At 43.1% G+C, this 576,716-nt stretch overlaps 7 protein-coding genes, 1 long non-coding RNA gene and 1 other non-coding gene across 35 annotated transcripts; 3 read left to right on the top strand and 6 right to left on the bottom strand.

Annotated features, from left to right (window-relative positions):
- Positions 1 to 47,804: 47,804 nt before the first annotated feature.
- GPATCH2L (G-patch domain containing 2 like) lies at positions 47,805 to 99,270 on the bottom strand. 7 transcript variants are annotated; one of them, XM_074327182.2, is made up of 11 exons: positions 99,139 to 99,270; positions 96,281 to 96,952; positions 84,870 to 84,934; positions 80,218 to 80,394; positions 78,425 to 78,504; positions 75,105 to 75,172; positions 73,854 to 73,893; positions 71,756 to 71,841; positions 60,625 to 60,656; positions 59,105 to 59,199; positions 47,805 to 52,442 (listed from the first exon to the last, which is right to left on the bottom strand). In XM_074327182.2, the coding sequence occupies exons 2-11, from the start codon at positions 96,940 to 96,942 to the stop codon at positions 52,194 to 52,196; spliced, it is 1,554 nt and encodes a 517-aa protein (XP_074183283.1). In that variant the 5' UTR covers positions 96,943 to 96,952; positions 99,139 to 99,270; the 3' UTR covers positions 47,805 to 52,193. The 7 variants fall into 7 exon arrangements, with proteins under 7 accessions (XP_074183283.1, XP_074183281.1, XP_074183282.1 ...); XM_074327180.2 differs by lacking the exon at positions 73,854 to 73,893 and adding an exon at positions 73,745 to 73,799; XM_074327181.2 differs by lacking the exons at positions 73,854 to 73,893; positions 99,139 to 99,270 and adding exons at positions 73,745 to 73,799; positions 98,827 to 99,086.
- Positions 99,271 to 153,307: 54,037 nt separating this feature from the next.
- On the bottom strand, positions 153,308 to 160,786 carry LOC148758703 (uncharacterized). Of its 2 annotated transcripts, none has more exons than XM_088797421.1 (4): positions 160,648 to 160,786; positions 158,485 to 158,565; positions 155,274 to 155,395; positions 153,308 to 154,810 (listed from the first exon to the last, which is right to left on the bottom strand). In XM_088797421.1, the coding sequence occupies exons 1-4, from the start codon at positions 160,710 to 160,712 to the stop codon at positions 154,743 to 154,745; spliced, it is 336 nt and encodes a 111-aa protein (XP_088653547.1). In that variant the 5' UTR covers positions 160,713 to 160,786; the 3' UTR covers positions 153,308 to 154,742. The 2 variants fall into 2 exon arrangements, with proteins under 2 accessions (XP_088653547.1, XP_088653548.1); XM_088797422.1 differs by having other exon boundaries at positions 158,485 to 158,562; positions 160,648 to 160,783.
- Positions 160,787 to 160,896: 110 nt separating this feature from the next.
- IFT43 (intraflagellar transport 43) lies at positions 160,897 to 234,288 on the bottom strand. 2 transcript variants are annotated; one of them, XM_019733705.3, is made up of 9 exons: positions 234,172 to 234,288; positions 231,415 to 231,504; positions 207,426 to 207,490; positions 184,209 to 184,241; positions 182,942 to 182,988; positions 162,241 to 162,313; positions 161,887 to 161,962; positions 161,338 to 161,400; positions 160,897 to 161,176 (listed from the first exon to the last, which is right to left on the bottom strand). In XM_019733705.3, the coding sequence occupies exons 1-9, from the start codon at positions 234,226 to 234,228 to the stop codon at positions 161,057 to 161,059; spliced, it is 624 nt and encodes a 207-aa protein (XP_019589264.1). In that variant the 5' UTR covers positions 234,229 to 234,288; the 3' UTR covers positions 160,897 to 161,056. The 2 variants fall into 2 exon arrangements, with proteins under 2 accessions (XP_019589264.1, XP_088653546.1); XM_088797420.1 differs by lacking the exons at positions 231,415 to 231,504; positions 234,172 to 234,288 and adding an exon at positions 211,225 to 211,370.
- Positions 234,289 to 237,593: 3,305 nt separating this feature from the next.
- TGFB3 (transforming growth factor beta 3) lies at positions 237,594 to 259,415 on the top strand. The gene is made up of 8 exons (XM_019733603.3): positions 237,594 to 238,187; positions 238,465 to 239,688; positions 247,099 to 247,262; positions 247,565 to 247,694; positions 253,098 to 253,205; positions 254,844 to 255,015; positions 257,186 to 257,339; positions 258,261 to 259,415. Exons 2-8 carry the CDS (start codon positions 239,349 to 239,351, stop codon positions 258,417 to 258,419), a joined length of 1,227 nt encoding a protein of 408 aa, XP_019589162.1. The 5' UTR covers positions 237,594 to 238,187; positions 238,465 to 239,348; the 3' UTR covers positions 258,420 to 259,415.
- On the bottom strand, positions 239,682 to 253,123 carry LOC141570525 (uncharacterized). Of its 2 annotated transcripts, none has more exons than XR_012494590.2 (3): positions 252,988 to 253,123; positions 245,043 to 245,116; positions 239,682 to 243,022 (listed from the first exon to the last, which is right to left on the bottom strand). It is a non-coding gene; the product is annotated as an uncharacterized LOC141570525 (long non-coding RNA). The 2 variants fall into 2 exon arrangements; XR_012494589.2 differs by lacking the exon at positions 252,988 to 253,123 and adding an exon at positions 246,073 to 247,105.
- A 2,700-nt stretch (positions 259,416 to 262,115) lies between the features above and the next one.
- TTLL5 (tubulin tyrosine ligase like 5) lies at positions 262,116 to 503,482 on the bottom strand. 17 transcript variants are annotated; one of them, XM_074327187.2, is made up of 35 exons: positions 503,285 to 503,482; positions 501,806 to 501,976; positions 495,637 to 495,743; positions 487,096 to 487,178; positions 485,643 to 485,749; positions 483,627 to 483,757; positions 477,232 to 477,314; positions 468,589 to 468,658; positions 468,058 to 468,142; positions 453,640 to 453,741; positions 451,175 to 451,266; positions 450,279 to 450,437; positions 440,020 to 440,101; positions 438,383 to 438,444; positions 437,108 to 437,202; positions 434,830 to 434,871; positions 425,353 to 425,466; positions 424,982 to 425,073; positions 422,505 to 422,567; positions 417,977 to 418,015; positions 411,455 to 411,612; positions 410,227 to 410,533; positions 405,471 to 405,591; positions 402,662 to 402,808; positions 401,463 to 401,566; positions 398,762 to 398,889; positions 396,381 to 396,464; positions 395,417 to 395,818; positions 390,391 to 390,575; positions 371,325 to 371,479; positions 336,696 to 336,891; positions 319,181 to 319,398; positions 297,860 to 297,942; positions 293,764 to 293,886; positions 262,116 to 262,761 (listed from the first exon to the last, which is right to left on the bottom strand). In XM_074327187.2, exons 2-34 carry the CDS (start codon positions 501,877 to 501,879, stop codon positions 293,765 to 293,767), a joined length of 4,092 nt encoding a protein of 1,363 aa, XP_074183288.2. In that variant the 5' UTR covers positions 501,880 to 501,976; positions 503,285 to 503,482; the 3' UTR covers positions 262,116 to 262,761; position 293,764. The 17 variants fall into 17 exon arrangements, 16 of the variants coding, with proteins under 16 accessions (XP_074183288.2, XP_074183290.2, XP_019589147.3 ...); XM_074327189.2 differs by having other exon boundaries at positions 390,391 to 390,572; XM_019733588.3 differs by having other exon boundaries at positions 450,279 to 450,386.
- Positions 498,665 to 498,738, top strand: TRNAV-CAC (transfer RNA valine (anticodon CAC)). Its single transcript has one exon. It is a non-coding gene; the product is annotated as a tRNA-Met (tRNA).
- A 159-nt stretch (positions 503,483 to 503,641) lies between the features above and the next one.
- On the top strand, positions 503,642 to 511,312 carry ERG28 (ergosterol biosynthesis 28 homolog). Of its 2 annotated transcripts, none has more exons than XM_019733605.3 (5): positions 503,642 to 503,782; positions 505,307 to 505,470; positions 507,828 to 507,918; positions 510,331 to 510,449; positions 510,566 to 511,312. In XM_019733605.3, the coding sequence occupies exons 2-5, from the start codon at positions 505,338 to 505,340 to the stop codon at positions 510,643 to 510,645; spliced, it is 423 nt and encodes a 140-aa protein (XP_019589164.1). In that variant the 5' UTR covers positions 503,642 to 503,782; positions 505,307 to 505,337; the 3' UTR covers positions 510,646 to 511,312. The 2 variants fall into 2 exon arrangements, with proteins under 2 accessions (XP_019589164.1, XP_019589163.1); XM_019733604.3 differs by having other exon boundaries at positions 503,752 to 503,891.
- Positions 511,313 to 513,794: 2,482 nt separating this feature from the next.
- Positions 513,795 to 567,166, bottom strand: FLVCR2 (FLVCR choline and putative heme transporter 2). Its single transcript, XM_019733702.3, has 10 exons — positions 566,128 to 567,166; positions 540,784 to 540,925; positions 537,397 to 537,537; positions 525,958 to 526,025; positions 524,381 to 524,484; positions 521,269 to 521,379; positions 520,112 to 520,217; positions 519,854 to 519,965; positions 519,216 to 519,271; positions 513,795 to 515,381 (listed from the first exon to the last, which is right to left on the bottom strand). Exons 1-10 carry the CDS (start codon positions 566,776 to 566,778, stop codon positions 515,307 to 515,309), a joined length of 1,566 nt encoding a protein of 521 aa, XP_019589261.2. The 5' UTR covers positions 566,779 to 567,166; the 3' UTR covers positions 513,795 to 515,306.
- Between the last annotated feature and the right edge of the window lie 9,550 nt (positions 567,167 to 576,716).

Here is a 576,716-nt window from a genome sequence, read left to right as displayed (position 1 = left end):
TATTCCCTCTGCCTCTGGTAAGGAGTGGATTTTCCTTGGAGGGACCTCTCCTCCTCTTTCTATCCAGGTGGGTTAGATGGGGCTGGCCTCACCCACCCATGAACATGTGACCCAAGTCTGGCCAATCAGCACGCTGTGTTCTCTAGGGCATAGTGATTGGTTCAGGATGAGCATGAGATCTAGGTATACAGGGAGTCAACCAGAGGATTTCGCTGAAACTATTGGGAAAGAAGTGTTGTTACACTGAATGAACATGAGCTTGGGGCTGCTGAAAACCCTGTTGTTTCCACGAGGGGATCAGTTTCCTGGGAATAAAACCAACCTAGAGAAAAGCAGAGACAAGAGATGGAGGGACCACAATCAACCTCATTCGAGCCCCTAGACTCCGACACACCTGTGGCCCATTTTTATCTCTAGATCTGGGGCTATATTTACTTTTTTGCCCTGGCCAGTCTGGCTTGTGTTTCTGCACTTGCAATGAGAAAGGTCTTGACTCGTAGAAAGATCGTTCAGCCCACCTGTGACTCATACTAAACGCCAAAGAAATTCCTGGATTCATAAACTAAAATGAAGATCTGGAGCAGGAAGGGGGGAACCAGGCTCACTAGACGGTGCTTGGACCCCAAAGATTGCCCGCCCTTTCCCTCAGCACAATTCATTCCCCTTGCTACCAGTAGCTACACAAGACCTGCACCCATGATGCTTCTGCCTGGTTTGAGTTGTTTTTTTCTTTTCCTTTTTTAACTGGAATCCTTGGCATTCAGAGAAACATTCAGGAATACATAGAGACTGACTGTGAAAAACAATCTCCCTGGTACAGGGAGAGGAAGAGACATCTCAAAAGCCCTCAAACCCCATCATTTCACTGCTACACATGATTCTGACATTTTTGTAAAAAAATCTAATCATTTCTATAAAAAAAAAAAGCAAACAGGAGTAGCAGTAACTGCTACCATTTATTGAGCACTCACTACAAACCAGGACCCCGAAGTTCTCATTAAGCCTGTGCAGTAGGGACCATTCTCCCCGTTTTATTGATGGGGATACTCAGTAGTCAGGTAACTTGCCCAAGGTCTGTTGGCTGGTCTGTGGCATCATTAGCAATTTAAAAACAGCCATATCAAAGCACAATTTACATACCATAAACGTTTCCCATTTTAAGCGTACATCAATCCAGTGATTTTGGGACAGAGTTGTGCAACCTGGTGTTACCACATTGCCATCCCCTTAAAAAGATCACCACTGTGCCCGGTTGCAGTCACTGCCTGTCCAACCCCCCTCTCCTGGCCCCAGCCCAGGCAACATCTCATCTACTTTCTGTATCTAGAAATTTGCCTTTTCTGGATTTTTGATACAAATGGAATCATACATCATGTGAGCTTTTGCATTGGGCTTCTCTCACTCAGCATCACGCTTTCAGGGTTCATGCATGTTGTAGCACGGGTCCACACTGCATTCCTGTTTATGGTTGAATCACAGGCCGCTGTATAGATAGATCAGATTTCATTTCTCCATTCATCAGTTGATGGACATGGGGTTGTTTCCACTTTTTGCCTAAAATGCTGCTGTGGACATTTGCATACATGTCTGTGTGTGGGGAGATGTTTTCATGGGTGGACACCTAGGAGAGGAATCGCTGGACCATAGTTTGGATTTTATTCCAGGTCTGTCTGACCCCAAAACTTGAACTCTCTACCCCACGCTCACTCTGTTCCTCTTCCCGTAAAACCAGTCTCCGACACCTCAAACCCTTAACCAGGAAATTCCCTCCACTTATCACCCTACCCCCAACTAAAAGAATACGGTCTCCACTGGGTAAGATACTAGAAGATGTACTCTGATGATGGGTCCCCGGGGGAAAGTCACCCTCTTCAGAGGCCCAGGCCTGTGTCACACTGCTGGGAGGTTTCAGTTGCATTTGTCCTCATCTGACCTCCATCCCTGGTCAACGGGCAGAGTGGTGACTGGTTCCTCTCTCCACCTCACCTCCTCCATGCCTTCCAAATGGAAGTGACACTCCAAGGCCGTGGTAGGGACGGGGGACGGTGGAGGGAGGAAAGGAGGGCTGACAGATACCTGCTGTCAAGGGCTGTCACAACAACACTGACAAGAAGCTGTGCTCCCTCGGGTCAGACTCAGGCCTCACCCTGCTGCTTCCCGCATGCGATGACCAGCTCTCAATGGAGGTTTTGATGAGCAGCCAAATGCTGCTCTGTCATCGTGGCGTCTGGTGTGCCGGGAGGACCAGGGGCTGGAAGCACTGGAGTCTGTGAGAGAGAACAGCATGGCTATTGGAGGGTGAAGGGGAAGCTACAGAGGAGGATGGGTTGTCTTCCCCGCCAGACTGGAAGCTTCCAGAGGACAGGAGCTGCTTGCCACACCCACGGGGCCACACAGTACCTGGCATATAGGGGGTGCTGAGTAAATGTTTGTGGGATGAAGGAAGGGGCGAGGGAATGATTACTTGGATAGCTTCAGCAGAGGCAAGTTCCAGGGAGTTTAACAGAGGAAGTGGTTACTAACCAAATAATTATGGCCACTCTCCAGTTAGTTGGGGATATCCTAGTTTCAGGTTAGGGTGTCTCTTCAGAACACACAAAACACAGGAAGCATGCTGTGGAAGGATCAGCCACTTCTGCTCACAGCCCCTAAGACAAAGATAGGAGTCAGCCTGGGGCACCCCTGAAATCCAGGTCTCTCTGCAGCTCTGCTGGGCTGTTGGCCTACAGAAAGGGGCCTCCGTGGTTTGAAGACCTATCAGCTCTCCCCTTTGCTCCCTCCTCCCTCATCTGTCTTTGCTTGACAAGCAGCGACTCCTGGACCACCGGTGTAGGAGCAGCCATCAGTGTGGTGGGAGGAGGCTGTGCCCTCTCCGACCACCAGGGAAGATCTGCCTGGAGAACCTAATGCTGAGAACCGCCAGGATGCTTAAGGACCAGGAAGTCATCAAAACACAGAGGTGATGAGGCTCTCTTTTGGCTGATATGGCAGTTAGGATAGCTTTCCTTCCTGCAGACCTAAAGTGTATGGCACTATTCTAAGACTTCCTTCAGAACTTCTAGCCATACACCACTCCATCTGAATAAGACCATACTGCAATTTCCATGGCCTCTCGGAGTCTCAGTTTCTTCATACATATAATGGGAATAAGAATGCCACAGCACCCAATTTGTGAGGGTTAAAATGAGTCGACATAGAATAAGTCCCAGGCACAACAATGCCCAACTAGTATTAGCACCGTCCCCTCCCCTGCTCCACGAGGCTGACCTTCCTTCTCTAGGAACGGAGAGCATGATGTGCACTCTACACTTATCTGCCCCCCAGCTCCCACCACATCGTCAGCCGCCAGAGAACATACAATGTGTTCTCTTTGGCATCTGTGCCCCTCCGAAAACTTAGCATCTTGCATCCTTCTGGAACGCCATCTCGTCCCCATGGGTATTATCAGGTGCCTGGTGGCTCACAACAGTGATGCCTGCGACTCCATGACACTCTGGCTATAAATCGAAACTTCAACTCTCCCCCAGAGCATCCTCCAATCAGCCTTGATCACCACCATGATTATTATTCTCACAGTTGCTCAGGCGCATTTCACTCTGCTATGCTAACAATCTCTAATGTGAAGGATAAATCTTCTGGAAGTCAGCAGGCAGCTCTGCCAGAACTCAAATAGTATCTTTCAGGTGATTCTGCATTTTTCGTAACAAAGAATGAGTATTTTTTCCAAATACCAAGGTGGAAAAGTCTGAGGCACGGTGCCCTGCTCTGTCTGAGGGTCTTTGTTCCTCCATCAACTCGAGAGAAGACTTGGCTTAACGGGCCCCTGCATTTTTATGGGCTTGGCTTACCAAGTGATGAGAACTCCTGGCAATACATGAGAACATCTTCCATTCCTCAAAACGGACCTAAGCAGTGGATTTGTCACTTTGTTGGCTGTCCAGCATGTCATCCCCCTTCTGTTACCATCCCAACACGGGAAATCCCCATTGGATGCCTTTGTGGGGGTAGGAAGTGCCTGACCATCATTATGGGAATCCTCCATGGGGTGACGTCTTCGGGGTGGGAGGGTCCTGCCCATCATTAAAGAATCTGGATTTCAATCCTGACTCTTCTGGCCCATACCCAACAGTGAGCAAGAACATGAGTCTGAACTGGCCAATCAGACACTCTCTCCCTGGGGCAAGTGAGACAAGGACGTGGGACGGTTGGAGGCCATATTTATCTCAGCCGCCGCTGCAGGGCATATACCCTCCAGTTCTTGCTGAAGATGCTTTGGCTGAGGTTCCTGTTGCTCAGTCCTCAAAACAGCCCCCTGCCCTTGGTTCCTGACAGACCCAGGTCTGGCTTTCCTGCCTCCTAACAAGGTTGTGAGCTCTCGCTATCTCATTAGCAAATTCCCTTTAATCCATAAGAGAGCCAGAGCTAATTTCTGTTGCTTGCAATCAAGAATCCTGCCTGATACAATTTTCATGATAGTAACTACCATATATTGAATACTTTCTGAATGTGGGATATTGTACATCTCATGGTATAACTATAGCTGCCTTAGTACAAATTATAAAAAGACAATCCTGGGTGAAAAAATTTGCAAAAGGTTCCCGCTCTGGCAGACAAATTACAAAAGATGCCCCTTCCTCCATGCTGACATAGCCCCACATGGAAACTCAGGGCTTGGCAGCAGAGCAACCTGCATGGTCTACCTGGCAACCTTGATGTAATTCTTATAACTACCCTTCAAGATAGTTGTTTTCAACAGTTCATAGGAATCCAAGGCTCAGATACATTAAGTAACTTGCTCGTTTCATTCAGCTGGTAAGTGGCAGAGCCAGGAGACAGATCACATCCTCCTGACTCCAAAGCTTGCCAATTATACTACCCAACACCGCCTTCCCACAGCAAGAAGAGGAGACACATGGAGATGGGCTTAACTGTTGGAGTGAGAGAACTAAGAACAGACAGGGAACGAAGCCAAGGGAAGATGATTTTAGGGTGAGAGCCAGCCCTTCTCATCACTGGCACCCTGCTGACCAATGCCCACAGGCATTTGTTCAGGGCTGTCTGATCAGCACCATAGTTTGGGGCTGGGCGGGAGGGTTGGATATAAGTACCGTATACTACTAAAGTTTATCATATAAGACAGCAAGCCATGAGCAAATGAGACCCCATCTCCCTGCTGCTTCTCCTTCCAATATAAGCTAGAGTAAAGGTAAATAAAATACAACCTCCCTATGACCCAGCAATTCCACTCCCAGATATTTACCCAAGAGAAATAAAAACACATGTCTATAAAAAGATTTTCACATAAATGTTTATAGCAGTGCTATTCATAATAGCCAAAAATCATAAATAACCCAATGTCCACCAAGTAGAACTGCATAAACAAATTGTGGTATATCCATTCAATGGAATTCTACTTGCAATGAAAAGGAACAGGCTACCAATACACACCACAAATTGGATAAATCTCATAAACATTAGGTGAGTGATAGCAGCCAGACACAAAAGGTTACATAGTGTATGATTCCAGTATATGAAATCCAAGACCTAACAAAAACTAACCTACGGGGATAGAAGTCAGAACACTGTTTATCTATGGTGGAGTCAGGGTGTGGGATCGTCTGGAAAGGGGAAAAAGAGAACTTTCTGGAACCATGGAAATGTTCTATATCTTGTCTGGGGAGTTTCATAGGTGTATACATTGTCATAATCCATGGAACCGAACTTAAATTAAGGTCTGTGCATTTTATTATATACCAATTAAACCTGAATTATTATTTTTTCAAATGTTAATGAAAAAGAAAAGAAGAATAAAGGCCAGAAGCTGCTCTTCCCTGGGGCTTAGAACGCCACCTGTTAGCCCTCCCCCACAGCTGTGCCCTCCTACAGGTGGCACCTGGCCCTCCCCAGACCTGCTCTCCAGCCTCACACGAGTCCATTTATCCTCAGCCTCCACTTTATCACCCCTTCCTTGGGCTGGTGATGGAGTGACCTACGCAGGCTTCTCCCTGGGGAGAAAGGGACTAAAGACACCTCTTCACATCCAAAGAACTCCTCGGCTTTGGTTACAATTGTTCTGTTTCAGCCTCCCATCAAGTGCTGACAGGACCAAGTGCCGACAGACAGACGGGCCTCAGAGGGAGAGGCCGGTAGCTGGGGTCTTTTGGTACATGGGGTTCCCCTGGGAAAGAGAAACACCCATTTGTCTTAACCTAAACTGAAGCAGGCAGCTGAAATTCCAACTGCCTACAGAGAAGCGCTTGATGAAGTATTCAGAATGTAAGGGGGAGAGGGAAGAAAGCTCCTCTTTCCTGAGAGGCCTTGTAGTGTGAGAGAAAGAACAGACACTGAGGCAGACACCTGGGTTCAAATCCCAGCTTTGCCATGTATTAGTTGTGTGTGGCTGGAAGCAGGTGACAGGCTATGTGAGCCGGGAACAATGCACACTCACCCTGAGCCAACCACAGGGTGTGCTAAGGAGCCTCGCAAACTTCCTGCTGTTTCCACAGACATGGAGTAATACACGTGTGCAGAGGAGACCCATAAAGGGATGAACAGAAAGGTCCTCACCTTTCTTTGTATCTCAGGCTGTGTCACTTCCTCAGAGAGACCTGCCCAGACCCCTCACAAACAATTAAATGCCTCCCTCCGTATTGGCTCTCAAGCACACTTATCCCAAATTATCATTATATATTTATTTGGGTCAGTTAGTGCATGTCTTCCTTGTCCCCGGGGCGATTTGTCCCTTGGAGGCAGAAACCATGTCTGCTCTCTTTCCCCACTATTTTCAGTAAACACATAACACAGTGCAGGGCACATAGTAAATGTTCAATAAGTATCTGTAAGTGAACAAATTCATATCCGTAGTAAAAATGGTTTGAAGCTTAACCTCCCCAGAAGCTGGAATGGGACGAAACCTGGTATTCAGCTCCGTATTGCCACAGATATGAAATGTTTCTGCACAAAGACAAGTGTTCATAGAGATTATCATTAAAGTGACACCCACAGAACTTCATTCCTGGTTGGGATGCAGCAATAAGCTAGCATCTGGCAAAAGCAGTATTTTTCATTCAAACAACTTCCATCTGTAAGCAACACGTACCCTTAGCAGAGCATATGCCTTTTTACCTTTAAAAGCTCAGCAAGTCATTTGTGATATCATTAATGGAGAAGAAATTATATTAATACTATCAGCTTTTATTTTTTATGCAATTCACATTTTCAACATTTATTTTATAGTTCAAGGTCTATAATATCCAGTGCTTTAAAGGGTGTGGGATTTCAGGGTTAATTTCCATTATTAATTTAAGCTATAAACATGATTAGGAAGTAAATCTACTGCCAAAAATATATATAAATACATTCTGAAACCAAAGGTGTATTTTGGGATTATCAGTGGATATACAGATGTCCATGGCAAAGGAGCCCTCAACTAATATTGGGGGATGGAAAATTGCTCGATATTTACTAAATTTCTATGGTGATCAGCTTTTGAAGTATCATGCCACCTTATTAACCAGCAACTTCCGTTTCATAAGAATTTTCCTGTGACTCCCTTCTTCTGAGAAGCCTATTCTTAACCCTCTTTAAGGAAAGCAAACTCAGATATAATCCTGACTGCCTCCCCCCAAAGGAGACTAACTCTGAGTTGAGAGTGCAGGAATGTTCTAAGCAAGGAGCCATCTCCGCTCTGCTCACCAGGGTCTTTGCTCTGGGCTGGGCAGCCCTATGCAGCCCAGCTTCTTAGCCTTGACTCAGCTGTGCCGGACGTTTGTAATTCTGAGGGTGAATGGGGCACTGTCCTGAGAATTTGGGGTAGATTATCTCAGCTCTCTAATCTATCCAGTTCTATATAATCTACATAGCCTATCGGCTCGATCATCTCTCCCCATCTTACACAGAAAGAAACTGCAGCCCACAGAGGTGACATAACTTGTCCAAGGTCACACAGCAACTAAGTGGCAGAGCCACCGCCTCCGGCTGCTCTTAGTCACTCCCCTCTACTGCACTGAGCTGAGCAATCTCTGAATTGAATGTTCGTGTTTGGAAGTCTGAAAAGGCGTTCACAAAGAAGGGGAACAAAGAGAAGCCTATGAAGGAGCCAGGCAGACCTGCTCTCACTTACACGGCAAAACTCAAGTCTTGGAGCAGAGAAATGGGAGACAGCAGGACAATCCCCGGAGAGAGGCACATGTGCCCAGGCCAAGCTGTAGGAGGTAACTGCACCTGCTCCATCCACCAACTTGTTCTCTGTACATCCTTCCCAGTTCTCTCGCCATTCCCATCATTGGGTCACCCCAGAATTCCTTGTTGACACACCCTCTGTTCCCAGCCCTCTGAGACTTACTGGCCCCTACCTGAGCACCTGAGGCATGTCCAACATGCAACCAACTACAATCAACCTCTGGCTTCTATCATCTATTGAGCGTCTACGATTTCTTACAGCTGTGCCAGTTGTGGAGGCAGCTGGAAGCTAAATCCTTGCCCAGAAGAAGTGGAGGGAAGTAGTATAGTGGAGGAAGGGATATAGGTCTTGGAGTCCGATTGCTCTAGCTCTCAGTTTACCAGTTACTTGACTTGACTTACCCTCCCTGGGCCTCCATTTCTTTATGGTGAAAACGAGAATCATAAAACCTACCTCTGGGGATTAATGTGTGGCTCAAAATAAGATGAATAGAAAAGCAGTTGGAATGGATATTTCTTGTTTCCCTTCCTGTGCATCCTGTCTCCCTCCTTCTACAATGCTTGGGTTTTCTATAAGGAACCGTGGCCCCCACTCTTAGCCTATGTGGTTTGATTGGGCTGACTCTACCTTTTGTTTGGAGTGGGGCGGGCCAAGGTCAGCCAAGTTAGAATCTCTGATTAGTGACTGGTTCAGTGATGGGCACGTGACTTGAGCCTGGGTCAATGAGAATTGGCCTGAGGACTTTTCCAGGTGTTATTGAGATAGAAGCTTTCTTTTTCCTGGAGTTACTGAGTTGGTAGAACATAAGCCAAGAGCTGTGGCAGCCATCTTGCCCCAGTGAAAGGGAAGCCTACTTGAGAGTGATTTCAACCGTGAAGAAAATGGAGATGAGGGAGAAAAAGCACAAGGTTCTAGATAACTTGGGGTGCTCGGATCCAGTTGTAACAATTTGACCAACCTCAACTTTTCAGATCCGGGAGGTAAAAAATTCTCTTTGGCTTTAGCCACTGTGAGTTGGCTACTGTTATGGGCTGAAATATGTCCCCACAACATTCATGTGTTGAAGCCCTAGCCCCCAATACCTCAGTATGTGACTGAATTTGGAGATAAGGACTTTTAAAGAGGTAAAAAAGTTAAAACGGGGCTTTGAGGATGGGCCCTAATCCAACTGGACCGGTGTTCTTATGAGAAGAAAAAAATTGGACAGAGAGCTACCATGTACATGCACGAGCAAAAGAAAGGCCTGTGGACACAGCGTGAAGGCGGCCATCTGCAAGCCAAAGAGAGAGGCCGCAGAGGAAACCAAACCTGCTGATACATACCTTGATCTTACACTGTTAGTCTCTAGAACTAAGAAAATAAATTTCTGTAGTTCAAGACACCACTCTGTCGTATTTTGTGTAATGGTTAATTTTTTGTGTCAGCTTGTAATGGTTAATTTTTTGTGTCAGCTTGACTGACCTAAGGGATGGCTAGGTAGCTGGTAAAACATTGTTTTGGGCTATTTCTATGAATGTGTTTCTGGAAGAGATTAACATTTGATTCAGCAGACTGAGTTAAGAGGTCTGTCCTCACCAGTGTAGGTGGGCAACGCCCACCTTTCGGGAACCCCTGAAGAGAACAAAAAGGCAGAGGAAGGGAAAATTCTCTCTTTTTGAGCTGGAACATCCACCTTCGCCTGCTCTCAGACATTGGAGTTCCTGGTTCTTGGGCCTTCAGAATCCGTACTTATACCAGAAGCCCCCTAGTTCTCACGTCTTTGACCTTGGGCTAGAAGTTACACCATCAGTTCTCCCGGGATCTCAAATCTTTGTACTTGAACTGAGTTATACCACTGGCACTCCTGGTTCTCCAGTTTGCAGATGGCAGACTGTGGGACTTCTTGGCCTCCTTTATAGCATGAGTCAATTCCTAAAATAAATGTCCTCTTATCTATATCTATAGCTCCTATTGGTTCTGTTTCTCTGGAAAATCATGACTACTACAGCAGCCCTAGCAAACTAATACAGCTACCCAAGGAATCTTGACTAATAATATAGCTTTCCTTTCTTACAATCTATGGGGAGAACCACAAATGACAACTTCTCAATACTGGATATGCATCTACCGAGAGTTTCAGAGATGGAAGAGAACAGGGTGCTGAAGTCGTCAGAAAAAGCTTGGGCAGTGGTGGGGGAGGGGAAATGAAACCTGGTTTCTTTGGACTTTAAAGAATCAGTAAACTAGGTTAGAGGAGAAGATGAAGGCATCTAAGTAGAAGGAACAACTCAGCTTGGAACAGCATGATATGTATAGGAGATAAGGTAATTAAGTACATTAACCAGAGAGTAGTTGGGGGAGAAAAGGAAGACTGTGTATTTAGAGGCCAGATTATGGAAGGTCTTAAAGTCCAAACTGAGGAGTTGGGAACATAATTATAAATGACAAGAGTTCAGCTTTGGTCTTGGGGTAGAGGTCTTGGTGACAGCTTGAAGGTGGTGTTTGAGGAAGCTTAGCTGCCTACAGGGACAGGGAGAGACCAGAGTGAGAGGCCATCTCTGAAATTCGGATCTCTGCCGGAATCCCACTGGGAAATGGAGAGAGGAGGCAGCAACCCACCAGTTTGCTTGAGACGAGGTCCAATTCCAGGCAAAAGAGCAGTCGCTGTGGGTGGCGAGGAGGCTGATGGAAGGCTTTGGGGTTAGATGTGGTGAGAGCTTCAGTTTGCTAATGCTCCCTATACTTCCTACATAAGCCTCTGCCTCCCCTGGGGGCACAGCTGGTTGTCATTTCCATTGCCAAGGGCATCCAGCTAACCTACCCCACCAGTGCTGCCCCACTCCTAATGCCAATCTCTGTCAGAGCTTCTGGGCTCCAACAACCCCCATGGCCTTTTTGAATATGCCTAATGCACACATCGAGGTCTTGTTACCCCAATAAAACACCCATAGGTCCAAAGCACCCTCCAAACCAAGACTCTATCCTGGGCAAGGAGTGAGCCGTCCTCCTTCCACAGCCTTTCACAGCCTTCCTCAATGGCAACTCCACAGAAACCAGCACCAGAGGCCCTTTCGTCCAACAAATATTTATTGAGCATCTATTAGGTCCCAAGCACGGTCATAGGCACTAGCAATACAAGATAAAATTCAGGGAAGATCTATGTGGGAGTGAACATAAGACATTATAAAGCTACAGTAATTAAAATGGTATGGTGTTAGCACAAGGACAGGTAAATGGGCCAATGGAACAAAACAGAGTCCAGAAATAGACCCTCATATATAGAGAGGGTCATCTAACTTACAACAAAAGTGACACTTCGGAGCAGAGGGGAAAGGATGGTCTTTTGAATGAATGGTGCTGGGTTGTAATTCAGTATCAATAAGAAAAACAAAAAGAAAGACGACCCCTACTTCATATCACACACAAAAATTAAGTCCAAGTAAACTATAGATCTATGAAGAAAACAGTAATAAAGCTTTTAGAGGATAAGAAGTAAGACTAAAAGCACTACCCATAAAGGAAGAGGTCGATAAATTTAACTTCATTAAAATTAAGAACTTCAATCTATCAAAAGACACGATCAAGAGAATAATAAACAAGCAACAGAGTAAGAGAAAATTATGCACCAAATAGACAACCAGTGTAGGACGTGTGTTCAGAATACATAACTCCCAACTATCAGTTGGGAAAGAAAAGCAAAGAAAAATGGGCAAGAGATGTAAGTAGGCAACTCAAAATGACGATTCCAAAGAGCCAATATTTGCCTCATTCCAACTCAGGGAGATGTAAGTTAAGGTCAGAATGAGTTAGCACTCTCTCCCTAAGGAACCTCCATTCCCTAGTGTTGGTGAGGTGTGATGCAGCAGGGACGCTCATACACTCCTGAGGGGAGGGAAATTTGTGAAGCCAAAGTGACCATAGGGATACACTTTGACCCGGAAAACCCACTCTTAGATCTACATCCAAGAGCAATATGTGTACCAGAACTCCAAGAGACATGGACAAAAATGTTTATAGTACATAGGACTTTTCATAATATCCAAAAGCTAGAAACTACCCTAATGTCCGTCAACAATAGATTAGATGAATAACTTTAGGTTATGTTCCTACCAGAGAGGACTACACTCCAGTGAAAATACATGAACTACAGCTACATGTAACAACATAAAGATGCGTAAAACAAGCCAGACACAAAAGAAAACTTACATTGCGACCCCACGTAGTTCTAGTTCAGAAACAGACAAAACTAACCAGTGCTAGAGGTCAGGGGAATTGTTACTTGGGCGGAAGAGGAGGGGTAAGCATTGAGAGGGGAGCTGGGGGAATTTTCTGGGGTGCTGCTAATGTCTGGCAGTGAATACACAGACGTTTGTTTTAGAGTAACTTATCGCACTTTATACTTAATGTTTTATGCAATTTCCTGTATATGTGCTCTACTTCACAATACAATTAAAAAAACACACACATTCATGTTCATATCACCAACGAACTCACAGTCAAGTTGGAGAAGCAGACATGTAAGCAGGTGTTTATGACACAGTGAGATCAATGGGGTGACAAGCCAGACTGCCCCTCCGGGCTCTGCCACAGCAGAGTCATGTGACGACAATGACTGCAACTCTCTCGGCCTTTCCTCTTGTAGAAAATGGGAATCATAACCACACCCGACTCATTGGGTGATTGAGAGAATTAAGTGAATAAACAGAGGTAATAAAGATAAAGCTAGATTATTCCTTGTATCTGGCATTGATCAGTATTTTTGTTAGCTATTATTATCATCACGACTAATACCGCCTCCACTATTACACCACCACCAGTACACAAGAGCTCAAGGAGGGACACAGACCATCCAGGAGGCAGTAGACTTTTCGGCATCTGTTTTGCCTACTCTTGACCACTCTCCAGCCAGCTCGTGTTCCCAAGAAGTGGAAGAAGAGGCATGAGGTTACGTTGCCTGCTTCTCCCCCAGCGTCCTGGAATTAGCCATAGCAATCAATTCTCGACTTCATTTTGCTCAGAATCAGGAAAGGGGATACTAGAGCCACTACTAATGCCCAAGTTATTAAGCCAGTGCCCTGCACACAGTAGGTGCTTAATGTTTATTTTTAAAAGGATGAGAATAAATGAGAAAGTGGGTGAGTGAGTAAGCAGAGCAAACTGAAAAGCAGGCAGGAAACCCATGTGCACCAATGACTGTGAATAGAAACTGAGGTCCCAGTTGTCCTTTGGCCATCTCCTTTTCTCTCCTCCTGGCCAGAATCTTTGTTCTTCCCTGTTCCTCATCCTGCTCACCCAGGCGAGAGGTCACATCGTGATCTGCTGAGCCACCTACTACTCAGATGGCCAAGCAAGGGAGTTGCTATTTATCTTTGTTACTGCTGCAAGTGTCCAAAAAAAAAAAAAAAAGAAGAAGAAGAAAGAAAAAAAAAACAGTTTCAAAGATCACGTCTGTTGGGATAACCTATTGATTTGTGTCACGTTTCTCCCAATCCCCATTTTATTGTTGTTCAAGACGGGGTCAGGATAGGTCAAAAATAACTCTTTCCAATGGAGGCAACAGACTGAGGAATTCTAACAGGAATTCTAAATTCTCTAAAAGGCATGGGCCCAGGGAAGTGATGAAGGACCGAGGTAGCCCAACACCAACTTGGAGACAGTGGGGAAGGGGAGTCAGAATGAGGTCTGCGACTTACAAGCTTAGGGAGAAAAGAAAAAATTAACTAGGAAGATAGAATGGATTACAACTTAGGATTGATACCCAGAACAAGCTTTGAGAAGATTTTTAAAAATTAGTTTTTCATACTTGCCAACCCCATTTGCTGAATATAATCTGAGTGTTAGTCAACTATTCTGTGATCAATGAAAGGGAAGGCACGTCCTATTTATGAATACCTCGTCATCTGCCAAATATGTCACCTATGGCAGGATCATCAAACTACTACTAAATCCAACCAATGACTTTTTTTGTAAATAAAGCTTTATTGGAACAGTCATGCCCACTCATGTTTGTATTGTCTATGGCTGTTTTGCAACAACGGTAGCGTTGAGTAGCGGCCTCAGTGACCATATGTCCTGCAAAGCCTTAACTATTTATTCACTATGTGGCCTGCTGCAGAAAAAGTCTATGGGGTCTTAGTTAACTGTCACATCTCCATTTTTATATAAGGAAAATTCAACTCATCAGGGTTAAATAACTTGCTCAGGGTCAGATTCAAGGATGGTGCTGGGATTTGAATACAGGTCTGCTTGATACAAAAATTTCCCCCTGGACATGTCCTACTTTCCAAAGGAGAAGATTTTATGTTCACTATTAATAATGCTTAGTATAAGTCAAATATCTATACAAATCATATCTATGCAAGTCAAATTTGGCCCAAGGACTATTCAAACCCCACTGTTTCACTAGAATGTCATTCAGCTGAGTGGTTATGAGGTTAATGAAGGTATCATCTTAGGTTTAGGAATCTTTTAGTTATACTGAGATTTCTGGGTAATGCCATTTGTCACTGAGGTAAGCTAAGATACATTTCATCTTGATAGTTCCAACTTCCTCCTTAGTCTTGACCAACATAGACAAGTTGGATGGGGGACAAATACGAACCCCCTCTTTTAGAAGGCTAAGTAGAGGCATGAAAAACCAATACCAAGGCACAATCAGTAGAGATTTAGGGATAAAACCCAAGTTTTCTATGTGTTTGCCTTTCATCTTCACTCCCTTCTCTGGCAGTAGAGTCGTTCCCTCAGACATTGGGCACAGATGAGACAATATTTAGGATGAGGAAGGTAGGAAATCATAGAAATACCCAGAATGTAGTGCTTTCCAAAGAGTCTCTGACTCTCTGCATAACTCAGAGAGAGAAAAAAAATACTCCTTGTGGTCAGAATGGAACAAGGAAATATGGTACCGTTTGATTTCAGGAGGAAATGGTCACTAAGAGGGAGTGGGGTAGGCAAATACAGAGGGATTCACAAAGGACATGACATTAGACCAGTGTCTTGAGAGACACCATTTCAGGAGAACTAGAGAAGGAACAATTCATAGAACGGGATTTTTGAATAGCTACTAGTTCCAAAGGACTTCATTGTAAGCCCCCGCTCCCAGGTGCTCTGTGGCTCTGTTATTTTGGAGCGATTTGCACAATCCTGTAAGTTGCCTGACAGCAAATGGCCAGGAACTTGCAAAGAATGGTGCCTGGGAATTACAGAAGGACCCAAAGGCAAGGAAAGAACAACCAAGGGGGTGTTTCATTGGATGATGTGGGATAAAATCCACCAATGAAAATGATGGCAGCTCCTCATCACCACCAACTTGAATTCTGAAGCAAAATAGCTTCAGGAATGTGACTTTGTTCAGAGTCAACCTGGGAGCCCCAAGAGACACCAACCTTACCTACGCTTGGAGTGAGGGTGCCCCAGGCTAAGCCAACCCTCCTTCAGCTCTCCCAGGCTTCCTGGCTCTCTTCTCACAATGTGATCCTTTCCTCGGATGATCCTGGCTTCTCTTCATCATCTCGCTACATTGAGGCCATGGACCATGTGACCTTGGGCATGCCCTGTTCTTGCCACATAGCTTCCCTACACAGGACTGCTTGCTGGACAGCAACCCTGGCACCCCCGCCCTATTGAAGCACTGGAGACAGTTTAGTTACAGTGATGGAAAAATGAGGAAGGCAAAGCCCACGAAACTGGCAAACATACAAGGAAAGACACACGGATAGGACAGTAAAACCACCACTGAAAAACTTAAGTTTACTTTGTTTCTTCAAACTTTCCACCTGAACACTAAAAGGGAAATGAGAAAAAAACAAATGAAATACATACTTAAAATGAAAAAATGATGTGTCTTTAACGTCCAACCTAACTCTGTTTCCCTCCCCCCCACCCCAGGACAAAGCTTTCCAACCGAAGAAATTAACCCCTGTTCATCTTTAAATGCTGCTAGATGTGCACACGCGGGTCAGAGGCAGCTCTGGTCCCCGGCAGAGGCACCGCAGGAGTTAACCAGGGGTATTTATTTACAGGTTAAAGAGGCCAGCTCCTGAGTGAACACTGTGCTGAGCGGACGCTGAGTGCGAGCTAACAAGACCCGCTCTCCAGCGGCCTTCTGGGCGATTACTCCCGAGCACCCAGCCATACCAAAATCAATAAACAATTTCAGCGCAGCCCAGGGAACTTTGCCATACTTAATAAAAGTCTCTAGCTGCAGTTACGGCTTCATTTCACCTTAACGTCTTCTTTAACTGTCCCTTCTTTTCAAGATCAATTAGAGGGACATGCAAAGAGAATAAAGAAATACACACATGCAGTTACACACACACTAACACATACACCGCAAGCAAACAAGGTCAAAACTAGTTATGGGTACAGGTGGGCTCTCCCCTCCCCACTCATAATTTACACCATAAAATGAACAGCAGTGAATAAGTCTGGGGATGGGGTTGGGGGAGGGGAATTGGGTTTAGGGGGAAAGGAGAGTGAGGGAGGTAAGGGATTGGCCCCATGTTTCCTAAGCACAAAAACAAATCCCAACAGAAAGGCATTCTGTTTATAGATTTCCAAGGATCTCTTCCTCTCTGAAAATCACCCATGGTATCTTGCTTTTGACTGTTTCCTTATTCCCCAGAATATCCATTTAAGAATAGAGAGAAAATGAAGACAAACTGTGTTAATGTTATTGTTAGTTCTTTGAATGAAAGAGTTGAGAGGCGTTGCCTGGGGTAGGGAGGTTGGAGGGAGAAGAGAAACGCTTCAATCTATTAGCTAAAATGGTGTGTGTTGTAGGATCGTTTGTGTATTTGTCTCCTATGCATGAGAATTCCACCACAACACTGGCTCTAGAACTGGGACTATTGCTTGCTTCCCTCACCAGTCTCATCAGCCATTTTCCAGGCCTGATGGGATATGTGACAAAACTAAATGAGGATCTGTTTAATTTTTTAAGAATGGTCCCAGTGTGTGTTACATTCTATATGTTTGAAAGTTCATTACATATGCACATCTCTATCTGCACAAACCCTTTCCTCTCACTTTAGAAAATTACTGGACTCTATGAGATGAACTGCTCACCCTTTTAGGAAGTCAATAACACTAATTAATTCATCATCTTTCTTGGATCCTTTGCCACTAAAGTGTAGTTAGAAACAAGTAGAAAGCTCTATCTGCAAAAAGCACGAGATAAAGACCTTCCGTGAAACAAACACTTTACAAAAACAAAAGGAGTCACTCAGATGACAGGAATAGTATTAGGAAATTTGGAATAAAGAATTAGTGACTCTCTTTCCTCTCCTTGCTCTTTCTCCAATGGTAACCAACTTCAAGCAGTGAGCTCCAAGCACAAATCCAGTGGGCCAGATTTTTGCACATAGCAAAGTCCTTTTGGAGCAGGAAACAGTGGCTCTTATTGCTTAACTGATGAGCTCTTCATTCCCTCGACTGCAAAGTGACTCTTGTCATTAGGTATGTGAAATGTGCACACACAAGAAAGGGGAAGGTTTTTACCAAAGTCTCTTAGTCCCAGAATCCTCTTTGCCTCAAGTTGTGTCAGTACATCAGTGCTGGTTCTCTGAGCTACAGTCTTTCTCCAGTTCTCTGAGGACTTGACTCCATCAAGACAACTCCAACCTTCACTCAATTCCCTGTCTTCCTTCTACAACTCCAAACATTCTCATTGCCGCCTGCCATTCCCTATAGGCTCTCACCCCTCACCAAGTGTATCAAGCTTTGGGAGACCCCAAATCTTTTGGAGGGTAGGAGACATTAGAGTAAAATAATTATCGTGAAGTTCACATTTCTTCCTTACAGTATAGAAAGGGGCTCTACTTAAAAGTTCCATTTGTATGGGGTAGAAAGAATAAGTGTGAGGTATTTGGCAACTTCTCAGGCTGTTACAACAGATTGGAATGCTGAAAATTGGAGCTTGATAGAACAATTCCTTAGGAGTTTAAAGAATAAAGATATGCTAACCACAGAAATAAAGCAGACTTTCTAAATTTGTCTATTTTTGTTCCAAGACCAAACTAGGTATGTCGACAACTCAATCACAGAGCCATCCGTGCACTGTTTCCTCAGGTTCCCGTGGCCTTCTGCTGCTTACAAGGTGTGACACGTTCATGACACCTAGTTAACACATTCATGACACCTAGTTAAACCTACTGGTAGCTGGCATAGGATAAACCACAGGTACACCTACCTTTCTAAAACTCAGTCAATAAACACATTTGTAAAAATATTCCACAGAATGAAGATAAAAACCACAGGTTCCGGTGGTAAAACACAACTACAAAGGTATGTGTTCCTGTGCCTTTCTCATGCCTCTATCCTATTTAATATTTTCATGGTGAGCACAGAGTGGGGAGCTTATGTCTAATGCTGTCTTTTGATGTCCTGCAGCAGCTCAGGATGTGTGCCTCTCTTTATAAGCCACCTTCACAAACACACTGGCTTAAAAAATAATCAACTGGGACTCTGGTTAGAGTAATGCTTAGCTACCGAGGACTAAGAGAGGCAAAGGAGAGATTAACATAAAATATACTAGGGAGCTAAAATGGAGAGGCAGTTGGACACCTGGGTATTTGAAGACCTTTGTTTTGAGAAATATGTATCACTTATAGGACAACAGACCTTCAAGTGGTGATTCAAATGGTATAATTCACCAAATTCACAAATGACAAGATCTAATCTTTATATGTTTTCTGATCTCTGTATGGTTCTGTGTATCATGCAGAGCTTGGAAATATATATTTGGAACCAAGCAACATATATAGAAACTGACTTCAGCTATAAATCAACTCCTGGCTTACTGATTGCTTTTGAAGGAAATTATCTGTCAATTAAGTGCACATATAAGCCATAAGAGGAAATTGAAAATCTTTCTGTAGTATAAGAGACTAGAAATAATCAGAAAATGTGCTAACCTGGCTTTTCCCAGCCTAAGCCAACTCCAACACCCATACTCACTGCTCACCATAAGATACATGGTAACTGATAGTCTCATACCCAAATCTCAACCAAATTCACTTGACTGCTAATCCCCAGGTTCTGCATAGCCAGGGCTCATGCTGCGTATGGCTGCTCCTTTGGGCGTGCCTTTTACTCATCCTGCATCACCCAAGTCCTGCAGGCAGATTTAAACATCTGCACAAAGAGGATCAGGGCCTCCATTCCTATTAACTCTAGTACGTAGGACTCTGATTCTCAGTCAGTGTCCCACTGTTGGCCTATGTGGGGACCCCTGTCAGGCCCAGAACTAGCGCGAGTTCTTGGTTTTCAGGGCAACTGATGAGCAACTAGAAAGACATTTTTTTATATGACTAAGGGGTTCTTACTAGTAACATCCTAAAAAGGTTATTAAAGATTATTGAGGGGCCGGCCTAGTGGTTCAGGTGGTTGGAGCGCCGTGCTCCTAACACCCAAGTCGCCAGTTTGATTCCCACATGGGCCAGTGAGCTGTGCCGGCTGCCGTGGGCTGCCATGGGCTACCATGTGCCACCATGAACAGCTGGCAGCCAGCATGAGTGGCCGGCAACCGGCGAGAGCTGCCGTGAGCTGCTGTGAGAGGCCGAGGTCCACCGACTGCCTCAGCCTGGGGGAGCGCAAAGCTCATAACACCAGCATGGGCCAGGGAGCTGTGTCCTACACAACTAGACTGAGAAACAACAGCTTGAACCGGAGTGTTGGGGGGGAGGCGGGAGAAGGGGGAAAACAAAATGTGAAAGATTATTGAAACTGCCTACTCATAAGCTTACATGAGCACATTCCCAGGGTTCACCAAGGACCTCAGTCCTGGCTCCACTGAGCCACTTGGCATCTGCGCAGTCCTTGACCAAACTGCAGGCAACTGGACATGCTCGCAGAGAGTCAGGATTCTCACAGCATCTGAGAAAGACCGTTTATTATCAGTGTGCCATCGGTCATCAGTGAGGTCTTGAGTCAGTCAGGGTTTCCAATACTTGTCATTCTTTCCTTGAAATTATTAATTACTGTTGGTTTGGTTCTAAAATATCAGCTTGATTTGTTGTGAATCCTGTAATATTACCTGATATACTGCATAAGTGCAGGTCTACTTATAGTCAGTAGTTTTTCCAATCAGTTGAATTAAAGACCTGTATTTTTGCCATTTAAATGTGAATCATCCATACCCCTTATGATAAAAGATATATTGATAACCCTCCCCTACCCCTTCACATACGTAATTTCGTTGTACAGAGAACCTGCGTTGCAAACATTTTTTTTCCATTAGAAACTGGGAACAGGTAGGTGGTTAGCCAAAGTCATGGATTCTGGCCCTTTCCATGAGCACACAGAGTTTCTGGATATTAACAGTTTAATATAGAGATTTAACGTCTGTGGGAAATTATATACTGCTTAGTGGCATTAAAATTTTTCATGAGACCACTCATTCTTGAAGCAAATTGTAATACATATTTTAGAATTCTCCTGTGATAAAAAACCAACCAACAAACAAAAAACACACAAAACGCTCCAATACTGCAATGTTTTCATTTATAGAAATTCTGAAAGTTGTTCCTAGTTTTAGGAGACAAGTTCACACAAAAGCTGTCTTAATATCACTTGCAAACCAAGTCCTTCCAACAAGTTGAATGAGAAAAAGCATCAGGAAAAGGTTGTTTGTTGAAAACTAAAATAATTCTAAGAAAATCAATACTGCATCTAAAAGCCTTGGCCTGGCAGCATTTTACTGAGCTGTTTTCACATCAAAGATCTTGTTTCTCTTCTCCAAGCATCCTTATATGGCTATTGTCCCCCCATTCCAGCACTCCTTTCTTCATTAAGGCCCCTTCCTTACAAAGGCCTGCTTCCATCTTGTCAATTACCCGTGAGAAAGAAGTTAAGTTGGTAAACTTCCAGCATTCAGACCAAGGGCAACTGAAATACACCTACCGATGAATCCATTGCTGACTGGAATTTCAGATGGGAATAGGGGCCCCAGCCACCTCTCGCTGACCAACACCCTTTGTGATCCCCACATAGAATGTTTACTGTTAACTTGCTGCGTTTGTTGCTACATTTAATTCTATTATACACAACTAGGAGACACACTCTTATATGTACACACACGTGTATCTATACACATATAATTATATAATGAATATTTGTTAAGTACTCATTATGTGCAAAGTGGGTTCCTTGAAAGGAGAAAGACAAAAGGGTAAAGAATGTGAGATGTGAGTGGCGATACAAAGATGAATAAAAAAAATAACACCTAAAACACCATTTGGAGACATATATATGTACGTATTATATACATATAACACATACCTATTCTATGACCCGTCTATCTAGCTCCTAGGTATGTGCACATATATTCACCAAAAGAAGGTACAAGAATGTTCATAACAACACTATTTGTAATAGCCCCAAACTATAAACAAAACCTAGATGTCCATTGGCAGTAGAATCAATACATAAATCGTGGCATATCTATGCTATGTCACAATGAGAATGAACAACTACTGATACATATCTATTGAGATGACCATGTGGTTTTTACCTTTCATTCTGTTATTGTGGTATCTCACATTGTTTGATTTGCATATGTTAAACCAACTTTATATGCGTATGTTTAATCCCACTTGGTCACGGTGTGTAATCTTTTTGATGTGCTGTTGAATTTAGTTTGCTAGTATTTTACTGAGGACTTTTGCATCTATGTTCACCAGAGATACTGGTCTGTAGTTTTCTTGTGGTGTTTTTGTCTGGCTTTGGTATCAGGGTGATGCTGGCCTCATGAAATGAGTTTGAAAGTATTATCTCTACTCCTATTTTTGGAAGCGCTTAAGAAGGATTGGTATGAATTCTTCTTTAAATGTGTGGTAGATTTCAGCAGTGAAGCCACCTGGTCCTGAGCTTTTCTTTGTTGGAAGGCTTTTGATTACTTACTACTTTAATTTTCTTATTTGTTATTGGTCTGTCAGGCTTTCTATTTCTTCTTGATTCAGTCTTGGTAGATTGTTTTTTTCCAGGAATTTATCTATTTCTTCTAGGTTATCCAATTTGTTGGCATATACTTGTTTATAATAGTCCTTTATGATCCTTTTTTTTATTTCTGAGGAATCCATTGTAAAGTCGCCTCTTCTATTTTTAATTTTATTTATTTGAGCATTCTCTCTTTTTTCTTAGTTAGTCTAGCTAAGGGTTTGCTCATTTTGTTAATTTTTTAAAAAAAAACACAAACAACCCTCAGTTTTGTTGACATTTGTCTATTTTCTATTTGATTTATTTCTGCTCTGATCCTTTATTATTTCCTTCCTTCTGCTTACTTTGGATTTAGTTTTGTTCTTTTTCTGGTTCCTTGAGGTGTAACTTGGTTATTTATTTGAACTCTTCTTTTTTTAATGTAGGTGTTTATCACTCTGAACTTCCTTCTTAGGGCTGCTTTTGCTACATCCATAAGATTTGTTAAGTCGTGTTTTTATTTTGTTTGTCTTGAGATATTTTTTAAATTCCCTTTTGATTGCCTCTTTAACCCAGTGGTTGTCTAAGAGTGTGTAATTTAGTTTCCATGTATTTGTGAATTTCCTATTTTCTTGCTCTTATTGATTTCTAGTTTCATCCCATTGTGGTCAGAAAAGATACTTGGTATAATTTCAATCTTCTTAAATTTGTTCAGACTTGTTTTGTGACATATGTGATCTATCCTGGAGACTGTTCCATGTGCATTTCAGAAGAATGTGTACTCTGCTGTTGTGTGAAAAGTTCTGTATATGTTGGTTAGGTCCATTTGGTCTATAATGTTGTTCAAGTCCATTGTTTCTTTTTTTGACTTTCTGTCTGGATATTCTATCCATTATTGAAAGTGGGGTATTAACGTGTCCTGCTATTACTGATTGCATTGCTGTCAATTTCTTCTTTCAGATCTGTCAATACTTAGGTGCTCTGATGTTGACATATATGTGTGTGTGTGTGTGTGTGTGTGTGTGTGTGTGTGTGTATGATCATCCTGTCAAATTGATCCTTTTATCATTATGTAATGACCTTCTTTGTCTCTAGAGACAGGTTTTTACATAAAGCCCACATTGTCTGATATAAGTATAGCCACTCCTGCTTTCTTTTGGTTACCATTTACATGGAATATCTTTTTCTACCCCTTCATTTTCAGCCTATGTGGGTCTTTGAATCTAAAGTGAGTTTCTTGTAGACAGCATAAAGTTGGATCTTGGTTTGTTTATTCATTCAGCCACTCTATCTTTTTATTGGAGAGTTGAGGCCATTTACACTTAAAGTAATTATAGATAGGGAAGGATTTACTATAGCCACTTTCAAAACAACTTTCTATTTGTCTTGTAATTCTTTTGTCCCTCTTTTTCTCTCTTGCTAGCTTCCTTTTAAAATACGAACATTTGTTTTGTGTGATAGGTTTTGATTCCTTTTTCTTTTGTGTAACTTTTATAGGTATTTTCTTTGTGGTTAGGGCTTTTCATGTATTTTTATGTATGTCTTACTTTGAGAAAAATATAATCCCTGCATTCCAGACTATAACAGAATACAAGAGGAAAATTAGTACAGGGATTTTAATATTAGTCTTAAAAAGTGTCACCAGGTTTTTGCGCTAATTAGGACATTTTCAACGGCAAGTAACAACAAAACCAACTTAACTGTCTTAATATAGAATAACTTAAAAAAAAAAAAAAGTATTTTGCATTTCATGAAGTCCAGAGGTTGGGCAATAACAAGATTGGCTAATTCACGATCTGACAAAAATCATAAAGGACCTTGGTTCTTCCCATCTTCTGCTCATCCATCCTTGGGCTACCTTCCCTTGCATTTATAAGATGGCTACTATGGTTGTAGAAATCATACCCACACAGATAATGTTCATCAAAACTGTTCCTTTTAAAAAGAAAAAAAAGCCTTTCCCAGAATGTAGACATTTCCTCATAATTCAATGGCTAAAACTATAGCACATGACCTCTCTTGAATCAATCACTACCAATGAGATCGGAAACACTATGGGTGACTTCAACTAATCAGAATTTGCCCGAGTCAAAATGAGGAATGACCACCCAAACCTAACCTGAGCTCTGCCAGCAGGAGCAAAGAGGAAAAGGCTACTGGTAGGCAACAAACAGTAACAAAAACCACAATGGGGGTTTGGATGAAGAAGGGAACAACTGGTTGAGAGATTCAAAACAGTTTCATGAAGAAGGTGACTTTGGGGATAGGACCTGAAGGATGCAAGACTTTTTAAAGGTAGAGATGAGCTGTGGAATAATTTCAGGCTGGTGGGCAAAGGTGTGAAAATTTGAGGGGTGTTTGGGGCACAGCAAATAGTTCAATTGGGTCTATTTAGAGAAATTGTGGGAGATGACGTAGGAGGGTCTTGATCACCTACCCGAGCAAAGAGCACTTAATTTGAGGTAATAAACAGTCACTGAAATTTTCATAGGAATGTGACAGAATCAGTCTCAGCAGTGGTGGTATAAAGGTGTGTCATTTTGTAATGTATTAGTTTTCTATTACTGTGTAACAAATTATCCTAAAACTTAGTGCTTTAAAAGAACAAACTTTAGTAATCTCACAGTTTCCGTGGGTTAAGAATTTTAGAGGCTTACCTGGGTGTGTTTGTTTCATGGTCTCTCACAAGGTTGCAGTCAAAATGTTTTCCAGGGTTGCAGTCATGTGAAGGTTTGAGGCTGGAGGACCCGCATCCAGGCTGGCTCACTCACAGGCTGTTGGCAGGAGGCCTCAGTTCCTTGCCACCTGGGCCTCTCCACAGAGCTGCTTGAGAATCATCACAACATGGCAGCTGGCTTCCCCTTGAATGAGTCATCTCAAAGAAGCAGGGACGGAGGAAGGAAGCTGCAATTCCTTCTATGACCTACCATCAGAAGTTATCAAGTTTCAGGTAAAATACGACTTCTGTCATATTCTAGTCATTACAAAAGAGTCATTAAGTAGAGGCTACACTCAAGGAATGGGAAACTAAGTTCCACCTCCTGAAGTGAAGAGTATCATAGAATTTTTGGACATTGTAAAATCATCACTTGTGATACTGATTCCACGCTCTCGACTTAACTGGCACCAGTGGCAGAACCACAGAAGATGTGCCAGCTAAGGTGGCCAACAAGTCCCAGAAATGCAAGCTGTTGTATGGCTAAGAAATCTTATCCCTATTTGCTCCTTGTCTTCCCCAAACCTTCTTTGGTTGGTAACAGTGGCCAGACTCTGGTCAAAATGGATTCTGACTAGAAAGTGCTTTTAGTTTCAAATGACAGTGTTGGGAAAGGAGTCTGAATCTTTACCCAGCAAATTAGATCTTTTAGCCTGTTGCCTGTATTGACATACTTATATTTGCACCACACAGGGATAATGCTTATTTCTCTAATATTCAGAACATTCCCAAACACCTGCGCAGCACCACATGGTATTTTGCCCAAATGAAAACTGTGGAAAAACCCAATAGTATAGTATAGAACAGTAGAGGCCCGTAGAGATTAGTAAGGTAGAGTATAGAATGTTCATGATTACAAAGTTTACTTTTTTGTTTCCTGTGACTCCAGCGTGAGCTGCTCTAAACCTTGCCCAGCCAGACTTCTAGTTTGGGTTCAGAATAAAGCCAAAAGAAAAAGGCTATTTTTGTCTAGCTCAGGATGAAAACAATGAGATGGGAACTCCCAGATGGACCACAACTGGTTGTCTAACTTAGGATGGTCTAGGGGAAAGGAAAGGAAATTTCTTTAGAACAGTGGTTCTCAAAATGTGATCCCTAGACAAAAAACAACACCACCACTTAGAAACCTGTTCATTATGCAAATTCTCATACCCACCCTCGACCTACTGAGTGAGAAACTCTGGAGGTGGGGCCCAGCAATCTGTATTTTAACAAGCCTTTTAGGAGATTCTGATACATGCTCAACTTTGAGAATCACTGCTTTAGAAAAATCCTACCCCAACTCACTGCATTTACTATAAGAATAGCTGGGCTGGATACTTTCATTTATTCTTGTTTGTGCACAAACATGCACAGAGAGATCAGATCACACGCAGTGCAGTGATACAGATAACGGCGCACAAAGTGGAAAATGTCTAGTGTTCTTTCAAGAAGAAGAGTAAGGAAGAGGTGTGAGAGAAGGCCGAGAAAAAATCATGTCTTTCCAAACTTGATTCCATAGGACACCAATTCTTCCTAAAGACAATCACAGAATTCAAACACCCGTGATCTTCCCAGCAGCCTTAATAAGACAGTGACACATTTTAAATAATTTTATACCTCATAAAACTCAGCATTTTTGTGGGCATTGTTCACATCTTAAAAGAACACACATCCTGCCAGACATGTGTCTGGTACCTCGGAACTTTCTCCCAAATAACTAGCTTGCTTTTCTCTCATAGACACTGTGAAGGAATCGTTGATTATGTTTCCTTCTTACAGAAAAGTCAGAACCAAATTAGTAAGTGAACATCTCTCGGCCTTTGGTATAAGAGCCTCATGGGGCTGCCTTATTTCTCCTGCCTTTATTTCCCCAGCTTGACGTTCCTCCCTTATCATCTACCTTGCCGCACTACTTGTATTTTTGTCAGACATTACAAATCCTTTTAGGAATGAAGCTGGCAATAAGAAAACAAATGTAAAGGCGGTGGGGCGGGGGTTCTTTCCCCAAACAAACTGAAAACCTGGGAGGAGAGGCAGAGCGCGACAGCCATTGATCCAATGGGACCTTCCCCGATTCTCCCCAGCGCCGTGTGGTGGCTGTGGGCGCTGCAATCAGGGTCAGCTTCTGAAATGCAGGAGCGAAGAGAGAGAACAGCTGTTAGTGGGAGAAAATTTTGCTCTTTGCACAAGTTGTTTCATGGCATTAGAAAAAGGGGGTCAGGAGAGGAAATTGAGGTCTAGCTTCTCTGTCTTGAGATGGACCCATTTCTGTCCTTAGTCTTTTCATTTGAAGACTAAATCAGCGTCCACACAGGATTGGTAAACGTGACACAGGCCCCCCAGACCCCAAGCCTTTGGGAATAACGCACCGGCTGCAGACGTACACCACCCTGGTTCCACTCTGCTCAGAGTGCCCGGGAAGACGGGTCAGCGGCTTCAGGACCGGGCAGTACAATTAGGGGCATCTGGTTCAGGCTTATTGCAAAACTGAGAGAATACTTGCTGTGTTGATTTCCTATCTATCTAGTTTGGAACAGGCCAAGGGTCTTTTCCTTGAGTAGCTACCTTGGAGGGACTTATTTCAGCTTCAAGGTAGGCGGACTGGAAAGGAATCGGGACTCAGCCGCAGAACAGGGGCTGTTTGGAGCTACCCACTCTAGCAGCCAGCAGTGCCTCCCAGGAAAATTTCCATAAACAGTTCCGTTAGGACTGCAGTGTCAACCTTGACCAGTTACTTCTGAGCCCAGTGACATCCATAATGACACTCCTCCACCTTTCCCTTCCCCTGGAGCATGACAGATGAGGGGCTTCATGGAACAAGTCCCCGAGCTGTGATGGGAATCCGTCTCGCTCCACTGCAGGAAAAATATATATCCCTGAACAGCTGGGAAGAATTCTTTCATTATTCATCTGCAATCTTACCGCTAGTCCTAGCTTCTCCTTTTATAATAAAAAATGAAAACAGATTAAATGGCATATTCCAACAATGATTTTAAACACCCGGGCTGGATGGAATATGGGAGGTGGGAGAGAGAACAATAAGAGAACTGAGGGTTTGTGAAGCCTGGGGCCATGGAGACAAAGAGGAGACCTGTCCCTGACAGGTGAAAGGGAGAGGACATTTCCTAAGGTGGCCTGTCTGCGCAGTGACCACAGAGGGTCAGCTCAAGGCTGCATGCTTACGTCTCACTGAAAAGCTTTTTGTTGGAAGCAATTTATAACCATCCAGAAATCAGATTGGGGGAGCGCTGTAGAGAGGAGAAGATAAATTATATCAAAGGCAGAAATATCCACAGGGTGAAGAAAGTATAGGCAGACACCCCAAGACCATATGCTCAGTGCGGTCCACATTAGAGAAGAAAGCACCAGGTGTACTGAGAAGGTACAAACCCTTTAGGAGGGTTCTTAGGAGGGTGCTTACCTCTCCAGAAATGCATTCTAAGGTCAGTGTAAGCCGGCAGAGAGGACATCACGGGAGAAGGGGTGCGTGAGGGGTGGAGGGGGGTGAGGCAAAGTTGCTGGAGTAGGCCATAGTCGGCCTGGCCAGAAGGAGGGTCTGACCAACTCAGCCAACACTGATATGGCTCACAAGACCACCTCAAAGCCAGTGGCAGTGGTGAGGGAGTTCGACCATCTGCTCATGCAGCTAAAAGCGGAGCTTCTGACCAGGTCTTCACTAGCATTCTTATGTATTCATTCAATCACTTCAACATAGATTGAGTGGGTACCCAATGTATTTGTTTTCTATGCCACTGAACTAATTATCATAAGCTCAGCAGCTTGAAACAACACAGTTTATGATCTGTAGTTTCTGGAGGTCAGACGTCTGCACATAGCGTAGCTCAGTTCTCTGCGTAACGGCCTCGCCACACTGCAACCCAAGTGTTGACTGGGGCTGTGGTCTCATCAGAGGCTCAACGGAGACAAAAATCTGCTTCCGAGCTTCCTCAGATTGTTGCCACAATTCATTTCCTTATAGGTGCCTGACTGAACATTTCAGTATTTTGCTGGACTCTACCCTCGGCTCCTGGAGACTACCCACATTTCCTAGCCCCACGAGCCATTTCATGGCAGCTTGCTTCTTCAAAGCTGGCAATTTTGAGAGTAAGAGTGAGGGGGTAGGGAGCTTGTAAATTAAAGAACATATGTTAGATTAAAAGATAGATCTACAAATCTCAATAGCTGTACTACATTTAGAACCTGATTTTTTTTTAATGTAAATGATAATTAGAAACAATCAGAAGTTTGAATATTAACTGGATATTTGATATTAAGAAATTACTAATTTCTAAAGTATGATAATTATATTTGTGGACTTCTAATAAAGAATCTTTAGCTTTTAGAACTTCATACTGAAATATTAAAGATAAAATGGTATGTCTAGATTTTCTTCAAAACACTATGAGAGTGAGAGAAGCAGGTGAAGCTATGAATGAAGCAGAATTCTCAGGGGTTGATGGCTGTGGGGCTAGTATGAGGGGCGCATGGGAGTTCATTAAGCTATTCTCTCAACGTTTGTGGGTACTCAAAATCCTGCATAATAAAAGCTTTAAAAATGAACATAAGGGTCTATACCCTTATTAGTAATCATAGAAACAGAAATGAAAACCAGGTGATTCTATTATGTGTCCTTCAAATTGCCAGCAGTCTTTTAAAATGGCAATACCCATTGAAAGTGAGGGTGTGATAAAACAGATACCCTGACACATTGCTGGGTAGGGGCTGGGGAGGGGTGGAGTATAAATTGGCACACTCTTTGATCCAGTCATTCCACTTCTGGGAAATTAACCTAAAGAAATAGCCCTCAAAACAGACAAAGCTTATGCATAATGACATTCATTACAAGACGTGTAGTAGAGAATTCACCTTACCCAACCAGCAGTCCCAGCCTTTGCCCTCAACTATTGGGAGGTGACTAGGCCTTCGGCATGCCCTGCCTGATAAGAGTGTCTTCGTTTATCTGGGGGCCTTGGTCACTGGGCAGTCTAACACTGTGATTTATGATGGGGGCTTTGACCCATGTGGCATCCACTCTATGTCTGGAGGGGCTGGAGACTAAAGATCAGTCACACAGAGAGTGAACCACGGAGCCCCAATAAAATCTCTGGACACCATGGCCCAGGTGAGCTTCCCTGGTTGGCAATACCTGGTATGTTGTCTCACATTGTTGCTGGAAAAGGAACATGCCCGATCGACTCCATGAGAAGAGGACAACTGGAAGCTCCATGTCTGGCATTTTCCTGAACTCCGCCCCATGTATCTCTTCCCTTGGCTGATTTTCATCTGTATCCTTTAGCTGTAATAAACCATAACCATGAGTACAATAGCGACCAGTGAATTCTGTGAGTCCTTCTAGTGAAGTATTGAAACTCAAAGTGGTCTTGGGAACCCCCAAACTTACAATCGATGCCACAAGTAAGAGTGGTCTTGTGAACTGTTCCCTAACTGCACAGTTGGTGTCAGAAATGACAGCCGTCTTGGGGGTTGTGACCCCTCACCTCACATGGGGTTATTTATGAAAGAAAAGAAATCCCTGGGAACAACTTCAGTGTTCAACTATGTGTTTCACGTATACAATATTCTACAGGCATTAAATATAGCACTTCTATAACGAGTTTATATTGATGGGGGAGGCTATGTAACATGTCCAATACAAAATGTTTGATGTATGGTATTTTTACACTATGCATGTAAGTTTCAAAACACTTGTAGAATAATGTCTAGATGAATTATACCAAAATGTCAATGAGTACCTCTTTGAGGGTGGTAGGATTATGTGATATTAAAAAACAACAACAACAACAAAAAAACTGTTTTCTACTTCTCTAAACTTTTTTAAAGGTCTACAGTATGTCAATATGTATAACTTATTTTTACAATCAGAAGTGTGCGTATGTGTGTTTAGTTTCTAAATTTCAGCCACATAAAAGATGATTAGCATACGGAAGGTGGTTCATGATTGGAAAATCTCAAAAGCTCAAATCTGACTATATAACTAAAAATGTCACCGAAAGAGAGCTGGAATGTAAAGAAATCTAGACAGCTACAGGAGAAACTCTGACAAGCACAAATATAAAGGGTGCAAAGAAGAAACACAAACCAAGGGCCTACATAGCAAGTAGCATGAAGCTCTGAGAACAGTGACAGGCTGTGCTACAGAAAAGAAGTCCATGATGACAGGGTGATGTGAGTCTGCAATGGGGTCTGCAGCCTGGTACACCCTTAGGATCTCTTCCGGGTTAATACTATCAGCAGGGGCTTTAGTCCTTGAGTGAGGCAAAGGGTCTTGAATTAATATAGTGCTCAAAACACTTTCCCACATAACAGTTCTATTCTCATGAGCTTCTATTCTTCAAGATCTTGGCAGAGTGGAATATGCATAAATACTTTAATACACGAGATGGGTTTTGGTTAAAGAGTATCAGAAGGCTAAAGCCAGCAGAGAGTTGAGACTTGCAAAAAGAGCCAAGGGCATGCATGAAAAAATGGCTTCTACTTTTTAATGTTAAGTTTAAGGCAAGTAAAAAAAAAAAAAAAAAAAAAAAAAAACAGACACAAGCCACTGTTTAGACACGATAGCGATTTTTATCACAAAGAAGGCAGAACTTCTACACCCCTAATTTGCTTCCATCTTTTCTGTCAAATAAAATCTTTTACCAAGAAATGAATAGCACAAATGTTGATAAGAGAATTAAAGCCCCGAGTGAAGAGATTATAAAAAGTGCACCTGTTGTCTACCTACTCTAATGAATTAAAGTCGCTTACCTCGATGAATTACTTTCCAGAATGCTGATAACCATTGCAAATGGGATTGCTAAATTATTGTCAGGAATCTTGGAGGCAACCAGGATAACAGAAGATTCTAGAAGGGAGCTTTTGTAACGAACTGCAGCCTAGATATAATGAATTACATTTCACTAAGCATTTTTATGCATATTCTTATTTGGGTTTTTTTTCCAACAAACAAGTATGGTTGGAGTCAATAAGAGAATAAGTACTAAATGGTAAAGCCTCATGCTTCAAACCAGAGCTTTTGATGAATAAACCAAATATAAGGGTTAAATCTAAAAAGATTTAGCAGGATTGTGAATGGGAAAGAACCAGGAGTTGGGAGTTGGGAACCAAGTGAGAACTGGATCTAAGGGAAAGGTGGGAGCATATGCAGGGGATACTCTTAAGTGAACAGATTTTGGTTAGTGTAAGAGTAATACTGGGAGGCAGCCGTGTCCAGGCAACCATTGGGTTTTCCAGGAAAATTGTAGCAAATTCACACATCAGGTGTGGAATAGGGTTGGACCACAGATTTAAGTCCCTTTCAATTCTGACTTTCTGTGATTCTATCATGAAACACTGGATCTATAGCCTTGTTTTGACTGCAAGCACAGCATCCATCATATTACGGAACATCAATCCATTATGTAACCCAGAAATTAAACTTCAGTAAAGCCCCTCTTAAGCTGCCATGTTTAATAGTTAGCCAAGCTCCGGACACAAGAGTTCAAAGAAATTGAAGTCTTGTTTTTCTTGCTGCCCATGGTGAGTTTGCAATCACCTGGCTGTGGGCTGCAGCCCTCGGGTGGAAAGCATGTCTGAGTGAGTGCCTGTGTCAGGAGACAGATGGAAGTTGGCCACGTGACCTCTGGTCCTACATCCATTCCACCAAATGGAGAGACATGACAAGCCTTTTATTTTCAGGACAGAGCACCATTGATTATTCCCTGTTAATGCCTCCCTGTCGATGGCTGGCAGGGACTAGAGGGAAATGGAAGGATGTGATATCCGGGCCCCCCAAAGGGAAAATCAATGTGATGTGGTTTGTATTTCATCCTAGGATAACCTCTTTCTCTGAGCCCCAACCCACAGGCCACTGGTTCTCTGTCCATCAACTCCTCCAGACACTGTCACGTCCTTTCACATTCACCAAAGGACAGGGAGGGAGGGGAGAGGAGAGAAGGAATAGGCACCAGGAATTAGTAAATCTGCTTTCATTTTCTTCTAGGAAGTTACAGACACTAAACAGGTTACAGGACGCACACAGACTTCCTCAGCAAGTTCAGATCAGAGGGGCAGAGCCTACTAAGTCAGCCAAAGAAACCCTCGTCTGACTTATTACAGATGCATCCAGCAGTCAGTCAGCTAATCTCAAAGGATGACCTTGGGAAACTGACAACCTAGAAACTGCATGCCCCCTGGCACAATGCTGAAAGTTACAAGTTCAAAGAAAGAGACAAAGACTTGTAACGCAGGGAGGTGAGAGGGAAGCAGCAACCCTTCTTTGTGTGTACACACACACACACACACACACACACACACACACACACACACATCAAATACCAAACGTGTTTATGTTCCTCCCTCCCCAAAAGGAACCCAACATTTGAACAAAATGCTTGAGACTCTTGGATCTAACAGAAAGGGGAGTTTTTGTTCCCTGTTGGATTTCAGGGTGAGGTGAAAGCAACACTACTTTATTGTGTTGTAAGTGGGGATGCAAACCAGTCACATCCTGATACCTCCAGCTATACTATCCTTTTGGTTCCAGACACAGCTTTTCGTTAGTACATAACCTCCCCAGTGTTAACAGCCACTTGGACCCATAAAGTAGTGTTGCTTCTGGAAAGCTCTAAGATTGTCTGTCATCTACTGCTATCTTTCCCCTTCTTACAGGTGTTGCCCAGGAGAAACGAGAAGATATTTTTCTATGCTTACCGTGCTCCCTGGGGCCAGGAATCGTGGACCAAACCCTCTGTCGGAGAGAAGCTGTACCAGATGACCGCCAATGGGCTTTCCAACTCTCAGACTCTTTGTAGGGTCCCTTGGTGCAGACTGGAGTGGCCAAGTACAGGGGTCTGTTTTCTGCTTGTAGGTGGAATTTAGCAACTCATGTTTTACATACCTACACAAAGTGGATATGAATTCCACGAGACTTATAAGCAGTACTTTTTCTAGATGTATAGGATTGTATCTGTTAAAACATGAGCTACTTTAATATCTTAGAAGAAAAAGATGTATCCTAGCAGGAACCTCATTTGTTTTGTTAATTCACGAATGACCTGCAGGGGATGCGACCAGTGAGGCTGTGGGACGTGAGCACCTGCGAATGGTCCTGAGGCTGCCTCTCCATAGCTCCCTGGATTCACCTCCCCACAGAGGATCAGCGTCATGCCTTGGGCTCTACCCGCATCAGCTGATCAGTCACATCTGCCCCTGAGTCCTTCTCCCCCCAAATTGTGGGGCTCTATCCGGCTCACTTCCCTGCCTCCTAGGCTCAGGCCAGACAGATGCTCAGGCCGTTTGAGGGTGGGGGGAGGGGTGCTAAAGGCATCCATGGGTCGGTCACCACTTAGTCTCACACCCGGGCATCCCTCAGGGAGAGCGATTCTCCTAATCAGAACAGGTGCTGCACAGAAAACCAAGGGGCAGAGTCCCAGCATGGCCTTTGCCCTGGAAGTTCCTTTTCACAATGTGGAGAATCATATCTGGCCCCATGGCCTATTCTGAAGGGAAATGCCAGGAGCCCTCAAGAATCCGCAAACCACAGGGTGAGAGGAACCTTCTGGCAGTCCAGGAGGGAGGGCCTCTGTGCAGTATTTCCTGCCCATGTCCTGAGCTTGAGGGAGAGGTGGGATCCACACACGCCCTTCCCCAGGCTTTCAGACCTCTCTACTCTGCCATTGGTCCATTGGTCTATCAGTGTATCAATACCACAACAGTATCAAAGCTTTATAAGAAGACTTGCTACCTGGCAGTGTAAGTCTTCCAGCTTTGTTGCAACACTCTCTTCTCTGTTCTTAGTCTTTATCATTTTCATATGTTAATAAATGTTAGAATTAGCTGATTTCCGAAAAAACATCTGCTGCGATTTTGAATGGGATTGCATTCCCTCAATGGACTAATTTGGAAAGAACTGACATTTGAGCCTTTCAATTCATGAATACAGCAAAACTTTCCATTTATTTTAGATCTTATTTTCTCTCAATAATGTCTTCTCTGTAAAGGTCTTGCACATTTTTCATTAGATTTATTCCCAGGTATATTATGTCTTTGATGCTACTGTAAATGGCATTTAAAACTTTAATTTTCTATTTATTGTAGCTATACAGAAATACCATATATATGTGTGTATGTGTGTGTGTGTGTGTATACACACACACACATATATATGTAGGTATGTATGTATATTTATATGTATATATGGGAGGTGCCAAAAAATGTATATATGAGTTGTATTAATCTTTTATTACCAGTATATATTATTACAATTTGAATACAGTTTTTTCCTTTCTTAAAATGTGTATACTTTTTTTGGCACCCTATGTATGTATATATATCCCACATAGTTACTATTTACATACTTGAATCCAGTAATCTTGCTTTATTTATTTCTAATAACTTCTAATAATTCTAACAAATGGCACATTTTTAAAGGTTTTCTACATAAAGCATCATATCATCTGTGAGTAAGGACAGTTTTTCTTTCTCTCCAGACGTTATAACTTTATTTTATTTCACCTTATTGCAATGGTTAAGATCTCTAGTACAATGTTGAATAGACATAGTATTAGGAGGCATTCCTAATATCAGGGGGAAAGCTTTCGATATTTTACTATTAACTATATAATATTTTCTGTGAGATTCTTATAGATGATAGAGTGGTACCTCAGTTTTTGAACACAATCTGTTCTGGAAGACCATTTGAGTTCTGAAACGTTCGTTCGAAAACTGAGGCACAGTTTCCCCATAGAAAGTAATGCAAAATGGATTAATCTGCTCCAGACCTTTAAAATCAACCCCTAAAACTGCAGATTTAGCAGTTTTTGAATTTTACTATTTTACTATTTAGCAGTTTTATGAATTTTACTATCTAATGATACCATAGATCATAACATTTACGGCATTCATAAACTGAAATGTTCGTCAACGGAGACGTTCGAAAACCGAGGTACTACTGTATTTGCTAGTATAAGGAAGTTTCCTTCTACTCTTTTATTTTTATGAAATGTCCTTCTGTATCTTTAGTAATACTTTTCAACTTATATTTTCTTTGACTGATATGTGTATAGCTACATCAGCCTCCTTTTGGTTAGTCTTTGCTTGGTGTATCTTTTTCCATCTTTTACTTTCAATCTTTCTTTGTCTACGCATGAAAAATGTGCCTCCTGAAAGCAATGTGTAGTTGGGTTTTTAAAATATTGTTCCATGTGGTAAGCAGCCTCTTTTAAGATGATTCCAAATGATCCCCACTTCCTGATACTCAAGGCCTTGTAGAATCTCTTCCCCGTGAGTGTGCCCTGAACCTGATTCTCTAGTGAATTCTAATGATCAGCTCTGATCATACTGTGTTTCCCCGAAAATAAGACCAAGCCGGACAGTCAACTCTAATGCGTCTTTTGGAGCAAAAATTAATATAAGACCCGGTCTTATTTTAATATAATGTAAGACCAGGTATAATATAATATAATATAATATAACATAACATAACATAACATAACATAACATAACATAACATAACATAACATAACATAACATAACATAACATTATAATATAATATAATATAATATAATATAATATAATATAATATAATATAATATAATATATATTGGGTCTTTATAATATAATATTAATATTAATATTAGTATAATACTGGGTCTTATAGTAAAATAAGACCCGGTATTATATTATATTATATTATATTATATTATATTATATTATATTATTATATAAGATCCGGTCTTATAGTAAAATAAGACCAGGTCTTATATTAATTTTTGCTCCAAAAGACACATTAGAGCTGACTGTCCGGCTAGGTCTTATTTTCAGGGAAACACGGTAGGCACTTCACACATATACACATGTATCTACAGGAAAAATTCCTATGATCGTTGGGCTAAAAGATGTAATTTACCTCTGTAATTTTGAGAGATATTGTCAACTTCCATAGTTCATACTAATTTATACACTGTGTGAAAGTGCCTATTTAACCACAAGCCATTTTATTATCAAACTTTATTATTTTTGATAGGCAAAAATTTTATCTTACTACATGTGAGGTTTACTATATTTTCAAACAATATGCTTGTCATTGTATTTTCTCTTCTGTGAAATATCTCTGCTAATTTCCCTTGCCCATATTTATATTGGGTTGCTGATCTATTTCTTTTTTATTTGAGGGGATCTTTCTATATTAGATAAATTAGCCCTCATCTTGGTGGAGTTACAAATATCTTACCAAGGTTCTCATTTGCATTTGCTTATGGTACTGTTGTCATGAAGAAAATTTGTATCTCTAAAAAGATTAATCTAGCAATCTTTTCTTTTATGGTTTCTGGGTTTTGTGACATACTTACAAAGGCCTTCTCCACTCTTAAGTTATAAAGGAATTTTCCTTTTTTAGTACATTTTTTTTAGTACATCTGGAGTTTCATTTTTTTAATTTATTTTTAATTATAGTTGACATACCAGAGTTTCATTTTTTATGTTAAATCTTTGAACTATCTGCAATTTGTCCTAAAGTAAGGAGTGAAATATGGATTCAACTTAATTTTTTTTCCAGAACACTATCCAGTGGTCCCCATTTCCTGAATAATCGTTTTCCCATTGATCGAAAAGCCACTTTTATCATATATTCAATTCTTATATTTAGATCTATTTCTAAACTGTTCTGTTATACTGACTATTCACAAATTATTACCACTGTTTTAATTGCTGTAGATATGTAAATTTTAAAATATTTATAGAGTTAATACGCCTCTATCTTTCCCTTTCTTCCCTGGATATTCTTATTTCTTTTTCCACATGAACTTCAGAATTAGTTTGTGCAAATCATTTTTAAAAATCCTATTGGTATTTTTATTGGATATCACATTAAATTTACAGATTAACTAAGGAAAGGTGACATCTTTATGATGCTGATTGTTCTGATGCAAGAACACAGTATGTCTTTCCATTTGTTCAGGTGTTGTTTTGTGTCTCTTATTAGCATTTGAAAGTTCTCTACAAATAATATTTCTTAAGTTCATGCCTAAGTATTTCATATTTTATGTTTTCTGCTGCTTTTATAAAATGGGTCTTTTCTTTCCTTATAGCATGTAATTGGACATTGTGTATACAAAGGCTATGGATTTCTGAAAATTAATTTGTAGCCATCTAATTTATTAAATTCTTGTTTCGTTTGTAAGTTTTTGGTTAGTCTTCTTTAGTTTCTAGGTGAACAATCCAATCATATCATTGGCAAATTATAATTTTATCATCTATTCCTTTTTATTTCTATACCTTTAATTCCTTTCCCTTGTCTAATTGTTTTTTCTAAGTCCTGCAGATCAATTTTAAATAATGGTGATGATTAGTGGATATCTTTGTCCCTGACTTTAACGAAATTGCTTCTCTAATTCTCAATTAAGTACAATGCTGGCTTTGGATTGAGATAAATATATTTTATCATCTTAAGGAAACACCCAGCTAGTCTTAGTATTAAATGATCCTTGTGTTCCTGAAATAAGCCTCACTTAGTCATGGTGACTTACTTGTATCTGGAGCCAGCATGACCAGGTTCAAATCCTAGCACCATTACTTATTAGTTCAGGCAGAGTACTTTAACCTCTTTTTGACTCAGTTTCCTTGTCTGCAAAATGGGGATGATAACAATATCTACCTTATTCAGTTGTTGTGAAGATCAAATAACTATGGAAAGGTGAGCATCTTTTCATATGTTGAAAGGACATTTGCATTTTTTCTGTAAACTTCATATCTCGTCCCTGTTTTTCTATTGGATCTTCTTTATTTTTAAAAGCTATTCACGAATTAGGGATATTAACCCTTAATCTGTGAAATAAATTGCAAATGTTTTCCCAGTTATCACTTGTATTTTACTTTGCTTATAGTATACAAGAAGGTTGGTTTGTTTGTTTTAGCATAGTCAAATATATCTCTATTGTATGTGGATTTTTAAGTCACATTTAGTCTGAAGGATTACATTATTGTCCCCAATTCTTCATTTTTCTCTGTATCCCCACCCTTTGCCATGTGAATTCACAATCCCTTCTACCAAACGGGTGGAGACTATTTCCCTACTCGTCCAAAGAGACTGAAAGACGTGGAGCAGAGCTGCCCTAGCTGAGCTCAGTGGCAATGTCATGCAGTAACTAACCAAATACTATTAGGTAAGCTTTCATCACTCCCAGGTTATAGAGCATGGGATGACAATCTTTTCTTTTTTTAATATTTAAAATATTTTAGGTTTTGCAACCAGATAACTTCATGTCCTTTTCCTCTTCATTATTGTTTATTGAACCCTTTACAAGTGAAAAAAACCATTCTTACTTAGTAGCTCCCAGCAGCCAAAAATAGGCCTCAGGCCAGGTTTGGCCCACAGACTCAGTTTGCTAAGGAATTCATCTTGTTTTTTCTAGTAATTTTATGGTTTAACAGTGTACAATGACACCGCTGATCAATATGAAAAGTATCCTGGTGTGTATTAACAGATCCTATTTTCTTTTTCCCTATGGCTATCGTTACCCTAACACCGTTCATTGTGTAGTCATCTTTCCCCTCACTGACTTAAGTCGCCGCTTTTACTGTATACTGAATTTTCACTTGCAATTGGGTTTATTTCCAAACTTTCTATTGTGTTCCATTAGTCATTCTGTTAATTCATGTGTCAGTGCCACACTTTCAGCTGTAGAGGCTTTATGTTTTAATACCCTCCTGCTTCCAAGAGCTCCTTTTGGGGGTTTCTTTGGGCTAGTCTTGCTCATCTGTTCTTCCCAATCAACTTTACAATCAGCATGTCTAACTCCAGAAAGAGCTAGACAGAAATATGTCCAGCATTTTGGGTGGATCACACAGATCTTTCTACAAACAATAGACAATCCTAGATTTTAAACTACTGACTAGATTTGTTTAATGCTATAGAAGTAATCAAGCTATTTTTCGTGATTGAGTTTTGGAAAATTACATCTTTCAAGAAATTTGTCCTTTTTGTCTAAGCTTTCAAATTTATTGGCTAAAATTGTTCAACATAGTATATTAACCTTTAAATCTCTGCTGTATCTATAATTATGTATCCCCTTTCATTCCTAATATTGTGCCTTCTCTTTTTCTTAATTAATGATGTTAGAGATTTGCCTATTTTGTCTTAATTTTTTATTTTGATCTCTCAAATTATGTTTATTTTGTATTTCATTGAATTCTAATCATACCACTATTATTACTTTTGCCTTCCCTGGGTTTATTCTGTTGTTCTTTTACTAATTGTATAAGTAGAATGTTTAGCTCATAAAATTTCAGTCCTTTCTGATTCTCTGACTTAAACATTTCAAACCATAAATTTTCCTCTAACTCTCCCTTTAGCTGCATTCCAAGAGTGTTAATGCATAGGATTTTGATATTTGGTTCTAAGTATTTTGTAATATCCCTTAAAATTTTTTCACCAATTCATCGCTTTAGACATGTTATTAAATTTCCAAATGCATTAGAAAAAATTTTTTTTAATTATTGACTTTTTAATTTCATTATGATCAGACAATGTAGTCTGTGTGACTATAATCTTTGGAATTTACTGAGGTTTGCTTTATGGCCTAAGTGTTAATTTTTATAAATGTTCCACCTGTGCTTGAAAATAATGTGTAATTCTTAAATTTGGGGATATGATATTCTATTCATGTCCATTACACCAAGCTTATCCATTGTGCTGTTTAAATAGTCTATATTCATAACAATTCTTGTCCACTTGTCATATCAATTACTGAAAAAGGATATTTCAAACTTAGTTCTGTCAATTTTTGCTTATGTATATATTGAGGCTATATTATTAAGCTTAGCTAAGAATTAGTATTTCTCTCTGGCAAAATGAACCATTTATCAGTAATTGAACCAATGTTTACTATTTTGTAGAGATTATCGTTACTTTCTCTAATATCTGCCTTTTATATTTTTTCCATCCTTTTACTTTTAATCTTTCTGTGACTTTGTGTTTTAGATGTCTCTTATAAATAGCAGATAGCTGGATTTTAAAAATCCAGTATTATAAGTTTTATCTTCCAACTGGTGAGTTTATTACACTTATTACTGATGTATTTTAATTATTTTATCTTATTGTATGCTTGCTATTTCGCTCACCTTTCTTATTTTCTATCATTCCTTTTTACCCATATTAAATGCTATATTCTTTATATTTATTCTGCTAGTGGTTACACGAAATATTTTAACATGTCTGCTTACCTAAAGTCCCAAATTAATAAGACTCTTTACCCGTTTCTTGAATAATTAATGGGCAGTTGGACACTTTAACTCTCATCATTCCCTTTCAAAATTTTTTGTTGTCTAGTGTTTTGAAGCCTCTCTTTCATTACTTGCAATATATTTAAAACATTTAGTTTATACTCTGTGCTAATAAGCATATCTCAAGTGTTTATGAATCTGCTACTCCTATGTTGTTTCTGATGACTCTCACTCATGGTGTCTTATTTCCTTCTTTGGTTTACGGTTTTTACCTGTGAACTACCCATATTCTTTATAAGTTTACCTGTGGGAGTTCTGTGATTTCTAGATTGAAATTTCATTCCTCCAGAGAGAATCTGTGTTCGCTTCTGCTAGTCACATGGGGTTACTACTGACCTGTGTCCACTGTAGGATAAACTTGAGCCATATCTTATTGAGATAAGGGATAAACTTGTTAAACATTTTTAGGGGGAAAAATCTTTTCCTCCACACAGGGCCAAAATCAAGGTAGGTTCATTTCCTTCCTGTTATTGCTGCTTTATTTTTTACTAATGTTTCCGCTGTGAGTGTAGCACTTTGAGGATCCTTGCTTTGTGGGAGATCTCAGATTAAACTCCCTGCCTTGAACAGGACCTGCTTTATATCCTGCACCCCTTACAGGCATCATGACATAGGCTCAAGGGGACCAGGTCTCAGCAGATACCTAGAGGGTGACAGATAACTTTCACTTACTTGCCTCCCAAGGTTTGAATTCTCATGTCACTTAGACCTTTGTAGATTCTTCCCTTTTTTTGCCACTGCTTTGTGTCTTTAGAAAGGTTTTTGTTTTGTTTTTTTTTGACCCTTGAGGCTCAATGATAAAACCATCTCCCAAAGTAAAAGAATTCAGTAAGGGAGCAGGACATAAAATGAGCATACAGAAATCAATAGCCTTCATATGTAAGAACAATGACCAAGTAGAAGACACAATGGCAGAGAAAACCCCATTTACTAGCAACAAAGAAGATTAAATACTTAGGGATAAACTTAACAAGAAATGTGAAAAATCTATACAAGGAAATATTTTAAAACAGTCCTGAAAAGGCACAAAAATAGACTTGAACACATGGAAATATATTCCCTTTTCTTGGATAGGATGACGCAACATTGTAAAGATGTCAGTTCTCCCTAAATTAATTAATAAATGAAAACAGTCTCAATAAAAATATCACTACACCTTTTTATGGAGTTAGACAACTTGATACTAAAGTCTATGTAGAAAAACAAACACAGACAAATAGCCAGGAAAACACTGAAAAAAAAAATTAGGAGAGGGTACTACCTCTACCAGACATTAAAACATACTGTAAAGTTTCTACAATTACAACAGCATGGTACTGTGCACAACCAGACAAATAGACCCGTGGAATAGAATAGAAAGCTCAGAAACAGTCCCAAGTACATACGGATCCTGGATTGAATCCTTATCTGGAAAAACGACATTTCTGGGGAAACTAGTGAAATTCAAATAAAGTATATAGTTTACTTACTAGAACTGTGTCAATGTTAATTTCCTGGTTTCAATAATTGTGCCATGGCTCATACGTTAACATCAGAAGCAGAAAAAGCTCTGTACAATTTTTGCAACTTTCCTAAAATTATTTCAAAGTAAAAGACTTTTGTAAAAAACAAGGTTTTGAATCAAGAGCTCTCAAAAACATGGAGAGTAGGCTCTGCGTCGTACTACAGTGCAGCACTAGAGAAAGAGTCATAAGTCACCACTTTGGCCCCAAACACTCATTTGGTTCAGTTTTACACAGTTTCAAAGAGCTTAGCTAACTTAACTTAGAGCATGGTATTCATGAGACCAAAATCATGGGATCAGAGCTTAGTGTGGGCCAGCTGTATTGTCCTATGGACACTTCCTGTAACCTTGAAATAGCAAAGATTGCAAAAGTCCCCAATCTGAAATGTGTGACTGGATCAACACACATTTACTGTCACTACTGAGAAACAAAGCCCAACATGCATAACTGGTCACTGACAAGAACTCTGTTCTGAGAAACAGTACTGGACATTCGGGCCACCACACTGTACATTCAATTCTACCAAGATAAGGTGGTTCAGGGGAAGTAACTTCAGACTGGCATCATGATAGAAGACATGAGGGAATCCGTCAGCCATGACAGTAGAATAAACTGATATTTCCAATTCAGTTTAATCTACTCTTAAGCATGTCAGTAGCTCCTACAAATAGGTGGACCTGGTAACATACACCCCAGGGTGGGGATGAAGGAGATGCAAAGCTGTTCCCATCTCAGTTCCAGCTCTGTCTGCACAACTGGCCTCCTGCAGTAGGGTTTCCATGGCTGTACCACAGAGGAACGGTAGGAGCACTCCAAACCCACAAGCAAGCCCGTGAACACAGGGTCCCTCACTTCCTGTCTCCTGCCTGCCTCTCCCTGCTCCTTTGCATCCTTTATATGCCAGCCTCACCAAAACACTTGCGGTGCCCTGAACAAACCGCGCTCTTTATGCTGAATGGCCTCAGCCTCTCTTAACTCCTGCTCATCCTTCCAGACCTGGCTCAGTATTTTTTTAACCTTCCCTCTGCGCAGTCTGAGTGCTTTCCTTCTTGCCAAAATACCCTGATATTCTTACCTCGAAACCTATCACTCTACACTGTAATATTTGCTTTCCTTGTCTCTTCCTCAGAAGACCATGAACTTCATGACTTCCTCTTGGTATAACTCAGCTGCCAGCGGAGAGCTTGTCTGAAAATGTGTTACACACATCTACAGAAAGAAGGGACATTTATAAAGGCCAACACTGGTAAGTCGGCTATTTTGCTAGCGGTTCTATGAGATACTTAGCAACAGTCTGAAAATGAGATGTTCGGGGCAGCCCATCACTACCATTACAACTCAAAGTACACGTCCTCTTGGCTTATGGATCAGATTTGCTTTGGCACACAAAGGACAATACCTTTTCGTTTCCAGAGGTTTGAAAGATTTGTTTGACTTTTGCTTTAGACACGTTCAAAAAGAACAGGTTGTTTTAAGAGGATGCCACAGAGGTTGCCTGTTTTCTTTCAGTGCTTTAGGCACTGAGATGAGCCCATTCACAGTTGCTTTGATAGAGAACAGCCCACCAGGAGCAACAGGCAAATGGAGTAAAATGGTGCCACCAGACACCAGCCCTGGGCCCAGGGCGCAGTTTATTTCAGATACACATGGCCACCAACAGTTCATTTCTACTGTGAAAAGGGGCAGCATAGGGTATTGGCTGAGAACGTAAACTCTAGCATCAAACAGACTCGGAGTTTGAATCCTGGCCGACAGTGATTAGCTATGTGACGTGGCCCAAGTTAAGCTGTAACTGTAAGCATATTTCACTGCTTTAAAACAGGTAAAAGTACCTACCTCAGAGTTGTTGAGGATTAAGTTAGATGCTACTGACAAATGGCATATAATCCATCAGTAAATAGTTATTATCTCTGGAAAGGGTTCTACTGGTTTCAAGAGTTTGCGGAGTGTATCTAAGGAACCTAAGAATACCCTGCTTGGGGCAGCCACCCGCTTCCTCAAGAGGTCTCTGAACATTTAAAAAATGTTTTTTGAATCAGTGAATAGGGCCGTGGCTCTAGTGGACCTGTGTCAGCTGGCCAGCATCTGAACTGCCCTCCTATATTTGAGGAATTCATCCATCCCAATAGAAACTCACCATTCCAGATAACCTCAATCTCACTTCCCACAGCTAGGGCATAGGCACATGACCACTATTTAGATCCACCTACCCCAGATTTTGAATTAGAAACCAGTGATTCAAAGTCAGGAACAGTCCCTTCTGGTAAGGGTGGAACCTCTACACAGTAGCAGAAGCAGCATGCAGTGATGGTGGTGAAGTAGGAAATCAAGTTCTACGTTTCGTTATTCGGGCTAGTGCCCGAAACTCCAATAAAAAGTTATCTGATAAAGTAAGATCCTACATGGTCCCCAAGGCCAAAAAGTGGTGAGGAACTGGGTCTGATTCACCCCTAAACTCAAACTAAAATCTTACCAGCAGCCGACAGTAAAAAACTGAAGGTAGCACTAGGTGGGGGTAGCCTCCTTGCGTGCAGAAGTGGGCCCAGGCCTCCTTACCAGTCCAAGACCCTGGAAAGGAGAAAGCAGAAGAGGGACCCCAGTTCAAGCCTGACTTTTCATGAACAATTCCATGAGCTAGTAAACAGGGGTGGATCCATCTTAGAATCTGACTAGTGTGATTTGCAATTCTTCCTACCTCCATGGGTTTGGAGGAGGAACAAATAGACGTGAGGGAAGGAGCAGAGATCTTGAGAACGCTTTCCTAGAAGTTTGCAGTCATTAGTAATAAATGTAAATGCTTCACTGAGTCTGTCCTTCAAGTCAGTGCATTAGGTGGTATGACAAAGGGACTCGTTAGCACATGGACGGGAACTGAAGTACTGGAAGTGAGGGCAGAGACAGACATTCAGTCTGCGCTGGACTGAACTACTGACCAAACTGCCCACCTGCGGACACGGAGAAAGGGCAAAGTGGGAGAAAAATCAGGGGAGAGCAGGGTCAGAATAGGAAGAATTCCACAAGGGATACGGCTATACAGCATCAAGTCATGAAGATCAATCTAGACTAAGTTTTGGCAACTAGAAGTCACTGGTGGACCCAGCAAGAACCATTTTAACGGTACCAAGGGTAGTGGCCACGTTCTCGGCCCCAGCTGTACATTTAAGGACTGGAGCCTGCCCCACCTCCCTATCCCCATGTAACTGGTCTGGTTTGACTGGGGGCATTAGGATTTTCAAATACGTCCCCAGGTGGTTGTAAATGTGCAGCCAGGGTTATAAACCACTGCTTGTGTGATTTACGAACTAAGGGGCAGAAAGAACAGGTGAGGGCAGCACCTTAGCAGTAGTCAAGGGGTTCAAAGGGTTGAGGAAGGGGATTGTTAGAAGACGGAGTCTTTGAGCATGTTTAAATGCAAAGCTGTACGTGCCAGGAGTGCAAAGTTGTAGCTGAATTGAGTGAGGCGTCTACATGATCAGGGGAGAGGCTGGGACATACAAGGGATTCGTCTTGGGCAGGGAAGGCCCTTGCAAGGAGGAAAAAAGGGGAGGAAGAGCGTAAGTGAAGGTGTGTAAGTGGGGGCCCATCTAATACTGTTATCTGCTAAGGGGAGGGGGAGATTAGCTGCTGAGGTTGAGAGGAAGGGTAGGATTTTAAATGGCCACAGTTTGCAATCGCTGCTGACAACAGGTGGGCAGTTGTAATAATATTGAGAGCGATTCAAAATGTCACCATGATTCTGGGGTGGCAGAAATCGGCAGATTCTTCACGGAGGAATCCATGGCCCACTGGAAGGAAAGAGGTACAGAATCTATACTAGTGAAATGGGTTGGTTTAAGTGAAATCCACTAAGGGCATTTCTAAGTTCTCTGACATTGTCTTTCCTTTTTCAATTAAAAACATGGGTCAGAACGCACTTCTAGAGAACGAAAACATTAATTTCCATAATTTAGATCTTAAAAATCTTTTTATATTCCCACGCCTGGATAATATCTAATAACACTAATGTTTTTGGCCAGAGGTACTTTTAACTGGTTTTCAAGATGGAAAAGAAAAATTGTGTGGTGCTTTAAGAGACTGCAAAAATTGAAGTGAGAGCTAAGCAGCCTACACATGTGTATTAACCATGTTTTTTATTTTCTGTATATTATGATGTTTTGATATCTTAAGAAACCTTTCCAGCTGGGGAGCGACTACCCCTCCGAGGGCTAGCCGATTCTTAGGAATATTGGACTCAGCCAGCAGCACGCTTCTGATCTGCAATGCGCAGGTATGATGGAGCCCTACCTCCTCCATCCGGCCTGTACACACCAGGAAGTAATCATCCCACAGCCAGGTACCAGGCAACTAGAGACCACACTCTAGTCCAAAGGCCCTGGGAGTATTCAAACCAGCCAAACTAGCCATTCCTAAGCTGTCTGCACTCCCTGCTTTGCCTTTCAGGAAACCCTGATAAAGGCTCTGGCCTAAACCTACCTCTTGCTCCCGTCTTCTGCCTCCTGACCCAAAGCTGGTGTTTGTCCTGTGGCCCTAGTAATTAATGGGCCGTGTATCTTGTTTCTAGGGGAACTATAAGTAACAGTCAAGTTTTCTTACAATGGCAGTGACCTCTCCATGTCGTCATTCAGTCACCTTTATAAATTAAGACCCAGTCACAAAACCACATGAGCACCTGAGAAAATGACACTCAACTCCCTAGCCACACGTATCGCCAGAAAGAACTTGAGTTCGCAGGCGTTGGTAGTAAGGTAGGGCCCTGCCCAATTCATACAAATTAAAATCTAAAGAAAAAAGTGGTCATGATTTCATTTCAAAACTTTGGAGTACCACGCTGGATCCATGAGTCAGACAACAAAAAAAATGTATATTGGGTTGCTATTGGTCCCCAACCCCTGCAGAAGCACTACCTGAAATGTAAAACAAAGACAACAGGGTATGATTAAGTAGGATAACTGAAAATTGATTTTTATATGCTCTGAAGTACTAAGATTAAGTCCTAGCAAGATTACCAATAACTCAACAGGTATTTATTACAAACACTATGTATGCGGGGTGGTTTTTCTTCCAATTATTTTTTTCATTTTTGTGAGCCATACTTTAAGGGCTTCATTCACCATTATGACGCCAGAAAATACATGACACTTTCCCATGAAATTACGATATAATGAACAAATGTCACAAAATCATGGATGGCAGTATCTTACACAAATGTTTTATGGCCAATTTGAAAAATGACTATCACTCACAAACTAAAAATTCATGATTATATTTTAATCCACTTTTAAAAGGTTGTTTCCATCCATTTAAATACAGCCTCGATGGCACTTTGCTCCACATCATCCTTTCTCGGTATTTCCAGGTGATCTTTCTGGAGCTTGAGGGGCAAAGTATGGGAAATAAAGACATTAACAGTTTCTGCAAAGAATCATCCACAAAACATCTCTATACATATGGAGGGAAATATAAGAGCACCTCAGAGCTCAGGGGGCTACCAGTATATTAAAACAGGTCTTTTTAACTCTGGCAAAGCCTGTGGTTTTCAAACGTCAGCGTGCCCCCGAGGCCTCTGCAGGAGGAGACGGCTGCACCCCACCGTTTCTGAGTCAGTAGGTCTGGGGCGGCAAGAATGTGCTGATGCTCGTCCAGGGACCCCACTGTAAGCATTTCCCCTTCTCTTCCTCTCACCTTCTTCTCACTTCTGGACCGCGCCAAGATTGCTTTCCTTGGTGAACACCTTCAGGACCCCCAGTGTTCAATACTGTGCTTGAAACTTTTTTATTCCCTAATTTTGGCAATTTTACCAAGTGCTATGTCTATTTGCAGTGGCAGGAAAATTTCTTCTTTTGGTCGCAAGTTTGTTTTCTGGGCTTGTTAAAAACCTTAACATCCACACACTTCAGCAACATCACTCATTTTCCTTGTTTCTTTCCGATGTTGCCGTTTCCAGGCATTTGACGTCCATCTCTTCTGTGATCTTCATGTAGGTGAAAGCATCTCCCGGCCACTTTGTGTTTAGCGCTAATAGCAGAACCTGCCAATTTCCTCACCTTTCCCCTCTGTACCAGTTTTCTGATGGGGCAGGAATCCCTCCTGATTGCTGCCACCATCAGTAACTCCACCAACTGTCATGACTGGAGTGGGCGATAAGGAAATACTGACAAGTAAAAAGGACAGCTCAAGCAGTAACAAAGGCAGCAGCTGACAGCAAGCGCAAACTGTTTCTATCATCCCTCCCACCATCCCATGAACCATGACACATCCTGGAAGCTATGCCCCTAACGAGCCGCATCCACAGCTGCAAGAGAAAACCACTCTGTTCTCATCCCAGCTCAGATAACATACAGAACACCGAATATGGCTTCTAATGCTGAGGATTTTACATAGGCGCCTCCCCAGGTAACACAGAGTGTGATAATGAAGCCAAAATAAAGCAAAGATCTGGAGCCTTCGCCGGGAGCCAAAGTGGAGAACCCCATCACATCAGCAATGACAAACCAGCCTAGCTCCTTTCTCGCAACACTCTGTCACTTATTCAACTCTAAGTGACTTCTGTGATAACTCTGCTCCTTTACTTTGCAGCATCGGAACTTCCAATGCTGTGGACTAGAGATTGTGTTTCTGATTCCAAGTTGCAAAGATGTATCAGATTAATCTATTTGGCATTCAAAAATAGTTTAATTACCTATTCTAGGTGGGGAGTTGTACTTAGTAAAGAATGCTGTCAGCATCACAAATTAGATCTATTTCAGCTTTTAGTCATTTTGCTGCCAAAACGGCCTTGTTTCATAGCCCAGCAAAACAATATCATCTGAAATTTTCAACTGCATTCAATTTCTAAAGAATTCAAGGTTAAAAGCATGCACCACTCAATATATTAAGATCATATTCTGTCCCTCCCAAATTTGGCACCATGTAAACAGCTACTAATTTCCTCCTCTGAATAGTTCTGAACCAAAAACAACACTTTCGATGCAAATGAAGTTGCTCCCTTTAAAATACTGCAGCTGAAAAATAATCTCAAATTCCCTTAAACTCATAAGCAAAACTAACTTTTACGAATGGCAGTAATATATAACGTCTTGACTTTGCCTATTCGGGAAAATACACAAAGATTAGGGTTCAGACAGGCAGACTGTGCAGCCAGCTGGGATAAACCAGAACCCTGAAAGAAGTAAGAACTGTGGAACTCAGATGCAGTTGTTACTTGTGAGCAGATCAAATACATGTGAGCTCAAGGATTATCCTCAAAGGAAGTCGTACTATCAGTTTTTTCAACAGAATAAAAAACCTCATTTTGAAATTATATCTTTTGTTGAAAGGTAACAGACTTTCTTAATTTATACATTATACATACACTTTGCCATATAAAAAGGAGATTTAAATTTTAAAATTCAAAATACACTCGATTCTAAGGTTAATCTTCTGGAATTGATTCATACAAAACAAGCAGAATGAATTGGTTACTAATTCTGTAAGCATGCTCATGCAGCAGCTTAAAATGAGGAACACAATTTACAAACCTGTGTTGCGAAGTACTTGTGTACTTAATTGCTATTTTCTTAGGTAATTATTTGTCTCCCCTACTTATTATAGGTAGATATGGCATTTTTGGGTGATCCCTGTTGAAAGTATTCAAAATATGTAAAAAGCATGCCCAAGAAAGACGTAACACATTCATGGCACACTGTTTCAAAACTATGGGTCTCAGAGTGACTCAGGTCTACCAATGAAAAACAAGGTTACAACCCAGGGCAGAGAAGGTATGAAAGTCTGGGATTTTAATCCTGGCTTGATTAAGTGATTCTGGGCAAGTCACTAAACTGTGACTGCTCTTCTCTCTGTAAAATGGCAGCAGCCACTTACCTTTATGTCACAGAGATGTTTAAAACATAAAATTGTATATATAAATTATTTTTAATTACAGGTAAAAAGGAGAATTGCCAGGCAACGTGCCATAAAAAAGATTCGACCTGAAATGTGGAGGTCTTAATAGGCCATGATCACAGGACCAATCTCTGTATGAGACACAGAGCATAGTACAAAGACAATAAAATTATGTCCATGGATTTCTCCCTTAAATCCAACAAATTATGTTAGAAATGTATGTCTCGGACACTGTGGGAACTAGTTAAGAATGCACATATGACCATAAAACCTACCCTCATCACTGAACAATTCAGTAGTGCCATTTTGTATTCAGCAGGCACTGCATCTTCTACACTGCTGTGGGTGCAGCCTGCAGGGAAGGGAAGTCCACTCACTACGACAGGAGAACCAGGGCGGCCGCCAGGGAGGCTCCTCCCCCCACGCCCTGCACCTGCGGCTCCCGCCACCGTAGCCTTGTTATGGACAAGTGACCTGTCCTCAGGCTTATGGAGAGTGCTACGCTAACTCAGCTTAAGTCTCCCTCTCCAACCATGTATGCCTACCACAGACAAGGAAATTCTGGAGCTACCATTGATGTTTAAAGGGAACACAACAGAGCAGCCTACCATTACATTCTGTGTGAGAAAGAGGGACATTTGCGCTTCAGGGAAAGGAGGCTCTGTCCCTCAACAACCTATTTAAGCACAGAAACTGCCCAGGCAGAGTGGGAGCTCCTCTAGAACATAACCAGAGCAGTGGGCACCCAGAGAGCAGTTTCGGTACATTTCAGAGTAAATGCACTCTATTTGTACCACAAGAGAGCCCTTCTTATCAACCAGGCCCCTGAACGACAGACACGTTTGCTAATACCTTTTTAGAAAGCGTGGCTTCTCTCCAGCAGCTGTAGGCAGTCACTTATTCCTCATTTTGACAAAGTAGCATCCAACTTCAGGCATCGCTATATACATAACTCTACATGCAGCTGAGCCGTGGTGATCAGGCCAAGGAAAAAAACCATGTCAAAAGACATTTTTCCTTCCCAAAGTATGGCCCCAAGAAGCCATTATTATAATAGAGTATGAATTTCTGCTGCAGGTGATTGACCTATAAACTAACAATAAAAGTCCCATTTAGTACATAAAGGCTTACACTGCAACATGAAGTATTAAGACACAATCCACTGACTACTTAAGTTTGCTGTACAGCTAAAACATCTTCATGACACCAATCTGTGTGTGTATGTATATAGGAGCAGCTGCTGGCAGTCCCACTAGGCCATCAAGAAGACTAGAAGAAGTTCCCAAGTCCCACGCTGCTGGTGTTGTCTTCTGAGGCTCCAAACTGAGACCTTAGTGGAGTTATCAGATTGGCACTCTGAGGGAATCGAGGCCAGGCTCAGAGGCAAGCCTTACCTCCTGCAAGCACAATTCCACACAAAGGTCTTGACTCATTAATATCATTTGGGACTTCCTCAAATGATATTAAAGCTCTACACAGGGAGTATGCAAAAGCGGTTACTAGTTTTTCAAGAAAAGACACACCTGCAAAAAAGCAACAGCTCTGTAAATGGAGCTGTAGGTAACTATTGAGACAGTAATAGCAATGTAACAAATATAGCATAAAATGACCCTTTTTTAAAAAAAAATTGCTGCCCCAATACATTACTTTTTTAAAAAACACCATTTTTCCACAACATGATTTTCTAAGAGAAAGAGTCCACTGCTTTGTTCAAAGAGGAAGGACCCAGTCCTGGTGGGGAATGGGCTGGGAATGTCAATTAAGATATGCAAGCCTATGCAATACAAAGTCTAATGTTTGTTTTGCAACACCTCGTTGGCTCCTTGGGGTGAAATATTGCTCTCTAGCTGCATCCAGGGTTCTTTTCTTGTGGCATTTTAAAAAACGTAGCTGCAGCTGAATCAGCAGCTTTCTCTGGGGCAGAAGTCCTGACCAACCACTCGGAGTTGGGAGATTTCTGGGCCTGTGATGCCGGTGCAGTTGACTCCATTGCATCCACGTGAACTGGTAAGAGTATTACAAAAGTAGAAAGGAAAGAAAATCAAGGAGAGACAAATTAGAATGAGATACTTCAACGTAAAACTTTTTAAATCTTTTTATCTTATGCCCTATTAACCCAAGTGCCCACATAAGGCTTTTCTTTTGGAACATTACCAGCCATAAAAAATCATGAAATCTTACCATCTGCAACAACATGGATAGACCTAGGGGGTATTGTGCTGAGTGGAGTAAGTCAGACAGAGAAAGACAAATGCCATATGATTTTACTCATATGTGGAATCTAAAGAACAAAACAAACAAGCAAGAAACTCACAGACACAGAGAACATTTTGATGATTGCCAGCTGGGAGGGGGGTTGCGGGGGTGAAAATGGAGAAGAGATTAAGAAATACAAACTAATAGTTACAAAATATTCAAGGGTATGTAAAGTATAGCTTGAGGAATATAGTCAATAATATTGTAATAACTACCGTGTTTCCCCAAAAATAAGACCTAGCCAGACCATCAGCTCTAATGCGTCTTTTGGAGCAAAAATTAATAAAAGACCCAGTCTTATTTTATTATAAAACCGGGTATAATATAATATAATATTAGTAATATAATAAATACTGGGTCTTACATTAATTTTTGTTCCAAAAGACGCATTAATTAGAGCTGATGGTCAAGCTAGGTCTTATTTTCGGAGAAACACGGTATGTAGGGTGTCAGATGGGTACTAACTAGATTTATCCAAGTGATCACCTCATTAAGTTATATAAATGTCTAATCACTATGTTGTACATCTGAAACTACTATAACATATTGAATGTCAACTAACTGAAAAAATAAAATTATTTTTTTAAAAGGTAAAATTTAAGTATTAAGTATTTCTCTACCTGAGAAAATGGATTTAATTAAACAAATGAATAAATTCAGCAGTACAAATACATAATGTACTGACCATCCCTCATTAAGCACTTATGTATTAGGTACTGTACTATGTAAAAACTACACACATAATCTTACTTCCTAATGCAGACTCTTACCATCTCCATTTTCTGGATCTGAAAACTGAGCCATAGAGAAGCAGTTAAATTCTTGGGGACACAACAGAGCTTGTTAAGTAGCAAGCTTCAAACTCAGGTACTGGACTCCAAGCTCTGTTCCTGCTGTTACACCCCATGCCTCCAACATGACAGTGTCACCAATTAATAGCAGACAATAAGGAAAATGGTAGAAAATCACACAATCAGGCCCCATTTTCCCACAAGGACACTAACCCTTCTGGACCCTACCACTGAATGCCAAAAGAATGCTGAATCATTGTTGACAACCAATGTCCTCACTTTTCCAAAGGTCCCCTGAGCAGAGTATACAAACCATCATCACACTACTCTGTTGAGAGCAAATATACACTAACATATAGCAAAATCTAGAAAAGTTTCATTTTCACCCATCACTCAATAATTCCACTCCAGGAATGTAACCTAGGAATTCACTCCAGGAATTCCACTCCAGGAATTTTCAAACTGTGGGACACAAAATCAGTTTAGTGGGTCATAACCAGTATTTTTCTTTCTTAATGAAAAAGAATAAAAAAATATCAGAATGCACCCAAGGATTTATTTCAGATTTACATGTATACCCACATACATATTCAAACATGAATTTCTTATAGTGAATTATTGTTAAAAAAAAAAAAATCTTGAAAGCTATTACTCTATGGCACATATCCAAGAGTTTCCTTAGGACAATGGCTTCCAAACATTTTGGGAACTCAACCCACAATAGCAAGAAATACATTTGATGTCACAACCCAAATTAATCAATCTCTCTTCTCTCTCTCTCTCTCTCTCTCTCTCTCACACACACACACACACACACACACACACACACTCATATTTAACTGAAAATAAATTTCACAAAACTGTATTTACCACTACTATATGGTCATTAACAACAGTGAAAAAGCCCTACCCTAGAAAACTCTTTTTTGCTATATATTTTTTATTACAGTAAAATATACATAACCTAAAATTTATCATTTTAATTTGTAAGTGTACAGCTCAGTGGCAGTAAGTACATTCACACTGCTGCACAACCATCACCACCATCCATCTCCAGAACTTTCTCATCGTCCCAAATGAAAACTCTGTAGCCATTAAACATTAACTTCTCATTCTCCTCCCCTCCCAAGCCCTGGCAACTACCATTCTACTTTCTGTTTCTATAAATTGGACTATTCCAGGTACCTCACATAGCTGAAATCATGTAATATTTGTTCTTTTGTGTCTGGCTTATTTCACTTAGCATTATGTTTTCACCAATGCTGAAGCATGTATCAGAATCTCATTCTGAATAATGAAGGCATTCAGGCTGAATAATATTCCATTGTGTGTGAGCGTGTGTGTGTGCGTGTGTGTGTGTGTGTGTAACATATATCACATTTTTCTTACCCATTCATCCAGCAATGAACATTTGAGATGTTTCTACCTTTTAGCTGTTGTGAATAATGCTGCTAAGAACATGGGTGTACAAATATCTGTTTGAATCTCTGCTTTCAATCCTTTTGGGTATATACCCAGAGCAGAATTACTGGATCATATACCGTTTTTCCAGAGCTGCGGCACTATTTTACATTTCCACCAACAATGCACAAAGGTTTCAATTTCTCCACATCCTTTTATCAATACTTGTTGGTTCCTGTTTTTTGACACAGCTCTCCTAAGGAGTGTGAAGTAGCCCAGAAAAAACTTTTGCACATGTTCTCCCACAGAATGATGCAGTATTTTTCACAATAGCATAAAATGGGATACAATCCAAATGTCCATCAAGAATGCTTAATTGTAGTATATTCCCCATATTCATACAATGGAATACCATACATATACGGCAGTAAAAAAATGAATGGATATTTGGCAGGATGAAACATGAATGAATCCCAAAAACATAACTGGGTGAAACTTGTAACATATAAAAATATGACATTCCATTTATACAAGGTTCAAAAACATGCAAAACTAGACAATACATTGCTAAGAGATACCTATGTCTGTTAAAACTATCTGAAAAAAACAAAGAATGGTAAGTGATTAAAAAACTGTATTAGGATAATGGATACCTCTGAGGAGAGTAGAAGAAAGATTTTAAAGGTGACGTTCTTTTTCTTAAAGTGGTTGGTGGGTACATGGATATTCATTGTACTGTTTTTCTTTACACCTTATATATCTTCTATAAATGCACTTTTATAGCCATTCAATATTTACTAAAAAAAATGTTTAACTTTAAAAACAATTTTCATTTTAAAAAGACATAGTGGGCAGTAAGAATCTGTCCTATGGCTCCCGAGACAAGGGCCAACCTAAAACGGAACTACTGAATCCGATCACAGGGTTAGAATAATGCTAAGGACAATCCTGTTTCTATTTTAAGATTCTATTCATGTGTTCATACAACAAATATCTAGTGTGATCGGTCCACGTGCCAAGTATTAGTTTAGCTGCTGGGAGTGTAGCAGTCAGCAAAACAGATAAAGATTTCTGCCCTTGCAAATGCATGTCTAGCACCGCTGGCCTGGTATTTGGAATCTGATGTAGCTAATTGACAGGTTAACTGTTGGGTACCCTTCCGGCTGATGCTTTAAGGAAACATATCCTATTCCAGAGAGCAGCAAGTCAGAAGAGGCTTTTGAAATGGCCAAAATAGTCAGGGCTCTGAATTCAACACCTTATCATCCCGAGTCTCCTTTACCTGAAGCCAAGTGTTTCCTTTTTGAAGGAATGGTATTGCACACCAAAGGCCCTGTTCTGCCATTCTGATGAAGAAAATTATCTCAAGGAATGCCATCTGGTTTTCATCTGAGTTCTTTATGTTTTTATAGCTACTTAACCTCAAATTTTGGAGAAAACAACACGTTTTCCTCTTCCAGTTACAGTCTTTAACGGCACGTACAGCCGATTCCCTTCAGCATGAGGTACTGGCTTGCGGGGCACTTCCTGCTCTGGTGCACTGGACATAGAAGCAGGTTTACAGGGTTACGCAGTCAGACGCATGGGTGGCTCTGTGCACCAGACACCTGCGTGTAGCAATGGGAAGGGGAGTGGACATAAAAAGAAGAAAATAAAGGTGCTCCACCTTCAGGAAGGCTCTACTTAGCAACCCTAAGCAAAGGTCCTTTTCCCGGGCTTTTTGTTAATATTAGTACAAAAAGACAAGGAAGACATGCTATTCTTTACTGTTCCTTCACCTCTCTAGCCTTATTAATATCTTTAAATTCAGCCAATTTCAACTCAAAACTTTCCACCAGTGGGGGAGGGGGAAGGGAAAAGATTTGTGGCTGCATGTTTAAGAAAGAAGCTGAATTCATCACAGTGACAGGGGAGAGTGTTGGCAGAGATCTGAGCTATTTATTCTTTTAGGAAAATCCTATAAAGAATGACACAAGGAAGCCTCTATCTGCAGTCTTGTTCATCACACTGGTGAAGAATCCGATAACAGATGTATGCAGTAGCGTGATTTAGTGCCAGGAGCTGGCCCCTGATGTGTATTAATACAGCGGCAAAGCGGAACGCACCTCTCTTCATCACTCATTTCTATAAAAGAGGTGGAATCCGAGATGGCCCGATGTTAGGCAGAGCAAGCCCATTTGTTCTACTGACTGATGGCGCGGGCTCGGGCTATGTCCTTCACCTCCATGGGGCACTCGGGTTGTGGGTAGAAAAAAGAAAAACGTTCAGTGAAGCGAACCTTAGTCAACAAGTGAGAGGAGGAGTTGGGCTCCGTAGGGGAAATGTTTAATGCTCAAGTCTTGTTTAATACCTCCCAGTCCAGTTCCCGATCTGAGTATGAAAAAAGGATTTTAAACTCTTCTCAACAGGTCAGCTCTTATAAGCAATTAAAAGCTAAAAACAGAAGCTGGATATTAAGGAGAGAAAAAAGAACAAAAAGAGAAGAGGGGAGATTGTGTTTTAACGTTTCCAATACCATAGACTGAAAGAGGATCTGGGATTTGCTGTGAAGTCTTAGTTTGGAACCAACCCTACCATATAAGACAGAACACCAGCAGTGTTTAAGAGGACAGCTCTAGAGTCAAGGGGAAACCTGTCTGACCTTGGCTTTGTAATTTATCGACCATGTGACCTCAGGGAAGTGATTAACCTCTCTAAGCCTCAAATATCTCGCGTATTGGGAATAAAAACAGCATCTACCTTTTAAAGTTGTTGCAAAGATTAAGTGAAATAATACATGCAAAGGGCATAGCCATGTGGAAATCACTAAAAAACTTTACTACAATCATCAGACCTGTGATTAAGATTGTCCATTATCATGACAATCTCAGTCTGAACCATTATCAAGCAGTTGTCCCAAACAGAAGCTTAAAGAGGTGAATTTCAGAGCATGTTGAAACTTACTAAGTGAAGGTAGGGGAAAGAGCTCCCTATTTGTCATAGGTCTACTCTCAACTACCAATTGCTCTGATCTATATATAACAAATATACAGTATTTTATTATAACATATTTTCTGAAGAAAATAAAAATATGATATACTCAATTCCCACAGAATGAATTCACTATCATAAAAAAAAACAACTTTGGGGATCGGTGGATACCAGTGGGTGGGGGTCGAGATGGGTGAAAGAGGAGAGGGCAGTCAGTTGTATGGTGATAGACAGTAACTAAACGTTTTTGGGGTGATCACTTTGTAATGTATGCAGATGTTGAATTATAATGTTGTACACCTGAAACTTATATAATAATAAAAAAGAAAAAAAAAAAACTAGGTATTTCTGATAGTACTACAAACCGATATGGTCTTTTTATCCAGGGGATTACAGCCTAAATTGTATTGAGATAATAAAAGGATTTCCTAGGATAACTAATTACATTTAACTATATTCTTTTTCATATTGGATGTAGACATCCAATATTCTTGCTGACATAAATATGTAACTATGCCCCTTTGCTTTCATTTAAAGATAACATACAATAAAGCGCATAAATCATAACTGTATATAGCTCAGTGAATTTTTACATATGTATATACTCATGTAATCCTCACCTAGCTCGGGATATAGAACATTGCCAGCAACCCAGAAGGCTTCTTTATGTCTTCTTGTGGTCACTACCCCCCTACCAGAGATAACCACAATTTTGGTTTCTATGAACTAGTTTTGCCCAGAAAACTAAAGGTTTTAACTTGAAAAATTGTTTTTAATTAGAAATTTCATAACTGGTAAAATATTAACACTCTACTATACATAAAACAATGAGCATGTACTGTACTGTGTACTAAATAAGAAAGTAAATAAGCATATGTGGTTTCTTGGCTACTGACTAAATACTGCCACCCTAGCAGGATTTTCCTGAACAGAGACCTAATTTCTTATCTGTGCCAGAACAAAAGCACAGATGACTAAAGATGGTTGACAGTGAAACACAGGGATTCAAACTCAAGAAAGCTGTGTGACACAGTGAAAACACATAGACTTCAGGGTCAGAGAGAACTAGGTTTGAATTCTTAAAATATGCGTGACCTTGGGCAAATTATTTCTCACATTTTCAGTTTGCCCATGTAAAATGGAAATAAAATGACCTATCTTACAAAGGTTACATGAAAGGTATATAAAACATAATTTAGCACCTGACACACAGTAGGGGCTCAATAAATGATAACTACATACAATTACCTGCATTTGGGCTAGACAGAGATGCTGTGGCCACAGGTTTCCGTTTCCTCTTGATGTCACGTGAACATGGGGGTCCCAAGTGTATGTTTGCCTGTCTGCAGATGTGAGGAAAGAAAATATTGTTTTAACTTTGTAATTCTTATTGTTTAAGACATTATGCTCAGTCTGGATGAAATCCTTGACCCATTACAGATATATGCTAACAAAGTAGGCACCATACTTTGCCTTGTCAGTACAAGATTATTCACAATTAATCATAACTCACTCTTTACTTACAATATATATGCGTTCTAAACTTTTTACCTGATTTCAGATTAGCAGACATTTGAGATTAATTTCTGTAAATATGTGTTTCATTACATGCTGATTTTTGTACAATTATTTTTCATAAAAACTACAACTGCAATTGTTCTAAACTCGCTAATGAAATACCTATTCCCAAGGGGTAATATATTGAAAAGTTTAATGCTGCATGAACAGAGTTATTTGTATAGAATTTTAATAGGAAGTTTAACCCTTCTATCACTATACATCTGGATTTTCAGTGGTGTCTTTGTCACAAGTTAAGTTTGGTTTCTGGGATTTTTAAACATATAAATTATGCGCTAATAATATGTCCCCTCATCTGACTGTTCAGCTTATTTTAAAAACAAAACAGTGAGAGCTTTAAAACTAGAAAAGCAAAAGACTCTCTGAAAGACAATGGGCTTCACACTGAAAGAGCTGGTATGCTATTTTAGCTCCCCTGTTCCTCTTTTCTCTCAGCTAGATAGATGCTACCCCTGATGAAGGAGCAAGCTGATTCTCACCTTTACACAAAGCTTTCCTTGCACATGCAAGGCCTTATCTATCATGAATCATTATTTAGCTGCTGTACATATATCTCTTTCCCTAATGAGGCTTAGTCTCCTTGAGAATAGGGACCATATTTATATTTCTTTCATAATTTTCCAATGATCTACCTACCTTAGCAGAAGGTACATAGCTAATCCCTATTAAATATTTGTTGACTGGAACTGTTATGAATAAAAGTTCTAAAAACCAAACAGCCAATTACACACTTACAATGGTAAAAAATGGTAACTTTTATGTTATGTATATTTTATCACAATTTTTAAAACATAGCTAGAGTACATAACATATAAAAAGGAATCTAGTAAAATTATACCAGCTGGGGATCAAGTTTCATGGCTTAAAACTGGAACCTCAGTCAAATCTAAAGGAACTTAGTTAGCGAGGCAACAAGACAACTGTTGAATGGACAAATTTTCCTATTCAGAGGGGCCCCAACCTTAAGAAATTTTTTAGAATCCCAAGAATACTAAAACAGGCAGAGATTTAAAATATAAGCCTGTGGTTTGGAAAAGTCCATCCAAATCAACTTTTACTGCTCACTTTCTTCTGTATGGAAAGAAGAGTTAACTTTAAGTATCCCATTAATAATTAATTCCAAATCCCCAAAGTGAAATGTAAATATAAATGTGTAAAGTAGGGAAAACAATTCATTTTTCATACCTTACCTAAGTCCCAGGAGTAAGTCCAAATTAGCATGCTGATGTAATAATAAGAAAGATAGATGACAGAACGTCAAAAGTAGACAGGTCTTTAGTCTAAATGCAGAGGTGGTAATTCCTTTTGAAGCCAGACACAGGCAGAAAAGAAAGTGACACTACAAAATTTTGTTTCTCCTCCAAACAGAGAAATGTACCAGACACAGTCCTTTTTTCCACAAACAAGGTACTGGACGTACACTCAGACCCCAACTCCAACTGTCCAAGCACTTGGGTCTAATTCAATCCTGCTTCTCCTGAAGTACTTCCGAAAGAGAAAGCAGTTAAAGGGTAACAGTTTATATCCATGCCCTTTCTTCTTTACCTCAAGCTCATTAAAGGACGCTCCAAAACTTTTTAGATTAAATGTTAACACCAGGGTGTGGAGGACGAGGGGCAGCGACTAGGAGCTTCCAGGGTTCTTTCTGATAATGCTCTGTTCCTGGATCTGGATGCTGGTTACTTGGATGGGACTTCATGAAAATTCATCAAGTATGTATTTCTTTGTAAACTTCTCTGTATGCATATTGTCCTTCAATTAATTAAAAAACTCTGCTTCTTCATTATCAAGGTTTACAAAATGCTGAGCTTTACGAAATGGATACAAAGTGAAATGCATAAGAAAAGTACTCAAAAGGGCTTTAAGATATTCCCGGAGTACTAACTTGGGCTGACCTAACCAAATACTGCCTTTTATTTACATGCCATCCAACATTTTCACAGCTTTGCGTGTTTAATATATGTCAGTTAAATGGTTACGGGCACATATTATCACTCCTCTATGGACCTACTCAGTATCTTACCTCACATTTTCAAGGAATGACAATTTTGGAGTAAAATGATGAAACCATTTATGCACCAAAATGTTTCAAGTTTTAACCATTTTAAATAAAACACAGTGGTTTTTTAATGCTTATTTACTTTAATAAAATGAAAATAAGTATGACTTACCCACTACTACACACATAGGTGCACTATCAGACTGCACTATATTCTGCAACGTCCTGTGGGGACACCTGTGGACTCAGAGGCCCAGGCGGTCCCTAGGATGCCCTGCCCCTCTGGGCCATGGTTCTTCGATCCCCGCTCTTCCCTGCTCAGTGATATGAAGGGCTTCAGGGCTAACTGTCCCTACATTAAATGACCCCAATCGCTAAGCCTCCAGTCTGTTACTCTTTCGGCAGTAAATGCTCTACTTCTACCACCCCATTCCCACTCCTAATGGTTACCTTAAACATCCTAAGTCCTTCAACTTTTGCAATTCCTCTGATTGTAACAGGAAAGAACTGAAGGCTTGCCAGGGAAACCAGGTAACAAAACTTATTAAGTCAATAACCTTATTTTGTTGTAAAAGTATGTATTTTTTGTGTGGACTATTTTCTTTCTACTCAGCAGTTTTGCTGCTTCTATTGTTCACCGACGTTTTACTGAGCACCGGGGTATGGTAGTGAATAAAACAGCTTCTTCCAGCTAAAAACATATAATGGAGGAAAGACAGCCTCTTCAATAAATGGTGCTGGGAGAATTGGATAGCCACGTGCAAAAGAATGAAACTGGACTGCTATCTGTCACCATGTACCAAAATTAATTCAAAATGGATCAAAGACTTAAGCATAAGACCTGACACAATAAACTGTATAGAAGAAAACATAGGTACTAAACTTATGGACCTTGGGTTCAAAGAGCATTTTACGAATTTGACTCCAAAGGCAATGGAAGTAAAAGCTAAAATAAACGAATGGGACTATATGAAACTTAAAAGCTTCTCTGCAAAGCAAAAGAAACCATCAACAAAATAAAGAGGCAACCAACTGAATGGGAGAAGATTTTTGCAAACAGTGCCTCCGATAAGGGGCTAATATCCAAAATATACAAGGAACTCATGAAACTCAACAACAAAAAAACAAACAACCCAATTGAAAAATGGGCAGACGACCTGAAGGGACATTTCTCCAAAGAGGACATACAAATGGCAAATAGACATATGAAAAAATGCTCAACATCACTAATCATCAGAGAAATGCAAATCAAAACCACAATGAGATCTTACCTCACCCCAGTCAGAATGGCTATCATCAACAAGACAAATAGTAACAAGTGTTGGAGAGGCTGTGGAGAAAAAGGAACCCTCGTACACTGTTGGTGGGAATGCAGACTGGTGCAGCCATTATGAAAGGCAGTGTGGAGGTTCCTCAAAAAATTACGAATAGAATTACCATATGACCCAGCAATCCCTCTCCTGGGTATCTACCCAAAAAATCTGAAAACATTTATCCATAAAGACACGTGTGCTCCAATGTTCATTGCAGCTTTGTTTACGGTGGCCAAGACACGGAAACAACCAAAATGTCCTTCGATAGATGAATGGATAAAGAAGTTGTGGTATATATACACAACGGAATACTATTTGGCGGTAAGAAAAGATGATATAGGAACATTTGTGACAACATGGATGGATCTTGAGTATGATGCTAAGTGAAATAAGTCAGACAGTAAAAGCAGAGAACCATATGATTTCACTGATATGTGGTATATAAACCAAAAATAGCAAAAGAACAAGACAAACAAATGAGAAACAGAAACTCATAGACACAGACAATAGTTTAGTGGTTACCAGAGGGTAAGGGGGGTGGGGGGGGTGGGAGATGAGGGTAAAGGGGATCAAATATATGGTGATGGAGGGAGAACTGACTCTGGGTGGTGAACACACAATGGGATTTATAGATGATGTAATACAGAATTGTACACCTGAAATCTATGTAATTTTACTAACAATTGTCACCCCAATAAATTAAAAAAAAAAAACTCACAGAGCAGTAGAGACAATGCCATCCTCAGAATAACTTCTAATGATGAAGCAAGAGCAGTCAGGAGGCATCTCTGATGTACATTTTATGGTAATTTTATTAAAGGACTCATCAAAACAAACAAACAAAAAAAACCAAACAAACAACAGCAACAAAAACCAGCTTCTTCCCTAATGGACCTTGTGGTCTAATACTATTTCCCGCTGCACAGCTTTTCTAGTTACAGAATCTGAATCACAGAAAAACTGAGGCAGAGATAAAGAGAAGTCATGTTCATTACTAAAACCCAGGTTAATGCTCCTTCCTTCTTAAAACGTTTCTCTTAAGACTGTTTTCAAGTCGGAGAGCTGTTGCATAAGGGGGAGAACAACATCACAGCTTAGGGCTCAGTACAGAAGGGATGTCTGTACTTCCCAGCAAAGACGTGGGAAGGGAGGAAGAGAAACAGTCGGTTGTTACAGAAGCACAGTAAGACATTCCCTTCTTTCTGGTTTCAAGCGAACACTGTTAATGGTAGAGTTACAGCTTGGGAAAATCTATTTTTCCCTGTGAGGGCTCTGTCTCCTTGGGAAGAACCTTAGAGGACAAAGGAGGAAGAGAACCCAGAACAAGGCTGGGGAGAGCAAAGAGGATGGGGGTGCTTGGGGCAAGAGGATTTAAAGAAGACAGGAAATGGAACCTGCCATGCTGCAGAGCACATTCAGAACATGAGGACAGCCCTGTTCAGGAATAAAGAGCAACCCGTGTTGGGTCAGAAGGGCCCCTTGAGCTATTCTGGGAACCCGAGTATGGGGGCAGGCAACTGCTGCAGCCCCAGCTTCCTATTCAAGAGGTACTTCCAATTTTTGTTAAACCCCAAATAACCCCCTGTCAGTCAACTATAGACATCAAAAACTAATGAAGGGAAGGGAAAATAAAGAGACTGACCTCCTTCCGCCCCCATTTTCATTTAGGAGCATTTAACCACCTCGGCTCCTTTTCTTTTTGATGTGTTCTTTTTTCAATTTGTGTTATTTTATTCGGACAGTATCACTGTCTACTCACAAGACAGAAACTGAAAAGGGACAATGCTCAAGTGAGTATCACGAAAGACAGGAAAGAAGAGTCTGACCTTCCTCTTCTCACCAACACACAGAGCCCCCTCCCTGTAGGTAGAAACAGTAGAAGATTTAACTAGATTTTTAAAAACTTTTCCAAGGGCAGCATACAGTTGTTTTGTGTTGCAAACTACGTACTATATGTGGGAAAGAGGACCTCTCAACTATGCAGCGGGCAAAAAAGGCGTAAGCGTAACTTAAGCTAAAAATCCCTACCAAGTTATGAAAACTTCCTTCTCAATTGGAATGACAAATGATTATCAGAATGACGTATGGAGTTTCGACAAAATACACATCTCCCACCACGCTGGGGTGGGAGAAGGACCAGTAATACGTTTATTTTGAAATACGCCAAATTCCCCAAACTAAGCTAGTCAATAAAAGATCTAAATGTTTAACTTAAAGAATAACAGAATGATTAAAACGGATACAAATTTAAATTAAAATACTGTTCCCTAGTATATAAGTAATTAACCCTGAGGAAAAAACAGGCTCACTGGCTCCGTTTCATCTGACTGGGGCCTCAGCGTCCTTCGGGCACTGCCTCTTTCACAGCATGAGGGCTAGGTCAGTACTTCCCCTAAAGCATCACATTCAGCAACATTTGCTGAAAAGAATTTATGGGGGATATGAGCATTAAAAGCAACAAACACCCTCTTTAAAGACATTCTTGCTTCAGGAGAAGCCACTACATTCATATCCTAAATGTGAAGGTGAATGCTGAAGATTAACAATTAATTGAAAGAGTATTCTGTATATCCACGGTAAACACAACATTTCTGTTTTATTTTTTACTTCAGGTAACTGAAAGATCAGGTGAGTTGTTAAAACTGCACTGTTACTTAGGAAACTGGGCAGATCACTATGTCCCTGGGGCAGGAATGTACTTTTAGGGGAAAAAAAATTACTTTGAGAAACACATGCATGTTTAATAGAACCAATGTTGGCAAAAAAATAACTGACGTGACTGCTTTAGATTTAGAACAAAGATGTTTAGAGTCACACCTAAGGAGAGAAAACAGTCTTTATCTGCTGATGGCAAGCTAATTTAAGGAACAGTTCACCTTCAAAAATCCCTTATTTCTAAAGCCCATTGAAAACTTCATGTTTTTGCATGAAGTAAAAATAAAATTCATTGTGAAAAGGTATTTATTTATTGTACTTTTTCTTAAACACAAACAAATAAGTAACATCAAGAAAAAATGACTGATAGTTCCAAGGACCAAAGGACATACATATCATATTCCAATTATTCTCCTTTATTACTAATCTATTCACCTCAGTTATTTTTAACAACACCGTCTGAAGGCCTACCCTGTGTAAAGCATTCCGCTGGATGTAGAGATGGGATACACAAGACGACTGAGCCTAGGGCCTTTCCACCGGGAGCTAACAACATAAGGGGGAAGGCTGATGCATAAAGAACTGAGCTGTAATTAAGGAACAAGCAAAGTGAGAGCCAGGATAAAATGAGGGAAAACAGAATTAAATCTAGGGAAGTAGAGACAGCCCTTCCTCACATGTGACTTTATCTGCAGGGTTACCTGACACTTACTGAATACCCAATAGGGGAAATATTTTCACTGACTTGCACACAGGAAAGGAACCTGGTTTGTGACACTAGAAGCAGCTAGGAAAAGAAAACCACTTCACAATTCCAGGGCACAGTGGAGGTTTGTCTAAGAGGAAGAGATCCAATGCCACTAGTGTTTTCACTCAAAACTAACCCTCAGCGGTCTGTAACAAACTGCTCACAAGCTCCTGAAAACTCGCCGCAATCTACTTCCCACAGCGGAGCCAAGGATGACAAATCAGGAAGCTGTTTCATGCCACCCACAGGAGCAGAAGAGTTTCACATCAGTTGGAAAGATGGGTATATTACAAGGGAAAACAGAGAAAGAATGCTTCCACTACACCACTTAGGCTGTGGGATGCCAGCTGGCTGAGAGCTGATGTAAACAAGACCGTCCAACAGAGGACAAAAGATTCAAGAACTGCGGGCTGTATAATGGGAAGTTCCGACAGGACGGGCAGCCCTGTGACAATATTACAGCAGAAACACTTCCTCACACACGGCTGAAGCTAAGGCACTGAAGAGGTGAGCAAGAGCTGCTGTACATCACAGTCTCCCCACCAGGTACTGGACTAACAAAAGGTTCTTTCCCCCAAGCCCTGAGGTAAAACCGGAGGCTGTTTACTGTGGCTCCAAAGGTCAAAATTAATGGAATGAATTGAGTCTTCTTCTTGCTCTTTGAAACTCCTTGTCAAGTGGCACAGCCAGCTGGGCACACAACTCTGATATGCAGATCACCACGTTTGTGAACAGATAAAATGAATTACAATGAGCACAGGCGATCATACTTCAAATCTCTAGTGGGCAGGAAGGTCTCTCTCTTTTACCCAAACCCGATCCAAATGCCTCCTCTTATGGTCCATTTGAGGCCATTTAAGCACCTCAAGAATCTGTACTACATCTCATTAGCAAACAGCTCTGGACGGCAACTCCAGTCCGTAAAACTCCAATTATCCTAAGGACAAGGTAGGGTAGTAACTATGCAACAAAAATAATAATATCAGCTACCAGTATGTGAAACATTCAAATATGTTACTTCATTTTTATCACCACTAGCCCAATAAATACATTTTAAAGATGAGGAAATTGAGGCACGGGGAGGTTAAGTCATTTGCCCAGGTAAAGCCAAGATTCTTACCTGGGTCTGCCTCACACCAATATCCACTAATATGAGATTAAGAACTTAAAGAAGGAATAAATGGAAATGGTGATACATTACCAAACCACCACCCCAAATAGAAGAAAGGTCAGGAAAGCTGGAGAAAACTCCTAACTGCCACAAGACATTCAAAAACTACAGCTGGTGACTTGCGCCTCATACAGAGATGGAGCAGCTGATAAGTTCTAGTTATGGTTTTCTGAGGCCATAGTGGTAAGAAACGCTATCCTGCACCATCGGCAAATCTCTCCTTTTAGGAAAGCTGCCCACAGCACTCGCTCATTACCATTCTCTGACTGTGTCCTTGACAGCAATACCACCGCCTCTATCAGAACACCAATCACACCATCTGCTGTTTGAGCGGCAGCAATTCTTGACACCCGTACCAAGTATTACCTCTTTAATGTAACAGCAACATCCCAGTACCAGCCATCAAAACCAGCACACACACCACAACCGCCAGCTGTCCAGCTACCCGTCCACCCAGCCAACGACTCCTCGTCATCACTGTGTGCCACTCTGTGCTAAACCCCAACACCCTCTGTCACCTGCAGCAGTGCTCCAAAGCTAAGAAAAGTCCACTGTCCCACCTCCCACAAGGAATCGTGCTCACAGTATCAAAGCACAGAGCTCGTGCCAATTATGAAATGGGATTTCCTGTTAAGCAAATCACAAAGAAGCAGTCATAAAACCATATTCATTTAGGGCAATAGTTCTTAACCCCCGCTGCATACTGGAAGTCACCTGGGAGCTTTAAAATAATGCCAAATGCCTGGGCCTCATCCCAGACCAATTAAATCACAATCTTAGGAAGTGGGGCCCAGCAAGGATTTATGTTTTAAAGCTTCTCAGGTGATTCCAAAATGCAGCCAGGGTTGAATACCACCAACCTTAGGTATTTCTAGAGTGGTTATTTCTGAAAACGCTTAACTCACATATCTATTAGGTGGCACAAACACCACAAAGACTCCCTCTCCCATCCACGCACCTGCCCTCTGGGCTGTATTAAAATGATACACCAATAAAATGATCTCTTAAGATCATAGAGTCCCATTATTTCTTTGTTTATAGCAGTGAAATACTAAACAAGCGAGAACGGTGCGGTCACTCGCAGCCCCCAGCGACCCCCAGGCCTCGCACTGAGAACCAGAGCTGTATAATGCCCTAGCAATGAGGAGGCAGGTAAGCGTCCTCACTCCAGGCAGGTGAGTGTGTGGTTCTGTGGAACTGGCCAGGCCCAGGCAGGAAGCAGCCTCAGCTCAATACCCTGACAGGAGGAAACCTTCACAGTTCAGGCATGATTATCAAACTCTTTGTGCTCTTAAAGGAGAGTAATTATAGGCATGTGAAAAAAGGAAAGCACTCCCCGAGGAACTCTTCCTCACATGCTTCCCAAGAGGCACTAGGGCCATTAAAAATTCCATGATGAAGAGGAAAAACAGCCTGGGAACAGCCAGGAGGCAATACAGCAAATTAATACACCAGCCCTCCTTGGGGAAAGCTGTGATAAAACAGGAAACACTTCTCTCTTTGCAAAATAAAATTATACCACTAATGATAACATAGTCACCACACACACACAAATCGTTCTAATGATGGGTGTGAAATTCCCAATGCTGCCCCGATGCTTTGAAGGAAATCTTTTCCTACCACAGATAAAATGGAACAAGAAAAAGTAAAATTTCCATTCGAAACAGTTTTTAATACAGCCATTCACCTGCCTCTTCCCTACCAGCACCACTCTACCATTCTCCTTCCCAGGTGCCAGACTTGGTTAAAATTGTCCACTCTTTATAAAGCTCACCATCTAGTTCTGAATCCACTCTCGTCAGCTGGCCACACCAAAGCTGACTGCTCCTTCTCTACTGACCCTTTGCTGAGCAGGGACCCCACTATTTCAAAGAAATGAGAGGCGCCCCAGGGGCTCAGGGTTTCATCACCCACATTTTCTAAAAACTGCACAGAGGTCACTTGTGCTGATCACTTCCCACAGGTGAGTGGTTACCAAACTACTGATTGTGCACCCTCATGAGTAAACAATTTGAGCAAACACTCCTTATATATGTAATACATGCACATAAAACCAAAATATGTGCTGCTAGACTAATATATGTACAATTGAAAACAAAAAAATAATTTAAGGATAAGAAAATATAAACAAGTGTAAGTTTAAAAATTTTCTCCCCCGACCGCACAGAACCTCGGTGTGGCAACCCACTTTGCATCTGCTCCCCTGGGAAGGACGTCTAGGAGGGCAAGGATCCACTATAATCTCCACATTCTCTCGCCTTGCTCTTGGCAATGGTCTAAAGCAATAAGTCGTATTTCCCCAGAGCTGAGGGCACCAGAAGCACAGCCTAGACTTCCCCATGTTTCCAAGTCTAGCCACAAGCACTGCCAGCAAGAGAATGAAGATAATGAGGTGGATAATGAGATACACAAAGAAACAAGAAGCTGACACCCACTCCAGCCAGGAGGAGGCTTTAAAGGCAACAGGAAACCTGATAAAAGCACGGATACCAATCTCAGCAGAGCACAGCTCGAGGTAGCAGAGGTAAAGGAAGGCAGACAAATAATCCACCTTCAGCATCGGGCGTGACACACTGCTATTTCCAGTCTTCCCGAAGGTGTACAGTGCCATTATTTTATTTGGTTTTAAGACAAAAAGCTGAAGGACTGCTTCAAAAGATGGATTGATATCTTGCATCTTCCAAGATGGCTGAACACCACCGCCTCTAAGAAGGCCTCCCTGAGCCTCCGAGTTAGGACCCCTCCTCTGTGCTTCCTATCATTCTGGGGCACACCTTTGTGCCCTTCTCACTCATATCGTAACTGTCGCTTTCTACACCTGACTTTCCCATGAGCATGTGAGCTCGTTAGGGGCAGGACCTAAACGAAGCCTGGCACATAGTAGGGAGTCGGCAAACACTGAATTCATGAATGACGAATAAATCACATGCTACTGAAGAAAAGGCCTTACAGTGGTTTATCATCATCTCACAATTTTCGATTTTCCTAGTGACATCATTTGTGATGGGCTCTCTTTTCAAAAGACTTTCTCCATTAACATACTACTCGAGTAGAAGGTTTGATAGCAGGTTATGGTGCAATTTATTATTATAGCCCATAGTGGAAGTTCTCATTGTATCCATGAAAGAGTAACTTCTTTGTGCAGTCTACACCCCAAATCTATGAACATATCCATTTAAGAACATAATAGAAAGAAAAAAATCAGAACCTCAGAAAGAAATTCTTTGTGCCACTAGAAATAATAAAGTTCTATGGTTCAGTCTATTAGCTGCTCTTTTGTACATAACAACCCTGCTAGGGGTGCTACAATTAAAACCATATTTACTTCATATGTCACCTAACATGAGAATTTACATTGAGAGGCACTAAATTCATTCTGCTATGTAGGCACAGGATTCATGCTGACAAATACAGAGAGTGCCAAAAAAATATATACACATTTTAAGAAAGGAAAACTGTATTAAAATTGTAACACTCAATATATACCAATAACAAAAGATGAATACAAGTCACGTTTAACTTCTGCAATTACAAGAGATGCTCCAAGTGGTTACCATCAGCGTCCAGACACTTCTGATTATGGCGAACTACTGCTTGAGCAACGTTGACCAAAGTGTCCACTTGTATACATTTGTTTGGCATTATTTTGGCACACCCAGTAAATACTAAATCCCTAGTAAGTGCCAGGCACTGTGGTAGGTGCTGGGGAGGTATCAGGGAACAAGACAATGTCCCTGCACTTTGAAGTCTATATTCTAGTAAGAGAGATGGTGGGGGAAAGTAGGGGAGGAAAAAGCCCCAATAAACAAAGTTACTACAGACTATGATAAAAGCTCTAAAAAAAAGAAATAGATAACACGCAGGGAGTGGCAGAGGTGGCCCCTTTAGATTAGGATGGTGTGAGAGGGCCTCCCTGCACAGGTGGCCCAAGCTGACATGAGAAGGAACTGCTCTAAGATGGCAGTCCAGGCAAAGGGAACACATGTGATGGTTCAGAGGCAGGAAAGGGCGGCTATTTTTGAAGAACAAAATGGAGTTCCCTAGTGCAGCTGGCTCTCTCCCCCAGTGAGGAAGTTTATGAAAGGAGTTTAGACTTGCAGGCAGAAGTCAGATTATGCAGGGTTTTGCAGGTCATGGCAAGGACCGTTAATAATGTGCTTTGAAGATAGGTTTGTAGCAGAAGAAATATGAAATATGAGGCAGAAGACTCAGGTCATAGTTGAAACTTAAATCACATACTAGACACATGACCACAGGAGAGAGACCTCGCCACTCTGCCTCAGCTTCTGCATCTGTAAAATGTCCAATGACCTATTGAGGTTGCTGTAAAGATTAAATTGGATGCTATACATAAACATACTTTATAATTTAAAAAGTGTGGTAAGAAAGGAAACTGGTATTGTCTGGGAGAAAACAGCCACCAGGAGACAATTACCTGGCAGAGCGGTGCGCAGGTGAGCATCTTCGGTGAGAAGCATCAGCAAGAACATCCAGGGAGTAAAGAGGAGAAAGGGGATTAAACTGCAAGAATAAAACACATTATTTTAGTAGGCTTATATATGAAGCAGACCTGATCGCAAAGGGCAACCTGCTATTTACTTTTCCCCTTGGTTTAACTCTTGCTATACCACAGACACCATTCAATAAAATGATGCACATCCAATAGTGTACCTATGAATGTAGCATTATCTCATCTACCACACCTCAAAAAGACTATTCTTTGGTAAACAACAATTTTCAAAAACTTCTAATACACAATAATTACTTCAATGGCAAACAATAGAATAGTTGACCCTTGAACAATGCAGGGGTTAGGGGTGCCAACCTCTGGCTCCGTCAAAAACCCACATATAACTTTTGACTCCCAAAAACTTAACTACTAATAGCCTACTGTTGACTGGAAGCCTTACTGGTAACATAAACAGTAGTTTAACACATATTTTGTATGTTATCTGTATTATGTACTGTATTTCTACAAGAAAGTAAGCTAGAAAAGAGAAAATGTTATCAAGAAAATCATAAATACATTTATAGTATTTTTTTTTCAATCTGTGCATACGTGGCCCCACACAGCTCAAACCCGTGTTGTTCAAGGGTCAGCTGGACTTTATAACTGACGTAATAGGAACTTATGCCTACTGATGATCAGTCCTTGTTCCCAAGAAGACGAGCATGAAATTACCTTTCCATTTCCTTATCCTGGCAAATGTTTCTAGTGGTTAGCACATACCAGCAGCATAGTGTGGTGGAAACAGAACTAGAGTCAGAATTAGAAAGCTAACGTTTAGGTCCAGTCTACCACTGAGTTGCCTGTATTAAAAACTACATAATCCCTTTGAGTTTTACTATCCTCACCTGTGAAATGGATGTCTCGCTGTCTTACCTATTTCACAGGATTATTATGAGGGCTAAATGAAACATCACTTTCAGTTTATGAAGTAATTTCAGTTTCTCTTCTATGAAACATTTGTTACCTCAAAGGTGGTTGTGAGTATCAAATGGGATACTATACATAAAAGTACCTCACTTTATGTTTGCTAGCTGTCTTTGGACTTTCTCCACAATAAATAAATCTCCCCCAAAATTACTCTGAATGGTAATTTCAAAAGAACTTTAAAGAATACAAACTACAGAAACTTTCTCTATGTCAGAAGTTCCAGTCCCAGTTCTAAGAGCTCTATGACTTTGGACAATTTGTTTAAATCTCATCTGTAAATAACAGACCTGGACAGGGTGAGTCCCAAAGGTCCCCTTCTGCCTTTAGATCCTCTGATGCAAATACGATTTAGCATCTAGCTTGGAGTTCCACAAACTGCAGTCTCTCAACTTTTTCCTTATCTGCCCACCACCTGCACTATTTACTTAATATTTTTATATTAATTATTATTACTCAGCCTTGTCCTTACCATATTTCTATGAAACAAGTTTGATATAATGATTACATCTATTTTATAACTAATCGCCAAGAAAAAGCAACCTCTCTCCCCCCAAAAATCAAAAGCTTCAAACATAAAGGAACATAGCCGTTGTAATTTTAAAACACCCAGCAAATAACAAGATGTACCAAGGGATCCCTCAGGGGGCAGCTGGGGACAAGACTAAGAGTGCAAGGCTCTAAGGCCTCGACCCCACTTTCACCCAAAGCAACTCTACCCTCTTCTGCTTCACACATTTAGGCTTCAACATTGAACTTCTCAGCACAGGATTCTGATGTTTAAACCATAGCAGGTGAAGTTCATTCGAATTTCTTACTGCAAAGTTCAAAACTAAAATAAAAACGGGATTCCTATGAAATAAGTGTTACAAGTAATAAACTAAAGATCACAGCTGATCCTAACAACAAGTTCTTATCAGTGAATATCGAATCTTCTTGGAAAACAGTCCTCCAAGAAAATCAGAATAACACAGGGAACAGAAACCTTACCTCATGTGCACAAGCAGAAATGTGAGGAAAATCAGAAGCCAACGCTTTATTCTTTCTAAAGAAAAGGAAACCAAATGATAAAATAAAGATGACAAAGAAAAGATCTTACCTGATTTCGTTCTCTTTTCCCAGCTGATGGTAACCAGAAACTAAAGAGAGGGAGAGAATAACAGGAAAGAAAATGGTAAAAGAAGTGATAGAAAAATCAGAGAGGAGAAGATAAAAACATTTCGGGATAATGAAGTGAAGAGAAAGAAAGAAACAGGAAAAAGATGGAATTGAGGGAGGAAAGGATAAAGATGTTAAATGTGTATGAACTTTATTGCAGAAAATAACTCTTCAAAGAAAAAAGCCTTGTAATGGAATGTAAAAGACTAGACACTAAAAATAAACCCAAGATTATGGTGTGACACCAATGCACTCTTAGCTGTGCAGTGACAACAGGATCCCCAATTCAACAAGGGCATAAACTACACATACATCTTGCCTATTTTGTAAATTAAAAATTTGACCAAGCTGGACAGGTATAGAATCATAACTGGGTACTGATGATGACGTGTACAGGCGACATCAAAGAGCCAACCATGCTAGGAGCTGGGGCTGTCACAAGAAAGTGTGGAATGATTTTCCAATAGCTACTTGCAGGCTTTTTAGTTGTATTCATAAGAGTAGTTAGGACAAAAAGATATTTCTCTATATAGAGGTCTAAAAATGGGAAGAGAATACAACAGAACATAGAGGCAATCACCCATTTTGAACAAAAAAAATTTTGAGAGACAGAAAAATTAGTTTAAGATATTTCCATCCTGGGCCGGCCTGGTGGCTCAGGGGGTTGGAGCGCGTGCTCCTAACACCAAGGTTGCTGATTTGATTCCCACATGGGCCAGTGAGCTGCACCCTCTACAGCTAAGATTGTGAACAACGGCTCTCCCTGGAGCTGGACTGCTGTGGGCTTCCGGCGACCGACTGCCTCAGCCGGGGGGAGCGCAAGGCTCATAATACCAGCCTGGGCCAGGGAGCTGTGTCCTACACAACTAGACTGAGAAACAACGGCTTGAACCGGGGGTTGGAAAAAGGGGAAAGAAAAAAAAAGATATGACATCTTTATTGGAGGCTACTTTTATAATGTACCACCTATAGGTATAAAAAGCAAAGAAATGAAAACTAGTCTAGAAAGGAATAAAAAAATCACTTTCACGGGTTTAGAGTATTAGCCATTTTAACTGCTATAAAGTACAAATCTTTAAGATCCCCTCTTTCAGCTCTAAAGTTGGATTTGTGGGTTCCTTCAAAAAACTTCCCTCCTACCTCCTTCTCCAAGGAACAGACTAGAAGAGCCAGTAAATCCAAAAGCACTTACTCTTTCTGCCGAGAGTCACTAATGATGTGGCCTATCCTCTCAGCACCCAAAGTACTGATATTGGTCTCCTGAAAAGACAAGGAAGAGAAGACAGGAGTGTCATCCAAGCACAGAAACAAACACACCAAGCACAATCTGTCATCAAGCTCACACTTTCCCATTACTGCGCCAGCAACCTCAAAGGCGCATGTCAAATGGCAATCTGCAAATCCAACAGCAATTATATTCCTTTTTATGAGACTATCTTAAAAGTATTTCTTGTTATCCTAGACCTGTTTTTCTCTAGTGTGCCAAAAAGGATTCATTATAAATACTGTTTACTATATATAGTATTTTAACATAGTAATATTTCCTAGAGTTATTAAAGTATATAGAAATAAAAACACTTTAAAAAAAAATCCGGCCGGCCCGGTGGCACAGGCGGTTGGAGCTCTGTGCTCCTAACTCCGAAGGCTGCCGGTTCGATTCCCACATGGGCCGGTGGGCTCTCAACCATATGGTTGCCAGTTGAATTCGTCAAGTCCCGCAAGGGATGGTGGGCAGCGCCCCCTGCAACTAAGATTGAACAGGGCACCTTGAGCTGAGCTGCCTCCCAGAGGGCTCAGCTGGTTGGAGCATGTCCTCTCAACCACAAGGTTGCCAGTTGGATTCCTCGAGTCCCACAAGGGATGGTGGGCAGCGCCCCCTGCAACTAGCAATGGCAACTGGACCTGGAGCTGAGCTGTGCCCTCCACAACTAAGACTGAAAGGACAACAACTTGACTTGGAAAAAAGTCCTGGAAGTGCACACTGTACCCCAATAAAGTCCTGTTCCCCTTCCCCAATAAAAATCTTAAAAAAAAAAAAAAAAAAAAATCCAACAGCAGCCACTTTTTAACAGACCAGCACATCAAGCTCCCTGGACTCATATGATTAGAGCCCCAACAGCCTTTATAACGGGACATTTACCAAGTGCTCACTGGTAATAAACACCTAAATATCTGTTGACTAACTGTATACACGTCAAAGGACCTTTGTAACTTGCAAAAATTGTCACCCTGTATTTTGTCTGTTAAACATCATCTCTGAAAATAAAAACAGAAGTCTGTATAAACTGGTTCTTAAATTGGGGGTTCTCAAGGTTGTAATACGAAATCTTACCCATAACACCACAAGCAATTCAGAAACTAGTCATCTCCAAAAAGCTGGAAAATGGCAGAAGGCATTCACCCTTCATTTAACTTGAGTACATTTATAATGAGTATCTACCGCAGTTCCTGGGGAAGCAGCCCCCCAGTACATGAGTAAGAGTTACGCATATACGAGTAAGTATTAAGATGAGCAAGCATAAGTTATGGGCATGAATGTCAGAACATCAAACCTGTTACTCAAACACATTTGTTTCTGAGCAAATATTAGTATCTGTATTCATCTACATGTATGATTAGCTTAAACCTTAAGATACACATTTTAGCAGAACTGGCTATCGAAAAATTAATTTGAGGTCAGATTCTGGGCAAGAGTGGAGCTAAATAAAAAGGTTTCACATATTCTATTGTTCATATTCTTCATCCCTCACGCCTATGCCTCCTGGTCACAGATGCAGCCATGGAAGTGGGGCCAAGGGAAAAGATGGGTGAAAAATGAGCTATTTGTTACAGCAGAAAAATTAAGTTAAAGTGCCGTAATGTTTAAATTTACAGTTTATTACTGTGTAAATTACAAGCAGTACTTTGCGTAATTAGCAGCTCGCTGGCAGGGAGCTGTGAATGAAACTCATTATTTATGATTACAATTTAGAAAAAGAGAAGAGAGATGGGGAGGGAGAAGAATGGGGGCAAAACAGTGACCTCTGCTAGAAATGACAAATATCCCCTTAAGGTGATGAAGATGAATTAAACAAGTAAATATTATTCTATTCATTTGAAATCCTTAGAGACGTCCAATAGGCCCCAGTTTCCTTCCTTAAAGGGAGCCTTCCAGATGAACTGATTTACTTCCCTGGAACAGGAAGGCTCTTATTTCACAGGAGCTGAAACAAAGTCAGGTAGGTGGTAGGGAGAACATTATCTGTCGAGCCTAACGAATAGAGAAAAACAATCATCTTTCTGCTTCCCATTCCCAACCTCCTGCTTCCTTCCACCCTATGGACTCCCTCCATCCCATGTACCCTGCTAGCTGTCAAGAATAAGCACCCAGAATAGCAAAAGCACCTTTTTATTGTCAGTAAAATGAGTGATCCAAAAGAAGTATCATTCTTCCAAAAATCAAATGTCTTTCTAATTAGAAATTGAATTTAAAGATACTAAAAAGAATCTGAGTTCATGTGGAAATAAACAGCCTCGTTTCTTTTGCATGGCTAAAATGTCAAAAAACTGTTCCTTGATGAAACTATAAAATAGTAGCTCTCTGAGGGCAGCCAGAACGGGGCTCTAATCACTCCACCCCTGGTGGGCACAGAGCCCGCCACAGAGTAGGCATTCTGAATGCATATGGAGTAGACAAACAAACTAATGCTCTAAAATGACTCTCCCTTCCTTACTCTTTGCCCACCACCATCTTCTCTGACTGAGTATAAGCCCCAATCTTAACCTATTTTCAATCTCAAAGCTAAAGTAAAAAGTAAATAAAGAAATTTTTAAAGTTTAAATAAAGAATAAAGAGAAGTCAAATTTGGGTTCAACTCTATACTCTGCCACTTCTGTCTGGATAACATCAGACATTACTGAACTTTTTTGAACCCATGTTATCCTCACCTGCTAAAGAGGAATATCACCTTTTTTACAAGGTTTTTGGGAGGGTTAAATGAACTGAGTGTGTAGCACAGGCCCTGGCAACGGCAGAACTGAATAAGTGGTAGATATTCCTCCCTCATGGCCAACGAGGAGTTTTAAAGTTTGATAACAGGGTTTTGTTTTGTTTTCCAGTTATTTCTTTTTAATGAATTCTAGAATAAAAGACCAAAGTTGGGATAGAGGAAGCATTCATGAATTCAGAAGGCGTCATAAAGAAGCCAAGAGTATTTAAACTTGCATAATATCAGATTAATCAAAAAAAAAAAAAAAAAGAGACAGAGATCACGCCTGTAGATTTACAGACAATAGATACTGACATGACAGTGTTTGCTTTGTCAGAACTTCTGTATGAATTAAGCTTCATCTTTTATATGGATGTCCATTCATATCCTACATAATGTTCACTCTTGTGAAGTCGCAAAATATTCCAATTGGCTTAATTAACTCCAGGGAGTTCTGCAGCACCTTCGAGTATCAAGAGGGTATGCAAATCCCACAGGAAGGACTATCCTCCCACCGAGACTAGTAAATAGTGAGAGCTATCACCTTCCCAACAAGCCTTCTTCGCCCCTTTCTGAGGCATCGAGCTGCAGCTCCAGGCAGACGATTCAAGCGAGCATGGTACCCTAAAAAAAAGAAGTTCAGTAACTGAACGCAGAAAACACATTAACACACCACAGGCCTCCCCACCCCCAAACCATCCCCAGGGTGTTACTAGACTGACCCTTAAACGAGTACCACTATGCTATTTGTCAAAGGTTTCAAATTCCCATGTCTCTGCCACCAGCAGTATGATCTTAGGCGTGTCGTTTATCTTTGACCTAGACATTTTTGACAAAAGAGAGCTACTACCACTTGCTCAGTCCTGGCTTAAGGGGGTGCTATGAAACCCAATGAAATAGCACATGGAAGGTACTTTATAAACTGAAGGAAAAACAATGATATAAATATAAGGTGCTATCAACAATTTCTAATTGTAAGTTAAATGCTAGTTATTATTACTCGAAAACATTCTAAGTCATGAAGTAATGGTAAAATAGCATATGTAATATAATCCCATTTTCCTAACTGCTAGGTGTGTTCTACACATAAAAAAGACAACTGGAAGAACCACACCGAAATGTTATCAATGACAGTGTCTCTGGATGTGGGATTACAGGCCATTTTAAGTTTCTTCTTCTTCCAATTCTTGCTTATTTGTGTGTTTCAGTATATTAAGGGGTCCATAAAGAACTTTTAGAAATGGTCATTGAAATGTTCGATGAATGTTATTATGGCAGCAAACAACGTGCCTCAGCCAGAGAGTAGTTATTACTAAGAACCAATTTCTTTGAGAAGGCCTTTCGATCCCCCAAATTCAACAAAATGCTATAGAAGAGGAGTTTAGAGCTCTTACTGCAATTGTGATCACAACAGATGCACAACAAATGCATGAAAACTAACTGGTTCATTATTGATTACTAGGAATCCGAGAATAAATTTATAGAGCTAAAAGAAACCTCTGAAACAGTTTTGTTTAATGCCACAGTATCTTAAATGACCCTGACATCCCAAAGAAATGAAAGGACTGTCACAGTCCCAGAGGTAGACAGTCCCAGAGCATTTACCACATGTCCTTCTCCCTGTCCCAGGCACTTTCCACCCCACCTTGCTACATCATAATTGAAGGAAAAGCAAAAGGAAGGGTTATGTATTTGTATGGAAGTCCATAAAGGAGAATGCTTAAACATTTCAGGGGTGATAGAAGGTAAATGGGGTCAAATATATGGTGATGGAAGAACTGACTCTGGGTGGTGAGCACACAATGTGATATATAGATGATGTATTACAGAATTGTACACTTGAAACCTATGTAATTTAACTAACTATTGTCACCCTAATAAATTTTAATTTAAAAAAATTTAAAGAACATTTTGACATCCATTCAAAAAATGACATTATAACTTGTACGTGAATGCAAATGTACTAAAATCTGTTCTCTTCCAAGATCCAATACTTCAGGCTTCCAGTGAGCACTCAACAGCCCACCAGTTTCACAGCTGGATAAACGGCTGTGAAATGCCGCTGGACTTCCTAAATCTGGCACAAGTGGCAATGGCAAGCTGAAGGAATGTCCTGCTAATATATATCCCAAGAGTGTCCAAGCATTGATTTAGGTAAGACTGGAGAGAACCTCATGCTTTGACACTCACCCTTGAGTCCTCTAGAAAAATCCCTGGACTATCCAAAATTCAGAGTGCCAATGTGTCCTTAGAGGGAGGAGTATGTACCCCACGTGACGATTCTCACCAGAGACATCCATAGAAGTGTGAATGCATTTTGGGCTCCTTAGAACTCACCTCGTTGAGCTGGCCGAGAAGGTAAAAGGAATGTGGAATCTGAAAGTTTATCCAGTCCAGAATCCATTCTTTCTACTTCAGAGCAACGATCAGGAGCCCACTTGGGCAGGAGATTTGGGACAGTGAATCCTGGAACACACTCTCCTTCATAGAACCAATCACTCTGCTCATCGTCCCCTAAAGTAAAGATATTGTTTCACAAGCTGGAATTTTAACATGCTGTATCAAAAACCAAATAGGAGGATGACTTCTCGTGCTATCAGTTTAGTTATGCTTTTCAAATAAAGTCAATGTACAAAAAATTATTTTGAACCTTCTTCTTGATCCGTATTATAATGAAAACTGGGATATCAAACTCGTTGCACGTAAATGTCATAATGTGTTATGCTGGACTATTTTTAACAGTAAAAACTAATATAGCTACCATTAACTAAGCGACTAAGCCTTTACCACCTCCCAGGATCCATGCTAAAAATCTGTAAATATGTTATCTCTTCCAAACCTTACAAACTCCAACTTACAAATGCAGCAACTAAAGCCCAAAGAAGTGCAGGTCAAGGTAGTAAATGATGAGCTAGGATCGGAACTCAAAGCCTAACTCATTCCAAATACTTTACCATGAAAATAAACTGCCTTCCATGTACCCTTCTCAACAGTATAAATGAACTTGGGGATTCAAAGCCCACAAATGTTTCTCAACTTAAAACTAGCTTTTTCTGAGGGATTTCTTGCTATATTTGCATTTCTCATAACAGGTGAATAAAGAATGTATACCCATAACCTCTTTTTTTTCTTGGTACCTCATTAATGGAACAGAAAATCATCTTGACATTAGCAATCCAAACTACAAGGCATAAAATAACCACAGAGACAAATAATATACTCCCCCAAGGCTTGTCAAGAAGTTATACCATTTGCCCAAGGCCATACTCTTCAGCAATGACAAAGACTAGACCCACATATCCATACTCTCGATTCAGACTCCTTTCTATTGGCTACAGTGGTAACATCTCAGTTTCCAAGAGGTTATTCCTGCCAACAAAGAGTAAGACAGATAACTTTAGGTCTGCCACCCACCCCCCCTTTCAAAATAGCAAGGATGCAGAAAATCATTTTAAGAATATCTAAAGAATTCACAATGCATTCCTTCTCTAGTGTATACTGGATCCCAGGGAAGCTGCTCAGGACATGCCACTACCACCAAGATTCACGGCCACTACACCCAGATTATAATACCCTTACTATTAATAATAACCGTGGAGATCACTAAGAGGAGAAATGAAAGCTGTCCACTGGTGAATAGCAGCAAATAGTGCCACTAACGAAGTTACTCAAAGTGTTCCTGTATGAAAACACAGCACTAACAGCTGTTTCTGTGAAACAGTGGCTCGCACCCTGTAGTGTGGCCCAGAAGGACAAGGAAGGCTTGGCAACAGCCTGCTGGGCTCTTCCCCAGGGTTTCTGATTCCGGTCTGGGCAGGACCAAAACTCTGCGTTTCTAACAAGTTCCCTAGTGATGCTAAACTGGTCTGGGGACAATTTGAGAACCCCTCCTCTAAAGCATCTCATCAAACCACGCACATAGATGAATTCAAGATAGGCATCAGAATTAAAAATGATTAGTTTCTCTGAGCTTCAATATATGAATTCCTTTCTTATTCACAAGCATCCCTTAGGCCATTTATTAAAACAATATATTTAGCTAGATCATGTATTCTGAGCACAAATGGCAAACTATAACGGAATATTTTTTGGTTCTCAAGCATTCACTCAAGATTTCTGAGAATATGAAAAGGGACTCACTGAACCGGAAGGAACCTTGTGAGGTCATCCGGACCAGTAGTCTTCAACCTGGGTTCATTCACTAGGATGCCTGAGGCAGGAGCTCCTCAAAAGAGTGATGCCAGAGAATAAGGAAGAGGCTGAGTGGATCAGGCTACTGACGTCCTGCTCCTTTGGGATCTTGCTCTAACCAAAATAGGTTTAGCTATTTCATGGTTTGAGGTTCTATATACAGTTCTGTTTGAGGGGGAAAAAGGAGAATTTCCCCCTTAACTGGGCTTCCCAATAATCATTTATTAATAGCTCACTATAGGCCAGCCAATGTGCTACTTATTGTGATTATAAAAAATATAAAATAAAATAAAATTCCTGCCTTTCATAGCTTCAACAGAAAAGACACACATCTACAAATAATGTAATATGGTTAAGTGGTAAGAAAGCAGTAAGTACAGGCAAAGAAAAGAGTAAGAGCTGTAGGAGACGATGCCCACACGGAGTTATCAGTCAGAATCCCTTCAGGAAACACGTGCACATTAACATGGAATAACTAAGACTTTAATGAGCAACTATTTACAAAACATAGACAGTATTAAGAAACCAATAAGGGATGGTGAAGCACCCTGGAGTCAGCACAATGGGGCTCTTCACCATTGCTAGATGTGACGTGGCAAGGGGAAAGAATGGTTACGAGAGCCCAGAGTAAGAACTGCAGTTATCGAAGGCTGCCCAACAGGAGTGGTGGCCCTCAGCAGAGGGACGCAGCCACAGCCAACCAGCAGTCCAACAGAGAGGGAGCCAGGGAGAGCTGGAATCCAGCATGGGGACTGCATTACTGTTTCCACCTCTTCGCTACCTCTATAACATGGGTGCAGCAGAAGGATACATCCACGCCGTGGCCGTGGGATTCCACAGAGCACAATTCCTTATCGCACTGAGCTTAGTCACACGACTTGCCTTAGGTAGGACATTAGCAGATGTGGTCCAAGTAGAGCTTTAAATATCCAAGCAGGGTCTGGTTTGGTCACTTGGAACTCATGCCCTCCGCCATGAGACATCTGTGCCACATAGAGCGACTGCTCCGTTAGCCTAGTACCCAGAACAGGATACACTGAGTAGATACAAACCTAGCTTGAAGGCTGGACACCAGCTGAGCCCAGATCAGCTGCATCACAGCTAAGCCCTAGCCCCATAGCAAGAAATAAATGTGGTAAACCACCGACAATTTGGGGTTGTTCAACAGTATTATCATAATTAAAACTGACTATTACACCCAATCTCACTCCCCGCCCTCCCTCTGTTCTTCTGCTGATGCCTACCATTGGCCAAACCCAACAAGAAATTGAGGGCAAGAAAACCCACTGATGTCATCCATAGATATGACCTGGATATGACCAGATGTTATCCATCGATATGCCCTGGCACTCCGGGAAAGAAGAGGATGGGATTTCAGGCAGAGGCCAGCATAAACAAAGAGACGTGGAAGCAGGAAATAACACAGCTTTGTGCTGAGACCTCTAAGCATCTAAAATATCACCGGAATATAAGAAGTGGAGAGAGACACAAAGAGGAAAGCTGGGGCTATAGAATATTCCACAATTTTCCAAGGAAACCAGGGATTCCTTATCAGTGGAAAGGTTTTCCAAAGGCCCAAAACTTAATCTGTTGTAACAGGTCCACACTTGCTTATACCTCTGTATAATTATGCCTCATAACCTTTAAGAGGTCCATTATGACACTTCATAGCTCTGTAGTAAAAGCAAAGAAAAAGCAAATATTATCATTCTGAACAGTATGTACCAGTTCATTCAAGGAAGACAACCAGACTTGCCTGGTATGAGGTAAGAGAGTCCAGACCCTGGCTAGAGCCTACCTGGGAGTATACACACACATAACCTCTAATGACCCCGAGCTCCCTCAGAATCAGAAAGGGATAGATATGTACTCCCAACCTCCATATAGCAGGAAGCTTAACAACTCCATCCAGGCCCACAACTCTGAGGCATGGCCGAGACACCCTCCCCATGGTCTCTCTCCAAAATCAGGCCTTGGATCCTGGGTCTCACCGTCCCAGGATCCTGAGTTACTAGGGAGCCTATTGAATCAACCTAGACATGTAGCCACCATAACTCTGTCCGTCAATCACTTACCCCTGGGAGAAAAATCATGGGAACAGGGACTTCTGAGCTCTACAAATCCCTTATTTAAAGTAAGAAAACTACAGTCCAAAGGAGCTACGTGAAATTCTTACTGGTGCATAATTGGTGTGGCCCTGAGCAAGTACACAGGACAAGAACAAAGTTTCAAATTTCTGTTTAGGTAGTAAAACTAAAGAATTGATAATTAACATACACCAGCCTTAGTCCCAGGGGTCTATGCTAACCTTCAGGAGTTTTAACTTTAGAAAGATGTTTTCTATAATATATATATACAGAATGCTGGGATCATTTATAAATAAGGTTACAAAAATAAATTCTCCCTATGCAAAAATAAGAATGTCTTAACCTCCAAAAAAGAGAATAATTAATACATCAGGATTTTTTTTTGGTGCTAATACAAAGCAACTTCCCAAAGTCCCATCCTTGACACCATAACCCCCTGGATCAGTGACTCTCCAAGTCTGAACTACCTGCACAAAAATCCCCACAGGTGCTTGTGAAACATGCAAATTCCAGGGGCCAGCTCGGGACCTAGTTGATGTGTGGGAGCTCAGAAATATGCAGTGGTAGCAGTTCCCAGCCGGCTGGTATACGCCCTGAAGTGTAGAACCACTGCCAGAGACAACCATCATATTCGCAGTGAGCCACTCCTATAATCATCACAACCACCCCGGAAACACTGAACCGACTTCCCGAAGCTCGGATCCACATTACCTTGCCGGCCTTCATCATTTGTGAAGAGCCCTGTGTCACTGCTGCTACACACACTGCTGGTTTCACTGAAAAAAAAAAAAAAAGAGTAAAACTTGAGAACACATCTGTTCCAGTTAAAAACAAAAACAAAGGACTGTCCATTCTTCTCTTGGTCTTCAAATGAGAAGTTTCCCTAATTTCACTAGCCAATCAGAAATGTAAATTTCATGGCTAAGTCATAGGGGAAAGTTTATTGTCCCCCCAAGATAAAAGAAATGTAAGAGGAGGGGAATTCAAAAACTTTCATTTATATTTCAAAGTACTCTTAAAACATCTAAAGTCACTGTGTTAGTTTTGCAGTAGAAAGTTATTTATTAAGGCTCATAGAAGTAATCTCAACCTGGCTTGGTATATTAAACAACATAAATTTACAAATTTACCAACGAATTTTATTTTTAAATATTGTCAACTATCAGTTTCAAATGAAGCTATCCAACTTTAAGACATCTAGCGTCTCTCAAATTTTTCCCCATTCATAAAGCAGCAAACAAAAATTCATAAACAGGAAAAAAAGTGTCAGTATGCAAGTTATATTTTCTAAATTTAATGTCTTCCTTGACACCAAGTGAATATAACAAAATTCATTTTTGAAAAGGAAACTAAGATTAAATATAAAACCATAAAAAACAAACTCCATTTGAACTCATTGAAATAAAACTTTTGGCCCCTAGAATTCTGTCCAATAAGCTTCATTTTCTGAGCTACTGCTAACAATGGATTCTGCCTCTTATGAGACTGCAGTTCTTTCACTTAATCTTCATCAACTTTGATTTATCTGGTTCAAAGAAAAATTTCTCTATTTTTCACATTATTAGCTGTTTCTTTCATTGGGAATGCCTCGTTCCAAGCTGGTCAATTTGTTTTCCACCTGCTCTAGATGATAGAAGCAACCAAAGCAAGAAACATTCTCACCATGCTGCATAAGGAAGAGGCTTAGCAAACACCTAGTCTACATTTCTGGATCAAAAATCTGAAAATATTTTACACTTTGCCACATTTTCAAATACCTTGCCAACATTAATTAAATCCTATAAATGCTGATTAAATTAGGTAGAAATGCTTTCCTCACTTAAGCTTGTCTCTGAATAGATCCAAGAGACTTGTTACAGCAAGAGCCAATAAAATATACCCAATTTCTTTAAAGGTTATTTCACTGTATTTTCTTCTGTACTTATAAATGGGAACATTCACAGGTGTCATTGTAGAAATGTACAAAACTATACCACTGGATTCTGTTGCATTTAGAATCTTCAAAGAGCTCTGCAGTTAAATCCAGAAGACAGGTCACCAAGTACTGCATTCTTCCCACTTCTGAGTTCAAAGAACCGTACCTCCTGAACTTAATGGTTTTGTTTTAGTATTTTTAGCAAATTTCTAAGACTATCAGTGGTCTAACTCCACTGAGTCACTACACATCCTCTCATAGTACCACTTTATCATTCTCATCTTGCCTTAACGATAAAGCAAATGTTATACTGCTTAACTCCTCCTGAGATGAAGAAGGGCTTAGAAAGCACATTAGGCCTTGGAACAGATATTCTACTGCACCACCGTGTGACAGTTTTTACTGGTTAGAAGTTAACACTAACTGATTTAGGTAGGGGTCAACAATCGCCAGTCACCTATTTTTGCATGGCCGGAGTTAAGAATGGTTTTTATTCCATTTTAAATCCATGGCGGGGGGGGGGGGGGGGGGGGATCAAAAGAATATTTTGTGACATGTGGATATTCAAATTTCAGTGTCAATAAATAAAGTTTTATTGGAAGACAGCTGCACTCTTTCAATTCCATCTTTATCTTCTTTCATACCACAACTGCAAAGTTGCGTGGTTGCAAGAGAGAACATATAGCCCACAAAGCCCTAAAACATTTACTATCTGGCTCTTTACAGAGGAAGTTTGCTGACCCCTGCTCTGGATGTACTACAAGTTCTACTCTGCAATATTTATGGTCCCCTCTGAGTATTTCCAATTAAAAAATTAAAACTGTTGCTTTATTACAAACTCTATCAATTCTTTTCCTCATTCATTTCCAGCCACTGGTAAGCACTACAAGTTCCGGTGCTTTCTTGATCCTGTTTTGTATGGATTACATTCTTTCCTCATATAAATAAAGGGGACAAGCTCAAAGAAATCTGCTGGATCAAAAAAGGTGTTGGTAACCTAAAACCTTCCTGTCACTGCACATATTCTATTTTTGTCAACAGTGTTTAAGGAGATTCACTGTTCCTGAAAGAGCTTGGACTAATCTCTTCCATAAATTTTCTATATACAAGGTGTGATCAACAAACACGGTGAATGCTTAAATTTTTTAAAAAAGTTATTACAGTCAAAGACAATTGCCATTAATACCCCTCAAAGTACTGCCCATCGCTTCAAAGACACGTATCCCATTGTTCTTGCCACTTTCTGAAGCAGTTCTGGAACTCCTCTTTCATGAGTGTCTTTAGTTGCATTGTCATGGCTGCCTCGATGTCCTGAATCAGTTCAAAATGTTTTCCTTTCGTGGTCATTTTGACTTTGGGAAAGAGCCAGAAGTCACACGGTGTCAGATCCAGTGAACAAGGTGGATGAGGACACACTGTACTGTTTTGACAGAAATTGCCATATACCAGAAGCCATGTGTGACACAGCACTGTCATGATGGAGGATGAAGTAAAGACACTCACGAAAGAGGACTTCCAGAAGTGCTTCAGAAAGTGGCAAGAACGATGGATAAGTGTGTTCAAAGCAAGGGGGGAGTATTTTGAGGGAGATTAACAGCAATGTGTCTTTTACTGCAATAAATTTTCTTTAATATTCACTGTATATTTTGATCACACCTCGTATAATTAATTAGAGTACAGCAATGATGCCATAGACCTATCACCAGGATTTTAAGATTATGACCGAGGAAGGTATGCATTTTCCTCACTGAGAAAATAATTTCTGTCTTATAAACACTTGTTACACAGAAGTATCATCATTCTACCAGTATCTGGAAATGACAATTTCATCTGATTACATCTGCTAATTCTATTCATTCCTTCAGAAGCACTTGCATTGTAGAAATCTAATCATATGTAAGAAATTGTTAGCATAATTTACCAGGGAGGAAAAAAACAGGAACTTCATGACATGGTTGCACATAAGCACTACGATAAAACATGCAAAAATGTAGTGCTAGCCATAAACACGAAGCAAACATTTCTCCTTCCAAGTTACAAGCCAAAGTTGTCCAGTCCTGCAGCCTTCACATCTGGCTCAGACATTATAATTTAAAAAGTAAATCAGATTAGCGGGATTTCAATAATGATTTAGTCAACTATAAAATGTTAATTTATCTAATTGAACAGAATATTTACTATTCTTTTAAAAATAAGCTCTTATCTTTCAATAAAGACAACTTTCTTTTAGCACGTTTGCAAATCATGGGGTCAAAAAGCTAAAAAGATGACAGGCTTCCACGAATTTTTCCTATTCCTTCAAATTTATTATTTTTTTGCCATGGGCCTTTTTACTAGGCAAGAAAAAAAATTTGTGTTCTTCATTTTTATAAGAAAAATATGTGATCCTACCTCTAGTGTCCACTCCACGTGTGGTCCTCTGGCGCTTAGTCAGGAAGACAAAAACCCAGCCTTTATTAATCTTCATAAAAAGATAGCAGGTAATGAAATCTTGTCTTGTGTTAAAATGGCAGCAACTCCTAGAGGTATCAATGCCTCCTGTCTTTGCCTGGGAGCTGTTCTGTACTCCCTGTTTTTATATGATTCTCATCCATAAATAGCTTGCATATAAAAATCTTCCTAGAATATTTCTAAAATATTTTTGAGCAGAAATGTATTACCTCTACAAATAATTCATACATCATTCAAAAAAAATTCAGTCCCAAATTGGGCCAATAAAGTCTCCAACAGGAAGAGGAAGGATTCCCAGCCCCCCTCCCTCATTTCTCCTAAACTTACACTCATTCACTTAGTAAGCACTTAGTAAGTATTTGCTATGTACCAGACACTACTATAACCAACACTAAAACTAAAAAAGAAACATGTAAACCACAATTTAAATGTATAAAATTTATTAAAACCTTAGTCTAGACTATGGGAGAAGGGTGTGAAAAGGTTGAGAGAAGAATGCTTCCCAATAAAGAACATAATGCAAAATAAGGCATGGTGCCTAGAATTTAACCTTATAATACTAAGGAAATCACCCCTTTTAGGAGCCAGAAAAGTGTCTCAAAAATAGTCATATGTGAGTAAAAGTAGTAAGAGTACATCACACTTCTCTATAATGGTTTTCACTAAAACATGTTCCCACACTTAATTCAGCAGCATAGCCACCATGTTAAAGAAGACAAATTAAAGCCTGGATTTTGGACCAATTGTATTAACTAATTACTGTAATACTGTTAGAAAAGCAACAGAACCACATCCAACTGAAACAACTAAGTGTAAAAAAGTCAACCTAACCAGCAGTTCCAGAGGCTTTCCTCTCCCAACATTTTATTGTGAAAACTTTCTCTAAATTCCCTAAATTCTCTAAATTCCCACAATTAGGAGGAAAACACAGCTTGTCCTCTGACCTGAGGTAGTTCTTTCATATCCCTAAACACAGAAGACTGTAAATGTGGAACTGAATGACAGTAGTTTACACCTGTCTCAATTAAAATATGGAGGTACAGAATTAGTTGATCCTCTATAATCAAAAGCTGGTATCAATAAGTTACCACCTGAGTTGCTTACTCATTTAAGATTAACCAAATAGCTCAAATAAGATATGTCTTTTACATCTGATTTTAAAATAAACAGGAGGATAAAAGTTAAAATATAAAACAGGATAGAATTTATGGCTTACGTCAGCATGCTAAAAAATAAGGGGTTTTCATTTTAATCTTTTATTAAATAATAAGGCATTTAATAAAAATTTTAAATTGTCTTAGAATTCAGACAAACAGAAAGAAAAAAATGTCACCCCTAGACACACAGCCCAAAGACATCACTGCTCCTTTTTCCCCCCGTCTTTTTCCTGGATCGAGGTGGTACATTTGTAACCACAGGTAATCAGACTGAGCGAGAGGTTTTTCAGAGAAGTATCTCACATCGATTGCAAAATTATTCCCATAATAAATTATGAGAAAGTACACTGAAGGAGTTTTTCAGTTTCATTCAGATGGTACCACGAAGGCAGCCACCTCTCCAGTTTCACAGGTTCATTAGCACGGCCACTGCAATCAGATACACTTTGCAGAGATAATGATTTTCCTCGGGACTCTGCTATTGAGCTGGGGGGCTGTGCCTTAGAGAAGTCCATCCATCCTTTTAAGACTTACCTTTTCTTAGAGCTAATAGTGATTCATCTTTGGTTACATGAAATGTCTTTTCAGAGTAAATTCTTAAAGGGCATACGTCCTGAGACCTGCAAATCTGAGAATGTCTTTGTGCTGCCTTTCCATATGAAATCTATCTTCATTGTACATAAAATTCAGGGGACAAGGGGTGAGGAGAGCAATATTCCCCCTCCCCACCCCCCAAAACCCTCTAGGAAAATGTAGCTCGTCACATTTAGTACGATAGGGATGAATGCCAGCCTTATTTTTTCATCCCTTTTAAGATTCTTCTTTGTATTTGTTCCACCCCAACCACCAAAGCAGAATGCGAAAATATTGCCAAGATAGGTAGAGGTCTCTTTTGATTAGGTTTCCCTTTTAATCTTTATACTTAATTTTTTCAACCCAGGAACACTTTTTCTCTTCAGTTATATTTTTAAATCATTCGTCCATTCCAACACTTTGGTTCCTTCCTTGGGAATATGTACATACTTGCAGACTGGGTCTCTTCTCTGTCCCCCACATCTATCAATCACCTTCTCTCTCATTTTTATCTCCTCTCTGCATTTTTGGGAGGGCTTCCGAAGTTTTTGCACATCATGAACTCAATGTTCTGCAGAATAAATTGTCCTTCATTTTAACACTGCAATTACATTTCAAATTTCCCTGCAATTTTTCCTCCCATACCACTGGGTTTTCAAATAGCCATCTTTCTGTCCTTGTAACTTACTGCTCCTACTCCAAAGTGATGATATCTTCTTGCATCTAATGAAGATTTTCTAACATGTTCCCCTGGTTTCCACTGGCAATCATTTTCAAAGATTAGTTCTTCCTCTGAACTTTTAGGATAGTGTTTCCTTTCCCTTACTCTGCAGAACTTGTTCAAAGGCTCTTATTAAAGGACTGGTTTACTAGAATCTGGTATTTGCCAACAGAAAGGGTGTGTAAATTACCCTCGGTCCTATTCTCCATTCCCGGGGCTATGGGTAACATGTTCTCACATCTACAACTGGCCAAGAGGATGTAGAGAGCCCCTAGACTAATCCCCAGTGCCGCTGGTAGGCTTTTATGTCATATAGCTATGCTGGACTGAGACAGGCTCTTCTAACCCTCACCGCCTGATTCTGACCCCATTCCAGGGGTCTATACTAAATGAAGGTATATAAAACACTACCGTTTCCAGAATGCTCTACTCTGAGTGCTCTTTCCTTCTCTGCCCATGCCAACTGTAAACTTCATTCTTGGAGACTCTATTTCCTAGGACTCAATATGCTGTGGCTGCCTCCTACGCCCAAACAAATACACCCACAGAAAACACTAAGATCTGCTGTCCAAGTGTATTCTGGGAGTTACAGCCTCCAAATAGAAACTGACTGGGAAGTAAGGGATGGAACAACACTCTGGCTCAAACTGCAGCTGCCCACTTTCCTGAATGAAATGGACCTCACATTTCGGCCCCACAGGCTGGGCTGAGGACCGAGGCAGGGCCTCGCTGTCCCCCGTCGGAGGGCTCAGCACTGCTGACCAGGCTTCCAACGGCACTCTCCAGCGCAGTTCTACCAGCCTTGTAGTTTGGGGAAACCTTGGCAATAGGTCGACTGCAAATCCTGGTTTCTGGTGATGTGCATTTGTAATGTTTTATGCCTTCATAAGTATTTTAGTGGGCAGTGGAGGCTGCTTATCAGATAGATGCTTTGTAAAGAACGAGGTTAAAGTGATGGGAAGGAGGTTGTGACTGAAAAGAATTACAGAATCTCAGCGTGGCACAGGCCCTTAGAGGTCATTCAGTTCAACCTCTCCAACTTGACGATAAATCAGGAAGTACTCACTATGCGCAGGCTTGAATGCCTCCAGGCATCTAGAACTCATGACCTGATGAAACAATTCACTTCATTTTTATGGAGTTCTGTATATAACATTTTTAGAATGTTATATTTTATACTGAGGCAGCACTTAGCTCTCTATACTCTCTATGAGTCTTAGTTCCTTCCTCTGGAGCCACACAAAATAATCCTAACATTTCTTTCAAGAGACAGATCCTCAAATACAATAGTATCAAATCCACCTCCCAAGCTGTCCTTTTCAGCTGTTCCTAAGGATGTACTAGCAAAGTTGGATGAAATCTGAATAAGCACACTATGCGAGCCAGTCAATATTCTCGAATGCCATGGTACCACCTGAAACAATGGCACAGATACTCTTGGTCAGCAGCCCTATTTGCAGAACAGAAAACAGAACCACTTCCACCTACCACAGATACTCTTTTCCACAGCTCCAGTAACTCCTGATTAATGACCTCCACTTGCAAAGGAGGCTACTTACCTTAACCATGAAATAATGAATGCTATTGATCCGACAAGCTACTGCTATAGAGTGTTATTGATCACCCAATCTTTGGTTAAAATGGTCCTCATTTAGCAATTTCACTGTCACAAACACCTGGAGCAAAGCACACTCATAATTAAAGAGTTTGGGGGAGTTAAAGTGAGAGCTGATGGACAGAGATCTCAGCTTTCTCCCATTTATTCTTGCTTCTGAGCTATTGTTTGTGTCAGAAGGGATATTGATTTTCTATAAAAATAAGAAAACAAGAGGCACCAAGGGGCCGCAGAAGGTCAGCTCGGGCTATAGAAGGAGGGGGAAGGTTTAGCACTCTATCTCTGTCACTTGCCTTCCAAGAGAAGGGAATATTTTCTTTCCTGTAAGGTCAGCCTCTAATACATCACCTTAGGAAAGGCTCCTGGCTACAACTTCAGGCCATCACCAAACCAATTCACTTAGGAAAGAAGAGAAGCTAAACTATATTCAAAGGCAACAAATGAATGATATGTTAGTGAAGAATTGAGCAAAATTAGCCCATAATCCCCCTCATTAATAGCTGTTACATGGGCAATTTGAATCAAGATCAGCAAAAAGTAAGTTTACAACACAGTTGTTCCATTTTAGAATGGAACACACAAGCACTGAAAAATATTAAAATAGTAACTGATCTTTTTGCAGGCATAAGAAAACCATTACATCATAACTACTTTTAGTTCCTTAGAACTCTTGAGGGACTGGTTGGTGTAGAAATGAAGGAAGAACAGAAAGAAAAGCAAAAAGAATTACTGGGTAAGCTTAAAACTAATCCGTATTTAGTTAGCAGAGTAAATTGAAGGAAATTAGAAATAAAGCTCTGATTGAGACATACATTTTCGAACCTGAAACACCTAATACATGCTTTTAAAAGCATTCTATCTAGCCATTGGCTAGGCTAAGCTAAGCTTAATGATCAGTTTCATCCTAATAATTCACAAGTTGGATCATATACAAGTATATTCTGACAACCCTCAATACCCCAGATAAAGTGCAACACTTTGACCTGTATGTGAATAAACTGGCACATCCAAGCAGATTTATGAGAGTAAGCAAGAGGATACTTGAAAGTATGTCTTTTAATGCAGAAAAAAAGTAGGAAAATTTTGACAGAATCAACAACTCACCAAGACAGTATAATATCCAAATCATAAACTATTATCTACTTTTACACACTCTAATACTACGCCTGTGTGTAAGGTGTGCTTAATATTTGAGCGCAGATTTTTAGTTCCACTTTACTGTTAAGAGGCTAAACATAATACGCAGTTAAAGAACAAAGAATCACCCCTATTTCCCCATAGAGTAGATTTAAGGGGAAAATATAAAGCACGTGTTTGTAACTACAGATGAATCAGCGTAAGTCAAGGAGAATTTAAGACTCCTAAATAATTAGATGCTGAAGAATAGTTTTTCTCATTCTATTTCTGCTATTAGCCCACCAACTCCCTCATAACTACAATGACTTTGGCACCCACATTTCTGAGAGAAAACTAAAGTCAGGGGCCAGAAGAGACAGCCCAAATGGGGAAACAAGGTCCCCTCGACTTGAAAAGAGTACGAATTTCATAATTATTGCTGCCTACTTTAATTTACGCAGGCTCTCAGATCCCTACAAAGGATAGTATCACAACCTGTCTATAGCGTGCAGCAAATGTGTCTGTGGTAAGAAGGAACCGGAAGGACTGAAGTGCCTCACTGCTAGATTATAGGCTCTGCGTCTGGACCCATACTTGGGCTGTTATCTTAGAGTAGACAGAGTTAACAGTCTCTCACATACACAATTACGTCATAGTTCAACAAGAAACTCTAGGGAAGAAATATATGTAAGCAACCATCCCAAAAAGCTATTTTTAAAATAGCTATTCTCAACTGGAAGAAGATGAGTATTTGCTATGTACGCTCAATACTGAAACACACTAACACCTCAGTTGAGAGCTTCAATACTGTAAAAGGCTCAAGTTGACTAAGCACTTATTATTTCATTAAAAATGGCATGATGAGGGGAAAAAACACAGTGCTACATAAATGCTAACTAATATTAACAATAATAGAATACAATGGTGCCCCACTGGGACTACTCAATCCACTTATGGGGCACACACGGAGGCATTCGTTTGATACCGCAAGGGGGGTATGAACAACGTAGATGCCAAATATCCCAAACTATACATATAAATTGGGTAAGCAGGCCTTAGAATATATTAGAGGAAAATTAGGAAAGCCAAATTATAAGCCGACCTACTCGTGCGGACTGGCACATACCGTATGAAGTCAGTAAGAAAAAATTTTAAAGGTAGATTAAAAACTACGCATGAAGGGTACAGACTAAACAGCTTTTCCTGTTACTGACACAGCCTCACCTCACAGTTCCCAAGATTTATGTCTTTGCTGTTCAGACAAACTTAAGAAGAAGCAAAGTCCTAAGGAAGGTCAGACAGTCTAAGGCTGTAAAAGTTAAGATAAGACAGAAAAAGAGCCCTAGAAAAGGCAAAGTCAAAGGGCAGGGAAAATGGTGGTGAAGTGTTAGCTTTGGAATCAGGTTTAATTCCCTGTTTTGGCCCTGGGTGACCTTGGGCAAAGTATCTGACCACTCTTAACCTCCATTTCCTCTTCCATAAAATACAAACAATGGTACCTACCATGCAGGAGGGTGGTGAACATTAAGAATATGTGTTACGCACAAGAGTACAGTGCCTGGCACACAGTTAGTGCCACATAAATGCTAACTAATATTCACAACAGAATACAATGGTGCCCCGTGGGACTACTCAATCCACCTACCGGGCACACATGGAGGCACTTCATTTGACACTGCAAGGGGGGTGGGAACAACGTAGATGCCAAATATCCCGCAAGGCATGGGACAGTCCCTCACCACAAAGAACTGTCCCATCCAAAACACCAACAGCAGCCCCACTGAGAAACAGATATCACACAATAATAATAATAATAATAATAATAATAATAATAATAATAAAGCATCCCGCTGGGGAGTTTCAATGTTCCCAGGACTATCTCTCTGAGATGTAAAAAATAAAAACTACACTGACATTTTAAATACGCACCCGTTAGAGAAAAATTTTTCTGGCTCGATGACATTTGGCATAAGACTAATGGGACTCAGTACTGTCACAATCAACGCCTACCATGTGTTCAAACAACTTGAACGTCAGCCATAAAAAACAAACTCAATACAGTCAAACTGTAAGTAGCAGAGAACAGAATAGTAAACCAGAAGTATCTGAAACCCCATGATTTTTAATGGGTAAAGGCAGTTTCCTAGGAATATTTAAAAGTCCCACGTACCTGGCACCAGCATACACACACACACACACACACACACACACACACACACACACACACCAGCCTCTGCTGAGATCCTGGTTCTAAAGAACAATACTATGTATGAACCACGTGGCATAAATAGCAGCAAACTGTTTTTAAAATAAAATTCTGGTTGTGCGTTTGAGGTACACATTTTAAACAATTTTTAGAAACAAATGTGTGTCTATTACATTATAGCCCTCTACAGAATCATGAATGTTCTTTAAAAAGCTAAAGACAAATATTGGCTGACTGGTTAAAGGAGGGCTATGAAGTCAGTATCATAGTGGCAGGTTTGAAAGCAAGCTGAACTCATCAAGACTGTGGATTTGTACTTTGGGTAAATTAACTAGGCAAATCTTTGACTTAGTTAAGGGAGATCTCACCATTCTGACATGTTCTCATCCGAGCCCTGTTTTTGTTCATCTGCTTCACATGCCATCCTTTCTTTCCTTCCTGTTTTGCTGAGGAAAGTCCTATTTTCTGCTGACTCACACAATCCGTGGCCAGACGAGGTCCAGGGAGTGTTCTCCTTCCAGCGTGACAGACGCTGCTTCTTAGCAGACTTGAACCTACACCCTCTCTCATAGCTCCAATCTGACACCTTGAGCTTCTGCTGAAGACTGGCAGCCACCTCTGATGTCACTCGCTTCACCTTCCGCCGGCGCCTGAGTGGTCGACAAGGTGCATTTTCCGTAAAGGAGTCGGACTCATGCCAAGAATGTTGCTTACTCTTAACAATGGCGTTGAGAGCTGGGTGCCGTTTGGTTACCATTGTGTCATCAGAGTCACTAAAATTGGTGACTGGGGCCATTTCTCGACAGTCCTTAATGGCCTCATCCAGACTGGACTCAGAGGCCTCACTGTAGCAGCAGGTATGCTCTGCCAGGTGAGTGAAGTCTGAACGGCGCTTCCGGCCTCTCCGTTTGCGAAGCTGCCGCCTCTGCTGCCGAGGGCTCAAGGCCATATCCTCCCACAGCTCGCCAAGCTTATTCTGTTCAGATGTCTGCTCCAAGGCTGAGGTTAAGTCATGTACCAGCTCATCCATGAGGCCACATCTGCCAAAAGGAAGTTCAAAAAGAAAAAAAGAGAGCCTGAACAGGACCTGTTGTTTTAGAGTAATTTTTAAAAATAGATCACGGCACTGCAGAGCCCGCCCTAGCTATAGGAAATAAACTCACCTTTTATCTGGCTACACTTAGAATCTGTTCCTACCATCCATGCTCATTTTGGCCACTGAAAATAGGTGTTTGGCCCTTGTTAAACGCCTGAAGTCAACATGTTTTAAGCACAAAAAAACAAACATTCACCAAACGACAACTGGGATATCAGCAAAAACAAGCAAACTCGGGGAAATAAATCTTTCCCCTTTTTCCCTAATTAAACTTGTCACTAAATTACCTGACGATGAGATCCAGAAAGACTAGAGAACGTCTCATCAGACAGAAGCAGAAAAACACACAACTTCAAAACCATGGATGAAGGACTGTTTTATGGCCGGGGGTTACTAATAAGAATGCTTGTGGAAGGGAACAGAGAGACAGCCTAATGACACACTTTAAGGAAGGCTGCTTGCAGTTTTAGTGATCCAAGAATTTGTAGTGACCCAGGTTTGTACTCTGAATGGAAAAAAGATACTAAGTTTACACCTATTCTGGTCCCAACTACCACCTGGAAGATACCAGGTAAAATCCTTATCGAGTATGGCATATATTTCTTAATAATTAGCAACTTTTAAACTCTTCTCCCCATCCTTCAGAAAATAAATTAAGTGATCATCCTAATTATGTGCTTTAGTGCTAGACAATCACACATAAACAGGATATAACTGAGATTGAAATTACAGGGATGTGTGGAGTCCCTAAAATTTCTAGCTAACTGCTTTCCAAAATTTCCTATTTTTCTATTCATCCTTGTCAGGGTCACTTCAGAGACAAACATTCCAAGGGATGAAAGTATAAGAGCAATTTTCAAAATGCCCTTTTATAGGGAAATGTCTAATATAATTTGTACAACACCTAATTAAATACATATTAAATTAGCACTTTTCCCTAGCCCTTGTTAAGCCCCTAGTATTTCTAGACCATAATTAAAACTTAAAACTGCATGGCGCCACTCTCAGACCACATTTCCGTTCATGCAGTTTAATTTTGCGAAAAACTTTCTAAAAGCTATTTTCATGCTGTCCCAATGCCAACGAACTCAAAGGCAGGAAAACAGCTGGCTTGGCTTATCTGCCACAATGGTGGGAGCAATGGGGACAGCTAGTTCCAAAACTACCAACCAAACAAAACTTCTCAAAGTGTCAAAAGCCACACATAAAATGATCACTTCCCTTTAAGCAATAAGTAGTTTAAAACGCCATGACTGGAGTTTGGGAGACAACTGTCCCTAAGGCCAAAGTAGATAAACAAGTGGGAACAGCATGTCGAAATCGACTTCCCTCATAAATAACTGCTTTAAAAACTCAGGCAGAACTGTACAAAGTTTAACGTGTAACTAAATTACCAAACAACTGGGAGTCGAATGCCCTTGCAGAATCTTTTCCTGTCTCTAAGACCGCAATTCGAAAAGTGACAGAAGAACCCTGGAGGTCCCCCACCACTAGTGTCGGATGCACAGTCCAAGAGGACCCCCGGGCACAGGCAAGCGCTCATGGAGAGGAAAGGCTGACTGAGTCGCGCCAAGAAAGGGGAAATCGGTAGAAATGAGAAGCAGGCGTCGGGTCGGAGCGGAAGACTGGGCTGGGGGCGGCGGAGGAAGGAAAGGCCGGAGACAACTTCTCATTCGCGATCACCGGGGGCGGGGCGGGGGGTCAGCTCTTCTAGGATAGAAACTGCGAAAAAGCAAGTCCTGGCGACGGAGCTCTCTCCGTGCAGGGGTTGCAACCTGGCCACAGACGTGAGAAAAAGGCGTGTTTCGAAGGACTCACCAACGCCCCGGCCCGCCCCCGAGGAGTAGGGCGATCACGGTTCCGGACACCAAGCCCTCAGGTTGTCCTCGGCCCAAAAAGAGCCGTAAAGAGAAAAGAAGAGGCGACTGTCGCCCCGGAAACGGCCCGACTCTCATCCCCTGGGACGGAGGAGATGGGCCCTGAAAAGCAAGGCCCCGCCATCGTCGCCCCTCCCGCCGGCCGCCGAGGTCCCAGGAAGCCTCTGGCCACTCAGCCGCGGCCAGGAGCCCGAGGCCCCACTGGCGCCGGCCCCTTGGACCCTGACCCTCTCAACCCACAGTTCCCCCTCACCAGCTGCCGCAGGTCCCTCCACCGGCCTCCGCTTTTTTGGCCGAGTCTCCCCGCCGGGTTTCCCCCTCTGACCTCATTTCCGGTATAGGCCGGAGGGGTGGGGCAGTGCGGAGTGGGAGGAGCTGCCTGCGCGAGAGAGCCCGCCCCCGTCCAGCGCTTCCGGTCCGCGGCCCGCCCAACTTCCGCCCTAGGGAGGGCGGGACTTTGGGGAAACCGGGAGACCAGACAATGCGCTAGAAGCGGTTGTGGGTATGGCCCCGGCAAGGCAGGGGGTGAGGAGCCCATCCCGGAAGAACCCCCCATTGCTGGCCTCATCTTCTTTGTGAAGGGGCATCAGGAAATTGGGCGCTAGGGAGGGGCGTAGGCCTCGCCCTTGTTTGCAGACCTACTTTTATAAAGGGTGTGAAATTGAGGGGTTATGGATCCGCATTTTGACCATCAGAGTTGGTATAACCTTTGGCGGGGTAGCTTTACTCAATGGGTTACTCAGAGTATTAAAAATACACATGCCTTGATCAACAAAACAGTACCACTGGTTTATAACTCCAAGTATAAGTGAAATATCCATGCGTTCATACTGCTATAAGTTAATGCTATGAATACTGATATGAATAAATTAATAAAGGAGAAGAAGAGATAACTCTGTAAAGCAGAATTCCAAGTAACTTATGTAGATACTCCACCCTGACGCTTAACACCCAACTTCTTAAATGTGGGCTGCGCATAGTGACTCCCTTTCACAGAATACAGTAAGAGGGGGGATGTGAGTAACTTTATAGTAGAGAAACTAGACACATACTACCTCTGCCAGGTGATCAAGGTTAACATCAACAGTGATAAATCATGTTGGCAGTATGTGGACCAGATATGATGAGAGTGGTATTTTATCTCTTGGCTTTCCAAACCCCATAACCCCAGTCTAATCATAAGAAGAAAATCAGGCAGACCTCAATGGAGGGACAGTCTACAGAATGCCTGGCCAGTATTCCTCAAAATTGTCAAGGTCATCAAAGACAAGGAAGGTCTGTCACAGCTAAGAGGAGCCTAAGGCAACATGACAACTAAATGTAAAGGTGTATCCTAAATGGGATACTGGAACAGCAAAAAGGACATTAGAGAAAGAGAGAGAGAAAAAGAAGGAGGGAAGGAAAGAAGGAAGGAAATCTGGATAAAGTATGAACTTTAGTTACTAATCATATCTCAATATTGGTTCCTTAATTGTGACAAATGTGCTATATTAACGTGAGATGTCAATGGAGAAACTAGGTGTGGATGGGGAAACTATATAGGAACTGTTTGAAGTGCCTTTGTAATTTTCTGTAAACCTAAAACAATTCTAAAATTGAAAGTTTTTTTTTTAATGCACATGCCTTTTGACCCAGAAATTCAGCCTCTAGGAATATTATTCTAAGGAAAAATTGGAAATGGGCACAAAAATGTTAAATACGGGTAAATCCATCTTTGCAGCATTGTGGAGGGAGAGGTGAGAAGACTAGAATAAAGCCAGAAATCTTGCAACAGTGGTTAGTCATCTAAGTTATGGTACAGCTATGGGATGGAATACCTTGTGGCCTTTTAAAAATTGATGTGGGAGAATATTTAAGGACATAAAGTGTCATCAATTTCTGATTGTGTACATTTCTGCATGACTGTTATACTTCAATAAAACTGTTACTCTAAAAGTGTAGAGTATGACTCTATTCATGTATAAAGGAAATTAAATCTATATTTGCATAGGAATATGACCAGAATGATACACTAAAAATCATCTAAAATAGATCCATTATAAACAACTACCTGTTGTTTTTATGGATTTTCAGAATTTTCTATAGAGGAAACCTACTGCATAAAGAATTAAGAGAGGAGACATAGATGATTGAGGTTTTGAGCCAGAATGAATATGAGATTGGTCAGTGTCATTTGCACAGCTAGAGAAGAAGAGAAATGGTTTGCTGGGAAGATGATTAATTCCACTCTGGACATGCTGATTTTGTGACTCCCACAGGACAGAAAGATGGAAATGTTCAGAAGGTGTCCACAGCCATCAGCCTGCTTTTCTGCTTACGTGACGTTCTCCTCCACTAATCATATCAGCTCCCGTGGTGTCAGTTGCTCCCATCAGTACTGAAAGCACCCACACTTCTTGAAATCCAACTTGTATTTTCAGCTTTATGCAAGATATCTCCACTTATTTACTCCACCAGCATCTCCAATTTAAGATGTCAAAACAAAGTTTAGTTTCTTCCATAGTCCCTATCCAATATGCCCCTTTTCCACTGTCCCGTTTGGAAAACGTCACCCCCATCATGAAGTTACCCACTTGAGAAGCTTCAAAACCATTTGTAGTTCCTGCTTCTTCCTTATACCTCTTCATCTAATACACATCTTTGTGGATTCTACTTGTACAGTATTCTTGCATCCACCCTCTCTCTTTTGCTTTCTCTCTGCCATTGGCCTCATCTGGGTAGGCAGCCACTCTTCTGGATGGTGCAGCTAGGCCAAGACTATTTAAGCTTCAACTTGTTGGGGGGCATGGGGAAATGTAATAGAAGGGCAGCTCAGCCTGACTTTGTAGAGGGGCCAGAAAGGGAAATTAGGATTTATGGTGCACCAATGCACCAGGAACTGCCCCAGAAATGCACAGAAGATTAAGTTAGATGGTAAAATAATACCGTCATGTCGTTTAACGATGGTGATACATTCTAGGAAATGCGTCGTTAGGCAATTTCATCATTGTGCAAATATTAATATCATAGCGTGTACTTACACAAACTTAGATGGTCTAGCCTACTACTCACCTAGACTCTATGGTAGAGCCTATTGCTCCTAGGTTAAAACCTGTACAGTGTGTTACTGTACTGAATACTGTAGGCAATTATAACACAATGGTATCTGTGTATCTACACATACCTAACTATAGAAAAGATACCGTAAAAATACAGGAGAAAAGATTTTTTAAATGGTCCACCTGTATAGGGCACTTACCATGAATGGAGCTTACAGGACTCGAAGTTGCTGTGGGTGAGTCAGTGAGTGAGTGCTGAGTGAACGTGAAGGCTAGAACATTACTGGACACTACTGTAGACTTTATAAACTGTCCCACAAGCCCTCCCCTGCTTCCTTCTGACAGGGTCAGAAATAGAACATCGAAGTTGTCAGTGCTGCTCCGTGAACGGGTGTGGGCTGGATTGATTAGAAATATCAAGGAGAAACTGGCTGGGTCAGGCATACATCACCGTAACAGTGACTGTCAGGAGGGAGTGAGAGGTGGCCTGAGGATCAGTAGGAATAAGAAATCAAGATGGAGAGATCGAGGAACATAGGAAATTATCATGGCAATGTGATTTGGGCTATTGCATGTTGGAGCAGTGGTCAGATTAAGGAACTTTGTGGTATTCATTATTTTTTAAGGTGTTTAATGTGGAGAAGATGAAGAACTGAGGACTCAGTATTTTGACTTTGGAAATTTGTTTTTGGTTCCATTGACCCCATGTGGCACGAAGGGCTCTCTCTGGCATTGAACTGATGGAAGAAATAAAACTTATCTGTGCTTTACATCATTATAACCTGAAAATATTTCCAAAGTACAGACACAGGCTGGCTCCACACCACCACAGAAAGCTTTTACTAAACTGACAGCGTGCCAGGAACTGGCCCTGAAATGCATAGATTAGTACCAGTTCCTGTGGACCTGTGTTTCTGTCCAGCATCTTAGGTCCTCAACAAAGAACTTAGAGCAATGCATCTGAAGACCATCAGGCTGCATCTTGGAGGGCTGTAGTGCCCTCTGAATATATAGTGCTGGGGGGACAGGTTTCTCGGTGCTGCAACAGATCAGTGGCTGACTGACCGGAGTATAATCTGTGCACTCAAAATTGAGGTGCCGTGAGTCAGAGGGATCTATTGCCAAGCCCCACAGATCTGATGCCATTAGGAAAAAAAAAAATCCTCCTGAACCACATTCCCATTTCCTACAGAAAATGCAGCTTTGTTATAGTCATACGGGTCCACGTATATATGCAGCGCGTGGTTGACGGAAACTTTGTTATGCATGACTGTAGTAGTTAACATCTACTTAGCACTCAGGAGGTGCCAGACACCATTCTAAACAGCAATGTGGGTTAACTCAATAATCCTCACAGAAATCCCATGAAGTAAGTACTCTTATCTCCATTTTACAGATGAGAAAACTGAGGCACAGAGCGGTTAAGTAGCTTGCTCAAGGATGCACAACTGGTAAGTATGTAACCAGGCAGAATGACTCTAAGAGCCATGCACTTAACCACTACATTATAAGGACTCTAATATGAATGTGAGTGTTTACCACATTGAATGCACGTAACGATACCTATACACATATAGGATATATATTAATTATTAGACATGTGAATTATACAAAAAGATTTGTACCTCCATTATTTAGTGACAAAATCATTCAATTAATCCTCAAAATTACCCTTTAATGTAAGTGCTATTGTCCTGACTTATAAAGACGAGGAAACTGAAGCTCAGAGAGGTTAAACAGGGTCGCACAGCTGGTGTGAAATAACTGACGGAACTAGGCATCTGCCTCCACAGGATACGCTCTTTTTCCTGTACTCTCTCCTCTGCTTTGGGGAGGTATTTGGCAGGTATGGCCTGCACTGACATTCAGTCAGTCCGTCAGGATATATTTAGGGAGTGTCTACCATGTCCTAAATATACGAAGGTGTATCCATGAACATCATGTACAAAAGTCCCTGCCCTCAGGATTCTTCCATTCCAGGGAAGGAAGACAAACAATTAGTGGATCATTATATGAACAGTCAGGTGGTGGAAATGCTTTGAAGAATAACAAAGCAGGATAAGGGGAAAGGAAATGCTGGCTGTGGGGACTTGCTGCTATTTGTGATCTCTCTGATAAGGGCTTATGTGAGCAAGTACCTCAAAGAAAGGAGGAAATGTGCCATCCAATCATCTCTGGGACGAACATTCCAGGCAAAGAGAACAAGTCAGGGGAGGGGCCATGAGGCACTGTGTGTTAGTTTCCTAGGTAGGGCTTTGTAACAAAGCAGCAAAAACCGGGTGGATTTAAACAGCAGAAATTTACTCTCATAGTTCTGGACGCCAGACATCCAAAAATCAAAGTGTTGGCAGGGTCGTGCTCCCTCCAAATGCTCTAGGGAAGGATCCTGTTCCCCTCCTAGCTTCTAGTGGTTCTCGGCATTCCTTGGCATCACTCCAATCTCTGTCTCCATCTTCACATGGCAGTCTTCCCTCTGTGTGTGGGGCCTAACCCAGTAATCTTCATCTTAACCTGATAACATCTGCAAAGACTGTATTTCCAAATAAGTTAACATTCACAGGTCCTGGAAGTTAGGACTTGAACATAACTTTTTGGAGGACACATTAATGGCATCATCTTACCTCAGTCCTCCCTCTGGTCATAATTATTCATGTCCCCACCACATGCAAAATATTCACACTCCGTCCCAGGACACCCCAAAGTCTCATTCAACCACTGCATCTGGCTGGGAGTCTAGGAGGTTGTGATCTACATCAGGAACAAATGTGACTCCTTAAATATGGCTCCTCCTGATCCAATTTTCTCACAGTTCTGGAGACTTGAAATCTAAGGTCAGGTGTTGGCAGGTTTGGTTTCTTCGGAGTTCTGTCTCCTTGGCTTGTAGATAGCTGTCTTCTCTCTTTCCCTCTGTGTGTGTCTGTGTCCCAAATTCCTCTTTTCATAAGGACACCAGTCTTATTGGATCAGGGTCCACACTAACAACCTTATTTTAACTTAATCACCTCTTTAAAAACCCTATCACTAAATATAGTCACATTTTGAGGTATTGGGAGTTAGGATATCAACATATAAACTTGGTGGGGGGAGGGGTTCAGCTCAACTTACAACAATTAGGTTTAAATCTACCATCAATCTATTTGCTTTCTATGTGTCCCATCTGTGTTCCCTTTTCCCACTTTGTCTTCCTTTTTTCAGATTTTTTAAAAAATTATTTTTGTTAGCTTATAAGCTATACTTCTGTATCATATTTTTAGTGGTAGCTTAGGGTTTATAAGCATACATCTTTAATTTATTTTAGTCTTCCTTCAAGTAATATCATGACACTTTATGCCTAGTATAAAAAACTTGCAGCAGTGGCCTTCAAGTTCTTCTCTCCCAGCCTTTGTGCCATTGTGGTCAGACATTTTCTTCTACATATGGCAGAAATCCCATAATATATTATTTATTTGCCTTAAACAATGATCATTTAAAGAGATTTTTAAGATAAGAAAAAAATGTTATAATTTCATAAATGCCATTTTTGGTGCTTTTCATTCCTTTGTATGGATTCAAATTCTTATGTGGTATAATTTTTCCTTCTGCCTGAATTATTTTCTTTAACATTTCTTGTAGTTCTGGTATGTTGATAATGATTCCTTAAGGTGTGTCTGAAAAAGTCTTTATAGTGCCTTCATTTTTGAAAGATATTTTGGTGCGTATAGAATCCTAGGTTGACGGTGTTTTTCTTTCGGTACTTTAAGGATGTTGCTGTCTTTTGACTCACATTATTTCTGAGATAAAGTCTACTGCCATTCTTAATCTTTTTTCCTCCATACATAGTATGTCTTCATACTATTGCTGCTGTTAAGCTTTTCTCTTTATCACTACTTTTAAGCAATTTGATTATAATATGTCTTGCATCATTTCATCATGTTTCTTGTCCTTGGGATTCACTGAGCTTCTTGGATTTGTAGATTTATAATTTTCATTGGATTCAGAAAATTTTCAGTCATTATTTCTTCAAATATTTTTCTCTTCTCACTTCCTCTCTACTTCTGGGACTCAAATTACAAATATTTTAGGTTGCTTTAAGTTGTTCTTTTTTTTTTCTTTGTCTTCTCCTGTTTTTGCTTTTGTTTTTTTTTTCCCTGTGTTTTATTTCGGATAGTTCATATTGCTATGTCTTCAAAGTCATAATTTTTTTTTTCTTCCGCAGTGTCTAATCTGCTGTTAATCCCACCCAATATATTTTTTTATCTGAGATGTATTTTCATACAAGTTAGATTTGGGACTTTTAAATATATATATTTAAATATATATGGCCGGCCCGGTGGCTCAGGCGGTTAGAGCTCCGTGCTCCTAACTCCGAAGGCTGCCGGTTCAATTCCCACATGGGCCAGTGGGCTCTCAACCACAAGGTTGCCAGTTCATTTCCTCAACTCCCGCAAGGGATGGTGGGCAGCGCCCCCTGCAACTAAAATTGAACACAGCACCTTGAGCTGAGCTGCTGCTGAGCTCCCAGATGGCTCAGTTGGTTGGAGTGTGTCCTCTCAACCCCAAGGTTGCCAGTTCATTTCCTCGACTCCCGCAAGGGATGGTGGGCTGTGCCCCCTGCAACTAGCAATGGCAACTGGACCTGGAGCTGAGCTGCGCCCTCCACAACTAAGACTGAAAGAACAACAAGTTGAAGCTGAACAGAACCCTCCACAACTAAGATTGAAAGGACAACAACTTGACCTGGAGAAAAGTCCTAGAAGTGCACACTGTTCCCCAATAAAGTCCTGTTTCCCTTCCCCAATAAAATCTTTAAAATATATATATAATATAAAATATATATAATACATACTATAATATAGAATATATATTATATATAATATACAGTATTATATATTATATATATACTTTCATTAGGTTGGTGCAAAAGTAAATGTGGTTTTTGCAGTTATTTTTAATCTTTTAAACCGCAATTACTTTTGCACCAACCTAATCAATAATTATATATATATATATACATATGTGTGTACCTTCCATGTTGCTCTTTAATATGCTCATAGTTTTCTCTACCTTGTTAAACACATGGAATAGTTATATAAATAACTGAAGTTGTTGTCCTTATCTAATAGTTCTGTCATCTGTATAATTCTGGGTCTATTTTTATTGATTGGTTTTTCTTTACATTATAGTTGTGTTTTCCTGCTTCTTTGTGCCTGGTAAATTTTTTAATTGTTTTCTCGACATTACTAATTTTACATCATTGGACACTGGAAATTTTTGTATTTCTTTAATTATTTAATGTGGGAAAGTAAAGTCAGTTCTTATTACTCCATTAATGCCAGAAGCAGAAATCCCAGGTCTTGTATTAATATTACATTGAGAATCTTTTACCGGCTAGGCAGACTGGAGATGAGGAACAATCTTATTTTCCAATCCACCAAGTCTGAACCCTTTATATTCCCTCTAAATTCTGTAGACAAACTAGTTGTTTCTCTTTTTTAGCTCATCTCTTTTTCACTGTACCTTATTATATTCAGTTAGTGAGAGCCAGTTGATCCTTCCAACATTCTACACGGAAATCTCATGATTCAAACCATAAGTTCATTAAGTATTTTTTCTGCTTTCCAGATTACTTCAGACAACAGTTTTACTGATTGCTTCACCATACGTAATACGGGTCACCTTTTTTCCAACCTGCTACAGCAGTGTCTCTATCATCTTTCCAGCCTCTACATGCTTTCCAATCCCAAAGCCATTACAATGTATGTTAGGGTTGGGTTATGCTGGGTCGGGGGGGTGGTGTTGGCAGCATCAAACTTCCAGACACCAATTGGTATATCAGTTATCTATTTCACAATAATACCAAGCCGTTCGAACATTTATTTGCTTAAAACAACATGCACTTGTTATTTCTCACACGTCCATAGGCTGGCAGGAAAGTTCTGCCCGTCTGGGCCTGGACTGCCAGTTCTTGGTTAGGCTGGCTCATATACCTGCAGTCAGCTGGGGACTGGCTGTTCTAGTATATCCCTGTCTGGGACAACTTGGCTCGCCTCTACATATCTCTCACATGCCTCCAGCAGGCATAGTGATGTTCTCATGACCAGAGGTTAGCCCTGGTATGTTCTCATGACTGGGGTAGTATTCTAAGAGAGGTACACACAGAGGAGCACATTCTAAGATAGAAACACACACCACTTTTTCATGCTTCTACTTGAATCAAGCTTGTAACTGACCAGTTGGCTAAAGCTAGTGACATGGCCAAACCCAGAGTCAGTGTGGAAAGGCACCAACAAAGGGTGTAGATACAGGGAGGCATGAAAAACCAGGGCTAGTAATGCAATCAGTCTATTCTACCCTATGAAGTAGGTACGAGTATTATTATCATCGCCCCTATTTTACAGATCGGAAGCTGAGGCACAGAGAAGTTAAGTAACTTGCCCAAGGTCTCAGCTAACGTGTGGTGGAGTTTGGGTTTGAATCCAGGTGAGTTGGCTATGGAGTTCCTGTGGACAAAGCTGTCCCTCTGGGAATAGGCCCAGGGCATGATGGGAGCCTCTAACCCATCTGGATAATGGGTCATCGGGCCTCCTCTTGGGGCCTTCCAGGACGGGCAAGCTCAGCGCTCCCCGGCTCAGACATTGCCCCCAGAGATCATCCAGCTGCCATAGACGTCCAAGGCCTATGGAGGGGAAGCGGTCACTGGGGGAGGCCCCTACCAGTTCTTATTTCCCGGGCTCTAGTGCTTAAGGCTGCACGGTGAAGCCTTTCAGGGGTTAAAGCAAGAAAGAGAGAAACAAAGGAAGGAATAAAGTCAAGAAATGTGCCATGAAGCTTCTTGCAGCGCAAAGCAGAGAAAGTCATTTCCAACTTCTTTCATCTCCTAGATGAAGCCACTAAATAAAGGGGCAAAGCGGCGAACACAAGGGCTTTTAATCTGTCTCATCTCCTTCATAATAACTGCAAATTTTCCCTGGGCCCCTGGGAGTGAGTCTCTTGCCTCTGCTCGGCCTTATCTCCCCCTCCACATTTCGCCGGCGCCGCGCAGCTCCCGGCGTGCGCTGCCCGGGCCGTCCCGGCGAGGCCTGGGGGAGCCGGCGCTCCCTGCCTCATTGTTCCAACCGGCCCGGGGCTCGGAGGAGGGATGACGGCCAGTCAAAGGGAAGCGGGCTTGCCGCGGCTTCATTAACAGCGGCCTTTCAGCGGCGCGCATATCAGGGCCAGGCTTTTCAGAGGCGCTAATTAGCAATTTGGAGCCTTCCCCCCTCTGGAGAGGCGCCTGCAATCTAACAAGTGGGAACAGCGCTGCGCCCCTTTTTTCTTGCACTTAATATTTATTGTTTTCCATTCTCCCTCTCCTTCTCTTCCCCCTCCCACCCCGCCTAATTGTCCAGCTCACCCACACCAGATAAGGCCTGTGGCGGGGGAGGGGAAAGGGGTACACCATGAATCACTCAATTCTCTGCCGATGATAACTTTCTCGCACTGAGAGAAGTTCATCTTTCTTAGACGTTGAGAGAAGAAGGAGGGTTGATACCGGTGGGGGTGGGGTGAACACGGAAGGGTGAAGAGGTCAGAAGGCACTGCTCTAACTTCCCCCTATCCCGCCAGGTTCCCCAACTTTCCCGCTGGACCTGTTAACAGTACAGTCTCATTCTTCGGGCCCCTCTGCCCAGCAGCAACCTTTCCCAACCTATAGAAATTCAACTTACTCTTCAGCTCAGATTCCACCTCTTCTGTGAAACCAACCCTTATTGTCCTCTCCTGCCTGAATTTCCCTCTCTCCTTCTGAAATCCCAGAGCACTTCTCTTGTGGTGAATTCTGCCCATGTCATGGTTGTTTACAACTCAAGTGTCGAGACCACCAAATCTGTACAATGACTAGATCCTCCATAGAACCAGTGTACAGTAAATGTTTGTGGAATGAATGGATCAACAAATTCCCGACTGCCACAGGAGTATACACTTTTTTTTCTTACTTTTTACTCAAACATATAAATAGCACTTGCTATCTACCAGGAACTATTCTAACCACTTACTAATATTCACCAATTTAGTTCTTATAACAATCCTATGAGGTAGGTGTGATCCCCATTTTGCAGATGAGGAAACTAAGTCACAATAGGTTAAGTAACTTGCCCATGATCACAGAGCTGTTAGGCAGCAGAGCTAGGATTCGAACCCAGGGTGTCTGGCTCCAGAGAATGTATTCTTAAAACGTCTTTGCTAAGATATGATCTTGGTTTCCACTGCCTCCATACCTGGATGGAAGAATGGGCTGGGAGGGAAGCCCCTGCCAGGCACAAAAGGGATGGTAAAGGTAGCCAGGCCCTCACCTGAAAAGCCCACACAACAGCCAGACCTGGTGTTTGGCGTTTGGCCACAAAGTGAACATTATCAGGAGTGGCCTAAGCCCTGGCTCCCTGGACCATGACATTGACCTTCTGGCTAATCTGATCTCCCTTCTCCCAGGCCCATTCCACTCTTCGAGGCAACAAGAGCAAATTTCCCAACAAACTCTGGGTTCTGTCACTCAGAAGTGAATAGAGTGGAGTGCCCTGCAAAGGGAGGGAGGGCAGGAGAACCCCCGAAAATCCCCTCCGAATTATAAACATATCCTCTTTAAGTACATTTCTAAGGATAACATTTGTATTACTCTGTCCTGTGCCTGCAGATAGGGCCGTGCATATCTCCTCCATCTCCCGTTCTTTCTCTCCACTCTGCTGGGAGCGGTCCCTATCTGAAGCAATGCTAGCAATCCCCTTCCCTGCAATTGTTTCGATGGAGGGGAAAAATTAATTTCTGCCTATCGTTAATTGAGAGAATTGTGTGGAGGGCGAGGGAAGGGGAGGGGGGAGGAGAGGAAGGAAGAAGGCGGAGGGGAGCAATCGTGTTATTAACCGTGTCCCTTTCATAAGCAAATATTCTGATTGCCATCAGTGAGATGAGAGGCTCATTAATGCAGGAAGCAGAGAGGTGATTAGAGAACTTTCAAGAGCTATTGAGCTAAGTAGGAGGGAGGGTTGCGGGGCCGAGGGAATTTGGGAAGGACTGGGCTGGGGGGAAAGCCACTGGCCTTCTAGATGGGCTTTCCTGCTCTTCTGCCTTCCTCAGCCCCTCTCCCCAGTACTCACTTCCAAACAGCCCCCAAAGTCATCAGCTAGAGTTGGGAAAATGCAAAAAAGTGAATGAAAACTTTGCAAAAGTCCCATCTTCTTTAAACATTCCATCCACTCTGATGCTAAGCTAGTAGTCCATAGGTCAAATTTTCTGGCCCCCACACAGGTTTGTCTACTAGCACGTGTTTTCAAAATTATGTCATTGTGTTTACAAGATTGTCTCTACTCTCGGATTCACCACTCCCCACACTTCCTGTTGCCCCACCCTGCCTCACCTGTGTATGTACCTGCCTCATCCACAATAATATCGTTTGTAGTACAGCCCTTAGTCAGGCTGGAGCTGCAGAGCTGAGAACTGCTGGAGGCCCCGGGGTTTGGGGATGATGAGGGAGGGGGTGGTGAGAAGAGGTGAGCATATGGGATGCAGGCAGGGGTAGATGTTATGATGCCACCTCACGTCCTCCCAGCCCACCTCTGAGTTCAGCCATAGCTGTGCTGCTCAGGTCCATGTGAAACCATCCCAACCAAACCCTCCTTGAGAGGAGCCTCACTTTGCTCTCCAGTTTTCTGCCCTTGGGACTTCTCCAAGAAAAGGTACTCAGCAGTACCCCACACGCACACACAAGCATGGTGGAGAAGTATGGGAGAGTTTCTATCCCCAGGGGCAACCCTTAGCCAATGGGGGACAGGAGCCTGTGGACTGTACCCCATGCTTTCCAGAAGGGTAATCCTGAGAGGCATCCTGTACCCAGCTCAGAGGGCCTGGTGGACGTGAGTCCCGTTGCCAGTAACAGCCCTCTTATTTATTTATTTATTTATTTATTTATTTATTTATTTATTTGTTTTTTATTAGTTTCAGGTGCACAAGACAAAGTAATACTTAGACGTTTATCATTTATATCCCTCACACTGAGTAACAGCCCTCTTGATAGCACACACTTTCATTGGCTTTTCTCCTTATTTGTCTCACTTTCTTCACTCCTCACTTCTGCTTCCTGGGATTATCTCTTAAATTAGCTGTACCCAGTTCTGCTCAAGTTCTGCTTTCAGGGGGACACAAACTAAGACAGTGGCCATATGTATCCCCAATACAAAGGGGAAGAGATAGTCACCAAGGAGAGGTGGCAAGCACTGCATCAGAGAATGGCTCCATGTAGCTCTGGGCAGCAGTGGTGTTAGACAAAGGACATGACATGCAAAGCCTGAAGAGCCAAATCCAGGAGCCAGGAAGGGCATGGAAGCTGTAGGCTGAACTCAGGTGCTGAGACAACGCCACATAAGAAGACAGAGATGAGAATACCTAGAAACTGACATTCTGCCTTGGTCAGAGAGGCCTACATGTGCTGCGGTGGCAGCACAGCCCAAGGACCAACTTCCCAGGCTGTGACCAGCCATTGCACCACGACTCAGGGTACTTCAGACACTGCCTGGCCATCTCTGGTGCTTCCAAACCCCTCCCCGTCTTCTCTCCCAAACGTGGACATGATAAAGTCCCAATGACAAATAGGAACCCTGTCCAGTCCCTCCTCACACCCAGGTCATTTAGCTCCCAGAAGGGACCCCAACGCCTGTTTTCAAACTAAGATGCTCCCAGCTGGAGGCACAAAGAGAGGCAGAGATTGCCTCTGGAAAAGGAATCTGAGGCAGAGACACTGATGCAGGGACTCAAGGGACAGGGAACTATGACGATTCTCAGCCCCAACCCCACATCCAAAGGGCATCTGGATTCTCTTCCAGGAGCCAAATACTTCCTCCCATCATATTCTGACTCTAAAAGTAGGAGGGCCACCGGCAAGGAGACCAAGACCAAAAAGAGGCCAAGGAAAGAATAGAAAAAAGGAAAAGAAGAAAAGGGAGAAAGAGAGAGGAAAGGCACTTGGAGATTTTCAGAACAAGCTCCATTCTCTACGGTACTTTCTGTTTTAAAAAAAATGAAAAAGGAATGATGGAGAAGGGGAGAGAGTCAGACAAGTTTAATGATGTGTGTTCAAAGCTCAGATTGGAAAAATGACAGAGAAAAGCAGCCTGTTTCGGCACTAATAAATTGTTCTCTGCCGTAAGAGGCGCCTGTCGCGGCATTAATACAGGCCCCTAATACACGGGTCAGGGTTAAGTAATTCTCTCCGGCAACTTAAGCGAATAATGAAGCTGGCAGCGGCTGGTGGTGCGGTGGGAGAGATGGTCTCTGCCGCCGGCAGTTTGTCTTCATTTATTATGCCAGCGGCGGCACGGACGGGAAGCCTCCGCTGAGAAGATATCGCTTCATTTCGGCAAGGTAATGAAAGCCGGGTTGGGGGGAGGATAAACCAATTTGCCGGCTGACACTGGAAGGAGTGATTTGCGGACTCAAGAAGGAGAGAAGAGGCCTCATGCACAAGAAGGTACCAGGCGAAACCAAAGTGTGCCAAGGCCCTTCCACTGTGCAAAGACCAGCTAGGGGGCCCTGTGTGGGGACATGTGGGGCAACCCGGGGGGAAGAAAGGGGCAAACAAAGCCCAGGAGCCAGGTGAGTGGGAAGGTGGGTGGCAAGGCCCACGAGGAGTGAGGGAAAGGAACAGAGAACAGACCAAGGGAAAGAAAGGTCACCAACATACTGGGCCAAGTCTTAGGGGAAGAAAGGAAACTGAGGCAGAAGTTGGGTACAAGTAAAGGTGAAGTCTAGCCCAGCGGAGAAAGTTGGACAAACATTGCCGGGGAAAAGTATATGTAGGCTGATAGCAAACTTGAAATACCTAGAGCTAAACTATCTTTCAATGGAGAGTCTGAAGTTTCCCTAGCACACCCCGATAGTCAGACAGTTTAGGGACTATTTCCTCTATGGACAGTGTGGGCCAGTTGGGCCATCAGAATCACCTTTGGCAGTTTTTATCCCCCGGTGGTATCCTCAAGCAGTAATCTGAATTTGAGGGCCGAGAGTCTGAGGTGGTTGTTGGTGGAGTAAGCTGGAGGTGTGATCCAAAACGTGGAGCATCTCTTCCCTCTGGAATGGTCCGAATCACAGTATGACCTTCCTATGCCTGGTCTGTCTTAAAAGCAAGGTGTGTGTGGGTGGGGGGTGGGGTGGGGGGACCCTCTCCTGGGTCAGGTGTTCGGATGAGCTGCCTTGAAGTTGAGTACTTCCCTCCAGCAGTCTGGACCAATTACAGCTTGCCATTCCTCTCTTCCACATGAGAGGTAAGCAAGAGAGCAGGGCAGAAGTGGTGAAGGAACCCACTTCTGCCAGTTCTCACAGAATGTTGGTAACTGTCTGGTATGTGCTTCAAGGTCACATATTAACCAGGTGGAACACCCATAGGGACAAACAGAACCCCAGGGATCTAGACAGGGTTATGGATCATATCCAGTTCCTTTCCAGAACACTGTTACCCTTCTTTCCTCCTTTCAGCACCAAGACCTTTGGACAGCTCCAAGCAGGCTTTCTTCCCCATTATCCTGCTTTCAAGTTCCCTAAAATTCATTCCTACCCCTTCCCCCAAGAGTAAGGCGAGCAGATCTTCAGCCATCAATAAACAGAGAAGACTCTCCACTTCCCCATCCTCCTCTTGCCAACATGCACTTCTCTCCCTCTTGTCCTCAATCCTTCTCACCCCCCCAGCCCCCACACACTCCCAAGTAATGCTGCCACTTTTCTCCCCTGATGTGGGTTAAGGATTTCCAATAAGGACCAAGTATTTGAAGCTTAACACTGCAGTCTCTGGAGGAGCCAGGCCAATTTCACACTAATCTAACCCATGAAGGGAGAGAGCATCGAAAGCAAAAATTACATCAAAGAGAAGTTAATGCCGAGAAGCAGGCGACATAAAAAGGAGCTGCTTTCAGTTTCAAATGACTACACCAATCTGGATTAAGAGATCAGCCTGCCAAACGCCTGTATCACCATTTCGGTGCCTGGGCACCAGGCAGAATGAAGCCTTGTCCTTAGAGGCCACTTCAAATGGGATCAGAGGAGAAAGTGAAGCTTCCACCCTAACTCCACATTCAGTGATATAGGACATACCCTGGGCTAACGGCTTTTGAGGAAAAAAACAAAAAAACAACTTAAAAGATATGAGAAAAAAGACTAGAAGGAAGCATACCAAAATGCTAACTTTGTCTTTAGGTGATTTTCCCCCTTTCTATTACTCCAAACTTTCTGTAACGAATTTATATTACTTTCATAGTGACAAAAATAAAGTAGATGTTTAAATAGCAGTGGAAACTCAATGTTTTTCTCTCCATCTGGAATTGATATCTCCAGGCATTTTCCTTGGCATGACACTTAGCGCAGTTATGTTTATATGTGAAAAAGCACTTTATAAATGACTGCTGAGGATTATGTTGGTATGGTCAGAGACGGAGGGGAGGGGGCTATAAATTAAATACTAATTCTAAGGCAACCTGAGAAGCCTTAACCCTTTAAGCCTCCCCTTTCTTGCAGGCTATGGGGGCTCTGTACTGTTGAATTCTCAGCCCTTCGCGTATGGCCTGATTGAATATCATTTAGTGAATGAGTCAAGGAATGAATGGAAGGAAAAACAAAGCTCTTTCCCATTTCACTTGACCACACATAGAATTTCTGTGAAGCAGTCAATTTAGATCTATCCCTCCTTCCCCACAAGGCCCCACTTCTCCCTCTCAAACACATGACCCGCTGCCCAGGACAGAATTCTTTTTGTCCACACGCACTCCCAGAGTGACAAGGGTTACTTGATCAGCCAATACCCCTGGTTCTGACACCGCCATCAATCCATCCCCAGCTACTCACTGCTGGGCTTGTAACTGCTCCTCGAGCCTCAAGTCCACTGATCCTGGGGAATGACCCACAGGATAAAGAAGTGGAAGAGCGAGGAGAACAAGTGAACCCAGCCAGCCATGCCCCCCAGGGAGAAGCCGCCAGTCATTCTGTTTTAAGTGGGGCTGAAGTGAGACCAGCCTCCTGCCCACCCGACTCCTGCCCATCCGCAGGCAACAGCCTGACAAGTGTAAATCCCAGAATGAATGAAGGCGCTGGGCCTCGCAGAGCGGGTGTCTCCGCGCACATCTCCGCGCTGATTGACTTGTCGCCTCTGCGAGGCTGACTCTATCAGCTCCTCGGCGCCTCCAATTCCAGGTGTGATTTAGTTTGGAGATGAGAGGTGACAGTTAACATTGGTACTCGTCACTGTAGATCAGACGCAGTCACGCTGCCTTTCCCCTCCCCTCCTCCGCAGCCCGCCCCGCCCTCCTCTGAGACTAGACTCCACTGTGGTCAGCATCCTGGCTCCCAACCGCCCACCCAACAACCTCCACTAGCTAGCGCTGCCTTCTTCGCCCCTTCCTAACTCCTTTGCCCCCTCCGCGTTCCCAGGGGCTTTCCCTCTACGCCTAACACCTTGACCTGACTCACAAACAGACCTGGTGGCCTCGTCTTCCCTGGGAAGACGGAGAGGCTTTGCCATTGGCCACCTCATCTTCTCTCTGTCCTGGTTAGCCCAGCCTCTGGGTACCTTCAGTCCCTGCTGGCCCCTGGTTCAGAATCCTCTGCGGGAGCCAGAGGGACACTCAGTGGTCTAGCGTTTCCCTCAACAGGAGCCCGGTTTTGGTTTTGTGTCTTTGACTTTTTCACTGAGGTGTAACTCACGCAAAATGCACAATTGTAAGTGTAAGGCGCAGTTACTTCTTACACATATAACCACCCCTGCGGCCATCACCCAGCTCAAGCTCAGAACATTTCAGCACCTTACCCGTCTCCCCCAAGGGTTGCCCCCTCTCCCAGTCAAGGAGATGTTTGGAATAAAAACCCTTGTTGAAAGGAGACCCGGATTCCATGTGAGCAAAATCCCTCAGGCCTGGAAGACCCAGAAGAGTCTAGAGATTGTGTGTGGTGAGGGGGTGTCTCTGTGCCAGACCCCAGGAAACACATCACTGGAGGCAGCCAGCGCGGACTCCACTTTGAATGGGGTGCGGGGGGCACAGGAGTAGAAAAGCTCTCAGAAGGCTACTTGGTCAGCCTCACCACCAAGCAGGGCCACATCCCAAACCACGCTGGCCTTTCCAGTTTCTGAAGAGTCACCTCTGCTTCAGCAACGTGTGACCTTGTCAGTGTGGCAGTTCATTTTTCCTCCAAACCTTGTCTTTCTTCTCTTGAATGCCATGACATTCATTCACTGGGCCTCTGTTAAGAGCCTGGTGGGTTTGCACCCCTAGTCCTTAAACAACCTCTCGCCTTGCAGGGGAAACAGACATGACCCCCAATCTCTATTCAACAGGGCTAAGTACATGCTCTGTAGAGAGACAAAGAGCCAGAGAGGAAACAGTAGTTAATCCTATCTGAGGAAGAGGGGCAGAAGACTGAAAAAAAGCAAATATAGCAAATATTTCCAATATGGCAGAGGATGGGGATAAGAAACGATGCTAGCCTTACAGTTCTAGGCTGCTTAGGTGCCAGTGGTGGGCACCCCCAGGCGTGCCCCAGCCCTCGGCAACATAAACCTAGGTAGGACATGGATAGACACACCCTTGGGATGGCCCATGCTGCGTTAGCATCGTGGAAATTCTTTTATTCATGCAACCACTGGTAATTATTGGGTGGTGAACAAGGCAGATGAGGTCCTTGCCCTCAAAGAACTTAGAGAAACAGACAGACGATCAGTAAGGTAATTTTAGGATGCAGTCATGGAAGGTATGGTCTGGAGACCCCAGATGTTTTCATTGAGGTATAATACACATGCAGTAAAGTGCACAAATTTTGGCGTACAGCTCAATGAATATTTATGTATACATACACCCAACAGTGTGCTGGTAAGTGTTTAACTGGCTCTTCAAGGGATAAAAGCCCTGATTGCAATTTTGCCTATTACTGTGGTGTAAATACTCACACCAAAGCTGATTTCAAGTCACCAACATGATGTCACTGAATGCAGAGTCGGGAAGAGATGCATATAATCCACTCTTACAAGCTGGTGTGAGCCAGTTTACGTCAGACCCAGCATCCCTCTGTGCACTGTATAATATACTCACATACTCAGACCAAGATACAGTATAGTTCCAGCACCCCAGATGTGTCTATCATGCCCCCTTACCATCAAGGGAAGATTTTTAAAAAAATTTTAATTTACAGATTTTAAAATTAAAAGTATATATATTTAAGGTATACAACATGAAGGTTTGGTATACATATACACAGGGAAATGATTACTACAGTCACGCTAATTAACGTATCATCTCCTCATATAGTTACCGTTTGTGTGTGATGAATGCACCTGAAATCTACTCTCGTAGCATGTTTCCAGTATTCAATACAGTATTATGAGGTGTAGTTCTCAAGCCTGTGCATTACATCTCTAGACTTACTCATCCTACATACCTGCAACTTTCTACACGTTGACCAACATTTTCCAAAGGGAAGTTTTTGAGAGTAAAAATCCTGGATGAGATTTGAGCCAAGTCCCTCAGGCCTTGGAGGACATGGAGAATCTAAGAGGTTGGTGAAAGGACAGTTCCTTGGATAAGTAAATACCCCTTTCTAGGTCTCTGGAAAGTGAAATGCTGAGTGAGATGAGGAATTTTTACCTTGCAAGCCTCAGAGTTCTGTGGGATCCCCAGCAATGCTTTACAGAACACTGATCAGGCAGCTGCAGGAGGGGGAGTGGACAGGCCTCCCGACACCCCACTCCTCTTGATTCAACATCAGTGGTTCCACTTATGTCTGTGGTATATACTGTATTTCTGTGCAGGATTTCACTTGAAGGAAAAGTTCTGCAGCTAAAACTAGTCTGTGCTCCTATGACTCCAAGTGGCCTCTGCAGCACTAACATGCACGGATTCTCTGACCACTGTCTGTCCCCACAGAACCTTCCTCACTCCCTTCCATCTTCACTGAGCCCTGCACTGGGCTGGAGATAGGGTTCCCACCTTCTCAACAGAACATTCTCTATCTCCCCACCCCCCAACACACACCCCCATCCTGGCGTCAGACAGCTGCTGAGAATGCAGATCCCTGACCCTTGGATACCCCATCATTTTGGGGACTGTTTGAAGGCAGGGATGTTTGAGGGGGCTATTGGAGTTCTCCCGGGCAAAGGTGGAGGCACAGGCAAGGGAGGAGAACGTGGCTAATGTCATCCTCTTCCTCCAACCCAAGTCACAATGATCAAGGACCCTACAACTACTTTGATTGACCTCAAAGTTGTTCACATATGAGAAAGAGAAAGGCAGCTTTTGACATCGGAGAACTGGCCTGGTACTCAAAGGCAGACTGTGGTGCATTCCTGGTGACTGTAAACAATTTCCCAGAACAGCAACATCAGACAAGGCCACTCCATAACTGTGATGAATCAAGGTGAAAATAAGACCGCTTCAAGATCATGTCTAAACACAGACAAAAACAAGAACATTATCCAAAGCTCAAAATGAGCAAGTGTCTCCCTATTCTGGCTAATGGGGTGATGGCTGCTTCTTCACCAATTGTAGCTTTAGCCTAGATTTATTTCAGTCTTCTTCTAGATAGGATTCATTATGATACCCAGTCATAGAATTGCCAACTTCCTGACAGCATCTAACCCGGAGCAAAGCCCTGCTTCTTTGAACCCTCCCCCCAAATCACCTATTACGAGTCCCAATCTTACAATAATTCATTTCTAACACTCTCTTGTTGAGACATCCCACAGTTCCCCAGGCCATGCATTTGCCTCATTGCAACAAGTCAATAAGCCCAAATTTGTTCAACTACCACTGCATTCCTGCTGACTTTGGCTGGAGGACATTGGCTCACTGGTGTCCCCCATTCACAAGCCTTCAGGCAGAGGCTTAAGGACAGGAAGTCGTGTGCATGAGGTGACAGAAGTTGGCAGGGAGACGAGGGTGGAAGGGTGTGGTGGTGTCCAGTCAGGGAGCAAGGTTCAAATCATGAGGAAAATGGGACTCACATTTATAGGTCAGGCATATGGGTCTTTAAAAACTCATCACAATCCAGTGAAGTGAGAGGTGGAAACCCCATTTTTACAGCTGAGTAAACAGAGTTTGAGAGAGAATAATAATTTGCCAAAAACACAGAGTACATGGCTAGGACTTGGACTCAGATGATATGGACTGAATGTTTGTGTCACCCCAAGTTCATAGGCTGATGCCCTCACCCCCAAAGTGATGGTATTTGGAGGTGGGGCCCTTGGGTGATAATTAGGTTTAGATGAGGTCATGAGGGTGGGGTCCTCATGGTTGTATTAGTAGCTTTATAAGAAGAAGAAGAGACACTGGAACTCTCTCTGTCTCCTCCCCCTGAGGAGACAGAGAGAAGGTGGCTCTCTGCAAGCCTGGAAGACGGTTTTCACCAGGGACCAAATTGGTCGGCACTTTGATCTGGGACTTCCCAGCCTCCAGAACTGTGAGAGATAAAGGTCTGTCATGTAAGCCACAGTCTATGGTATTTGAGCAGACTCAGACATCAGCGTTGTCTAATCTCAAGGGCTACACCATAGACAGCCACACTCCTTGATCAATTTTTTTTCCCATTTTAGTATTAAAATTTAATTATAAAAGTAATACAAAGTAGATTATCATTATGAAATAAATATATTATTGATAGTGTTTGATCAGCTTGAAGTCTTGGTCTGCTTTTGATATCCCAGATGTTACCACCATTAGTAATTTGGTGTATAAACTTTTAGTGCATTTTCTATGTACTTACATATATGAATACCCTTAGAAAACATATATCATTGTTCAGTGGTGTGGTTTTATTTTTACATAAATGGCTTTCTATGTGTTGTTTTGTACCTTGTTTTTTTTCAATCAGCAGTGACTGGAAGACCCACAGGGTCTGTCCTGTTCATAGCTGTGTCCCCAGGACATAGAAGAGTGCCTGGTACATAGGAGGTGCTCAGTAAATGTTTGTTGGTTGAATGAATGAATGAATGAATGAATGAACGAATGAACAGACACTAAATCTTAGAGACTTTTTCATGTAAGTTCCCCCAGAGCTACCACACCATATTCTTTTCACCACCTTATGGTGCCCCATAGTGGGTGGGGCAGGATGTGGCTCTGTGCTTTGTGTAGCCATCCCCTATTGATGGACACTTAGGTTATTCCTGGTTTATCACAGTCATAATGCAGCAGTACGCATCATGACCATGTCACCTTGTGCACATGTGCATGTGTTTCTCTAGGAAGGACACCTACATGTGGCATTGTTGGATAATAAGGAATGCATGGTTTTCATTTTACTCGTCTCTTTCAATTAATCCTTTCAAAGAAGATTTACAATGAACACTCTTACCAGCAATGTACGAAAGTATCCATTCCTTCATACTCTGGACAATACTTGATGCTACCACACTTTTTGATTTTTACCTATTTGATGGTGGAAGTGGTACCTGCTTTAACTTTTCCGCTGTTTCTTTTCATGTGATTACTTATACCAAAGTGTCTCCAGTATAATTTCTGAGGAAAATGGAGAGAAAGATGGAGGAGTCTCTGGAGTTTATTCAGGGGAAACTGGGTAAAATTATAATAGCTGCCATTTGCTGAGTACAGCCCTGTATGGATGTTAAATTGTATCTGGGAGGCAGATATATCTGCGTTTGAATCCTGGCCCAGACACTTGCTAGCAGTGTGGTCCCGAGTGAGTCACTTAGACTTTCTAAATCTTGAGTCTCCAATCTATTAAATGGGGACAATAATCCCAAAAGGATTATTGGGAGAATTAAATGAGTTAATATGTGTCAAGTTCCTAAAGTGCCCACCCATAATGGTATATTAGTGATTGTTAATTAAAAATATTATATACCGGAGTCTACATTCTTTATATATATTGAGTCATTTGAGTCTCACATGAGTTAGTCCCATTTTATGGAAAAAGTAGCTAGGACAAGGAGAGATGGAGAAATTTGTCCAAGGTCAAACACCTCTGCTCTTATGGGCAGAGCTAGGATCTGAACCCAGGTTGTCCAGCACCACTAACCCACTGCACTATTGTCAATGTTATAAAAGGGAAAGGGAGGAGCCAGTTTTTACTTTCTGGGATAGCTGTGAAAAGTGGGATAAAACTCTCAGAAAGGAATTTAGGAAGAGCCCACCATAGCCTCTGCCAGAGAGCACCCCAGCCTTGTCCAGGGTGCCCAGCTTTCGGGGCTGGGGCCTCCTCTTCCTTCTAGCCTCACTATTCTGCATTCCAGAGTCAAAAGGCCTTGTGTCCACACTGCAGCCCCACCACTTCCATCCTCTGTGACTCGGGCAAATCTCCCACTCTGCAGAGGCTCTTATCTGCTTCTGTCACATACAGGCATAGTCCCCATGAAGACTGAAAGTGATACGCCTGAAAAGCCCTGCATATAACAGAGGCCCAAGAAAACCTTACTGCCATTCCTTCCTGGGCCCTTTGGGTATTTCAAGATTCTACCGCTTCCCAATTCTCTCTTCTTGAAGCTCACATCATCATGAGAAAGACATAGAATCAGCGGTGTTCGAAGGGTGGGGCGATGAGCACAGTCTGCCCCAGCTGCAGGCAATAAGAGGTGCATTGTCTTAAAAAATTTAAAGACAATAATGAGACTGATTTTCAGTCAGTGCTTTTTATGATTACCTTGCACTAGCAATTCTAAGCCATGCCAGTGATAAAATACTCTTCCCTAAGGAAAAAAAAAACCTTGTTGTTCTAAGTGCCTGCACTCAGGGTGGGGCATTCCCTCACCCCACTCTTGGTACACCTCTGAGTAGGAATTCTACTTGGTACAGGTGCATGTGCTACAAGAAGTGGTCCTTGCTTGGGCCTCAAGGAAGGACCCTAGCAGGAAACAAGAAGCAAGAAGCAGAGGGGAGGTGGCCTCTAGGGAAAAAGAGTTATTCACCATCCTCAAACAACATGGTTTAAAACAACTGCCATTTTATTGTCATGATGCGGTGGGTTGGCTGGGACAGCTCATCTCTGCTCCATGTGCTTCGGCTGGGCTTGGTCTGTGGTTGTGATTTGGGCTGCAAGGTACAAAATGGCCTCCCTCTTATGCCTGGCCGCTCAGCCGGGATGGCTCAAACCTGGGATTTTTCTTTCCTCCTAGTCTTCTATACTCTAGGGTCTTTGTCTCCACATGACTTCTCTAACAAGATGACCCCGACTTCCTCACAGGGTAGCACAGAACTCCCAGAGAACTTAAGTGACAGCTATAAGGCCTCTTTGAACCTGGGCCTGGAACTTGCACAACCTCACTTTTGCCGCAAGTCATGGGTCAGTCCAGATTCAATAAGGGAGGGAACCACACAAGAATGTGAATTCAGAGAGGCAGATACTCCACCCAGCATGGCGCCATCTTGAAACTGTGACTCTTCTGCATTTAGGGAGTCGCCAACCCTGGTTTGCAACCAGGGATTCTCTCTGAAGCCTTCCACAGCCACGCCCCAGTACGCAGACTCTAGGCACGGCTTGGTCTCCCCAGGTCCCTCTCAAACCCACCCTCCAGGATAACTCTTTCTGACCTTTTCCAACTCCCACTATAACTCACCCTCAGGACTGACTAACATGCTGATCTGTGCTAACCTGTCATTCAGCGCTCTGATAAGTCCCAGCCGTCCTGGGCCTGGCCCTCCCACCTCCCAGGCAGCCAAAATGATCTTCTGGAGCAGCTCTCTTGTTGAAACTTCCAGACGTTGTGGCAAGTGGGTAAGAGAGAGGTTCCTGAGCAGGTGGGGACTTGGCATCTCCTGGGCACTCACATAGCCGGGTGCCTCTATCTGCCAGTGGGAAGTGCCAAGTGGTCCAGAAAATTAGCCCTCAGCCCAGGCCCCTTGGAGGAGTTTTCTTTTCAGTTGTCTTCTAAGCTTGCTCTATCTATGCCTTTCCTTAATAGTTTCCTATAGAGCCAATAACAATAACAGCGGCAAATAGTGTTTTCTTGGTTCCAGGCTTTGTGTTGTGGGCTCAGGGAACCATCTCATTGTACGGAGGGTGTTGCCATCTCAGGGGTCCGCCGATGGCCCTCTGTCCCATGGTGCGCTGAGCTCACCCATGCAGCCCGTTACACACAGCCCATTCCAGGAGGCCCTTCAGGCACCTCTCAGCATCACTACCCACCTTTTCCCCGACTGCACCTACCCAAGTGTGTATATCTATTATCAGAAGGGGGAGAACAGCCTAGCAGTATGTCACAGGAGTGATAATTACATCCCAAACTCCCATCATGCCGTCTGCTGCTGACCTCTCACCCTTCCTCTCTTTTAATCACCCCCCAGCATCACTCATTCTGACAGAGCAGCAGCACAGGCCCTGTGACCTGTCAGCCCGAGGACATGACTTATAGGGCCTCGCAGGTGGACAAAGGGAAGGGAGATAGGCCACATAAATCTCCCGAGTGAATAAAGGAGAGTAATGGAGTGCGCTCCCCAGGCCTGCGCTAGCAGATTCCTGTGGTCTTGTTATTTGGCGCAGAGTTACGGTGATGAGGAAGTGGCCCAGGCTGACATGTGGGTCCCAATCAACCTTGCCAAAGCCAGCAGCCTCCACATGAGTCCCATTGTCATGTCCACCCCAATGTCCCTGAGGAGGGTGAGATGGGCGAGGGCAGCTGGCTCCGAGGCTGGTTTATCGCAACCCCAAGGGGAGGGGAAGAAAGAGGAAGAAAAGCCAGCCTTAAGCCAAGCAACCCCTGGCCTGGCCCCTTATCAGGTGGGGCTCTCAGGAGCTCCTACCAGGCAGGGGACAGGGCAGAAGCATCACCAGGTCTGGAGTGCTCCCCAATTCTAGAGAGAGACTGGAGTGGTGCCACAGGCCTGGTGATAGGTCACCTGGACAGCAGGCATTGAGGGGACTCAGGGGCCATTCCAAGGTTCACTGATTAGCATGAGGGGACCTGTCCCCACTAAGGCATCTGAGAAGGAATGGGAATCTGATGGCCTAAAACCCTGACCTGGGCAGACATGTCCGCCTTCCATGGGTGGACCCTCAAGTCAGATGGGTTGATCATTCTGAAACGCACTCACTCATAAGACACCAGTCAGCCTCCAAGCCCTATTTTACCTCCTTGTCTAACCGACGGGCTACAAACTGGGGCCCATAAGCTAAACATGGCTCCACAGGTATCTTTTATTTGGTCTGCAGTCGTTTCATCAAATTAGAAGTTGCCATTCTTCAGACAGGGCAGGCTCACTCCAGCCCATGCTCCACAGACACCTGCCGTCTCCCTGTCCCAGTTCTGATCATTTACATCAGGTGCCTCTTCTCCACAGGGAGTACGACCCTCGCCCGAGGAAGCCCCTGCAGCCCAGGCTTCCTTCCTGGGTGGTCCAGTCAGACCCTCCGCCCTCCTTATGGCTCCCTCTCCACCTCACCACCTAATGGCTGCATCTTTCATCTATCTGGCTAGTGTACTAACTTCCTCAAACCCTTTTAGAGCTTTTACTGCTTCTGAGCCTCACAATAACTCCTGAGATAGCAGATAGCACCATCTCCACTTGGGCAGATGGAAAACATGAGTCAGAGTAGTTAACTGGCTTGCTTTGGACCAGTCGGCTTGTCAGGGAAGGAGATAAGAATCCAGAGATACTGATTACAGATGTCGCTTTCCACCAGACCGTAATTGTACTTATTGCCCCCATCATACCCAATCATAAATATATAGTTGAATCATTCAATCTCAGAATTCAAGTACTATTTGGTCCAATTCTCTACCTATGCACAAACAGGGGTTCATGGTAACCCCAACATAGATGGTCCCACAGCCCCTGCTGGCACCTTCTGGAGCCAAGGAGCTCACTACCTCACAGGGATGCTGTAGTTCATCCTCAGGCAGCACTTGCCCTTAGAAAACTCTTTCTCCTCTTCCTGGAACCCAAATCTATGAGGTCCTCGCACCACTACCATTGGCTTTTCTGCTGCTCACAGGATCCACATGGAAAGGTCTCACCTGCTTTAAGAATCTGAAGACCCTTTGAAGACTCAACCCAACGGGCTCAGTTGCTGTGTCAGTCAAAATCACAAGGGACCAAATCCTGACTCCAAAGGAAAGTTATTGGCTCATGAAACTGGCAAAGCCCAGGGTTAGGGACAGTGGGACCAAGGGTTCAAAAAATGGTTTCAGGAACCTGTCCCCATTTCCTGGCTCTGTCTTCCTCTGTACCAACCCTCTTTTCAGGCAGTTGCTCCCAATGAGGTAGCTCTTAGCAGACCAGCCTAAATCCCGCCAGCTTAGCAAATGCAGCAGAGAGAGAGTTCTTCTTTCCCAGTAATTCTAGAGAAGGCCATGAGTATGGCTCTCTTTTGCTGGGCTTGGGTCGTGTGTCCACCCTTGAACTAGTCTCTGTGTCCAGGGAAATGTAAATCTCTGAACGGTCAGGCCTGGATCATACATACACCCCTGGAACTGGCCCCACCTACAGGATGTGGACAGTGAAGTGGGTGGGTCCCCTAAGGAAAATCATGGAGATATTTCCAGAACAAGGGAGAATGGAGGGTGAACCCAAGTGACCACTTCCCACTGTAGTAGTCCATGATTTCGAGGCCCATTCCATCCTGGTCCCTCTCTCTCTCTCTGCACTCTCTGGTATATTGCTATTTCTCTGTGGGGTATACCCAATCTCCCATGTGTGGTGTCAACTGTGAAAAGGGGCCGCAGGTCTACCCTACCTCACTCCTGAACACCCCACTTTCATCACACACAAAGGGTCCCATTTGGTATTATGTAACCACACTGCAGTTCAACTAACACACCCAAGTCTCCCATCACATGTACTACCATTTAGTCACCCCTGTACCCCTCTATGTTAGTACAATAGGTTTTCTTTAACAAACGTACATGGTTTTATACGTAATCCTATTCAATATCAGCTTGATAGTTTCAGCCCCATCACTGCAGCCCACTGGAACCATCTAACCATGATGGCTTTGGCAGTCCTCACCAATGGCCGTGTGTTTCTTATCCAAGTCCTTGATTTTTAAAAAGCCTTAACAGAATAGGATTAAGTGCAGAGCCTTGTGGCCTGCCACTACATACCCCACCTAGGGTGACATCAGTCCAAAGATACGACCTCTTTAGTGCAAATAATATTAGCAGCTATCTCATAAGATTGTCGTGATGACTAAATGATTAATATTTATAAAGTTCTTAAAACAGAGCTTGACACATAATCAGAAATACGAAAGTGTTTCCTAAATAAACAAATATCTGGAACTCAATTGATCAAGAGAGGTGAACTAAAACTGCTGTTATTCGACCCACATTTCTGTATCCAGCCCCAAGTCTCTTGTGACAGGTTTTATCAAACCTTCACATACAAGAATGTGAAATTCTGGCTCTGCCCTCATCAATCTTACAAAACAGGGAAAGTGAGGTTTCGCTGGTATGAGCAATGCTGGCCCCTTATAACCCACATTCCTTTCTATGAGCTCCAAATCCATCTATTTCATAAGTACACTGTTCCGAAACTCTCCGGGGAATATCAATCTTCCTGATCAAGAATGTGTAGCATCACCTATTGGAAATTTAGGACAACACGGCATTAGTGTCTCTCTCCTTGGGGTCAAAGTTATGACTCAGTCAAGAAGAGTACATTCAATTTCCTTGAGGCCCAAAACAACACTCCCCAGAGTCAGGACCCTTTCCTTGATCCCTCACCAAGCTAAGCCATGGTCTCCGGCAACAGAGGAAGGCACTTGGCTCAGTTAACAATGCTGTGGCCTGCTGGTGACAGAACACAGCCACAGAAGCATAGCTGTAAGGATTTGTATAGCCTACATACCCAGAAGTCCAGAGGCTACAGGTCTTAGGGTGGGTTTGGCAACTTAACTATATATCAAGGACCCAGGCTCTTTTTGTTTCTGTTCCACCATCCTTATTTGTGGTTTGTGCCTCAGAGGCTGCTGCAGCTCCAGGCATGGCTTTCTTGGAGGCACAAAGAAAGGGGAAAGATTAGCATCGGTGAATTTTCTTCTCCAATCTTTTCCTCTGGGGAAGCAAAATATATTTTCTAGAAGTTCCCAATACACTTCCCCTTTACACATCATTAGCCAGAAAAAGTTCACCTGGCTACCTACCCCTAGCTACAAGTGAGACTTAGGACCAAGAGTATAGACACCGTGGAGTGAGAAGTGGTGAGGGGGAACTGGGTTAGGAGTGGCAGCGGGGGCTCAGCCATCCAGGACTACCACGTATCCTTGGCAGACTGTAGCCCTTCTTACCCACCCTCTCGCAGCCCAGATGTGAACACTAGAAGTAACCTTGAATTCATCTTGTCCACCTCCCTCATCTGGCTATGACAGAACAGATACCCAATGAGGAAAGTATCTGCCTAAAATCATACAGCTAGGTAGTAGGTGTTAGTAGCTGAACAGTATCTTTATCCATAAACGAAGATCACAATATTTTTAGTGAGGGCTGGGGTTCTCCAGAGGAATATATATAACTATATAAAGAGAAGGGAAGAGCTATTTAGAGAAAGTGATTTTAAGGAATTGTGCATGAAACTGAGGCAGCTGGCAAGTCTGAAATGTGTAGGGCAGGCCAGCAGGCTGGAAACTCGGGCAGGATTTCTATGTTACAGTCTTGAGAATTTCTTCTTCTTTGGGAAACCTTAGTCTTAAGGCCGTCAACTGATTGGGTGAGGCCCACCCACATTATGGAGGGTAATCTGCTTTACTCAAAGTCTACTGATTTAAATGTTAATCACATCTAAAATAATACCTTCATAGCAACATCTAGACTACTGCTTGACCAAACAACAGGGTGCCATAGCCTTGCCGAGTTGATGCATAAAATGAGCCATCACACTATAGCACATTATAAGATTGTTCTGATGATTAAATAATACTCGTAAAGCTTTTAGAACAGAGTCCGGCACAGAGTCAGGACTAGGGAAGTATTTGTCAAATAAATATGTAAACAAGCAAGCAAACAAGCTGGGACTCAAACCCAGATCTTCTACCACCATGGTTTCTAAACTGTGGGCCAAAGTACCCAGGCCACGTACAGGGCCCCCATAGGGTATTTACGTTTTCTAGGCAAACCCCGCAATGCTCGACGTCTGTCGCACACCGCGTGATCTACTAGCTTGAGGTAGTTCACAGCTTCAACATTAGATCACATGACATTCTTTGCAATGGTATCATATCTTTAAGAAGCTGGGTTTTCACAAAACAAATGAACAAACAAAACAGAAACAAACTCATAAATACAGAGAATAAATCGATGGTCGCCAGATGGGAGGGGGATTGGAGAGATGGGTGAAAAAGGGAAAGGGATTAAAAAGTACAAATTAAGGGCTGGCCCGGTGGCTCAGGCGGTTAGAGCTCCGTGCTCCTAACTCTGAAGGCTGCCGGTACGATTCCCATATGGGCCAGTGGGCTCTCAACCACAAGGTTGCCGGTTCAATTCCTCGAGTCCCGCAAGGGATGGTGGGCTCTGGCCCCTGCAACTAAGATTGAACAAGCTGCTGCTGAGCTCCCGGCTGGCTCAGTTGATTGGAGCATGTCCTCTCAACCACAAGGTTGCCGGTTCGACTCCCGCAAGGGATGGTGGGCTGTGCCCCCTGCAACTAGCATCGGCAATTGGACCTGAAGCTGAGCTGCGCCCTCCACAACTAAGACTGAAAGAACAACAACTTGAAGCTGAACAGAACCCTCCACAACTAAGATTGAAAGGACAACAACTTCACTTAGAGAAAAGTCCTGGAAGTGCACACTGTTCCCCAATAAAGTCCTGTTCCCCTTCCCCAATAAAATCTTTAAAAAAAAAAAAAAAAGAAGTACAAATTAACAGTTTTAAAAACAATCACAGGGATGTAAAGTACAGCATGGGGAATAGAGTCAGTAATATTGAAATATGGTGTCAAATGAGTACTAGACTTATAGGGGTGATCACTTATCACTTTGTAAGTTATATAAATGTCTAATCACTATGCTGTGCACCTGACACTAATATAATATTGTATGTCAACCACAATTTAAAAAATAATAATAAAATAAATTAGAAAAAAAAAAAAAAGAAGCTGGGTTTTCAGTGGTTGCCGTGATAAAAATCAATGTGGAACCAAAACAAGGGTAGCTGTGTTTGCTCTGATTCCAAAGTGTGAGAAAATGTGCAGTGCCCAGAAGGCACACACATCCCACTGGTATGTAACTGGGGTTAACAATAAAATAAAATCTTTTAAATTTAAGTGTGTTATTTTTTCAAATGGCTAATCAGTTATGAAGACATGATTACTTAAGTTGTGTCGATATAAGAAATGTCCGAACCTGTAGAGAATTTTGCTGGGAAGTAAAATCCCAATGGATTGAGAAAAGGCTCCTGAGAAAATACACTTTTGCAGCTCATTTTATACATTAGAATCAAAGGAGGAGACCAAAGGAGGGTAACATGAAATCCATTGGCGGTAGAGTAATGGAGCAGGAAAAAGCAAAGCAGGGAAATCTACGAGATTGGATGAAAAGTAAAAGGGAGAGACACATATTTCACTTACATTGGTGGGTACAGGATAGTTAATAATTAACATTTATAGCAGATAGGGCATTCTGGGAGCAAGCTGACAATGAGGGGTTCTGTGGTCTCCTGCTCTGGGAAGAGGTTGTACCCTCAGGGCGTGTGTGGTAAAAGGGGATTACTCTGACATTTCAAAGGTATGTTACCTTAGATGCAAAAAGACAATGGACAGGTTCACTTAAGGTCAAGATTGACCTTTGTCAAGGAAGCTACAGGCCTAGGATGGGACTACTGGTCACGACCGCTTTTAGTTAGGAATTTTTATGTTCAGACCATCCTGTGTGGTTACTTTCCGTATCTGAGTTTGGAGGGCCTGCCCTGCTGGCCTCCCCTGAGCTTGTCAGGTTTAGTATGTGGCCCTCCTTACGTCCATACTTGTTTAGGCCTAAACTACTTAATAAACAGAACTTTCAGGTGTTTCCTTTGACCAAGGGCTATCATGAAAAAGGAGACGCTAATTACTCCATGAACTGAGAGAGTGTGGGAACCGCTGGTCTTTCTTCTAGTCCCCCGCACTTCTCATTATGGGCCCGGTGCTTCTCCACACCCAATATCCTGAAACACGATGGGAAGGGTAAGGAGTTCGGCGAGGCTTTATTTATTCAACGACTGAATGTTTAGCTGTTGAATGCAGGCCCTGCTCTCTGTGCTGGGACAGAGCAGCCACCAGACTGAAGATGCTCTTTGTTATGGAGCATCCTCCCTGGGATGGACACACAAGAGGACTTTGAAGAGACACTGCAACCGCTGATGGGGTGGGAGTGACCAGTGGCCGGCGGGTGGTGTGGGCCCCTGTAGATTGAGCTGAAACTACAGGATCCGAAGAGCAATCAAGCAAAGCCCCGGCTGGGACATCCAGGTGAAACCAGGAGTCGGGCAGATGAACCAGTGGGTCGTCCTGCCTAGCCCTAGGGACAAGCCCAAACCTGGGGTCCCTCTCCCTCTCTGGGGCCAGCATCTGGATGCAGAGCAGAGTTCCCTCCATCACCCCACCACCAGCCAGGAGCCCACCCCCAGCAGGGTGAGGTTCAGCCCAACGGCTCCATTCTTGCTAGGAAAGGGGTTGCCACGCAGTCTTAGAGCAAGAGGGGGGAAAGAGAGACACTCCCTCCCCAGCCTCACCAGCTGGGCCGCTGCATCTGAAGAGCTGCAGTGCACGGCCCCCTACCCTCCCCCATCTGCCGTTTAACGATGATGGAAGCTGCTGTCAGTGCGTGGCGACAGTAATAAACACTCTTCTTAATAACACAGGGTGTACCTCTTATTAAAATGAATGGACTCCCATGGCGCAGCCTGGGGCCGCACGGCTGGCAGCCAGCCGGGGACTGCAGCCCTCAACTAGAGCAGTTTATCTGTTGTAATTACTGGGAGGACAATGCAGTGGGGGCTTCTAGGGCAGGCTGGGGACGGGTCCGGGTACAGGCCAAGCTCAGAGATACATCCGCACACTGGAGATATCCTCCACAGGAGATTCCAGGAACCCCCAGACCTCACGCCCGAGACTACACTCTCCCACACTCAAGGGGGAATGTGCCAACCTGTCCAGAGATACACACATACACACATCTGGAGCTGACACAGGAACTCTCTGATGGGACCCACACATGGCTGATGTGGCAAAAAGCAGCAAGAGGAATTGCCATGCCCTTAGGTACGGCCTGATGCCACCGCATAGGGGAAATAGGGCTATAGGCATAAACAGAGGCAGAGCTCAGACCTAGAGCTCAGAGAGCACATGTAGAGCTGCATGGTGCCAGGAGCCAGGTGCAAACCTACTGGGAGGTGTTGGAGATCGGGGGACACCCGACCTCAGGACACCACAAAATCATGGGTATATGCTCTCACGGCACCGTGGCCTTTCACTAATTATAATTCATTTTAAGATTCGTTATGAAGTTTGTTAAAGGAATATATGAATGGAGGAGTGAATTAATGAATTAATGAGAAGTTTTGCAGGGGAACATGATGAAGCATGAGGTCCTCTCTGAGAATTCACACACACATGCATAGATACACACATGAACACACACTCACGTATAGATACATACACACATATGCACACACAAACACACACATGTAGATGGATGGACGCACATGCACAGACACACACATTCACTCACTCACCTCAGACACAACCCTTGCTCTGACTGGCTCGGTCACAGGGCCAGAAACAAACATACTGTCTTCAGCTCATGCAGGTGATCCTGAGACCCATCATTAGAGATCTTATGTTTTCAGTTACGTTTCCTCTTGACAAGTGAGGGAAAGGTGTTTGTGAAGACCCGAGAGAAGGTGAGACAAAGGGACACTGCCGTGGACACTCCACCCCATTTCGTCCTTTCACCCAGTCTGCCTGTAGGTTATGGCCTCATCAAGTGGAGGCCATGCCCTGGGTTCCACGGAGCCCACTGAGTGTTTCCTTGTCACAGGGACCCGGAGACTCCCTAGGGACTCTCCGTGAAGAGGGGCCTTCCCACAGGGCAGTGGTTTCCAGCTCCATCCCGCGGAGTCCAGGGCTTTGTAGGGCTTCCGTTTGTGTGAGTGTGCACACGTGTGTATAGGTGGCGGTGCCTGTGCAGGGGTGCAGGGAGGGCTGCACGTCCTACCGCCCAGTCCGAGCAACTCTCCTTTTCCATCCCAATCCTGGGGCTCCATAAAAGAATTTGCCAAAAGGGTTCGACTATTTACAAATATACAAGAATAGAAAACCAACTGGGAACAACCTAAAGGTACACTTTTTGCATCTCAGTCCAAGCTGGGCAACATCAGAAGCTGTGGAGATGAGGTCTTCAACCCATGAAACGCTAATCAGATCAGTCATTTGAAGCTGTCGCTGAGCACTTCCTCTGTGCCCGGCCTGGCTATGCACTTTAGAGAGGTCAACTCTTCTAATCACCACATCAAGCCTATCGCCATCTCCACCTTCTAAAGGAACAAGGAGACAGGAAGCAACAGTACGAGGATTCACACCAGGCCACCTGAGCCCAGAGCCCAAGCTCCCCATCAGGGCACAACACTGTCCTTGGAGGTAGCACATGCAGGAACTTGCCCTCATGAGCCTGCACTGCAATCGGCTGATTTCCCCAGCCTGCTGTTCTTGGTCCCGAGTGGGAGCGATGCTCTGACATTAGCCTCCTACAGACGATGGGCGTCTGCAGCAGGGAAGCTGGCCACCCGCCTCCCACGGCCTGAGGGCTGCACTTCTGCTTCTGGCTTTGGATGACTAGCTTGTCTCTGGCCAACCAAGCCACCAACAACAACTAGTAAAGCCGGATTTAAAAACAGAAAATGTGCAACGTGGATGAACCTTGAGGACACTATGCTAAGTGAAATAAGCCAGTCACCAAAAAGACAAATATTGCATGATTCTACTCCTGTGAGGTACCTAGAGTAGAAATCTACAGTTTCCATTTGGGGACCGGAAAAGAGTTTTGGAGATTGGTTGCCCAACAACGTGAATGCACCTAACACTGCTTCATTTACACTTAAAAATGGTTAAGATGTTATGTCTATGTTACCACAAGTGCGAATGGAATGAAGCGGTTTGGAACCATCAGGCCTGTAGGAAGAGTCCCCAGAGAGAGTTGTGGGGGATCTAGGTGTGGAGGCCTCAGCCGCTCTCTCCAGTGTTCCTGTAGCCACCACACACAGGGACCCTCCCCAGGCTCCCCCCAAAGGCAGCCTTCAGTTGAGTGTGGCACTGCATCTGCCTCTCCAAAATTAACCTCCCTCCCCCATACCCCTTCTCTTTTCCCTTCATCCTCCCCTCCCCACAGTTTCTCAGAGGTGGCTTGCCCTCCTCACCTGAGCTGCAGCTATAACCAGGCGTCCTCTGGTTCCTCTGGCTTTGTGTTTCAATTACACTTAGCCTGGCTCCAAACCGTGGGAACCTCCTCAGTTCAAGTGAGAGCAGGGCTGGTTCAAACTCACAGTTGTCATCACAGCAAAGGTGGTTCCACGGCCAGCTTTTGGGGGTAGCTGATGAAGAGTCAGGTCCAGAATTATGGAGATGCTAATGATTATAAAATAATGTGCATTTGGTGCATATCGCATGAAAGGGTCCCACATCCATTTTCTCATTTCGTGTTACAACAATGCTATGTAGTAGTGTTAGCCCCATTTTGCAGATGAGGAAACTGAGGCTCTGAATGATTATACAAGTGGCCCAAGGCCCCAAGTTTTTAACTACTGAGCCATGCTGCTTCCACTGCTGCTGGAGGAGCTTGTCCCAAGCCCCCTGGGGATTCCTCCCAGGAGGAAAGAGGAGAGCAAGTGTCTTGTTTTGAGATGCTGGATAGGGATGGTAATGGCCTCTGCATAAAGTCAGGCAGCTGTGATGGCATGCGTGGGGAAGTAGCTGGGCAATGCCCACTGTTGTCCCAGCTTGCAGTTGCAGGCCCCAGTGACTGGGTCCATCGGACCCTGGGTCAGGAGTGGGTAGCAATGTCTGCTTCTAGAGATGCCTAATGGACAGGGTGGCCATTGGGCACCCATGGTGGGCCCAGGGCCCAGAGACAAGGCTTGCGATGAACTCCACGTTGGGCCCCGCCAACATTTGTGTCCAGGTGGCTTCCAGGGAAACCGCCAATGGAACAGGAAGTTGGGAAGGAGGATGCGGCTGGGGAGGGGAAGGGACAGTCGCACCTGTTTTGCTTTGGCAGTGATGGTGGTAACGACCAAGGTTTCACGTGTGAGTGCCCACTATGATCTTCTAAATCCTTGTTCCCACAAATGGGATCCGCTGGCATCGCCTGGAGCTCATTAGAGATGAAGGTTCTCAGGCCCCACCCTCGACCTCTGAATCAGAAGCTGCACTTGAACACGATCCATAGGCACTGCTTTACGGCCTGTCTCATTTATACAATATTCTCAGGAAGTGGGGTTTTTTCCCTTTAGGTTTTACAGATGAAGAAACTGAGGCCCAGAGAAATAGAGTTCATTGTCCAAGGTCACAGGTAGGAAACTGTAGTATTGGAATTCGAGCTCAGGGCAGTATGGCTTCAAACCCAAGAAAGAAGTGATGGGAAGTTTATGAGCTGCATCTCGGATTCTGAGCTTTTGAATTTTGTGACTGTCTCTTCCCTCAGGATGTCCATCAGAAGGATACCTGAATCTTCTGTGGGGCAGAGCAGGTTACTCAAGGGCTGCTCCAGGCCCCAGCCTTGCCCCACCGCCCACCCCAGCGGGGCTTGTCTGTATGTGAGCACTGCCGTCGTGCGTCCCTGTACTCAGGAGCCCCTTGGGGAGGCGCTGGGAGGGCACTGCTCCAGGTGCAACAAGATGAACCTCTTGCCGGCCCCCTCCTATAGCTCCAGCTGGTCCTCAGACAGTCACAGGCCATCGAAGGGGCAGCCGAGAGCCTGCTGGGTTAGCCCCGTTCCCACAGACCAGAGAGACCTTCTTTCACACGCCTGGGGGCTACGGCAGGAACGTGTCCCTGACTCCCTCCTTCAGGAAGCACGAAGCCATACCACTCTCTGCCAGTAGCATCTCTGCCCGTGGGGCTGTGGCCCAAGACGCATCTCATTCCAAACCCCTCAATTTTTCCCATTAGCTGAGATTGCAGGTTCAGAGCACAAACATCGCCGCCTGTCACTGCCGCCGCCTGTCAGCCATCAGCTCGGAATGGTCTCGTCTCCTTCAATCCATCACGCAGGGTTTCTATCGCTTTTGCTGCGAGATCACTCTGAGCCCTTCCCCCAGCACCTAGCCCAGGGGATGTGCTGGGCTGCCAGCTGGGAGCAGAGGCAGGAGAGAAAGGTGGAGCGCAGCAACCCCGAGCTAAGGACGCTAACCTCTCAGCACCGAGACCAGCGGCACCTGGAGAACCGGCCCAGACCGCGGAGCAGGCCCGAGGAAGCAGATGAGAAGGCGGAGGAAGCAGAGGCCTCCCCCCGACTCCCCAGGCCTGGGATCTGCCCTTGCTGCCTCTGAAGAAGCACTTACTGTGTTAGAACTTCAGATCCTGGCATCTCACCCCTGGGCATCCTGACTCAGGGCATCGGGGCAGGGCCTGGGAATCTGCATTTTAACAGGGCTGCTCCGTGGGATGCTGAGGCAGTAGGACCCTGAACCCCAAAGTGGAGACACTTTGCTGACAGAGCACCTTATCAGTTCGACTAGGCCAGGTTGCACTGTCGTCACAAACAGCCCCAAAACCTCAGTTTCTTAACAACTCATGTCTTGCTTAAGCTACATGCCCAATACAAGTTGGCAGGCGGCTCTGTTCACTGAGGTTACTCAGAGACCCAGGCTGACGGACGTCCATCTCCACCAGATTTCTGTGATCGCCATGCTGGTGAGGAGCAGAGCCGGGGGAGAAGGGGGGTTCTCACATCAGCAAGTAAATGTTCCAGCCTCAAAGCAACACATAGCACTCCTCCCCACCACCCGTTGGCCCGAGCTAAACACAGGACCTGCCTAACTTCTAGGGGGTGGAGAAAGATAAGCCTCCATATGCCAGGAAAGAGAGCAGAGTGGGACATGGGTGAACAGCTGGAATGCCTGCCACCAAGCACTAAGGCGGAAAGCCCACCCCTTGCCTGGCGAAACGTGATCCACTGGCTGCAGCAGGCACAGCAGAAGGAGATGGAGAACCCGAGGGGAAGGCCTGGGCCCACCCTCCACTTCCACAGCACTTTGCAATCTTCCAAGTTTATTCACGTGCATTATTGCATTGTTGATTCTTGCTGTATCAGAATGATTATAAATGTATATTAGTAAATCATATTATATAATATTATATGATGTCATTTAGCTTTCAGAGCAGCTGAGTGAGGACTCAGTTTAGTGTTCAGTCTCCTAGGCCAGGGCCCTTCCAATCGGGCGCCAGACAAGACAGGGCCAGGACAGGTTGGTTCCATGAACTTTGTGCTTCTGGCTTTGGGTTGGGCTCACCTCAGTGAGCTGCATCCCTGTGTCCCCTGGAAGTCTTACATTCGACCTGCATAGGCCCAACGCCACTCTCCAACCACTGTGATGCTGCTGGCAGCCCCAGAGATAACCATGTTTCTTTCTTCTCCATCTGCCAAAAGGGAGACCCCATCAGCCCCCAGCCACAGCTGTCTCTCCATCAGCACTTCAGCCCACCTTCCCAAGCCTGGCAGACAGAACGTGTGCCAGGATTCAGTTTCAAGGGCAGTGGGGAACACAAGTGAGGGAAATGAGTGGTGTGTCTGGGACTAAAGAGGATCCCTGTGGAATGTTAGGGCAGGTGCTGGGGGGAGGCAGGGGCTGGAGGTGGGGAGACTTGTCTAACCTTTGGGAAAAGAAGGGCATAAAAAATTAGTCTAAAAAAAAATTAGTCTAAGTTTGACTCTAACTTTTACTGCCTAGTGGTATAACCCAGCTAGAGGGGGCAGGTGAAAATAGGACAATCTGGTTACACCACCCACATTCTCAAGTGTTCCTTGGGCCTGAGGAAACTGTGGAGGCCAGAGGACCCCAGGGCCCATACTTACGCCGGCTGAGCTGATTCCCAGGTGTGGGTGGTGCTCTTTAGGCATGAACTAGGGTGCTCACAACTCAGCCAGTGCAGCAAAGCAATTGCCGTAAACACAAACATTGAAATGCAGTCACTTCTATACCTTTCGCCTTAAACGAGATTTGTCTCCCTCATATATGTTTTTAATTTTCTCTTGAAAAATGCAGCTTTGGGGTGGGTTCAGAGGTCCCCAAATCCGCTGAGAGAGGCATGTGCCGTCACTCAGCCACTCTATGCCCTCCAATACAAGCCCTCATTTCCCTCTTCTGTCTTCACTGGGCACCCTTCTCCCGCCCTAGGCAGTCAAGGATGGATGTGGGGACAGGGAGTGGGGAGGTGGGCCTGCTGACTCACCAGCAAGCTGCTCACAGGGTGCCTAAGGTCATGAAACTGCACAGAGACTAATGGGGGTGGGGTAGGGGGCAGATGTAAGTCCAAAGACCTGGGATGGAGTCCCTTGCTCAGTGATTTCCTACTTATGGTCTTGGTAAATCTCTTAGCCTCAGTAACTTCCTTTTCTATACTATAGGACAGTAACAACCATCCTAAGACTTTTCTGCTCATTCCTCCAACAAGTATTTATTGAGCACCTGCTATATGCCAGGCACTATTCTAGGAGCTGGGGCACAAGAGAGAGTAAGACAGAGAGTCCCTGTGCCCACAGGGCTTTAGTCAAGGGTGGGGGATGGGTGGGGGAGTAGGCAACAGCTAAGTAAACCCAGGAGGTAATTCCAGTTGTGGTAGTGCCATGAAGGAGAGAATCAGGATGATGAGATAAATGGTAACCGGTTGAAGCTGGGAGGTGGCTAATTTAGATGAGGAGGTTAGAGAACATCTCTTTGAGGAGGTGGCATTTGAGCTCAGACTAAAGTGTATATGAAGATCTAGGGTAGTATATTCAGGCCCAGGGATATGCAAAGGTCCTGTGGCAGGAAAGGGGCAGGGACAGGAGTAGTCAGTATAGTTTGAGAAGAGAAGAGTGCTGAGTGAGGCCACCCAGGAGAAAAGTTAGTTCCAAGTCTTAGGAACTGGGAGGTGGAAATTGGGGCTTCCTGCTATGCAATTCTTCCCCAGAACTGAACCCCACTGCAACTGGCTCAGGGGGAACCAGAAGAGTTAAGCAGAACCCCAGGCCAGCCAGGCTGCCCTGGGACCACATGAGCCCTCCTTCCAGCCCTCAGGCAAGCTCAGGCACTGGGGTAGGGGTGGGGGTGGGGCAGCGGTGTTAGAGCTGGATCGTACAGAGGGAAGAGTTCACTGCCTCTCAGGCCTTAGAGATGTTGGGAAGGGGTGGCACTCTCATTCCTGGCAAGGTAGGCCTGAGCAAACCCTCAGGGGAGAGATGCCTGGGGTCCTGGCACCCACTCACAGCCTCATTTCTGCCCTCCAGACTACATACACAGAGGAAGAGTGACCTCTAGTGATGGATGCCCTTCAGAGAACTTGGCTGCCCAGCTAGCTGCCACCAGTCTCCTGCTTCAGAAACCCAAAGCAGGCAAAGGTGGGCCTGGCTGCATAGGCAATGAGGAGCCAAAAGGCAACCTGTGGGCCCGAGCACAGGCATTCTGGGAGGTGTGGGAAACAGGCTGGAGCACTCACAGGGCGCTCAGCCGGGGTCGGGAGCCCTGACTGGAGCCAGGCTCTGCTTCTCATTGGCTGGGTGACCTGCGGAGCTGAAACCCTCCCAGCCTCAGTTTCCCTTTCTAGGTGCTCCAAGATTTCTCTGTGTCTCACATCAAAACTCTCATTTGGTCTCTTCATTTTTAGAAATGAAGATGTGGAGGGACATTCGGGGCTGAAAAGGGCCAGAGCCAAGATTCACGTCAAGATTGGTCAAATCCAAAGTCCACCCCCTCCCACTGTGCCTCAGCCTTCTCTGCCTGGACCTCATCAGAGGACCAGCACGTCTCAGGAAACTAGGGAGCTCTCGGGGTACGGCTGGCCCTCAGAGGTCCCATTTGGGGCGGCATGGTATAGGAGGCAGGGCCAGCTCAGTGCCCACGTACAGGAAGCCTAGATGTGCAGGGCCCACGGGTGTGCATGGTCTGTGTGTGCAGGGCCCATAGTTGTGCAGGGTCCACAGGTGTGCATGGTCTGTGTGTGCATGGTCTATAGGTGTGCAGGGTCCATGGGTGTGCACGGTCTGTGTGTGCATGGTCTATAGGTGTGCAGGGTCCACGGGTATGCATGGTCTGTGTGTGCAGGGCCCATAGGTGTGCAGGGCCCACAGGTGTGCATGGTCTGTGTGTGCAGGGCCCATAGGCATGCAGGGCCCACGGGTGTGTGCAGGGTCTGTGTGTGCAGGGTCTGCATGTGCAGGGTCCACGTGTGTGTGCAGGGTCTGTGTGTGCAGGGTCCCTGGCTGTGCAGGGTCTGTGTGTGCAGGGTCTGTGTGTGTGCAGGGTCCCTGGCTGTGCAGGGTCTGTGTGTGCAGGGTCCCTGGCTGTGCAGGGTCTGTGTGTGCAGGGTCTGTGTGTGTGCAGGGTCTGTGTGTGCAGGGTCCACGCATGTGTAGGAGTCGGCTTACCACATACACCATGGACCTTCCCAGCCCCACCTGTCCTCCTCCTTCTGTTCCTGCAGAGGACCTTGCAGGACCCCCGCCTTGGGTTGGGGGTGGTGTTGATGGACTTCTGCTGCTCCTCTAGATTTGGGCCTCCTGTTCATCTGCATTTCCATTTGCCCAGCGGAAGAATCTGACAGTGAGAAAGACCCTCAAAGGTCCTGTGCCCCCACTCTCTCTACAACATCCAGCTTCAGGGGGTAATGCCCCCCAGGGTGGTGACTCACTGCCTCCATCACCACTTTCCATCCCAATTTGGGGCATCCATTAGTCACAGGACGTTCCTCTATCCTAGGCTGTCATCTGACTCCACTGAACTTTGACCCGTTGATTATAACTTTCTTCCTAAAGTCACACAAGATAAATCCAAGGAGCCTTCTTCTGACACCTTCTATAGGACAAGTAGTCCCAGTTCCTCTGACCATGCCTCAGTAGTACCTTATGTACGTCCTCTCCCGTCCTGACCCCTGCTGTCACCTGCTTTCTCTGATCCAAGTCTCTCATCAAACACTTTGGAGAACTGTATGTGAAATGGACTCATATCATAAAGAAACTTGGGGGGGGGAATCTCTAAGCATAACACATTTATATCCTACATGTTCCTACAAAAATAGAAAAAAACAGACTGGAATCAATCACTTTAGAAAAGAGTTGAAATAGTATGATTTCTTATTTCTGTTGATTCAGTGATCCCAAGCTTTCAACAACAAAATTCTACTATATTATCTAGTCAATATGTAGTTGCTTAGTGAAAAGGCGGCGGGGAGGGGAAGTAGAAGGAGGAAGAGAGAGAGAGAGAGAGAGAGAGAGAGAGAGAGAGAGAGAGAGAGAGAGAGAGACAGACAGACAGACAGACAGACAGAGGGAGAGAGAGTTGCCTTGACTTCCCCACCCCATCCCCAAGAATTCCAGCCATCAACCAATTGGACACTAGCGGATACATTCAATTCAATAAATATTTATGGAGAATTTGGAGGCCTCAGAGTGTCTGGCTCACCTTTTTGTTGGGGAATAAATTCTTGAATTGTCCTTTTGTGAGTCAAGTGATCAGATTTTCAGAGTAGAAAAGAAGCAAACCTTTGACTAATACTTTTTAAAAAAAAAGACAATTTTACTTTCTTCCTATTTTGGTGTCTGTACTTTAACTCCCTTCTGGGAAACAGCCCTCCTCTACTCGCAGGCTGTGTGCATGGAGGGCCCAAACCCCGCTCACAGCAGATAATCCAGTCCCCAGCCAATCCCAGGTTCTGTCACCCTGCTCCCAACAACTGGTTCTTAAATGGGCACATGCCCCACTCAGAACCAAAGGACATGGTGAGTCTCCACGATTGGGGAGATAGAATGAACAAAAGAAACCAAATCCCTGTTGTTATGAGAACTGTGTTCTAGTGGGCGAGTCAAAGAAGAAAACATCCAATAACAATGGGTGGTATGCAGAACAGTTAAATGATTTGACAGTGACTGACTAGGGGACTATTTAGCTTGAGTGGTCTGGGGAATCTGAATTAAAAGGAGTTAGCATTAGGAAAATCAAAGAACATTTTAGATAGAGGGATAGGCTAGAGCAAAGGCCCTGGGGTGGGAAGATGCTTGGCATGTTGGAGGAACAGATGCTAAGTAACAATGTCTTGCATATACTGAGCACATATTATGTGCCAGGAAATGTTCTAAACCCTTTACAATTCATTTAATCCCACAACCACTCTATAGAGTAAGGGCATTTTCATTCCCATTTCACAGATGAGACACAAAAAGGTTGCTCAAGGTCATATAACCATTTTGCAAAGTTGAGACCCAAATCTAGGCAGTCTGACTCCAGAGTCAGTGCTCTTGACCACTGAGCAAGGCAGCCTGAGACTAGGGCAAAGGTGCAGAAATAGATCTGGGATTCTTGAGCACAGCTGGTATTTAAAGTACTAAGCCTGAACAAGGTGGCGCAGGTTGATGCACCGAGAGAAGAGAAACAGAAGAGTGCTGAGTTCTAAGCCTTGGGCACATCAACATTCAGAGGTGGAGCCAGGCCTGCAAAAGAGGAGCAGCCAAGGAGGTGGGAGAGAAACCGGAGCTGGTGTTGTCATGGCAACCAAGGGGGGCTGATTCAGGAAGCAGGGAGGGGTCAGTGGTCACCTGTGTTGAATGCTGCAGAGAGGCCAAGTAAGGTGCCCACAGAGAAGTGACACTGGATTTGGCATCAGGGCAGTGGGGAGTGTCTGGTGACCTACCAAAAACAGCTTCAATGGGATGAAGGGCTCAGGAGCCCCACTGGAATGGGTTGAGAGAAGAATGTGAAATGAGCAATTGGAGAGAGGAAATTTAGCTGACTCTGAGGTGCAGTGAAAAGATCAGTAGCCCAGGAGTCCAAAGACTCCCCTCCACACCATATCTGTGATTTTGAACAAGGGGTCTGGGGTCTAACTTGGCTGAGTCTCAGTTTCCTCATCTGTAAAATGGGGGTGATGTTAATACCTACTTTGGGGGGGACTCCAATGAGGACTCCAATGAAAGACATGAGAATGTTTGGAAAATCACAAAGCCCTGTGAAGAGATATTTTAGGGCACTCAAATGGCTTCCTTCATGGAGGAGTCGGGATTTGCTCCCCTCCCTCTTTTTCTGTTTTAACCATCTGTCTCTCCAATCCAAAATCTGTTCCGCCTGACCCCTAGCTGACCAGAGCCTTCCCTCTCCCTCTGTCCTGCCACAGTCGTCTCCTCACCATCCTGGCTTGGCTCTGGGGGGCTCAGTTGAATATGCAAATGTCCCCCCAGCCAGCTGGTGTCTGCCTCCCAGAAACACATGTTCTAAAGCCCCTCTGCCTCCCTGGGAACTCGGGCCAGAGCCTCTGCCGGCCCCACAGTCCAGAGAGGACACATGGCCCAGCAAGGAACGACACAGCCAGCAGATGGGGAAGGGCTGCTAGGAACAGGCGGAGAGGGCAGGAGAGGGGCTGGTGGTGTGTGTGGGCGAGGGCACCAGTGCGCACAGATGCAGGGAGCAGAGTGTCAGGTGCATGCCCGCACACGACAAGGGTACACTGTCCACGGGGATGCTGACCAGTCTAGGGGACTTCTTGGTAAAATTTTAAGGCCTCCAAAATTCTATTGGGTTTTACAAAATTAGGCTTGCCTATATGAAATAGGTATCATATATGATATCTATGTAAGAAAATAGTTAAGACCTATAAGAAGGTATCAAGAATGACATGAGGGACTCTCATACGTTTACTCTCCAGCTTAAGAAATCACACATGCTTTTTCCCCAATTCAAGTGAAGGCCCTCAGGCACCCACTCCATGTGCACTACCCGCCCCCAGGGGAAGCGCGCTCCTGAATTCTGTGTTTATCACCCCTGTACATTTCCTTAGACTTTTAGCACATATGAATATGTCCCTAAACATAATGCATTGTCATTTGCATGCTTTAAATTTCTATATAAACAATTACCACATCATTTACCTTCTTTTGCGACTTGCTTTTCTGGCTCCATATTATAACCATGGGATTCAAGCCTGTTGACAACCCACTCGTCTTCACTGCCATCTTGCCCATATGTTTCATAGCACCCCAGCCCCCAGCGCCGCCATCACCACCATCCCCACCATCACCATCATTCACCCAACACACACTTTGTGCCAGGGGCCACACCAAGCACCTCATTTAATCTTTACACACACCCATGGGGTAAATGTTATTATTTTTCCAGTTTGTCAAGTAAGGAAACTGAGGCACAGAAGGTTGAAGTCACCCGCCCAAGGTCACCAGTTACAGGACCAGGACTTAAACCTGTGTGAAGCACAATACCACTGCCTCGTGGTACATCCCAAGTTTCACCATGCGTGCACCTCCCTGTTGACCAGGGGACAGTCACCTCAGGGCCCTGGGGGTTGGTGTCTGCTCCAGGCTATAAACTCCTGAGTCTGAAGAAACGGCCAATCCGGCATCAGTGGAGCCTCCAAAAAGCCTAAGCACAGACAACAACAAAGCAAAGATGTGGGGCCTTCTTTCCAGCCCTGGTGTAAGCTGTGAGCCCAGCTTCCTGAGAACAGGGGCACTGGGAACAAAGGGCAGCTGTGAGATTGGCTGTTTAGATACAGTGGGCCTCATTCTGCTCATTTGGAAAATGGGTGGATAGAGTGAGAGGGAGTCAGAATTTTTGGACTAGACGGTTTTTAAGATCTCTTCCATCTCCAAGTTACATGACTCTAAAGCAGAAGTTGACAAACGTTGTTTGGAAAGGCCGAGAAAGTACATATTTGAGGCTTTGATTACCGTGAAAGCAGCCACATACAATATGTAAACAGATGGGTGTGGCGGTGTTCCGATAAAGCTATATTTATAGACACTAAAATTTGAATTTCATATAATTTTCACTTGTCAAAAAATATTACTTTTCTTTTGATTTTTCCCGCCAACCATTAAAAATGTAAAAACCTTTCTTAGCTCACAGGTCACGTGAAAATGGGTGGTGAGTGGCAGATTGTCAACTCCCGCTCTACAAGGAAGAGCTTAGAAGTCTAGACGTCCTGGGTTTGAGTTATAGCTCTGCCATTTTTTAGCTGTGCAATCATGAGCAAGTACATAACCTCTCTGAACCCCAGACCTCCCAGGCACAAGGGAGGTACCATCTACCCCCTGCCCTGGAGGGACTATAATGAGATGATTCCAGAGCATATAAGAAGGCCCTCAGGAATGTTAGTGGCCCATGATTCTTCCCACAAAGCCCTTCGAAGCTGAAAAGTCCAGGACACTGTTGAATCCTTTCCATTCTTTGCTGCTGCCTCCCTCCTTTGTCCCCCAGCCTTGGGTTACCTCTGCTCCCCAGCACCTGCTCCTGTGATTGTCCAAGCCAGGCACTGTGGAGAGCACAGGAACAACGTGTGCTCCACCAGCCACCCCAGGACCCTGTGGCCAAGGCCTTTCCCTGAGAGGGGGTGTGTAGTCACCACCACCACCACCTACTCCACCCCCGTGCCAGAGCCCTTGGGCAGAGAGGAAGTCACACCGCTCACACCAGACATTCAGACCTTGAAAAGCTTTTCATTCGTGCCTTCTCTTCTAGTATGTACCAGGACTCTGGCTTCTGCAATGTTCGAGAGTCCCCTTATGTCACCAACATAGTATGCTCCTTTTGACCAATAGCAAAAGGGGAATAGGCTTTAAAGCTGAAGAAAGAGACCAAAGTTGGGCATCACAGAGCTGCGAGCATCCCATCCCCAGGGCCGGAAGGTGGGTAGCACCAAACCTCAGAGAAAGAACCATGGGCAAAGACCAGCATGCAAATTCCCTTCTAGGCCCCATTGAAAAAGGGAAGCAGCTAGAATTCCTCTCTGGTACTTTCAGGCACACGTTACGCAGGTCTGGGTATGGGAGGACGGGGACCCAGGGCAAGGAATGTCCCAAGCAAGTGTCCCCCTGCAGCACACCCTCGCATTAGTTGGCTAGGGCCACCATACCAAAACACCACAGACTGGTGGCTTAAACAACAGGACATTATTTTCTCACAGGTCTAGAGGCTGGGAGTCCAAGATCAAGGTGTTGGCAGTTTGGGTTTCCCCTAAGGCCTCCCTCCCTGGCTTGCAGATGGCTTCCCTCTCTCTGTACCTTCACATGGTCTTTCCTTTGTGCATGAGCATCCCTGGCGTCTCTCCCTCTTCTTATAAGGACATCAGCCATATTGGATTAGGGTCCAGCCATGTGACCTCATTTTACCCGAACCGCCTCTTTCAAGGCTCCACCTTCAAATATAATCACATTCGGAGGTACTGGGGGTTAGGACTCCAACACATGAACTTTGGGGGACTCAGTTCAGCTCATAGCACCATCTCTCCACCTCTAAGCCTGAGCTCTTCACGGCCTCATGCACCCCACAATGATGTGGGCACTGGGGGAGCCCTTGCAATCCTGAGTGCGTAGTTTCTTGCAGACGGCAAAGGGCAGCCTCACAGGGAAAGGGGGAAATGTTTCCAGCAGTTGGGGGTGGGGGGTGACTATGTACGAGCAGTGCATGGGGTTGGTGGGAGAGGAGGTTGGATCAGTGTAAAAGCTGCCCACTCCCCAAGGCCCCATAAGTGATTGTGTGTGATTCTAGGGAACAGCGGGACGGAGAGCTCCCAGAGGACCCCTCTGAAAGCCCACAGACCCACAGCCTGGAAGTGGCATCTGCCCTCTGATGGGCGGCACTTTCTGTCCCAGCTCCATGTATGGCTGGCAGTATGGAATAGTGGCAGTGTCCCAAGCTTTTGATCCAAAGAGAGTCCCACTGTAGCCTGTTCGAAATCACTGCCTGGGTCTCCTGGGCTCCTGCTACCTCATTCCTCAGTCACCGTCCCCTCACAAGGGAGCCAGATGTGGGTGTAAGTGGAGGATGTGCAGAGGACAGGAGGTGAGGGCACCCAGCATGTCATCGCGGCCTTCATCTCCCCAAGCCACACCCCGAGTCACGCCCCGAGCCACGCCCACTCCTCTGTCCCTGCCCCGTGGAGAGAACTTTCTCCAACTTGTGTGCTTCCCTGCACTACCTCCCTCCTTGGCCCACCCCTCCCAGACAGACCCAAGGAGGGCCGCTGGCAGGCCGGGGGCTGGCTCACATGTCACCTCTCCCTTTGTGCGAACCTCCTGGTACGATTATTAAACGCAAATTACAAAAGACGTGACCCCAACGATCTTTATTTCTTCTTTCAACAAGTGCTGCCTGCAGGGCCCTGATTCCAAATTCCGTTTCAATTATCTTGGCCATTTTAGACACAAAGTGGCTGTGTTTGTGATTGCTAGCGAGGAAGGAGGCAGAGAGAGGAAGGTCCAGCGGCTCAAACTCAGGATTTCTGCCTCTCCAGACTGAATTTCCATTTGCCGCAGTTAAAGGCTCCCAAAGCCGAAGATTGCTCAAACCCCACGCATCTCCACCCTACCCGATGCCTCCAGGACAGGGTTAGGGATTCACAAACGCCGGTTTCTACACTCCCTGAAATGCAAGCCCCAGGAGCTCCCCTGGCAACAGAATGTGCTAAAGGAGCCCCCGGCCTCCCCCCTCTGCTTATACATGGTGGTGACAGCCTTACTACTGCAGGTTGGACAAGCGCAGGCACTTCTGATCACTTGTTCTGAGGACAGGGATTCACAAACCTCCCCCCACCTCCCAAACCGTGTGCTCGGTTTACCACAGCACAAAACCAGAAACACCAGAGAGTGAAGATTATACCTTGCTTCCCAGCAGGGCCAACCTGATGCCGTGCACAGAGGCTGTGGCGATGAAAAACCCCGATTTTAAAGTCTGGGAGGTGTGCCCGAATCCTGGTTTGCCATTTACCAGCCAGATGACCTTGGACGAGTTATGTGACCTTCCTAGGCCTCCATCAGGGTCTTCATCTGAGAAACAGGTACTGTCACGTTAATTACACCTCATAGAGTTGTTGTGAGGGTTAAAGAAAATTGAACGTAAAACCTTAGCACGGTGCCTGCCTGGCACGTGGTACACGTGCAGTCTAGGCTGTAGGAGAAACGTCTGGGATACACTGGGAAGTCGGAGCCACTCCCACCAAAGCACAGGTGTAACTATTTCAGTAGTCCCTCTACTTCCACCCTGCCACTCCCTCCCGGACACCTGTGACTCCGGGAAAGGCCTTGGGGGCTGGCCAAATGCTAGGTCTGCTGGCTGCCCGGTCCCCACCGAGGGACCGCTGAGAACAGGCCCAGGCCTGGGCAACGGAAGGGCGATTTATAGCTGCGCTTAGCAAGGGCTGGCGTGTCATTTGTCATGCCGGCCCGGGCACCTTGTTCTACCAGTGTTGAGTGTGTTTTATTGGTGTTGAGCTGAGTGAGGCCAGAGCAGAGTCGGGGATAGGAAACCCACTCAAGTGAAAAATGAGGAAAGCCAAATGGGATTGAGCGGAGTGAAAGGGAGAGAGCTGGCGGGGAAGGAGGTGAAGGGGTGGGTTGTAAAACACAAGACAAATGTGTGCAGCAGCTCTGGGGTTACCGGAGAGGGGCTCCTGGCTTCTGCACCTCCCCACTGTCTCGGGACCCAGTAGGACCCCGGGAGGCAGAGGCAGCTGCCATGGCAGGCAGGTCAAAAACATCCAGAAGGCTTAGGGGCTGTGGCAGGGGCCAGAGGAGCCCCCAGCCTACAGATCTCGGGGCCAAAAGAAAAAACGTTTTAAAAAGAAAAGCAGACCCATCTCGGGGCTCCTGCTCCCCAGGTGCTCCCCAGTTTCTCTCTCCAGTCTCCTCTGGAAAAAGGTGGCCGGCACTGATCTGCTTAGAATTTCATACTCTTCCCTTGGCTTCCCTCAGCACAGAAGCTTCAAGTCCAAAATCATGAAACAAGACTGTTGGTGAGGCAGATTTCGAGATCTCTCCGTTAGGAACAAGAAAGAAAAGAGAGACAGAGAGAGAGAGAGAGAGAGAGAGAGAGAGAGAGGCAGAGAAAGAGAGGAGGAGAGAGAGGGAGATGGAGAGATAGACACTGGGCTTTGTGCCTGCAACAAGCCACTAAAGGTGCATTTTTAATTAAATTTATACAAAATGTGTCAGTTTTATCTTAGGTTTCAAACCTGACTCCTTTCTATCAAAGAGGAGTATTGATCTCCATTGCCCTGGAGCTACCTGACTGAATTAAACAGAATAAATAGAAGGAGGAGGACAGAAACAACTGCAGAGAGGCAAAATCTAATGGCTCCACAGTCATTTGCTGCAATTAAAAAACAAAACCATTTAGAGAGCCTGTTAACACCTTGAAGTCAGAAAACTGCCTTCAAAAACAAAACAAAACAAAACAAAAAACAGCTCCCAGGCACAACATTTTAATTGCTCTAAATCCTTCCATCTTTGGGGGCACTTGGGTATCCACGCATTTTCCTGTAACACCCAGGCACACGCACGGCTCCATCCCCATGTCCCTACCACACAAACCCCCCAAGTCTCTGGTCGTTGACACTGAGTATCTCCTAGCCCCAGACGCACACTCGGTGAGCTGGCTCTCTCACTCACTAGGCAAAGTTCCTGTGCTTCTCTACCTCAGTTTCCCCACCTGTAAAAAGGGGGACAGTAACACACACTTCATATGCTTGTTGCAAGGACCAAGCCAAGTAATACATTAAAGGGCTTTGTGCAATGCCTCGAATAGGGTAACTGCACCATAAACGATAACTTAAAATACTAAAGGTCTATCCACAGATAACGTCAGAGTCTCCTGAAGGTAGGAGACTTCGCGTAAATACACTTCTGTGTGTCTGACCAGCAACTGCTGTGAGGATTTTCCCCATCATGTTTTCCTATCCGGGGCTCTTCCCTCATAAGACTCTGAACTGTGACTCTTGGGCCCCCTGACTTGCCATTTGGTCTCTTGTGGCATCAGAGGAGGACGTACCAATAAACTAAGAGACTGCAGAGTAATTGACAGGCCACCAAGGAGATGGCTGTCTGTCAGCTCTGGCTGTTGCCCAAAGCCTGAGCTTCAGAAAGTCCCCAGGCGTGGTCTAATGCTCTGTTGTCTGTCTTGAAATTCTCAGTAATTTTTGAACAAGGGTCCTAGCATTGTCATTTTTCACTGGGCCCTGCACAGGCGCAGCTTGTCTTAACCTCAGCATATCCCTACCCACCCCATGTGCTCCCTTTGTACTTATTTCTGTGAAGTACCACCATGCTGACACTTGCTCAAAACCACTCTTTCTTTCACTACCCCTCCTGTCACTGGGACCCCATGGTGCAGGAGACCAGATGCTGAATCCATATCCATCCCTTCCCTTTAAGCCTGAGAAGCCTTGGGCTCAGTCCCTTGACACTTCCCATCTGGGGATTGCAATAATCCCCACCCTTCCCCACCACACAAGTCTCTTCCTCTTCAATCCATTCCCAGCAAGGCACACTCAGGCCTGGCAGTGCCATCACTAAGGCGAGGCTCGCCCGCTAACGCAGGGCTCCTCAAAGTGTGATTCTTCTACCAGCAGCATCAACACCTCCTGGGAACTTAGTAGGAGCTCAGATTCACGGCCACGTACTGAGTCAGAAGCGCTGGGGTGAGGCCCAGTCACCTGCATTTCTGCAGGCCCTCGTGGCTCAGGCTCACTAAAGTTTGAGAAGCAAGGCTCGGTAGGTTCTGGTCATCAACCTCCCCTGCCTCGCCACCCCTCCAGAACCACTGTGGCCTTTCCTGGGATTCATGCCCTGCCCTCAGGCCCCTCTGGGGAAGTGAAATGTCCAGGCCACACAGTCCAACACGCCTTTGCCTATCAGGAGGACCGATCATTCCCAGCTCCACGTGGGCCGTAGTGGGCTGACCAGCGCTGCTTAATTAAATGGGGGAAAGATCAGGTTAATGCCAGATAAGCAGGCGGTATTGAAACAGACAGAAAGAATGGACAAGGGGAGCTGTCAGCACCCTGGCCTGTCTAGAGTGATTATTAAAAATGATAAGCAGGAGAATGGGAATAATAAAGGAATAATGAACTGGTTCTGAAAGTGACAGGAGATGGAGTCTGATAGAAGACCGAGCCCTGGGTGCCTGTTGCCTGGGGGGTGGGAGGAGGCCACAGGAGCAGCCTTTGTTTGTGATGGATGGAGGCTCAGGGCCCGGGAAAGAACTCTCTTCTTCAGGGAGGCCAAAGGCCCAGGAGGCTGACCTGACCTGGGGCCCAATTAAATCCGACCTCGGGTCCTAATGCCCCAAAGTGCATCAAAACCACCTAGGGCACCACATTTAAAATGCAGAGTCCCGGGCCCCACCCCAGAGATTCTGATTCCCCAGGGTGGAAGCCAGGCATGTGCATTCTAAGCCTCCCCAGGAGGGGCTGTGCAGGCAGTGAGTGAATTCTGCTTTGAGAAACGCTGATCTTACGTCAGGGAGGGCATTTGACTTGGAGCAGGGGCAGATTTCATGTCTGGATCACCTCCAAAGACACATCTGGCAGCAACTGCCGAAGGGCAAAGAGTGGAGGGGTGGAGAGCAGTGAACAGCCGCCTTCCACACAACCTCTGCGAAGCCGAAGCCGGGCACAGGACAGCAGCCAGCATGCGGGGAGGAAGTGTGCACCAGAAAGGGCCACCCGGCATCAGCGCTGGCAGACACGGAGCAGCTCCTTCAGCCGGTGGTCGCAAGCTCAAAATGTGCATGGGAGCTGCAGGGAAGAGGCTGGGACGCCGAGGGCCCAAGGCCTGTCCCATTCCTCCAGTGAATGCTCTGAGGGACAGCGGGCCGGGTCTTTCCAAAGACGCAGCAGTCTGTTTGTTTTTCCTGGGATACTCCTGACTTTTAAATACTGAAAAATATTGCACGGATGTAAACATGTCAAGAAAACTACTTTAGCCAGTACTGTGAGGGGAGACGTCAGCCTGTGAACCAGCAGTTCACAAGGTTCTCACGTAGGGTTGGGGGTATGGGACGGTGCTTGTTCATAATGCGCAGTCTCAGGACGTCCCTGCCTGGACTCTAATCCAGTGGGTCGAGGGCTCAGGAACCTGTATGTTTGATAAGCGCTGTAGATGCTTATGGTGTAGGTGCTCCATGCCACGTGGCCACCTCTGAGGACCCTGCCTTGCAGGTGTTGTCATTTTGTTTCCAGACTCTCGGTAAACACCTTCAACAGTCCCCTGAAAGGAGATCAGAGGAAAGCCTGATGTCAGGCAGGACTCCCTATGCCCAGTGCTCCTGTCATTGAGTTAATGGGCCCTCAGACCCCAGCAGACACCCCTCTGCTGGCAGGAAACACACCACCCCACACCGCTGAAACGCAGAGGCAGCTTTGCTACAGGGCTGGGTATGGTTGCCTAAACTCTGTCTCTTCCCCACCTTTATTGGTGATGCCCCCAGGTCCTGATGGGCACATCCTAGTCTCCTGGCAGGCCTGGCAGGTATATCATGACATCCCTGTCCTCTGTCCATAAAGCCACCAACAGAGACGCCTCATGCCCAAGCTCAGCAGAAAAAGGAGTTGTTTTCTGCTGCTGAGAGGACCCAAATTCTTTTCACCAAATGCCTGTTGTAGAGAGTTCAGTTCCTCCTTTTCAGGCCTACTCAGTTGGATTAGGTTCCAAGTTGGCACTTTCAGGAGTGAGAGAGGGATCTACCTCTGGCCAGCCTCCTTCCAGCCCTCTCCAGGAACCCTGCTCTAAATCTAACCCACAGCCCAGCGACGCACATGGCTTTGGAGAAGAAGCCACTACCAGCACCTCATACAGGCAGCCTCCTCCCAGCCCTGCCCAGGCCTCTGCCCACCCAGTCTAGCTGGACCACCCTAAGACCACCGTTTGGGTCCTCAGGGAAGCAGACACCACAATGATAAGGCCTACGAAAGGTAAAGGGGAGAGGAAGCAGGAGCAGCACCAAAGCCCGCAGGTGGTGGTACAGCTCTGACACCTGTGGAGATGCAGCTGGAAGGAAGCAGGACCAGGCAACAAGTCCCAGACTGCAGCACGGTTCTGAGCAAGTCCTGGCCAGCCCGAGGGGGACCTCTGGTGCACAGACTGCCGGTGAGGAGTCCTATTCTGACCGGGAATGGTGAGCCTGCACCACTGCCGGGCTTAGTGACCGGCCGGGTACTCCCTGGAGGCACATGGCCTGAGCGTCTCCTGAAGGCACTACAGCCGGAGGCTGTCAGCTAACCACACTCCAGGCTCAGGCTCTCTCTTGAAGGAAGAGCTGAGCGGTGCACCCCTGGGGCTGACCCTTGTAAGCCCAGCATGGAGACCCTGCTGGCAGACGAATAGGGCGTCCTCCTGCCCCTGAGGCCTGAAATCCAGAATGCGCCCTGCAGCCTCTGCTACCCCCATATTCACAATGGCTGGTGGCAGTGTGACTGAGGCACTGGTGGCTGCCACAGAAAGAAGGCAAACCCCCTACCTTTCTCATGACTGCCGAGCTGGGCACTCTTCCTGAGCAGAGGCCGTCAGCTCCGGGACAGAGTGTGAACAGTCCAGTGGAGGGCAATGGCTAACCAGTTATTGGCCCTGGAACTATCCCAGGACTCTGCTGAAACTCTCAGATCCACCCTGGACACAGACAGGGTTATGCTTCCTGATCAGAGGAGCATAACCCCATGATTGTAGGTTGTAACTGACGTGATTGTAGGTTGTACATCACACAAGGGCAGGGGGCGGTGTTACTGACAAAGGACTCTGGCCTGCAGGTCAGGGCTCGAGTTCCAGTCTCAGGAGCACAACCTTGGTAAGCGCCCTTGGGAAACAGAATCCTCATTGGCAACACGAGTAGGTGGGGCAGGGGTCTCAAAGTCAGTGCCTGCAGCGGCCGGGCAGAACCGTAAGTGAAGTGGAGTGGGGCGTGCCGAGCTGCCCCTGCTGACAGCCTGCTCAAGCCGGTCACTGCTGCAGGGGCTGTGGCCCCAGAGTGGACAGATCTCTCGATTTTCTAAGAGAAGCTGGAAATCTGGGTATAATGTGAAAAATGTCCATTTTCAATGCTGATAATTAACTGAACAATTAAAAACCGTGTGTCAGCCAAATCGAACCTGTCCTGTGGGTCAAAGTCAGTCTGTGGGCCTCTAGTTCATGACCTTGGGGTGGATGCCTGTGTGCGTCCTGTGCCTAACGCCTACGACTTACGTCAGGGACAAGCGATCGCGGCCTGTCCTCTCCTTGTGATCAGAACTAATCCTCACCAAGTGCTTGCTTTTTGCCGGACACTTGAAGTAGGTCATTTAATCATCACAATAGCCTCGTGAGACAGGAATTATTTTCCACTTCACTCTATAAATGAGAAAACTGAGGCACAAAGAGGTACGGGGACCTGTCCAAAGTCACGCAGGTATGACGTGGAAGAGCAGAGACGCGAAGCTGGCATCGCCTGCATTCCTAACCACTAAGCCTGCCTTGCTTCCTCTCTCTCAGTCGCTTGCTGACTCCCGAGGGACACTTTGCACCAAGAAGCCCACATAGAATCCAGGGGGATTCTGGGACTGGTACTTAGGAGGGTGTCCCAAGAGCCCTGCACGTTCTCTCCATCCAGGGCTGGGACTCTGCCTGCTCCTCCCAATGCAGCGCCCTGCATCACACCGCCAGTCTGCTGGCAGGACACGTGGCTGCTGGGTTGAATCTCCTGCAGCCTGAGAGCTGGAAGAGACAGGGTTTGCAGGACTCTTTCTGGTCTCCTCCCAGCCCCTTCGCAGCCAGGTGTTTTCTTGCCGAGAGAGAATGCAGAGGGGTCTCCTTCCTCTTCCCCGAGGCAGGGCTGCTTGCTGCAGCTGCAGCAGATGTTCCTGGGCGCGCTGGCCAGCCATCATTGCGTGGGAGCCAAGAGCCCTTGCAGCCCGGGAATTCTGGGCTAATGCTCAGCCTTGGCATGGTCCCCTCTCTCGCTGACCCCTCCGGTCCCGGTCACCACGACAGATGCTGGGAACATATGCCGGGAATTAATTCACTCCATCACAGCCACGAGAGGGACAAGTCACTTACTCCGTCTGCTCCCGCCTCCCTTGCTTTCTGATTTCCACCTCACCAGAAGAGAAATCCGATTTTCCCCCTCCCTTGCTCCTAACCCCTCCACTGGGCTTTCTCTTCTTTATTCCGAACCCACTGCCAACGGCACTTGACTCCTGGAGACTCCCCCGCCCGCATCCCAAATAGGATCAAAGGGCCAGAAAGGAGCCCAGCGTCCCTCTTCCCAGCTTTTTGTCTCCAGAGAGAGTATGTGCCAACTTTGCTGGAACTGCTCAGTGTTCTTTTTCCTTTTCTTACGGGAGGTTAGTCTCTCTCTCTCTCTCTCTCTCTCTCTCTCTCTCTCTCTCTCTCTCTCTCTCTCTCTCTCTCTCAGGAGCCGGAGTCACCCACCCTTCCTGTCTTTGCTGACACCTACTCAAATCACTCCTGCTGCAATTGACTTTCCGGGTAGCAATGAGCAGCTGGACTTGGGAGCGTGCAGGCGGCGATTCTTTCTCATCTTCCTTCTTTCCTCTAAGGAGAGGTCGCAAGCTTCTTCTGTGAAAGGCCAGACAGTGAATATTCCAGGCTTTGCAGGCCAGACAGTCCCTATCACAACAAAGTTCTGCCGCGGTAGCACAAAAGCAGCGCAGACAACAGGTAAAGGAAGGAGCACGGCTCTGTTCCCATCAAAGTTGACTAGAACAAGTGGCAGCTGGACTTGGCCCACGGGCTGCAGTTTGCTGAGCAGCCCCTGCTCTGAGCAAACCAACCCCACCTCTGTATTTCTTGGTGGATACACGAAGCGCCCCCCACCCGGCCTCTCCCATCATCTGCAGGGTGCAGGGGGTCATCTGGGCTCCTCCACTCACCCAAAATGCCTCTGTGGTTTTCCAAACCAACGCTTTGAAAACATACACGAACCTTGTCTGTTTCTCTCCTAGCTTGTGAGTTCCTTGGGGTGAGGACCATGTCTTATTTGACTTTGAACTGGAATATGCAAGGGGCTTGACAGAAACTCAAACTACACCCCACTTTATCTGGAAGAAGCTCTCACAGTCGGGTGGAGAAAAGGAGGTGAGCTCCGTGTTCTCAAAACAGAGATAAGCTCGACGCCAGGCAGAGGAAAGGAAGAGGGGAATCAGGAGAATGTGGCTCCTATAAATGATCTTTGAAAAACTTACCAAAAAGAGATAAGAAGAAATTAAGTACTTAATCCTATACCCTAAGGCACTGAAACATCAACAAAATAAACCAACAAACAAATAGAACTGATGCCCTGGAAAACAGTTTGGCAGTTTCTTAAACGTTAAACATAAACATAGCATATGACCCAGCAATTTCACTCCTAGGAATCTACATAAGAGACATGAAAACGTATGTTCACATAAAGACATGTAGTGCATGACCACAGGGGCGCCATTCATGGCCCCAACATGGAAACTCAGAAGTCCATCAACTAGTGAATAAACAAGATGCAGTACGTATCCATACAACGAAACATCATTTGGCAAAGGACAAACTACTGACACATGCTACAACATGGATGGACCTTGAAAACATGCGACGTGAAAGCCACCAGGCTCCAAAGACCACATATCATATGAATCCATTGATATGAATTTTCCAGAAACAACAAATTTACAGAGTCAGAAAGCAGGTCGGTAGTTGCCGAGGGCTGGGAGTGGGAGTGGGGAGTAACTGTAAATGGACACAGGGAACTTTGCAGGGCGATGAAAATGTTCCAAAACAGGATTATAGTGATGGTTACAGAACTCCATAAATGTACTCAGATCACTCACTGTGCACTTTCACTGAGTGGGTCCATTTTAAGGCATGCAAATTATACCTCAATCAAGTTGTTACAAAAACAAAACAAAAAATTCTTAGTGCCAAACCATTCTATCCAGAGCTGAGAAATGATGCATGAGGGGAAATGAAGGTGGTATCCCCTAGCAAAACACAGGTGTTGTGGCAATAAAATATCCAGTGTGACTTTTCCTCTGTTCATCATCCGATCCCATCCAGTTCTAAAATCTAACAGCAGTCAGCTTTTACTGGGTATCACGATCCTAAGAGGACAGTATGAATATTACCCCTGCTTTACTGATGAGAAAACAGGATCAGAAAGGGAAAGCAGCTCGCTCAAGAACACACAGCTACTAAGTGGCAGAGCTGGTACTAGAACCCAGGCCTGCCTGATTCCGGAATCTGTGTCCTTTGCCACTGCTTCCTACCCCTCCCTCTACCCTCTTCCCCGCTGACTCTCTGGCCTCTAGCAGAAGAGCAGAGCACTGCTTGGTCAAGTGGAGTGAGATGCTACGCTGCCATATGTTGCTGCAGCAAACGCCACCTTTCATTCAGGTCTCCAGTGCCGCTGCTCCCTGGGGCCTCCCCAACCACTAAGCGAGAAAAGCCTTGACGCAATGTGAGCAGCACATTTTGGTGAAGCAACACTCAACAGGCCCAGCAGCAGTTTCCGTCCAGAGTCCAGAGCACGTAGTTCCAAAAGCTTATCTGGAGTGTCACGGGGTTTAGCGAAGATGAGCTAACCATCAGCGGTAGAGACGACCTCACATTTAGCCACAGGCCTGCCCGATGAACTGCTTGCTTGAGCTTTTCATCGGAGCTGCAGGTTTCCAGGGAGCGTCCCCTGCTGGGGCCTTACAATGCCACCTTGTCTGCCCGGCACACTGGCGCACCCCAGCCTGGTGGGGAGCTGGGAGCAGCCTCCTTGCCCCCGGTGTCCGGCAGACAGAGCTCATTGTTCCCCTCTCCGTCCATGTAGCGTTAACATTCATTTCCTCCCAGCCCAGGCACGAATAGGCTGTGGAGCCGTTTGGGGAATGTTTTCCAAGGCTGCCTGGCAAGCACGAGGAGGCCTGCGAGTACATGTGTCCCTGGAGGGAGCGGAACCCACATGCCCAAGGTCTTTTCTGTGACAAGCCCAGACCTGAGACACAACCAGGCAGGGCATGTCCTCTCCCCTGTCCCCTCCATCCCGGGCACACTGGCCTCCTGCTGCTACTCAGACAAGCCAGGTGCACGGCCTCCTGCTGGCCTGGACAGATATCGTTCTCAGTCCTTGGAACACTGCTCCCCAGGTGCCCATCTTGCTTCTTCTTTCACCTCTTCCAGGTCTTTGCTCAAATGTCACCTTTTCAGGGAGGCCTCCACTGACCACTCCACTGAAAATTGCAAACCCCAACCCAGCACTCCCTTCCCTGTTCTGCTTCATTTTTCTCCATAGCACCTTTTCCCTTCTGACATATTAGTAGTTTCCTTATTTGTCCATTTCCACCCCCAGGTGTAAGTGCTCGGAAGAAAGGGAGTTTGGCTTGTCTAGCTCTCTCTCTGCCATGCCTAGAACACAGCCCGGCACATACTAAGTAGCAATCAGTATGTTATGAAGGAACAAACTGCCCCACCAGGCCCCGGCTTATGAATAGCAGCTCTGCAGCGACCACCCAGTGCAAAGACACCATGGGAGATTTTGTCAGAGACCAGCTGGGACTTCTCAAGCCTGCTCAGAGGTGATACGAGCCAGTCTAGGAGAAACTGGTCAACACACCACACGAAGGAGGCAACAGCATCAAGACCCATCCACGCCTCCCCCACGCGTCTGCACAAAACCACATTGTGGGTACCTGCAGATGCTCGTCCTGTGCTGCCATACCTCGTGGGTCATCTTCTTGGGAGGCCCGCTGAAGTCTAGGTGGGAGACACTGCTGGTTGGAACATAAGGAAGGTATCTCAGAAATCGGGTAAGAACTGGGTGGACATAGGTTCTGGAACAACCCATCACTGACCAGGAACTCTGAAGAGATGATGCTCAAATGCATAGTAAAGAATGGAGAGCCCAGATAGGGCATGACCCGGGCACAGACAGGTGACATGGCCACACGTGGTCTGAACCTGCCGCTTATCCAGGATTAGCTCACGTAACTTAGCACTGTCCCTCTCCTAGGTCCACTGGCTTCATCCCCACTTCCCTGGGGATAGGACTCTTGAGCTCAGCCACGTTGAGGGGCTTCTTCACATCCAGGCCTGACAGAAGCCCTCTGCCCTGTGGTCACTCCATAGAAAGAATGGATGCCTGGTCGGGGGTGGAGGGGTGGCAGGCCTCTTCTCCCAGCGCACTGCTAATTCTGCCCATTATAAACCACATTCCTTTCCCAAGCTGAAGGCAGCAGAGGGGGAACAAAACCATAGGGGTTAAAAGCACAGTGGCGTCAGTTAATTTGGTTTCGAAATCCAGCTTTGCCACGAAGCTGGATCATCTTAGGTAATCTCTTTACCTCTCTGAGCCTTGGTTTTCCAAGCAGTAAAATGGGATAATGACAGTATCTGCTTCATTGGGTGGTTGTGAGGCTTAAGCCGATGATTCATATGTGCAAGCCCAGTGCCTGGCACGTGGTGAGCGCTCAATGCACATTAGACACTTTTGCTGCTGCTGTTATAGAATAAAGGGAGGGAGCAAGTCAACCCCTACCCACGTGCTCCGGCTAGCTGAGACCTCCAAGGTTATCAGAGTCCTGAGGCAGGTGAATCGGCCAGTAATTAAGGTACTAGAAATAAGCCTCTCCTTTGGGTTTCAGAAAGACGCACGCTCAAGAAAAACCAGCTTGGATGGAAACTTCTCAGTGACCATGGGAATTATTCCAAAGAGGGGCTTTTTGGGCGAAAAGTGTGACTCTGGAAAAGGAGGAGAAGGGACCCCAAAGCCACTAAATCCCTGAGTTTATAATTAGCAGACAAGCATTTTCTGTGCCTGCTCTGGAGCCCGCTTGGCTCACTGGGGAAGGGCACTGTAGTCATACAAAAATAACCCCCCAGTGGGTTTTTGAAGTATTGAGGCTCTTTGTTTTTCTGAATTTTAATGAAGGGCTTTCCAGGCAGGATAAGAGTAGTACTTGCACGTGCCATGGCCCCATGGCCAGGACTGGGCTTAGTTGGCTGCTGCCAGCCTGCATGGGCCTGATCCAAAGAGGCACCCAGGAGAGGCGGGCAGGGGGACGACATCTCTGTCCTCAGATGAGATGTCTTGGGGAGAAAGAGAAAAATAAAAACAAAAGATGTCTCTGTTTAGAAAAAGGGCTGGGGGTCGGGGGGGTGGCAGCCAGTTAGCTCAGTTGGTTAGAGCGCGGTGCTTTTAACAACAAGGTTGCCGGTTCGATCCCCACATGGGCCACTGTGAGCTGCGCCCTCCACAACTAGATTGAAACAACTACTTGACTTGGAGCTGATGGGTCCTGGAAAATCACACTTAAAATAAAATAAAAAAATTTTTTTAAAGACAAAAAAAAAAAAAAGCAAAAAGGCTGGGCTCTGCTCCAGACCTTGGCGCACTTTGGAAACAGGCAGTGATGCTGCTTGGGGAGCAATGGAGACAAGCAGCTGGGTTTCTGAAGGTCATGGGGAGTCCCAGGCTCCCAAAGAGAGTGTTTCTGTGGGATTCTCAGGGCTGCCAAGCTGCCCCCTGCTAATGAGAACCAGAAACGAGGCTCTTGAAACCTGTGTCGGAAGGGAACCATGCTCAGAAGGGGGTCCCAGGCATGGGATGCAGGAAGGGGAGAGAGGGGAGCGCTCTCAGAAGGGCCACCAAACCCTGCCATGAGGGTTGGGTCACCTTATCACACCCACTTCTCGCTGTCTCCGCAGCTCAGCTGCCTGAAAGCACGAAGGAGACAGCGCAGTTTCACTAACGTAACTGAACGTCCACAGTAAGACAGGTGTCCCAACAGGCCCTCCCCTGGACCCCGGGCGGCAGCCGCTCGCAACCTCCCATATCCCTGCGTCTAGGTGCTTACAGGTAGATGCTCCAGGGAACCGCCGTGGCCTCTGTGGACGGAACAGCTTCCAGGAGGAGCGCCATTCTTTCTCTCTCTGAATCTAGCTTTCCCTCATGCTTTTCCGCAAAGGGGAAGAGTTCCCATCAGATTGTTTAAAAGCTGCTTCCTTAACTCTTGATGAATCTTTCCAAGAGGGCACTGGAAAGAAATGGAAGAGATGGCCACAGAAGAAAGCAATTTACTACAACTGAATGATCCAATGTGGTCTACTGAAAACAAATCTTTTTTATTAAAAAATATTCCATATAAAAATTCTAAGCTGCTTGCGAGCTTCTTTATTGTTAGGCTTATTGCATTTTGTGAAGTTCAAAGCGGAGGGGACTCTGTGCGGGGGGAGTGGTCTGTTGTTCCCCAGGTGTGCTGTTCCTCAGGTGTGTGCAGACTGTCCCACGGGGTCCTCCTTCTCTGTCTGCAACAGGTCCCACTCAGTGAGGAGCTCTGAGGACACCTCCGTGTACAGACGGTCCCAGTCCCAGCTGATGTCATCCTGGCAAGAGACGTACCACTGGGTAGGACAAAGGAAGCCTTTCCCTGCAATCACAGCCCACTTCCCGCACCCACTGGCCGGGGAGGCAGAGGTCAGCCTGGGGGCCCAACTGGTTATAGGAACGACACGACTGAGAGTAAGGAGCTGCTGCTGCTACGTACTTCTCGAACTTCGTGTTCTGGTGCGAGGACTTTGGTGAGCAGTTTAAGGTCGATCTCTCCATCCTGTGAATGCAAAAAAAAAATAAAAATGGCTGTGTACCTCCAGGGCCTTCGGACAACTACCTCCTGCAAAGTGAGGGGGACCAGGTTGTGTGTGGTAGAACTTCCCAAACCCAGACCTGCAGGAATGCCTTAGGAAAGAGTAACAATGTGAGTGGACCACATGGTCACTGAGAATTGAGGGCACGCTACGACATCCTGCACGCCGGGCATTCTTTGGGGGAAGGCCAACACCAGGAGGGCAGGGCATGACAGCAATGCGTCTCTCGGACAAGCATATCCAATGACACCAAGTGGACAGCCATGGAGCAGGGGGAGTCTGCACTGGGAAATACTGGAATATACTAAGTCCGGATACGCTGTAACGCCTCCAGCGAAGGGACCGCTGCCAGGCAGCCGCAGAGACGCATGGAGGAGCTGTTCATGGCTTTGGGGGAGCTGAGACACCCCCGGGGGCCTGCCCCTCTATGCAGAGGCCGTTCTACTCACCAAGGTCTGAAAGGCTGCGTACTTCATGAGGTCATTGTCCAGGTCGCGGTAGGTCATCACTCGGTTTACCTGGACGCTGTAGGAAAGAGAGACACTGTGAGGAGGAACCACAGGCAGGCCCAGTTCCAGGAGGGCCGCTGGGCCACCGTCTTCACTGCACCACTAGTAGCTGGGAAGGACCAAAATGGGTCCTTTATTAGAAAATGTCTAATACAATGGGAACCCTGGGATGGAGCCCGTCACCAGAAACATCTGGATTTGCACTGGGGGGCAGTACCACTAGAGATGGCACTTGGGGTGTATTAATTCATATGTTCCCTGCCTCCCGCTAACTTCATACCTCATTTAACGTACCTGGGAGGGGCTGCCACCTGCAAAACAAAGTCTTCTTCCTGTACTTCTTCCAGATCGGGAATAACGGGGATATCTGCAATGAGAGGCGGCAGCAGAACTGTCAGCCACACACACGGGGATCCTGCCTGCTTCTCCATTTATTACTTATCACCTTTAATGCGCCAGCAGGTTGGGGGTAGAATGGACACTCAGACACAGTCTCTGGCCTCCAGGGGCCCCCAGTCTAGGGCTAAGGTACTGAACCAGAGGTGCACGTTAGAATCAAAGGTAGAATTTCAACAATTCTTAAACCCCAGACTTTACCCCAGAACCTACTAGATTAGAACCTCCTGGGTAGGGCTCAGGCATCTGTATTTTTCCCTAAGATGTCTTCGGTGATCCTGACGTACACTCTGGGTTAGGAGCCACTGGAGTGGATCTCCAAGGCGAAATGTAAAGAAATGAGAAGATAGAGCCAGACAGTATTTGGGGAAATGTTTACATTACAGGAGAGAAAAGAAGAGGAACCGATGCAGGAGCCTGGCACCACCAGAGACAGAGGTACTGAGAAAGTGCAGTGTCATCTGGCGGGTGCCATATGGGCACACGTCCTCGTGACCAAGGTCCACCAGTGCATTAGCTCGTCGTAGTCTTTTCAATCGTCACAGTCGTCATGGCGCCGAGCCTGCATCAGAACGACATCTGACACCTAAGGATATGAGCTGGCTCCCCAGCAGTGCATGTGAGATCAGGCCCTCCATTTGCCACATCTAATATAAAAACAGGACTGATTCTAAAGACGACGCTTCTCTTGCTAGCGCTCAGAGATTTTTCTTCTCTGAACTCTCCATGTGAGACAGACATACAGACACATGAGGAGACCCGAGGCCATTTCTTTCATCAATTTAACAAAGTCATCCAAACAGAGAAACAGATAGCCCATCACTCAATTGTGGCAACTCGCTTAAGGTACAAAAACAGTCCACCTTCTCATGGGGACAACCTAACACCCTACAGAAGTATTTCCTTCTCCAAACGAGTATCACTGATTAGTAGAAGGGTTTTCTTTATTTTAACCAGTCTGCACAGAGTAAAAATAAAGATAAGGCAGGAAAAAAGTGGGCTGAGACAGTCCCAGAATTCCCAAACCAATTGCAAATATTAAAAGGAGGAAGAATCCCAGAGAGGAGAGAAAAGTGAAGAACCGCTTCATTTCTGCTTCCATAGATGGAATTTAATTTTATTTTTAAAAGAGATGCAGAATTATTCCAAGAACAGTTGGAAGACCCTTGCCACCTTCAGGCTGTTTGCTATTTAGACTTTGCAACTGCTGTAGTCCAGCTAAGCCCGAATATATGAGTCAGTTCCAAGCCCGGTGTCTTTATTACTGCTTCTGACTATGGGGTTACAGATGCTGTATCTGGAAAAAGAGAGAGGAAGTGTGCAAGGGAGACACAGAAAATAAGACACAGAGAGGAAAGACAGGTGGAGAAAGAGAGTGATTAAAGGAAAGAATGGGGATAAAAATAAAAGAAATGGCTGATAGGGAAAATAAAGACACACACACCACCCCCAAAATGATGAACCACATTCACCAGGTCCTATATCTAGAAAGAAGCTATTTGGAGCATAGATTGTATCTCTCTACCTGCTAAAGAATCAGAGATGGGAATCTCTAAGATTCTATTTCTTATGCTAATGGAAATTTAGCTTTCTTGTTCACTCTCTCCCTGCATGAGTAGCGCAGTCCATGGTGAGGGCTGCTGCTGACAGCGCCATCCTGGGGCCCAGGTGAGCGGGGCTCCAGGCTGCTGAGAGTGCACAGACCCTGCAGTGGGGCAGGGAGGAAGCTGGCTGTGCCATGCGCCATCAGTAGTGTGACAGTTTTGGAGTGAACCAGTTAGCTGCTCCTGGCTCTCCTCGGGTGTGGGGTCCAGCCTGAAATGAATATTCAGAAGTTGGTAAGAAAATGCCCCCTGCTGAGATTAGGGCTCAGGACTGGGTCTCCCCCAAGTCTCCTTTCCCTCCACAGCGCTAGCAGTTGGGTCCTGTCAATTCTGCCCAGCTTCTCCCAGCTCTGAGGAACAGCACTGCTGCCCAATGTCCACTCTGACTCCCTATGGGCGTCTCTCTTCGTCCCCATTCCGCTCCTCCAAATGTGCACAAAGGAGCGTGGGCCCGGCCCATCTGTGACAGATCAGAGGGCAGCCCCGGCGTTGGCAAAGGGGCCTCTCAGAGTGGCACTGGTGGGGCTGGCCACACAGTGGGATTTCTCTCTAATTGGAAGCCTGGTGCCCAACAGAACCTGGTGAACCGCCTGAGTGGGACAGAGCCAGCGATGACAGCCAGGCCAAGGCAAGCTGCAACATTCCGGTGCAGTGACAGCTTGAGCCATCACGGCAGCGACAGGGCATCCAACTCCCGGCCCCCAGTGGAACAGGTGGCCATGGAGCAGGTTGTGGGCAAACTTCAAAGAACTTCACAATTTTACAGTTTCTGATTTATAATCACAGACAAGTACTTGCTCATGTGTACATAGTATGTTCTTGGGAATTTTGGGTTTTTTTCTCTCCTTCCCTCCCTCTCTCCGCCTCCCCCCTCCACACACACTGAGAACAAATCTAGAAAAAGAAAATGGACTTGAGAAATCCACTTCTTTACTAAATTACCTACGTAGAATGATCTAACACTGCCTGCAATCAGCACAGCTACTTGACCTGTGAGTCTGGACCAGTGACGCAGCCTGGTTCAGGGTATCAAGTTCAACGTTTAAAAGCACACAATTTTAAGAGACAATAACAAGAACACAGCAGTTTGCTCTTGTACTATTAAAAAGCTACCACTATTTTAAAAAGTTTAATAATGATATTCACTTTATTCTTATTTTCTTCTATGCGGCTAATAAGAAAAAGAACATTAACAGAAACAGTGAGTAAGTTAAGTATAAGGGGGGGACGCCTATCCAGTGGTTAGAAGCACAGGCTCTGAGGCAGGATGGCCTCCCTTGAATCCTGGCTCCCCACGTACTAGCTATGAGACTTTATCCTTTCTGGGCCTCAGTTTCTTCTTCTGTAAAACTAGTATAATTGTACCCACCTCATTCAGTTGTTGGAAGTATTAAATGCAATAATCGTTATAAAATACTAAGTGCTATGCTTAGTACATAATAAACATTCTGTAACTATTCATATTCATTTATCAGATATAATATTGAGCATGGAGACAAGCCATAGGTTCTTCCTTTTCTCATTTACTCCTGCCCATTTTCCAGATGAGAACACTGAGGCTCAGTAAGATAAAGCAGCTCTCTGCCACGGGCTGCTGAGTGCTGCCGCCATGAGCAGCCAGTGGCCAGCATGAGTGGCCAGCAGCCAGAATGGGCTGCCATAGGCTGCTGCGGGCTTCTGTGTGCTGCCGTGGGCTACCGTGTGCTGCCATGAGTGGCTGGTGGCCAGCGTGAGCGGCCGGCGGTCAGCGTGAGTGTCCGGCAGCCGGCGAGAGCTGCTGTGAGTGGCCGACCAGTGACCGACTGCCTCAGCCGGGGGGAGCGCAAGGCTCATAATACCAGCATGGGCCAGGGAGCTGTGTCCTACACAACAAGATGGAGAAGCAATGGCTTGAACTGGAGGAGGTGGGGGAGGCGGAAGAAGGGGATAAAAAAAATTAAGCAGCTCTCACGAGGTGAAGACCACTAACGATGAACAGAGTCAGGCTTCCAACTCAGTCCGCTTGTAGCCCCGAGCTCGTCCACAGCCCACCCACACTTCTCCTGCGAAAGTCCAATGCCCTGAGATGCCTCCTGTAGTGGAGGTGTGAGACAACTGCCTACAGTTGAACAGCTTTCACTCGGCCTAAGACACAATGTCCTCTGTTCTTGGGTATTTCCCTTGATTCTCATAACCAAAAACAAGCTGTCTCTCCGACGCCTTATGCCCTGACTCGCTCCTTCCCGATACAAGGCCAAATGGAGCTGAATGCAAAGAATGTACCCCTGCCACCCACGTCTCAACAAAGTAGCCCCCTGGAGAAAGAGGTGGCTGGGCACCCTGTACAGCCACAGAAAAGGGGAAGTGAGGCAAAAGGGTTCACCATGGGGAGTGGGCGCCCTCATCCTTTATCTCAGTTCTGGCGGCAGGTAGCACCATCCCCACGCAGCTCGCCACCCCACCCCACGCAGCTCGCCGCCCCCACGCAGCTCCTCGCCGCCCCCACGCAGATCATCTGCTCTCTGTCCCAGCTCCTACACTTTAAACAGGCTCTCCTTGGTCTCTGCACTTGTCCCTGCCTCTCCTGTCAGCCGTCTCACATGTTCAACTTGCTTGTCTGTCCCACGTGTTGCCTGGTTCCCCACATCACGGGAAACTGCATTTGTTTGCCTGTTCGTTCATTCATTCATTCATTCGTTCACTCACTCAAGGAATACTGACTGAACACCTACTACGTGAAAGGTACCCTGCTAAGCAGTGCCAATAACAGCAGCAAATAAAACAGACATGGGCCCTGTCTTCATGGGGCACCAGTGCAGTGGGGGACAGGAAACACAAACACATTCAAATACATTCTGTGAGGGAAGCTAACTGGATTCTGTGACTGCAAGTAACAGGGAGACCTAATTGTCTTGTGTTTTGAAGGTAAAAGTATTATCATGTGTGGTAATAAATTCAAACACTACAGAAAAGTTTAAATTTTCCTTTCCTTAGATGAGCCCCAATTGTCTCCCTAGAGGTGATCGCTATTAACAACTTCTTGTATATACTTACTGGAAAGAATTTATGCAGACCACAGTACATACGTCCTTTAAAAAATGTGTGCAAATGCGATCACTTTACCTACATCTTGTTCCGCAACTTCCTTTTACCCTTCCTGATAATATACTGACACATCTTACTTTTTTAAGTGACCACCTAGTATTCTATTGAACAGATGCTCCACAGTGCACTTAATCCAGCCCAAGAAGAATCTAATTTAGAATTCTGGGGGGTGGGGTGAGGATTCAGGGAGGCTCCCTGAGTTAAAAACAATGCAGCTGAAAGCTGACCGATAAATAGAATTCAACCCGGCAGGGTCAAATGCCAAGGCGCTATGAGGTGAGAAGTATCTTGCAACACCGCAGAAACTGCAGGAAGGCGGGTGTGATTCCCCTGTGGGGCCCAGGGGAGAGTGGCACAGGGTGAGACAGGCGAGGGTGCCTGGTGCCAGCTGAGGAAGGGTCTGCATCAACCAGCCAGGAAACACGGACCGGGCACCTGTTATAAGCAAGACCCTTCTGAGGCACATTAGGGGAAAACCAAGATGGACTTAGCATGGCAAAGTTGCGAAGTGTGTGTGTGTATGTGGGGGGGAGCTATACATAAAAAATAAAAATGAGCAAAAATGGGAAATGCACAGCTCTTCCTTCGTGAATCATCTTGGAATCCAACAGGCAGAATTCGGAGCTTCCTACTTCATCTTTCCGTGACTCTATTCAAGGCCACAGGGTAGACCTCACTACCTTGCAGTTGGTACAGTACGTGAAATTGGCCCTAGGCCTGCCCCCTGGATGGGGAACTAGCTCAGGGCAAAGACCACATCCCGGTCACTTCTGCATTACCAAGGACTTACAAACTAAAGGGCAACTGAACAGAACTGAATCAATAAATGCCCCTCAAATCTAAAAGTCACACACATACCGTGTTTCCCCCGAAAATAAGCCCCAGTTAAGATCGTCAGCCAGATGGATGCTTTTAGTACGTTATGACGATGTTCCAGAAGATGACATGACTGTATTTGAATAAATGTAGATTGTTGTACATGAAAAAATAAGACATCCCCTGAAAATACACCCGAATGCGTCTTTTGGAGCAAAAATTAATATAAGACCGGGTCTTATTTTCGGGGAAACACGATAAGAACAATGCCAATCTTCTACATATTGTTCCAACTAGAGTAGAAATGTTACTGAATCCTCAAGTTGCCTCAGTAAGATTCGTTTCACAAGAACCACCAAGCAATCCTTGGCTACATAATGAATTTGATAACATCCTAGCAAAGGCTTTGTCCCACTTGAGCTGCTCCCACTGGGAAGGGCCTGTGCACATACAAGAAATGATGGCTGGGTGGGGCAAAGTTACAGAGGAAGAGTCACTCAAATTGGGTCCACATGTGCTTCCATCCCGGGGCTGAGTCACACTGCTCTTCACCAACCTCCGCATGTTTCTTCCTTCTTAGATCTCTAGTTTGTCCCGCTGTGTAATCTACTTTCTGGGAGCCCCCAGTAAAGGCCTGTTAATGCACAGCAATGGCAGTAAGAACTTACCTCAAAGAAAAAGATTATTGCCAAATTGGCAACTCATGATGATACCAGAACACTGGTCTTTCAACACAGATCTACCCAACAAACAACCACACGAAACTACAGAAATAAATGAGAGGTGCTTAAATAAATAAGAGAAATAAATAGTAGGTCCATGTGGGAACACCAGTAGGGTCACTTACAACTGGTTTCAGAGATGTGAGAAGCCACCATTGCCCTGGAATCCATTCATTACGGATAATACCATCACACTGTACACAAAATGCTTACCTACTCAGCCAAGTCCCAGAGGGTTGCTTTCAGCCCCTGTGGCCTGACAGGAGCCTGCCTGCCTCTTCCTAGGAAGCTGGCCCCAGCTCTCTGCGATGCATTTTGTGAGAGCCTGCATTCAAATCTAGCTGGCGTTTGCCAGTTTGGGCACAACTAGAACAGAAAAATGATTCCTCAGACTGGACTCAGCCTGAAATGAGTATACCCTGGGCAGGACACGGCTCTTCACCTGGAGTATCGATCTCAGTCTTACAGGAAGAACAAAGGGGACATCCCAATATGGCCCATGGGTCCCAGAGGGAGCCCCTCCCTCTTCTCTGGGTCCCTTTAGGCTCTTGTCTTTGCTGATTTTCTTGGTTGGGTCTTTCTGAATGGAATTGCCAGGTCATGTTCAGATTTCCAGAGAGCTACATAAAGATTGTTCTCTGGTCCACCACTCTCTCACCGTGACACCTTAGTCAGTAATACAAGTGGTTGGCCTATCTTGTCGGGTTCCTCGGGGCGCTTCCTGATGACATGGTCCCTCTCACGTCATCCACTAACTGAACTCCCGACGGCAAAGGCCCTGACTGGTGACATATAAGCCTTCCCAGAGCTGCCTTCCCACTCAGTGCCCCGGCCACTGCAGAGCACCCACAGGACATCAAAGGCTCACATCCGTCATTCATAGCCAGGTTCAATACCCAATCCACATGAAAGAGATCTGGACATCCTGCTTGAGGACACCGACACCCCAAGAAGAGCAGTCCAGATAACCCCTAATTCTGGCCCAAAGTCAACAGATCTCAGCGGAGCTCATAAGCAAAAGGCAACAAAGTCCACCATTTTAGGAGATGGCAACGAAACAAGAGATCATTATAATTTTTCTGTGTAGCTGCAAAACTTTGTTTTACTGAATGCCGTTACCTTCTGCATCACGTATGGGGAATTTTAAACAGGCAAATGGAAGAAGGTCTGATTGAAGATGAAGTTAAGTGAAAGAAATTGGTCTCATTTAGCACATGACAGGATTCATCTGTGTTCCCAAGTCCACTGAGGTGGCATCATGGGCGTTTCATATTCATGAGCTGCGGCGACACTGTGTCCCCTCATTTACAAAGAGCCGTGTTCAGCAAATTCCGTCCCCGTGGACACTCCGTGCATTTCATGGTCTTGTCAGAGAGACATCAAACGCTCCAGTAACCAAATACCAGAAAATGGCTTTAATTAGTGGATCTCAATCGTATAAATAATTTTTTTTCTAAGTGAAAAAATGGAGAATTTTTTTAAAGGGAGAAGAAAAGAGGAAAGCAGTAGGCAACAGGCTTCAAACACGCGAAGGAACAAGGGAAAGAGATGGTCTCAGAGGAGCTCCCGACTGAGCCTGGGCCCAGCGCCGTCGCTCCCTGCTCTCCCGGAGTCAAGGTTCGAGGGGCAAAAACCTGCCTGCAGGTCCCTGGCAGGTCCGCTTTATGAAGACTTATGCTTTGTGATTTCATCTGATTCAAGCTGGGTCTGGCCTGTACTTGTTACTGGCAGGGGAGGAGAGAGGCGACAAACATGGAAGAAAACAGTCTGAAAACTGTGCTGGGGGCTGGAGAGCTGTGCTGCAAAGGCTGAGAAACAGCACTGACCACGAGCAAGGCGCACTGCCCGAGATGCGGTGGGGTGAGTCTGCTCGGGAGCAGTGCACGAGCAGGTCCCCAGAGGTGTGTGACTGAGACAGGAAGAAAAGATGCCCTGTCCTCAGGGGCCAACCTGCGGGGGGAGGGGTTCCATATGCTGAAATGCCTCCTTGCTGCTGCCAAACCGAATCTCTCCTAACGCTGACGGGGAGAGATCACAGACCCTAAGATCAAAATAGTTGATTGTTCCTCACGGCTCCCAAGTTGTGGTGACTCTCCTGGCTGATGAAGGGCTGGAGAGGAAAGTTTGGGCTGACTCGAGTTTCTGAGGCGAGCCAGGGCTCAGCCCAGTGTGGTGCTGGCTGGTTTGTGAGCAGAGAAGGGGTCTCACGAAGGGTGGCGGCTCGGCTCGTGGTAGGTATATTGTATGTCATGGCATGTGAAAGCCTGACCTCATGGTATTACCCACAGAGCGATGTTAGCACATTTGTGACGGAGCCTTGCATGTGCCACCCCAGAATGAGATTTCCCCACCACCCCAAGTCCACCGAGTCCTGGGTAAGACTCTGTCATGGCCACGCAAAGGGTCGTCACCTAGGAGGGAGCCTTTCAGGAAGTTCAAAGGCCGTGCTCACGAGAGACAAGCACAGCCCAACAAGCGTTCTTTCTCTTCAGCCCAGTGTCACCTGCCGGGGTGACCGCTAGGGAACACAGTGTCACTGGGTCCCTACAGTTGAAGGAAACAAAGAACAATGACTAGGAACGCTCTTCCCCACTCCAGCAGCTCCCAGAGCTTCGTGGTGGTTCCAGCTTTCATCTATCGAGATACGTTAAGGACGAGGAGGGGTAAAGGACTTTAAAAATGACGAGGAATGAAGCGGCTGGAAGGAACGGAAAGTGAGCAGCTCTCTACTCTCTTCAATAGGGCCCACGATGAGTGACACGGTATTAATGTGACAGAAAACACCAGTAGGAGGATGTTAGAAACCAGGCATATCTGATTCTATTTCATCCTCTTCGTGTTACACTAAAAAAAACAAGACAAACTACACTGCTTTTATTCTAAATCCTTAGTTTTGTATTTTCCTTATATATATTTATTAAAAAAATGCTACTTTGATCGGTGCCACCCGTGACACCCCCACACACGGAACGCTTCTGAGCAGTTCTCTCCATGCAAGGCCACTGCTGGTGACAGCCAGCTGGTTTTGATCACAGCCATCCCGAATCGGATTTTCATAAGATAGATGAGGAGTCTTACTGCTGCTCTCTCTCTTATCAGATGAGAAACGGGGGGGAGGGGGAGGCTGGGTCCTGAGGGAGCTGCGCAACAATCAAAGGCTGCGTGGTTCTTTCTCTGTCCCTCCGCTGCTGCAATTTTCAAAGGCGTTTGCCTCGGGCACTTTTAAATGATGGTGTCTCAATTCTGTAATCATCTTTCAAGAGCTTTCTCTTAAAGGGTCTTTTAGGTAAACCTAGTCTGTCAACCACACTTATGGACTTAGGAATCACATTCCCAATGTGTCCTGGGTGTGTGTGTGTGTGGAGAGAGTACACACACACACACACACACACACACACACACACACACTGAACATCTGTGAATTTTTAGAAAGCTGGTAGAACCTAAAGCTACAAAGGAAGACCCACCATCTAGCCATATCAGGTTCATCTCTTGCTAGGGGAAGAGGGTCCCCTCTCCTTCTCCCCTAGATGTCTGCTCTACCTAGGTTTTGCTGTCTCAGGTCCTTCTTGGGGAACTAATTTCCATGTGTGATGTGTCAGAGGAAGATTTCTCCAACTGAGGGCTAAATGATGTGCTAAGCCCAACCTCAGATGCACAACCACGCCTGTCCCTTCCCATCTCACCTAAGCGGTATCTGGCCGTCAGTCTTCCAGCTGAGTAATGCACCACGGCCATTCCATCTGGGAGAACACACACCGTCACCAGTCATCCCAGGCCACCAAGACTGGGTTTGGTCACCAAGACTGTTTGGAGCACCTCTATCTCTCTGCCTTTTCTCATTGCAGAAAACATTATGGCTCTTTATACAGACTCCATCTTTTGAAACAGACATTGTAGAACATCGAGCCTCTTTTTCTTTCTAGTGAAATGAAAACCTCAGTGGCCTAAAGTCTCGCTGGGCATGGTTCTCATCAGTATAGGCCTGTCTGCATTTACGTCTTCTCATCTCCTCTCATGCCTCATTCATCCACTCCCTTCACAACTGTGTGGAGAAGTATCCAGGCCTCTCCCGGAAGCTGGAACACTGCTTGCAGTCACATCTAAGACAGTCTCACAAAACTCAATGGGCTTGTTTTTGTCCTATCCTGATCCTGTCTTCTGTATTCAACCAGGACAGAATCCAAGGAGTTCCAGAATCGATACCGTGATCTCTACAATGAGTTCAGGGTGAGTCAGCTCTCTTTGACTTTCGTCAGTGCTTAATGTTGGATGATTTCTCATTAATCACCCTCCCCAAACAGACCAGAGCGCGGCAGCCTGCTGTCGGAGCTCTCTCTCTCCGTGTTCCTGGAGGAACGTTAATGCAACCGCTTCATTTACAACATGCAGGCAAGCGTGCCACGAGGCTTTCGTTTGCATTCTTCGCAGTCTACCTCTTCAGACAGAGATATGCAAGAAAGCTGTTCACATGAACACAGAAAATGGAGTCCCAGAGAGGTCGCTGTCAGCCGTGTTTCAGGCAGAAATGTGCGTGATGGTAAGTTTGGAAAGCCTGGTGTGACTGAGAGATTTCAACGCACCGCTAAGGGCATCCAGCCCTCTGTCCCAGCTCTGCCAACGGAGCAGGCGGTCTGGCCAAGACTCTGGGATGTGCCTAACCTAAGGTAAGGTCAAGGATGACTGAGTTCTCTCCGGAGGACCCAGCACAGGCACAAGAATTCATTACCTAAAAGCAGCCTCCCTGGAGGTGATAGAAAAGGAAGCACAACGAGAGAGAGGGGAGCGGTCAAACCTGCTGATTCCACTTCACGTCACAGCTTAAAAACCTGGTCTCTGGCTCTTCTCTGCTCAGCCCGGGTGTTGTTCTAGACAAGGGTTCACAGTGAGAGGTTCAGCAGGGCTGAGGACACGGACCAGTAGGAAAATCTGAGGATCGGGACAGGAGAGCAAAACGTAACAGGGTGCTGCAAAAATGAGTGGGCACAGGCCTTCCGCAACAAGCAGGGCCGAGAAACGAACGTACCACTTTCAACAGCAGAGAGGAAGGCAAGGAGAGCACAGTGAATAGTCACAGAGGCCACGTCTGAATTCCAGCCACTCCGCTTACTGGAGCAGCTCCCTTGTACTGGCTCGTAAGAACCAAAGGCTGAAGTTTTAGGAATTTTGCATGCAGGTTGTTAAACATTATTAAAAATTAAATCATATACCCTTATCATTAGATCAGTTATATGAAAAACAAAGGTAATACTCAAAACTCACATCCTAAATGTTACTATATTTTACTTTATCTGTGCTCTTGAAATTATTGGCATCTAATGGAGGTGTTCGGTGGAACCAACACCAGCTCTGGGCTCAGCGACGCCACATTGGAAGCTTGAAACCAGCCAAGGCAGGAGTGTTTACACCACAGGAACCGGCAAACCCTACCAAGGAGGATTTTTATCCCCGGAGAGCTGGTTGTTAAATACAGGAGTCCCCCCTTATCCGCAGGGACTATGTTCCAAGATCCCTAGTGGATGCCTGAAGCTGTGGATAGTACCAAACCCTATGTATAGTTTTTTCCATAACACATACCTATGAAAAAGTTTAATTTATAAATTAGGCACAGGTAGAATTAACAAATAATAAAATAGAACAATTACAACAATATACTGTCAATGTGTTCTCTATCTTTGATAACTGATCTCATAATAGAGATGGCTACTACGTGACTAATGGGCAGGTCGCATGCACAGTGTGGAGACGCTGGGCAAAGGGATGATTCGCGTTCCGGGAGGGACAGAGTGGGATGAAGCGAGATTTCAATCATACTACTCAGGACAGTGTGCAATTGAAAATTTATGAACTGTTTATTTCTGGAATTTTCTATTTAATATTTTTGGACCACGGTTGACTGTGGGTAACTGAAACCACAGAAAGCGAAACCGTGGCTGGGGGCGGGGGGATGGCTGTATTTACTAGCCCATCACTGCTTATTAGCCACGTGTCTTCTGTGAGTTAACTTCACACGGCTTCCATTTCTTCCTCTGTAAAAGGCTGATAATCACAGCGTCTCTTCATACAATAGTTGTGGGAATTAACTGAGGTAGGGCAGGTAAGGTAGTGCAGTGCCTGGCTCTTGGGAAATACTTAAATATGAATGATCAAAACCATTTCCTACAAGGCTGACTTCTTTTTCAAACTTTTTACCCAATATCCTGCAGAGAGAACAAAGCTTAACAAAGCACAGAGACAAAAGACAGGACAGCTAATCCTTGGACCAGTGAGCCCCTTACCACCCCACCCCCACCTCTGCCCCATTCCTGCTGTGTATGTGTTTAGCTAAAAGAGGTTCATGTACACATTTATGTCAGGGAAGGGAAGAGAGGCATGGGTTTAGAAAGACCTTAGCATCTAGTCCTAGTGACTTGGAATTTTAGAAAAACAAATTGATTTTAAGGAACATTATTTAATTTAAAAAAATTTAAAAAAATCAGTGCTGGTTAAAATAGTTTTAAAATATCAGGGAAGCGGGGCAGTCAGATGGCTCAGTTGGTTAGAGCACGAGCTCTGAGCAACAGGGTTGCCAGTTTGATTCCCACATGAGCCAATGAGCTGTGCCCTCCGCGACTAGATTGAAGGACAATGACTTGAAGCAGATGGGTCCTGGAGAAACACATTTGAAAAACACACTGTTCCCCAATAGTCCCCAATAAAAAAATTGAAAAAAATATTAGGGAAGCAAAAGAACTAGGTTTAGGGACCGCTTAAGCAGTACTATATGCTGTATTAAGCTTAAGGAAGGGATGCCAGCATAATGGAACATTCTTACTCCACAAGAGAAAGGAATTGAGACATCAGGGTTCCAATTTGTCGGTACTTACAGAATTCTTTCCACTTTCCCTTTCTCTGCATTAAAGGTGTTTAGGCTCAGAGTGACTGCTATTTGCAGAAGAATGGATGAAGGATATGGTGGAAGGATTAAGAATAAAACCCAAAAGAGAGGAAGCCCAGAGAGAGAGATGAATGTTAAGAGGAGAAGAGAGAGGGGCGACTAAGTGATAGCACTCTACAGGCAGCATTCCTCTAATTCCACTGACAGTCTAGCATCTCACATCTTATCCAGCCTCATTGCTTGCTTGGCCGTGTTCAGCCCCTTTTACCTATTTTCCCTGTTGACATGGATAGAAAATTGAGCAATTACCCTTAAACTCGGGGGCTCTCAGATCATACAGATTGCTATACTTGCAGAATTAAGTCCCCAAATGCCCCTGGCTAGAAGTGGCTCAACTCAGCTTGTCCTTTAGGAATTAAACACTTTTTGGTTGGCCGTAGGATTTATTATTCCTAAGGTTTCAAGGTATTCAATTCTGGACCTCAGGATGTAAAAAGCACAGCCCTTTCCAGCAGGGATGTGGCATGCCCACAACGTGCTGGAGCTGCCAGGAAGAGGGAGTGAAAATTCCACCGTCAGCCCTGGGTTACACCACGGCGCAATGGTTCCACGCAAGAAAGATCTCATTATTTTTTTCAAGCTCCTGCTTTCAAAGACTTTCTCCTTTCTAAAGCCCTATTTTGGGGCTCACAAATTCTTTCTCAACTTGAATTTAGCTCTGAGGTAAACTTTGAAAGTGGAGTCCATATCTAATTGTGTTTTCAGAGATTGCCACATTCTGAATACAGCTCATCTTTTTTAAAGACAAAGACTTTTTCTCCCATTTGTGAATCTCTCAATGTTCCCCTTCAAGTTTCACATCCTATTCAGAGTTCATATTCTGAGAGCTGAATTTTAAGGCTGGAAGAGACCAAACAGGCCTGGAAACGCCTGTGGGGTTAGAGAGGTGATAAGACTTGGCACCAATGTCCCTCCAACCCCCACCCTCTACCCCCTTTGCTGGCAACCCTACTCTTCCTTCAAGTTGAAGTTTGAAAGTCACTTCTTCAGAGTGGCCTTCCCTCACCACCCAATCCAAATCAGGTCTCCACACTTTTCTCTCTCATAGAACCCTGCACACTTCCTTTAGTGACTCAATCACAATTTGTCCTTATTTAGTTGTGTGACTGTCTGTTTAGTTCCTATTTCCCTGACTAGACTGTAAGCTAGACTAAGTAAGCTGACTAGAGCAAAGGTTAAGAAAGTTTTGTTCATCATGATCTCCCCAATGCCCAACCCCTTGTGTCACACATAGTAGGTATTCAACAAACGGTTGTTAAATGAGTGAGTGAATGAATGACTTGCCCAAAGTCACTTGTAGAGATAGGGTTCAATCCTCTTTCAGATCTGACGTTCTTTCTCTAAGACCATACTACCTAACAGGACAGAGAAAGTCTAAAAGCCTTTGGGCAAACCAGAAACTTGGTTCCAATAAGGAGAATGATTATGCCACCACAGGATGGTTATCTAAATAGGAAAGATCAGTTTTGCTATCCGACACTTAGGGACCTTGAGGGCCTTTGGGGGTTCAGGCTGTCCACCATTCTCAACTCTTCTCCATAATCATGAACCCCAACCTCCCTGAAGCTCAAGCTATGAGTAATTCCACCTAGAATCAGCAGCAAGTTAAATGATTGTCAGTCTTCACACTTCATTAAAGGCAGTTTATGTGGGGACACAGAGTATCTGTAGTTGAGAATGGGCTAGAATCAGGGCTTACCTTTGCAGAACCAGCTTCTCTCCTAGTTATTGTGAATTCCTTATTCATTCTCCCTGTGGAGACTGTCCTCATGCCAGGCACCTTGCCTGGGAAGGTTTTTCATTCTTCTCTACCTAAGCACATCTTGTCCATCCTTCAGGACCCAGCACAAGTTCTTCCTTCTTCCTCAGCCCACCAGGTGGCTTCCTCTTCTGAATGCATGGCCCTTAATAATGTCAATCACCAATACAGCAACAACATACACTGCCTCTGCCATCCATTACACTGACGTCTTAGCTCTTTAACTCCTGTAGTGCTTTTCATCCTTTACGCTTTGTCTCCCCAACAAAGTTCTGTGTGCCGTTAGAGCAGAGCCCTACAAGGTCTTATGAAGGATTGGCAAATTGCTTCCCAGAGACCTACTCTAACTTGCAGATAAATTTTGTTCTGTTTATGAAGTGATTTCTTTAAAATTCTGTCATTTTTTAAAATACGAATTTGAAAACGTTTTGGCCATGCCATCTCCTGTCTGGGTTAACGACAGGCCCCACATTCTTTACTGTCATGTACTTCTGCTGTTTCGTGTGTTCATAGTATCTGCCTGGCCCCTAAAGGTATTTGAGCCACGGTCTTGCAAACAGTCCCCATGCAATACATTCTGGTTGACCAACAGAACCCCAAACCGCCTCTACATATCACTCACTATCCATTTCTCATTCTAAAAACACACGTATCTTAAAAGCTCCTTTCTTCATCTGTTTTTGTCTATTCTCTTCCCTGAAAAGCCTATGCATCCATGGAGGGGAAGAAGTGCGTCTCTTCTCTCCCTAGGCATCTTCCCCAGGGAAGAAGGAGCAACCTGTAACAAGAGTGAAGCTAGGGGGGCTGAATGCTGAGAAATATCTCAAGACGCGGCTCCTGAGTCTCCTATAACAGAAGGGGAGGGAAAGAAGAGCAGGCATCTCACTAGATCAGAAGCTCCCGGAGGGGCAAGGACTACCTGACTCACCACTGCACTGTATAAAAACCTGCTGGCTTTCCTCAATAAGGCTGCTGGTGGAAGGAGACCAGCTGCCCGGGAGTAGGTGGGTGGGTGGGGGCTGGACCTTAGATTCTCATTTCTGTTCCCCGAGATTCCTCTTTCCTTTTGCGATTGCTCACCCATCACCCACCCCTACCAAGTACAAGGAAATGATCAGCCCCTTCTCCAAGTGATCGCGCTCCTTGCACCGATGACCTCAAAAAAACCTCGATGTGATTTTCTTAAGGGAACCAGTAAGCTCCCTTTCAGGAGCCCAAAGATCTGCTGAATGCGAGTCTAGCGATGACTCAGGCCAATCACTCATGGAGTCTTCCCACCCACTGCTTATTCCAAGTTCAATAGAGAAGCCTTCACCAGCCAACCAAGTAATTCTCTGAGCAAAGATAATTCTAGAAACTAGTTATATGTAACGTGATTCCTACTGCATAATGGATTCTAAACATTCACATACAGTGGAATGGACTTAGTCAAGTGTGAAGTGTAACATATGAACTGATTTTCCATTAAAGGACTCAGGCATAACTGCATGGACAACAGATTTATGCTGGGAAGAGGCATCCCTCCTAGGAGGTAGAATCAAGTGCACCTCTGACAAGAAGGGTTTTATGCTTCAAACCCGAAGAGCCAAAATAAAGCCTAAATCACAAATTTCACATTCCAAGTTTATGAAGGGGAAAAAAATACTAGAAGTATTCACTGAAAATAGGTATCTTTCTTCTTTCCTTCCTTAATGTAATTGCATTGAGCACCCTATCAACCCTGCTGAGTATATTACAAATCTGGGAGCTGACATGAATACCTGTGGAAGGAGATGCCAACAGAGTGGGGGGTTGTACCATTTGTTACAGCCCAGAGGCCAAGAGCAAAGACTTGGGTCAAGATCTGTGCTCAAATCCTGGTCTGTGCTGTGCTGCGTTGTGCAGTGGTGACCACAGCTGCCTTCCAAATCCTGGCGCTGTCATTTACGAGTTGTGTGACGTTGGGCCAGGTTACCTTTCTTTGCCTCAATCTGCTCATCTTTAAAATGGGGATAATGAATAACCAAAATGCCCTTTAACAGGTGACTAGATAATCAAAATGTGATATATCCATACAATGGATTATTATCAATAAAAATGAATAGGCTAATGATACATGCAGCAATCTCAGAGAATCCCAAAATCATTACAATGAGTGAAAAAACCCAGAAACATACATGATTCAATTTATATAAAATTCCAGAAAATGCAAACCACTCTATCGTGACAAAAAAAATAGGTCAGTAGTTGCCTGGGGGTGGGGCAGAGGAAGGATGGACTGAAAAATGGCATGAAAATCTTTTGGGGGCCACGGAAGTAGACCATGAATTTAATAAGCACCTCAGAGTTATAAGCATCAGTTCCATGCAGACAGCTCCTCACCCACCAAACAGCTTTGTTAATGTCCTCCAGGGACCCTGCCTCCCTGAATTCTTTGGCACATCCTCCTGGATGGTGACCCTGCTGCCCTATGCAACCAACGGCTGAAGCAACAGACAATGTGTGAGGACAGGCAGACCCAAAGTGTGGCCAGCAGCCACCAGTCATAGCACCACAGCTGCCAGCACTGGCAGAGGACATCCTAGGTACATGTCTGGGAAAACAGACTTTGGGAACAGAAATGGGATACTTTCTTTAATAGGGTCATTGGGAATTACTAGTGAGTGGAGAAGTGTGGCAGCTGTAAGTTGTGTAGTGACTAGAGCTTAGGAGGAATATGTGGCAAAAAGAAATAAGCTTGTCAATATGAGACCATGGAAAAAGGACAGAAAAATGCTCAAGAATGACGAGAGTATGCTCGTGAGCTCTTACTAAATCCGAGTATAGACTGAGTGCCCGACCTCCAGGGACCACCTTTCTACCTTAAAACCCCTCTGGAAGGAGATGAGGCGGAAGTAGTTCTTCACACAACTCCCTCCCCCTCCAGTCCGGAGTCGTGGCTTTTGAGGTGCTACAGCAGGTCTGTCAAACTTCAGTGAGCAAAACAGCAATCCAGGGAGCTTACTGAAATTAATGCAGATCCCTGGGCCCCAATTCCAGCTTCTGCTTTGCGGGTGGCCTGGGACTCTGCATTTTAACCATCATCTCAGAATATTCCACAAATGTCCTACAAGCCCCTCACCCCAATCCTGTGAGGTAGCTAATACATAGGTAATCATCCAAGTTTTGCAGATTTAATTCTCTCCTTCACTTTGTAGTCGCACGCAATAGTTACTAGAAGGCTGTGGGACTCCACTTTTAGCCAGGAGGGAATAACTGGTACCGGACGTGCCTTCCCGCTGTGAACAATTAGAAAACTGGGGAAAAGATAAGATACAACTGTTTTCAGACAGTGGAACAAGGTAGCACAGGCCCGATCCCCGAGACAAGGGAAATCAATGAAGTGAGCTTTTGCAGTCTCCCTGGCTTTCTGCCGAGAGGTACTTCCTGGACGCTGGCACAGGGCAGGAGAACCCCTACTAGAGCACGGAGGTCTTGCTGAGCTGAGGAGACAGAGCTCTAAGTTTGGGAAGTTAAGGTGCCTGGAAGCAGAGGATGAGAGAGGGGGAGCCATGTGGGGAAAGAGCTCCAGAAATCTACACTGACTGCATATGAAGCTGTGCACGTAAAGGGCACACAGCGCAAAGCTGGGCAAAGAATTACGACTGGCAAGGTGTGAGCCGAACGACCCCAGAGCATAGACAGAACCGGAAGAGGCTCAGCCCCACGCAGGCCAGTGGAGAATCCATGTGGAACAACAAGGCCCTCAACAGAGACACCTGAGTGTCTTTACCGCTTAGCGCTAACCCTAGACTTGTGCGAATAAAAGCTTAAAAACAATTCTCAAAACGATCACGTGGACCAACAAACACACTCGCTGCCTGCTGAAACCAATGTGTCGGTCTTCAAAGAAAGGCAACAAGATCCGGACACTCGACCTAGTCGTGACCTTCACAATGGCCTGCACCCAGTCAGAAAACTACTGACCAAGCAGAAAAATATGACTCGTAACCAGAAGAAAATCAGTCTATTGCAAGACTCAGAAAAGACAGAGATGGTAGAATTAGAAGAGGGCTTTAAAACAGCTACTATAAAGGTTACTATCAAGGAAAAAGAAAAACAGGAACAAAATAAAGAGACAAACGGAAGACAGATATGTCTATTCACATAGAATTGAATGAAGCTTCTAGAGTTGAAAATACAACATCTGAAACAACAAATTCACTGAATGGGCTTAACAGCAGGTTAGACAGTATAAAAGAAACGATCAGTTACACAGCAATAAAAACTATCCAAATTGAAGTACAGAGTTTAAAATGGACTGGAACAAACAAACAAACAAATAAACAAACCAGAACCTCAACAACCTGTGCGGCAATTTCAAGTGATTACATACCTGTAGTTGGAGTCCCAGAAGGAGTGAGAAGGGAGAAAAATATACTTGAAGAAATAATAGCTAAAATTCTCTGAATTTGATGAAAACAGTAAATCCAGATTCAAGAAATTCAAGTAGAATAAACACAAAGTAAACCATACCAAGGTACATCATAACCAAATTTGCTGAAAATAAAAGATAAAAGAAAATAAATCGTAAAGCAGCCAGAGAAGAAAAAGACACTGCATACAGGGGAACAAAGGTAAGAATCACCACTGACTTCTTACCAGAAACAACGCAAGCCAGAGGACAATGAAACAACTACAGTGCTAAAAGGAATGAAAAAGTCATCAGCCTAGAACTCTGTATCAGGTGAAAAGTAAAGACATTTCCAGACAAACAAGGCTGAGAGAATTTCCTGCCACAGCACCTGCTCTACAAAAAATGTTAAATGAAGTTTTTCAGGCAAAAGAAAAATGGTACCAGATGGAAACAGTTCTACACAAAGGATTAGAGTGTGCAAATGGTAAATATGTAGGTTTAAAAAAAAAAAAAAAAGCTTTGGTAATTTAGGTCCCAAATATAATCTCCTCTCTAGCGGGTTTCTTGTAAAAAGTCCACGCAAACTTTATCTTTTCTCTTGAGTTTAGAATGCAGGCTTCAGCTGTGCCAGGGCAACTGGCCTATTTTAGGGCTGTTTCTCCCTCATTTACAGTGTCAGCCATTAACCGACTACCACGTGTTGTGCACTGAAGATGCAAAGATAAATGAGACGTGGTGTCTGCCATCAAGAAGCTTAGAGCCTGGCGGGGAGAACAACCAAGGCAACAAAGAGTTCAAGTGTGACAGTCTGTGACTATAGGCAACACACTTAACCTCTCTCTACTTTAGTTTCAACTATAAAATGAGGATAATAATAGTCTACTTCAGAGTTGTTGTGAAGATTAAATGCTTTAACACCTATAATCTGGTAGAACGGTGCCCGATATACATAATAAACACTTAAAATATTAGCCGTTGCGGCTGCTGTCACCATTGCCCAGGAGGTTGCAGGAGCACAGAGAAAGAACAGCTGAGCCAGAGAGGGAGTGGGCCGGGAAGGGAAGGCATCTTAGAGGATGTGATGCTTCGGCTGAGACTGGAAGGACGCGGAGGGTTAGTGAGAAGGAAGGGCGTGAGGTACTCCAGGCAGAGGCGGCAGGGCTTAGAAAGGCCTGGATGAGGGCACCGCAGGTGTGTTCAGTAAGGCTGCAGCAAGCAGGGCCTTAGCTGTAGTCCAGGAAATGCCCTGGGGGCTCTGGAACATTCTGGGAACCCTTCTGACTTCCTCCACGGACACCTTACCTCCTCCGTCATCTGATCCATCCAGGCTCTGCTGTCTGAGCCGGTGACTGCCCCGGAAAAAGAAGGAAAGGAGAAAATGAGTTTCAAACTCAGAAAGAAACCACCCAAATTTTCATTGTATCCATTCCTTCTCCTAGATGCAAATGTCTCTGGACCCCTTTCCTCTACCAACTTGCTCAACCTAACTGGCAACCGGGTTTGCCATGCGTGGCTGCCCAAGCTGCATATCGCATGGTTCTACAGGGTGGTGTCATCCAGACGACGTGAATGCTCCTCCCACCGCGGACGTGTGAAACCAATGGTCCTGCCTTACACTCCATCCTTTCCCTAGCAGCTTTCTTTCTTTTTTGATGTAAGTGTCAGGAGAAGGCTAGGTTTAGAAAACTCGTGTTGCTTCTGCCCATCTATGAGGTCGGCCAATTAAGTTCGCGAACTTGTAGCAATGATGTTAATCTTTTTGGATATCAGAGGGATTATTTATTATGAATTTGTACCAACTGGACAAACACTTAACCAAGTTTACTATTTGGAAGTGCTGAGAAGGATGCATGAAAAAGTTAGATGACCTGAACTTTTCACCAATAATTCATGGCTCTTGCATCACGACAATGCACCAGCTCACACGGCACTGTCTGTGAGGGAGTTTTTAGCCAGTAAACAAATAACTGTATTGGAACACCCTCCTTACTCACCTGATCTGGCCCCCAATGACTTCTTTCTTTACCCAAAGATAAAGGAAATATTGAAAGGAAGACATTTTGATGACATTCAGGACATCAAGGGTAATACGATGACAGCTCTGATGGCCATTCCAGAAAAAAGAGTTCCAAAATTGCTTTGAAGGGTGGACTAGGCGTCAGTGCATAGCTTCCCAAGGGGAGTACTTCGAAGGTGACCGTAGTGATACTCAGCAATGAGATATGTAGCACTTTTTCTAGGATGAGTTCGCGAACTTAATTGTCTGACCTCATATATCAATAAATCAGAACTGTGGGCAGTACTTTGATACCCGGACACAGAATTCTAAAAACCACACAGGGTGGAAGATATGACATGCGCATCAAAGCCAGAGTCCAGCCCTTCAGCTGAGGAAACAGCGTGACCCAAACCCTTGCTTCCCAATGCGTAACGACAGCCCACACCACAGCTACGTTCGTGCTGACGGTTTTGTGTGCCGTGCTCAACAAAAGCTGAACAGACAATGACAAGACTGCACTGCTGACAGAGGTCACCACAGGATGATGCCATAAGAATACTAGGAACATACTCTTCAATTTCTTCAGGAGCCTTTCTTCCTGACCTGAAAAAAAAGAAAGACAAGGTTTGTGAGAACTCACTAGTCTCCTGCATTGATGTGGTCTGCTAGAGAAGGGGTTTCAAAAGTGGGGGCAAATTAGCATATGCCACGTGCCTCACCTGCCTGGAGTCCTCATCCAGACCAAGGCCCAGATCCAGCATGAGAGAACCGCAGACACTGTAATGCCTTCTTCTAACCTTATTTCAGCATAGCTCCAAGTTAAGTTGTTGCGTGTAAGTGCAGGGTGAGTGAGAAGCTCAAAACTCAAATGCTACCGAGCCCTCCTTTCTTTCAACAATTAACTGGCCGATTTATAGGGCACTTTCTTAGGACTGAGGCCTTGGGTCCCCTCTGGAGCTGTTGAGAGACGCAGCTTCCCACGAGCACAAAGGGATGAATGATCCACACACTGGTCAGGCTGCAGGTCCCGGGCCTGTTTCTGTACCCTCCACGTGAAGGCCCAGAAGTCCCTGAGTGACGTTGGGCGAGTAGTGCCCTTAAGACGTTCCCTGGGAACCGGAAGCCTGTTTATACACAGACGTCTAAGGCACTGGTTCTTAGTCCTGAATGTGCGTGAGAACCATCTGGGAAGCTTGACAGACATGCAGATTGCTGGGGACCTGGCAGCACAGATGTTTGCATCAGCTGGTCTGGGGGAGCAGTAGCCCAGGAATATACATCTGAAACAAATTTCCAGTAATTCTAATCCAAGTATCTCACTACTGACAGTCTGGGAAACACTGATCTTAAGTTTTCTGAATGAGCCTGGCAAATGGTGAAGTTGGGTGTTGGGTACGGGGTGATCACTTTGTTGTATATCTGCACATTTCAATAGTAACAGAGTTTGGGGGGTTTTTTCCTTATGAATTTTTTAAAGTTAGAAATCAATCACCATGATGAGCAGGGACAAAGGGTGGTGGCAATGTCACAATGGCCAGGAGGCAGGATGCATGAGAAGGTCCGCCACAGTGCTGAGCCCACAACGCCTCGCCAGTAAGAGCTACTCTGGAAGCAAATAGCAACTCCTGCAAAATGCAAATAATTTTCCCCAAGAGTGTAATCATAAATCAAGCCCGAGTTTAAACAGACCACTCTTCCCATGAAATTTAGACCATACCAACTGCATAAGAAAGGGAGGGAGAGAGGGAAGATGAATTTTGGCTGAAGTCAGGGAGGGAGAAGAAGATGGGTAGGAAACGTTGCAAGAATAGGATGGAACAAGTCTGAGGAGATCTCCCAGTCTGCAGTTTTTGCCTCTTAAAAGACCAAGAGAATGAGCTACTAGAGTAGGGGGCGGGGGGTGGGTGGGACAGATGGGCAGTAGGAGGGTTCCAGGGTGCCCAGGGTGTCACCACACGGGTACTGCTGGATGATGTTGGTTTCCAATGCTGTTCTACGTCAAAGGAATCCTAAAGCAGAGCCCCCGGCAGCCGCCGAAGCTGCCCTGTCTGTGTGGGAGGAGAAGGCTCTGCTGGCTCACTGCCTCCAACCGTCCTGGTGAAGTTGAATTCTATAAACCTCTGTCTAAAAGACTCAATAGCATGTCACCAATGGTAGAAGGGCTTGGATGAAACGAGGGATCAGAGAATAACGGGCTTAAAGAGGCCAGGTAGACTAGGCCAGTGCCTTCGTTTGTACGTAAGACACATACCCAGCTCTGACTGCCCTTGGGAGTGATGACTGAATCGTTCCTTCTTAAGCAATGTGCCGTGGCAAAGGCAGCAGTGACTTTGTCTGGAGGAAACAATAATGATAACACTAATCTTCGGGGGAAGGCTGATTAATTGCCACTTATCCACTCAACACCCAAAAAGGGGATGAGTTTCATATTCGGCTTAATTGCCGCTGAGCCCACATCTTGCTCTCTCTCACTCTAGGGGGAGCCAAGGATCCTCCGGCATCTCATTTCACCCCATGGGAAGGAGCAAGATCAAAATGGAGCCCTCAAGGATGGACCACATGGATGCCCACAGGTGGTGTTCGCTCTCTCTCTCTCTCTATTTCTCTCTCTTCTCTTTCTATTTCTCTCTCTCTCTCTCTCTCTCTCTCTCTCGCTCGCTCGCTCTCCCCCCACCCCCAACAGATTCTGTGTGAGCCTTCTATTCAGGAGATGGAAAAATGGCACAGAACACCCTGCCTTTGATGAAGGCGGCCACTTCTGGGCCTAATCTAGCTTGCAGGTAAGTTTGGTTGGGACCACACTGCTGTTTATTTTGGTTTGGTTTGGTTCTGTTTTAATGTGAATTTGTTGCCCAAATTGAGAGATTTTGTACAAAAACCCAAATTTCTAAATTCTTCAAATACAAAGCCTGGCAACAATGGACCTGCGTGCCCACATGGACAACTCTGGGAAGCTGGGCTGTGCGGTGGCTGCCCCCTCGGTGAGCCTGAGCTCCCCGCCCTCCTTAACACTGGGGGGCTGTAATGCAGGGCGGCCTGCGGGGTCTCAGCTCCCGCTCCCCACACAAGAACGCAGGATACAGTGAGGCCAAAAAGGAACACCCACGGAGCCATAAGTAGGGGAGTCATACCACTATATTCTCTCTGGCGGCACTATACTCTCACTGGAGGCTGGATCCACACTGTCCGCAACCAGCCATCCTAACTGCAATCCTTGCTTGCCAGCCCAGCCACCATCTTCTTGCTAGCCCCCATTTTTCTCTTTCTGCTAGCGTAGCCACAGCAGTTATATTAGTGGCCAATGGCTCACTAGTTCCAGCTGACAGCCAATTAGCCACAGCTGATGGCCATCCAATCACAGTTGATGGCCATTTACTACCTGAGCCAGCACCGTTCTATGTGAGGCCGAGAGCCTGGAAACTACTTTCTGGGGTTCTGCCCCCACAGGGGCCTAGTACTGCTTCTTCACCAGGACCTCTGCTCGCTGGTTCCCTCGCTGGTTTCCCCGCAGAAGTGCAGAGGCAAGTGAAGTACTTCCTGTACCTGTGCAGCTATTGAAAGTGAGAAAGCAAAAGGAAGACCAAGTGGGAAGTGTGTTTTAGGAGAACTGCAGGGAATATTTCTTTACAGAAGTGTAAATATGCAAATAATTTGTATATGTATCACAGTAATATCATTTAAATGTTATTCTGAAATAAAACCCCACTTCACAGATTTACTTTATCTACCTGGTCCCAATGGCACCTCGGGTCATGCAGTGACAGAGACCGGTACCAGGACACAGAATCCAGCACAATGATTTTCAAACTGCAGGTCATGACCCATTAGTGAGTCATGAAATCAATTTAGTAAATCACCACCAGTCTTTCTTTTCTTGTCTTTTTAAAAAATAGCATGGAGTATAAGAGACAGTATATGCAAATATTAAGGACAAGTATTAAACTTTTTTCCAGTTTTATATACACACATACCCAGTCATGATGTAGAGTACATTTTTAAATTGTTGGTGACAGGTTTTAAGAAATGAAAATGAAGTGGTCTGCCACAGCCCACCAGGACAGGTAACCAGAGAAGGGTTTGGGGCGGAAGTCCTGCCTCCCGCAGATTGGGGGGGGGGGGGGGGCGGCTGTAGAAGCTGAAGTAGAGAATTGTGGGTTTGGGTCCTCTCTCCCTTACACACATACTTCTGAGGAAACTGTGAGACCAGGTCCAGCCCCATGGCAGGCTGACTGCAGAGTTGTGGACAGCTCTGCCCTGAGCTCTGGGTTCTGACCACACCCACAGCCCATGTGCCTTTTTCCCCAGAGTGGCTATTAGAGAGTTTGGGAACCTGGCAATTGTAAGCTACTGTGAGACCATCTGACGCAGACAGAGCACTTTCCAATACTCTTCAGGGATTTCCGTGTCTATGAGCACCAGCTCAGTCGAGCTCTGGGAAGAAGGTAAAGCAGGTGTCAGTGGCCCCGTTACAGACAGGGACATGGGCAGCGCGTCGTATGCTTCACCCAAATCACAGAGCTAGTCAGTGATGAGGCTGAGACGAGCATCCCCGTTGCCCGACTTGCACCCTGATTCCACACACTCTGCCCCAAGCCTTTTCAAAAGCAGATACTGCTGATTTTCAGATGTCCCCACCCAGACATCTGTTTGGATTTACTGCACAGACAGCCCATTCCTGACTTTCCACACTACGGAAGGCAAAAGACAGTATAGAGACAGAATGGAAAGCTGGAGAAAACCCTTTAAGGCAGGAGTGCTTAACCAGTGGTGCACAAGAAAATCACACCTGGGAAGCTTCTATCACTGTCCACGTGCTGGACCTCACCCCAGACCCCCTGAGGCAACAATTTCTAGAAATGGGCCACAGTTCCATATACGAAAATCACTACCCTAAACCTTATCTCACATAGCAGGCTGAACTCTCCAGTTGCTAAGCAGCAAAATGGAAACCTTCTGCCTTATCCTTCCCCATTGCCTGCTTTCTTCTCACAAGTGTTAATGCACTCTGACTTCACCTGCAGGCTGAGGGGAGCAAGGAGAAGGCTCCACAGACTGATGCCCCGTCCTGAGTGATCCTGAGTTGGCAATCCCCAAATTCAGAGCAGATTCCGTGAGGTTCATAAAAGCTGGGCAGGTGCTCCCCACCCTGGAAGGCCCAGAAGCAATTTAGATTTGATCAGAGATGCGTGTTCAATATTCAAAATGTAAAACATAGAGGGTGCTGAACCAGCACTTTGAAAAGTTAATTAAATGCCAGGTTTCTTCCTAAGAGCCAGTCCATCACTTGCTGGTTGCTTTGGCCATTTTACAGGATGAAGCTTTCACTCTGGACAATGAGAGTCAGTGTTCTTCTCCCCTCCCACCTGGTGGAGACAGGGTGACGGGAGTAAGGACACGATAGCTGCCTGCTTTCAGCGAGTGACACGCCGGACATAGCTGGTGACTTGGCAGGAGGGGAAACCAGAGCGGTCTTGGCCGTTTCCTGATCACTAAAAACACTCAGCCTCACATGAAGCTGCCTGTTCTTTAAATATTGGGTTCCCAGTGGAGGACTTCAAGGTAAAGGGAGTGGTCTCGTCATCCCACCTGCGTGGAGAGCCCAATCTTTCAGCGTGACACTCAACCAGTCCCCTCCTGGTTTTCACCCCCACACTTGGCTGCAGACATCACCCTCATTTCTCAGGGGAAAGCCCATCCCCAAGCCCCTGCCCTCACAAGCCTGTCATAGGAAGGCTGATGACAGTTAACATTTGCTGAGCTTGTTGGGGGCCAGGCACTGTCATAATATTCTTATTTACATAGTACTATTATATGACAACATATGTTATACATAGCATTATACATTACCTTAATTATCACATTGTATTACTTAATTTGCTCATTGTTTTACAGATGAGGAGACTGGGGCTCAGAGAAGTATAGTAACTTGCCTAAGGTCACACAACTAGAAAGCAGTAGGGACAGACCAGCTCTGTGTTGTGACACCAGAGCCCAGTTCCTAACCCCCACCCAGGACAGGAACACGCAGGAGGGTCTATACTATGGGAAATGCTGATTTTATAAACTCTGCTTCAAATCCCATTGATATTTTCCATGACGAGGATACACTTTCAACTTAGAGTAGTGCTGTAGCTTTGTCAGGCCTGACAATTAGGTAATTAATGTTAATTGTTCTGTGTGATTTATTATGTATGCTTTATTAGGTTGGTACAAAAGTAATTGTGGTTGAAAAGGTTAAAAATAATTGCAAAAACTGTACCTACTTTTGCACCAAGCTACAGTATGACAGCTTGAGTCACGGCAAAAAGATTCCATGCAGCGACGTCACCTTTCCCTCTGCTTGGACGCAATTCCTTTCTTGTCGCATTTAGAGACCTCAGTGACATTCCGTGGCCATGAACTGGTCAGCTGAGGACAAGTCTGACCGCACTGGCCCATCCAGGACTGCAGCCACAGGACCACTTCTGAAACGTGGGCCCCCAGTTTCCTTCCGGGACACAGTGGTAGAGACGTGCTGTAACGTAAACACCCTCCCTGCCTGCGCTGTTTGTCTTCTGCGTCCTCCCTGCCGGATCAGACAGCAGGCCTCAGCGGCTGCTTACACGGGTTACGTGCTGAAGGGTGAAAGGCAGTCCTAATGTAGACATCATCTCACTTAAAATGTTTCTCTCGAGTTTAATGGAATACTGCGGAGATCTAAATGGAGATAAAGTACCACGGCTCAGAGAACAGCCAGGATGCCATCTTTATGCAGCATGACAATGTTCAGTGGTTAATTAGACACCGTTAACCTATTTTAGCAGGGGACATAACTGGGATAAATGGGGGGAAGTGTCCTTGAAGCCTCTTAATATCCACAGCACATATTGGACCCTAGACTCACCTCCCTGCTGCAAGACAGAGCAGGCTTGAAACAGACCAAAGAGCCAGGAATCTAGAGCCCTGACTGTCCCAGTGGAAGACCCTCTCCTGGCCCGTCGCCAGGGACCATGGCCTCTGACCTGGAGAGGGATGTGAAGGGTTGGGACAAATGGTGACTATTCCAACTTGTTGCCTCTGAGAGAAAAGCTAAAGCCACAGGAAGGAGCTCACAGGGCTCCTGTGACAAAAAGAAGCAACTCTGTAGCCAGAGGCCAAATTCATAAAGAAACACTTGACAAGGGGACGAACAGATGCATTTTCACTCCTCTGGAAGAAATCAAAATGCCATTTTCTTGCGAGGTTTTCTAGCCTCATAATTTTAAAATGTCCAATAAAAACCTCACAAGTGCCTCCAAACCTCAGTGAGGTAAATTTTACCAGGCATGAGAAAGGGAGGTAATAGGTCCCAGATCACATAACACATCACTAGCATACCCCAAACCAAGGCCTACTTTGTAAATTGTGCGAGCCACCAAATGAGCCCACACAGTGTAAACCCAGATCTGCGCACAGGAAAATGTTGCCATGGTAATCACGGCCACCGTGCCCATTCAGTATCAGGCAGTAGAGTGGTTAATTGGGGTCCTTCTGTCCAAAGACGTCCCCATACCTGTAATACTTAAAAGCCAGACATTTTTCATGAACTAAAGTTGTCCTTGGTCAATAGATTTCTCCTAATTGAAAGCTCTCCTGAAAGCTGAAGTCCCCTCTCTTTCTTGGTTCCTAGTTATTGCCATTCATGTGTTTAGCTTCCAGCATGTATTTTAGGTACTGCATTTTCTCCCTTCTTTTAAAGACAAACAAGAATCTCGAGCACCCAAATTTTGACACTTTAGGGTTTTAGGTCATATTAGATCATATTTATCTACTGCCAGCAAGGTGTCTAGTAGAACGATGAAAACTGACGTCCATGTGCTGTCTGTAGACTGCCAACCCCGGAAGGTATAGTGAATTACAAGAAAATTCCTGGGTGAAGCCTGCCCCCTGCTGGTCAGATTCAAAATTACATCTGTGTTCTGCTTCAACCTCTAAAGGGGTATTTATTGATTGGGAGGAAAAAGAGTTGAAAAACAGAAACAGTTTTAGTAGCTAAAGATCGTTATAGGGACATAAAATGTATGTATATGCCTGCTACCGAGAAACTTAAAAAGTGGAAGTATTTAGAACTCTAGATCTTAAGTATCTCAAATGAACATTAATTTATTCAAAAACCTTATTGTGTAACTAATTATTAGGTGCAAATAGCAGCTGTTGGATTTGAGGATCTTTTGCTCAGAATTTTACAATCTGGCTGGAGGAGAGAACGTTTTAGAAATAACAGTTATACCTGCGGAAGATCCACATGGCAATGCCTGAGAGATTCCTACCACCATCCACCCTTGCATAGTCTAGATGGGGAAACGGGAGCCAGGAGTTGTTAAAGCGACCTAACTACAACCCCAAAGCTAAGTGGACACAGAGCTGGAACTAGAAACCAAGGTTCACAATCCCTCATCCACTGCTGTTTCCAGTGCGCCCCAAACTTAACAGGACAAGTCAGGCAGACAGACGCAAAAGGCCATGGGAGCACAAAAGAGCCAAGTGGGGGAGCCTGAGGCTCCCGAGAAGACTTCCAGCTGAAAGATGAGTAGGCTTGCGACAGGCAGAAAGGCTGCAGGAAGGCGCTGCCCCCTGGAGGGAATACACGGAGTAACGGTAGGATGCACGGAAGGGTCAGGTGTGTTCGGTAAGCAGCTGGGGGAACTGGTGTGGCTGAAATACAGACACGGCGGAGGCTGAAAATGAGAATGGCATCAGAGCCGGCTGAGGAAGCAACCAGAATTGAACAAGATGCTATTACACGTTGGTATCAACTCTATAAATACATACACTGACATCGGTCGGAGATCAGGAGGGAACGATGGGGCTAGAAATCAATTTTCACTGGGTTCCTTTTTTCTTTCAAGTTACTTACTTAAGTCCACAATTTCAAGCAAGGTTGCAACGAATAATATGCAGCTCCTCTCATATCCTGAGATAGATAAGCAGCACGAAGGAGTTAAGTGGAAGTTCTGTTACCCCTCCTGTTGGGGGAAAGGATGGGAGGAAAGGCGCTGGGAGGCAGTGCTATAGAACAGTGTGTCCCTCATCTCTGTCACTTTCAAATGCCACCTACACGAATTTTGCTATAGCTGTGTACTTCCTGCACCCACTTTGTATTTTCTCTATGTTGGTTCCTTAAGTTTACTTAAATTCATTTAAAAGAAAACTTTATGCCCTCAATGGACCACTAGCATCACCAGCCATATAGAAGGTAATTGTAAACAAAGGAAAAAAGTTATTAAAAAGCACAAAATATATTGTGTTATAGCTCGATATTGCTGTTTGCCAAAAGTCAGAGCCTACAGCTTATTCTTTCTTTGTTAAAAAGGTAGATTAGGAAGGTATGAAAGAAGTACTAGCTGCAAATTGAGACTCTCCCACTGACATGATCAGAAGGACTGAAAGCGAACGTAAAAGAGAATAAATAACTTTGGGGCTCACTGCCCATCTCTGGGAAATGCAGCTGTAAGGACGGAGAGTGAAACGCCACAGGATGTGCTAACCGGAAATCATGGGTCCAAAATTCAGGGGGCAAACTTTTATTAGTGTTTCTGGAAACCTTTATTTCAGTCCATTTGTAATTGCTGAACGCCTTGGGTCTTTGATTTCTCCTGGAGAGAAGTTTTTGCTCTGAAATGGAGAAACCTGTAAAGATCTCCTTCCAGTCGATGACCCATTGTTTTCCTCTCTCCTCTTTTCCATCCTAAAAAAATGACGGTCTTCCAAAAGCCCATGAATACACAGAGATTCATGCAAGTGAGGAGCTGCTCAAAGAGGAGGTGCCTCCTGCTATAGTGACCCCTTTCCAGCTGCCGGTGTGACAGGCCACAGGCAGTGCAGGGCTGTGTGTGGCAGCCGGTGTGAGAGGTCACAGTGCAGGGCTGTGTGTGGCAGCCGGTGTGAGAGGTCACAGTGCAGGGCTGTGTGTGGCAGCCGGTGTGAGAGGTCACAGTGCAGGGCTGTGTGTGGCAGCCGGTGTGAGAGGTCACAGTGCAGGGCTGTGTGTGGCAGCCGGTGTGAGAGGTCACAGTGCAGGGCTGTGTGTGGCAGCCGGTGTGAGAGGTCACAGTGCAGGGCTGTGTGTGGCAGCCGGTGTGAGAGGTCACAGTGCAGGGCTGTGTGTGGCAGCCGGTGTGAGAGGTCACAGTGCAGGGCTGTGTGTGGCAGCCGGTGTGAGAGGTCACAGTGCAGGGCTGTGTGTGGCAGCCCCCCAGAAGGCGTAGGACCCACCCTGCTGACTCCCTGGTACAGATGAACCAAGGATACCCTGGCACTTAAAACAAGGCCTTTTGTACAATGACCACTGTGAAACCAGGAGAAATAGACACAGCCACCAGTAACCAACTGTGGTGAGGGAAGCATGGGTCACAAAGTAAAATCACTGGCAGGCTTGCTAGACGAGGGAAAAATCGAGGCTACGTGAGGGGGCTCAACTTCATGTGCACGTCTATAACCATGTGGGCCCGAGCTGCTGCTTCTATACTGAAGCGCTTCTGGTTACTTCCCAATAAAGGACTAAAAAGAAAAGGGAAGAATAGCTGCGATGTTCACAGACACATTTTATTTTTAAGAGGCTGAATCCATCAAAGGGGGAACAAGGAGATCCTTTATGTCGGGAGAATTTTAACCAATGGCTGGCATCTCTAGCCATTCCCTCCTGGCTTTCGGCTGCTCACACTGCAAAGCAGCGAGTCCCCGTAGCAGAGAGCTGGCTCAGGGGACACAACTTTTTTCCTTGAAAGTTTTTTTTGTTCAATAAGATTGCTTCATATGATCAACATCTCATTTCTGCAAGGGTCCCGGAGGATAGCGGTTAAGACAATTTTATTCTAAGAGACTCGCTATTGCACAAATAGTATAGTCTACGGCCTTTTCATGAACTTGAGATAAATGCAGGCAGCTTTCAAGGTTTGAGGATGGGCATGGCTGCAGAATGAGAGGCACAGTCTATTACGCTAATTAGCTGCCTGACCTTGGGCAGCGGGGCAAGGTGACATTGAAGGGCTTTTCTCACTCTAAGGTTCTATAACTGACTCACTGAACTCCCCCGCCCCGACCCCCACCCCCCGCCCTCATTTTCTCCATCTCTAAACTGAAGGGGCCACACTCTATGACTTCTTAGGTCCTTCCCCAGCTGTGGAAGACATGGGCCCTGCCTCTCGCGACCCTGGCCCCCAGCCCCATCAGTTCCCCATAAACACCATTCCTTATTTTGACAATCCCCAAGCAACTGGTGTATCCAGCCCTAAAACTGCAATCATGACATTGTAATGTGCTGGTTGGAGATCCTAAAGTCAATACGGTGGGGAAAACAGATGAAAGGAAGGAAGGAAGGAATAGGAAGGGAAGGAATAGGGAAGAGAAGTAGGGGAGGGCATGGGAGGGGATGGAAGGGGGAGTGGGGAGGGGAAGCTTCTAGAATTAGGTGAAATTTTTTCTATGCTACTTAGCACTAACCCTCTACCTCACATGGCACAGTCTTTAGAGTAGGACAGTCTCGTCCAGTGATTTCTGTAACTCAGCTTGATGACGTCCAACCACAGTAAGCAACTTGGCACCTACTCAAAAATTGTCTCCCTGTCCTGTTGATCCAAACCCCAATTTAGTTTGGGGTGGTGATAAGCCCAACTAAAAATTCAATTCCCCAGCCTCTTTCGCACGGAGGGGTGAGCATACAGCACATTTCTGACCAGTGAGAAAGACACAGCAGTCTCTGGATTGCGTATCCCACAGCCTCACCTCCAAAAGACAAACTCTTGATAAGGAAGAGCCCTTTGCCTTCTCCTCCACGTCATTCTCCCTTCCTCCTGCCTGGAAAACAGCAGTGAGGCCTGGAGTCCAGCAGCCATTATACAACCACGAGGCGTGAACACGAGGACAGAGGTCCACATGCTGAGGATGGTGGTAGGTAGGAAGACAGAGCGTTCCATCCGTCCTGTCACCACGGAGCTGCCACACGTGCCCTGGACTGCCAGGCCAGGGACCTCTTGTTTTCTGAGATAAACCTCTTTCTGTTTAAGCCTCTGTTCATGGGGTTCTCTGTTGCTTTCACATGAATGTAACCTCAACAAATACAGCACATCCAGTGGCAAATGGGAAGTCATTTTAGTCAAGAAGGAACACACATCCACTGAAAAAAATCAGTCTTAGATATAATTATAACAGTTAACCTTACTATACGGTCTCATAAGAGAAGGCAGTGAATTTGAAATGACACAAGAAGAGTTTAATTCTCAGGATACAAATGACCGACATCACCAAAATCTGCTGGGGAAAAAAGGCATCAAACCGAGGGAAAAAACATGAGCAGACCCTCTCCACTGTCCAGCCTAAAAGAGAACACCCTCCTATGAAGACCGGAGATGAGGCGGTCCTTAAGAAGTGCCCTCAACACCGGGAGAAATGGATGTCTCCCTACATCTGCAAGTACCCCAACATCGTGCTCGTGCCACATCACAAAGGCATTCAGAAGACAGGATGTGTCCCTTGCACCCCTGGTCACACACCTGTCAACACTCCGAGGGCTCCCTGGTCCCCAAATAATAAAGTGCCTGGACGGGGCCCTTCCCTACCTTGCCCGCAGATCTCCTTTACTTCTCTAGGTACCCCTGGGTTTCAGGCGCCCGCTCTGCTCATTCCGAACACGTGGGCATGTTCATGCCTACGCAGCCCCAGCCCCTGTGCCAGGAAGGCCTGTCCTTGCCTCAGTGTTTGTCACCTGTTTCAAGGCGACAATTCATAGACAAGTGGCTTGTTGCAAGCAGCCGTCTAAAGAGCATATTTCAGAAGTTCAAACATACTTTGAGTTGTAGAGGGCTTTTGAGACCACCAAGTTTGAATGCTGAAGGGACAGTGCCCACGGATGCTGAGCTAGCAACACGTTACACCGACCTCTCCTGTTCCCCTCCTGGCTCAGAGCTCAGGGAAAACACATCGTTTGCACAGCGAGGCTCTCCGTGTAGTTGGGGTTCCTCAGCATCACAATATCCGAGCCCTGAAAAGGTAACTTTGATACTCTCTAGCCCAAACCCCCAGGCAACCCCGGCTTAGAGTCCACAGGCTGTGCCCCAAGGTCACACGGCAGGCGAGTGACTGGCAGGAAGGGACGAGAACACAGGCAGATGCTCCGACTCCTGATACACGCACGGGAAAAGGTGGCCCCAGAAAGGAGGGTGACCAGAAGGGAGCTCAGGAAAGAGCCTCCAAGGCAGACAGACACCTGGCCCTATTAAATATGCACTCGGAGCACCTCGCTCTGGGCTGACGGCCTCCTGGATCACTCCGCCCTCACCTCGCAAAGGAGGCACAGGCCTGAACCAGAGGCGGGGCTGTGAGGGCACCAGCACCCAGAAGCGACCCCCTCGCTGGCTGCCTGGGAATGGATCCAGTTCTTGGAGGGCAGTGCAGGGTTAGAAGGAACGATCATTTCCAATGCCTAATTGAACTTAATGACTAGCCTAATTAGGCCTTTTAATGGCAGGACTGGCATGGCCTTGGCTCGTGGCCCTGCGTACAGGCTGCATTCTTTGCACTCACCTTCTTCTCAGGGTCAGGCCGCCGGCTGGAGCCTCGCTCTGCAGACATGCAGGCCAGCGAAGGCTAAGACGGGTGTGGGTCACGCATCCACTCCCTGCTGTTCTCCCCACAGGGTGACAGTCTGGAGCCGTGTCGCTAGCCCTCGGGGAATCTGCTGAGGCGCTCCCCGGGAGGCGGCACTGACACTACCCCAGGGCCAAGGGCTCACCTTAGGCACAGAGGACAGGAGTGTGACCCCACCGGCGGACTCACCTGGGTTCAAATCCTGCTGCCTACTTACTAGTGGTGTGACTGAGCGAGTTATTTCACCTTTCCGAACTTCCGTTTCCTCGCCTGTCAGCGGGGATAATGATAGCACCTACCTCACTGGGGGTGTTTTGAGAATAAAGTAAGACAACTGTGCTTAGCACAGTGCCCAGCGCAAAAGCTACAATACATGGTGCGTGTGTGTGAGTGTTCCCACCACGACAACAAGAGGGCTGGGCAAGGTATGTGGGCTGTGCACACTCGGTCTGCAGCGTGGCCCCCGAAGGCAGAATCTGGATCAGGGGATGATGCCAAACATTTCCTAAAGATGAGCACTATTTTAAAATCAGGGGAGGTGATAATGGTATAAAAATTAGAAATAACCTAAATGCCCACGAACAGGGGAACAGCGCATTCATGCCACGGGATGACCACGCAGTAGTTAGAAAAACAAGGCAAGTCTATGTGCACTAAAAGCTCTCCAAGGTGTATTATTAAATGAAAAATGAAAAAAATTAAGGAGCAGAACATAATTAATCTGACCCCTCTTATGTAATGATGTGTGTGTATTACATATATTTATAGCACACACACAGACACACACACACACATATATATATATATGTAAGTATATCTATTGTGTAAAAATATATACTGTATGTCTATTGTTGGTAAAAGATACCAACAAACTTACTAGTACTTCTGAGGAGATGACTAGGCTTAGAGGAGATGGCAGCTTTGTGTTGTTTGAATTTTTATATCATTAAAGTGCTCTTGGCTTGTTTGTACAACTAAAAGAGACTTGATCTAAAACATATGCTTCCACTGAGTTCTCAACAGTGGAGGGGCTCAAACAGAGCCCAGCCCAGCCCTTGCAGACACCAGCATCTGACAGGTTAGACAGAACTGGCTCTAACCTTCTAGCTTCAAGACGTCTGCACCCGGTGATACTCAGGGACCAAGGACTATTCCAGGACGCGGTGCTTTTTGGCAACTGTTATTTTAGGGGTACTTCTGTGGGCCTCTCCTGACTCGCCGAGACTCTCCTACTGTACAGTCCTGCCCCTGGCTCCAAGAAATGACCAGCTCTAGTCACAGGGAGATTTGCACTTCTGCAACACTAGAAAATGCAAAGGGCCAAAAGTAAAGGCCTTCTCAGGACATCTCTTGCTAAGGAACTATTCAGGAGCCCATTCTAGAACCACTCCTGGTTTTCAACTACACAAATAAAATTCGAGGGTGAGCTGACTTGTTAAGAAAAGCTGAAGGCCGGCGAGGAAGCTGGGAGCAGGGCCTGGGGGATGTGAGGATCGGGGCCCATGCTCTGCAGCCTTTGGCAGACCTCCCCCAGGCTGCCCCCAGGCAAATGGGGGGCAGTAGTGCTGACTCGGGCCTTTAGACTACAGCCAGTGTGCCGCGTGGCCTCGGGGCCTCCGCTGTCCTTTTCCTGGTGCACACAGGGAACACGTTCATCCCAAGTCACGGCAGGCACTCATGCCCTCCTGTGCAGGCGTCAGGCACTCACCTCTGCTCCAGGGAGGGAACTGGCTAGGGCCACTTGTCAGGAAGACTGCTCCCCTTTTCAGAGGAGGAAGCGAAGTATCCAAATGCTAGTCCATAGGGGGCTTATGGGAACAGACTGCTATCACCTTCAATTGGGAGGCACTTGACAGAATTGCAAGATTCCAATTATTTCATATTTAGTCATTTGCATAAGCAAATTGGTTTTGTGACACTAGACAAGCCATCCAGGGCCCTAAACTGCCATGAATATAACGTAGGACATCTCCGCTTACTCTGAACCATCCATCACTGTGCCGATCCAAGTGGAGGTGCATGAAAATGCCCCCAAAATCCTCAACAAGAAAAAGGCCAACGCGGCCATCATACTTGTTCGCTAGCCTGTGGAATCGACATCTACCACATCGAAAGCCTCTGATGCTTTCCAAAGGGTCAAGTTACGTCAATTCCATGAATAAACACTGGAAGTCTACTTTCTCAGCCTGGGAAAATGTTACAACTATCGTCTGCTCATGATTACTTTGATTGAGTTAGGACTTTTGGAGTACTACGTAGCCCTCAAAAATGAGGCAGTTATACTCTACACTGAAATTCAGAAAGATCATGCAAAAATACTGTTATATGATAAAAGAAAAATGTGGAATAGATTGCCACTTGCGTGAGGCAATAAAAGAGTATATTAACTTATATTTTTGGAAATGCATAGAGTCTCTTTAGAAGGAAACACGAAAATACTGGTGAACAGTGGCTGCCTCCAGGGAGGGCAGCTGCGTGCCTGGGGAAACAGGGCAGGGAGAGAAAAACTTCCATTTCATATCCCACCATTTTTCATCGTTTGAGTTCCCTAGCATGTCTGTATCTTTATTTGTTTAAAAATAAATAAATTCAAAGTTCACTAAGCATTCTAATGTCTCAAAAGATGACATGAAGTTAAACAGCGACTAAAACATCAGAATTTGTACTGTCTTCGCGTCCGCCTCTCCATCTCTCTCCTGATGAAATGATTCACGTTTCTCAGTTTAGTTACATTTGAGCTTCACGGTCACATCGGCCCTACTTGACCTATAAAAGGCAGAATATTGTCATTACAGACAGCGCTTGTCCGTATGTCCACAGAATGAACACACAAGACTGACCTTTACCTCTACCCGGGGGCGGGGGGCTTTCAGTGAGCACCCCATGCTATGCTCCTTCAGGGCTGAGTAGGAAAGGACAGCTCAGCTAAGTGCCACCATTAGCCATCCCTTGTCCTCATTCCTCGTCACCTGACAGCTACCAAAGCAACACACGTGTCTGGAGACAGAAAAGGCCTAAGGCTAGAATGATCTTGACACATCCCATGCTTTTCCCTACTTCAGTGAGGAGACTTATTTTTTACCAGTTATTTCAATATACACAATTTAGGTGCAATTTATTTCGTCTTCAGATTCTACCAAAGAGATAGGATTGACAGCAATAAACAATACAATTAAATTTTAATTTTTTTTTTAAAAAGGTGAATTCTCTAAGTTCACTAAAATAAAAACCTATCTAGATCTTCCTCTACCATCTTTCTGTCCATAAGTTGAGAGCACAGCAAAAACTTCCTCTCTGGGGAGCCCACATGGAACAAACAAACGTCAGGTGCACATTAAAAAGGTACGTTGTCCCTTGGCCCTGAATTTGCCACACTTGGAAGCCACGTGGAGAAAAAGGGTAAACGCAGGTAGAAGCAAGGAGGTCTCGCGAGCATCTCCAAAAGCCACAGAAACAGGGACATGGCGCCTGAGCCTGGGGACAGCTGCTGGCAATGGAAGCACAATTAGCTACCTAAGACCTTCCCTTCCTAACAGTGTCACATGCAACACACACACACACACACACACAACACACCACAAGCTCATCCTCGGCCTCACAAAAGATAAAGGGTTTTTCACGTCCATATGGACACATTCTGAAGACTAAATAACTACAAACCCTGTGCTTCCCCATCTTTTTCAAGCCTTGGGGCACTGAAAAACGATATTTGAATAAACAAACGGGTGGGCGGACGAGACTGCTCACGTTGACAGCTGACCAGCCCAAGGCCTGGCAGGGCCAAGGGCAGCGCACTCACACCTTGGCCCACCAGCACCCACGGTGCAGCACACAGCACCCCTGTGGGGAGGCTCCCGCTAGCCACCCTCTGTGCCTCCTTTCTACCCCACTGACTTCTGTGGGCAAGCGCAGCCTGTAACAGACGGGGGCAGGAAGACAAAACACGCATTTGCAACTGCGCTTACAGGTCTCGGCGCCCGGCAGCTCTGTGCGTTTTTGCCTTTCACACTTTTGTAACCTGATAAGAATTTAACTGCTCGCTGGTAACAGGAAGGTAAAGACACTCTGGAATGGCAATGACACAGAGGGACAGGACAGAAGCCCTTTAGTATTCTTAGAACATCAACGCCATTAAAAAAAGGGGGAGAGGGAGAAGGAGGAGGGAAGGGGGCAACGTCAGGACCAGCGCGCGGCTGCTCTACCACCATCTTGATGTCCTTGACGCGTGCAGATGGTGTGGAAGCGGCTGGCACCAGAACAGCCCATGAGAAGGAATGAGCGGCCAATGGAGATTTATGTGAGCAGAGTGAGATGGACAAGGTAAAATTGTCAGGAGGAGTTGTTAGAAAGTAAAATATATTGTGACAATTCCACTCCTGCCGTTCATCAATAAACTGACAGATCATTTAGTGTCAATTAGGAGTGATAGATGGACAAGTCCCCATGATCCTGGGCCAAAATTAATGGCTGGGAGGGAGAGGGTGATTGAAAATGACGGCTGACATTGAGAGCAAAGTCCTGGATGTCCCTGAGGGGCCATTACTTGCCTCATTCCCTTGCAGATCAATGCAGGGACAAACCCAAAAACAGACACTTTGAGACAAAACTTAATCAGACTACCTTTCCTTCCTCTTTGCCAAGTCTGCTTGCCTCTCATTCCACTCCATTCCCCGTGGCCAAGCCAGTGCCCCACCTCAGGCAACTTCAGAGCCAAAGACAGCCTGGCTCCAGGATGGACTCTTTGGCACAACAATGACCTTGGTGCCAGGAGAAGGGACAGCTAGTGATCCCAGGTGTCAGGCAATTCCCGAATTTAGCCCTTTCCTGCAGTTCAGGAGTGAGTATTTGAGTTCTGGCACCAAATACCTCTAGCCAGTGAGGTGGTGACACATGCTCAGCTCTCAATGCAAAGAAAACCAAAGGTATCCGAGAAACTCACATCCCTTGGCTGTGAGGTCTCAGTCAGATCTGTAGACAGCCCTTCTACTTCCCCCTGGTGACAACACGACATAGGCCTCTGTAAGCCTCTTTCCTCATCCCACCCTCCCTGCTGGGGAGACACCTACCTGACAGAGCACAATGAGCATTACATTGTGGATGAAATGTCTACCCGCCCCCCAGGCCCATGTTGAAACCTAAACCCCATGTGACAGTGTTTGGAGGTGGGGCCTTTGGGAGGTGATTGGGTCACGAGGGCAGAGCCGTGATAGGATTAGTGGCCTTATAAAATGAGGACGAGATGCAAGGACGCGCTCTCTCTGTGCGTGCGCGCACCAAGGAAGACCGTGTGAGGACATAGCCAGGAAGAGGCACCTGACCTCAGACTCCCAGCCTCCAGAACTGTGAGAATCAATGTCGTCTCAGGCACCCAGTCGATGGTACCATTGTAGCCGCCCAAACTGACTCCCACAGGTGCCTGGCAGCCTGCCTTATTATCACTGCCCCCAAGGAACTTCCAAAGAGCGTACATGACTTTTCAGTGACTTCTCCACTCCAACCAGACTGACAATAAGGAACTGATCCCGACACCTCCAGCACTTGTGCCTACACCAACCCTTGAACAAAATACTCTCCTCAGATTCTCTTTGGTCATCAGCATTCACCCCGCTTGAAGCTCATCGTCTCTGCAAGGGACTCCCTGGTTGTGTCACGGTGCCGTCAGATAGGGCATGCAGGAGGAGGGGCCTGACTGGGGGCTGGCAGGGGTCCATGCTGATCATTTCCACAGTTTTGGAGTCTAGAATAGAGAGGCCAAAAGAGGTGCAATTTGAGTCATCCACACAGAGAAGACAAGAACAGAGCCTTCAGTTTGGCTGTTTGGAGGCTACGAGGGCCTTGGAGAAAGTGGTTACTGTTATTTTCATTGGGGCAGAAGCCAGATTACAGTGGGCGGAAGAGGAAGTGAGAAGTGAGGAAATGGGGACAGTAATGTAGGCGACTGCTCTGAGGAAGAAAGGAAAGAGATGGGGCAGTATTTGGAAGGGGACATCTGTGTTGAGAATCGTGTGTGTGTAACACCTGGGCAGAAAGTGAGTCCAGATGAAACAGGGCAGATTTGAAGGTGTTGGATCCTGGAGGAGGGGTAGGATAAGACCTTCCAAGAGAGGCCAGTTAACTTTGGACAAGCTGATGTGGGGACATTTTCCCTCTGAGGTCACATTGCCAGTATCAGCCATGTCACTCATTTCTCACTTACAACGTGCTCCTTCTGTCATTCCTGACGTTTGCGAATGAACATGCCTCATCTCCCCAATTCAAATTCAAGCTTTCGCAGGGCGGGAAGCGCTCTGCAAACAGCAGAAGTGCCTGCTTTGCAGCCTTCACGGGGCAGAGCCTAGGTGGAGCCCACTCTGCCTCTCTGACCCCTTGTCAGCCTCCTTTCTTCTTTCTGTTTCACATCTGTGCTACTTGCCTCCAGATGCCAGCTCTCCTTCGCTTCAACAAGCTCAACAGTCAGTCTGCTTTCCTACTTTGAAAAATTAAAAAAAGAGGCCAATCCAAAATGAAATTCCCACAACGCCCTGTTCTTCTCCAGCTTTCTTGATAATTAACCAAGCCTTTCCAAGCTTTCTCCTATCCTAGAGGAAAAATGTCCCATCAGCTTGTCCAAAGTTAACTGGCCTCTCTTGGAAGGTCTTATCCTATCCCTCCTCCAGGATCCAACACCTTCAGGATCCAACACCTTTACCTCCAGGATCCAACACCTTCAAACCTGCCCTGTTTCATCTGGACTCACTTTCTGCCCAGGTGTTACACACACACGATTCTCAACACAGATGTCCCCTTCCAAATACTGCCCCATCTCTTTCCTTTCTTCCTCAGAGCAGTCGCCTACATTACTGTCCCCATTTCCTCACTTCTCACTTCCTCTTCCGCCCACTGTAATCTGGCTTCCGCCCCAATGAAAATCACAGTAACCACTTTCTCCAAGGCCCTCGTAGCCTCCAAACAGCCAAACTGAAGGCTCTGTTCTTGTCTTCTCTTTGTGTGGATGACTCAAATTGCACCTCTTTTGGCCTCTCTTCTAGACTCCAAAACTGTGGAAATGACCAGCATGGACCCCTGCCAGCCCCCAGTCAGGCCCCTCCTCCTGCATGCCCTATCTGACGGCACCACGACACAACCGGTCACGAAGCGAGGTACCTGGCAGTGACCTTCAGCCTCTCCCTCTGCCCTGCTTTCAACCAAGGGCACTTCTGTTAACCCTACCTCCAAAATGCCTCCACATCTCCTCTCCGATCCGTGCTCACACCACTGCCCCAGCGCAGGCTCTTGTCCTTCGTACAGAGTGTTACCTTCCCAGCAGGTCTGCCAAGCTTCCCACTGATAGCAAAGTGATCGATCAAAAACACTGATCTGATCATTCATGTGCTCAGTGATCCCTGCGTGCTTATTACGGACTGGCACTGTCTGCGGTACTAGAGGTATGCAAATAAGAGTATGTCTCCTCTCATGAAGCTCATGCTGCAGCAGAGAAAAAACACAGTGTGTGTGTATATACATACACAGCCGTACGTATGCATGGAGGGCAGGTGGTGGGGAACATGGAGTGACAAGGGTAACTGCTTTATACAGGGAGGTCACGCACAGCCTCGTAAGCCACGGTAAGGACTGTGGGTCTCCTCTGACTGGGAGAGGAACCACCGCAGGGTCCTGAGCAGACAAGTGAAATGATCTCACCTCTGTGGCAATAAGACCAAGGGAGGCAAGGAGGCGGGGGGGACGGGAGGCTCTCACGTGAGTCAGTGCTAGAAATGGTGGTGGCTGGAGCCGGGCCCTGGCAGAGGAGACTGAACGCGGTTTGCTGGGAGACTGAACGGGGGTGGAGCTAGAGAGGAGTCTGGGGTGATGCCAAAGTGTATCGTCTGAGTAACAGGGGGACGGGGTCACCATTTACGTAGACCTGGGGAAGATTTCAGGGGGCACAGGTTAGGGGAGGGAGCAGAAGCGTAGAAATGAAGAGGACCCATGTGGATGTATTAGGATTGAGTTGTGCGTGCAGGTGGAAACGTCACGTGGACGACTGCACGTTCCTGGGCTGGACATACACATTATGGACTCATCAGTGTGTGACAGTTAGACTCCCAAGACTGCGTTGCGATCACGCCAAGAGTGAGTGACAGAGAAGAGAGGAAGTTTAAGGACGAGCCCTGGGATGAGCCAACACTCAGAGGGTCAGAACCAGGCCACAGACTGAGAAGCCAAGCAAGGAATGCCTTGAAAAGTAACACATGAAACGGAAAAGCATCTCTCTCCAACGGGAAACTGATTTCATTTGGAAAAATCTTTTAATATATTCACTGAAGAGAGTAAACACTTGAGATTCTCTTTTGTTCTCTAAGGAGCAGATATATGGTTTGCCTCATTTCCATATTTCAAAATAAATTCCAGATACGAAAAGCACTAACATGCCCTAATAACTTAGAAAAATGGGGCTCCTCTGTAAGACTCTCACTAGTACATTTCAAAGTCACCTTCCTGTTCTTCGTTAACCCTGAAAAGTAGTGTTATGTTCAGTAAAGGAAACAGTGTGGCACTTAATGGCATATGAATGGACAGAAAGACCAATGGAACAGAGTAACCAGTCCAAAGTCGACTTAGGTACATACACAGATGGAGAATATGGTAAACGTGGCTTCTAAATTCACTGGGGGGAAGATGGAGTTAGAAATAAATGGTGCCAGGACAAAAGCCATTTAGAAAAACATAAAACTAGCTCCACACCTCTTACCATACACTGACATTAATCCCACACGGATCAGAGATCTAAATTTTACAAGTTAGATTTAGGGTGTGGGTGCGTTCCAATAAAACGATTTCTAAAAACAGGCTGCTGGTGTGGGCCACAGTTTGCTGAATCTAACTATGTGGAAACCAAGAAGGATGCATTTTTATATTTACATATACATGCTTATGTTTTGCAAAAAGAAGTATAGGAAGGACAAATCAGAAATGAATCGGGAGACTACTGATAAGGGGTGAACGGGAATGAGGTCGAGGGGATAAGGATGGGAACGAGACGCCTCTAAGTATATCTTTCTATACCATTTTGATACGATAAAAATAAAACAATATCACTTGTTCTTGCCAAAAAGCTTTAATTTGAATCAATCATGAGGAGTCAACCAGAGAAATGGAAAATATGGGACATTTTACAAGACAACTAGCCTGGATTCTTCCAAAAAGTCACCATATAGGTGGAGATGGCTGGGGGTTGGAATCATTTTAGATGAAGAGACTAAAAACAGACATAACTACGAAACACAACGTGAGAATGCTGAATGGGTCCCAGAGCTATAAAAGACCTTTTTGGGACAAGTGGGGAAATTTAAACTACATATTAAGTATTATTAAATCATTATGAAACTTCTTAGATGTGACCATTTTTACTGTGATTATTTGGAGGATGTCCTTAACCTTTAGAGATGCACGCTGAAGTATCTAGAGGAGAAACATCGTAACAACTGAAACTTCTTTTCAAATGATTAAGGGGGTTAAAAAGGTGTGTGTGTATTTTGATAGTGCGATTTTGAAGGCAACAATTGCTGATGGAAATTCTGAACAAGAGTAACGTGTATTCTTTGAGAAAAAGAAATTCCCTTCCTGAGTATATCTTAAGTTCTTAAAGTGGATAGTTGGCTATCCCATTGGTGTAGTAAATACTTGTTTTGGTTTACCTTTTACCTAAGACTTAGTGCAAGGGATTAAAGACCAAAATGATTTGTCATCTAGCAATTACTAATAGGCAATTCCATTCTGTTTAGAAAGTTACTTTAAGGATGACATAGAATGCTACAATACGGATGAACTTTGAAAACATGCCGAGTGAAAAAAGTCAGTCATAAAGGACCACAACATACATGATTCCATTTATATGAAATGTCCAAAGTAAGCAAATCACAGAGACAGAAAGCAGATTGACTGGTGGTCGCCTAGGTCTGGGAGGTTGGGGGCACATGGGAAGTAACTACTAACAGGTACAGGGTTTCTTTGTGGGGGGAGGGTGTGACAAAAGTGTTCTAAAATTGGTCTAGTCTGTGAATATATTAACAACTAAACTATACATTTTAAATGGGTGAATTGTAAGGTATACGAAGCACATCTCAATAAACTGTTACAAAAATGAGAGCAGAGCATAGGAGTAAAGCACCCCGCCCACACCTCCCATGAGCTGCTGGCACTCACTTTGAAGCCTTCATGGAATCATCTGCCCAGCCTCCTTGGCGGCGGGGCGGCTTGGGAGGGGGAGCCTGCAAGGAGAGAGAAGCCAAAATAACATAGTCACTCAACATGTTCATTCGAGCGAGCCATGGCCGAGGTCAAAGTCACCTAAAGCAACATGCAACCTATCAAAACCTTTCAAATACAGGGTAACCTTTCAATTTTACTGTGAAAATCTGGGTGCTGTCATACTCATCTGGTGGGTGCATCAGTTGGCCAGATCTGGAGGGTAATTCGGCAATGTCTACTGAAAGTCTTAGAAATAAACGCTCACACTTTTTGGGCCAGCGATTCTAATGCAAGGAAGTTTATCCCAAGCAAATAATCAGAGAGAAACGTAACGCCATTTGTGAATCGTGAATACAGAATTGGAAACCAAAACAGACAGCAATAAGGAATTTAGTAAATCACGGAACACACAAGTGAAAATCCTATGCAATAATGAAAAACTATGCTAAAAAGAATACTTAATGATATGAGAAGGTTCAATATATATTAAATTTTTGAAACATGTTGCTAAACAGTAGGTATATGCTTCTGAGTTTGTGAAAAGATTATTAAATACCTAATATCTAGAGTTAATTAGCTCTAAGGACATGAGTGAAAGGGGACTCCAGTAATAGAATTATGGGAAACTTTTATTTTCTTTCTTGTACCATTGGGCATTTTGCAAATTTTTTTACAATCAACTTATACTACTTTTATAAACAGGAAAGGAATAAAATAAAGATATAAGAGAGAGGCTTGCTTACAAGACAAACTCAACTGGTGAGTTAAAAAAAATCTCAGATTATTTGGGCAGGAAGCATTCACCTGCAATGGATACACTCAGAAACCCAAGTGCAGGAATGTCTGTCCCGCCTGTTCCTATTCAAAATACCAAAGGAACATCAAGCAATCCACTCAGTCCCTCAAGTTAGGTAAAAGAGCAAAGAACATTTTCTATTTTGAATTACCCAACATACAACTAGATAGTTTTTGAAATGCCTTCTTTTCCCCCAAGAACTTCACATAATCATAACTGTTGCTCTTAGTCTAAGGAGACACTTAAGATAAAGACACTTAAAACGCTAAAGATAAAGCGGGGGATGGCAAACATTTCCATGAAGGGCTAGGTAGTCAATATTTCTGATTTCTAGGGACCGCACGGTCTGCTGCTACCCCTCTACTCTCATACTGCAGGGCGATAAACAGCCACAGCTGGTAAGGAAGCAAATGGGTGTAACTGTGTTCCAATAAAACTTGACAGAGACAAGCAGCGGGCCAGATTTGGTGGAAGGATGTGGTCTGCTGACCCAGTCTGTTGCTTAAGGCCTACCCTGAAACTTTTTAAGAAAACACTCCCTCAACATGCCAAAACACCTTTCTTTATACTTTTGATATTTTTGCACCAAGATATGTTTTCTTTCCTGCTTCTCTAGTAGCATTCCAGGGGCACCCCAGCCTGCCAGGGATGTGCTCCATCTACATACGGGGCCTTTTTCTGGGGGGAGGCTGAACCTGCTGGAAATGACTGACGAAGCAGCAGCCAAGTCCTGGAATGCCTGTATCCAACTTAGCTCCTGGGAAGTACGTTAGAGAAAACAAAGTCGAGTTTTCAATGCTAGAGGCAGGTAATGGAGCTACTTGGGGGCTCTGTACATCTCAGAAATGACAAAAATGTAGATGTGAAAAAGGAGCTGTTGTTGGTTTTTCAGCGGAAGAATCCAAAGAGGATGGACCAAGTGGTCCCACTATCGCTTCCCAGGCCACACATCCTGTTTGGTGTCCCTGCCACCCCACACTCGCCCATCACTGGGCTAGAAGGGAAGCCGTATATCCCATGACCCTTCTTTCCTCGCCACCGTGGACTGAACCCAGGGTGCACCTGCACCAGTCTGACCCACTTGGAAACCATCGAATTCTCTGTGCCAGGAATCTGGAATTGAAGCTCAGAGGTCAGGCTGTTCAGATGCACTGAGCACTGGAAACGTAAGGACCAGCTGGAGTCAGAACGACCCAAACCACCACAAGCCAAAGTTGTGCATAAGCAGCGACCAAGAACCTTGTCTGGCTGAGCTCTGACGGTGGGTCAGGCACTCACCTTAAGGAGAACTGAACTGAAGCAGACCAGGCCCCTTGAGGATGTTTTAAATTAATGTGGCTTTAAGCCACCCGTGTGCTTTTGCAGATAAGTTCCCCACTTCTTTCCTCAAGGATAGTACCATCTTGTGATAATGTGAATTTCTGAAGCTAAAGATCACAACTTAGTAACCACATGTTTTGTTTGGCCATACAGTAGTTTTCTCTATATTTTTATTTTATAATTTAAACTACCATTTAAGAAGTTGAAAAAAGGGGAAAAAAAAAAAAAAAGACTCCATTAAGTCTGGCTGGAGCTGTCACGTTGACTACTAACGGGCATCATATGGTTAATAAAATTTCTTAAAATTCTGAAAACCAAAACAATGGGCCTTCTCTTCTTTAACCACAAACCCCAGGAAGCCATGGCTCTTGAAAGGATGAGTGAAACTCCTTTCTGCCTAGAGGTAACACAAAGACACATTTTCTCTCACATTCTTCCCTTTACGAAATGGCACCAGCTGCTAAATTAGGACAGCAGCATCAAAATGTGGACCAAAAAGGGGTGCTGTAATGAATCTAACAGAAAGCAACCTCAAGGTCATCTGCTCATAAATCCCTAACTGGGCAGGTCATGGTGGGTAATCACGCCCCAGGCCTGTAACTTCTGTAACAAAAGGTTTCTAAGCAAACCCTGTCCATCAGCTGTGCATCTAGAGTCACGTGCCTGTGAAATGCCAGAAGCGACCCTCTTTTCCTAGAAAGCGAAACCACCCTCACGAGACCACATCACCTTGTTAACTATCCGGTACTTGCTTTCTCCCACCTTCATATAATCTTCCTTACGTTCCCTCAATTCTGTGTATAAAATAAACTGCAAAACTGTCCTTCTCCAGAGCATTTGAGATCTTGCTTCCCAGCAACTGTCATCAGTTTGACTCAAACAAATTCTTAGAAAAGTTCTCTTCCAGTTTGGACATTCTCACATCAACAAAAACAAAAAGATCACAATGTAACACTCGCTCCTCCACACCGAATAGCATTAACAACTAGTTCCAGAATCAGAGTTTGCTTTTTACACTAATGACCAAAGACCAGGATTTGATGTATGTTATAAAAACTATGTAGGCTACTTTTCATTGAGACCACCTGGGAGAGGAAGAGTTACAAAGAAATTCTCTGCACAAAGCAGAGCAGGGTTATAGTTGTCCCCTTGCTCCCCTGGGAGTCTTGGCCAACCTCAGGAGAGCACGCTGAGGCATCTGGGTGGGTGGGAGATGGGAGAGCAGGCAGAACTTAATGTCTGCAAGGCAGGGCTTGGGCATTCAGTGGGAGACGTCTCTCTCCTGAAGGGGAATCCTTATGTTCATGATTTAGTACTCTGAGTTCAAGGGTAAGAAATTTCTTTTGTAAATACTCTCCACCATGAAGTCTTATTATGGCCACACACAGATACCTTGTCTGGGTAAATCAGGCTTAATTAACCACTATTACCAAGTTATAAAAGCTCTTCCCCAGTGTGCAACTTTGTTGCCTAGGTGGGGAGCTGGGCACTGCCCTATGCGCGCCAGCTGAGTTAAAGAAAGCAAGATGTCATCCCTGTCCTCAAATGTTACCCCAGTTCAGCGAGGCTGAGCAGCGAGGCAGAATTCAGGGTGTTTGAAACCTACGTGATCGGACATCAGGTTAATGTGAAACTTACGAGGCCACAGTGGAAGTGGGAGACAGGCATCAGGAACGGGGGTACTGGGAGCCCTTCCAGAGAGAGACGCATCCCGGGTCCAAAGGCGAAGCTGAGGGCTCCCTCAGCCATGGGGAGTTCCACTGAATCTTGCAGTTTTCTTGTCACCTTTGGTGGTTTTTATGGGGCCACTTTCTCCTTGGACATCAGTAAGACAGTGCTCTGACAAGCATGTATAAGTTTGTAATACGTAACCGAAGGCTACACAGACTTGCACCAACTTGGGAAGTGCTGAGGACCAGTGGTCAAAGAAGCTTTATGGGAAAAGCGGGGCTGGCCCTGGATTGGAAGCATAAGCAGAGATGATAAGGAAAGCATTCCGTGAGCAACCAGACACAAGGTGCCGGACGGCATGTGACACTCATCCCATAGCAAATGCTGTTCCCTGATCATATTGGGGAGCAAGCACCCTGGGAAACTCCGGGAGTCTGAGCGTCTCAGCATCCATTACTGTACCGTGCAGGCTGCAAGTGGAAGCTGACGCAACTTGATCATAATGCAGTGGTTTGTAATTAGGTGCAAACGATCTGTTTGAAATGTAAGCGGATGGCCAGCATTTAGCAATGCACTTTTAAAGGCTCTTTTGCACGGAGAGTCCAGCCCCTGTATGCCTGGATACTCTCTCTCGGAGCTCTGATGACATCTAGACACTTAGTTAGCCTTGTTTCAGAAAGAGCCCCATGGCTGTCCCCAGGGTGGTCTGAAACACAGGCCACATTCCGAGACCAGGACACGACTGTTGCTCCTTTTAGGACCAGCTGCCAGAACTGCTGTGCTTGCCCTGCGCCACGTCGTAACAGATCAGATGCTGGGGGACGTTGGGGGACCTGGGTGCCCTCCCCCAGCTCAATGTCCGAACCCCAGTCCCCACCTGCAGTGGTGAGAAGTTGGAACCCTTTAGTCGTGGATCCTTTCATTTGGGCCATGGACCCTTCCCTCTCCTGCCTGTCAGGTGTGGGTAGGACAAGAACACACACGAACGTATGGTTTATTTTTCCTCGGATCTTGTGTGTCTGAGTTCTCTGTGTTCTGAATGCTCTGCGTAATGGCCTGGGCATTTAAAGGAAAGGGAATTGACTCTTGTTCCATCCTTGAAACTAGATACGAAAACTTTGGGCAGGCTAAGACAGTCGTGACTTTTTTTTTCATGGAGCACACCAACTCCAGAATCCTCCTTAACCAAGCACTTAGGAAGACATTACCAGTCTATTTGAGTTATGACTTTGGGAGAAATCTGTTTGCTGTCCCGCTATTAGGGAGGAAAGAAAAAAAGAACAAAAAACAAAAAAACCAGGATGTGTGAGAGAGAGTAAAGCTCAACTGATCTTACAAGCCAGAAAGAAGGCCTGATGTATTCTTTAGTCCTGGGTTATTGTTTAAATTGCTTTGCTTCTGAAATTCAGAGGCACAGCCCCAAGTCATCTGCTGGGAAAATTACTTCCAATTTTGGCAGATTTACTGCCAGGTAAAAGTAGCCAAACTTGTTTTAAAAAAAGCAAGAGTCTTAAAATGTACACCACCAGGAGGGACAGAAATAGGAATGGGTGATGGTGGCCCTAAGGCAGTGCATCCCTCCTGCTCTCTCCTGAAAGCCAGAGTCAGGTCTCCGAGTGTGGGAAATGAGCTCAGCCCGCCGGGGCTGCCGCCTGATGGACGGAAGGGGGCAGGACCCTGCATAGCTCCTGAAGAGAAGCAAAAATGTGTTCTCTCCAAAAATAAACAGGGGGCAGCAATGACTGCGAGTAAAGAGTGGGAAGCACGTGACCAGTGGTTGCAGTCCTGAAATACCAGCTTTCTACAAAAAGGAGCCTGTGATAGGCAGAGAGCGGGAAATTCAGGAAACAGCCTCTTTATATGGTCTCATCCGAATGGGACAGGATTCAACTAACTGGAATTACCAAGTCAGAGGGAGACTTTCGGGCCAGACTTGTTTCTGATCTTTATATGGTTCCCCCAGATTCTTAAGATGCCAAAATAGAAAAGATGCTGCAGTGCCAAAAAAGGAGCCTTTTGAGTTTAGAAGCTTCTCACACACTCTCACAAGTCCTAGAGAAATCTCACAGTATGAGTCAGTCCAAACCCAAACTGCAACCTGCTTCAAAAAGCCAGTCCAAACACACGCATAAATTACCAACAGAAAAGACAGTTAAGCAAGATCCACTGCAAACTTCACACCCACCCATATTCCAGCTTCTAGGAGCAAAACAGCTCCCATGTTCAAACCTTGATTACTGGCGAAAAACAAACCTCCCTTCCTTTCTCCAGCCACTTGAAAGATCCAAGAAAGTTGTTCTTATCTGCTGGATGAGAGAGAAGACTAACACTTCTTAATACTTACACACACTGCAGGAGCTGGCACTAATTCCTCAAAGCTAGCCACTACACACAGTGCCATCTTGCCAGTTTCTTCCTCCTGCCTCAACCTTGGGTCTGACAACTAAGTCATTATAAACCTGAGTTTCCCCTCATAGATTTACGAGGTCATAGAAGGTAATGGACCATCCAAGAACCCCTATGAGTAAACACAGCTCTTTCAAGCTGAAATAGACATTCCAAAATGAAAAATCTATTTTAAGTATAAGAAAGAAACCTGACCATCAATTGATGCTAAAGCCATTAGGTAAAAGACTAACTGATGGGGAAATGCGCATTCTCATGGTGCCAAAACATCACCCCATACATTAGTGCCTGTTGCAAGGGAGAAATGTTCCTTAACAATAGAGAGCGCTCTCACCGCCTTAACTCAGCGATCAAACATTCGCAGCATTAACGGGGGGACATGATGTGCTGCCACTTGGAGCATCCGCGCCATCCAGGAAAAATTCTTACCACATTCAACAGGAATCTAACCCAGCCTTCCAGTAAGCTGGAAATCAGAGGGAAGAGGCGTTAAACGACAGGAGGAAGAAAGAATCAGACAAAACCAGCATGAGGGAAACTCTACACAACAACCGGCCCAAGCCCTTCAAAAAGTCAATACCATTAAAAAGGTGTGTGTTGGGGGGTGCGGCAGGGGACTATTCTAAATAATGGAGTGTTTCTTGATTGGATGCTGGTTTGAAAAAAAAAAAAATAGCCATAAAAGACATTTTGGAGACAACTGGGGAAAATGAATTATGGACTGAGTAATAGATGATATTAAGGAACTGTGAATACTATTTAGGTGTGGAAAAGTAGATTTCTAGGAGAACATTCCTATTTTTTAGAGATATATGCTGAAGTATTTAAGTGACCTGTCATGATGCTTGCTTTGAAATAATTCACCAAAAAATTATATCTATAAGCCATAAATGCATATGTTTAAATATTTTATAAATTATCATTTAAGCAAATATGGCAAAACACTGACAACTGTATCTATTGATACGCTCAGTAAGACAGGCGGAGCGGAAAACAGCCTGGTCTAACCTTTGTCTCGTCAGCGAGGCGAGCAGACGGAAGGGTTAAGGGCAAAGTGGAGTAAAAAGTGATGCCCAAAACTGTAACAGCTTGTGCCAAACTGTTAGGTTGAATTCAACATACATCTCTGCTTGCGTGTCACACGATACTGTCCTCATACCAACAGTGCGGTAACTTTGAAGAAGGAGTGGCTAAATTGGGGGGCGGGGGGGGGGGGTGAGGGGCGGGGGGGGGGGGGAGACGAGAGTTTGCCAGAAAGAAGGAAAAAGCTCTAGTTTTAAAGGTGGGTGGGGGAGGGGAGGAGATGTCAGGGTGGGGGGACAGTCCTGGCTGGGTTCTAATTCTAGAACTGTCGCTTTCCCTAATAGGAGTGTAGCCCTGGGCTAGTCACGTCTTCACTAAGCCTCCTTTTCCTCCTGTGTAGAAGGAGAAGGGTCATGCACCCCCTGCAGATCTCTGGTCAACATTGGGAACCATCTCTGGCACGGAGCCCACACTTAATAAACGATAGGGACAGTGGCTATGTATTATGTACCTGAAATAATAATCGTAATAAAATGCAGGCTTTGGAGGAAAAACTCCTTAACGCCTCAGGTTGAGACAATGGCAAGTATTGGGTAGGCAAACACTGCACGGCCGTTTATTTGGGACTGCCTTGCACAAGCTGCGTTCCAGGGAGCCACCTCTTACCTATGGCAGCTTCCCTGAAGAGAGAGAAACGCTTTCACGTTGCCTGCACCGAGAAGATGAAACCACAGCGTTGCCACTCACTGAGAAATCAATGTGATACGTAGGACAAGCCCAGTGTCAATACTCTGGTGGTGTCACATTCCCCAAACTCCCACACCTCCTATAAGAAAAAGACCCATCTCCCATCTCTCAGTACGCAGTCACCAAGCTGACCATTTCAAATGACTCACGGGACCGGGCTGCCAGCAGTTTGTTGAAGAGGCCGATCCAAAGAGAACAGATTTCAGCCCCAAAAATCATTCTTAAAATTCATCCTGGATTTTCCTCCCTTGGATGGCATCCTCTTACTCTCAGTTACCTCCCTTTGGGTCATCCTAAATCAGCTCTCCGCTCTTCTTGGGTCTGTACCTTTCAGACACATATAACGAAATGCCCTGTTCCCCCGTACTTTTCCCAGTTCAGCCAAAATAAACATTCCTTTCAGCTTTCATCATAAATCAAAACCTATCCGTTTTTGTCATTCTCGTAACTCCTTTCAATTTGTGAAAATCCACCAGCATGTGTGCAGCCAGAAACGCGCACAGGGTTGGGGGTGTAAATTCCCGGCACTCCAAGAAGCAGGCCCTCCTGGCACCGTGACTTTGTGTGAGCACAGTCTAGACTTGCTCCCTCAACCAAATCCAGACTGGAATAACGGGGAGCACGCTGTCACCGTGATGCTTTAAGAAACCTGATCCCTCACAAGCCTCCTCACGGGTGATGATGGAGAAGTGGAGGGAGGGGGAAAGAAGTATGAAGCTGCGCGCTGGCGGCCCCATCCTGTGACACCCCGCGAGGAGGGCCAGTTCCGTTCCGCACTCTGCTCACGCGGTGAGACCCCGGACACCGCAGGTCTCACACTGCAGTTCTTCATGGGCCTCGGTGGCGGAAGCAAGAGGAAAAGACACTGTAAGAACAGGGCGAGGAGATGGCTGGCAAATGAGCACACACTTCACCTGTCAAGTGACACCCCCCCCCCCAACCACCTGTCAAGTGACCCCAGTAATCCTCAACGTTTTTATCTCTAGAACTGTGTTTCCCAAACGTAAAACAAGATTTCATGAACTGTCAGTATGAGGAAAAACAAATTTTGTTTGTGAGGGATCAGGTGTGCTTGGCAGTACAGAGTTAACAGTTTTTAATTGTGTGAAGAATCTTTAAAAAAAAAAAAAAAAAAATCCACCATTTCCTCTCACCATTATTTCCATTAAAGAAGGGACCTTTTCAATCTCACCAAATTAGGAAGGACACATACCAGGATAAAGAATGGCCCTTTAAACTGAATACATTTAGTTAATGAAAAACTCACTCTATTGTTCTTGGTTTTCTCCTTTTGGTAAAAACTTCCTCATAGGCCAGTGTTAAAGCCTGCTATGTTCCATCTCTTTTTCAGCTTATCAGTCCAAGCCCAGCGTTGATTTCTCAGACTCTCTTCCCACCCTTTCTCAAATAAGAAAGGCTGAAGGTCAGCCACTCTATTGCACAACGGCCTGACAGGGAAGGCATGACCTGGGTCATGTCACTTAATCTGTGCTACTCAGCTGAGACTGTACAGGAAGACTTCCTGCTCTTGAAACGGAGCACTGCCAACCCCTCCAACTCTAGAAGCCTTTCTAGATGAACGTTCAGAGTGCTCAGCACCGCACCTGCATGCATAAGCACTTACATCTTGGCGACAGTATCCCAGCTCTCTGGGCCTTTCATACCCATGCTTCTCACTGTTACTTGCGAGTGAACTACTGATGGCAGAATACTTTCTGTCTCAATAGCTAATGTACCTGAAGGCCTCTGTCACTTATCCCAAGAGAAAAATCAGCATAATCTGTTTCTACAACAATCACCCTCATTGTTTTCTCACCAACAGTGCCACTTGAAAAAAAAACCACAGTGTGTTCTGAAACAATCCAAAATAGCAATTGGTAGGTTCTGGGTCCAATAATAGGGAAGCACCTTGTATTCAAATAACCTTCACATGGATAACAATTATAAACTCTGGACAAAATATGCAAAACAACTATTTGAAGGCACTGGAGGGCAAACAAAAGCAGGTAGAAACTAGAAGGGATTTTACCCTTGCAAGAAAAGAACTGCACTGGATAAAAATCCATGTTTAAATGGATTTTCCTCTTGAGTGCAATCCCCAGTCTGGGCAGCAGCTGAGCAGCTAGGATTCAAGCAGAAAGCTGCAGTTTTATTGGCATGGGGACAAATTTGGGGGCTGCCAGAGTCACTAAAAATAGAGGAGAAATCTTGGGAAGGAGGTAGCCCCAAATCTGCATATAAACTCCCCTAAAATCCTTTAGTTAATACCTGAACTACACATGCATGGAGGAGACTCCAAGAAACCCAGTGAAAAGCAACTACTGAAGAGTTGGGGGAAAAAAAAAGCTAAATGAGATGAGATTTCAGTTGTTGCTCACGGCAAGGGAGAGAGATTGGAGTTTGAGTTCCACCAAGTTAGAGGCACTTGGCACACACCATGGATATTCCACTGAAATCCCAGAAGAACCACATCCTGGGAGTAAAGACCATGTTCTAGGACTATGGGATTTGTTCTGGGACTAAAGGCAAAACCAAAATAGAGCTGACCTAATAAAGCCTAAAACTAAGTCTCCATAAGTTAAAGGTGATCTGCAAATAATTAAACTGCCTGCTAAAACAAAAATCAACACTTTTCAGAGGAGGCAATATAATCCAGAGTTTCTACAATGTATTATCCACAATGTCCTTTGTACAAACTAAAATTACTAGACATGTGAAGAAACATGAAAATGTGACCCACAGTCAAAAGAAAAAAAAACAATAAAAACTGACCGACTCCAACGTGACCCACATATTGGAATTAACAGGCAAGGTTTTTAAAGCAACTTTATAAGTGTCTTCGAGGACTTAAAAGAAAATATGGTCATAATGAATGAACAAATGGGGAATCAAACAGAAAAAGTAGCTATGTAAAAGACAAAAAAAACCCCGGAAATTTAGAATTTAAAAGTTCAATATCTGAAACAAAAAGTTCAGTTTGAAAATAGAAGAAAAAATCATCAGTAAATCTGAAGACAGATCAACAGAAAATATTCAATTTGAAGAACAAAAAGATAATAAATAGGAAAAAAGTAATAATGCTTCATGGACAAAAAACACAGGACAAGCCTATGCGACAATATCAAGCAGTTTAATACATATGTAATTGAAGGCCCAGAAACAACGAGAGAGAAAATTGGGCAGAAAAGATATTTGAAGAAATAATGCCTAAGATTTCCCAAATTTGGTGAAAAATATTGACTTACTGATCTAAGAACCTCCTCAGCAAATCCCAAGCAGAATCAATACAAAGAAAATCACAGGCAGGTACATCATAGTCAAACTGCTACAAATCAAAAAAGACAAATAGGAAATCTTTAAAGCAGCAAGAAAAGACTTATATACAGGAAAACAATCATTAGAAACAATGAAGGCCAGAGGACAAAGGAATTGCAATCTTTATAGTGCTGAAATTAAATATATATATATATATATATATTAATCCAGAATTCTTTACCAATAGAAAATATTCTTCAAAAAAAGAGGGTGAAATAAAAATAGTTTCCTATCAACAAAACAGAGAAGTTGTTTTGGCAAATCTGCACTACAAGAAATGCTAAGGAAAGTTCTTAAGGCTACAGAGAAATGACACCAGATGGAAACTTGGATCTACAAAATGATAGAGAAATGGTAGACATGTGGGTGAATATAAAAGACGATCTTTTTTTCTCTTAACTTCTCTAAATGACAAACTGTTTAAAGGGAAATGACAAGTGGTACTGAGGCATTTATAACATACGTAGTTTTAAAGTACATGCCATCACTAGCAGAAAGGATGAGGGGACCAATGGGATTTATACTGCTGCAAGGACCTCACATTTCCTGTGAAGGGTATACTATTAACAGTACATAACCAATAACAAGCATGCATATGCCAATCCCTAGAGCAACCACTGGAAAAAAAGAGTATAAAAAGCTATACCTCAAAAGCCAATGGGGGGATTAAAATGGACTATGAAAGCAATCAGCTAAACACGGTGACATAATTCTCTATTATGCTGGGTAAAGGCATGTGACCATAAATGTTTCAGTCTATCACCAATGACATTCAACATTAGTCAGCACACTTTTCCTGCAAAGTACCATTATTAAAAGAATATTTTACTGTCATTCTGCTCCTTCTCAGTAATTATTGACACATTACATGATCAAAGAAATCTAGCCTAGCAAACGATTTCAATGAGGCTTTCTGATCACAATCTTATGGTTCCTAAACAGATTAGATGTTCTGTATTCACAACACTTTTTTCCTCTCCTAAAACCTGGCTTCCCGCTGTGGACTTCATTTCTCTTGCAGTTCTCTCAGATAGAGTTTGCTCATTCTTTAAAACCCCACAAACCAGGGTTCCAAGATAACACTCCTGCCTCACCACCACCCCCCCAAAGTTCTTTTAGGCCATCACTCTTCCAATTTATACAGAACACTTCTTTTGAAACTCATACCGTTCAGCTGCGTCACCTCTTTCCTTCGCCTTGTCACTAACAATTGCCTGAGCACAGACTGATCAAAAATTTGGGCATTTTTGCTCCATAACTAGTCCCATCATTCTAAGTCAACGTTCACATGAACAATTCATCTAATGCTTAGCCTCACAGCCCCAGCCCTTTAGACGCCAATGACCTTGTTACTTTTTCAAACTCATTATAACCTGAAACTGCTCCATCTCTGAAATATCTGATCCCCTCCTTCCCTCCTTATCTATGAATGTCCTTCTGGGTCTCACTGCCTTTCCTATCAACCCAGCTCCCTTCCAAGGTCCATCGCATCATACTTAACTTCCTTGTCCTTTTCCCACATTTCCCCTAGAAATCCCCAAAACCTGGATCAAGTCAACCACTGCCTCCGCTGTGTCAAAACCCAGCCTGCTAAGGGGTGTTGGAGAAAATGCACAGCCATGCAAATTAAGGCTCATCAAGCTCATGCTCTGCCTTCTCTCATCTCCACCAAAACGATCCCATTTACACCTGCATCTAAAAAATAATAATAATAAAAAATAAAGCCTAGGAATAAATATAACCAAGGAAGTAAAACACCTGTAATAAAAAAATTATGAGAGAAATTGAAGAAGATACAAATAAATGGAAACATACCAGGTCTGGACAATTAAATTCATGAACTTGTTGTAATGATGTTGCTTTTTTTGATACCAGAGGGATTATTTATTATAAATTTGTAACAACTGGACGAATAGTTAACCAAGTTTAGTATTTGGAAGTGCTGAAAAGGCTGCATGAAAAAGTTAGACGACCTGAACTTTTCACCAACAATTTATGGCTCTTGCATCACGACAATGCACCAGCTCACACAGCACCATGTGTGAGGGAGTTTTTAGCCAGTAAACAAATAACTGTGTTGGAACACCCTCCCTACTCACCTGATCTGACCCTCAATGACTTCTTTCTTTACCCGAAGGAAATATTGAAAGGAAGACATTTTGATGACATTCAGGACATCAAGGGTAATATGATGACAGCGATGATGGCCATTCCATAAAAAGAGTTCCAAAGTTGCTTTCAAGGGTGAACTAGGCACTGGCATTGGTGCATAGCTTCTCAAGAGGAATACTTTGAAGGTGACCGTAGTGCTATTCAGTAATGAGGGATGGAGCACTTTTTCTAGGATGAGTTCGTGAACTTAATTGTCCACCCTCGTATATACCATGCTCATGGATAGGAAGAAATAATGTAGTTAAAATGTCCACACTATCCCAAGCAATCTATAGATTCATTGCAATCCCTATCAAAATACCAATGGCATTTTTCACAGAACTAGAATAATCCAAAAATTTGTATGGAACCATAAAGACCCTGAACAGCCACAGCAATCTTGAGAAAGAAGAACAAAGTTGGAGGTATCACAATACCTGACATCAAACTACACTACAAGCATGCACGTCAAAACATATTCACTCAATTCTTTCAAAATATTTACAGAGAAGCTGCCTGGTATGTGGTACTGTGCCAGGCGCACATAGTCCCTTCTCCGAATGCTCCCCTGAAAGTACAGGGACCCCTACTGCTAAATCCAATAGACCCTGCTCCAGAGAAAGGATCTTACTTTCTTGGACCCTCTTGGCAACATCAAACACTCTTGACTGAGTCCTTAACATGTTCTCTTACTGTCTTGACTCTGGACACCACAGGTGCCTGTTTTCTCCCTCTCTCCTCTGGCCACTCCTCCTCAATCTCCTTTTGTGAGCTCTTCTTTGGCTGTGTGTTCCTTAAATGTGGGTGTTCCTCAGGTTCTGTCCAAGGCCTCTTCACTCTACAAACTCTCCCCTTTGGAGCTGGGCTTCTACTTACCAGCTCAGTACTAATGGCTCCCAAACATCTAGCTCCAGCTCAGAGCCCAGTCCAGAGCACGAGTCCCAAATGCCAAGCCTCCTGGACCTCTCCAGGTAGCAGTCACACAGACACCTCAAACTGATCTGCTCCTAAACTGAACACGTCACCCTCCCACACCTGTTCCTCATTCATTGGATGACTACTTTCTGCGGCCCTACAAAGTGCCAGGGGAGCAGAACAGGTACTTCTGCAGCTTACAATTAGTGAGGGAGACGGATCTATACAAACATAGTTATACAAACTGTGGTGAGGGTGACAGAGAAAAAGTAAAAACGAACAAAAAGACTACAAGAGAGTATAATAAAGGGAGCTAATTTAAATTGGAATGTCATATTTAATAGAAGGAATGATATTCCAGCTGAATCCAAAGGAGAAGTAAGAGTCAGCCCAGCAAAGAGTAGGGGTGACTATTCTAGGGAACTATTCTATTTTACTCTACCCTCCTCTATGGAATTACAGTATTTTAGGGAACTAGAAAAAACAGGGAACTGCATAAGCAAAGTAAAGACTCCCTGTGACTGTAACCGAGGTAGCAGGTGTGAACTGAGGCTGGAGATGTAGGCAAGGCTCAGATCACACAGGGTCAAAGTAAGAATTTGCGATGTTTTTATCCTTAAGGGCCATGGGTATCTGTTAAAGGGTTTTGAGTGTGAGATGAATGATGCACATTTTTGTCAGATCACTCTAGTTGAATTGCAGGAGGGTGGGAATACAGAAGGAGAGACCAGTTATGAGGCAACTGTTGCAGCCCAGGTGAGTTAACAGTGCCTTAAATCATTCTCTCATTTCCAACTTTTTTTTTTTTTTCCTAACAGAATGATATTTACAACCATAGATTCTGCGAAGTCTTTGCTCTGGGAACCTTGCCTGAATATAAGTCAATTCTCACCACAACAAAAGCATCATTAACATGAAAATGTTCACATACCAAAAAGTAAGATTTCTGAACATAAGCCAGTAGTCTACTTACTCCAAACAGGAGTCAAGCCAAATTCCAGTATTAAAATGGAATCTGACCCATTCCATTTGGAATGAGTCGTAAGCAGATATGACCTATGGTTGTTAATCACATGTGTGTTCTTTTAATGCAAATGAGGGACGCAGAGAAGTCTTAGGTGGGGGTTCTCCTCTTTCCTGAGGCGATGCAACAGTAATAGGTCCGGCACTAACTGGGCTGGTATCATTGATTCGCTTTACACATATTTTTATTAAGCATCTAGCATTTACTTGTAATGAGTAGAATCTAGGTGACTTAGTCTCTTATTTTGTGAAAGCAAAAGACATTCTCTAAATCCTATCAGACTATGACTAATTCAATGTGACTTCCATAATAGGCAGATTTCTCTCCTAGAGTTACTAGGATCATATATACTTATAAAAATATAAAAACACATATATATATGTGTGTGTGTGTGTGTGCGTGTATATATATATATATATGTGTGTGTGTGTGTGTGTGTGTATATATTCTATCCTCAGAGGAAGCTAAGAATTTTTAGGACATAAATTATGTATGAACACTACAAGCTACTGGTCTACTAAGCACCTCTTATAAAAGTTGAGCCAGAAGAGTTCCAAGCCATCAATATTGTAGTTGAGCACATCTCAGAGGTTTTCTTGACCAGTAAACACAAATGCATAGAGAGGGGCCGGCCCTGTGGCCCAGACGGTTGGAGCGTCATGCTCCTAACTCCGAAGGCTGCCAGTTCGATTCCCACATGGGCCAGTGGGCTCTCAACCACAAGGTTGCCGGTTCAACTCCTCGAATCCCGCAAGGGATGGTGGGCTCGGCCCCTTGCAACTAAGATTGAACATGGCACCTTGAGCTGAGCTGCCTCCCAGATGGCTCAGTTGGTTGGACCGCAGGCTCTCAACCACAAGGTTGCCAGTTCGATTCCCCGAGTCCCGCAAGGGATGGTGGCAGCGCCCCCTGCAATTAAGATTGAACATGGCACCTTGAGCTGAGCTGCCACTGAGCTCCCAGATGGCTCAGTTGGTTGGAGCGTGGGCTCTCAACCAAAAGGTTGCAGGTTTGACTCCCGCAAGGGATGGTGGGCTGCACCCCCTGCAACTAGTAACGGCAACTGGACCTGGAGCTGAGCTGTGCCCTCCACAACTAAGACTGAAAGGACAACTTGAAGCTGAACAGCACCCTCCACAACTAAGATCGAAAGGACAACAACTTGACTTGGAAAAAAGGCCTGGAAGTACACACTGTCCCCCAATAAAAAAAAAAAAAGTCCTGTTCCCCTTCCCCAATAAAATAAAATCTTTAAAAAAAAAAAAAAAAGATAAGTGAATGGAAGTTACCTTCTACTCCAAGGTCACAGAGGTCACCAAGGTCCCTCCTGCCCTTCTCATTTTCTACCCATATGCCCCAGAATGACAAAATGATATAAGTCAGCAATTAAGATTAGTCTTCAGAAAGACTACCAATCTCTAGACAGAGGATTGGGTTTTGAAAAGAAGATGGAAAGGTATTGGCAAATAACTGGTCAATGGCTTAGGCAGAGATGTCACTAGAGGAGACAAATAAAATGGGTCTCAAGTGGCACAAAGAATTCTCACCAAAGGGAATCTTTATCCAAATCTTTCTTTGCCCAAAGGCCCAATTAGTTTTATGAAATAAGAATATCTCTGTATCTTGAACAGAACTGTATTTGAAGATAAATTGAAAATACTTTCTAATTCTCATATGACACAGATAATAACAATAATAGTTAGCATGTGTGGGTACTGTCTTAAGAGCTTTATACATTCTCTTATTTAATCCTCCAACACCCCTATGAGAGAGCTACTACTATCACCTCCATTCAACAGATGAGGAAACGGGCTCAGAGTGGTTAAGTGACTTGCCCAGGATATATACATAGTAATTGGCAAAGCTGGATTCACAACAAAATGATCATCTACCCTACTTCTCAGGTTGTGTCGATAATGACAACCAGAGCTTCATGGAGCACTAGGCTAAACTCTTTACATGTCTTTCTCATTTCACCCTCTCCAAAGGTGAGGAAGAGACTCTTACAGTGCTCTTCCAGCACCGCCTTTCACCCCGGGACTTGGAGGCAGCCAGCCAGAGCGATTCTCCGTTTTACAGATAGTAAAAGGAGACTTGAGCTATGAAAGTGCGTTGTACTGGGCCATGGAAAGAGCCGGAGCCAGCGCTGGGGGAGAGTGCTGAGATGCTATTTCTAATTGCAGGCACTACCCTGAGATGACATTCCCTCCCACACAGTGGCCGGCCCCTGGGATGGGTCAGTGATGCACATCTGTCCACCCCAAGGGAGAGCTCAAAACTGAAACATGCAAAGCACGAAATAAATATGAAGTGTGGAAAACACATTCCTCGTGAACAGCTCCACATCAAATTCCCTGCATCCCTCTTCGACGACGTTATCAGAAGCATCACTCAATCCAGCCCATTGGAGAGGGACTACGAAAAAGGCTGAAAAATGTGACCAATCAGGAAAGTTATTTTTGTGAGAAAGGAGAAAAATGTCACCAAAAAGGGTCAGCAGATAACCCTATTGGGCTGAAAATAACTGCCCAGCTGGCAGACCAGTCAGGGAACAGGCGGAGGGCGAGAGACGTAATGCCAAGCTCCAAGGGAGCTCCAGCTGAGCGAAGCTGCTGGGGGATGAGGAAATTGGCCTAATTTGGGAACATGAGCCCAGCAGCATTTTTCAGATTCCTGAAAGAGAATCTGGCTAACTTTCAGTTCTGCATCCTAGGAGGAACACTAAAAGGATGGGGGGAAGAGAAAGAGAACAGTTGGGACTCCAAAACTTCTCTAGACAAGTGGATGAATAAGGCTGATCAAGTGAGAACGGACTCCCACTGAAAAGAATTCCAAGAGCACGGATAATCCAAAAGTCTCTCCACTCTCTCCAACAGCCTTTCTCTACTAGGAGGGCTGTGCATCTACCTAGCTAGAGGGTAGGAGGGGTTAGGTGGTGGTAAAGCACCTGGCCAGAGTCAGAGAAACTAGACTAGTCAGAGATTAGCTGAATGACTCTGGACACGTCACCTAACCTCTTGGAATCTCAGTGTCCTCATAGCTAAAATGAGGTAACAGTAGTACCTGCTTCATGAGCCACCATGAAGCTTAAACAGCACATTGCAGGTTATTAAGAGAAAGGTAGCGACTATTCCAACATAAGCTAAAATTATTAGTAGTAAAAGTACAATCTGCAAAAAACAAGCTAAGCCACCAAGAAGCCTAGACCCAAGTGAGAAATGGTCGTCCAAGAGATGGGCCGATCCTCGAGAGGTTTTACCCAAGATTACGTTCCCCAACCTCAGTGTACGGCAGTGTAACTTTATGGTAGAAAGTGTCTGGGTCTTTTCTTAAAGTAATTGTATAAGAGGAACATCATTTGAATTGACAGACGGTGGAAGTTGAAGCAGAGAAATCCAGTTCAATTCTCAGAGCTGGTCTCCCCAGAAAAAGTTATATGCTGCAGACAAGTAGACAATCATCATGGAAGCATATTCTAGTAAATTTCTCAATAATTATAATGCCAACCCGAATGACTCACAGAACTACGAGTCTAGTGATCCAAGCTTGATGTTTGACAGGTGGCAACAAACAAAACAAAAACAACATCCCCAAACCAGAAGAGTGCAGTCCTAAACTCTCCTAACGCTTACCATTTCCTGAGAGATTCCTCTACGCAGGATATTATATGCTGACCACTTTCTGTGCATTACCTCATTTCATCTTCACAGCAACTGTAAAGAGGCAGGCACAATTCTAACCAAGTCTGAGTTAAGAAACCTGCATGAAGAGTTCATCGTTCTGGTTAATCAGTAAAATGAAAACGTTCTTTGAAATTTACAGAATGACTAAGAAGGTAAAGAGACTTTTCCTCTTCTTTGAGGGAGGGGAAGACTGAGCCACAGGTCTCCTACAGGCAGAAAGCCCCAAGTGCTGCGAGATAACCGGAAGAAGGAAAAGATCAAGAAGAGAATGACACAGGCAACTCCATCAGGTATCCTGCAACTTCCGTGCATATAATTTTTCACTGAACGCTACACAACTTTAAATTAGAAAGCTGGAAAGGAATGTGTTTTTCTTGTTGTTGGGTTTTTATTTTGCTACTAAAAATAATTCTTCCCTTTCATACTCAATCCTATATAAAAAAAAACTTTGTATACATTTTATTTTTTTAAAAATGGACACGTGAGTGCAAACTGCCTACTCAATAGCCAATCTCTTCTCATCCCTAACCAAAACACCCCAATGCTGTGGGTGTAGCCACATGCCCAGTTGAAAACTCCCTGCAACTTCAAGTGGTTGGAAGACCCACTTGTCACCAATGAAATGTAACTAGAAGTCTGCTTGGTGAGGTCTCTGGCTACTGTTTTCCTAGTAAGAAGGGACACACTTAGCCGGAACGCACCTTGAACTTTTCAACTATCTCCTCTCTTCCTACCTAGAATGCAGCTCTGATCCCCGGGGAACAACCAGCCATCTTGCAACCATGAGAATAAGTCACAAGCTCCAGATGGCAGAGCAGGAAGCTAGAAGGGACAAGGGTGATGCAGGACATTTTCCAGCGACCACACCCGCCCTGCTTTGCCCTCCTCTGGACTTCCTGCTGTGAGAAAAATCATGCCTGTTCCATTCAAGTACTAGGGTTGAGTTTCTGATGGATGTAGCCAAATTCAACACTGACACACAGGATATCTGAAAATCAATCCATCCTAAATGAGCAGGAGCTTGAAACTCAAATGGAAACAGGAGCCAGGCAGATCAAATGCGAGTAAATCTGAGCAGGTGTAGTGCAGTAGTGGTGAAATGGAGAGGCCAGGCCTCGTGTAAGCAAGCGCTATTATCAGCCTCAGCCAGCTCCAGCCAACTGCCGCCATAGGGGAAGGCCAGCCAGCCAGCATTGCCACTGTGCCACAACTTCTGATTGTAAAGAGAAGCCCCAAATCTGGGTTTTCACATGAAGGTTCCTAATTTATACATGACAACCACCAAGTCAAAAAAACAAAAACAAAAAACTTTAACTCTGTATAGATCAAACAAGACATAACTGCAGGCTAAATTCAGCCTGAAGGTCACCAGTTTTTCAACCTCAACAGAGAGGGTTAAAACAAAATAAAAAGAACACCCAAGTTCTAGAGAAATAATAATGGTTAGCAATGTTTTGTTCACTTCTGTGTCAGTCTATGTTAGGGCTTTACATAACGATTATCTCATATTTTCTTGCTAGCCACCTTTGGAGTATGTAATATTATTATCCCTGTTTAATCAATGAGAAAAGAGGCTTAAAGAGTTTTTAAGTAACTTGCTCAGAGTCACTGAACTAATGGGTGGCAGAGCCAGGATTTCAGCCTAGGCCTGTACCAGCCCAAGGCCTATGCTTTCACCCACTCTTACAAGGATGCCCACTGCACTCAGAAAGCACAAAAACTACCTCAGATCCCTACTGGTCAACCTACTAGCAGCCCTTGGAGAGCCCTGCAAATCAGTTCTAAAAGAGACCCAAGGTTCTGTCCTCCTTCTTTACTGCCGTTTAATAAAAGCATCAAAGCACTGTCTAAATACTCATGTATTCACTAGTTTATTAAATGACTGAATGAATGAATGTTTCTGCCATGCTTTTCAGTTTATTAAAGTGCTTTTAAATGTGTATTTCACTTAATCCCCACATCAACCTGGTAGTTTTGTTACCGCCATTTGACAGATAATGAAATGGAGGATTAGAGAGATTATTAGAGGACTTGTTCAGGATTCAGACAATTAATTAGCAGAGCCATCACAAGCCCGGTCTTCTGATGCCAAGTCCTGTGTTCTCTCTGTTCCAGTAGACCATGTCTCTGTTTTCTTCACCAGAGCTCCCCACTCCACCAACTTGCTTTAAAATAATCATTTGTTTGAACTAATTCCTACTTAACTCTACAGTAACTCCAGTATGTCTGACAGCGAGCCCCCAGGTACCATATTTACGTTTTCATGAATAGCTTCATCCTAGAATATAGCCAGCGAGAGGACAAAAATAAATATATCCGTAATACACTCGGAATGTAAATGGGCACACACACAAGTCTTGGGATCTAATTTTAGAAAGAAACGGCCAAAAAGTGCCACACAGCAGTGAGCATCTGGCCCCGGGGGAGGTGGCCCACCCCACTTTAAACCTCAATTAACCCAGGGAGAGAAGGAATCCTGGAATTCTGACAGGCATTTCGCTGCCAGATGGACCAGTTGGGTGAAGAACACAATGACTTCTCATCATGATCTCCCAGAAAAATGCTAATGTTCAGAGTTGAAAAAAAATAAAAAAAAGTAAATGTCTCTGAGGAAATAAGTAGATATTCCAGAAAGGCTGAAACCCCGAAAGGTTCATTTGTCTGTAACTGTGGAGTTATGTGCTCACAGAACTGACTCTTGCCTGGGAGCCAACGGGAAGAGGATGGGTGGGTGAACTGTGCCTACTGACTCCAGCCTAGGACTGGGCAGGGGGAACACAGGAGGGCGTCAAGGCCATCAGCTCATGCCAGGACATCCTGGCCCATCACAGGCTCACTGACCTAAGCAGGACAAGGGGCTGTAACTTCCTTCACAATTAAGTAGACTTATAGTTCGTCTTCCCGATTGACAATGATCATGAGAAGGTAAGTTCCATTATGGCAGGGGATCCTGTCTCTTGTTCACTGAACTATGCCCACCCCTAAAATGGTGCCTGGCACACAGTAAGCTTCAATACATATTTGTTGAATAAATGAATAAATGATCTCGGGTTGGGATGGATCCCCTTAGACCCACAGTCTAAAGTGGCCCAAGGCCAAGAATGCATTTCCATGAATCCAGTCATCTGCTCGCCCATTTGCTCTTTAAAGATGTACAGCACTGCAGGTCAAGCTCCTTGAGATCCCGAGTTGGGGCTGGTCCAGCTTCTTTCACTGTCTTCCTACATTATGCTCCCATCCCCCGTAACTGTGCCTCCAATGTTCCACTATCTGCCCACCCCTCACCCTGTAAGGGTCTTACTCAGCGTCTAAGAACCCCTATCACACACTACATACATCACCCCTCTCGTCCTTTGCAGTGCCAACTGCATGCCCGTTCTGTGCGAGGCACTATGATAAACAAAGGGGTACAATGGTTAAGACACAACCCCTGCCTTCCAGAAGTTTGTGTCTTATGAGGACGCCAGACATATAAACTGTTAGAATACAAGGCAATAAGCACTATAACAGAGGTGCTATCTCCAAAGTCCCATCCTGACAACCCTCAGGCCTAATCTAGCCAATACAGTGATTTAATTGTATAATTAGTTGTTAACCTCTAAGTATGTGTTGCTTTCACATAAAATTTTAGACTGCTAGTGTCTTTTGGAAAGTCACAAGTTCTAGCAAGACTGGGCCATTCCTCACAGCATCAGTCTCTCTGGCTAGGGAGTGGTTATCCCATTAGAAAGGACATGTGGCCTCCAGTTCCCACAATCCCCCCTACCCCCTTACAATCTTCAGGCAACGAGGCCAAGGGTCAGCTGCCAGCTTTTCTGTGCTGGCATGGCTGTTCCCTTAGAGGAATGATTCTCTGTACCCACAGTTCTACATTCAGTGGTAAAAGGAAAGTTCAATTGAAAGGGCCAAGTGGAGCACTTAAAGAAATGATGGAGAAGTTATTTCCAATAAAAGTGAAGACTATTTCTATATACGTGACATATAAGTAAAGTGTGTCTGTGTCTTGTCCCCAGCACGCTGTGCTCATGTACCTGTCCTGGCCCGTTAGGCCTCTCAGTGAGAACCTCTCATCTGCTGTAAACCTACTATGGGCCCACGACCTAGACAACTGGGAAACCAGGTTTCCTGCTGTCTAGAAAACTTACTGTCTAGTAGGGCATACAGACATAAAACAAAAATTAATTTGTTCTATAATAGGTACTATGGGAACTGAGAGGAAGGAGCCCCATGTCAGCCTGGAGAAGTTAGGAAGAGCTGATAGAGGGGGTCACCTCCCTGAAGCTGACCCGTGAAAAGGGCAAAGTCTTTGCAAATGGACAGAGGAAGGTGAAAAGGGGCTTGGCCCAAACTGCCAAAAATAGTGCCCTAGCATTAAACGCATCACTCATCAGGATTACACGACCTCCATAAATAAACTGGATAAATTCCCATAATTCCAGGCCACTCAGAAAAAAAGTTTCCAGGAAAGTAAGGCCAGTCCTGATCCCCTTCCTGCCTGAACACTGTAAAAAGTGCAGGTCGCCACTGAAAGCCAATGTCCAGTTGTGTAATCTAACTTGACGTCACCAGCATGCCTCACGGGCACTTCTTCAGCAGAAATAAAAACCTGGATTTCGACTGGGTTTCAAAACTTCCTCACCCCTTGCTTTGGTTAACTTAAGAAAGTTCTTCACTGAGAATATAAAGCAATGCACAGAAACTACTCTGGCATCAAAGATAAAACGTTTCTTTTTCATTTCTAACTAATAGGACAACTGCCAAGGAAGGGAATTCCCAAATCAAAAGAGAAGGAAGAGCTGGCATTAGAGAGAAGAAATGTGGAATAATAAATCTGTGCTCATTAAGTAATCGCTAACTCTTAACAGAGCATTTCTTCAGATTTTTAACACCTACCTCTCCAGTCAGAGTTGAAAAATTCTTGCCACTGAGGTAATTCTCAGCTTGAGTTGACTCCTGTTGAGCTCGACGACCCATCTTGGCCCCCTGTAAAGAGAAATGAGGGGCACTGCTGACCCAAATGTCTTTAAGCAACTACGAGGACGAGAATTCTGGGATTGTAAGCAAGGACTGGATTTACAATGACGTTGTGGAGGATGGGATTTGAATAACCTGAATATATTCTTAGAAAACGCCCCAAACCTTTAACACAAAGCAACTGAAGTCAGTTCTATCTGGTAGAAGAACAGGAAATTCATGGGTTAATGACCATAAGGTCTTCTTTTAACCGCCATAGATCTTTTCTACCCCAGAAAAACGCAGCTAGCTATTCCTCTAGAAATGGGCAGAGAACTCACGCCACAGCTCAGGGAAGCGTGTGTAAAGGTCCCCATGTTCTTATGCAGGATTTCAGGAAGGCCAAATTTCAAAGCTGTAGGTTGGTGTGAAAATAGTTATCAAAAAGGCATTTTGGGGAAAGAATTCCTAAATTCCATGGCAACTGCCACCAGAGAAATACAGACAGTATTTGCTTTGACGTATACACTAATTGGATTTCCACTTACAGACATTAAAGAAAATCTCTTACAAGAATTTTGAGACATCAGCTTTGGAAACCAGAACACGTCAAATTCTGAGTCATCACATGAACCATTTATAGATTCCCAAAGTCCTCCTAGGGTGGAGGTTCTGTGCCTCTAATTCTTCCCAGCACATAAACAAAACTTTATTTAAGAACACTAGTGGGAGGTGAAATACTTATATTTTCATTTGTTGGCTTTAAAAAAAAGTAGCAGAATATAAACACTTTTAGATCTTCTGAGATGTAGCTTTATTTGATTCTCACAATAACAGAGAGTGGGACTGATATCACTTTACAAATGAGGAAACTGGGGCCCAGGAAGGTAATTAAGTGGCAGACATAAATCTAAGAGCAAAATCTTCTTGTCTTCAAATCTTGAGTTCTAGCCACTATACCATGATGGAATTTCAGTTTAAAATGTTCCAAGAACTGACTGAACCAATAAATTGAGAGAGGTTATACGGGAGCTGCATAAAAACCCTTTATGGAGTGTCTACATTTCAAATTTTAATCCATCATTTAAGTTTCAGGGATGGAAACAATTTTTCTGATAAGTGGCTCATTTTCTACCCAAGGCAGACAATTCTATTCCTTCATCCGTGGTTGCTCTTTTCCATTTATCATAGCATTGGGTATCTACATACAGCACACTACACACAATGGTTGCGCTAAAACAAAAATTCAATGATCTTATCTCTACATGCTGTTTACACATGGTTTCTCTAATAATTAAGCATTTAAAGGTTTTAAACTTTTTGAAGACCCTGTATAAATCCACAGGTATGACTAGTAGAAAAACTACTTGATTTTATATATTTTAAATGTATAGTCTGTTTATGGTCCATCTTCCCCCAATGGAACGTAAGCCCCATGAGGGAAGGGGCTGTGTTTTATTCACTGCTATATCTCCAGCACCTAGGACGATGCCTGATACACAGTGGGGCTCCATAAATATTTGTTAAAGAATGAAGAACTAAGCAGGTATTAAATAGGTACATCCTCAAGTACTAACAGAAAAGCCTGGAGACCTAATACTCCCCTTGGTCAGTCAAACAACCTGCTTCATCCTAGAACAATTTGCAGGATCCTGTCCTTCAGATCTCCCTCAGAGAGATGCTCCTCTCTGGTACCTTGGAGGACAGCTGGTGCTAGGGGACTTCAAAGCACTAGATTCCACAGCAGAAACTAAAGATCTGCCAAGAGGCTCAATCTTTCAGTAAATGTAATCTTGACAATTTTAAAGGTAAAAAGGCTTGACGGGGCAGTGGTGGAGTTAAAACAAAAATCACTGAACTTGGGTATTGAATCCAGGTAGGTTAGTTACTGCCTCTACAAGCGTGGGTAAACCACAGCTGCAGAACGGCAGCTGCTAACCTCTTCTAATAACTTAGCAACTACCAGGCACTGTGTCACATGTTTTCCGTGCATTGTATCATTTCATCTTCACTGCAACTCCTTGCAGTAGCTATCAACATCTCCATCCTGGAGATAAAGAAACCCAGGTCCTGAGAGGTTAACTTTTTTAAAACCCACGCGACAACTCTATATTCCATTTGACCTCTGGGCCTCAGCACCTCCACGTTAGGAATCTTGATTTCCTTACCTATAAAGCCCACCTCCCCGTGGGGGTCAAGGGCAACAAGGTCCCTCCCCGTCTGCCTGCCTGCCTGCCTGCCAAGCATAAACAGTGCGGTGTTTAGGTGAACTGCTGGCATGAAGAGTCCGAAGTTAAAGTTCTAGGATGGCTGCAAGTGCGACTCTGGCCGGGGCCGTCCAGCCACTCTCAGAACTGTGCTTTCTAGGGGAGCTCGCCCCTGGGGCTCCAGAAAGCGGAGAGAAGCCGGGAAACTTCCCACTAGTCTCAGAGGCCGGCGGGGCTGGGACCTGTTTTTCACTTGTTGAGGATTTACAGAAGGCAAAGCCCAGGCGGCTGCAGCGGAGCCCCCCGCGGCGCCGGGGGCGGGGCGGACGAGGCCGCCTCCCCTGCGGCCTCTCCCCGGCGCGACTCCGGGCCCGCCCGCTCCGGCCGCTCGGGCCAAGCCGCGCTGAGGCGCCTCCGGGAGCCGGGGCCGGGGGGACGCTCCTCCCCACCCGCCCGATCCTGGCCCCGACACCCCCGCATCGGTCCTCACGTAGGTGGCGGAGCCCCGGCGCCGCTCTTCGCCGAGGTCCAGCAGCAAGTCCTCCATCTCCGCGGCCGCCTACGTCACTTCCTGGAAACCCCGCAGCCTAGTGGCGTCCCTGACCACGGCTCCGCCCTTCCGTCCCAGTATTTAAAGTTAGCCGCGTTGTGCCCGGATTCTGTGTGCCATCCTCCAACTTAAATATTTCCTAAATCTGCCTTGCTTGACTTCCGGAAGAAACCTCCAGATATTAAATCCGCTAAGGCTGCTCCTCTGGGACGGTGAAAAACTGTTAGTGCTTTTAAAAATACGTAAGTTATTAAGTGCAAAGCACCACTACTAATAGTAGCAATTATTCTGATCCCTCCCATTTGTATAGCTCTTTGCAACGCAGAGGACCTTCACAGTTATTAGCTCATGTGAAAGGCATAACAACCTTGTGTGGGAAGCAAGATAAGTTGTACTATCTCCGTTGGACAGATGAGAAAACAGGCTACAGGGGGTCAGGGGTTAATAAATGGTTTATAACGGAAAATGCAATATACACAATCTCTGCCTTCAAAACGTTTAGAGAGGCTGAACTAACACATGAAGTACCTGAGTAGTAATAACTATCAAAAGTCAAGTCATTCCTCCAATAACCCCATAAAATGAGCAGCAGTAATATATCTATTCAACAACTGAGGACACAGATGAAAAGAGGTGGCTTGAGGAAAATCATGTGAGTGTTAAGCTGCAGACCCAGATGCCTCTCTGACACGGTATTATTGGAGTATTTTTCTCCAGCACATATTACTTGGTGCCAGCCTTTCTCCTAGGCCCGTAGAGTAAGATGGCCTGCAAATTCCCAGGGTGGGGGAGGGAGAAGCTTTCCTCTACTCTTCTAGCTTCTTTCAGCTGGTCTAATAATCAAATCAACATGAGACAGATTAACAAGAGAAAATAACCAAATTTAATTACGTAATTAAGTATGGGAACCCCATATACATGAGCAAGTCAGAGACCCCCTACCTACATGAGAAGTTCAGAGATGAAGAGGGAAAATGAGGTACATGCGACATTTTGAGCTAAGGATAAAGTAAGGCACATTGAGGCTTTAGAAGGAACAAATGTCATTTGCAGGACAATAAGAAGAGCAGGTGTTCAGTAATTAGAGGTTTGCCCTGGCCTATAGATAGACATAGTAGACATAGATATAAAAAGTTATTTCTGGTGATAACTCTTATTATGGGCAAGGCCTCTAATTTAAATTCTTTAAGGGAGAGATAAAAGTTTGTCATGAGACCACAGGGTCTTGACTGTCTTCAGATCAAAATAATTCACAGGCCCAAGTGGCACATCTTGGGGAGGCCTGTTCTGAACCCCTTCACCAGCCTAATGGGGCAAGTGAGTTGAGTCTTCACTGACTCTCCATATAAGATCCCCAAGTGGACACCACTGGCTGGGTCTCTGGTACTGGTCAGCGGGGACTCCCAAACGATGGGCTCATGGCACTGAAAGTGAGCAATGTCCCCAATATCACACTGGCAGGAAGGCCTAGATGGCCACTGCTTCAAAGCGAGGGCATGGAAGTGGAAGTAGCAACCCTAAAACTGGATTGCAAGCATTTCTTGAATACCCAGTAAATCGCTCAGTTCAACCATTCATCCACCTATGTTGACTGGGTAGGGCTGTGCATTTTAGCAGCCCACAGCACAATGCCGTGACAGTCACAGCATTGCTTGGATGTCAGAAGAGTTGAGGTCTCATCCTAGCTCTACTGACAACTACCTGGGGAGCCAGACAGAGCCTCTCTGGACCTCAGTTTCCTCTCTTGTAATTATTCTTAGAGATTACCCCTAAGATCGTTTATTCACTAACTCTGATTCTCACTGAGGATACCCTTCGATTTTAATCTGAAGAAGCAGTCATTGCTAAAAATCCAAGATGGATAAAATATAGGCTCTGATGAATCCCTTGTTCCCTTCTTTCTTGGCCCCAGAAGAGGAAGAAGGAATCAGTCTTTGGATTTTTTTCATTTCTTGTGAGCTCATAGCCATGCCACCAGCAACTTATAACCACTGTGCAAACCTTCACTCCTACTTCTTCCCCAACTTCCTGAAAGCAAGAGGTGATCAGCGCTCACTCTGGACAGAAAGAAGCTCTAGAGTAGTGGCTTCCAAAACTTGCTGGACACCAGATTCACCTGTGCGGTTTGTTAAAAGTACACATGCCAGGGCCCCATCCCTGGAGACTGATTTAGTAGAGGTGGAGTCCCGAAGAAAGTAACTTCGATAATTTTCCCTCCCATTTTGCAAGAGTTTGCTTAAAAGCCTCAGTAAGCCTTTTTCTGCTTTAAAACTGCAACATCTATTTTAAATTACAACCACCACCACCACCACCACCCCATCCCCCACCCCTCACCCCCGCCACACACACTTCTTATCCTTCTTCCCTGTTTTATTTTCTACCTTGGCTTTTATCATACTACATCATTTACATATTTATTTAGTTGATTGCCTTCCCCACTGCCCCACCTCCACTTCTAGAGTGTAAGCTCCATTAGGGCAAGGGTTTTGTTTGTTTTGTTCACCGGAGTATCCAGAGAGCCTAAAACAGTGCCTGGTATATAGCAAACACCAAAAATATTTGTCAAAGGATGGCTGAATTCCAGAGGCAATAAAGCATAATAGTTAAACTCATAGACTCTTGCAACAGACTCCTCAGTCCAAATCTCAGTGTTGACACTGGCTATAAGACCTTAGGTAGATTACTTTTAAGCTTTCTACACCTGGGTTTTCTCATTTGTTATGCAAATGACAATGCCTACCCAAAAGAGAGAGCTTGTGTAAACTATCACCTCCATCACTCCAAGCAGTGGCCTTTTAAGTTGCTCTGTGCCTCAGTTGCCTCCACTGTAAACTGATCAACCATGGCCTTTGGGGATGCAGTGAACATCTCTTCAGTTAATGGCCTAGGAGCCAGGAGCAGGAACCAGACCTGGCAGGAAGGGTCCAGGAAGGCCGGATGAGGTGGGTTGGGGTGGCGTGGAGGGGAGCAGCACTGATTCCCAGGAAGCGATGTGCCTTGCCCTCCCTGAGCTTCTGGGAAAATACCTAGAAGCTTAGGCAGAGACGAGGAACGAAAGAAAAGAGAAAACTTCCCCTCACCCATCTGGGAAATGGGCTCCTGCCAACTGCTGACTTTGCGCTCACTGGCTCAGTTCCCTGCGGAACCCCCGGCGGGGAGGGAGGCTGCGAACATCTGGAGGACATTTCTGTAAGAGCCGCTGCAGAGCAGGGCTCGGGGGAGGGAGAGTTGCACTTGTACGCACGTCGGGCCGAGAGGGAGGCTACTCCCCCAGGCCTTCAGGCTTGTTTTCCTCGCCCTTTCTTGCAGCCCCTTCTCCCCAGCCCCAGCCCGCAGTCCCCAGCCCTCCTCGCCTTCCCGGCTCCGACTCGCGGAGCCTCGGTCACTGACGGCCTCGCCTCGCCAGAGGGCACCCTCGATCTGCAGAAAAACGCCACCATTTTCAGTGCCCCTGGAGCATCTCCAAGCTTCAGCAGGCTGCCCGACTCCAATCTTGTCAATGAAGAATCGGGGCCAGGATCGCCGCGGAGCTGAACCCAACTCCAAGCCCGCAACTAGTCCGGGCATCTCCCCAACCGAGGGTGGCACGGCCCCCCCTGCCCAGGCCCCGCGTACGCCCGACCCTGCACAGAGTCGGGCCTGGCCCGGGAAGGAGTGAGACTCGCGGAGGAGAGGGACAGACTGACAGCTGGAGAGGGCGAAGGAGTTGGGGGAGACGGAGGGAGGGGATTCATCGGAGTAACTTTCCAGAAAAACAGTCAACGTGTAGCAGGAGTGACTCCAAGAGGGGAAAAAAAGTTCAGTTACCACGTCGAACTAGAGGACTCGCAAAGTATTTTTCAAACGGACTCGGCTTTTCCTGTGCCTGTTTAAAACATTAAAATTGTGCAGCAAAAGAGGCTGCGTGCGCTGGTCCCTCCCTCCCCCACCCGGGCCAGAGACGTCATCGGAGGGAGGTATAAAATTTCAGCAGAGAGAAATAGAGAAAGCAGTGTGTGTGCATGTGTGTGTGTGAGAGAGGGAGAAGAGCGAGAGGGAGAGAGAGGGAGAGGGAGAGGGAAACGCAGGAGGGAGAGAAAGGGAGGGAAGCAGAAAGCCAAGTCCGAGGCAATGAGCAAGGGAGGCGAGAGATAGGGGAAGAAGCATGAGAAAGAAGGAATAACAGCTTTCCGGAGCAGGCGTGCAGTGAGCTGGCTTCTATTTTATTTTTCTTTTCCTTTTTATTTTTTAAAGAGAAGCAGGGGACAGAAGCAATGGCCGAGGGAGAAGACAAGCCGAGGTGCTGGTGACCCTGGGCGTCCAAGTGGATTATTGGGGCTGTTCTCCAGGGGCCTGTCCTCCCTGCCTTCCAATTGCACATAACCCCACATCCCAGCCAATGAAGACAAGAGGCAGCGGGAACAAAGTCATTTAGCAAGCCCCCGAGGAAGTGTAAACAAAAGAGAAAGCATGAATGGTGTGCCCGAGCAGCGACAAGTGTGTCCTGTGCTGCCCCCACCTTTAGCTGGGCCATCAGCAGCCCAGCCCTGCCTCTCCCCACCTACTCACTGGTGATCTGACTTTTTTTTTTTTTTTTTTTAACAATTTTTTCCCCTTTCCTTTTTCATTCTCTTTTCTTATTCTCCCTCAGGGCAAGGCAAGGATTTTGATTTTGGGACCCAAGCCATGGTCCTTCTGCTCCTTCTTTAAAATACCCACTTTCTCCCCATCGCCAAGAGGCCTTTGGCAATATCAGATATCCGCTCTATTTATTTTTACCTAAGGAAAAACTCCAGCTCCCTTCCCACTCCCAGCTGCCTTGCCACCCCTCCCAGCCCTCTGCTTGCCCTCCACCTGGCCTGCTGGGAGTCAGAGCCCAGCAGAACCTGTTTAGACACATGGAGAAGAAACCCAGAGCTACAAGGCACACAGTCGGCTTCTTCGTGCTCAGGGTTGCCAGCGCTTCCTGGAAGTCCTGAAGCTCTCGCAGTGCAGTGAGTTCATGCACCTTCTTGCCAAGCCTCAGTCTTCGGGATCTAGGGAGGCCGCCTGGTTTTCCTCCCTCCTTCTGCACGTCTGCTGGGGTCTCCTCCTTGCCAGGCCTCACAGCCTCCCTGGCCTCTCTCCCCGGCTCGCATATGAAGATGCACTTGCAAAGGGCTCTGGTGGTCCTGGCCCTGCTGAACTTTGCCACGGTCAGCCTCTCTCTGTCCACTTGCACCACCTTGGACTTCAGCCACATCAAGAAGAAGAGGGTGGAAGCCATTAGGGGACAGATCTTGAGCAAACTCAGGCTCACCAGTCCTCCCGAGCCATCGGTGATGACCCACGTCCCCTACCAGATCTTGGCCCTTTACAACAGCACCCGGGAGCTGCTGGAGGAGAGGGAGGACGGCTGCACTCAGGAAAACACCGAGTGGGAGTACTATGCCAAAGAAATCCATAAATTCGACATGATCCAGGGGCTAGCGGAGCACAGTAAGTCCAATTCTCGCTGGGTGTCTGCTCTGAAGGGTCTGAACTAGAGTAGGGAGTTCCACGGAGGGGGCCCTATCGGTGGCTCGATGGCTCAGGAGGTATGATGTGCAATTGGGGCTGGGTAGGTGGGTGGGGAGGGAGACAGAGCCATTCTGGTAAGAGCCTGGCGCTTCTGGGAGGCCAGGAGCCCTGTGGTGGAGCTGCTTGCCGAACTCGAATCACATCCTTGACTGATTTTGATTTGGAGTTGCACTGTGCCGTCCCATTAACATATGTGCTCTCGCCCAGGCGAGCAGATGGGTAACTGTAAGCCAAAGGTGCCATAAAGGGGCAGGGCTGGCTCTCTCTCAAGCCCTACAGTTCCATGAATCTGGAGACCTCCGTCTTCTCCCTACTTTTCACAACTCACTGTGACACGTCTCTGGTTCCGTTTTTCCAGTTCTTGGGAAGAGGAGTACCTACCCCACATTAATGTCTGTCAAGCTTTTGAAGCCCAGGCAAGAGACAGCTTCTTACTGTCTGGGTCCTTCAGTCTCCACCACACACGTGACCCACGTGAGCTGTGGGCGTGGGGGAAGGGTACACACCCCTGTTCACATGTACATGTGCTTTAGGGCGATGTGTAGTCTGGCTTTATAACAGAAGACAGATTTTTGTGCTCAAAATGGGTGTCTTCCAGGCCTGTGGACACAGGAAGGCAGGGTTGTGGCTCTGGATATGTAGACGATTGCTGGCGGCCCTTTCGTGTCTGCGTGTCACTGGAAGAGTGGATGGGAGGTGTGGCTGTGGGTGCAGAGGGAGCGTGTGTCTGGGAGTGTGCCCTCCCAGGAGGCTCCTGTCTATGCCGAGGAGCTGGGAGGCTTCTGAGTGAGACGTCTCTGTGTTTGTACACGTGTGGAAGTCATGTGTGTTTACTGAAGAGGGATTTAAAAAACCTCAACATGAGAGACAGAGATTTGGCAGATGTTGAGAAACTGACAGCCCAGGAAGGAAGAATGTGAGCCACTCGTGGGCCAGGGACTCTGGAGAGATTTCTGTTTGCTTTTCCTACCAGCAGGTGGCCTCACCACCCTGACTACCTCAGCCCTGGCTCACCTGGGAGGTGCCTAGAGTGGGAGCTGGAAGGTGGGATGGAGCAGGCCGGGTGAGGGTGGTCAGCGGTGGGTGGCGGTGGGGAGGTGGAGGTGGGGGAGGGACTGCAGAGTTGAAAGGAACCTGGCTAGAGAGAAGGAAGAGGAGAGGATGGCTGATGGGTGGACCAGCTCTGGCTGAAGGTGCAAAAGGCCCCAGTGGGAGCTGGTCCTTGCCAGGCCCAGGAGCCTGTGGTTACTGGCGAGGGTTTCCCGCTCCAGTTTCCTGTGGTGCATGGAGCGCCCTGCCTTAGGATGTGGCTACTGTGTGGGGCGGAGGCTGGAGGACAGGGCAGAGCTAGTGTGCCCTGCCCAGGGTCCTCCAGAGGGGGCTGACTTGGGGTCTACCGGGGGCCCACAGTTCCCAGAGACACTGGCAGCTAGATGGCTAAGCCCCCAACCCCTGGGCACCAATGAAGGCAGGAGTATTAGTGGCCACAGTTAGGAGGGTGGAAGGCTGAGGCAGGCAGGAGAGGTTTGAGATGAGTCCAGGGTAAGAGAGAAGGACTGGGACCTTAACGGTCCAGGTCAGTAGGAGTCCCGGGGAGGAGGGATTCTGGGTCACCAGGGCCCACCCAACCTGGCATCCCCAGCTGAGAATGAATGAGCCAGACAGATGCAAGGGCATGCAGGTACCAGTGGACCCCAATTTTGTGCACAGACTCAGGGCACAAACAATGGAGAGCCTTGGGAAAAGCCGGGGCAGGACCGCACAGATACTGGGCAGGACCTCAAAACTGTAGCCAGCAGGGGTGACCCTGGGGCCAGGAGCTGTGGTCAGGCAGGGAGCAAACCTGGCACAGTGAGCAGGATGCTACCCAGGATGCCACGGGGGGGTGGGCAGGGCCCAGTGAGACGTGGGCAATGCCATGGAGGCTCACAGGTGCAAACAGGAAGCAGGCCCAGACTCTCTGCAGCTGTTGGAGGTGACATAGAGGCTGAGCAGGCGCAGCTTGGGCCCGCCCTGCAGCTGGTCAGGTGCTGAGCCAGCCCTGGAGAGGCAGCCACATACGGCACACTACTTATAAAGAAGGCAGTGGGCAGAGGCAAACGCCCAACAGATGCTGAGTGGGAGCAGAGAGCCATCGTCAGAGGCTTGGAGGGTGGAGGGAAGCCTGTCCTGAACTTGTGGACAGCAGGCAGGGGGTGGCAGTGGGTCTGTGGTGGGGCACTGACAGGGTCTGGGTGCCAGAGCTTCTGTGGGGAGGGGATGAGATCACATTCTCTCCCACGCTGTGTCACTCCCAGCCCCCTCCCATACCCAGTGCACAGGCCCTGGGAGGGAAGTGACAGCAAGAGCTGGGTCAAGGAGACAGGAAGGCACTGGAGGGCAAAGTGCATGAAGAAATAGTTTCCAGTGGTGCAGAAGAAAGGGCACCAGGGTGAGAGGAGAGAGGGAAGGGCCCATCCTCTGGCTCTGCCATCAGAGAGGGACCCTGATTTCCCTGTTTTGCAGATAAAGGGACTGAAATGTGCATCAGTTAAGCAGTTTGCCCAAAAAGAGCAGGGACTCTGCCTGCAGAATGCATGCTAGTAGTGAGCACAGACGCAGGTGTGAAGAATACACATTTCAAGTCCTACCTTAAACCTTAGGCTCCAGGAGAACTCTGACTAACAACATGAATGAATCACTAGTTGGACTGAGCAGGAGGGGACAAGAGCTATTCTTAGTAACCCTGGTGATAGACTGCAGAGGGGTAACTGGGTGCGTTCTTTCTTAGCTTTGCCTATTTTTATGGCTGGGAGAGTCATACTGCCACAAGCGTTCTCCCAAATTCAGTGAAGGGTTTTTCTTTATCCAATGAAGAGTCAAGCGATTCCACCACGTGGAACTGGGCAAATCACCTCCCTGAGCCTCAGTTTCCTTATCTATAAAGTCAGAGATAATCTCAAAGGCCCTTTTAGCTGAAACAATTTTATGGTTACATCTGGGATGATTCAACATCACTGCTGGGGAGTGAAGGCAAGACTGTGACTCCTTTTATAATTCTCCAGGATTTTGTTATGGGAAGTGGGTGGAGGCTTTCTCTGGCCCACGTGGTGGGGAAAGGCACACCTTTTCAGTTCCTCTGTCATCCTTGGTATCAAGATATCAGCTGGTGTGGGTGTCATTTTATCTTCTGGCTTGTAATTACCTGTGTTTGGCGGGAGACTCTTATTTTCATCCAAGGGCAGTGCTCAGAGAACCAGCAAACCCAGAATTCCTGAGTAGAGAGAAAACTTGATATTTTGGCCTTTCTTTTTGTTTTCTGGCTGCTACATTTAGATTTTGTTCATTCTGAAAATTAAAACAAGTATTGAAAGAACTCATGTGTTCTGATGCCAATGCCTTCATGCACCAGGTCAGCGTTTCTCCAAGTGTGGTCGAGAGACTAAGTAAACCTGAAAACAGGATTCTTGGGCCCTGCCTCACCCTTCCCGAATCAGAATCTCTGGGGGTTGGGTCCTGGGGAATCTGTATTTTCAAAAAGCTCCCTATTGCTTCTTAAACGCACTGAAGCCAAAGACTCACTGACCTAGGGTGAAAACTTTCCTTGAGGGGCTGCAAACAGAAGTGCCCACAGAAGCCAGGCAGCTAATGCAAATAATCTAGATAGAAGAAAAGCCACAGCACAAGCACCATGGCAAATTGTGTGGCACACTTGCCTTGGGTCATGGAGAGAATAGAGGGTGTAGGGAAGGCTGGTGAGGGTGGGGGGACCTGGAGCGCATGTGCCCCATGAAAAAGGGGCACCCACTACTCTGCTCCTGCTGATTTTTGCAGTGAGGACTGTGGTTCCAGGTTAACTAGATCTTACCATTTCCCAGAAGAGCAGAAAATCTGCATCTTTCTGTGAGCTTTCCCAACTTTTAACACAGGCTTACAATGTTTATGGGCTTTTAATTCAAATTTTTAAAAAATGATGCATTGGACAAACATGTCTAATACATTTAAAGTTTAACCCATTTAAAGGTTAAACCATTAAAGCTGTGGTTTCTCAAACTTGCAGAACATCTGGAAGCCATGGTACCCTTTGCAGAGCACTATAAAGTGTGGTTCTCAACCCTGGCTGCATATTAGAATCATCTGGAGATCTTAAAAAAGAAAAAGCAAGCTCTGGACCCACCCACACGCCAAGGTAGTGAGACTCTCCCCTGGGGAGGGGGTCCATGCAGCATCTGTTTTCAGAGATCTCCAGGTGATTCTAATGTACAGCTGAGGTAAAGAAGCTCGGCCACACTGACACATGTAGTCGTGTCACTGGAACCAGCCGTAATTTTACTAGCAGAAATGTATACAAGCAAAGGCACATCTATGAGCCCAGGTGTCTGAAAACATTTTAAAAGGCCTCGACAGCTGCTCCCAGGATTTTCCACGAATACTCTACAGGCTTTTTTTTTTTTTTTTTTTTGCTTGTTTTTCTGGCCCTATAGCACAAAAGAGAAAATGGCAGCCATTAATCTATATATTTTGTGTGTTAATGGAAAAAGTTGGTCATAATTTAATTTGTAAAGGTCGACCTGCTAGTCCAGCTCTCAATAACACTAGTGTTCTGCCGAAGCAGGGCTTAACTACAGAACAGACTGAGAACTGGCTCTTGTCTGAGGCACAGGTTGGTTCTCTAGACCCACGGCATGGAATCCTGCCGCATTTTGTTGGGAAAACCAACCCTCCACTAGATGATCCCGCAGGTCCCCTCCAACTTCCAGAGTCTTCGCTTCAATAAATAAAGTGGAAGACCTGGGTTCAAATCCCACCTCTGCCACCTACTAGCTGAGTGACTTTCCTTGGGAAAGTCATTTAACTTTCACGATACTTTTCTCATTTGTAAATGGTAAATTTTACTTATTCTCATTCTCTTCAAGGATTGTTAGAGGATCAAATGAGTTTAAAAAAGCTCTGTGAAATGTAAGGTGGTGTTACTGCATTTTGTTTATTTACACTTTTATTCCACAAATTATTTAAAACATCATTGTTACTCAGTGGATTTAATTGTCAAGAAGATTATATTTACTTTTTTTTCTCTCCTATGACATTCTTTTTAAATCAGTAATAATTGTGTCTGAGCTGTGCTTACTAGCGTCAATTTGCTCACCTGTGACCCTGGCCAAGACCGCCCCCCGCCCCCCCGCCGGAGTTCAGTTTCTTCATCTGAAGAGGGTTGCACTAGATGACCCCTTAATATGCCTTCTAACTCTATTAGAAATCTGTAGATCCAAGTGATAAAAAATGACCCTACTTACCTTCTTGAAATCTCCTTGAAATTCCCACCTAGAGCAGTGAGTCCATCTTAGGGAACAGATATCTCATTGATGGGCTGGAAGAAACCAAGGAGAGATGGTTACTAGGGTGTCCTGAAGACGCTGTTAGCTCATGGGTCCCCACATCTGGCTTCCCACCATCTTGACCCCACTCTGGTTTTCCTCACTGGTATGTGCCATTTCTGTTCCCCCTTCCCTTTTTACAGCAATGAGTACATTGCACGGATATACCCTTTACTCCCTCTTTCAACAGTTACTGGAGGTACTATTATAACTGAAGCCATGTTGATGACAGCTCCTTCAAGAACTAAGTATGTCAGTTGAGAGTGTTGCCAGCCCAAGTAGCTTAACCAAATGTCTAGAGGGTTACAAACTCGCAAAATTAAACATTAAATTGCCATCATGATTCCCCTCTCTGGTTCTATCTGAAATGATTCAGGGACTAGTTGGCAGTATTTGTTCTTTCAAAGCCAATTATTAATCAGGACTTCATTAGCCAGCATTCACACATTTGTTTTCCTAACATCTGTTCCATTAATTTTCTAAGAACCAGTGTCAGGCCCACCAGATGGCAATTTCCAGAAACACTCACTCATCCTTTCCTAAAGATCAGTAGTGCATTTGCTTGTTTCCAGGCCTCTGATCCTTCCCGCCTTGTCCGTGATTTCCTAAACCACCCCTCGGGGTGATTATGAGCTCATTTCAGCCATGTCCATTATGTGTGGAATCTGGGTCTCTGAGCTTGAGTTTCAAGTTCTATCTATTGTTACCATTTGTGTAGAAAGTTTTTCTCTGGGTGTTAATGCTGCTTGGACCTTGAGGTTGTAAAGTGTACAGGAGAAAAGACAGGGTCTTTCTCGTTCCTCTATCTGGCTTTGAGGGGTGGGAAAGAGCATTTGCTGCCCTCTGTCTCATGGACAGGGACGAAGAGGCCATGGGGGTGACAGGCTGGCATAGTACGTGCTGGCAAGAAAAGAAACCCTTAGAGAAAAAGGAGCCAATGGCGACTGACCAGCTTGGTCTGAAGAAACATCTGTGGGTCTGCCAGGTTCGAGATGTGGGCTCTTGGCCAGGCCCATGCTGCCTCATTAGGCCTAAAACAGTGTTGATTATGTCACCGCACTGACACTTTCCATGGTTCCCTCCTGTTAATGGGATAAAAATCCAACTCATTGGTGTGACATTTCAGCCTCCCTGCTGGTGGACTCCAATCTGCCGTCTTGACCTCATCTCATCTGCTCCAGCCTGGCCACTTGGGGTCCCTCTTACTCACTTGCTCTTCCTCCCCACCCTGCCTGTGCTTCCAGCAGCAGTTCCATGAGAAATGAATTACGCCTGCACCTTGAACCCTTTCCTCCTGCAGGACCCAGCTCAGATGTCACTTCTTCCATGAAGTGGCCTCTGCTTTCTCCCTCCTCTGATCTCTTTGCAGCAACTCCTGGGCTTCTTCAAAGGCCCTCAGCCCCACCCCTCTGGTCCTGTTATTTGGGTCCGTGTATTCATAACCTCCTCTGGATATTAATCTCCTGGAAGGCAGGGGCCATGTCTATTCATTTTCGCTTCCCTCTGTTAACGTTATCCTTGGCACATAGTTTTTGCTCAATATGCTTTTCATAAATGAATGAATGCCTAAATGAACAAACACATGAATGAATAAATCTACTATGAGTTGATTAAACTACTAGGGGGGAATGGCTGAGATCTTTTGAGAATCTGTATTTTCTAAAAGAGTGGAAAAGGCAGGCTGGAGAGCCTGCCAGAGTTGGCATGTCGAGGCAATGGGAGGGGGGCGGTTACGTTTGACTGGCCAGTCTTGAACGCCATGTCCTAGGGCTCTGAGGTCTCTCAGGCCTGTGTGTGATTCCAGGGCCACCACGGATCTTCTTCCTAGCTCCACCTTTAGATCTGAGGCCTCCAGCTCCCACGTCCCCCCAGGTCACAGTGGGGACCTGGGCCACGAGGCGAGTATCCGTTGGCAGCACCCTGCTTCTGTGGGGCTCACTCATGCTGTGCCTCTCCCTGCTGCTTTGTCTCCTAGACGAGCTGGCCGTCTGCCCCAAAGGAATCACCTCCAAGGTCTTCCGTTTCAACGTGTCCTCGGCAGAGAAGAATGGAAGCAACCTGTTCCGAGCAGAGTTCCGGCTCTTGCGCGTGCCCAACCCCAGCTCCAAGCGCAGCGAGCAGAGGGTGGAGCTCTTCCAGGTGAGGCCCCGCCCAGGACAGAAACCAGCGGGAGGGGAGGGCCCGCCCCTTTGCCATAACTGGGAGGCCTCCCCTCTGCAGAGTTGGGCAGGCCTGGCTGTGAATCCTGCCTCCGCTAAGGCTTCATTTCTGTATGTGTCTGTCGTTAAGAGGATTAAGCGTTAACTAAGGAGCGCCAAGGAGCACTCAGGAACTTTCAGTTTCCTCTTCCTCCCCCAAGCCGTCCTCCTGCACTGTGACATGTGCTGCGGGACTCTGTCCAGGTGTCGGGTTCTCACTCCTTTCCTTTCTCTGCCCGGTAGATACTGCGGCCGGATGAGCACATCGCCAAACAGCGCTATATCGGTGGCAAGAATCTCCCCACGCGGGGCGCTGCCGAGTGGCTGTCTTTTGACGTCACTGACACTGTGCGTGAATGGCTCTCGCGAAGAGGTAGGTTGACTCTGAGAATGCTCATTGGAAGGCACCTCAGGTCCGGTGTTCCTTCATGAAACAGAGGCAAGAAAGCAGAACTACGGGAGTCGCAAATCTGCGGTCAAAGCCTGGCTTTGCCAGACTCTGTGTGTCCTTCATTCATTCACTCAACTAATATTTATTAAATGCTCCCCCTGAGCCAGGCCCTGGATTCAGCAGTGTACAAGACAGGTAAGGTCCCAGACTTAGGGGGCGTTTGTTCTGGTGCAAGAGACACATAATAAGCAAATAGACAAGTAAGAATTTCGGATAGCGGTAAGTACCATGAAAATCAGAATGAGGGCAATGTCCTAATGACTGCCTGGGGTCCAACACTGGATGCTCAGGGAGGGTCTCTACGTAGAGGGAATTTGTGCATTGAGATCTGAGTGATGAGAAGGGGCCAGCCTGTAAAGTCAAGAAAAAGCAAAAGAAACAAGGAGACCAGGCCCCCCCCCCCCCCCCCCCCCCCCCGTGGGAGCAAGCTTGATTTGTTCTAGAAGCGGCAAACAGACTGGTGTGGCTGGAGCGGAGTGAGCTGGGGCCCGAGAGGTAGCTGCAGCCATATGATTTCGGACCTATTAGGCCATGGTCAGCGTTTAGGACTCATTCCAAGTGTGATGAGAAGTCCTGAGAAGGTTATAAGCAGGGCTGGAAAGAGAGGGTGAGGTGACTGGGTTTCCATACCCCTCTGGTTGCCATGAGATCAAAGGAAGCAGCAGGAGCACCAGGTTAGGGGTCTCGCAGCAGCCTGGAGGACAGCAGTCGGGGCTTCGGCTGTGGCAGTCGCCGCGTGCGGGGATGATAATGGGTTTATTCTGTTTCGGCGGTAAAGCCAGTAGGACAGGTGGATTACGTATGGTATCCACACAAGAGGAGTCTAGATGACGTCTAAGATTTTGAACACCAGGGGGTACTACTTATTGCAATAGGGGAGACAGGGCAAGAGCAGTTTTGGGGAAGGTCTGTTTTGGCCAATTACGTTTGAAAGTCTTGGTCGATATTCAGGTAGAGCTGTCCAATAGGCAGGCATAGCAAACTTCACATGCCCCAAATATGTCAGCCACTCCTTACCTGGAGCATAAGGTCATGGTTCCTTCCTTGCATGCCTCACGGAGGTGTTTTAAAGATCACATATATTTGAGAGACTTCCATGATTTTCAGCCTGTTACCCAAGAGTAGGCTTTTACTGGATCAGGTATGGAAACTGAGGCCCAGAGAAGTTAAGTGATTTAACCAAGGTCCTCCAGCCTGGATTAGAGATGGAGCCTCATGACTGCCGCTGCCTGTGACATCACAGTCTGCTGTTTCTCCCCTTCTTTACTTGGTGCGACTGCTGGCCTGACGCTCGGTGGGGTGGAGTTACCTATGGTGGTCTCCTCTGTTCATTCTGTCTCTCTTCCGAAGAGTTTTCTGCTGTTGTCAGAAAACTGCCTTAGAGCCAGTCCACCTGCATACTGAGCTCCAGGCTCCCTGGGGGCAGGTGGGTCCTTCCTGGTCCTTGGTGTTTTAGGAAAGTGGGGGTGAAAGCTCTAAGGTAAAGATCACAAACTGCTTGGCCTACAGATTATTTTCAATTTAACTGGTGGTCAACGGTTTGTTTTGTTTTTTTAAGTTAGATTCCACATAAAACCTAGGCTTCTGGCCTTTCTTGAAACTTGGAAGATTTCCTGGTAATGATCCATTGGACTGAGTTAGTGGCTGCCTTTGAGGTGGGGTGTGCCTTCTTCGTGGCCCCACAAGCCCCACCACTCCCCGGTGCTCCCCAAGAGGGAGGGGCAGTCCCTACTTGGCATGATAGACAGGCTCACGTGCTTACTTCCCTACCCTGCCGGACCCCTATCAGCATCCGAGTTTGCAAGTCCCGTCTGGGGGGCCTCGCCTGGTGGCTGAGCCGGCAGGTCATGGGCTGGAGGTTCTGCCTCAGCTCCGAGGGTTACCAGGGAATTCCACCCTACCTCCCTTACCGTGCACGAAGGTAAAAGCCTGGAGAACCCACGTGGATCTGCTGACAGCAGGCAGCACTGTTGGGAATTCTGACTCAGACAGCCCTCCACCTAGAGCCCGGCATGGCTACAGAGACGAGAGGCCAGGAAAATGAATCTTTTAGCTTCCCTGATTTTGACCGGCTCCACCTGGATTTCTCTGAAGCTCTGAGCACTTGAAGGAGTTCTTATTTTCACAGCTGCAGAACTCAGTGAAAACTTTGCATTGAGAATGATTTCCATCCTCCTTGAGACATCAAAAAGATAATTTTGCAATAAAACCTATGGGTCCTCCACCCACCATCCCCACTGCTGCCAATTCTGAGGTTAGTTCTTCAATGGAAGCTTCAGTTCCCTCTCAGGAAGATGCTGCCTGCCCCTTTGCACAGGGAATCAGACACAGGCTTTTACTTATGCAGAGCTCATGAGCCTCTTCAGAGTTTGTGGCCCCAAACGAGGCAGCAAATGGACTACAAATGGAGCAGTTGGTGGTGTGGAGTAATGAGGAAACTGAGTCACACATCTGGTCTTACATTCATTCAGCAAACATCTCAGAGCCTATCGTGTACCAGGTTCCCAGGCTGCCTTCTGGGTCCCAGAGCTGGCGGGAGCCCTCTCCAGAGCTGGGGGCCCAGGGCCTCATACCCTTGAGCTATTACTCCACACGTGTGTTTTCTCTGTGTGCAGAGCCAGGCCTCACCTAGCAGGTTCCCTGTGGCCCGGGACAGGTCGGACACTGGGAAAACACAACCATTCCGCGTCTTAGGGAGACTGCAGTCATCTTCCTTGGTGGTCTCTGTTGGCCCCTCTTTGTCTCTAACAATCAGAAGTGTGGGTCTGGCATCAGGCTGCCTGTGTTTGAATCTTTGCATTGAGAATGATGGCTCTACCACTTACTGGCTGAGTTCCTTGGGCAAGCCACGTAATTTCCCTAAGCGTCAGTGTCCTCATTTATACAAGGGGGATAACAGTAGTTTCTACTTTGTAAGATTATTATAAAGATTAAAGGAGTTAATGCATGAAAGTCTTAGTGTGGTGCTGGACACGTGGTGCGGAACAAATGTGGGTGATAACTGTGATCACTCTGAGCTCCCTACCTGGACAGAGCCTGTTGGTCACGCTGGGCCCCGTCTCCCACTTACCACCTCTACCCTAACCCTGACCCTCCCCAACACATCTGTCTGCATCTGCACTTTTAACTCACAGAATCATAGACATGCCCACTCCAGGTCTCTCTCAGCTCCCCTTAAACCCTTTGGGTAATAGGAAGTGTGCTGTGTTATGTGGCCCATTTCAGCTACTCCAGCTCCTACTTTCAGCTCCCTTAAACCAGGCAGGGGACACTCCTTACGCCTCTCTCTCTATTCACTTCTTGTTCCCTAGCTGGGGCTCTTGTTCTATTGGTCCCTCCCGTCCCTACCAGAGCTGATCTTCGGAAACAAATCTTCAAGCTCAGCAGGTGTCAGTGTGTCCCAGAGGCGTCCCTGATTTGGGGCAGGACAAATGAGGCTGGGCTCTGAGTTTATGGAAGAAGAGATTGAGCTGGTTTTTAACCAGCAGGACTGGGACACCCAGGTCTGCCTAACAGAGGCTGGAATCTCTGGGTTTGGGCCATTCTGCCCAAGAGAAGGATGCAGAACTGGCCTGGACTCTTTGGGGTTTTCCCGTCATGCGGGGTCTCTGGTCCCACTCCCCGCACCAGAACGCAGGACATGGTGAGGCCAAAAAGGAACACCCACGGAGCCATAGATAGGGGCGTCATATCACTATATTCTCGCTGGCGGCTGGGTGGGAGACACAGGAAGCAGGAGCCACACGATCTGCAATCCACCGTCTGCTTCTCTGCCAGCCAACCAACCTGCGAGCTGCAATCCATGCCTGCTAGCCCAGCCATGGCTGTTATATTAGTGGCTAATGGCTAACTGGTTACAGCTGACGGCCAACTAATAACTGAGCCAGCATCTTTCCACGCGAGGCCCAGAGCCTGGGACTCTGTCGCCACATTCCCGATGACACCAGAGTTCAAGAAGACCCCAGGTTGGCCCCAAGGCTGGAGGCTCATACAGAACTAGGGTGCCTCAGAGGGCAAATCAATCAATCTCTGAGATGCTGGCCGAAACCCAGAGTGATTTGTCCCCCATGACCTCTGCTTTTGCTGACTACAGCTGGCTGTTGCCCCCGGATCAACAGAACTTCCCTGATTGTCTTACCCACCAGAATTAAAATGATACCAGATCCTACCTAGTTTCCCTGCACAAAACTACTAGATTTAGTTGCATTTTTTTTACTACTACTACTATTTTTTCTTCCGCCTCACTCAACCTCTTTTACTAATTTCCTTGCCTCCCCAATTTTTGTTACCAAAACCCCTGATCCCACAACGAATAGGAGAAAGGGCCAGAGCTGGCCTTCTTGCACCAGAATATCAGTCACCGAACCCTGGCACCTCCAGGCTTCCCCGTGATCGTTCTCCCTGAGCTCATGGCGTCTGGCCCCTTGGCCTGGTCCTTGGCTGTCTCCTCCGGCCTGTGCTCTAGGCTCACAACCGTCTTCCTGAGCTGTTTCCCTCCATGAGCCGTCCACATTTCCAACTTCCCCATCAAGGTGAAGAAGGATTCACAAAGAAGAAACTTCCAAATAACATTCACCTCATCATGTCCTTGTTCCTTAAGGAAAACATGGCCAAGCATAACCGGGATTTTCACCGGAATCTACCGCTCTATGTCGATAATCAGAGCGCTGGTAGAAATGCTGGCATCTTCCACCTAGACTGATTCTGCTGCTTGTTTGCAGGTGACCAGGCTGTGACACTGCTTCCTGACTTTTCACCCTATGGCTCGGACGGTGCCGCCTTCCGCCCATCTTGTGGCCCTTTGAGTTTGTGGCCTTTTGAATCACTGCCTCTCTGCCCCAGAGTTCTTTGGTTTTCCCTTTCCCTGGTCTCGCTCAGATATACTGCCTATTCCCTTCATACTTTCTCAGCAGTTTGGCTTGAATATTTCCTCTCCCAATAAACACCTATGTGGTATGAGTATTTGCTTCCTTCATTCCTGTATCTTCATATTCTTTTGCCCCCAAGTAGGCAGGTAACAGTTTCTTTTCCTAATACCATCCTTTGAAAATAGATGACTGTTAAAATTCTCCGTCATGATCCCCACTAGTTTACGTCTCCATTTGGTTGTTCATACTGTAACAGAAATACATGGCATGTGGCAACATGAGCGTGAAGGTCCACGCTAGCTTTGGCAGCACTCGGTCTCTTCTGACACTCAGCATAGCCCACTTACTGTGACTGTCTGTGGAAGCAGGGCCACGGGCCTCCCGTGCACGAGTGGGTGGGTACACCTCTCCGTTACACAAAGTGCTTTTCTAACCAACTCTGTGTCATATTTTGCAGAGTCCAACTTAGGTCTGGAAATCAGCATTCACTGTCCATGTCACACCTTTCAGCCTAATGGAGACATCCTGGAAAACATTCACGAGGTGATGGAAATCAAATTCAAAGGTAACAAAATGGATTGCACGGAGACCCTACCAGCCCCCAGGAAATGGAAGCAAGCTCCCTCACAGAGATGGCCGACTATTTCGTACTTGAGTGATCTGCTTTGTCCTAAAAGCAATGAGTGCGACTCACAGGTTCTAGATATAGAGAGTACATTAGCGTTTGGAAGCCAGGGTAGGTAAGTGGTACCTGAGCTCAGTGAGCAAAATGGGGGTGAGAGTACCTCTATCACAGGGTTTTCATACAAATTAAATAACACGTGTAAAACACTGTGCCTGGGATGCTCAACAAATAATAGTCTGCCTGCCCCCCAGAAGAGAGGAACATTAGTGGCTATGATGGTGGGGGCCCTGCCTGCTGAGCCTGCCAGGTCGCGGAGCCCCCCTGATCCTTGCCTAGGAGGCATCTGGTTTTGAACGACGGCTTCAGGGCTTGGGGTGCTTGTGTTGAGGGTCATTTCTGATTTTCCAATATGTTTCTAAAGTGCTCAGCCTAGACAGTCTCTGGATTCCAGGGACGCTGTCTTTTCCTTTCATAGTCCCAATTTGGGTAACTGAGGCACACCTGTGGCCAGGTGGTTTGTCAAGGTCAAACCAACCAAGTCAAAGCCTGAGATCAGAGGCTTGTCTGGAAAAAAGGTGCAGGCCTCTCTTGGCTCCCAGCCCGGGCAGCCCTTTTCCCCTTCACGGGCTCTATTTCAGAGTTTTTTTTCTTAAAACCGAACATTTGACGTTCTAATCACACAACCTCAGAGCTCAGAAGACCTGTAGAGTCCTTACCTACAGGCCAGGTGAGGACAAAATCCTGCCGCTTCCGTAAACAGTGTTGTTCACAAAGATTTTCAGGAAAGGAAATCGGAAATCTGGGCCTCTCGGTTGTCTCACAGACCTAGGGCTCCTTCGTGAGGTCCACGTCCCCACTATGTACATAAAATTCCTCATGGTCCTGAACTTGGTGGAGATGGACAAGTTGGCAGCTGTGTCATAAAGCAGATCGCCTTTTACTTGACACTCTTTCTCATTCAGCCGTTTTCATTTCAGATGAAATAACAGGTTTTCTTTCCTGAATTTGCTAAGCTGTTTATCATACACTTCATTAGCTCACCTGAGTTTTACAGTGAAAACACTTTTGAACCTATAAGTGCAGTGTACATGGTAACAATTACTCAGTCTCATTCATCTGGCTCCCATTCAAGCTATATTAAATTGTGACACCTTAAATTGTGTGTGTGTGTGTGGGTACATCTGTGCCACCTTGATCAATCCAGATCATAGAGGAAACTCAAACACCCCAAGATTCTAAGTCCAGAATCCAAACTGACAGCCCAAAGGGATGTGAGGCCGCCACCCAGGGACAGAGATGCATCATGGGTCCCTGAAGATGCCCAGGAGCATCTCGGGAAGAGCTCTCTGCCCTTGGGCAGATGTGTGCGCAGGAGTCAGGAAGGAGCCGACCAGAAGTGCCTCGTGGGTTCCTTGATGCTAAGTCTCCCCTTCCTGCAGCATCCGAAGCTGCACCTTACTGCTCGCCTTCCTTGCAGACTGACTGTCCCTCTTTCCGGCAGTGAGGGGATGGGATGAGAAAGCAGCCTCCATGCCCCCTTCCTCAGACAGGCGGCTGTCGCCTTCCTTCCCTCTGCAGGCGTGGACAGTGAGGACGACCATGGCCGTGGAGACCTGGGGCGCCTCAGGAAGCAGAAGGATCACCACAACCCTCACCTCATCCTCATGATGATCCCCCCTCACCGGCTGGACAACCCGGGCCAGGGGGGTCAGAGGAAGAAGCGGGCGCTGGACACCAATTACTGCTTCAGGTGAGCCTGGGCCCGCTCCGGGTCGTGAACTGCTGGTGTCTGCTGTGGGGCAGCCCCTGGCCCACGCTACGCTCAGCCCCACGGTCCCTGATGCTATTCACAAACGTCTCCAGGAAAGATTTAAAACCGCTTACAAATCTCTTTGTTTTTCTGGGAGCCCCCCCGTTTTTCTGCAGCCCAGTTCTGGAAGGCCCTGGGTAAAGTACACGAGGAGGAGAGCGTTGCTAAAATGGTTTGGATTGGCGAGGCTCGGCGGAAGCCTCTCCACGGGTCTCATGGTTTATAGTGCTTGGGGGGCGGGGGGGTGTTTGCGTGGCAGGGAGATTAATGCAGGCATTTCCATGAAAGAAGAGCTCAGTTCCCTATGAAGTGTCCAAGGATGCTACCAGATGAGGGAAAATAGGGCAGTCTCTATTTGCAGTGAAGATTCTGAGCTGGAGAAATTAATGAACAAATTCCGAAGTAGTTGGGTAGCCACAGTGAAAAGATGAGAAACACAGAGCCTCTTCTCTTATTTAGGAGGAGTTTAGCTTCTTGTATATAAAGGAGAGAGCTGCTAAAGCATGTGTAGCGATTACTGAAAGGTAGAAAGTGACCGCATCCACGAGAAGGCCTGAAGGATAAAGTGCTTGAAGAATTTGGAGTTCACCTAATGAATGCAGGAAAGGCTTCAGGAGGGCGTGGAATCTGAGCCTTCCGGGATGAGTGAGGTTTGGGTAGGTGGGGATATGGCAGGAAGCACTTCTAGCAAAGGAAGGAACACGAATGGGTCAGTTTGGCTGGAGAGGAGGATGCCTGGATGGAGCTGGGTAGAATGACTTGGGACATTTTTAGATCTTAAAACCATGCCTTGTTAGGAACAACTGAATGAAATGAGGGATGTTGAGCTTGGGGAACAGAGAGGGTGGGGGGTGAGGCAATGTGGTTGCCTGCAACCGCCTGAAGATGGCATGTGGATTTGTTCTATGTGGCTTTTAGTCAGTTAGGAATGAATGCCCTTGGCTGCAAGTAACAGTGGCCTAACCACATAGGACTTCTTGTTCACAAGAAGCCTGCAGCAGCAGCCTCAGGGTTGGGCTGGCTGCTTGAGTAGCAGTTGGGGATTCTGGCTTTCTCGCCCTCTGGTCTGCCACGCTGAATGTGCTGGCTTGCTTTTCATGCTCTTGTTTACGGTCACAGTGACTGCTAGAGCTCCAGGTATCTTGTTCATGCTCAAGAAGGGAAGGGGGATGAGGCGGAGCCAGCAGCTTTCCCCATCCATCTCTGATTTATATATAGAATCAAATATTTTTGTCAGAATCTGCCCTTATCACCAGCACACTTCTCCTTCTGTCTGATTGGTCACTGCTGGGTTATATATGACCACCCCTACCTGCAGTGGAGGTCAGGAAAACAAGTACCTGGTGTTCTAGACTCTGTGATGGGAAGCAGCAAGGGAGAGGGGGGTAGGGATGGTTATTGAATAGATAGCCAAGAGTGTCTGCCATGGTTCACCCCTGGAACCCACAAGAAGCCAGATTTTGGTCAACACCTGCCTTTGGAAATAGCAAGTTCTAAGTCTCAGCAGATATTGAAGTACAGACTAGCTGCCCACTTGACCAGGGGTATTGCCAAATGGATTTCTGCAGGCAACGGAATTCAAGCAGCCTGATAATCACAGCTGGGGGTCATCTAGGAGTCTAATATAAGGATATACCTCATTTTGATTCAGGGGCCACAAGATTTCGTCTAAGCAGTCATCTACTATAGTATATAGGCTGCATGAGCTTAGAGTTCATTTCTGGTTGGATGCACATAGGAACAGAAAAATAAAGCCAACCTTTACAAAGCTGAGTCGGCTAAGAACACTCAGTGCTTGGTTTTGTGTGGAGCAATTTATGTCTCCGATTCATAATGTAAAAGGGGGCAGGGCCCCCTTTGCCTTTTCTCTCTTTTTCATGTATCATCTGTATCTGCCTGTTATGTCCCTGGGATTATGGTCTTCAACACAGAAGATGCCTTTATAGTCTAGACAGCTCAATGAACTTGAACTTGGGATGCCACTGATGAGAGCAATGCTCTTACAATGACCAGGAAGGCCTCCACGTGCAAATATGAGGGCCATTTATGAAGTCTTTTACATTCGTGGTTTCCTTTTAGGTTGATTTTCTATAAATGTCTTGTGTTGTAGCAACGTGGAGGAGAATTGCTGTGTGCGCCCTCTCTACATTGACTTCCGACAGGATCTGGGCTGGAAGTGGGTCCATGAACCTAAGGGCTACTACGCCAACTTCTGCTCAGGCCCTTGCCCGTACCTCCGCAGTGCAGACACAACCCACAGCAAGGTATGGGGCAGGGCTCAGGCCATGCAGGGTGGCGCCGGGCCCGAGCGGCCAGGCCACTGGTAAAAAGGATGCATGAAGGATTGAATGTCGAATGAGCAAATGACGATCTGGGGTGAGCAAAATCCCTCTGGCGGAGCTGCTGATCTTGGCACCCTGGTCCAACCCCACTTGGTCACATTCTGCCCTTGTAATTTCTTCCCTAATTCCAACCAGATGTCTTATGTGTGCTGTCTAAAGCTTTTGTACCATTCTGGAAATTAATTAGCAATCACATGCCACCCTACATGTCAGAGATATGTGCACATGGCTGGCAAAGCATGCTGAGGCAGAATGGCTTCTACCATCAGTTAGAGGACTCTGATAATTCCAGCTTCTTGACTGGAAGCCAAGTTATTCTGAAAGACAGTGTAAAGCACGCAGAAGAAGCTATATGAAGCAATAAGAAGAAAAGGGGAGGGAGGGAAGTCCATGAGTCTGAAACCAGTTTGTCTTTCCCTCCAGGGGAATCAAAACAGAGCAGCAATTTATGAAGCACGTTTCCTTATAGCTCATTATTACTGGTCCTGTCTGCGGCCCCACACTCTGGCATTTACTAAATGGCAATGTTCCGTGAGAACATTTCTCACCAAAGCAACCACTTAGAGCTAGGAAGACCAACCTAGGAGTTTTCTGAACACCGAGAGAATTCCGTTACCCATTTAAAGCCCCCAACATCTGTTAGATGCTGAAACTGTTAACGAACAAGCGCGGGTGCTCTCACCCCTCCTCTGGGGACGAGCAGCCCTAGTCATTCACCTAAACGGGGATCGCGCCCGCGGCCAGCCTACCACTCACTCAGTCTCTGGAGCAGCCCCTCGAGCTTGCAGAGGCCCCAGGCCCAAAGCGTGGCTTTCCATCCTCTAAACGCTGTGTCCTCCCCAGGTGCTGGGCCTGTACAACACCTTGAATCCTGAAGCATCTGCCTCACCTTGCTGCGTGCCCCAGGACTTGGAGCCCCTGACCATCCTGTACTATGTTGGGAGGACCCCCAAGGTGGAACATCTCTCTAATATGGTGGTGAAGTCCTGTAAGTGTAGCTGAGACCCCACCTGCGACAGAGAGAGAGGAGAGAGAACTGCCACTGCCTGACTGCCTGCTCCTCGGGAAACACAAAAGCAACAGACCTCACCTTGAGGCCTGGAGCCCACAACCTGCAGCTCCAGGCAAAGGGCTGAGACGGAGGTTCCCTTTTGGAACATTTCTCTTTCTTGCTGGCTCTGAGAATCACTGTGGTAAAGAAAGTGTGGGTTTGGTTAGGGGAAGGCCGAACTCTTCAGAACACGCAGATTTTCTGTGGTGTAGACAGAGGTGGTGGGAACAGAGGAAGAGGGATGGCAAGTCGACACGTCGTACGGCAATGGGATTTGGGATACCTAGGGAGGAGAAGGGCAGAGAATGGCTGGGACAGGGCCAGACTGGAAGACACTTCTGCTGCCCCACATCTGCTCTAGGAAATCTGGATTACGTTATACAAGGCAAGCATTTTTCTTCAGACAGGTTACCAAGACATGGTCCCAGCATTGTATCTCAGACTATCTGGGGTTAAGGACAAATCTGTTCTTTTTGCAAACTGTCCTGTTGACATCAGTCAGCATCAAGGGTCACTACAGGGAAAAAGTCCAGGTCATGTCGTTCGCGGGCCACCAACTATATTGGGCCCTGTGGATACGCTGAACTCAGAAGCAGGTGGGAATGAACCCTCTCCTGTCTGCCCTCTGGGTCCCTCCTCTCGCCTTCTCACTAGATCGTATTTCCCCCTGGACATTTGGCTAGACACCTTCCAGGTCAGGGTGCACATACCTGAATTTTGGGTCTGTGCAGCCTTTGGGGCATTATGGGTCCCCCCCTGGCCCCCTGAGACCCTGTGTTCATCTGGAGTTCCTGGAAGCAGGTGCTACAACATGCGGGGTATGCGGGGGAAGCTGCACGGTGCCACACAGGGACGTGGCCCCACATGCGTAGACTGAGGTATAAAGACAAATACAAATATTACTCTCGAAATCTTTGTATAAATAAATATTTTTGGGGAATCTTGAATCATTTCATCTTCTGGAAGATTGCTTCTAGAACAGTAAAAGCCTGATTCTAAAGTGCAAGTCTGACTCAGTAAATATCCTCAATGACCCTTTTCTTAATTCTATGTCCATATCTACTACTCAGAGGTGACTGGAATCTGGGCAGAGCATCTCAGATACGGAACACTTCTGAGTGTGACCGCCATGCACAGAGGCACGCCGGGCTGCCTTCTGCTGTCTGAGAAGACTGCACTACTGTTTGAGTTCTCATTTTTCTTCAGTGTATATTATTCTCAGACACACTGAGGCAGTGGCTCAGATTTGCAGAAAGTACAGTCTGTGAATTTGACCTCCAATTAATTACGGGCAAACATCACTTGGCGTGAGCACTTGCCCATGGAAATGTGTTGGTTTGGACATTCACTATAAGTTACCAAAATGATCATTTTTGAAAATCTCCGCTCACCCTCCAAATCAGTTGAGAATAAGAGAAGCTGTCAGTGGCAAATGGCCTACGAAGCAGCTGCCAATTCTGTTACCAGGTTAAGCCTAAAAGAGCTCCCCAGGAACCCCTTTCAGACAAAGGGCCTCTTGTCAGGGACCTGGGAACGGGAGAGGGCAAGAAAGCAGCCCTGTAGTTGCCTTTTGAGGTCACAGATCCCAGAGCAACGCAGAATTCTTCGTGCCATCAAGGTCCACCGGAAGCAACCATCTGCAGCGCGGAACCATCCAGCGGCTCCCAAAAAGCCTGTTCCTTCCTCTATTGAAATCACGTTACCCCCTCACTGGTAAAATAGTCTACGTGAAGCTAAAATTTGCAGGGTGCGGGATATGGATGATTTATGTCCGTGCCTCTGTGTTTGGTCACCAAGACTTTTCTCCTGCTTTGTCCCTGCCCAGCCAACCCTAAGGGCTTCTCTCTCAGCCTGCATCACACGTGGCACCCATTTACTTCCACTTCAGGGCCTACCTGTGTCCCTGCTCCCAAATCATGGCAGGTGGGGTCATGTTCCATCCTACCTAAGGGAGCAGTAGCTCTAGATAGGGGATGCGGCATGCCCAGCCCTTTGGCCACAGGCCATGGCTATCTCGACTTTCAGAGTCTACTCACTTGTGGCTGCCGTTCTCAAATTTCAGTGAGCATGAGAATCACCCAAGTGTTTATCAAAAACGTACAATTTCATGCTGCAATTCTAGAGATGTCTTTAGAGCTGGGGTAGGGTCCAGACTGCCTAAAAACTACATGTTGAGGAGCAGTGTACAATACCTGACATTGTTGGTCCTTACGTGAGCTTCAATAGGGAAGAGGGGAATAGTCTTTCCGGCCCTAGAATAGACTTTCCTTGTTATCCAACCTCATAGAATGCTACTAAAACCCAAGAACCAAGGCAACATGTTTCCTGAAGTGTCGCAAAGAAAACAGAACGCAGTGGGACTCCAACTGTTCTTTTTCTGTTGGAGTTCTATTCTTATCTTAATGAACACATACAAATATGGGCATCCTCCCCATTCCACGTGTCCCTTACAGGCACTACAGAAACTCAAACCATTGTCCTCTTCAAAAATACACGCTTGTTTTGAGGGAGGGTACGGAGGGACTCTGGAAAAGACACTGCTGCTGGAGGGGGCATCAGGTGACCCATCTGGTTTATTACCAAGAGCTGTCTAGTCCTGCTAAAAATGACTTGAGTGTATTTGGGTAAGTGATGTGCGAGATCTGGAGTCTGGTCTTACACCTGATCAGCACGTGGGAAACGCAGGAAGATTAACTCGAGGACTCAATTCTGATTGGCTACTTGGGGCAAGTCCAAGCACGCTAGTTGATCTAAAAGCTCTTTACTGGGCTCACAGCCTCTCATCCTTTCTCACAAGGCCCATAGGGTGAGTCTGCCCAAACACCTTATTTCCCAATTCTAAACATCAGCGGGGGTGTATAAAGGAATTCAAATTCGTCTCCTAACCGATTCACAACCAAGTTAGCAAACAGTTAAGTTGTCCTCAGGCTACTAACCAGAAGTCCCAGAACATCTGTAACACATTCTCTCGTTTCTCTTGCAACCTACAGACCTCATCCTTTGCAGGCCAACAAAATGCTTCAATGTGCTTAAACCTTTGTTTTCATCCACCACAAAGGCAACAAAGTCCCTTTCTCTCCGCCGTTCTGGGTGTCACTGTTCTTTGGGGCTTTCAAAGCTGAGTCTACAGCACATGGCTGGAGAAACCCCAGACTCTGGATTTTCACCCGATAACACCCTAGGGCCGCTAAGCGAATCCTTTGGTGGCTTCTGCTGCCCACCTTTCAACTTTTTCTCCAGCAGAAGCCAGAGAGAGGACCTGGGAAAGATGAGGCATCAAAAGCGCAGCAGAGGACAGGCAGGTGGGAAGCCGAGAGGCTGCCCTGCATCGCTCTGATGAGCTGGTTAGGTAAACACTGTGTCCCTGCAGAGTCACATGCCACCGGAGGACCTGTCTGCTGGGGTCTGATAATGGAGGCATTTGCACAGACCGGCCTCCCAGGTGCGGGAGCCGCCCTTGGGGAATAGCCTGGGCCCACCATCTGCTGAAAGAAAATATAAGAATAAAACATCTCTCTAGAGCTCACATTTCTAAAATAAAGTTTAAAAAATTGCTCCACAATGAAATAAAGTGACGAGTTGGTCCCATTTCAGTCTCGTTTGTGAATACTGATTGTTGGGAAATTAGTAAATGGAAAAAAAGAAAATAAAAATCGAATTACTTTATTAATTTTAGAAATCAGTAAATCCAAAGGGAGCCTGTACCATGGCTCACGTGATCAGCAGCGCAGCGACTTTCCTCCACTCCCTGGGAAACTGGTGATGGAAGCTTCCCCTTTCTCCCCAAACCCTCTGCAAAGGGAAGAACAACTTTGGTAGACAACGTTGTTGGGATTTTCGGCTTGTAGGAAGTAAAGCTTAGTACTGCAATCTGGAAAAGAAGAGGAAGCGAAATGCAAATAGCCAAAGAGCCTCTTTTATGTCACCTCTGTGTGGTAGCAGGGCAGGGACAGAAAGACCTAAGCAGTTGGGGGAGGGGGAGGGGGTAAAATGTACACGCATGCTCGCTCGGGGTATATATCACCAGTTGAACGTCCCCGCTGCCGAGTTCCATCGAAATCCAGCTGATGTGTTTTCTTGTCATCTCCGTAAAAGTCTGGATTGGATGACTGGCAACAATCTACTGCCACTTCTGCTCCAAGGCTTTGGGGACCAGAGCCGCAAAAATAATACTATGGACCCCTTGCAGCGCTCGTGGATGCTGCACCCTCGGTCACGCACCAGGAGTCGAGGGAGTAGTGAGTGGCTTCTTCCTCCGCATGTCTGGGCTTCATCTCTTAGAGTGAGCAGGATCTAAAGAGAGAAAATCAACCACTGAGTGACCAGAATGAGAGAAGGGGGTTTTACTTATCATACTTACAGCAATGTCTGCTTAGTTAGCGGTACTGAAGAATAAAGAAGGTGTGTGGCCCGAATAAACGAAGTTTACCTTGAAGTAGAAAACTTTCCATTTTAACCACTTTTATTGGAAACCTTTTTAAAACACTTGCATTCTGCTGCTGCTGCCCTTTTGTGTAGTTCTCTTAGTTTCTTTCTTTCTTTTTCCACCTGGATGAGAACACTTTATCCCTTTTGATACTCAAATAGAAGATGTTAAATTTGTTAACCTTTCCTAGAAACTCAGGGTCAGCATGATTAACGTTCAACATTGAGCCGCATGGAAAAACTGCTCTGAGTTTGTCTAAATCTTTCCTCAGGCTGTCAGACTGTCAGGTAACACTCTGCCTTGTATCCCTTGCCCCCATCCCCACAACAGACACATACACCCTGCCAGCCAGTTGAAGAAAAGGGACATCACCATCACCCAGAATCCCCTGTGAGACTCTCCCAATTCCTTCCATACCTACTATCCTGAATTTTGTGTTTCTCCTTCTCTTGTTTGCTTTTTAATAACAGGTTAAATATTTACTATATATACTTATGTCCCTAAATATTACATTGTTTAGTTTTATGTGGTTTTGAATTTTATAGTGCTGCTGTGATTACGCTTACATGTGATCTCAGCATACAACGGGAGAGTTTCGTTAGGTATATACTTAGTGGAATTGCCAGGTCATAAATACTTGCATCTTCAACTGTCTAAAAATAATGCCCTATTATTTTCTAAAGTGGTTGTACCTCATACCCCCTCTGTCAATGGATGAGCTTCCCTCATTTCTCCACTTTTCTACATGTGGAACAATGGCATTGTCTGAGTTTAAAATTTTTGCATATCAAGTGAGTATACAATGGTATCCTCCTGTGGTTTTCATTAGCATTTCCCTGATTAGGAATAACTGAGCATCTTTTCAAGTATCTATTGTGCATACATGTTTTTTCTTCTGCAAAATGTGTCTTGTTTATTTTCCTATTGAGTTGCTGTTTATCGATCTTTTGTTTAAACAGCTTTATTGAGCTATAATTCACATACCATACAATTCACCGATCATGTGTATAATTCAGTGGCTTTTAGTATATTCAGAGTTCTATCACCACAATCAATTCTAGAACATTTTCATTGAAAGAAAATGAAACCCCATACCTCTTAGCCATCACCCTCACACATTTCATATCCCAGGCCTAGGTGGCCATTAATCTACTTTCTATATCTATAGATTTGCCTATTTTGGACATTTCACATAAATGGACTCAATATGTCGTCCTTTGTGTCTGGCTTCTTTCACTTACAGGATGTCTTCAAGGTTCATCCATGTTGTAGCATATGCCATTATTCTATTCCTTTTTGTGGCTGAATAATATTCCATTGTGTGTACAAAGTATGATACAAAAATACGGTGAATGTTTAAATAATAAAAATTTATTACAATAAAAGACACATTGCCATTAATCCCCCTCAAAATATTCCCCTTCACTTCGAACACAACCCATCGTTCTTGCCACTTCCTGTAGCAGTTCTGGAAGTCCTCTTTCGTGAGTGTCTTTAGTTGTGCTGTCATGGCTGCCTTGATGTCCTGAATCATTTTGACTTTGGGGAAGAGCCAGAAGTCACATGGTGCCAGATCAAGTGAATAAGGTGGGTGAGGACACACTGTAATGTTTTTATTTGACAGAAATTGCCATATACCAGAAGTGATGTGTGACACACAGCATTGTCATGATGGAGGATGATTTACGGCACATTTTAAAACACACCTTCCCTCAACAGTAGCTCACACCCGATTGACTGCACTGAGCAAGTTGAAACTTTTCACACACTGTTACTAAGGTTCGATGTGTCGCTTCCCATATTGAAGATCCCTGCCTTTCCATTGGATGGCACTTGGCAGCAGCATTCACCGTATTTTTTTTTATCACAATGGAAAGGCTCCATGTCACACATAGCTTCTGGTAGGCAATTTCTGTCAAATAAAAACATTACAGTGTGTCCTCATCCACCTTGTTCACTGGATCTGGCAACGTGTGACTTCTGGCTCTTCCCCAAAGTCAAAATGATCATGAAAGGTAAACATTTTGAATTGATTCAGGACATGGAGGCAGCCATAACAATGCAACTAAAGACACTCACGAAAGAGGACTTCCAGAACTGCTTCAGAAAGCGGCCAGAAGGATGGGATAAGTGTGATCGAAGTGAGAGAGAGTATTTTGAGGGGGATTAATGGCAATGTGTCTTTTACTGTAAATTTTTTATTTTTTATTTAAACATTCACCACATTGTTTGATCACACCTTGTATATACTACATTTTACTAGGTTGGTGCAAAAGTAATGGTGAATATTAGGTGGTTTTGGCAATTATGTTTAACCTTTTAAACTGCAATTACTTTTGCACCCACCTAATATTTATTCACTCATCAGTTGATGGGCATTTGGGTTGTTTCCACCTCTTGGCTATTATTCATAATGCTGCTATAAACATTCATGTACAAGTTTTTGTTTAGACATATGTTTTCATTTCAGGTGGGTATATACATAAGAATGGAATTGCTGGGTGATATGGTAAGGTATGTTTAACGGTTTGACAAACTTGCCAAACTATTTTCCAAAGCAGTTGCACCATTTTACAGTCCCATCAGCAATGTATGAAGGTTCTAATTTCTCTGCATCCTTACTCACATTTGTTATTGTCTGTCTTTCTGTTATAGCCATTCTGGTGGGTGTGAAGTAGTATTCTCATGGGTTTTGATTTGCATTTCCCCAGTGGCTAATGATGTTGGGAATCTTTTTGTATGTTTACTGGCATTGCACATGTTCTTTGGAGAAATGTCTGTTCAGATCCTCTGCCCATTTAAAACATTGAGTTCTTTTTTATTATTGAGCTGTAAGATTTCTCTGTATCTTCTAGGTACAAGTCCTTTATCGCACACATAACTTGCAGATATTTTCTCCCATTCTGTGGGTTGGCATTTCACTTTCTTGATGATGCCCTTTGAAACACAAAATTTGAAAATTCTGATGATGTCCACTTTGTCTATATTTTTCTTTTGTTGCTTATCCTTGATGTCATATCTAAGAAACTGCTTACTGATTTTTAAAGTCCTTTGCTCAATATCTTGGATACAATTTCTTGGTTCTATGTGTTATAAATACCTTCACCTAGTTTATGACTTGTCTCTTCACCTTGTTTATGGTATTTTTAAAGGTTGCTTCATGATTTATTAGATAGCAGTTAGATGCACACTTAACTGGTGACCTTTCTAGAAAATGGTTTTTTTTAAATGTTAAGGTTTCCAGAAAATCTAGGACAGTCACCATTAAAATGGATGGTTTCTTTTAAAAAAAAACTTTTCAAATAAAGAACTTCAAACATACACAGAAAATAAAGTAGTATAAGACCCTTTGCTGTTCCCATCGTTTACCTTCAATAATTATCAACAATCTACCTTGTTTCATCTCTCTCTCCAGGTTTTTTTCCTGGTATACTTGAAAGTACACCCAAAATAGCACATCATTTCACCCATAAATATTCCAGAATGTATCTCTAATGAATAAGGACTCAAGGAAAAAGGAAAACAAAAAAACCCATAATATCTCTGTGGTGTCTTAGACTAGAATTTCTTAATTTGAACAAAGTCAAATTTATCAGTTTTCATCTTTATAAGTCTGTACTTTTTGGGTCTAATTTAAGAAACCCTTCCATTAACATAACGTTCATAATGACACTGTCCTATGATGTCTTACAAAAGATGGACACTTTTGCCTTTCCTATTTAAGTCTTTAATCCACCCTAAAATTGTGCACAGTGTAAAGCAAAGATCTAATTTCACTTTCCCCACACAGTAACGAATTGTCCTAGCATCATTTATTGCAAAGTCCATCCTTTCTTCCTTTAACAGCAATGTCTCTCTGTCATCAACTGTTTCCATATAGGAGACCCGTTTTAGGGTTCTGTGTTCTATGACAACTCCACGCTGTCTTAATTACTTTAGCTTGATAAGAATCGTGGGACAAATTCTTGGTATCTGGTAAGAATATCTCATCTCTCATTCCCATTCTTTATGAGTAGAAGGATTATTCTTGGCCTTTTTTTCTTCCACATAAATTTTAGAATCAGCTTGTCAAATAATAATAATAATAATAATAAAAATAATACCCTCTCAAATCTATGGATCAATTTTGGGGAAAACTGACATCTTTACAAACTGACTTTTCATCTATGAACATGTATATATTGCTCCATTAATTTGTTTTAAAGGGCCTCTTTTTAAAGTTTTATAATATTTTTAAATAATAGGTCTGATACATCTTGTTAGATTTTTTCCCTAGGTACACTATATATTTTGATGATTATACCTTTGATACAAAGGGTATCTTTTCTAGAATCACAGGCTCTCCCTCTTTGTTGCTGATGTACAGAAATGTACTTGATTTTGGAAAACTCTCTTACAAAGCTAATCATTTATTTGAACATTCTTTTGGGGTTTCCAATCAGATAAGCACATTATCTGAGAATGACAGGTTTGCTGCTTCCTGTCTGATTCCTATGTCATCTGCTTTCCTTGTACTTTACTGACGACGACAACTTCAACTGAAGACGTCCAACCCTCAACAGAAGTGAGGGGCTCCCTTGTTTTGCTCCTCATCTTAAACAGAATGCTTTCAAAGTTTCCCAACAAATAGTGTGATGGTTCTTGGTTTTTTGTAGACGTACTTTACTATTAGGTTTTCCTTCTATTCTCAGTTAGTGAGGACTTTTTTTTTTTAACGTCATGAGGATGTTGACTTTTATTAAATGCTCATTCTGTGTCCACTGAGAGGAGCCTATGATTTTTTCCCCCTTTAATCTGTTACTGCAGTAAATTACATTAGTCAATTTTTTACTATTAAACAAGCCTTGAATCTCTGGAATAAACTTAACTGGATTATGATGTAATGTCTCTTTTAACATTGCTACACTCAGTTTGCTAATGTTTTACTCCGAATTTTTCGCATTTATAATATATCTACAATTAAGAAGATCTTGTAACTTTAGAACTTTTGGGGGGATTGTCCTCATTAGGTTTTGAGATTAAGATAATAAGAATTGGGAAGTGGTCCCTCTTTTCTTCTGCCTGGAACAGTTTGTAGAAGATTGGTTTATCTGCTCCATGGATGTTCAGTGAAATCATAAAAGCCTGGTGTATCTGTGGGAAAAGTTTTGTTCTTGATTCAATTTCCTAATAATTAAAGGATTGTTTGGACTTTATATTTCTTCTTGAGTAAATTTTGTAAGTGAAATACTAAAATTGTATCCATCTCACCAAAGTTTTAAAAATGTCTCAGCATAAAGCTATTCATAGTATCTTCCTACCATCTGTTTAATCTCTGAGGCATGTATGATAATGTTTCTATTTGTTCCTCTTGACTGTATGCTTATTTTCTATTTTATTAATTTCCTCTTTTATCCTTATTATCATTTATTTATCTTTACTTTTACTTTCTTTGGATTTATTTTGTTTTTCATTTTCATAAGTCAGATACTTAGCACATTAATTTTCAGCCTCTCCCCTCTCCTTACCGTAAGTATAAATTTTCCTTAATATTGCTTTAGCTACATTCCTCAGGTTTTTATAAATAGTATTTTCTAATTATACTATGATTTTCTTGATGAGTTAACTCTTTAATTACTACATACATGAGGATTTTCCAGTTATGTTTTTGTTACCGCATTATGATCAGGGAATATAATCTTTGAAATGCGATTTAAGGCCTAGCACATAGTTTCTACAAATACCCCACGGATGCTTGCGAAGAATGTGTATTATGCATTTATTTAGTGTGATGTTCTACATACATCTGTTAAATCTGTTAATTGTGTGGTTCAAATTTTCTAAAACATAGCTGATTTTCAGACTGCTTGACCTACCAATTACTGAGTTACATTAAAACATTCCAATATGAAGGTGAATTTGTCTATTTCTCTTTATGGTTTTGTATTTTTCACAAATACTTTTTTTATTTAATTTTAAAAATCAGTAAATATACTAAAGTAAGTCAATAAGAAAAGGTTAAACACTTTGCTGGTGAACCTTTACAACTTTCAGCCATAATATAGTGACTCTCTTTATTTCTTAATGTCCTCAAATCTATTTTGTCTGATGAATATAACTACATGCCCTGGTATACCTTTTCCCAACCTTTTTCTTTCATCCTTTTTATATCCTTGTGTTTTAGGTATGTCTCTTTTAAATGGCCTAAAAGTGGATTTTTTTAAATCTAGGCTGACAGTATATCCATCTCTGGTTGACCATTTCCCGCCATCTCTACTGCTCCTAGCTTGCCCCCGCCTGATGTCATGGAAAGCCTGTTAAATTCACCATCAGCTCATGCACTCCTCTGCCCAGAACCCTCTGCTGGCTCCCACGTAACTCAGAAAAATACAAGTGCTTTCCTTGGCCCACTGCGTGCAGCCTTCATGATCTGGCTGGCCCCTCATAGTCTCGGGAGTCTTACCTATTCTCTCTCCTCTTTGCTTCCTACACTGCAGCCCCATTGGTCTGCTAGTATTTCCCAAACACAGCTGTCACAATTCCCCTTCAAGGCATGTGCTCATGCTGTTCCCTCTGCCTGGAATTCCCTTCCCTAAATATCCACTGGCTGACTCCCTCAATTCCTTCAGGTCTTCACTCAAACGCCCCTCTTCCGGACTATTCCTATCTAGAATAGTGAGTCTCCTCATTCTCTGTGTTCTTTCATGGTTTTATTTTTTTCTCTGGAACACTTACCACTATCCAATGAACTATTTGTGCTACTTATTTGGTTTGTTGTCTATCTCTCCTATTAGGGGTTTTGGGTGCTTTGTTCACTGCTGTGTGTCTAGCACCTAGAATGGTGTCCAGCACATAGTAGATGCTCAGTAAATATTTGTTGAGTGATTCAGTCTTTGACTTTAACTGGAATATTCAGTCCACTCACAGTTTTGTAATTATTAATATTTTTATTTATTTCTACTGTTTTAAGTTGTGCTATTTGTTCCACCTTTTCTGTGCTTTCTTTTCCTCCTTATGGATTTATTTTTTTCTCCTCATTCCATTTGTCTCTACTACCTTGGAAGTTTTATATTTCTATTCTTTTAGTAGTTACTCTATTCCTTTTTGCATTTGTATATGTTAACTATGTAGAGCTGAAATTAATCAGTATTTTTAAACTTTTCATGGTATAAAATCAAGTTAGACTACTTTAACTCTGACCATATCCTCCCTTTGATTTACATGGTACTGATGTTGAATATTTTCATTCCCTCCCTTTCCTCCCTTTTTTTAACACCACAAGAACATTATCATCATTTTATTGGTTATGTTTATATTTGCCCATATTTTTACACATTCTTTGCTCATAATTCCGCCTTGCATCTCAGACCTTTTTCTGGTATCACCTTCCTCTGTTGGAAATACATTCTTTAGAATCCTTCCCTTTGGGAAGGCTTACCAGGGACCAATTTTGGGGGGTTTTATGTGTTGGAAAATGTCTTTATTTTATCCTCATCCTTGAAAGATAATTTGCTTAAAATACATTTCTGGTTTGGTAATTATTTTCTTTCATCAATGGCAACATTACACTGTATTTTGGTTTCCTCTATTGCTGTTGAGAAGTATTCTGTCAATCAAATTGGCATTCCTTTGGAAAGCCTTATTTTCTCTCCAGCTGCTTTTAACATTTTTGTCTTTAGTATTCTAAAGTTATGGTACGTCTAGGTGTGGATTTCTTGTGATTCACTGCAATTTGTGTACCTTTCATTAGTTTTAGAAGTTTTTTTTAGCCATTATCTCTTCAAATATGGTCCCTGTCCCATTTTTTCTTTCCAGAACTCCAATTAGGAATGTTTTAGGCTTTCTCACTTCGTTTTTCACCACTTTTTTTTTTTTTCTGTGCTGTATTCCAAATAACTTCTTTAAATATGCATCTTCGGGCTTATTAAATCTCTCTTCAACTAGGTCTAATCTATAGTTAAGCCCATCCAATGACTTTCAAACTTGGTTCTTTGTCAGATCTGCTTGGTCATAATTTTAATCTCTTGGTTTTACTCAGACTTTTATTCCCTTCTTTAATTTCTCTAAACATACGAGAAACTTGGTTTTTTATTGTATATCTGGTAATTTCAATATCTTAGCCTTTGCAGGTCTAAAACGGTTATCTATTATTTTTGCTGGCTTTTGCTTATAGTTCCATGTTTCCTTATTGTTTTTGATTTTTACACTGTGACTTCACAGTTCTTAGAACTTTCTGTGGTAATTGTTTGCAATTTCAGTTGAAGGAGGATTCCTCCAGCAAAAATAAGAATTTGACTCTATTAAGTGCCTGGAGCCACTACTAGCTTAGGACCACCTTAAACTAAATTCTCAGTCTGAAGTTTTTCAGGGCACCTAGGGAATATGAATTCATGCCCAAGCTTACACATCCCATTTTTCAATAATAAATGATCAGGGTAGAACTCCCCACACCATCTCACTCAGCACCAAGTTTCAAGACAGGTAATTTTCTTTCAGTGTGTGAGGGGGTGGACGTCAGGTGGGAGGGGAGGGTTTATTTCTGGTTGACAGTTACATGGAGAACTTTAGATGAACTTTATATGAAGGGTTTCTTGCCAGACCCTCCACCTTGGGATTTGCCTATTCCCGTTACACGCTGCCGTAATTCTGGTCCAGAGCTGCTTCAATTCCTCCTCCTGCCTGGTGACCCACTGTTGGGGTCATAAGGGCAGGAAAGGTACACAGGACAATAAGGTGACTGCATTTGCCCCCTCGGTGCTTCTGTGGCCATGGTCATAGCCTGGCTTTTTTTTTTTTTACTTTGAAAAACCATCTTTGAAGTTAACCCATCTTCTTTTTTGCTTTGATGCCCTGACCTGGAAATTCTTTGTTTTTGTTTGGTAAAATGTCTATGGATCATACTATATATATATATTCACTTTGAGTTTATCAAATAAACGAAGTTACATCGTATTAGGTTAGTACATCTTATTAGATTAGTTCTAAAGTCAACGAGCAATACAAACATAAAATATCATGAAACTTACTCTTAAAATTCTTAAAGCACCTGTAAAATACATTTTATTCATCTGGCAACTACCAGAGAGTCCTACAAACCCTATTTTTCTTCTAGCCTGCAGTTCTTCCATTAGCACCAGGTTAAAGTAACTGGCTTGTGTTACTTTAACACAGTGAATAAAAATATTTTTCAATACTGTGATTGACATTTGCCAAGGTGAATACACTACAAGAGGCACCTAGGAATAGAGAACAACTGAGGGACCAGCAGATTCACATTCCATGTTCACTTTGAGGCTTAAGTTCCCTGAGAGGGAATGGTGGACAGATTTTCCTAAACTATATAAAAATCATTGTTTCTTTTCCCTTTTTGCTGGGGAGGAGGGGAACACTTTGTCTTGCACACAGCACTCATTTCCCCTGCTATACTCTTTTAAGTGCAAAGACCACGTCTTACAAACCTTCACATGACCTGAGCTCCCAGCATTTTGCCATGTAAATATTTACATGGCAGTTGCTGGGTAAATATTCGATTGACTGATGTGGGAAATGATCATTAGCAGTGTTCCCTATGGGTAGCAAACGACTTCCAACTAACAGTGCAAACTATGCATGTGCAAACAGCAAAGGCCTGGTGTGATGAGCAGCAGTCCCTGCTGCAGACCAGGGTTCCTACCACCCATCAGCCGTCCGTACGCAAGAGATGAAGCATTTCAATGAGCTCATCTGACTCGTGGCTTTCCCAGCTGAGAAGAGAGACAATTCATGACTTCCAGGCCGGTAAAGAAGGCCCCGACCTCAAACACTACGCACATGTAAATGGAGTGATTTTTCTCCTTCCAAGGTCTGAGGTGAGTAAGAGAAATCAAAGTAAGAACTTAATTTTTAAAATTACCTAAATGCAAAGGCTGTATAAGTGGTGCCTCTTAGATTTGTCCCCTAAGTCTTTCCAACTGATCAGAGTGGCCCTGGTAGTAGCGTCTGGCAACGCTTTGGTTTGATAAGACAGAGACTGAATGAATTGATTTATTTATATCCTGAGTGACATTAGGAGAAAGGGACAGCTGGGGAGTGAGGGCCAACCTGCTGGCCCCTCACCTTCCCGGGCACGGCTCCAGTATGTAGGAATGAACAACACAGGCACAAGAGCAGCAGATCCATTTCATGAAACCCTGCCTGGGTGACACAAAGGCGCCGGGCACAGCTGCAAGGCGTTTGTTCAGAGCCAAGGCAGCCCCTGAGTCACTCTGAAATGCAGCCACACGGGAGAAGGGAGAGGGCTGACCACAGCAGCACCACCAAGCTCTCGTCCCCTCCCAGAAATCCTTCTTCTTCATGTCTAATGAACAGTATAGGCACTTGGCTTAACTCTTACAGGCTAAAACCAACATGGGCTCAAGTGTCCATCTATGGGGGAGATTTACTTTCTCCTTGCAAAAATGAGCGTCGAACAGTTTCAATAAAATGCTATTTTAAGGAATTCTAATGTAAACAACTAAAGTCATGTACACAAGCCTAATTCTTCTAAGAAAAATGTACAGAACTCATTTTTGAAAGTATATTTAACTCTTACAAACTTGTAAAAACCATGTTCGTCTTATTCTGGTTCATTTTCTTATTACCAACCAGTAAGCTGGGCATGATAAAATTACATCAGGGACTAGAAATATAAATCTAATTGAATGAGTTCCAAATGTCGCTCAGTGAAAAGTGTTTCTTTTTGTAACTACATTTAGATAGCAACCCAAGAGTAGACCATTTAACTTGTTTGTAGAGGTTTTATTCTTTTTTTCATAGGGATATTTAATAACTTCCCTTTTACGAAAATTTAAAAATTGCGAGGCTGATTGAAATCCTTTGATTCCTGGAATTTAATTCTAAGATCTATCTAGTTTTGAAGCATAATCCACTTCAGTATATCTGATATATTCATATATGTTTATATATAAAATATTTATATATACTGTGTATATGTAGAAAATCTGCATTTATAAATCACTAAATCATTAAATTTGATTTATTTCAAAAAAGTTTCTTTACTTTCTTAAAAAGATTTAACTTCTTTATAGAGAGTTCTAGTAACGAAGAATGGTAGAGAATACACAAGGCTAAGGGCTTAAACCTGATTTCTGCTATTTACTAGCTTTGCCACCTTTGGGATTTAACAATGATTATTGTTTTCTGACTATAGGACAAATAATGCTCACTGTAGAAAAATCTTTGATAGGGTTTAAGAAGAGATTTTTATATGGCTGTGAGTTCAAAAGAAGTGATATATAGAGATTTTGTGTATTCTAGATACACAATAATTTCTAGCCTGATAAAAATTCAGTCTCATTCCTCCCAGACTAGGTGCAGCATTAATTCAGACGAGGTTGAGTGCACTCAGGGTGGTATGGCCGTAGACAGCGTTATTCAAAAGGGCGCCGGATACCAGTGCTTTGCCTAAAGATCAGGAGAACAGCAGACTTTTACGTACCTGAGGAAGGTACGTGAAGGGACAAGTTACTTACAAACCTTTTTTATTTTTTACTGCGACGCATCGTGAAAAATACATCTGATACGAACACAGACATAAACATCTTTATGACTTAAACAAAAGTCTCATAAAGCAAGTCTTACTTTTATTATAGATTGACCCCAGTATTTTCCTTTCTATTCCATTCTGCTCCATTGCAGGGACCGGTGGGGAAGAGAAACGATGGTTGTGACCGGTGGTGTGCGAGGAAATGTGTAACAACTGCTTTTCTGTGGTAAGACAAGCAAACCAAAGCCCCAGCCTTGTGCTGTCGGTTGACATCCACCACAGGCAAGTTCAAGTGACCAACATGAAGGTGCAAAGGCACCCACCACCGACTCTCAGGAGCCTGGCTGGGACCCACTAATTCTTCTGATAGCCCTGTCAGGTCATGGCCCACAGTGGTTTTAAAACCACTGCTTTAGAGTCTAGACAAGCAAACTCCTTAGTAGTTCACGGGACACTGAGAGGGGCCAGGAGGTACCATTGCCAGGAAGTACTGAATGAGGGCACACACGTGAGGGATGGCGGGGGGCCTAGGCACTAGAGGGCAACTCCTCATGCTGACTCTGACGTGGGCACCTCTGAACTACTCTGCCTTCCCCCCAGCTGACCATCTTGGGAAACTGACAGGTACTCAGCTCTCCAAGCCTCAGTTTCTTTCTCATAATGTGGGAATAACTTGTGTACTTCCCTGATTGTTGTCAGGGCCAACTTTCAAAGGACCCTACAGGGTAGTATTCATATGAGAATGATTCCATTTAACCAAATCTTATTCACAGGCAATTTAAAAAACCTCATCTGTCTTAGCATCTGAGCTCACCAATCATCCGCACCCTCCTGACCCCTCCTCTGTGCGTCTCTGAGAGTCTGGAAAGTCCGGGTGCCTCTCGCACGGCCTCCTCGGACTGCTCCACGGGCTCCTTTCTCTCCTCTGCGCTTTGCTGCTCTTTCTTACGTTCTTTCCCTCAGAATTTATCCAGTCACACCTTTCACAGGGAGCTCTATGAAGATGGCGGCTAAACTCTACATCTGGCTCTGACTTCCGCCTGGCTTTTGAGAAGAGTTTTTCTGAGTTTAATTTTCAACCATCACATCAAATTTGACTTTTAAAATATTAACTGTATTATCCCATTGGGTGCGCCTATTCTGTCAATGGCACTCGCATTATCTCAGCCCCTAAGGTTAAACTGAAACACTTACAACCACCTCACCCATTAGGATACCTACTATCAAAAAAGAAAGGAAAGAAAGTAAGTATTGGTGAGGATGTGGAAAATTCGAACCCTTGTGTGTTGTTGGTAGGAATGTAAACTGGTATAATAGCTGCTATGGAAAACAGTATGGAGGTTCCTCAAAAAGCTAAAAATTGAATTACTGTATAATTCAGCAATTCTACTTCTTGGTATATACCCAGAAGAACTGAAAGCAGACTTGAACAAATATTTGTACACCCATGTTCACAGCAGCATTATTCACCATAGTCAAAAGGTGGAAGCAACTCAAGTATCCATCACAGATGAATGGATAAACAAAATGTGGTCTATACATACAATGGAGTATTATTCAGCCTTACAGGAAGGAAATCCTGACCCATGCCACAACATGGATGAACCTTGAAGACATTATGCTAAGTGAAATAGCCAGTCACAAAAAAGACAAATACTGTATGACTCGAATTATATGCGGTATCTAGACCAGTAAAATTCATAGAGACAGAAAGGAAAATGGTGGTTGCCATGAGGTGGAGGAAGGGGAGTTAGTGTTGATTTGGTACAGTTTCCTTTTTGCAAGATAAAAAAAAAAGTTCTAGAGATGGATGGTGGTGATGGTGGCACAACAATGTGAATATACTTAATCCACTGAACTGTACACTTAAAAATAGTTAAAATGGTAAATTTTGTGTTATGTGTATTTTGCCACAATTAAAAAGAAATATTAATAGTGGCAGATATTCATCTATCATCATTCTGCTCCAGGCACTATATGAAACATTTACTGCATGCACTGTCTTATTTAATTTGCATAGATGCTAAGAAGCTAAGGGTGGGAAGTAGGGGGAATCTATTGTTTCTGTCTGCCTAGCGTCCCTTCCCACATGCTTGTGGTTTCGGCTCCTTTTACTTCCTTTGGGAACCTGCTCTCCACCTGCTCTATTCTAATCTGGTGATTATGGCCAGACTACAAATGTTAGTCCCATATCCTCTTGATCACAAAAGTTGGCAGGCGATCTAGACCTGGCCAAAGTCCCTGTCCTCTTGGCCACAGCAATTGCCGTAAGAAGTGGTCATGTCATCCAAGCCAAGCCAATCACAACTCTTCCTTGGGATTTACATATACTAACATAGAAAGACAAATACTTGTACTCTGTGGGCATTAGACTGGAAAGAATAAGGCTGGAGCTGCTCAAGCTATACCCCTCCATCTCATCTTGCTACATGGAAGAAACCATATAAAGAAGGAAAGAGGGGGGTTAATGAAGCTGTGAAGAGAAATGAAAAGAGATGAGGAAAGATGGAGGAAAAGAACATATGGCAGAGAGGGATGGAGAGAAAGAAAGATCTGACCATACTTAGTTCTTATCTATCCTAATTCTCTCGTCATGTGAGTCAACAGATGCATCCTTTTTCTTAAGTGTCTGAATTGGGATTTGTTACTGCAACTAAATGTATTCTGGATACCACCAGTGGAGACTCAGATGTCAGAATCATTAGAATGAAAGTGAATGCTGAAGTACTGAAAATGAATAAAATAATGTGCCCAGAGAAAGAAAACACAGGGGGGAAAAAACCCCAAGGGCACAAGTGACCCAATGTACACCTCAGGAGAAAGACCACCCTGACCTTGGCTGAAGCAAAGGGGTAGTCAGGCATTTTGTAGAAAATTAATCTTGGAACTGTGTCCCCTATTTTCTGAAAACTACCAGAGGAAGGAATACACAAGTCTCAGCTAAGAAATGAGTGAGTGAGAAACAGTTCTTGTGTGAGTCGCAATTATTAAATGAAAAAAATCCACCTGGAATATAGCAGTTGCTCAATAGATAGCAGCTATTACCATCATGATTTTTCAAACTACAATGACAAAAAGGAGAGAGAATTGGAAAACTCAAATAACCATGTAGGGAGAATAGACCAAGAGTTTAAAGGCTTCATAGAGTAACTTAAATTTCATTTCTTCAAGGTCTTCTTTAAACACGGTTTCTCTTTGTGTGTTTTTTAAGTAATCCAGGGACAAATTTAAAAAAAAAAATCAAAGAATACACAGGGTATAGAGTTAAAAGTGTGCTTTCTACCCCAGACTCATTACACAGGTGCGTGTGTGTGTGTCCTTCTCAGAACAGTCTATGCACATACATATATTCCTTCTCCCTTTTTTATACAAATGGGAACATAAGATAAGTGGGGTGGGGTTTTTTTTGGTATATTTTATTTAACAATATGTCTCAGAAATTGTTCTATACCAACCTAAATATCTATGTCAGGAGGACTCGTTAAGTAATCCATAGAAATATTACTCAAATTCTAAGATACCTTTTTAGTGTGGGTCATCCTGGGAGATCCCCCCACCATCTCACTCTCTAGTTCCACAGCTTTTTGTAAGGAAAACTGAAATGGACCCTAGACCTAGAATCAGTCTGTCATCTTGATATCGTGCAACCAAGAGATAACAGAAAACAGCTCCTTCCTCTCTTAAAACAAAGGGTCACCCAAAAGAGGTCCACCCAATAGAGCAGGAGCCAAATTATTGGAGCCAATATTTGGAGATGTTATTACAAGTGATTGCTCTTAGAGTGATCTGAAAGATAAAGGGAGAGTTTAACTTCATATTAGCATCATTTAAGAGACCGCAAAGAGAGCTGTTGGTGATAAGAAGGTTGGGAATAATGACATCTTTGCCCCATGGACTCTCATGGTTAGACAAACATGAGACAATCAAATTGACAATGCTACTTATTTTAGAGGCTAAAGCTATTGGAAACTCAGCGTTCTTACTGAGGAATCAGATGTCAGCTCACTGTTACCAGAAAGTATATGTCCTCTGGATCCTTTGAACTCAAGCTTGGGTTCAACCATCACTCATCCTTCTCTCATAAAGTTTGTCCTATTAGTTCTCAAAAGGCTCCTGAATATGTCTGTTACTTTATATTTATCTTCCAAGCTAATCCATACAGCCCATTAATTGTTTTCATTACTCTTCACTGGATTTTCTAGACTGTACTATCTCACTGGGTATTATGGTTCACTGTAAACCCATGTCTAAGCTACTCTCTCGTAGCTCTCTTTTTGTCTATTAACAATAAAAGAATGATTAGAGCAGTTTCTCAACCTTTTATGACCTATGCTCCATCAGCCGAGACGACTTTGTTCAGTTTTACTTTCTATAGTTCGTTTTATGAAAACTATAATTTCATATTTTCCATTCATAAAATTATCTTATAGCTTGACTATGCTTTTCTTTTTTTTTTTTTTTTTTTTTACTCCCTTCCTCTATTTCACAAAGCCCCTCTTGGTATGCAACCATGACTGAGAATCACTATATTAGACATAGACTTAATTGCACTGTTGTAAATTCATTGTACTGTTTCTCTTCAATCTAGTCCATAAAATGCTCTTTTTCATGCCCACAAAACCTTGTCCTAAATGTCAAAATTTTGTATTTTCCAGATCAGAACAATCTCAGCTCACAGAATGACAGTACGGCCTACAGATTATATCAGTCACAGTACCCATGTATTTGATGAGGTTGAATCTACTTTATCACGTCTAAATTGCCAATGTGTACATCTCTTAACTTTTTCTTTTTACTTTATTAAAAACAAAACTAAACCAGTATGGTAGGCAGCCTTTAAGATGGCTTTCTGTGATTCCTGCCTCCCGCTATCCATGCCCTTATGTAACCTCCTCCCCTTGAGCATGGACTGAATTTACTGACTCACTTCTAACAAAGAGAACACGGCAAAAGTTATGGGATATCACTTCCAAGATTAAGTTACAAAAAGATTGTGGCTTCTGCCTTGGGTGCCCTCTCACTCTCTCACGGATTGCGTGCCCAGAGGAAGCGGCTGCCATGTTGGAGGCGGCTGTAGCCGTTTGCTAGGGCTGCCATCACAACTTACTACTGGGTGGCTAAACAACAGAAACGTATTTTCTCACAGTTCAGGAGGCTAGATGTGTAAAATCACGGTGCTGGCAGGTTTGGTTCCTTCTGAGGCCTCTCCCTGGCTTGCAGATGGTCACCTCCTGACAGGGTCTTTCCTCTGTGTGAGCACATCCCTAGTGTCTGTGCATTTCTTCTTCTGACAAGGACACCAGTCAGATTGGATGAGGGCCTGCCCTACCAGCTTCCTTTGAACTTAATCGCCTCTTGAAAGGCCCGCTCTCCAAATACAGTCACATTCTGAGGTGCTAGGGGTTAAGACTTCAACATATGAATGGGGAGGCATACATTTCAGTCCATACAGCAGCCCTTTGGAGAGGCCCAAGTGGAAAGCTGTCTGTCAACAACCATGCGAGTGAGCTTGGAAGCAGATCTCCCAGTTGCGCCTTGAGATGAGATCATAGTTCTGAGCTGACAGCTTGACTACAACCTCATGCAAGGCTTTGTACCAGAGGCACCCAGCTAAGCTAGGACGCCTGACCCACAGAAACTGTGAGATAATAAATGTTTGTTGTTTTCAGTCACAAGTTTTGGGGTAAAATTTGTTATGCAGCAATAGACAATGAACCAATAACCTCACATACAACAAAGAAAAACCTGTATTAACTGGAACGCTTGGGCAAAGAATTCTGTGGCTACTTGAAGTTTTTGTTAATTGGGGGTAAGGCCAAATTTTTCTTTGTTTCAAACCTTGCTGCAAATGAACCAGTATTTTTCTGCCAAAAATAATGAAGTCTTTGATGATCGATGACTGAGAAGGTTCTTTGGAGTCGCTTGATAATTAAAATAAATAAATAAATAAAGGACAAAAACCATATGATTATATCAATTGATGCAGAAAAAGCATTTGACAAGATACAACATCCATTTATGATTAAAACACTTAATAAAATAGGTATAGAAGGAACATACCTTAACATAATAAAGGCCATATATGACAAGCCCTCAGCTAATCTCATAATTAAAAAAAAAAAAAATCAACATTTTCACAGGCAATATCTCGACCAGTGTTAATGGCAACCCCATGAATGAAGAAGACAGAGCAGCTCTTTTAATTCAGGTGCCAAGCAAAGCACCTGACGCATAGCAGGCCTTCAAAAAATATTTCTAAATGAACGTATTTCCATTTCACAGATGACAAAACCGAGCCCAGAGAAGTTCACTAACTTGTTGAAGATCTCCCAGCTACTAGTGGCAGGTGGGTATGGTACCTAGAACCCAAGTCCAGGATTTTTCCTACTGGATAATGTCATCTTATATATTTGCTATTTACATTTTTCTTCCTTAAAGCTATGAGTAAAAACATTTTTTAAAAATGATGAAAATTTCAGTTAACTGATGCTTTTATTTTGTTTTTCCAAAGAGGACAGTGTTGGGATGAATGAAAAGTAGAGGGAAGCAAACAACTACATTCTGAAAACAGTCTGTTCATCAATCCCTCGTGTGCTACGGAGTCAATTCTAGAAGATTTGTATTTAAATCTTATCTTCTTAACAGTCAAGAATAGTGTAGATTTAACACCTTTAGCTAATGAAAGATAGGTACTCTATTATATGCCTATTTTTTCACCTACATAGGTTTCTGGGTGAATGAAAAAAACATAGCCCCTGAACACTAAAAAAAAAGCTGATTGCAAAGATGGCAAGGAGTTTTCTCTGTTTCCTCTTAAGAGTTCAAGAGACAGAGAGAACTATAGAAATAGTTATTAAAATACCCTTAATTTATGGGATATGAACTTTGCATAGTTGATCCTAACACTGTCCAGAGACGTACTTGGCTTATGCTAAATCTTATAATAGCAATAGGTATTGATCTCTTAACCTACTTCACTTGCTGAACAGCTACTGTACGCCCTGCACTATGAAAAGCACTGGTGATATAGAGGTGAATAACGTAATTCCTAACCCCTCTGGGAGTTCACAATCTACAGACCAACAAGTAAAATAAAATAATATATTTTAGCCAATTCTATTACAGAGGAAGGCAAAGGGTGCCGTCAGAAGTTGATGGTAAGAGATGGAAGTGGGTACTTTGGTCAGTGAAAGATTTTGAAAGAGATGATAAGATCTGGGAATGGAAAGCACGGGCAGGAGTTAGCCAAGGTGAGGTAAAATTTCTATGAAGAGGAAACACCTTGTGCAATGGCATGGAAGTTTGAGATAGTGTGGCAGGCAGTTTAGAATGACTGGATTTTAAAGGGATGTTGGGGGAGGGTAGAAAATATGGGGAGAGAAGAGAGCAGATCATGAAGGGCTATGGTTACCCAATTTAGGTGTTTCCACTTGAAAAGGAAATTTTCAAGACTTTCTAGTGGGGAAGCACCATAATTACAATTGTTTTTAAAAGATCACTTCAAGATCAGCATAAAGGAAAAAAGCATATGAGACTGAGGCGAAGAGGCATGGAAAACCCTATAGTAATTCAAACAAAAAGTGATGTGTCTGAATTAAGGCAGTGGAAATAAATGAGACTGGACATAAGGTCTGAGAGGTATTAAAAGGGAGAAGTATAATAATCGATAACCAACTAGATATGTGGGGTGAGAGGAGTAGCTAGAATGATTCTTAGGTCTCTAGCTCCCCTTTGATGGAGATGACAGGGAAGGACCACAGAAGGATGGGCTTCAGAGGATGATGAATTCAGTTCGGGATGTGTTGGGCTTGAAGTGACTGTGGCATTCAGGAGAGAGGTCTAGAGGTGGCTGGGATATACAGATCCAGAGACAAGTCCGGCCTGGAGACGGGCTGCTGTGTCCGTGTTTTATGTATACGGTAACTCCAGAATTGTGCAGGGCACAGCCAATCTATGAAGCCGTGTGTGACAGCCCTGGCCAGGGGTACAGGTTTGGAACTGCCAAATACGGATGTCACTTGAAACGATGGGAGAGGACCAAAGACAGGATTCTAGAGAATAAAAATTCACAAGTAAGCCAAGGATAAAGAGCTTTATAAAAGGGACTAAGAAGGAGCCGCCGGATAGGTGAGAAGGGGGAAAGCCAATATTACCAAAACCTCAATATTATTAAAGACTGACACTTGAACTAGGTGGATGACATTTCTCTCAACTGAGTGATTACACAAACCATCCTGATTTATTCCTTACAAGATTTATTATTGGCCATACTTTTAAAGATGTTCGGATGGTCTGGCTAAGGTTGATCTCAGTCAGGACTTATTTTTAGCTTCAATATTTATACCAGGTGAATTGCTATTTTGTCAAGGTACTAAAAGCATTCTGTCTTGGCCGGATCCTATTTTCACAGTTTTCCCCTCATGTATCTCCTGACTGACCCCTGATCCAGTTGTCCTGTGAATTTTCTGATTTATCGTGTATTTACATTGCTGCCTGGAATTCCTTGTTCTCTGCATCTTCTCAGTAGATATTTAATGAATGATATATACTAACATTTCTCAAAATATGAATTTGCAATCATTCTTTTCTTCGCTCTAAAGTCTGAAATTATATTTATGTGTTCACTTTCTGCATTAAGTTTAGGGATCTCATGAGTGATTTAGTTTGTTACTCCTGCGTGCACCTAACAGTGTCCTGAGTATAATTAATTATTCATGGAAAACTCCTACCACACCCCCAAAGGCTACGTGAGAATGCTAAACATCTAAAAGGTGGAAGCAGAAAACAGAAGTTCCAGAAAACTCTTTCAAAACTCTAGTTATAAGCCTGTGTTGGTCTGAATAATTACTCTGGCTCTTATGTTCAGTGTTTAAAACTAGAAGTCACCACATATAAAATTATTCTTTCTTCCCCATGAATGAGATTTGGAAGTTTAAAGTTACTTTGCCTTGAGATTGGTAAACAGGGCATTACAGATTCCATAGATTCAGAGCATTTCGGAGGAGAGCTTCATTGCTCAGTGTCAAGACACTAACCAGTATTACTAGGAAAACAGTCCCATGTCGGATAAATGTGAGAAATGCTGGGTTAAAAACAAGTTTCTTTACTGAAAGACTCTTCAGAGCCTTTAACATACTAACATATGACTCTTTAAGAAATAGCATACTCGTAGAGTAAACTGCATTTCTCAAACTTATTTGGCTGTGAAGGCTTGTATTTTGCAGAACACATTTTTGGGAAGCATTGCCCTAATTTTACAGATGAGGGCTCTGAGCCCAAAGGAGTTTGGTGACTTGCCGAAGATCATACAAATCAAGGCAAAGCTGAGATGAGAGCTAGTTCCTTTGCGGTTTAAATCAGGTCCCCCTTTCATTACACCACACTGCTGGGACACTACTGACTTTTTCTCTGAATCTTTCATGGAGAGCAGAGCACAAAACTGACACCACTGACCCACAGAGTTCCCGACTTCCGAGACGTAGAGATTCCCTTCTTCTGTAGCAATGACAAGATGATCTTTCTGGGAGTCTGTCAGCTGCTCTGTGGCCATGAAATCAACTGTGGGGGTGAGGGGGTGCACAGGAGAAGCTCCCTGGGATGCTTTAGGATGCTTAAAAGAAAAATGGATTTATGCCGAGGATCATTCCTGGAACAGATGTGAAACCAAATACTTCATATCACAATCCTGCCCCCACCCTTTCTGAAAGGGAAATGAAATAGCAGGATTAACCTGCTCTTCGTCAGATCATGCTTTGTTTCTTTCAAAAATCCCATGACCGGGGCAGACTCCATTTCCTGCTACTCCCCTTCCTACCACAACGAGGGGGGAAGAGGCTTTCCTTATGCTCTGCAAGCAGCAGGAGCATGAGAATGCTGGCTGGAGAGGCCCGCACCACAGAATGGCAGCTTTCGGCCTGACACCACTCTTACCCCCAAGACCCAGCTGGATCTCTCCCTCCTTATGCCATTAGGAAGCTGTTTTGTACATGTAATGAACCCTTAGGACAATGATAAATTCATCAATCTGGGGAGAAGGAGAAATTAGAATTAGTTTAACTGTAGGGCTCTGAGAAAAAGAGTACCTGAAGACTGAACAGTGACTCACTTTTTTTTTTTTGTGGGGGGGTGGCCTAAAATCCAGGGTTTAAGAGACAGATGAATTTTGAAATAATCTATAACATCTAGCCCAGGTAATGACAGAGCGAAGCAGAAATACAGTGTGTAATATATATAATCATCACAAAGCCAGCTGTGCTATGCTTTAAAGTGATTTAATAACTCAAGTGTCAGAGCATGAACTCTCCTGTAAGAGCCAGAAAGGACTGGAGGTTTCTCACTGTCTGCACTTGGCAACGAAATACGGCTCTCCCTAACGACCCTGGCAGCTAGGCCAGGACCTCAGGGGGAGCCAGTAGCAGTTACCTTCTTTGCAGGCCTGACTGACTGCACAGTGTGATTAGCCCAGAGCAGATCTCCGCCGACCCCATGGGAATGAACATCAAGGGCACCCTGGCAAGCCAGGGACCGGGTCATTTCAGGTGTCTCTGAGAATTACCTTTCCAAGCCCAAACCACTTGTTCAGTCACATCACAAGTGGGCAACAGGGCAGTGTGAAGGGAGGGGTGCCCGTGGACGGCAGAATTAAAGGGATTAACAATGAGAGAGAAGCACTTGGTGGCACAGCGAGCCCCATTCTCAGCTGCTCTGCCTTGGATTTGGAGCACGAGGGGAAGCTTAAGGCTCTGAAACTATAGTCAAGGTCCTCCTTGCATTGGGCTGACTAAAGCGACAGAAATCCCCTGGAGACCGGCACCTTTCTAAAGGGGAGGCTGGCCGGCCCAGGGACAGCTGCTGCCCTCCGGGCACACCACATTACTTGGAAGTGTAAAAGGCTAAATTAAAGGCAAAGCCAGGTCCAGGCATCCCTGCGGAGGACCTCACAGCACACCTAGCATAAAGGAGGCGGTCAGGTGTTTGCTGAATTAATGAACAGCAGGCACTAAATAAATATTTATTAAAGAATATGGCTATCTAAGAAGTAAATACAATTTGACTGCTTTTTCTTTTGTTTTTTATTTTTCTTTTTAAGATATCAACCATTAACTTTTGAAGATTTGAGACATATTTCACATACTAATAAAATTCACCCATTTTATTATCAGTGCTCTTTAGTGTATTCACAGGGTTCTATAACCATCACCACAATCTAGTTTTAGAACATTTCCATTACCACAAAAAGAAACCCTGTGCCTAGTAGCAGTCACTCCTCATTCCCCCTCCTCTCACCCGAGCTCTGGGCAACACTAACCTACTTTCTGTACGGATTTGCCTCTTCTGGGCAATTCACATAAATAGAATCATACAATATGCGGTCTTTTGTGACTGGCTTTACTCAGCATTCCATTTTCAAGGTTCATCCATGTTTTAATAAGTATTGATACTTCACTCTTATTTTTGGCTGAATTATATCCCACTGTATGTATATATCATATTTTGTTGATCTATTCATTATCTGATAGAGAGTTAGGCTGTTTCCATATTTTGGCTATTGAGTAATGCTGCTATGAACATTCATGTACAACTTTTATGTAGACATATGCTTTCATTTTTCCTAGATATATATTTAGGAGTATAATTGCTGGGTCATATGGTAACTATGTTTAACTGTTTAAAAACCACCAAACTCTTTCCAAATCAGTTGCATCATTCTACATTCTCACCAGCAGTGCACTGGAGTTCCAATTTCTCTATAGCCTCCCCAACACCTGTTATTACCTGTCTTTTGATTACAGCCATCTAGTGGGTGTTAAGTGGCATCTTTAGCATTTTGCTAATGCCTGATGACGTGTCTTTTCAGGTACTCATTGGCCATTTTTGTATCTTCTTTGGAGAAATAGCTATTCAAAGCCTTTGCTCATTTTTAAATTGGGTTTTCTATCCTTTTAATGTTGAGCTATAAGAGATCTATGCATGTTCTGGATATAAGTCCCTTGCCAGATAGATATGATTTGCAAATATTTTTTTCCATTCTATGGGCTGTCTTTTTCACTTTCTTTTTCTTTTTTTTAAATTTTATTGGGGAAGGGGAACAGGACTTTATTGGGGAACAGTGTGCACTTCCAGGACTTTTTTCCAAGTCAAGTTGTTGTCCTTTCAATCTTAGTTGTGGGGGTGCCGTTCAGCTTCAAGTTGTTGTCCTTTCAGTCTTAGTTGTGGAGGGTTCTGTTCAGCTTCAAGTTGTTGTTCTTTCAGTCTTAGTTGTGGAGGGCGCAGCTCAGCTCCAGGTCCAGTTGCCGTTGCTAGTTGCAGGGGGCACAGCCCACCATCCCTTGCGGGAGTCGAACCAGCAACCTTGTGGTTGAGAGGATGCGCTCCAACCAACTGAGCCATTCGGGAGCTCAGCGGCAGCTCAGCTCAAGGTGCCATGTTCAATTTTAGTTGCAGGGGGCGCTGTCCACCATCCCTTGTGGGAGTCGAGGAATTGATCTGGCAACCTTGTGGTTGAGAGCCCACTGGCCCATGTGGGAATCGAACCAGCAGCCTTCGGAGTTAGGAGCATGGAGCTCTAACCGCCTGAGCCACCGGGCCGGACCCCTTTTTCACTTTCTTGATGGTGCCGTTTGAAGCACATAATTTAAAAAAATTTGATGAACTCCATCCTACTTAATTTTTGTTGTTTTTGGTGTCATAACTAGGAAATCGTTGCCCAATCCAAGGACATGAATATTTACTATATTCCCTTCTAGGAATTTTATAGTTTTAGCTCTTACATTTAGACGTTTTATCAGTTTTCAGTTAATTTTTGTGTACAGTGTGAGGTAAGGGTGTCCAACTTCATTCTTTTGCATGTGGATAACCAATTGCTCCAGCACCACCAATCTCTTTGATCACAAGTTGAAAAGACTATTATTTCCTCACTGAATAGTCTTGGCACCTTTGTTGAAAAGCAATTGACCATAAACGTATGGATTTATTCTTGGACTCCCAATCCTATTCCATGGACTTATCCTATGCCACTACACTGTCTTGATTACTTTAGCGTTGCGTTTATTGTTAGTTTCAAATCCTGTTTAAAATTCTCTGACTCGTTACTACCAGGGTCCAGCTCTATTCTTTTCGGAGAATCTCAGCAAAGACCTGAGTACAAGGAAGCTTTTCTTTAAGTGAAACAGGGATCATTAATAGCCTCTCACAGTTTTTAAAACACCTATACTGTAAGCAAAGTCTTAGGAAGACAACAAACGTGAACAGAATTTAGTATTGTAATAAAATTAAACTTACAACAGCTAATCTGGATAATTTGACTATACATAATCATTCTGCTACAGGATAATCAGGAGCAAATAGCAAATAATTCATGTAAATGAATGTGATTATATTATACGTACAGCAATTTTATCTTTTAGTTAATAAACACATCTACAGGGCTCTTTTTTTTTTTTTTTACCCTCTATGGCTCATTTTTTCCCACCTTCCTCACTTATAATGACCTTTCTTCCAGGAACATGGAGACTCTCATATGTTCCTGAACTCTCCAGCTAACTGGTATCCCACCCCCACGTGTTAAGAGCTAGGTCTGGAGCAGACTAGGGTCAAGGAATGGCATTTCTATTTGCAGCAGTCAGGAAGCTGGTGAGAGGGGCTGCGGAAAGATGACGGACTCCATCCAATAGGGGAAGAGACTCTGGAAAGAAAACGTATTGGGACAGAAAGGTTGTTTCTCAACATCCATCCTCCCCTTGTCCCTCAATCTGCATGGGGAGGCAGTGTGCCCGGCCAAAGGCCCATCTCTCCACACTCCTTCGTGTCTAGGGAGAAGTGGGCCTGGGATCCAGGGCTGGCCGCACAGTCCACTAAGAGAAGTTCTACTTAGGACTGACGGACACACATGCAACCCATCCAGTCCTCTCAGTCACCAATGCCTTACCCTGGACTATACTGGACCACAAACACACTGTGACTACATTTGTTTTGTCCCTCACAAAACGGTCTTCACTGACGTGCACTGGAGTGTTCTGCCTTCATGTCCGTCACGCCAAGAAGCAGCACTGTGAAACATACTGCTACGTACCTCGTTGAGGGCACTGTTACTTATGCAGTGTCCTCTACATACGTACTTCTTTCAGAATCAGAGCTAGGAAAAAGCTTCATTTCTCTCCGGAGTAGTTCTTCCTTTTTGAAAATAAGAACTATACACTCTGGTTTATCATGCTTCCCTCTTTGTCCTTTTTGTTAGGAGATTCAGAACCAAATTTAAACTCAATTACAGTAATTTTATTTGGCCTTATATTTGAAAAATCTGAAATATCTTGTTTTTTGGCTCCGATTTTCCCTTTCTATTTTATTGCACGTGGGTATATATTTTAAGACTTTATGCTAGAGATGAAAAGTATGCTGTACCTGCTTAGTGACAATCCTACCCGAGGAAAATGACCAGAAATGCGTAAGTTGGCAGTTTTGTGTCACACAATTAGGATCCACTAGTAGCCACTGGCGTGTCTGGAAGGCAGCAGCCGCCTCCCATTAGCTCGGCACACCAGTGGCAATTTGCTGAACGAATGACTAACACATTCTGATTCTGAATGCAAAAAGTGGAGAGAGAAATAATCACACACAGAGAGGTGTGGTCACGAGTATGGCAGAGTTGTTCACCTGGAGAACAATGGATGCCAGCTGCTGAGGGGACCACAGATGACCTGGCCATACGACAGGACAAATAGCACTTGCTGTTTGGCCACCAGAGCACCTAATTAGCCTAAGGCAGGGCACAGGTTTTCGTGAGGTCTGCTTCTGGAGACTGTTTCTTCCCTGTGTTTATGTACAGTAACTTTCCTTAACAGAACCAAACTGAGGGTGTCTCTCTTCTTGGTAACAGAGGCTATTTCAGAGAACTCAAGATTCTTGGCATAAAAAGAGGAGGGTAAATATATGTATGTGCACGTGCACAATGGTGATTTACATTGGAGAATAGCAGAAAGGATGAAAAAATATAAAATAGGAGGTCTCAGAGGAGTCATATTTCTAAAACAATTGCAGTTTTAAAAATTCCATATTCCAATATCTAACTAATAACTGTGACCAATTCATTATCTAACAAACTGTGCAGCATAGCCATTAAGTTAAAAAAAGCTTTTGTTGAATTTCAAAATATTTTCATTTGGGCTTGTCACCTGCCTTCATTTCCCTAGGGAGTAAATTAAAAGTGAATGGAAAGGGAAAAAAAACCTCAAAGTCACTTTTAAGTCCAACAGATTTAAAAACGAGTGATTCCTCTACCGAGTAACAACAAACAAACAAATAAATAACACTAGCATAGCGACTCCTAAGCATATTTTAACCTTCACCATCTTACAACCAGGTAGGCTTTTCAAATTACATCCCCATTTTATACTGGAGATAGATGCTGTGTCTTATTGATGCAGCTAAAGGGACATCCCACACATTCACACGGTTTCTCTTTGGTATCAGATAACAGTTAACCTGGATTTAGGTTTCAAGAGAAGAGGGTTCCCTCCTCTCTATGGAAGCCCTAACTGGAAATAGCTGCATGTTTGAAAGATGAGAACAAAGAATATAAGAGGCTACTGTTTTACTAGTGAGTTTCTTCATTCTGAGGACTTAAGAGAAACTGAGTCTTTTTCTTCATAATCATAATTTGAAAGCATAAAGAATACCAAAGCCAATCACGCCAACAGGGCCATAGACATCTTTCTTCACACGCTGCAGTTACACACCTACACTCTTTGGGGCCCAGTTCAAATTCTACAGATCAGGCAAGCGGAGTTGTAAATATTTCCATGTACAAAACTCACTTTTTCCAAAGACAGGCATGGCTTAGCATGTCGTTGTCTTTCTTTAGAACTTTTCGGAGCAATTATGTCCTGAGGATATAAGGATGGCAGAGCAAAGGTATGTGCCTATAACAAGCATCTCATTGAAACTAGCAGCAAAATGTGTGGGTTCATGGGATGAATAACCACAGAGCACAGATGGAAAACCAGTGATAAGTAAAGACTCACCGAGGAAGGCAATGTTATGCTGGTTACTTGCCCAGTTCAGGACCACATGAATAAACAGCATCTTTTCCCACCCAAAGCGAATGGATATGACACAGGACAGCACAAATCTGCTACAAGATGCAGTGGTAGGTACAACACTAACAATCTAGGTGCCAGGAATTTTTTCCAGGAGGTGTGTGCGCTTCTGTAATAGAAATGTAATTTGAGAAAGGGACCACAGCACTTCCCTTGTCTCTTTATAACAAAGTAGTAATTGTTAACAATTGAAGAATCATCACTCCTCTCTTGGGACTTTGCCAGCTCAGCAAGAGACAGTATCAGTTTTTCAGATGTTATCTTTCTCAGTCGTCCATTTCTTCATCCAGTTCAGAAAGAGCGTTCCCTGGTTTTCTTTCAGGCACATGAACCACCTTTTTGGGTGGGTTCTTGGAATGACTCCCCTACTTCTCCCCAAACTGAAAGCCAGGTTGTTTCCTGCCCCACTTCCAACCAGGTTCTTCAGCTATGCTTGGAGTTTCGTTTTTGAATGTAGAAACGGTTACCAAATGAAAGAGGCCTCAGGACAGGAAAGCATGAAACTTCAATGGCGGGCAGCCAGGTTGAGGCGAGCAAAACACACACTGTTAAAACATCACTCGTGTGATCCAGCCTATAATGAAGGAAGCACTACGACCAGCTGCTTAGAACTGGGTGACACAAACCTAATTGATTCAGAGTTTTTCCTGGTTCCTTGTACTGCAAATTAAAGGTATTGTTCTCATGGATGTTTGTTCTGAGAATGTACATGTTGGGTGTGGTATGGTCAAGTCGGTGCAGCCACAGGAGATGAAATGAGGCTTGGTAGGAAGAAGCTGATTTTACTCACAGGTCCCAGAGAGGGGGCACTGTATGCCACATAGGGTCACAGGGGTAAACACCAGTGTGGTCAGGAGACAGAAGCCAGAGGCAAGAGGAAAGTCTAGGCCAGAGCCTTATTTGGGGTTTCCTTGGGAAAGGCAGGGCAAGGTAAACAGCTTAGGACTGGCTAGTCTGAGCCGTTCTGGGGCTCTGGGCTCGATAGGCCTATAGTTAGTTGCCTGGTACCTGGCCCTGAGAAATTTAAGGCGAGGGAAATTTTGGATTGCCAGTGAGTTAGATAAGGAGGTGACTGGGGATGGGACTGGTTGGTTTGCATATGAAAGGCACGCTCCAGGGAGAGTTGTTATTGTCTTTAGGGATTAATTAGCCCTGGGAGGGCAGTCTCTCCCTGGTCTGTAAGGCTCCCAAATGCCAAAGCATCAAGAAAATATAATTGGCCCTGTGATGAACAGATGACAAATAGACAGTGTAGAATCTAAGAGGACGTAGAATAAAGTATGTATTTAAATGTGACGCTTGCCAGGGGCAGCTCATTAGGGGTCTCAGACAGGCTTTAGTCCCCAGTATCCTTCAGCACAGCTCCCTCCATTCTTTGATAAGGACAACTAATGTTTCCTCAGTCTTACTTAACATGCTATGCAAACACACTTCGAATCCTCTAATCTAACTGACTGCCTCCCAAAACCCATAGATGAAGAGGGTTAGGACTTGTTTCAGCTGGTGATGACATTCGTTTGTAACGGTGGTTGAAGGGATCTCTGCCCAAGCAGGAAGAAAGCATGCACCCACGTGCTGGACTCTGGGGCTCTGCCTTCTCACTTTGTAAACGACCTAATTCCCCTGCTCAAGGTGAGGCAGCTACTGCCATCTGCCAGGCTGGTGGGCCTGCCTCTGGAGCCTCCCAGCAGTTCTGCTGTGCCGTGGAGGCTGGACTTCTGAGGCCCTCTGACCCACTGTCTTCTGAGTACATATGCACTTGGCATGTGGTCTCACTCCCTCAGCTAATTACAAAGTCCAGCATCACCCGTCGCTAGCTTATATACGGCTCAGGCGCAGTGGGGCTGTGTTTGCAACAGAGATTTAAGTGTTGAGAGATGGGCTCTTTCCCAAGGCTTCTCTGCTGATGATCCCATTTTGCCACGTAATGTTCCGGGTGGACTGTAAGGGATACTAATGAAATAGGTTCAAGGAAAGTGATATTACAACTGTGGCAGGTCCAAGTCTCACAGTCTTGGAAACGAATGGACATTAGTACTTCTTGGCAGGCTATCAGTTTGGTTTGGAGCTTGATGTCACATTCATTCTTCTGGCTGCCAGTCTCCTGAAGGAAATATTGACCTTCTTACTTTAGTTTTCTATATTTTACTAGTTGTTCATCATTGAATAAGCTGCTTAGTATTAGAATTAAAGGGCCCTTGGCTAAGTATTACCAATAGAACTCTGGTTGTTCTTAGTTTCTCTACATTTTGGTAGATGACCACGCCATGGCTTTGGTGTTCCCTTCTCTCTTCTTATTCATTTTTGGAAAGAGTTTAGATGGGCTGGGTAAAGATATTTGAAGCTTTCTGATCCAATGTAAATGAATCCTGTGGTGGGTAAATAATTTTCCTCCCTCCTTTGCTCTCCTGGGGTATTTTGATGAATAATGCTTCTCAAATAAGTTTATAAATATTCCCCTAGAGGTAAGAAGAGTATTAAGCTCATAGCAGGTGTGCCATTAATGCTTTAGTGTGTAGGGTAGAGCAAAGAGGAAAGGAGTCATCAAAACCTTGCAGTGTCAGAATTTTCTGGAAAGTTTTGAAGGCCACAGCTGGGAACAAAATACTGAGGGCAGCGCCAGTGAAGTGTGGATAGAGCCTCACAAGATCAAGTCAGGCCAATCTTTCAATGTAGAAGCTTTTGTGGGTGGGCGGTAGTATGGGGTTTATAGTTTGTTTTGCTGCCAATTATGGCATATGTTTATGTTAAAATAACAATAACAAAAAAGCATAATTAATCAACCTCAACAACAACAACAAAAAATTTGTTCCTTCTCTGTGTCCCATTATCTGAAAGTGCAGTTTACAAACTATCCAACTCTAGTCTAAAAGCCGTCTTTACTAATAAATATTCATTCTCTTTAGAAGTTACTGCAATTTGACCTTCAAATATTATGTGTTCCAGTTTATTCTGTTACACTTTACCTGTGATAACTCAATGAGGGCTTTAGTGTCTGTCTTTGATTGGTCTTGATGTCGTCATAGTAAACAAAAGCCTCTGCAATAGTTAAGGAAATTTATTACTGCCACAACGCCACCTGCTGGTAAGATATCACAGAAGCAAGAGAGCTGGAACTGCGAGTCCATTTGAGCTTGGGTTTTATAAAATCCCAATTTCCTTGTAATTTTGAAAAACTATCACTTCTCTTGAGAGCTACTGAATCTCTTGCTGTGGCATAAAGTCAGCAAGTTATAATAAAAAAAAAATATGGTCTTATTTTTTACTGTTACCTTAAATTGGCCCTGACTTCACCCACTTTGATTTTCTCTGTCCTATAACTGTAGCAGGGGCTCCAGATAGTGTGGGCAAGGGTTTGGATCTGGCGAAAATAACTTGGGGAGCTTCCAAAGATCCTGAAAAATGTAAAAAAAAAAAAAATCCCTACTTAACACTTTGTTTGATCTTGGCTGAAAGGACAAGAGGTCAAATCTAAAACTCAGTTTTAGGGGCATCATTGTTCTCTCAGATGGGGCCGCCTCACTTCCTGACAAACACCAAATCAGTGCTCTCCCTCTGCTTGCTAACAGCGTGAGAGTGGGGAAGCAACCCAGATTCTCGTCCTGGCTCTCGGAGAAGACCTTTCAGGGAGCAATAAAAGGTACAAGACACTAGGGCGAGCATCTCAAGAACTTTATTTTTATTTGTAATCTATTACACTCCAGAGAGCCGCCCAGGATAGCCAACAACTACAGAATGCATGGTGAAAAAAACAGGACTCTGATGGCGAAAACAGGTCATTCTGCGAAGAGCTGCCAGGCAAATAATTTCACTTGGAAGTCAGAGTGATTGCTAGGATCCTTAGGGTTTAAGCTCCACTGCGCTTCCTTTATATTAAAAGAAGTTCCTTTCTCTTGTTGTCTCACACTGATGTGCTGCTGTCACATCCCCATGCGAAACGCACAAAGCTCCAGTGCATTTCACAGCAGGGCCCGAAATAACAAACATTTAACGAGGACATTGCTTCTCGCTTCTTGTAAATGAAACCCATCATTGGTTTTAAAAAGGTGGTAAGGTCTCTTCCACCAACTACAGACTAGAGCTAAGAAAAAAAAAAAAAGAAAAGGAGGGGGGTATGCGTGGGGGTGTTGGTGGGTAGAGTTTGGGCTCCAAGACAGGAGAGGCTTAGGCAGAAAATGAGGGGCAACGATGAGGGCAGCTGGTGTGACTTCAGACCCCACAATAACAACGGTAGATTACACTATGAAGTCAGCACGAGAGAAATGTCAGTTATCTAATCTGTTGCTCTCTGCTATTTTAGTTCCACCATCACCACTTCACAACTTAAGAACGCCTTGGTTCTACAGAAGGAAGGCCACTGGCTTTGGCTTCGAACCAACGGCCCTCCAGCTTCCTTCTCAAATTTCCGAATCTGCTGACTCTACACCTCCCCTTCCATGGCAAATTCAGAATATATAGCCTGATGGTCAAGGAAAAGTACCATTCATGGAGCATTTCAGGCACTCTGCTAGGAGCTTTCACATTCCCTACCTCATTTAATGTTCATAATAAAAATAATGTCATCACACGACCATCGGCGCAAAAGGACTGAGTTTTTTTCCAACAGTGCTGAGGTGAACTACCATCTCATTCAGCCTGCCTGAGAGCAGCCACACAGCTTTATGGCCTGGTTGGCCAGACTTGGGGAAGTGTCCAGGGACCAGGAAACAGACCTTTGTTATATTCATGGACCTAGTAATACCATGTTTAATCAACTGAGTTATCTGGACCAGACAGGGGCTAAATTTCACAGTCAGTTTAACAACTCCTGTATAGGCACAGACTTCTCAACTCTGAGAGAGATGTGTAAACTTTTTGACTTAAGATGGGGGTCGTTCTCCCTTCTTGTGGGTTTAAAGAAAAATGTTTTTAATAACAACCTAACCTCCCTTTTATAGGACACCCTTCTGAACCCTCAGAATAACTCCTTTAAGTCTATGCAGGCTAGAGAAAAACACACGATTTGTAGCTGAAACACTGAAGTGCCAGGTAGTTATTTACTAGCAGTATAAATGACTCTGACAGGGTTAGTTGCTGCTATTCTACTGCTAAGGTATAATATTTATTGGCAAGTATGGAAAATGCCTGGACCTCTTCTATCTGTTACATCAGTGTTTCTCTAAGGAACAGGAACCCCAGGAAAGTCACAGAACAGAAACAAATTCAAGGGACTCGAAAGGCCAAGAGTCATTTGGTGACGAAAAGCAGGCCACCTAAACAAGGTGACAAGAATAACGCGCTCATCTTAAGTAGAAGCTAGGAGAAAGGCAGGCATTAGAATCCAGGGGAAGTACAACTTTTCTTTTCTTTGCTCTGTCGTTTTATGCTGATACCAAATTCAGTACAACTGCTACAAAATCTTCTAAGTAATTTCAACTGTCAGTAAATATTAACTCATGATCAAGATGCTGAAAGTATGATCCACCTGGCCCCTCAAATTTCCAACCTCCTCAGCCAGAGTGGATGCAAAGAATTCAATTCAGTACTTACATTTATCAATTAGACATGCAAATGAAATAGGCCATTTTCCGGGATCTTCTAGGCTTTGTAACCTCTCCAGCTTCAGCAAATCTGAAGAGCCAAAGGGGCCCTAACAGCTTTATCTAAACAGAAACCTTCCAACCAGACCATGATTCTCTTATCCACCCATTTCTCAGTCCATACAAGTTCCAGGTAGAAATTTCATTTCCTTAAAAATAACTATCATGTTCTAGCGATTCTTTTTGGGGGTGGGGGAGACGGGGGAGGGGAGCAAGCAGATACCCATCAAATATTTCTTGAATTCAGGTTCTAAGATTTTAAGTGCAGAACAAATCTTTATACTCTCATCGTATTATTACCTGACCTGGGCATAGTTACAGAACTTTCTCTATATATTGCTTCATTTAATCTTCACAGTAAGCCCATGAGATATATGTAATTATCCCCATGACAAAGGCAAAGAAACCAGGCTTCTCAGAGATCTTGCCATCGTTTTAAGGTATTACGTCAACCCACCCACGTGCTCCTCCTGCACACACGCCCTGATGGCTCCCTCCTGCTCGCAGGACCAAGCTCCCGACACAGCTCATGCACTGGTCCTGCTACCTGCCTGTTCTCTTGTCACTCCCTGCTCACGCCCTCGTGCCCAGCCACACCGACACATGAGGGCTTCCAGAACACAGCACGTTTTCACCTCCCCAGCCTTTGCACAGATTGTTCCCTCTTCCCAGGACTCCTTCCATTCCATGCCTCCCCTCTCCTGGATGACTTGTTCATATTCACACCTCAGCTTTAGATGTCTCTTCCTCTAGGAAGCCCTCCCAACCCCTAAAGAGCCTGCACTGGGTTGCTTTGGTCCAAATAACGGCCCCTTCATTTACCGGCTGCGAGGTCTTAGCCACGTTTCATAACCTGTCTGTGCCTTTCTTTCTTCTGTGGTAAAATGAGGAAGCGTTCCTGCACGACGTGCCTGTTTTGTGAACAAATGACTTATTCCAGGCACAGAATTCAGCACCAGAACTGTGCCCAAAGCGTCGCAAACGCTCACCAGGGTCCTGTGTGCTTCTTCCGTGTCCCCAGCACCCGGTCTTTCCCCACCTGCTCACCACCTCTGGCCCAGGGACTCTCTTGTTCATCCTGCATGTACCTCAGCTCCCAGCATGCCGCTTTCACCACAGCAGGTGACCAATACTAAATACTTGTTGAATTGAATCCAAGTGATTTTCTTTCAGTTTTCTGATTACTAATTAGTGTAATTTTATGAATTATTACTCAAAGAAAACTCTCCCTGGACCAACAGTGCCTGACTTATTGACTTATACGTAAGTTCCTACATTGAGATGTATTAGGCCCTGTAACTACCTGGCAATAGACCATGATATTAGCATGACGGGACTCAGATCAAAGACCAGAGCTCTGCACCATGTATCATCTCCCACAGGCCCCGGGACTTTCTGAGCCTCAGTACCCTCGTGTGGGCGGGGACAAGGAGATCCAGCTCACAGGACGGTTGTGAAGATCAGGGAGAGATACTGCATGTGGGAACACTACATACTCGTATACAGTCAAATACAGGCATTTTTTACTAAACCTTGCCAATCTGACAGGATTCTACCAGACTGAGAGTTTCATCTATCCCAAACTATACAGAAAACCGTTCAATCCTAAACCGTCAATGTGATTTTAAAGACGAATGCAACAAAAACACCCATGTGCCACTGCATCATCAAAAGCCTGGCTGCTCCCTCCTCTGAAGCGGAGCTCTCTCCAGAGGCAGGAGAGAGAATGCGCCAAGCCCAGCACCCTCCCTGCTGTCCCGCCCTCCGGAAAGCAGCAGTGCCCACTAACCTGAGGAGCTGATGATGGGCACAAATGCTGCCGAGTTAAGGCCGCTCTGGAGTCCGTTCAGCTGCCCTCCCGTGGAGGACCCTCTGAAATACAAGGAGCTTGGTTAGATGTGCAAACAGAAAGGCCAGGTGTCAAGTCCAGGACCTCCGATGGCTCTGCTTCTTGCTCTTGGTCTTTCCTGTCCTGTGGCTCATTCCCTTGTTTATGTCAAGACTTTGTTCAAATATCATCTTATTAGAGAGGACTTGTATGGCCAACCTATTATCCCCTTCTTCGGAAATGTGACACATTTTAAAGCATATTGTCCATCTCTCCCCAGTGGTATGTAGCTTCAGGAAAGCACAGGCTTTGCTCACTGCTCTCTCTCCAGGGCTTCAGGACCAGTGCCTGCCCCTAATAAGCACTCAATAGCGCTTGTTTATTGAATGAATAAATTAAGTTCCTGCTATTGACTTGGATAAAATGTAAGAGAGACATTTTTTAAAAACCAAGTTTCATGTAGAGCAGTGGTTCTCAACTGGGGGAGGGAGGAGAGACAGGTTTTGCCTCTCCACTTTCCACTGCACCCCTCCACAAAGGACATTTGGCAATGTTGAGATATTTGTGGCTGTCACAACTGTGGGGTCTATAGGCATCTAGCGGGGAGAGGCCAGGAACGGTACTAAATATCTCCTAGAGTGCACTAGGAGAAGTGCCCCCAAACAAAGAATTCCCCAGCCCAAGAGGTCCGTGGTGCTGAGGTTCAGAAACCATTCCACAGCGGGACCTCTCATGCCGACTCTGACAAGAGACAGGATAGAGTATACTGGATTCTTTGAGCACAGGTTCCCCAGCCACACCTTAGAAATTCTGTGACTAGCTTGATGCCCCACAGACCATGCCAGTCTCCATTACAGGCTCTTACACCCGTGTCATCTTCTCATTGCATTTATCAACATTATAATTATGAAACCGTATAACTGGTTGCATCACACCTGTCATCCTTGCTAGAATGCAAGCTCCAAAAAGAAAGAGAGTGTATTAGTCTTATTCACAGTTGTGTCCAGAGCTCCTGATATTGCATTTTGCACACATTGGGTATTTAATAACTATTCTTTGAAATAATCTGACCCATTGCCCCCAGAAGCACACTTCCTCATTGGGTCTATCTGCCTTGATTTGAGTTGACGTGTGAAACGTTTGCCTGGGAGGCTCAGAGCTTTGTGTGTTGAGCAGCATCCAATCCAACCTTAGTACCCCTCCCGCTCCCAGCACTATTTTTCCATTTATTCATTCCTTCATGCAACAAAATATTGAGTATTCCCTGTGCTCAGTATACTGAGGCAGACGTTAAACAAACACATAAGATACATACTGTGCGGTAAATGCTAAAGAGAAAAAGTAGAAGGTGTTCTGAAAGAATGAAACAGGGGAACCTGATTTAGATGGTGAGGATGGTCTTATATGGAAATCTGCTTGCAGCTGTCATGAAGTTATGAGAAATAGGCATTAGCTAAGAGTAGGGAACAGGAAGAGCTTTTCACGGAGAAGAAACAGCATATACAATGATCCTGAGGCAGAAAGGGGTTTAGAATATGCTAGGAACCTTTAAAGACCAGCAAGGTAAGGGGGTAGCCAAGCAGTGTTTGATAACTTGTTAATCATACACCTTTCCAGGTCCTTTGGCTGGAGATTTGGATTGAGTGGGTCTGGGAGAGGGCCTGAGAATGTAGACTTTTTATAGTGCCCAGGTTATTCATATCACCAGAGAAGTCAGGAAAACCCTGGATAGCGGGTAAAGAGAAAGATGGCATGAGGACCACTTGGAGAGTCAGGCAGAGGCTCAGGAACCCAGGGGGTCCCCACACCAGTGATGGAGACAAGCGCCTTGAGAACACCGCCCAGGAGTGATGTAAGGATCATACTGTCTTGCACACCTCCCCACCTCCAACCCCGCCAAGCTGCAGTTTGGTGCCAATGCCCCTCCGTCCACTTTCATTTTGAAGATGCCATAGAGGCAGAGGAGCAAAAGGAGCAAAGGGCTTTTCCCCTTTCCTACAAGCCTCACCCATTACTTGGAATACTTATGCATTTTATTTCAGCTCCTTAGGGAATCACCCCCCCAGACCCCCAAAGCACCCAAAGTATCTGTAGGCTGATGTTTGCTATTCCAGGTCCAAGAGAAAAAGGAAAAGTCCTAGAGGGCCAAGGATGGGCTCTTTCTTTTATAGAAGTTAAAAACCCTTAGGGCCATTCGCCTGGGTTAGGAGCAGCTAAGTCAGGAAAAGCCCTGGGGCTGACCTGAGTGTCAAGAGAAGCCCTGAGTGTCAGCAGTAGAAAGGAAAGAGGGCAGGCAAAATTGTGGAATGAGCCGAAGAAACAAAGGTCATGAACAAGGAACTATCTGAGGGGTTTAGACCTAGCGAGTTCTGGGTCCCCAAACTCTCTAACCTTCTCCCTCTCCTCTCTGGAGCACCCACCCTACCCTTCACTCTCACACGCTTTCTCCAGTTTCTCACCCAAGATCTCCTGACCCTATGTCCCCTTCTCTACCTAGTTCCACTCACTTCTCCATCCTCCTCCCTATGTCAACACCCATCACAGGCCTTGGGAGCCACCACTGAATCCGACTTTGAACATTTCTAATGAATTCTAACTGTTTCCAGCATAGGGTCCCCACTTCCCCGGTGGTGGAGAAATGTATCCATAGTCATCCAAGGGGAAACTCTGAGTGAATTTTTCCATGAAAACATTGGTACACAAAATGGTTTGGGTTGGTGTTATTACTACTCTAGGCACATTATGGGTAAATATGCTTTTGTTGTGATAACATCATTTCCTTAGGAAAATACACGGCAATTCTGCACAAGCCAGTCCTAAATGAGAACTCTGGAAATACAGCTTGTCTGCAGCCTGTAAGTTCATTTGTACTTGCTGATCTGCTCCTGCAGTGGTTCTTTGCTGATTTCCTGGGAATACCTGTGTTTTAGGGAATATATAAGAAGGTATGTATGTTTTCCCTTGGTTGTCTCTAAGTCAGTTCCTGTGTTTTCACATCAGGATAAAAGGACTTACCTCATAGGGTTTTGAGGAGAAAATCAGAGGGTGGATGAAAAGAACATCTTAGCGCAGTGTCTGGTATTATATTAAGGGCTAAATAAACATAATTATTAGTGTCGTTATTTTTACTTAGGAATACCGACAATCTTTGCATTCACTATAAGTTTATCTACACACAGAAATGTTAACTCGGAAGAGGTATGGACTCTAACTCAGTATGAGATACTAGTGCAAAACTAGAAAAATGACCACAAGACATTCAGAACCTGTACATTAACAACAATTTGTTATTTAAGTCAAAAGGTAATTAACTGGCAGCCTACAAGGCAGAAACCTCATAGTCACAATTACTCTTAAAATCCTTTTGGAAGAAAGTTCTCATTTGAGATTGACAGACTCTCTCTTAATAAATCTAACACACGTTTTTTTCTGCCAGCATCAGAATGAATCATGGTTTCTTCAACTGTACACCAAATAAAGCAGTTGGCTTATAGCAGGCGGCCATGTTGCATAAACTGTGTCTCTGAGCAAGAAAATAAAACCTACTAGAGGGGGCTGCTCCTCCTGGCGGAGAGGCTCACGGGAAATGAGACTGACTGGAGGAACAAAACATCTCCTTTCTTATCCTGAGTGGAACAGCAAATGGAATCAGCCACTTTATTGAAGCTGCACTTTCTCCTTCTCTCTAAATACCTGAATGCAAAAGTTAAATGTGCAGTCCACTCCCTGCTGCTTTCTGATTACAGTACATACAAAACACGGCTAAGGGTGAAGTTAGAAAAACTGAAGTTACAAAAGTATCAAGAGTTCTGTGGTGAGCAACACTGAAAAGACGGGACAAGACAGGTGCTGGTAACTTTCTATTACACAAAAGTTAGAGTCCAGACCCTACCTGGGAGCGCGAGATGTGGCCATCCGGCCCCACTCGCATTCCTTAATTGCTCTTCTTGGAAATGGTACAAGGTTTAGGAGATGGAGAGGTGTTGGATGGATGGTCAAAGGCTGACAGCTAGAGGCTCACTAAAATAATCAGCTGTGGTAAAGGGTTTTAGTTCATCTGCAGAGAAGGGCCTGAACTACCTGCTGAAGGGCAGGCTTCCCGATGAACTGAGCCGCTTAAAAACTGAGATGAGAAATGTGGTCATGAATAGTAGCAACAAAGAATTAGAAGAATGCCTTTAACAGTGAGTGACATGCTCTTTTCAACTAAGGCAGTATCCTTCCTTCAGACATGTTCCTAGCTAGTTTTCTTAAATATTAAATGTACCCTTCCTAACCCAGAATTCAATTCGCTCGCTCTACTCCTGTCTACTCCTCTTGCCCCTTCTGTTTTCCTGAAGTCCAAGCAAGAGTCTGCCACGGGCACCATTCCTATTCTGAGTAAGCAGAAACAGCTCTTCTGGGCCTTTCAAAGAAGCTGTTCAATAACGCATTGCAAACAAATCATCTCCTATATTTATCATTTTGAAAGATTTCTTCTAGCGCAGGTCTCTACTTAGGGAATACAAGCGGATCAAACGGCTGGCTAGGAATTCTACTGGCATCAAGACCACACACCATACAGCCGGCCCACAGAACGTATCATCACCAGTCTATAAGAGTTATAATGAGCAAAATCTCCACTATACATTTTGCTGGTAAGGTTTCTGATGTGCTTTTTTGTGGACCTTTTAGCTCTTTTATTTGTGGTTTCCTCTGTTTCCCCCTCCCCCTCCATTATTTTGATCAATGGAAACTTTTCTGAAAGTGATATCCTTTCTTTAAGATCTGTTTTGTTCATTACTTCACAAGGTTGACTGTGGTTTGCTGCTATATTGTTTCTCTTCAGATTCTTTTCAAGGCTTTCCACATCTCTAACACAGAGGTACTAGTTTTCTATTTCAATGGTTCGGGTAAAAGTTTATCTTGGATTCATGCCATCACATCAGGGATGACCTTTCTGTAGAAGGAAGGACCCACAGAAAGAAAATACTCAAGGTTTTACAGGAAGAGTAGAGCTGAAATGCTGACCTCGCCAGGGCTGCGGCAAACACACACAGTGGCATTTGTGAAGGTCCTGAAAAGAAACACCCCCAAACTAGATCATTTTTATAAAATACAGGTGACAACCAACCTCTTTCAATTCCCAAAGGAGAGAAGAAATCCCGAGATGCAAGTTCGGTTAAAGAACTGCATTCCAAAAGAAAGAACATGGACTCTTCTAAGCAAACATTTACTCACAGATTAAGTATCTTACAACTTTCCTTAACATAATGTATGTGTGCCTTTTCCTTTTATCAGTCCAGGAATTACATATGCATTTCACAACCAGAACCTAATATGCTAATCCTTAGCAAGCAACAATTAGAACATCATTAACTTGGGTCTGGTTCCAAAACCAATTCAAGGAACACTTAGTGAAGCCAACTTTTGCGGAGTAGTGGTCCATAGGACTCCTTTTTATAAATATGCTGGCAACACGTTATTTAATCCACTATATTTGTCATTACATTCCTTTTTATTCCTAAAATTATTTATGCGGCCTTTTCTCTTTTTTAATTTATTAACCTTTCCAGAGGTGGTGCTCTCTATTGTGTTGTCAATTTTATTCATGCTTTCACCAAGTTTTTAATGACTACCTATCACGTGCCAAACCCTGGATGAGGCACTCTTCTCTCATGTTTCCCCACGTACCAGGCTGTTCTAGATGATTTCTTTATTTTTGTATTATTTTGATTAATTTATGGTTGTTCTTTTTATAGCTTTTCAAGTTAAATCATTAACTCATTTTATTTTCAATACCTCTTGTCTTTTTAATAAACATATTTAAAGTTACAAATTTACTTTTGAGTGCAGTTTTGGCTATCCCACAAATTTGCAGGACTTTTACAGCCTTTCAGGTCTCAATGTTTTATGATTTTCATTACGACTACCTCTTAATACATGAGTATTATGTACTCTATTTTTTTTTAATTTCCAAACACAAAGCCTTTTAAAAAAACTGCTTTTCTAAATTATTTCTAATTTAAGTGTATTTACTGTAGTTAGAGTGTGAATTGATACTGATTTTTTGCTTGTGTGGAGCCTTCATTTGTGACAATGAGTGGAAGTTTTGTAAATGTTCCATGTATACTTGAAAAGAATGTGTACTCTCTCTTTTGGGCCCGGGAGTCTATGCATAGCTATTAATGTTGTTCAGACTGTGAATTACGACTCATAAGGGCACTGTAAAATTTAGAGGACATAATCAGCATTTTCAAAAGAACAGGGAATAGTATTTGGTAAAATTTTTATTTCATATACATATATAGATATTTTTACTGGGTTGCATATAAAATGTAGTTTTTCAATCATAAGTGTTGGTCAAAAACATTAAAAGCCACTTACTTTTTTTTAAGATTATTTTTTAAATTAAATTTATTGGGGTGACATTGGTTAATAAAATTATATAGGTTTCAAGTATACACTTCTATAATACATCATCTGTATATTAGCATTGTGTGTTCACCACCCAAAGTAAAATCTCCTTCTGTCACCGTATACTTAGCTCCCTTTTTCTATAGCTCTCCCTTTATCCTCTGGTAACCACTAAATTGTTGTTTGTGTCTAGGAGTTTTTGTTTGTTTGTTGCTTTCAGTTTTGTATCCCACATGAGTGAAATCATGATACTTGACTTTTTCTGACTTATTTCACTTAGCATGACAATCTCAAGATCCATCCATGTTGCAGAAAATGTAAAATCCACTTAAAGCACACTATTAATTCTGCATTTCAAATATTCAAAATCCTCAGAAAATTTTGCTGGAATTACTTATACTGATAGAAGTACATTTAACTATTAGGTTGGTGCAAAAGTAATTGCGGTTTTTGCAATTGTTTTACTTCTTTTTAACTTTTATTAGTTTCAGGTGTACAAAACAATGTAACAGTTAAACATTTATCATTTATATCCCTCACACAGTGATAACCCCCCTCCCACATATACTACCCTTCTGACATCACATTACATTTCCACTGTCCCTATTCCTAATGCTGTATTCCACTTCTTGTAACTCTACACACACACACACACACACACACACACACACACACACACACACACACAATTATAGTTGACATTCATTATTGTTCAGGTTCAGGTTTACAGTTATACAATGGAGTATTACGCAGCCATAAAGAAGAATGAAATCTTACCATTTGCAACAATATGGATGGACCTAGAGAACATTATGTTAAGTGAAATATGCAATTATTAACCTTTTAAACCACAATTACTTTGCACCAACCTAATAAATCACCCACTATGATTGCTGCTTTGCCAATTTCTCCTTATAATTTTGTCAGCTTTTGATTTATATATTTTGAATTTATAATGTTAAGTACATACAAGATGCTTTTCTTTATCCTTATTAATGCTTTTGCTTAATTCTGTTTTACCTATTGCTATATTAGCTTTCTTTCAAATTAGTATTACATGACTTACCTTTTTCTTTTTTATTTTTAAATAGTTTCATTTTTAATGCTCAAGGATTAACAGAAATAATAAATATATGAATAAACTTCATATGGTTTTTTTTTTTGGTTTCATTCGCTGTTTTTTTTTAAATTTATTGGGGTGACAATTGTTAGTAAAATTACACAGATTTATCTCTTTTAAGCAACCTATAAGAAACATTTTTTAAAAATATAATTTGATAATCTATCTTTTAACAGAAGAGTATAATCTGTTAACATTTATTGTGATTACTCATATATTTGGATTTATTTTCACCTTAGTTTTTATTTTCCATCTACCATCCTTTTCCTTAGCTCCACCCCGCCTCCCCCTTCCTGCTTTCTACTGGATTCATCAAGTTGCTACATTCTCTTCTCTCTCCCTTTCTTGGTTTGAAAGCTACAGACTATATCAATTATTTAGCTCTTTTTGTGTAAGAAAGTGTGAAGCCATTCCTTATTTCTGTCTTGCCTTAAACTTGACACAGACTGGTAATACATTCACTATCCACTGAATACTCTTGTGCCTGAATCTTGTCTGTGCTGCCTTAAACGTGTTTTATCTTTTTAAAGACCAACAATTATTTGTATAGTCAATAACACTGATTGACATTTTATAAAACTTTTGTACCTCTTGTCATCCAACACTTCTGTGTTCACTTTTATCCTACACAGCCTTTGCTAGTTCTTTCAGTGAAGGTCATGGGTGTTACACTCAGACTTTAAGTATCTCAAATTGTTTTCATTTTGCCTTTTCTCTTGAACGACAGTTTAGCTATGTATAAAATTCTAGGCTGAAAGTTCCTTTATTTTAGAGCTTTGAAGCCATTAGCTCTTGTCTTCGGCTACCTATTATTGCTAGAGAGAAGAATCCTGGTATTCTGTGTACCTTTGTAAAATGAATTTTCTCTCAGGTAGTATGTGAGACTTCCCTTTATGCTTAATGTTCTGCAGTTTCACTATGATGTGTCTAAAGGTGCATTTATTTTGGTACATGGAATGAATTCCCTAAGGACTCATGTCTTTCTTCGATTTCAGAAAATTATCAGTTATTTTTTTTTAAGTATTGCTTGCCCACCTATCCCTCAGGTCTCTCTACTGATAGTCCTATTAGAGTCACATGTCATGTTCCGCAAGACACTCCTATTCTGTAGATACATAATTCAACATGTCTGACCATTCAAAAAATGCTAATTTCATCTGTAAGGAATTCATGTTCTAGTTGTTGATTCTGTTGGCAACCTTTCTTAGCATTAGATTTAGTCATGTGTTTTGGAATTTTGGTTTGCAGGCTCATTTTGAACAGAAATCATTTCCCCCCTTGTCTCTCTACTTGCTCGCCCCTCCCTGTCTGAAGATTTTTATAGTTGCCTCCACCCAGTCCCCCTTCCCCCAGTCCAGAATCAGACTTTATAGTGTTATTTTGGTGCTCTTGCCTCAGTGATATTAAGAAATCCAGATGAGTTCTAAGACATGACTTTGCAAGGGTATATTTATTATCTTCCTGACCCTGTAGGCCCATTATCTCATATAAAGAGGGCCCGTGCCAGTTTTCTCAGTCTCCCATTAGGGGAGCCCACTGAGTTCTTCAATTCTTCAGCTCAGGATTTCTTGATCTTGGTACTGTTGACACTTTGGACTGGATAATTCTTTGTTGAGGGGAACGATCCTGTTCTTTGCAGTATGTTTAGCAGCATCCCAAGACTCTACTCATCAGGTGCCAGTAGCAACACCCCCTGCCGCCCAGTTATAACAACCAAAAATGACTCCAGACAGTGTCAACATCATCCCCAGGTGAAAAATCACTGTTTTATTTCCAATTAATGAGCCTAACTTTAGTCTCTCCTCTTGGACAGGGCACTTGCAGGCCCCAATGTGCCACAGGAGCTGAGCTCCACGCTGCCACTGCCTGCTTCCAAAGCAGAGTTCAAAAAGCTTGTTGATGCAGCCTCGTTCATTGATTCTCATTTATTTTTGTGTATCTTGGGGCCAGGGAGACATATCCCTTGTTTTGAACTCAGCTATGTGCTTTTGGTTTTCTTCTTTAAGCTTTTTATCTATCACTGCTATGTGTTTGAAGCAGAGGGAGAATATTAAGTGTGAACTTATGGAGCCAACTTGACTGGAAGTCAGTAGGTCCAAATCTAATCTTTTGTTTTGTTTGAAACTAAGCCTTTGCCTTCAATAGTCATTAGAGTTATTAGTGTTCTGGAGATCAGAATGTGTTTGAATTTCCATAGCCTTGCTAACTAAAGCCAAATCATACTTATGGATATCATCTTACTAACAACAAAATGTGATTTCTTTTAATAGGGAACAACAGCAGCAGCAGAAATTACAATTACACCAACCAGCACGCACTGGACACTTAATATATGTCAGGGAAATAAATTACTTCATTCAATCTTAAGAACAACTCCATGATGAAGGTAATCTTTTATAGATAATGAAATAGAAGCTTCGAGGTATCCCTAAATAAGTCAATTAAGTGAAGGAACCAGGATGCAAATCTAATTTGAAACCTTGGCCTGTTAGTAATTGTGTTGTACTGCTTCCCACACACACTCTACATGGTATAAATGACTAATGATAATCATTATTTAGTGATCCTTGATGCAGGCACTTTGATGCAAAATACTATGTCACCACCACCATCACCACCAACACCACCATTTCCTGAGAACTCATGAATATGAGCGATATCAGGGGCTGGGGACTGAACTTATCTCGCCTTTTACAAAAATAAACTTCATGAAAGCAGGGCTCATGTCTGTCTTGTCCATTGGTGTTATCATCAATATCCAGAGCATTGCACAGCATAGTGGACATTTAATATATATGAGGTAAAGGGTCACGGTTATCTGTCCCTACAAGATTTATGGGAAGCAGAACACATATAAAAGGAAAAAATAAGACAAGGAGGTAGATGGTAGAGTCAGCTGAGTTGAGAATGAGGTAGTTGCTAAAGCCTCAAGGTGATAAATTAAAAACCTGATCTTGAATAAAAGGCAGGACTTAGATTCAAGAGGGCTAAGAGCATTCTGTGCAGAGGGGTTGACATGCGCATGTAGGAACGACGATGGAGCAGACAGTGCTGGGGGTAGTGCAGTATAGGGAAGGCCGGAGACAGGCTAGAGGACAGATTGCAGAAGGCATTAATGTAAGAGTAAGGACTCTCAACTTTATCTTGCGGGTACTTGGAAGCTTCCAAAGATTTCAGAAAAAAGGTCAAAAGGCTATTTCAGAGATGATATTTTAAAATTGCTTCCTAGGCCTACTCGTGTACCTTATTTCTTCAACACAAATTTGGACAGTTTTACAACTTCTACCTTCCTCTACTTGGTTTGCTTTTTATTCAAGAACCGATTTTGATAGTTCTTACTTTTAAAAATATTACCTTTCATCCAGTATTTAAAATTTAGTAGCATACAGTTGTGCATGGTGTTCTCATAATTTTTTAATCTCCCCTATCAACTTTAAAAACCTTTTTCTTTTTAATTCTCTTATTTTTCTGGCAGAGCTATGTGTATTTTTTCCCTCCCTGTCCCCCTACCCAAACTGAATAGGGTTTTGAACTTAACTAATTTTCTTGCTTGCTTTTCTTTATGTTGCTTTTCTTCTTGATTTCCTTTGATCTGTTTTTCTTAGCTTTGTTTTGTTGACCCTTTTCTAACTTCAAGAGATGAAAGCTTAGTTCAAGTATGACAAATATGTTGTGTGCCTATTCACCACTTTAGCATCTTTTCTGTCTGTGGTAGACATTACTAATCTACAAAGCACTCTTTTCTTGCTAAGCTCAGAGAAGTCCTCATAATTCTTTTCAACACGACGACGCTCTGGAAAATCAGCAGAAGCCAGTGTATCAGTTGAAGCCAATTGGCTATTTGTATCTTGGTTGATTTCTTTTCAATCTTTCTGTATCTTAACAACAAAAATGCTAAGGTTATGAATTTACCTTTTAGTACATCTTTAACTACATTTAAAATATAAAATTTGTTATGTACAATTTTTTTTTCATTTTTAAAAATACTTCAGCTTTATTGAGGTATAACTGACATATAAAATTGTTAAGGTATTTCAAGTGTACATCATGGTAATTTGATATATGTATACATTGTAAAAGGATTCCTCATATCTAGTTATTTAACAAATCCATCACCTACTCATTTGTTTGTTTATTTACTTTGGTGAAAACATTTAAGTTCTACTCTCTTAGCAAATTTCAATGATATAATACAGTGGTATCAACTATAGCCACCATATGTTACTTCAGATACTCAGACCTTACTCATCTTATAGCTGAAAGTTTGTACCCTTTTACCAACCTCTCCTTATTTCCCCCAACTCCCAGCCCTTGGCAACCACTTTTCTATTCTCTGTTTCTATGAGTTTGACTTTCTTTTTTTCCTGATTCCACATTTAAGTAGTATCAGGCAGTATTTGTTTTTTTCTGTCTGGCTTATTTCACTTAGCATACACAATGCCCTCAAGGTCCATCCAGGTGTTGCAAATGGTAGGATTTCCTTCTTTCTCACGGCTGAATAATATTCTATTTTATAAAATCACATCATCTTTATTCATCCATTGGTGGACATGTAGGTTTTCCCCATATCTTGGCTATTGTGAATAACGCTGTAATGAATGGGAGTGCAGACATCTCTTCAATATCCTGCTTTAATTTCCTATGGATATATACCCAGAAGTGAATTGCTAGATCATATGGTAGTTCTAGTTTCAATTTCTTGAGGAACCTCCATACTATTTTTCACAGTAGCTGCACCAATTTACATTCCTACCAACATTGCATAAGGGTTCCCTTTCTCCACATCCCCACCAATACTTATCTCTTGTCTTTTTTCAACAGACATTCTAACAAGTAACGAGGGGGTATCTTCTTGGGGTTTTGATTCACCATTCCCTAATGATTAGTGATGTTAAACACATTGCCGTATATCTGTTGGCCATTTGTATGTCTTTGGGAAAATGTCTCTTCAGCTCCCTGCCTTTTTAATTGGACCTTTTTTTTTTTTTTTTTTTTTTTTTTTTAGCTATTGAGTTATACGGGTTCTCTATATATTTTAGAAAGTAACCCCTTATCAGATAAATGATTTGTAAATCTTTTCTCCCATTTGGTAGGTTGCCTTTTCATTTTGTTGATGTAGAAACTAAAGTTGATGTAGTTCCACTTGTTTATTTTTGCTTTTGTTGCCTTTGCTGTTGGTGTCAAAGCCAAAAAATCATTGCCAAGACCAATGTCAAGGAGTTTAGCCCGTTTTCTTCTAGGAGTTTTACGGTTTCAGGATCATATGTTTAAGCCTTCAATCGATTTTGAGTTGATTTTTGTGTATGGTATAAGATAGGGATCCAGTTTTCCCAACACCACGTATTTGAAAGACTGTTCTTTCCCCATTGTATATTCTTGGCTCCTTTGTCCTTTTGGTTTTCTTCTTTAAGCCTTTTATTTACCACTGCTATGTGATTAAGCAGAGGGAGAATATTAAATGTGAACCTATGGAGCCATATATGCATGGGTTTATTTTTGGGCTCTCTCTTCTGTTCCATTGATCTGTTTGTCTGTTTTTATGCCAGTACCATACTATTTTGATTACTACAGCTTTGTAATATAGTTTAAAAGCAGGAAGTGTGATGCCTCCAGCTTTGTTGTACTTTCTCAAGATTGCTTTGGCTATTTGGAGTCTTTTGTGGTTCCATACAGGTTTTACCTTGTTTTTTTTTTTGGAAAAATGCCATTGCTGGTTGGATAGGAATTACACTGAATCTGTAGATTGCTTTGGGTAGTATGGACATTGTAACGATACTAATTCTTATAATCCATGAGCACTGAATATCCTTCCATTTATTTATATCGTCTTTAATTTATTTCATCAGTGTCTTATAGTTTTAGTGTACAGATCTCGTGCCTCCTTGGTTAAATTTATTTGTTAAATTTTATTCTTTTTGATGCAATTGTAAATGGGATTTTCTTTTTTTTTAACTAAAAATTATTGGGGTGACAATGGTTAGTAAAATGACATACGTTTCAAATGTACAATTCTGTATTACATCATCTATATATCACATTGTGTGCTCACCACCCAGAGTCAGTTCTCTTTCCATCACCATATATTTATTTGACCCCCTTTACCCTCTTCTACTATCCCTTCTGTCCCCTTACCCTCTGGTAACCACTAAACTGTTGTCTGTGTCTATGAGTTTTTGTTTCATGTTTGTCTTGTTTCTTTGTTGTTTTCAGTTTCATATCCCCCATATCAGTGAAGTCATATGGTTCTCAACTTTTTCTGTCTGGCTTATTTGCAGCTTTATTTACAGTGGCCAAGACATGGAAACAACCAAAGTGTCCTTCGATAGATGACTGGATAAAGAAGATGTGGTATATATACACAATGGAATGCTACTCTGCCGTTAGAAAAGATGAAATAGTGCCATTTGCGACAACGTGGATGGACCTTGAGATTATTATGCTACGGGATTGTTTTCTCAATTTCTCTTTCTGGTAGTTCGTTGCTAATGTATAGAAATGCAACTGATTTTTATATATTGAGTTTGTGTCCTGAAACTGTACTAAATTTGGTTATTCTAACAGGTTTTGGGAATCTTTAGGGTTTTCTATATATAATATCATGACTGTGCAAACAGAGACAGTTTTACTTCTTCCTTTCTAATTTGGATGCCTTTAATTTCTTTCTTTTGCCTAACTGGTCCGGCTAGGGCTTCCTTTACCATGTTGGATAAAGAGAGCAAGAGTGGGCATCCTTGCCATGCTCTGAGATGCACAATTCTTATTTTCAATATAATTTTGACCCAAATTAGTTAAAAGAGTGTTTTAAAATTCCTAAATTATTTGGACATTTTTCTAGACTTTTAATATCTCATTTTATTGTAAAGTGGTCAGAGAATGAGGATTTAATTGAAATGTTCTTTAGAAAACTATCCCATGGTAGCTCTACAGGGTACAAACTTGAATATCTATTAATTTAATAATATTAATTATATTGCTCAAAACACTTTATGTCCTCATGTTTGCTCTATTTTGCCTATAATAATGACTATTACTTATGTTCTCTTTCTGGAATTCATTATTTCAGGTTGAATCTGTATTTTCTCTCATCTTATCTTTGCATACTTTTTCCTCAGAATTTGGCAGAGTTTCTGAAATTTGTCCTCTCACAAATTCAATTTTCTGCAGTGCTCAATCTCTATTCTCTGTGTTCAACACCATTTTTCACTCAGGTACTTCTAATTTCCATGCAATCCTCCCTGACCTGCTTGCTCTGTCTGTATGGTAACTTTTTCTAGCTCTACACACTGACACACTCACTCTTAAATTAGGGATTTTCTAAAATGTCGTTTTCTTTCTTGCTTAAACTTACTTCAGAGATTGGTAGCTCCTATGAATCTTCTCCATGGAGCTTTCTTTTAAGCTATACCATCTATTCCCAGATTCCAAGATTTTAAAATAGTTGCTCATCTTCAGAGAGAGAAGCCTAAGTTTGCCATTAAGGGCTTATGATCTTGGAGGAATTGATATGGATTCAACCAAAGGTTGGTATAAGTTCCTGCCCACATCTTTTAAAAAGGGGTTTTCATAATCAGGTAAGAAAGAAGGGAAGTGAGAGATAGGAAATATCTGGCAGTTACAGTACCATGTTAACAGCTGTTTTAACATCCAGTGGGCAGAAATGTGAAGTAAGATTTTAATTTAAATTACACATATATGAACCAACAAAGGAAGACCCTTCGTCCCATGACTCTTGTGTACTACTTCTCCCCCCTGGACCATACATACCCCAAAGGCAACTTTTGGTTAGGTGTGGTTACTACTTCTCTGACTGATGTCATTGTCCATAACTAAAGCAAGACTTAAGATCTCCTAATGCCACCACTGAGGTCCAAATGCAGAGGGTTGGTAGAAGAGAGAGTCTAAGTGGCAGATTCCCTGACTGGTTCTCACCTCTTCCTACCTCCAGGCCCTTGGTGTATTCCAGGCCTCCCACTGATTTCCTAGACTGCACTCTCATAGGAAGGTAGTATATAAAAGCCCTCAATGTTGTTCTTCAATCCAATCCTTCTACATCTAATTAATTCCCCCAACACTTCAGCATGAGACTGACACTAATTCTTCCTCCTTTTGAGTATTTCATTGGCCATTTTATCGGGAAAACTGGTGTGGGAAGGGAGGGGTGTGAGTTCCTAAGTGCTGACATTGCATTTCCCCAAAGACAATATTTTAGGATGATTAATCTGCCATTTAATGTACAGAATGGATTTGAGTAGACTGGTGGGGCCTTTGAAATCACTGGTCCACTGGGAAGTCTGGGGTTAGCACAGTAGGTGATGTGGATTCCAGTTCTGGCTGTGCCACTGACCGACCACCCGTGGATCTTGCTACACTCGCAGCCCCACTATGCCTCTATTCCTTGATATTCCAGCACTAAAAGACTATGATTACTGTGACAGTATGATTTATAATAAGAAAACACATTTTTTCTTCCTCCTGCTTCTGGCTCGTAGGTCCTCAAACCCTTGGAATTTCCTAAGTGTTGAGAGTGTGATAAAGGTTGTCTTTTGTTATGTCAATGAAATGATTTTTTTGGAAGCACCTAAAGATGGGGACTGGTTGTCAGGAGAACCAACCATGTGACTAGAGGAACTTTCAGTTGATTCAATCACCAATGGCCAATGATTTACTCAATCGTGCCTGTGTAATGAAACCTCCACAAAAACCCATGAGGATGAGGTTTGGAGAGCTTCTGGGTCGGTGAACACGTACACATGTGGGGAGAGTGGTAGGCCTGGCCAGCGCATGGAAACTCTGTGCTCCCTGCCCCTGTGCATCTCTTCCATCTGGCTGTTCCTGTGTTATATCCTTTTACAATACTCACAAACCGGTGATCTAGTAGGTAACATGTTTCTCTGAGCTCTGTGAGCCATTCTAGCAAATTCATCAAACCCAAGGAGGGGGTTGTGGGAACCTCTGATTTACAGCTAGTAGGTGAGAAATACAAGTAACAACCTGGACTTGCGATTGGCATTCTGAACTGGAGGGGGGTGTTGGAACGTCCAACCTATAGCAGGTTGGTCAGGAGCACAGGTTAAGAGCCTGGGCTTGCGGCTGGCATCTGAAGAGACAAAGGTGGGTGTAGGGGGGGAGAGGAGAAGGAAGGAGGGAAAGGGAGAATGGGGGTGGGGGGTGGGGGCGGGAGAGAGAGGGAGAGGGAGAGAAAGAAAGTGTGTGTATGTAGTCTTGTAGGACTGAACCCTTAACCTGTGGATTCTGATGCTATGTGCATGTACATAGTGTCCAAATTGAACTGACTCATTCAATTACCCTGCTGGTGTCTGAGAATTACTTGTTGATGTGGGGGGAACCCCACCCTCACTGCACGTTGCAATTGGGTCCAAGAACCCTTCTGAATTCTATTTTTTGGAAATGTGTAATTTAGACAATCCTATATTTAAGGATGGAGATGCCACAGATTCAATTGAATTTCTTGAAACTGCAAATAATGAAAGGCTACCTACAACATGACACGGTCTAAGCTCACAAGAACCTACTTTTGGACCATTATAACTCCTGATCACTTTGCCTCACTTAAATGAATCACATGTTAAGAAGAGATAGCACATATATTTTTAACCTGATCCTTATGTTTATATTTTTACGATACTAATCTCTGGGCACCTTTCATCATATTTCTGACATACCAAATGCTAAGGTCAGATTCCTTGGTATTTGGTTTGCCCATGCTGCCAAGCTCTTGACTGCTTTGCTCCCTCATCCCCAGCAGCCTTGAACAAACACCACTGTCCTGGGTGCTGACACAGCACCGCAGTTACCTTCGATTTCCACTGAGGTCACCCTGATGAAGAAGATCCTAAAACCTGGGCAAGGAAAGTTCATCCCAGCTGGTTAAAGAAAAGCTCTTTTGTTGAGTCTGGTATTTCTTACACAGTTTTCTTTCTTTAGAGAAGTCCCAAGGTACAAGAGCTTTCACCCTGCCCTTTCGAATTCATCTCTAGTCTATGAGTTTTGCCCATGTTCCTGGCAAACTTTAATCTCCTCAGGTTTCTTTCTCCATATTTCCTGGAGAGTGTAATCCTGGCTCTGAAAAAAAAAGGTCATTTACAAGAAAGAGACAGTTCACATGCATGTGGCTGTTCCTAGGCTGTCACCCCTCTTAGTTCAGCTGACTGCCTGGAAGAAATCTCACAAGTAATTTCGGGAGGAGAATCTGAAGTGGATACTAAATTATGAAGTGTTGCAAACGTTAAAGAGGAAAATCAAGGAAGCCTACTGGCACTATGGAAAAGGTTAAAAAAAAATCTAAATCATTCTCTTCACAGAACTGACAAATGAGATTCAGTTAAAGGAAATATAAGTACGTGAATTGGAGAACTCTAACAAAGAACCGTTGGGCCAACAAGGGATGATGAAAATGGCTGTAAAGCATCAGAACTAAAAAACAAATGTGCTCATAAAAAAGCTTTCAACAGAATAGACAGAAAACAACTTATTTTGGTTAATTATTCAGTGGGGACAGTGGTTTTTGTTTTCCAGATGGGAAACTGAAACCTTTAGAGGAAAAGTGACCTGAATATTATCATAAAGAAACAGGACTCCACTGTTCTGATTCTCGATTCCCTTTGCACCAAAATTCAAACGACATTCCATCTTTTATGTTCTATTGTTCTCTAAGCTCAACCCTCTAGGATGTGGAAATTTTGATGCTCTTGGAAATTGCTTCTATATTTGTCTAATGCCAACTTCTGTGCTAAGAGAAAGAAGTTTGAAGTTCGCCCCCAAAACACAGGGCTTGGCACGGTCCAAAGCTCATTACAACTTCTCATTAGTTGTGTCTCTTGGGGCAGCTATGGCATTCCTGAGTGTGACTCAGTATTACCAGTCACAACTGAGGGTTCCTGAGTAATCAGTACTGAGCCAGAGTAAAGGCTGCAATGCAATAAGCTCCCGGCAAATGGGGCAACACAGCTTGCACGAAGTTAAAAAATTACATGAAAATTTTTTGAAATGCCACCTTGGTATTAACCATAATAATACCTAACACTTACTCAACATATACTATGTACCAGGCACTGTATTTGTGCTTGACGTTCATGAATTCATTTATCTCTCTGAATGACCCTGCGAAGCAGATACTATTCTTATCCCTATTTTAAAAGAGGATGGCAGATAGATGCTCAGTGACTTGCTGTGCTACCTAGCAATATGAATTACTTTAGAACAAGAACACTCAGGATCCTGACTTGGGAAGCCATGAGAGCTTTCTCTAGGTTAAAAATAACTTCCTCAATCCAAATGAAGCCTGGAGTTTAGTTCAGAGTAATGTACCAATGACAGCTTCTTGGTACGGCACATTCCTCCAATGTACCATGGCCATGTAAGATGTTAGCAATGGAGAAAACTGCGTGCACTTATCTTTACAACTTTTCTGTAAATCTAAAATTATTCTAAAATAAAAAGACTATTTTAAAAAACTATCTGGATACTTCATCTTCATAGAGGGAACTTTTCATTGAGTCGGTACAGATAAAAAGAATGTTTTTTTCCCCCTAAAAGTCAAAAGGATACTGAAAACAGTGGGGCCCTCACAACAATGTACACTTTACGTGGAAGTGAGAGAACGTTACGGTCTCCACTCGTGCTAGCTTATTTAGCTTCAGAGGCTTGTGCTAGAGTTTTAAAGGCAAATTGGAAACTATTTCCTGGAACAGCGCCTCACAGCACGCCTTTTGATTCTTGGATTATATTTCTTAAATTCTGAAGAAATCTTGCTTTTATCCCCCCTTCTGTGCATTTTTGGTGCTGAGCTGTTTCCGGTTTTCCCACACTCCTGCCTGTCAGAGAGAAGAAACCACAAAAATGCAGCAAAGCAAAGTTTGTCCACAGAGCTGCAATTCCACCTCAGAAGGCTGTGGAGTTCTCTTGCCAGCACTGAGTTCAGGGCAGTGAGCGGAGTCTTCAAATGTCCAGCCCTGCTGCCTGCTGACAGAGCCTACCTCTCCACCAGCAGACCAGCTAGCCACGTGGGCCCTCACGGGCCATCTCAGGGTCCTGGCAATAACGGGAGAATCCACAAACATGAAGCACACTGACAAATTCAACATCATTCATATCTGACTCACTGACTCACTTTCCTACCTAACTGTGGGTTTCTCACACTTGTGAAGGACGGTGTGGTTTCAGAATGCTTATGATGGAGACTAGGCTTATTGTGTTCTGACGTGTACTAGGTCTTATTCTATGTACTTCACTTGTCTTAACTCTGCTAATATTTATCAACCGTCCTACGAAGCAGATATTCTTCATAGCCCCATTTCACAAATGAGGAAACTGAGGCCAAAAGATTAACTTTTAACAACTTGACTTGGAAAAGTCCTGGAAGTACACATTGTTCCCCAATAAAGTCCTGTTCCCCTTCCCCAAAAATAAAAATAAAAAAATCTTAAAAACAAACAAAAAAGAGATTAACTTGTAACTTGCTGAATGTCTCAAGTCAGTAAAGTGTAGAGTGGGCAGGCAGCCGGGCTCCAGAGGCTGCACCCTTAAGGATTTGACTCTTTCTAAGGTGAAGGGCCATGCATGCAGCTTCCTTCCTACTTTGCCACTGGCTTTCAATCACAAACTGTAGTCTTCCTACTGCCCTTCCCTATGGCTCCAGAGAGTTCTGTAAAGTCATTTCAATACCAATTATTCCCAGAACAGTGTTTGGCACTTAGTAGGCACTGAATAAATATTTGTTGGATAAATGAATAATGGCAGCAATATCATTAAAACAGCCACAAGGGATTGTTTGCAATCCAAATCCAGAATTTGATTCACTGTGCAAAGGGGAAAAACAGTAACTGTTTCTGCAATGTCTGAGGAGTCTTTCTTATAACTCAATTTGGTTTTGTAAAGGACAAATGAATAAGGAGCCATAATTAGAGCAAGAGAAATACACAAATCTTCTAGGTGATTATACATCAGGGAACACCTACCTCTTCAAGACATCTTTGAAAAAGTTCCCCACTTTTACATGTAGAAGCGCTGTTAGAACCGACACCCTTTGCCAGTCTATTTCTGGTTCACTAGCTAAAAAATGGCTGGAAGTAGAGTGAGGATGTGACCTACAAAAATTTGATTCGGAGTGGAAATGTCTTTTTTGAGTTAAAAGAGATATACGTATACTACTAACGGTATCCAAAACGTTTCCACATAGAGCCTGTAGACTGTTGAGAAATTAACCCTCCCAATGAAATACCAATCCTATGTCTTCCCATTCAAATGCCTAAAAGTGAACAAACGAGGGTAAGGGTGTTGAATTCTATATGAAATTGAAAAGATGTGCCACTGCAGAGTGAGCAGGAGAAGAGAGCTTCCAAGAGGAAGTCTGCACTTCCTGTCTCCAAGCCCACAGGTCAGCACTGTAACCTGGGGCTGCACTGTCTGTCGCTCCTGCCAGAGGCTGGAAGAGGTGGCTCGCAACGATCCTGAACCCAGTGGTGGTGGCAGCGCTCGGCACAATCCCTGGGAACCAAAAAGAGCAGTGCCTGCCCCTCCCACAGGGTAAGCAAGAGCCCCAACACAGGCATGTTTCTCTAGCTCCCCAGGCAATTCTCATTTGTAGCCACAGCTGAGAACCAGAGTTAGCCTTTATCACCCATCAGGTGTTCTTGTTTTCAACATTTCAGTACAAACTGTCTTGAAGGCTCCATAAATAAAGAGCACTATTAGCATAGAATGAACATACCTCAGAAGAATTGAACAGAAGAGCATCGAACACTTACTTGGAAGCTCTCTGGGATGCTGCCCTTCTGAGGACTTGTTTCTGATTGGATGGAGGTTTGGGGACCAGGGAGGAGGAAGAACTTGGAGGTGGCACCACTTTTTGTGGCAGAGTGGTTGGCTTCTGGCCACTAGCTGTGGCACTTGAAATTCTGCAAGCTGCACCATTATTCACTGTCCATAAATTGGAGTTAGGTAGTGTCTGGCTGCCAAAGATTGCCTATAAGTGAAAGAAAAATATGATCAGTGGAGCAGCCATTCACAACCCATTTGCTGTAAGCGAATAAGTGGTTTGTAATCCTTTAGTGGGACAAAAGGAAAAGGGAAACTGTTAAAGTCATTTTTTTAGCAAAAACTTTCTAATAATGCCAGTGCAGGTCTAGATCCAGAGAAGGGAAAGAAAATCTTGAAGCAAAGGGCTGAGGTGGTCTTGTTGAAAGTACTCTGGGCTCGGAATCAGAGCATCTGGGTACTGTGTACGGGTCCATATGCGTGAATTATGCACTTGGTTTCAGTCTTAGTTTCCCTCATTGTTAAATTCAACAAATATTCCCCCCTCTTCTTCTGCCTGCGCCCCCCCGCCCCCCCCCCCGCCACTCCCACCCCCGTTCAAGCCGTTGTTTCTCAGTCTAGTTGTGTAGGACACAGCTCCCTGGCCCATGCTGGTATTCAGCCCACAGCAGCTCACTCCGGTTGCCCGGCCACTCACGCTGGCCACCCGCCGGGCAGCTCACAGCAGCCCAGCTCCAGAGAGAGCTATTGTTCACAATCTTAGCTGTAGACGGCGCAGCTCACTGGCCCATGTGGGAATCGAACCGACGACCTCAGTGTTAGAAGCACGGCCCTAGTAACCACCTGAGCCACTGGGCCAGCACCCAAATTCAACAAATATTTAACAAAAGTCTCCTACAGGGTACTGGGTGCCAAGTATTAGAAATATAGCACGGAACAAAAATGACTTGAAGCTAGCCTCAATTTGAGCCCACTCACAGAATTTCGTACTCCTTCAGAAGGTATGCACATCTGAGGGAATGGAAGAAGCCAGTATGCCCAGGGCATAGTGAGCAAACAGAGTGGAGAGAGGGGGCCAGAACACAAACTGGGAGCCGGACCATGCCCGCCTTGAGGGCTATTCATAGAATTCTGGTACAGTAACATCTTGTTGACCTAAAGATTATCACAAGATTGATATCTGCAAACACTTTTAAAGTAAAATTACCACATGAATACAAAATCAATACAAGGGTATTTCTGCTCAGAGGGTAATCCTACAAATAAATAAAGACCTAAAACCACCATCTAAACATTACAAACGCCTACATATATCTGTAGTTTGAATGTAAATATATGTACTTCCTCAAGTGGATCCTTTAAAAATTCTTACAAGTTACTTACCTTACTAGAAATAGTTATTTTGTATCACAAATTTTGCTACTGGTCCTTCAATACTATTAACACAGCTTTTTAATATGCATGCATTACTAAAGCTTTAAATGTGAGATAGTATTAAGAGAAAAATAACTGACAAGATACATAGGACTTTTAATTAAAAGGATTCTGGCAATTGATTCCATCTGTGGACAACACTGCATATAAAAGACATAAGGGAAATGTCATTGCCTCATGGCAAGGCCTAAAGGAATAAGATTAGATGTTCTTAGGAAACATTTGCCTTCTACATAGACTTCACTAGTATTGTTTTTGTCCTTCATGAATTTTATTTTTTAAGATAAAAAAGATGAACTTGGTAGCTTTAGTAAAATGTTACCTAACGCTTCTATATTCATGCCTCGAAATGTCCCATGTCAGGGAAATGTATCTAAAAGTCCTGACCTAGGGAGATATGAAGGAGATGTAGGGTCTTATGTGGAGTAAATGTGTTTGCCGGAGAAGCCTGAAAAAGAACAAAGCAATTTCCGAAGTAGAGGATTAGAATATTTTCAAACAGACCAATCTGACTGAATGTTCCACACCTTTGCAAACCACCCAAGGGAAAACCGAAGAGCTGTTCACTCACCTCCATCTCTGACCTAAAGAAGTAGAACAAAGAAAGCTCTGAGTCCATGGGCAATGCCAGGAGGGCGGCTCTGTGGAATGTGCGTACGTGTGGGCAGGTCTTCAGATGGTCCGGGAGGGCCCAGGAGCCCTGCCTCAGTTCTAGCAAGCCTTCTGTGGATAAGGCCAGGCTCTAGAACACACCCATTCATTCCTCTCAACTACTGTTTCCATATCTGAGGGCCTCAAAATCTGAGGGAGAGGCTCAACTGGAAGGAAGGAGGGAGGGAGGAATGGGCACCCTAGGCTTCAGTTTTCACCACTGCATCCCAGTAAATGAGCTTAGATGTGAAGAATGCTTGAGAGAGGCTTCTTTCAGGATGGGGAAGAGGCCTGAAATCAGAACGAGGGCCGAAGAGTTCTACATTGGCCATCCATAAACACATTCACTGGGTGAGTAGCAGAGGAGGGAAACCATTGTTAGTAAAGAGCGCTTGGAAATACAAATATTCTTTACTGACTTAGAGTTTTCATGTTGTGAAGGCACTGTCATTAGTTAAGAACATCTATTCAATACATGTTGCTGTGGTTGACAACCTTATTTCAAATTCATTGAATTTTTTCTTTTTTTAATTTTCTGGGACATCTAAACACAAAAGAGTGAAGTGAAAAGAACAAGATCAGAATAGTGAATCTAGTAAATTTCTTTGTGTAAAAAAGAAAAAGGAATAAACACACATAGTATATATCATTATACGCTATCAACACACACACACATACACACACATTAGTATCTGCACAGGACAATTCTGAAAGATATACAAAAAAAAAAAGGTAAACTCCAGGGAGACGAATTGGTTAGCTAGGGGTCAGGGTGGAAGGGAAACTAATTTTTTAATATGTATCATTTGTACATTTTTGAATTTTCTACCATCTGTATGCATTACTTACTACAAAAACAAATTACTAAAAAGTCAAAAGGAAGTTGACTTCTAATAAGATTTAAGGAGGTAACAAATCAACTCTGAGTACAAGTCAAAGTATGCAAATAAGCCCACGTTTCAACCAGGTGGGTACAGGACTAGCCATTAGACTGGGCTGAAGAAGGAAACGACTGTTCAATATACATGGCTACAAAACCAGATCAGGTCATCAGTGAAATGCAGAGACACAGGGAAGTGGAACAGAGCCTGGCTTAGCAGTTAAATGCTGCCTGGGCTCAAATGGGGGTTCTGTCACTTATAAATTGGGTGAGCTTTTCAAGTTACTTAACCTCTCCAGCTTCAGCTTCCTCATAAGCGATTATAATTACTTCACTGGATTGTTGGGAACTAAATGAAGATCACATAAGCATATCTAGCCCAGGCATTCAATAAAGGTTTCTTGAAATAAAGTATCAGGCACACACAGCAGAGACTCAAATATTCCATTCCTTCTCAAACTTCCACCTCAGCTTACTGAGGAACTAAAGGACAGGATGACATGCAAATCTGCCGCTGTCTGTAGTGATCTGGGAATGGTAGTTGGTTATGTATTTTTCAACATATTTTTCCAGCTTTATGACGATGCTCACTTGTTTTAAGCAAACTCTTAAAACAAAAACATATGTTTAGGTTCCCCAGATCCTATTTACTTAATTCTCCCTGGCAGAAATAATGTTCTCCTCTTCTGAACACTTATAAAAATTTATTTGTATGTATCATATCACATCTAGCACATTCTACCTTGTATCACAGCCACTTACTTATATATGTACTTTTTCCCCTTCAAGACAATATACACTAGAAATGGATGGATTTATATCTGATTAATTGGTTTCAACCACAGTACCTAGAATGACTTGTGCATAAAAGTGCATATAAACATTTACTCCATGAATGAAAAAACAAAACTCACATTATACCAACTATTCATCTTTTTTTGGCAACAATAAATTCCTATACAAGAAAATAGGCAAGCCTTGTGTTTACACAGAGATACAATCTTGTAACAGGACCATTCTCTGGGCTTTGAATAGTGCCTAGTGTGCTATTTGTGTTCAAGTCACACTCTGCCACAAAATGTAAGTAAGCCCTTCTGCAGATCCCAAACAAAAATAAATTCACCTCCTTAGATGCAAATCTTGTGGCAGCACATTGATGTTCTATAGTAATAGGATCAGTCTTTACCTCAGACAACAAAATAAAATAAGTTAGGAGAACTTACAGCTTAGGAGACTGCCTCTTGCCTGGGTATCACGTCTCTCTGTCTTCCTAATAGTATGCTGATTTTGTTTGGGTAATAATGTGTGTCCAGCTAAAAAACTGTGTTTCCTGATCTCTCCTATACTTAGAGATAACCAGGTGACACAGTTCGGAGATGTAAACAGAAGTTTCCAGGTGTGGTTTCTGGGCAAGCTCTTTAAGGGGGGTTGGGGAGACTAGGTTGGGACACACATTTTGCCCTTTACTGTTGTGCTTTTTCCAACTGAGATCGCGGCTAGAGGTGGACAGGCACAGGGTGCAAGTCCCTTGCTAAGGTTTGCAGAGGATAGAGCCAGGAGCACGGATTCCTGAAAACATCATGGAATTTGCGAGAGCCTGTCTCTAGAGTTCTGATAATATAGGGGGAAAAAATCTCTAACTTGTTAAGCCACTGGGGAAGAGGAGAGGGGGTTCTGTTACATGCAGCAAAATGGAATCCTAACTGAGTAGAGAAATAATTGTCAATCTACCAGAGTCAAGCTTGTTTAAGCCTCAATGCAACTTAAATATGCTGCATCTCAAAAAAGCAGATACTCTTTCCAAATATAGTCAAAAGCTTCTAGGTTCTGACTCGTTCCGTGAGCGCACTCTAGTATACTGAATGGATAATGGTTACAACTCTATACCATCCCAAATTCCAGAAAGTCAGTGATGTGGACAAGTCCCCAGGTGTTTCACCAAAGCCAAGACTAAGAGGGATAAGATGAAAGCAATCAAATCTGATAAGAAACCCAGGAAAATACTCAGGCAATGTTAAAAGCAAACATATAAATGAATATATTTAGACTAGTGGCAGCAATCAACCTCTCCTGGCCCCCACAGCCTGTATTGGCCCCAATCCTAAAACTCTACCGACGATAGATCATGTGAACTGTTTTGCCCTGATATTCATTCATAAGTGGACAGGAAAACTGTATAAAGTTCTCTCTGTATGGTTTCTAAGAAATGGGAGGTTTGGATATACGATCTGAGCACCCTGTACTTGTGCCTTAGCATCCCAGGCAGGGGACAGCACCGCCATCAGTCCCTGCCCGGGAATGTGAGAGCTCTGTAAGCACTGGCCTCCACTCCGGAGCTGGTCAACATATACAAGACTTTTGCTTCTTTATTGGGTGTGGGAAACAGCCCTGCTTCAGTAAGGAGACTCAGCGAAAACCACAGCCTGAGGGTTGGCTTGGCCCCAGGCAACAGACTGGAAAGGCCTTCCGTCTCCCACAACAGAAGGGTCCTCGTGGGTGGGAAGGAGGAATTTCTGATAGACAGAACCCAGACTGCAACTTGGAGGGTTACAGGGAAGCAAGATCTGGGCTCTCTTACTAGAAAGATAATACTGTTCAGAGATTAAATTCTGGGAGGTTTTCTTTCGGTCTTTCTTTTCTTTTTCTTTTTTTTTAAAATTCCTTCCAGAAAAACACTCCTTTTAGTCCTTACGTAGGCTTCTTGCAGATGGGGCAGAGCTGGGTGGCTCTTTGTAGTGGAATAACTCTCTAAACTCACTTTTGAAAATTAAATGAGATAAGGTAGGCAAATATTAATCTCTATTTGGGTGTGTTAATGTCTCTGTGTCCCTTTTACTCTGATTTCAGAGCAAACATTTCTAGGTGTTATCTTCCCCATAGGAGATTTTTATCCTCACTTGAATAACGTTCCCATTACCCGGGACACAAAGCCACTTGCAGCACGTTTCTCTCCGGCAGCTCATGGCCTGGAATGGTGTGGCTTCCTGAGCATGTAGGAGACTCCTCGCTCACCTTACTACAGCCGGGCCCAGAGCTGCTTAAAGAACACATTATGTCTTTGTGCAACCATATGACACTGGAAAAAGCTCAGGGCCGAGGTGAGGGTGAGGGTAGCTGTTTCTATTTTGGCAAAAGCAAGCTTCCAAAGGCCTTTGTCTCACACTGTATGGAGTTCTTGGCTGTCTTCCATTCACAATGTTTGTCAGCTGGGACAAGACTGGAGGCTGAGCAAGAGAAACAGAGTACAATTTCTGGTACGGCTCCATGTCACTGGGCTGTGCTATGACCCCGACAGGGAAGGGGCAGAAACCCTGAAGATGCTACTGTTCCCACAGAGAAAGGCCAATGACACAAACACGGGAGACAGAACTTGGAGCTGCCCAAGATCCTGGAAGTCCTCTGGCATATCCTTCCACTTCTCAAATCCAATAAGCAGCTCCCTCTCCGTTAGCAACCAGGAAGAAGGCGCTTACTAGCTCAAACGATCTACTGTAAAGGACGTGAACACAGGTGCTCACCTGGACAGAACAAGTTAGGGGAAACTATTATTCACCAACCAAATGACACCACTGTGCTTCAGACAGTCCCGAAATCAACTGTACTTGCTAACATCTGAGAAGGAATGCAGACCACTAAAAACAGATACTCAGATATACTCATGGGCCTCAGATTCCTTCATCTAACCACACCAAAGGTAGCAACAGCGGTCTCTGAGCTGATTTTTCAATAGGATTGACACACTTGAACCAGTCTTGGGCTGGGTATGTATCAAATCTATCATTTTTTCCCCTTCATGCTTTGTGAATTTATTATTAAGCTCAGAATGGCCTTCCGTACACCAACATTATTAAAATTTCACCTACTTGTAATGAAAATATGCAAATAAAAATGAAATTTAATTTTTTACCTATCAGATTCATTCATTCATTTCCTCAACAAACATTTGTCAAGTGTCCATTATGTGGCAAGCATTGTACTAAGAGCTGGGGGTCTGGGAACAAAGAAAACAGAAAAAAAGTTCTACCATTATGACATTTACATTCTACTGGGTCCAGATAAGCTATAAACAAGAATATGAGGTAAAATAAAGCTGGAAAGGGGGACAGGAGGTGCTGGAGGGCAGGACAGGGAACATTTGAAACAGGATAATCAGGGAAGATCTCCCTCATGAGTCATGCTGTTTTGCTGTTTAAGTACAGTGATAAAAATCGTGTTATGTATATCTTGTCACATATGCTGGATCATTTCCATAAAATAATTTCCTTGAACTAGAACGCCTAGATCAGAAGGCAGCGGCTGCTGCTGTTTTAAACCATTATATATATATATATATATATATATATATATATATATATATATATATATATACACACATACATATATATATGTATATATGTATATATGTATATATATTCTCAAATTGCCTCCTGTAAAGGTTGTACCAGTTACATTTCCATCAGTATGTCTGAGAAGATAATTTCCTTATCTTTCCTTGATTATTGTAAAGAAATAGCATGTGTCCCATGAAAAGGTGGCTCATATTTTCATGCCAATGCTGTGTCTTTTCTTTTTTGTGTTTGTAAGACATTGATGCCTTTGGGAAAACATGCTAACAATCAACACAGATATTCTTTTAATCATTTTATCATATTAATTATTCTTCTCACATTTCTCTCTAGCATTTATGAACAAATTAATCGGCATATATTTTTGATTATCTAAGTAAGCAAATATTAGTAAAAAATGTAGCTAATTAATACTCTATGAGCCTTGAACTTCTCCTAAAACACCTTCTTTAATATCATTTTAACTAATTTCTGCTCTGGCACAGGGGGTTTAACTAAAACCCCCCAAATTGAATTACAATGCCATGTATATTTAAGGTTAAAAGTAATACATGATAGAAAGAGATATTTGCACACTTGTTCACTGGAGCATTATTCACGATAGCTAAGATGTGTAAGCAATCTAAATGCCCATCGACAGATGAATGGATACGGAAAATGTATATACATACAACAGAATATTATTCAGCCTTAAAATAAAGAAATCCTGTCATATGCAACAAGGTGGATAAACCTTCAGGACTTTATGCTAAGGGAAATAGGCCAGTCACAAAGCGACAAATACTGCATGATTCCACTTATATAAGGTTATCTAAAGTAATCAAACTCACGGAAACACAATGTAGAATTGTGGTTGCCAGCGGTTAAGGGGAGGGAGAAATGGGAAGTTGTTCGATCAGTACAGTTTCAGTCGTGCAAGATGAAGAAATTATGATGATCTGTTGTACAGTAATGTGCATGTAGTTAACAATTATACTGTCACTTGAACACTGTTAATAAGATCAATTTATACTATGTGATTTTTACTGCAATGGAAATAAAGTAATACATAATAATAAGACCAATGAACTTTTGTACTGAGCTTTTACCATGGGTCAGCACTGCTCTAAGCACTTTACACGTTATTATCTCATGCAATCCTCCCAAGCATTTGAGGGAGGTCCCATCATCATCTATCTCTACACACAGAGGAAGAAACCAAGGCACAAAAGGTTCCATAATTTGTCCATGACCACATAGCTACTAAGTAGTAAACTGGGATCCACACCCATGGATGAGTCTGATTTCAGAGCCCCAGGACACTATTCTGCTTTCCTTATATATTATGCTGACTTCCTTTTATATTCATTGAAATCAAACCTCCCTTCCAAAGCAAATCTAAAGCAAACCTAGCGATGTGTCCAATTTTCATCAGATGCATTTAAAAGACAGATTTCACTTGCTTTACTCCAAGAAGAAAAGGTTGAAAAACATTTTGTCTGTAAGCAAATTATCATTACTTATGATAAAAGTTAAAATATGCATAAATATGTATACGCATATGTATATAAAAGTAACCTCAAAAGATCAGCAATGACCCCAGACTGAGAGTTCAATTGGTAAAAAAAAGTTAATTCATGGCCTCATTTTCAATTGTCTCATTTATCTTTGATTTGCTAGTACTTTTAGGAAATGATTCATATATCAGGGCCCTTGTTCTCCTAATAACGTGTCTGTGTTTTACATTTCCTCGTTAGCAAAATGAAATAATTAGATGAGGCAATCTCTAAGTTCCCTGACAACTTTAAATTCAGAGATTATAAATATGTAACTTGTCTCTGTATTCAAATGTGTAGTTTTATTTGGCTCAGAATCTCACAGGGTTGACCTACTGTGCATGTCGCACAGACGTTGCTGTCTGTCATACGTTCATGAAGCGTTTTCCTATGGCTGCATCCATCTCCGAGGATAGGGTTCTTTATGTTTACAGATGAGGTCTTTCCTTCTCTCACAAAGTGACTGTTGCGAGTCAGTCCCTCACAAGCCCACAAACAGAAACAAACCACAGGTCACAGAGGGAGGGAGGAAACGAAACTTGTCACCAGGCAGATGTAGTGAAACCACATTTTAATACTATACAACAAACAAGACCAATCCCAAGCAGCTGATAGGTGAACAGCTGCCTTTTAATATCCCCACAACCATGTAGAGTTCTGAATTTTGATTCATTACACTAACCCTTTCTTTTATATTTGTGTATATGAGGGGATAGCAGCAGCAGCAATAAATCAAAATGCCTTAGGTGATAGATGATATATGTGTAAAACAAGAAGCCAATGAAGAGTCACTTCTGTCAAGAGGAGGGTAGTAGAGTGGAAAAGGCTCTGGAAGCCTCCAACCTGGTTTGAATACTACCTCTGCAATTACCTAGCTATGGACTCTGTGAGCGTCAGTTTCCTCATCAGTGGAATGAAGACAACACTACATGTATCTAGGATACAAGAGACACTAACTATATGTCCGTTTCCCTGTCCCTACCTTCCTCCTTCTGAGATTCCAGACGGACGTACTCAGCAGCAGCTTAGAAAACAACCTGGTGGGAACCAGGGAACTTCAATTACTACTGGTAATGAATCAGCATAATGAACAGATGTCTATATTGTAATAATGCATTAATAATTAGATGTATATGGTATTGAAAAAGCAAGCATGATATTCATGGGGGAAAAGAGTCATCTGTTAGTATTCTCATTTGTAGGCACCTGTCATGTTTCCTGGTAATCTTCTCAAAAACACCTATCACAGAAAAAAAATTAAAATAGTAGAGTAAAAATAATACGGTGAAAAACCAAAGTGACCATTGAAGAGGTAATTTCTAGGTGATTAATAACAACCCACACAAGTACTTCGAATCTCCAAACTCTTAGAATATATTTCAGGATATTGCACGACTCATAGCCCCTGACCCTATTACTGAATAGTACAAGCATGGGCGAGGGGGTGGGAAGGGGGGCGGCGGCAGTAAATTACGGGCATTTCTAAGAGGTAACCCCAGGAACGCCTTCTTAAGACATTTTGTTAAGAATCTGTGGTAACTGGGATACTAGGTCTGAGTTTACAGATGTTTAATAAACCTTTTCTTTTGTGACAGTACATACAAGTATGAATAATAGGAGACAAGATACCTGAGAATAACTTTTCAAATACAGTCTTATAGGTGTCAATAAGTACTTGTTGAATGTAGGAACTGCAACTTAAAATTTATGTAATAATACGTATAGCTACTATTTATTGAATGCCTTAATATATTGACAGGGAGGCAGCATATAGTGATAGCCGAGAGCCTGGATGGTGGAGGCTGACACACCTGTGTTCTAATCCCAGCTCTTCCATTTATTACTTACCATGTTTCCCCGAAAATAAGACCTAGCCAGACAAGCAGCTCTAATGCGTCTTTTGGAGCAAAAATTAATATAAGACCTGGTATTATATTATATTATATTATATTAATCATATATTATATTATACCCAGTCTTATAGTAAAATAAGGCTGGCTCTTATATTAATTTTTGCCCCAAAAGATGCATTAGAGCTGATTGTCCGGCCAGGTCTTATTTTCGGGGACACACGTATGTGACTCTTAGAAAGTTACATAAATGCTGCTCTTTGTTTCACCTATAAAATGAGGCTCATACCCGGGCAGTTGTGAGGATTAAATGCGCTAATACAATGAAAACGTCTGGTTCAGGGCTTCGCACACAGCCTGTCCTAAGGATTACCATCCTCATGATAACCCACAGTTATATATTATCATCTCCATAGTAGAGGTAAGCAAACCGAGGTTCAAAGAAATTCGAATGAACTGTCCCATGTCAGAAGCTGGACAGGTCTAAAATAACTGCGGATTATCTGACCCCAGAGCTTGTCCAGCATGCCTATTTCCAAACCAACTGAATAAGTTTTACGTACATGTATTAGTTCACATATTTCCAATGTGTTTGTATTAGGTAAGAAGAGAAGAGTTTGGTTTGGCAAAATCTACTCAATCAAATGGTTCTAGGAAAATTAATAATAATAATGATAACCACCACCACCTAGAAACTAAGAGTTAATGTGAGTTCCTGAAAAAGGTCAGAAGGAGAAACAAAACAACAAAAAATAACCTGAAACAAAACAAAAACAAAGCAGTGGTAGGTTATGACAGCCAGGTCAACCTGCTTCAGGAATTTAAGTGCACAGGTAGAAGTTCTTTCCCTTGCATACACCCCCAATCCAACCTTCCTCTTGAATACTCTGTTAGAAACGTAGAAAGACTGCCCTGCACAGCCAGTCTGTTTGCTCGCTCTCTTTATGCCACGCTGAGGAGTGAGCGTGTTATTCCTGGCTGCCTGGAAAAGCCCGGGTGCCTGCTGAATTTCTCTTTCTTTCCCCTCCCCCACAACACAAACATACAGCAGCTGAAGACTTGGAGAAACAGTATTCATTCCTGCAGAGGGGCAGAATTTTTCTAGACACATGCAATGAACTTTTAGGAGCAGAATAACAAGACTTGGCTGGGTTTATACGGGAACCCTTTCCACACCTGTGAGGCTGTGCATGTACACACATACCATCGGCAAAACGCTCATTACATATGGCGCTCAAGATGTTACTAGCACATTGAAAGACCCTTGATGTGAACACTGAGCTGCCCCCGCACCCTACCCCCTGCTTGTTATAGGAACATTAGTCTCTGTTGGCCCTCAGTGGATCTAAGTTAGTCTGGTAAAACTGGGCATGGTGGGAAGGAGGAAGTAAAGAGCAGATGGAGTGGAAGCTGGAGACGCATTTAGGATGCCGTTTACTCCCACCTTGAATTACCTTATTATGTAGAAAATTAAGCCTACTAAAAAGTGAAGGGCTTTGGGAACCAGTGAACAATTAAGATGTATTTAAAATCCCCTTCTCCCACTTTGTTGTTAAAAGAAATTTCAGTAGTTCTGCCCTGGCCATCAAAATGTCCTTAATTTTTCGGCTTTTTGGGCTTTTTTTCAGTCTAGATGAGGCAGAGAAGAGAGTGGGAGGGAAGGAGATGGGGGTTGGGAGCAGAAGTTTAACAAAGGATCACTTTAACAGAAACTACTGAGTAATCGCTCTGTCCTGGGCCAAGAATAACATCAGCTCAATGTCGGCAATTAGAATCAGGTCAGTCGGGCCTCACAGCCGTGAAGCCCTCCTCGCAAACCCCAGCATGGAGGGCTACGCATGCTGATGTCACCAGCAATCAGTGTTGCCCAAGAAAGTCCCCCGACTCAGCTGAAAGAAAAGTTTTTATCCTTCTCCTTCAGGGGCAGGAAGCCAGTGTGAGGAGGACATGGGAAGCAATGAGGAAAACTAGAGAGGAGATGCACACCAGGCACATCAACACGGAGGAGCCATTTCACCATCCCTAGGCTAGCAAGATTCTGCGATTTCTCCAACCAGCCCAAACTCATTTTAAATCAATTAATATATGTAAAGCTCCTGGACTAGTGCTTGGACCACAGTAAGTGTTGACTATTATTAAAACAAAGAGGGAGGACTCTGTCGCATTACTTATCTCTTGTCCACCAGGAAACTTGAATCCTGGGAGCAGTGATTGCTGAGCACAATGTACCCTGATAAGAATGAGCAAGGAGGTTTTCAAGTTTGGAGAACTTATTTATAAGGAGACTATAGTAGATGGAATGAAAAAGATAGAAACAAAGTTCCTATAAAAAAATGATTGCCTGAAATTTTATAAGGACAACGCTAAGTTTTAACATATCCAGTCTCCCTTCCAAAGGACAGAAAACAAATAACAAAGAGGAGACATTTCTAATGCCTTCCTCTCTAGTTCAGTGGTTCGCAAAGTGTGATCCCCAGAAGAGCAGTGTCAGCGCCACCAGGGAACTTAGAAATGGAAACAACTGAGCCCCATCCCAAACCTACTGAATCAGAAATGGGGTTGGGCAAACAATCGGTGTTTTAACAGACCCTCCAAGGGGAAGTGCTGTTACTTAAAACCAGGGGTCTGCAAACTAGGGCTTGCAGGCCAAATCCAGCCTGCCGCCTGTTTTTGTAAATAAAGTTTTATTGGAAAACAGCCACACATTTATTTTCATATCGTCTATGGCTGTTTTCATTCTACCATGGCATAGGAGTTGAATAGGTTCCACAGAGACCCTATGGCCTGGCTCAAAAGGTCTAAAATATTACTCTATGGCCATTTATAGAAAAAGTCGGCCAACCCTGCTCTTAGAACAATGTCTTTTTTTTTTTTTTTTAAACTGCTGGTTTTACCCATCAGTGTTTAACAGATCATAGTTTCAATTTTGTCTTATTTTGTTTATCATGCTCTCTATCAAATGGAGTGGATCACACTTATGTCTTTGTACCTGTCCCCGGAAACCTTTGCCAGTGGCTCCGTGTGACTTTCCTCTCCCATGCCCATGTTACAGGACCAGTCTTTAGTAGGGGGAGATTCAGCGTATGACAATTTCTAGATTTATGAGTGACATGCTAGACAGAGATAAAGAGCAAAGCTTACTCCACATGAATGGTTAGAGATGACGACGTTCAAACTCATATCCTGAATCAAAGTTTGTCTTCTCAGAATTAATACCTTTAATAAGCTGGTTAAGCGCAGAAAAAGATAGAGATCTTCCTCTGCATGGAATGCAAGAAAGGCTGCGTGATCTTTCCCAAAACATTTTTAGGAGATCACTCTGAAAGGCACTGTCCATGTACATAATTAATACAGTATGAGATGATATAATATGAAATAATGTGATGTGATATGTGATAAATACTATAATAAAAGATATAAAACCCCCTTTAATGTCCTGTTCCAAAACAGGTCTCTGTTTGTGGATGAATTCTAGATAAATCTAATTTCAATTCTACTCACTGTTCTTAAACAGGCAACTAACCAAATTGTTAGTTATATCAATGGTTACCTACACTTAAGTAAAACGAATTCAAAGCATAAGAAGTTCATAAGAAAGCATCTCTGTTCTAAAAGGTTCTTATCTGGAAAATATGGACTGTAGCATCTCATTTTGATCATCACACTGCTTTCTGTCAGATGTCAGATAGAAATGTCCTCATTTAGAAAATCTTTGGGATAGTGGAGGCATTTAACCCAGTTTGCATTTTCACAATTGCAGACATAAGTGCGTATCTTCAATATTTTTTAATTTGTGTAAATTTTAAAAAACTCTTTAACTTCTTAACCTAAGGACAGAAATACAGGCCATACTGAGACTGCAAACCATGCCTCTATCAACCATTTAGTTATAATTATAACGGTCAGGTATAGCTAAAAACAGAGATTTACAAATCTAGCAGGGCTTTGTTCCTTTAGTGGAGTGATTCTTAATGTCCTCTGAAATAAAGTATCCTAAGTTACTAAATATTCTTACTGTTAGAACATTTAAAATCTTATTTGCTATTTTATTAGTTATAAACTCTTCAAGCTAATAAAATTTACTTTGTTTCGCTCTCCTTCCAGTCCCAGAACTTCACACTCTTATTCATTTTTACCTAAATAAAACTGTGGAGAAAAACAGGGAGAATAAACAAAATGATGTTATAAACATATATAAAATTGTGATGAATGATTTTCTGTTCCTCTTCCAGGAGACATGAGATAACACTCCCTTCTTGGGAGTTCTGACTCCTCCCTAAGACAGATATTCTGACAGATTCTAAAAAACATTTTCCATATACTTCATAGTTCAGTGAAACTAAACCAGTATAATCCTCAGTGAAAAAAAAAAAATCCACACAAGAACAGCAGTCCTCTGAATTTTCAGAGGAATGTGAGTTGCTGGAAGCTAATCAAAAGAATGAGAAGGACTTACACATGAAGCAGTTTCTAAAAGTGAAAATCAGCAAAACTGTCTCTCCTTCCTCAAAATTTCAATGCCCTGCAAGGACCTCTTTCTTTTTTCTTTCTTTTTTTTAAAAAAAATCATCCACCATTTCAAGGTATGGAAGCATTAAAAATTAATTAAAAGATCAACTGTCTAGATATGTTGGAGCCATAAATTATACTCACAGATGGGAAATAGGCTATCTGTGATACCTCCAGTATTCACCATCTGATCAAGCTGGGATTCTCAAGTTCTCTGAATGATGGGGAGTTTGAAGTTAGAGAGTTTTTAAAATTTTACACAGATTAAAAGAAAATGCACATTTATATCTGCAATTGTGAAAATGCAAACTGGCTTAAATGCCTCCACTATCCCAAAGGCTTTCTACATCAGGACATTTCTACCTGACAGAAGGCAGCATGAGGATCAAAATGAGATATCACATTTCAAATTTTCCAGATAAGAAGTCAGGACATTTCTCCAGTAAAAACAACCCAATGAACTATCTCACAAATACTTAAAATTTCTCAATCACGGTGAATTAGTATAATACACAGAGTACCCTATCACGGATGATCAAGTGATGAATGATATTGAAATAATAAAATATGTCTGAACCTAGACAATAGTTGAAAAGATAAGTAAATATAGGGAGCATGATGATAACTGTTTTATTTAAAAGAAAATAAAACTTTGGGAAATGCTGCCTTAGCCTTTGAGTGAATATTAATTTTGCACAAACGAATGCACACTACATACTACATTTTTATAAGAAAGAGTAAATGACAAGAGATCAAACTGATATAAGACATTTCTTCACACAACCAAATATCAGGGAAGCTCAGAATTAATACTGATTCAGCCCAACAGAACATGTAGAACATGGTAACTGATTCTAATAGTAATCCTGAATCATCAAGAAAAATTTAACTCGTTATGGCCTGACTTTTTAGTGAAGTCATCCATTCTCTGTAGTTGGGGTCATACAGATAGGCTAGTGCAATATACTTCTATAGCTCCCCTAGACGTACACTCAGGAGTTTCTGTCATTTTATAGACAGTGAGTAGGGAACCGGTATTTCACTAGAGCATAAACTCCATGACAGCAAGGATTTTTGAGTATATTGTTACATTTTTATATACACTGTTTTGTGTACAAACAATCAAACCGGAAGACTAACAACCTAACTTATGACACTTTCCTACAAGAAGAACTTGAAAGTGATTTATTCCTTGAAAATCTTGATAGATCATTAAGGATTAATATGTGCTTGTGGGGCCGGCTCGGTGGCTCAGGCGGTTAGAGCTCCATGCTCCTAATTCCAAAGGCTGCTGGTTCGATTCCCATATGGACCAATGGGCTCTCAACCACAAGGTTGCCAGTTCAATTTGTCGAGTCCCGCAAGGGGTGGTGGGCTCCACCCCCTGCAACTAAGACTGAACATGGCACCTTGAGCTGAGCTGTCGCTGAGCTCCCAGATGGCTCAGTTGGTTGGAGTGCGTCCTCTCAACCACAAGGTTGCTGGTTCGACTCCCGCAAGGGATGGTGGGCTGTGCCCCTTGCAACTAGCAACGGCAACTGGACCTGGAGCTGAGCTGCGCCCTCCACAACTAAGACTGAAAGGACAACAACTTGAAGCTGAACGGCACCCTCCACAACTAAGATTGAAAGGACAACAACTTGACTTGGGAAAAAAGTCCTGGAAGTACACACTGTTCCCCAATAAAGTCCTGTTCCCCTTCCCCAATAAAAACAAACAAGCAAACAAACAAACAAAAACAAAAAAAAAACAAAAAAAAAAAACTTCTCAGCTTTGTCTGCTAAAAAAAAAATTAAAAAAAAAATATTTATATATATATATATATATACATATATATGTATATATATAAAATATATATATATACGTATATATGTGTGTATATATATACGTATATATATATGTGTGCTTGTGTATACCAAGTCTATGAAGGCAAGGTCGTAGTCCATTTAGAAAAGAATTCTTTAAAATGCTAGCTTTTAGGTATCTGGGAATTAGACCCTCTGGGAGGGTCTCATTGAGCATACAACAGAAAGGGTAAACACTACAATAGAGACTTTTGTGGAGAAACATTCAAATGAAAGAATGTCAAAACTGGTTCAGCATCACCGTCCAGGAAAGCCAATGTTATGGCTTCAGAACATTTCTTCCCTAAGAGTAGATTCCCCATAAACCATCCAAGCCATGGTGGTGTTGGTCAACTTTTGGGAAACTGTTCCCACATTTCAAAATCCATTGACATTATTATTATTACCAACAGAAGGAAGACGGCAGCACATGGAAAAGTCTTAATCTTGATTTACCTGGTGCCGGGCTCGACTCTGGTCCAGAAGCTGCTGGGACTGAAGTTTCTGTTGTTCAAGTTGCTGCAGGGCAAAATGGAGTTGGTAGCTGCCTGCCGTGGGGTGATACTTGTGCTGGGGGATTACCCCTGTAGCCCTGCTGTACGCGTTGTTCTCTACCTCTCCCTCCCAGGCAAAGCCACCTGTTTGGAGGCTCCTGAAAAGAAAAGAAAGCAGATTTCTTAGAGTAGTTGTGTGAATAACCAAAAGGAAAGGGGAGAAACAAACGGAGGTATTTTTCCTTTGTAGAGCTAAACACAGTTTGGAATTACAAATCAATGTGTGTCATAAATTTCCCAACTCGCCCACTGAGCTGCAGCTTCATGAACACAAAGACAGGGTCTGCTCTGCTCTCCATTCTAATCGGAGCTGTTATAAGGCCTGGTGTGTGACCAATGCTCAATAAATATCTGTTGAGTGTTAAATAATTAAAACAGCAATTTCACTCCCCTGTGATAGCCACATGGACCTCCAAGAGGAGCTTCACATGGAGGATAGTAGGTTAATTTAAGGTGGGAACAGAGGCACAATCAACTGCTCTAACAGTAACTTCGAAAGTCCAGGGGTGAATTATACAGAATTCTTGTTTGTTTGTTTTTTCAAACCACCCAATTGTGAATTAAGTCTTTTAAAGAAGTGTTTATTTATATTTGAGCTTCTATTCCCATCATGGGAAGACATAACTGGTGTGAGAAGATACTTTTTTCATTATTCTGAATTTACTTCAACAGGGTCTCCCGCCAGGCTAACATTTAGCCTGAACACATGAGAAAGGTAATGGGCCTGTGGCGTTTGGGATCGTTTAGTATCTATGCCACGCTACTTGCTAAATACGATCTTCCTTACCCAAATTCTAAAATTTTAGGTGCTGGTGCCTTGTCTGTACACATAGGAGTCAAAGTCTTCACAACTACAGATTCCTACTTACCCCCTCTCAGTCCATTTCTTCCAGGTAACAAAGTCCCCATTTAGACCACTTCCCACCCATTAGGATGACTATTATTAAAAACAAAACAAAACAAATAGACAACAAAAAGTGCTGGCAAACATGTGGAGAAATGGGAACTCTCATGCATAGCTGGTGGGAATGTAAAAAATGGTGTGGCTGCTGTGGAAAACACTTGTGATTCCTCAAGAAACTAAAAACAAAAGTACCACATGATCGCTCCATCAATTCCACTCCTGAGTATATGCCCCAAAGAACTGAAGGCAGGAACTCACACAGGTACACCAATGTTCAGAGCGGCATTCCTCATAACTGCCAAAAGGTGAAAACATCCCAACTGTCCATGAACAGATGAATGGATAAACAAAATGTGATACATACAGTGCAATATTATTCGGCTTTAAAAGGGAAGGAATTTCTGACACATGCAACAACGTGGATGAACTCTGAAGACATTATGGTAAGTGAAATGAGTCAGTCACAAAAGGACAAGTATTGTATGATTTCACTTACAGAAGGTACCTAGAATAGTCCAATTAATAAAGGTATGAAGTACAATGGTGGTTGCCTGGGGCTGGGGAGGCAGGAGAATGGGGAGTTATTGTTTAATGTGTGCTGAGTTTTAGTTTGGGATGATGAGAAAGTTCTGGAGATAGATGGTGGTGATGGCTGCACAACACTGTGGATGTACTAAATGTCAATGAATTTCACGCTTATGAATGGTAAATTTTATGTCATGTACAATTTACCACAATTTTTTTTTAAAGTTCCCCATATATTTTAAAACAGTCTTATTTGGGAGCCCTTCCATTGCCTTAACACTTTTAGTTACTTTCTGTACCTTCTTTAATTGCCCTGTATATTTTCATTTTCCTTTTTAAGGTACAATGACCAGAAAACTGTACATAGGAGACACATTAAGAATTTCAGTAGTGAACAACTTTACCCCAAACCCTGGTTAATGGGGCTTAGAGAAATGAAACGTGCCTGATTTAAGAGAAATCTGGATAGTGATTTAAATCACTGTAATTCTTTCCTTTGTAAATGTCCTTAGGTATTAGTGGCCACTTCCATGGCAGAGATGCTGCACCTGGGGGTCAGGTAACGCAGATCTTCCTGAGTCCCAACCTACAGGCCACCTGGTTATTTACAGCCTGGGTCCTACGGAACCCAACAGAGACCTGTGAGAGGGAGCAAAGTGGAATGTCTGCTGAGTCCCCAAGTCCACGCTCCTTTCTTGACCTCCCTCATATTTCGGTCATTTCAGTTCTCTGCCTCTCTCGAAGAGATTTCCAAATACCTAGTTAAGGGAAAGTCTGCATAATGTATTCTGAAGTCCACGGATGAAAGGTTTTCCGCCCACATAATCTCACCTCTTACATGTCACATGCCTTGTTCATCTCCTCCCACAGTTTGGCTCCCACAGTTCAGTTGCAATGATTACTCACTTTCAGCTAATATTCTTGGAGAACAGTACCAAAAAGCTTGGAGCTTATTTATTAATTTTTTTGAGTATGACACTTGATCTTCACTAATACCTTTGGAAATGCTGCAATGTGCATACTGTTATACAGTTAAAAAGACATGCTCTTTCCCCAGGGGCTTCCGGAGGTATGGAGAAATATGGCCACCAATGATCGAATACAAATAAGTACCTAAATACATGAATAAAATGTTCACATTATTCACAAGTGAAGTTGAGTGGGAGGAAACAGGAGTTACTCCCTGTTTAGGAAAGGAGGGGGTCAGAGGAATCTGTTATCTCTTTTCTCATTAGTGAGGGAAGAGATACGCTTACTGGGGAAAACATGCAAGAATAGCCAGGGGAACTGAGTGAGCTCTCAGTGGAATGAGGGGCAATGGAGAATGGTACTGTCCCAGGGAGGAGAAGAGAAGGTTCAGGGCAGGAGTGGGCCCATCCAATGAACAAGGGAACAGGCGCTTCCTGGAGGTCTCTATACCAATTAGGGCAGGTATTTAATCTAGAATAAAACTATTATTTACCATAACTGGACCAATGGTTAGAAAACTTATCAGTTATGATTCTGCTTCCACTCCTGGTATGCTGGTTATGGGAGAAGTTTCTTGCCACAAGTAGCAATTTAGACTCAGGGATTAGATATTAAAGCATTTATGTAACCATGTAGTTTATATCAGAATTCATCTCACTGGTTAGCTAGATTGGTTTTATTTCTAAAAGCTGCTTTAATAACCAATATTACTAAAAGGTGTTTAATTTAATGTCTTGTTGTATATTGGACATCAGAGTCTGTAACGAGGCCCCCGTATTTGGAGATGACCAGGGACAGATGCTCAGGTGTGCGCACACAAAGCAGGAGTCTGTGGATGAAACGGGTAGGACAGTGCGCAAGAGTAGATCAAATAAGGGACTTTGGATAAGAGGAGGTTTATTCATCCAACTGCATACATATTGAACAGACTGCAACATCATAAACTTTTATAGTGAAAGCTGTTTTTAATCTCATCAGTAACATAGGCCCAGCCTCCAAATCACAAAAGGAAGTTCCTCAAGCAAATAGAGGCTTTTAGCAAAGAGGCAGGAATTTTTACAGTGCAACACTGGGCGGGGGCAGGAGTGGTCAGCTGTGGAGGGCAATGTGGTTAAGCGCCATGAGAAACTTGCTCGATTTGAATTATGTGGGCTGTTACTCGGGCCATGATAGCTCACAATTAAAGCACAAGCTTTTGGGATTTGCAATATGCAAATGCTGTAACAACTGACACAGGTACACCCTCAGTTGGTCTTTGTCTGAGATTATGTATCGATACATTCCTTTCTATGGCATCTTAGAGTTTCCATTTCCACCCAAAATTCCATCCCACTTTCTCGAGCCTGGATTCATTCTAATTTATTAGTCATACATTTTGTACTGCCACCAAAACTTTGAGATTCATTATTCTTCTAAAATATAGCTTCTATTCTTTTATTCATTTAGTATTTATTCTTTGCTCAATACTAAAATACAATATTGTACATATTCCCTGTAAATAACTTCTAATAGTTTTATATTATTTCTAGAAGAGAGTACATAGGGCCAAGAAAGCTAGCTGTGGAAATGCTTAGAATGTTTAACATTTGATTCAAAGATTCAAAGTGAACTGTGCTGTATTTCACCCTTACCACATATGTAGCTAATAAGCAACACTATGGTATGTTTTTTCTGAATACCACATCCTCATTAGCATATTCATTTAGAATTTCATCTTACTTTCTACGTTACACTGTGGCATTGCAGGACTAAATGTTTCTCGCCATAACTGCCTTCCTGCAGAACGCCTCCAACCAATACACACTAAAGGGCTATGCTTTTCCCTTTGCAGTAATATCTGCTCCATCAAAGGGACGTAGGTTCTAAGGAACTTGGAGACAATACGTGAAATGCACTGGTCTTTAGCAGAGTAAAATCTCTTCAGCAGGCTGTTGCACTCTCCAGAAAGATATGCTTTCAATGTCAAGATCTGCCGAGAAGGATACGATGTCACAAGAGCGGAGAGGAGGGATGAGACAAAAGAATGTGACCAAGTACGATTCTGCAGTCCATTTCCCCAGCCTTCTCCACCCAATCGCAGCAAAACCTGAGCCACCATGTACAGGGACACCCCTGCCTCTCTTGAGGGTGTTGGGGAGTATGTGTGTGTGCTTTCAAACGTCGTAAAAATGGGGGTGGGGGATTGTTGACATTTAATAGGTGGAGGTCAAGGGTGCTAAGTATCCAGTGATGGGAGCGAGAGCCCTGCACTGGGGAAACGTGTGCTGCTCAAAATGCCAAGGGTACAGCTAATGAAAAGCTCCTTAAAGCCTTGAAGGAAGTACTATCTAGAGAGAATCTCACAAGAAAGAATATCCACCCATTTCTAAGGCATTTTATAGAATGTGTAGATACTTAAGGACATCAGAGGCTGCATCTTATTTGTCTATAAATTCCCAACTCAAACAAAGCCATTGTGGCACATAGTAAGTGCTGCAAAAGTGCTGTAAATGCTGAAAATCCTAGCTGACAGAAGGGCTCCCACAGGCAGGACACAGTGCTGGCCAGAATAAGGAGGCGACATGATCAAAGAGGCATTACATAATGTGGTGGGGCCCTCCCTTGGCTTTGGGGTGCTGTGGGGTGGGGTGGGGGCATTTCCTTGGCTTTGGGGTTATTAATAAATAATACTGAAACCATCCACTAAAAAGGCGTGAGACTTGCTGTTGGTAACTGCTGACTGGGAACAGTGATAGTTAGCCAAATGAAATTTGTGCCTAAAATTATTTAAGTGGAATGAGTTAGACGTACCTGCCAAGAGATTTTATGCTCCTGGTGACAGATGCTTTGATTCCTCAGAGAATTTTGATGTTGGAATGCAAGTTTACAATGATCTCTGAAAATGCAGGTGCTAAAGACTAAACTATTTATTCCCTTTGAGTTTGCTCCTTGAGATAACACTATACACACTTTCACATTTTCTGTTTTGAATCTATGGAGTTACATTGAGATAGTCCTTTCGTAGGAAGAGTTGAGGTACAACAAAGGTAGTGTTAAAGATACAGAAAAGCTCAGAAATTATCTGGAAAAAAACTGAACTTTTGACGACCTATATGCACAAAACTATATGAAATTATAAATGCTAGTTGCTCTTCCTGCTTGAGAACAAAGTAAAAGGGCTTAAAAACCTTTAAATATTTTGTTTATTTGAGAGAATGAAAGGCTCTTGGGAAAGGATTTTAAAAAATAATCCAAGAAAGCAGGCAAAAAGAAATAAAAGGTTTTGAATGCTGGAAAGGACTCAAAAGCAATGCAAAAGCTGGGTTAGTGACAAAGCTCTGGAGGAAGAGCCGAGGCCGCGTGCCCCTGGACCTGCACCACTGGTTCTGAACTGGGTGACCCTCAGAACGGGAGGCCACACCACTGAGTGACCAGGAGCTGGGCTCTAGAACAAGGCTGCTAGGTTCAAATCCTGGCTCTACCACTTCAAGCAACATTCTCAACCTCTCTTGGTTTCTTCAGCTGTGAAATGGGACTGCAAATCAATCCCACCTCTCACAGGGCGGGTCCAAGAATTAAAGGTGGTGATACACGTAAAGCATTTAGCACAATGCCTGGCACGCGTAACAAATGCTCAATAAATGTGAGCTGCTATTAACATTCTTCCCAGGGAAAGTAGATCCAAACCTTTGGGAAAACGAACAATCAGGGCACCAAGGAACAGGTGTGAGCAATTCTATTACTTCTCCGAAGACCAGCAAAGTACTATTTATAACCCCCTTACCAAGTATTGTGTCCAGATGGGGTAACCTGGATGATAAATGGGGGAGCCAATCTAATAGATCTGGAAAAGGACTCAAGAGCTGCTCAGTGTGTGTGAGCAGGGTGCCAGAGAGCTGCTGCATGGCAGCCGCCGCCTGAAGAGGATTCCCCACGATGGAGGCCGGCTGCTCCCGGCCAAGCCAGCCAGAGAATGCGCTAAGCAGAGGCAGGGCGCAGGCCCAGTGGGGACGTGGGGGTTCACTAATAATGCTGATTACCAGGGAGGGACAGCCGTTCAGGCAGAGGATGTGAGCACTGATCTATGGGGTCCGAGAGAATCCTAAGCCTCCTGCCACCTCTGTTAATAAAAGCCTAAGTTATCAGCAGTGGCTATCGCTCCCTTCGCCTTTTCAAAATGAAACAAAACAGGAGTTTTGTTTGTTTGCTTTTTTAAGGAGCAAAAACAGTATATCCTCAATGCCATAAACCTGAAAAACACAAAAAGAAAGGCAAAAACCAAAAGTCACCTCTCTGTCATTCAACAACCAAAGGCGGCTACTATAAACATTTTGTTGACATTTTGAGGCATATACTTCCTCTGTGTGTCATTTCCCTCACACAAACAGTGATTCTGTACTATCTGCTTTATAGCCTGCTTTTTTCCATCTGGCACTATGTCGTGAACTTTTTCCCACCTGACAGTACTGGCTTTTGGCAGTTCTTACTCCACCGTTACCTTCCCTTACACTAAAAGTCAACCTAAACCCTTAAACCTTCTTGACACTTGAATTTTGGAAACCATGTGAATAGCTTTGTGTTTTTCCTTACTAAATTGCATGAAGTATACTCATAATTCTAATATGTTTAAATCATTGTGAACCCTGATTTCCAACCAAGGTATTCAGTATCCTACCCTACTTTGTGTCATCTGAAAATAGGATTAGCATATCTTCTAGATATTAGATAGTTAAGCGTCTAGCATACAGTAGGTACCTAAATACATGTGAATGGATAAATTAATTCATTGATAAAAATGGTGAACTAGTGAGCCTATGACAGAGCCCCAGAGATTTAATTATCAAACTTACACTGATTAATTGCTTGGGGACGGTTGCCTATTTAGTCACCAAATATTCCTAATGATAGGATTATCTCGGTCACAGTTCTCTTTCATGCTCACAAGATTTCATTATCCCTTGCCTAAACCCAGTTGCAGTAATTCATTTTAGTCCCCCAATCTTCTCTTACTAAAGTAATTCTACCATGAAGAAAAATGAGGCTTAGTCTAGCATGACTTATTTTTTTCATGAATCAATGCTGGGCTTAAGTGATTCCCTTTTCCTTCTCTACGAGCTGCCAAATCATTGATTTGCTAATCTGTTAGAGTTTGGCCTGAAACTGACATCACAATTACCAATTTATATATTCAGCATCTAATTTATTTCATCTCTTCCCTTCCTTTCCCAGTGTGTGAGCTCCTTCATTGCATTAAATCATACACTGAATCACAACCACAAATTTGCATAAATTGCAAATTAGTAATCATAAGAATTACTCCTCTTTGGACATAGTAATTCAATTATTAAGAAAATAAGACTGATTCAATAGCTTGACTCTTGTGAGTTTCATTTGCCTTGAGGAAGAACTGGCTTGGATTGGAGAACGATGTGCACTGAACTAAGAACTTAAATAAGGAGGAGACTGTATATGATTGGCACCCCCAAAATAAACCTATCACCTACTGTTTACTACACATCTCTATAGAAAAGCTGAAAAGAGAAGTGGGATAACAAATTAAAATAAAGTGGTTCCATGAAGCCAGCCCTGTTTCCACATCTAACCCATGAACATTTAACTTCCTAATTCCACTTGCTAATGAAGAACTCAGTCTCTTTACACTGCAGCCTTCCTTTCTAAAGAAAGCAACCGCAAACTGAGATATCCATATACAGATTCACTAAAATACGATTAGCTGACAAATTGTTTTAAAAAGCTAAAGTATACAAATTCTCATTTTATTTGACTATTTTTAAGGTCTCTGAATTAGACCAAAGTTTTAAATGTTGTATTACTAGCAAAAATAAAAGTAAAAGCAAAGAAACAAATAAAACAAAATAAGGTGGCTCAAAATCAATTATTAGACCCCCCAAAAAATGACGCAAGACTCAAAAGAGATTAAGAACATGAGTAAGATCCAAATAAGATATATAATTTGAAATACATAAATACCAGCAATTGAAAGGGGAGCTTTATGATTATTCAGTGAGTTAGTGGAGATACAGAAAAGGAAGCAGTAGTGACGACTGGAAGAAGTCTAGGGGGGATATTTTGGCTAACTACTTTGATTTTATCAAATACTCTGTGACAATAACATAAATTTGGGAAGGATACACAGAGGTATCACGTCAAAAGCTAAGAGCTGACACCCCTGTCCTTTAAAAGTGCAGCAAGATCCCAGCCAATGACAATGGATAGGGAATGTGAACCCGACTTCTGCTGTCTTCACACTCGTACCACTCCATGTCTGGCGGAATGATCTCCAGGAGGAGAAAATAAGGACAAAGTTAGATTTCTCAGTACATCTGGCAGAGCCTTTGGGGGCAGGCTTTATGGAACACAAAGCTGGATGTGAAAACCAAACCTTTCAAAAGGTGAAGTTCACAGCACTGGTCTAGAAAGCAACTTAGGATTCCGGGAGCCACCAGTCCTGTACATGGAGACTCCTTGGTCCCTGCCCTATTAGCAGTCTGGATCTGAACATTCAGATTGATCCTTAGCCTTATTAACAAGAACTCTTTGATCCACTTCTTTACTTTGGCATAACCAGCATACCACATGAAGCCTGAAAAATGTGAACTAAAAAAGAAGTGAGCAAAGAGTGACCTTTAAGGAAGCCAAAAGAGAACTCCCTGACACCCGTTCATTCGACAAGGAAGATTGAATCCAGATCAGCAGGATTTTTATCACAGTCTGATGCCTTTGTACCAACAATGCAGGTACACAGGAGCACAGCTGGCCCTTGTAAAACTGGACCACCATCACCTAGCTTTCACACCCTGCAAAGACAAGCTGAGAAACGTTTTCAAAGTGAAAATTAATGTGCAGACTGCCTCGGGCAGCTGACATGCCAGTTTCCAACTACTTCTACATTGAATTGGAGCTGGGTTCAGACCCAGTGCACACAGCCTGCAAAAGTGTCACAAATTTAGAATTCCTGCCTCATCACATTAGTTAGGCTCCTTTCGTTTCTCCTCTTTTCCCCAGGAAGCAAAACAGCAGGCAACTTGGAACAGTCAAGTCTACAGCTTTTCTGGCTCCAGTAACCTGTCTCTGCCCCCTTTCTTTAATTGGCCAAGGGAAATGGGAGACAACTCCAAAAACTCCACCTTTCTTTTTTAAAACCTTCTCCACCTGTCAGTTTTCTTTTCCTTAGAAATAAAGATTTTTAAAAAAATAAAATACGAAAACACTGGGGAAATCACAAGAAATATGATATTTTTTAAAAGCCATAGGGCCTTTTAAAGGAAGGGAAATAAAATGTGTACTAATGGTCAGGCCTTTTCCTTACCTTCAAAGTGGAAACAAAGTGGAAACAAACCTTCATTGTATTAGGAACTGGCCTCTTAATCATCGAGTCCAGGGCCTGGCTACAATAGCATATGCTTCTGTTATGTCAAGACAAGTCTACTGGAATCTGCTGTCCTCGAGATTTACTAGTGGGGCTGCTGAGTCCAAGGTCACAGCTGGCGAGAAATGCAGGCACCTGCCTCTGATAGGATCAGACCGTTACAACTCATTATCCTGGTCCTCAGCTGCTTGCACTGAATGCTAACTCACGACCCGCCCCAGGAGAGGCAGCCGTGGTACAGGACAGTGGTGCTCAAAGTGTGGTCCCTGGACCAACAGCACTGCATCACTTCTTAAAACTGGGAGCTTATTAAAAATGAAAATAATCCAGCCTCATCCCACATCTACTGAAACCAGAAACTCTGGGGTTGGGCCCAGCAATCAGTCTGTGTGTTAACAAACTCTTCACGTGACTTAGACACACACCACTGAGATTCACTGGCAGAGAGGTTAAGAATGGACTCTGTGACCCCGGGCTTGGTTGGAATCCTGACGGCCATTCACTATTGTGTCATCTTGGGCAAGTCACTTCATTTCTCTGTGCGTAGTCTCTTCCTCTGTAAAATGGGGGTGATAACAGTACTTATCTCACAGAACAGCAGGGAGCACTAAACCAGGAAATACATGTAAAGCTTTGAGAATGGTCACTGGCACATACCGTGTTTCCCCGAAAATAAGACCTAGCCGGACAATCAGCTCGAATGTGTCTTTTGGAGCAAAAATTAATATAAGACCCGGTCTTATTTTACTATAAGGTCTTATCTAACCAATGTGAGATGAGGTCTTACATTAATTTTTGCTCCAAAGACGCTAGGTCTTATTTTCAGGGAAACACAGTAGTAAAAGTTAGCTGTTGAATGAGTTCAGATACATGAAGCAGTACGGGACTGGCATACCTGGCATACCGTAAGTACTACCTGTTACTCTTAGCTACTATTACTTCTTACATGTGATCTTATTTTTGAGGTTCAATGGATTCCTCAGAGATCAATAGGAAATCCATATTCTCATATGGCAAACTAGGTCCTTTTGGTATAGAGAAGCTAATCAGTTTTGGTATGAATATGATAAAAACAGAAATACAGAATTTGTATTTTAGGGGTTGAATCAAACTAAAATTCTTTACCTCTAAGAGCTCTAAATCCAGACATTACACTTGCTGATGAAGACATGTATGATTCATCTCTGAGTCTGGCAATGGCCCGATTCCCCACAAACTGAGTCCATAAATGGCCAGGAAACTAAAAGGGACATCTTTCATTATCTTCTTCTTCTTTACATCCTTTTCATGAATCCTGGTTTTCTTCTACACGTAATCTTAGCCAAAAAACAGAAGTGATCGTTCCCTTCTAAAATACCATAGCTGTTGAACAATATTTGTTAAACCAAAGCTAAAACGACAAATCACATTCGTAAGACGTGTTGACCAGCACCTGTATGATCAGGCCATTGTAAGAAACCAAGAGGACCCAAAATCCACACTTTCCATCCCCTAGAGTCACGAGCTTTCCCTTGTATGGAACTACCCACCATCTAAAGCAGCCGTTCTAATCGGCCTGATCTGCTGGTTCAAATCTGTGAAAGAAATTAAGTTATATCCAGAAGAGTCAGCATACAAAGCAAGTAGAAATTTAATCCAAATTGTAAACACAAGCCATAAACTTATAGTTCATTTCTTCAGACTCTTAATGTTTTCTGCCCACACACAAAGCATGGTATTAATGTCTGGTGAAAGTGAAAAATTGTACAGATTCATAGACTATGGGAAAGATATTTGTAATGCCGAACTATACTATTCCAACTACTAAATTTTTCTTCACTTTTGTTCACAGAAAGACTGTTTCTTATGCTCCATCGAGTTTATTTTCAGAAATATTTCCACTTCCCCTTTGCACATTATCATCATTAATAAATAGGTCTAGACCAGCCCGGGATGACAGTGTGAAAAGACTGTACTGATTTTCCTCTCCCTACAAGCAGAGAAGTTAAACTAGTGAAAAGAGCATGAGCTTTCACATCAGGAAGAGCTGGACTCAAATGTCAATCTCTCTGAGGCTATTTCATCATCTGTACTTGAAGATAACAAGACCCACGTTACAGCCAGGGTTTCAGAAATAAATGGGATAAAGCCCCCTACGCACACGATACGGCATGAACTAGGCACTCAAGCAATGTCAGTTCCCTGCCCCTCTGCCTTTCGTTCCTATCTTTAACAAATGGCAGAATAGACTCTTATCACTTCAAAATAAGGGAGAAATATTTTTGAATTAATAACAAGTCACAGGGCATGTTAAACATAAAAATCAATTTAATACATGCTAACTATAAAATTATATCAATATTGAAAAGCGTGAAGGAGGAAAAAGTCAACCATAGTCCCATTCTGCAACCATGGTGGTTTGGGAAATTTCATTCCAGTCTTATTCTAGTACATTATAATTATATTATCCAGCTTTTATCATTTAATATTAAAGCCAAGACATATGGCTGTATTTCATTTATGTATTTAAAAATATGTGTATTTTTTTAAGAAAAAAACTCCTGCTCCTCCCCAAACTCTGTATGCCACTGTGCTGGGAACAGGACACTAGCTTTAGAAAATAAGAGGAAGGGAGTAACTTCCTGTGGGGGAAATCAAGGAAGACTTCAAAGTGGAGGCAGTGTCAAAAGAGTACCAACAATTTGACAACTGGAAAGGACATTCCAGGTAGAAGGAATAGCATATAAAAAGAGCAGGGAACAATAGGAAATCCACTGTGGCCAAATGGTGGGGGTGGTAGAGAGATGACGTAATGAAAGCTGGTAAGACATGGATCTCTCACATGTTCCAAAATAGAAATGTTACTGGTCAAAACTGCCATCCAAGCAAAGCACAACACAGCAGCTTTATTTGGAACCATCCATTTGCTCATGTGAAGCTACAATGAGAAGGCTAAGGTTCAGGGAAGGCAAAGGGCATGAGTGAGTGGCTTAGGATGGCCAAGCACGGAAAAACCTTACACCATTGGCATGAGGGCCGTCTAACTGCCCACCTTCAAGCTAAGCCCTTTACATGCCTTACCATGGCGAGCTTTCATAGCAACCCACCGAGAAAGCTATGACTACTATTCTATTTTACAGATGAGGAAACTGGGGCTTAGGTTAAATACCTAAGATTAGAAATTAAAATAATCCTTGCTAAAGATTTTCTAACAAATTATTATTGCTATAGGCCTTTGTTTTGGGAATACTAAAATCATCTAAGACCCACACAAGTATGCTCAACTGAGATTTGAAAATTAAAAAAAAAACCACCCCAATACACTGGAGAAAGGCTAATAACCTGCTTAAGCTGTTTGTTTGTTAACAAATAGGGCTGGAGCAACTGTACATCCACAGGCAAAAAAAATGAACCTCAACCTAAACTTCCTACTTCTTACAAGAATCAATTCAAAATGGATTACAGACTTAAATGTAAAATGTAAAACTGTAAAATCATCCCAGAGATGATTTTTAAAAGCATTTGAACCAAAAGAGATGTTTCAGTTTTAGCTGTAGGCAATATGAGGATAACAATGAAGACAGAGAAGAGTAGATGCCAGGCAGTGTGCTAAATGTGTTCCATGCTTTAACTCACTCAAACCTGTAACGCTGTGAGCAGGCAGAGCCGAGCAGCGCCTCGTTACACGACTGAGGTGCCGAGAGGCCCAGCAGCCTGCTCAGCCGAGTGCAGAGTCCGGCACTCGGCACTTGTCTGCTCTACAGCGCGGCCTGCCCTACTGTGCGGGGGGCTGCCCCGAGGCAATGGCAAATATCTGACCTAAAGAAGGTTCTCAGGCACGATGAACTTTTAAAGGAGCTTGAACCAAATTCAAACCTAGATGGAAGTAAGAGCCCGCTGAACCAGGAACTTCATTAATTCTGTCCCCCCTTTTCATTGTCCCTCTGTAGATAAATGGCTAGGCCAAGAGACAAGTGCCTGTACTTGACCACCTGGGAGCCGTAAGGTCAGGGAATGCCCTTCAGCTCCACACCATCTTTGTATCTCAGTTCCACAGGGGCAGGTGTGGCCTTCCAAGAGAAACAAAGGCTGGAGCCCCCCAGAGGAGCACACATACTTCCATGCCAGCACCCAAAGGACTACAGGCTCCACAGAGGGTTTCGTGGAGTCGAATTATTACTGATGGAGAGAGACTGCCTGTCTGTCACACGGGGGTTCTCGTCTCCTTTTAAGTTCCCCTTTAGAGAGCACGAGGAGAAGATCACATCACTCAAGGCTGATAATCTAGTGGCCAAGCAGGCTGCTCGTGGTCCGGTATTGAAGCCTAAGCTAGAAAGAGAAACGTAGGCGTTTCTGTCAGGTGTCTCAGCAAACAGTTTTTCTCTTATTGTTCTACTACTGGCCTCCACCTTCCTTCTTTTTGCCCGTAACGGTGGAAGGGACACAGAAACTCTCCACGCATCACCTCTGAAAAGCTGGCTGGAAGGAGCTGTGCAGGTACGGAAGGGTTAAGGCGTGTCCTGTGCTGTTGGCTATCCGTTATTATCACTTTGAAAAGCCGCGGGGTTTACAGGAAGAGTGTGAGAATGCTGCAGCTTTCCCAGCCAACATTTGGTTCCCATTACTGTGAATAATCTCTCTCCTCCCTCCTTTCCCCAACCCCCACCCTTTTTCTACTTTTTCCACATTTTATATTAAAAGTACATCAAACACTTTTCTTTCTTTTTAATATTTTCCTTAAGCTTCCTTCACTCAATCTGTTGGGTTCTGTGACTTTTCTGGTTATTCATTATTGAGAGGGGGAAGGGTCAGGCTCCTTGGATGAAATCATTAAAAAAAAACACACGAAAAAAAACAAAACCCAGGAGAGAAAAGCACCTAAGTAGTGTGGGAGAAAGAAGCTGACTCACAGGGGTTCTTTCTAGGCTTAATTGATATTTAAGCAAAGAAAGAGCCCACTAAGAACCCGTTACCTTCCTGCTTCTTGGCCCTATCTCAGTTGTACTCCTGCCCTAAAATAAAGCACCCCTAAAGTAATGTATCTAAAGACAGGGTCTAGTCCTAATTCCATCATCAGTAAAAACAGGAGAGAATTTGTACAAAAGGGCTAAGTGACAGTCCAGAGGCCAGAGAGACGGATCAGGGGGACACCTGCAATGCTGGCAAGGGTGTGGGGAAAAGGGCACCTTCAGATGGGAGGATAGGTTGGTACAGCCCTTTTAGATGCCAATTTGACAGTATCTATAAGAATTCAAGGTATGCATAGCATTTGATCCACCGAATTCCACTTCTTGGAACATAGCTGATGGAAAAACTTGCACATGCGCACAAAGATATATGTACAAGGTCTTCTGTACAGATGCCTAAACTGGATGCCACTTAGTGCCCTGTAATAGGAGAATGGTAACATAAGTTAGGGGACATTCAGACTCTGGAAAACCACATACTGGCTAAAAATATTAAAGTAAGTTTATATGAACAAACTGAGAAAACATGGACACATCAGGGGAAAGAAAGTCACAGAAAAATATACAAATCCACCTTTTCATGTGGCTACCTCTGAGGAGGGGACTTTATTTCCTCAGAATCTGTATATATTTCTATTAGATTATTTTATGATGTGGCTACATGTGTGTAGTACTTGTACAATTAATTTTATAACATACGGACATAAATATTTTAGTCTATAGGAAATAGGAATATACAACTATATATACTATTGCATTATAATATATTATTATAATTATATATGTGTGTGTGTGTATATATATATATGTATATACATATATACATATATATATATACACACACACACACATATATTTTACCCCCCTTTGATTCAGCATTGTATAAACTATTTTGAACTGGAAGTAATTTGAAACTCACAACATTTCTTAACTTTACAGCATGTACCAAGTCAGACTTAGAAAAGTAGATAGTATAGAAAATTACTAGGGGAAGTCCCCAGAAAGTCAGACAGAATGACAGAGAAATGAATAAACAGGACAGAAGAAATGATGACTAACAGGCCCAAAAGTTTCCAGGGGCATAGTTGTGATAATGAAAACAGTGAACACTGATCTAACCAATAATTATACTACGCTGCATCTAACGCAACGATTGGAGGAAGGGAAGAGAGAGAGAGACAGAGAGAGAGAGAGAGAGAGAGAGAGAGAGAGAGAGAGAGAGAGAGAGAGAGAGAGAGAGGAGTGAGCAGGAAACAGTCCAAGAACGGTAAACTTCCATCTTCTGACAGGAAGTTAATAAAGGATATATAATATGAAAAGCCCCAAGTGGCAGAATAAACATATGATTTAGAAATATGAAGGTAAATAACAGAAAAAACAGCTAAAAAAAAGGAAATGCTGAAGGCAGTTATCTCTGGGGTAGCAGTGAGAAGAGAAGGGCCATGGGATTCCCATTTTCATGATAAACCTTATAGAATTACTTAACTTTCGAATCTTATGCACCTAAATTATGGTGGGAACCAATCTTTGAAATGGCCCCCAAATCCCCACCTGTTGGTATTCGTCTCCTTGTGCAAGTCCCTCCCACACTGAATGGAGCTGGCATGCAGCTCTACTTCATACATGTGTAAACAACAGCATCCAGCAAAAATGACAGCGTAGTTGCAAGACCTAAATGTTAAGCGCTAAAACTATAAAACTCTTAGAAGAAAACACGGGGCAAAAGCTTCAGAACATTGGGTTGGGAAATGATTTCTTGGAAATGACACCAAAGGCATAGGCAACACCAAAAATAAGTAGAAAAATTGCATTTCATCAATATTAAAACTTTTATGCATCTAAGGACACTATCGACAGAGTAAAACAGCAGCCTATAGAATGGGAGAAAATATTTGCACATCATGTATCTGACAAGGGATTAATATTCAAGACTTATAGATAGCTCATCCCAACCTCTGGAAAGAGACCATATTGAACAAGTCTCCCTATTAGGAATTCATTGACCACCTAGGAAAGACCAATACCAGAGTCTCTGTGCAGAGGGCCCCGGCTCCAGCTATGGACACCACGTGGTATATTTATACAGGAAAAATAAAGTGAATTAATTAAGCTTAAGAAAAGTACAATTTTTCATATGATGTAGCGATTCCACTCTGAAAAATATACCCCCCAAAATGGAAAGTAGGAACACAAGCTATTTGTACACCCATGTTAACAACAGCATTATTCACCACAGCGGAAAGGCAGAAGCAACCCAGGAATCCATCACAGATGAATGAACAAAGTGTGGTCTATACAGGAGATCCTGACCCATGCTACAACATGGATGGACCCTGAAGACATGATGCTAAGTGAAATACGCCAGTCACAAAAAAACAAATACTGTACGATTCTAATTATATGCGGTTTCTAGTCAAATTCATAAGACAGAAAGGAAAATGGTGGTTGCCAGGGGCTGGGAGAGGGAAAATGAGGAGTGTTTTTTTTAGAGAGGGTACAGAGTTTCAGTTCTGCAAGATGAAGAGAGTTCTGGAAGTGAAGGGTCATGATATACTTAATGCTACTGAACTGTACACTTAAAACTGTTTAAAATGGTAAATTTAATGTTATGTGTACTTAACCAAAATTAAAATTAAAGTTTTTTTAAATGATGATGTATGACTTCTGGGGCTAGGTCATACAAGACACTGTGGCTTCTGTCTTTCTCCTGAGTCATTCATTGTGGGGGCAGCCAGCTGCCATGTCATGAAGACACCCAGGCAGCGCTGTGGAGAGGCCGATGTGGTGAGGAACCAAGGCCTCCTGCCAACAGTCAGCATGAACTCATCATCCACGTGAGGCTGAGCCATCGTGGAAGCGGACCATGCAGCCCAGGCAAGCCTGCAGGTGCCTGGAGCCCGCTTGGCTGACACCTTCACTGCAACTTCAGGAAAGAACCTGAGCCAGAAGCACCCCGTTCGGCTGCTCCTCAATTCCTGACCCACAGAAACTGAGATAATAAATGTCTTTTTATTTTAAGCCACTACATTTTGAGATGATTTGTTATGCAGCAATAGATAATTAAGCAATGACTTAGATAACAAACTTTAAAAGGAAGAGACAAATTTGCTTTAAAGCACTACCACATCACAGTGGCCTGCTATCACGATGGTCCATTGCTTGATTACAAACACCCCTTCACTAAATAAAGCCGGGAGAGATTCTCAACTGTTCTGTGCTGAGACAACGTCATTAGTGTGCAAAATTTGATCAGTATATAAAATATACTTAACTACACATTTTAATCCAGTGTTACAGCTACGTCTGCCAGATGAATGCAGAGCTGGCTGGCTCTTGTGAATGGTGTCCAGTAGGATATATTTGCAACCTGTAAGAGGTGGTACGTAACATCAAACTGGTACCAAACAAAGATAATGTGTTTATGAGAATATGAAGACACTTTCTCGTGAGTATATATAGTCTAGTCAGGACGGTAAATAAATAATATTACTCAAGCAGCCATGGAGTCCTGAAGGGCGGCCAAGTGAGGAGTTCGCAAACTTGCCGCTGTGCACTTACATTGGCAGCACTGTACAAACAGCTCGGTAAGGTTTCATAACCTTGGTATATCAGTGTCTCAGCTGTGTTCGTGTCGACATGTGGCAGTGTCTTGCTGAGTGGCGTTCATTATTGTTGTTGCGTGTTTTTGTGTGCCATCGCGAGAATGCCTGAGCTTGAATTAGAGCAACGAACGAACATTAAATTTCTTGTTAAACTTGGCATCAAAGAAAGTGAAATCAGGGACAGGTTAGTCCAAGTTTATGGGGATAATGCCATGAAGAAAACGGCAGTGTACAAATGGATGGTTTTTCTGAGGGGAGACAATGAGTCACTGATGAAGAGAGGTCAGGGCGGCCAGGAATGCGCAGAACTGATGAAAACATTGCAAAAATTCATCAAATTGTGCGTCAAAATTGTCAGCTGATTGTGAGAAGCATAACAGACCAAGTAAACATCGATAGGGAAACAGTTAGGAAAATCTTAACTAAAAATCTTGGCATGAGAAAGGAGTGTGCAAAAATGGTCCCAAAGGAGCTCACTGAACAAAAGGAAAGGAGACTCGAAGTTTGCCAAGACCTGTTGGAGAGGCAAGGCGATGTTTTGGTTCGTGTTATCACTGGTGATGAAACATGGGTGGACCAATATGACCCTGAAACAAAGCGTCAAAGTGCACAGTGGAAGTCAGCCAATTCTCCATGACCAAAAAAGTTCCCTCAGTCCAAATCAAGATTCAAAACGATGTTGATAACCTTTTTTTGATATCAGCAGGATTATTCACTATGAATTTGTACCAACTGGACAAACAGTTCACCAAGTTTACTATTTGGAAGTGCTGAAAAGCTGCGTGAAAAAGTTGGACGAAAACAACCTGAACTTTTCGCCAACAATTCATAGCTCTTGCATCACGACAATGCACCAGCTCACAGCACTGTCTGTGAGGGAGTTTTTAGCCAGTAAACAAATAACTGTATTGGAACACCCTCCCTACTCACCTGATCTGGCCCCCAATGACTTCTTTCTTTACCCGAAGATAAAAGAAATATTGAAAGGGAGACATTTTGATGATATTCAGGACATCAAGGGTAATACGATGACAGCTCCGATGGCCATTCCAGAAAAAAGAGTTCCAAAATTGCTTTGAAGGGTGGACTAGGCGCTGGCGTCAGTACATAGCTTCCCAAGGGAAGTACTTCAAATGTGCCCATAGTGATATTCAGCAATGAGGTATGTAGCACTTTTTCTAGGATGAGTTCGCGAACTTAATTGACAGACCTCCTATAAATGTAGCGGTTTAATGGACACTGTGATTTACTGCTCTACTTTAATACTGATTCCACTGGGTGGAATTCACTGGGTTGGGTATTGTTTTGAGTCTTTTAATTCCTTCAAGTGTGTTGAACAAAGTTCTCATACATGGAATTGTGTTACAAACACAGTATAGCAGGTTTCTGACGGGTTCAGTGTTAGGGTTCCTTACTGGAGGAAGCCAAAACTAAGACCCCAGAGATGGCAAGCATGTGGAGTATGGTTCAAGGAGAAAGTCTTGACCTGATCCATCTAAATTTTTGCAGTGCCAAAGACAGGCATCAGCTAACGAGTTGCCCAGGAGGAAGTCTGCTCTGTGATTATGAACCAGGTATTTAAATTCATTCAGCATACATTAAATTAGTGGATACTAAGTGTCAGAAACGTCACTAAGCAACAGGAGTATACAGATGTGTAAGTCTTGATTTCAGAGGAGATGGTTGGGGAAAGACATGAAAACCTAATTGTAACGCAATAAAATTAGTAGCTACAGACACGTAGGCTGCCTCTGTGTGGGACGTAGTAAAAGGAGTACAGAGTAAGGTTCAGAGTTGGGTTGGATCCAGAATGACAAAAAGAATCTGCCAAATATGAATGGGGAAGGTATAAAGACCCAGAAACAAAAAACCAAAAAACCTCTCCTAACTACGTCTTTTGACATTTATAATTAAAAGGGCAGATAATGGGATGAAATCTCCTTAGCTGGGTGTATCAGGCGTTTGAGCTTTCCCATCTCATCCTCAACCATGTCCCACCTGCCCACCACACTCCCTCAACACTGCACTGCAGGGACACTCTTCCCTGCCTCCCTGCTTTCGCACAAGTCTCTGCCATCTCCACTGAGTTAGAACCCAATCATCCGTTCTCTGCAAAGTCTACTCCTCTGGCAGAGCTGATTCCTTGAGTCCCCAAGATGCCTATCGGCATGTTTCCTGTACTGTGACTATTCTTCACAGTGACTATTTCGTACCCACTGGACCAGCCATTAAGGCAGTGAGTTCATCTTGCTGGCCTTTGTCCACCCAGAGCCTGGACCCATTATGGTCATGCAATGTTTGCTGAAAGGACAAGTGCATGAATCAACGAACATTCCAGTCCCTGGAGTAGCCCTATGTTCCACCCAAAGAAGGGAAACTAGAACAGATACATCTGTGAGGAGTGGGAGGAATCGAGACAAGTCACTGGGCAGAGAATTCGAAGCCTGGGTTCTAGTCCTTACTCTATCACCAGGTAGGCATGAGAATTTGCACCACCCACCTAACTTCTCTGGGTCTCAATTTTTAACACCTGTAGAACAGGGTTCAGCTAGATAATACAGACATGTTTACAATAATTCCCCTTTACTAAACACTTACTCTGTGGTAAGCACTGTATAAGTGCTTTTCTTATGTCACTTAATTTTCACTGGCTCCTTGGAATATCCTTAAGAAGTAGACGTTTTATATTCATTGAGAGATAAGAATAAAAGGCTCAAAGAACTTGCCCTGGCAATATAGTTAGTAGGTGACTGAAAAAAGGAGGGATCCAAATTGGTCTGCTTCTAAAATAGATGCTCTCAAACACAGGATTACAACATTTAAATGTTGAGATCTGAGATACTTTAAAGTAAAAAAATCTGAAACTTTTCAAGTCATACGACAGCATGAAGCATGGCAGTGCTTGTTCATCTACTTTTCTCAGAGAAGGAGATGTCTTATGGTGATGGAGACTGCGTGACAGGGATGTGGAGATGTACCAAGCGTCAAAGTCTTGAAAGGGGGACCAGCCTTTCCGGACAAAAAGGTCTGAGCTCAGAGGAAGAAAATGCAGGATGACATGACATGGAAAGGGGGAACTGAAGGGACAGCCCGGCAAAAAAGCAAGGGCAGGAACAGGAGAACAGGAAGGGAGCCCGAGCTGTGCTGGAGGTGAGGCCTGGGCAGAGGGAGGATGATGAAGGGCCCGGGCTGGTGCTGCTGACAGGCAGAGCTGCGGGGGGCAGGGGGCCACGCTGAGGAGAGAAGGGTTCCACCAGGACAGCAACTTCAGCCCAAACTGGGAAATGGGATGGGACAACCTTGCTTAGAACTGAGGGGGTTAAAAGAGAGCTCAGCCTGAGCCTGAGGGGAGACTAGTAAGAAAAAGAATGACCCCACAGGTCTGAAAGGAAGAACCTGCAGACTGAAAGAGAGGTGATGACAGAAAGTGCTTGGAACGGACCATTTAATGCTTTAAACCTGTGCCAAGCTGAGTAATGTGGGACTGAACTTGTGATTTACCTCAACTCTGGGAGAGATTAGCCTGTGTATCATCAGCAGCACAAACAAACGTTACTATTTTATCGTGGTAAGTATTATTAATACTGCAAAGACCTAAGTGTGTGCAGTGCTTCACTGTTTACAAAGCACGTTTACATATATGATCTCATGGGGCTCCCGTGACAACCCAGGCATCATCACTTTTCACATGGCCAAATTAGGCCGAGCTTTGGTCCTACATTCTACCCCCAAGTCACGAAGTTCCAGGTGGGCCCGGGGCTGGCACCTAGGTCTTCCCGTTCTCAGTCCAGCGTTCTTTGTGTCGGAATAAAATATAGTCTTTGCTTTTAATAGACTTATATCTCAGGAAAGAAAGAACAAAGGCATAAAAGATAATTACATAAGGCAGCACACTGCTCCAAAAGAGGAAAGTTCAGAGGAAGGAGCAAATTTGGGGGCAGCTGGGAAAGGTTTGAAGTGACTGTAGCCTGGATGGGGAAAGGGATTACTAAGCAAGAAAGCACGGAAAGCTTAGAGTGGGGGCTTTAGAGGGGTGCTCCAGATACCCAGGCCCTCCCCCATAGCAGAGCACTTGCAAATGCAATCATTTAACAAATAGTTATCAGTTGACATTATGCTAAATTCTGAGGATGCAGTGGTAAATGAGATCTATAGTCAAGAAATTTACCCCAAGACCAAAAGTATTAGGGTTCATGCTTGGGGGTGTCATCTGCTCTTTTGGAAAAGGGAGATGGTCTATTCTCAGAATGATGCCCCAATTCATCAGAGAAATGTAGGAGTCAGTTTTTCAAAACTTGTCACTTTCCCAAAATAAAAGAAGACTCTTTTTGCCTTGGCAGGTGATTAGAAAGGGTCAGAGCTCAAGGGGGAACAGGGTGCACTACCGCAGCTATTTCACATCAGAGTCATAGTAAAAAGAAAAGGCAAGAGGGCTGTGTTTAGCAACTTACTCCACAATTTTATATTTACCCTCCCAAGCTCCATTGTGTATACTATGCACATATAGTAAAGAAAAAATGTGATATGGGAACACAGTGAGAGAGTCTGCAAAGTGCTGAAACAGCATACCTGGCAGCTGCTAAAACAAAACTTCAAAGATTTGGCTTCTTTGAAAAGCCATCAGGCAGGACCCCACCCACTCCCCCTGCTAGCCACAGCTTCCCTGGGAGCTAGTACACGTAACCACTTCCGCATGTTTGGCTCTGTTCCCCAGGGCTATAGCAGCTCTATGAGCCAAGTCAGAACTTCCAGCCAAGCAGGTGGGGGGCTGGGGGCTGGGTTAGCATAGGGAAGCAAGACCTCTACCCAATATCTAGCCATGGGCATATCTCGGAAAACAAAATAATGCTGGGATCTGCTTAAAGAGACCTTTCCTCTCAGTCAGCCCAGCTCTGATTGGTCAGACACTAGTAATACAGAAGCTCGGGGCTGTTGAGATTCCCAAGGCATTAGAAAATGCCCCTCCCCGCACCACAAATTAGTTCAAGAACAGCATCTGTGGTAAATCTCTAGCTCCAAACAAAAGAGACTTGACATCTACAGAAGAACCTAAGAGGATAATCAAGATTATGCCTTTCTTAGAAACTCATTTCTTTGTATTTTTTTAATCCGCTGACCAAGTTTGGATCTTTATCACATCCTTCTGGGTCAACCCAATCTAGTCTGTGCTGCCTGATATGGTTGCCATGAGCCACATGTTGCCACGAGCCACATGTGCCCGATACGGTTGCCACGAGCCACATTGGAAATGTTGGCTAGCATGACTAAGGAACTGAATTTTTCATTTTATTTAGTTTTATTTAATTTAAATATCCACATGTGGCTGTGGCTACCACATTGGACAGCCTTGAGCAAGTCACTTATTCAAACATTTACTGAGCACTTTGTACAGGGAACTCTAAGAACATAAAGATGAGTAAGACTCAGGGTTTACCCTCAGAAACCTTACAATCTAATACAGGAGGTAAGACAAGTACACAAACAACAATGATATAATAGAAGGAGAAGTGGTAAGAGTAATAGCAGAGGTAAATATATATTAGATCCTGGGGTAGGGAGATGGTGGCCTGACATGTATTCCCCATACCGACCACTCAGGTAGGGGATGCCAGTAAGTCTATCCAATGAAAGAAGTGAGGAGGGAGGAACTACTATAAAGAACATCAGAAAGATGAAACATCACAGAAACACATTCAGCAAACACTATAACTTATTAGTCAACCCAAGTGAAAGGCTGGAGAAAAGAGTTATCTTACACTGGACTGTCCAAGATGGCGGACGCCCTTTTGCTCGCAAGTGTCATCTCGGAGCGTCTCTCAAGACTCCTGTGGGTTATGTAGGGTGGGGAAAATGATGGTGAAAGAAAGGCTCTTTGCCTTTTCTTCTTTTTCCACATGCTGCCTCTACCCCCGACTCCCACCCCCCAGACTGTAGAGAGCTTCTTGTTTGTAGGGAACGTTTGGTTTCGGGTAACTAGAAAAAACTGAATAAGGGCCAAAGGAGACACACAAGGATCTAATGACTCGGGAAGGCGGTATGTGAGCTCTAGACTCAATGGAGAAGAAATAGGGTTTTCCTCCTAGTGTTCATTCAGTCCAGTAGGGCAGACGGAGCCACAAAGATCCATTCTCTAGCAATTAAATGTAGGCACTTAGCCAGAGCTTCTTTTGAATTCTCTCTTTTAGGAACATGAGTCCAGGGGATGAGAACTAGAAGGAAGAGAAATCCTACTGAAATCTGCTTGTGAGACCTGGGCAGGCTGCAGAAAGGTGGATGGAGGTGAGCTGAGCCCCCTAGGAGAAAAGGCTTTGGACATGCAGAAACGCAGACGAGGAGCTGGGTGTCCATGCATTTATTCATTTGCTCTTTTATTTAGTATTTAGTCTTTATTTTTAAGTGCCTGTTTAAAGGCACTGTGATACAATGGTGAATAAGACAACTTAACTTTCATGAAGGAGTGACAATAAGTAGGCAGTGAGCTAACAGGTAAGTGCTATAGAATGGTGTCTATAAGGACATAGTGATGGGAAGATATACTTATTTCTGATCCATTGAGCTGGCTGGAATGGAATGTGTGAAGAAGAATAAAACTGGAAAAGTAGAGTGGAGCCAGGTGTTCACCTTGAAAATTAGGCCAAGTTATTTTTTGGTTTTCTTTTTTTCTTTTTTTTAATATTAAAAGGTCTTTTTACTTTTTCCTTAAATATTTTGTTTAATTATCAAAGTTAACAAAATATCAATAAAGAAAATCTTTACAATAAACATTGGAATGACTTAGACTTGAGAGGTAGGAGTCAAGTTGTGCCATATTTCCAAGCTGCATTCTTCAATTTATCCTGATTTAGCAGTAATAAAGCCAATATTCTGCTTTCTCTGATTTTTTTCTGTAATTTCTCATTTAGTTGTGAACTGGAAGAAAACAGGAAATATGAATAATGATGCTCCCTAAGCCCCCAATACCAACTTCTAGACCTTTTAGTTATGTGAACTGAAAAATCTCCTTTGCAGTTAGAGCCAGCTTGATTTCAGTTGCTTTCACTTGCATTTGTCAAAGTGTTTTAACAAATACATTATTTTTTAACAGAAATGCTCTGCGTGAGCCAGGCTGGTTCCCATTCACTGTCCCTTGAAAACGCGTTAAACAACATGTACATTATCTTTCTTCTCCCTTATCTCCTTTCCTTCGACTATCTATGGATAGTCTATACATAATCTACGTCTGAATCTAAACCTTACCTTAAACCCTTCCTCTGCACAGTCTTCTCTTTCCACCTGTTTTTAGTATCCTTTCTAAACTGTGAACTCCTCTGAACCTATATGCCCCTTTTTAATCACTCACTTTGGATTTCACGTGCAAAAAAAAAAATTAGTAAACACACAGGGCATTATTCTCTAGACTCCCCTGCTGAACTGTCAGCAGGAGTGTGGACATTTCTTTGATCCTCTCACAGATCCTCACATACAAAATAAATATGCAATTATGTTTTCATTGATAAGTGTTAGTCTCTTTGCCTATCCAAGCCCCATCTACCCTTTCTTTTCCATGAAGTTTTTGCCACCTTCTCCAGTCACAGTGATCGAATTCTCTACTGAAGTTGTACCACTTCCAGCATAATCCTCTTATGTAACAATTAAGCACATACTTAAGTTTTACATCCTTGCATTAAGAACTTAAATGACTACTGACTTTTCCTCCTTGAGGACAGAGACCTGTCTCCCACCTTCAGAGTTCAGCCTACTGCCTTGCTTTTAAGGTTTATTGAGTAAATGTATGTTAACTTTCTCGGGATAATATTGCTTTAGCAACTACCAGATGAAGCCATTTCCCAGCTGGAACATTACTTATTAGCAGCTTCACCTTTCCGCTTTTTCAAATATTTCACTATATTAAATACATAGAGAAGAAGGTAACAAAACTCTTCTTTTGGGGGCTTGTATTTCAAATGTCAATGTTGGGTTTAAGCAGCTAGTAAGATACTTGCTATTATATAGGCAGATTCTTTCATCTACTCATTTTTCCTTAGTAGAACCCAGTTTCAGAACATAATTTGATTTCCTCTAGCTTTTAAGTGCATCCCATTTATTAACCCCCTTTATGGTTTCCTTACCTGCTGTGCCAGAAAACCTGCTTTCCTCCTCTAAATCCTTCTAGATTGTAATCACATTACTGAGATGCACCCATATTTTATTTTCATCACAGAGAGACAGTAAAACTTATTTTTAAGAACCAGGCCAAACGTGGTATTGATTATTGGCTTTGAAGCCAAATTAATACAAGTCTTAGCCTGATAATGCATGAAAGCCAAAAAACATCCCTTTACTGCCTCTGACGCATAAAAATGGTCCAATTAGGACAAGACTTCTACTGTTACTTATTATGAACACCTGGGCCTACCAGATGATGCAACATTTTGAATTCCTCAGCTCTCATATACTGCCTTCCTCCCACCTCCAACCTTATTCGCGTCTCCCAAAGAACACTTGGCTCCTTACTTAAATGGCCTTTTAAGTTTAGCTTTTCGTAGTTATCTTTCTTTAGGAGCATTTTAATGGTTTGTAATCAAAACTTTAACAAAGGGATACTTCACAATAAAAATAATGTACACCTCAGCACCGTATTAGGTATAACCGCTTCCCCTACTATGATTACTACTGTGTACCCCACTGCGCTAGTGATGGCCATTTGTATCTAAATGAGGTACTACACTAAGCAGTGCAGCAATACCACATGCTAAGCAAGTCTAATTTTATGTCTCTCTCTTTTGCAGAAAGAGAAGTAGGAGTTATCAGACAACTAAGCCAAAACTAGAACCTACACCAAAACTTTGCTCTTCAAAATGGCTTCAGTGAGGAGAGGACCTTTATTCCTTTTCAAACGCTACAAGGCTATTGTTTTCTTTTATTAAAACATGGATACTTGGAGTTTTGTTTTTCCCTTTAGCCTCTTAAATCCTAGGGATTATTTTCAAAACACTGATTTCTTAGTTGTACTTGGCCAGTAATATGCTGAGTCTTTTAGCAGAAAGATGGGCAGGAGGGTAGGATGGGCTCTTTAACCAAAGGTTCAGGGAAGCCGGCTGGTCTTCCTTCTAAATTTGTCAGCTGGTCTTCCTTCTAAATTTGTCGAGTCAACATTAAGTAAGCTTTCAGAATGAATCATCACTGTTTCTCTACTGGAGTCAGAAAAAAAGATATAGTGTTTCTTCACCACTGATTCTTTCCAAACTCTTTCAAGGCTGGTAAACAGAGCTAACTTGGAAAAGATAGAAGATGATAGAAAAACCATGTGAAAATTAAACTGAATTATGAATTAATTCTGACATAATTTCCTAATTCTAGAAAAGGAGTTTCATTCAGCTTAATATGTGGATTTTTGTCATTCAGGCCTCTTAACACCAAAATGATCATCATTTGTGGATACACATAAAATTACAAAATGAACAGTTAAATAATATAGGATCCTGCCTCTAACAATGACTGTGTGTGTGTGTGTGTGTGAGTGCGCGCGCGCTTATGTTAATCCTAAGGAAACGTAAGGTGGTTTATCTTTAATACTTTGTGGGGGCAGGGGAGGAGGCAAACTAAACTGGAAAATGTTACACTGGCAAACCACAAAGCGAGCTGCATTTTATTTTGGCCCGGTCCTAGGCCCATCCCAAACTTACTTTGCCTCGGCCCTGGTATGATGTCCAGCCAGCTATCTTTGACACATTTCCTAAGTTGACCAACATTCCTTCAATAAGCAGAAGCCCCATCCTTCTGGCCTTGGCACAAACCCCCATGGCACTCAGCTCTCTCGGTGAGTGGGGAGCTGCAGAATCTGTCACAGAGCATGAGCCCTGAGAGGGTATGAATCTGGTTGAGTGAGAAAGGAACAGAGGAATTTCGGATAGAAGTACAGGCCTTTATCACTCATGCGCAAGAGAAATGTCTCACTGAGGGGCAGGAATGGTGAGAGCTAGGACGCAGGAGGAGGGAAGTCAGGTAAACGTTATTCTGTGGGAAAGAAGGAAGGAGAATAAGCAGTGAAATATTACTTCTACAGAACTCTGAACATGAAACAGTTCTTTTTTTTTTAGCCCCCCACCCCCTCCCCAAGTGGTTTCTTTTTGTGATTGTGCTCTTTGGCTAGAGAGTGTTGTTTATATAACAGGATAAAGTACAAAATTATAAGCTCCAAACTCCTCCAGAGAAAAGCTCTCCCAAAGCTCGACCCCCAGGATAGACGGAAAATATGAGTATTTACTGGCTGGAACATCAAGCTGCAATGGAAATTTCAACAATCAGAAGAAGATAGCAGAGAGGAAAGGCCTGTTGAGTAGAGAGAAGTCACCCTTCAACAAAAGGGTCAAAGAAAAAGGAAGAGTCTTGTGTTGGCCCCACTCTGATGCCTTCACTTCCACAGTTGGAAAAGCCACATCTCTGGGCTCCAGCTCCAGGAGCACACCGCGCATGGGTGAGGGCCAGTCTCCTCTAAACTAGATATTAAAATAACCGGTGTAGGAATACCATATCCCTAGCAAGTCCAATTTTAAGTTTCTTCTTCTTTTTTTTATTTTTCTGGAAAGAAAACTATTATCAAGAACCTACACCAAAACCAGGCACAATACTGGCTACTTTCACATACACAACTCAATTAAACCTTGTAACTATGTTTAATGAGGTAGGTGTTATTATCTGTATCTTAAGCAGATGGGAGAACTGTTGCTTAGAGAAGCTGAGTAACTTGCCCAAGGTCACAGACTCAGTAAGGCAAAGCCAGATCTGTCTAACCCTCAAGTCCCTTCTCTTTTTAGTACCCCACGACATCTCTCTAATAGGGGATGGCCCCCTCTGCTAGAAACTTAACAACCTTTTAAATAATAGAAGCATTCCAAGGTCTAGGTTCAGAATAATTCCCCTAACCAGAGGCAGAGGATGGAAGCAAAACCTTACCATTTTGGTCACTGAATAATTTTTGCTGAACTTCGGGGCTTTCTTTGAAAATATTACATACTCCTCTTCTTTTTTATTGTGGTTAAAAAAAAAAGCACAACTTTAAATGTACCATCTTAACCATTTTATTCTTATTATCCTTATTTATTCTTAACCTACTGTGCATTTTTATATGTACAGTTGAGTAGTGTTAAGTATATTCACACTGTTGTACAACAGGTCTCAAAATTCAAACTCTATAGCCATTAAATTCTAATTTCTTCTCCCTTCCTCTCCCAGGCCTTGAGCCACCTTTCTACTTTCTGTTTCTATGATTTTGGTGACTTTAGCGGCTTCATGAACGGAATCATACAGTATTTGTGCTGTTGTGACTGACTTATTTCCCTTAGCGTAATGTCCTTGACGTTCCCTCATGTTGTAGCGTGTGACAAGATTAAATCCTTACATACAGAGGGTGCCCTAAAAATGTATACACATTTCGAGAAAGGAAAACTGTGTTAAAATTGTACTACTCAAGAGCCGGTCCGGTGGCTCAGGCGGTTGGAGCTCCATGCTCCTAACTCTGAAGGCTGCTGGTTCGATTCCCACATGGGCCAGTGGACTCTCAACCACAAGGTTGCCAGTTCCACGAGTCCCGCAAGGGATGCTGGGCTCTGCCCTCTGCAACTAAGATTGAACATGGCACCTTGAGCTGAGCTGCCTCCCAGATGGCTCAGGTGGTTGGAGCACAGACTCTCAACCACAAGGCTGCCAGTTCAATTCCTTGACTCCCGCAAGGGATGGTGGGCTGTGCCCCCTGCAACTAGCAACAGCAGCTGGACCTGGAGCTGAGCTGTGCCCTCCACAACTAAGACTGAAAGGACAACAGCTTGACTTGGGGAAAAAAAAAATTGTAATACTCAATATGTACCGATAACAAAAGATGAATGCAAGTCACGTCTGACTTCTGCAATGACGAGAGGTGCTCAGAGTGGTTACCATCAGCGTCCAGACATTACTGATTACGGGGAACTACTGCTTGAGCAACACTGACCAAAGTGTCCACTTGTGTACATTTTTTTGGCACCCCGTACTCTTCTTGATACTCTTTCTTCTAATTGTGCCGTAACATTTAAATCCTCAACATGTGCTGCTTAACGCTGCTAACTGTTCCATGTGTGTATGGCTCCCTCTCCCCACTAGTGATCAAACACCATGTCTTCAGTGTTTTAGACCCTACCCAGCACCTAGCACCCTGCTGAGAACACAGAAGATACATCCTGGACAATAAACTCTGCGAGATCAGGGACTATTCTGTTTTATTTATCATCTAACACAATGTCTGACTTGTAGAAATGAATAGAACATATTTTTTTAAAGAAAAATTACAAACTCAGTATTTCTGAGGGCTGATCAAGAATAAAAAGATGGGAAGTCCAAGACTTGAATCTCCATAACACTGGTAAGAAATAATCTAAACAAAGGGAGAAAAGTATTAGCGAAATTATAATCAGAATCTCTGAAAAACATATTCCTAAAAATTATGTAAAGCAGAGTACCAGACTCTCTCTAATTTATTACTGAAGAGTAAGAGGGCAGGGGGGCAGGGCCCAAATTTCCAAAATTTGGCCCAAATTTCCAAGATTTGGTGCTTCAAAGAACCCCAACTCCCCAGTACAGAATTTAAAGCTGACGTACAGCTGTTCTCTAGAGTGGGGACCGGCCAGGCCGAGCAGTCCGCGCCCATGACGTCTGCCCTGTCACAACAAAGAGGAACAAACTCATGGCTGTGCTTTCAACCTCCCCCACCTTTAATATCGAGGAACAGACAAATCCTCAGGTTGCGTGTGTGAAAAAGCCAGAGATGGATAAAAATAATTCAATGACAAATGCTGGAAAAACATACAAAGGGGCAGAAGCCAGACATTCGTGGGATTCCCTGACAGCTCGATCTACAAGGAAGGGCTGGACTGGAAAAAAACAGGGCCTCAGGTTCCTGCCAAGCCGTCTGAGGCCCCGTCCTTCCCAAATCATTCCAAGCAGCAGCCAAGACTTTACAGTAACCCTTCTAGGCCTCACCAAGAAAGATGCACAGGGAACCTCCGGAGTGCTCCTCACCTAGGAAGTGTTCCTTCCCCACGTGGTGCAATTCCATGCGAGGCTGGCAGTACTGAGGAGATGCGTCTGCGTATCAATTCTCAGCTCCTAACAACTCCCCGTGTGCCCAGAAAATGGATAATTAAAAGGCAGCTTGCAAAATCCTACCCATCTCATTGACTAAAGAAAAGCTTAAAAACCCAGGTATCAGCATCTAGAAACTAAACACGATCCCTTTAAGAAAAAGAGGTCACGAACACTGGGTACCTGCATCCTGGAGGCTCTATTGTATAAGTTTAAATTGGCCTTGCTCAGAGGCACACCTCAGGCTTCTAAACATGTGACTGTATTTGGCCCTGACTACTTTCTCTTCTGGAGAATGGCCTGCAATTAATCTCACTTATTACCTCTGAAAAGTAACAACAGAGGAATGGCTGGCCAAGTCCAACTCCAGAGTGTCTAGGGAACTGCAAGCTACATGGCCAGGCCTCAGACTGTCTGGGCAAGTCGTGGGCTCTTTGCCTTCCTCTCCCACAACAAAGCTTGAACAGGGACTCCAGACAGACCAAAGGAACCGAGGGATTTGAGGAGCTGGGCTGAGCTCACACTGACCCAATGGGAGACGACAGCCCTGAGGCTACATTTGGGATGGTTTCAAAAGCGGGGGAAGAACAAGGTTGTCTGGTGAAAACTTGTGTGATCCATAAAATTGAGAACAATAGCAATACCGCAGGGAAATGAAAAATAACACTATTTGCAGAGTTCTCGTGAGTCACCAGTTTTCATTCCTGTGGCTACCAAGTCACTGAATCCTGATGAAAAGTACAACCAGCAATGGACTCTCTTTACATCTTGTTACTGTTCATAGGACAGCCCTTAGTTTAGTGAATTATCAGAGTTTATCAGCACCGGAATCCACTGTTGCTATTGTAGAAGAACAAGTAAGAGTACCTTTTATTTACTTAGCACCCACTTCTAGGGAGATCAAAGTGCTTTAAGGGCAATTTAAAAGCTCTCAAAACAAGCCAGTTTATATGTAAGTATGCTTACCTAATAAAAAGATTAAATGAATAGTTTAGGGTCACTTAGTGTCAAAACCAGTAATAAAAACTCACATCTCTAAGCTACTAATCCCCTATTCATTAAACTTAGTCACCCTCACTACTAAGGAACAAGAAGAGACTAAGTAAATATCCACAAAACATTGACTTACCAAGTAAAAATAGAAATTGGGGCACGGTGCTGTGCATAATGCCCGCTGCAGTGCTGGCGGGGGCCCACTACACAGCCAGGTCTGGAAGGACCTCTGAGAAGTCTCTCAGGGCTGCTTTAGCCTAGGTACCTCTGGGAATTCCACACAGAACTGGAACTCCAAAATTGAGCCTCCAGGCTTTCCTGGAAACCAGAGGTTACCTGGGGGCAGAGGAAGATGTCCCAGGGCTACCCTGGACTGGACTGGGACCTAAAAATGGGCCCTGAAGCTTGAAGAGCAAGAGAAGAGAGGGTTGTTGTGGGTACAACTAAGCTGAAAAAGAAGAGGTAGGGAACTTTGGGGGGATTGCTCTCTGGTGCCAATGGCTTTGAAGCCAATCGTATAATGTGCCATTCACAGCTCACAAGCACAGTCTGGACTCTGGACCCTGGCTCTGACCTTGACAGATCCCTTCATCTTTCTGTGCCTCAGCACTAACAGGTGCTACACCAAGACAAGGCTCTATTTTCTATTTTTTTAAAAATGTTTCTCATTCCATCTACAAGTATAACAAATGCTAAAACCCTGCTTCTCCAAAATGTGTAGTTATTACACTTTGTGTAGAGTATGGAAAACGGCTGTAGCCTTGTCATATAGATAATATATCCAAGATTGCAGTGAAAATGTTTTCCATAGAAACAAGGCTCTGACTGTAAAATGAAAATGGAATATTTGGACATATTTTATATGGAAAATAAAGCTCTGTGGTATAAACAGAATTTCTTTTTTACGACTTATATTTTAGGAATGTGGTTACTATAGATTGTAAATCACCCAATGACAGACTTCTCCTGTGAAGAGAAGAGAACTCTGAGGGAGGATGTCCTGTCTTGAAAAATCTGGCCTCTTAGTCTTCGACTCTTTGTAATTCTCAATTGAGATGATACGTTGCACCGTTGACCACGGAGATTGCTGGTATGATAGACACTGTACCCGAGCGTGATATAACGTGTTGAGGTTTATGTTGTTTCCCGGGCAGAGCCTCTGCTTCCCAAGTTACTGCCTTAAGACATAATTCTAACACCCAGAGATACTTGAATGTACTTCCTCTATGCCCACCTCTTCAGTCACCCCTCCCAACCTCAGGGAAGCCAGCTGACTAAGAGAAGGCTCGCAAGGAGGAGTGGACTGGGTAGGACACCGATGGCAGAGCTTCTTTCTTTGGAGGGAACAATGTCTCAGCTGGTCAGAATACTTCACTTTAATAGTCACATTCCTCTCCAGCTCATTAGACTCAGGAACAGATGCAATGAAACCCATATTCAATAGTTGCTAAAGCAAGATGTACTGGGAATCCCTTTCTTACGTGTTTTTATACCGGGGGATTTAAAATACGAGTCGAGACTAGAATTCAGTACAGTGGTTTCTTTTTTCATTCAGAGGTGGCTTACTTTATGGCTAGAATCTATTTGGATTTTATCCTCTGCTACTTTTCTCAACTACATAAAGGAAATTTCCTTCCTACTTCCCAAATGAACATTGTCCTGGGAGACCGTTGGAGTTTAATTATATAAGCTAGATGAAAATATTAAAAAATATATTATGTCCTTCAAAAGAAATTAAAAAAAATATTATGTCCTTCAAAAGAAGAGAGTCCAAAGTTACTGAAACACAATATAGTAGAAGGTATAAAAAGAATCCGGAGATGAAGAGAAAATATCAAAAGTCAATATATGAAAATGTTAAGTATAGGCAGGGGTTAAACATAGCATAAATTCTTGTTCTTTCACCCAGCAGTGAACTTACTGAACGGTATCAGATATTTCCTTTGCATTTGATTTGCCCACAGACTGTCTTACAAGTAAAACGAGGCCCTATAGTTAAGTGCTGTAGGGCTGGGACAGGTGGGGCAAGGCCAGTGTCTGTGCAGGGAGCTCAAGGTGGGAACGGCTCTCTTAGGCCCCAGGCCGTCCCTGTGTGACCCGAATGTTAGCTCCACAGCGCTTCACATACCTGCTTCCAGGAGGGGAGGAGTGGCTCTCAGGAGCTTGGGGATCTGACTGTATTGACCATGTCGGGCCACTAGGACTGATGACAGGCCGAAGGGTGGGGGGAGTTGAAGCACTGCTTCTGTTTATGATGCCACTTGCCAAATTCAGGTTTGTTACCTAGAAATGAAGTGAGGGAAATAACCTGATTTTACAGAGTTTTAGAAGAGGTTCATTAAAAACACATGGGAAAAATCAAGTCAAGTCCAGGAGACGCGGACTCATCTGAGCTGAAACAGTGGCGGTGACAAAGGCACCCATTAGAGGCTGGCTTCTGTGCCCACCAAAGAGCAGGAGTGAGGGTGGCTAGTGTCAACATGCGTTAACAAGCATTTATTTTGCTCCTATGTGCAAAGCACTATACTGTCCTAGGTCCTGTAAAATACAAAGATGAATAACAAAAGCAGTAAGAATTTACTATTTACTCTGCGCCAGGCAAGGTTCTAAGAAACTAGGCAAACTGCTCAGTCTTTCTGGCCCTTGTTTCCTCATCTGAAAGTTCTAAATGCTCAATAAGTTATAGTTATAAATAGTAATAATTATAATACAAAAGGAATGCATTGATTTAGAAAGAAAAAAATGTACATCAGTAGAAAAATAGGCACGGACTTCAATAAACAATTTACAAAGAGTATTATTAGCCAATTAAACATTTAAAATGAGTCAATTCCACTGGCAATCAAAAAAAAGTAAATTACAACATACAACTTTTGTGTGTTACACTGGTACCATAATCACAATGCAGGGCCTAACAACGGCAAGGGGTGATAGGTGCTTATACTGTTTATATGACTACAAACTGGTGGAATCTTTCTAGAAAGAAATGTGGCAATATATTATTAAAGATATTATTAAAATATTTGTATATTTTGGTGCTATAATCTAATTTCTAGGAACTATGCTTAAAATCAATTGCACATGATTACTGATGGTGACTATTTGCAACGTGCCAAGCTCTGTGTAAATGAGTACATTATATGCATCTCATATAAATTGTCATAATTCTGATAGCAAGTACTATTATAACCTCCATGTTACAAAGAAGGAAACTGAGGCTTAGGAATGCGCTAGAAATGGCAGAACTAGGACCTGAACCAGGATCTTTGGTTCTCCAATGCCTGTGTTCTTAGTCATTACACCATACTGTAAACAGATTTTGAAAACAAGCATTGATTTTAATACTGTAAAAGGAGAGGATCTAAATGGCTAACAATATGGTTAAGTAAATTTTTCTCTTCCACATAAGGAAATATTATATATCCATTAGAATTTTTTTTTGAAAAATACTTAATGATATAGGAACATGCTAATATTGCGAGTTAAAACAAAAAAATCACAATATGAAACTACGTATATAGAAAGCAGATCCAAATTTCCTTAAACGCATGTACACACAGATACACACTCATAAAAAACTAGAAATAAAAATCCAAAACATAAAATGCATCCATTTCTGAGTGATTTATTTTCTTCCTTACACTTACCTATATATTTTCCAAATTTTCTATACTGGGCATGCTACTACTTTTAAAATCCAAAAGAAAAATCTGAAGTTACCGTGTTTCCTCAAAAATAAGACCTAGCCAGACAATCAGCTCTAATGCGTCTTTTGGAGCAAAAATTAATATAAGACCAGGTATTATATTATATTATACCGGGTATATATATTATATTTATATTACATTACATTACATTACATTACATTACATTATATTATATTATATTATATATTATATTATACCTGGTCTTATAGTAAAATAAGACTGGATCGCATATTAATTTTTGCTCCAGAAGACACATTAGAGCTGAATTGTCCGGCTAGGTTTATTTTCCGGGAAACATGGGATAAGAAATACAGATAAGAAAAAAGAAATACAGATGAGAGAAGATAAGCTTAAAACCTGGGTAGTGAGAGTGGAATCAGAAAACAAACGATAGTTTGAGAAGCATTTCTAAATGAGATACATAGGGGATGCTGAAAAGAGGGAGGACACAAAGTTGAATAGAGGATGTAGAATATGAGACACTGGAGAACAGTGACGTAAGAAGATGTAAATTCCAAGAAAAGCGTTCTTCTATAAAATGTCCTAAGAACCTAATAATTTTGACATTTAAAAATAGAAGAATTCTGGATTTTTGAAAAATCTGAAAATTCTGAAAGAAAAAAAGTCATTTTTAGCAACAGTATAGTGCTGCATTCCTAGCTACAGAATTCAGTAAGTGAAAATATCCTAGGACCTCACACCAAAGGACCCAAATATTTTGGTTGGGAAAAAAGCCATTTTTCGTAGGTCAAGAGTGATTTCTGGTGTCTGTAGAGGCTGAGGTACAAGCTACTCGGGCTGCACCATCCAGTGTGAACCCATCTCCAGAAGAAGTCTCAGGAGCCAAGCTTGGCTTATCATTTCTGACCACCTTATATTACCCAAGGGAGAAGACCCAGGCTGCCTGAAGGATCGGGAAAATAGCATGGCAGATTATGGCAGCATTCTCTGGCCCTTCGGAGAGCCTGGCCTCCTTCCTGCACCCGAGGCAACACAGGTCAGGTCCTCAGACAATCAAACGGACTCCTTACAGGACCGAGCTCACTCCTGCAATGAGCCCTCTTCCTTCCTCCTTCCCTGATCCCTGGCCTTAGACATCAGGCCTTTCAATTAGACATGGGCTTGCAGGTTGTAAAACTACAAAGTGACAAAGGTCTGTATGACAGCTAACAGCTTCTCCAACGACTACCTCAATCAGTTGTGCCAAAAACCTAATGACACAGGCTTATTAATAATTTACAGTGAAACAGCAATAAAATAAACAAAAGGTAAGCACTTTACCATGTTTAGTAGAAACTGTATAGTTTGGAGATTAGTGACTACAAAGAAGACATCAGATTTGGTGTATCTCCTCTCTATCGGCAAGGCAGCCCCTAATTTAAACACCATCATTTTCATCATAATAGCGAACGATTACTGAACACTCACTCTCTGCCATGTCCTTGCACCACCTTGACGTGGGCCATGGCCTTTATCCTTGAGCAAGCCCTTTGAAGTACCTCGGTTCTATTGTTACATCACTTGACAAAAGAGGAAAAACTAAAAGAAGAGCAGGCAAACAATCAAACGGCGTCACATACTTACTCAGTGGAGGGCTAAGAAGAGTAGAGAAGGTCGTCCTCCAAGTGTGTGTGGTACACTTTTCCCAAATAATATAGCTTAGCACTTGAGTCCTTACGACAGTAGTGCCAGGCACTTCTAAGTAGGTGAGGTTTTCTATCTCAGTCCTTACCCATTACGCACAGTGGTAGCTACTGTTACACTCCCTTTCCAAGATGGACAAACTAAGGCTCAGAGAGAGGTTATGGTTGGTAATCTGCTCAAGGTCTGCCACCTAAGAGTGGCAGAACTGGTATTCTTGCTTTAAAATCCATTTTCTAGCTTTGAGACGAGTAGGGAAATAGTCCTAGTTAACCTAAATTATTAGATTTTTTTGAAATATCATCAGATACAGAGTTCAAATTGTGAAAAAAGTGAAAGGGATCAATTATACCAAACTAGACCAGCTTTTTCCCCCTTCTTTCCTGCAAATTTTACTTCCCACTTGTTACCCTTGACCAGAGGACATTAAAGAAGAAAAAAACGAAAAAAACGTTTTCAATGAGTTTTGTTTCCTAGCAGGTATAGGAAAGCTGGCATGAACATGAAGCTCATTTTGGACTCTCGGCGGGGTTTTCCCGTAACATCCATTCCTTATTTCATGGATAAATCAAGAAATGGTAGCCACTGTGATTTCCTTCTACACAAAAGCAAAAAGTATCGTTGTTAATTTATTTTGAGAAATAGCAAAAGTGACCATTACTTAAATGAGAGATTAGATAAGAAATAAGAAAACTTGCAAAGCTTCTCCTCTTTCTTTCCAAAGGATTCCTGCTAAAAACAAACAAAAAACCTGTCTCTATTAAAGAATGACCTGCCCCTCTAAATATTCTAGTCTTCTGTAGTTTTGTCTAGGGCACTCAGCACCTATGTCACAATTACCCCCACCCCATCCAGCTCTGTCTTCCTAGGACATACATTACTGATAAATAATCAAACACTTTGGGGATCACTTAGATATGGCTTCAGAATCTTCTTTACACAGTCCTTCATACAAGCCACCACCAATCAACCAGAAGTGACAAGGGTGATAAATGTATATCCAATGTATCGCAATAATGGAAATGTTCTATAATCTGCACTGTCCAAAGCCATAGCCATTTGCTGCACGTGGCTATTACGTATTTGAAATGTGGCTGGTGTCACTGAAGAACTGTATTTTAAACTTTATAAAACTTAAATTTAAAAAGCCACATGCAACTAGTGGCTACCTTCTCAGACAACACAACTCTAGAGCCTCAACCAGACCTGGCTAAGTCTTATGTGTACAGATTTATGTCCTGCTAAAGTTTGGTCCAAGCAAATTATCTCTAGACTGAAAGAATTAAGAAAGCCTTTGGTCCTTCCTTTCAGCTTCCCAGGATGGGCAGAATGAGTCACTAACTAAACTGGACCCACGCATCAATTTTGGCCCTGGAAGCACCTTATCTTGACTAGGAAAGACCAAAGGGCAGGGCAAATCTCCCAGCACTGACCAGACCTTAATAAACTCTGTAAACCAATCAGGGTTCACAGTTGGAGGTCTCTTCCTTAACAGGACAGAAGGATGATGGCTATGGCTATGACTAGGTGACATCTGCTTCTGTGCCCATCTATATTTCTCCAAGTAACATAATAAAACCAACTTTGATTGGATAAAAAGAAAGTGGAAAATAGCATATATATATATACCTGACTTGCAGCGATGACTGCTATTTCATTGCTAAAGAACTTTAAACAAAGAAAGGCTTACAGCCCATAAAGACATAGCACCAGTCACAAAATAGATGGCTCATCTTTTTTGTTAGGAGTATAGGCTATTAAAGTGGATGTTATAGCCACTGGGCTAGTTGTAGCTTCTCTGGGCTAATAACCACAGTCTACACTACTAAATGTAGGCTGGCCACCTCATGAATCCATGCCTTTGGTCACAAAGGGCTCTGGGTGACAGACGGAACAGTTTAACTAAAACCCATTGTTAATTACTGAAACTACGACTCAAAGAACATGCCTTACTGACAATGGGTACCAACAGCTTTATGTGGCAAAGACAGTACACACGTATAAGAACCCTGCAAGTCTGTGTTTGGATCTTTAAAATGTTCTGCCATAATCGATTCTTATGCAATATGAAACCTTTCAGGGTCACTACAACAGTAATAATCACAACCAAGTCATATTAGCACTAATGAGAGCTAAATGTAATACACACTTAGTTTTTGCCAGGCTTTGTTCTGAGCTACATGTGCTGCTTCCATCTTTAAGACAACTGTGTTAGACAGGTACAATTATTGCCCTCATTTATAGAGGGGTAAATTGAGGTTGAAAGGTAAAATAACTTGCAGAACCAGTTAATGTTACATGTCAGCCCCTAGTTTCAATTCCTCGTCTTCCTGATGCAATATCTCCCGTATCTTGTAGTTTTCACCACTGTGTTACTCCCACTGGAACTTACAATTCCATCACGGACCAGCAGCAGCTGTACTTCCCGGGAGCTTGCTAAAAACGCAGACTCTCGGCCCACCCTCAGCCCCAGTGAACCAAAATCTGCACTTGACAAGTTCCAGGGTAAGTCACGTACGTCTTAACACTGGAGAAGCACTTGTTCTAGGGGGTGGCAGAAAGGAAAGAACAGGGAAGAGGACCCATTCAGTGGTTCTCCTTCCCAGAGCTCAAGGGGCCTTCCCAAAATCGGCAGAAATGCCCTGCTGGGGTGAGAAGCAAGATAGAAAACAACCAAGGGGAAGGAACAGGGAAAATACTTCTACAAGGAACTTGAAGGTTTTACTATTTCTCAATGTTGTCTGGATGTTCAAACATTAACGTGAGTAATCACTTAATATGCCAAAGATGCAAAAGTGGATAAAACAGTTTAAAACACGCTTCAAAAGATTCCAAATCTACTTCCAAGTCTCATGCAGCCATGAGAAACAGTGGTAATTAAAAATAAACCAAGAAATTTAAGCCTAACAAACAATCAGCTTGTTAAATATTCTTCTACTCGTGCCTTCCTCTCGCTGGTTAGGTAGGTGACTGATTGCCTGTGGGAAAACCCAGTCACAGGGTCCCACCAGACCTACGCCTTAGGCAGATGTTTCACCCCCTTAGGTCCTCTTGCTCCTCCTCCTCTTCCTGTGCTCCCACTCTCCTGGAGCGGCTCATCCACAGGTTCCACTCCCGTCCCTTCCTCATGGCCACTGCCACGGTGACCTCAGTGCATTTTTTTCTTTCAGTACCAACACACTGTTTATTTTAGAGCCAGCCTTCCGAATAAGGCAGGTGAGCAAATATCTGAATGTGTGGGGTAGGGACACATTGCACACATTCCATCTAAACAGGTGTTTAAATTACAGCGGGAATAAATACAGGTGATGGATTGAAAAGGGGGTAGGAGGAACACAGAGAGGGAGCCAATATCCGGCGGCTGGCCTGCCCAAGTGTTATTGCTTGTTCCCGCTGTTGGCTGAAGCAGCACTGCTGCCAGTGCTGTAACTAAAATATGATGGGACTGCCCCGGTGGCTTCCCAGAAAATGCCCACCACCCGTCACCCACCCAGGTGCATAACTTTTTGGTGTCCAAAGGGGGCCCGGGGCCAGGCCTAACCAGATCACTGCTACCCTAGCTGGCACCGTCTAGAAATGCCGCAGTCCTGATGCTCGAAAAGGCCCAAACCTCAAAACGCAGTTAGGAACTATTCTCTGTACTGCCGATCATAGGCAAGGCCTTGGGTGAAGTCCGGAGGGTACATACAGATTAAACTGTGGCCCCCGTCCTCAAGCCATGGAGGAACTGGTGCTCTTAAGTGAGACAAGACACCCAGACAAGCAGGAAAATTTAAGGCTTCCAGAAGGTGTTAATTAAGTGCCATAATAAATGTGCTGAGGAAGTTCAAAGGCATCTGAGCTGGGCCTGAAAGGAGAGGTAAGGGTGTGTACAGGGTGGTGGTAGTTCCCAGCTGCAACGGAAAAGTGTAAGTAATGCACAGACAGACGAGGGAGACTGAGAAACAGAAAGCAGTCTCATTAGGCTAAAGCTTAGAGCAACAGAAGATAGAAACAGACAGACACACAGCTTGGGGAGGCCTTTGAACACCAGAGTAAAGATTCTGTTCTCCATCTACTAGACAACAGGAGGCTTGCTCAGGGGTCTGACAGAGTCGTGTGATATGAGAACTGTGGTGCAGGTTAGGTAAACCTAGGGCTGTTTTGTGGGATGGGCTCAAAGGTGCTTAATAAGGGAAGTTCAGATCAGCTGAGAATCCCAGCAGTCTGGCGAGAGGTGATAAGGCTGGGCTGCAGGACACACCACTGCTGGTGTCCCCTCACTTTCCTCCAAGGCTACGGAAGAGTGCTGGGCCTTGGGACAAGAGAACTGCATCTGCAATCTGATGATAGAAGCTCCTGAGTTCATGTGTTCATGGTTTCTCTTGGGGTCAGCCCTCTTTTGGGTTACATTTTCCCATGCAGCTGCTAAGGCACGAGGGCGCTGCCTACCATTTAAGAAGGGAAGGTCCAAGAGTGGGCATCCACGGCCAGCTTTGTTCTAGGGCCCTATGAGAAAATGCACCCTTTCTTCCGTCTATCTTTCCATGCCTCTCTTGAACAGTAAAATGGCCTGAGGATCACGATTAGGGGCTGGGTCTGCAGGGAAGGTGCCCAGGAGGAGAATTAGATGGCAAAAGAAGACAATGGATCATACACTGTCCGGCCCAAGTCACCAAAGCTCAGGAGCCAAAAATCTTATAGTAATTCACGGAAGGCTTCCACCTGGAGGATCCCCTCTGGGCATTTTCTCCTGAACTTTGAGGTAGTAACAACTATGGAATCCTGGATTCCAGGCACTAGTCTCTCTGTGTTTAACGACCATGTGTTCAGCAACTTCCAGCTCCACCATGGAATGACAAAGCCAAACATACTGGCATTTAAAAAGGGTGAGATTTTAGTAGATATTTGAAAAAACAACACAGGTTAATGAAGAAAATAAGATGCTGGTATCCGACGCGAGCCCTCGAGTCCTGTGCCAGCTCAGCCATCAGTCAGCAACTGCCTCTGGGTACGCACGTGCTCTCCGCCCCATAGGGACAAGACACTCTCCAATCACGGCAGACCACAGAATTCTACGTTTCTATAAACATGGTTTATTTACAAATGTAGCGGCAAAAACTCTCCTCTGATTGGGGCTTGCAGAGTTTCACATGACTTTATCTTTCTTAACACAGTACCAATCATTGCTGCTTGGGAAAAACACAACCACCAACCATATCTACAGCTATGCCAGGAGAGGCAAGGATTACCTCCAATCTGGAAACTGAAAAATCCGAAGCTTATTTGGTGTTTTAATCCTTCACACTTCAGAACAGCAGGATCTGGAAATCTTGTTACCACCTTGCCCTTTACCTCCCAATGTCAAATGCATTTTTCATCAAAGGTCTCCCTGAGCTGTAGGGCATCCTTCCCATTAAACTGCTTCAAGAGCACAGCAGTAGAGGTGAAGGAGCTTCATGCCATATTTTGTACTATATTGTAACTGCATGTTTACTTGTCTATCTCACCCCACAAATTACATGCACCTTTAGGACAGGCACTGACTGTCCTGTTCACTGCTGTTCACCTAATTCACTGCTGTGTCCTCAGAGTTTAGCCCAGCAGGCACAAGAGCAAAAAAGAAAAGGAAGTGGGTCTCATCTACGCACGCACGCACGCACATACACGCCCCCTTTCTCCAGCTAGCGGGTAGTTTTACCAGTGAGTAGAAAAGTGATTAATGTCACTCACTAGAAACGCTAGCAAGGAGATGAAAGGTTCCAAATGACCTCTTTCTGCCTATACCACAAGCGGGGGAGGGACTACTTTGGAATTAGGGGAAGGAAGATAATCAGTGACTAGAGTGAGAGAGAAGTGTTGTTCTTGCTAGTTCTCTGCATAATTTTAGAGATGATTTCTGCCTGGTCCTGAAGCCTTGGGCAAGGTTCTCAAATAGGTGAAATAATAACTCTGACACACAGATTTTGTTCCTTGTCTATACAATGTGTATACTATATTTGTTTCTTCTTGGCACTGAAACTGAAAAGGACTAACACTCCATTTGAGATTCACTTAGTGAAACTCAGGTTCACTACAGCTGTGTGCAAATCTCATGTATCTTATTTATCAAAATGGAGATAGAAATTCAACATTAAAAATTTAATTACTAATATCTTAACATATGAGCAAATCTGTGGCATAGCATTCCCAACGCAGCTTACCATCTTTTTTTCAAAAGTAGTTCCAGGTGTACAGAACAAGATAATGATGAGACATTTACACACCACACAAAGTGATTACCCCCCAAGTCTACTACCCCTCTGACATCATCTATAGCTGTTACAGTACCACTGACTATACTCCCTATGCTGTACTTTACATCCCCGGACTATATGCATATGTATTTGTATATGTGTTTTTTTAGTTATCGTTGACATTGAATATTATATTAGTTTCAGGTGTACAGTACAGTGGTTAGGTATTTATATAATTTATGAAGTGATCCCCCCATAAGTCCAGCACCCATCCGACACCCTATATAGTTTTTACCTTATTGACTACAGTCTTCATACTGTAGTTCACCTCCCCGTAACTATTTTGTGACTACCCATTTATACTGACTAATCCCTTCATCTTTCTCACCCGTCCTCCCAACCCCCCTCCCATATGGCAACCATCACATTGTTCTCTGCATCTATGAGTCTATTTCTGTATCGTTTGTTTGTTTATTCTGTTCTTTAGAGTCCACATATAAGTGAGATCAGAAACAGCTTACCATCTTGGCATAGCTCAATTTCCTCATTCTAGCATGGTCAATAAAAATCTTAGATAGTTTTTGTCTGGTGAAGTCTAGAGATGGAGTTTCAAAAGATTACTTCATTAATTCACCAAATATTTATCAGACACCTACGCTGTGCTCGGCATTCTTCTGAGCCTTGAAGATAGAACAATGGAAGAAAAAAAAGCCTTCATAGAGATGACAGCCTCGTGGGGAGGTTATCACTAAAGATAAATAATGTGTGAAGCAAGGACAATCATATCATGTTTGGCTACATTATTGACAGTAATGGCCACACGCTAACTAAAGGTTCTCAGAGGTTCTTCACTTGGAGACCAGGGGTCCACTGGGCATCAAGAGGGAGCCTGGCTGGGGGAGTGTCTACAAACCGTTTGAAATTAATGCCAATTTCTAAGTTTGAGTGCACACTTTTTCATTAGGAAGAATACAGCTTTCATTCAAGTCTCAAAGGGATCTCGGACTCCAGAAAGGTTAAGAATCATTCGGACCATCATGAAGATAAGTTTGTCTAAATCTGCACTCATACTCTCCTGAGAACTATCTCAATATCATCTTGAGAATAATGTTCTCGGTGTCATTCATATACAAAAGCTATTCACAGTACGACTGAAGCAATGGAGTCTGCCATGGAAACTTTCAGTCCTCCGACCACGGGACTCTGAATGATCCTGAATGGGAAAATGTTGTGGCTAGTTCTTCCTGACTTGTTTTAGTGTATGTTCTACAATAAAAGGTAATCCTTGAATAGGAAACACACGTGAGCCAAGATCTGTTTCCTTCAAAATAAAAGAAAAAGAAAACCAAAAGTGCCAGGTCTGCACTTACTGCAAGATTTCCACCACTAGAAAAATATGAGAGAATGTATCCAATCAGGAATATGAAAAGAATCATCCTTAAACAGCTACATTTTAAACACTCCTCCAAGGGCAACAGCTACATTTTAAACACTCCTCCAAGGGCACTCCATAATCAGTAGCTACAACAACCAATGTTTTAAGCCACAACAACCAAGAGGCTCTAAGGTAGTTTCAACTCCTGTATCAATTCCTGAATGCTAATAAAATGAACCTCCAGAAGTTTACACTCCACTCACCAGGAGATAAGAGTTCTAATGAAATGTTAATCAATTTTTAAAAAGGGTTAGGAAAAGCAGGAAATCCCTGCAGTGCCTGACACATTAGTACTAAGTTCTCAGGTCATTCCTTCCCTCTGCTGAACTTTGTCATTTCCATAACATTCCTATACATATAGACATTTAGTGTTCCAAAATCCAGAAAAGAGTTTCAGATCAAGATTTGCCTGACATTCCTGGGAAACCTTACAAAACAGCCAAATCCCTTCGTGGTGTTTCCAATTTACACATTTAGTTTCTGTGAGTCGATGCGGGCAGCGCTGCCACCACCATAATAAATAGAACCATTCTTATTGCATGTGTAGGAATTAACAAGGCTGAACTCTGCCTGCTCAAAGGATCAGCTGACTTCACCATAAAATCATCTGATAAGGAGTTCACTCAACAAATAACTGATCATCTGGACAGAGAGAGCCACATGTTTCTCAACTTGCTTCAGGGAGTGGAGACGCATTTCTAATCATGAACACACAGAGGAAGGTCAATTCCTCCTTTCTCTCTGCAGGCTCAAGCACTGGCTTGGCTACAACGCTGCAGCAATGTCACAGGAATCACAGGCTCACAGTGTTAAACTCATTTTAATCTGATGAGAGGGTAGAGCCCCGAATCAAACAGGAAGAGACAGGAAAACACCAAAGGAAAGAGCGTGGAGTGAGACAAAGAGCCGGATTTGAGTCCTGGTTCAGTCACTTGCCATTTGTATGATCTTAGCAGTCACTGTCCTCTAAGCTCCTATTTTCTTCTGTGAAAATTAAGTATCTGCCTCATTGAGTTGACGAGACAATACACATAAAGGGCTTAGCACAGTGCCTAGTTACAAAAGCAGACAGCCAATTAACGTCAGCAGCACTTTTATGAAAGGCAGGTATAGTACTATCAATGAAAACAAACAGAAGAGCAATAGTTTTGGAAAAGAATATAAAAACCAACAAAACACACAAAAGAAGTTCGTTTCAATTGAGCAAGCATGTGATAAGTGCCTACCAAGCGCAAGGTGCAGTGCTCGGTGATGGGCTGGAAAGAACTGCCCTCACGTGATTTATAACTCAACAGGAAAGCAGAGATGCAGAAGAAGTCTGACAGATTTGTTATAGAGAGCGACTACTGAAGGGCTAAAGGAGCACGGGGAATGGAAAGACGACTTCTAGCTGAGGCAGTTGGGGCTTCTGGCTTCTTCATTTATTTATTTATTCAAAAACTATGTGTTGACTACATACTATATCCAAGCTGGAAAAAACTGGTGAAAAAATGGGCATGGTCCCCATCCTCAATCAAATACCTTACTGAATCAGGGCATTTAGTCAGCACTGCCCTTGAGTCAGGTCCTGAGCACCCTCAAAGAGCTTGCTGTCTATTAAGAGACAGCTATCTGGACACACAGTGTGGTGAGTGAAATGGCATGCGTATGAGTTAAGTGGCATCTATGTTGAGCTTGGACAGATGCATAAGATTAGACATGGTGACTGGGGTACATCTCCCAGGAGAAGACAGCACAAAGTGAGGCAAGGAGACTAACAGAAATTTTGGTTGAACTACACAAAAGCATGTAGGATGGGAGGAGACAAGCTGGAAAGCAGCCTAGAGCCAGAGTCTAAATAAAGGCTTTGAATAACATTTAATAGCTTGGGCTTCACATTGTAGGTAACAGGAAGCCCCCTAGAGATTCTTGAGCAGAGAAGTATTATTATCAGGCTTGTGATTTACAAAGATTCCTTTAATGCAAAGACGAGGGTGAATAAGAGGAGACTGGCCGGGAGACCATTTAGGAGGTAATTGCAGCTGTCCAGTTGAGAGATAATTAAGGCCTTAAGCAGGACGGTAGATATGAAAGTGAAACAGAGAAGAGAGATATCAGAGACATTACAGAGTCAGAATCAACAAGACACGGCAACTGCCTGGATGTAGAGAGAATCAGGCAGCAGAGAGAGACCGTGATAAATTATAGGCTCCATACCTAAGCGCCTAAGAGAACTGCAGTGTCACTAATACAGAAAGGAGAAAAGGGACAAAGTTTTAGATATTTTAGAAGATTTTAAATATTTTTTGAATATTTTCAAAGTATGTTTAAAATACATTGCATATTTTAGATGCTGATAATAGACTGTGGTGGCAACGTCTAGCCGGCAGTTGGAAATGTGGACCTGGCACTCAGCAAAGAGGTTCAAACAAAAGATGAAGGATTTGGGAAAAAGTCAAAAGAACAGTGCCCAGTGAAGCTATGAGAAGAGAAACTACAGAGAGAGGAAAACCCCTGTTGCACCCTGGAATTCAGAGATACGCTGAAGGCTATCGAGAGGAGCAGAGAGAAGCAGATGCCCGGACCTCCCCACACCTTCTCCAATCAGACTCTGCTGGTGACACAGAGATTCTCCAGTGCCAGGTTTTTAATTTGAGATCTATATACCAGTGGCTTCATAAAAAAGTGTTGGAAATGGAATCTAGTTTTCAGGGGGAGGAGGAGGAAGAAATGAGCCCTCAGAGGAACTGTTGAGGGCTGGAGGCGCTACGGGAAGCGTTCAGGTAGAAGGTGGTCAATACTAGTGCCGCACGCTAAAGGGGAATGAGGATGAAAAATAGGTGACCGAGACTGGCAATTCCAAGGTCATCAGCGACCTCTGAGCGAGCTGGACAACGTGAGAAGGGATGAAGTTAGACTGCCAGAGTAAGTGTGTGTGGGGTGGAGGGGGTGCGGGGGTAGGACTAAGGGCAGCTAGGGTGTGTTACTTCAAAAGAAGTTTGGCAATCCAGGGAAGACAAGAGCTTGAGGAGGGGCAAGGCAAAAGAAAGGTTATTTTGGAACAAGAGACCACGCAGCAGGCCTAGGAACTAATGAAAACTGAGGGCTTGAAGCCTCAGGAGACAGAAGAGCTAGGGAATTAGCTAAGATCAAATGAGGCTCGGTCCTAGAGCAGAGGCACAGGGATCCAGGAGGAGGCGTAGTCTTGATACTAAAATGACTCCATCTTCCAGATAAGGAAACCAAGGCCCAAGGAGGTGAAGCAACTTGTCCAAGGTCTCACTGACTCAGAAACTTCTGCTTTTTCCATTTGCCCTTCCTGTTCCTAGAAATGGAGACTAATGTATACGATACAAAGAAGTCCAACTCTTCCCACCCAGAAAGCATACAGAAGCGAAGGAGCTAGACTTAGAAAACCAGCACCGAATGAGAGCAATGTACAAGTAGCTCCAATGTGTCCAGATAAGCTAAGGAGCCAGGAAGGAAGTCTCCAGGGCCAGACGCCCAAGCTTGTGATAAACTGAGTGCCATCTGCCTCAATCCCAGAGAGCACGGGTTACCACGTCCAAAATGTAGCTCCCTCTCGGCCAATTTCACCTTCCAATTGAAATTTTTGAAATTGAAGAATCTCAAGGTCTACTCTGGACTCTGAAGAACTCAGCATGACTACAATGGTAGCTGCTGCAGCAGAAATAAAAAAAGAATCCCTTTGTGAATTCTTAGAATTCATAGGACTGAGAGGGAACAAGTAACTGGTGTGAACTAAACAGTCTACACCTAAGCCTACACTCTTCTCTAGGACGAGGCAGGAAGTATCAGGGTGAGCAGCAAAAAAGGAAAGAAGGGGAATGGTTTTCTTTTCCACTCGCTATCGAAATGAAAAATGTGAGAAGCAGAAAGTGTCTCCTCCCTCCTATGTATCTGTCAGCACATTTCCAGGAGGCCTGGCCACATCCCGGGCACTGGCTGGCTGGGGAACAGAGACTGACAGAGCACATTCGTTGGCGTTGGCGTTGGAGCCCTCGCCTGGGTGGTCTGCTGTTATCCCTTTGATTAAACTCCCAGGCTGGAAGAGCTGGAGCTGCTCCTAATGATAGCTGGGTCCTGAAATCTCACCCTGAGCCGCACAGAGAGGGCAGCGCTCCCTCTCACCGCCCGCCTCCCACTCACCACACAGAGCTGGGCTCCTTTGCCACATTCTTCTGTTCCCTCACAGCAATGACCACAAAGGGCTAGGTCTGTGCAGGACACCTCTCCCAGCACCGAGTGGGGCAGAGACAGTGAGGTCTCACACAGCATCCCAGCAGCTACCACAGCGCTCCCCCCCGCCCCCCCCGCCCCCCCCACAGGCCAAAGACGCTTCTGGATAATCCTGCTTTCAAGGATGTACGCATTGATTTGCAGAGGATCCCATCCCCATAAGCTCACCAGCCTCTCACGTGCCAAGGGAAAGGCCGAACTCTGGCCTGCTCTCTGCTCGGATTTGTAAGGTATTTGTTGAACAACCATAAGTTAAAAACATGTCTCTCTTCTTATTTCAAGCATACTTGTGCTGGCACAAATATTTCTGAAGGGGCTGCTATGGTTACTTCGTGTGGTAGGGAAAGTTCAAAATTCTTAGGTGTTCTAGACAACAAAGTTAAATCATAGCAGAAGTAGTAAAAGTAATGACAAGGTAAATAAGGTTATGTTTTTAGCCACACAAATTCATAAGAATCTCGCCTCTAATGTAAATTCTGGGTAAGTCAAAGTTTTACTGTCAAATTTGGGGGTTCTCAGAGTACTCTGCTTCTTGACTTTTGGGTAGTTCATTGTTCCTCAGCATCTTCACCAGTGAGCAGGGAGGGCAAAGGGGGTGACAGCGTTTCATCCTCCAGCCATCTCCCTCCCAGCGACCTGAGTGATCCAGCTAACAGGCGAAGCCCACAGTATCTCCGGCACCCCCACATCTAACCCGATGGGGGATGTCCTGCATGGGGCCTTCCGAGCTCTGTGTGATCAGCCCTTGTCTTTTCGTCCAGCTTCCATCCCAGCGGCTCCCTGCTGACGCCCTATCCTCCAACCCCACTAACCAGCTTGCTGTTCCCCCATATATCCACATGCCAGCTTTTGTCCTACAGCCTGGCCTACCCTTCTACTGCACCCGCCTGCCTACCTTGAAGATTCAGATGGGTGTAATCTCCTCCTTCTTCACACTCCCAAGCACAGGCTGGGTTAGGTTCTCCTTTTGGTAGTTTGTTACTCCCTAGAAATGTCTCTGTCATGTGTAGTCCATGCTGGGATTGCTGTGTTTATGTGGCTGTCACCCTTACCAGACTGTGAGTTCCTTCACATTGAGGACTAAGTCTTCTATCATTTCCATGGCTTCCTACTCAAGCCTGAAACACTCTTAAGAAATGTTTTTAAATGAAGAAATTAAAAAAAGACATCAGAAGAAAAAGTTTTTATGGAGAATGCTACTAAAAACTTTAATGGGCTAAGGAGTTGAAATTGTGGACAATTTGATTTTTCCAGAAATACCCAAGGATTTCAATTTTTAACACTTATCTTCCAAAATAGTACAATTTAAAATCAGCTTTCCTTATTTAGCAGAAGGTCTCTTAACACCTTGCTCAAAAAAGCAATGTAAAGATATGTCAGAGTTTGTGTGATACAATTAAAGCAATGTTCAGAGGAAAATTCATAGCTTTAAATATAATAAACAAGAACAAATGAAAATAAATTAAGTACCCAACTCAAGAAACTGGGAGGAAATAACAAAATAAAGCTAGGAAAAGCAGAAGAAATAAATTAAAGATAAAACAAGAAAAAAATCATTAGAAAACAATAGAATGAATACACATATCCAGAATTATCAAAAAAAGGGAAGGGGGCAAGACAATATTCATTAAGGCTATCACATATACGAAAAAAAACACACAATTACAAAATAAAAATTGAAAATAAGGAAATAATTTCAGGTAAGAGGAAATCAAAAGCATTTAAAGTGATTACTGGTCACAGACTTGTTTCTGATGAAGCTAAGTTTAAGCTTCATGTCACAGGTCCAGAGAGAAAAGCAGAGCCCCCACTCCTTTCTGTTTGGATGCCCACCTCTCACTAGAAAGCCACAGACACTATATCACTTGCCTCAGTAAGTAAGAAACTAAGGCAGTAAGAAACTTTCTTCTATCATAACGGGAAAAAAGGAAACAGCTAGTAAACCATGTACCGAAGCCTATTTAAGTCATTATAACATGTTATTATGTACCAGAAAAAGGACAATAAAACGCAGAATTTTCCAAATTCCAAATTCAGGAATTACTTTCTTAATTCCTTAGGGGAAGGGACCGAATAACATATAATGGTGCTTTTCAATAACCAAGTTCATTTTGGTAACATTACATTTTATCCCAAAACTTACTTTTCCCAATCGAATTAGAAATCATTTATTATTGAAAGCCTTTTATGGCTAACGTAACAATATTTTCCAAATATACTGCATTTAGACTTTACAAAGAGGTTTTTGCATACAATCGTCATGATGCTATTGTATCTCTCCTATCAACAAATAAAGACCCTGAGGTTGAGAGAAGTTGAGTGAATTTTCCAAAATCACCCAGCTAGCTAAGTCAGTGACAGAAGCAGGCAGGTTTTCAGATGGCTCATTCTGCTCTTTTCCCACCCCTCCACCCTGCTGGTTACATACTAAACCACCTCCCTCAGCACTGTACTGAGTACAACCCACCCTATTGCCAAGACTCTAAAAGTTAAGACTGACATCTAATGGCAAGTTCAGATCCCTACGAAGAGGAGTGTGACGGACTTTTAACTCACTGTCACTGAAATTCTTAGATGAGAAAGATGGCCAGATGGGGGGTGACTTCCTGATTAGGATACAATCACCTTGGAGTCCCATGAGATCCAGATCCTGTCATTTTGCAAGGTTTGCAATCTACCAAATGATAGTAGTTGAAAACATGTAAACATCAATATTGGTTGTGTTTTCTTTACTACAATTGCAAAGCAAATAATTTCAATGTCATGGCGCTTCTAGCTGCTCATTTATAAATTGGAAACATACACTCTAGTCAATGAAAACATGCACAGCAGATCTCCCTTCCTCACAGCCACTTCACATTTCAACATTCCTTCCCATTCCACCATGGTCACGATCTCCTACTCTCCCCGTCACTCTATCACTAAAATCTAACTATCCAACTCCCTCCAGTTCTCAACACTGTCCTTGTAAGGTTCTTTGCTTCCTATTTCACATCAGGTCTCTTCAGCTACTCCCTTCAAACCATTAGGGACTTGAAAAAGAAAATGAATTACAGCCCTACACGCTGGCATGAGGGTGAAGTAAGGCTAATGCTCACCTTCAATTTGGTTCCCAAGTGTTACACAGAGAAGTTGGGCACCACCAGGGAGCAGTATGTTGCCTCCTTTTAACATGTGCTTGAAGTAATTTTCAGCTTCACTTTTTTCTAGACTTGATTATCACTAGACTTGCCACCGTTTAAGGAACTTGACACAACAGGGATACAGCAAAATATAGCTGTGGCGTTAAGTTATAATCATTTCTTTGAAGGACTTTAATGCCATTTTGCTTTAAGGAAAAGGGGAAGATGTGGCTTCTACTTCCAGTTAAATACATGGGGATAATCAGCAAGGAAGGCAAAAAGAATCCCCAAGTTCTTTTTCATTTAATCTCATTGTGTTGTAAGCTTGTTTTTATCTAAATTAAAGTCAAAATCCTGGTATCTATTTCCATCCATCCAGCTTTTGGGATGACCTTGATTACATTTCTTTCAGCCTCAGCCTCCCCATCTGTGAAATGGGGAGAATGATGCATTGGATAAGGGTGAACTGAAATACTTCATTAATCAGTACCCATGAAACATCCTGAGATCATGAGATGAAAGGCGGTACAGTAAGGAGGAAGATATTTTTAACGATCCTTTAAGAGCATATTTATAGCTGAACATTCAAGCCTGTTTATCCATGAAATAAGTACATCAGAGCCAGTAGCAGACTGAACTTTGCAGTACCTGTAACAGAAACTCATTTTCTTTAATATTGAAGAGGAACATTTCTATTCTTTAGCTCAAAATCGGCTAGATCTCATTCAATAGGCATCAGCATGGGGAATTAGTAAAGACAGAGAAGGACAGAGTAGCCCACCCTTAATTCTGTCTCGGGTCCAAAGAGCCCTTGGGCACCCCAAACTGTCCATACCTGCTGGGTGAGGAGACTGATGTGAGTGGACGGAGAATACTGTCTTGCTGCCTGCTTCTCAGCCAGCCGCTGAAGTTCAGCTGTAACCATATTTTGGTTGTACCGTCTGCTGTGCGAAGGACCATCTTCTCCCTCCTTCTGTGTTTTGGCTGTTGAATGATGTTTGTTTGGATGGCACGAACCTGCTATAAAGAGAAAAGTTTTCTCTTACTTAGGAAAATAGCCCTGAAAAACATAGGCTGGTGACTGAGAAATCTCAGCCAACAGACAGATACTTTACCGAATCCTAGGGATCTCTGACAACCTAAGGAGCAATCAACTATCTCCCGATGCTCTAAAAAATAAAATCCTTACTATACGCTGAAAAGTCTTCCTTCTGCCAAATTGCTACATGCATTTGTTAGTGTGTTTCTGCTGATTTATGAGAGCTTCACAAAGAAGAATTTTCACCGAGTAGTGAGAAATAACCAATCCTAGAATTTACTAATCTTGAACAAAAATCATAGCGTTGAAACTCATTATAATTCTTGTTTTACTTGTAGTGTGACTACACTTGTCAGTAGTCTATGACCCACTGTCAAATCACCCACAATCCTTCTAATGTCACTGAGTATTTTTGAGCACTGCAATTTTGGCAAAAAGAAATTATTTAATATAAAATCAAGGTTCATATTTTTTCTATGACAGTCACACATCTTATTGAAAAAAATTAAAATACCCAGAAGAGAAGAAACAATATAATTGTTTCCTTTCTGTCTTACAAATGCTTCTATCACTGTGATCATTCTGTATACACAATTTGGTGACCATGCTTTAAAAACTGTACCTTTTTCACATTTACTTTTATGTGACACATAACAAATATTATATATAACAAATGTGTAAGTTACAAAGCATTTTATAATAAACACCTGTGAACTCATTACCCAACTCAGAAGTCACATTACCAATTAACGTACATCACCCAGGTGTTCCTCCCATCCCTTATCTCCCCTTATCACTCACTCCCTTTCTTTCTAAAAATACAGTTTTATGTGTGTATGCATAAACAAAATACTAGTTTTTGAGCTCCGTAGAAATGGTATCTTACTGTATGTAGCAGCCTCCTGGGACTTGATTTTGTTATTCACTACCATACTCCCAAGAGTCATCCTTTCTACCAAGTAGAGCTGAAATTTATTAATTTTATCTGCTGCTTGGCATTCCATTTTGCAAACACACTACGACTTATTTTTTTCCCCATCACTGGACATTTTGGTTACTTCAAGTTTATTGCTATTAGAAACAGTATAGCCATGAACCCTCTTGCATACGTCTCCCGGTGCCCATGTGGAAGAACGTCTCTTGTGTAAATGCCAAGGAGTGGGGCTGTTAGGTCACAGGGTATGTTGAGTTTTCAATTTATGTGATAATACCAAAATGGTATTTTGTACGCTCCCACAAACCAAATACAAGAGTTCCTACTGACCCACATCCCTCTCCAACGCTTAAGTTTTATCAAGCATCTTAATTCTTCCCTCTTTAAGAGGGTATAAAATCTCATTGTAGCCTTTATTTACACTCATCTAATTAACAATGACATTGAGTGAACATCTGTTACCTCTTTTCTAATATCACTGATCATGTTTCTATTGGGTTCTCTTTTTCTCGATTTATAGGAGTTTTGCTTATGTTTTTACTTTTGCCTCTTATTATAAGATCTTAAAGATGGTATCCTTTATATTATTCTAGAAGTTTGAAGTTTTGCATCTGAAACTGACTGTATGCATAGCGTGAGGCAGGGATCTATTTTCATGCTCCCTGTATGTAGCACCATTTATTGAGAAAACCCTCGTTTTCCACTATCTACAATGCCAGCTCTGTCAAAGTTCCATCTATTTGTGGATTGTTTCTAACTTTCTATTCTGCTCCACTGGTCAACTGGTCTGTACCTTTGCCAATACTACCGTGTTTCCCTGAAAATGAGACCTAGCTGGACAATCAGCTCTAATGCGTCTTTTGGAGCAAAAATTAATATAAGACCCAGTCTTATTTTAATATAAGACCGGGTATCATATAATAATATAATATAATATAATATGATATGATATGATATGATATATAATATAATGCCGGGTCTTATATTAATTTTTGCCTTAAAAGACGCATTACAGCTGATTGTCCAGCTAGGTCTTATTTTCGGGCAAACACGGTATACTGTCATAATTATCCTACCTTTGTATTAAGTCTTAATAAAGTACTCCTCTACCTTATTTTTCTTCTTTAGTAGGTTTTCACATTTTTTGGCCTTTTGCCTTTCCATTCTCATTTTAAAATAAGCTTGTCAAGTACAATATTAAAACTGTTGAGATTTTGGTTAGAATTATATTGACAGTAGATGCCATGGGCTATTGACAAGTATAGTCACAGACATCAATTTGATGACAACCAAAACACTTATGATATTGGGTCTTCATACCCATGCACATAGTCTATTTATTTATTTACATAGGCTTTTTTCTAATGTCTCTCAGCAAAGTCGTAAAATTTTCTTATAAAAGTCTTTCCTAAACTGATCCCTAGATAGCTTATCCATAAATCACAAGAAATATTTTTGAACTGACTAGCTTCTTCTGTTCCCTATCCTTCTCTGGGAAAGTATCACAAAAGTTAAGAAAAACAGTTTTGATGATTACACAGGGTACTGAAGATACTGATGTTACAGCATTTCTCTCACATGGGAGAAAACAGTTCAAATCAGAACATTATTATTATCATTACTACTGATTTGAGAAGATCATAAGAATAATCACCCAGAATTAGCACAGACATACATGTTCATATTTACAACTTACTGAAGTGAACCATTTAATATATCTGATTCAAGCTACATGTTATAACATCCATTTCATTTGAAATAGGATACTGGTTAAGAAGCAGATTGGCTATTTACAAAACATCGTTTAGTTGTAACTCACCATAACATGGATATTACTAAAGTATTTAAAAACTTGACTAATTTTAAGACACTACCCAACCTACAGATTAAACATAATCCCTATCAAAATCTCATTTGCCTGTTTTGCAAAAATTAATATGCTGATCCTAAAGTTCACCTGAAAATTCAAAGAACCCAAAATAGCCTAAACAATATAAAAAAGAAGAACAAAATTGGAAGAATCACCTTTGGTGATTTCAAAACTTCCTACAATGCTATAGTAGTTAAGACAATGTGGTAGTGACATAAGGGCAGACATAGAGATCAGTGGAATTGAACTGAGAATCCAGATATAAACCCTTACATTTATGATTAAATAACTTTTGACAAGACAATTCACCAGGGAAATAATACTCTTTCAACAAACGGTGCTGGGACAACTGAATATCCACATGCAAATGAATGAATGAATGAATGAAGTTAGACCCTCACACCACACCATACATAAAAATTACCATAAAACTCTTAGAGAAAACATGTATAAATCTTTGTGACCTTGGGTTAGACGGTATTTTTTTCAGATATACCAAAACACAAGTAAGAAAAGAAAAAAATAGATAAATTAGACTTCATCAAAATTTAAAACTTTTGTGCTTCAAGAAAATGAAAAAGATAACCAACAGAATGGGAGAAAATATTTTTAAATCATGTATTGAGAAGGGACTTGTATCCAGAATATATAAAGAACACTTACAACTCAAGAATAAAAAGATAAATATCCCAATTTAAAAATGGGCAAAGTGTTTATAAACATTTATCCAAAGAAGACATACAGATGACCAATAAGCACATGCAAAGATGCTCAACATCATTAGTCATTAGGGAAATGCGAACGATAACCACAAAAACGAGACACTACTTCAAACCCACCAGGATGGATAAAATAAAAAAGACAGACAATAACAAGTGTTGGCAAGGATATGGAAAACTTGGACCTTTTATATACTGCTGGTGGTAAAATAGAGTAGTCACTTTGGAATACGATTTGGAAGTTCCTCAAAAAGAGGAATTATAAAGTTACCATATGACCTAGCAATTGTACTCCTAGGTATACACCCAAGAGAAATGAAAACGTAGGTCCACACAAAAACTTGTACATAAATGCTCATAGCATGATTATTCATAGTAGCCAAAAAGCGAAAATAACCTAAATGTCCATCAACTGATAAATGGATAATCAAAATGTGGTACATCCATCCGAAGTAATATTATTCAGCCATAAAAAGGAAGAAGTACTGATACATGCTACAACATGAGTGAACCATGAAAACATTATGGTAAGTGAAAGAAGCCATTTACAAAAGAGTATGATTCTACTTATATGAAATGTCCAGAATAGGCAAATTTATAGAGACAGAAAAGAGATCAGTGGTTGCCAAAGGCTGGTGGGAGGAGAAAATGGACAGTGACTGTTAATAGGTGTGGGGTTCCTTGTGGGATAATGAAAATGTTCTAAAATAAAACAGTAGTGTGGCATAACTCTGTGAATATACGAAAAACCACTGAATTGTACAACTTAAAGGGGTGAATTTTATGGTAGGTGAATTATATGTCAATAAAGCTGTTATTTAAAAAATGGGGAAAAACACTTGACTGATAATATGGGTCTACTTCATTTAACATTAGATACCCTATTTTAAGAATTCTTTGGTTACTTATTCAGGTCATACTTGGCTTTAAATACATTGAAAAATAATACTAATTTGATGTCAGAAATAAAACGTTTTGAATCAGAAAGAATACATGTAGCACACTCATAGGTCTATGATTCTCTGTGATAGGAAATCTCTTGACAAGACTGTAAACTAGAAGGCGTATCTTACTTGTGTCTTTATCCCCAGCACCTAAAAGAAGTCCTGTTTTATTTTGTTATCAATGAATGAATGTTACTGGACCAAACGCAAGACTCTTCCTTAGTCACATCAGAACAATGCAGCACATGGCCCTTTACTTTTCCAAAGAAGAGGCAAATGGAAGAGATGACACTCTTTTTTTATTGGGGCTGGGGAGGAGCTGACATTGCAGGCTGCTTTTCATCTTCTCACTCACCTGCCTTTGCTGAGGAGGGACGAGACAGTTTCTGGCTATAGATGTGTGCAGCACTTTGGAAAGAGGAAAAGGGGCCAGTGGTGTAACTGCCTGAGCGACAGCGTGGCAGGCCAGCGGGGGATGGTATATTCTGTGTCCCAGGATGGAAGGAGAGAGAAGCACTGTCAGGGACTGTGCTCAGTAAAACTGTTGGCTGGTGAGGCATGCTGGGGATGGCTGGAGGAAACTGAGATAAAGAAGAATGGTGGCCGGGTCCTGGTGAGAGGTCAGAGGTTGTAATAACAGATGACAAATGGGTGTTGGGAATTTTCTGCAGAAGAGTAGCAGCAGGACCAGAAACAGAAGTAGAGGAAGAATTGGTATAGACTAATTTAGCCTCTTTTTCTGCTGAAGTGGCAAATCCTATTAAAACAAAAACAAACAAAACAAAACAAAAACAGATCATTGTAAGAAAAACTGACATATACTCTATAAAACACGAAGTAAACATTTTAAACCTCAAAATAATCTTATCATGAAACAGAAATCATGAAAAATACGGACTTTAATTAAGTATTCATCATGAACATAATGAGTTTTCCCTACAGAGACACCTGGCAACAGAAATAGTTTATTTTTAGTCCTTTCTGAAAGCTGGAGTTGGGACTACCTCCATCAGCCACACTAGGAGTTTTACAAATGCTAGGGCATCAGGACGAAGTTTCTGGTAGTGATAGCTAACTCCTTTCTCTCTGCTTTTCATCCTTCTAGAAAAGTGCTCAGAATTTCTAAACATTAAAGTGAGCAATGCCTTGAAAGGAAACCAGGTTATCAGTAGAACAGAGGAAATGCTAGAGGAAAAGGAAGAACAAAGAAAAGCAACGTCTTTGTGGTAATGTCTCATGCTCTGGAATCACTTAATATCTAATGATTTTTTTCTTTTCTTTTAGGGAGCAGCAAATCTATGTAGTTGGAAGTCACTCACGAGATAATTTATCAGAGTGAATTTCTATTGCTTGTTGCTGTTTGGGCTGCTTTATCTTCACTTCTTCCATCGTCTCAGGGTGATCTATAAAAAAATAAATAAATACTGACCTTAGGCTCTCCTACAAGTCAAATGCCAGGGCCTCACTCTGCACATAATTTTGTTTCCAAAATATAACACAACTAGTAACCAATTCTAGGAACCACTGCTTATCTCACCACACTTTTCTAAGGGTGGCCTCACCCGCTGCCCCGTTGAGTGGACAACCAACCAAATAATTCTCAACTATCTTCAACCCCAGCTCTAGCTAACTGAACCAGGGAAAGACACTTAAAGCTAGGGCAGCCATCCATGGACTGCCAACAAACCTGGAAAAGAAAGTTTAAGTAAGGGCAGTCAGATGCCTCTGCCAAGAATTCAGACTAGGGCAACAAGAGACCAAGCTGGTTAGTGGTAATCACTGAAGCAAAGAAGTCATAATATGAATGGAGCAGGGCAACTACCAAACTATAAAACAGCCCCAATATTTTTTGGTGTGACACCTAGATACTACAGTAGCTCTTAAATGCCTTGGTTTTACTTAAGTTGAGTGAGTTTATTTGAGATAGGTCGACCAGTATGTTCAACAACAAAATCACTCTATAAAAAAAAATCTGTATTCTAACAAATTAGTTTTCTTCTACAACAGAATTCTGAAATAGGACTGGCAGAACTAATCATATACTTAGGGAAATACTCCTAAATCTTCCAAGGGCTAGGCTCCTAGAAGAACTAAAGAAAGGCCATGTTACAGGTCATCTTTCAGAATGAAAGAATTAGGACATATGAATTATCTTCTCTCCGTCACCACCAACAATCGTCATATTGCCACACATTTGTGTGCTCATGTTTGAAAGTCCAGATACTATCAAATGTCGTAATACTGGCCTTCCTATTGCCCCTCTACTTATTCTTGATAGGTATAGGTATAGATCTTCTTGGGTAAAGACAGTCTTTAACACATGAACCCCAGGATTTCCAAGGTGCATGTTGTTAGGGCTTCCCGGTTACCGCTGGGGAGAAGTTACAACCTGAATGCAGATCTAGGCCTCACCTACCTAGGTTCCCACATGTTTCTCTACCCCAACCTCATTGTAAGGGCTCCTCAGTCTCTCGTCCCCAACACTTCCACCAATCTTTTTCCTGTGTTTACTCACCCAACTTGATCCACCAGACAATAAACACTACAAAGTCAAGGACTATAACAGTCCTAGCAACTATTGCAATATCGGACACATAATGGGTGCTCAGCAAAAGTGTGTAGAAGGGATGAATGAAAAGATGAATAAAGAAGTTTCAGAACGTAGGTAAGTTAAGAAAGGCCCGATAAGAGAGCTGGACTCAGAAGGAGTTCTAGTCATACAACAATTCAATTGTACGGTGAGCGAAATAGGCTTTTGTGGACCTAAACACGTTATAAAACATTAACATTGTTTTTTAGGGAAAATTCACATTTTAAATGACCATTTACCCTGGCCTTAAGAGCAGGGAGAAAGTCTCCATCCTTGAATCTACCGACAAAATTAGTCTATTGGTTGCCTATGTCTTATATTTCCATCTAGATTTTAAATGAATCTTATTAAAGCACAGAGCTTTGTTTATTACAGAGTATCACTGCTATGTTTTGATCAGATGGCATTAGCTAGATACTTTGGCCCACATCAGTTCTCCAATCCACAATCACCAAGTTCCCCAGAGAACTTTCAGAAACGCATGGGGACATTATGGATTATCACAATGACCAAAGGAAGTTAATGGCATTTAGGGAATGGGACCGAGGATATTAGACATGCCACCAGGTATGGGACGGTTGCATACAACAAAGAATTCTCCCACTCCAGATGCCAATGGAGACAAGCTGGAGGAAGCAAAAAATTTAACAGAAGTGAGAAATGAGGAGAGGCAGAAGAACAGAGGTTAAGGGCACAAGTTCTGAGTCAGGCAGACTAAGGTTCAAATTCCCTTGAGCAAGTTACTCAGTCTCTTTTAGTGTCTGTTTTCTCATCTGTAAAGAAGTTCTATAATAGCACCTATTCCATATGGTTTTTGGAAGTAAAAATATAAGGACATTTCCAGCAGATAGTTAAATGTCAGCTATTATTTACTCATCCTGAAAAGCTCCCTGTTGTTAATTCTCACTAAAAAGATCAGACCATGTCCTGTCTCTGCTGTTAGGATGAAAATGTAATGCCTCCTTATTCCCCACCCCCACACTGCAAAATTTCACCATGTGGGGTCAACTAGTGCTTAGGCAGCAAGCACATTATGCTTGGCTCTCCTCTGCATGTCTAGTTTTTTCACTTGTTTCTTCTTATTTTTCATTAATAAACCAACATACTTACCACCCTTTGCCCCGCTATCAGAATAACTGTGGCTGTTTTTAGAACTTTTTGTGTGAGTCCCCAGGAAGACACTTGCAGACTTGTTTTTTTGGGTATAAAAAGTCAACACCTCCTCCAGTTCAGCCTCACTGAAAAGAGAGAAAGTATGGTCAGAACAGGAAGTTGTTTTGGAAAATCTTTCCACCAGATTTTATAATGGAAATGGAGTAAGCTGGAGAAGGGGAAAATGAAAAGCACCAGCTGAAAAATTCCCTATTAATAGATGGTTAAATACAATGTAAGTAAGGCAATCTAAAAATGCATAGCATAATAAGGCTCCGTTCACTCCACAGTGAAGTTTCCAGATCTATACCTGTCTAATATCGTCTGCGACCATTTAAATGAATTAAAATTCAATAAATTGAAAGATTCTTTCCCTCAGTCACACTGGCCACATTTCAAGTACTCAGTAGCTACAACACAAGAAGTTCTATTGGATAGCCAAGTTCTAGATCAGGAGTTCACAAACCACAGGCTGCGGCCCAAACCTGACCAGCAGCCTGTTTTTGTATGGCTCCCAGCTAAGAACGGTTTTTGTATTTTTAAAGAATATACTATAAAGACTACATGTAGTTCACGATGTCGGAAACATTTATTATCTGGCCCTTTAAAGTTTGCCCACCCCACTCCCAGATAATTGAAATACTTCAATGATTATCTAAAGGAGCCACCTGTCATTTTAATTGTTTATGTCAACGATAAGGTGAGCCACCAGTGTAACCACAGAAGAGTTCCCTCACCATCTGCACACTGAAGGAGGCTGAACTAGGTGGTCTTGGGGTCACTTCAAATATTGAAATTATATGGACTTTAAGATGAACAGCCACAAAATGCAAAGTATATGGAAACAGATGAGGGCCCACTGGACTCTTCTAGGATATGTATTATGTGTGGGTTTTGTAACATCTACAACAGCCTCTCAATGGCTTTTCACATTTTGTTCCTGGAGCCTGGCTACATTCCAGACAAGCGGCCTTCAAATAAGCAAAATATCCCTGCATGATGACAAAGAACCTATATCTGTATCTAAAGCACACGTTGTAATGACAACCTAGGAAATGGTGTCTATGAATCTCAGAGTGAATCCCAAGGTCTCTGAAGTAGCAAAGTGCCACGAGATAAGGACCTCAAGTAACGACTGAAGACCTAACACTGAGGCTGCCACAGGCGACCGCCTCTGCCTGTCTGTGTTTTACTTGGCCCTTCACAGAATGCTGAAAGGGAAAGGTTACTGTTGGTCAAATACAAGCTGCTTTCTACCGCCTGTCCTATCCTCCACCCACTTCATAATTTGTTTCCCTGCCCCACTCCTGCAGGTGTTTGAACTTACCAACCCTGACAAACGCATCCATGTACCACCCGATATAATAAAAGAACTGAAACTACCACTCATTTCCAACAATCAACATTTAATCCACAATTGGGACTAAGTATGGTCCAATAGACTTGATCTCCAAGTCTATATCCAAGTTAATAGCATATATAATTCATTTTTAGTATCCAGTTAAGGCTGGTAGGGGAATACACATCACTTTTTAAAAGGTTGTGTTTTCTTTTCTTTTTATTATATTTTAGAGATTTCAAAGACTCCTAAGGGGAACTAGAAATTAATCTTTTTACTTAAAAGTAGAGACATTTTCTGAACATAATCTAGTTTTTTTTTCTTTTCTGTTTTTACAATGTTGATGTGAGAAACTGTTTCTTGCTTTGTTTCTATACCTGCTTTATCAATCATATTATTCAAGACCCAAGAATGTCAACAAAATAACCTCACACAATTATGAACTCCTAAAAAATGACGTTATTTGTTTGCTGTGTGTTTAAGTACAAGATACTGAGGCTATGGTTCGATCTACGTAAGGTATTAGACACAGATCAAACTAAGTTGGTGACTGATATTCTACCACCCGATTTAACTTCACAAATTAACAGAGGTGATTTTTCTACCTGCTTTTCTCCTCACTGTGACTTTGATGGTTGAAGACTAATTAATGATGTTATACAGATGTTTCATCCTTTATATTGGTGGTTTTGTACAAGTCTGTTTTAGAAAAAGGCCTTCCGGTATAAATCATAGCAAGTTTAAAATTGAATACCTTTGTTACCTCTTCCTTTGGAAACACACTGCAAACGGAGAAAATGGCCTGCTGATTTGCATCAAGACAGAGAGCTGAATGCTGACATTTTTCAATCCCTAAAGGCTAACCCCAAGCATGAAGGACTTGTTCTATTTTATATAAATTAGGCGTAGCCCTCACAGTGCTAAGAAATTGCCAATTCCTCAACCCACTCAATGTAGGCAAAATTTGGTCATCTCCCTGCATCAGTAGGTCAGGGTGAAATTCAGATCCAGTAAACACTAGAAGCTTCTAACTTCAACTTTCCAAAGGGCTTTCTCAGCACTTTGAGTGGTGTGTACTTTGACGGCTGTCTAGAAATACAGCCCAGATACCCAGCAGCAGTGTTTTGATAACTGAAACCATGACAACGGCAACATAATTGGCTGAGATATGGAGAGGCCAAGCCTATGAAACTCTTTTTTTTCCTTCTAAGAGTGATTTTACTCACATCCATATGTTAGAAACAAAGGAAATTGGGAATTCAATGGGGCATTACAGAAAATGGAATAAGATAGTTTTTATTAATCAAGAATATCTTCTACCTTGCTTGTCTGATGAACTCCTGAAAGTTTTCCGCATTCACCCCATCTTCTTCTTCTTCCTCAAGTTTCTTCTTCGATTTCTTTTCAGCCATTTGTTCTGTTTCCTACCCAGTTCCCAACCCCCACAGAAAAACAACAAGATAAAAGTGACTCCTGACAAATGCACACTTCATCAGCTGGTTTCATGCCTTGGGTTAATCTGTCTTGATAGTCAAGACATTTAATTCCTCCATGTACTTTTGCTATCTGTAAATATGATATATTGCTTTCTGCCATTATTTCATGAAATATTGTGGAATTTCCAAACAGAAATTACAGAATAAATGTAATTTTCTATCATGTTTTTTACTTTCTACTCACATAGTCCACAGAGGAAAGAGTTTTTTATAGTAGTTAGTAATGTCTGTGGTCACACTTGCAGCTTTAACAGTATGACAACAGAGATACTGCCTTTTGTTACAATTAGGGAGAGGAAAGATAGGTTTTTGAAGATACTCCTTTACCAGCATCCAAATGAGTAATTCTTCACTTATAAAAGACATACCAAAATTCTCAAAAGATCTGTAATAAATCATGGCCATGGGTTTGGGTGTGGTAATTCTACTAACCATTCCATGCCTCTTTTAAAAAGCCATTTCAATTTCTAGGCCTTAGCTTCCCCTTTTGCAAATGGCCATACATTTTATAATAAAAAAATGATACGTCTAAAGCATTCTGAGACCTGTGGATAAAAGATACTTTGCAAAATATTCTAACCAAATACTACATTTCCTGAGCTTGGTTGTGAAATGATGTAAATGATGTCACTGGTTAAAATGTCCTAGAGAACAAAGTATAAGTCTCAGGAAAGAAGATTGTCATTCTATTAAATCCACAGTTCAGATTTGCTCTCAGTCAATTCACCACGGTGTACATGCACAAGAACGGCAATGCAGATTCACGTAGCCCAGGAGTCATCTCAAGTGCAACAGCACTCAAAAGGAATACATGTTTTGGTAAGAGCTAACTATGACCACTGGGTCTTCAGAACTAGCAAGCAGCTTTTCAGCACAGCTGGGTTAAGCAGTGAGGTCCAGCTCCCCCTCACACACAGGGGATAATGATGCTAGAAAAAAGAAGCCAGTAGAACACAGGCTTCTAGCCTGTTTCTGACAGTGTGTGGCAATCTAAAGCACAAAACCAACAGATAAGCCACCTACCTTGTTGTACACAGTGATAAAGTCACCTAGTTGGTGGGCCAGGATTCTTCTGCGTTCCAGAAGTGCCAATCGTCGACTGGGTAACACCATCCTCAGTGAGTGCTGGAGGTTGCTTGATGCTCGCTTGAGGAAACGAACCACTAGTTCCTATACATTAAGTCATTGGGGGGAAAAAGGCAGAGATTGTGCTAAGCAACAGAAGACATGCTATCAAGGGATTATACAATAGAGATGTGAGAAGAAGCATACTATACATTTCAACAAATAAGACCCAGAGCAAACATGTCAGGCATAAGAAGGATACAGAAGGACAAAAGAAACTTATTCTCTGTCCTCAATACACTGTCAATCAGAAAATCAAAATCAAATATGTATGTAAATAATTGTAATAAAATAGTAGCTATAAATGTTAATTCATGTACGAATAGCACTATAATAATTCAAAGTGCAAATATCACTTCTAATAGGGCGATCAGAGAAAGCTATTTAGGGAACGTAGCCTTCAAGGATAAGTACGTAGTGGAAACTAAAATGAAGGGAGCAGATGAAATCATCAAAGGTGAGAAGGCAGAGAAAGAATATAGAAATAGTCACGCTTAGACATAGTAAAGAGAAGGAAAAATTCAGAAGAAAACCCCCAAAAAACCCAACAACTCCCCCATCCCTACACACACACACACACACACACGAGAACCCATGGCAGACAACATCAGAAATGTAGAAAGAAATCCAGGAGAAAACAGTGTCATGGAGTTGAAGGAGGAAAGGGTCCCAAATCCGAAGCTTCCAAGAGGCTAGAGCTGGAAAGGACCACAACTAAGAGAAGGCCCTCCAGCTGGCCGGTGTGAGATAATTCCAAGAGAATACTTTCAGTTGAGACAAAGAAATAGAAGGAAGCAGTTAAGAAATGCAAGGGTAATGAGGAATATAGGTGAAGAGCAGAAACTACTGACTTAAGAGTTTAGTGATAAAGGGAAAGAAAGAAGTTACTGTGCTTAAAAGATACTAGACTTTATCTCTTTTCTCCCCCAAGAATAAGGGAGCTTTTAGAGTTGGCGATTGGTAAGGAGGACACAGAGGAAGGTCATTAAGGGGAAGGAAGAAGGCATCTCACTTGAGATGTGGCGAAGGATTTTGAAATTGGAACAGACACCTATCAGATCATTCATAATGCCATGAATGCTTCAAAGAGAGATTTTGCAAGGACAAAGGTCTGAGAGAGAGAGTTGTTTCTTCCCACTCCCTACCCAAACACAGCAAAATTGCCCTAAGATGACAGATGTGGGGGCCTTCTACTGATGTGCCCTCTGTGAATGATGTGAAAAAGAATCTCTAACCTTAGCCTGGACCAGAGAGGCAATTCTACACCTCCCTTCTTCATAAACAAGACCACTGCCACAACTTCAGGGAATAGCTTAGGGTTTGCTCTCTACATATATTTTCAAAAAGAAAGGCACGGAGCTGGTTCTCGCAGTGATGACCCTAAACATCCTTGTAAAAAGCCCCAAAGAAACCCTGTGTGAATCCCAAGCCAGCAGTCCCAGTGGTTACGCTCTTCTGAGCTAGTTTTTTCTCCTTGAATTTGATTTTGGTTCATTGTCCTTTGGTGCCAATTTACTCCATGATAAAGAAATAGCCTCACAACCAGAGAGTTGGGTTTCATAGTTCTACTCTGCTGTCTTTGCTATAGGGTGGTTTAAGCTGCTATAGTAAAACATTATTTTTTCACAGTGGAGCAGACAAACTGACTCTCAAAAAAGCAGTTTCAATTTTCCAGTTGGAAAGAGCAGAGCTAACATTTTCCACTGATGGTTGAAGGATTATTCACGGCACACAAGGTTTTATCTCTGGGTTGCATTGGCTACTTGAAATTCACAAGTTGTTTTCTGGGATAGTCATCACGTTTTTATAACAGGCCTGGCACACTGTGTGCCTCTTGTATGTGGAGAACTGAAAATTACAGTAGGGTCACCACTCAGTCGGACAAAGGATGCAGCTTTCTCAGAGTTAAAGGCCCCGCTCTTCTCTGTGACAGTTTCCTGTGGTTTAAAAGCTAAGGAAGGGCTGTGGCTTCTTCTATAAGCATTGACCTTACCAAAAAAATGGAAGCTCCCTGTCATCGTGAGCCACAAAGAATATTAAAATCTAAGCATGTTCAGAAGACTGAGATACAGTAAAAAATATTACCTAAGTTTGTTTCTAGTAATCTAAGAATGTTATAAAGTTACCTAGTAAATAAAATGTTAAAATGGAGGATGTCACGTTCTCAGAGAGCCTATGATAAAGTGTTGACTTTCAAAGAGCTAACATGATGCCTCAGGACAGAAAAATAAATGCCCTATGACTCATGGATACAATGGAAGAACAAATAATGTACAATTATAACATCTGGGTTCAAGTTCCAGTTTCACCGCATAGAAATTGTTGGGACAACAGGCAAGTTACCTCCCTTCTTTAGGCCTTTGTTTCCTCATCTGTAAAATGGGGATGACTGTGCCTCCCTCAAAGAGATAATACATGGATTTACTTGAAAAAGGACTCCGTACATTGTTATTCTTTTTAAGGGCTTTGCACAGGGCCCGACAGCTAATGAGCAATCAATTTCCACTTTCAGAATGAAATAAATTGATGCTGTCAACACACAGTGTGAACATGGCTCCAGATCAAAGATTTACTTCACAATAAAGTGAGAGAAATCTACAGACTATGAAACCATTATTTTATCAGAAGAATATATTGCTCTTTACCTTAATAGAAAAGGGGGGGGGGGCGGAGGAAAGTAAAAAAGGTCCAACAGGAAGAGCCTCACCATCTGTTCATCTTCTTTGGCAGCCCAGCTGGCACTGAACGTTTGACCTCCACTGTCTTTCATCAGGCGAATTTGAACATGCTGGAGATAGGCAGAGAATGCTATTCGAGCCTGCACTTTGCTATAGAAATCCAAAACAACACACCGTTATGAGACGGAATGCAAAGGCTACCCAATATCTACTTGCCTTTCTCAGGGTGGCCTTTCAGGAGCCTTCCATTAGGATGGCAGAGAAAAATGAAGCCCACCATAAAGTCAGTGAACGAAGATTCCTTCTAAACAGTATGTGAGGTGTTGTTGTTTTTCTATTAAAATAATCAGAGATGGAGAATCCTATTTATTCTCTCATTATTACCATGGTGTGAAAAATTAAGTAAGAATAGAAAAAGCAGGTTTCCTACTCTCTTAAACCTTATTTCTTGACCTTTTAAAAAACTTTCTTGGGGGGAAGGGACAGGAGCAGTGTTGAATCTCCTCAAGAACCTTGCATTAGTGTAGAAAAGTTTTTCTGCCTCGGAGGCCCTTAAGAACATACTTATCAGTGAGTGCAAAAGTATGGCTTTTGCTATGGCAACTAATATTTCTGGTGTCCAAAAGCCTCCAAAGCAGGAAACAGATAAATCCTACAAAGGAACTTTTGAGACCAAATTTTAAGGTCATGCTTTTCTCAACTACAAGACGGGAGTGGCTGGAGCCCAGAGCAAACGAGTGAGGTCCAACAGAGTTTGGCATAGACAGGCTAGGACAAGCCCAGATGTTTAGTGGGAGAAAGAAATCTTCACATACAATACAAAGCACCCCAGCGCCACCACTTTAGAAGCCAGCTGATTTCTGACTGGTGGTCTAGGTCAGAAACAAGGAAATCTGATAAGCTATGGTGTGAAAGACAGAAGTACCAGAGAGACAATGACGCCTTTCACCTCAGGGGCTATTGTAGCAGATCTGTTTTCTTTCGGGGAGAGATTTTGGTTACTTCAGCTGATCAGCCTTCTGACGCTCTAGCCAAAATGACATCAGCGAAGATTAGGGCCCAACACAAACTTTGTTTACAATCCTCACACATGCAATCACTGAATGCTTTCTACTCACTGTTCCTCCAAGGTTAGGATGAAGGACTCATCCAGAGTAAACTGGAAATCCCAAGAGGGTCTAGCTTCTATGTGTGTGTTGGAGGGACTGGATAGGAGGGGAGTCAGGTTGAGGAGATTTTGCTTTTGAGAGTTGAATACGTAAGAGATCTTCAGAGCATGAAATATAAGTAAGGCTACATCTTTGTTATTAATAGATAGTTTATGGGAGTACAGTATGGTTTTGAAAGAATAAATTTGTAGTTTCAAATGTCTCTCAACAAAGATAGCAATTATATTCTTGTTCACTTGGAAACCATATACCACTTTCCCCTCAACCATTCTCATAAGCTTTACCTCCACAACAAATTAATTTAAAGTCAAAATAAATGCAAAAGATTCTCAATTTTGGTCAACAAATTCACTTGCAATCTAATGAGCTAGAAATGGCATGTGTCAGACACCTCCAAATGTAGCAGAATGCCCAATTTTACTGATTAATCCTTTAACAGTAAAACATAAAGGTCTTTGGACAGGGAATTATTGCTTGGAAGTTGAGATTTCAATCATTTTGTTGCAAATCACTGCTGCAAATCAAAAGAACAGGTACTGAGTTTTCTACCCTTGTTAAAGAGACCCCTGGGATGTTCATCCTGAGTTTGTCCCTAAGGTAGTGGACACATCGGTCATGTGAAACAAACCAACAACAACAACAAAAAAAAACCCAGATGAAAACCACAATGATTTACACCAAAGAAACCCACTTTAAAAAAAATAAAAGCCACTTTTTAAAAAACAAAAGCCTATGTGAATCCTTAGCATACTTAATATACAACAAGGGGTTGGGGCCTGGAGTCTTAAAATCTTGCCCTGGACCCTGCTCCCGTCCATACGGAGATGCCCCACAGAATGATGGGCAACTTCAGGAAATAGTCTAAAAACCACTGATTCATATTAACACACCCTGCAATTACAACAGTTTACTCACTGAAAGTGAGATCCATAAGATTTATGAAGAAATAATTTCTTTCTACAACAGCTAAGTAGAATGTTATTGCTGGAAAAGACCTTAGAATATAGTCCAGTGGTTTTCAAATGTTCTATTTCAATTCAGTGGAATATTTTTTGCCCTCCAGAAAGCACAGTTTGAAAAACACTTGTCTAATCCCATTCCTTGGCCTAGTAGGAAAGGAAACTGAGGCGTAGAAAAGTTCTCTGACTGGCCCATGATCACACAGCCAGTTGGTAAGCACCAAAAAGCCAGGGCCCTGGTCTCCTGACCAAGCTCAGGATCCTCTCCACGAACGGAATTATTCTTTCTCCACGACACTGTCCAAACCTTAACTCTATCAAACCCCCACTGCCCCAATCCCCAGTATCACCCTCCACTCTTGCAGTGTAAGAATTGACTTTTAACTTAGAAAATAAAGGCTGTCGTTCATAAATACCTATACTTCCTTCCCCTTTAACCACTGCATTCACCCCATTGTGCTTTCTTTCTGACTTACAGGAAGAGAGAGCCCTCCAATGGCCTCTTTCCACCTTCCTTTAGGACCCTTCTCTATCAATATATCCATTTCTGCATCTCTAATCCTCTTCCCATCAACTCCTTCCCCTAGTCTATAAATAAACTCCAGAATCCCTGTCTTAAAAAAAAAAAAAATCCTTTCTCTTGGCTTGTTCTCTCTCTCTGATGCATTCTCACCTTCCTCTTACTGCCAAATCTTCTGAAAATGTTGGTCCTTTCCTATTTCCTTAACTCCCAAGTTCTCTTCTACCCAGTATATCTGCTCTAGGTAAAAACTCATCCTAACATGGGCGCTGGGAGGCCCGCTACAGCTTGAAACTCTTGTAGCTTTCACCACACTGCTCCCTCAGTTTTATGCCAATCTTTCTGCTATTTGTTGTCTCTTTCCTATTAAACATGGTTTTCCCCAGAACTCAATTCTCTTCCTTTTCTCCTTGTCTATGCTTGCTGAACTAAACTGAATTGGACAAGCTCATCCGTTCTGAAGTTTTAAACTATCAACTATACAATCCTGTTCGACTCTCACCTTCAAAGCTCTGTGCTCACCTATCTCCTGGACATCTTCATCCCACAGCATTCCCGCCTCACTGTGTCCCAAAAGCAACACATTATTTCTATCATGAAGCCAACGCCTACGCTCCTTATATTGTTGACTCATGGCACCCACAAGTTGCCAGATTTGGAAAAGTCATTCTCTTTGGAGTTTTTGCCTCTCTAGAAACCAAGCCCTGTCAATTTTAATTTGCAAATTTCATTAAGTGCACCCCATTCTCTGCATTCCTATAACCAATGCTCTGGTCAGGCTTTCACCTTCCTGGCTTGGGACGACTGTAAAAGCCCCTAACTCACCAGTTCTCCGCTTAGCAATCACTGTCCCACAATGAAATCAGAATTTACTTTCTAAATCAAGATCTGACCTTTCCATTCATCTGCTTAAAAATTATCCACCTAGGGGCGGCCTGATGGCTCAGTTGGTTAGAGGGCGAGCTCTCAACAAGGTTGCCGGTTCAATTCCCACATGGGATGGTGGGCAGTGCCCCCTGCAACTAAAGACTGAAAACACCACTGGACTTGGAGCTGAGCTGCGCCCCCCACAACTAGATTGAAGGACAATGACTTTGAGCTGATGGGCTCTGGAGAAACATACTGTTCCCCGAAACAAACTAAAAAAAAAAAATTTAAAAATTAACCATCTAAAAAATAAAGTCCAGGCTCCTCTTAAAGCCCTTTATGATGGAATGACATACAGTTTTTAGACTCATTTCTTACCACCCCCTTCTCTCCCGTAACGCCACTCCACTAACCTGTGTTTTTCAGACTCACCAAGCTCATTCCAATTTCAGGGCCTTTATACTTGCTGTTCTCCCTGGAATATTCTGCCCCCTGATATTCACATGACTTACCTCCTTCTCATCAGTCAGGACTCACCTCAAGGGTTACCTACCTCCTCGTGCCCAAATACCACAATCTAAAGAAATCTCTGCCCAATTACACTCAAACACTACACCCTGTTTTACTGTCTTCATAGCAACTTCTTCCTACCTGAAATTACCTTGCTTCTTCGTTTACTGTCAGTCTTCCCCCCAGCCTGTCTGTTTTGTTCTCCATGGTCACACTATACAGCCTAGTACAGCTGTCAGCACAGAGCAAGTACTCAGTACACATCTGTTGAGGGACTGGATGAACACTGTACTATCACACCCCTGTGTCTGTCTCCTCTACGAGCACTCCCACACTTAGTTGTCACCTCCCAAACCGCCTGAAATCCTACTCATCAGTCAAAGCCTGGTGCAAACACTGCCTCCTCGCTCATGTCTCTCTGGCCTTCCCAAGCAAGACCAAACATTCCTTTTACTGTGTCCTAAGAGGACTCCGCCCATATTGGGGCCACAGCCCCGGCTCTTTAAGTGAACCCACACTTATTTGTTCAGCCGGTGAGACCTGGGTTTGTATCCCAGCTCTGCCCCTTGGATAAGGAACTACTCTGAGGCTCGGTTTCCTTAGTAGTAATAACAGCGTCAGATCACAGTAATTGCCTCACAGGACTGCCGTGAATAAGAAACGAGAAACGACCGTAAAGCCACCAGCGCAGTACCTGGTACACACACAGTACAAGTCAGCTGTTATCAACTGCACTAATATAATTACAAAAGGCACGTACCTGAGATTGCCATGGTCCTGCAGAATCTGCATCAGGTTGAATTTAGGCTCGGGCTCCTGAGTCTCGATTTTGCAGCCCTGTTCACCTTTGTTAGTCCATTCAGAAACTTTCATGGCATTTTCTTGGGGAGAATTTTCTCCCATAACGGTCAAGGAGGGTGCGTATTTGGCCTGCTTTTCTCCCAGGGGCCCTGCAAACTCCTCCTGGGAAGCTTCCTGCTCTTCATCTTCATGCTCGGATGCGACTTCTTCCTCCTCTTCACTCACTGTCTCAGCTTTAACATTCATTTCAGCGGGTTGGGTAATCACTAAATGCGAAGAATCACTAATGTTGCTGAAAAAAGGATTAAATTTTCCTCTCTCCCAATACCTCAGTAAAAACCCATATCCAAATCAGACCGCAAATAACATACGAAATTAATAGAGAAACATGTCACGCTCCAATCTTATATAGTCTAAAAACCTAGTAATGATCTTCATTACAATGAATGTTTCTCATCATAACACCAATGGCTCTCTCACAACGTAAGGCAGAAAAACATCTTAGCAATCGCTACAGTGTGTTAGAGGTTTTTAGAAGGGCACCTTTCATGGAGGTACAGAGAGCAGGGGAATATCTTTCCAGCCTATTTTGTTTCATTCTCCTTCTCCTTCACTGCCTTGGAAGGTCTGTGAGAACAAGGATCATATCTGTTTTATTCACCAATGAACCCCAGTGACTAACATGCCTGATACAGGCGCTCAACAAACGAGGGAAGGATGGAGAGAAGAGAAGTCAGCCAGTGACAAACAGATATGGGAGAACCTGGTAGAGAAAGACATTCCTCTTTCTCTGTTTATGTTTAAAATGTTTACACCATTCGGCTGTGTCAAAGGATAAACTGGACTTAATACCTAATCACGAAAAACCTGAACCATAACGCTCAGGATTCTATTAAACTTAAGCTAATATGATTTCTAAAGCATCAGGTATTATATGATGCTGAAATAAGAGCAAAAGCCAAAATGTACGCGCTTCAGATATTCTTCAATACAAATATTATAGGATGGAAGATTTAAAAACTTACAATCCTTTTGAAATTCAGTTTCAGAGAAAAAAAGCTATACAAAAAAATTAAGTATATGTGATCAGGAAGGTTCTGATTCATTGAGTGTTAATTAAGCAGCTGATGAAGTCAGTCTGGCAGGACCCAGACAATGGACTTTGGTGAAAGCTGACCGGCGCATACCTGGGTATTTTGGCCTCACTGCCCTCAATCTGCCATTCCGTCGTCTGCGTTTGCGCACCTCCAAAGACAAGAGCTTCCTCTCATAAAGAGCAGCATGCAGCTTGGCTTTTGAATTCACACTCTCTACCTTCAATTCTGGTACTCCATCAGTAGTTATTCTATGGGAAAAACACAACCTTCAGAAAGTTCTCTTCTTTATTCCAAGACTAAGCTTGACAGAAATCTATAATGATGACAGAATGAGCGTGGTAACTCTAGTGAATTCTAAAAGGTTTGACAGATGAATGGGAATACTGGAACCTATTATACATTAAACCTTCACTTAATGGCCTGTCTGAATTTGTTAAATATTCTGAACAAAAATACATCTGAAGACAATGTTTAAGTATTTCTAAATATTCAAGTAATACTGGCTAACTATTTTTTACAGAGATCATACAATGCTACCCTATACCTTATACTTTGAGAATGGGAGATATTTTAATTACCAGGCTGGGGGGTGGCTAGAGCTGTTTACTTTTTGCTATTCATTATAACTTAGAATTATACAAATGGTTTTTGAATGTATACAGTATTTAATAAATACACGTAGCAGAGGTTGAGATGAGGGGAGGAACTGATGATAATCTGTGAATATGGCAGCACAGAGCTGAGACTCACAGGGGAAGCATCTTAGTGAAAAGTTACCAAGACTTTAGGATGCACCAAGTCTCAAGCATGCCAACATGAGGAACTCTTCCCTTAGAGCCCACTTAGTTAGAGGAGTGGCGCGGAGAGGCACAGGGAGCCTTAGGTGTTGAGTACAGGTCAAGAGTCAGAGTCAGAGGCACAGACAAGGCCAAATTTAATCAGGTCATGAATGGGAAATGGGATGGGGAAAAGGGATGGCAGCAGCTGAGTTAGGCATTAAAATAAGATAAATCACAAATTAGGGAAGTGACAGGTATCAGGCCCAATCCAGACAAGCAAAGTACAGGGCAGCAGAGATAACCAGGTCACCAAAGAAAGAGACGGTTTTTGGTCATTGAGTCAGAAAAGAAGTACAAACGTTAGTGTCTGAAAGCACGCAGCCAACTCTGTATACTCAGAACTCAAGTTGTAACTCTCCTGAACTCTCTAGAACATAAAGCGTATCCCATTTGAGGTCAAGGAATCATCCTCATTCCTCTGGGAGTTTTCAGTCTGAGTTTGATGGAAAGGCTGTGTCTTTTGGTCTATTTAGGACTTTTAGGGATTTCTGTGTGGATGGACTGGATAGTAAATCTTTTCGAGGCCTTCTCTCTAGAACAGGAAGATGAGCTAAGAACAGGGAGGGTCCTGACGTCAGGGGCAGAAACAGGAAGCAAAATAATGAACTTCAAAAATAGTTCACACTCAGCTTATGAAGTCCCAACAACTGAATATTGCTCCACCTCCTCTCTTCTCTCTCTCTCTCTCTCTCTCTCTCTCTCTCTCTCTCTCTCTCTCTCTCTTTCTCTCTCTCTCTGTCTCTTTCACACACACACACACAATTGTGAAAATCAATTTTTAGATAATTAAATAATAAAGAGAATAAAACAAATCTGATACTTTTAAATAACAACTATGAGCTTCTAAGAAACCCTGAATAGACAGATAAATCCTAACTATAATAGTACAAGGGATGGAGGTAGGAATGCTGGGAAAAGTGTGAATCTGATAAACAGATTTGTATGAGGGCAAGGAATATGGTTGTCTTGTTGATCACTGACTGTATCAGTGATGCTTACAAGACTGCCCAGCATACAGCTGACATACCATAAGCATTTTCAAATTAATAAACAATTGAATTTCCTACAAATAATTTCTAATACCTTCCAGCTACATCGATTTCATTTCACTTTGCCAACATTTTATTATGAAAATATTTAAACAAACCAAAAAGTTTACATTGTATAGTGAACATCCATTTACCTACTGCCTAGTTTCTACAATTAATATTTTACTATATTTGATTCATCATATATATCCAATCTTCCATTCTTCTACCCATCCATTGACCCACCTAATTTTTAAAGCATTCCAAAGTTGCACACAAACATCAGCGCACTTTGCGCCTAAACACTTCACCACGCATGTCATTAGTATCTAGAGTTCAATATTTATTTTGGGTTTGGGGGTGGTTTTGGAGGTTGGGGGTGTGAGCTAAAAACTACACACAGTGAAATACCCAAATACTAAATTTCCATTTGATGAGTTTTGACAAATGCCTGGAGGTACATAACCCAACCTCTAATATTCAAGTCCCCTCAGAAAGTTCTCATACCCCTTGCCAGTCAAGCCATCTCTCACACTCCCAAAGGAAACCACTGTTCTGAATGTTTTCATCATATGTTAGGTTTGCCTGTTCTAGGACTTCATAAAAATGGAATCATACAGTATGAACTCTTCTGTGTAAGTGTCATTTCATTCAGCATGTTTTGGAGGTTCATCCATGTCGTATATCAGTATTGATCCATTTTTATTGCTGAGGATTAGTCCATAGTACGGATAATCCCCAGTTCACCTACTCACCTGGTGTTGGACACCTAGGCTGTTTCCAGTTTGGGAATACTATGAATCAAGCTGCTATAAATATTTCTGTACAAGTCATTTTGCAGTTATATTTTTCATTTTTACTGGGTAAAGATCTCAAAGTGAAATTTTCTAGGCTTTCTAAACAACTGCCAGACTTTTTCTAAAGTGCTTGTACCAGTTTATGCTGCCAATGACAGTTTATCTGAGTTCCATTAGATCCACATCCTCACCTTTGATGTTGTCAATCATTTCCCCCCAACTTTATGGAGGTATAATTGACAATAAAATTGACATGGCCATTTGAACTGTACAATGTGATGATTTGATACACTTTTAACCATTCTGCTGGATGTTTAGTGGTAGCTCATGATTTTAATTTGCAATTCTCTGGTAACTAATGTAAAGCACATTTTCATGAGCATATTGGCTATTCGCGTATCTTCCTTTTGACGGCTTGCCTAATCACTTTCTTAACAGTATCATATGATAACAGTTTTTAATTTTGAGGAAATCTAGCTTATCATTTTTTCCTCTTGGTTTACTGCTTTACTGTCAAAAAACTTTGGCCAAGCCCAAAGTCACAAACATATTTTCCTCAAGAAGTTTTATAATAATAGGTTTTATGTTTCTATCTATAAATCACCTCCCATTTTTTATGGGAGACAGAGGTTAAGGTTCATTTTTAAAAACATGACAGCTAGCCAGTTCTAGCCCCATTTGTTAAAAAGCTTCCTTTCTCCTATTGGATTACTTTTGTTTAAAGTCAAATGGTCATATATATATATATATATATATATATATATATATATATATCTGGATCTATTTCTGGGCTTTTTTTCCTGTTCCACTGATCGATTTGCCACAGTTTTGATTACTACAGCCTTACAGTGTTTCTTTAAGTCAAGTATTCTAAGTTTTTCCCAAGATTACTTTGGATATTCTAAGTCCTTTGCATTTCCACATAAATAAATAAAAAGAAAAAACAGTTTGTCAATTTCTACAAAAAATCTACCAGAGTAACAATTGGGATTGTACTGGATTTTTAGATCAATTTGGAGAGAATGGATATTTACAATATTAAGTCTTCTAATCCATGATCATGGCATTTCTCTCTACTTATTTAGATCTTCCTTAATCTCTTTCAGTAATATTTAGTAGCTTTTACTGTGTAATATTGAATATATTTTGTTAAATTTATCCCTAAAATTTCATATTTTCAAATGGCATTTTATAAATAGAATTTTAAATTTCACATTCCAATTATTTACTGCTGGCATAGTAAATTTTTTTTTTTTTTTTTTTAGTATACTGACCGTGTATCCCAAGACCTTGCTAAGTGCACTTATATGTTTTTGTATTCTGTAGATACCTTGGGATTTTCTACTAACCTGATCATGTCATCCAAGAATAAAGACATGCAACTTCTTCCTTTCCAATCTGTATGCCTTCTATTTCTCCCCCCCCACCCCCCACTTTGTTGTACTGCTTAGGACCTCCAGTACAAAAGGAGTACAAGTGGTGACAGCAGACATCTTGCCTTACTACTAATCATAGGAGTGAAGCCTTCAGTATTTCACCTTTCAGTACGATCTCAGAAATAGGTTTTTCACAGAAAGCCTTTATCAGACTGAAGCAGTTCCCTTCTATTCCTGATTTGCTAAGAGTTTTTCTCATAAATATGTTAAATTTCACCAGAGGCTTTTTATTGCATCAAATAAAATGATCGTCTGGCTTTTTTCCTTTATTTAATATGGTGAATTACACTGACTAATTTTCAAACGTCAAACCAACCTTGCATTACTGGGGGGGGGAAAGCTCACTTCAGTCATATGTATGATCCTTTTTATATATTGGTGGGTTCTATTTGTTAATATTCTTTTAAGAAATTTTGAGTCTATATTCATAACGACAGTAGCCTATAATTTTCTTTGTTTTTAGAGTCTTTGTCAGGTTTTGGTGTCATAGTTATGCTGGCATCGTAAAATAAATTGGGAAGTGTCTCTTCCTAGATTTTTTAGAGAGTTTCTGTATGACTGGTGCTTTTCTTCCTCAAAAGCTTAAAAGGAGCTCACTAGTGAAACTACTGGGCCAGGAGTTTTCTTTGTAGGAAGGTTTTTGATTACAAATTCAATATTCTGAATAGGTATATGACTATTTATAATTTCTATTTCAGTTTGTGTCAGTTTTGTTAAGTGTTCCTTCCCCACAAGGAATTCGAACACTTCATCTAAATTGTCAAAGCAATGGAATAAGGTTCCCTTAACATCTTTTTTAAATCTGTAGGCTCTATAGTTCTAGCTCCTCTTTCCTATCTCATATTGGTAATTAGTCTTCTCTGTTTTTTCCAGATCAGTCTACCTAAGAGTTTATCAATTCTGCTATCTTATCAATGAACAATTTTGGATTTTATTAATTTTCTTTATTATTTGTCTTTTATTTGACTTCTGCACTTTAATATTTTTTCTTCTACTTACTTTGGGTTACCTTCCTTTTTCTAGTTTCATAAAATGGATATTAGATCAGCAATTTAGTCTTTTTTTTCCTAACATAAGCATTTAAAACTATAAAATTTCACCCGAAAAACTCCCATATCACACATTTTAATGTATATTTTTATTATCATTCAGCTCAAAATATTTTCTAATTTCCTCTAAGATTTCTTCCTTGACCCATGGATTATTTAGAAATGTTTTGTTTAATTCCTAACTATTTGAAGAGTTTCTATTGTTAGTGATTTTTAATTCCATTGTGGGTAAGGAACATACTCTGTATGATTTTAATCCTTTTAAATGTATTAAGACTTGTTTCATGTTCCAGCATATAATCTGTCATATGCCACCTTTACTTTGCTTATACCTCTATACCACACACACACAAAAAACTCCTCCTTACTGACGGCAATATAAAATGAGTGCCAAAAAAGTGAAAAAAAGGACAGAACTCAATGATCTTTAAATATTCTTACTGCTTAAGAGTTTATCTTTTTTTTTTGGAATTTCCAAATTGATAGTATATACTCTAACATGCATATCCTTGACTAAAAACTGGAGAAAATTTATAAGCTAAGTGTAACTTTATTTGGAAACAAGCTACAAACTTGATTTCTCAGTTTTTCCTCAATTAAATAGCAAGCAAAATGATTTTCTTCTTTAAAGAAAAATTAGGTTTACATTTCAAAAGATTTGGATGAAAAATCAAGTTTATCTTCATTCTTAAACGTAAAACAAAAAGCTAGATATAGGACGTTTCTTTCTTGTTGTCATTTTTCTTTTTAAAGAGATACAAAGGGGATGTACGTAATGTCCCAAACCAGAGAGTATGTGTTTGGGGTTAAGAGTTTTTGTTGTGGTTGGAGTCTTCCATTGGGCAAGGCCATCCCAACCCTTCCTCTAAAACCTTTCTCTCCTCTGTCAAAATGAAGAGCCACAGGTACCGTGTTTCCCCGAAAATAAGACCTAACCGGAAAATAACCCCTAGCATGATTTTTCAGGATGACATCCCCTGAACGTAAACCCCAATGAGTCTTTTGGAGCAAAAATTAATATAAGACCCAGTCTTATTTTTGAGAAAACACGGTATTCTACACACTTTTACTCCTGAGGCAAACTGGAAGCAGCTTTGTTCAGTCCCGTGAGGTGCAGAGCTGTGTGACCCAGGAATGTCAATGCCAAAACACAACTTCTTATTTGAATTGAGTCTAACATGAGAGTGGTCTTGAAATCTTATTAATACTTTGGTCTCTCTCACATAGCCAAACAGGAATGCTATTATTATCAGTTGAAATGATACACCTGTAGTTATAAAAAAGTAAATCCCAAACTTAGTTTGTAAAAAGTTTCCACAGAATAGTGTTTCAGTAGAAAACATTTTTATGGTACTATTCAAGCTGAACCAAACTGAAAACGGTTATATACAGTACCATGCTTAGTCTATGCATGGTCACACACGTACACTGAAAGAATTTCTCAACTTTTAAAAATCAGTTACCGTGTTCTTCCTGTCAATAAGCTTCTTCTTGGGTTTCCCCTACAGAAGTAGAAAGGATAAGTGGGTTAGAGCCCTATGTAGACATTCTCTCTTGAGTTCTCTTGCACACGTGTGTGCGTTCTCTCTTTCTCTGTCTCTCTCCCCAGCCCCCTAAAATTTGTATCGCAGAGATTCAATGTGGAATTATGCCAGGGAAGCCATCTTGGGGGAGAAGCAGAGAGATGAATTAAAAACATGCTCAGTGTAAGCTTAAGGGAGGATCAATAAAAAACAAAAGGGACAGGACGAATGAATGTTAGAGAAAAAGCATTAACAATGACTTGCATTTATAGATCTAGTCCCAAGTCAAATCACACTGATTCTTCACAACAAGCAGGTGAAGAAGGTTATTATTAGCCTCATCTATAAAAAGAAGCTGGATAAGACTGTTTTATGACATTCCCAAGTGGGAGCTGATTGGGTTTAAATTTGAACCCAGGGCCCAGGCCTCACACTCCAGCGCTCTTTATGCTTTCACTGAACTGTGTTAGGAGAAGAAACCAATCTCAAGTCTCATGGGGTTCAAAAAGGCTGCTCATGAGAAACAGAGTTTCCACAAGTGATGCTCTCCATTGTCTATACACTAGAGTTGGGCTCTGGCCACAGGAAGCGAGTGCCATTTATGTTTAAATTTAAATTGGCTTTTTTTTCTTTTAAAACATTCTCTCCTCATTCAATTTCCTGTCACTTCACACTCTTTTGTTTTCTTTGCATTTCCCCAGTTTCACTTGTACTCATTTGTGAATGTGTATATTTAGTTCGGTACAATTGTATCACTGTGTAAGTGCATGTATCCACCACCACAAACAAGATACTGAACAGTTGCAGCACCAGAAGGTTGCTCCCCCGTGTTGTCCTTTTATAACCACGTGCCTGTTACCTAACCCCTGGCTCCCTTTACTCTGTTCTCCATTCTAAAATTTTACCATTTCAAAAATGTTACAAAAATGGAATTGGAGTACATGTAACCTTTGGTATTGGGGGTTTTAAAAGAGACAGATGCAATCAATGTCAAGATTTTCTATGTATAGAAAATCAAGTGAAAAGTGTGTCATCACCAAAATGTTTTCTTTCCCTTCCTATGTCTTCTATTCATGCTAATGTCCTGATACTGTCATCAGAAAGCCTCAAAATGATTTTAACTTTTTCATCAGATAATGGTTTTCTTCACGAATTTGCAATCCTGGCTTTACATTACCATCTCCTGGGCAGCTTTTTAGTTAGTACCAACACTTCAGTCTGAGAGTTGGGGCAAGGGGATAAATATGGTTCACAAGATTCCCCAGGTGTGACTAATATGGCAGGATTAAAAATACTGCCATACTATAAGGTAGTATGTAAGCTACTGTTTGCCAGGGCAGGATGGGTAATTAAGGGAGGATTGGGGGAGGGCAGGAAAGGCAGATAAAATTACCATAAAACAAATGATTAGAGAATTAGTTTGAAAGTCGTTCTGACACTAATACAATGGAATTTGGAAAAGGAAAACATCAATTCTGATCGAAGAGAACAGACTTATTGGAAGATGTTAGCTCTTGCAATAAACACACTTTCAATTTTAATTTTTTCAATGAATGTTTTTGTGTGTGTGCGTACTATGTGGTAGATTCTTGATACCGACGAAGATGAACTTAACAAAGTACTCAGTCTTGAAAGCTAATGTGTAAAGTCCACAGACGAGTTAGTAAACAGGCAATTATAATATAATGTGGGACTCTAAATCAGACTGAGGGGTAAAAAGGGCTGGGAGAACCTCCTCCTAGGCTGGGTAAGAGGATGCAGGACATAGCTGGAAGAAACATTTCGGGATGGGCTGAAGGTCATTCCAAGTGACAGTATATAAGGATAGGGAGCCTTGAAAAAGCAAGTAGCTATGGTCTGATCAGCCACAAGTTGTGTGGAAAAGTGGAGATTAGGCTAAAAAGGTAGTCAAGAGTAGATCATAAGGGCCTTTCTTTGCTAAATAGGAAAATTCAGGGGTTTTTTAATAAAAGTTTTTAGAATGCTTTGTAAGTGGAAGTGTTAACTGGGGCCTGAAGAAAGAATTCAGGGAGTGCACCAAAAAAAATTTAATTCTCTAACTGAAATTTAGCATTTCCTTCATATACATGTAGGAAACCATGAACAGTAGTACTAGTGTGCTTTGTTTCCGAAAAAAATAACATCTTTTTTCATATTACTTTAGAGTTGTTATAGGTGTCTCAAAATATTGGCAACACTTATCATATTTCTGAAACTGTGGTAGTTTTTAGACCCACTGCTATGTCTTGCTAGTGAATGTGTTAATAAAGAAGCACATATATATTATTACATCTCAAAATTGTTTTATTGTTATGCTACCCCTGGGAGAATGTTTCCTAATTTTGGCTATTGTGTTGGTCCCTAGATTGTCTGCTCTGCCTTCCTTCTCTCTCATGGGAAGCCCAAGTGTGGAAAGACCTAGCCTCAAGCACACAGCCCATGTCAGTTCAGAAACAGACTGATACAATCGGTGAGAAAACTACCTATCCGAAGCAAACAATCAATCGGTGAGAAAACTGCCTATCCGAAGCAACAATCTGTGAGAAAACTACCTATCGAAGCAAACAATCAGTGAGAAAACTACCTATCCGAAGCAAACAGTTCATTACTTATAAATAGGACTGGACAATCAAAGATCACCAAATATTTGATGAACTATAATGCTATAAATTAGAAAGAATGACATGAACAACAGAACTAATGCAGAAGAATTAAATATAGTGCAACAACAACAACAAAAATCCAGAAAGGAACTTTAAAAAAAACTAATTATGATAATCAAAGAAATGTCAAAAGATATTATATCCATAAACTATGAAAACTAGTCAAAAAGCAAAAAGAGTTCTTGGATATTAAAATCATTCTTGCCAAAATAAAAAAGTAAATTGAACAACCCTTCTGTGCTGGTCTTGAATAAGATACGTAAGGCTGAAATTTTTAGAGTTTAGATTTATTTTGAGTTTTAGGAGACAAAGTTCAAGAAATCTCTCAGAATTTAAAGCTAAGAGACAATGAGATCAAAAGAAAAAAGTAAAGAAATATGGAGTATACAGCAAATGATCTAAAATTCACCCAGCAGAAGTTCCACAAAGAGAGGAAAGACAGGATGAGGGGGATTATTTCCTATAGTTGAAAGACTTAACTCATCAGACTGAAAGAACTCGTCCACTGCAAAACCAAAATAATGAAAAGTAACATACCAGAACACATCTTGGTAATATATATGAACTCTAAAGATACAGGAGCCTTGTAAAAGTTCCCAGAGCAAAGGGAGAGAAAAAGACAGATTACACATAAAGAACTGAGCTTCTATATCGTCTAAGCAAATCTGAAGATTTCTTTCACTAGAAGCCACACAATGTAATTAATCAATGGTCACAACTACAAATTTACAGAGAAAAATTGCAAATCTCATATATTTCCTGATAACAGATCATGAAATTGCAGGAAATGGCTGAAATCTAGGTATCTATTTTAAGAATTCTACAAATAAAGCACCCATACCCTGAAACCAATACAGGTTTCTCTAAATAACTAAGATACCTTATTTTGAGAGTCAATTACTGAACTGTATTGTAAAGCACTTATGACTCAGGGGCAACAAAATTCTGTGGGACTAAGCAGTTCCTGACTGCTGTGCTATGTGAATTCCAGTGTCTGTTTTCCATCATTTCCCCCTATTTCCCCTTGTATCGAGGTTATCAGTTGTCATTTCTTACAATTCTCAGTGTATTTATTTTGTGAATTACCTCCCCTCTACCTTTTCTAATCTGATCATTCTAATCTCTTCTAGTCTGGAAAACAGATGACCATGTCTGCTAAAACTGTGTCTAAAGAAAAAATGCACTGAGTAAAGACCTTCCTTTAAAAAGAATAAAGTTCAGGGCCTCTGATAACATTGCTTAAAGATCTTTATGGTTTGAGTTTTTAAAATTAAAAGAATCTTTAAAATGTGACGATCTTTATGGTTTAATCCCATTAATAATTGTTTTACAGTCCAAAGCACCAAGCAGAGTGCTAGACACTTGGTTAATACTCAATAAATATACCGGGGGCGCCAAAAAAATGTATCTACATGACTTGTATTCATCCTTTGTTATCGGTATATATTGACTATTACAATTTTAATAATTTTATCCTTTCTTAAAATGTATATCCATTGTTTTGGCGCCCTCTTTATATTAATAAAATGGCATATTTGTTAGTAAACAGGTCTTCCCCATTCTCCATGAAGGCAGCCCAGTTATAGTTTAATATTCCTAGCCTCTGGAAACTTTACAAAGTGCTGAGAGTGAATGAATTCTTTAAAAAATGAGGTATTATACTGTGTTTTCTGCAAGGCCCTCCCTTTCTAGCAAAGGTTTTGCATGAAGACTTTTATAAAGCTTTTTTCCTTCTTTTGCATGTACTTTCTCCTCTAATTTTGTGATCTAGTCCTCCCAAATTTATAAGAATAGCAAATCCCTACCTGTCCTGGAAGAGACGTGTTGCCAGCATATAATTCATGGAGGTCTTGTGTTCAAGATAGGAGCTGAAAGACAAAGACAGAGATTGGTTATTTCCTAAGCTGAGGCGAAGAAATAAAACAATGAATCAAGCACAGAAGTGACAGGTTACTTATATACCGTTTCTAAAGTGGCAAAGGAGGAGGCGGCTGCTCAAATTAAAATCATAAACTACTAGAGTAGTGGCAAATACAAGAAAATTAAGAGAATAGAGAACTTAATTGAGAAAATAAAAAGAAATAAAAGCAGTGTTTCTTGGATTACTAAACGGTGATATACTAAATTCAGAAAATCAAACAACTACCAAAAAATCATACATAGCTGGGGGAAAAGGTCAGATGAAGCTAGGAATGGGAGGTGCAAAAAGGGCATGAAAACGGGGACAGAAGATTGTTGGAATCACGTTATTCCCCAAGAGCCTTCAACGGCTCCTTGACACCTATTACTAGAGGTATACACTTTCTCTTCCAAGCTCCCAAAAGTTGGCTATCTATACCCCCAATTCATTCCCTCCTTCTCCACACAGTTCCCCAACGGGAATCCTACAATACAGCCAAACAAGTCTCCTTACAAGCCTCTCACACCACATCTTCTACTGATCCTTTTGCCTCCATCTAGATACCATCCATAATCTGTTCCGCAACAAGCAGCTCAAGTCTGCCCTATAACACGAAGCCATCCTGATACGACCGCGCCAAGTCTATAGCGGTGCCCCTGTCTGAACTGCCCTGGCCTTTGCTGTATGTCTGAGTGCCTGTCATATACTGTCTCACACAGTAACATTTTTCTTCTTGGAAAGCAGCTTGATGCAGCAGGAAAAAAGTAGGATCTGGAGTCAGAATTCCTGAATCAAGCCCCACTGTGTTTTCATAGGCAAGTCACATTACTTTACTCAGCCTTACTTTCCTTATCATTAAAATGAGAATAACAATGATGTATATAAAGTATATTACAATTAGAAAGAGTTACATAATTCTGTGCTATTTTTATTATATGCATAAATAATATCTCCAAAATCATACTGTTAACTCTCAAAGGGCAGGGATCCCATCTAATAATTGTTTTATACTCGAAAGCACCCAGCAAAGTGCTAAACACTTGGTTAATACTCAATAAATGTATATTAGTAAAAATCTGGTCAACTGGACTTCGCTAAAATTTAAAGAACTTCTGTTTTTTAAAAGCCACTGTTACAAAAGTGAAAAGGCTAGCCATAAACTTGAAGAAAATATTCACAATATAAATATCTGAGAAAGGACTTGTATCAAGAGTCTTTCACAACACAATAAAAAGACAAAAATCGTAAATTTAAAATGAAAAGAAAAAAGATACACAAATAGCCAATAGCACATGAATGCTCAGTATCATTATTCAGAGAAAAGCAAGTAAAAACCATAGAGATATGCTACTACTAGAATGCCTACAATTAAAAGCCTGACAATAACAAGTGTTGGCATGGATGAGGAGCAACTGGAACTCTCATACATTTTATGTTGGTGAAATGTAAATTGGTACTACCCTTAAATCCTTATCATACAACCCACCTATTCCACTCCTAGGTATTTATTCAAGAGAAATAAAATCATGTATCCATACAGGGACTCGTACATGAATGTTCATAGTAGTTTTCTTCATAATAGCCCCCAAATGGACACAATCCAAATGTTCCACAACAGGTGAATGGATAAACAAATTGTGGTATATTCATACAATGATACAGTACATAACAGTAATAAGGGATGAACTATTACTTTACACCACAACATGGATAAATCTCAAAAACATTATACCAAACAAAAGAATCCTGACACCAAGGAGTATATGCTGTATGATTCCATTTATATGAAATTCTAGAAAAACTACAGTGACATAAAGCAGATCAGTAGGTGTCTGAGACTTGGGGTAATGAGGGCGACTGATTGTAAAGGGGCAGGAGAGGACTTCTGGAGGTAATAGGAATGTTCTGTATCGTGTGGTGATTGATAGCAGTAGTTAAATTGGTGTTTATATTTGTTAAAACTCATCATCAAACTACACTTAAAATGTATACATTTTATTGCACGTAAACTACAACTCCATGATTAAAAATAAATAACATATCATTTAGTCACATATACAGATGATAAAACAATTTTCTTTTCCAAATCAAGGTAAGAATAACCCCAAAATTTAGACAGTGTCCAACCCTGGGTTAGAGGGCTAGTTAGGAAAGAGGCAGAGGATTGAAAAATAAAGTGGAAGAAGAGGAATAATGCACAGGTATGTAGATTAAATTACTGTTAGTGCTTTCATTCTTGGGTTGGGTAATATTCACATTCTCATAAAAATAAACAAAAAAAGAAAGGCACTATGTGGGGAGCAAGGACACTGTGTCACAATTAATCCAATTCTGTGGACCTGAGGGACGGATTAAAAAAGAAAAAAAAGGTAGTCACCTCACCCATATATTTCCCACGTCTCTGATGTAGGGAATATGCGAATAAATCCACCTCTCCGATCATTCTCTTCCTTCACCCTCCGCAAAACTTTTATCTGCATGGAGGGAGGGAAAATAAAATAAAATGAAAACTGGAATCCATGTGATTATAGGTCTGAGGAAGAGAGTTATGACCCAAGAATATGAAAAAAGCATGAGGGAGGAATTAATTCCACTTAAGATGCTGTTTTCTGAGAAGATATGTCCCCCATCTTGAATCTTTCTCTTTTCAATATACGTAAAATATTAGTTTGTTATGAATGTTATGAATAACTCACTAATTTTCACTGAACCCTGTGTTAACCCACAAAAGCCTGAAATGGAGTTATCTTTACCTCCTCCATTGACAGACCAAGCACAGAACCACCTAACTTCCCCGGCACCTTCTCCCGGGCTGAGCCCACAAGGTTTTTCATCTCCGCGTCACTGGCAGAGAGTGGACGGGAACGCTAAGAAGAAGGAAAAAGAAAAACAAACAAACAAAAATCATTTTCGTCATCTTTCTTCATTTCCCTCCATTCAGTCACTCGACGACATTACCTTTCCCAACATGCATAAGCTCAAATACAAAGCCCATTTTCTATAATTAATCTCTTAGTCTGAAACCCTGGAAAATAGAGGAAAGCTAGTAAAATCAAAGGCAAGAAAAGAGAAGAGTAGGAAAACACTTTGGGTTGAGAGAAACAAGCAGAAAAAAAAGAAAGATGTCTATATGTCTTTCTAACCTAGTGGTTACTCTGAATCTTGGTTTAGAATACATCTAATATTTTCAAGAATACGAGAAAAAAATCTGAAAATACCTTCAATATAAAATTAAATGTGTATGTATTTCAGTAAATAACTACATTCTCTTCAACACTGGGGAAGGAGAATTAGAAGAACTAAGATATAAGACAGAAAACCAAGGAGCAATATATTAAGTCACAGATGAAAAAGTTGGCTGTGGGATGTTTTGAACTTGAGGGGGGAAATACTGAGATGAGAGTCATCAGTGACACATAAAAGAGCTGTGACCAAAAGACTACAACTTGAGAAATACTGTGGCTGCTGGACTTCTAAGAGACCTGAGTCAAGGATGACTGCCCTGGGCATTCAACAGAGGCAAACAAATGCATCATGCTCATCACGGATCCCCAAAGATGATTTGGGCTACTTCCCCGTCTGAAGGGTGATCAGAAAGGTCACCTGAGAACAAATGTTTTAAGCGACTCTGATGTTCCGTGAGCAGAGAAATACAAAGGTAACAAGGGAAGCCTTATGGTACAAAGCATGAGAATGCAGTGTTATTGAAATAGATGAACTGACTAATAAAATGAGACAGATCTTTTGAGCAGGAAGAATCAGAAATAATTCAAGAACTGTGGGTGCAAGTTGACTTTCTAAATCCCTAGAAGTAACTTTGACCAGAGAAAAGAAGCCCCACTGTCAGGAGCTTTTACCGTATTTATTTTTTGTTTTGTGCAGACTATCTATGGAAAGCCATTTTGGTAACTAACTTTTGATCTTTTCAGCGATACTCATTGTTATGGACTGAACGTCTGTGTCACCTCTAATTCCCATGGTGAAGCCCTAACCCCCAATGTGATGGTATCTGGAGATGGCGTTTCGGGGAAACATGAGGGTTAGATGAGGTCCGGAGGGTGAGATCCTGGTCTGATGAAATCAGTGCCATTAAAAGAAGGATCAGCAAAGAGCGTGCACTCTCTCTCTGTTCAAGCACAGAGATCACGGGAGCACATGGTGCGACGGTGGCCACCTACAACCCTGGAGAGGGGAAACTAGCATGCATAGTAAGTGTACAGCAAGCAGACCCATCAAGGCCTGGCAGAAAGGAGGCAAAGAAAAGAAAGAAAAGAATACTTTCAAAAAATCCCAAACTAAATTAAATTACACCTGCTAATTCGAATTATACCTGAGATCCAAATCTTAAAATAGAAGATTTAGTGCCATCATTACAATTCCCCCTGCCAGGCCTTGATGGGTTTGCTTGCTGTACACTTACTATGCATACTAGTTAACCCTAATGTTTCCCTGAACATTAGGCTGGGAAGTCCACCTCGATCTTGGACTTCCCAGCCTCAACTGTGAGAAATAAATTTCTATGGTTTAAGCCACACCATCTATGGTATTTTGTTATGGCAGCCTGAGCTGACTAATACATCCCTGTATACAAACAACTATATTTACCTTTGGACACAAGGGAGACCAATATATATTAATCTTCAAAACTAGCATGGGAGTTATAAAAAATAGATTTTCTGGTAGGCAACTCCATGATGAGATACCTATATAAAGAAAATCCATGGAATCAGCAGATATAAGCAACATGTGAAGGCAGAGACTTTATCTGTTTAACTTTGCCTCTGGAGTATCTTCAGCACCCAGAACAATACTTGGCATGGAGTAGGAGCTCAATAGATATTTGTTGAACCAATAAATAAATGAATGAATGTGCTAACACAGGGGTTAATCATGGTTAGAATAAAACTTTACAGAAGATTTTGGGGAAAATTTTAATTCCCTTCCAATCTCTGGGAACACATTAAACAGTACATGTTGGGATGAAAGGGGAATCAAGCATAAAGTTTAAAGAGTTAGGAGAGAATCAATATAATCATTAAAAAACACCTTGAAGTGTGAATGCTTATTTAGTGTATAATTTGGAAAAGCCAAAATATTAATGGATACTTTGAAGACTTTTTTCATTGTTGATGAGACAGGGGGGATTGTAATGGTGGCACTAGATCTTCTATTGTAAGATTTGGATCTCAGGTATAATTCGAATTAGCAGGTGTAATTTAATTTAGTTTGGGATTTTTTTGAAAGTATTCTTTTCTTTCTTTTCTTTGCCTCCTTTCTGCCAGGCCTTGATGGGTCTGCTTGCTGTGCACTTACTAGGCATACTAGTTTCAGTGGTTCTGTTTACTTCAGCCATGCTCGCCCTATGACCTTAGAGAGGTTTTGCATCTGCATGGGATCCACTCCTGGCTTCAACTTAAATCTACGGAACATATGCAAAGGTGGCGATAACCAGTTTAACTACTTCCCCCACCCCAATGGACAAAGCCAACTCAACAGAAAATCCCACCACAGGCCGAAGCAATTTCCATCCTGATTAGAAAATATAAAACTTCAGGGGAAACAAAGACTTGACGCAATAGTTTCCAGCAGACTCTGCCCAGAGATCCTTTAGTTTAATAAATCTTCCTTCTGTATTTCTACCTGCCTCGTGAATTCTTTCACAACCCTTGAGCAAGCAGCCACAATTGTCACACACTACTTATTGGTTGCTGAAACTACTCATGTACTTCACATGGAACAGCATGATTCTGATCAGAAAGCCACTGGCAGTAACTCCTCCAAATTCAAGTTGCCTCATCACCTCACACTATTTAAGAGTCCTCTGAAATTATGTAAGGAGAGCACGAAATAAGCATACATTAAAATGGTATAATAAAGATTAAGCATTTTAGAAAAGAATGTTATTTTAAAATGTTGGAAAAAGGAATAAGTTAAGCAAATATGGCAAAATCTTTATAATTGTTAAATTTGGGTGATGAATAAATATATGGGGGTCCATTGTGTTTTCTGTTTTTGAATATTTTTGAAATTTTTCATAATTAAGAATTAAAATTTTGGGGGTGGCTGAATGGCTCAGTTGGTTACAGCATGAGCTCTTAACAACAGGGTTGCCAGTTCAATTCCCACATGGGTCAGTGAACTGTGCCCTCCACAGAGCTGCAGCTGAGCTTCCAGAGGGGTGGCTGGAAGACTCAGTTGGTTAGAGCGGGAGCTCTCAACAACAAGGTTGCTGGTTCAATTCCCGCCTGGGATAGTGGGCTGCGCCCCCTGCAACTAAAATTAAAAACGGCGAGTGGACTTGGAGCTGAGCTGCGTCCTCTACAACAAGATTGAAGGACAATGATTTGGAGCTGATGGGCCCTGGAGAAACACACTGTTCCCCAATATTCCCCAATAAGAAAAGAACTAAAATTTTGAATTTTGAGAAAAAAAGTGTTGATCAACTAAACTCTGTATTAAAAGGTTAATAATAAAAATATCTTAAGAAATAGTTATTACCTATTAGGATTGTTTTAAGGAACACATGGGCATATTTATAAGAACATTGCTGAATAACATCGAATGAGTAGCTCCAATTTTTGTTTTTTAAATTTATGATTTTTGTCTTTTTGTTTTTGTTGTTCATTTTTTGTTGTCTTTTTTAAATTATCGGTCTATGTTTTCTTATTTGTTGTTCATTTTTCTTTTTACATATATTGTTTTTATTAGTTTCAGGTGTACAAAACAATGCAATAGTGAAAACCCCACTCCAATCTATTGCCCCTCTGACGTCGTATGTATCTATTACAATTCCATTGACTCTATTCCCTATGCTATCTATCTATCTATCTATCTATCTATCTATCTATCTATCTATCTATATAGATATATATCCCATGACTATATATGTATTAAACTATAGTTGACATGCAATTGTATCCAACTTTAGTTTCAGGTGTACAGTGCAGTGGTCAAGCATCTACACCATCTTTTCATATTTTTATTTTAACCTTTTTTTTTTTTTTTTTTTGCTTTTTAGGACCTAATTTTCATCTTTGCGGAACTGCTTCATGATGAACGATATTCCTGGTTTCCAGAGACTGGGAATATAACGATGCTGCAACTTTCCTCTACTAATCTAAACCTACTCCCGTAAACAATGAATTAGCACCCCAAAAATTCTTAACCTTCGCTGTCAGTCACTTTCAAAGAGTTGCCTCCCATACACATTCACACCACTCTTTTGTTACTCACAGCCCACAATTGTAACTCTAGCTACTGTGTGCATTTTATGGGCTGTTTGGGTGGGACAGGTAGGAATTCTGGCAGGTGCTCCTGGCTAGGGAACTTGGGAGGTTGGAAAAAGGAAAGGAAAGGGCTGAGGGGTAATGGTGCTTGTTAATGATGACTGCCCCAACTGCTAACTCCCATAAAGCTAATGGCTTTACTCCTTTATTGCCACAATATCACCAGGCTGCAAGAAAATGTCACTGCAACTCCAAGAGAAAAAACATGGCTAGAAACTTCTTTAATCTCTTCATTTGTCTATTTCCATCTAAACTATTAAAAAGGCTGAGAGGGAGAGGGACGAGAAACGTTGTCACTACTGAAGTCTAGGTATCTCAAATATCTCTCTAAAATGCACCCAGGTTTCCTGTATCTTTGGGGGAAGCTGCTAGAAAATATCAGACTAGAAAGTCAAAAGCATTTTGCCAATCTCAACTTTTCAATATATTTGACATTAGAGAGAATTTTTTAAATCAACATACTATCTGCTTGGAATACTATTTGGCGGTAAGAAAAGATGAAATAGGACCATTTGTGACAACATGGATGGATCTTGAGATTAGAATGCTAAGCAAAAGAAGTCAGACAGGAAAAGCAGAGAACCATATGATTTCACTGATATGTGGTATATAAACCAAAAACAACAGAAGAACAAGACAAACAATTGAAAGAACAAAAACTCATAGACACAGACAATAATTTAGGGGTTACCAGAGGGTAAGGGGGAGGGAGGAGCGGGGCTCTAGAAGAGGATAAACGGGGTCTAATATGTGGTGAGGGAGAGAGAACTGACTCTGGGTCAACACATAATGTGAGGTATAGACAATGTATTACAGAATTGTACACCTGAAATCTATGTAACTACTAACAATTGTCGCCCCAATAAACTTTAATTTAAAAAAAAAACACATACTATCTGCTGTACTGATTAATAAAATGTATTTATAGAAAAACAACACATTATTATCCTAAACCATTGGCTGAATCCTACCAATATTTGTTAATGAAATGAACTATTAAGGAATGAGACCTAAATTATAGACACATGTGAGAGAAAAGGCAGCGAGAAAAGGGGAGACCAGAGGGAGAAGGGGCAGAAAGAGTAAGACAGGGGAGGAAAGGGAGGAGGAAGAGGAGGAAAGAGAAGGGGGAAGAGCACCAGGAGAAGGCAGAGAAGAAGAAGAAATAATGTGCATGAGTGCCAAGGAGACATACATGGGGATTAAAAGTAAAGCAAAGAAAAAAGGAATCAGACCAACTGGACTGTCAGAACGGTCAAAAACAAGAGCAGAACAGTCCAAATGCAAGTCCTTCTGTCATTTTGACTTTGGACACATCAACTCAATTACATTTCTCTGGGTGGTAGATAGAATAAATCCACGTATTCTCATGGATTGACTGAATATACTAAGGAAATAAAGACCTGTGAACTTAAAGAGAAACACTGCTTCTGGCTAGCTGACCCATGATGTAAACGACGGGGAGCTCAGATAGACTTGGAACTGCCGAATGACTATCCAGGTAAGAATTCTGCCATGGAACATGCAATCAAAGATGTTAGGTTACCATATTCAGAAATATACCCAGAGAAAGCACCTTTACACATCTGACCTTTATTGCTAGGAAAGAAATGACTGAGAATGTGAAATTATCGAGACAAGGAACCACCTGTCCCCGCTCAAAGCAGTAAGAAACAGATGTTGAATCAGAAAAATGACTTTCAGCTTAAAGAAAGCTAGCAAGCACTAGTAATGAGAAGAACTGGACAAAATGTATGAAAACAGCTGAAGTATGCTAAAAAATATCATTATTGAGGGGCAAAAACAAAATCTGTTTGACAGAAAACACATGCAAAGAATAAAAATGTCCCAATGTAGTTTTACAAAGTTTGAAATTCTGTGTTAAAAACAAATGAACTAGAAATAGCTCAATTTATATGTGATGTGCCTTGTCATCTAGAAAATAAAAGGTAAAATCAAGTTTACAAAGCAAAATGAACTAATGATATCAAGTTAAAGAAAATGAACAAAAAGGACCTAACATGAATAATTCTGGGTGGAAATAGACCAAAAAAAAAGAAAAAAGAAAAAAAAAGCTAATAGAGAAGGTTTAAATGTAATGATAACCAGAAGTATACTTTGAAATTGGGAGGAGGGAAGTAAGTAGGCTTAGAGCCACAATAAAAAAAGAGAGATGCAACATCTGGAAATTTGGAATAAATATAAGTCAGCAGGTCGGAGAGACATGCATCTTGTTATTAAGGGAACTGGCTTTAAAAACCAAAAGAAAAAAGAAAAAAACCTTACCAAAATCACTTACAAGTATGTTCGAAAAATCAAGAACTGAGGAGGTACCAGAGGATTTGAAAAAACAAATCAGGTACCAATCTTCAAAAATGTAAGAAGTATGCACCTGGTGATTACCGCCTGGTAAGTCTAACTTGAATCCCTAGTAAAATAATGGAACAAATATGAAAAGGAAAAAATCCATAAACATTTGGAGTTTAATGGGCTCATGAAATATATAGTAGTATGAAGACTGTTTTATTTGTTAAAACATACTTTAAAATTTTTATTTTTAGGACAAAATTTTTAAAAAGGGAATATAGCAAATATATTTAATGTCTTTGGATTTTACAGAAGCATTTGTGAAAATTTCATAAAATTTTTATTCAAAATCGTATTTCCAATTAGGGGTTGATGTCATAATATAATGAATAAAATACACCAACAAAAACTGACAATAGTTGAAAGACGTAACTGCAGGAAAAGATAAATAGCAATGAATCAAGTTAGGTAGTGACTTCCAAAATGAATATTAAGCATTATTTAGACTCTTCATTAATGTCTGGGAGGATGGATAAATAAATAATAAAGTAATTTATTTGTATTTGTGGATGATAGCAAATGAGAAAAACATAACTACTGAGAAACGAGTATCAAAATAACACCAGATACTGGCTATCAAATGGGGAAAGGAAAAATCAACAGGATTTAAAAGTGTGAAGGGGACTAAATCTTCTGAAGGTAAACTATGTGTCCATATCTATCCTAAATATTTTACCTGTATTTTGTAATTTCTTTCTCACCAAAACTCCATGTTCGGTATTATTATTCTCATGTGACAGATGTGGGACGTGAGCCTCAGAGACTTACGGGAACTTGCCCGAGGTCTAACAGTTATTAACAGTTATCAGCAGAGCAAACTTGAACCCAGGTCTATATGACTCTAAAGTTCATGTTCTTTCCACAAGACCATGCCACCTGCCTGGGTACACTGGAAAGTAATTTCTGGTGAATGGAAAATTTGAACCATAGCATTCAAGAGAAGGAAGAAATGTACAAAGAGATAATGGATTAAAAAGGAACAGTCACCGACAACAGGAAAAGGACTGTTGACTTCACGATCTGACAGCAACAGAGAAAGAACACTTGACAGTCTAAATGGCCGGAGCAGAGACTTTGTTTTCTTCTCTTTTTTCACTTAGCTCTGACGAAACAACCATGGAGTGAAGAGTGCTTCATGACCAGAAAAGACAGTGACAAAGTAGAACATTGCAAAGAACAGCGAGAGTCAAAGAATTCAACATGTAAAAAGCTGGCTGAACAAAACCAGAAGGGCTCCGTGTCACATCAGCAGAGCGCACGTACATAACTACTAGACAGAGGCCTTGCTCATGCACGGGCTATTGCAACCGATGACAATTCCAGCAATAAGCCGAGATGGACGAGAGTTACAATTGGGGAAAAGGAGAGTAAGGTTGGAATTACGTATCAAAAAGATCCTTCTTTGGAGGCAAATTCTGAAGGTTATGAAATAAGACTTTTAATGTTCTCCTTAAGTAGATTAGTTCAAGAGATACTTATAACGTAAGCTCTTTGAAGTCAACAGCCTTGGATTGTGTGTGGGGGGGCAGAGGTAGTGTTTGTTTGACATGGAGAGCAGCTATCACACTTAGGTAGTTACTTGCTAAATATAAAACATTAAATATCAGAGTTTTGAATTCTACCAGACACCAAAACTCATGTTACAGAACCACATTAACCAGTTACCAAATACTAGACAAGACAACCAGTTAAATCTTTTTTTCATTTCTTGAATTCATATAGGCCATGTAAATCACTTCATCAAAAACAGTACCTGAGGAAGTTACAATTCAAGCTTCTGGGCTTACCAGAAACTGCATCAGAGAGCACAAATGCCAAAATATATATATATTGGAACTAATAGTTGCAAGTGACACACTTATGTATGAAATATCTACATCGCTCATATTAAAGCATCAAATAGCAGAAGCAGGACTCTCACTGCTACCCTAACACTTCAAAAAGATGTTAAAAAAAATCTGCATGGAAGAAAGCAACGGTTAATCTCAAATACTGCTAACTAGCGCGGTAAGAAGACAGATGCTGATCATAAGAAGTGGAGATAAAATATTTTGTCTTTATTTAGTAGATAGCATCTGAGACATTAACTATAGCAGAGTTTCTAAGATTCATAAAACTGCAAATCACTACATATAACAAATGCCATCTGTTGAGAAACTCGAATACTGCCCAATACCCAATGTGAAAACGTTTCCAGTATTAAACTACTGACAATAAGATGTCTGAACAAAAGAAAGGTTACTTGTGAACTACTGGTACTTCCTTTCTGGAATATTTTGGTCAAAGCAATAGATATGCCTCTAAACCATGCTCATCATTTCAATTCTACTGCCTCCATCACAACATAATCACTATCAGGAAAAGAGGATCCATAAATTCCTGCAACCTCTACTCTTAGAGTCTCTATCCCAAAAGACCTCTGTGCATTCATTTTCATGCACTCTATTTTATGTTATTAAACTGTTCAAAAAGCAGGTGCATAAAATATGTACTGTGAAAGACTAAAGCTAAAAGACTTTCCATTTGAGGAATGGAAATAAAAATTTGAATGAAGTCTCCAAATGATCCAGAACTTACCTGTTTGGGATTTGATGACTGAAACTGTGCAGATACTGGACGCTATAAAAGACAGAAAAATGGAATAAAGCCTTATCTTCTCCTAACATGCCTGTATTTTCCAACTCCTACATCTGTGATATAAAAAAGGAAAAGATGATCTCCGTGCAGAAACCAAAAGGAAGAGACCTACGCTTTGTGCTTGGAATATTCGAGCATTTATTTTTCACACTGCTTTCTCCAATGGCACATCTAACTCAGTTTCACCTTCTTACCACTGAGGACACAATCCTACTTTCACGTACTGAAGACCCTGACGTTAACTGCTCCCTCTGATAAATGTGTTGAACACAGTGAGCAAAGGTAATCTATAGTTTCTTTAGCCTTTAATAAATGTCCTATAGGCCACTTATGGATGAGGTCATGCTTTTACCTACCAGGTAGCAAAACAAATGGTGATCGATTCGCTATGATTTGCAAAGAGTCACCAATAAAAGCTGACAGAGAAGCTAAGAAAAGGGATAAATTCATCCAATACTGACACACAGCGACCCCTAGACTGCAACTTGGCAGCAACTTTGTGAAAGCTGCCACAATCCTTTATACACAACGCTGTGGCTCTTGCCACAGATACTGCAGGAAAACAATTTGCAAAGGAACGCGACTGCCTAAGTTCAGTTTTCCTAAGGCACCTAGGTTAATCCTCTACTTTTTCTTATTAAAAGTTAAAGCAAACCCTTTGATCTGTGATGATGGACTGATCGCATACACCCTTACTGCCTGGTTTTACTGCTAACCCAGCACCCCTTAAAATACAGTACACCCTGTTCTACATCATGACACTGTCTAGCGCGGGAGGTCACAGGTAGGCAGACCATGGACGGAACCCAGCACAGAGACGTGTTATGTTTGCTCTTAATGATCAACTATTGAACTAGTTGCCGATATTTTAAAGCAAGATTTCTGATTTCTCTTGACAGTAGGGAAACCTGACAACACTTGGCTCACACGCATACCTGGCAAAGATCAGCTAGAGCACACGAATAACATACCTAGCTGCCCCTTTTTATAGGGGGCATTCACTCTCCAGTCTCCTGCAGTCACATCACTCAGCTGTATTACACCTGGCCCGATTTCCTCATTTACACTGTCTGCCTGCAGCCCCTGCAGGCACTTGAGTTTGCAAACCCTGTTCTGATGAAGCTATCTGAGTAAATAACATGACCTGCGCTTGGCAGGCAGAAATAGCACTCCTCTAAATGAGACCAGCAAGCAAAAGGAAGGAGAGGAGAAAAAGGAATGGGAGGAGAAGGGAGGAGACAAGGGATTAGTGCAGGGTGGGAGTGGAAATGGGAGAGGAAGGGACAGGGACAAGGAAAAGAGGGAGAGAAGAAGCTGTTTCTACCTTCAAAGAGCTTACAAGCCAGCACAAGGGAACTGGACAATTTAAAAGCAACAAAGCAGTGAATGCAAAACAATGTAACAGAGAACAAGTAAATAATAACGAAATGAAAAGTAAAAGTCATGACAGAGTGGGATGGATTTAATAGGAAACAATCTCCAAACTTCTGAGCAGGTGAGGTAATCAATCCAGATGTGGAGAGAGGAGGAAGGTGGACTTTCTAGGGAAGAAGAAATGTTAAAGGCAAAGAAACAGGAGTGAAAACTAGCCAGATCTAGACAGGCAGGCCTGATTAGATGGTGGAAATGAGCAGAGAGAATGATTAGCTGATTGGCTTCACTGGAACAAAAATGCAGAGCACACAAAGACTGCAGCAGCGCTTGATCAAATGATGATGTTTCAGACACGCACACGTTTCCGAAGGCATTTCATCTCATTTAAGCTCTATCAACACCTCATCACCACTGAGGGTTCTTTTGAAGAGAGTCAGTTGTAGAAAAGATATTATTTCAATTGAGCATCTTATTTATGAAGCCAGTCTGAAGATCAAAAAGAATGTGACAGAGTAATGATGAAGAATTTGTAGGCTCCCTCTCTGTGCTTTGTTTACAATTATAGCAATTTTTTTGGGGGAGGGTGATTTTTAAAAAGAGAGAGAAAGGGGAAAAAATGGGAAAAGAATTTTAAAAAAAAAAGGCAGAGAGTAAGTTCATCTGTAAGCATTGAAAGCGTGAGCTATTAGCCACAGCTGAATATAACGGCCTGCTGTCTAGAATGATCCCCAAATTCTCCTGCTCTAAGTGACCTCATATCCGTGGAAGTTCAGCTCACTCATTTGCATCAGCCTCCACTTTCCAGTAAGCCTCCGTTGGGTTCCCGGCTGCTGAATTTGCTTACCTGAGGTTTCTGGAAAGGGTTACGCTTGGAAGACTCAAAGGTGGGATAAATTGGCCGCGTTGATGCCCGCTGGGCAGGATCTTGGCACACAAATCCTGAATGGGAAATGGGAAACGTTAAAACCTGCCATTTTCTAAGAAATTAGCAGGTTTAGCCGCACCTTTTCTTTAGATGTACTAACTCAGTTTCACTGTCATAAATATTACAGAGATCCATCCTCAAAAGGATTAGACAGGACTCTCCCATATACGTTCTCCACTTGAACTCGAACCACCATAACTGGAGAGAACAAGAAAGGAAGATATGCAGATAAATCAACCTTCCTTGTTGGGGAGTTGAAATGTGATTCTGATGGAAGAAAGAGACGTCGAGTTTTGATGAACTTCAGGGCAAAGGTGCAAACCACCATTTAGAAACATACAGTTGCTAATAAAAACAAATTATTAAAAAGTGACTTCCTGGATAGTAACTGGGAAATGATGTTTTTATCGGGACAATCCAGAAGCAAGTGAGGAGTCTTGTCCTGTTACAGGATCCACTTCTGGAACTGCTGAAGGTGGTCTACTGGCAACTTTCAAAATGGGTTTTGCAGCTGATCTATTGCTTAAGAAATTAGGTTTGGGCAAATTTCACTTATATCCTAAAAAGAAGCAGATTCCCGACAAAGGAAAATAGCTAAGTTTTACAGCATATGCTGGTACACCAAGTACTAGTTCATTTCAAACATATTTTATTACGTCTTTTTAGGGTACTTTTTAACAACAACAAACCCACACTATACCCCCCTGACTGCCCATCTCCATTTCACAGGTCTGGCTTATCTACTCCAAAGGGGATGTCTTCCTTGCGCTGCTGCAATGATAACTCTTTCAGCTAGAACTACCACAGAAGATCTTATTGACACCAGTAGAGCCTGTCCAGCAGAAGTACAGCCCGTCTCCTTTGTAACAAAGCTTCTTCAGTGGGTCTCACCATCCGAGCTCAGAGAAAAATATACTTTCTCCAGCTCTGTACTTAACACTCTTCCTCAGCTCCTAAGTCCTGTGCCCAGGAATTAGGTCTCAGCCCTAGTTGTGGTTCAACCTCAGGACAGGATGGAGCCAGGGGGAGTAGAAACACATAAACACTTCCCTGAAAATATAATTTTTTTAGTACAAAACATCCAGCATATCCAGCATGGCTTAGGAACTGCCAGTTGGCAACACCTAGAGAGCCTGAGAAAATGGACGCGCTGGGTAACTTTTATGTGAGTTTTCAGAAAACACTAGTACTCACCTACAACAGTGAACATGTCGGAAATCATACTGGCTTTAATCTTTAGGTCCAGAGGTGCATCACTGACAGAACAGAGAAAGAAAAGAGCAATCGATAATTTTATAGGTTAACAGAATAGCTGCCCCTAACGGGCCCCAATACAGCAAAGCTTCCAAATGTCAATGAGCTGCAACACATAAAGCACAGCAAATCCGTGGAAAAAGAAATCTGGGCAAAGATACTAGAAATAAAAGCCCGGTGTTAAACTCATCCTCTGTAAGGCAGGCCCAGCACCAAGGCATTAACTCCCTGACGTGCAATCCTTTTATTCCAGAGGTCTTGTGCAATTAATTCCCACTTTGCACAAGTCAAGAATACTGCTTCATTATCACTGTGGATTTCAGAGGTTCCTGCACGAGTGCGCCCACCCTTCAAATCCTTTTTTACTGCTGCAGTAGTCAAAACACATTCACACATAACAGAAGAAACTTTGGCCATCTTTGTACTTTTTCAAAGGCCTCATTTTCTGTTCTAAATCAATCTTTTTAAGCTTACAGGCTTGTAAATGAGGGCAAAAAAGTGCAAGCTATACCAAAGTATCACCAGATGCTGCAGCAGGAACCCACATGCAAACAGAACAACAGGGACAGAAAGCTGGAGGCCGCCCTGTGGCGGTGACAGCCATCTTGGCTGTGGTGTGGAGGTGTGTCTCCATGAACCAGATCACTCTGGCTGCTGGGCCCAAAACACCATGCTGGGGATCTCTAACACTGTATGATGTACCGTGCTGGGAAATCTGCGAAACGCTGACTGAACAAAAATGTAACACAACATCTGAAGCATGTGTACTATCTAGCTCCACACCTTATTACTGGGGTTAAGCCAAACTCCCACCCCACAAAGTAGTCAACTTGTCTTTATCCGGTTGCTTGGCATTTTGCCAATATTTCTCATCCTTAAAAATGCAGCAGCTGGGTGGTCTCTGGAATAAATCTCTAGCTGTTTAGAGAAGTATATAGCGAACAAACTCTGGCTGTAGCTGCAGATATGAGCACAATATTCTCTGGTATAGAAAAACAAATTTCTTTCCTTCTTCAGAATAATAAGTTTAAAAAAAATTTTTAATTGTTTCAAGTTTTAGACTTTAATCTCAGATGGACACCAGAACATGAACAGGTCAAAAGGACCAGCTATTATATACAGTACCGTAGGCCCCAGCTCTATATCTTTATAGTATATGTGGACTTCAGTCTGTATAAACCTTTTATAATAAAGACAATAATGTATTTATTTATATTCATGCATTTCTTTAGCCTTAGCAGAACACCGACAAATGACAGAGACAGAGACAGAGAGAGAGAGAGAGAGAGAACAGGGGGATGAAAATGAATGCAAGAAGCATCCTTTAAAAGCCTAATAAGACGGTAAACATAGAGCACAAATTCACTAGTTAAGACAGGGATCCCTGATTGCTACATGGACGTTGACAACATACCACAAATCCCCCATATTTAGAAATTCAAGACATCTCTATCTAAGACCTGGGGGTGGGGGGGTCTCCTAGTGCCAAGAAAAATGACCCCCCCCAAAAAAAAAAGGGGGTTTGGTGCTACTCATTGGAGGTTTATCCTTCTCTAATAGATGGAACGACTACTTACCAGGCCAAAGAAGGAGAGAGATTCACTTCCAACAACCATGGCTTCAGAGTGGAATCTATGAGCACGTCAAAGCCATAGAGTTCTAGAAATACAATGTAATACAACACACAAAATCATTTTCCATGTCACAGCCAACGATCTGGAAGATTCAATCCAGTCAACTTCCATCAGAGGCCTAGAAACTTGCTGAGTATAAGTAATAAGTGGAAGTAGAAGCAAAGATTCTAAGTTCAAAAGAAATTAATCAAGCTCTAGAGATAGTATGAAAACAATGCTATAAAATGCCACTGTTTTTATCATCTACTCTACTGACATTGCTAAGTTCTACACAGAAAGTGTCCTTACTCTAGAGGCTAACAAGCATGGTTCTGCTGTGCTTACAGAGGAAAAAAGGTTGGGAAAAGGATGGCAACAAGTGCATCCAATGTCAGCGCTACTTTGGGCTTGTTCTGGATTGCCCCCCCCCCCCCCCACTGCACTCTGCAAACAGAAACATCTACTGAAGGTATCTCTCTAGGATCCTCCCATCACATTTTCTTAAAACAAGATCTTGCTATTGCAACCTAGGTCAAGAAGTCACCTAAGTGCAAAATATATTTATTCTGTCCCCTCCCCTATGGTTTCAATTTCCCTTTGAAGACAACAAATAAAATGCACTGGCCCAAAAAGGAGAGAGCCAGTGGCCGCAGAGCAGGACTGTAACAAGCCATATTGTATCACTAATATTATTTCAGCCATGTTGCACCTCCAGGATGGAGCCAGAGATCAAATTTCCACTGCTTCTGGATTCTTGACTGATTCTCTCCCCTTCACTCCCCAACTGTTGCAAAGAGCAAAGCAAGAACCATCAGCAAGCTTTTCTCCCAGAATGCAGGGGTGAGAGGCCAACTGTGGAACCTAACCTGGCAACCTTTACTCTCGTTAGTATGAGACCCTCTCCATGGTCATTCTTGGTATACAGTTATCAAGTGTATCAGACTTTCAGAATTCCCACTCATTCCCAAATATCCTACTGCCTCCCCCACACTGTTTATACCTTCTTTCCAGGAGAAAAGACTAGCTTCCCTTACAATTCAACCCGAGGTCACAGGCCACAGCTCACACGCACAGAACACAACCAGCTATTTTCAAGAAATTAATTTTGAAACAAATTTCTTTACTGTAAGGATTTTCCCATTTCTCAATCCTCTCAGAAACATAAAAAAATAAATGCAGGCTTCTGAAGAGATGGTGCTTAAGACTCTCTTCTAGAACAGGAAGTCTGATGTAATACCAAGAATCCCAGAATAGGCATCAGAAAACCTGGGTCCTCCTCATGACTCGACCGTGGATTCACTGCAGAACTTGGGGACATCATTTCTCTGATCTTTCTTTAGCATCCTTCGGTCTCTCTGAGCTCCCTATTAGTCACCATTTATCAACATCATCAGTATGCTCAGAATTCCTATTTATATAATATGGATCCAGGTAGACGTTCATATTCAGATTCTCTCTCGTGTTTCCATGAGTCAGTTGGCTTCCATAGTACTTATTTAGGATTCCATTTAATTTGCAAAAATAATCACAAACGGTAAGAGTCTGAGTTGGGATTCACCTTCACATAACGACACAAAAAACACATATTATCTATACTTTAAAATGTAAAGAAAGTCCCTTCGCCTATCTTCTGTTGTTAACAAATCCATAGCTGTTACAGCCACAGGATGTTCCCCTTTCAATCTGAGAAAAATCTTTTGTGATACGGCACTACAGTAAATGAGGCATTTAAATGGAAAAACCTAACAGCGAAATCCACAAGTCCATGTTAATATCACACAAGCGAGAGAGAATTTAATGTGAGTCTGATTCAAGAAAAATAACATTCTCTTCAGTGTTTAAAAGCTGAAGCACATGATTCAACTGTTTCATAAAGTGGTGATACTACTGACAATAACAGTATGAGTAACAGGGTGAGAGTAATAATGGATGCATATATTAATCAGATTTGCAGAATTAGCCACAAAGGAAGACAAACGGAAATCAGAATAACAATCACTGAGATCCATTAAGCAGCCAACACATTTACCTAACTATTTCCCAAATTAAGAGGCACATTCCAAGAATCTCAGTTGAAAGGCTGAGAGGTAACATTCTGGGAAGTTAAAAAAAAAAGAAAAAGAAAAAATGACTGAAAGAGAGAAAACATCCTTTACAGTAACAACTTAATTTTCACTCGGGTGAATAAAACCTGTCAGTGCTAAACAATTTCATAATCAGCTTTAAATCTGTATCTCCAGGCTTGGATCTACTACCATTTAAGAGTGGGATAAATATGTGACAGCATTACAGTAAGGTGCAAAGCCCAGCTCACCTGTGAGGCTGGATCTGGGGTAGAGAAACGGGGTGAAAAGAGCATTTCGTATCAGGTTTATTTCTTAAAATAATCAACTCAGCTTGAGAAAAATAATTTGGGTCTTTGGCAGGCTACCAGAGTCCTTATAACCCTTTTAACTTATGATTGGTCTTTTCTGTGGATATTAAAGGTTTTACAAAGTAAGACGTAAGTTGTACTGAGAATATCAAACTGCCTCACCTTTTAATGCTGTGTTTTAGCAGCAGTATCTAGAATTTCAAACACTCAGTATCCAGGATGACCCCGTCGGTGTTCCTGTCATCTAAGGATCGGGCAAGCTAGGCTTTTCCAGCCCTGAGAGCTACTCTTTTTGTTCCTCTGTGTTGCCTTCATTATGACAGTAAGAGCAAGTATTTTCGAAGAACTGTTGCTACCACCTTCATCAACAGTTTCCTCAGGAAAATTTTCTTCGGTGAGAAATAGTTCCTTCAGCGCCCAGCCAAATCAAAACAAACTTGAAACTTACACTAGTGGATGGTAAGTAGCTTGACTCCACTTCCTACTTTACATTAGAAACCTTATCTCCCTACTTCTTTAATGCAGCTTCTGGGGGAAAAATGTCATCTACACTTAACCGCCTTCCCTTTCTTCATGCCTATTCCCTCCCCAACTCCTAAGAAACTGCTTCTGCACCCACTCTCTAATAATGACTGTTCTCACTATGATCACCAAACACTGCCTTACTGCTAAACCCAAGCACCTGAAACTGTTGACCGGGACCCCCTACTTATTGGAACTTTCTTCACCCTTGTTTCTAGGACACTGCTCTCTGCTGATTCTCCTCCTCCTTCCTCTCCTTCTTTCATTCCTTCTCTTCTGCCCAGCTATTCACTGGTAGGTTTGCTCAGGGGGGCATCCTCAGGTCTCTTTCCTTCTCAATTCTACTTCTCTTCTTGAGAATCACATGTATTCTCATGGCTGCAATTAATATTATGATGATGATAGTCAAATCTACATCTTTAGTCAAGTGTCTCCTGGACACCAAATCCATTAATTCCATCTGCCTTCTAGACAACTTCACTAGGATATCCCACAGGGACTCAACCCTCAACAAAACACAACTTGTTATCTTCCCCCAAAACCTGTTTGGCTTCCCATTATTCTTCAACTTGGAAAACAGTAACCCATCCACCAGTCTCCAAAGCTGGAAACACTCTCTTCACTACCTCCCAAATCCAACACATCACCAAATCTCTTCTCTCTGTTTCTCTTTAATCCAACCTTCTATTATTATTACCTTCTGAGGTGTAATTCACAAAAAATGAAATGGATAGATCTTAAGGGTACAATTTGATGAGTTTTGATAATTGGATACATCTATGTAACCCACGCTCATATCAATCCACACAGAACATCTCCATCACCCCAGAAATATCCTTCACATTTCTTCCTGGTAAACACTCTGTTCCCCACATCATACCCTCAGTCACTATTCTTATTTCTTCCATCATAGATTAGTTTTATCTATTCTAAAACTTCATATAAATGGAAGCACACAGTATATACCCTTTGAGTCTGGCTTCTTTCATTTAGCATGTTTTTGGTGGTTCATCCAACTATCATTGTTCCTTGTTTTAAGACAGATTTATTGAGGTTTGTTTACATACAATAAAATTTACCCATTTAAATTGTACAGTTTGATGAGTTGTGACAAATGCATAGTTGTTTAACCGCCACCACACTCAAGATACAGAACAATTCTATTACAAACATTCCTGTGTCCCTTTGTAGTCAATCCTTACTCCCTATCCACCAGCAACCACTGATTTGATTTCTGCCTGTTCCAGAAAGTCAAATAAATGGAATCATGCAGTATTTAGCCTTTTCAGAGTGGCTTCACTTGGCATGGAGCTTTTGAGATTCATCTATGCTATTACATGTATCAGCAGTATAGCTCATTCCTTTTGTTACTGAGTTGTATTCCAATTTATGGACACACAATTTATTTCTCCATTCAACAGCTGATAGACATTTGTGTCACATCCATTATTTGGTGATTATGAATAAAGCTGCTATAAACATTCGCGTAAGGTATTTGTGTGAACACTTGGTTTCATTTTTCTTGGGTAAACACCTGTGAGTTGGATTGCTGGGCCACATGAGAAGTGTATATTATCACTGCATACTTCTTACCTCCCAAATCATTTCCCGAGCACTGGTCTCTCCCCACTGTAGTCCATTCTCCACATGGCCATCAGAATTACCTTTCTAAGACTTAAATCTAACAGACAGAGACGGGCAATGAATTGGTCCAGCAACAGGCACTGTTGACAGGATGGTTCCTGGAGGATTTTCAATTAGTCACTTCTAGTAATGTTGAATAGTTTTCCATTTGTTGTAATTCTATCATACCAAGCTTTGGGTCAAATCATGATAAATGTTAAAGAAAACAGTAGTAATCCTATTGCTGCCCTGTTAAAAAAACTCCAGTGGCTGTCTGTTGTCTACAGGATGAATTTAAACATGTCAGGCCTTTGCCACTGAGCCCCAATCTACTTCCATAACCTTATCTCCTGCCAACCAACCCCATCCTAGGCAGACTATATCTAGTTACAATGAACTTTTCATTAAAAAAAAAGAAACACATTCTACCTTGACACTGTTCTTTGCATGTCATATTCCCTCTGCTAGGAATGGCTTTCCCTGGCTCCCACAGGCATAGCTGGTAACTCTGGTGTATTCCAAGAACACTTGAGTCACTCTACTACTTGTACTGTCGTTTATCATATTTCATGTCTGCCCCTCCCCACTACTCCAGGGCAGAGGCCATGTCTCATTCATCGTTATATACCAAACAGCCTACACCATAAAAAGCACACAAGAAGCAATCAAGAAATTCTGAAAGAAAAAAAAAAAGGAAAGAAAAAAAATTTTTAAGTGAAAAACACTACATTTTTTGAGAAAGACAAAATAATTTGCAGCTACTCCCCCAAAATAATTCAGCTCACAGGACTTGATATAGTCATAAGAAAGCCACCAATCATAAAGAAAATAAAGAGAAATTCTTATTAAGATTTTGACATATTGAGGGAAAACTTGATAAAAGATGGTCTAGGAAGGGAGGAGGGAGAAACGATTTGATAGAGAAAATAATAACGCATCCAAAGGCCTAAGAGATTACTAAGCATGTCACACCACTAATTCTGGAATCAATCCACTAACCCTCCCCAGAAAGAAAGTCCCAGCTGAAGCTGTAATCCCTTAGGCAGTGGAAAGTGCTGACATTAGCCAGTACACGCTGTCAGTCAAATGTTATTGTATAAAGGAAGTTCTTTTCACCTTGGCTTTGGATTTGAGTTGAAAACCTAAGGAGGAAGTCTTTATCTGGGGTCCAGAAGGAGAACTGGGAAAAAAGCAGATCAAGGTCTGACAGGAAAATGAACTAAATAAAAAGAAAAAGCCCAGAGCCAATTTGTTAACTAGTCCAATAAATCAGGATGGTATCTGGCTACCACATGTAAAGGTAGAATTGAAAGGATTATCTAGGACTAAGTGCTGTTGATTAGAGTAGAAAGAGTGCCCCTTTTCAGGCCAGATCAGCTAGAAAGGTATCATTTTTCCTGAGATCTAGTTACAGGAGAGCAGAAGGAGAATCCAGGACACGGGGCATGCCAAAAGTGGCCGGACACATCAAAACTTGTGTGGGTGGAGAAAGAACCAGAAGGACCTGCCTCTCACAAGTTATTGAACCTCTCTGAATCTATTAAACATGAATAACAAATACCTGTTAAGAGGACTAACGGAAATAACCAAAGAAGAGTGCTTGACAAACAGTAGGTATTTCTACTAATTCCCTTCTAAACAGGAGCATGGGATGAACCAGAAAAAGAGACCATCTCAAAAAGTGAACTGTTTGATGACTTTCATTCTTTTGGTTGTTGTTGTACAAGTAGTTTACGTACATTATTGGAGAATGTATACTGCCTGCTTTCATTCCTTGAAACAAATATTTACGGACATTCTCCCTTTAAGAACGTCAGTTTACCCTGTGAAATGGTCTAGAACAATAGCAATAAAAGGCCAAAACAGCATTCGCTTAACAAAGAGAGGTATACTGAGCGTGGTGTGTCTTGAGCAAAGATGTCACTGGGTTTCTGCCCTAACTAAGCCAGTTTCATGGCATGACGGCTGGTTCCTACGATCCCAGGCGAGAGAGGAACAGGGTGAGAGCCTGTCACTTAGCCATCTTCACACACACAGATAAAACCACTGTCAGCAGTAGCATCTTTAAAGGACAGCTAACATCCTGTTGTTTTTGGCTGTTTTTTCCAACTGGTCAAAAAATCTGTTCTCATAGCCAGCTATCTCACAGTGTCAATTTCCTAAGTATATTTAAAGGGTTGCTGTTTAAGCATATATTTCATGTGGTACCACGTTTTCATAATCCTGAAAGCAGTAAAAATTAGATTGCCTGCCCTGTTCAAAAAACTGTTCTGCCCTGTTCAATAAAACTCTGTTTTATTGGGAGAGGCATCAAAAATTCCATAAATCAAGAGTCTGTGATCAAGATGCCTTGATTGCCAAAACCCATCTTCTGACGCCTTTTCTGCAAGCTGAGTCTCTTTCCTCTGAGTTCTCTCACTCACTAGCTCTGGAACCTGAAGTAAGAGTCTTAATTTCTCAGGATCTCAATTTCTTTACACAGACTAATTATTCTCAGGTCCTTTCCAGATGTACAAATCTATGGAAAAAAACATTAAATGGCTAAGTTTCAAGTAGTTTGTGAAAATCCCTAAGTCTGCATTAAATGCTAATAATACAATGCAGGTATATGTATATATCAGTCCATGTAAAATTTGCTTTGAGAGGAACAAACTCATAATCTACAGCCTTGCACACAGCAGAAACTGAACAAAAAGTTAAATGCAAAAATAAACAGATGAATGGGAATACTGAAGGTACCTGGAAACACAGCTGGACGTGAGAAAGGTGGTAGGGTGAGAAAGAAATCATAGGACAGAAACACTTAGATAGTAATGGAATGCTTCTGGCAAGGACCCACAATGTGGAAGGGCAGAAACAGCAACCAAAAGAATATAGTGAACCCCATCACTGGACTATTGGCTTCCTCTAAAAGCACCAATGCTCTGTTCAAGCCAAATTCTTCTGGGAAGCTCTCAATTCCTGTTTACTCTAAAACAAATGAAAAAGAAAAGAAAGAAACCAGCTTATTCCTTGTAACTTAAAACCCAGGGGAGGTTAGGAATCACTGGGAGGGAAAGAGAGTCACACAAATATACACACGTTTACAAAATCCTATCTGCTGGGGGGAGGTTCATGAAGCACACAAAATCCCAGGGCTGACAGGAAGTGGAATTAGAACCACAAAAGCCAAGAAGACAGTCAACAACTTAAAAAACTCCAGATGCACTCAGTTTATTAAAACTGAACACAAGTAAGGAGGGAGAAAGGAGACCCATGGACCTAGGGGGCATTTCACTGAGTCAGAGAAAGTCACTACTTATTTCACATGAGAACTTCGACTGCCATTAAAGAGATTCTTGAAGAATCTTTAAGAAATTCTTAAGTATCCAAAAGGCAATCAAGCAATGAAACAAAATAGAAAAGGAAACATTCAGAAAAGCTTGTGATGAGTTCTGGAACAAAGATTCTTATACCAAGAAATTTACCCTCGCATAAAAGCCAAGTAGACGTGGAAAAGACACTTGTATTTATTTTCTAGTCTAGGAAGGTTTTTGAAGTTGGAATTATATTCCCCGCACCTCAAACAGTTTACAATAATTCTAAGAGCCCTAGGCCCTTACCAAACCAGATCTATGGTGAAGCCTACTGTGAGGGCACCAAAAGGCAGTTAAAGCAAGTACCAATCATTCACTCAACAAGCATTTCTGGAACATTCTCTCACAGCAAAAACGCTGCTATGCACGGGAGGGGCAGAAATGAGGGAGGCAGTGTTGCTGTGCTCAAGGAGCTTCCAGCCCAGTGCGGGGACAGACACATAATGGGTACCAGACGACATGAAGGTACCACCGCAGATTATGAACGGAGTGCTGGGTGGGGAGGCTAACTGACTGGAAGACTTAGGGAAACTTCGTCTTCAAAGATGTCAGTAATCTGTTGGGTAAAGTAACATAAGAAAAGTACTAGTTCAGGATAAAGCGGGTGCAAAGGCAAAGGGTTAGGAAAGAACCTGGGAGGTCCAGGGAGATGGGGAAAGGCTTGGTTTGGCAGAAATAGGGTGAGAGGGGACGATGGGGAGATAGTAACTACTAGGAATTCATGAAGGGAAGCTCAGAGACTACTGGGCGGTGTACATGTAAACGAAACATCACAATACAATACGTAGGGAGTGAATATAATGAAACAAGTACGGGACAGCCTGACAGAGGAGACACAACAGGGTACTTTGTTAGACAAGCGTTCCTAGAAAAGGCAATGCCGAGCCTGAGTTTTAGATTATAAGCAGGAATGTGCAAGGCAGACAGGAGGGGAGGTTTGTAGCTGGAGAGCAGAACTTACACGGAGGCACAAAAGCATGGAGCGCTCGGTGAGACAGTCGGGTTGTAAGGTATAAGGCAGGAAATGGAATTCTAGAAAAGTCAGCTGGGTCAGATCCTTAGAAGACTGAAATTATATCAAGTTTCTATTTACTACTGAAGCCTCAGGAACCATTTTAAGGATTTTAGAAGACACCAACATATTTGTATATAAGAAAGATATCAAAACCTCTTCAGGTTCCCTATATAATTTTAGGTTGTGGTTTATCTACCATCTTCTATTCTGAGTCTCAACACTTCCCGTTGTTTAGTGACCCTCAAGCACAGACTATCATGACAACCCATTAAAGAGACCAAGAATTATAACGTTTAATTATAAAACTGAAATTTTTTAAAATAAAAAAATGAATTTATTGCGTACAAATCGAGGGCCAGACATTGTGCCAAGTCCTGTGCACTCATCGTCTCACTTATCTCCACGGTACCCTTAGGAGGCAGGTGCCATCATGACTGCCATCTGACAGTTGAGGAAACAGAATTAGAGCAACTTAGTAACATCAGAACACTAGTCAGGGATGCAAATGGATCTCAGACTAAATCTGTCTGGCTCTGAACTCTGTGGTTTTTGCTTTCCTGTCACCCTGTGCCCTAAGCAAGCCATGACTTACTACTGCATTGCTTTAATTATCCGCCCATCAATGACCCTTGTGTGTTTTTATAAAGCATAACACCTTATGGACACTCACACTGGTGATCAGTGCAGCGTTCACATCCACGCAGAAAGCAAATGTAGGCAGGCCCCCTCGGTGCCACAGTGACAGCTAGTGGGTCAGTAGGCAACAGGCTTCCTGATCTAGCAGCTGGGAACTGTGTCTCACTCCTTCCCTGTGCAATCAGGGACTTACTGGTGGCAGAGAAGGGGAGGAGAGGAGGAAGAGGAGGAGAAGAGAGCAGAAGAGAGGAGGGGGTGAACCCACTAGAGAGAAGACTAAAACAAAAAGGAGGAGTCATCGGAAAATGGGAGAAAGCACATACTGGTACCAGCCAGAGCTTCCTGGACCATTTCCCAGTCTGGCTGCCAAAGAGCTCTGGAATATATTTGTTAGAGCTGGATTCCTGTACAGTCCATTGCAGACTTTTTCTGATTGCACACTGACAAAGAGACCCACACTTCAGAACCAATCCCTGCTTCCCACCCAGAAAGCTAGTTAGTTTTCAGGGGACCTCCAACTAAGCTCACAACTGGCATCCTAGTAGGGTCTTCTTCATATGCTACACAAGCTTAGAAAGAAACAAAACTCCACCACATCTTACTCCTGTAGAATCACTAAGCCTCTCCACCCCAGGAGCCCGTCCCAACTTCCCAAGCCCCTTTTCCCAAAACACATTAAGTTCTGGAGTCTCCTTACCAAAACAACTGCTGCGATGAGGAACAAAGGTCTTACAGGCTGTAGCAATAGCTAGTTCAGCAGAGATTATAGTTTTAATGATCAGGTCTTCTACATGGGCCATCAACGCTATAAAAAAAAAAAAAAGAAAAAGAAAAAGAAAAGAAGGAGAAAGAAACACTACAATGCATGGATTAGAAGGACTGGATTCCAGAACACAATACAATATAAAAGCATGTGTGCTCATTCAAAAAAGTCTCTATATGGCAGACTTGTGAATGGGGGCTGCAGGAGAATGCAATCAGTTAGTAGGACAACACAGTCAAGAAGGGAGGCGCTGGGCGATGCACTCAAGTAGCCTCCTAGGACAAAAGACAGACACAAAGGGAAAAGGAGCCTTTCTCCCGTTCTCACTCTTTTCCTCTCACCCTTCCCTCTGTGGACTGAGGTAGGCCTTGTGGCACACACTTCCCCATTCTGCTCAAGGCTCAGCAGTGGTGTCCATTTCTATCCCAAACCCTATACTCAAACTCAGTACTGCCCATTCTCCAATTTAGCAACATGAATGACAGAGATTAACTTAGAAAAATTTGAACTCAGGGCCAATATGGAGACAACTTGTTATATAAGAAGCGGACAGTATCTTAGTTAGCAGTTCAACATTCAAGAAGATAAAATCACTAAAGATTAAGGAAAAAGTTATGCCTTTCAAACTAAAAACAAGAAAAGGGATTTCGTGGGTCATAGAGAGCCTTTTCTCCATCTTGTAAAGGGCAGGAAAAACTGACACCAAAAACAGTGATCCCATTAGATGTCTCAGCAACACATTACAATGAGAGAGAATGACTCCTGATGAGAAACAATGGTAAAGTTACATAAAGAAGACAATCCAAGAACAAAACAGGCCTGGTACTCACCAGTTGTATCTCTGCCTTCTTGTTTCAGATACCTAAGCATAGCACTCATGCTCCATTTGTTCCCATAATCCTCCACTTCTGGATCATCACAACTAAAACAGATTAATGGATCAAGGTCATATATGCAACTAGGCCCAGCTATAGAAACAAGATTTTTTACAAATAGCTTTCTTGGCCTTTTATGTTTTTAGTAGAAAAACATTCCTTTTACTGACTTCCACCTCACCCACTTTTTTCCCCGTCCTTTTTGTCATCTATTCCTATTTCTTCCATTGAAATGAAAATGCATATATTTGCTTTAGAGAGGGGTGTAGGAGAAAAGGCAGCAAATGCTTCCTTAATCAATTACGCATCATGAAAGAATGAAAGAAATATGTGCAAGACTATTAACAAATTTAAGAATGGTTACAATACATTAATAGATTGAAACGTTTGGAGTACAAACCTAGCCTTTTAAGTAACTGTCACATAAGCCCACAAAACAACCCCATTTTCAGACCAAAACTGAGTCTGGATAGGCTAGTGAACTAACCTAGCGTAGCATCTTAATGAACTAACCAAGTACAGAACTGCTTTAGCATCTGAAGCAAGCTCCTTCCTCACGAGGGGCTGACACAGCTTTTTAAAATACGATTTGAGGGCCAGCCCGGTGGCTCAGGCGGTTAGAGCTCCGTGTTCCTAACTCCGAAGACTGCCAGTTCGATTCCCACATGGGCCAGTGGGCTCTCAACCACAAGGCTGCCAGTTCAATTCCTTGAGTCCCGCAAGGGATGGTGGGCTCTGCCCCCTGCAACTAAGATTGAACACGGCACCTTGAGCTGAGCTGCCTCCCGGATGGCTCAGTTGTTGGTTGGAGCTCGGGCTTTCAACCACAAGGTTGCCAGTTCAATTCCTCAAGTCTCGCAAAGGATGGTGGGCAGCGCTCCCTGTAGCTAAAATTGAACATGGCACCTTGAACTGAGTTGCCGCTGAGCTCCCGGATGGTTCAGTTGGTTGGAGCGCATCCTCTCAACCACAACGTTGCTGGTTCGACTCCCGCAAGGGATGGTGGGCTGCGCCCCATGCAACTAGCAACGGCAACTGGACCTGGAGCTGAGCTGCGCCCTCCACAACTAAGACTGAAAGGACAACAACTTGACTTGGAAAAAAGGCCTGGAAGTACACACTGTTCCCCAATAAAGTCCTGTTCCCCTTCCCCAATAAAATTTAAAAAAAAAAAAAAAAAAATACCATTTGATGTATCGCTGAAGGGAACGTGCACCAGAGCGACAACCAAAGTGATGAAGGATGCCGTCGCCATAGCAGCAAAGTGGCAAACGGGGTGGCCTCCCAGGACTGTTGGAAGGGTCTGACACTCTGGAACTTGTGTTCTGCAGCTGCCCCCTCATTCTCTACTACCACTCACCAGATGCATCTTTGCTCACCTTCTAAAGTGAAGGACATGGTATCTTCAACCAATTGCTAACACTGGTCACAGGACACTCAATGAAATCTACATAGCTTCGGTAACTTTGCCATCACTCCCAGATTCCTTCCTTTCTTTCTTTCCTTGGACCTTCTAGGCACCTATTTTTAGTCTGAGTAAAAAGTAACTGTTTGGGTTTCTTTTTATTTTTCCACTTTCTGGCAAAATTATCAGAATGAAAGAAAACAGAGCAGAAAGAATATTTCCACACAGCTGGGCTGGTACTCCCTTCCAGTGAATCCTTTTCTGAGATGGCCTCATTTCTTTCTTTAATTTACTCCTGAGTTTTCCCCCCGATCATAGAAGTATTTATTTTAGAAAAATTCAGGAAATATATCAAAGCTCAGAGAAGCAAACAGAAATCACCCACCTATAATCTCATCCACTATATTTAAGAGCTGTTAACAGCTTAGTACATATCTTTCTAGTTTTCTCCTCTCCCCAGCAAAAATAAACAGCTTCAGTTATCTCATACGTGCAAAAAAGAAATTAAGCGCACACAGCATCTGGTAATCTGTGGCTCCCACGGGACAATGCACAGTGATGACCATTCTTGTCTCTAATCTTGTGTGCACATCCTTTGTTGTTCCTTAAGGTTAAATTCCTAGAAATGAAATTGCTGGATCAAAGGGGCACAAATATTTTTAAAGCTTTTGATGCATTTTTGCCAAGTGCTGAAATGACTTCATTTCTTGACTTCTAAAAAGTTTCATACACCTATTAAATTCCCACCCCTAAGTCAAGTAAGGGAAGACAATGAAGAAGATGAAACTTGGGAAGGCATATTTTGGTAGAGAAAGGTGACACTGTAACTGGGCAAGCGCTGGAGAAGCAGCAGCAGACAAATGCCTCGAAACTGTTAAATGACTGACAGCTTTTCATAGGTCCCCTGGACATAAACACCAAGTTTTCTTCCAGGGCGACATGTTGACTTTCTACTTCCGTGACACCTGGATCTGAGACGGACCACTCTGGTTCCGGGCTCAGCTGCCACCAATACCTGACATAGTCCCCACTCTTCTTATTCACACTGTAGTTTGTCAGGTGCATGAACTGGTTCCGAATGTTCTTGGCTCCCTGGTCATATCGCACAGTTGCAAACCTGATAGAAAGGATACAGGTTAAATGCCAGGAACAGGGTTTCAAGGAAATACAGGCTAGAACTCAGGATCAATGAGGTATTAATACAAGGAGGGTGACATCGTTAACAAATACGAGGGCCGACTCCTATGCTACATGTTTCATACATATAATATCAGATTTAATTCAATCCTTAAAGCAATTCTCTGAAATAGGTAGTCTTATATATAATTTTTAAAAATAGGTCTCAAAACTAAAATGTGACCTAAAAAGATTAAGTAACTTGCCCCAAATCACACTAACTCCAAAACCTATGTTCTTAACCACAAGATGCTACTTCTCTCATACAGAACCTTAGACTGATAGGAAGGATGAAAGGTGAAAATACAGAGGGTGACAAAAAAATGTGTACACGTTTTAAGAAAACACTATTAAAATTGCAATACTCAATATATACCGATAACAAAAGATGAATACAAGTCACGTTTGACGTCTGCAATTACAAGAGGTGCTCAAAGTGGTTACCATCAGCATCCAGACACTTCTGATTACGGGGAACTACTGCTTGAGCAACGTTGACCAAAGTGTCCACTTGTATACATTTTCTTGGCACCCCGGTAAGTTATTCACAACTTGAGAAACTGCGTGTAGGATGCTGTGGCTGATGAGGCATTAGCTCGTCCACAAACACCTACTTAGGGCCTATCCAGTGACTGGTACTATGGCATTCCATGGGAAACATTAAGCAAAAAGAAACAAAGGACAGCATCACAACAGATAGACTTGCAACTCACAGCCAGAGGAATAACAGTACTGATCTACAAAGCTCATTTTCAAGCAAACCATAATGGCAGCATTAACAACAGATAGAGTTTAGGTCTGCAGAACAGCACAAATATATGAGCACAATGCAGGAGACTAATTCCTGAATTGGGAATGAAGGCAAAAGACAGACAGATTAAACATGGAGCCCACTGAAAACAGGGCAGCAATTTGATATCCTGGACTATTGTCAAAGGAAGACCAAAATATAAAATATACGTGCCTGTGAAGGAAGTAACCGGGGAAAGAGAAAACTTCCCAGTGACGCTCAACATCAACAAAAGGACACTCGAGTCGAATCGTTATGGTAAACATCCCCCCTGTTTACATACCACTATAACCATATCACCCTGCACTAAAGTGGTTTTCCCAAGAGGCACATCCAAGTGTGTGAAAAAAAAATCCTGGAAGTCCACAAGTTTATTTTCACATAATTTACAAATTATTTACATATGCTCACTCAGACTATGAAGTCAACACAAATTTTTACCACATTAAAGGGCAGCATTTAAACTTTTTCTTTTTCGCTATTTCTTCTCACCCGCCCACCATCTCCACTCCCTAACTCCCTGTACTAGATACATGTAAGAGCTAAAGAAAGAAAAGTACAAAACAAAAACAAAAACAAAACAACTGAAATAAACAAACATGAGGCCAGGAAGAAGGATGTGGACAAAGAGAAAATGCTGACCAGGCTGAATGGCTACGGAGCAAGAGTCTGAGGAGCAGTCAGCCTATATACACGGGAGGACCTCAAATTTTCCAGAAACTTCCAGTAGTTATCACCTAGCTTCTAGCTATATCACGCCATGGTGATTAAACCTTGCCTATCTGTCCCAATCTTCCTTCTACAGATTTCCTTATAGCAAGTGGGACATAGTCATTCTCTGAATTCTTTTAAAAAGCAAAGGGGGCCACGCTGGCCCCACTGAGGCTGCCTAACTCACCCAGACATGACCTCACGGTGACAAACCGCCTGCCATCCTCTCCCCCAAAAGAATAACGGAGGAGAAAGGTTATGCTTCAGAGAAAGAGGTTTTCATCTCTCCTAAATATTGAGTACCTGATCTAATTTGGTCAACAACACGAAAAGACTGGCAAAAGCCTGGTGGTTAAGTGTAACCCAACACATCTGTCAGTCCTATACTCCTTTTGTAAATAGGCCTGCATCTCTCAAAAATAAGTTTTCTTCTTCCTAATCTTCCTTTTTGCTAGGGAATTTATATTCCAAACCCCAGCATGAACAAGATTATTAATGTCAGAGTGGGCTTCCATAGAGTGTAAGAAGCGATAAGAAATAAAAACTACAGAAAACAAAAACAAAAATGTAAACTCAATGAAAAAGTTACCCAAAAGAACAAAAGGGCTACATTCTTTATTTCACTTACCCTAATGGGATCCATAGAAGACCGTGTAGAGGAAAGTTGGGTGTATATGTTCATCTTTCCTTGTAACCCAGGAAGATCTTACAGCTCTCACTAAAATCCATATTAAACAGACCACATTCATCTCTGATCACTGTTCTCCAACATTTTCTTCTGATTGTCTAGCCCAGCGGTCCCATTAGTCTCAGATGTGGCATACCAATCAAGTTCTGATTAACCTATAAAGGTTATTTTTTTAAACTTGAATTACTTGCCAGTATTTAAAAATCAGACCTTCCTTCCTGCAGCCCAGTGGCAGCCAGGTCCCATGTAAGGAAGATGGTGGACAGGATGGGAAGGCAGCCCAGAAGCAGTACAAGGGTCCTATCCAAGGAGGGGTAACCTAGATGGCCCCACAGGGGTCAAAGTCCACACAGGAAGGCATCTGAGTAGGCACTGACCAGGGAGGTTGGGAGACGGGCTACATACAAGGGAACTGAGTAAATAAATAAACTTGTTGAAGATAATGGGAGTCAGATTTCTTATTGTTGGAGAAGAGAGACTTAAAAAAAAAAATGAAAGGGAAAAAGCTAGAATGAACCCCGTAGTTTTGAGCTAGAATTGGAGGTATTAGTATGAACCCCTGCTTTTCAATATATAAATATAAAAACAGCTGTAGGGATAAACATAGACGTAAATGTGTATGGATATAAGTGTGTACACACACACACACACATTTCCACATCTGTCCGCTGCGAGGACCTGCGAGCAGACACCTCAGAGCAATGAGCATATCTAGCATCCGGATCTTGATTTCTAAGTACTGTTTTCCATTAAAAGCAACCAGTGCTCCTTAGAGGAAACGGCTGATTCCGGGGCTGGTGCAAAGAAAGAACAAGATGAGCTTGAAACATCTTGTGCTCAAAGAATAAGGGGAACATGTCAAAAGGACACAAAAGCCAGTTTAAAGGGGTTCCTGTTGTCCAAATCTCAGACAATCCGAGCATGAAAATAAATCATGATAGTAAAGAACTATAACCCATTAAATAAATTAGGAATCCCTGAGTCCACACTGGCACATGTGAATAAATGAACGGATACATGGGAAGGAGAGAAAACTCTTCCTTGAAGTAAAATGCCAAATAATAAAAGTAAAAGAAATGCTGGAATGAGAAAAGCATTATTTGGACACCATCATAGTAATAATTCATTCAGGCAAGAAACGTCAATGGATATTAAAATTACTAGGTGAAAATGAGATGAGGAATGAGATTTTACATGGTCTCAAAGTTATCTCCTCAAAAGATACTTATTAACTACAGAGAGGAAAACAAAGTCACTTTACAGTGGAGAAATCCGGCAGACACCATCAATCAAGTGGTCAAACACCACTAAACACATAGTTATCATGTGCTATCAAGTGTAACGCAATGAGAACACAGCATCGCTTCTGCAGCATTCCGGCCAAAAATACATAACCTGAGTGTATTCATGAGAAAATATCAGACAAACCCAAATTGAGGGACATCCTACAAAATGACTAGCCTGTAATCTTCAAAAATACTAAAGTCATAAAAATCAAGGAAAGACTGAGGAAATATTCCAGACCGAAGGAGACTAAAGAAACGACAACTAAATATAACATGTAATCCTGGACTGGATCCTTTTGTTAAAAAGGACATTATTAGGACAATTGGTAAAATTTGAGTGTGGTCTCTAGATGAAAGGGAAAGAGCAGTTCTTCATACTATTTTTCCAGCTCTCCTGTAAGTTTGAAATGGTTTCAAAATTAAAAGTCTAAAAACAAACAAAGGTAAATTTCTCAAAAATTTAGATTACTTACGGTTGCCAGAGGGGAGGGGGGTTGAGGAGCTGGGTGAAAAAGGTGAAGGGATTAGGAAATGCAAATTGGTAGTTATAAAACAGTCATGAGGATGTAAAGTACAGCATAGAGAATACGAGATCATGGGCTACTGTGTGCTGCCATGAGCGGCCCGTGGCCAGCGCAAGTGGCTGCGCCAGCGTGAGCTGTCATGAGCTGCTGTGAGCGGCCAGCCGATGACCAGTGACCGACTGCCTCAGCGAGGAGGGGCAGGCACACAAGGCTCATAACACCAGCGTGGGCCAGGGAGCTGTGTCCTACACAACTAGACTGAGAAACAACAGTTTGAACCAGAGTGGGTGGGGGCGGGGCAGAAGAAGGGAAAAAAAGAATACAAGATCGGACAATTAAGTTTGCGAACTTTGGGGCCGGCCTGGTGGCTCAGGTGGTTGGAGCTCTGTGCTCCTAACTCCGAAGGCTGCCGGTTCGATTCCCACATGGGCCAGTGGGCTCTCAACCACAAGGCTGCCGGTTCGACTCTCGCAAGAAATGGTGGACTATGCCACCTGCAAGTAGCAATGGCAACTGGACCTGGAGCTGAGCTGCGCCCTCCACAACTAAGACTGAAACGACAACAACTTGACTTGGAAAAAAGTCCTGGAAGTACACACTGTTCCCCAATGAAGTCCTGTTCCCCTTTCCCAATAAAAAAATCTTTAAAAAAAAAGTTTGCGAACTTTGTTGCAACGATGTTGCTATCCTTTTTCTGCTATCAGAGGGATTATTCATTATGAATTTGTACCAACTGGACAAACAGTTAACCAAGTTTACTATTTGGAAGTGCTGAAAAGGCTGCATGAAAAAGTTAGAGGACATGAACTTTTCGCCAACAATTCATGGCTCTTGCATCACGACAATGCACCAGCTCACAGCACTGTCTGTGAGGGAGTTTTTAGCCAGTAAATAAATCACTGTATTGGAACACCTTCCCTACTCACCTGGTCTGGCCCCCAATGACTTCTTTCTTTACCCGAAGATAAAGGAAATATTGAAAGGAAGACAGTTTGATGACATTCAGGACATCAAGGGTAATATGACAACAGCTCTGATGGCCATTCCAGAAAGAATTCCAAAATGGCTTTGAAGGTGGACTAGGCGCTAGCATCAGTGCTAGCTTCCCAAGGGGAGTACTTCGAAGGTGACCATAGTGATATTCAGCAATGAGGTATGTAGCACTTTTTGTAGGATGAGTTCGTGAACTTAATTGTCAAAACTCGTAGAGTCAATAATGTTCCAACAACTATGTATAGTGCCAGATGGTTACTAGATTAATCTGGGGGATCACTTCATAAATTATATAAATGTCTAATCACTATGTTGTATACCTGAAGCTAATATAAAATAATACTGAGTGTCAACTGTAACTGCAAAAATAAATGAATAATTTTTTTTAAAAGATCTGACTATACCACCTGTCTTAGTCCATTCACCCCTATGGCAAAATGTCATAAACTACTTAGCTTATAAACAACAGAAATTTGTTTCTCACAGTCCTGGAAGCTGGAAGGCCAAGATGAACATGAAAGGAGATAAATGGCACCTTCCTGTTCTGTCCTCACATGGTGGAAGGGGTGAGGAATCTCCCTGGGGTCTCTTTTATAAAAAGGCACTAATCACATCCAAGAGGGCTCCACCCTCATGACCTAATATCCTCCCAAAGGCCCTACACCTCCTGATACCATCACCTGGAGGGGTAGGATTTCAACATATGAATTTGGTGGGGGGGACACAAACATTCAGGGAAATTCAAGAATCAAGAGCAGGTTGAGACTGGGAAGGGCAGCAATAGAAGAACTACGTAGGAAAGATCAAGAACAAACGTGTCTTTAGAGACCAAGGCTAAGATCATCCACACCCTCATATTCCCAGCTACTATGTGCGGATGCAAAAGATGGATAGTGAAGAAAGCTGGTAGGGAAAAATGGATTCATCTGAAATACCGTGTTGGAGGAGAGCTCTACGAATACGCTGGGCCGCCAGAAAGATGAACAGGTGAGTCCTAAAGCAAATTAAGCCTGAAACATCGCTGGAGGCAAAAATGACAAAACTGAAGCTGTCCTACTTTGGGTGCATCATGAGAAGGCAGGTTCTTTGGAAAAGACAGCAATGCTGGGGAAATAGAAGGCAGCAGGAAAAGAGGGAGACTGAATAGGAGATGGATGGACTCCATCAAAGAAGCCATAGGCATGAGGGGCTGAGCAGGGCTGTTGAGGACAGGACACTGGACACCACTCATTCATGGGGTCGCCAGGAGTCGGAGCTGACTCAAGGGCAGGTAACACAAACACTCAGACCACCGCACCCCCACATACCAACGACTTGCTGGCACTGGAGAGTAAATGCCACGTGGCCAACTTCTTCCTCAGTGAATGTCCTTGTGGGCATTTAGGTTTGGGACTCTTGATTTACACCTTCACATGTCAAATTTAGGTCTGAAACCTTCAACAACTTATTAGAAATAATCTAAAAGAGGTAATTCTCCAAACTGGAAACCTATCTTAGTTAATATTTTAAAGAAATATGAAGCCATAACAAAAGCCATCACTATTTTTACTCTGGAGTGCTAGTTAACGAAACAGAGGTTAGAGAGATGTAGAATTATTCACCATTTAATGGTGTTTATTAATGATGTCTATTTTCAGTATTTTTTTTCTGGTGTGAAGTGATATCTCATTGTGGTTTTTATTTGCATTTCTCTGATAATTAGTGATGTTGAGCATTTTTTCATATGTCTATTGGCCATTTGTATGTCCTCTTTGGAGAAATGTCTCTGCAGGTCCTCTGCCCATTTTTCAATTGGGTTGTTTGTTTTTTTGTTGTTGAGTTGTATGAGTTCCTTATATTTTTTGGATATGAGCCCCTATCGGAGGCGTTGTTTGCAAAAATCTTCTCCCATTCGGTTTGTTGCCTCTTTATTTTGTCAATGGTTTCTTTTGCTTTGCAGAAGCTTTTTAGCTTGATACAGTCCCATTCATTTACTTTAGCTTTTACTTCCCTTGCCTTTAGAGTCAAATTCGTAAAATACTCTTTGAACCCAAGGTCCGTAAGTTTAGTACCTATCTTTTCTTCTATGCGGTTTATTCTTTCAGGTCTTATGTTTAGGTCTTTGATCCATTTTGAGTTACTTTTGTACATGGTGACAGACAGCAGTCCAGTTTCATTCTTTTGCACGTGGCTTTCCAGTTCTCCCAGCACCGTTTATTGAAGAGGCTGTCTTTTCTCCATTGTATGTTTTGGCTTCTTAGTCAAAAATTATCTGTCCATATTTATGTGGGTTTATTTCTGGGTTCTCAATTCTATTCCATTGGTCTGTGTGTCTGTTTTTCTGCCAATACCATGCTGTTTTGATTATTGTTGCCCTGTAGTACAAGCTAAAGTCAGAGAGTGTGATACCTCCAGCATTGTTCTTTTTCTTAAGATTGCTTTGGCTATTCGGGGTCTTTTGTGGTTCCATAAAAATCTGATGATTTTTTGTTCTATTTCTTTTTAAAAATGCCATTGGGATTTTGCTGCGGTTGCAGTAAATCTGTATATTGCTTTAGGTAACATGGCCATTTTAACTATGTTGATTCTTCCAATCCATGAATACGGAATGTCTTTTCCATTTTTTTGTGTCTTCTTCAATTTCTTTTAAAAATGTTTTATAGTTTTCAGTACATAGGTTTTTCACATCGTTGGTTAAGTTTATTCCTAGGTATTTTATTATTTTTGTTGCAATCGCAAAGGAACTGTTTTTTTCATTTCTTTTTCTGAGATTTCATTGTTAGTATATAGGAATGCAATGGACTTTTTGTACATTGATATTGTAGCCAGCAACTTTACCGTATTCGTTTATTGTTTCTAATAGCTTTTTGGTGGAGTCTTTAGGGTTTTCTATATATAGCATCATCTGAAAAATGTGACAATTTAACTTCTTCATTCCCAATTTGGATGCCTTTTCTTTCTTTCTCTTGCCTGACTGCTCTTGCTAGGACTTTTAATACTATGTTGAAAAGCAGAGGTGATAGGGGACAGCCCTGTCGTGTTCCTGAACGTAGAGAAAGGGCTCCAGCTTTTCACCATTAATTATGATATTAGTTGATAGGGTTTGTCATATGTGGCCTTTATTATGTTAAGGTATGGTCCTTCTATACCCATTTTATTAAGTGTTTTAATCATAAATGGATGTTGTATCTTGTCAAACGCTTTTTCTGTATCTACTGATATAATCATATGATTTTTGTCCTTTATTTTGTTTATGTGGTGTATCACATTGATCGATTTGTGCCCCTGGGATGAAACCCACTTGGTCGTGATGAATAATCTTTTTAATGCATTGTTATATTCGATTTGCTAGAATTTGTTTAGGATTTTTGCATCTGTATTCATCAGAGATATTGGTCTGTAGTTTTCTTTTCTTTGTGTTGTCCTTACCAGGTTTTGGTATTAGGGTAATGTTGGCCTTATAAAATGAGTTAGGGAATATTGTCTCTTCTTAAATTTTTCGGAAGAGTTTGAGTAGGACAGGTATTAGATACTCTTTGAATGTTTGGTAGAATTCATTAGTGGAGCCATCTGGTCCCAGACTTTTGCTTTTGGGAAGGTTTCGGATGACAGATTCAATTTCCTTACTGATGATCAGTCTGTTTAGATTTTCCAGTTCTTCATGACTCAGTAGTATTTTCAATATATGTAATTTTTTTCACCTCCTCTTAAGCGGAAATGTTTAAGATCCCAATTGTATTTCAGATCTTTAACTATATTATACATTGTACGATAGATTTTATTTTTCATGAAATGTCTTAGATTTTCTACTTATAAAATAGAGGTATTGATGAAATAAATAAATAAACAAACAAGATAATTCTCTACAGGGTACCCCAGGACCAAGTTTGCACATACTGAAATTTACATGACGAATGATGAATTAAGTCTTGCTCCCTCTTAGTGAAATCAAGATTTAGGGAAAGTTCTCATGACAGAATTTCATAGCTTTGACCTTTAACCAAAAAAAAAAAAAACGGGGGCGGGGGCCTTACTTTCTTTCTCAAATCTGAACCTCTGGGTACTATTTCACAGTGTAACAGTGTACTGATGAATAGAGAACTATATGCCCTTTTTTTTTTTTACCACTGAAATATATAGGGATTATCTTTATACTGACAATATCTTTATTTTGACAATAAATTCTTAAATCAAAAGCTACATTTCCTTTTTGCTTTCTAATGTCTCTCAGTGAGAATCAAGACAATGGCAATAAGTTGTTTAAAACTCTTGAGTATCTGCGTGAAGGAAGGATTTCTATGTTAGACATATAGTAGGTACTTCATAAACATTAACTAAAATTGCCTGAGTTGCTTGTTCTGGGAACTTTACCAAAACAGGGAGGAAAGCACAGAATTAGTGGGATCTTCTAAACTAAACTCTCATCTAAGAATACAAGACCATAGTGAGAGTCATAGATAGTCTAGATGTAGGACACTTAATTACCCCCTCTGATAGCTACATAGTTTCACAGACACTCACTACAAATGTTCACAGGGAAGGGGAGGCCAGCCCCGAGGAGACCCTGGCTGTGGCACATGAGTTATCTTTCAGCAGGTGTAGCCATTCAGAGCCAGAAAGGCCTGTGGGATGAAGCGAGAGCACCTCAGGCAGCTCTGCCAGGAGCCACTGGGTTTCATCCTTGCCTGACCCAGAAAAATCTCATGGAAGAGAACAAGAGGCCCAAGAGCTCTCTGATCTGCTGTCAGCCAGCTGCAGTCCGGAGACTGCCAAGTGCTGCAGTGACTCGGCAGGCAGGCCCTAAGGAGCCGTCTGGGAGGGGATTACCAGCCTGATCCCCTGTCTTGAGAGCCAGCAATGACTCAAACTTCACAAACAGCCAGGGCCTGCCAGGGAGGGTGACAATGAGCACTGGAGAGGGCTTTCTCCCCCTCGTTGGTGTCTCTTCCCCCTTCTTGCTGCTGTGGCAGATCCTGGACAGTGCACAGCCTGTGAGGTAATATGAATTCCTTGGCAACCAGCAAGTACCTGAATTCTTTCAAAACCACAGGAATCCAGCAGAGAAAAGGTAAATATCCCTTCGGAGCCAGTGTTAATTAGCAAGGAAGGCTACTGAAGAAGGAACTGGGGGTGGGGAGGAAGGGCAAGGCATTACAAATGCGTTGGGGTCTTTCTGAATTTCCACCGAATAATGTGGCTGAGGCAGACAAAAGTCCCTGAACGGGACCTTCCTGGTGTCCTCTCCTCCCACCTCCACAGCGTGTGTGGAGCTCTCCCACTTCCCTGGAGGGGCACCTTCATTTCCCCCCGTGCTGGTGATACCTCTCTTAGGGTCTCTGACAACACATTTGGTTTTCAACTCAATTTTGTTTTCATTGTTTAAACTTTTTATTTTTCCTCTTGTAGTGAAAGTTTGGCTATTAGCTCCATCTCAAAAGAAGGCCTCATCAAATCATTTAGACCACATATTGGATCCACCTAAAACTGTGAAATCCAGGACAAAGTCTTTTTGGATTCCACCTCTGAGAGGAAAAAGAATCTACACCATTTTGGAAGAGAATGGCAACCCTCTCTGGAAAGGGAGTGTCCCCTGCTGGCGCAAAGCGGCAACACACACGTGAGATTCAAAAGCAGGGTGGGCCTCCGGGGCCAAATGCTCAGCCCAAATGCCAGAAAGAAACTTTTTTTAAATGCCTCAATATTTTACCCACGTACAGGAAAATAATATTTTTCCTACTTCATATGTTAATAAAACAAGAACATCTGAAAGTACTAATCTGGAGAAACTATTTAGGATCTTTTTCTTTAGTAAGTTAAAGAAAGTAAAAACTTTTCACAAAATACCCCTCACATACTGTCTTAAGAAATGAACTTACTCATTCTGTCACCTAAGTAAGCATTCATCTCAAGCCCCAAACAGAAGTGACATGGGATAAGACCACTCATTTTTAAAGAAGGAAACCAATTATATCTGCTGCCAGTTCTGTCTCACAGCAAAGATTATGGTTTTCCTTGTTGAGCCTCGAAGTAAAATGGCCTAGTGAGTTCACCTCAAACTGATTATCTTCAGCAATGTCTACATAAAACACGTGACCCAAGCTTACTAGAGGCTGCAAATCTGGAGATGCTATAGACTCCCGCTGAATGTAATGACACAGTTGAACAGATCCTGAGGATTAAAAAGCAGCAGACGAATGCCAAGATACACAGTGAGTTAAGACCCAGGAACACAGGCGCATGGAAGTTACTGTATAGAGCCCTGTGCCCTCGCAGGACTCGGCTAACAGCCTGTCGTCAGGCACCGTCCTGTGATAGAGCTTTTCTGTTTACCTATACTTCTAGATAAACTGAGCCAAAGCCCTGAAAATTCCTATTTCTTGGTTCAATTTGATCTGAGTTTTTAAAAAAGCTGTTTCCCAAATCATTTTGTGTATATACTGGGGGGTGCCAAAAATATGTATACAAGTGGACACTTTGGTCAGCGTTGCTCAAGCAGTAGTTTGCCGTAATCAGAAGCATCTGGACGCTGATGGTAACCACTTTGAGCACCTCTTGTAATTGCAGAAGTCAAATGTGACTTGTATTCATTTTTTGTTAGCAGTATATGTTAAGTATTACAATGTTAATCGTTTTTCCTTTCTTAAAATGTGTATACATTTTTTGGGCATCCTCTGTATATATACATATATGTATGTACACACACACACACACACACACACACACACACACACACTCAGTTTCTGCTGGAGGCAAGAAAAACAAGTCACTCAGTTCAGTGGATTCTGACTTCCGACACACACCCAGTAGCCAAAGCACTTGCATATCGGTAGTATATTCTATAATAAATGTTGGTATGGCTCTCATTTTGTGTCTGAACCATTTAGGTCTTAAAACTATGCCACATTTTATTAGCGAGGGCTATTAATTTTGTGGGTGAAATGTCCTTGGAATAATACGCAAAACATGATATCCTTGAGAAATAGTCAGTGTAACCTTGAAATCTTTTCTCTATTCAAGAAGTCCAATTTGTGGCAGGACATAATCATTCCTGAGAAGGGCACAGGAGACAAGCTGGGATGGGGATGAGTGGAGGGTGGAGAAGCTCATGCGACACAAGACGGAAAGCTCAGATACCTCAAATTACAAAGTGGAAAATCCTCAGTACCTTATACACCGAATAGAAGCAGAATAGTACACCTTTTTGTTCTAGATAATATGGGGACTTGGCTTTTAAACCTATACTTCAAAGTATGAAACCCCATGTGTCTACAAACACAACAGGAAACTTCTTTCCTATGAATCTAATTAGAGCTAGTAGTCAGTTTGTGCTCAGGGGCCTAGTTCAGCCCTTCACCTAAAAACTGAGAAATGTTTCAGTTTTCCCCTCAATTTTGAGGAAAGAATAAAGATAGGGAATATATAAAATAGAGTCACTTTAACCAAGCTGCTAAAATTATTAACATTATGCAAGTTGAGGCATGAGGAATAACTCTATTATTCTAACTAGCCCGGGAACTTACACTTTTTTAACTTTCCAGTCCTGCATCAATGCCTGGATATACATCTGGACATAGACCAGACCTCCAGATAACCCTTTGATTACCCCTCTGAAGGATTCATGTATCTAGACCACTTGACATCCATTATCCAGACCTCTGGATGTGACCAGACCTCCTGGCGTCCATCTTCCAGACCACCTGGCATCTATCATCCAGGCCACCTGACATCTGACTGATAACCATCCTGGACCAATCCTAGGACTAAGAATGCAGGACTGATAATTCTCAAGAGTATACCTTTCACTATAAAAACTCGTAACTTTTCTTCCCTCTTTAGAACACTGAGTTTTTGCCTGTGTTCCTAGTTTGCAAACTCTAAGACCCTTGAGTAAATCTTCATCATTTATTTCTAGCCAAAGCCTCCCAACTCTTTTTGAGTCCACTGGATAGTTGTCAAAGAAGAAGAGGCCAGAACTACGGAGCTTCAGTAGCCTCCACTGTTCTTAGGGCTCAAACTCATAAATCTTAGTTAAGAATATGACAGGGTTTACAAATGCTGTCGCTGACACCTAGAGGTGAAAGGAAGAAATGGCTCAACCAGTTAGAATCTGGTTAGCTGGGTCTCACCCTGATTCTGGTCATAGGATACATTAAAAAATTTGAGTATGTGAAATAATTAAAATATCAGTCTAACATAACAATTTTCAGAGTACAATATGTATCAAAGCACCTATAGTTAAATAGGTAGCCTTGTTTTGACCACTGTATCTCCCATCTTCAAAGCGCATTTTCTAAAATAAACACATACAGACCATGCTGTTCAGTTTGTCATGACTGCTCACACAGATGCAAACCACCTCCTAATCTGCTATGTTCTGTAAGGCCACTATATATAAAAGGAACTTCAGGACAAGATAGTTGGAATTTATATTAATTTTGTGGGGGAAAAGAACACAAGCATAGCAAATTTATGTACTAGTTTGAAACAATTTAAAGGGTCTATGAAGACACTACCACCTGTAAAATTCTACGGATATGGGAAACAAAACTTCAAATTATTATAATTTGAACTTGTGCTCGCTTCGGCAGCACATATATTAAAATTATAATTTGAACTTAATTTTGTAAGTAAGTCACATTACCACAGAACCTAAAGAGTGCCTCAAGAAAAACAGAATAATGTACATCCAACCACTGTAAAGTATATTACCTGCAGGTAAAAAAAATAAAAAGGAGCTAAAGCCTCCTAAATACAAGAGGGCATGAAACAGCTCAGGCCCTGAGCTCTGGAGTCATATCCATGAGTTGAAACTCCTGCTCCACGACCAACCCGCTGGGAGATCTCAGAAAAGTGACTTCAAGTTCCCTCAGCTCTCTAAGCCTCCGTTTCTTCAACTGCAAAAAGCATCACCTATGAGGTTGTTGTGAGCATTAAAATAAATGTCTGGTATATAAGAGATAAATAAATGTGGGATTTTTTCATTATTTCTAGATCAACTGTGAAAAACAATGACAAATTATCTTAACCCTAAGGTCTTAACAACTGCCATTGTATGAAAATACGATGTGACCCTGGGTCCCTGCTGGGAAAGGTGTATGTTTACTACGCACGTTTGTTCATATACACGGATATGCAAGTGAGGCTGTAAAGTAACAAGACCGATTTCTGTCCTCTGAAGCCCACTCGATTTTCCTGAGTTGAACGTAACAGAAAGGAAAAGCCTGATCTTAATACACTCTTTCATCGGTCTAATAAACAAGCCCCCCAGCCCCCATGTGTCTCTTACCTGGCCAATCCTTCCTCATAGAGATAGATGACCAGAGGGTCATAGGAAGTCACAAGCACATAGAGGCGCACGTCGAACTTGAAATCTAGAAACAAAATATGAATTCATAGGAAAGGAAGAAACTGGGTTCGTTTGTTTTCCATTATAGACTAAACAGGACAATGTACCAAATATGAAAGAAAGAACAGCCTTGCACTCCCCACAAAATATACACTACCCACACACCTTGCCTTTGGAGGATAAGTAATAGCTACACATTTCATACATATGAGAGAATTTATAAATGGGTACTGTACAGTTTCCATACATACTTGTTACTATATATCCTATAAAGCACTTTCTTTTTTTATCTCATTTCATCTTCAAAATAATCCCACGAGATAGGGAAGGAACCAGCCTCATCTCTAAAGCCACAGTTTCCAAGAATTTCATATCAGCTTAATAAAGATTTACTAGAGAAGACTATGAAAATGTTTTAAAAAATTTAGCAACAACTAGCCCAGTCCAGTCAAGGGTCAAATCACAACTCACCATCGATGAGGAGGGGGTTGTTGATGTACCGGGAGACCAGGATGTTCTCTTCCAGGGAAATCTGGTTTGGCTATTGTGTAAAGACAGAGAACAAAAGTACTACAAAAATGCCAAGGAACCCGATCTTACTTACAATAAAGGAGCAAAGTTGTTAATCTTTGAGAAACAATAATGTAGAAAACTAAAACTCAAAGTTTTCCTCCAAGCTACCCATATATATATCAATTGGCCACATAACACACCACTTCCATAAACACTGTAGGTATCCAATTACAGTAGGGGAAAAAATAAATTTATACAGCATCTCTCACATAATAAATAAAGCCTAAACAGCCTTAAAGATTTATATACATGATATTAAATAGTTATATGCTAAGAAAATGAAAGCTACTTAAAAATAAATAAAACCTTGCTTTCTCTCAGATGTAAAATAGCAAGCAAATTTTAAAATACTACCATTATTCTTAAAGGAAAGCTTTCCTCAAGTTGCTTAGAGAACTTAGATCCTTCCCCTGTGAAATGGAATGGATGTTTCATTGATGCATTCAATGGTACCTGCTATGCCACTGTATGGAAAGGCCAAACCAGATATTTAAAAAAAGTTTTCAATGAAAAAGGAGTGGTTTTTACAATACATAATTATGAGTATTGTTGGATACTGTATAAGGCACAGGGGAGACAGTGATGAAGATAACAGATATAAATAATCCTTGCCCTCACAAAGCTTAATCCCTACTCCCAAAGAGTTCAGTATTAAGGTAGAGGGACAGCAAATTATATAATTTAAAAGAATACAAAGGAGCATATCTGCAAGTACAAGATGAAAGCCTGCAAAGTAAAAGAGCAAACTAGTTAAGTGGGACCAGTCAGGAAAGGCTTGTCCTGGAAGATGGAAGAGTAGGTGCGGAAGTGAATGTTAAACATACGGAGGAAAGGAAAGGAGGCCATCAGGGGAAGACGGCATGCACAAAGCCCAGTAGAACAGAGACTGGGCAGATTCATAGGCCTGGGGCTAAAAGACTGAATTAGGAAATAATGAAAGTTATGGTTAGACAATTAGGAGGGAGGGACCCCAATGGTAAAGGGATTTGAAACCCTGGCAAGGCAGTTTAGGTTGAACATGGTGGGAAGCAGGAAATTATCGTGGATTCTTAATTAAGTAAATAGTAATATTAAAATATCTGGAATAGAACAACTCTGTGTGAGATTAGATTAAGACAGAGAAGTCAACTGGAAGTCACCACAATCCATATAAGACTAAAGGACTCCAAAAGGGAAGTGGCGATAATAATAAGTGTGATGATAATAGCTACAGTAGCATGGACAGGAATAATAATTAATTAACATTTGTATCAAAAAATAAAACTTAATAAATGTATTGAACATTTGCTATGCATTGTTCTAATTCTTCACAAGTACTATTTCGTTTAATCCTCACCCAAATCCATGAGGTAGGCATATCACCATCTAAATACTAGACATGAGGAAAGTCAGAGAGGGTTAGGAACCTGCTCAAAGTCACACAGCTACTAAGTAATAGAGCAGCATTTGAAACCAGGCAATCTGCCTCAGAGGCTGTGCTTTGAAGCACTATTAACATCTTCACCCAAAGTTCTGAACTAAAAATCATTATCCCCCAAATTCAAAAGTTTGTCTTTATAGTAATGCATTTGCTATCCCAAACATTACAGTTATCATCACATATGGATAATTTTCTGACCCATAACATTATACACAACCACGATGAGCAGCTCCAGCTCATTTCCCACTGCTGCTATCTCAGACTTGGAGCACAACTTCCACACCCCTTCTCTACGCATCACATGAACACTATGACATCAGTACTGATTCATACTAATGCACTCAGCCACCCACACCACTTCCTGACCCCCTTACATTTGTTGATCAGTTTCTCACAAGTACTATCTCCATTCTGAGTCAGCTTAGTAAGGATTGATGCAATCACACTACAAAGCAGTAAGCTGCAGGCTGTGTTCCAAACCTAAAATTAAACAACTGCAGCTCTCTTCCTGCTGAATACGACTTATGGGCTACAATAGATCCATGACTACACAACTTTCCTGAATACGCTGGTAACGGGCTTCCCTCCATGACACATCTAATGTCCATGGTCATTTCCTCTTTCCTTCTGCAGCACACACATGTCCTTTGAGTTATGCATAACATAATCTCTTACACTATTCAGGGAACTTTAATATTTTTCAATGGTCTGCACTTCTCATTTTTCTCTGCATTAGGAATTTAGTTGTAAGCTCATAGAAGAATAGTTTGGGTATAGTTTCTTTGTATATTGTTATATATTGATAAGAAACTAATGAAAGTTTTTGATATCTTCAAGCCTGTTTCCTTTTCATCAATCCCCAGTTAACTCATTTTATATGATTTCTATTCCAAGCTCAAAGTATGTGAATCTGGATTATCGGAAAAGTTGGAAATATATCTATTTTTCTACCTGGACTGTACGAGTAAAGCTCATGGTATCAGTTAAGTTATTGTAAGACAGAATGGTACAGTGGTTAAGAGCTTATGCTCTGGAATCAGTTAGACCTGAGTTACAATCTTGACTGTGCCACCTACTAAGGAAATAACAGTAATTACCTCATAGGGTTCTTATAAAGGCTAAATAAGATTATATTTGGAAGGCACAGTGGTAGGCACATAGTAAATGCTCAAGAAATATTAGTTGTCATTATTACTGCAAACTCAATAGGATCTATGTGGTTCCGGTTACGAAGTACTGTAACTCAGCAGCATGCATCACATCACGCTCTGCGCCTGCGGAGCAGGGCACTGAGTTCTAACATGCCTACGAATGAGGAGAGAGTCCCTGTTCCTCAAAAGGTTTCAAGGAGTGGCAGCGACTGGCACACAGCTGGGACTCCCTAAGTATTTGCTGAACGCTTAGAAAAAAGAGAGCATATAAGATGACAACATATAAGCAACCAGAAACAAGAAAGCTGTACAAAATTATATTCACAAGTACAGGAGTGAATAGAGTGACTTAAAATCCCACGGAAACTATGAATGTTGTATTTACCATGGATAATGTGTCAGACAAGCAAGGATGACTAAATACGACGTCTATAATCAAATTCATACCCTAATCGGAAAACACCAGATCTTTCCCCTCCTGTATTTGAATAAACTAAATTGGGAAAATATGGCATTCAGTAACGATTACTGAAGGAGCTGGATCAAACACGACTCTGTTCCTGTATGATGTATTTCTAGAGTTAAAGAGCACATTAGTGAGAGGCTACGTTAGCCAATCGGCGAGATGCTTCCATCTGTAAGAACTCACACTTCTTTTCAGTATTACATAAAAGTATTGCTTTTTCTATCCTTTATCCTGTTCTCGTAATGGTAAAAGTTGCTATTTGCAGATATTTTCCAAAAGGTTATGCCTATTATTGGGAATGTTTAATAGGAGGCCCTCTCACTGCAGCAGGAAGACAGGGAAAGATGTTTTCGTGTGGCCCTCACACCTAACTCTGCCCCCCACCCCCACCCTCACAACACCCCTCACCCACTCCTGTTAGTTCTGATCACAGACCCTTCGCCTGAGCATTCCCTCCCCCTACCTCTCAAATCTAAAAGGAAAGCAGGCAGCAGCCTTGGAAAGAGTTACTTCATCCAGTTGGCTAATGGGTCACATATTCCATGGGAAAGGATCCAGGTATGGAAAAGAGGGAATGGTTAGGCCTTGTGTGTAAGGAGAGAGAGAAGAGTATTATTAACTACATGGTTTGTAGGTCTGGGTAAAAGGTGATAAAATTCCAGTTTTAGAGTGAAATGGGAATATTTTCCCATTATGTCCACATGTTGCCAGCTCCCCTGGTGCCTGCTGGCATCTTCCCAGGCTTCTGTCTGGCACCTCCACCAAATACCTCAAAGAATCAGACTCATTCCAAAGCTTCTATGAGGGGAAGGGGGACCAAGGGTCCAGCCAAGTGCTTTGATCTATGCAGGGGGTCTCCAGGGATTCAGCCCAGGGAGAGGTGGGAGGGAGTAGGAGGGCCTGCCAAATGCATTCTCTCAAGACTTGTCACCCCCTTTATGAGACTCAGCATCCAGGGAAGAGTCAGGGCACGGGGTTCTCAGCCCCACCGAGGAAAGTTTAACTTTTCTATTCTTTATGATGTTGGTTTTAAAATAACAAATCACTAGGGCAAAAGAGCATTCCAAAAGAAAAAAGTCCCAGATGAGCTGGGAATAGATCCTATTCTTTTTGACTCATGTCTAAGAAAATAAAAAGCAAACTTGTACCACAGTTGACTTTCAATAGCAATTCCATTTGGCAGCTAAAACCCAAACCCAAATTAGTACCGTCCATGAGATTCAAACAACACTGGAGCTCCTGGCATGGAGCTGAAAGAAAAGCTGTCGGACAGGAGCCTGCACGCCAAGGTCAGAAAAGAGACAAGGAAAGAGAGATCCAAGGCATCTGACCAGGGCCTTCTGTCTCAAGAGACCCAGAGTGAAAGGCTCCAGAGTGACCAGGATCAGGTAATAGGACTCGTAGCCTGGGCCTGTGGCTGTAGTAGTTGCTATAGCAGAACCAGATCCTATATGAGGTTGGACAATTAAGTTCGCGAACTCACCCTAGAAAAATTGCTACATACCTCATTGCTGAATATCACTATGGTCACCTTCGAAGTACTCCCCTTGGGTAGCTATGCACTGATGCCAGTGCCTAGTCCACCTTCGAAGCAATTTTGGAACTCTTTTTCTGGAATGGCCGTCAGAGCTGTCATCGTATTACCCTTGATGTCCTGAATGTCATCAAAATGTCTTCCTTTCAATGTTTCCTTTATCTTCGGGTAAAGAAAGAAGTCATTGGGGGCCAGATCAGGTGAACAGGGAGGGTGTTCCAACACAGTTATTTGTTTACTGGCTCAAAACTCCCTCACAGACAGTGCCGTGTGAGCTGGTGCATTGTCGTGATGCAAGAGCCATGAATTTTTGGAGAAAAATTCAGGATGTTTTCGTCTTTTTCATGCAGCTTTTTCAGTACTTCCAAGTAGTAAACTTGATTAACTATTTGTCCAGTTGGTACAGATTCATAATGAATAATCCCACTGATATCAAAAAAGGTTAGCAACATCATTTTGACTCTTGATTTGGACTGACAGAACTTTTTTGGTTGTGGAAAAATGGCTGACTTCCATTGTGCACTTTGATGCTTTGTTTCAGGGTCATATTGGTCCACCCATGTTTCATCACCAGTGATAACACGAACCAAAACATTGTCTTGCCTCTCCAACAGGTCTTGGCAAACTTGGACTCTCGTTTGCTTTTGTTCATCAGTGAGTTCCTTCAGGACTATTTTTGCACACACCTTTGTCATGCCAAGATTTTCAGTTAAGATGTTCCTGTTTCTCTATCGCTGTTTACTTGATCTGCTATGCTTCTCTCAGTCAGCCGACGATTTTGACACACAATTCGACATAGTTTTGCAATGTTTTCGTCAGTTCTGCTCGTTACTGGCTGCCCTGACCTCTCTTCATCAGTGAAGCGTTCTCTCCCCTCAGAAAAACGTTTAATCCATTTGTACACTGCCGTTTTCTTCATGGCATTATCCCCATAAACTTAGACTAACATGTCCCTGATTTCACTTCCTCTCTTGCCAAGTTTAACAAGAAATTTAATATTTGCTCGTTGCTCTAATTCAAGCTCAGGCATTCTCGCGACAGCACGCAAAAACACGCAACAACAATAATGAACGCCACTCAGCAAGACACCGCCACACGTTGACACGAACACAGCTGTGAGTCACTGATATACCAAGGCTATGAAACCTTACCGAGCTGTTTGTACAGTGCCGCCAATGTAAGTGCATGCTGGCAAGTTCACGAAGTTAATTTTAAGGACTCGTATGTTTTCAGCACAAAAGGTGTGGCCATCTTCTTTGTAATACAGTTTTCAGTCCAGACTGAATTTAAGGATTTTCCAAAGTGAAAGACCCCTCAGAAAGTTATTAATAGCTTCTGCACATGTAGGAAATAGCTCAGACAGACCATGTGAAAAGAGAAGAGGGGGACTTAAGATGGAGTCCTGACCATACACACAACATATCTACCTTTCTCCCTCTTCCCTTTCAGAGTCCCACTGGAAGGACAGAGAAGATATTTGTAAAAGAATGAAATGATAACAAGGCTAGAAAGCAGTTAAAGAAGCCAACCACAGACCAAAAGTTTAAGGAAATCCTTTAAGATCGAAAGCAGATAGGAATAGGTTGAGAAAACAGAGCACAGGAAGCCCCTGCCCAGAATATCAGAGGTGAGAGTGATCTTCCAAGGAGGCCTCTGAGAAGTTCCAAGCTGGTAGGGAACGCACATGAGGAGCAGGAGTGGGCCAAGGAACAAGCATCAGACTGATAATTACCACACAGCATATGGAGTAGTGAGGCCAGGGGGTCTTCCCCGACACCCAAAGCTCTGCCCTCAGGATAAAATCCTAAGGATGACCCTGGGGAGGACATCTTGTGTGAGTGCAGGGATCTGAAACAAGGTTGGAACTTAAGGCCACTCTATCCCTCAACAGACACAACAGAGAAAAGAGAGGAAAGGTGGCACTGCCCAAAAGAGAAATCACCCAAATCTCCCTCGGGCTCCATGATAAGGCCTGCTCTATTTTGGCAACGGGGAAGGAAGAGGCATGCTCCTCACCCACATCCACTAAGGTGCAGGCTGACAGTCACAACATGCTTTGTCCTGGCCCAGATCTCACGGCCAGCCTCCTGTCCAGGCAGAAGCTAGCAGGGAATCCACACCACACAACAGTAGGAGAAACCCAGGCCAGCAGTCAATTTCAATCAGTCTAGTCTTTTGTTCATAAATGTGACTCCATACACATAAGGTCACTGACATTGAGAAATCCCAACAGCAGGAAAAATGACCACTCCAAGAGAAGTTACCAAACAAAAGAGAACTTTAAAAGACTTTCAGCTGGTATCCTCAGAAAGACCAGGAGACAAACTGCATCCATTAAGTAACAATAGGCTACTACCAAAAACAAACAAACAAATAAAGCAAATGGGAAAATAAGAATTTCTGGAAACTATGACAGCCAATATAGAAATACAATAGATGGAATGAATAATAAAATGAATAGAGTTCAAGCTGGTGATCCAGAAGACAAAGATGGGGAAAAAGAATGTAAAATGAGAGAAAAGTTGACAGGAAGGAAAGACCCAGAATGCCTCAGAAAGGAATTCTAGAAGCAGAAACGAACACCAAAAAAATAGACAATTTTCCCTGAACTAAAGAAAAACACTAGTTACCACAGTGAAAGGGCCAACCAAATGTCTAGGAGAAATGAAAAAAGACGTAGGCTGAAATATTGGATAAATTTCAGAATTCCAATGCTGTGAAGTTTCTACTGAGTTTAAACTTTTTACTCAACTTATAGATAAAGCAAAGAAATTGAAGGGAATGTAAATGTTATGAACCTTTAAAATATAAAAATAATAAAAAGTAATCAAACTCAGAGATGGAATGTGAGAAAAAGGGAGGGTAGGAGGTGATGTGAGCGCATAAATATCAAACTGGGAATTAACAAACAATGCAAAGTTGAGAAAAGAAACATAAATCAACTATATTAGGTTACTACTGCATTTCCCCCAAAAAAAGACCTAGCCGGACCATCAGCTCTAATGCATCTTTTGGAGCAAAAATTAATATAAGACCCGGTCTTATATTATATAAGACTGGGTCTTGTATAATAATATAATATAATATAATATAATATAATATAATATAATATAATGTATATTATGTTATATTATAACATTATATTATATTATATATAATTACATAATATAACATAATGTATATTATGTTATATTATAACATTATATTATATTATATATAATTACATAACATTATATTACATTATATTACATTATATTATAGTATATTATATTAGACTGGGTCTTATATTGTATTAAAATAAGACCAGGTCTTATATTAATTTTTGCTCCAAAAGATGCATTAGAGCTGATGGTCCAGCTAGGTCTTATTTTGGGGGAAACACAGTAACTACTGTTGAAAGTCTAGGGAATAAGACTGGGGTTGGGATTTGATTTCATTTATTCTGTATACATAATCAACTTCAAAACAACTTTTAATGAGGATTTTACACAGAATCAAGATACTGATGACTTGAAAAAAGAGGAGGATGAGGAGGAGGCAGCCAGGGAGGGAGGAGCAGTGGATGCCACACCAAACTAAAGTTAACTTACTTGATGGCTTTGAGGACAGAAACCCAGTTTTGCTCACAATAAAAACTAAATATACATGCTACCAATTGATGCTTCGTGCTAAGGAATTATTAACATGACAGTATGCTGAAAGCACACATGGTACCTCTTCTCTGCTGACACCGAAGGCTGTCCTCCCCTAAAATTTGGTCAAGTAACTTCTCAGCCATAGAGTAACTGTCGTCATGAAAGGAGGTTACTGCCAGTAGCAACTCATACCCACCCTCAACTCATACTTCTGAATGCAGATTTCAGAAGGGAACAGCTGCGCTTAACGAAAGGGCACTGTACTAGTAGCGAGGACAAGGGGTGAAACACGGAAGAACAAAAAGGAGGGAGGTTGCCATGTGCTGGATACTTACATTGTTGATCAGGTAGACACCCCGTCCCCTAGAAGAGGCCACTGGTTTTACTATCCAAGGTCCCCGATCCTTTGAATATGAATCTGCTCAAAATATTGGGAGATAAAAAGGGGGAGAGACAAAGAGAAAGAAGGGACATGAGTTTATCAACTTAAATTAACAATGGTTATTTACTCAGGTACCCAAAGAATTTTCCAAATTTCTAAGTGGAGGGCAGCAGCTCAAGTAATCTGTATTTTTGGACTAGCCTTAAAAATTAAAACAAAAACAGAGACAGAAGAGATAGAGAGGGAGGGAGGGTGGGAAGAAGGAGGAGGGGGGAAGAGACAAAAAAAAAAAAAAGAGGGAGGAGAAAGAGAAGGAGGAGACAGCAAAATGACAGCAAATACTACCTAATATATTTCTGCCACCATTTCCCCTCTTGAATGAGACAATGAAAACAAAGTAAGACAAATATCTGGCTGTTAGCCTATCACTGTCACAAACAACCTTCATGAATCTTCAAGTTTCCTCGTTAACTAAAAGGACCTCCAGAGGCTCACACTGCAGTGACAATGTGTCAAATGCCAGACCTCCTAATATGGTCACTTTCCTTAAGCAATTTCTCTGAGCTTATAGGAAAAAAATCACCTAATATCAAACAATGTGCAAGCGAAGAGGAAAAACAATAATTTAGCAGTGAGTAAAAGGTGCCCTTGACTTGTTCCTTTCCCAGGTTCAGGTTTACACCTTAAATACCTTTGGATCATGGGAAGAGAAACCACACTGACTCCCAGAGGTTTGCCGAGGGCTCTGCCTTCCACTTAGGGAAGGTCAGAGGACCCGAGAGAGAAGCAGGAACAAAGGACTCTCCCGCTGGTATGAGCCAAACTGTCTTTTCAAGGGCTCCCGACAGGCACTTGACGTGGTCAGTGCCACAGCCCATTTCACCAGGAGGAGAAAAAGAAGGTCTCCTTGTCCATTCTCCCCTGTCTTCTGCTTTTTCCCTTGATGCAACCTAACAGAATCAGGAAAATGAAACCGCCACCCAGAATTTAAAACGCTATCGGCAATTCCACTTCTAGAAATGTATCCCCTAGTTCTACTCACACATGTGTGAAATGCTGTATGTACAAGATTATTCAATGCTGTGTAATAATATCAAAAGCTGTCCGCTATATTACATCTGTGTGAGGGGCCGGCAAACTTTTTTGTAAAAACCCAGATAATAAATAGTTGAGGCTTTGCAGGCCATGCGGTCTCTGTTGCAACTATTCACCTGTGCCTTTGTAGCTCCAAAGCAGCCATAAACAGTGTAAACAAAGGGGCAGGCTGTGTTCCAATAAAACTTCATTTATGGACACTGAATTTCCATGTATGATCTCCACATGCCACAAAATTTTATTCTTCTTTTTTGTTTCAACCATTTAAAAATATAAAAACCATTTTTAGCTCATGGGATGCATAAAAACAGGCAGAAGACCAGCTTTGATCCAAGGGCTGCAGTTTGCAGGCACCTGATCTACATAATGGAATATTAAGCAGACACACAAAATGGGAAGGTCATTAATGGACAGATAGGGAATGATCGCAAAGATAAGCTGTTCACTGAAAAACAGGGAAGTGGAGGGCAGTGTGTACGGTCTGCTCCCATCTGTTCGCATACACACAAGCTACATGCTAGTAAATGCAGGGACTGTCTCTAGAAAGATACGTAAAAAAACTGGGAACACTGATCACCTCTGGGGAGGAGAACTAGTTGTCTAAGGAAAAGAGGAGAAAGGAAAATTTTCACTGATCATTGTCTTGTACCATGGGACTATATTCCCTTTCAAAAAATATAATAATTTTAAAGTCCTGCTATAGATGACATTTATAGTTACATAAAACAAATTAAATCTTTATACAGTGAAGCCACTGAATATATGTATGTGTATACAGTTTATATATATTTTTTCATTGTGTCATTTTTCCCCAGATTCTGAGGAAACAATGGATTGAGTACAGATGACGCTATTAATAATAAAAGAAAACAAAAAAATTATAAATGTTCTAACCTTCGTTCATTCAACAGTTCTAAGTACCCAATCCATGCCAATTGGTTTGCTAGGTGATTGATCCATGTCAATCAGTTTCACGCAGGAGTGAAAAACACAGTCTTTGCCCTCACGGAGATCAGACTGGCAGAACAGGCAGACACTGATCAAGTAACTACAGACACAGTGAGAGTTACAAGGAGGAAGCGCCACATGCTGTAGGAATGCCTGCGAAAACGACCAAACCTATCAGGAGACACTAGAAAACTCTCAGAAGCAGATGTAGAAAACTCTCGTTTCAGAGAAAGGAGTATCTAGCTAAATGGAATGTTTGACACCTAACATGTTTAATAAGTCTTACTTTGAACCAGCCTTATCAGAAGTTTCTGCTTCTTCTGGTGCTTCACTTTTATCATGTTCTTGAAATTCTAAGTACCAAAAAAATTGTCTTCCATGCTAGGCTTTTCTCCTTGTTATATTTCAGAACAAAGATTTTCTTTTTTTTCCCCTAAAAATGTGGGTAGGAAACCAGAAAAGTCCGAGGCATAGGCAAGGCCAAGAGCTCGGCAGCCGTTGGGGATGAAGGGCTGCTAGACGGTCTGCGATTCTTTCTAGTGTCTCCCAGGCCCTACAGTGGCAGCCCGTTCAGCGCAATGAAAAGAGCACTGAACCAGGAATACAAAGACGTGAGTCTGAATTCTGGCTTTTACACCACAGGTAATTTGCTTAAACTAGCCAGTCTCATCTTTAAAACGAGCTCTCTTAGAATTCCAATATTAGGATTCTATAAATTTGCTGATTGCTTTGAAATCCACTCAGGTGTAATTAACTGGCTGACATCAAAATTTTGCCCATTCCTTAGAATTATTTCTCAGTCTCTCTTGCAAGTAAAGATGGCCATAGGACACAAGTCTGGCCAATGAGAAGTAAACAGAAACCTGCTGGGGTTTGGAGTGGGGAAGTTTGCTTTTCTGATACTGTTGCCTTCCTGCTGAGAAAGCTGTCCACCGGCAGGAAAGTGGCTGGAGTTGGCACGAGATTGTTCTTTAGGGTCACAGACCTCCAAGTGTATCACATACTGTAACTGGCAACAGTGCCCAGGAGTCTGGGAAGATCTATGCCAGGTATTCCAACCCCACACTCATAACTGGCAGTATCCAGGCTTTCACATCTCTTGAGGTAGCGGCTGATCTCTGGGCTAGATCTCTACAGAGATGGATTTAAGGTCTTCTCTTAGTAGAACAAAAAGCCATAAACTCACAAGCTCCATCTTGGCTGGTATCTCCAGTGTTTTCAGGCAATACTCACATCCGTTCCTTGTGAGTTCCCTTTCAAAGGCCCTTCACAAGCTATTCCCATCCCTTTCTGCGCCTCTCAGACACGCAAACCCATCCCTACGCCCTTCATTCCTGTCATGTGATCTCATCACCCTCCTCGCCAAGAAGACTGGGATTTGTAACATACGAGGTCTGACAACTAAGTTCGCGAACTTAATCGTCAGACCTTGTTAACCCACTCACTTGCTTTCTTCTACTTCTGAAATTTTATCTGAGTCATCACTTAACCTTCCTTTTCTTTTTTCCTTCTTTTAAGAAAAAGACATGCCCACCTCCTTCCTAAAGCTTACCCTTCCACTGGGCTCTTGATTTAACCCTCTGCTGCCTCCCCAGGGACCTCATTCCCTTGCTCATACCTTCGAGCTCACCTCCACTCTGATTTCTCGGTGGTACTGCCTCTCGTAATTTTTCCTTCCCTCACCTGCAACTTCTAGCATCTATATTTCTGGCCAGAACTGAAAACTGCCTTTACAACTGCCTGCAAAACGTGGGTGCCTGGGGACACGTCAAATCCAAAGCTGATCCAAAATGTAAACTCCTCCTTCCCCTTTAACACGCTTCCGTTGCGTTCCTGGTTACACTCCCTGGATGAGGACTTAATGCTCCTCCAGCTTCTCAGACACACGCTCGCAGCCAGTTAGTGAACCTCATTTACTCTGCCATCCTTCCCACCCTGGCTGCTACCTCAGCACAGTTACACTTCTCACCTGGGTCACTCAGCCACCTTCAAAGTGAACACTGCACTTCCCTGCTCCCTCCAACTCATTTCATGCAGTCATTTGTCTAAAGACCAGCCTGTTCACCTCCCTTTCCTTCTCAAAAATCTCTTATTGCCCACACGCAAGTAACCACTGGAAAGTCAGGAACACAAGAGTCAAGAAGAAAATGGAATTTCCAAGTTAAAACATGCTATAGGTGGACACCAAAGGAAAAGACGATACTTTCTGAAGAAGTCTCTTTGAAAGAGGGAGGGGTAGGAATAGACGGATTTCTCCCCTAATGTGTAAACTTAGCAACACAATTAACCTAATGATGCTGGATTTCTCCCCAGTGGATTTAAGTTTAGAGGTCACGAACACCTGGCAACTGGCAAAGAATGACTGGTATGCTGGCAAGATGGAAACCAAGAAGATTCCTCTTTACACGTCTTCCCTGTCCTCCCTCTTCACAAACACAGTCCCTGCTGGGCCCTTTGCATGGCAACAGCAATGAGCGGTTTGCTTGGGAGAGTGAGGAAGCCCATTTGCCTGTAACAACCACCCTGGGGCTAAATGTGGCGGCTTTGGATTGTCACTGTATTAACTATATGTGTTCTATTGACCTTTTGAATTCATTTTTGTTAAAAGCAGAACACATGCGAGTTTGAATAATAAGCTGAAAGACAGGTCAGGCTTGAGCTTACAGAGAAACCCTAAGTCTATCCAATCATCTAGAATGAGCTTCCCCAGCCTTTCACCTGCCTCCAAAGGGTGGGAAGAACCGAAGAAGCGACAGCAGAGGAGAAAGGGAACTTTCAACTTAGATGCCTTTAGTCTTTATAGGAAATTATTCCAAACTTTAATTTCTCATTAGGACTCCAACACCAGGAGGAGTCATTTGGGGAACAGTTCTACATTGCCGACATGTTAGTTGAAGCATTTTTATGCTACAGTATTATGTTGGCTTATTACGTAATTTTACTTTTATTATGCAATGATATATCTCAACATAACTTGAAATAGGAAATAATATTGAACATTTATTAAGCACCTATAGACACCATTCCAAGTGCTTTCCATGTATGAGCCTACTGAAACACCCTAACAACACTCCAAAGTCAGCCGTGGTTTGGAGGCAAGTTGTTTTTAGAAGTCCCTTTTTACAGGGGAGAAAGCTATGGCACAGAGAGGTTGAAGGAGCTTGGCTAAAGTCACATAACGAAAATTCTTCACTACAAATTTTCAGTTTTGAGTGCACTGCAGCCTTTTAACTTAATTCATCTAACAATCTACTGTGACCCATTTCAGAGCCCTCTGTGGGAAAATACTGAACTGTTAACCTATGGTCCCAGTGGGACCAACAAGTGCTATTATCAGTGGTGCAGAGCACGGCCTCTGAAGCCAAACTGCCGGGTTTGAACTCCAATCCCACCATTTGCAAGCTGCATGTGGAAAGTTCCCTAACCTCTCTGTACCTTAGTCTCCTCACCTATAAAACTGGGAATTTTAATAGCACCCACCTCAGAGCAGAGGCACCACTTAGAAGAGGCCTAACAGGAAGGAAATGTTCATTAAGTGCTGTTAGCTATTATTACTACTATTTAGGTCTCACAAAAGACGTGCCTCACACCTTCTCTGTGCACTGAGCCGAGAGTCAGGCTCTGCCCCATGAGGAAAGCCTGAAATAGCTCATCTCCTCTGTTGAGACCTGGGGAGGTACGTTCACTTCCAGGCAAAAGAAATAAGAAGCCCACTGACCCCTGGATGCAGGCCACTTGTCCCTATCTAGTTTTACCAGCAATACAGCTGACATGTAGATCCCTATTTGGCTCCCACGTGTATTTTTCACTTAGTCTGAACTCCAAGGAGAGAGTGACTCACTGGTACCTCTGAACCCTAACACCAAAGATGCATAATAATACTTCTACTTCCAAGAACATAAGTCACACAGGTCCAGAAACCAAAGTGACAGGAATATTCCCTAAATGTTAAAAGGAAAAGAGACACCCAAAAAGGGTGCATAGGTAGTTTATATGCAGAAGTATATACATCCTTATATGGATATTAACTCTTGTCAATGAGAAGAGACTTTCTATATTAAGAATATGTTTATATTGCACGAGTGTCCTTACATAAATAACACTGGCAGACTTACTCAGAATAAACATACAGGTACACAGTCAGGATAAAAATAGCTTTAAAGGTATCTCTGCAGCTGTTTCACGAATGAAACAATTTTTGAAGGATTTGGAAAGCCCTGACTGGTTACTGCCTTGAGGCAGCCCTTGGAGTAAGTCCACCCAAGTCCAGTTGCTGGCGTTGGGCGCTCTCAGTCAAGCACTTACTACAGAATTCCGCGTACTCAGCTGGCAGCAGGAAGGTCTGAGGGAGGATGTGGAAAGCCTTGAATCCATGCGTATGCTGCATTCGAATGATGTTTTTATATAGTCGGTCCTTCCGGGTTAGTTCATACGACCTAAAAATCATAGAAGTAGTCCCATTTCAGAAAACTCCAACTCAGAGGTCTTCCAGTGTTATCCCATCCTCAAGAGTTCCCAGTTCTGAAGCAGTTACTGAGGACAGCAGCACATGCCACATCTATCACTTTGTCAACCTCAAAGGTTTATTCATCATTTTCATGGAATGGATTTCTTTGGTCAGATTTATTCCTAATGAATAAATTAAGGTGTAATTTACGTACAGTAAAATTTGCCATTTTTAGAGTATAATTCTATGAATGTGAACAAACACATACAACTGTGTAACCACCACCACCACAATCGACATATAGATGAGTTCCAACATCCCAAAAAGTCACCTCAAGTCCCTCTGTGGTCACCTTCTGTGGAACACCCTTCAGTCACCTCCAGGCCCTGGCAAACGGTCATCTGTTTCCTGTCCCTATGTGGCCTTTTCCAGAAAGTCAAATGAAGGGAACCAATCATACGGCATGTATCCTTTGGAGACTGGCTTCTTTCACCGATTATAACACAACTGAGGTTTAGCCTTGCTGTTGCGTGTATCAGTACTTCATTCCCTTTTACGGGTCAGCAGTCATCCATTATTTGCGTGTAACGGTTTGTTTATCTACTCACCAGGTGAAGGATATATGAGCTGTTTCCAGTTTTTGAAGATTATGAATAAAGTTACTGTAAGCATTTGTGTACAGGTTTTTATATGAACATAGGCTTTTATAAGTTTTTGTGTGAACATACATTTTCATCTCTCAGGCAGTGGGATTGCTGGGTTTAATAAGCTTGTTTAATAAGTAGTATTAGTTATCTATTGCTGCCTAATAAAATTATTCTAAAACATAGCACCTGAAAATAACAATAAACATTTTCTATCTCACACAGTTTCTGTGGGCCAGGAGGAATGTGGGACTGGCAGAGCACGGTAGCTCTCTTTTGGGGTTTCTCATGAGGTTACAAGAGGTCGGCCAGGGCTGCAGTCATCAGGCTTGACAGGGGCTGGAGGACCCACTTTTGAGATAGCTCACTCACATGGGGCTGGCTGTTGGCAGGAAGCTTCAGTTCTCTCCATGTGAATTTTTCCATCAGGCTGACTGAATGACACAGTGTCACTTCTGCCACATTCTATTATTTAGCAGTCAGTCACTTAAGTCCAGTCCACATTCAAAAACCAAGAAATTAAGCTCAATCTTTTGAAGGCAATGTCAAGGAATGTGTGGACACATTTTAAAACCATCACATAAGTATGTGTTTAACTTTATAAGAAATTGCCAAATTGTTATCCTAAGTGGCTGAACCATTTTGCATTTCCCACAGCAAACTTTTAGATTTCCGGTTACACTGCATCCTGACCAGCACTTGGTGTTGTCTGCTTTTTTTGTTTGTTTTTAGCCCTTCTAATAGGTATGTAGTAGCCCGCATGTTTTAATTTGGATTTCACTAATGACTACTGACGTTCAACGTCTTTTCATGTGCATCTTTTCATATCCTTATATCTTCTTTGGTGAAGTATCTGTTCAAATATTTTGCCCATTTTGAAAAACAGTGTTGTTTATTATTGAGTTTTAACAGTTTATCATATATTGTGGATATAAATTCTTTACCAGATATGTGTTTTACAAATATTTTCTCCCAGTCTCTAGCTTGTCTTTCCATTTTTTTAACAGTGTCTTTCAAAGAATAGACATATTAAATTTTGATGAGGTGCAATTTATCCGTATTTTTCTCTTATGGATTATGCTTTTATTGTTATATCTAAGAACTCTTTACCTAATCTAAGGTCATAAAGATTTTCTCCTATGTTTTCTTCTATAAGTTTAGGTTTTACATTTAAATCTATGATAATGTCAGGTACCCTTCAATAGAGCAAAGTAGCTACCGGAGCATTACCTGGGAAAGTGATTAACCTTTTGTGCTTCAGAGAGGGTGCGAAGTAAGAAGGGCTTCAGGTGGGATCCTGTCCACATTAGGTTATAGTCAGTGCTGCTTGGGTGAACCTGAGGGCAGATAAAAAGACGAGGTAAAAAACATCAGACAGAGCCCCTCTCCACGAAGAGCGAAGAGCGATGGCAGAAAAGGCCATAGAGATTTTACATCCACAAAGTACTCACGGGGTGGCCCAGTTAGTAGGTGAGCCTAGCAAAACAAAAGTTGAATACAGAGAACATGGGGATAATCAAATTTAAAGAATGAGAGAGTTGGGCAAAGCCCAAATGCAAAAAGTAGAATAAATTAATCCTTCTACAAAAGTCCATGATGTCTCTTAATATTCTTGCATATAAAAGCATGAGAAGAGGGCCCATGTCCAAAACTCCCTTTTCAGAGTGCCCTGACGTTCTTGCAGATGCTGGGAATAAAGTACTGATCAGAACTAAAAACTTCTAGTAGCAAACCAACTTAGAATCCATCCCTTCATTCATAGGCACTCACTTGTCCATTCATTCAACAATTATGTATTCTATGCCTATGATGTGATAGGCGCCATATTAAGCCCTGGAGCTAAAAAGAGCAGTAAGACAGGATATAAACTGGTATCAGAAATTCCTCAAAATGTCTATTTCAGACCTCAACATAGGGTAAGGAGCTAGCAACCAGACCTGCATCAACTGTCTCAAAATATCTACAGTGGAAGTCTGTGCAACATCGTTGCCATCCCTTTTGATGTCAACATCCCAATTTCCCCAATTTTCTTTGGGAATAACATATCCCTTGGTTTTAAAGGACCTGCTGATGACCCACCCCACCCCACCCTTACTCCAAGGAGTGAATCCATGACCCAACCTGGGCGAGTCACTCTATCTCCGGAATGTGACTCCTGAGTGGAGAAAGGCACAAGGATGTTGAATGGAGTCGAGTCACTTCCATGGCACGGCCCTGAAGAAATGGTTCTGAAGATGTCTGTTCCCAAATCCCCTGTGCTGTCCTGGTCTCTCTCCTTCCAAAGGCCTGCCTTTCAGCTTTTCCTCTGACTCTGCTAGCCATCTTGTGTACATTTTTCCCACAAACCTCTTTGGTTTCAGTTAGGCAGAGTCTGTTTTTGTTGCTTGCAATCAAAGAACCTTAACTGGGTAACAGACAATTCTTTATGGGTAACTCTGGCTCTAGCCCAAGACTAAAAACATAGCAAGAAAAATATCTTTTTTACAAAAAAAAATCATGTGAAAATGTTTTCCATGAATTGCAAGGAGAAACTGGTAAGGCCACTCAAATTCAATGCAAGTTCTGCATCATCACTACACATTGGTCCCATGTACTTCTAGAGTTTGCACTGTTAACTAACCGTCAGGTGGCTAAGATTTTCAGCTTTTGGACAGATCAGGTGAGGTAGTAAAAATGAGCTTACTTCATGAAATCCATGCGCTGTCAGAATGCTGCGTACCAGGCGACTGTCTGTTCTCACAATTTTGTAAGACAAATGATAACGCTCTAAAGAAAACCACAGAATCAAGTTCAGTAACCAGGAAGTTAACTGTCGAGACAGATAAACTCTAAGACGGTATCTTTCTTAATTATACTCAATAACATTATATTGCTACTGTTACGCTACTAAAAGGAAAGCTTGTGGATTATTTTGGACCAAGGGTTCTTAGCCTGAGATTTGTTGGGGGTTACTAAGCATGAAGGGAAAATGACATCGTTGTTTTTATCAATTTCTAGTTGAAATTTAATATTACCTTCAATTAGGAATGTAGGCAACAAAGCAGAGTAGTATTAGCAGTACCTGGACCCTGCCACCAATAGATATCAGGTATTTTATTTTATAGTTATTACAGTTATCTCAAAATCTCACTTATTCTCACAGTACTTAAAAATTATGGAAGTTGAGGGGGGTTGACACAGTTACTTCATTTTCCTGTGTGAGGGATATAAATGATAAATGTCTAACTATTACATTGTTTTGTGCACCTGAAACTAATTAAAAAAAAAAAAAAGGAAGGAAAAAAAAATTATGGAAGTTAACAACAGACCTACCACTAGATTGTTGTTTAATGCACTAATAAAAAGGCATGTGTCAAATTTGGGGTTTGAAAAATATCTTGATAACTATATTTCAATACAATTGTTTTCTTTGTAGTCATAGTCATATGTAAATTTTTTTATACACTTAAAAAACATTATTCCAAAAAGAGACCCATAGGCATCTCCACACTGCCAATAGGGTCCACTGCACCGAAAAGACTAAGAACCCTGCTCTAGAGAGCCCTCTGTGTGCAATAACGCTGGTTACCAGTGTCTTAGACCAGAGGTGATAAACTGGTGACCTGAGGACCAAAACCAATCTGCAGACATGGTTTGTTCATTCCGCATTGCACTTTAAAAATAAAATTGAGGGGCGGCCGGTTGGCTCAGTTAGTCAGAGCATAGTGCTCATAACATCAAGGTCGCCGGTTTGATTCCCACATGGCCAGTGAGCTGCGCCCTCCACAACTAGACTGAAAACAGCAACTTGACTTGGAGCTGATGGGTCCTGGAAAAACACACTGTTCCCCAATATTCACCAATTTTTTTGAAAAGTTGAATTTATTGCTAACTTTTTGAAATTGGAGGAATTCATGTAAAAATGTTGATTCCTGGGCTTCTCTGGAAAACCCTGGGCTCTCTCTCCATGTGGCGTGGCAAGAGTCACCTGCAGCAATGCAGGTACTCCCTCCAGGACAGGCCCGCCCAGTTCGGCACAGTCCCCACCAGGCCTGCTGCTCTCATTCACATTTCCTGCCTGGCCCCTGTAAGCGTTCTGTGCTTGTGAGCCCTGTCTAAGAGGAAAGTATGCAATCATGTGTGATGTCTATATATCCTGGAAGACTAACATTTACTCTGGCTCATTAAATTCAACCTCTTTCTATGCATCACTACAAATTGCTTGAAAAAGTTAGCTAAGAATTCTACAGAACAATTTTTTTAAAGGACTGCATATCGCCCTTTTTCTTAGGCGATACATGCTGAATAAAGTCTTTAGGCATAAAGCATTTGAACTAATTCTCAAATGGTGGTGAGAGAGAGAAACAAATATGGCAAAATGTTAATAATTGGTGAATGTAGGAAAAGAGTATACATGTGTTCACTGTAGTAGTCTTAAAACTTAGACAAATGAAAGAAAATCAGGTCTTTTCATTGTGATAGCTGTGATCGCGACCTCTCCATTTTTGCAAACAGCCAAAACATCATCAGCTGCTGGAGACCAGGACTGTGCCCGCCTCTGTGCCCGTTCTGCACTGCTCTCCTCGCAGTACAGGCTACAGGGAAGGTCATCTGCAAGGTGTGCGGAAAAATAAAGAATGATTGATTAGACGGGACTGGGGGAGACGGGGAAATAAGAGAACAAGTATGTCTCAGAAACCAAACTGCCATGGTTCGAATTCTGGTTCTACTACCACCTGGCTGTCATCCTGAATGAGTTACTTCATTTTTCTATGCTCAATTTCCTCACCTGCAAAATGGGGTTGATAACAAAGATACTGACCTTGTATGGTAAGTGTAAGCACTAAATCAGTTAATACATATAAAGCTTTTAGAATAGTAGTTGATACATAACAAAAAAATGTCATGTAGTAAAAGAGTAAATACATAGTAAAATAACTATTAATACATAGTATCACACATAGTAAATTATATTTTATATAGCAAATTAAAAAAATAAAAATGCTATTAATATGCTTCCTCCTACTTCTAATATAGAAGAAAAATGTAAGCATCACTGTGTTGTCACACAGCATCCTAACCGTTTGTCCCTACCATCCTTTCCTTAGGGAAAGAGGGTTGCGGGGTTGTCCCTCTTAGGGGTTGAGTTTATAGGTTTCCTCTCTTGGTCCCAGTATGTTGGGTCTGCAGTCAAAGACGAGTAAGTTTCCTCAAGGGAGGGATGACTTAAGCCAGACGGGACCCCGAGGACCCCCATGAGTTAGCTTCTGAAACTAGGAGGGATGCCCCTCCTCCAATGTTTTCTGGAAGCTGCTGACGCATGCTTCAAATGTCCAGCACCCTATTGTGCTAAGGAACGTTAATTGAGCGAAACTACCTCGCTCCCGCTTAGCTCATGGGATAATTGCTCTGAGAGACCTGCTCCCCCAGGGATTGTATACACCGCACCTTGGTCATGCGGGGACAGCATGCACAGGTTGCTTTGGTACAATATGATTGGGTATTGGAAATATGCAAATTGTATTAGTGGTGTAAGAGTTTTACAGACCCTGCCCAGAATCATGTGATGCCTATTGTAAAAAAGCAATAAATACCCACAACGACCCGATTCGGGGCTCCAGTCTCTTGAGGCTGTGAGTCCCTTGGTTCTCTGTGGTTTCTCTGCATTCTGAGTCTCTGGTCTCTTTATTTCTATAATAGACTTTAGCCCTTGCCGCCTCCCTCGCTTTCCCCACTGCTTGTGTTGTGCAGGTCGCAACATCACTACGCTCAGTGGCAGACCTGATTCTCACCGTATGTCAGTAGTAAGCAGTGACTGACTCCTTCTAATCCAAACCTACGAACTATAACCCAACTCAGATACATCGAACATGTTTCAAAAGAGAAGTGCAAACAAGGCAGGGTGGGATGATATAAGAACAGCCATTGTGACTACTGGGATTTTAATGCACATTCATGTTCTGTGTAGAATGGCCCGGCACCAATGATGCTGATTACCAGTATGTATTAGACCAGAGGCCATCAATTGGTGACCTAAGGGCCAAATCCAGCCTACAGACATGGTTTGTTCATTACTTGTGGTGTTTTAAATATAAAATTGAATTAGTTGATAACCTTTTAAAATCGGAATTCATATAACCTTTTAAAATCGGAACAATTCATATAACAACCTAGATTTCTGGGCTTCTCTTGAAAAAACCTGGTAACCCTAAGCTCTCTCTCCCCTGGCAAGAGTCAAATGGAGACTTGCAACTGTAAACTGAATTTGTCCACCTGTCCAAGAACCACCTTGCCTATGTTTTCTTCCTATAAAAACAGGAGGTAGGGCCTGGTTTTTCTTGACTAAATGCAAACTGCCAAACATCCAATATCAGAGCCTCTAAACCACACTGCATCAATTCCACCATGAGACTGTAGAATTTCCTCTTCTCCAACCACCTACATGCATCTCAGGAGGCAACTAGATGTGCTAGGACCCCTCGCAAGATCCAGGAATGACTGTAGCAGAGCAAAAAAAATACAAGGAACCAATAATCTGACTGTCAACACTGAAGCATCTAGGGAATAGTGAAGTGACGTAGGGGTTTAGTCAAAAATAGCGTGGGAAACCAGAATGAAGATAAAATGGATGTTTTTGACTTTGAGAAGACAAGAATAACCCCTTCAACGGCTACATAGTATGGCTTGCCTTACAGTCTGAAAACTACAAGTGCACTACGGACTATGGTGGTCGTTAGCCACGTGTCACTGTGCACTTGAAATGTGACGAGTGTGACAGAGTAACAGAATTTTTTATTTTATTTAATTATGTAAATTTAAAAACTGATACTCGATCCAATTATTGGAAAACTTGTTTAGAATAACTTGAGCATGTGAATTTACTTTTTCAACTATAACACTTACGAAATCTAAATACAGATTAAGTACTCCCACTGAAAATTTTACACCATATGGAGATGTAAGTATAAAACACACAATGGATGTGAACTATCTTAATGATTTTTTTTATACTGAGTAATGTGGAAATGATATTTTGGATTAAATAAAATATATTGTTAAAATTAATTTCACCTATTTCTGTCGACTTTTTAAAATAAGGCCACTGGGAAATTACATACACAGCTTGCATCCTATTTCTATTGGGCAGTGCTAGTCTATACAAATGCAAACTTATGACACTGACACATTCAGAGACAATTTATAAAATTATACTTCATTTTAGGAAAAGATTACTTTAAACTGAAAACATCTCTGTTGCCTCTAAAATGCAATCCTATTTACTTGTTCAAAGTACACACAATTTTGAAAAAAACAAGAATACAGTGAGAAAAAATGTATTCCTAGAATATTTAACAAAGCATATGAAACCGTATTGTACCAAAAATATTAACAGTGAATTCAATGAAACATTTACTAGATAACAGAAGAAACAAGGCTGGCATCTAATATGAGATCAACAGAAGAAAACTAATGCCCTAGATACACCTCTCAAGGGGATTTAACCACAGGATTATGATCTCAACAGATCTATGTCAGCTATTTAAGAGAGCAAAAAGGAAAAAGATAGATCGAGTGTTTAAAAATTCAGAAATCTGAGGCAGCAACTAGCAAAAGTCATTCGAATTGCTCTTTACATACAAGAAGGTGAAAAAAGTTAGTAAATCTCAAGGAATTGGGAAGATACAGAAAATTCAAAAACAGAGTTTGAGAAATAAGTTTAGTGGCTTTTTCTTTAATCACAGGAATGCATAAAGGGAAAAAAAACAAAGACTTAAAGGTTCTAAAAAAGTGATTGCATGAATAATGGGATGGCAACATTGATACCAATTTCCAACAAATGTTAGGTATTCTAAAGAAAAGAGAAGCGTCTGCCTATGGCCATGGAATACATAGATTAATTTATGTGACAAGCACGCCAAAAGTAGTATGTTTTGTATGTGTGTGTGTGTGTGGGGGGGTTATTTACTTCTGTTATTTTCAAGTTCACCGTTGATGTTTCGACTCAAGTCATATTTAGGAATTTCTCAGCAAATGTTAGCAAATCTTCAGTTGCTCAGGATTCGAGAATATAAATGAACCAAGTCCCTTTAAGTGGTAACACAGCAATTTGCTGAGGGGATTAGAACACAATGGACCCCTGGGGAGGGAGGAGGATTCAAATCCCAGAAGCAGGTGCTCACCATCTTTTGAACTCCTGGGGGCTTATTACAGAACAAGGACAAATCTTAAAGTCATTTCAAAGCAGAGCAGATATTATTCAACAAGTAGAGTAAGTTTTGAGGGTGTGCTATGTGCCAAGCATTAAACGATAACACTGACTTCTCACAGTGCCTGCAAAATAGGTATTATTACTGACAATGAGTTAAGATGGCTTTACTGGTGAATTTTATCAAACATTTAAAGAATTAACACCAGTCCTTCTCAAATCCTTCCAAAGAGGAAGAGGGATCTCATTCTATGAGGTCAGCATTATCCTGATACCAAAGCCAGATCAAGGCATCACAAGAAAACTACCGACCGATCGATATCCCTTATAAACATAAATGCAAAAACTCTCAACAAAATACAAGCAAACCAAATCCAGTAGCACATTAAAAGGATTATACATATGACCGAGTAGGATTTATCTCAGGCACACCGGGTGGTTCAACATGCAAAAGTCAATCAGTGCAATACACCACATTAATACAATGAAGGAAACAAAACACAGAATCATCTCAATCGATGTAGAAAAAAATCCAACACCCTTACATGACAAAAACTCTCAACAAAAGAATAGAGGGGGACTTCCTCAACATGATAAAGGGTATTTTGAAGCAACCACAGCTAACATTGTACTGAACGGTGAAAGACTGAAAGCTTTCCCCCTAAGATCAGGAACAAGACAAAGATGGCCACTTTCGCCACTTCTATTCAACACTTTACTGGAAGTTCTAGTCAGAGTAATTAGGCAAGGAAAAGAAACAAAAGGCATCCAAGTTAGTAAGGAAGAAGTAGAAATGATCTCTATTTGCAGATGACGTGATCCTGTATGCAGTCCAAAACAATCCCCCCCACCCCCGCAACAATACACACACACAGACTATTAGAGCTAACAAATGAGTTCACCAAGGTTTCAGGATACGAGATCAATATGCAAAAATCAACTGCATTTCTACACATTGGCAACGAACAACCCAAAAATTAAAATGAGAAAAAAATTCCATTTAGAGTATCAATTAAGAATAAAATATTTAGGAATAAATTTAATCAAGGAGCTACAAGACTTGTACACTGAAAAATATAAAACACTGCTGAAAGAAATTAAAGAAGATCTAAATAAATGGAAAGACATTCCTTGTTCATGAACTGGAAGGCTTAATATTAAGATGGCAACACTACCAAAAGCAATTTACAGATTCAATGCACTCTTTATCAAAGCTGATCCTAAAATTTATATGGGATTGCAAGAGACCCTGAATAGAAACAAACACACACACACACCAATCTTGGAAAAAAAGAACAAAGTTAGAGAATTCACACTTCCCAATTTCAAAATTTAGTACAAATGCACAGTAATCAAAACAATATGGTACTGGAACATACAGATCAACGGAATATTAAAAGTCCAGAAATAAACCAGTGCACCTATGGCCAACTGATTTTCAACAATACCAAGACTATTCAATAGGGTAAGAATAGTCTCTTCAACTAATTTCACTGGGACAACTAGATATCCACATGCAAAAGAATGAGGATAAACCCTTATCTCACACTCTGTAAAAAAAATTAAGACCATTTAGCTCAAATATAAGAGCTTAAACTATAAAACTCTTAAAAGAAAGCATAGGGATTATGACCTTGGATTTGACAACAGTTTCTTAAATATGACACCAAAAGAACAAAAGCAAAAAAAGAAACAGTTTCTTAAATATGACACCAAAAGAACAAAAGCAAAAAAAGAAACAGTTTCTTAAATATGACACCAAAAGAACAAAAGCAACAAAAGAAAAAATAGATAAACTAGACATGTCCAAAATGACAACCTTTTGCTCATGAAAGAATACTAACAACAGAGTGAAAAGCCAAACCACAGACCAGGAAAAAATATTTGTAAATCATATATCTGATAAGGGTCTAGTATCCAGAATGTATAAAGAACTCTTATACCCAACAACAAAAATATAAACAACTCAATTAAAAAATAGGCAAAGGCCTTGAATAGACGTTTTTCCAGTGAAGATACACAAATGGCCAATAAGTACACAAAAAGATGCTCAATGTCATTAGTCATTAAGAAAATGCAAATCAAAACCACAATAAGTTACCACTTCACACCCACTAGTATAGCTATAATCTAAAAAATAGAAAATAACAAGCGTTAGTGAGGATGTGCAGAAATTAGAACGCTCATGAATTGTTGGTAGTAACATAAAATGGCACGGTCACCATGGAAAACACTTTGGCAGCGCCTTAATAAGTTAAATATAGAATTACCATAGGACCTAGCAATCCCATTCTTAGGTATATATCCAAAAGAATTGAAAACAGGTGTTCAAACAAAAACTTGTACGTGAATGTTCATAGTAGCACTATTTACAATAACCAAAAGGTAGAAACAACCATTCATCAACTGATGAATGGAAAACAAAATGTGGTACATCTATACAATGGAATATTACTCAGCCATAAAAAGAAATGAAGTACTGATACATGCTACAACGTGGGTGACCCTTAAAACATTATGCTAAGCGAAAGAAGGCAAACACAAAAAAAACACATATTGTATGAGTCCATTTATATGAAATATCCTGAATAGGCAAATCCACAGAGACAGAAAGTAGATTACGAGTTGCCAGGGGTTGGGCAGTGACTACTTAATGGGTACAGGGTTTACCTCTGGGATGATAAAAGTGTTCAGGAACTAGATAGTAGTGATGGCTACACAACATTGTGAAGGCACTAATTGCCACTGAACTGTACACTCCAAAATGGGTAAAATGCTAAATTTTGTGTATTTTACCACAATTAAAAAATAACAATAAACACATGTACACATAATTCTGAAAAAGTTCAAAAAGGAAAAACAATTTAATATGCAGAAAACAATCCAAGAAATCATAAATAATCCTTTCAAGTATAACAAACCAATAGATTCTTCTCATGGCCAAGGCCATCTCCCGATCTACAGGTGACATCAATTTCTGCAAGACAGGTTGTCAGGGCCATCCCCAACCCTGCCGTCTGTAGGGGAGGTCACACTCACCTCCAATTATTCGAACATTGTTGTCCTTTGTCAGAATTGCCTCAGCGTGGAAGACCAAAATTGGAATTCTCCTGCAGCCTCCCGTCCACATGATACAGGGATGGTCCCTACAACCGTAACAAAAGGCTTTATTTACAGCTCAAAATCCATTCACTGCTGAAGCAAATCGCTGTGACTGGCTGCTTAACAACTTTCCTCCTGAAACAAGAATCCTACATGTCCAATGGGAAACCCTTCCTTCTCCCATTCTCAGCCATGTGGTGTAGGATGAATTCCATCCCTGGTTCAGGGACGCGCCCCAACAGGGCATTCCATCGCCCAGTCAGACTGGCTGCTTCGGGGACGAGCACATCAGCCAATTAACTGGAGCCAGTGAGGGTCACCAGGTGACATGATGTGAGACCCTCTGAGAAAGCGATGCTTTCTTTCTCTTTGCTAGCAGCTATAGAAGAGATGGCCTCTCTTCCCCTTGATGGTGTAAGAGAGAGGTCTGGAAGTGCTTCAGTCCTTTTGTGACCTTGACAGGAGAGCCTGGAGCTGTTGGAGGAAGTCAGTGGGAGCCTGGCTGTTAGAATGAGATAAATGAGATCTTGACTGGTACGCTTGGAGTTGCAGAATCAAGTCTTTATTAAACACGAGTGAATAAATTCTCTTTATTTTTAAGACAATTATGTTTCAGTCCCCAGCACACAGAAAGAATCCTAACTAATATATTCACAATAACTTATATACCCCTTTTACACCCTGTAGTCCCTCTTTAAGCCAATTAATTATTCATCCTAAGATTCTGAGCTAGGAACCCTAAATTAATACTAGTACCCCAATTAAAACCACATATTTTAAAGAAAGCCTATACTAAGTGGAACAATAGATATTTTCCTCCAGAAAAGGACCTCTGACTTCATTCTCTTTCCCAGGAAATCTATGTTTAATCAATCTTAGTCAGATGTATATTTACTCACAGATTAGGAAACTTCAACCTCCTTAATGAAGGGAGGTAGTAAGGGAAGGAAATAACCCGAGTCCCTCCTAGGTGCCAGGAATTAAACTAAGAGCTTCCACATGTTATCTCACCTAACCCTCTTGCCCATACTATGAACTGAAGAAAGTGTCTCCAGGAGGATTAATTTGCCAAGGTCACACAGCTGGTTGAGTAAGGGGAAGTTACTGAACCCCAGCGTCTGTGCTCTTTCCACCTTTCCATCACCCTAATCACATTTCAGTGCTGTTCTGTACATGGAACACCTCAAACTCAACTCTTTGGGAACTCAAACTAATCAGTTTCTTAAATGGAATAAGATTCATTGAGCCATGATTCGGGCTGCTCTCAAAAACTCGTATGACCACACCCCTTAACAAAGGCCACACCACAAATCTCAAGGCCAAGGCAGACCCTCCCAACCCAAGTTTAAAAGATCCACACTTTGAATGAACCAGCTGCCAGGCTACCAATCTTAGAAGCAAGTAAGGCAGCCTTTAGACTTGGAATGAGATGCCAAAAGCCTTTAGTGAGGAAAGCAAAGAACACCATACCTAGTTCATTTCCTGTTTTCTAGAAATGGAATGTGGATACTTATTGTTCTGGCTCCTTGACCTGGGTGACAGTGCCCACTTCTGAGAAATGGTGTTTATAGGGTGCATTTTTTAGAAAGAAGGATGTGTGTGTGTGTGTGTGTTGCCTGCTTTTTAATCTTAAACACCTGTAGAACGTGGGCATGGGGCCAGGTAATTCCTGTGATCTCTTCCAACTTTAATTTTTCCACTGTATTTCTAAGTCAGAGGATAGAGGGAAAACATAGGCAGCCTAAACTACAAAGTCTTGGACAGAAACTCTGGAAACTACCCAAAGTTCTTCGTCAATCAAGCACTAGCTACAAACTGGCACCACTGCGCCTTAGCACTTAACTTAGAGATAACTTAAAAATGCCTCACGAGAGTCAGGAACACAATCAACAGATGCACAGCTGAGAAGAGCCAAGGCCCTAACTAGACTATGTGTGGAAAGCCAAATTCCTGACAGAGAAATCTTTTCACTTACAGCCTATGAAAAGAGAAGAGACATTAGACAAATTATTAATTCAGTAAGGTCAACTAAAACACACTTAAGGCAGATGCTAAATTGTCATTAAAATCATGCTCCCACCAGATGGTGCTACAGTGAAAAGATTCAAAATGATTAGAAAACTGAAAATTGGGACCTTAAATTTTCATTCACACCAGAAACTGGTATATATTAAGAAAATATGCTTTAGAGGCATGAAAGAACAAAATATTTAAATGATTAATTAACAAAGTAGACCCAATTTATGGTTTATCTTATTGAAAACCTAAGAACACTTTGGCTCTTGAGAAGCAATGTCATGAGGACTATATATTATTCACTCTTGGGATCCAGCCTTCATAATTCAAAGCTTCCATGCCTTATTCTGACCAATGCCCCTGCTGGAAATGCCTTCCCCACCTCTGTTCATTGAATCCCACCCTCCAAAGCCCAGCTTGTCTCACCAGCTCCATGGAGCCTTCCCCAGCTCCTCCAGGTCACAGTGATGCTTTCTTTCTCAGAACTCCTACGGCACTCACTGTATAATCATTTGTTGATGCTCTCTTATTTTTTCCATGTAAATATTGATGATCTTTTCAAAGCCAGCTTTTATGATAGAAATTAAAGTTACTATCTTTTCACGTGACAAAAGAAACCTTATATCAAATCCTTTTATGAAAGTTTCCACATCTATATGTAAATTTGTATTTGGGATCCCCGAGCAAAATATAGAAAAAGAGCCCCTTTTGCATTTACTATTTGAAATAATGCCATGCAAAACAAGTACTGCCTGGACAGTTTCTAGCCCTAAATTCCAGGGTTGCAAGGCACTGATACTTTAATACAGCCCAAGGATCTGAATATCTTTGGATTGAATCAACATCCTTGGATGATTTAAGGCCTTCTAACTTCCAAAACTTTTTAAATGTAGGCCTACTGCTCCAAGTGTAAACAAGATTGACTTAAGATTCCTAATGTATAGGGAGTGGCCTGTTAGCTCAGTTGGTTAGAGCGTGGTGTTCATAACACTAAGGTCGCGGGTTCGATTCCCACATGGGCCAGTGTGCTGTGCCCACAACAACTAGATTGAAAACAACTTGACTTGGAGCTGATGGGTCCTGGAAAAACACACTGTTCCCCAATATTCCCCAATTTAAAAAAAAAAAAAAAAGATTCCTAATGTATAAAACAAATATCTGACAGACAAGACGACCCGATGGAACGAGATTAACAGTCAAAAATCGACAGGAGTTTGAAAGGAAGGAGAGCAAAAGGTCCATGAATTTGGATTGGGGGGAGAGGGGAGGGGTTTATACCTTTACTTTCACTAACTTCTAGAAATAGTTAACATTTCTCAATTACAAATATAGGCAGCAAAGCACAGCAGTATTAGCATTATCTGTGCTGTTGACTCTACCTGCAATTACAGATCTTTTTATACCATTTTACAGTTGATGCCAGTATCTTAAAATAGCATTTACATTTATCACTACTTCTAAGTTACGTTTGTTATTAAACGTGTCACTAGATCACCTGTGATCACAATCTTCCTCATCTGATGGGATGAGTCTGGACAATGCTTTGGCATCTCTCCCCCAAGCAATTATTCGGCTACCAAATGGTAACCTCTCACATTAGTGGTCCAGACACCTATGATGTTTCCTAGCATTCCCCACTTATAAGTGTTCATCAAAGACCGCCCCACACTGTGCTGAGCTTATGCAAACTAAGCAAAAAGTCTTCATGCTGCTGTCTTTAGAAAATAAAATTTAACTTCCCCACGTTTCATATGAATGATCTTGTTATTTAATGTATTAATAAGAAAACACGCTACTGTAACATGTCTTTTTTTTATGTTGATAACTGCATTTCAATGTAATTGGCATTCTTTGTAATATGTATTTTATTTTAAACACTTAAAAATATTATTCTGACAAAAGATCCATAGCATTAAAAAGGTTAAGAATGCCTGATCTAACGTGATCTAAAGCATAAAGTCCCTATTCATTCATTCAGTCACTCAGTCAGCAAATATTTATTGAGTACCTACTACAACAGTAGGTTGAAACAACTAAAATTGTCAATATTTGACTGTTTTGACCTACCAAAATGGCAATTTCACAGTTCAACCTAATACTTATCAGGCCCAACTGTTAAGCCCATTAATAAGAGAGATATTTAAGGAGTAAAAGAATGATTGTGAAATTGGAAAAATGATGCTTGGAACAGAAGTTAAAAATTTTGTGAAATGGGTAAGAGGCAGCACACAGAAAGCAAAAAGTCACAAGAAGGCAAAGTGGCCAGAGGGAATTATCCACTTAATTATCCTGAATGAGAATGACCCAAATATAATATTAAATCTCTATTATTTTCTATAACCTAAAAGTGATGAGAAACCTTTCCCCAAAGCTTTATTAATGCTTCAATAATTTTTTCAACTTATATTAAATAATGTAACCTTCTATTTTATAATAAGAAGTCCACTTTAAATTCAATGTTAAAGCCAATAAGAATAATGCCTTATATTTGTATGACACTTTATAATTTACAAAGTAAGTTCGTATACATTATTCTATTTGATCCTATACCCCTACAAAACAGCCCAGGAGATACTGTCCCCATTTTTCAGGTTACACAGCACCCATATACCCAAGGGGACTAGCAGAAAATCTTAAAAACTAATCTTCACTTGAAGCCAGTCTTTCTCCTCATTCTCTGTGTTAAGCAATAACATTAAAGGAGGCAAAATTGCAAAGCGCTTCAACATTCAATAAAACTAGGTATGAATCGCAATCCATCACTTACTTTCTATGCGTCCCTGAGGAAGTACTTTGATATACACGTATTTGAGGCTGAGTTTAATAAAGTGGGACTAACAACATCTTCAGATTAAATGAGATACAGTAGTTAAAGCCTTATCATCATCTATAATAGTAGCTGCATGTTTCACTAGCATTTATATTTTTATTATTATGAGAACCCAGCAATCAAGAAACTTGTCTCTAATCTAAACAAAACTCAGGAAACAGTGTGGTTCAATAGACACAGCGCAGGCTATAGAATTCTAATGTCTTGCCAAAGTTACTCTGGCCTGTCACCTGACTTCTCTATATTATCATCATCATTCTATCACTGTAAAGGCCTTTGAGAAAATAACATAACCAATGTCACAGAGTTTGGAGACCTACTTTTCTTCAATATCTGAAAATTTCAAAATCTTCTATTAGGAGCTCCGTTCAAGAGTTTACTAAGAGGGGCCAGCCCGGTGGCTCAGGTGGTTAGAGCTCCACGCTCCTAACTCTGAAGGCTGCCGGTTCGATTCCCACATGGGCCAGTAGGCTCTCAACCACAAGGTGCCCAGTTTAATTCCTCGAGTCCCACAACGGATGGTGGGCAGCGCCCCCGGTAACTAAGATTGAACACAGCACCTTGAGCTGAGCTGCCTCCCAGATGGCTCTGTTGGTTGGAGTGCGGGCTCTCAACCACAAGGTTGCCAGTTCAATTTCTCGAGTCCCGCAAGGGATGGTGGGCAGCACCCCCTGCAACTAAGATTGAACACGGCACCTTTAGCTGAGCTGCCACTGAGCTCCCAGATGGCTCAGTTGGTTGGAGCGCATCCTCTCAACCACAAGGTTGCCGGTTCGACTCCCACAAGGGATGGTGGACTGCGCCCCCTGCAACTAGCAACAGCAACTGGACCTGGAGCTGAGCTGCGCCCTCCACAACCAAGACTGAAAGGACAATAAGTTGAAGCTGAACCGCACCCTCCACAACTAAGATTGAAAGGACAACAACTTGACTTGGAAAAGAGTCCTTGAAGTATACACTGTTCCTCAAAAAAAAAAGTCCTGTTCCCCTTCCCCAATAAAATCTTTAAAAAAAAAGTTTATTAAGAGCTTCCACCTGCAACATCTAGAGCCTATGTTCATTCATGAGTCCATGGCCTTATCTCATTTCAGATAGCTGATGGGGACCAAATAATAAGACCTTGAATTAGATCATGGATAAAGGCTAAAACCAGAGTCCGACAATACCAAAGGAAGGATATTGGGTAAAAGAGTATATCAGTTAAGAGAACTATTTTCCATCCTAGAAGCAAAGGTCAAAAGCAGGCTTGCTATTACTTACTCTTGGCTTACCACCTCCTCATCCTCTGAGGATGATGCTGTTTCCTCCAGGTCCCGGGCCATCACGACTGGCATTTCCTTTAGGGTTTGTCATGCAGTCAGCAGATGGGGGTGCCTCAGAGACCTTTCCTTGCAGATTCACTGGATCAAACAATTTGGGTGGCACAGATTCCTGTAAGAAAGCCAAATGATGTGACGCACACACAATGAAGTTGTCTATTTGTTGATTATTGCTGATGATCTTCCAAGAAATGAAAATGAATCTTTACCTAAATGGTGGCCAACCTCTAGCAGCTTACCTTCTATCCCAGTGCCTCACGAATGCCCCAAAAATCAAGTATTCTTTTTTAAACATACTGTCTGTCCTCTATATATCTGAAGACTGTTAAATTCGAGTTTCTCATTTTTCTATTATAAACTATATCTAACATGCACCAAAAGAATAAACTTACTTAACTTTTAGGAAAGTCTAAGGTAAGTGGATGATTGCCTAAAACATAGATTTCTTGCTACTAGAAAAACCTGACCTGGGTTAAAAGTAAAAACTCAAGATTTAAGATCCTTGCAAATATTTCTTTAGCTTCCATGACAAGCACACAAGTTAAATGCCCTCATGTTTCGACTAAAACAAATTCAACCACTAAAGCAAAAGATTAATATATTCTCCTGAATCAAGGTCATAAATAGCTGGGGGGGGGGGGGGAAGTCCTTCTAAACACTCTCAAAAGTTACTCTCCCTTGCAAAAAGCCACAAACCGTGACCTGAATCTCAAGTAGACATTAACATTAGGATATTTCCAATTTCTAACTGAAAATTTTTTGCAGAGAAAAAGTATATGTGCGTTGTGCTTGAGAAAGGAATAGAAATGACAGATAGAGAAAACGAAAGTATTTAAATGACCATAGTTCCATCATTCTGAGGTAACCACTTGACGTCAATGCTTCCAAACTTCATTTTTCTATGCATTCATATATACGATAAAATCACAAACAGGACCAAAAAATGCGACTCCCGATCATGATCCCTACAGATCTTCGGCGCAATGGGCAATATCTTAACAACATTCAAAGGCGTTCTTCCAAGGATTCTCAATGGGGTTTCTCGACCTTTCCCAAATGTTGGCATGTCCTTTCAATTAAAACAAAACCTCCATCAAGAAGGGATGCCAACCTGTCCTAAGCTGCCTGTAGAGCGGGGAGAGGGCGTGCGGGAAGATTAAGGACGCTCGCCCAAGGAGTATCCGCATCCTAAAGCGATCAGCTCCTCAGCCCCACCCCTGGCTCACCCCAATCCGGGGTAGGTCCGCAGATGTTCCCCACGGGAAGGACGCGGACGACTCAGCCGCAGCAATTCAGCCCGGCGCGCCCGGAAGCCAACAGCTGCTCCCAGACTCTGAGCGGGAAGTACAGCGGCGGCGCCCGCCCAGACCCGGGAGCGCACCTCCCGCGGGTAAGGGAGCGCGCCGGCGCAGGCGTTTACCTGTCTCATCTTCCCATGGCTCGGGGCGGGCAGGCTGGACCGCGCTCAGCGCCTACCTCCCTCCTCCTTCCCCAGCCGAGCTCACCGCGGCCGTGGACGGGTGCTTCCCCCGTTACTACAACAACCAACAAGCAACCGCCCTCTCGGAGCCACTGCGCAGGCGCCCGCCACCTGGCGCTAAAAACGCTCGACTTCAGGCGCGGACGAATGTCGTCAACGCCGAGCAGCGCGGGCTCAGAGCCCGCTCTCAGCAGAAAAACCTTGACTTCTTTTTCCGCTTTTTTCCTCCGCCTCTAAAGGATTGACTCCCAGCCTGGAGTTCTTCCGCCACGCTCACCAGGCGGGTTCACAGCGTGAGCGGCGTACCGGGGCTGAGATTTGGGCGGCGGCAACCGCTGATTGGCAGTAAAGGGGTTCACGCCCCATCTCCTGCTTGAGCGGAACCAGAACAGCCAATCAGAGCGAGGACTGACGGAAACGGCCCAATCCTAGAGCCAAGTGAGGGCGGGGGCGGGGACAAATGGCTCAGGTGGACTCCCTGCTGGAGCTGTCTTAGGGTGGTAGTATCTTTGCCGCTGGTGCTGCTCGGCTGGGGTCCGGTCGCCAGGTAAGGACAATATGGGGAAGAAGAGGGATGTGTGACTTCTGATTGAAAGGATCCAGAGAGAAAACCTTTTGGGGAAAAAGGGTTCGAGAGAAAATGAGGAGGAGCTAAGAAGTTGTAATTCCATTGTTAGATTCTTTATCTACATGGGTTTTATTTAAGTCAAGCTAATTGAAATCAATGCTCAGCAAAGGTTGATCTAAGCTTTTATTTTTAAACGAAAGAACATGACCTAATTGTATTTACTATACAATTTGAAGACCAAAGAGGATATGGTATGGTTGTCTTCCTCAAAAATGGAAACTTCAAAATATTCTCAAACTTTGAGGCAATGTAGAGTCCAACAGACCATGCTTCATAGTTCAGCTCTGCCATATATTAGCTGTGTATCCTCAAGCAAATCACCTAACTTCACTGTGCCAACTTTCATCTGTGAAATGAAAATATTAATACTGTCTACAATCTATGTCAGGTGGTGCTTTTCACAGTGCAGGGCATATACAAGTGCCTAATAACTCTTACCTATTATAATTTCTCTTGCAACCCAATGCCAAGACTGCTGTTTCCTTCCCACATAATTTCTTTCTATTTCTCAATCACAGCAGTTTATTTATTTTTTTAACTTTTAGATTGTTCTTCTAGTTTATGGAGCATGGTATACCCTGAGAACCAGAGTAGAGAAAACCTGAGGATGTAAATATTGGCCTCACATCATAGGTTTCATTCAAATGTGTAAGGTTTCTATTCACTTGGAAGGATCTGTCATCAGTAGCCAGGCAGGTGTATGTTAGTAGATTTATAATCACCTTTCAGCCACTTGCATTACAAAGGAATGACATGAAAACCCAGGCTAGAAGTAAAGATGTAGAGGGACTGATTTCCAGCCAAGAGAAAAGCGTTCTGATGTAGGGTGATATTGTGGAGAAATTTCTCAAGACAAAGATAAATACTGTTGCTCTATTGCAAAATATACTGTTGATTTACCACTATTACTATGACTAAATATCAAGACCAATTTCTGTAAGCCTTACACAGAAATCCACTTTATTACTTTATAGTAATATTTGTACACCTCCTCTTCTTCTGTCCCTTCCTTCTCTCCAGTTTTTCTGCTGGGTTTGTCATTTCTACCCACTGCATTATTTATCCTTTTTCACTCTGGGTAAAGGTCAGCACACTTTGGTTTAGGGCAAATATTCAAAAGCAGTGTACGCTGTGAAGGTAAGAGTAGGGTGTTCAGATAACGGGGGGTAGATGAGCCTAGGGGAATTGGAGAGGAATTTATGAAGTGATTGACCAAACAGTCTTAGTACAGCCCTCATGCATGGGACACAGGTTCACCAGAGAGGTGAGAAAGAGTATGGTTCAAGTAGACTGACCATCTGTTGTCTCGTGTCCTTTGCCTTTTTGTTTCCAAGGCGAGAAGCCCTCTCAGGTTTGAGGGGAGTCATGAGTCGTTTCCTGAATGTGTTACGAAGTTGGCTGGTTATGGTGTCCATCATAGCCATGGGGAACACGCTGCAGAGTTTCCGAGACCACACCTTTCTCTATGAAAAGCTCTATACCGGCAAGCCAGACCTGGGTAAGAAGTCAAATAACTGCATCCCTTGTGGCCTAAATTGTGGTTTCTGACTAGGCTTTACATCAGAATAACCTAGGAAACTTACAAACAAACAAATAAAGCATTGGTGCCCATTTCCATCTCCAAAACTATTTACTGAAATTTTCACCCCCTGGGTGGGGCCTAGGAATCTATTTTTCAGTAACGTTCCAGGTAATTCTGATGCTGCCTACTCTAGCCTTTGGAAGCCACTAGAATACTAGACTTTGTGGGTAGCCCTTGGCCGTTTTCACCCCAAAGTTTCTCTGAATACCGTTTCATTCATTTTACACCGCCATAGGCAGTCTGTAAAAAAAGCAGTATACGGGCAAATGAGGAAATAGAGTTACTTGGTGACTGTGATGCCCCACTAGAAAGCCATAAAGAAACTTTTCATGTCATCTCAACCCTCTTCAGAAATCCAGTCATGGCACACATGGTTACATTCCATGTTGCAGATGGAGAGTCACTAATCCAACGTCTTCCCAAACCATGATTTAGTCCCTGAGAAGACATCCAAAATCCCTCCAAGTTGGTTTCCCAAAATGAAACTCCAGAAGGCTGATGGTGGCCATTCCCAGTTTCCTGAGCCTCTCTGCTGCGTTTTCACATTTCAGCTTGCACTTCCTTGTATTGATGTGTGGGATAGCTTCAGCTACAACACCATTTTACAACAGCTGACAATTCTGTGTCACATTTATAGCTAACCCAGATTCAGGCTCTGACCTAGCTCATTTTCCTGCAACATCTGGGTATAAAATGAAACTAAGTAGGCTAAGGCTCATTTTGAAAAGCTGAAATACAATAGGAATAAAGAACCTTGAAGAGTGAGCAGGACAATTCCTTTTTCACCCTCAAACACTGCCCTCCGACGGTCCAGGAATCCTGTATAGATTCACAGGATTTTAGAAGTTATCTGGTCTAGCCCTTTGAATTTAAGTTGAGACAGAGAAGCCCAGGAGTCAGGTGACGCTGAGGGCATAGAGCTGAGCAAAAGAAGTGTGTGTGTGTGTGTGTGTGTGTGTGTGTCCAGCCCAGAAGCAGAGACTGCCTCCTGGACCCTCATGATCTGGGGCTGTCATGGCACCCTGCAGATCATAGCAGTCCAATGGGAGAATTTCACCTGATGCCTAATCTGGTTAGAGTTGGTGAAATATTCCACTTTCGTTCTCACTAACCACAGAAATTTCCTCAGTCTTTTCATCAGAAAAGCTATCAAATTGGTTTATAAAGAATATAACCCACTAGGGCTAGATATTTGGTTGGTGAATGGAATTTTTTCTCACCTAACTACCATCCAAAGGTCTTCAGGGTTGTGAGATTGGTATAACTGTCTGGTTTTGCAAAGGCTAGACAATCTTTAAAGACCAAGTAAACGTTTCGGTTTTCAGATCTGTCCGTTGAAATTTCTCTTGCTGAATAGACCAGCAAAGGCAGTCTCTTTGCATTCACTATTTTGGCATTCTGACCACGGGACACCTTAGATTAGTGGCTGTATATTATAATCACCAAGGGAGGGGGTTTTTAGAAAATACTTATGCCCAGGGTCCACCTCCAGAGATATGATTTCATTGGGCTGGTACCCAATGGTCTTAGTAATTTTATCAAATGCTTTCAATTAATCTAATAAATGCCCAGATTCAAGAATCACTTTATGGTGGAATATGATCCATACTTTCAGGTCAAGATCTTTAATACAGTAGTGTCAGAACAAAGCCACCAAGAGCAGGGTGGCCGTGGCAAACACTAAAGAAACAGTGCTTTGTTCCACTACCATGTGTACAGGCAACCAGCTTGGTTTGGGCTTTGTTCAAATGATATAGATTTGGATTCAGGAGGAGACCCAGGGACTTAAGTCTCTTTAAGACTAAATGTGGGCATCTAGACAAGTCCAGTATTTCTGAGTTCTCTCCTTCATCAGCCTGGAAAGTCGACAGACCTCCCAGGCATCCTGTACTGCCAGACCACTCTCTGCAACATTCCCCCAAACCTGTCCTGATCCAGACTCCCTGGGCTTCATCAACACCAGAGTGGCTTCCAGAGCAGAGGTATAAACTACTGCATCCAGGAGTTATTTGCCCAACTGGGCTTTTTGTTGGGTTTCCACTCTTGGAACTCCCCAACCACCTGTAGACATTGGAAGAGGAGCTCACAGGTCTCACTTTGGAATTCCTTCCATTCCTGCCAGTTCCCATTGCAGCACCAGAGTCTCCACTCTGAGCCAAAGGTCATTCAGGCTCAGCTCCCTGCCTCCCATGAACCACCAGTGAAGTAGAAAGAACTTGGAGGAGACCCTAACCTTCCCCTTCCCAACACTCTTGCTTTTCTCTGTTACACAGTGAATGGCCTCCAAGCTCGGACCTTTGGGATCTGGACGCTACTCTCATCAGTGATCCGCTGCCTCTGTGCCATCGACATCCACAACAAGACGTACGTAAGGGAAGGAGGAGCCTTAGCATCCTTTTGTTGGAAATAAGGTGCTAAGCATACCCACTGTGGTCTGCCCCCTGGAGACCTGTTCCTTTCGATACATTAGCCTAGAATGTGGATAATAAAAGGTTAATAGATTCCATTCCTTCCGGGTTTAAAAAAACGTAATAGGTCAAAGAGGTCTTTAAAGTTTGAACATTCTTTGGAATTGACATAGCAAACTGGCAGGGCCATGATCCAGTGGCCTGCATCATGCTCCTCTTCTTCTTTACTAAAGAATCAGCCTTTCTTCTACAAAGAAGTAGTGTGCTCTTTATAGAGCAGCCACCCACACATACCTTATTCTTACATTCTTCCTTAAACAGGAAATAACAGAAATCACAATCCATGAAAAAAGAGACCCACAAGTAAACTGCTGTATGGTTATGCAGAGGCGGGTGAAAGAGAGCCCAGGACTCCTCTGTGTAGCCTCTCTAGGGCACTCAGATAGACTAGTGTGGTGTAAGTGCAACAATCGTAGCCTCTTGTCTAGAGAATGCTGTAACTCGTGCTGGCCACTAGAGGGGGCTTGAGCCGTGTCCCCAACAACAGTCGTCACCACAATCAATGGGGAACGTTTGCTCAGATCAGTGGATAAAGTCACCAAAACGCCAACTTCACACTGAAATATTTTTTGTCTTATCCAGACTCTCAGTATCTGGGAAAGTGAGGAGGTAATGATATTTACTGAGCCCCTCTTATTGTGCCAAGAGCTTCCATCTATGTGACCTTGATTAAGTCTCTTAGCAGCCCTGGGGCGCAGTGATTTTCATTCCTGATTTTGCAGATCTACATATTAGAGACCCAATTAATTTAAACTGAGGAAGACTGACTCAAATGGGATTTGAAGCAGGGCTATTAGCCCTGCCATGTCTCCAATTTTATTTTTAAACTTTTTTTTTTTTTTTTTTTTTTTTTTTAACTTGAAACTGTGGTTTACTTATTCTAGATTGACACGTATTTTTGGAAACAGTGTGGTTTAGTGGAAACAGCCTGGGGCCTGAGAATGAAAACAAGAAAATGGGTTCTGGTCTCAGTTCTATTGGTAACCAGCTTTGTAGAAGCTAGTTCATTATATACCTTCTCTGCATCTCAGCCTCTTCATGTATAAAAGGAGGCTAGTATATCTGTTCTACCTCTCAGGGTGACTGGGCAGGAATAAGGATTGAATAATCATTTTAAAGACCTTTAGCATCATGAAGAATCGCTGATAGGTATAAGGGGTGTATCTTTTGTTTGCTGTGCTTTTGGAATGAGCAAAAACAGCTCAGATTTATCTTTACCTCTATTACCCATTCATTTACCCTTCTCCAAATACAGGACAGCTGTAAATGCTGACATCTGTTTCCAACCTTTTTTTAGCTTGGACTTTTGTCCACGTACTTCTGATTCTATTCTCTCCCTAACTGGAAACTCAAAGCCAACTCCCTTTTACACATATTCGTTAAATGTATAAAAACATGCACAGGAATGATAAAAGTCAAATTTAAGATATTGGTTCCTCCTGGGAAAGGGGGAGACAGGAGAATGGGGTCAGGATGGGATAGGGGTACACAGGATGCTTTAACTGATATCTGTAATATTTTATTTCTTAGAAAAAAGCATCTGAAGCAAAAAGGTCAAAATGTTCAGATCTGATGGAGCAGGGTATTGATTGCATAGGGGTAAATTATAGTATCTTATTGTCATTTTTTGTATGTCTGGAGTATCTCATAATTTTACAATTTTCCCAGTTAAAAAACAAGATACCAGCAATCCAGTCATCCTGTACCCTATCTCTTCCCCACCTCTTTGTCAAAGCTGACGAACAAGTTCTCTTCCCATGAGGGTGTCACCGTCTCCTCCATCTGACCACTTTCCTGGGCGAAGACACAAAATAACCAGCCCACACTGCGAGAGCATCCAAAACCCCCGAGGTCCTTGGTGCTCATTCCCCATTCAGGCCCTTCATTGTGTGGTTATCATATGAGCACTGACCAGCCTCTGGCCAAACATCTGTCAGGTGGGTTCTGACGACAGAGTCAAGCCAATTTGAGTAAGTAGAATATGTAAGCATGGTTGATCCAAACTCGTCTACACTGCCTGGCATTGCCATAGTCCAGACCCTGCCCACCTTGCTAAGACGTGGAGGTCCACTCTGGATGCCTGGACCATTCTCCTCTCGGGTTAGCAGTTGAAACCTTCAGTTTTGCTCTAGCAGAGAATAAATGGATGTGATCAAGCAGCCAGGTCTTTCTCAGGACCCAGTGTCCTTTTCCTTTAGTCACTGTGACTTCCTGGGCTTTTTATTTGTGTGTATCAGGTCTGACCATGACTTTTCGTCTGCACGGAACAAGCAGTACTTCAGCTCCCATTTCTGTCTGCTCCCTCTAGGCTCTACCATATCACACTCTGGACCTTCCTCCTCGCCCTGGGACACTTCCTCTCTGAGTTATTTGTATATGGGACCGCAGCTCCCACCATCGGCGTCCTGGCACCCCTGATGGTAGCAAGTAAGCATGCAACCACCCTAGACCTCCCATGGGAATGGCCCAGCCCTAACATACATACAAGGGGTACAAGAGAGTGTTGTGCTTATATCAGCCACTAACCTTTTCTCTGTTTTTAGGTCTCTCAATTCTGGGTATGCTAGTTGGGCTCCGGTACCTAGAAGTAGAACCAGTATCCAGACAGAAGAAGAGAAACTGAGGCCAACATTACCACCTCCAAGATGTCGTCTTCCATCTCTGTTGTCTTCTTCCTTCATCCTCTCTGTGCTTTAATTTCTTCTTTTCTGCTCCATCATCAGCCCCCGAATCCACTAATAGCCTTTTACCTTTTGTTTTGGGGTATTTTTACATTTAAAAATATTTCTTTAAGTTATACCACGCATACAGAAAAGTATGTACAATTTAAAGAATCATTTTTAAGCGACTACTCTGTACCTCCATCCAGATCAAGAAACTGTCAGTATGTCAGAAGCCTACTTTGTGCCCTTCCCTCGCCTGCAGCCTCTTCCAGGATCTCTTTTCCAGCCTTCTGGCTGTTTTCCTTTTTATTTCCATCCCTTGATTTGACTTGTGTGATGGGAACACATGGACTGTGAAACTCAAAGCTGCTGCCTCACCCAGAGCAGCTGCCACCAAGGGCTGTCTCAAGGGGTTGCCCACCCACACTGGGCTCCTCTCTGCTGCTGGACCCAAGACTCTGAACCATCCGAGGGACTGGCAGTTCTTCCAAGAAGGGCTGCCCTGTGAGGGGAACGTGGCTTACATCCTTGTATCTGCAGGGATCCGGGTTGGAAGAGTCTGGGCTGTTTTTAGACCTAATCAGCTGTATTTGTGTAACAAATTTTGTAATAAACAGAAAAACCCTCTGCTCTGCTCAGCCCTTGTACTTTGACCTCCCTTAAGCCTAGAACACTCCTGCCCTCCTCTGAGCCCCAGCCCAGGGACATCACAGCTCTCTGCTGATCAAACACACTGCAGGAAGTAGGACAGCTCAAAACCCAGGCAAACCTGGCTGCCTCTGGCTCCTTTTGTCACTCGTTCATTTCCCTTGAAGTCAAATCTTCCTCCTCTTCTTTCCCACCTTCAAGGTTCTGAGTTCACAACTGAACAGTCAGGACCCATGCTTGTTTTCTTCCTTAAGAAACAGATTCCTGAGGAAGCAGAGGCCAAAAACCAGGCAGCATAGAAGAAACAGCTTCATGACAATGAAAAGGACACTGAAGCCCAAGGATAACACACTAGAGCAGTCGGTCGCCCTCCAAACCACCCTGGGGGGCTTCACACTGGCTGGGCCCTCACACGGAGCGTGTGGACTGGAGAGCCCATTTATTATTTCCGCAAGTATGTACTGAACCTTACCCCGTGCCAGGCACTTGGGAAAGAAAAATGAATGACCCTGCTCCCAATGTGGCCCTTACACTGTAGTCAAGGAAATAGACAATAAACAAGCCAACAAGTGAAAGAACAACTTCAGTGATAAGAATTTTAGAAAACAAGCAATGTAATCAAGAAAGGAGAAGCATGCATAACTCATCGTCAGGAAGCAGGAGGTAAGATTTTAGCTGGGAATTGAACGCCCAGGGATCTTAAATATGCAGCAGGTATTTAGGGCAGAGAGAGCAGTGTCTGGAAGGCAGGGACGGTCTTGCTCACTAAGGTCAGCATAACTACATTATGTTGACGTTAGGAAGTGGAAGGCAGGGGGCTTGTAGAGCAAGATAGGAAGCTTGACGTTGATACTTAAATGCATTGGAAATGATCAGTCAAGGCTGTTTAGGTGAAAAGAAGAAAATCTACCTTAAACTAGCTTAAACAAGAAAGAAAACATGGCTCATGAAACAAGCAAGTTAAGAGGATTGTAGGCTTCAGGAACGGTTTGATCAGGACTCAGCTCCATTTCTCAGCACCATTTCTTGTGGCTCTGCCTGCCTGTGTTGGCTTCATCCTCAAGCTGGCTTCCTTTATGGTGCCAAGCGTGACTGCAGCACTTCCACTCACATCCCCATACTACTCCATCTAGAAAAATAGCTCAGTGCTGAGTACTGTCTCTCCCTTACCAACCATTGTAAGGCAACAGGAAGAAAAGCAATGCTCTTACAGAGAGAACATTTGCGTGGAGATCCACATAGAACCCAAGAAAGGAGTGAATGAAAGCATAAGATGATTTGGAGATCACAGAAAGGTGATTCCAGATAAAGACATGATCCCAAAGGATCTAAGAGATAATATAGAGTAGTTAGCAGACACTGAATATTAGATTTCTTTAACAGCCCAGACTTGGCTCCTTTCCCAGATGATTTAAAGAATTGCTGACAGACAGGGTGCCAGAATACCACAGGTAGTGTGACTCTCTAGGCAAGAAACGTACAGAAAACCAGTAGCAGCAGGATATCCACGTAACACATAAGGCGAGCGAGATTGGGCAGGGAGGAGTGGCCGCAAGTAGGACAGTTCAGGAGGAAGATCGTATCAGAACTGCAGATGCGGAAACTGTGGACTCCAGCCAGAGCAAGCGGGTACACGACTGGGGTGACTGTAGAACAAACACTTCAGACACCCTCTGAAGGAGAGCCAGAAACAACAGCGGGCTCTCTCATCAGCAGTCACACTCGGGCAAACCTTCATGTGTACACAGTACGAAAAGCGGTCGGGGTCATGCGTTGGATGTTGAGTTGCAGTCTCCCACGTAGGCCAATAGTAACCTTTACAGTCTTGTCTTTTAAAAATAACCCACTAGTTATCTCATTAGGGAGACCACCTCAGGGAAGATGTAGATGCCTGATCACTGCACTGTACACCTGAAGCTGAAGCTGAACAATAATGAATGTCAACTACAAGTTTATATGTGTGTGTGTGTGTGTGTGTGTGTGTGTGTGTGTGTGTGTGTGTGTATAGTTACAAGAAGCGGAGTACAGTATTAGGAATAGAGACAGTGGAAATGTAATGGCTGTGTGTGATGTCAGAGCAGTAGTGGATGGGGGAGAGGGATTGACAGTGTGAGGGATATAAATGATAAATGTCTAACTATTACATTGTTTTGTGCACCAGTAACTAATAAAAAAATTAATCAAAAAATAAATAACCCACTGGGATAGTGACATATGTAAAACCAGGACCCCTTCTGTGGTCCTCTAGCCTCCACGCCCCACCCCTCCAGCCCTTTCCCACACCAGAGTCACAGTACTCGGAAATGTGCAATCATCTCGTGGGGACTCCTAGAAGCCATCTCGGCCCCATCAAGTGACAAGACAGACCACTTGGACAATCTTTTACTGCCTTAAAACATTGGGTTTACAAATAGGAAATACAAATTATGCTTTTAAAATAAAGCAATGGATTCAGTAAACATTTTGTTAATACATTTTAATAGGCTGAAGAGTAAACACCTTTCTCCTTATCAAAAAGTAAGGCACACTTGCTCTCCATCTCTCTCCCACCCCAAACACACTCCCTCCGCCACCTGAAGTGTGCACTTATTTTATTACGTAGTGTGTGTACACACACACACACACACACACACACCTGGCTCCCCTCAGGCACTGGCCCAAGCACCCCAGCACTGTTGCCAGTGCAGGCTGCTCCAATATGTTGAGTCCAGGGCCGTGACCACAGTAAAACAGCATAGTGGTCATGACTACAGCTGCTCAACGTACAGGAGAAATTACCAAAATAACTTATTTTCAGGAGTTGCTACCCAAGCCCATGAGTAGAGCCAGACAGCAGGTTAGGCAGCAGAGGAGGGCAGTTTGGGTTGGTTTAAATTTAGAATTGATAAAAATTATTGCCAGGAGGGGGTGGGTGTGCAAATACTGTCCCACCAGAGGTGGGATACACGAAATTCATGCAGACCACTCAATTCCCATTTCAAGGACCACTTGCCTTCTGCCCCTTTCCTCTTATCGCTCAGAAGCAGCTTTGGATTTCTCAGGGTCGAATAAATCAAGGTTAGTCTTCAGTAAAGGTTATAGGAAGTTGGCTGGTATTTCCCTCATTCCAGGTCAGTGACTAAGTTTCTCACAGCAGTGTCCAGACGAAGGCATCAGAGCTGACTGACACACACAGAAGCCCCTGGGCAACGGCGTCTTTTGCAGAAAAGAACCTCCCTGTGCCCAAATCAAGCTACTCAAGACCCTAAACACAGACGGGCCTTCGCAAACACACTCAGAAGACAGCCCCCAGCAAACCTCACACACTGAGGCAATTAACCTCCCCAAAATTGGTTTCTCCTTCATGGCCACAAAGGTTTTCTCAAGTTTATTAATGTTTGGTTTGATCAGCTCAGGAAAGAGGGTTTGGAGACAGACTCTAGCACTAGGCCAGGAGAACCTAGGCTCTGAGTGCTGGTGTGTTTGTTCCGCTGGAGCTCGTTCCAGTGGTACTTGCCCTCCCACAGAACGTCAGCAGTCAGTCTGACGACCCACGAATGACCCTCATCCAGAGCAGTTGCCACTCCTGAGAACTGGGCTTCTAAGGGTCTTAAGACACTAGAAAAAGTTAATATCCTGAATAAGTTTTCTTTCCATGATAATTTTGCAGGCTTTCTCCATGAGGGATGGAGGTGAAGAGGGAAGGCCAGGCGCCACTACCCACCAGCCTCTCCCAACACCAGCTCCCAGAATCCCACAGGGGAGGGGGCAGGAGCTGCATCTGGTGAAAGGTGCAACTTTCCCCAGTTAGACCATGCGAGCGCTTGAGTGGGTTCCAGCAGGCACAGGCACTGCCGTCCAAGCCACAAATATTCCAGCGGGTTCCCTCCAAAAGCTGCTCCAGCAAAGCGCTTTGTGCTGGCAGTGAGCGCTGTGCTGACTGAAGAGGTGGGGGTGTTCTCTGTGTTCCCTGAGTCGCAACCACTTTCCTTTCTCAGAATTTTTCCTCAGACACGGTGGTGGGGGCTTTGCTGGTATTGCTCTCCTCCTCCTCCTCTTCCTGGAGTTTCTACAAGGCAAAACAAGCAGACAGTCCTTTGGGTGACAAAGCGCACGACTGCTCCCTGGCTGGAGCAACTGCCTGTCAGAAACAAATCAGCAAGGAAACAAGGCCCAGAGGCCACCCAGCATCTTCCAGAGCGAACAGAGGGAACAAAAGTAAGCAGCCCCTGGCACAAGTGTGCTACACACACACACACACACACACACACACACACACACACACACACCATCACAATGTCATCAAAGGAAAAACCAAAGAGGCCAGCTTCCTGCGATGCCACAGAACCACAAACCAACCCCCTCCAAGTGCCACTGTTCTCCCCTCACGCTCCCTCCCTGATCTGATAGCCTAAAACTCACCTGGGCTGACCATCAACTAGCTGTCCACAGGGCCAGGTCTGTAACTCCCTCAGAATTTCTAACTACCCCCGTTTGGAGGCAGCCCCCAGGATGTGGAATATTATTATAATGTGCATGGATGGAATGGATGCAACAAAAAATTTTTATAAAGGCAGGACATATAACTGCATACATAAACTCGATAGCTAAAAATATGTATATACACTTTATGCATAGAAAAAGACTTTGGGTCAGTTTGGCTTTGGCTTTTTCAGGGAGAAACGGCACAGGAGTAGAAGAGTCTTCTGGGTCACGCTTGTTAGGTTGGTTTGCAATTAAATATGGGCTGGAAGTTACCCTGGGAGGCCACTAGGTACATACTGCCACCTGGGGCATTTGCTGTTTTCAGGAGCACTTTGCTTCTTAGCTCAAGGGTTTGTCTAGCTAGGGAGAAGGCCTTGGGCACAGCGTAGCACCGCCCAGCAGCACCACTCAAGGGCTGGAGGAGCGTGTGCAGGGCCGAGCTAGAGGCCTGTGGCAGTCAGACAGACGGTGCTTCCCCCGGACGTCAGCGCTAGTCCATAGCAATGGCCCAGCTGTAGAAACCCAACCTTCCCATTCTCAGTCTTGCTAACTTTTTGGCACCAAGTCAGTCTCAGTCATGACAAGTCTTCATTCAAGCAAATTAAGTCAATCTGGCAGTTTCTCTCTCTCTCTCTCTCTCTCTCTCTCTCTCTCTCTCCCTTTCTCTCTCTCTCTCTCTCACACTCACACACACACACACACACACACACACACACACACACACACCTGCCTCCTCCAGAGCCATCACCTTGAAATCACAGTTAGAAACACAGGTTACACCCCCAATAAATGTTTAAAAAAGAAAAGAAAAGAAACACAGGTTAGTGGGAATGGAAGCACAACCACTGTCTCTGTGGCTGAGAACTACCAACTGGAAGAAAAATGGAAACCCAAACCAAGGGTTTCATAGTCAAGGTCAGTCGTTACCCCCATCCCAGAAGTTCTGTCTCTTTTTACCAAAACTGTACACCTCACTGATTAGAAAGAGCAGCTCTGGCCAGATCTGCCGTGTGCCCTGTCTTCACCTGGCTCTGATAATGAACTTGTGTGCTAATGTGCAGGTCTCACTTCCGCTGACTGCCACGGGCTGTGTAACGATAAGCTGCAGAGAAGGGATGCTCTGTGTCAGCCCTGGCTTCCTTGAGTGTCAGCCCAGCATGACTCTGACCTCCCCATAACATCAGATGCAGGTGAGGTCCAGAGACGCGGAGTGAGTTATCCAGAGACATAGACCGTTGAGAACCATCACCAGACTTGTCGCCTATCCCTACTCAGCGCTATTTCCAGTACTCCATACAGAAGTTGTTGGACTGAGCCAACAACTCCAACCCTGGGTAACAAACTGGTCCATGTGCACAAGGATCTGGCTGCAAGAATAGTGAAATATTGGAACACCCTAAATATTCAACAAGAGGACATGGCCATATATATGTAGACACGAGGTTATAGATTGTAATGGTGTGGAAAGGTTGTCAAGCTATGTGAAGTAAACAAGCAGAGTGGAAAACCAAAGGTGCACAAGCATACCCCTAGAAAACAAACTGAAAAGTAGACTAAATGTTACTAGGTTATTTCTGGGTGCTAAGTTTATAGGGAGCCTTAACTTTCTTCTTGTTTGTCTATATCTGCCAATGTAAACACAGATGATAAACACAGCAAAATCTCAGATCACTGGACACAGCACGTCACATTCCAAATTGAAACTTCTTCACGAGAGATCTATCTATCCCGTTTTATTGCAGGCACCTTTTCCCAGGCTCACTATATAGTTCCCAGAGTTGCCCAGTCGGTCTGTGTCCTGTGCACGGTGCAGGTGGAAGCCCGTCTCCACAGTGGCAATGCCGTGGTCCTCGGCGGCTGAGAGAACAGCATTCCTGCGCTAAAGCTTTCCTTGTCTCCCTAGTGAATTTCCCACCCTCACTCCTCCCTCCACATGCTACCTGCAGCTGCCTGCCAACTCGAGAGACTGACATCAGAGGACAAACAGCAAAGAAGTACGGATGATCACCTGTCTGCCAAGGCATAGCCTCAAAACACTAAATGTTCCTCTTCCCGATATTTTTGCCTTAGAAAACTGGCCAAGATTTGTCAAAGTGATAAACGCAGTGTTGGCACTCGTACACTGCTACAGCAATATCAGTTGGTACTAGTGATCGTTCCTTTCTAGAGAACAGTGTAGCAATACCTATCAAAGTCTGAAAAGAAGTGCATGACCCCTGATCCATTTCTACGGGAAATACTGTGCTTCAGAACATGCACGGAAGAGTCAGCTTCCAGGACGTTAATCACAATGTGGTTTAAAACAATTGGAACAACTTGAATGTCCAGGAACAGGAAAACTGTTAAACCAATCGTGCTTTACCCATAGCATAGAACACTGTGCAGTCATTAAAAGCATGTTGTAAAAGATGAATGAGCTGATGAGAAAGTGTTCACAACAAGTAAAAAAGCAGATAGAACAAGATTACATTTTTATTTTAAAACTATATATATATATATATTTATATATAAAACATATATATCCATATGTGTATATAGACACACACACAGATATACATTACACATGGACATGTATAAGTCAATGCAAAAAAACATCTCACCTCTAGATGGTATTACAGGGTGATTTTAAAATTTTGTACACTTTTCTGTATTTTTCAGTTATTCTTCAAAGAACCTGTATTACCTCTGAGATAAGTTTTGGGTTATGGGGGGTTTTTCGCTTGTTTTTGTTTTTTGAGTTTGTTTATATTTGTTTGTTTTTCAAAGAAATATCCCACTTTTACTCCTCTGATTTGAAATTCCTTTCATTCTGGCTCAGATTTGTTATCTAACATTTTGGTGAAAGTGATTCCCAGCTGATTAGAGCAGAAGGGAAACACTTTGCTGTTCTAGAACATACTCCTGGTTCTCTCCCCTTCCACCACCACCAGCTCTTGCTTCCCAACTTGTCCTTTCAGAATCCTACTGGCAATCTGTTGGCTCCAGTTCTCCATCACCCATGGCGCTGCCTAAGGGGCTGTCACCTGCCAGGAGAAACCTGCCTCGGGGCCACCACCGCCATGGCAGAATTGGTCAAGCCAGGCTGCCACCTTTCTTCTCTAGCCACTAAGCCCATTAACGAGGCAGTGGAACCAGGGTCTCCGGGCTGGACTCAGGATCCAAGGGGTGCTCTAAGGACCAGAGCAGGGAGGCCAAGAGAAGGGAAGGAAGCTGGAAGAGCCCAGGAAACAGCAGCAGAAAAGCAGTGTTGAAACACCACTGAGGAAACTCTCTGAGTGCCATGTTTGTGAGAGTTGAGCTGGTCTCATTGCCAACCACAAAACCAGTCTACCCTGGGATCTCCCCTTCCCCCTACCCATGCCGCCACATCCTCAGCCCGGGACCCAGATTTCAGCCCACGAAGCTCCCACATACTCACATTTTCAGGAGTTTCCTTGTTTGCTTTCTGCCTCCGGAGATCTGCCTTGATGAATGCTGAGGTCGAGAGATCCAAAAGGAAGAGCAAAAGAGACACAGAGTTATCAAGCAGACCAATGGTCAAGTTCATCCAAGAGAGGGAGCCCTCTTTTTCCTAAGGGTCATAGGTATCCCTGACCTACTTCAGATATTCCAGGGAGCTAGGGGCATTGTCACCCAACTTGATAAAGCCTGGAGATCACTGCGGTCCCTGACAGGCAGAAGCCAAGGATGACACTGGCCTTCATTTACAGATCACATATATTTGCCAGCGAGTTGGCAAACATTGCTCTAATCTTCACAATACCCATTTTACAGATTAGGAAACTGAGGTTCCCAGAGGTTGGTCCACTTGCCCAAGGTCAAACAGCTATGGAAGTCAGTGTCATTGTCTGGGATTCAAACGAGGGTCTTTTGTCTCCAAAGCCCCGGTTCATTCCACCAAAACAGGTTATTACCTCCCAAACAGATTTCTTGACAAGTCCTACCCTGTTCTGCATGTGCACCCCTGAGCTGTATGATCAATCATGACACTAAGTCCCAAACTGCCTAAGCCCATGAGCAGACCGAGCCTCATTTCGTCCTAAGGCCCCAACTCACCAGTGAGGGCTGCTCCGAGGGTCAGGAATACACACAGAAAGATGTTCCCGGGCATGGTTCCGTAGTTGTCGATAATCTGGCCCTGGGAGACGGTGAAGATGATCCCAAACACCTGGACAGGTACAAAGAAGACTGGAAACAAGGGCCCAGCCAACTAGCCCACAGGAGAGCTGAGCTGCCATAAAGCAAAGCCTGTGCCAGCCAAGCAGGGCAGGGAACAGAGCCACTGCTACGGAGCCACCATCCAGTAAGGCCTACCTGGGCAGATATGTTGAGGAGACCAGACGACATGCCTTCTGATTCTGGGTATGTCAGCTCCACAGCAAACTCAAATCCCAGTGGGAGGTAGCCAGTCATAAAGAAGCTAAAGGCCAGATGGCAGAAACAAGGTGACGGGGAGTTTCCATACAAGAAGGATGGAGAACCCACCTCCTGCCTGAGAACTCCTTTTCCTGTTTTGTTTCTACCCATCAAGACATGCCAGGCCTTTGAATGATCACACCATCCCCTAGATGGCCATACCAAGGAAGGAGAGATCCCTGCAGGCCAGGAAGTTCATAGGGAGGCTTTGTACTCAGGGGGCTTCTGCAGGTCCCCTGCTTCTACATCCAGCCATCAGTTATAGACAGGCTGAGGATACCTGGAGTTTTCAGCCCTCAGCTGGGAGACCCTGTGTCATGTGTACGCAGGCCCTGTGCTGGGAATGGGAAGTCTCTGGATATTGAACAGCCTCTCGGTGACTCTGGGGCCTGGAAGGAGGAGCTCAGAGTCCTTATTTCCTGCCAGAGAGTCACCAGCTGAGAAGGTCTGCCTGTTTGTCTGTCTGTCTCACACACGAGCTGAGTACCCATGAGAGGGGTACTGTTTCCTACGCTTTCTCATATAACAGGTCTAGAAAACTCCAATTCTAATGTCTTACATCTGCACACTTCTTGCTGTGCTTACATTTGTTATCTCTCTCAATCCTTCCAACAACTCTACAAGGTAGGCCACGCTTATATTCATTGACAGATAAGGAGACTGAGGCTCAGAGCCATTAAGTAACGAGCCTGTGGTCTAATAGATAATCGGCAGCAGAACTGGGATCAGGACCCAGACTTTCTGATTCTAAGACCTGTGTACTTTCTGTGGCCCCATGTTTTCCTAGGCAGAGCTAAAAAGACTCTAAACAAGTCCTAGCCTCCCAGAGGTCTATGAAGAACATACTCCATCCCAACAGCATGGATGGGCTTGGAAGCCCCAGGAGGCCTTCTCAAGTGCTACAATTAAACAAGACCTCTGGGTACCATTTCCATATCTCCACAGAAATCAATGAGAAGGCAGCAAAGGTATCAATATTGCTTCCTAGGATGTCAACAACTCTGGGAGCCATGAGATGGTGCTTTCCAGTTAAACATGTTAGAAGTGAAACTTACCCCAATGTACCAGCTGTGATGAACACTACCCACAGGTGTCCCAAGTTCAAGGTCAATGTGTACACCACCATGCCCACCAGAGTCATGATATATACCACCAGGGTTGTCTCCCTACAAGCAGAGACAAAAAAGTTGAATCATATGCTTTTGCCTTTAATAGAATCATTCACTCATTTGTTCATTCATTTATTCGTTCACTCTACAAGTATCTATCGGACATCGGCTACGTGTCAAGTCTTCTGCAGTGTGTGCTGGGACATCTGCTCTCATAGAGCTTTCTGCCCACGAGGTGGATGGACACTGAACCAATGATCACACAGATAATTATTTAATTACCTAGTGGTTATTACTACAAAGGGTGAGACCAGGAGAGTCTGCAGCCATCTTGCTTCATGTGTGTTCTCCTGCAGAACGCTCACAGCATCAAGCTGCATTTTGACTTGTCATGTCCTACTCACAGCAAGAAGGACACAGCCCTCTCCCTTCCCCATCCCCAGGACAAACATCAGCTGTGGTCACGTGGCAGTAGCGTGCAGGACTATTCCAGAAGCCATCCAATTCTGTGTGTCTGCTTTGCCCCAAGGCCCATGACAATGCTAAGAAGTGATCTAACTTTTAGAGTCTCTCTGTCATCTCTGCATTCTTCCTGTTGCCACTTGCATGAGCAGAGCAGAGCTTTTCCTGCTGAATCTGAACTACTCCACTCCAGACAGCAGGAACTAAGAGAGAACATTCTCCAGCCCTGAACTAAGTGCCTGACTCCAGAGCCAAAGTGAGAAAGTTCCATCCATTCCCCTGTCACGTTCCCTTTTGGTCACCTGAGAAGGACCACCAGCAATGTGTTGGTTTGTTTCAGGCTGCCCCTCCCACGGGGCCCACACATCTCCTCCCACGGGGCCCACTCTGGACTCTGCTGCGGCCCTGACTCCTGCTTGGACCTTCATTCCTCTCCTGTCCTACTTCTTACAGAGAACCAGCTCTGTATATCCCCCTGCCCTCCTGCCACGAACATCAGGACTAGGACAACAAAGGTCTAAAGCTTCACACAGAAATGGGGGGGGGGGGGGCATCAGCAGACATATGTATATTACAGTAATATCAAACTAATACCTATATGTACTGGGTGCCAGGAATTCTGTTATGCATTTTACATGCATTTATTATTTCACTCATCCCTTATAAAAGTCCTGTGATAAATGGATGACTACCCCTTATTTTACAAATGAGGAAACAGAACTCAGACCGGTTAAGTTACTTGTCCAAAGTCACCTGTTAGGTAAATGCAGAGCTGAGCTTGGAACCCCAAGCTGGAATTTGAACCCTGTGCTTTTTCTACTACTGCACACGGGAATGCTACTATACAGTGAGGTTGCAGCTTTGGAAAAGCTCAAGGTCAGAGCCTCTGGAAGATGTCCCTCCCACCTGGTGCTTCCCAGCTGCTGGGTAGACGAGCACCGTCCTTCCTCCACCCTGCTCCCCTCTAGTCCCACCCACCCTGCAGAAAGCAACTTCATGAACACCAGTCTCTCCCGCTGACCCCACAAGCTCATCTTTTGCCATATTTGCTTAACCACAGCTTCATCTTAAACCACTGACCCAGCTAGAAAAACGATCTGTAGTCTCCAAGAGAAAGGGACCTGATTTCCAGCCTCCAAACCAGACAGGACAAATCTGGGAACCTTAAGGAAAAAGAGAACTGGCACCGAAATGACAAGATCACAGAGTTCTCTCATCCTTTCTCTGCCTGGGCAGTAGTGCACGGAGAAGGATGTCTCCTGCTGACTGTAGGATTGACGCCTCCAGTGATGCTAGGAAACTGGTGCCATCTAGATTCTGAAGCGTCTTCCCCAGCCCTTTCACTGTATTTTCATCGGAATCATCTGGCTGCCCACATCCCAATCCAGCCAACATTCCAATCCCTCCTTCTCCTGCCACAGAGCAGGCCCTGGAAACAGAGACAGTGCTGTTCACTGGTTTGGGGATGGCCAGTCCTCACTGCTCTCATGTCTGGCTGAAGCAAGCAATTGACAAATGACAGAGACGAGACAGCCGCCAAGCTCCACCAGCAGTTAACTAAGCCAAGCCAGGTTCCTCAACATGTTCAGCCAGGCGGCCACATCCCCGGTGATGGCCTCAATTGGCCTCTGACTAGGGCAGCCAGAGCGAGACCTGGTCTGACCAGAGCCTCACAGAAGTGGGTTTGTGTGGCAGAGAACAGGTCTGCCACTGTCTGTCGCCTCCAGACACTGAGAACTTTGGAGGCCTTGACAAAGCAGCCCAGACCGCCACCCTGCCCCAGCGCAGGACAACCCTGGTAGCTGCACTGCTGGCCAGCATTAATTGAGCATACAATGCATGCAGAGCACAGAAAAGATGCAATAAGAAAGGAAGGATGTTGGGTCTCTGTTTCCAGTCTTTTCTCTGAGCCTGGCTACTGAATTGAGGCACCCGGGTGTTTTTCATAAATGCAGAGTCCCCCACCAAATTGGCATCCATGAGGGTGGGGCCCAGGAATCCGTAGTTTTAATAAGCATCCTGGATTAGTCTGACATACACTAAAATCTTAGAAAGACTGCTCTGGGCTCTTAGAAATGCACTGGGCATTCAGACCCAAAGCACATCACAATATTTACCAATAATGTCTAAGCAATAATAAAGCAATACTAATAATAATTATCATATTTATTATAAGATAATACACTACAAACCAAAGTAAGCATAGAGCATGGCAATTAACCCTATGGGGTCCAAGAGGGAGCCATGGGAACAAGTCAGTGGAATCACCCCCTCATCTCCACTCCAGGATTTCCACAAACTTTCCAACTGCTGACATTTTCCACATTCATTTTCATTTCTCCCCCATCTGCCCCTTCCATAGCTATTTTGCTATGCCTCGTGTCCCCTATCTCTAATCTCCCTAAGATGCCCACAGGGCAAGTATTATTTCCCTCATTTTACAAATGAGGAAACTGAGGCTCAGAGAAGCCAAATTTAAACTGCCCGCTTGACCACTCAGCTGCCGCACCCAAACCTTTGGAGCCGTACTGGCGAATGAATCTGTCATTTCAAAAGTGGGTCCCCCATTTTCAGTCCAAGAGGAAGAGTCACTTACTTGTAGGCTTTGGACCTATCCAGCCAGATGCCTGAGATCACAGCCCCAAGCATTCCCGAAATGACAATGGTCAAGCCGATTCTTCCAGCGTTCACTTCTTCCCCCTGGGAAAACCACAGCCCCAACAATCAGCCAACGATAGGACAAGACACAGACAGAGTGCAGTCACTATGAGGTGAAGAGGCAAAGTCAAGTAACTCAGGCGCCAAGAGGGCCAAGTCTCAGGAAGTATCAGGTCAAGATGGCCTGCAAGCAGCTGTCAGCAGACAGAAAATCCTAGAATAGCTGCTCCTCCCAACATAACATAACCCCAGATGTGTGTGCGTAACACTGGATGCTGGGATGCACCAAATTCTGTCCTTGACACCACTTTTAGATAGAATTTTTTTTAAACGTAATCCTGACAGCAACTCTTTTATTTATCATTATTCCTATTTCACAGATAGGGAAACTGAAATATGTATAGCCAAGTAATCCTTACTTAGGTGTTTTGAATTATCGGTGCCAGAAGGGATGGGAAAATAACAGTTATATATTTTTGAGCACTTTTTATGAGCCAGGCACCATGCCAAGGATTTTACCATGTTTCCCCGAAAAGAAGACCTAGACAGACAATCAGCTCTAATGCGTATTTTGGAGCAAAAATTAATATAAGACCCGGTCTTATTTTCCTATAAGACTAGGTATAATATAATATAATATAATATAATATAATATAATATAATAATACAACACAACACAATATAATATAATATAATACAACCAGGTCTTATATTAATTTTTGCTCCAAAAGATGCATTAGAGCTGATCGTCTGGCTAGGTCTTATTTCTGGGGAAACACGGTATATCATTATATCATTTAATTCTCATAATTCCCCACCATAACGTTAGGAATCAGATGAAGAAACTGAGGCACAGTGAGATTAACCTACTAGTCTAAGGTTATGAGGCATTTATTAAGTCCAAAGCTAGGATCTGAACTCAGACCTATCAAACTCCAAACCTGGAACCCCTTCCACCTATGTAACTATGAGACCGTGGTCCTTTCATTAAGACGGTTAGACTTTGGGATTCCTGACTCCAGGATAGGCAGTATTCCATTCCCAGCATCCAGCCCGCACTGGTTCTGGACACTTAAAACAACACTTTCAGTTGCATAAGAGTTCAAAATTAAACATTGCTCATATTTTACAAATTAAAGATTTCATGTGATTCTACATGTATCCTCATTCGTATATGTTTACCTACTGTGTGGCCAGGTACCATGCAATATGCTTTACATATACATAACACATATACACACAAGATATTATTTACTTTGCAATACTAAAAATAATCTTTCAATAAGTAATTATGCTTCTTTTGCAGAAAAGAGAATTGGAGCTTAGAGATACTCATTCGCTTGTCACATAGTTTAGTGCCACCAAAGCTGGAGTTGAGACCCAGGGCTGTTGCCTTCCAAATCCTATAAGCAGACCACCATACATAACATGCTGCCTAGAGCGCCCCAGCTCCTACAAAGACAGACTCAGAACCTCATTCTCTCCAGGCCCAGCAGGCTTGGGGGACTCCCTTACCGGGTAGTGCAAGATCACCATACGATTCAGCAGAGTGGACAAGGCATAAAAAGCACCCGTATTCAGACCTAAGGAGGGAGGGAGAAACACAGCATTAGGGTCAGCCTTCTGCCGGGGGCCACTGCTAACTTCTCCCGCCAACAGTTTGGGAGGTCAGAAATCCTCAGCCTTGTTGCCACGGTGAGTGGTGTCCTCATAGAAGAAAACCCGGGGAGTGAGGCTACTCTGCAGTTTTTCTCAACGAAACACTCCAAAACAACCAAAAGGACCATGTGTCCCCGAAAATAAGACCTCGCCGGACCATCAGCTCTACTAATGCGTCTTTTGGAGCAAAAATTAACATAAGACCCGGCCTTATATTATATAAGATCCAATATCATATTATATTACATTATATTGTATTACGTTATATTATATTATATTTATAATTTATTATATTATATTATAACCAGTCTTAAACTAAAATAAGACTGGATCTTATATTAATTTTTCCTCCAAAAGACGCATTAGAGCTGATGGTCCATCTAGGTCTTATTTTCGGCGAAACATGGTAGCAATTGCAACCTATTCTTAGCTGCACACCACTGCCCTCTGATCCCTTTAACCTTGCCTTGGAAACACGGGCTCTGGAAAGTATTACTCCCAGAAAGGAACCATTTACATTCCTCTCTTAAGCTTTGGCTAAGACCTATGGCCTAAGTGGAACTACTGGACACCTTCCACCTCCTCCTGACGACCTACTTCCTCTCCACACAGCTCCAGACCTCGGACCCCTGACACCACTCCCTCTGCAGGTGGTTTCTCACCTCTTTCCCCATCCCTCCTTCAGCTTTCTTCTCAATGTCACACAACATCTTATATTTGAAATCAGAAAGGACCCTAAAGAGCATTTAGTTGACTCTCTTAATTCATTGACTCATTCGACAAATAAATGGAAAACCTAGAAAATACTGTAAGAACCTGTGTGCTTAGAGAATGAGGTCATTTGTCCAAAGCCACACAGTGAGTTGGTAACTAAGATGAGACTGGAACTGACCCAAAGGAGAAAGGGCCTCCTGCCCTCCCTTCCTAGTAACAGTGACGATGATGATGGCGGCAGCAGCACATACTAATGTACCAGACACTATTCTAAGCACCTAACAATCCTCCCAACGACCCTAAAAGGTAGGTAATATTATCATCCCCATTTTATAGATGAGAAAAATGTACACAGTTTAAAAACAAATACAGAGATTTCTCTGTAATGCCCACCAGGGGTCTTTTTAGTTTTAACTAAACATTGAGGCTCACCAGACTACCACTGGCACACTTACAATAGATCCACCTACAAGGGTATAAGACAGGACACAGCTCTCAGACAGGGCAGCCTTAAGAGTTCCTCTTCAGTGGGCCAGTTCATAGAACCCGTTCATCAAACCATACAGAGGCGATTCTCTTTGGCCCCCAAGGTGATGGCTCAGGTGCAGAGAAAGGTGGGTATGACAACAACGCTGGTTTAACACCTGACAGGAGCCACTAGAGTTTATAACAAACAACTCCATAGGCATAGCTTCCAGGGTCCCCATAAAGGACAGGCCTGTGAAAGTGTCACCATACTCAGCAAAGCGCAAAGAATGGCTTCTTACCAGATACGAAAAATTCTCCCAGTCCAGTTGCAATCATTTTTATCACAAGAGGTCATTTTTATCATAAGTAATGTTGCTTAAATGCAGTTGATTTACTCCCTTTATCCGGTTCCCAAAGGAAGGAGATACAAAGTTACCTGAAGTTCAAATTCTCATGCAAAATGGGAAAGGAAGTTTTACTTACCATTCCCACAATCACACAGGTAGCAGGTGGCGGAGCTGGATTTGAACCCCGATTATATGTCTCTAGAGTCCTCGCTCTTCATCAGTCTGTTTTACACCCTCACAACACTGATTCTCAACCATTTCCCCCGCTCAGGTTACTGACAATTTCCTTGCATCCCAACCTCTTGCAGTAGATGACCTCAGGGTTACAACAAGTCTGGGTTCAGTGCCACCTACAGAGTGTGTCGACAAACCAAGTGGGTTGGCAAACCAAGAAGGGTCACCAAATGTCACTACAACTGCCAGGCCAATCAATGGTCATGAGGACTTTGTCGACATAAGAACGTCCAAACCTGTAGAGAACTTGTATAAAAATGTATTTGAGTCAAACAGAAGATATGCCTGGAAGCAAGATTGCAACAGACTGAGAAAAATGCTTCAGAAAATTACAGTTTGCAGTTTCTTTTATGCCTTTGAGATTAAGGAGGGGAGTAAGGAAGATTCCATGAAGGTGGGAGAAAGTAAGGTGGGGATCGGATTATAGGATAGTTAAGATTCTGTGCTCTTTTGAGGGTGGTCACACTTTAGAAGGAGGGGTCTGAAAGGGAGCATTTCAAAGGTGTGTTAACCTAGATGCACAGAAACAATGGACAGGGCTGCTTAAGGCAAAGACAAGCCTTTTAATGAAGAAGTTATATGCCAGGGGCGTGACTACCCACCATGACCTGCCCAGTTAGGAGTTTATGATTAGATTACTTTCCATATAACCCGTTTTTCCTCCACAACTTTAAGGCTCTCAGTAACTTTTTACCCAACAAGCACACCCAACTAACTAACTTTTATATCACACACCCAGTCACTTGGAAATTCCATTCCTGAGTCAAGAGGGCCAATAGGGACATTCCTGAAAAGGGTGGTGGGGTGGAATGTGGGCGGGGAGAAGGATGAAAGCAGCCCCCAGTCCTGCTCCTCACACCTCTCTGGGCCCCTCTCAGCCTCTGGCCAGAGCCTCACACTGCAAGGGGAAAGGGACCCCTCCAAGGTCATGCTCAGCTTCAGGTGGAAAGGCTGCTCTCAGCTTGGGGCCCAACTGGGATGAAGAGGACAGAATCTACAGGAAACAGAGGGAAATTATCCAGGAGGACTGGGAGCAAAACACCCCACCTCAAGCACCAGCATTTCTATGATCCTGGAAAAGGCAGAGGAAGCAGAGTCCTGAGCTGGCTGACCTATGCTATTGAAGCTGAGCACTTTCATGGGGGCTCACGGTAGTGGGTGCCAGATCAGCACCACCTGGGAGCTTGTCAGAAATGCAAATTCCTGACCCCACCCCAGACCTACTGCAGCAGAAACTCTGGGAGGGGACAATCTGTGTGTGAACAAGCCGTCCAGGCAATTCTTACAGTGCTCAAGTTTGACACCCACTGGTTCAGCTAGACTTGTGTGGTTGGGTTATCAGTAGCCATCCCCGGTTCCCAGGCAGCCAGGAGACTGAATCAGGGCTAAGGCAGAGATAGGAGATAGGAAGGGGGGTCTGGAGGGGTACAGGGGCTCACCGTGGAAAGCTGCCATTCTTTGCAACTGTTTCTACAGTCCAACCCTAGAGGATTTAGGAGCTTATGTATGGTTTCTGAATCAATCTTTACTCTAGTTGTTCCTCCATATTATTGAAGGTTACTAGACACAGTTAATAAATAGCACAAGTCCACACCACTGCCCCAACCACGGGGCTCGGTGTCCCACACTGAAGGGCAGGAATGGAATGCTTGCTCTGCCCTATGCTGAGTACCTCTTACAGGAATACAAGTTATTGTGCTATATTTGGGTACGATGATCCCCAGCAAGGAAGGCCTGCTGGGTCAGGGCCATATTCCTCTGAGAATGTGATCTCCCCTAACAGGCCTGGTCATTCCTGGTATTGTTAGGTAGACGTCAGAAAATGTAGGGGGAAGAGAGATAGAAGGGGGTCCATAGTGCCCACAGAAAAAGCTCATAACTAGTTTTGATTAACTGCCTCCAGCCACATATCTGTTTTTACAACAGATGACAAGAGGTGGTCTGGAGCAAGGTCTGAGTCAACAGACTTCCCTCCCCCCATCTTAGGAGGTCACACCCTTCCGTGGAAGAGCATGCACCACTTTCCCCCCCAAATCAATATGTAACTCCCTCACCCCACCCGGCAAACTACAAGTTCTCGAGACAAGGACTCTCTCTCTCTCTGGCCCTCTCTCTCCCCTCTTCTCTCCCCCCCACCTCTCTGTGCCCTCTCTCCCCCTTCTCCTCCTCTCCCCTTCTCCCCACCTCGGCTAGGCCCATTCTCTTCCCTGAGAACGTATCACTAATAAACCTGCTTGCATATTCATCAGCTTGCTGACCTTTGATTCTTCACTGTGTTGGCAAGAAGAACCGAGATTCCAGTAACAGTATCAGTCACCCAGTACCAGTCACCGAAGAGGAGGGCTTTAAGAAGGCAGAAAGGACTCATCATCACTCTGAGTCTCTTTCTCTCCTTGGTCAAGACCAGTAAACTGGTCTAGAGACCACGGGCATTAGAAGTTCTTAGAGTTCAAAAATGCAGATTCCTGGGCCCTGCAATGGGCCCACTCTATCTGAATGTCCTAGAATGGGGCTAGGAATCTGCATTTTAACAAAAACAAACAAACAAACAAAACCCTGGGTATTTCTTAAACTCACTGGAGGTTGGAAATAAATGGCCTTGAATACTGAAAATCAAAGAACAGGCCGAGGCTGGCTGGTGGACTCAACCTGGAGGCAGCTGGGGCAGGCACGGACTTCAAGACCATGAGAATGACCCATAACACACCTATCTGAGAGGTTCTCAGCCCTGCTGCAAACCAGAATCACCTAGAATGCTTGTTAAAGCTGATTGCCAGGCATCGACCCAGACTTCCGGAATTCGAATCTCCAGAAGAGAGGCGTGGAAATCTATGCACACATTCAACCAAGCACTCCAGGCAATTCTATCATCAGGCAAGCCTGGGAAACACGGATCCCAAATCCTATCTCTGTGTTCTCTGGTTACTCTGTGTTCATTTCCCTCTTGTCCTTCCTAAACTTGCAGTAAACCCTTGTTTTAAAGGGCCAGCCTGACCCCAGGGAATCACAAGGATTTTATACTCACTCTTAAGCCAGGACCTTAGAGGGGGCACAAAATGCCCTCCCTAGGCCCATGGAAGTGGGGCAATGGTAAAGCCCTTGAGACCCCTAAGGGAAGGTGTCCTCGGGACACACATTGAGGCTCTGGGTTTAGATGCCTAACACCGGAAGATGATTCAGAAGCACTGGAGGCAAGGCTGGGCGATAACATGGAAAAGCATTCCCTTTGAGGACGTTCTTTAGAAGAGGAGAATTTTCAATAATTCTTTTTAACAAGGTAGTTGTTACACCATCGCCATAGATGAAAAGACATGTTCTTCACCCCACACTCACTGCTGATATACATCACAAGGTCAGCCCCACCCAGAGTCTGTTAGACCCTGGGAGAATCTAGTTCCAGCCTGTATCTTCCTGCATTGCCAAACTTGGAGGAGGGGGAGGGAGGCGGGCACTTTACCAGAGGAAGAGGCAGTTTCTTATTCCTGTGATAGTTTGGCAACATCAAACACAACCTCTGCACCGCCTCCCTCTAAGATGGGCTGCCAGATATAAGAAAAAAGGAAAAAATGAACAGCATACCTGTTTGGTTACGTTTGGATTTCAGATAAACAAATAATTTTTTAGCATAAATATGCCCCAAATATTGAGTAGGACATGTTTATAGTAGAAAAGAATTTGTGGTTTGTCTGAAATTCAAATTTAACTGGATGACCCTGTTATTTCCAAAACCTACCTCTAAGGGTGTGGCCAGAAGCCTATAGGGAAAAGCCAGCAACACTCAAATGGACACTGGAATGTCCTCAACCTTCACAGTGTCACTGCACCTCAGCTCTGGGCAGCTGACAGCAGCTGGAAGAAGTAGTTGGAAAGCCTCTATAGACACAATACTGGATATCCCACCAGCTGCATGAGAGCTACTCCCTACTTAGGGAAATGTAGTTCAGAACAATGAAAGAATGTAGGAAATCAGCACGTTTATCAAGGTAATAGCAATGTGGATGCACGCAGTGTCTTTATTCTCAATGGCTTTAAAAGCTTTCATTTCGGGCGGCGGGATGGCTCAGTTGGTTAGAGCGCAAGCTCTCAACAACAAGGCTGCTGGTTCAATTCCCACATGGGATAGTGGGCTGTGCCCCTGCAACTAAAGACTGAAAACGGTGACTGGACTTGGAGCTGAGCTGCGCCCTTCACAACTAGATTGAAGGACAACAACTTGGAGCTGATGGGCCCTGGAGAAACACACTGTCTCCCGATATTCCCCAATAAAATTAAAAAAAAAAAAGCTTTCATTTCCATTCAGAGCACTTCAATGGGAAGCAAATGTTACAGTTTTCTGAAGGGGGTATAATAATTCGAGAGACAAAGGATGGGTGAAGGCGGTACACTCAGTAATTGGCAGAGCTGACACCAAAACTCAGACCTCCCATTCCTTAAGAGCCAACACCCACCAGTCCAGTATCCAAGGTTCTTACTCCAAGGCATGTCTCCCCGTGTCTAACAAATTGTCTGTGAAATATTATCATCTGTGAGATTCCCAGCTATGTGCTCTTAATTCAGAGGAAAATACAGACATCATATGTACAATATAAAAAGGATGAACCATTTCCTTCTTCAAAACCCAACCTGAAACTACAGGGAGGGTGGGGATGCTGGAGGATCTGGGGGAAGGGAGAGAGTTCAAAGCTTCTAGCTGAATTTATAGAATTTTTTTTTTAATTTGGAGCAAAGCTGGGAGAAAAAACAGAGATTTGCAGGTGGACTGAGTGCCAATCAATCACTGCCTTTACACGACGTGTAAACCTGAAAGAAAATCACTAAGGTTGAGACCCCATCATCCCCAAATCCCCAAGATGGCTAGTCAGTCGGTTGATCCACCGTAGAAGAAAGCAACCCTTGGGGAACTGGTCTGGAGGATTAAATCTGAGGAGGGACATACTCCCACTAGGTAGACCCAAAAACCACTCAGGCAAGCAGGCTAAGAAAAGAGCCCTGGCTCTGTCTCCATGAGGCTTCTTTCTACATGAGGAGGCAAAATGGCGCAGTGGTTAGAAAGATGGACTTTGGCAGACAGAAGTTTATATCTAAGCTCTATTGCTTGCTAGCTGTCCAATTGTGGGAAGGGAACTAAAATCAGAGCCTTAGTTTCCTCAGGTATAAAGTGGAATAGAGTTAAGGACCTATGTCATGGGTCTGTTTTGAAGCTTAAAAGAGAGAATGCATGTAAAGCAGTTAACATGGTACCTGACACACAGTAATGTCTTGATAAATTTTTTTTCAAATCAGTGATTACACCTAAGAATCATTTCTTTGCTGGCAAAGAGCCCTATCTTCAAGCCCAATCTCTACCATGAAAATTAGGCTTGTGGTTCTCTGAAATGAGTACAAACATCCAGATTAGTTCAACTCCCTCTCCCTGGGATAATCCCAGGCCTTTGAGTAAAATGTTAATAAACTCTATCTATACACCAGAGACTCAGAAGTGAATTGCTTTTCTAGTTTAGTGACATCTCAACTTAAATAGTGATTTACTGCCACCCATTTCTCTCCTTCTGGGACTCCTATTATGCGTAAGTTGTATGCTTGATGGTTTCCCAAAGACCTCTGAGGCTCTCCTCATTTCTCTTCATTCTTTTTTTTTTCTGTTCCTCAGACAGGATAATCTCATTTGACCTATCTTCAAGTTTGCTGATTCCTTCTTCTGCCAGTTCAAAGCTGATGTTCAGCCTTCTAGTGAATTCTTCATTTCAGTTATTGTATTTTCAATTCCACAATTTCTATTTGTTTCTTTATTTCTGTCTTTATTGTTATTCAACATTTGGTGAGACATCATTCTATACTTTTCTTCTATTCTTTAGACATGTTTTTTTTAGTTCTTTGAACATACGTATAATAGTTAATTTACAATCTTTGTCTATTATGTCCAACGTCTAGGGTTCCTCAGGAACAATTTCTAATAATTGCTTTGTTTCCCTGTGTATGGGCCATACCTCCCCAATTCTTTGCATGTCTATAATTTTTTGTTGAAACTGGATATTTTAAATGCCATGTCAACACTAGAAATAAGACTTCCCTCCATCCCCAGGATTTGTTGCTGTTGCTACTGTTTATTTAAGTGACTTTCCTGGTCTAATTTTAGAAAGTCTATATTCTTTGTCATGTGTAGCCACTGAAGTTTCTGCTCCATTAGCTTGTGGTAAGCTAATGATTAGACAGAGATTTCCTTAAATGCCTTAAACCAATAAGTCTCCCACCTTTGCCAAAGACCTCGTGTGTGTGCGTGTGTGTGTGTGTGTGTGTGTGTGTGTGTGTGTGTGTGTGTGTTGCAGCTCTCCCTCAATGGTCCAGCTGCAGACAGGTGACAAATCTGCCTTCACCTTCACTTCCTGCTCACACAGAGACTCAGGGTCAGCAGAGGTGAGCGTTTAGGGCGTTCTCAGGTCTTTCCTGGGCAGTGCAGTTCTGCATGTGCCTGTGGACTTCTAGATTCCTAAGAATACGTGGGAGCTTTTCAAAGCCCCATGGACATCTCCTTCTCCAGATATTCTTTTGAAGATTTTTGGCCAGCCTCTTGTTTACCCTAACTGGCACTGCTACCTCGGGCAGCTGTGATGTCAAAGGACTGTCTTCAATGAATACCCTGAAAATAGAGATTTCCCACTGAGCAAGCTGAGTTGGGTCAAATACAGGCAAATACTCTGAATGGGGACTTTCCAGGGACCTACCAGACAGCTAAAGTAGTGACCTAGTGAAGGGACTTTTGGGGAGCTCCAAAATTGTTTTGCCCTCTCCAGTGTCTATGAGGCTGCTGGTTTTCACAACTACTAGTGACTGGGAGGTTACTGCTTTTCACAACTACCAATGGCCACGAGGCTGCTGGATGTCAAGGCTATCACAGAGCCTAGGAGAGGAGGGCAAATTAAAACACAAAGCTCACTGTTCTTACCACTATTCAGCCATTTTCTTAAATAAATGCCCCTTAGATTGTTGCAAGCCTTTGGTTCAGAACGCTGAAGAAATTAATTTTGACAATGCTTGCCAATGTTCTTGTTGCTTTCCTGGAGGAACAGATTTCTTCATCTGTTAAATGGTCCTGACTCCACCATTCCCTAAGTGCTTCCCTATTTATTTCCTGTGCTATCACTCAACCTAATAGATAAGGAACAGTACTCAGAAGTACAGGACTAAAACCACTCTGCCAGATTAAAGACCATATGAGCAACCAGCCACGTATGAGGGAAAGAGGAGTTGCTTTGCTCACACAGCATGCCCAGAGCTCAGTCCTTAACAACCAAAAACAGCACTGTTCCTGCTACATTTTGACTTTGTTCTTGCTTTCATGGGTCAGTGACCTGGCCCTGCCATCAATAGTCTCCAGCACTGAAAACCACAACTTCTGGAATGGGACCATTGTCCCCTTATCACCATCATCACCATTCTCATCCATAGGAAATATTTATTAAGCACTCATCTACCCTAGAATCCCAAGGTAGGGCTCAAATATCATGCAGTCAGATCTAATATGATGGTCAAAAGTCAATGCACTCACGATGTTTAACTCCAGGAAAAAGTGAAAGTTGTTAAAGCTGTGGAATTCTGAGTCTGGAAGGGACATCAAAGGTCATCTGGCTTCACTATCCATCTATATACCATAATATGCCCCACAATATCCCCCACTAAGTGGTTGGTCCCATCTACCCTTGAGTGAAGTTAAAGGTAGCGAAAAGTAACTCATAACTTTGTTAGCTGGACATCTTAAATACTGGAAGCTTTGTCTTTATATTGTGGATGAACGCAGAGACATATTCAGAACTGAGAAGTTGGAGTGAATGACCCGAGACCTTGAAGACTAATCTGGTTATCTACAGCTATTCCAAATGCGAGGTCACCTAAATATTGTGTATGCTTGAAAAACTTAGGTGTGCCTCTCTACCCACGGATGATACCACCTCTTATCTAGTGCCTCAGCAGATAAACACTTTAATTGAGATAAAGGGCACTGATAAACCTAAAGTGAAATCTTGGCAATTCTAGGGAGGCCTATAGCCAATTATGGAGTATGCATCAAGAGTGCAGGTGTTGGAGTTAGACAAACCTGCATTTGAATCCTGGCTCTGCCACTTAAAAGCTGTGTGATTTGAACTAGTTACCTAGTTTCTCTGAGTTTCAGTTTCCTCATCTGTTAAATGGGGATACCGTGTTTCCCCAAAAATAAAACCTAACAGGACAATCAGCTCTAATGTGTCTTTTGGAGGAAACATTAATATAAGCCCCGGTCTTATTTTACTATAAGACCCGGTCTTATTTTACTGTAAGATAAGACCAGGTATAATATAATATAAATAATATAATATAATATAATATAATATAATATAATATAATATAATATAATATAATACCGGGTCTTATATTAATTTTTGCTCCAAAAGACGCATTAGAGCTGATGGTCCCGCCAGGTCTTGTTTTCAGGGAAACGCAGTAGTTATAGTACCTACCTACCATGGTGCGGTAGAAGTTAAATAAAACATATATGAAAAGTCTTGGCACATAGTAAATGCTATTGTTGTTAAAACACACACACACACACACACGTGGTTTGTGAACCTATAGAAAACAAGGTTATAGCCAATTGGGGTTTCACCAAGAATAAGTCATGTCAAACCAGTCTCACTTCTTTTCTTCTTTTTTTTTATATGGTTATTGAGCATGTTATATAGTTGTTGACTCTTGATTATAAACTAACTGAAGGATTAAATAGTCAAATGCAGGATGGATAGCAGTACAGCCGGATGGCTCTCTTTAATAGAGTGCCATGAGGTTCTGTCCTTACCTTTGTCTGGTCTAACATTCTTATTCAAGGTGGGAAAGAAGTTGCAGAAAACACCATGCTGGAAAGGCAAGCCAATACACCAGCATAAAGAATCAAACTTATCTTACCAAAAGCCAAGAAAATAAAATGAATGAGGCATGTTGTCTTGCATTCGGGTAAAATAAAGGAGTCAAAGACCTCGGTGCGAGTGTGTGTATGCTAAACAATGTTATACAAAAGATGAAGGAAGATGGGCTGAGGAGTGGTTCACGTAGCAAGACTCCTATATGCATGCACGCATTTATTCATTCATTCACTCAGTAACTGCAGGAGTATTCACTCCACACCAGCCCCTGCTGAGGAACTATAAAGACGAAAAGATATAGATCCCTGCTCTCAGGGAGTTTACAGTCTGGTGAAAAGACAGATCTGGAAGTGGAACAGCACAGTAAGAGAGGAAAGGTCACCTAATAACTGTTTTACAGTGGTGATACTGACATGAAACTTGGAGGATCGGCAGGCGTTTGTCAGACAACCTGACATGGGAAGGAATGGTTTTCTAGGTGGACTTTTCCGAACATGCAAAGGCCCTCATGTACAGCTGGCTCTTCTAGTGCCTAACAATTCACATGCACATTTGGGATTTGGAAAGGGCGCACGGACACATCAGGAGTGTTGCCTCACATTGCCAGTGCAAGTACACTCCTGGACACATCGGCACCTTACCGTAGGTGATGACGAGCAGCACGAAGTTGAGGTTTTTGAAGAGCCGGACGATGGCACTTAAGTACGAAGCATCAGGGGAGGCCAAGGCATAGCTCAGGGACTGGGCCCTGCTGGGGGGGTGTTTCGGCTTCTCCTTGAACACTGGAAGGAAAGAAACAGAGCCGTCACTGAACATCCTGCTCGTCCCACGCCAGCAGGGCTGACACATGGTTGAGAGCTGGCTCCACCACCTGAGAAGGACCTAAGACTCAAAAGGAAATATTAATTCTTCCATTAAATCCTTTACCGTTTCCTCCCTGGAAGCTGCTTTTCACTGTCTGTAGCTGAGTGAGTGGTCTATTGAGTACTTTTTCTTCACGTCCGCTGGACTGCTACAATCGCTGGGCCTCCCAGGCAGTGTTCAAGGATCAAGCAGTCCCATGATCACCAGCAAATAACATACCGTGGAGAACCAGTGAACTGGTTCACATAGCAAGCCCACATGGATGGAAAGGAAGTGAGAGCTGAGGCTTTGGGATTAGTGAGCCCCGTTAATGGCTTAGCACCAGAGCTCTTCTCAAGGAAGGAGGCGCTACCTTGTCCGTGCTTAGCACAAAGCCTGGCAACAAGAAATATTCCCTGAGTAAGTAAAAGGAACTTCCTCTATTGGAAAAGCCTCAAGTCCATCAGCAATGTCTCAACATCTGAATCAGATACTGCCTCACAAAGAAAGAAAATTACACATGCTCTGGGTAGGAGTGGCTACTCTGATAGGAAGTGCTGGAGAGGGAACAGTGGGAAAACCATTCATTTTACACTCTATTTACAGTGCAACTGGTACAGTCAATTTAACTGCATTGATCACTACTCAGTTCCCTGGGGGGGCAAAACAGTTTAACCAGTTTTTTTTATTAAACTGCCCCCAATTGGGTCCAAGCAAGCACCATGTAGCCTCCCCCACACCCTAGGAGAACATTCCTTCTTCAGTTAGAGGAAGCTCTGGAAATGCGGTTTAATGCCTTGAAGATCAAACCTCCCTCCACCCCCCCAAAATAAACCCTCTAGCCCTGACTTCAGAGTCCTGCTTCTCTCTTCTCGGGAGGTAGTTCTGGATAATTTCCTCCCGGATAACTTCCCCATGCTGGGAACCTCTCATCTATTGTCTTGCCTGTTCACCTTTCCTTCCATCAGGGAAAAGAAAGCAAGGCCAGTGGTTATTTATCTCTGTAACAACAGGTGCTAGGTCAAGAACCTGGCAACCACAAACCAGAATTCAGATAAGATCTTTCAGTTCTTTACTCAATGAGCTATTATCTGTGCTTGATAATAAAATGCCAAAATGTAAAATGTCCTACCTCCAGGATTTCACCTGCAAAGTACCAGGCCCTCATCTGCTACAAACACAAGAATTTGGAACTGGGCACATTACAATTTGAAACTTAAAGTCTGGCTAAGAGGATCTCTGGCTGAACTGTTCTTTCCTGCTCTCATCCACAGCTCTACAGCTTCTCAACTTTCCAGAAATGCCAAATCCTCTGTCCAAGATATCCTGCCAGTTTTTAGAAGCCATCCGGCAGCGCTTTCTCAGCTTGGACCCTGGGGAGGGAATGACACAGTGAGAACAGAGGAATAAGGTACACGATTATAAAACTGTTTGACTCTGGAGGGGAGTCCAGAAGGAAGGAATGAAACCTTTACCACGTGAGTGGAACTTTCAGATATTAGCAGGAAAACTGGTTAACCTTTAGACGGGTGACTAACTGAAAATGAAAACCTCTACTCTGCGGTTTCAGAATTTATCACAGCCCGTGTAATATCAGATGATAAAAGAGGATATAAAATTATATTATTCATCAATCGTATGGTGATGGGTGGTAACGAGACTAGTCGTGATCACTTTAAAGTGTATACAGATGTCGAATTAGAATGCTGTACACTGGAAACTTGTGATAAAATTGTATTAACCAAATATCTCAATGATTAAATGTACATGCATATAAAATAGTAGTTATCTGAAGTTGGCGGTTAAGATTAACTCATACGAGACTAAATCAGTGGTCATTCTTTTCGTTTTTTTGTATTTTCTAATTTTTCCATTATGAGCATATAGTACTCTTATAATTAAAAAAAAAAAAAAAAAAACTGGTACCCAGGTATTCTCAAGTGAATCTATGAGATTATTAGTGTCTGTGGGTCAATTCTGTTTTGTTTTGTTTTGTTCCAAAAATTTAGAGTATGGCATTAGATAAGTTTAGGCTTGAATCCACTCTCTGGCACTTACTAGCTACTTTTTTTTTTTTAGATTTTATTGGGGAAGGGGAACAGGACTTTATTGGGGAACAGTGTGTACTTCCAGGCCTTTTTTCCAAGTCAAGTTGTTGTCCTTTCAATCTTAGTTGTGGAGGGCGCAGCTCAGCTCCAGGTCCAGTTGCCGTTGCTAGTTGCAGGGGGCGCAGCCCACCATCCCTTGCAGGAGTTGAACCGGCAACCTTGTGGTTGAGAGGATGCGCTCCAACCAACTGAGCCATCCGGGAAGCAACTCAGCTCAAGGTGCCGTGTTCAATCTTAGTTGCAGGGGGCAGAGCCCAGCATCCCTTGCGGGACTTGTGGAACCGGCAACCTTGTGGTTGAGAGCCCACTGGCCCATGTGGGAATCGAACTGGCAGCCTTCGGAGTTAGGAGCATGGAGCTCTAACCGCCTGAGCCACCGGGCCAGCCCTAGCTATTTAATCTTGAATAATTTATTTAACTCCTCTAAGTCTCATCTTCCTCTTTGTCAAATGGGACTGATAATGGTAACTTCTCTCAGAGGTTTGTTGATTACATGAGATCAGGCATGCATAGCACAGTGCCTGTGATATCATAAGTGCTCATGGGGCTTTATCAAGGGGATCAGCAGCCTGCCCATTAATTCTGGTGAGGTCCTATTAGAGAACTGTTTAATGATAATGAAACCTTTACTAAGCCGCTAACAAAGTGCACAAGACCAGCCATCCTGTTTCCCCGAAAATAACACCTAGCCGGACCATCAGCTCTAATGCATCTTTTGGAGCAAAAAATAATATAAGACCCAGTATCATGTTATGTTATGTTATGTTATGTTACGTTACGTTATATTAATAAGACCTGGTTTTATATTATAGTAAAATAAGACCGGGTCTTATATTAATTTTTGCTCCAAAAGACACATTAGAGCTGATGGTCCAGCTAGGTCTTATTTTCGGGGAAACTTGGTAGCACTATATTGGGGGCGATGGCTCAGGCTAAAGCATTTGAAGACCATTGGAAGCCTGGCTCCCAGTTTCTGTAAATATCCAGCGTATTCAAGGGCCGTGTTCACAAGGGCTCCACCAAAGCCAGCAGAATCTCCCTGCCTCCCCACCCCCAGCAGTCTACTAGTGCACTTACGGATGATGACAAGGATGAAAAGTAGAGTGGCCACACCTCCTATTATGTAGAACATGATGCTGATGTGGTAGGCAAGTTTGTCCTGGTCTTCGATATTGGGTACCAAAACCGGAGGGACCAAAAAGCCAATCGCAATTCCAAGCTATAGAAGACAGACAGTCAATTAGTTTCCAATGGCCAAGACGTGACAATGCAAATTTAAAGAGACTGCTAATAAGAAACATAATCCCAGTCCTTCTTAAAGCCCACCTATTGAAAAAACTTATAGTTGGGGTTCTCAATGCAATCTGGGTCTTCTCCAGATGCAAACGAATGAACAGTGGTTCCTATACTCCCATCTCTATGGTAGAGTAAAATAGTGTTGACTTTTTTCTTGTGTCACTTAAATTCTTGATTTCACTGACTCTGTTAACCGGGAGCTCAGAGACCAGCTGGGGGAATAGTTTTACACCCTATAACCCCCAAAACTTGCATTCAGTAAGACAGACAAGTCTAAAGTTGTTACCACATTTATAAACATGAAAGTTTAAATTCATTGTGTAAACAACTGACAAAGTATCGGTGGTGTGAAGTCATATGCAACTACATACATTTATACACACAGGAAGTGGGCACACACAGACTGGCTACACACACACACACACACACACACACACACACACACACACACCAACAAATGAAAATATCTCATATCTGCCTTGGAGTTCAAACTCCAGTGACCTGACAGATAATGGGACTTGGGTGTTTCTGAGGCCACAAATGCCTTGATTCAGTAGTGACAAGCTGTGACACAACTCCCAAAGCCCTTTTGCCACATGTAATACCAAAGCAGAAATTGAAAAACAGCCTGAGAATTCAGGCAAGCTTCAAATTCCAAGAGTGAAGGAAGATAAGTAAGTTCATTGTCTTAAGGTCCCACATTTCCTTTATTGTACCGAAAGAAACTACAGGTAGAGAAGCAATTTACTTTCTTTTTTTTTTTTTAAATACTTAGTTTTTTATTTAGAAGACGTCATATATGCTATATGTAAAAACAAATTCTAATAAAATTAAGAGTATGTTTTAATTTTAAAGTGCTTATATAACTAGTAAATATATTGAAATTAATACAAATTATTCTCATAATACATTTAAGTATTTAGCCATGAATTCACTAACCATCAGAGAAATGCAAATAAAAACAATGAGATACCACCTCACCCCAGTCAAAATGGCTGTCATCAATAAATCAACAAACAAGTGCTGGCGCAGATGTGGAAAAAAGGGAACGCTTGTGCACTGTTGGTGGGAATGCAGATTGGTGCAGCCACTATGGAAAATAGTATGGAGGTATCTCAAAAATCTGAAAATGGAACTACCTTATGACCCAGCAATTCCACTCCTGGGTATCTATCTGGAGAAATCCAAAACTCTAATTCAAAAAACTTTATGCACTCCTATGTTTATTGCAGCACTATACACAATAGCCAAGACCTGGAAACAACCGACATGCCCATCGGTAGATGACTGGATTAAGAAACTGTGGTACATTTATACAATGGAGTATTACGCAAACATAAAGAAGAAAGAAATCTTACCATTTGCAACAACATGGATGGACCTAGAGAACATTATGTTAAATGAAATAAGTCAGACAGAGAAAGACAAATACCATATGATCTCACTTATATGTGGAATCTAAAGAAAAGAATAAGTGAATGAATTAATCAGAAACAGTTTTGGAGACATAGAGGAAAAACTGAGGGTTGCTAGATGGTCGGGGGGTGGGGATAAGGGGGAAGGTGAGGGGTTTAGAAAATAGTCGGTAACCACACGATGGCCATGGGGTTTTGAAAATTAATTTGGGGAACGTAATCAATAATGTAAAGATATTGTAGGGTATCCGATGGACACGTGTCCCATTTGGGAGACCACCTCAGGGGTGATGTAGATGCCTGATCTCTGCACTGTACACCTGAAGCTGAACAATAATGAATGCCAACTATAATTTTATATATATAGTCACACACACACATATATATATGTGTATATATGTATGTATATGGTTACAGGAAGCGGAGTACAGCATTAGGAATAGAGACAGTGGAAATGTAATGGCTCTGTGCGATGTCAGAGGGATAGCGGATGGGGGGAGGGGGGATCACACAGTGTGCGGGATATAAATGATAAACGTCTAAGTATTGCTTTGTCTTGTGTACCTGAAACTAAAAAAAGAAAAGAAAAGAATGATTTGCAATTTACTTTCATTCCACACTACAGCACCATTCATCAGCTGCCAATCTGCTGACAGTCTTGATCACTGGTTTTCCAGCCTGAGTGGCCGGGATGGTCACTAGTGGTTCTCAGCTCTGGAATGTTCACAAGTCATCATCAATAGGCTCAGTGCAGGGTTCTTCCAATGTATGCCATTGTATAATCAATCAATCAAACAGTTCTTTAAAGCATCTACTATGTGAAAAGTATTCTGCTAGGATATATGAGGACGTACCAAGATGTATATGGCAGGGTCCCTGCCTTTAAGGAGCGTTCTAATCAATCTGGTGGGAGCAGAAGGGATTTAAAACAAAGATAAGAATGATAACACAAAAGGTGGTATTTGTGTGTTGAAATTATAGAATGTTATAGTTTGAAAGTTCCTTTGTCATCCTCTATTACAACCTGATTATTAGAGGGCCAAATGGAGGTTAAGTGAGGTTGAGCTCTACAGGTTAAGTGACTTGTACAGGGTCATACAGAGTTCTAGCAGCGCTGAGATGAGAAAACAGATCTCTTGGCTTCTCAGGCCAGCACTTCCTGCACTGGGCCTGGCAATGTCCTCCTAGGCTAAGAGTCTTGAGAAAGGCCCAAGTGAGTAGGCCTCTTCAGAAGAGGCCTCGGAACTTGATCTGATCCTCGGCCACGCTGATGTGTCAGAGTCGAGTCTGGCTTCTTAACTGTTGATCTGCAAGACTTTGAAGGTAAAAACCAGACACAGACAGAGGGGCAAATGCAACCTTGATAGCTGGGAACGTGGGTCCACTACAGGTCGTAGCTGGCCTCCTAAATGCTTTGAAGTTAGAGATCTAGAAGTTAAATAGAATCCCAGAGGGTCCCTTTTGCAAGAATGAGGAAAGTTATGGGACATCATCCAAGGTTTTGTGATTCTTTCATTCCCGAAAGGACCCTGACATAAGATCACCTAATTGCCAGCAATCTTCTGCCTTGAGAAATAATAATGGAGAGGCAGATTGGGAGAGTCAGTTTTCTTTTTCTTTTAAAGATTTTATTGGGGAAGGGAAAGAGGACTTTTTATTGGGGAACAATGTGTACTTCCAGGACTTTTTTTCCAAGTCAAATTGTTGTCCTTTCAGTCTTAGTTGTGGAGGGCGCAGCTCAGCTCCAGGTCCAGTTGCCGTTGCTAGTTGCAGGGGGCACAGCCCACCATCCCTTGCGGGACTCGAGGAGTTGAACCGGCAACCTTGTGGTTGAGAGCCCACTGGCCCATGTGGGAATCGAACCGGCAGACTTCAGAGTTAGGAGCACGGAGCTCCAACCACCTGAGCCACCGGGCTGGCCCAAGGAGAGTCAGTTTTCATTTTCTATTTCATTTTTGCTCTTTCTGCAAATTCAAAGGTGATTTCTAAGCATTGTTACATCAGTGGTCATGAGCACTTCCAGAGCAAATGTCACCATTAAAAACATCTGTGCAGCCTGAGGGCTTTGAGTAACAGGAAGAAGCCATACTTTGTGTAATGTATTGCTTGGCTCATGCATTTGGCAGAGCAAAACTAAACCAACTGGCTGCTTCTGGTGTAAGATTCCCACACTTAACTCACTACACAAAAACAACACATATGTTCTATCGGCTCTGAGAGCTGCAGAACCACTGTCCCCATCACCATCCACAACAGGACACTCGACAAAGTCCAGAGTCACAATTAAAGCAGAACCCTGGCACAAAGCTGCCCTCCCCAGTGCTGCCTGGTCAAGAATACACCCAGACCATCAAGGGAGGACCCTGGGGCCTCCATAAAAGGCAGTGAGCTCTATGTCAACACCATGGTGATGGCTTTGGTCCTAATGTAACAGGGACGGAAATAAGGGTTCCATCTGGGCCCTTTCCTAGGATCCCAGGCACCTCATCCTCCTGACTCAGACCAAAGATGGACCTTGCTCTTCTTGGTAGGAGGTAACCACCTCAGCAAACAGGTTCTCACCCATCCGACCTCATTCCTCCTCGGTACATTCCTCCTCCAGGCATACCTGCTATTCTGAGAAAAGGGAGCCCACTCTCAGCCCCAGATCAGGGCCCCTATTGCCTCATTCTTTTCCCCTGGGCACAGTCTCTAGGTCAGAGTTGGGCCTGTTCTCTTGGATTTCAGGGCTCCTAGGAACTGGCTCCCTGGCACTAAGGGTCACAAATGTCCCCTTATTGGGTCAGCAGTTTTCTCTGCAGCAGAGTCCCCCAGCTTGAAGGCTTACTTCAAACTTGATGTCCCTATGACCTACTCTGGGGCTCTCCCCCATGTTGTTCATTTTTAAATGAACCCCTCACCTTCTTCCTTCTACCTCAACATTCCTCGGAGACATCTTCACTCTGAAACTGTGGTTAGGGTCGGGAGGATCTGAGCCTAAATCCCAGCTCTACCAGTTACTAGACACCTAACCTTGGGCAAAGTTCGTTCACTGCTTTGTGCCTATTTCCTAATCTGCAAAGGAAGGCAATACTACCTAGTTATACTGTCTAGCTCCCAGGGTCATCCAGAGGATCCTACGAATGGACTGTTCAGCAGAATGCTTTACACCAAGGAGGCGCTCACTCCCCATCTGTAAGCCTGGTCCTTCCACCCTCTGCTCTCACAGAGCCCTGGGGACAGGAAGGAGAGGAGAGGCCAACCGGACTCATAAGATATGCTTGGTTTATTTACAGCAGTCACATGAACCACCCCCCTCTTCCTTCCCGGCTTCTCCTCTTGGCTCTTTCTCCTCTCCATCACCCTTGACTCTGTCCTCTCACACCCACCCTGTCCCAGGCCCTCTAATCCTTTCAGGCAACAGTGATCTCTCCTCACCGCCCTGTACGATATATTCAGATGCACTCACCCCAAAGTCTCTGTTTGAGGAGCCAGCCCTGTCAGAGGGAGGACGCCAATCCAAACCCCTCAGCCTGCTGTTCTTGCTTTTCTTCACCTACTTTCAAGCTGCCTTTCCAGTCTCATCTCCTCTACTTCCTTCGATGTCCATGGTACTCCAGCCAGATGGGACAATTCACGATTCCAACCTTTTCATCATCTAGTCTCCACCTCTGTGCAGGCAGCTTCCTTGCTGGGAACGGTCTCCTTCTTTTAATCTTTCAGAGCCCATCTCAAAGTCAGTTCCTTCATTGGTTTTGCCTGATTATCCTAACTAGGCATGATCTCCTTGCCCTAATCTCCTCTGATCCTTTAGTTTTGAGTTATTTTTCTAACACTAATCTGGTGCCTGATAAACACAACCAGGGCTTACTCAATAAATGCGTGTTGAATGAATGGGCAGCAGTTAACTGACATGCTAGAAAAATATTACTTCCCTTCCCGATGAGCCTTGAGCCCAGACCCATGGAAATAGTTGTCTGGAAATTTAAATCTAGGCAAGGCTCTCAGAGGAAGTTTGCTATTTAAAAAAACATGATTGAACAAAAAAAAAAAAAAAAAAACAACCAACAATCCAATTAGAAAATGGGCAGAGGAGGTGAATAGACATTTCTCCAAAGAGGACATACAGATGGTCAATAGACATGAAAAGATGCTCAAAACCACTAATGATCAGAGAAATGCAAATTAAAACCACAATGAGATATCAGCTCACACTTGTCAGAATGGCTATCATCAATAAATCAACAAACAACATGTGTTGGCGAGGATGTGGAGAAAAGGGAACTCTTATGCACTGTTGGTGGGACTGAAAATTGGTGCAGCCACTATGGAAAACAGTATGGAGTTTTCTCAAAAAATTAAAAATAGAACTACCTTATGACGCAGCAATTCCACTTCTGGGTATTTATCCAAAGAAATCCAAAACTCTAATTTGAAAAAATATATGCACCCCTACATTCACTGCAGCACTATTTGCAATTGCCAAGATATGCAAGCAACCTAAGTGTCCATCAATAGACAACTAGATAAAGAAATTGTGGTACAATTTCTTTACAGTGGAATATTATGATTCCACTATAAAGAGGATGATTTAGGGCTCACTTTAAAACACACTTTCTCTCAACCGTAGCTCACACCTGACTAATGGTACCAAACAAGTTGAAACTTGTCACACACTGTTATTAAGGTTTGCCACTTCCCATATTGAAGATCCCTGCCTTTCTGTTGGATGGCACGTGGCAGCGGATGGCACATGGCAGCAGCATTCACCACATTTTGTGATCACAACGGAAAGACTTCATGTCACACATCGCTTGCTTCTAGTACAGCAATTTCGGTCAAATAAAAACATTATGGTGTGTCCTCATCCACCTTATCCACTGGATCTGACACCGTGTGACTTCTAACTCTTTCCCAAAGTCAAAATGATTCAGGATATCGAGGCAGCCACGACAGCACAACTAAAAACACTCAGGAAAGAGGACTTCCAGAACTGCTTCAGAAAATGGCAAGGATGATGGGATAAGTGTGTTCAAAGCAAGGGGGAGTATTTTGAGGGGGATTAATGGCAATGTGTCTTTTATTCTAATAAAAATTTTTTAATTTAAATATTCACTGTATTCTTTTATCACACCTCATGTATCTACACATCTGTATATATATATTTGCAATGGTAATCTGAAGCTAAGGTTCACAGAGTACCACGGCTGAAAGGTTCACAGAGTACCACGGCTGAGGAAAACTTAAGCTACATAGATAAATATAAGAAAATGCTAGCGTATAAAGGGTTATTTGAGTCCATACAGAATTTATGGGCACTAAAATGTGCTAAAAATGCAGGATGCCTAGATTCCATTCCATACAAAAACATGCCACACACTCCTGGCACTGTGTGCTTGACACTGTGTCTCAGGCATGGACAGCACAGCCACCAACAAGGCCACCACAGAAGCACCACAAAGATGGCGCAATGACGGCATGCTTGCACACTCTAATACACCTTTCTCATCCTATGAATACCCCTTCTTTCTCTCTCTTTGGTGTCACTTAGACGTTTGCTTATACCTGCAGTGAATAATCTGGGCCAAATGATGTACCAACAGGGGCTCCAGGATTCCACATGTAAGGGCCTAGGTTAGAGTGAAGGTGCTCTGCAGGAAAGTCACCTTTGGATGTGTGGAGGAGGCTCAGAGGCAGTCCTGGGACTCAGTCTGTGGATGCCCCAGAAAGAAGCAAGGAGAACAAGGTGGCTGCCAGGGCACTGAAAAACTGAAGTTGAACAACAGTTTGTTTAATCATGGAAAACAAGCCTCCGTCCACGTAGGAACGCCAGGCAGCTCCTAGACAAACGCCAGGCTAAGCAGTAATGTGCATACAAAGCATGCTCATTTGATAGTAGTTTTGAAATCCCCAAATCCAAGCCCTGGGCTTCTTTTGAAAAGGCCAGCTCAGGATTAAGGAGGTAGCACACCTTTAGGAACAAAAATAGTCCCATTGATTTGGGGGGAAAATCACTCATGAAAAGGTTTACGGATGTAAAAGGCTAAGCTTCGGTCTCTAAGAATTTAGGGAACAGGGTCAAATGGTCAAGTCTAGACTTCCTGAGAGCTCCCGCCCCAGTCACAGGGTTTGTCCTCAAACCTGTGATTATGCTGGTGGTTTATACTACCCTTTGACATGCTTGGATTTCCTCAGACCTTTGGGGGAAAGAGGTTAGGGAAATGCAGGAAGCAGCAGCAACTGAAATTAGGATAGCGTACAGTGATTGATTTCTAAGTAAGAATAGCAGTAACAGCTGATAGATACATTGTGCTCGCCATGCCACACACACTATCCTAAGTCTCTCTCTCTCTCTCTCTCTCTCCCCCCTTCCCACCCTCCCTCCCTATTTTGAAATTGAGGAAACTGCCATTTAAGTAGCTTTCCCAAGGTCATATAAGAGTAAGTGATAAAGCTGTACTTCAAGCTCAGGTCATCTGTACTCGAGTCTGTATCTTAACCTTTAGGCTAAATGCTCAGGCCTTGATCCAAACTAGAAGGAAGGAAACTAATACATCATGAGCACCTACTATGTGCCAGGCAGCATGCCAAATGATTTTTTCACATGTTATTTCATTTAAGGCCTCACAACCACCCTCTAAAGTTGGCATCATTATTCCTGGCTTGATTTTTACAGATGAGAAAACATCTGTCATTTGCCCAAGCTCACTCAGCTTTTTTCTAATGGCAAAACAGAGATTCAAACCTACGACTGTCTGACTCCATATCCCTTGAACAGAGTAAATGCCATAGAAGTCACTGCCCTCCAAGACTTGACAATTCCTCCAGTTTTATATGCTCAACTCTATCATTCAAGCACATCCCCTGATGGAAGAAGCAATGGTGAGAGGTGTCTCCAGCCCTAGTCTGTTTTTGTTTACTGCGTAGTTACACCTTATGGCATTTCTTGTTCTTATGTAATGTTTAGTTTGGGGTTTTCTGCATGTAGGGTGTTGTCTCTCCAATTAGCTTGAGGACAGGGACATTGACTAACATTTCTTTGTGTGACATCTCCCCACACTGTGCCCAGCACAACGCCAAGAACAAACATAGCACTTGGGAAATGTCTTCTGAATAAAGAGACAACTCTCAGAAGCTCAAACCTAGCTCAGTATTTCCAGTCTTCTCTACAGCACACACGCTGGGCACAGGCGCAGTTTGCTGTACTGCAAGAGTTTACCATCCAAGGAAAGCAGATGCAAGGTGAAATGACACAGGGAGGACCTCAGACTTAGAGTTCCCCAAGATCACACATGGAGGCCACTGGAGAAGAGGCTGATCAACTCCCCACCCCAAACCTGCACTCAATGTTTATTGAAGATGTGAAGCACTGATAGGAAGCACCATACTAAAAAGTAAGGGAGGAGACAACATGAAGAGCTCACATCACCAAGCGTATAAGCTATCTAATATACCTTGATCTTGACCTACAGCCTTGGTGCTGGGTTTCCTCCTCATCTTTGGGGGGTGCAAGGTAGCTGAAGAGCAGAGGTACCCTAGGCTGTGAACAGAGAAGATGCTACATTTAGGGAAGGGGTCTGAGTTCTACAGGGAATGTTTTTGATTAAGGATGAAAAGGAATACTGACCAAGGGCTTTATGTATTTTTTAGCTGCTCCTCATATTTGTGCCTATTTTCAATCATCAACTCAGGAAGCTCCTGGTGCACACACTCACCCTTTTCAGGGTCAGGGTTCTTCCCCTTGAACTTGTCCTCATGGTGACATCTGTAAAGAGGCAGTCTAGGTCTACATTAGAGCAGATGTGAATCCTCCTCTGCCTCCCCTTTCACGGAGAGCCCAAATCACTGCTGGCTTCATCACTTAACGGTCCCTCTGCTGAGTGCTGGTGGCCAGTGACCACGGGCATGCAGCACTTCCCCAATGAGGGGGTGTCTTTCAAACCACTGGGCCAGCCAAGGTGGCAGAGTGCAGACCTCATTTTCTCCATGTTTTTCATATTTGAAGTAGGCAACATGGAAAGCTCCCTTCAAATGCTTTGGGACTTCCCACCAACTCTGTCCCAGACACAAGGACGCAACAGCCAACCCAAGGACCCTACTGTCCTGTGTGCTGTTGCCCTGATCCACTTCACCACTCCCTGCCTTTTGACAGATGGTGGTGGTAAGACAGCCCAAAGCAGAAGATGTCACACACTGTCACTTCCACAAGTAATTCATGTGACAATGTTTCTACTTTTCCCACAGTTTCTCCTAAGTCTGGCTGGACTTTCTTGGTAACAGTACTCCCGTTCGGGTTTTCAGCAGTCATCCTCAAACCCCCGCGATTACTCATGGACAGGCTGTGGAAGAGTTGTTCCTTTATGGGCTGCCATGAGCCAGACCCACTTCCTCTTACTTTAGGGTGTGCCTCCAGAAACAGGCGGGGTGAGCCCCATGTAGCTTTTTCTTAAGATGCCAACTTCATAAGTTAGCTAACCCTGCCTCATGATCCCAGAGAGAAATGTGAAAAGAAAAAGAAATCTAAATCTGGCACCAGGAAAACTATTAGTCGCCCATATCTAACAATTAACACCAGCCCAAGAAAGCAGCACCATCAGATCTGACCCCGCCAGTTAGGGAGCTACTCAGGGACCTACTTACACAAAAATATCTCCCAATATCCTGCCCTGAAGTAACCTCCCCTACTCCTTAGCCTGACATTTCTACCATTAGTCGCTCCATAAGAGACTGCCTTACCATCTCATCTCTTTTCCCTTAAACATGAACTCAGGGACATTTTCTTTCCCATTTACTGTTGCATTCTCAGAGCTCAGCATGTTGACGGGCACAGAATAGATGCTCAATAAATATTTGTTCAATAAACAAATAAAGGTTCTGGTGCATTGTCTCAAAGAAACCATAGTTCCCAACAACTGGCTGTAAAGGTAAGAGTGCTGAGCCCTATAAATGGGGGTGTGCCTACTAATTCAAGGTTGTGCTTCATGAGAGAGACAGGCCAAGGGGATGAGATCCGTCATTCACCAACTCTCACTTGTCACATTACATGCTGTCAACTGGGGAGACACAGAGAGGCTGGCTGCCAGAAATATAATCCAGGACAAGTAGTTCAAAGGGAGATAAAGACTGGATGGCCAGGGGCCTGTGTGGGTTATTTGAAAAAAAACAGAGATCTGGCCCAGGGTAGGGGCACCCTAGTAAAGGTCATGAATTTTTTTGGAGTAGCATGAGAATTCAGGGCTAGCCATTCCTGGGGCAGGTAACAGGGCACCCTCTCTTCCCTAAGAAGAGATAGAGGAACTCTGGGAAGTGAAAACGCACCATCTGCACAAGGACCGCCCAAACCCTACCAGTCCCCATTTGCTACCATTGATCACTGTCACCTCTGTGGTAAGTAAGGCCAGGACCACCAGGACCTTAGGAGAACATTTCTCACTCCTGAGCCCTATCTCCTGATGGTGGGGAATCAGTTCTGTGCTATGCCACCACCTCCATTTTACTACACGAAGAGAGGAGTCATCCTGGGCACATATAGACTGAAAAGCTCCTTCGTGCCAACCCTTGGCAAAAGGCCCTTCTTGGAATCAAAAGGAATCAGAATGTTCCTCAGGACGCGTGGAGCCACAGCATGGCTCAGCTCAAAAGGATCGAATCAGCAAGGACACTCTGGAACCCAGAAGCTCTGGGAGAGGCTCTTATAGCCAGAATCACCAGAGCTTATTCTGAAACAAAGAGCTGATTATAAAAGAAAGAATGCAGAGCCCTATAAACGGAGGGTGTGGTCCTTAATCCAAGTGCAATCCAAGGTTGCACTTCAGGAAATAGGACATGATTTGTGTACAGGGAAGCTCTTTTATTTTCGGGGTGCTATGGGGCAAGTCCAGAGTATTTTTTTTTAAGTGCACTTAAAAACCAGTATTTGCACAATATTTCAGTTTTCAAGGCATGGTACATCCAGCGTATAATCTGAACCTCAAAACCACCCGAAGAGTTAACAGCAGAATGCCCCAAGTAAGATGAGGCAACAGAGTCCGAAGAGGGGCATGCGATCCTCTCCATTCCACACTGAGTTTAAGCAACTTGCTGAAATCACAGAATTCATCGGTGGTGACATACACATCGGGGCTTCTGATGCTCCCAGTCCTAGCCCTGCTCGCTTCCCACAGAACCTTGCTGAGCCACAAGGCACCAAGCAGCCATGTCCCAGAAAGACATGGTCCGAGACTCGGGATGATGCAAAGTCTGAGGGGAATGTAGCTGAAAAGGGGGTTCTGTAATAAATCCGACCGAAGTAACCTCACAGAGTGATCTGATCATAAAATTCCTCACTGGGCAGGTCATGGTGGGTAGTCATGCCCAGGTCTCTAAAAAGACTTATCTTTGCCTTCAGCAAGCCCTGTCCATTGTGCATCTAGGCTCACACACCTTTGAAATGCCAGAGTAAACCTCTTTTTCAGACACCTCTGAGGCAGCACCAACCTCAAGGGAGCACATAATCTTGTAAACTAGCCTGTAATCCAATCATAGAGATTTCCCCACCAATGTATAAAAGGAACTGCAAAACTGTCATTCTCTGGAGCTTTTGAGATCTTGCTTCCCGGCACGTTGTCAGTTTGGCTCAAATAAACTCTTACAAACATTCTCTACAGGTTTGGACATGCTTACATCAACAGGACCATTTGCAACGGGGTTTATGTTTGGGTCATCATTAAATAGATTAAATATTTACTCTGCACCTCTTATCAAAGTTCTTTCTGGACAGTAAGTCTGAACACAGCCCAGTGAGAGGAAAGAATGTCAGTGTTTCTATTAAGTCCCTAAATAGACCAGCCAATGATCCAGGCCCTGAGAACACAACTTCCTTCCCCCCCACAGTAGCCTTCTGAGAACCAAATGTTAGCGAGGACGGTCCTCACTCTGCAGATAAAGCAAGGGGTTGTTGAGATGCCTGTCCCAAGTCCAAAGAGCAAGCCAAAGGCCAATAGTGGCTCTCGGTGACCAGGACAGTGGCACTCGAGACTCAGGAGACTGGTGAGGGCCTAGAGAAGTGGCTCCAGAGAACCAGAGCCCTGATCTTGCCAGGCCCCACCCCCAGCTCAGCCAGCCCCAAAGAGGAAGGGGCTCTACCACCTGCAGCTCAACCTGAGAACAGGCTTCAAAGGCTTTGGGAAGTGACGAGACAGGTGGAGGGAATTTTCTCAGGGCAACCAGTTACCCATAAAACCTAAAAGGTGTTAAGGGGGGTGGGGGGTGGGGGGTGGGAGATGAGGGTAAGGGGGATCGAATATATGGTGATGGAAGGAGAACTGACTCTGGGTGATGAACACACAATGGGATTTATAGATGATGTAATACAGAATTGTACACCTGAAATCTATGTAATTTTACTAACAATTGTCACCCCAATAAATTTAATAAAAAAAATAAATTAAAAAACAAACAAACAAACAAAAAAAACCTAAAAGGTGATACAGATTAGTAAGAAGTTTGGATCAAGCTGCATTCTCCCCCTCCCGTCACCCCCACCCCAGTAAGATCATGGTGACATGCTATTAAATGGCAATCACAGAAAATGCTCTGGAATTTTCCTTCAGCAATGAGAAGATAATGCCCCAAAGATAAAGTGTAAAACCGGAACACGAGTCATTCACCTTTCCATCCAAATGTTCTTAGTCCCTACTGTGTGCCAGGCATGACCTCTTCTAGCTTATGTACTAGGACAGAGCTGACCTCTACCAAGAAGGGTGGTGACCTGGCCTCAACCTAACTCACCAGCAGAGAGTGGACAGGTGGGTCTGCTTAAGTTCCCAGCATATGACACTGAAGGGGAGGGTCAGTCAGCAAAAATTTTCAGGGATAGCAGCCGATATTAAAGAAAGTAGCTGGAATTTAGAGGTACCAGAACCAAGGCTTTGGTACCTGAGTTTGGTGGGGAGGAAGAAGATAAACGTGGATTTAGTAAATGTTTGTGGAGGGCTTATTTGGTGCTAAAAGTTTTCACCCACAGACTCCCTCATTTAATTCTGGTGGCACCCTGTGAGGCCGGCTTTCTTGTTACAGAGAAGCTGATGCCCAGAGGGCAGATGTCCTGCTGGATGCCCCAAACACAGCGGCCAGTAGACGTGGGTCCAGGTTCCATGGCTTCCACACTGGAGTTCTCAGACTTCAGTGGGCATCAGAACCCCTGGTGGCGAGTCAAAACCACAGGTTCCTGAGCCCCGCCCCAGAGAGGCTAATTCCTTGGGTTTGCCCCGGTGCCCAGGAATCTACATTTTTAGTAACACCCCAGGTGGTTCTGGTGGTGGAGGTTCATGGACAACAGTTAAAAACAATTGATCTCCACTGCCCTAAGGAGAGAAGTCAAGAGAGACTTCTCAGCAGATGCCTTTCCCAGGTGTTCTAGGCAGGGGTGGTGGGAGAGAGGTGCATGCTCCTGCCTGGATCTGCAGTCGAGAAGAAATGGTCGTCTGAGTGAGCTCACTGAGTAGATCCACAAAGATGTCCAGCACCAAGCAGGAAGCCCAGGACAAAGGTCTGAGGAGGCACAGATTGCTGGAGAGGCAGCCACCACCCAAACAACCTGCTGGAATAGGCCCTCCTTTGACATGATGACTCATGGCTGCTCACTTCCTACAGTTCTCAGAGTAAATGGACAGAACAAATAGACTCGTGCACGTAGAGCTGCTCCAGAGCCACCAAAGGAGACCCAGCTAGGTTAACACAGTCATTTTGGGCAGAAATCAGGAAATCCCGGGAAGAGGAAAAGGAAAAAGAAGAGAAAAAATAACCCCCACGCTTGCTCCACCTTCTGTGCCCCTCCCTTCTGGAGCCAGCAAGGTTGTCCAACCAAAAGTGGTCTCCTGGAACAGAAAGGGGCTTGTGGTCACCTCCTCTCTAGAGAAGGAATCGGATGGGAGCCAAAGCAAACATGGCTCCATCGTGAGGTTCCGAGACACTGTCTAATCCCAAGAAGTTGGTAAACAAGTAAAATCCAGCCCTCCTCCCATCTCCCTCTTCTGCAAACACAGATGGTGCTGCTATCTGCCCTCATGCTGTTACAATGTCTCCCTCATCTTGAATCGTGCAGGGTGAGAGGCTGAGCTAACATTTTTGCACAGCAAAAAAAAAAAAAAAAAAGGAAAGAAAGAAAAGAAAAAGACGCCTGTAATAGATCAGAAAGCAGAAGAGTCTGGGTGGGGTGCCAGAGCCTGCAGGATGCCCTCCCACCTTTGAATGATTCAGCAAAGAAAAAGGTCCTTATTCCTGTAGAATCAAGGGAAGGGAGATGCTCCATTGGGTTAAGTTTGGGAATGGTGCTGGATTCAAGTCAGGAGACAGAGGACAAAGAAAGAAGAAGCACCAGCTTTCACCTCAACCCTATGGTTCTTTATCCTCTCTGATGGGCCTCCCACCCTCATCCTGCAATCTATGCAGGGCTGTTTGATGTTGGCAGTTGGGGGGATTTCAAGTCCAGGGAAGGACATCCTGTTAAAAGCATTGCTGGAAAAAGATCAAGAACCAGGCAGTGGAAAACAGCTGTGTCCACCTGATAAGCCTGGGCACCCCACTTCCTTCAGGAGAGTCTTAGGTTTGTGAGACTGAGGCCTGATGCGCAAAGGTGGGGGTTGGCGCTGTGTCTCTGTCATCTCAGAGACCCCAAACAACAGGTCTCATTAAACACACACTGGGCGACTAACACCATCTCCCAGCAACTGCACAGCTTTCAGTTGAGTAGCTCTCAAGAGGGCCAATCCCCATCAGAACACTGCCTGGAAACTCCCTGGAATGGCCCACCTTCCCCTATTCAGCCAACTGCCAGTCACTTCATTCATTAAGAATTGGTTATTACTATCACCACTTCAGGGGAGCTTTCCTGCCTGCTCCCCAAGGCACTCACACTGGGGTAATGCCTTCCCACGTGCCGTGACCCCTTAATGCCCTGTGCACATATATCCTTAAGCCTGCCACATGGTGGTATTATAAGCAAGCGATTAAGTGTTGGTCATTCCTTCTAGATCAGGAGTCCCCCGCAGACAGGAGCCAACTAACTACCTTTATTGGTACTTTATATAGTACTGACAGCATCTGTTTTTCATTTACCATTTCTTTCTTTTCTTTTTTAATTTTTCTATTGGGGAATAGTGTGTTTTTCTATCAGTTCGAAGTCATTGTTTTCAATCTAGTTGTGGAGGGCACAGCTCACAGGCCCATGTGGGAATCAAACCGGCGACCTGTGTTTTATGAGCATTGTGCTCTAACCAACTGAGCCAACTGGCCGCCCCCATTTACCATTTCTTAGCTGATAAACTCTGCTAGCTAAGTGCTCTCCACTTATTGTCTCATTTAATCCTCTCCTCTGCCTTTTGCAATAGGCAATATTATCTCCAACTCACAAAAGAAGAAGCGAAAACTTAGAAAAGTGAAGGGACTTGTCCAAGGGTACACAGCAGAGCTGTTTTCTCAACAAACTTGGGCCTGGAATAGTTCAAGGCACACAGTAAGGGCTGACTTAATAGCTTTCTATTGAAAGAATAAGACTGTTAGGAAGACAATACAGGCATGATGCTCCCTCCTTCAGCCACTGAGCTCTCAGAACTGATTGTCACCTTAACTCCTTTCAGGAAATGGAAACCTGTTTATTAATTTGTACATCCATTTGCAAGCACCTGTTATGCCCAGAACCCTGAGATTTAGGAGATGTATTAGTCAAGTTTCCAGCCCCCTGACAAGTTTCTCATTTAGTCCAAAGAGGAGGTAAAGGAGGAGGGGAAGAGGACAGAAGAGAGAAGGAAGAGGGGGAAACAAACCGCCAGAAAACAAAGGCCAGAATCCCAGTAAACTCAGCAAGTACAGATGAGGCCAGGGAATGGATTCCTCCAAGAACAGAGACTAAGGAGGTGATGGTAGGAGGTGAGCAGTAACCAGCCAGAAGGGAGTGTTTTATGTGGTGGTGGTAAAACATACATAGTTTTAACTGTACATACACTATTTTCACAGTAAAGTTCAGGGGCATTAAGTACATTCACATTATTAAGCAACCATCACCACCATCCATCTCCAGAATGGTTTTCATCTCCCTAAACTGAAACATGGTATCCCTTTAATAATAACTCCCCATTCTCTCCTCCCCCAGCCCCTGGCAATCACTACTCTACTTTTTGTTTGGATGAATTTGATTACTCTAGGTACCTGTGGTATAATAAAAATATATTTTATCTTTGTCGCAGTTCCTGGCACAGAACTCTAAAAATGTTTGGAATTTCCTGAGTGATAGAGGAGTGTCTTTTGTGATTCGTAAGGAGCCCCTTTCTATCACATCAGAGTTTATGCTAATGAGGTGACTTAGAGTGGGGTCCCTAGACAGCCTCAGGATGGAGCTGGTCACCAGAAGACCTAGTGATTAGAGTTTGGGAACTTTCAACCCCACTTTCTCCCCACCTCCGAAGAGGAGAGGGGAACTGGAAATTAAGCTCTATGCAAACTCTTGAACAAGGAAAATTAGTGAGTTTTCAGGTTGGTGGACACATCACATCAAAGTGCTGGAGATTGGTGTGCCCCGATAGGGCACGAAAGTTCTGTGCCCTCTCCCCCACACCTTGCCCTTGTATCCGCTCCATTTGGCGGTTCCTGAATTGTGGCCTTTATAATAAACCAGTAAATGTTAAGTAAAAAGTTTACCAGAGTTCAGTGAGCCAGAACTCTGGCAAACTATAGAACCAGAGTAGGGGTCGTGGGAATCCCCAATTTATAGTCAATCAGAAGTATGGGTGGCAAATGGTGTTATAAGTGGAGGCGGTTTTGTGAAGCTGAGCCCTTAACTTGTGAGGTTCGCACTAACTCTGAGGAGTTAGTGTTAGAATCGAACTGAATTGTAGGAACCCAGCAGGTGTTAGAGAATCGGAGAGTAAGTTGTCAGAAAAAAAGACACCTCAATACCTCATATAAGTGCAATTATACAGTATTTGTCCTCCTGTGACTGGCTTATTTCACTCAGCATAATGTCTTCAAAATTCATCCATGTGTAGCATGGGTCAGAATGTCCTTTCCTTTCAAGGCTAAATAACATTTCATTGTATGTATATATCGCATTTTGTTTATCCATTCATCCATAGATGGACACTTGGGTTGCTTCCACCTTTTGGCTGTTATGAATACTGTTACTATAAACATGGGTGAACAAGTTCCTGCTTTCAATTCTTGTGGGTGTACCTTCTGTACCTTCTGCTTAATTTTGCTGTGAACTGCTCTAAAAAATACAAAAACCGAAAATATAATAAATGTTGTTTTAAAGGTGGTCCTTCTCCTATTGAATGATCTTGGCACCCTTGTTGAAAATCATTTGACTTTGTATGTGAGGGTTTATTTCTGGACTCTAATCCATTGGTCTCTACGTTTGTCTTTATGCCAATATCACACTGTCATGATTACTGTAGCTTTGTGGTTTTGAAATCAAGAAATGTGAGACCTCCAACTTTGTTGTACCTTTCCAAGACTGTTTTGGTAATTCAGCGTCCCTTAAACTTCCACATAACTTTTAGGATGCATTTTTCTATTTCTGCAAAAAATGACGTTGGAAGTTTGACAGGACTGCATTGAATCTGTAGACGGCTTTGGGTGGTATTGACATCATAACAATATTAAGTCATCAATCCATGAACACGGGTTGTCTTTCTATCTATCTAGGTCTTCTTTAATTTCCTTCAGCAACATTTTCTAGTTTTCAGTGTACAAGTCTTTCAGCTGCTTGGTTAAATTTATTTCTAAGTATTTTTTTAATGCTATTGTAAATGGAATTGTTTTCTTAATTTCCTTTTTGGATTGTTCATTGTTAGTGTATAGAAATACAATTGGGTTAAAACATTGTTAAATTCGTCTGGAACTGGGGATTGGGAGGCACAGCGTGGGGGAGAGGGAAAGGCAGTGATGAGTAAAAAGGCCATGAAATTTCCTACCCTTTTGAATGCGTTTTTTTTCTTGGTCGGGCATTTGCTTAGTTGCTGTAGATCTTAACTGATTTCCAGAGCTCTTATAAATAAGTTATTTTAGCCAATGTCTAGTTTATTTCATGTGTCTGTGGGGGAGTGAGGGTTCTGAGTCTCCTAGTCCACTAATTTGATAATGTCACCCTCCATTCACAAGGCTTAGTCCCCAAGCAGTGTTTCTTCAAGGAGATGATTGCAGAACTAGATTGATCAGAGCTGAGACACAGGCCAGGAGAGAGCAAGAGACAGACTGGATAGGAATGGGAAGAGCACAGCGTCCTGGAATGCTACATTGAAGACTTAGACTTGAGTCTTACGCACGTCATAGGCACCTGCAACAATGCCTGGCAGGGCAACAAAGCCAAGACAGAAGTCAGGCGGGCCAACCCCAGCCTCCTCCAGTGCACTGAGTTGAGGATCAAAGGGACGAAAGGATTAGGAGTATCTGCAATGGCTCCACCTCACATTCCAGCAGGGTCTTCCCCTCCCCTAGCCCCCACTCAGCATTTCAAGTATATTTTCAGAACCTAAGTGATTCAGAATGAAGAGCCTCCAGCCTCAGCCCAGCCCCTCCCCTCAATCTGAAGGGCAAGTAGCTGAGCTCTCAACTGCTCCCACCTGGACCCCAGACCCAGCACACAGCAAACGCGTAGTAAATCAGCCCTGACAAGAAGAGGAAGGTGCCTTCCCAAGGCGCGCTGGTCGTCTCATCTGGCGATTTCAGAAAGTCTGATCACTAGCCTCACCTGGGAAGCCAGTTGAAAATACAGGAGCCTGGGCCTCTCCCCTAAAGACACAGGTTAAGGAAGTCCACCTGAGGGCCCAGGCATCTGTATTTTTATCCAGCCCCATGGATGAGGCAAAGGATCACCATTTTCTGGGATCACCCATCTCGTTTCCTCCCTAGATTTGCTCTCCTCTGAGCTCCTCCCTGCATCTTTGGTGACAGCTTTCCCAGGAAAGAGAAAGTACAACTGAAATTCAGTTTCACATTGTCCTCCCAGGAAGTCTCAAATGTGGGACAGTTTTAGCTGATGCACTGTTTCAAAACATAAAATATAATAAATTTTTTAAAGTTTTGAATTAGCCATCAACATTTTAAAAACAGATTTCATAAGCCAAACACAGAGAGCCAAATAGTATATGAATCCACTTATATGTGGTAACTAGAATAGGCAAATTCATAAAGACAGAAAATAGAAAGAGGTAACTAAGGACTGGAGGGAGGGGGAAGGGAAGACTTATTGTTGAATGGGTACAGAGTTGGTGGGGGTGATGAAAAAGTTTTGGGTACAGACACATGGTGGTAACGCTTACACAACCTTGTGAACGTACATAAGGTCATTGAATTGCACACTTACGAACAGTTAAAATGATAAATATTATGCTATGTATATTTTACCACAATTTAAAAACATAACAGATTTCACAGAAAAAGCTGGATTTCTGGTTTCTCTTTAAAGAAAGAAATGATATCTGACAACACTGGGTCATGCTTTGTATGTCACGGGTTGGCAGAAGCTGAAACAGCTGCAGTCTTTCGATGGGACATAGGCTCTCACATTTGCTGTGACCCCACCACACTCCAATGTCACTTTTACTGTGTCACATTTATATGACCTGGCTGGGCCTCAGCAGCATTTGAGTGTGTGATCCTAGGTCCCTGGACCCCCATCTCTTTTCGGTCGCCATTAGCCTCATTCTGCTCTCTCAGTCCTGCCTGTTCCTCTCTTCTAGTACCTAGGGGGAGGCCAGAAAGTGGTCAGCCATGAGAGCAGGCACTTTGTGTGCCTTCGCAATAATAACCAGTGTAAGAGAACAAGGCTTTGCCTTCACCTCCCAAACTTCACTCAGGTCTTAAAACGCCTCTGACATGAGAAGATCCAGAATGATAAGCTTAGACTTGAAGACATCCCGATGGCCATGACTTTGGAAGAAGACTAGGCTGATCACCTGCCTCATGCCCCTGACTCCTGAGTCAGGCGCAGAAACACTCAGCCACTCGAGATGATACCATATGATCAGCCAGCCCAGCAAGCACAACCTCCTCAAGGCTGCAGTCTCCTCGAGCCCATCTTTATCAGCTAGAAGCTGATTTCCCATTGCGTAAAATGTGATGGCGTTCAGGACACGCTACCCCCAAATACAGCACCGTGGCATATTGAATATTTTACGCTGAAGGAGTTTGAGAAAATGGCAGAAGCAAGAAGGTCACTCTGACCTCCTCCCTGAAACAGGCCTTCAAACCCTCCTGGGAGAAGTGCCCTCCCTAGGCCTGGAGAAAGGGAACGTCCTCATCTCTGCAGACAAAGGAACGCTCGCTGCCAAGGAGAATCCAAGCACACAGGCCTTGCTCGGGTTCACTACAATTCCCTCATACTCCTTAACCTGTCATATTCCTCCACGACTGTCCACTCTTCATCAAACCTGGCATCAAAGCACACAGGTCTTAACTGTTTCTTCATTTCCCTATGAAGGCTCCCGTGTCAAGTAACACTTACAGTAAATAAATTTGGATGATTTTCTGATAATACGACTTTATCTGATTTTTAGACCCAGACAGGGACGCTAAGAGGGTCAAGGAAAGCTTTTTCTCCCCTACAAACAGCGTCATTGCCACTGAACGCATCGCAGCTCTTGCTGGGAAAAGTGGTTCGTCTGTAAGTGTAAACTATGTGCCAATTTCTAAAGACTCAGTATGCAAAAAGAATGTAAAATAGCTTGTTAGGAATCTTATTATAGTGATTACATGTTGACATAACTTTGGATATATTGGGTTAAATAAAATATAGTACTAAAACTAATCTCACCTGTTCTTTTTACTTTAATTTATATTTTATATATTTTTAATGTGATTACTAGAAAATTGAGTTATATATGTGGCTTGCATTCCGTTTCTGTTGGACAGTGTTATTTTCCATAGCTCAGTTAGCCATAGCTTCCACAGACTGATTCTGTAAGGTTACTGTATTTTCCTTATCTTGAAAGTAAACTGATTCTCTCTACGCTGTTACTGTGCTACGAGCTGCCCAAGGGTCCTTGAGGAAGTCCCTTCCTGTCCCTTCCTCCCTGGGGCTGGAGCGGACGTGAGGACCTCTTTCAGCTCCCACATCTCCCTCGGCCTGCACCACAAGGCTTTCTTCCAACCCTTGCACAGTAACAATGTGTCCACATCATTCAAACCATTCCCCCCACACCACACAGATCATTTTCCCCTTGAAACAAAGAACAAGTGTTGCTAAAAAATGGCAGGCTGTTACCACCTGTGCAACTGGTCAGAGCGAAAAGGAAGAGCCTCAGCTGCAGTCCGCGTCGCCTTCCCTGTCTCACCCCTGCTCAGGATTCACTGGTTTGTTCTTCCCAGAGACTGGAACCACTTTCTTGTGGCCCTCCGTGCTAAGCTCAAACAAAGCTGCAGCATCAGCCCTGTGGGAAGACAGTGCTAATGCCGGGAACTTCCAAGCAGAAGACAGGAGCGAGGCTCTCAAATTCTGGAGAAAACTGCTGGACACTTGTTCACCACCAACAACTCTTAAGACAGAGGTTTGAATTTTGCCATTCAAACCTCAGAATCCTGCCTTTTAAAAAATATATATATGATTTATCCACAGGAAGACTTAAGATTGGTCCGTTGGGCTTTGGAGGTGGAATTGGGTTCAAATCTCCCTTCTAACTGGGAGATTATAGCAACCTTAGCCGGCTATAAGGCCGTGAATAAGGTTGCTCCATTTATATGGGTCTCAATTTCCTCACCTATAACAATGGGAACAATTCCACCTACCTCATAGCACTGAAAAATTAAATAACAAATGAAAAAGTGCCTTGAACAGAATAGGTGTTTAATAGATATTTAGCTTCCCTCCCCTTCCATTTTTCCTACAGCAATTAGGCAAAGAATATACTAAAAACCTCATGGAGAACTGACAATAAATCTTTTATACTCTGATCTGTTTTTGTTTCCTGGTTTTTGTTTTTATCTGAATCTTGGTGCCTGGTACAATTTAAACATCTGGTACAAGAACTCTGCGAAGGCAGGGGTTACCTTTGCAGCCCTAGCAGAGTCTGGCAAAAAGGTAGGAGCCGGTGAAGGGGTTCCAAACAGGCCTCCTCAAAATTTACTACTTTGGCATATGGATTATTCCGAGCTGAAGGCAACTGAGATCCTGCAGGTTAAAGAGAAACTTCTGCCTCTCCCTTAACTACCTAGAAGAATTTAAATTGGGGGCGATGCCCATAATAAGAATTATTACCAAAAATAACCTTGATGACCTATCCATAGAGCAGGGCAAACTTCCAATTACTGAACATCTACTCTTCTTATTATCCTGCAAACGACCTTCCTTCCCCTCGGAAGCCCTAGGCGTCCTACCTTAGTCCTTGGCTCAGGATATTATATACCTCATTTTACTTTTCTGTCTCTGAACCTCTCATATATATGGGGTTTCCATATGTACATAAGTAATTAAATTTGGCGATTTTCTCTTGTTCATCTGCCTCATGTTGATTTAATTATCAGACCAGCCTAAAGAATCTAGAAGAGCAGAAGATTTTTTTTCTTCCTCCCCCACATAGGGAAGTGCTTGTTGAATGAATGAATGAATGAATGAATGAATGAATGAATGAATATTGGATTGACTGAAAGCAGGGGTTGGTACATATATGAAGCCCTTGGAGACAGAGCGCACAGGGGTTTTTGCTAATCAATGTGAAGTTTGCAGGCCATGAAGAATTATTCTATGGAATGACATTTGAAATCTGTGTAACAGTTTTGTGGAGCCTTTTTTCTAAGCGGCAAAGCTCAAGGTGCTCTGTTAACATTTCTCCTCCATTCAGCCATTCTTTACTCAAAAAGAAAGGTTAAAACACACACTGAGAACCAAACATTCATCTCTACATGAGGAAGCATAAACAATTCAATGTTCTTATAATTCTTTTAACTTAGCACAGTGGGTTGAGCCGTAATAATCAAACTAAATAGATGGCTCCTTGATACAAATATATGCTGTCGGAGTGCTTTTAAATGTAAAATTCTTAGATTTCCTGGCTTTGGTGAGGATTAGGGGTGGGGAATGAATAACTATTCTTATTCAATTTTAAAGATACACTCGTTTCTGGTGTTAAGTTCCCTCACACACGGTCTAAAAACATAATCGTTTATGGTTTATGGTTAACAAAACAAGTGTTGGATTCTCTGATCGCACCAGGCGACCTGAGGGCTTCTCCCAGTTCTCCTACCCTCCTCAAACAAAGGGTTTGGGATTGCAGTGACCTTGTCTGTATGCTGGTCTGCTGCAAATAGGGAGAGTTATCCCTCTGGACACCCGAAAGGTCCTGCCCTTCACCCTCATCCTCACCCACAACCCCGCCCCCCCAGCTTTACCCTCCTATAAAGGAAAAATACAGTCATGTCAAACCCACCAGCAGGGCTGCAATGTGGATGTTAAAATCCACAGTCACATCACTTTGGAGGATGGGGGTTGGTAAATGTCACCCTCAACATCTAGCTTTTAGTTGCCCTGAACAAAAGAGCCATCTTGTTTCATCCCCAGACCTCAAATCAATTCAGTCTTCAGGGCATTCAAATCAACAGGTGAAAGTAAACAAGGAAAAGGATTTTATGTTGCCTGTTTGTGTGTTAAAGAGGATCTCTCTGTGTGCACTGATTGCTTACACTGTTACTCAACGGGCAGGACTTACTGCCATGGGAAAATTTAGCTCAAGTTAACTTCCTGGTAGTGAAGATGAGCCAAATAAAAATTTGCCTTTGGAAAAGTTTTAGAAATTTCTGACCCAAAGCAGAAATTTCTAAATGAAAGGTTAAATTTTCTAAATGCAATGAACAGGTCAGATAAAACAGACTTATAAGAACTAAAGGTTACTGGTCATTTTTAAACACATAGCCACAAACGAGGGTGCTTGGGAAGCAGTGAGACCTGGAAGCAGTGGTCCAGATAAAAAAGGACTTCACATATAATTTGCTTCAAGTACTTAGAGAAGGCAATCAGATTCACAACATGCCCAGCTTTCTGGGTCATAATCACATTGAGATGCAAAGAATTTGAGGTGCTCCCTCCAAAGAGAAGGAAAGAGAAGGGATTAAGAGATGAGCTTTCCAGGCCTTTCCTAGGTTTCTAGTCTTTGGAAATTCAGAGTGAGATTTCTACTCCGTCCTGCTAGACTTGGCTCTAAACCCCGGGGAAGGAGGTTGGCCCAAGGCATTGTTCCCACTGTCCTGGCTTTAGCTGTGTATAAAAGAAGGTAAGAACAGTGCCAAACCCGACTGAGGGCACCACTCTGAAACCCTACGTAGTACAGTAGATACTGCATTCTAGGAAAGCTGATTGGTCCGGCTAAACACACCTGCCAAATTCTGACGCTACCCAGAATAGTCTGACACCTTGGAGCTGCTCCCTGAGAAAAAAAATAGCTTTTCTGAAGTCAAAGGTGGACTGCCAGGTTTAGGAATGAAATAATAACATTGTATGTTTTAGAAACATGCTTTCTGCTGGGGGAGGAGAAACTGAGGGTGAAAGAAAAGGTCCGCCCCTTTTGTTTCCCTGCGCTTATCTTACCCAGTCACCCCGTCAGAATCACTCAATCACACCCAGCCACAAAGTCACCCCGTCACAAACACGGTGGAAGTCAGAAAATTAGTCTCCCACCCAGTTAAGGACAGCTGGATACAATCTAAAACATTCAGTCCCCCAATGTGATGCCCATTCCTCTGAACACCCACCAACTCCTCTACCCACCTGATTGCCAAAGACAGCTATGGAACAGGCCGTTGAAACCTCATTGGCCCCGAACCAGACGGAAGCGATGCGGGAGGGCATGCCCAGGATGAAGACCTGGGCCACAGAACAGATGACCTGGCCCAGGATGGTGACAGGGAAGAGATGTGGCTTTAGGCTGCCCAACTTCACCCAGGCCCCCAGGCAGTTGAGAGCGGAGCCCGTGAGGGCGATGGTGCGCAGGCCAAATTTTTCCAGCAGCCAGGCCACTGGCAGCAGGAGAGGGATGTACGTCAGCATGTAGCACATGGACAGCCAGTCGATGGCAAAGGCACTGACCCCGTAGAAGTTCATGAAGATGTTATTGATGGAGCCATACTGGATCCACTGGAAGGCGTTGCACATAGAGTAGCAGCTGAACACCAGGACCACTGCCCAACGGCGCTTGCTCACCTTGATCACGCTGAGGTCCTCTGTGCCGGGTATACTGGGATGGGCCAAGCCACTGGGTTGGGCTAACGTACTGGGGTGGGCCGAACTGCTGGGGTACGCAGAGACGCTGGGATGGATCGAGACGCTGGGGTGGGCGGAGATGCTGGGGTCCGCCTGGAGCGCAGACTCCGGCTCAGGGATGCCATCGCGCTCCTCCAGGTTGGTATCTTCATTCACCATGACCACGGCCTGTCCTGGAGCTCTGGACAGCTGCTGAGGGCTCCGGCAGTCTTAAGGGACAGTAGCCTCGGCTGGTCCTTAAAGCTGACCGGACACTTGCCCGGGTCTGCCCCAGAAGAAATGGAGACTCAAGCCTGTGTAAAAGCCGCGAGTGGGCCTCCCAACGCTCGCCTCCAAGCTTCTGTTCCCACTTTTCCGTGGGGCCCGCTGTCCCCCAATCTGGCAGCACACGTCTCAGCCCGCTCCTGGCCGCCGATGGCTTGAGTCCTCCCAAGGCGTTCTGGCCACGTTCAGTCCCTCCGTCCCGGTAAGAGTTCGCTTCTTGCGCAGCCACTTCGCGGGACTCGGTTCACTCCCGGGCGGGCTTGGGGCCTCGCCCCCTAGGGCGCACGTGACCGCCCCGCCCCCGTCCCGCCCGGCTTCCCCCCACCCCCACCCAGTCCTCCCTCCCTCCCGCCCTCTCCAGCCGGGCTGGCCCGGCAGCCCAGTTGTTTCGCCACAGTTTGCGGGGTACATTCCTCCCCCACGCCCCGGGTGCCATGGAAACCGCCCGGTTAACCCCCACCCCTTGCACTGCCCCTCAAATTCATTTGCCCCCTTCCTTGGGGACCACACGAGAAAATCCCGTCCGCCCTTCCGAGGTAACTCTCGAAATAGAGTCTCCTCGCGCGGGCAGCAGCTCCTGAGAGCGTGCACCGATGCCCGGCGTCTCCAGAGTGCTCTGGGGGAATCAAAGAGGAATTCCCGACTTTTTGCCACTGGCTGGCCTCCCAAGCCCTTGCTGAATTCTTGGTATAAAGAGAGATTTGTAGGTTTCGCGGTCTGGTTGCGCTCCTGTGGTAAAAGGGAGTTGCCGAAGATGCACTTCGCCGGTTGCTTCCGGTGCGGATGTAGTCCTTTCTGGGGGAACACAGATTTGAACCTATTAGGTAGGGCTATTCTGTCCTGATGGATTCCGGGCGGCCTCCTAGGCGAGGACCTGAGGGTGGAGGGGAGAGGGGAGTTCGGAGATGCTTAAGAGCTTTGCGGCGGTTGTGTGGTGAAATGCACAGCACCCACCTAGCCCTAGGCTGCCACCTGCTGGTCCCAGCCTATTCCAGAGGGTAAGCCCTCAGCTCGTGGCCTCCAGAAAGTCAGGCCTGCAGGGCAGAAGTGCCCTTTCCCACTGATCCATTCCAGCCAACATTCTCCCTGGTTTCAAACACCAGTTTAGCTACTCGTGTGTAACGTAAGTTAAGGTACTCCAGCTCTCCGTGCTGAGGTTTCTTTATATGTAAAATAGGGATGATGAAATAATAACACCTACCTCACAGTGTTGTTTGGGGGTAATGAATGAGTTAAAACATGAAAGCACTTTGGAAATTCCTGGCAGATAGTAAGCATTCCATGAGTGTTGGCTGTCCTAACAATTGAAAAGTTAACCTTTGTTGTATTGTGCTAAGCATGTTTATTGCATTATCTCATTTAAGCATCACAAGAGTTCTGTGATGTGGTTACTATTGCTTGCCTGCATTTTACAGATCAGAAACTGAGGCTCACAGATGTGAAGTAACTTCTTACTTAAGGGCCCAATTGGCCTGAAGAGCCATACTTCTCACACACGTCTGTATTCATTCAAGCTACCGACTGGCTACTCAAGGGCGCCCCGGAGACAACAGTATGGGCATCCTCCTGGAGCTTCTTACAAGGACAGAAGCCCAGGCCAACCTGATCTCCTGAACTAAAGGCGGCATTTTAAAAGATCTACAGGTGATTTGTTTGAAGGCCACTGCTTTCCTTTTCTTTTTTTTTTTTTTTCTTTTCTTTTCTTTTTTTGAATCTTCAAACCAAAAACGAAGAATTTAAAGTTCTGGGACAGTGGTTCTCAAGTTGGGTGGCACATTAAAATCACATGGGGAACTCTTAACATTCCCAATGCCTCGGCCACACCCCAAATCAGGATCTCTGGGAGAAGAGGCTGGTATCTGCACGTGTAAATCTATCTCCCCAGGTGTTCTCAACATGCAGCCAAGTTTAAACACCTCTAGGAGGTCAAAACCACTGGTTCCCAGGAGGGGGAACACTGCTTGGAGGCATCTGCTTTTTGGTAAGAACTGTGGCTTGTAATGAACTATAATGGAATATAGTCCATTATAGTTGGAAGAGAAAACTCTTACCCACCTAAGAATTTTTACACTAATTTAACAACCCCTATTCTCAAAGTTCCAACAGTGTTTCCCACCATTCTCCAGGGAGCACAGAAACTCCATTCTCTTCTGAGACCTCTCACAGCTTCTTTTCCCTAGGTCATCATGGGCTTCTCCCAACACTTTCCAGAATATAATCTTAACTTCATTTTATAGATAGGGAAACTGAGGCCCAGAAAGTCTGAGTATTATCAGAGTTCCGCAGCTAACTATCTTCAGAACAAGCAACAATAAGACAGGGTTCCTGAGTTCGCTTCCATGCAGCCTCTCCCATGTGCTCCCCTGGGAGCAGGAAGGGGGTTAAGCCACTGATATTTTTAATGCAAGTTAAACTATGTCTAACTTGATTTTTTTAAATACTACAATTTAAAAATGGAATCAAACTGAATGGAGATTGACCTGCTTCACCGAGGCCCACAGGTGATGTCTAGGGGTGTGTGATCCATTGCATCCTGGGTTTTATGTTGGTGCTAAAATGGACACCCAAGACTCTAATCTGGAACCTCAGGAATGCTTTTTCAGTTGAACTGTGTTCTCCAAAGTTGTGCCAGGCTGTCACCTCAGAAAATTGGGTGTGTTGTCAGAGGTTCTATTACCCATACCCTAGTCTTGCTTGACCCTTTTCTGCCCTCCTTTCTGCTTCTAGTGACTTTCACGCTTGTACATTCTGTGGGGGTCTTACCCCTTCTACATTCAACTTCAGTCCCATCATCCAAAGACCATGCCAAGGTCTGCTTCACCTTAGGGATTCTTTCTGTCACAGAATAGCACTGCCGGCTCCCTTTAACCTTAAACCTTAACATAAAACATAAACCTTGAGAACCACTCAGAATCCCTTCCTTCACTCTCAGTGTCCCCTGGATGCTTATCTCCTTACCACCTTCATCCCTTCGCTTTGACATCAGCTTCAGACTCTCATGGCTTCTCACCTTGATCCTGTAATCCCTTCCTCATTGGCCGTATGCCTCCAGTTCACATCATGCCGCTTTACAGGGCGTTTCAATTCTCTTCAGGCCTCTCCCCTGCCTTGAATCCTCCAGTGGCTGCCACTAGCTTGCAGAAGGTTCACATTCCTCAGGTTAGCACACAAGGCTTTTGTGATGTCGCTCTGGCCACATGTCCTACCACTGCCCACTCCCACCTTTCACTCCAGACAGGTAGAACCAGCTGCAGCTCCCAAGAAGCACTATGAACACATCACGCCTTGCATGTGCCATCCTTCACAATATAGGACAAGCGTCACTTCCTCCAGGAAGCCCGCCCAGTGCCTTAAGTACCTGCACGTACACCTCTGAGGTAGCTCCCGTCACACTATATCATAAATGTTTGTTGACTTCTTTAAGTCTTTCACTTACCATGACTTCCCTGAGGTTAGGAATCATATCCTTTCACACTCAAACCCCAACGTCTACTCCATGTCTGACCCACAGAAGGGAAATGAAAGAAGGATTAAATTGACTTCTGGGATGCAATTCCTAGAGGAGCTCCACTTCCAGAAGACCTCAGAATGAATGGAAACATGTGCACTTACCATGTTCTGAATGCTCATGTCTCCTTTATTTGTTTCCCTTTTCTTTTTTGAGGTGCCTTCCCCTCACCACATCTCATGGAGCCCACAGGGCAATCCTGTGTTGAGAGGGATACTAGATTCCTGCCCCTTCAGGGTTCTCTGGGTTCAGAGAGTCTCCGAGTCTGACCTTGAATGGAATATGGTCAGGGCCTGCTGAGCCCTAAAGGAGAAGAGAGACCCTTTCTCTTTAGAAGAGAGTCCAGGAGAAAGCCCCCTGCCTGGATATGGGGACGCCAGGCTCTGTCCTGGAGACATTGTGTGAAATTGATTCTTCAGTTCCCTAGAAATGCATGGCTGTATCTAGAGAGGCCTCATATGGTATTAGTACTTTTTAAAGAAAAGGCTTATATACACGGGTCACATCATTTTATTTCCTCAGCTGTACATATTTGGGTGTGTTCCTGGGTGTCCATTATGTTATTCTTCATACTTTTCTATAGATTTTAAATATTTCTTAATAATTAGAAAACAAAAAAGTTGCTGCATAAGCATAAGAAACACTTAACTAAAAAAAAAAATGGTCAGAGAGGAAAGAGATATTAAAATGGCTTTTTTTTTTTTTTTTTTTGCATAATCTATAGAACACCCCAAGGTGTGAGGCTTTCTTTGCATAATGAAATAGAGGAACTGTGGTAGCAGTGAAGTTTGCTGATTGCCAGGGCAACAGTTAAAGAAAGGTACATGGGTGACAAAGCAGAGGGGCACTGGCGGGCAGAGTTATATCATGTTAGAACCACAGTGTTAGAGAAAAGACAGACAGAATTTTCTGGTTCCACCCCTGGGCTTGTGGGGGACAGCACCCAGGCTCAGGGAGCTGTCTTAACAGAGTCATTTATTTGTTCACACAATCACCTCTGCATGTCACAGAATAGCTTATCTCCTTACCACACAGCAAAACCAATGGTTCTTACCTTCTAGGACTCCATAAACTGGTGGTGAGACAGCTGTATGAGTAAATCATTGCAGGGAAGTGCAATAAATCACGGTGGAGGTCCACGCTGGTTCATGGACTGACAAAGCAGGGAGCCAGGGAGGTCTCTAGAGAGATGTTTGAGCAGGATCTTGAGAGGTAGATATGACTTAGCCAAGTCCCATGGCTGGTGTTGGGTATCCAGTGGTGAGCCAAACAGACATGGTCCCTCCCTGCCCTCATGGAGCTTACACTCGAGTTTGGAGGCCCACCATCCATCAAACGCTCACACACTGTAAATAAAATTGGGATATGTACTATGAAGGTTATTTGTAAGAATTTGCAAAGAAGGACAGAGGGGCTAGATCTTAAGCCAGAGCTTAAGAAAAAGTGGGAAGGGGATTCCAGGCAGAGGGAACAGTACGTGCAAAGGCCCTGAGCTGGGAGGGAGCATGGTCCTTTAAGGAGGTGAACAAAGTGAGTGTCGGTGGAACAGAGTGAGCTCAAGGGTGAGGCCAGAGAGAGAGGCAGCAGCTAGATGGTGCAGGCATAATTCAGGATTTTTTACTTTTTCCTAAGAGCAAAGGGGAGCCACTGAGTGTTTGTAAGCAGATGAGGGACACTGTCAGATGTGTCACTTGGAAAGGTACACTGGCTGCTTTGTGGAGAATTCAGTTGGGGTGGGTGGGGTCAAGCATGGGACAGACAGGCCTCTTAGGAGACTGTTGTGGTCACTCAGGTGAGAAAGAAGTTTGTGAAGTGAACACAGAAGTGGCAGGAGGATGAGAAGGAGTGGGCAGGTGAGAGGTAGTGGTGGACTGAATTAGATGGGGAGAGGGCGGGGCAGAGGGCGGGGCAGAGGGCGGAGTCGGGATCATACCCTCTGGAGGGAGGGTAACAGCGTCAGCCGGTACATCTTGCTGGGAGAGAAGCACGTTGTGTTTCCACCCCTGCCTCCTGTTCCTCTCTCCTTCCTGTATTCAGCCTCCCACACATTCCCACTGCTACCTCAGCCACTGCCAGATCAAGAGGCCACCGACCCTGCTTTAAATTCAGTGTGAATTTCCATGAAAATCAAATAACCAAACATTATGGAGAGTAACAGTCCTGAATTCATCCTCTCCTCTTTCACTGTTCGGCATCACGCACCCTCTAGGCTGCAGGTTCACCTTCATTCTGTGAATAAATAGAATAATTAGAAAGAAACAAACAAGTCCAAAATGAAACCCAAGTATTTATGGATTCCCTTTAAGTTTGTCCAAGTCGATAGTTTTGGAGTCCTTGCTATTGATGCATCAGCTGCCTTGAGCTCTGACAAGTCTGGAAAGTGCTATCTGGTGCCTCAAATGGGGAAACCAAGAGTGCTGACTACACCCCAATTTTTTCAACAACCTTTTCTTTTCACTTTGAATGGGTAGCAAATGACAGATGCCCAACTCAAACCAGCTTACACTCAAAGAGAATGTGTTTCGAGAACACTGCCGGGACTCACAGACTTCAAGTGAGAGTTGCCCAGTCAAGTAGCAGAAAAGGCAGAGTGTCGCTGAAGCTTTGGGAACTGCCAGATCCAAGGACTGGAACGTGGTCAGGACTCTTTCCTTCTCTTATGCTCCCTGTGCCTCAATCCATTTGGGCTGCTATAACCAAAGTACACCTGATAAACAACAGAAACTCACTTCACACAGTTCCAGAGCCTGGGAGGCCCATGATCAGGTGCCAGCAGGTTTGGTGCCTGGTGAGGCCTTCTTCCTGGTTCTTCGAAGGCATTTTCTCTCTGTGTCTTCACGTGGCGGAAGGGGCAACGGAGCTCTCTGAAGTCTTTTCTATGAGGGCACTAATCCCACTCATGAAGGTCCACCCTCATGACCCAAACACCTTCCAAAGGTTCACTTCCTAACACTATCACCTACGGGTTAGATTTCAACATATGAATTTGGGGTTGGTGGGGAGACACAAACAGTCCATAACACCCTGCATGTCTGAGTTAGAGGAATGGGTATAAACTCAGATGGAAAACAGCTACCAGACTCACACAGTGACAACAGTCGGCTGTGTGTCACTTAATTTCATCTGCTGATGTGGTCCCGCTCTGTCTATGAATCAGGTAACCACAACACGAAACTACTGACACACCTGTTTCCATCCCCCTTGGGCTCTGTGGCACGTGGGACAGGACCCCGTCTCCCCTCTGTGCCTCGACTCAAGTATCATCTAGGACCTTGTTTCCCTCTGTATCCCAGACATTCGCTCATTTTGGAAGCTAACATATCCCTCCATCTCCATGGCTATCAAAATCCTGCTCCTGGCTAGTGTGTTGGGGAAGTTGGGACCATCAGAAGGAACCTTTGGGACATCTTGACATCAAGATGTCCTCCCCTTCAGTGAAGTTAGTGAGAAGAGGTGAGGAGGCGAGGTGGAGGGTGGTGTTGGGGTGGTAATACTTATTCATTCATTTATTCATTCAGCAAATATTGTGGAGTCCTGATTATGTGTCCAGCACTGCTGTAAGCACACTCCTGTGTGCTCATAATGGTGAACACACTGGCAAGTTCCTGAACTTCTTGAAGTTTACAAGGACATGGAGAAGACAGTCAATGGGTGAACAATGAACATAATTTCATTTAAAGTAACAAGACGTAGAGTAAGGGGATGGTTAGGGAAGGCCTCTCTGAGGAGTTGACATTTGAGCAGAAGTGAGGAAACAAGCAATGTGGACATCTGGAGCAAGAGTGCCCCAGGCACAGAGAATGGCTAGTGCAAAGGCCCTGAGGTAGCAGCATGGTTGGTATGTTCAAGGCACAGCAGAAGGGTTGGTATGGATGAGGTCGAGAGACTGAGAGGGAGAGTGGGGGTACAGGAGGTCAGATAGGTAAGTGGGGGCCAGATTGAATGGACTCTGGTGAGCACTTGGGCTTCAGTTGAGGTAAGGAGCTAGGAGAGGGTTTTAAGCAGAGAAGTGATGTGGTCGATTGCGTTGTAAAAGGATCACTCTGGCTGCTTTAGAGAGTAGACAAGGGAGTAGTTGGGAGAATCCAGAGAGGAATGAGGGAGAGGGATGGAAGTGTCTGCTCTGGGGTGAGAGTCATGGATGCACTGACAGGTGAGCTAGTCAGGTCATGTTACCAACTGTTAAAAATGGGGGCGTCCCTCTGTGCAAATAAATGTAACTCATCAGTACTTTCAAAAGCGGTGAAGTTAGGAAGAACTACAGTCATCTCTTCAGTTAATTGGACATCTCAAGCTAGGAGATAGCATCTCCATGTCATCTCAGGCCACACTGGGCATGTGCTATTCCCTCTACCTAGAACATGCTTCTCCTCCTGCTCCAACTGCTTGACAGTACTCATTTTTCAGTGCTCGGTTGAAATAGCGCTTCCTCAGACAAAACTTCCCAGACGGCCCCTCCTCCTCACAATAGGTCAGGTCCTCAGCATATGCTTTCCTAGTTCTCCATGCTTCTTTCCCATGGTTCTTCTCACAGTTGTTGTTCACTAATTAGTATAATTCATTGTTTGGTGTCTGTTTCCTCCACCAGACTCTAGGCTCCATGAGGGCAGGGATGGGTCTGCGTCACTCATCTCTCCATCCTAAGTCCCTAGCAGTGTGCCTGGCACAGGTGGGCGCTCAATATATTTTTGTTGAATGAATGAATCAATAAGCAAATGGACAGTGGAGCAGGTACCAGAGATGCGGCAGGGGAGGGAAGTTGATTCTTACGAGATGTAAATAGGAATAGAAACCAAAGACTCACAGGCACCTAGTATGGAAAGCAGTAGGACTTTGTCCTGGACTTCCAAACAGACCCAACCTGGCAGACATGTCCACACGTGCAAACACACACATACATGCACACAGCAGTAACAGCAGTACCTCCCAATATGAAGCATAAAGATAGCTTGATAACATAAAAGCTCTACTCAGGACACTTAAATGACGATGGAGCAGGAACAGGGACTAATATTTTGATGGCCAGAATTTGTTTTGAGGCAAATGATTCAATCAACTTAATCCATTGAGACTTGATTGAAACCAAGATCAATCTTGATAGAAATCATGACACATTCAATTTGTTTCCAATGCCTCGAGCTCCCATCCTCCAAGTCCTCTCCCATCCCCTCCTCTCACCCCAAGCATTCTTATGCCCTCTCTATCCTCCTGTGAATCAAAAGAACACCTTCGGAAAAGGAGCAGGCAAAAATCCTGTCTACAAAGTAAACGGCTGATAAGACAAAGTATTACCAAACGCCTGATATTACTCTTACTAGGAGCATTTGCACTTTGGTTGTAATAAATACTTTAAGCCACAGGAACAAAGTTTGGGGTTCTTATGTCCTTGTGGACATAAGACATGTCTATGGACAGCCACCTGTCTCACAAAGGTTGTCCTAACCTTCCATTCACTGCACTGGGAAGGTACTTGACATGGCTGTATTAGCACAAGAGCATTTTGTCGAACGGACATTATTACATATATTTTTTTAAAGAAAAAACACATTCAGCTTCCAACCATGAAAAAGTTATCAAATAAAGTACCTAACATGTCTTCATTCCATCCCTGCACCTCGTCCCATCCTCATCCCCAATCTGCCCTTCTCGCCATAGATGACACATTATATCAGAGCTGCCTGATCAAGATGGCTCTTCAGTCAGACCTTCTGCTTCATGTCAAGCAGTTTTATTTCGTGAAAGTATGAGGACCTCCTTGTTTGCTAAATGGTGACAGATGATGACAACTTCTGACTCCCTATTCAATGCTGCATGACTGGACTGCACTTTCTACCAGCAGCTGTGTTTCTTGAGTCTTGGGTGCTTGCTGTGTTAACTGATAAAAGGTTTGGCTTTTTACCTGGGGGGGGGTGGTCTACAAATGAGTTTCATGGGAGTCTATGAACCCCTGAAGTCAAACATAATCCAAATTTGATAAGTACCTGCATATTTTGTAATGGGAAGAATGGGTCTGCAGTTTTCAGCAGATTTTCAAAGCAGTCTGATGACCACCAAAGGTAAGAAATCACTAGTTTAGATGGGTGACACAGATACTTTAGGTAAAAAAAAAAAAGTTCTTTAGAGTGCACCACTTTCTGCTCTCATTAGGTACATGGTGTTGGGGCAGAGCTAACTATTCTGTTGTTCATTTCATCACTATAGGCAACCGGTTTACATAGCACATAATCTAAAGTGGATTTCTCGACACAAATGATGCACTTTGGAGGCAACCTTTGAGGATGAAATAGGGAAGTTACCGGATTAATTTTGGGCAGAGTGAAGCATG

This window comes from Rhinolophus sinicus, chromosome 3, assembly GCF_057876585.1.
Source record: "Rhinolophus sinicus isolate RSI-liver-muscle chromosome 3, RSI-T2T, whole genome shotgun sequence".
Taxonomy (NCBI): domain Eukaryota; kingdom Metazoa; phylum Chordata; class Mammalia; order Chiroptera; family Rhinolophidae; genus Rhinolophus; species Rhinolophus sinicus.
The sequence above is the reverse complement of the archived record's forward strand: the minus strand, read 5'-3'. Positions and strand labels throughout refer to the sequence as shown.

What these genes read in the sequence shown, in the direction of transcription:
- GPATCH2L (XM_074327180.2), bottom strand. Translation starts at nt 96,942, where the DNA reads ATGGATGAGCTGGTACATGACTTAACCTCAGCCTTGGAGCAGACATCT. An exon ending in GATGAGAACATGTCAGAATG is followed by an intron (nt 84,935 to 96,280) that starts GTGAGATCTCCC and finishes TTTTTTTTTCAG; the next exon opens with TGAAACCAGCAGTGTGTGTA. An exon ending in TCTGTCTAGCCCAAATGCAG is followed by an intron (nt 52,443 to 59,104) that starts GTAATTGTATGT and finishes TACTCTTACCAG; the next exon opens with TTCACGTGGATGCAATGGAG.
- LOC148758703 (XM_088797421.1), bottom strand. Translation starts at nt 160,712, where the DNA reads ATGGCGCTCCTCCTGGAAGCTGTTCCGTCCACAGAGGCCACGGCGGTT. An exon ending in GTTCCCTGGAGCATCTACCT is followed by an intron (nt 158,566 to 160,647) that starts GTAAGCACCTAG and finishes TGTTCCAACCAG; the next exon opens with CAGTGTCTCCCACCTAGACT. An exon ending in TTGCAGCAGGAGTGATTTGA is followed by an intron (nt 154,811 to 155,273) that starts GTAGGTGTCAGC and finishes ATATGTTCCCAG; the next exon opens with CATCTGTCGTGGTGACCGGG.
- IFT43 (XM_019733705.3), bottom strand. Translation starts at nt 234,228, where the DNA reads ATGGAGGACTTGCTGCTGGACCTCGGCGAAGAGCGGCGCCGGGGCTCC. An exon ending in TTTCAACTCTGACTGGAGAG is followed by an intron (nt 207,491 to 231,414) that starts GTAGGTGTTAAA and finishes CTCTCCTTGCAG; the next exon opens with GCTCCCCCTCCCAAGCCGCC. An exon ending in GATTCCATGAAGGCTTCAAA is followed by an intron (nt 184,242 to 207,425) that starts GTGAGTGCCAGC and finishes CTTTTTTTTCAG; the next exon opens with GTCAGGAAGAAAGGCTCCTG.
- TGFB3 (XM_019733603.3), top strand. Translation starts at nt 239,349, where the DNA reads ATGAAGATGCACTTGCAAAGGGCTCTGGTGGTCCTGGCCCTGCTGAAC. An exon ending in GATGGAAATCAAATTCAAAG is followed by an intron (nt 253,206 to 254,843) that starts GTAACAAAATGG and finishes TTCCCTCTGCAG; the next exon opens with GCGTGGACAGTGAGGACGAC. An exon ending in GACACCAATTACTGCTTCAG is followed by an intron (nt 255,016 to 257,185) that starts GTGAGCCTGGGC and finishes CTTGTGTTGTAG; the next exon opens with CAACGTGGAGGAGAATTGCT.
- TTLL5 (XM_074327187.2), bottom strand. Translation starts at nt 501,879, where the DNA reads ATGCCAGTCGTGATGGCCCGGGACCTGGAGGAAACAGCATCATCCTCA. An exon ending in TATGAGGAAGGATTGGCCAG is followed by an intron (nt 453,742 to 468,057) that starts GTAAGAGACACA and finishes CCTTTCTATCAG; the next exon opens with GTTTGCAACTGTGCGATATG. An exon ending in CAGGACCATGGCAATCTCAG is followed by an intron (nt 405,592 to 410,226) that starts GTACGTGCCTTT and finishes GGATTTCTATAG; the next exon opens with CAAAGTGCAGGCTCGAATAG.
- ERG28 (XM_019733605.3), top strand. Translation starts at nt 505,338, where the DNA reads ATGAGTCGTTTCCTGAATGTGTTACGAAGTTGGCTGGTTATGGTGTCC. An exon ending in TACCGGCAAGCCAGACCTGG is followed by an intron (nt 505,471 to 507,827) that starts GTAAGAAGTCAA and finishes TCTGTTACACAG; the next exon opens with TGAATGGCCTCCAAGCTCGG. An exon ending in GGCACCCCTGATGGTAGCAA is followed by an intron (nt 510,450 to 510,565) that starts GTAAGCATGCAA and finishes CTCTGTTTTTAG; the next exon opens with GTCTCTCAATTCTGGGTATG.
- FLVCR2 (XM_019733702.3), bottom strand. Translation starts at nt 566,778, where the DNA reads ATGGTGAATGAAGATACCAACCTGGAGGAGCGCGATGGCATCCCTGAG. An exon ending in GATAGGTCCAAAGCCTACAA is followed by an intron (nt 521,380 to 524,380) that starts GTAAGTGACTCT and finishes CTCTGCTTGTAG; the next exon opens with GGAGACAACCCTGGTGGTAT. An exon ending in ATCACAGCTGGTACATTGGG is followed by an intron (nt 520,218 to 521,268) that starts GTAAGTTTCACT and finishes TCTGGCCTTTAG; the next exon opens with CTTCTTTATGACTGGCTACC.